The sequence below is a fragment of the Xiphophorus couchianus genome, chromosome 18 (genome assembly GCF_001444195.1).
Source record: "Xiphophorus couchianus chromosome 18, X_couchianus-1.0, whole genome shotgun sequence".
Classification (NCBI taxonomy): domain Eukaryota; kingdom Metazoa; phylum Chordata; class Actinopteri; order Cyprinodontiformes; family Poeciliidae; genus Xiphophorus; species Xiphophorus couchianus.
In genome coordinates this window covers 28,735,156-29,199,572 of record NC_040245.1, presented here as the reverse complement: position 1 = coordinate 29,199,572, position 464,417 = coordinate 28,735,156, and the positions used below count along the sequence as shown (strand labels likewise).

General features: G+C 39.9%; 1 protein-coding gene across 9 annotated transcripts; it reads left to right on the top strand.

The window, feature by feature from the left end:
* Nucleotides 1–49,332: 49,332 nt before the first annotated feature.
* Nucleotides 49,333–438,515, top strand: robo2 (roundabout, axon guidance receptor, homolog 2 (Drosophila)). 9 transcript variants are annotated; one of them, XM_028045562.1, is made up of 31 exons: nucleotides 49,333–50,410; nucleotides 215,094–215,420; nucleotides 340,219–340,376; nucleotides 341,416–341,536; nucleotides 342,031–342,169; nucleotides 353,635–353,771; nucleotides 356,572–356,583; nucleotides 362,687–362,811; nucleotides 365,966–366,137; nucleotides 370,449–370,654; nucleotides 372,291–372,372; nucleotides 373,359–373,524; nucleotides 375,070–375,236; nucleotides 376,245–376,366; nucleotides 378,664–378,895; nucleotides 386,276–386,400; nucleotides 386,495–386,666; nucleotides 388,485–388,673; nucleotides 389,528–389,554; nucleotides 394,397–394,439; nucleotides 402,257–402,384; nucleotides 403,935–404,207; nucleotides 406,006–406,131; nucleotides 416,527–416,686; nucleotides 417,739–418,002; nucleotides 419,714–419,928; nucleotides 428,323–428,505; nucleotides 428,980–429,138; nucleotides 429,942–430,208; nucleotides 433,134–433,316; nucleotides 434,616–438,515. In XM_028045562.1, coding segments are annotated over exons 1-31 (4,806 nt in total). In that variant the 5' UTR covers nucleotides 49,333–50,286; the 3' UTR covers nucleotides 434,618–438,515. The 9 variants fall into 9 exon arrangements, with proteins under 9 accessions (XP_027901363.1, XP_027901364.1, XP_027901367.1 ...); XM_028045565.1 differs by lacking the exon at nucleotides 49,333–50,410 and adding an exon at nucleotides 197,167–197,885; XM_028045563.1 differs by lacking the exon at nucleotides 356,572–356,583.
* The last annotated feature ends 25,902 nt before the right edge of the window (nucleotides 438,516–464,417 follow it).

Genomic DNA, 464,417 nt, shown 5'->3' with positions numbered 1-464,417 from the left:
GATAAAGGCAAAATGAGGAAGGTTTCTGTTAGACAAATTCATTGGATTAAGAGAGCAGCTGTTAAAATGTCCTTACAAAGCAGCAAACAGTTATTTGAAGCTGCAGGAGCCTCTGGAACCTCAAGGTGGAGGATCCTCCAGAGGCTTGTGGAGCATCAACCTACTATTGAGCCACCGCTAACCACTTTCTTTCATGGTTCAAAAAGAAGAGCCGTACCTTCAGTAGCAAAATCATCTTCATGCATGACAATGAATGCTGTAAGGAATACCACTGTGTCACTGGCTGCTATGGGCATAAAAGGGGAGAAACTCATGGTGTGGTCACCATCCTCCTCTGACCTCTGACCTCAACCCTATTGAGAACCTTTGGAGTTTCCTCCAGCAGAAGATCTGAATGCAGTTCATATCAAACCAGCAGCTCTGAGAAGGTTTTCTGACATCCTGCAGAGAAATTCAGCAGAAAGTTTCCACAAACTCACAAGTTCAATGGATCAAGAATTGTGCTGTGATATCAAAGAAGGTCCAATGTTAACATGTAACTCGGTCTGTTAAGATGTTTTTGATTGAAATAACTTTTGATTTTAGTACATGTACCAGCAAAATGAAGATGCGTAGTGCCCATGTTGAAGCATTGAGCGTTTCTTTACACCAGTGTATATATTTAACACTTTCATAGTTTGCCAAGGCTCAATTCTTTTGTTCCAGAGGACAAACTTATGCAGCAAAAACATATTTTGGATTCCTTATTTTACTTTTATTGTTACTGTGTTGTTAAACTCAGTGCTTTGCAAAATGATTCCCCTTTTCTTCTAATACTGTAACAAGCTCTATACCTGATCACATGAGATCAACAGTAGTTAGAGGAACCTTGTACGTCACCTCGAACAAACCACCCCATTTTGAAGCTCGTTGGTGGCAGCTTCATGATGCATACGAGGGAATCCTTAAAGAAAACTTGTTGGAGGCTGGAGTGGATATCCGCCCTCCAGCAGAACGGCGACCCCAAACATGCAGCCAATGGACTGGCCCGGTCATCAAACTCCAGGCCTAATCGCTGATCTGCGGAAAGCTTACAGTTTTTGAGCACTCAAACAGAAAAGTAAAAAATAAATAAATACAACAAGGTCTGATTTTATAAGACTTTCTACACAGAAAATGAATCAGCTGCCTTGTGATTCGGCACACAAGATATGCATCAAAGTGTCAGAATGAGCAGATTTCATTCCTGCATGCTGGTGAGGCAAGGCCACCATGCCCTCTGCTGTCTGCCTCTCTGCTGACTCCCATCCCTCCCTGTGACGGCCGTTATTTATAGCATGGCAGGAGCTGCAACACTAACAAGTGACAAGAGCTAAAATATCCACAACACAGTTTCAGGAGCGGCGAGGGGCAGCAGCAAGGTTAATGCGTGGGGACGGACATTAGTGTTTCCTCGATGAAACACTAATGTGCAAAACCTGCACACACTTAAACAATCAGATTGAAATTCTGTTAACAGTTCTTATATTTACCCAAGAGAAGATATTAAAACAACCAGTATGTAAGAAATGTGACTTCTAACTCTTTGATTTGATCGACAGATTCTTCCACCTTCCCTGGGTCTCGGCTGAATACCTCTCCTCTGTCAGTGTAGGTGGACAGTCACGTCAGCTCTCCACTGTTTCCATTTTCAGATGATGAACTGAACAGTGCGTCAGAAAATGGTCAGATTTGGGGGAGAATGTTTTAAAACTTTAGCCCCGCGTTAACCCGCCCCAGGACTTGGTGTTACTCTTTGGGTTATCGCAGCGATGTTCACGCTACACTGGCTGCCATTTCCACTCACCATAGAAACGCGCAGTATGACGTCACCAAAATACCTTTACTTAATGGAAACGCAGCAATTTTGAAAAAAAACCTCGTTTTTCGACAAAAATGGAAACTTTTTTTTTTTCTTCACGTCACACCAGTTGTGGGATCAACAGCCGGATGTTGTCACTGGCGCAAACCACGAAGAAGAAGACAGGAAATGGTAGGAGGAGGATGTTATTCTCCTGTGATTTTAATTGCACCTCTTATTTAGTGGAAACCCCGCAATTGCGATGTTGTGTTTTTTTCAACATTATTGGAAAAATAGTGTCATCTAGACACCTTCAGTGAGCAGCTGCTCATTTCTCATCCAGCTTGATCAACGATGTTCTTCATTTTTGAATGACAAACATCTGACGGTAAACAATAGACTTAATTTCAGGCTATCAGAGTGGAAGGGGGTTAAGGGAATTTGGGGATTTCCACTTGTACAGAAGAATCTTTTCTACTTGGCATTTAATTCCCTCTTTATGTTGGCTGGTCAAATAAATTCCCATTAAAAGCTGCGGTTTTAAACTAACCCATTAATTGACCAGAACTTGATGCCAGTGAAACGTTTCCACGCAGAGCGCCTGCAGCAGCCATTAGGTCGCCCACGCGCGCAGGGAATGAAGACGTCGAACAAGCCCAGACTTTAGCAGGGACACACACTGTGACGATCATTTAAATATGTCTCACCGAGAGCACTTACTGGATGAATGGAACAACTCTTTACGCTGATTCTGATCCCATTCGATTAAAGAATCCATGCAGAAAATCGTACAGGTGTTGCAATTAGAAGCTATCATCCTCTGCCATCTTGAAATAAATTGATCTACAGTTTAAATTACATATTAGAGTTGCTGCGAGCACAGCGGTGAAAATGGAGGCGCTATTATCCACCAGACGTGGAGGCTGCGTCACGTGTTGGACTGAAGCTTAATTAGGTCAAAAATGCTCATGCAATATTGTTTTTGATCATAAGAGTAATAAATGTGAAGAAAACACAATACAGGGTCTTTTTTTAGAGTATGAACTTCCTATGTTTATTTTATTTGATATTTCTCTGTTTAATTGTATGGCTTTAGAGCTCATAGTCTTATTTTAGCTCTTTTAAGCACAACAAGAATGCAACGTTTGTCATTTTTAAAGGAAAACGTCGCCGCTGAGCAAACTGTCCCTCTTGCTTTCCACTTTACCCGAGTGGTTTGTGGAAAAACCTTTGCAAATGTTCGCGATGTGGAGGAAAAATGAGCTCATCTTACTGCTGCATTCACTCCTAACTGCTGTGGTTTAGAGCGCCGTGAAACTGTCCAAACCGGGAAGATTTGCTGTTTGTTGCTCTTGTGCAGTCGCATCAAACTGCCATGTAATTCTCCATTCAGTTGTTGGTGGGTAAACCTGCCAAGAGACGATCTCTGATCAAACAATCAGTGTGAACGATAAGCGAGTCGTTTCTAATTCTTCGGCTCGTCCCGAGACTCGGTCCAGTAATGAGCCAAAACACGTGGAAGGCGGCCAGCCATCTCACAGATAGATTATTATTATTATTATTATAGATTTTTTAATTTTTTTATTACCAAGAATAAATGGATATTGAATCTGTAAGTAACGACAGGAATAAGTTGAGTGTGGAAAAAGTAGGTTTTGAAAGCCAAGTTGATTCTTTAAGGTTTAATGTTTTACATTTAAACTATATATATATTTTTTTAAAAGCTGGGAGAAGCAGGGTAAGGGCATTGACAGAGACGGGTCAGATTTAGCTTCTCCTGCAGTTTGGTCGTTTGATTTAGATGCAGTGTCTTGCAAAAATGTTTCTTCATATCTTCTGAATTTTGACACATATTTTCTCGTCACAAGCATTTTTATCAAGACCTTAAACCAAAACAAGTCGGCGCATAACTGTCGAGCGGGCGGTACATGATGTATGGTTTTTAAATTGGTTTATAAGGAAACATCTGCGAAGTGTAGCGTGCATTTGTAACACATTTGTAACATTTGTATATAAGCTAAAGGTGAAGCAGAAAATAAGCAATGATTTATCCACAATATGTGACGTTAAAGAAAAACTTGGGTTTTCAAACATTTGATTTGACTAAAACTGACTGAAACCTCTTATGAGGATAAAAATGAAAAATGTTTTTTTTTTTTTTTTTTTTTTGCACTTCATGACCTTGATTGAAAAGCTTGTAGACAAAAACCCGCTTGAAATGGCGTTCCAGTACGAGTGTCTACTACAGGCCAGAAAAACTGATCTATGATCACTTTTTAATTTTTTTAATATTTTTGATATGATAATAAAGAGTGTGCTATTGTTCTAAAAATACATTCATGCTGACTCATAAGAACCTGTCCTACTGTCCTGTTACACTAGATGGCGGTATTGCGTTGTTTGGGATGACTTGTTTACCTTTTTTAATCAAGGTGGATCCGTTTATTTGCCTAATGCAGCTTCTTGAATTTACTTTTAGGATTTATAGAAAATATAATAATAATATAATTTAGCAATTACAATTCTTTATTTTTTGAAAACCACTTTTATTAATATGCTTTTCAAATAAATTTGTTTTGTCAGATTTTAGATAAACATATAAAACACAAGTGCAAGGACAATAGATATTCTTTATGTATTGTCAATAAATCCATTTCTTACTTTTCATTCTGTATGTAATTCTGCATGTGGGTCAAGAGGATAAACTCACTCAATACAGTTTCAGTTGGAGGTGTTGGGCTGCCACACCTGTTGGTAATCAGCTGATTACTTGCTGGAAATCTAAGGAGCTGATAATAACCTATCAGATGTTGCTGTCGCTACCTACAACAACCCATGAAGCAAAGCAGGTCATCACGCTTTTACTTTGAAAACCGACAGGCAAACTGAAGCTGTGTCCAATCTGTTGGTATACGACTAAAAAAACAATGTTGCGCTGAAGTGCAATATTTCTTGCCACTCATCTCAGAAAGTGAAATTGTCATTTCATAGACATAGACAGAGTAAAAATATTTCAAGATTTTTTATTTTTTGCCAATTTTATGATTATGGTTTACTCTGTGTCACATGGTAAACGTCTCGGCAGGAAACAGAAATCACATCAAACTGCTTTGCATACGCTGATAAGTTTTGTACTAACAACACACTAATGTGTATCCTGACTGCGCCGCTGGATAAAAAGCACCCAACTAAACCTCCTGGTATCCATTAATTACTTTTCATTCTGCATCCTGCATGTAATTCTGCATGCGGGTCAAGATGACACCTGGCAACATGGCAGTTCAGGTTGTGCCAAATGTCAAGTGGTATATAACATTCCAGTCTTGTTTCTAGGGGATGTGACTAAGGTATGATTTCAATGTACAAGCACAATGCATGTTTGACTTATTATTATTTTTTACGTGTAAATGATTTTAAAGCAACAATATCCGCAATGTAGCAACAAAACTCTTTTCTCAGAACATTTTGTTATTCTTCGTTTTTCCAGACCAGCACACTTGCACTGTTTTCCTTTTTTAATGAAAGCGGGGAGCACCAAGTCATCTAAGATTCATTAGCCCAAACAAGGCTGATGTAGTCAACTGAAAAAAGCCCACAACACAGCAGGCCGCAGCTCCATTACAGCACAAATGACATCAGAAAACTATCTCATGAAGAAAAAAAAAACATTTAGGGAGTTCATTTAGGACGCCTGGTTGCACTTGCTTTTCCTTTTTTGATAACCTTAATGTCCGCAAACCGAGAGACACGACACTAAAAAGGGGGTTATTGTGACAGAGCCAGTTTGTATTAGAAGACTGTGACTTTTCTGGGTTTGGTTCTCTCTGATTTACCAACGTATAAGGTCATGAAGAAGTATTTCAGACGGCCATAAAATCCAGCGCCCTGTTCGGCGCAGTCTCAGCGGACTACATCCCGGTCACACCCGCTGACTCCTTACACATAGCAAGGCCCATTAAGTCCAGCTACCCGGTTTTATGTTTTCAGCTAGCTGTACTCATTTTATGACAAAAAGTGCTTTGATGGTGTTATGTATTTTAGAGGGAAAAAGGAGGACATGCTTTGTATCTGGGTGCTGTTAGCAAAGAGGGACGAGAGAGATGCAAACGGAAACGAAACAAAGCAAATCTCATCAAATTAGCTCCCAAACTCCACAGGAAAACTCGAGCTGAAAGTGAGAGGGACAAGTAAATACATCTTTGCTTTGAAATCGAATCAACCAGTTTAAAATTGGAGGATCTTCTGTGTGATTAAATCTCGACGGTGTCATTTTTCTTTTAACAAACCTTGTGAAGGGAGATACACGACATCCCTCTTTTGATTCTCGGCCAAAAACAAAGAAAACCGTCACTTATTAGTGAGCTATCAACTTTAATACATTTAAGAAGATTATAAAGGAGATGAGTCTCGTTTATAGGACGCAGCATAAGGTTTCTGTATTTTGTGTTTACATTTCAACAAAGGGAAACGGTTTGGAGATTGATTTTTGGGTTTGGATAAAATGGGACTGGTGCAGATTTGTACCAGTTAAAAGCAAAAGATGTCTTTCACCAATGTTTTCTGTAGCCTGGTTGATTCTTGTACATAAACACAAGGCACAGATAGTGATGTTTTTTGTCCTCTGTGTGTTTGAACGTGTTTGTATTTTGTAAAGACCTCCATTGGAGATCCATACATCATTACCCAAATGTGTCCTTATCATCTGCGTACATTTGTTAGTACAAAAAAATGTTACACCGTTTGATAGTTAGGCCTGTCACATGAACACATTTTGCTCCTGGACAATTAATTGTTCCAGAAGTTATTGTGATAAACAACCATTTTTAAGTAATGTAATGATAATGGCAAAAATAATAATTCAAGAACACATTCTAAAAGATCAGTAAACAAAATTTTAATCAACATTTAACACTGGAACTGGAAGACATTTGAAATATCCAAAATAAATAAACAAACAAAGAAACAACAACAACTAAAATTAACTTTGAAGTCTTTGCAAACAAAATTCTCCTTACAAAAAGTACTAGTTGAGACCAAAGCACCAAACTGAATCCAGTTTTTGGTAGAAAGAGGAAAAAAAGAGATAAACAATAAATCATGCCAATGGAAATTACTGAGTTTGTTTTAATTTCTCATACAATTAATTGATTTATTGATTAATGTGACAAGTCTATTGATAGTATCTTTAATGGATGTGCTTTTCTGTTTAGAAAAGTCATACAACAGTCACTATTTAACTACCGTAGAGAGTATGAGAGTGTCAGACACACTGTCAAGTTTTGTCAATTTTTCTAGCACAAAAAGAACAAATACTAGAAATATGATTGTACTTTTTCACGAGGGAAGTTTATGTTTTTAAACTTAGGTGATCAGGCGCCAATGTTATAATTTGAATCAAGTCCAAAGTACAGTTATTGCCCAGCGAGGCATTTTTTCACTAGTTTCATATTTCATAAGTGGTTTTATAGAGTCAATTTAAACTGCATTCTAGTAAATGCAGTCCCTCATTTTTTTGTTTGACCCATTTCAGGAAGTGAAATATGAGTCACCACTCTCACTCTCTTCTTAAAGCAGCATATCTAGTTATCATACTGTGTAGTAATTTGCAGTATAACTGTTAAAAAACTGCTGTTTGCGTTTCCATCGAGTTTCAAAGATTTTAAACAATGTATTCAACAGTTTCACAGCAACAATGGCATCTCTTTACGGTGATATTATTTCTATACAAGATATGATAGAAATTCTTAGTGCATGCAAGCGCAAATTCACCTTTCTATAAAATACCAACATAGTGGATTGTAAAGCCAAAGTCATAGTTTCCAATAAGAGGTCATTCTCACAGTCAACAAGAAGAAAACAAAAACAAACACCTGCGACCGTGACTTCGCTCTACCTGCCTTCAGGGTGGAAGTGAACTCTACAAAGAGAAGGTCTAGTGCACTTTGTCATCCCATGCAGTGACCCCTGTAATCTCTGCTGTTGTTTACTGGACCTATATTTAATGCTCTAACTCTGGTCATGGAGCTGCAATAGTTCAAGAATGAATTATATCGATTCATTCCAGGGCAAAGACACTGAATAAAAAGATAAATTAAATACCATCTGCTGTCCCCTTTGAGGAATGAACTCCATGCTTTTTAGTTTATTCTTTCCTGATTAAGACAGTCACATCACTGATTCAGCATCAATGAGAAGGCATATATTTAACCATAATATGTCTAATATTGATATTGATATTACCAAGTGCAGCATTTGACTCGGTTGATCAAAACATACTGTTTGAAAATTGGTTGCATTTTCTGGTATTTTGCAAGAGTGACTCAGGTCTGGTTTAGGCTGCTGTTTTATTTGTTGTAAATCAGAGTAAACAAAGACCACATGTGGGGTTCTTCTAGGTCCCATTCTCAATCCACTCTTAGTTTTCTCAAATTTAACACAGAAAAATTGGAACTTACTGTTGTGGTCCCAAACATGCAAAACTTCAGCAGCACTCAACAAAACTCAATGAGGTTAAAAACTACAGAGGATGAAAGAAACCGACGGCCTTCATGGGCTGAGAACTCAATTTGAACTTCCATATTTTTCATCTGATTTGCTTACAACCATCAACCCTGACAAGATCAAATATTTTGTGAAAAAAGCAAAACCCAGAAAGAACAAAGAATATGTACTTTCAGTTGGTTGAATTAAATGCTCTAATGTGTTTAATGATCTCTGTAAAAAGTCAGTAATGTAGCTGCAGCTCATGGACCAACACCAGGAAGATGGATCACATCAGACCAGTCCTCAAACCTACTCTCAGAATCTCACCATCATTCCTCTCCGTTTGCAAAGGGATAGATTTTTAAAAAATGTTGGAAATGGTCTTTATGTCTTTTGGAAAGTAAAACATTTGAGAACTGCTTGTCATTAGGCTTTAATATATACTTTAACAGAGGAAGGTCAAAGTATCCAACTTTTTGTGATATTGTGGGGAGAGGCGTGGCAGTGTGACTCGGCTTCTGCTTTGGTGGCGACTCTTGCGCTGTTCTTCAAAGTGACATCTCTGGGAGGCACCTTTCGCCATATGCATCACAGTCTCATCAAGTGTTGCAGTCTGCTCAGATTAATGGGGCTGAGAGCTGATTATGCAGAGCTGTACATTATGTCTGTCTGCTGCCTGCTGCTCCCTCTGCCTGTCAATGATCCACTCTGCCGTGTTCTCTCCTCCAACAGAGTAAAGACAGGGGCACCACTGCTTTATTCACACTATTTATTTCAGTAGCTGAATAGTTTTCTTTTTTCATTTACCTTTTGCTGAAGCAGAGGTTAAGTCAAGCTTATATGTTATCCTGAGTACTCTGTTCATCTTTAAAGTCGCCTGCATCGCATTTTTAGCCATAGTTACATCATGAACCAGCCTTTAAAATGGGTCACCTTTATCACAACTCTTGAAGTGCCGATTTATAAGTGCCCACAGTCAGCATTATGTACAACCGGCCATTTCTTTGTAATTGTGTGTTTCTCGTACACCCAAAAATCTGACGCATAACCGACGTCTGCAAACAGCAGAGATAAGTTGTAAAAAAACAAACAAAACACTGCGGCAGTTAATGAAGCCACTTCTCTTGGCCCACTAGGGGTTCATTTTTGCTTCAAAGGCCGGTCTGATGGAATAGTGGAAAATACTATTGTTGTGTTTAATTTAGCTAAGCTTAAAGTAGCATCTCAATGCTAACCATGTAGCATCAGCACAAACGGCCTTAACATTAATGTCAGCGTCCACAGGCCACACTTCTAAAGACAATCCATTAATTATCCAGGCTTCCTGAATGGATTGGAAAAATGGATGGATTATGGATATAATATCACTTTGCACCAATTTGATTGTTTAATAACAAATTTTAAAAAATATTTTTGTTGTGTGTCTATTTATTTAATAATTTAGCAGCAAAAGGGGGTTTTGATTTGAGAATGAAGGTTATTTTGTTAATATATCGTTCTGATGGAAATATGATTAATTGCAGACTCTGCAATTAACTCAATTAAAATTTTTAATGGAGTCCCACTACTGCATAAAATAAAACAAACATAATAAAAAACTAAACATTTATGAAATAAAAAAGGAAATATTTTTAATGGCACTGCCTTATTTGTTATATTTTTCTTTGATTTCATGAAACCTTTATCTCAAGAATTTAGTACTTTTTTTTTTTTTTTTGCTCGAGAGCAGCTAATACATTATATCTGTCACCATGGTTATACTCAGCTGATCTTCCTAGCCTAGGAATGACCAAAGAAAGCATCACATGTCTGAACATGACATGTCTGGATGTAAAGAAAAAAAACTCAATCTGGTTAGAAAGTGCTTCAGGAGACTGATGGAGGTGTTTGGAGCAGGACGTGTACAGATAAGCCCCCTGTGAACATCACGGTAAATTTCTGCTACTTCCGTAAGCACAGGCTGCACTTTAACCAAAATATACAGGAATACTTTATTAGTTTGTGCTTTTACATAACGGGGCTGGTGAACAACTGGATACCTGACGGCATACTGCTCTGCTTGTAGTTCAGAGCTGCAACAACTTTAGCTAAAAATAACCTTTAGATATACCAGAATCCTGATTTTTTTCTTTTATTTCATCTCGTCTTTATAGATGCAGCATAGTGGAACTGTTTGATTTTACCATATGGTGTTGACTGTGCAAATGTTTAAATTTCAAATAAAATCTATATTTTCACCAGTGCTCTTGATTTTGTCACATTTCTTGCTCAGTGCTTTCCAATGTACAAGACTCTACTGTACAGTTATCAGTATTAACCAATAAACTGACACCTGCTACTTAGTCTGCCGAGCCTTGGTTGATGTTTGTTGTGTTATTATGGAAGATTAACTCTAGCTAAGTGTAGGTGGATATGTGTACGGTATGTTACCTATGTCAACATATTGGTATGAAAATGAAATATTAAACTGCTGGTACCAAGTACTTAGAGCTAAAACTCTAAATGTGAATTTTGACTATGACAATTATTTCACATCTAAAATATGGACAAAAAAATGCATTTTGTATAGTAACTAGGGATGCACTGATTTGAAAATTTGAGCCGATATTGATATGCGATTTTACATATTTCAGATTATACATACTTCAGTCCCCTTTCGACACCTTGGAAGAAAAAAAAAAGACCATGCTGACTTCACAATTGCTTCTCTGCTTTTGTTAAACTTTTACTGCATCATTATCACTGTCACATGACCAAACAAATAGCACATGACTAACCTCTTCCCTTCCACAAACAAATGGCAACAAGATGGAAGCAAATATCAGTTGATAATATCGGCCCAGTTTAATTTATCGGACCAATATATTAAAACATGATGAGTGCAGACACATTGTGCATCCCTACAAGTAGCTATAACAAACATTGACATATTTAATTGGGATTTTTTTTAATGTTAGGATAATATAAAGAAGGGTATAGTTGCAACAGCAAAAAAAGAGAAACATTTACATATTAGACCCCTTTATACTTTTTTTCTTTTTCACAAAAAGCAGTCTGAAAAGTGTGGTGTGTTTATGTAGTCCACTCCTTTTACTCTTTTTCTTAAAAAAAATCCAGTAGAACCAGTAACTTTCACAAGATGCCTAATAAGCTGCAGGGCTCAGCTGAGAGAATCTGTTGCCAGGGCAACTGTTACTCGTGCACTTCATGTGACTTCTATGGAATTGTTGAAAGGAAGGCAAAGCAAATTTATTTGTAGCGCCATTCATACACAGAGTAATTCACTGTGCTTTACAGAAAGAACAAAGGGGAAAAAATCACCATCTGATGCATAAAAAGAGAAAATTCACATCACATACAAAGCATAACTATAGACATAATCACATCAAAGGAACTTGAAGAGACATAGAAATGTCACAATTTGAGCAAGTAAAAAGCTAAAAGTTGATAGGAATAATAAGATGATCTTTGACCTTTGAGTAAACTGCTGTAAAGCATAAAGAATTTCCCCTCTGAATCTCGCAGCACACAATACAGCTCACACAACAAATATGTAAGAATGATACAAATTTGACCCTCCAGCGAATCACACTGATGCAGATGAACAGTGTTTACATATTTTTAAGATGAGATCTTCCTAAGTAGAAAATGTTCAGTACAATATAATGTTTTCTTTCCTTTTCTTCTCTTAACCAGGTTTTTTTTTTCTTTAATTTTTTTTAACTTTGATTTTTATATTATTGAAGTCGGGCCACAAACATCCAGCAACTTTTTACTCAACAAACTTGGGCAGTTATTAAACTTGGCTAAAGACAGCAGGGATTTTAAAGGAAAGCTCTTGTGTTTGTGGCTGATATTATACCGAAAAACATTTTGTAAATCAACAAAATAGAAAACATTCAAGAGTTCTTGAAACATTCACGGTTATTTTTGGAAATATGTATAAAAAATTCTAAGAAAATTTTTAGCATATTTTATTTGAAAAAAATGTGGCCTGAGTGCTTTCAATTTGGTGATTCTGGTTCATGTTTCAAACAGTTTAGACACTTAGATCAAGACATAACAGACATTTTCCATTCAATCTAACAGAGCTTGAGCTTTCTGAAGAGAAATATTCTCAGTTATTAAATATGCAAAGTTTAAAAAGACCTCCATCGGCATTCTTCATTATGTAAGAATGCCACATGTAGTTTCACTGAGTTACAGGAATTTGTATGACCTCTGTGACATACAAAAGTAATGTCATAGACATTTTTTTTCCCCCAGTAGGGGGAGCCCTGCACACTTGATTTCTGCCCCAGCCCCAGACCAGCATCACTTCATGCATCTTTATCCATGTCTACCCAGATAGCCCTTTTACAGTCTTTGTTTTGCCCTCCACCTTAAAAGGTCACCCTGTGTATTTTCATTGCTTTTGTTTGTGAGTTGTGGTTGTTTGTCAGAACACAAACAACAAGGATTAGTTGCTTCATTCAGGAGTCAGAGAAAACACCATATGTATTTATCTATGTATGTTTTCCGTCTCACACCAGTTGTCAGTAGAATTTCCCCCCTTTGTCTCCCACTTCACCGTGACTCACGTCGTCCTCGTCTCCTGCTTTTCACTCAGTCACGTCCCCCTCCCTCGTGGCTCACTTCCTGCGCCACTCCCGCCTTATCCACCCCGGCTTTGCTCGTGCAGCTTCATCCCCGGGGTGAAGAGCTGAGTCCTATAATTACCCAAGTGTCTGTGAAATGAATCATTGGGTGGCTGATTGAACTGCATGATGGAAAACATTCATTGTGAGCAGTTCAACAGCGTGTTCTTCGCCCTCTGCCGATGACAGGGGTTTTTTGTTTTTTTTTTTCTTGCCGTGCGCGTGCTCCGTGTCACCGCTAGGAGAGACTGGGTGTGGTCTGCAACCTCTGAGCGCGAGCTGCGGCAGACTCCCACAGTGTAGAAATACTTTCTGTTCTCGTGAATAAAAGCCAAATGACATTTAAATTGCTACTTTATAACACTGTGAGATTTTGAATAAAATCTGAATTTTGCTAAGTAGGTGGATGACCCACATAATGAGCTGAATGTGCTTCTTAACGCGGGTTTCACATGAAACTGGGAAGCCTGCTCCAGGTCTTATGGATTTGTTCTGATGCTACGTTATAATACAGAGATGCTGAATGTTCTGAGAACAGCGTGGGGAGAATTTCAGAGTTTTACATTTGCACATTTTTATTGCAGGAAACTGATATGAAGGAGAAAAGTCTACAATATGTAGAATTTTACAGACAGCAAAATTCTTTATTTGGGCTTTATTTAGGAGCATGTGTGGGAAATAAAATGTGTGTGATGTTTTGTTTTCTCTTTGGTGATTTTGTTGGTCTTAATTTTCTGTTTTTATGCAAATGTGTTGTTTCACATTAAAACTCTGATTAGACTCACTGTTTGGCCTTCCCTTCACTTCATGCTGTTCTCTTCTCACTCAGGCGTCTTCTGTGCTCTTTGTGTGATTTGTTGTTAATCAATACGCAGTGATGAAAAGCTTAAGACCAGGAAATAACAGGTATTCACATATTGTGCCACGGAGTCAGAACAAGCTTGTGGTCTTCCAATGTTACTGGCATGACCAGGAAATCTGACTGTTGATGTGAAGGATGTTACATCATAATCTCGTATTTTTTTTTCCTCTGACGGAGGCTAAGGGCTTCTTCACACCTTATAGTCCAGTGAATTTGGTTACAACATTTGTTACATTCTCAGTTGCTACGGTTCGTTTTCTCACTGCACTATGAGACGAACCAAACCCTTTGAAAAACATGTTCCCCTCTTTCGCCTGTGGTGGCGCTACAACAACAACCATTGAAGGCAACGAGGGGAAAACGTCTGAAGAGACACCGAGCAGAATGTCCTTCTTTGCAAAATGTAAACAGAAATGGAGTGGTGTCAGACTGTAGGATTTCTCTTTTGTCTTTGGCAAAAGACCAAGAGTCATTTCTCCCACTAGAGCTAGACTTGCATTTTTGTTTTTGTTGTATTTACCCAGAATGCCCTGCGCTATAGTTCATTTCCTGTTTTTGGAGCGTTCGCCGGTCCACTTGGCATTCACATATGCATTCAAACAGCACCAGAATTCACTTTAACCTAGGTTTTACCAGGCTAGAACAGAATAGAAACAGCTTTTATTGTCCCACAATGTTGAAATTAGCAGTACAAACTATGGAAAATACAAACTGGTCCTTATGAAACAAATTGTGATCACCTTCACTCATCCTTTATACTCTGGGACCTTGATTTAAAAGGAAATGCCTTTGCTTTAATCTGAACAGAGAACTTTGGACTACAGAGTAACAGTCCCATTCTTTCCCCCCTCAGCCCAGGTAAGACATTCTTGTCCCATAAAATGCAGCACTTGCAACTCATGTGCTGGACACATCTATAGGAGTGGTGGTTTTTAAAGTGTAACTAACCTCCCTGTGAAAGCAAAACCCCACCCCTGACAAATTTTGGAAAATTCCACCAACGTAGTTAACGCCAAGAGACAATGAGTTGTCAAAATTTGCTTCAAGCATAAAGAAAGAACTTCAAATAACCTTGACAGTTAATCAGCAAAAGAAAAAACAAGTTGATTTGGAGGTTTACTTACACTTTAAAACATTAACTCCAGCCAAAGTCAATGTGCCTGTCTCTCTTTTTTATGTACCTTTTTCTGCCACACCACTTATGTCCATAAAAATGCTTAGAAACAGCACGATGTAGTGGCTACCATGTTTGCATCCATTCAAATGGTTAGTCAGTTAAAGTTAGAAAAATAATGCCGAGGAGAAACCCATGTTGCTGGTAAACAATTGCCTTATTTCTTCTTTTTCTTAGGTTACAGAGATAAACGCCCTAGCTTGAGTCTAGTTTACACCATTAGCCACTTCGTATTCTGTCAAACTGAAAAGGAGCGGACCTGTGCTTTGTGGTTGTGATGCCTCGTGGGCGGCAAAGCGCACACCTGCGCAATTAGCGATGCGCCATTTCACTGCCAGTGAAACTTTAGCGACGAAACAGAGAACGTGTCCTTCTAGATCAGTGGTTCTTAACCTTTTTTGAGGTACCGAACCCATCAGTTTCATATGCGCATTCACCGAACCCTTCTTAAGTGATAAATAAAATATTTTTTTTTTTTCCCAAATTCAAGATATAGGTATATGTTTTTTTGCTGGTGCACAAAATGAGCCGTGCATGAACGTCACCATTGCTCAAAGAACAAAACCATGAACTCACAGCAAGTTACAGTATTACTTCATTCTGGCCCCCAAAAAATATTTCGGCCCCATAAAAGAATTTCAGCCCCCCAAAATATTTTTTAGTATTCTACTAATTCAAAATAAATTTGGATTTTTTTCACAGAATAAAAAAAAATTTCTTAATTTTTTTAAATTTAATTTGTTTTTTGTCGTTTTGAATCCACAAAATACTTTTTGGGGGCCAGAATAAAGTATTGCACAAATGACATAGGCTATCTGCAAACCAGTGTGACTCCTGCTGTTGTTTTTGGGAGACCAGTTCAGAGAGGCGTGGCTTCACCTTGGCAGGTGCATCTTCAGAGCAAAGTCTGTTCATTTTCTTCTTTTTTTGCTCGACATATTTAATATGGATTAAAATATTAAGAAAGAAACCACGCGACGTACAACTACGACAGCCGCTGATACTGCGCGCACTAAATTCCCCGCAGCGCTGATTGGCCGAGCAATGTAACATGATCCTCTGCAGCCAGTGATGGCCAAGCGGGGCGCGTCATCACGACTTTACACAAGTGTGACTTTACCTCCGCCGAACCCCTGAGACCGACTCACCGAACCCCTGGGGTTTGATCCAACCCAGGTTAAGAACCACTGGTCTAGATGTTTATCTGTTAAATGACAACAAGGCACACAAAGAAAAGTAAGAAAACTCATTTTTCTTTAAACTTGAAGTGGTGATGGATGGGTATTTGTTAACAGCTTCTCCTATTTTGTATTTTTTCTGACTTAATTTTAAAACCCAACGAGACTAAAAGTGCCAAACTTTGAGTCGTCTTTTCTCAGTAACCACCACTACTCAGTGTTGTTAGCTTAAGGTTTGTAGCGCAACAGCTGATTTCTCAATGCACCTCTTACATTTCTTACAAAAGTTGATACTGAATGACTATATAACATTTACAATTTTTTTATTGATTCCTATTTTTTAGGTGAGAGCAACGAAAGAAAAGGGGGAAGGAATGAAAGGTACACAAAGGAAAAACTGTATGGTGATATTAACAAAATTGTTAGAATGTCTAGTTAGTGAAATGTAACTAGTGAATCTATGTGTAAGGAGATAATACACATAGATTCAGGCTTTGCAAATGTTACAAATCCTGATATTAATTAATGGTTTATTTTTTTAATACATTTTTGGTGGAAATTTACTTCTTTTTAAAAAATCTACATTGGCACTGTTGTAGAACACACAGCACAGCAACTACACACAAGATTACCCTGATGCCACCTTCACATTTACCTGCACTTGTTTCAATGGCATTGAAATGTATCCCTCCATGTTTTTAATGCCCTTCCACCACATTTCTCCACATTTTCACATATGCCTGCACTGTTGCATGTTTTTTTAAAAATGTTGCATAAACAATCCAACAGTACGGTTACTTAATTCAATGCTTCTTTCGCCAAATGCTCCATTCAACATTATTCACTTGACTTCACATTATTTTGTTCAGTTTATTTTTATTTGGCCACTTGCGGTGCTCGACTTTGAGCTTCAATACTTGGATTGTTAGTTGAAAAGCCAAAACAAGAGTGATGTCTGAGCAAAAACTAGTCATGACTCAGTAGAATATTAGGAATTCTTTACCCTTCATTACAATACACACAACATAAAAAGTGACGCTTTAAATGCGACCAAGACACACAATTGAAAGAAGACCGCGTGACACCATTAGTTTCTAAAGTTCATGAGAGCACATTTTTTCATATTCTTAATTATTACCAGCGTTCACAGGTGCAAGTTTTGTCTTTGAGATGTTCCTCCTTCAAACAAGGAAATGATATGAACAATAACGGAAAAGACTCCCAACATCAGCCAATAAAACCCACTGAGACACAATAGTGTTCACTTATGCCAAGTGACTTGTTATCAGCAAATGTTTCCTCAATGTGATAATTTGCTCAAACTCTACAGGGGCCGCTCGCACTGCACTTTCCAAGATGAACAGAGCTGATCAGTCTGAAGTTCTACAATGATTTCTCCTGAGAGACGAGTGACATGGCTGTTTACACGATTGACTGCTTACGTTTCTGGGAACCTTGTCACCTTCAGATGTAATAACACCTCCATCTTTCCAGTCGCCCGAGACGCTAGCAAGGTAACGTACAGATGGGAAATCTTTCAAATGACCCTTAAGTTGGCGCCTGATAGTTTCTCTTAATTCCTTTGCTTCAAGTCTGTCTCTACATAATATATAATTCATTTAAACTCTACAACCTCTTTGAAATGGACTGTGGGTAACTTCATAAAAACTGCAATCAAAAAAGTATTATCTTAAAAATTTAACTACATTTGTGGTACGTGTTTTGGGGAAGGCCTGCTATTTCTGCTAGTGCAGATTATTGTCCTCTTTTGAGCCACAAACACAAGTTAAAGTTTACAAAATCAATTATAACTTGAACTTGTAAAGGCTTTTCCTGGTCAAACAGGTCACACTACAAGTGATCTGTTTGTTGACTTGTTGATTACAGTACAAGTCACATTCACCTCTTCGCAACACAAATATTCACACATCCATATGCTCATGCACAGATTATTATTTTGGTGTCGGTGTGTTGCGCAGTGATGTGTCAGTAAGAGAGCAAATACATTTCCTAACTGAAGGACCTTGGACCAGGACTAGATGGACATCCTAACCAGAAAGGGGATCTATGACCCAAACATTTTGTACTTCTGTTTGGGTCTTTACTGCTTCCATTAACATTACATGCACTAAAAAAAAAAAAAGAAAAAAAAAGAAAAATCAACATCCAACTGTTTTTAGGCAAGAACTAAATGTCTTTTAGTATCTGGAAAATGAGCAGCTTGACCAACCTATAAGTCACAATCTGTGTTGCCTAACAACTCAAGCGGAGCTCTGCTCATTATTTGAAGACAATCAGGTTTGATCAGCTGGTTTTATTGCTGCATGCCCTGTACAATGGCTTCTGGAACTGAGAAGTGTTTCGTTGTTCACTGCAATGAAAATGTATCCAATCAAATTCTCCTGGTCATGGGGACTGTAGGAGGGTTAAACATGTTTTAGCAGTTAGTGTTACATAGCAGCAGAACCCTGGCTCATTCTGAAACGAGCTCAAAATAGGCAGAGCTGAGCAGGTAAAATTTAAAAATCTGAAAATAATTTTTAAATAATGTAATGGACATATCTTGGCTTCTTCTAAAGGAAGCATAACAGTTCATCTTTAAGAACTCCTAATTGTGTTTCTCTATTAATGCATGAAAATTCATTCATTGAACTGATTTTCTTAAGACATGGACTGACATTGAAAAACATCAGATTGTTTTTCAATGCATCTATTCTTTGAGTACTTTAAAAAAAGCTGGTGTCAAATATTAGAAATGCCTGCACTGTTTTGATCATGACTACAGTATGTTATCGCTTGATAACAGAAACCAGTTTATTTTTGGTTCTCCTGGTCACAACATCCTTAACTGTATCCATGAAATATTCCTGCCCTGCTTTTCTAAGGTCAGCAGCACAGCAGGTCACACTTTTGTTGTTTCTTCTGTTTTGTCAACATTATCTCCATTTCTGTCACACAATGTGTCTCTGCCCACATTTAAACAAGGCATTTTATATGCATTCACATTTATGAAGATCTATGTATAATTTCTCCTGTAAACCAGGTCACATTAGGATAAAACCTTGGCACTTTTCATGATATAAAGCTAAATAAATATGCTTTTTTTGAGCTTTATGCCATGTCATAATGTTGATTCTTTCATGCTTGTTTGGGAAGTCTTTTAATCTCTCATGGCAACCATTCAGAAAGTAAGAGTGAGCAATTAGCAAAAACTTTGTGGAACTGTGAGTCAGCTGAGCTCATATGAGCTACAACTCAGTCCAACATGAGAAGGATTGTTGTGGTGATGAGCTGAAGGCAGAGTGTCGTAACGAATAGGAGCTTCTTAAAGACAGAGGCCCAATTTTAAGGTGTCGCATAAAAAAATGAAATCTCTGTTCATCTATGTTTGACACATAGAGCAATTTTTATAACTGATGGCAACATAGATTGTGCTATAAAATGGAACTATATCCGTGGAACATGCATAAGACCACCTCTTACAGGAGCCAATCTTTATTTGGGTCTACTTAGACCAACACAGAGCTGTTAACTGATTTGTGAAAAAAACCTTTGCAGCAGTGGCTTAATGAATGTGCCCCAAGATGTCATTTCTCTATTTTTTTCATTGAATATATATTTTTTGTGTTCCGTTTTGCCATCTATCATTGTAGACAGCAACTTGTCCAGTGCGAATCCCCCACCTCTCATGGAGTCCATCCCTGCAGCAACACTGAACCGAATTAAGCTTGTGTATGAAATGGATGAATGTTTTATTTATTTATACAGTGTTTATTTACATTTTTGGATGATTCCAGCTGAAGATATTCGTCCTGTGGAGGAATTCATTTTTTGAGTATGGCATCATGTACTTCAAATATAGAAATCCTTTGACTGAGTGAGATTTTTTTATGCCTATTGCATCAAGAGAAACTTATTTAAAGGCACTTTGAAGATGCAAGTCTGCAATATGACTGTTTACTTGAGTCATATTTGTGCTCTGCAGTTGAGCCAAAACTCAGCACTTCAAGCCTTGGTTTTCTCTCTCAAAGCTCTTTGTGCCCAGTGGTTTGATGCAGACGCTGTGCTCACAGAGACGAAGAGAGATGGAGGGACAAACAGTGTGTGACAACAGCTCTTCTCCCCTACTGGCATTAGACATGGGACTTTATACTGAGGAGAGGATGAGTACTGTTGCAAAGTCAATAGGACAGAGGGGGAAAGAGGCTGCATGGCCATGATTGTTTAATTAGAGTTTACTTCATGTAGTGCCAAATGAAGTGCAAACAAACAGAATAAAACTAAAAAAAAAAAAAAGGATTGACAAAACAGATTTTTCTTGGCTGGGAGTCATTGCCACAGACTGTGATGGGCTCATGAGATTCTGGTAAGTTGCAGATAGTGTTGTCAGTGGAGAGGCTTAGCTTTAGTTCAGAGCCAAGGTTTCCTTTACAAAACAATTAAAATTGGAATACACAGTTTTACTGTTTGTTCATTCTTGCTGTGTGACACTGAACATTTCCACCACTGTGCTTTTCCAAACTTCAGAAATGTGACTCTCAACTGTCACTTTAATAATGCAGAAATTAGGTCACACAAGTCCAGCTTATTTCACCTTGTTCTAATACTGACTTATACACGCCATGATTGGTTAAGTTTTTTTTGACCCACATACAGAAATGTTTAAACACAAAAGCAAAGGTTTATTGCAAATGAGCAATATACAGATTATGCTTCTGTAATCAGACTTTTTTATTTTTTTGAGATCAAGTTTTCGAGTAAGATGAATCTTACAATTGGCTAGAATCTTAGTCTGCTTTACTTTGCAGTTGCTGCTAGGCTGTCTGGATGTGAACTGGGGATCCGGGGTGGACATGGTTGCACGGGTTTGAGAATCCAGTGGTGCAGAGAAAGCTGGTTCTGAGGATGGACAGGGGAATGCAGTCAGTGAGAACCAGAGGAGGCTTGGATGTGGTCATATGTGGAAGGGGTTATTTCAGATTTTTGAGATTAATGTTTCTGAGAGGATGTGAGGTAGTGTAGTCAAATGGTCAAACAGGTGAAAAAACAAACAAACAAAAAAAACAACTCAGCGTCAGTCACCAGGTCCAGGTTCCTCTGGTGAATTTTACTGTGTATTTTAGGCTCTAACATCCATCCAGAGCATCTGAAAGTTTACTGTTCTTACAGTAAAATGGAAACATGCCTGCACTTTATTGGACCATATTATAATAAAACAGGTTAGACCAAACAATACAATTTAAACAAACAGGATTAAGGTTATTAATCTAATTTACAAACACATCTACATAACTAAATGGTCTGCAACGTAACACATTTATTGCAGGGCAACTCAAAAGGTCAAAGAAAAACAGACTATATATATATATATATATATATATATATATATATATATATATATATATATATACTGTATATACATATATATATATATATACTGTATATACATATGCAGTATATACAGTATATATATATACATACACACAAAATATGTGTGTATTTATATACACACATAGAAAACCCTCAGTTTGGTATAACCCAGTGATGACATCATCCCGCTGTTTAAGCAGGAAATGGTGGGGTGGCGCCTCCCACACACCTTCTCAGGCTGTAACGTCATAAAGGTACCTGGAAACAAAACATATTCACCCAATGGTCCAGTTAGTTAATGCTAACAGAAGTGTTGGCTTTAACTAACAGAAAATCCAGTTTACATCTGTCAGAGATGTAAACTGTTTACTGCAACAGTTTACATCTCTGTAAACTGTTGCAATTTACAGAGATGTAAACTGCAACATAATACTACCACAAACAAACCTGGGGTAGTGAGTAAAGCAAAGTTGTAACAGCAGTGTTTAAATTAACGCATTATGACCAACACTGATGCAGACCAGAAGACTTAAAAAAAAACAAAAAACAGAATCATAATATCATAATGGTTTTTGGTGCTGCCCCACCACATGTTAGGGTGGTAAATACAGTAGATTGCTCGTAGGGTTTGGTTTGTTTCAAGCAGTGCAGTGTGAAAGCATACTGTACCAGCTGAAAACGTAATAAATGTTGCAACTTTACAATCAAACCGAGTGTATCGAACTATCGGTTGTGAAAACACCCAGAATCTCCTCAGTGACAGCTGCTCTCTGGTTTCTTTTTTCTCGAGCTGAAACAGGGGCTCCAGAATAGTCTACAAGAAGACTGGGATGAGTCTATTAATCCCAGTCTGGCAAGTTCTAGGCTTATACTACAGCATGTTTTGCTTTTCATTCGCAACAAAAATAAAATGATGAATCTAAAAAGTCAGGAACGGTTTAGTGGCGAAGAAAGCGGTGACTTCATTTCTCACATTGTCTTGCAGTGTACTTTAAGACGACTAAATGGAAAGAGATTCCTAATGGTATTGAAGGATTGACAGCACTTGTCTTTGACATCTGTTTGCTGTTACTCTGGGCAAACCAGTGCATTTATATACAGCCGCTTGCTGACAGCTGTAGTGGCTCACTAGCAGCCTGAGAGAGATTATGACTGTGCAGTTGATATACCTGACTACTGTCACAGCTGCCACCTCCACCCACACGCATCTCAGCACAATTTCATTCAGCCAAGCAGAAGCAGAAGATAAATGATTGGTCTTTCAAAATATTGAAGTCCTTCTGGTATCTTTTACATTCCTGGGCTTTCTCTTTTTTCCATGTACAGAAAAATTATTTCGTTTTTCACCAGACAAGACGTTGAGTGAAAACATGTTAACATCTGCTCTCATTTTAATTACACCTTTTGTTTCTGTTGACTGTTTCATGCAATCTCTCTGTGTACAAGGACCATATATTACATTTTTCATATGGATTCCACTCTGAAACAAACAAAAGATATTGTTTTGTTTTTTTCCCGCCCCCAACGTCTAATACGTTGTTTTTTTGAATATAAGTGCTTATGAGGTCCGATAAAATCTGTGAGGTGTCACACAGAGTGTAATATCTCTGCTGTAGCCATCGCTTGACTAGCCAGACTGAGATTGGGACAGAATGCCTGTAAGGATAAGCTTCACCAGGCAGTTTGAGTGTGACAGCGTGAGAGAATTGGTGCAGATTTATTGAATTTTCAATGGGAAAAGAGAGAAAAAAATGAAACTAATAAACACTATGGGGTATTTTCTTATGAGTCTGTATTTATGACTTTTTGCCTTTTCAATAAGAACAGAGCGCTTTGGGTTTGTATTTTTCTTGAGGCTACGTTGTAATTATGAACCCCCATCGCTTTGCTAAGAAGGGCCTGAGAGAGGGAGTTACGCTGCATCCCAAAATGACTTTGAGAGAGCTTTTATTCTTCTGTCATGCTGACAAAGGTATATTTAGTCCTTCTTTTAATTTTCTTTTCTTCGGCTCTGTGATTTACATATGCTGTGCTTCAAAAGGAACATTTTGAAACTGAACATATGAACTCAAACTACTTTGTAGTTGTAATCATCAAAAGAAAGTGAATTTGGGAGTCATTTGAGCAGAAGGTAAATGTGTCTTGATGGGGGTCATAGTCTATACCAGAATGTTTGTTTTATTTTCTCAGATTTATTTTTTCTTTAAAGGTGCAGTATTATGTAAAATTTACTTTTTGGAGCCTTACATCATGTTGCAATGTTATTTACTCTTCGAAAACATACCTGGCGTGTTGCCTTTATTCTTTCATGCATGATTGAGAAATCCTTAATCTCCATGGCAACCATTTAGCTGTGCAAAACACCTGGGTGGACCCAGCACCGCTTTTGAGGTGCAACTCCTCCTCTAAGTGGAAGTTTCCAAGCCTCCAAGCTTCTGCCTCTCAGAGCATCCCTCCCTGTGACTCATTTTAAGTGCAATTTCTAAGTGAAACGCTGGTAAAATCGATGTGGTGACTTCCTGAAGAGACAGAGACCCAATTTCAAGGTGTTAAAATACAAATTAAAATTTCTTTTAAGTCAGATTTGATATATGTAGCATTTTTACTACACCAGAAGGTAATATAGTTACTTGATGGTGTCATTCCATAGCACAATTTGCCTGGAAAATGCATAGTTATGTTTCTTTAATCATTTGTGTTCCTAGCAGAAAATGCTAAAAACACAGCTAATTTTAAAGCCAGTATGAACAGATTAGAGTCTGTATTAATTGTTACAATTAGCAACCTGCACAATAAAGTGATAAATCAACAGGGAATAACCAAAAATCCAAAAGTTGGTTATCTTATGTGCATCTATCTGTATGTGTCTACTTGGCTGCTACTTGAAATAAAAGATGCCCAAATCTTTGGGCTGGAGTTTAAAATGGATGGATTAATTTTTCTTTCTGCTGCATGTAAAATGCATCTTTCACAAAAGCAATTCACCTCTTTTGGTGAATGTGAGATGTTGAGTGGAGGCTTCACTGAAGACAACAGTTGTATATTGCTTTCACTTTTTATTGTTTATACTTTTATAAAACCAGCAATGTTAAAAACAAAAGTTTCCACCAGAAACATAAATGCTAAGAACAGTTTTTGTTCTTAATGTTATTTCCTTTCATGATGATTCAGATTTCTTGTCCCCTATAATGCCATTTAACCATACTTTCAAGAGAATGGCAGTCACTTTAACACTGTCCCTTTTCATTAAGATGACTATAATAGTTCAAAATATGATGGGAGCAGCCTTTTAAGTGGTTGCAATGGCAATAAATCTCATATAGAAAGCAGAGTCTAAAATAATGATGTTAATCTGATACATTCTGCTCTCTTCTCTTGAGGAAATGATTAAACTTCTGTGATTGATACAAACCTCTTTGTCTGGAGGCTGAAATGAGCAATGGCTCATATTTTTGTTAGCCTGATATGAAGGCATTAATTCTCCCCTGCAAAGCTGACAGAACAAGGCTCCTAGAGGCAAGTTAATACAAAATTATCACATTTTCACATATAATCAATATCGGTCAGTGACAGTGGTCCCCCATTTTTCATCACGCCAGTTGTCTGGAGAGAATGATATGTGGCTCTTTCCTGGTAAAGGACCCTCTCAACGACTTGGAGATGGAAATGGCATTTTTAACAAGCAGCCTGGGAAGCTATTGATTATAGAGCCATTTCCTCAGCTGCAGTTTCCATGCCCTGAAAGCCATTCCTTCCCTACAAGCCTGTTGATTTGCGGCAGAGAAGGCAAGAATATGAAATTTGTGTTTACTTTAACTATTTGACTTTTTTTTTTTATAAAGTTTTGCTTGGCTTTGTGTTTTCTTTGTGACTTTAGATCTTTGTAATTTGCACACTTTTGAAATGTACTAGATCATCTTTATATCAGCTACATGTTTGAAACCTAGCAGTCCACTTTACTTGCATCCACATAAAAATAGATGTATACTCTTTTTTTTATTCTTGTGATACAAGATGGGTATATTTAAAACAACACAATTTTAGATTGTAATGTTCTTGAAATGTTTCGAAATGTCGTCAAAATTTCACATTGCATCAACATAGCTATCATCAATTCACTTTGATAGTTAAACGGGTAAAATAATTTGAGGTTCTACTTAGGTGGCTTCCAAAGACATGATATCAAATGTCCCAATTTAAGCAATTTGGGACATTTGATGTCATGTCTTTGGAAGCTTTGGATTGGTTACTTGATGACATGAAATACACAGTGACAAAAATCTTAATTTTTCAGGTATGTATAAAAATAGACTTAGACTTAGACTGACTTTATTGTCATTTTGCATGCACAGGGTGTATACAGAAATAAACTTATATGTGAGGTAAAATGGGTTCAAATTATGACAATGAACTATGGTTCAAATATAAAGGAAATCTAGTAAGTTTTGTTTCTTTCAAACTAAAGGTAGTTCTTTAGATTATAGGTTTATACACTTCTAAATTGCTCTCTTCAGATCTAAAGGTTTGAAGAGATTTTGTGCAATCTGAAGGTGAGCAGCAATGTTTTGGTCTCTTCAGACGTGTAAGACACATCGTTGTATGCCAGTAGTTAATTGAGGAAAGACTCTTGAACATTGATTGCCAGGTTGCAAGAGGCTTTCATTAGCTTAGTGGTCACTATATGATCCTTTGTAGCCTTGGCCAATAATCTCCATCAGCAATACAGTATATCCACTAGTTTGCCAACTACTAATGGATTCACTTTTGATGTTTGAACACTCATGATATTTTTTTTCTTCATCAAGATCATGTTTTCTCTATATTCTTCAGATGAATAGTTTGTTTGACAATAAATAAATAGGGTGCTCTCACCCTTAACATTCTTTTTTTTTTTTGCCAGTTTGTTGATTCTTGCGTTGTGTGTGAATTGTGAGACAGTTATTTTTTGTTTTTGGGCATGTGCACTGACTGATGGCACCTTTTGAATTTTGTTGTTCTTGTGACAATGACAATAAAGATTTATCTTATCTTATCTTATCTTATCTTATCTTATCTTATCTTATCTTATCTAACTGGAACAGTTTGTTATAATTTTAGCTTAAATTTAGCTGCAGATTCTGTCTATGAACTTAAATCCTTAACTAATATTCAGTTTGTGATTATTTTATATGTGATTATTTTTTTAAATCTAAAACAAGAATTCTAAATATTTGAAGAGTTTTGGGACTGAAAAAGATGCTGCTTCAAGTGTAAGCTTAGAAGGAAGTGGCTTTTCTCATAAATCTGTTAGGGAATTCAGCATTTCTCCCTTTAGTAGCTTTTTTCCAATATGACACCCTTCTCTTATTGCTTCCACGCCATGTATATAATCTTAGTTTGTGATCAGCTTCAGTCTACATCTACAACATAACAGCTGTGATCATCTTTGCAATCTTAGAGGTCATACCACAGTGTGGATGCAAGACTAGAAAGGATAGATGTCCTGAGGCAGTCCAGTGAACAGGATCAGGTGCCAGTCAAGGCTGGCAGCACATCAAATTGAACTCAAAGAAAAAGGTCAGGCGTTGTTTTTCAAACACCAAGTTCCAAATTAGTTTGTTCAACCTAACTTAGCTATCCTAAAATTGAATATGTATTTTATTTAAAGGGGTGGTATTATGTATTTTCCAGAGACTTGGTGACATTTTACAGCACAATCAACTGTTACCTTCAGTTGTTATAAAAATTATATATATATATAAACAAACATGAACATTAAAAAAATCACTTTATTTGATACTTCTTTCTCTCTAAGAAGCTCTTTCTCTTTCAGACATTCTGCCTTCAGTCAGTCATCACAATGCTTGTCACTATGCCATCACCAAACATTGGACAGAGAAATACTTTGTATGATGAGCTGAGCAGACTAGCAGTTCCGCCAGGTGTGCAATATCCCCCTTTAAATACTAATATAAATTTCCGAATCTGTGATAAAGGAAGTAGTGTTGATTAGTAAAATTCAAATGTTAAGACTAGATTTTTGATGTGGTGGCAGCTACGGAAGGTTATTTTTAGGTGAGGCTCTAGGGTTACTATGGACACACCTGGTTATCTGGTCTCACCAGAGATGCTTGAGCTCTATAAATTGACAGATGATAGTTTAGGTATTGTGTATGGACATGTCGGTGTAAAAAGAATCTACTGGCTCAACATGGTGTAAATTAGAAAAGGTGTATTTGTATGTTTTAATTGTGCAGCATTATCTAAGGAAATTGACAGATCTTGATATTAATCTTTCATTATTTTCCTTCAACAGTGGATGTTGACAGAATTTCAAATGTTCTTTCTGAAAAGGATACAAATGGACAACTATGACTGTTATTCTCTTTAGCCACCAGAATTAGGTTTTGTGATGTTTGCCTTTCAAAAAAGAAATTTTGAATTGCTCATTTGAATTATTTGCTGCCTTTGACACCCTACATTCTTGAACTATGTGATGCTGTTTGACTTTAGATTGTGTCTGAATTCATCTTTTTCCCAAACAGGTTTAATATTAGATGTTACCTCTGCACTTATAGCACATACAGTCGATATTTGAGTAGATAAGTAACCAGAGAAAATAGAAAAAGCAATCTTACCTATCAGGTTTCTCAACATTCTTGTATTTGAGATAAGTGTACCTAAATGTCTCATTGCTCATTAATTGCCTAATCATTTCCCTACTGTCTCTTTTTCTTCCCAATCTGTGACTTTCTGACCAAGAGGGCAGAGCTCACAGCTGGCGCCTTAAAACAGCCAATTAATCTTATTTTACAGCATTGTTATGAGCTAGCTTAGCCTTCATTAGCAGCCCAGTTAGCTTTCATAACTTGAGCTTTTACTTTAACAATAATAGTTTTGAGTAATTAGTGCTGTTTATTAGTTCTAGGGAGAAAGAATATTTGCCCTCTTTGTGATGTCTTTTTAATTTTTTAAAAATTTGCCAATTTAAAATTTTTCACATTACAAAAAATAAAGATAAGTAAACACAAGATCCAGTGTTTAAATGAAGGCGTGTATTATGAAAGGGAAAATAAAAATCCAAACCTTCAAAGTGATTGTCCCCAAATTACCTTCATCTTTATTTATCTCTATTGAGTGGAGGATAGAAAAAGTTCTTCTATCCTCCACTCAATGCTTGTATTAATTGAACCTGTTTGAGCTTGCTACCTGTATAAAAGACACCTGGCCACACACTCTATCAGACTCCAACTTTTCTACCTGGGAAAGGCCAAGCACCTGCCTGTGGACACCAGAGACAAAATTGTAGACCTGCACAAGACTTGGATGGACTACAGGACCACAGGCAAACAGTTTGGGGAGAAAACAATTGTAAAACTGGGGGTATAAGGAACATCTCATGTATCAATGATCATGAGAAAGGTAAGGCATACACCCAGAACTATATTAGAGGACTGATCTAAAGAGAGCTGAGACCTCTCAAAGGTCTCAAAGGATCCACCGTCATGGACTAAGCTCCTACAGCGTACAAGACCCCCCTGCTCAACCCAGCACATGGACAGGCCTGTCTCAACTTTGCCAGTAGCCATCTGGATGACCCAGAGAAGCATGGCAGATGGTCATGTGATCAGATGAGACAAAAATATAACTTTTTGGATTAAACTCCACTCTTTGGAAGAATATGAATAATTCCACGAACACCAACCCACCAATGAAGCATTGGAGGTGAAACTTCATACTAAAGAAGTTCTGTTCCACAAAGGAAATAGGACAACTGCACTGTGTCTGTCAGGAGATTTTTTTGACAACCTATCCTCAGTACAGCATTAACAATGGATTGTGCTGAGTCTTTCAGCTTGACAATGACCCAAAACAGCCAGGGCAACTAAAGGGTGACTCCGTAAGAAGCACTTCAAGGTCCTGGAGCAGCCTAGACCGTATCCAAACCTGAACCCAACAAAGTCTTTGAAAGGAGCAGAAACTCTGTGCTGCATTAACGTACAAAGTCACTCTTGACTTTAAACTTCACAAAGTTGTGTGCGGATGCTTAAAAAAAACACACAGTATCAGCCATGTGATTGGTCAAGTTATTTATGTTAACAAGCAATTAAACATGTGAACCTAATAGAGTGACTGAGTGTAATTAGCAGAAGGAAAATGTTTTATACAGCACTCTCCCCATATTGAGATGTCCTTTCAAGATAAAAGACATGACAGGAAATTAATCTGCGCTAATTAACACTCTGTCAAAACAGGCTAAAGATTTTATCCAGGCTTTGGAAATCAGAACGAGATGTTTACATGTACATAAATACTAATATGAAAACTCCTAACCTTGGATGAAAACATCTTAGAAAGGGGTAGAATTTCTTAATATTCTCATTGATTAAACACATGCATGCAGAGTCTATTGTGATGGCTGCTGAATGAAGGATTGTTTGCTACAGAGCATCTCTGTGTGGGTGCCACGCTGTCCTACTGATTTTGATTTAGATCAAGGTACAAAATGGTCCTTGTTATGTAGGTGATTGTGAATAATGCTGCCAGGTATTCTCCCCCTATTTATGCGTTTCTATAAAAGTACATATTAATCCAGTTTCAGGCTTTAGAAGTCACTAATTTGGAATAACATAGTTCAACCAATGCTCTTGTCTAGAAATAGATCCTGCACAGACTCACCTCGCCATGTGAGACGATAATCACCGTGTCCTTGTGTCATCTGTTGTCATTACACGTTGATCATTAAAGCTGCTTAGCATGGGGCCGAGCCACAGCTGTAGACATGTGTCTGTGTGTAGGGATCCTCCAGCCTTTTCTCCTGTTTGACATAAAAGCTCTGTTGGTGCCAGATGAGCTCTCTCAGAAAGCTTGATGTAGGCCGGTCAATCCTCACGGGTTCACCTGTCAACCAGTGTTTCTCGTTGCCTTCTAAAGCAACACTGACACTTCCTCCGTCCCTTTCCTCCACTACTCTGCTGTCAGTTTTTTTTCTGTTCTTCACATCCCTTACTGACTCACTGACTGCTATCACCAGTATGGGGTTAATGATGCGACTTCCCGGCTGGGTCACGTCTTTCCAAGAAACCAGGTTCCTGAACACTACTTATTTGCCTTTTTCTAATGCATACTTCTATAAAAATGCATTTTAAAAATGGCTTTTTACTGTTAGTATTAGCAACTACCACTTGTTTTGAATTTTGCAGCAAACGTTTAATGAAGAGCCTGATTCTTTTTTCAATAGACTGCAAGGATTATTCCATTACCTTGGATTTAGTTTGGTTTTTCTGGACCATTGGAGAATTTTATTGCAGCCAAGTCTTAAATGTTTCTTTTAGACTAACATAATGCCGCCATGATTAATCAGCCTCCTATTTTTCCAGCTTGCTTTGATTAATTGCTACTCTGCAGAGTTTATATGTGACTAAACAACACATGGACATGCCATTTATCAGCAAAATCTAATGTAGGTATGAAAGTTCAAACATAAACAGCATAAGGGTAATTAATGAAGCCACTCCTGTAGAAGAAGCCACTATATATATATATATATATATATATATATATATATAAATTATGTGGCTTTAAAAACGGGGAATTACTTCACAACTTTTTTGGCACTGTTCTGACAAATCCAACTGTGTTGCATTGCGGTGCTCTAAATGCCAGATTGAGGTTTGTGCTGAATGATGGAATTAGTCAGCAAATACTGTACTTGAATTAAAAAAAAACCCACACATAAGCTCTTTAGTTATTTCCAATTATTCTAGACAACTTCATTAATCTTGTTAAGCGGTGCATTATGCATGTTTTTTTAAACTTTCCTTGTGCTGAGGCAAATGGAGTTCATGTCCTTGAACTAAAGCATGTTTTTGTGAAGGTAGGGCATAGTTGTGAATTAGAAGTGAGATGACTGGTCATCAAATAATTCTGGAAGGTTGGAATCTTGACTATTTTTTTTCCCCACAGATTTTCCGTCTCATTATACTGTTATGACATAGGGACAGTTTGAAAAAAATATGTAAAAGGAAAAAAAAACAAACCCCACAACACATTAATTCTTTAAAATATCAAAAATATTTTTCAGGACTCCTTATTTAATTTCTTCAGTTACATTCAAGTCCACATGTCACCCACAGAGTTCTAAACCTGTTTTATCACTCTGTCCTAGGCTCATCTTCGATTTCCTAGTTAAGGCTCAGTGTTAATGTTAATGGATAGCTGCATCAGTTTAGACACTAAAGGTGATTGCAAGTCCAAAGCGGACTTGTCTCGTGTGAAAACCCATCTCCAGATGGACCAATGCAAGATTTAGAGAGGAAGTGCTGTAAATGTGAAGATAGATGTCCACACCCAGCCATTTGGCTTGGAATTGTAGAGAGGTAAGCACTGAGGTCCTGTCCATTTGGAAGACTGACAGCGTGATCATGGCCCTCTTAATCACATCCTGCTGTCTCATTAATCAAAGCAAGCACTATTGTTAAATGTTATGCCCCTGTCCATCAATGCATTAGCACATTTACGTTAATAATTTGGCTAACCTTCAAGAGAAGCTAATTTAATTAAGGGTTTTTAGTTTATCCACTGTTTTTTTTTCTTAATCTATTTGATTTTTCTTTTTTTGCCGCACAAATGGGAGAGTCATTACAAGGGAGGAGATTCCAGAGAATGGGATGTTATAATGCATTTTTCTTATGTGCATCCATTTTAGGATTTTTGACATTTAGAAAATTGGTAATTAATTCCTCCAGATAACTTTGGAGTTTAAGGTAGTAAAATATGTCGCGTTTCACAAAATTGGATTAGTGTAGGGGAAACTAACCAAAGATTTAAAAAAAAAAAATAAAAAAAATATATATAGTTTGTAATTAGCTATACCTCCAAAACATTACTATGATTTGGAGTAAGGTCTGATCAACTTACTGGGTAATTTTTTAAGCATTTAACATTTCTGGTATTTTCTGTGATCTTCATTAAATGTACATATTTATAGCTTTATGTTAAAGGTGTTTTTTGCGAATGAAATCTAGACAGAAGCCAATGCATATTTTCAAAAAGATAGTCGAAAAATTTTACTTTATTTCACTTAAGAAACCATTTTGCTGAAATTTTAATATGACTACTTTCACTTATAAAAACTGAGATGTTTTATTTGTCCATTCCCTGTTAAAAGCATAAGTGGAAATGACCAAAGATTGATTTTACAAATCAATCTACACTAATTACATAGCAGTTTGACAGGAGACTTTGAGTAAATATTGATTGTAACTCTTCACCTGTGCACTTTAGTTGCTGCTACTTTGCTCTCACATACTTTGACATAATGCACTGATATTATACTGCTAGCGAAAGACATACAATGGGTTTCCTTCAGCCAGAGCTGACAGCTTCCTACAGCGAAGCGAGGTGAAGCCGGGGACAAACAAACCTCACAGATTCTGTGGCGTCAATCGACTCCCACCCAGATATGACCAGACATGTTGTTTATCGATTTAGCCTTGGATCATCACAGCAAACCATGCTGATAAACTGTGGTTAGTTTCACATCTGATGTTGTAAATAAAATTGAATCTTTCAGACTTTGTTGTTGCGCAACACCCCCCCCCCCCTCCTTTCTGTCTATACTCTCTCACTCTCGTACTTCCTCTTCTGAGAGGGGAGATGTGCTACCAGCTCTCCTTCTAACGGGTTAATTGAGTTTCCTAAATCTGCTGGGATTTACCCTGTCCAGAACTGAAGTAAACTCTGTTTAAGCTGGTTTCGAGAAACGATTCGCCTGGTTATCTGACGGCCTACATCCAGGTGTCCCACCCTTCTTCCCCCTGTGAATTAGCCAGACTGAGCAGCCTACAGCCAACTAGTTTCACAGAGCACACCTGTTAACGGTCGCTCGTTCTCTATTTTGCAACTTGCATTTGTTATTGAACCAGGTAGGTTTTAGTGACTCGGTCGAGTCCCAAGGATGATGTTTTAAATATGGGCTACCAGCAACCTAAAAACATTTTCCACTTTTTCCTCTCCAGAATCAAACATCACAGCTATTTTACAACCATCAAAGAACTTTAAGGTGACTCATTAACTGAATGTCCACAACATGTTTAGATTTTCTTTATGCTAAATATTTTATTAGTAAGGCATTTTTGCAAGGGTCAGTACAGCTTAATTCAGTAGCAGAAATAATCAAATAAGTAAAATCAATCATCTAGTTTATCTTTCCCTACTGCTGATACTGAGAACTAAAAAAGGGAACCTTTGAGAGAGACGGACGGAGTTTGGTGTTTCGAACCCCAGACCTGGCTTGATGATGAAGAAGGTGTTGCAGCAGGAGGAAGACGCCGATCTCCGCAGGTCTGATGAGCCTCCTCTCCGCATGGATGCTGAGGTCACACAGGACTTGGTGCTGGCAGGAAAAAAGGCACCAGTTCTTCTTCTTTGTCTTTGCCTTTGTCTTTGTCTTCATCTTTGTCTTTGGGGTCTGAACCCAGCCGATGAGAGAAGTGCGATTCGAAGCCACAGGTTGTGGGCCTGACGGGTTGGTCTCCATGTGCAGGACAGTCTTCGTCTCTGTGGCCCCGGCTCTTCTTCAGCTGCAGAGTTCTTTGTCCATCTCTTGGCTCGAAGCTGCCCGGAGGATCCAACAAAAGGTTCCTCTTTTGCACCCACCTTTTATAGGGTTTATCCACCCTTTTGGTGCGTTTTCATTGGTTGTCTGCTTAGACAGATGATCTCATATCCATCACTGTCTTAAGAGACATCATGTCATGATGTCTGTGCCAATGTCTCAGGGTTGCTCAACCTCCTATGTCCCTTGCCTGCACAACCTTTCACCTACTCTCTACCTCCAACATATCAGTGATGTTTAATTGCAGTTACACCTTTTTACACCATTTCAAGTTTAATGTCAAAATCACATTTATATCACATTTATTTTATTTAGCTTCTCTGATTTAGCATTCATTTATAATTTTATAACCATAACTTATATCACATTTATTTTCTTCAGCTTCTCTGATCTATCATTCATTTATGATTTTATAACCATAACTTATTAGTTACTCTTATTATGATCTTAATGTGAGTTATTACAGATGTTTTTCTGAAAAGAAACCAAGAATAATACATGATTCTAATTATTTACTACTAAAGTTACAGTTACTTGTTTTTCTTGTAAGTGTTCCCACAAATATAAGTGTAAATATCATTACAAGTAAACCAATATTAATATAAGTATTTTACTTTGAATCTTATCCAATTACTCAAAATGTTTAGATTTAATTTTTTAAAACTTTCATGCTTTAAAATAGTCTCAGCTATTTTTATAAATCTGCAGGCTGGAAACTTCCTCTTTTTCCAGGAAACCTGCTTTTCCTGTTTAATGACTCTCTCTGACTGACTATGATTTCTTATGATTAGATAGAAAAAAGTAGAATTAAAGCAAAGTTTGCATGAGACAAAAACAACACACACAACCAGATTTATTTTATTGACACTTAAGTCTACTGTTGGGCCTTGATGTCACTTGAGTGATTCATTTTAAAGATAACTTTATTTATTATTACTGTTAAACTAAAATCTCCAGCATGGGGAAGTGGGATGAGCTCGGATTTTCTTGACAACTTTTTTTGTGATATTACAAAGGATCCAATCAGTATGTTTCCTGCAGTCAACAATTTGTCTTGTCACCATGTTTAAAGTAATGTTTATGAAAGTATGCACTGCCTTTTCCCTCATAATCGCTCTGTTTAATGGTTGACTTGCGATTAGCTGCAGTTTGGGCCAAAGGAATTTCAGTTTCCACTGCAGATAGGAGATTGTGTCCAGTGCACTGTGGTGAGCTTTCTTGAGGAACAGTGTTTTTAATTGAAATTAATTTAAATGTGTGCAAAACTTTAATATTCCTCTAATCTAGAAAAAGCACAATTCTGAAATTGCATTATTCCCATTAAATAAGGAACAATTAAAATCATATCAATAAGGTCATGCTGCGCTGTCATCCTCCAACTACTTCCTGTCATCATCATCTTTGCACTGATGGTTTGCATCGGTGGCAACATCTGGTTGTTGATCATGTGACTCATGTTATGCAATGACTGGAGTTATTGTGATACTAGAAAACTCACTTCATCCAAGCGCCAAAACTCTTTATCAAAAAAGTTTTTATTGAAATCAGCTTGCTTCCATTAAGCAAATTTATTTTCAAAATGACAAATTGCACAATGGTCAGTGGAAAGGCAGCTAGTCACAGAAATTTGTTTAGATATATAATTCAAAAAAATAAATAAAAGAACAATGGACCTCCAGCGTGTAGACATTAAGTTGAACTGACTTTCTGCAACCTTCAAGTTGGATGCGTAAATGTTTCCCAAGTGTCACTCTTGTCAGGACAGCCTGAGTGGTGGACGAGACGTGTCATCCCGACAAAATTTAAAATGTGTTTTGAGGTCCTCTGGTTGAGTGGCTGCCATTCTTCCCCATCCATACGCAGATTTATGCCCAACATCTCTCCCAAGAGCAACGAGCCCAGCCGACAGATCCAGTGGTTTATTTGTCTGTATCTCGCTCTCTCTCCCTCTGTAGTGGGAAAGACCCAGGTGGGGTCATTGTGGTGCTGAACCTTGAATTCCCCTCTGAACATCACCATTGGTCAGTAGTCTGACCTTTCTGTCTTGTTGAAGGTGTCAGAATACAAATTAGGAGCCTCCCACTGCCACACAAGAACCAAGCCAAGATCATAAATTTGCTCATCTGCTATAAAACCAAGACTGCATTTTAATTTTTTTAAGTGATTTTATTAGATGCCTGTTATTTCCCCCAAAAGTGCAAGTTTCTTAAAGTTGATGTCTTTCCCCCCCTTTTTTAAGTACAACAATCCCGAAATTAAAATTGTACACACCCCAACCTTAAGTTTTAGATTTTTGTTTATTTATTCAATGGGGAAAAAAAAGTATTCTGTGTGGAAATAACTGTTTTTAGCAAAGTCACTGATAATGGAATTAAAACAAATGTGATTGAACCTCAGCATTAACATAATGGTCCATCCAAACTTCTTCTCTGTGCAATAATAAGAGAACATTCCATTCAAAACATAGAGATGTGTTGTTCTTCCTCAGTCAGAAAATTACTGCAAGAAAATATCTTCTGGTTGCTCATATCTACACGAAGACTAATAATTTAGTGAAATGTACCGGAACTATAAAAACAGCGAGGCTAGGTGAAAATCCAAAACTGTCACCCTGAATAAAAAGGGAAGTATGGCTGCAGCTAACTGTTAGCTGAGTCATCTATTATTGACTCAGATTCTGCTTAACTGGATAAAAGAACTTGGAATATTCTGCAGATGTTTCATTTAAGCACACAAGCTTATGTAATACAACATTTGAAATGCATAAGGAAATGCTAATAAACAAATTACATTTTTTTAGTAAAAGAATCTGTCCAATGTCAACATGTGAAAAGTTCAAATCTTTTTGCCTAACCAATACAGTGGAGGGCTGATTTGTTGACTAGTATTTCTATTAACTAGTCAATCGAAAAACTAATTGAATAGCGAACAGCACTTATTAGATTTTTCTTTATTTTTTATATTTTTTAACTGAATTTGAGCCTGGTGAAACTAAAACTTATGCCATTTGAGGAATTCTGGGTAGAACAAATTTTAAAAGTTTTTTTTTATTATCTTAGTTGAAAAATGTGTTTTGTACAGTTTTGTCTCAAGTACTGCTTTGAGAATGGTGGTGTTCTGGCAAGTTGACTTCTTTTTTAGTCTTTATGGTTTAGTAAATTACTAAATTGACACTTATTTCAATAATCGATTAATCACAATTAATCCGATTACTTGTTTAAGTCCTAAAACAAACAAAAAAGCTCATTGTTCAGCTATGCAGATTAGTCAGTCTGAACTTGTTTCTGTAGTAAAAGGTGATGTTATTTGATCCTTTTACCAGGGGTTGCTACGTGTGCTGTACGTTCTTCCCAGCTGAGTTAATGGGTTAACAATAGGTGCATTCTCTACACACCCCTCTGTATGACACCATTTTGTTGCTGCCAACACAAAGTAATCCTGTTTTTAGATGAGAACAAATGAGTTGGAGGATACAAAAAAAAACATAATTATGGAAACTCATCTTGAAAGCACCCGATTCAGTAAGAATACATTTCTCTCCTGCCGCTTCTAAATAGTCAAAATTTAAAGTGGATAAATGGGGCATCATTTGGCTGATTGCACTCAGTGAACTGATCAAATGGTAGGCCGGGCTGCAAGCGTCAGCGGCTGTGTGAAGGCTCAGCGGGCAGCACCAATAAGGCCTGATGGGGCTCAAGTCTACCTGGAAGTGTCTGGGAGATGATGTGATTGTTGTTGATGATGTGGGGTAATGGATGAGTATAGCTTTCAGTCCACCAGCCGACTCCCCTGGTTGTCTGCCTGTAGTGGAGAGAGATCTCATTTTGTAAACACCTCCAGAAAGTTATTCTAAAAGCACTGGGGCTTTTTCCATTCATCTGACTAAATAACACCCCTCTGAAGGTGTGTTAGCGTGTGTATGTGTGAATGTTTATAATGAGAGCTTCCTTTGCTGATCCCAGACCACCTTTTGGCATTTGTGCCACAGTTATTTTGTGTTTGATAATAAATAACTGCGCCGGAGTTAGTTTATATTCTTAGTGCAAACGAGCTCCTGGACTGCATACAGCTGATGATCGATTGTGGGCTCCCCTGATAGTTTGCAAATATACAGTATTTAAATGAATGAGACTGTGCAACAGCCTGAAGCAAAACTCTAAGGTAATGATTTATGTCTAGTGGCACTTCAGCTTCAATGCAGCCCATTTCTCAGCTTTCTGTAACATTACCTAATGGCGTTTGTTTTTATTAGACGCACCTGTATAGATCAGGTAGCATGAGTAGGACTGTGGTGTGAGCACATACTGTACAATTTAAGGTTCTGGTCAGTTGATGTCGAATGTTCAACGTCAACTAAGTCGAACCATTTTACAACTACCTCAGGAAATATGTAGACAAATTTCTTACATGTGATGCGTGTGATTTAAAATGCCAAATAAAAAATAAAATGGCACAGGGACTGCTTGTACACAATTTAAGCTTTGTATGTATGCATTTGTTGTCGCAATTATTTTGCGTCACTCTGCCTTTAGCTGAAAAGTCTTTTATTTTTATAAACTGTTAAGTTTCAATAAAAATGGCGCCATACTTGCATCTGTCCATTTTATTATGTTACATTTCAAAAACGTCAGTAGTATATGTTTTGTGGCTTGCTTGCTCCTTTCCTCTGCTCTGTCTGCTTTATCATTTGCTGATGAATTGGTAAAACGTCACTCCAGCTGTCTGCATTCCAGCTTCTGCAGCAGCATCGCCGCATCTAGCAGTTTGCAGAATTTCTGTGGTGAACAAATAAATGATTACAAACTAATTCTGCTGCACTGTCAGAAAGCAGAAATGCTGTTCCGACTGCAACGGAGGGCAGAATGGGGATTTAATAAGTGTTCAGAGAGAAACAGAGGCCTGGGGGAGGAGAGATGATTTGGCTTCAGGATGGTTGGAACCTGTGTATTTATGGGAGAATGAGATGAAGAGTGCGTCAAGCTGGTGCTCTGAAGAGCTGGTGACCTTCAGTAGTAAGTGGTGATAAGTGAACATGGTCAGCATGAACAAAAGGACTATTGCTTCTGTTTGCTAAATAAATTCTAAAAGGAAAATCATAAAATTGTTGAAAATAATTGCCTTTACTCTTTTAAAGGGGCAGTATTATATGTTTCCAGACACAAAATACCATTCGGGCCTCTGTCTCTTTAAGAAGCACCAGCTCTTTCTCAAATTCTGCCTTCAGGAAGTCGTCACACCATTGCTCCGCTATTAACCCTTTAAAGTTTTTACCAACGTGGCACTGAGAAGAGGCTCGTATAACAATCTCAAAAGATTCACAGTTCCACCAGGTGTTTGCTAATTGCAGCAGGCTAGTTTGAAGGAATTGAATGGGGGAGTGGCGGGGGAGGGTGCTGCGCCCAAAGGTGGCGCTATGTCCACATAGGCGTTTTGCACAGTTGAATGGTTTCCAGGGGAGATTAAAGATTTCTCAAACGTGTGGAAGAACTAAGGCAACACTCCAGGTCTGTTTTCGATTAGAGAATAACATTATAACATGATGTAAAGTAAAAAAAAAAAAGGATTTTACATAATACTTACCTTTCAAAGAGGTAGCAAACTTATTGAAGATGAAATCAATAACCATTAAAACCTTTTGTGCCTATCTCAAGGACCCTTCCTAATTATTCAAATTAATCTGTCATACAGAGCATCAGAAATGCTTTTCTGCATTGCAGTTTATTGACTGCCTGATCACTCTGGTTTCAAATCCAGCAGCAGCAAGAGATCAATGGTGGTATTCAGCTTGGAGGCCTGCGTGTTGTGATTGCACCTTGGTGGTAGCTCTTTGTCTGCCTCGCTAACAGAGGAAAGAGGCATCAGTGTTTTAACGTTTGATTTATGTTATTGATCCAGGAAGTTTAAATGTGTGAAACAAATACACCGCACTTAAAGTCGTCAGACACAGAGGCACATCTGTGGCCTGCAATCTCTGTCTGTCCACTTACCTACCGTCCACCTCGCCCAAAACTGCCACAGCAAATGAACTGGAACACGACCCCCAACCAGTTCTACAGTTGGACACAAACACTGCTAAGTGTCTGCATGTCTTCCTGCTAAAACCAGGTTCTGTAGGAGACATCTTCCTGCTAAAAGTGAGTTTTGCTTTCCAGTTTTGTCACTTGCATTTCAGTATGAGAAATTTCTGCAAAGTAAATTTAATTAATTGTCCAATATGTCCACATATTTGTAAAGATTTTATGACTCCATACAGTCATCTGAGTTTCCTCAGAAAAATCTTGAGCAATTGGCACATTAAACTGATTCATTGCTTAGTACAGAATTTCTCCTGTTTTTCCATTAAGATGACAATTTCTGCATTGAAACTGGATCTTGAAGTGCTCTGAGATTGACCTATAGACCATTTACTTTGTTGATAACCGTATCAATCATACTTGTTTTTATAAAGAATTTTGTTTCTAACAGTTTCACTAACTCACATTAGCATCAGTCATACCCTGTGAATGGTTAGTGTTGAACACCTTGCATTTAGATCCTGTCCCTCTGTTTTATATTTCAGTCATTTTCTTCCTAATTGTGTTTAGGATTTGTGTTGAATATTTTTCCAGAAATTTCTGCAGAATCCACATTGGGAAAGTATCTTATCCTGCATATTCTTTGGTGTTTTTTAAAAGAATCCAGTAGAAATGCTGGTCTTTGTGTCATTCCCATTTGTTTTATGACCATCTTTGGCCTTCAAGTGTCCACACTCACACTTTACTCTGAAATTGGGTGACTGAGATGTTTAGAACCTGGAAATTTTTTTTCTCTAAAATCCTGCATTTTAATTTCTTGTCTTATATCTTTCTGGGTTTTTTTGTGTGGATGGGTACGTTATTTCTGTGGATGGTGAACGACAGTGCACCTTGTAAAACACACGAAAGCATAGATAAAGTTAGCAGCTCTCTGCCTGTTGACACCTGCTTTCACTCACAAATTACCCCAGAAATAAAGGCAAGCTTATGCAGTAGAGTACTTTAAGAGTTCGAGACTGTTTATTTGTGTCAGGAGAGTATTTCACTGATTTACGGCTATATATAAAGATCTACTGAATAATGGTGAAAAGTCCAATTAAAACAGGTTTAGCCTCTCTGATCTAGCCTCTCTGATTGTTCTTCAGAGACAACAATATGGAAAAAATAAGAAAATTATTAGCAAATAAATAACCTTTAGACCATTTACTTTGTTGATAACCTGCCATGAGGTGATAAAAGTTCAACAAATTTTCATCAAGGGGAGAGTTAGAAGTCCAGGATAGTTAATCTACAGTTTTATAATTGTTATCCTTGTCTTATTGCTTCTCTGTATTATTATTATTATTATTGTTCAGTGTTTATTGTAGCATTTGTGTCCATTACATGGAGTAGAATCCCAAAACTGGTTTGAGTTGTACATTTGGAAGTATTTGGGTTCTTTCTTTGAGAATGGGAGGAATATAAAGTCTTAACACATGGTAGCAGTGTTGTTTTGTCAAAGTGATGGAGATTAGCTGCAGGCTTTACCCAGGCCGCCACCTGAATACTGTATAAGCTCCACGATTTTTTTTTTTTTTTTTAGTGCCAGCTTTCCAGTTTGCAATGCTCTATTAGACAAAATGTCCATCTGCCAATATATTCAAAAATGAATCTGTGCAGGTTATTAACATGCCCTTGGCAAAAAGGGTCTGGTTCTATGGGGGCAAGCATCTCCATAAATCGCAGCAGAGGCAGTTTTATTACAGGTTGTAAATAGAAGCCGCTGCCATATTTTAAGACAGCCATCACTAACTCATTCTGATTCTTATTACTTCTCTGTTCTTTGACTCGTGGGGCCATTCGCAGACACTTTCTGTGCACAAGTTTATGTGGTATAAAGGATTGATTGTAAAGGAATGTATTCTTGGTGTAATTGCGCCTTCAGCTTCCGCCGCACTTTTGACTTCAATCCCAGTTTTTATGTAAATTGCAACAAGCCCAGCCTGTTGCTGAATGGTGACATGTAAAATTCAAATATAGATTTGTGCTGCAGGAATTGATTGAATAGCTGTACTGCACACCATTTTATTATCTGCAGCCTTCACTATATATTTTATTCGATTACAAAACGGTTTGTCAATATGTACTTTGAATGGACCAGAAATGAATGGATTTCCCCCCCCCTTGAATCTGACATGCTTCTAAATTATATAGGGAGTGATGGAACTTTTCATCCATCTATATTCAAAGTTAAAGGGGCAGTATTATGTAAAACCAACTTTTTTGAGCTGTCATGTTTTGATGTTATCCCCTCATCAAAACCATACCTGGAGTGGTGCTTTGATTCTTTCATGCATGTGAGAAATCCTTTGAGAATCCAACCATTCAACTGTTTTATAATGCCTTGTAACATCTAGCGCCACCTTTCAGACTGCGTTGGACCTCTGAAGCCTTCTGGCTTCTGCATTACTGAGCAGCTTTCCTCCACTCAGCTCCTTCAGACTAGCCAGCACCGATTAGCAAACACCTGGTTGAATTGCACACCTGCTGAGGCCATTATAGGAGCTACTTCTCAGTACAATGCTGGTAAAAATGTAGTTAAAGGGTTAATAGCGGAGCCACCATGTTGTGGTGATGACTTCATGAAGGTGGAGTTTCAGAAAGGAGTTTTTAAAAAGACAGAAGCCCAATTTTAAGGCATTAAATCACCAAGTAAAATTTTAAGTCATATTTAAAATATATAGCATTTTTAGAAGTCATAATACTTCCCCTTCAACACAAACTCGATAGTAGTTGGTTTGCCCTTGCATTTATAGCTTACTGTTCAGTCATTGGTTCGGCATGCGCTGCTCATTCATACATTAAAAACATCTTTACTAATCGTTTCCCACAAGTTTCCTCTTTTCCCCCCTGCTCCAGCTTGTTTACTTATTTGAATTGGCTGACAAAGACCATAATCAGCTTATGATCTTAAACATTCGCTTGCCAGGAGCCATACTGCGAGTACTGCTCTATTCATCTGTGATGCTTTTCTGACTATAATCCCTTTGTGAAAAATTAAACCAAAACGGAATGTCTGGAATGAATCTTTTTAGCTCATATTTATATATAGGAGCAGAACTGTTGTCACTTCATGTTTTCATTATATTCATAGGTCTAGTTCTGCCGTCTTTTTAAAATTCAAGAAAAATTACATTATCCAGCATGCAGATGGGTTCTGCGGCTGATTATTTGATTATTGTTCCTTTGAATCTGATGAATTATAATTAGACGGTTGATCATTTCCCAGAGGGTTCACCAAGAGAAATCATTTCACGACTGCACAACAGTCAAACAGAAGAAGAAAAAACAAAACAACTATAATATTCCTCCAAACTGCACCCTTGTTCTGTGGCGGGACACACATGGGCGGAGTGAAAAGGGGATGGATGGTTGGATTAGGAATGCCGGCAGCGAGTAGATTATCCAGTATCTGGGCAGGCAGATGCGCAGAGGAGAAAATGACTACACAAAGAGCCAGATCTCCATCAGGGGATCAATTCATGGTGCTCGGTCTGTCACTTCCTGTGAAAAAGCAAATTTCATGGTCTGTTTTCAAGCGGCTGTCAGTCCCATCAAGAATACGTTTTGCTTTTTTTTTTCTTCCTCCGTCTGCCTCGTTCCCGGCGCCGCTTCCTGTCGAGCAGTCGGGCGGTCTCTGCTCCGACGTGCGCGCTTCGTGTGCCTTCAGATGCTCTGCAGCGAGGTGTGCAATCAAACGTGCGCACACGTAGTCACGCTCCAGACGAGCCGACCACATGCATGCACTAACCTATATTTGCTGAGTATGTTGAATGCTGGTGTGTAAATTTTTTAAGAGGTTTAGGCAGCCAGAGCTGTTGGCTGAGTTTCTCCGCCTGGGGCTTCTTGCCTAGCTCCCACATTTCGCCCAGTGGAGATTCATCCTTATCGCCGTCCTGCACCCCCTCTCTGCTGAAGCTGGGCTCCTGTCCTGCTTGACCACATTTATCCAGGGGGCTCTTGTCTGGGGGTGATAAGCTGACAGACTTACCAGTATGGATGTAGGGGTTCCCCCTCATACTCTCATGTTTCTTAGCTCTGTCATTCTTCACTCCTGCAAACGTAGCAGACATCTTTAGTCCCATCCATCTATTTGTACATTTTTCCTCCCTCTTCCAGCTGTGCTACAGTGTTAAGCTACTGTATGTAACTTTTATTAAAAAAAAATAATGTTTTTTTACATATTTGTTAAAACTATCACCATGTTGTGACACAGATAATCGGTGAAGAGATCAATGTCCTCCACCTCCTCCCTGAGCTACTACTGCTGTCTGAAGAAACGCACCGCTCCCGACCAAAAACAACCAATCAGAGCCAGTGGGAGGGTCTTGGAGCTGTCAGTCATCCTCATGTACTCGTTCATCAATATGCTTATGTCAGAGAAACAACTTACCGTTACAGGAAAACTTTATCCACCGTAATTTATGGTTATGCTAATTAGCTTTATCATTCACAACGGGCTCAGCTAGCTGTGGCATAGCAGAGAGCAAGGGAGAATGAGTGGTGATGCATGGAAGGTGATTGACAGCGCTAAGACCCGCCCACTGCCTCTGATTGGTTTCTAGTTAGCACTGGGAAAAGGGAGAGGAGCTAGATAATTTTTTTTTTCACAGATTATCTGTCTGATACCATGCTATCAGAGTTTCAACAAATTGGTCTTTTTTATATATATATATATACAGTATATATATATATGTATAAATGTTACTGCAGCCTTAAATCAGAAAGTGAAAAGAATAAATAACTTTAGCTTAAGAAGCCCGTTTGGATTTGGGCAAAGACACATTGAAATCACATTCCAGGTGTTCTTTGTCACATTATTCTACATGAGCTAATTTTACACACGAGGCAGGAGAAGCTGTAGTCTGTGCCTTTTGTTTGCTGCCGGTGCTATTTTAGTGTTTCTAGAGTTTCAGAATTTTTTTTTACTTCTAAATTTACCTCTTTTTGAATTATGAGCTGTCAGTTTAGATAATAAAAATTGATCACTATTAGCATTTGGATTATCCTGGAAATAACCTTTCTCTTTAGTAAAGCATTGAGCTCGTGGACTGTTAAAGTTTCTATCACCAATAATTGTAAACAGAAAACAAAAAAAGGTTTGCTCTCTACCTCTGTCTGTCTGTCATTGGGAATGTACGCATCTTGCAGAAAACACAGATCTCTTTCCTCCGATGGAGGAAGTTTAATTATAGCTTCCTGGTGTTGCTGCAGGTTTCCATAAAGCGAAGGCAAGATAGTGTGAAGGAATAAACACTGTGGTTTCAGAATATTAATTTGAATTGTGTATAAAACATTATGAACTTTGTTGTAGGTTGCCACAGAAGCTGTAATTAGGACATTAAAGCCATAGCTTGTGTATAACACAGAACACATTCATTGCTTATGAAAGAAATGATCTGTGAACGTGGGAGGATAAAACACCTTGGAGCGTTAAGAAATCTGAATAAAATCTTGATAAAGATTGTTCTTAGAAAATCCTATATCCCCCAAAACTCACACAAACACACACACACACACACACACGCACCAAGCACATGGTTAGCTGTTGGCAATGACAATGCCAAAGTCTATTTTTTTGTAATATCACATTAGCATTTAAATAATTTTTTTTCTTGTAGTGTTGGTGACACATGCACTTAGTGTGAGAAGACATTTGCTTTTCCTAAAAATCTTAGGTGTTATAATAAAATTTGCAATTTTATTTTTCTGTTCTTACTGAACAAAGACGTACTCATAGTTGGACAGTTATTGTGTAGAGAAACATTGATCAGAAAGTTGTGACAGGTGTTAAATTTCCAAATTTTCTTTAAAATCAATCAGAAGGGAAATGAATATATTTTGAGGACAGCCGTTATAAAGCGAAGGTAAAATTATGATAAGATTTAATTTTTTAAAAATATCTGTATTAGATAGCTCCTTTACCGACTTCAGGCATAAACCTACATTTTTTAGTCCGAACCAACCCACTAGTTTGAGAAGGTGGAAGACCAAACTTATACCTGAACATTGTCATATTGGTGTAGTGGATGTAGAAAGCAGCGTGCCACTATTTATTTTGGATGTGATTGGCAAAAGAGTGTGTAAAGCATTGCTGGTCAGAATAACTTCTTGACATAAATCAAAGTGCTGTAGAAAATAAAATCATTCAAATAATGACTGCATTCTCTGAACTATGTCATATTAGACATGAAGAGGCAGAAAACCAAACATGTTGCAGTGAAGAAGTACATTGGGATTATTTAGAAATTGTTAAATGAGAGGGGGATTTTGTCCATGTTAAAGATATGATCCGTGGACATGTGTTCAGTTTCAGCTTTTCAACAAACTCGTGGAAATTGTTGACTTTGACTTGGAAGTCTCACACCGATATCCGCTCAATCAGGATGGACAGGAATGACTGCAAGACCGGATCGGTATGGAGACACATGCAGAGTAAATCTGTGGTGACAGAGAGGCGTTTGGATTGCATGAAGTGGCAACGCCAAAAAGGTTCACGTTAGGGGTTGAACGACTACATATTTTTTAAGGTCGACTACATCATGATAATAGTCGAGTCGATGTCGACTAGTCGCGGTGACGTCATAGTGACGTAAGCGCAAAAACCCTTCACAACTACTTGGAGGCTTTATTAGCTATTTTCACGGCAGATATTGACACCCCCCCCCTCCCCCCCAGACACACACACACACACACACACACACACACACACACTCTCTCCCCTTCTCCTGCTTTTACTAAGTCTATTATGGAGATTCTTCGTGAGCAGCGGGGAAAAGTTTGTTGCACAAAGTCGGGTCTGACTTTTTTTTTCTAAACACCGGCTGATGCTGATGATCTCTGGATAGTTACTATAGGAGTCAAACTATCACACTGACTACATGGTGCTTTTGGAACATCACAAGCCAAACTTGTTATGAACGGATCCCGTTTGGTTACAGCTGAATTCAACGAAACCACCTGCTTCTCCTCCGCCCGATGCGCGGCAGGAAGCTCTGCTGACTCAGCAGATTGAACGATTTAAGATATTTTCTAGTCAACGTCAACATGATAAAAGTCGAGTCGATGTCGAGTTGACTAGTCGTTGTGACGTCATAGCAACGCAAGACGCAAATTTGTGATTTGCTGCCGCCGGTCTCCTGTCACAGCTGGGCGTTTCATGAATGAAGCTACTGACAACTGACTGGATCGAGCCGGTTGTTCAGGAGCTAGCATTAGCATTAGCGGATGCCTTTTCAAATGACTGTGCATCGCGGTCGTACTTTTGTTGTACTTCAGCACAGCTTTGCAGGTTTTGCATGTTATGGTAGTTAAACCGGAAGAGTCATCTTTAGTGAAATATTTCCACACTGTTGACGAATTTCTACCTGTTTGACAAGATGCGGGCTTGTCCTCGATCTGTTTTGAAGACGCCATTTTGTAGCCAGTGTTCTGTCAGATCAGCTGTCAGAGTGTCATACACTTCTGACAGCTGATCTGATGACACTTCTAAGCACTAAGTGTCATTCTTAGCACGAACTCACGGCTATATATATGTCAGACAAGTATACACTGTCATTACCAACTACAGGCTTTTATTTAATCAGCAGCTGTCATTACCACACATCTTTATTTAATGAGCAACATACCATCATAATGTATTAGTTAGATCGTCGTGACAAAGACACTCGCAAGCCGGCTAAGTGACATCATTAGCGGGAAGGGGGCGAGTTTTAGACGATCGTGTTTTGTAGTGGACTGCAGCTGCAACTCCATCTCCTTTTAAAAACACTGTAAAACCACAAATATGCATCCATCTACATATCATTTAAACTAATGTATTAACTTATTTTTCTTGTGTCTTGTGACGTATACTGTGCTGTCAGATCAGCACAGGCTGTCACCACCGGCAATCACATGACTGCGACTAGTCAACATGAAATGTAAAAACTCACGAGACGTCCTAGACTAGTCGACTAGTCGACTAATTGGTTCAACCCCTAGTTCACGTGCAACGTAATTATATTCATCTTCTTGGTAACTACCAGGACATGCAGACGTAACTGCCCCGTTCAAAAGCCTCAGCAGGTGTTCTATCAGTTTTGAAAGCCGTAGCACTGATAGACGTAGCTATCTAGATGAGTTGCAGTCGGAAAATCAAAATTTCTGTGAGTAAGAAATAAATCATTCTTGTTGTGTAATTGTAAAAAAAAAAAAAAAGTAGAGAGCCAGGAAAAATCAACATAGACTCCCTGGAATGATGCTAACTAGCTTGTAATTGAACACAGTGTTGCTCACCTTTTTCACAGGGACAGGGGTTAAAGGTTATAAGTGGTAGAGCTGCTGCTTACTGACTCATCTGCTGTTAAGTGTGTTAAAAGGTACAGAGACAAGTTAAATATATGAATATGTTGTTAAATTATTTCCTTAATTCATTAAATGCTAGTGAAATGAAGGCAAACAGTACTCAGTAGCTAAGCTAACTATGCTAAATGGTTGATAATCTCACACAGTCTACCCACCTCTGTTGGAGAAAAACTGGGCTATAAATTGACACTCTAGTCTTTTTTCTCTCTCTCATTTTGAAAACCTGACTTTATAATTTTTCTTGGCGGCATAGTAACTGCCACAGTCGTTCTGCTCTTCCAGTTGCTGATGAACACCGTCAAGTGTGCTAAGCTTCATTTACCCTGAACACCCAGTAGGGTGTTCAGGGTAAATATAGCTGTGTGTTTTTTTGGTCTGGGAGTGGGAATATTACATTTTTACTGCTAAAACAATTTTAAAAACACTATGTGATTAATTTTGTAACTGACAGGGGCCCCATTTTGTGTGTCTCTATAAGAAGAAGAAAGAAGCAGCTATTCAGTTTGCTGTTTGAGTTCTCCTTTTTGTCCAAGATCTTTTCTCTTCTGTTCTTGTTGTGATCTTGAGTACAAAACGGTCACATTGCATATTTCCTCATGTCACTTTCCGATGGCGCCACTGTGTTGAAAGGAGGGGAGGCAAGGCAACAAGATATGATGGAAATAGCTTTATTGGTGCTGCAAGTCACCAGTACACCGACACCCATTTCTGACTGCGAAGCACAGCAGCCAGCTTTATCCCTGGGCCACTTCCAGGGTGAGGGGGTGACAAACAACAATAAATAATTTACAAACCCAACACAAATTAATGGTACAAATAAATATTTACATGCATGCAAATTAGAAACAAACTAATCCTAAAGTCAATCAAGAAATTAAATCAAACTTAATATAACTTTCAGAGCATTACCCTTCTTAGTTCACATGGTATGCTCCACCTTTCTAAGAAGACACACCAGAAAGGTAAAACCCAATTAACCCAACACAAACAAACTGAAATAAAGAAATGAAACTAAAAGTACTTGTTCTGTAAATAAATATCAATACTCAATAGGGATGGAGTCCCTGGTCTCCATCACACCTCATAATGAGGATTATCTCCACAAACATCCAGCTTGTTCTTTAGTTTCCAAGTACTCATTGTACTTACTTGCCTGTGTGCTAATCTGTGCTCCGATAGCCACACACACCTATAGAAATCTCTTCCTGGAGTGCAGCATGTGGATTTGCTCCCACATCATGTCTATTCCACATTGTGCAGCCGTAAGCAAAAAAAAAAAAAAACAACCTAAAGCGCAGAGGAATAGTTTCCCAGTAAAATCCAGAGTGAGGAGGGCAGGATGTAATTCAGCTTCAGCAGCATCAGCATCAGTCGTGGTGGCAGCAGTGAGTGTGAGAGAGACGGAGGAAAGGGAGTGTGAGTGTGTGTGAGCGAGCCTGTGTGGGAGCGAGTTCCTATGCATTGTACCGAGCGAAGCGGAGGCTCTGCTGTCGCGCGGCAAGCTGTGTGTTCCCGTCTGATTCCCGCGCGCTCCGGTCAGAAAGGAGCCAGGGTGGAGATGCAGCTTCGCTCAGACCTCCACCTTCACTGAGAGACCCAGCCGGGACATCGCAAGGTGGCAGCATGGTCGGGATGGAAACCCACTGCTGACACCAGTGTGACTGATGATGACAGCCCACGCGTGGACTACCATGCGCCACAGCCGCACTGCTCTGGGAGGAAACATAGCCATGTGAAAGTGACTTGGCTGCCAGCAACTCTTGGACATGTATTCCAGGGCAAAGTCTGGATTTCTTTTTGTGTTCAAACTTGTGCTTTTTCTCTTGGTGCTGTCTGGATGCCCTGAACTGTCCTGCCAAGCGAGGACGAAAGGCAGATGGAATAAGGGGGGTAAGTGATGATGGACAACTCAGATTTTTCTTTTCTTTTAGTTTTTATCAGGTAAATTGATTCTATCTGGAAGCTATTGAAAATATTTCTATGTCTGTGGCCAGTTCTGTTTGGTAACTGCTCCGGCGCTGATCTGCACTCATCAAAGACGGACCTCTGCTTTGAAACACTCAGGTTTATGCAACCAGGAGATGTATCAAAATGTCTGGACTTTTTGCATTCGGAGCTGCGCTTTTATGACTTACTTTGATGGTTGAGTTGTGTTCAAAGTAAGTTTACAGAAAGAAGTGATTAGTGGCCAAATCACTGACAGGTCAACTTTCAGATTAAGTGACTGAATCTGCCAAGTTTTCATCTTGTTTTAGTGCGGCTGCTAAATTCTTTATGCTTCAAGGAATCTGTAGCGATTTGCTGAAACATCTAGTTTCTGCGTGGGAGTCTTTTATTTTTCTAGTAAGATCTCATTTATCTGTTCTCCCTGGACTGCTTGGTCTGCTGAAAATGCCACCAGTGTCTGAGAACTGTGATTTTTTAGATTTTTTAGGGGTGTTTAAAGACTCAAAGGTGTAAATAATTCATCTCAACCCCTCCGTGGGAGCGGTCCTCACGCCTTTCTCGTAGCATTTAATCCCCTTTGTCGGATTAAAAGAACCTCTAATCTTCGTGCTCGCGTTCATCGAGAAGGCTGAGAGATGCTCTCTGCACCCTATTGGCATTGTTAGTCCTCAAGGCTAAGACTCAGTGGGATGTGAGGGTCTTCAAAGAGCCAGTGCCACTATCGTGATCTATTTAATGATTACCTGCCACTTGTGCTTTCATTCTGCCTCACCCTACTTCTGATTTGCATTTCTTCAAATGCAACTCCTACAGGGTTTGTCACAAGCGTGCATCATCTGCACATGAAAGTTTTGATGAGGGTCAGCATTGCATCTTAACCTCAGCTGAAACACCAAAACGAACAAAGAAATCCAGAAGTTTTACTTTGCAAAAATGGTCTGCATTCTTGGTGCAAATTTTGAATTTCTGATTTGATAAGAGCCATTTAAATGCCAATGCTTTTGGCACAAACATGACTTTGCAATCCAAGCCAAGGGTAAAAGCAGATTCATTATAAAATTCTATCAAAAGCTATCAGTGACCTCTAGTGAAACGGAGTGCAGTGACCTTGCTCCAAGTAATTAAGCCATGAGCTCTTTCCGTATTGGACCAAATATTCTGACATGTTCAGAATGATCTTTACTTAGACTTCTGTGACACAAACGGATAATATTTTCTGTATTAACATATGTTTGTAGAATATTTCACTATGGTGTTAGCAAGCGTTTGGTGTCATTTCAGGTTATATAAAATATGTTGTTTAGAATAACATTTCACTTAAAAATGTCTTTAACCAGTGAGGAGCTGACTAGTTAACAACATCCATTTAGTGTCACATTTATTATGATTTTCACAATTTGTAATATGCCACTCCACAGGTGCATTTTAATACTTTTAATTAATCAAATTATCCATTGAGACAAGATTGCACAAGAAATAAGTGCATATCTTTGCCTTTAAATTGTCTGGATGTAGAACTGCTAGATACCTACTACATAAAAATCTGAACTGTACTATATAATAAGAGATTGCCCTGTACAAAAAAAATATTTAATGTCAGAAATGTGGCCAAGCGTTACTGTAATCACCAATTCAAAGTCTTCTAAACATCAAACATTCCCACTGGGGATGTGTAATGTTGAGGAACAAATTTGGATTAGATTCTCCACAAAATCTCAAGCAAACAATCAAACAGCTTTCAGTTGCTTAATGATTTAACCCCAGGGTTGTCCCAAACAGATCCTGATCCAAGTCATTCAAAAATAACCATGAGCTGAAGAGTGTCTATCGCTTAGACAGTGAGTGAAATCAGAGACCTACATGTTCTTGAATACTTTGAAGATTTATAGTGTGATGAATATCCTTAGACACTTTTTCAGCTACTTTTAATAACTGAGCATACAGTACTATGCTGTTAAATTAACTTGATTTAGGAAGCTAGGCAGATTTATCATTTGTTTGCAAATGTATATCTGACTCGAAAAATAAAAACTCTTTATAAGAAGAAAAACGTATTGATAAAATCACGTTAAAACACAATACATTAGGTAGGTTATCATGTTTTCTCACTGTTTTAATATGACTTGATCACATTAGAAAAATGTTACAATAAGGTTTCAGTTAATCATGTGTGGATGAAATGTACCGGAAAAGGTTTTCTTCCTGCTGCTGAAAGGTTTTGCTTCTATTGATTGTCAACTTACTAAAACGTGTTAATTTCTCCGACACCAGACACCTCAAATTCCTGTTTATTCATGTTCACTTTCCAGCAGAGACTGGGAATTCACAAGCAGCCAGATAACACACACAGCAGAGATGGAAGTGAGCCTAGCAGTGGGGGAAGAAATTCAATTGGATGCATTTCGATTGCACCTAACTACAATAAATGGTAATGTGAAGACAGTACCAGGTGGAGAGAAGCCTCGCTGTGTTAACACGAAGCCATGAAGACAAATGATTCGCAGAACGACCCAGAATTCCAGAAGAGAGGACCGCTTTTGTAATGTTCTCAAAAACTGATTTACTAAACAGGGTCCTGCTGAGGCAGTCGGCTAAAGAGTAATTGTAAAAAGAAGGGAGCAACACCCATTACAGATAAAACACTTACACTCCTCTGTCGCCGAACGTTTAGTGAATCGAACTGTTCAGGATGGAAATCGGTATGGTATCAAATTTTTAGACTAGGGGAGAATTAATATCATCGCTTCCCACTCACACGGGATTATTGTGCAGGCTACTACAGCTCAAATTGCTTCCTCTACCACTATGTATGCTTGTACTCCATAAAAGTATAATTACTGGTCAGAGCTGCCCAGAGCATTAAAAACAGAAAACAAGCATCTGAAAATGTCCCTCAACAGCAGCAGCTTCACAGCACTGCACTGAGGTACAGGATCCCTTCAGAGTGAATTTATAAGCATTAATCATTTGTCAGCGTTTTCAAAGTCCAAGCTATCTCTTTTTAAACTTGGCTTGTCATAAATAATTTCATAGAACGTATCCTGCCTCATCAACTTCATCTCCTTTTAAGCTTAACTTCAAATGATGCCGCATTCGCTGTATTATTCAATAGTGAATTATCGTTTTTTCTTTTTACGTGAAGATTTTGTATTATTCTATCATTTTTATCTCATTTATAATATGCAGTTCTTTGCTTGAGTTTATATCTCTAAAGAAAACCAGCAGACTCACAGAGAGGTCCAGGAGTTGGAATGTCTAGAATGAAGACATTCTGACACCAGTGACACTGGTGTAATAACCATCTGGCAGACAGTTCCACTGCTTAGTGTTTGCATGTGAGGTATGGTGCTATAGAACCTGAGCCAGATGGGTCATTACCATCTTTCCATGGGTGAACTGCATATGAGCGAAATGTGAGTATCTGAGAATAAATCTGTTTTTATAACAGTTTACTTTGGGCTACTTTGCTCTTGGTGTGTCGTTTGAGGTGTTCTGATCAAAACAGAGAATGATCTCTTCACTGGAGGAGGTTCAGTGACCAACCAACTGCATAGACTGAAGGAAATGACGTTTTGTATCTTACTATGCTCTTGAAATTAGTGACCACCCTAATTTGCAGCAAATTTGGAATATTCAGTGTGGAGGCTGAACCTGGAGTTGCGCTTTTGAAAGTTTGCAGCGAGCCCAGCAGGCGGTGTGGCGCATCTTGACGCAGTATTCTGCGAAAATGAGTTTGAGTGAGAGGTGGCGCGCAAGATCCACGCTGAGCTACAAAACTTCAGAGATGCAAGCAAAAAAATCTCACTAACTGCTGTTAAACGGAGTCATGCAGTCAGTGTTTTTATTTAACTGATCACTGATGTTATCACAGAGTCTGAGGACTTGAGCCATTTCTAAAACCTATGCTAGCGTTTTCTTGTTCTCCTCGTCATCCTCAGTAACACAAAACATGTCACTGCTTCTTTTAAATAGCATTATAAATATATTTTGCATTTGAACTACAGCCTGAAGAACTAACAACCTCCCACAGCCACATAGCAGGCAGCCTACATCAGCCTGTTTGGAGGTGGTTCACCAAGTGGGAATCCTCTCTACTGGGAGTACAACGTATACTGATCTTTATTTTTATCTTTTTTTCCACAGCATGTTTTATTCATTTGTCTCAGAAGCAAGAAGATCTGATGCATGTAGCAGTTGTGCTTCCGCAAATGTTAATAAATTAGCCTGGTTTGATTGGTGCCACTCAGGTTTCGAGTGTCATTTTGTTGTTTCTTTGGCTTGCATGGTGTTTTTTTTAATGAAGTCACACAGGTTCTTGCATGTCACACATTGTGGGTAAACTAAAGCTACTTCTAACCAGGTTTCGAACGCAGCTTAAAATACTAAAGGTTACAGTGTCATTGGTGGCCGGTCGGCCATCGGTTGGTTTCCCAAACAGCCGGTCTGTTCCAGGCTGAACCAGTCGGTGGTCGGAATGTGTGTTTGTTTGGGTTTTTTAGTTACCGTATAAAGCGCTGCAGCCTGCGCAGTGCAGAGTATGCAGTGAAATGTCAGAGTGGGTCAGCCTGAGAGTTTGCAATGCTACTAAGGAGAGAGATAAGCGTCCCGTCCAAACCTGGAAAACAAAAAACAGCAATTAAGAGGAGCCAACATCCCAAACAGAAAGGAGAAAGAGATGAGTGAGTGATGAGTTAAAAAAACTGAAAAATAAAATAAAGTAAAAATAAAGTTAGTGCAGAAGTGGCTGTATTTCTGGTCAGGGATATGCTGACGGACCGAAAAAAATGTCCACTTTTAATTACTGCAAAAGAAAGCATTTTTCTTTGGCAATAAAAATAGTTATATCTGAATGCAGACTGTATATCTTCTGTATTTTTCATTAAATTATATTTAGTGGCAAAAATTTTTATAGCGAGTAAGTCACTTCCTGTTGGCGCTTTTCTTCATATTTGTGTTCCGACACTCAATTCTTTGTAAAAGTACTAAAAAGTTTACAATTGCTGCTGTTAAGTAGCAGACAGGGGGAGTTTTAAAACAGGGACAGGATAATGCCAGTAGGAGAGAGAAGGAGTGACAGAAAACATGTCAGGATCAGAGTGCAGGACAGGTTGGCATCATGTCTTTCATTAGGGCTAGATTGGCCTCTAGAGATCAGAGGATTGTGGTCCAAGCCTCGACTTTTTGACATCTAAAAGCAGTCTATCAATGATCTATTTCCTTTCAGACATATTCTTTCTCCTGACAGATTGGTAAATGAATTTTATCCAAAGTGAGTCTTCTGCACGCTCATTCACCTGATAGATTTTATTCATGCCCACAAACGAGTACATGGTATAAAATAAGTAAAATCTCCCTATTTGATCACAAATACGAAGACTATCTTGATAAAACTAATTTGCCAAATGTATCACAAAAAATCTGGCAAATTTCAATTTCGCCTAAAGTGTATGTTTGGGAGAAAATTTATAATTTTTTTAATGTTTTCAGGAGTTAAAAAGCCTAGGCTTTGAGTAATTTGCCCTGTTCTTAAGAGCAGGATAAGCTGTAATTTCTTTTTTCTATTTAATATTTAGATAGTAGTTTTAATTGTTACTAAGAAATTCTTTTCTTTTTTTTTTTACCAAGTTCTTTTGTTTTAAAATTATGGGCTGGATTTTAACCCCAGCCAGCCTCAGGTTGTAAGGCTAAATACATAACTGGCTTAATATTACATTAGCATGAAGAATGTAAGTTCATAACGCGCAACGTGCAATATATTTGCCAACAATTATTGCACTCCAAACATAATGCATTATGAATATTGCACACACTGATCCCGGGTTGATGATATATTTGCCATATAGAGTCGAGCCCTAATAAATAAATGGTAACTGTAAACTATGTTTAGGTGTACCATTACGAGGTTATTAGTTGCCCTATTTTATCACCCCTCATAATTTTTTTAGGTGGTTTTGCAGACTTGCTCTAGGATTTCTCAAACATGCATGAAAGAATCGAGGCAACTCTCCAGGTATGTTTTTGATGAGGAAATAACACAACATGACGTAAAGCTCAAAAACGTCGATTTTGCATAATGCCGCTCCTTTAAGTACACAGGTTTCATGCAGTTCCTCCGTTCATTCAGTGATCCTTGCTGGAAGTCAACAACAGCTGTGGGGATAGAAAAACACAAACTGGGGGAAATTTCAGTTGGAGCCAGACAGAACAATTAAACTCGTGTCATTACTTTTGCAATTAATGTGAGTCGACTTGCGTCTTGGGGCAGGAAACACAGTTGGGGCTGTCACAGAGCACGAGGAACATCAGTCACCATTTGTTCCTGTGACACTTTGCGGAAGGCTGCACAGTGGCGCAGTTGGTAGCACTGTTGCCTTGCAGCAAGAAGGTCCTGGGTTCGATTCCCGGCCGGGGTCTTTCTGCATGGAGTTTGCATGTTCTCCCTGTGCATGCGTGGGTTCTCTCCGGGTATTCCGGCTTCCTCCCACAGTCCAAAAACATGACTGTTAGGTTAATTGGTATATCTAAATTCTCCCTAGGTGTGTGTTTGTGTGTGAATGGTTGTTTGTCCTGTATGTCTTTGTGTTGCCCTGCGACAGACTGGCGACCTGTCCAGGGTGTACCCCGCCTCCCGCCTGGAACGTAGCTGGAGATGGGCACCAGCAACCCTCCCGACCCCATTAGGGACAAGGGGTGAACAGAAAATGGATGGATGGATGGATGGATGGACACTTTGCGGAGTTGTTGACATTTAGTGACTCAGTTTGATTTCGCTGTTGAGAACATTGTCTCCAGAACCCCATGTTGTTTAAATGTAGGCCAAGAATTTTTAATTCACTTAATTTTTTATTTTTTTTTTTTACATTTTCTGATCAAAGTGTTTACATGACACAGAGGAAGTACATTTGTAATGACTGAGGTCTCCTTCTCATAATTACTCAGTCAGTACAACAGGGGACAGAAAGGCAGAAACACGCCCATGTTTCCATGTTCCATTAATTAGATCATTAGGCCCTGTGCCACTGCGAGTTGAGAAGAGTAATTTCCTCCGATGTGTTCAACTTATTGGTGTCTAAACTAAATAAATAAATACAGTTAGCACAAGCTGAAATATGTGGGCGAGATTACATACACAGATATTGCAGGACTGAGTCAATGGTAGGTAATTGTTACAATACTTAGAGCGTTTGTTTTCAAATCAGATGACTTGAAATAAAATAAAATAATATTAGATCCTAATTTAGCAAAAAATGATCACTGTTCCAGGACAAACAGTAAAGACACTGATTCACATAGTGATGGCAACTTTGTATAATTTCAAGCTTTTGCTGTAAAATTTTTGTCCACATTTTTAATTGTCATTAATACTAATGACTGACTGCAAATGCACCTTTCACTTTTCAGATTTTTATTTGTAAAGAAATATAAAAACATTTTCATTTTATTAAGCACATTTTGGCATATAATATTAACTACACCAAATTTTCACCAAATTCGTAAAAGCTCAAATGGAATATATTTTTCAAGGCACCTTATGGTTTGTTTTTCTCTGTTCAAAGCAAACATTGGTACGTTGCTGTAACAAACCTCTACTGCAGTGGTCACCAACCTTTTTATCACGGTGAACCGGTCAAGACTTGGCTATTTTACTGCGGGGGGAGAGAGGGTGTGGATTGTCAGATAAGGCTTCTGCATGTTGGTGTGTAAGCTAAAGCCTAGTTCACATGGCACAATTTTAAATTTTTTGCCCTGGTTTCCCTAACTGGGAGCGAAAACGCAACCTGTCCTTGAATGTTGAATGTGACAGGTAGCCAATCAGAAAACACGGTGACATAAGCATGGAGGGGAATCCCAAACAGCTGACATGGCGCAACCGAGAGTCCGGTGGACATCGGAGATATGTGGAAACTATCATGTGCTTAATAAACATGGATGTTTATTCAGTTAAAAATGTTAACTACGAAAAAAATAACTCACCTCCAAATCATAGTGCAGCAAACAGAGCAGTTGCTCCCTCAGTCTTTTATCAAACGCCTTTTTGTTTTACGTCTTTTATCGCTTAAAATGAGCCACAAGCTATCACTACTGTTTGATTATTCTAAATTCATGTATGGTATGTTGGGGGTTTTACTGCATTTTCTTCTGGAATCAGAATGTTCGTGAGTGGAATCGATTCATGTGTGGTGTGTTGCTCCTGCTGGACACATGAACTGATCAAACCTGTTGGACTTTTATCGGCTCTGTGGTCACAGAAGTTTGGAAAATCGGCTGACAATCCTTAACTCATGCCATGTGAACCAGACCTAAAACTCACAAGCTTCACTCCTCTCATCTTGACCACTGCCCTAACGCTGTCTGACTCTGGTCGCTATGGTAACATTTACATATCCCTTCAAAATAAGATACAGATGTGCCACAAAAATGAACATTTTACTTTCTTGAAATTTTAACTCACGATAACGACTAAAGGGAGACCTGAGCTTGTTTCTCTACAATGAGACGGTCCCATCTGGGAGTGATGAGAGACAATGAGACCCGATGTGTTGCTTATGCACAGGGTGCTTGGTCTCTACGTGGCGAAGCAGTTTGAAGCTTCATTGCCTCATAATCGAGTCGCAGAGTGGGCTTGGAATGTCGAATCACCTGCCGGGATAAATCCATTCTCCTGTCTCTTCTCTCTGGGCCTTTTCTCCTTCGTAAATAAACTTTCCAAAGAATCTGATCTGTTTCTGACTCATTTTGCTGCATGTGGGCTCAATGTTGGCGCGCAAAACGTAACCGAGAGCATCCGGTTAAATGATTTTCAAAATAAAAAATCCTCCAGACTCAAATAATACATAAAACTGAAATATTTCATTATTTCTTGTGCGGCCCGGTACCAATTGGTCCACGGACTGGTACCGGTCCGCGGCCCGGCGGTTGGGGACCACTGTTCTACTGTATTAGACACTATAGTCTCCAATGTCTTTTCTGCCTCTGATTTTGTTCTAATTGTATTTTTTAGCTGATCTCATTGCATTAATGCTGTAAGTTTCAAGTCTACACTGCGCAGAGCAAGACCGACTGGTTAGCTATCTGATTATGCCGTGTCTTTTTTCTTTCTACCCATGAGAGAAGGTTATATCTAGACTATCTGTATGTAGCTTTTGACACAATCACACTGATTTTTATTGACATGATCAGTGTTAACCAAGTTTCTTTAAATTGATGTAGTAACAAGTAGTTAAATATGTAAAGTACTTCCTAATTTATTATTATTTTAAAAGAAAAGGAAGTAAAAATCCATGATTAGTCTGGGGAAAGATTAGATATTTGGGGAAATTACACACTACGACAGTGATTAGGTTGTTGTGTTGAGTGCCATTGCTACTTGCTGCACTCTTCTCCCCGAAAACCCCCCATCAAATCAACTCACTTTTCATTCCCATCACAGTTTAATTGCCACATCACCATCACATCAGCTTCTAATGAAGCTGATTTCTAATTGCAGAGGAAATGACACGTTGTAATAACAGTTTTTTTAAATGGGCGATTCCCAAACAGCAAATGTGACAACCTCCGCTTGATGGATAGAGATCTGATTGTTTTATGACTGCAAACTCATTCACTATTTTATTTTTTTGGCCTCAGCTGATGCACAGGACCTGCTGGCTCACATATGAAGATGGTCTGTGTGTAATAATGCATGCATGGCTGCTTGCCTTGTGTGGAGTATCTTTCCTTCTCGCTCGTCTCTTTCATTTGCTCAGACAAGATGGTGGCTGTTGTAAAAGCCGTGATGGCGTTCAAGTTTTTTTTTCTTTTCTATCTGGCAATAATTTAAAGTGAAACATTAGCAAATTAGTCTGTGAGAGATTATCTATGAAACTTCATTTACTCCGATTCACTCGTTTTGCAGAAAGTCGTTATTTCCATGGAAGCCACAGTTTATAACAGACTCACATCAGCTTCTCTGCCCGAAGGAATTTCTGTTGTTGCCAGGAAGATGTTGCTGTCATGGTCAAACACAGGAAGCTTTCACGAAGCGTAGCAGTAGATGAAACTACACCTCGGCGAGCTCTTTCAACTTCTCTGTGACTCTCTACCTCGCTCTAGCTCACTTTCTCTCCATATACCTTCTTACCTCTCTTTGCTCTCTCCAATAAAACTTTAAAAAGATAAGAAGCTTTTTTTCTATTTCAGGGTCACCATTAGCCTGAATAATGCATTTACAAGGGAAGAGTAGTTTGGGTTCTGTGGAGGATAGAAGCACAGCCTTCAATTAAATTATACATCATTATCACAGCTGGCAAGTCTGGTGCGACGGTACCCTCTCCATCCTCCTCTAAATGTTCCATGTTTCTGTCTTGTCCAATATTGTGTGTCAAGCAACAGCCTCTTCCTGTGCCAGCGTGGAGCTGGTGAGGAGATTCCACCGCCTGAGCTGGATCGAGGTGTGCATTAAATATCGGAACATTTCAACCGTGGGACATGTATTAATGAATTGTATTTGAATATTACATTCTCCAGATCTAAAATCAACACAGGACTCTACAGTAACATTCACATTTGAACATGAATGTTACTGTATAAAGTGGATAAGATAAGTGGATCTTTTATTGATCCACTTTTATTGCAATAAGTGGATCTTTTACTGCAGTAACAAAATATTGCGTTGTATTTTTATTTATTTTTTTGACATCATGCAATTTTAAGAATATTTACTAAAGCTGCAGTAGGCAACATTTATAAATAATATAACTGTCAGTATATCATGATAATCATCTTCTCCCTGTGGTCCTACTGCCATCTGCAGAAATAAACCCCTCGATCAGAAACCACCAATCAGAGCGAGGAGGCGTGTTTTAGCGCTGTCGTTCATACTCGTGTGTTCTGCTCACACCACTCCCCTTTCTCTCTTGCACACTAGAACTACTTCCACACGACGGCGGAGCCTGCTGTGAATGCTAAGGCTAGTTAGCTTGGCCACAGCAATATGACTGCAGATAAACAGTTTTCCTGTAAATCTAAGTTGTTTTCTTGTTATTAGCACATTAGCACAAACGAGCAAGATTGACAGTGAAGTCTCGCCTCCTGGCTTTGATTGGTTGATTTTGACTGGGGCCTGTGTATTTCTACATTGTCATCACACTTTAAGCAGATAAATACATGTTTTCTTATCTCCAGTGACAAAAACCACTGACTCTAACACCAATAATCACATCTAAACAGTAAAATTAAATGATTGCACTTAAAATATGAAACTTCCTTCTGGTCCGCATGGCTTTGACTTGCACACCTGCTTTTGTGTTTTCAAATGTTGGGATTTGTGTAGAAGAAATATTCAGTTAACTTGACTACTGCTGTTAACACAAAGGTACCGAAGACATTGTAAGCTCACTTATGTGTTGTTATTTGAAATGTTTAACCTCTAGCATATCTGCACAAATAACTGCTGGCTTTAAAGTATAACAGTATAAAAGATTATTTATAGCATTTTTGTTCAAATTGTTGTACTCAACATAAATACGGACGTTTATTTCAGCAGTTGCACAGCGTTTATAATTACAACAAGGCCTTCTCCTGGCAGAATTTAGAGGCTGCAGGTTCAGCTTCATTTTTCGAGTTTCTCCTACCAGATGCTGCAAGAAGCTTTTGCTTTGTGTGAAGTATGTCAGGGCAGCATTTCTGTAGAGGAACAGCTTTTTACTGTCGGATTAAATTGTCCAACAAAGCTGTCCCCTCTTCCTAAACCAGGATGTGTGTTTAGACGCAGACCCCCTCTGCTGCCTTCACATGTCACAAAAGGTTCAAGTTATCACTTACTACTTATTCTCTTTATACTTAGTTTACCGTATTTTAAATATGGACAGAAATATCAGCTGGTGACAAGAAGCAGAGGATTTTTAACTCGATCGGCTCTTAAGTTCAGCAGAAAATGTTCTTGCTTTTTATCCAATACTTTTTTTTTGTTGCTCTAGTTGCTTTTTTCTTGTTGAAGTTGTTACTGCAGGAGGAAGATGTAAGGTTGGCTATTTTCAACATGCTGAGTTGTGTAAAAATTCAATTTAGGAGACGCTCAGAGATATGAGAATCTATTTAAAAGGAAAGGAAAGAGTATGCAATATCTCAAGACATGTCTGCTGTTCATTCAAGCAGCGAGAAAAAGGGTAAGACTTCCAGCAGAGAGTAGGAAGGCTGACCTTGTTGTGTTAATCATGCTAATTGTTCATGTAAGATGCTGAAGAAAGTTGAAAACGTTAACTATGTAATTCTTTCTTTCTGTTTTAAAATGTTAAAATCCTGCTTTACAGTGCCCAATGTGATGTCATTATGTTTTTCATATAAAATTGGCAAAAAAAAGTCAGTTTAAATGGTATGCAGTCCTACATTGCTGTTTGTGTAGGAGGAGTTGCAGTTATTGAAAATTGTCTGCAAAACTCTGATCAATGCAGTTCTTCAGCACAACAATGTCCCTCCTTTATGCCGTTTAAAACCCTTCTTTGGAGCATTGGGTTTAGAAGTAGCTCATATGATGAGCTCAGCAGACTCTCAGTTCCACCAGGTGTTTGCTAATTGCTGCTGCCGCTAGTCTGGAGGAACTGAGTGGGAAAGGCTCTGTGCTCTGTGAGGCCAGAGCTTGGCTGGTTACTGCAGCTCTGTGGCGGAGCTTTGTGAAAATAGGCAGAGCTCAGTTGGAGCAAGTGTTTAGGCTCCCCTGAATGGTTGCCATAGACGATTCAAGGCTTTCTCAGACATGCGTGAAGCAATCAAAGCAATGCTCCAGGTATGTTTTTGATGAGGAAATAACATTATAACATGATATAAAGCTTAAAAAACAACATTTTACAAAATATCCCCACTTTAAGGAAATTGACTTTAACGTTTTTTTCTAAATTGGCAGATTGATGAGTATTTTTTTCAGTTGGCCTTAAAAATTGTAATTGTGTCGAGAGTAAATGTGAGTTCAGTCCAGTGCTTTGGTTTGTCCACAAATTCCACCAGAGGTCATTCGTAAAGATCATATGTTGTCCTATTATATATCAAACAACTTGAATCTGTTACGGGACTAAACTCTGTGTACACTTTAGATCATTTTAGAAACTGTCATGTGTATAATATTCTTTTCCTAATTATTCCTTTTAATTTTACATTAGGAGTAATTGACATTATGCTTAAACTGATGGGGAATGGAAGTGTGTAGTTACAATAATAATCACCACTGGAAGATTTGTACATGTATATATTCCTACATTAGGATAAAGATTTTATTTATATTGTAAATAGCAGATTGCCATTACAATTACGAGCTTTACTTTAAATCCGGCTGCTTCCGGCTCTTTAAAGTGTTAAAGAAGATGTTAAAATCATAATTGTCAGACTAAATCTGCTATCCTTCTTGAACAAGAGCTCAAAGCTGCAGTTAAGATGGGGCGTTCCCCAGTGTGTTATTACTTGCCCTATATTAGTGCTGCATTATTAACGTTATCCTGGACCCACTAGTTAATTAACCCCAAAGACCTTAATTTACCGTTGAATAATGCATAACAATGGATTAACTTCCTGTTCCTCGTTATTAAGATCGATTGATTAAAATCACAGCTGCCTTATCGGTCAAGTTTGAATATGACAGTATTATCAGTGACTTACCATTATTGAGGTACCCCTCAAAGTGAACTTCAGGTTACAGCGTCCCATTTCCAGTCGTGCTGACAGAGCAGACGCATGAAGTCGTTTTTGAAACTTACCAAAGTCGGTGAGGTGTGTAGTGCACAGTTCCAGACTTGTTCAAATAATTTGATGCTCTGATAAACTTTCTCACGGCAAGTTTTTGTTAAGATATAAATTAGAATGAAAGGATTTTTCCAAATCAGACTAAGCTAAGTGAGAATCATTTAAAACCAATCTACTATAATTCCTGTCCTGGTGTCAAGTGTGATTTATACTGCTGTACAGAAGCAAACTGTAAATACTATCCTCTTTTACTTTGATACCATTAAATACAAAAGTGTCCCCAACTGACTTCAGAGGAGATTGTAGGAGGCAGCAAAAAACTTGTCACAAATGCGTTTTGTGACAAAGTTTTGTGACAAAGGGTGCATTCACACTATTATTGTGTCGTTCACTTTTATTGAACTCCAGTTTATTTGACTAGAAAGTCTGATTCAAAAAACGTTAACACTGGTCCACCTAAAACCTGGGTCTCGGTTCCAATGCACATGTGAACGCCAAGTAGACTGGAGACCGCTCCAAACATGGGAAGTGGACATTTGCACATGGCATTCTGGGTAAATACAACCAAATGCGCGATCTTGTGCTGTCACAAGACAAAAAAAGAAATCCTCCAACTGCTAAAATCTGACTCCACTCCAGTTTTGTTTACATTTTGTGAAGAAGGAAGCTGTGCTCTGTGGGTTTGTGTCGTTTTCTTCAGTGGTTCTCAGTTCAGCGCCACCACAGGCGACGGGGGGAACAGGTTTTCCAACAGCGCAGTGTGGAAGAGAACAACAACAGCTGAAAATTTAACAACTGTTGCAATTAGTCCCCAATTGAATCAGGTATGAAATCACCCTAAGGCAGATTTTGACAAATTCAGCAGATGTGTGAACATTAGAAACATAAAAGACCTGCTTTTTAAATTGCAGACCAAAGTGGTTCTACAAAGTGTATACAAGTGCATCTGATACAAATCCAAGCCACACTTTCCAGATTTCTATTTGACAGGCAGTGCTACTTAAAGGTTGCCATTATACGGCTATGGTCGGTGTGGTATTATCCACATGTGCACTTTTCTGTTGTTGGGTTAGTGTTTGCTGTCCAATTTATCATTTTCCATTTACCAGGCATAAAAAATCTATCTCAATATGTAATGCTTCTGCCTTTCAAATGTAATTCTACAATTATGAAAAAGCAGCCCCTGATGTCTCCCCGCAGATCCTCTGCTGAGGTTTCCGAGCACGATTTCCTGCCGAGACCAAAACAAGTCTAATGCTGACCCAAAGACAACGGGCGTAAGGCGCCGTAACCGGCAGGAAATTGTTTTACCTGTCACTTTCATTTTTGCTTGAGCTGATAATATGTATGAAATAAGAAAAATCTGTCTTTGCGCGAGCTCCAATCTGTGTTTTCATTTGTGTCATAAATGCTCCCGGAGAGGGTCTGCCACCTTTAAGTTTTCGCTGAAATGGGCGGTCATGATGCGGCGGTGGAGAGATGTGAATAAAAGGTCATGTGTGCTTTGAAAGATGAGACGAAGGGTGTGCACACAGAGACTGGATTAAGAGTTTAATGACTGGTAAATTGTGGTGTTACGTCCAAGGTGACCCCTGTGGAGAGGTGATCATGGCCAAAGCTAGATGAAGAGGGGAAGGTAATCCTTTTTTTCCTCATTTTCAGATAGCTGTCACCAGTGCAAGGCTTGGTCATCAAAGCCCAAGGCATGTAATTACACTTTTATTGGCTTTAGAGAGACTGCATCACTCATTTAAAGAATAATCTTACTTAGAGTACCACTGTCAGTATAGGTAGATAACACCTGCATGAGAGCCTCATGTTCTGACTTTCTGCAGTTTAATAGGCTTTGTGCTATTGATTCGATCCATTGTCAATGGTGCGCATGAATGCTGTCAAAAGGTAACTTTTCCTCTCCTCAGTAAGATGTTTTGGGAGCCAGAGAAGCAGTTTCTGTAAAGAGCGTGACAGCAGCAGCAGCATGCAAGTGTCTGGGTCTACTGCCAACCAGCCTTGACACCATTAGCTGTGGTGACACATTAAGGTTCAGTTTGCCTTGTAATTTGTTTTGTCTGTCAATTTGATGGATGTCTTGTTTGCCGGCACTTCCTCACACATTGGAAAATGGTGGCTCGAGGACATTGTTAAACGAACTTCAAAAAGAGAGGCAGGAGGCATTTGTTTTCTTCAAACAGGTTTTTTGTGTTAATGGCCGTGTGTAACATCGTCCTCGCTCCTAACCAAGCCAGACGTTAGATAATTAAAGGTGAAAAGCTCATTTGAGGATGAAGGAAGTGGAGTTTCAGAGGCATGTGTGCTAGAAATGGAGTATATTATTTTCTTCCTTTGACCACTATGATACTAAAATGTAGTCCTGTATTTTGTTGCAGCTTATGTTTGTTAAGTTGTCTTTAATTTGAAAGTAATGCTGCTTTCTTTGTTCACACTATTGACTGAAAATCATGGTAGTAACTATTTCTAGTCACCTTTTTCACATATTTGTCACATTGAAACCTGAACCTCAAGGTATTTTATTTTATTGGTGGGATTCAATTAAAACATTGAATTAATTGCAGGATCTCTAATTAATTAAAACCTATATCAACAAAATGGGCAACATGTTCAATTAAATCTTTTTTTCTACAATAGTGAATAGACATTTTTACCTGATATTTAGGTTTTTCAACAATCAGATTAATGCAAAGTGATTTTATACTCATTCAGCTTTCAAGTTATAAAGGAAGCCCTGATCATTCATGGATCTTCTGTAGAAATACTGACTGTGTACGCTGACATTAGCTTTGGGGATGTCTGTGCTGCTGCTGCTACATGTTTAGCATTGAGATGCTAGTTCAGGCTTAAATAGCTTCACTGATAGGCTAACACCTTTTAGCACAGCTTGAACACAACAATTGTCTTTTTCAGATCATTTTGTTGAAGTAAAGATTAACCCTTTGTGGGTCAAGAGAAGCAGTAGTCATCCATCGCTGTTTGTGGATGTGGCTTGTGTGTTAGATTTATGGACGTAGGAGAAACGTGTGAAAAACAAAGGTTCCCGATGGAACCGTTACATGTAAAAGCTGTACAGATTGCAATTAAAACATGTTAAAATCTATGTCTAAAATCTATGTTGCATCCTAATTTATTCATATGATAGACCAATATAAAGCGGTCATTAATGTAAATTAATGAAGAATTGTAAGGATGCAAATTTGACCGCCAGTGTGGCATACATTTGTATTTAACGCCTTTTTCATCCGATACCCCAAAACAAAAAGTCTCGTGCTTGTAAATTTAAATTTATTATAAAACATTTGAGGATCTAATAGATCCTTACATGTTTGTTTGACAGCATTAGAAAGAAAAACAGCAGAAAGGTCAGATATGAAGTTGTAGAGTCCAAAACAAGTACAGATTATAAAACAATAATCAGTCTATAATATGCTGGTCAAATTTGACTGCGAAATGGATGGCAATTCTGGAAGATAAAAAAAAGAAGTTTGACTCCTCTTAAGACTTCAGATTGTGTTGGATGTTCAGATATCTATCCAGTCTGACTGAGCTTGAGTTATTTTGCAATAAATGGACAAAACTAGCAGGAACGTACTTCAGAAAATGTTGCCACTGTGATTGCAGTCCCCAGGAATGCAGCTGCCATTTTTCAGATTGTTGTAAAGTTACAATCAACTTTCCTTTTCCTTCTACTTCACATCTACTTTGTGTTCATAACCCCCCAAAAATTTTACCTTGAAGTTGTGGCATGAAAATATCTAAAAGTTAAATGGTCTTAATACTTTTTGCAAAGCAGTGTATGTTCAGAAAGGACCTACAACGATGTGACAAAAGACTGGCTGCAGCAGCTTTTGGCCAGCTGACGGGTCGGGGAAGTGGCTGTACAGAACTATTGGATGTTTAAGTGCACCAGCACTCATCCCCAGCTGTAGCATGGCAAAGCCATCAGAGCTTCTACCGGGCCCACTCAGATGTGGAAACATTTCTGTTACACCTCCAGCTCAGCCTAATGAGGCAGCTCGCCATTACCTACAATGTCTGTAATGTCACCACAGAGGCGGTGAATGAACAGAAGTACCATCTGTACTTTATTTGGTGCTCAAGCTTGAGCTTTTCTTAGCACAGTAACAATAGGAGGAAAATCTGTTGCCCCTGGCAAACCTTAGCCCCTACAGGTTAGACTGTACCAATGTCTAAATGTTCAGCTTCCTGGGCGTTTTATTCACACGTTACCTTCTGAATTTTAACATTCTGATATTGTGTCAAGTTTGAGGTTAAAGAAATCCAGTCACAACACTAGATAATTATGAACGAACACGATTTAAGGCCAAGATGTGATACAGATGTGATCTGAAAGAAATTCCACTACATATTTGTAATAATGTCTCATTTTTGTAACTGTACAATTAAAATAAATGCATCTTTTTGAGCTTTTGAATCCAGTTTTTTTTGTAACAACCTTCACTTTGGGTCATTCAATTCAGTTCATTTCTATAGCGCCAATATAGATGACAACAGATCTCATCTCAAAGCATTTTAGAAAAAATCATTTCAAGTCGGTCACACACACGTTCAAACTGACTCTACTTGTCAAACACAGTGTGCTCAATTATTTATTCAAAGCAGCTTTAAAAGTTTCTGTCAAGTCTGAATTTCACTTTGATGACATCTTTGGGATCAATGGCGATGCTCAATACCTTATCACATTGCTTGACTGACGCTCAAACTCCAACTCTACAGACTTAAAGGCAAATGCTTTTTTTAGTAATAGAACCCACCTACAGAGAACTGATACAGAATGGGAAAACATATTTACTAAGTATTAATTTGTCCTTATTTACAATGATTTTTGAGAAATCCCTTCATGGTTCTAAATGGGGCCCACATACAGCTGAACCTAGAATAAAAGGTTCACTGTTGTGAAACTTGAGTTTTCATGGTTTTGCTGCATTTAATCATTAGCCGAATATATAATGTAAACCTGATTAATCACATTTATCTCCTTCAATTGAATTAAATTGATTATGCTTCATGACAGACCAAGTGGATACTTTTCTCAAACCCCCAGATCCTGCAGGACATCACCAAACAGTCTGTGTTTTTGAGTTTCAGTGTTTTACTGGTCTTGCTATAGCTTGATTGCATATTAAACTTTTTTATTGTTATTTTTCCATAGATAGAGGTGCTATCTGTTGTTGTTTCCACAAATCGTCAAATGTCTGTTCTGATTTGATTTGCCACTGCTCCACATCACACATGGAGATGAATTATTTCATCCCATAATTCATCAATTTCACATCTATAAAACTATTTTTCCACCATATACTCAACTCTAGTACATCTATGATGAAGTATTATAGCCATTGTAGATGTGGGGATGGGGAAAGAGTACATTTTCATCAAAAAGTTCTGAAATTTTTAGATTAATTTCAGAAAATTTCAAGTAAAAACCTTGGAAATTTCTGAGTTCCAAAAGTCAAAAATTCTGAAATTTCCAAGTTTTCTCTTTTCAACCTTCCCTTTTTCTATCTACATTGAACCTAATATTGTCTCATATATATTTATTTTTCCAGGCAGTTAAGTATTTTTGATAAATTGTGGGGATAAATATTTAATAAAGTACAAAATTTCCATAAAATTAAATATAACTGAAATTTCCTTCCTGGTGGAAGACTTTATATTATACTCCATTCTTGTTGTTCTGGCTCCCTTTTTATATCCACTGGCTAATAAAATATGATGACATATTTCTCCGTAGAGGTCTCCAGTTAATAGCTGATATTTATTTGAGTCACATAACCTAATTTCCTCACATTACATGGAGTAGATTACAGAAAATGACATTAAATTATTGGTCATCAAGGCAGGTGAAAAACCTCCCAAAGTACCCAAAAAAGACTGGTGCAAAACAATCGAAATACAGAATGGCAAATTTACCTACAATTCTTCCTTGCTGACTGATAAATTTGTACTTTTCTCTTTTTCCAAAAACAGTGCAATGGGCATCGAAGACTCTTATAGGCAGTTCAGCGAGAATGTTCCTCACTGTCAGCTTCTTTGTTAAATTCTTGAGTCTGCAGATAAAGCTTGGACTTGGTTAGGGAGAAAAAATGTAAACTTAATAGTATTGTGCTGAGAAACAAGCAGATGATTGAAAATGGACAATGTTTGGCCTAAAATTAATTAATGAAAAATCTGCTCCAGATGTTAGTAATACTGACAGCAGCATTCAATTTGTCATTGAACTTGCTAGGTTTTTGGAGTTATTAGTTCAGATGAGAATGTTATGCTTTTTAAGAGTATATACAGAAACTGCTGCACAAAAACCAATCAATGAAAACAAAAAATAAATAAATAACAGGCTTGAAAACTGTGACCTCTCCTGGTCAACATTATGATCCATCCAGCTGCAGACATGGGGGCATTGTTTGTTTAGATCCGAGGCTCTATAGTTTGACACTTAAAGGGGCCGTATTATGTAATGAAGCCTAGGCATCAATTCAAACTGGAAGACTCTTGAGCCACACCTGCATCATCCAATCATCGCGTCACGTCCATCCTCTGCCACCCCATTGGCATCGGACAGAGGCCGTGATAGCCAATCACCAATCAAGCTTCCGTTTATAAGGACCTTCATTCATGGCATCCTCCGCTGTCCAGCCAGTCTCAACCCACCTCCGCCCCTTCTCCACCTCCATGCTCCTGGCTCCTTCAGTCTTCCATCTTTTCTCCAACCCGGGCCCCGGGGGAAAACATCTCAAATCGGCATCACAAATGCTCATCCACGCTTATTGCAATTCACAGCACAATGTCTTCTGCTGGGGTCCGAGCACCAAATAACTTTAATTCATTTATCTCAATAAAGCATTTTAATCGCTGTTTTTCTCCATGTGAGTCTCTCCAGGTTGAATTGTTAGTATACTTTCCTCATTTTCTATCTCCACGCCATTGTTTGTCTGTGCTTTATGCTGCGCTTGCCTACCAAGATGGTGGTTCAATCACATCCGGTTCAGACTTGTGGAAACTATGTACATTCAGACATCGCCTCACAGGATTTTATGTCTAACGCCGTAATGAAAAAAACAACAACAAAAAAACAAACGGAATCCGAAATTTGGTGTGGATTTGAGTCTAAATTGGAAGAAATGGGTATTTGTTCCAATGTATTTTTATGTATTTAGAACATCAACCAAGTCATGTAAAATCAAACATACGTTTACAGAATGGAAAGCAAAAGGAAATATTAGTGTGTTTTCATCTCCACTCTTAGTGACAGCAAGCATGTTGACGGCTTCAATAAACTGGCTACAAAGGAATGAGATTATTTGAGATTTTCACCCATTCGGCTCACAGACGTAGTAAATGCAAATGACACAGTGGAACACAGTCAGGTGGCCACCTCGAGTGCATGCTATTATTAGACGGAGGAAGGGAACAGTGTGTGGTGGGAATCGGGGTTCTGTTTTTGATCTGACAGCTCCGGTTGGTTTTGTGTGAGAACAGAGACAACAGAAGTGAGTTTACTCAGCCTGAGGACTTTATTGAAGACATTAACCCCTTCGCGTCGCTGCTGTTCACTTATTTCCTGGAGGTTTTGTTTGTTACAGAACACCTGCAATCTGAGGGAATGTGTGAAGAGCAGAATGAGACAGAAACAATATCAGTCTCAAAACCTTGGATTCTCTGCCATTCCCCCCCAAAAGATTGTAAGCAGCTGAATCTTTTCGCCTCTATAATCCATGGAGCAGGAGGATGAAATCTTATTTAGAGATCAGCACCAGTGCATCACAGCCATGATACTAACAACATGCAACTCGGCAATCTCTTTTTAAGAGCCTTACAGCCTTGAGATGAGTCAGTCAGCAGAAAGACTTCTCGGCTCACTTTCTTTTTTTATTCTCCAATTAGAACCAGAACAGCTGGTGCTGGTTTCCTGCATTGCCGTGTCTTAAAAGTATCAGTAGCTATTAAAAATGTGAAAGTGCGATGTATGTTTTCTTGATTGCTGTAGCCAAAATATGTGAAGTGGAGAGTGTTGGGGGAAATTCAAAGACAAAAGCATGGTGAATAAGCTTCGCTTCTGTTTGTTTCCTTTTTAGTCCTTTTCATTCCAAAGCCAAGCTTGTCTTTAAACGATATGCAAATTTAGAAGAAGAATGACTGTCTGGCTCCCTGCTACCTCTTTAATACTCTGCTGCTGTTTCAGCTCTAAACAGGGCTTTAAAAAAAATGTAACTCTCACATTCATCTGATAATGTTTGTTAACTTCCCAGTCTTTATATTTAACCCATCTGGTCAGAATTAAAGCATTTATGTTTCCCTGCTCTTTCAGTGATGGTCTGAATAGATTTTTATTCACTCACTAAAAGAAAAAAACAAAAACACAAATTGTGGTCCAGTGCTGACATTGCTTTAATTTGAAAGATTTTGTTTCATAATCTGATACAACTGTTTTATCTAAGAGACATTTTGAGCAAAGAAAAGATTTTTACGTGAAGGCTTATGCAGCAATACAGGTGGTAGAATATTAAAAAATGGTATGATTATGCAAAAAAAAAAAAAATGCATTTAAGCAATCTTATAACTGGACATTTATTTAAAAAATGTATTAATGTTCAAAGCCATTTCTCTTTTGGTATATTCATTAGTTACCTACATCATGTGAACAAATTAGGACACTGAATATTCAGGTATTTGAAAAGAAATGTCCTTAAGTGTGGTTAAAGTTATATAATTAATAATATAATTATATATAATTATATATATAATTATATAATTAAAGGAGAACTCCAAACATTAACACTGTTTAACTCAAATCAAAGTAGTATTTGAAGATATAATGTAATATATTGCAGTTATATTCTGTGATTTGGCCACCAAACAAGTAGTTTGAGGTTATATTTTTAACCATGACTCCTCTTAATGATGGTGATTTGACATTAATCCTGCATTCTGTGACATTTATGTTACTAGCTGTATAAGACAACTCAAATATGATTTTAGGTTTCAATAATAGAACAAATACTCGCTGTTTGCATTTCAACTCGTCGTTGTATTTGTGAGTACTTTTTGTTCATTTCATGGTATGAAAGGATCCTGATTATGCAGCTGTGAGTGCAGCAGCAGTAATTATCCAGTTGAAACTGGAAGCTCTTTTCTGCCTGCCAGGGTGGCACCTTTATTAACTTCAGCATCATTTTGTTTAAGGGTTATGAGTTCTTGTCCTCACAAATGTATTGATACCCCTTGATCAGTACCACATTTTGTCACAGTCCAACCTCAGGTTTGGGTGTATGTAGCGTATGTGATGGACCAATATCAGGCAATAACAACTCATTGCATGATTTGAGGACATCGATTTTAAAATTCCTCAAGACAAGCTACCTGCCTTGAAGCTTTTTCTAAAATGTCACTGACATGATAAAACCACTTGCATGATTTAAAAAGACGAACTACTGTGCTTTCATTCTGTGTACACACAAGCTTTTAATAATAAATATTTATCTCAGACTACGATAAATTCCACGGCATTGCGTAATGTGCAGTTTTCATCTGTAGTAACTGGGTCAAACGTGAGCACCATCGTGTGATGTAACGAGGGTAAGTCAAAACGTAAACAACTACGACGGAGAACACAGAAGCAGAGACAGATCAGAGTGATTTCAGTTAAGATTTGAAAGATGTCTGCAGTTTTGGAGGAAGAAGCTAGATGAAGTGAAGAAGACGAGGGAGCTGGTTCTATCCGTCCATTCTACCATTCCATTTTCTTGCACCCTTGTCCCTAGTGGGGTTGTGACGGGTTTTTTTGGGTTTTTTTGGACTGTGGGATGGAACTGGAGTACCCGGAGAGAACCCACCCATACACAAGGTACTCCATGCAGAATCAAATCGAGCCCAGGATTTTCTTGCTGCAAGGCAACCGTGCAGTTTGAGCTGGTTCGAATGAAACTTTATTTCTTTAGCCATATAGTTCAGGAAGGAATGAAGACTCCAATGTTTCTGGGGAAGAAGGGTCTGATGGTGAAGTGTTGGAGCTGGACGTCTGTCACCTCCAAATCAGTGAATGGTAATAAACGATCCATGAATATAATATTTATTCATCTTTAATTTTGATTTAATTAAGATAATCCAGATTTAAGGTAACGCAGAAATGTCCTGCATATGGCATTCAGTAATCATCCTTCCTATTCCTCCTATGTTCAGGTTTTGAGTTTGTTTTTTTTCTAATACTGATAATTATGGTATTTTATATTATAACATCAAGTCGACTTAATACAAAATTTTGCATTTTTATAACTTAACTAAGTTATAGATTTTTTTTTCAATTTGAAAATGTTAATTTTTTGTAATGTCAGTGAGTCTGAACAAAAAACAAAGTTTCATGAACATAATTTTATTCAAGTCAGAAAAATTTCAAAATTGATGGTTTTAACATATATAACCCAGCATTTAGATAGTTGCCTTAACATTAGATTTACATAAGAATGTGGCAATAAAGCAAAACTGAAAATTGACATTCTTGTAGTTTTTCCGCTTAGTGACAAAGGATTGACTCAGAGGAGAGGATGGTTTTCCAAGCCTTGTCACATTCGAATGATGTGCTGCCTTTTCTATCTTACACCCAACATCAAACTCCTGATCCCAATCAGGGCTGCTGCTGCTTCTTCTTCTTCTTTTTTTTATCTCTCTGTGCTCGGAAAGCACTCTACTCTCCAGCGTCACCCCAGCTGCTGCAGCGCTGCTCCTCAGATTAGAGAACTCGCCAGCTCTCGCCTTTATCTACCATTGTTCCCTACCAAAAACAAAATTGGCTCCGGAGGAGAGTGGGAAGGAAAATCGCTAGCCGACGAGACGGCCCGGCTTTATCTTAATCAGCTGCAGATATTAAAAAGTTACACAGAACAGTCTTTTTCCCCTCCTGCTTTTCTCTAAGGCCATTAGGGTTAACTCTGCAAAGGAGTGGGATGTAGCAGAGATTTGTCTCAAAGTGTTCCGACTTGAAAAACAAGACTACAAGGACAATTTTGAATTTAATACAGCTGGTAGAACATGGTGGGATAAGCATGAAAAGAGTCAATATGATGCTTAACAACAGTTGCTGCTACGGTTCTGGTGTCAAGGGCTCCTGGGGGATGCCTACTGCGTTACGAGTTTCGTTTTGTTATTATAACATGTCAATTTCAAAACTTGGAAAGTTATCTTTGCGCTTATTTTCTTTGCAGCTTGTGTGGGTGGACAAGACTTTGTGCTTAGATGTGTCTGCCTTAGCCTGAAAGAAGCACATCACATAACAGACTCAAACTGTGAAGCAGACAGGGCAAACAATGGGTTTCACATGAGACATGTTTGGCAATGAAGAAAACATGTATCTTTCCTGTTTTACATGACATCTAATGCGTTCTTTTGGAATTTGGTGAATCTGAATGCAAACGTTTCCTCTTGCGTTACTAAATGGCTGTGTGTACGCAGGCCATGCACATTTAAACGTTCTGCTGAAGAGATGACAGAAGCTAAATGGGAACAACCTTGACGGTGTGTATCTCACGATGAAGATGAACAAATCCACCCACGAATTGAAAAATCTCAAACGTGCTTCTTGAGGTGACTGTACAGCAAACATCAGTAATTTTGTTTTTAAAGCAAAAAATATCTTTGTATATCTTAAATCTTTTGGGCTGATGCACTTTGGTTTAGTTGAAAAGAAGCTGAATCCTGTCATACAAGGTTCTGGATATTAAACCAGAAATGATCATCAGTTTAAACTGGTTTATGTCCTGGCAACGTCTGAAACGATCAAATTGTTAATTGGTGAATCCAAAAACCTACGTTTTTTTGTTTTTGTTTTTTTAGCTGCAGATGGATCCTTTGCTACAAAAATGAATGTTATTACATTTTAGGCAGTAAAATATGATTTAGAAAAGGAACTGAATGATTTGATTATTAAAATCATTTAATGTATTTCTAAAAATATAAATAAGGCTGAAGTGATTAAATAAAATACATTTGAAAAAGATCTGCAGATGGGGCCTTTGTTAAAATCGGATTAATCATAATCGATTACTAAAATAGTCATTAGGTGTAGCCCTACTCCCGGCACAGACTCAGCCTTTAAGCATCGACCACAAAATGTATAGGTGGAAGTTTGGACCATTCCAGAACCCTGACATATGTTCACTTTATAAAACCAGCTTACATGTGTATTTAGAAGAGGTGTAGTGGTACATGAAGTATTGTCAACAAATAGAACCTTGTTTTATTCCTAAACACATATTTGTCTCTACGTGCACAATGCAATTTTCTGCAGCGCAACTTTAATAAAAATGAAACCAAAACAAACAAACTCCCAACTATTTCTAAGTTCTGAAGTTGGGAAATATTAAGGTTTCTCATTTAGAAAGAAACATGGACCAAACTAAAACTTGCTGTCGCCGTAAGCACTGATCTACCAGGAGTTAAGTAGCTCTTATTTTTGAAAGTGAACCTGAAAAACAACATACCTTTTTTTTATTATACAGTATACAATATCTTGTATAACTGGGTCATGTCTATGCTTCGCCACAGATTCTCTTTTTGTTTTACATCTGGGGTTTCAGTGGGCCATTTAGCCACATATTATGTTTTGATCTCAACCACTCTATTGAAGATATAGTTACATAAATAATATATTATTGATATTTACTCTATTGAAGACCTCCATCTTGAGGTCTTGAGATTTACAGTACAGACCAAAAGTTTGGGCACACCTTTTAATTCAACGAGTTTCCTTTATTTTCATGACTATTGACATTGTAGATTCACACTGAAGGCATCAAAACTATGAATAACACATGTGGAAATATGCACTAAACAAAAAAGTGTAAAACAACTGAAAATAGCCCTTATATTCTAGTTTCTTCAAAGTAGCAACCTTTTGCTGTGATTACTGCTTTGCTCACACTCTGCATTTTATTGATGAGCTTCAAGAGGTCGTCACCTGAAATGGTTTTCACTTCATAGGTCAACCTGCCCTGTCAGGTTAATAAGTGGGATTTCTTGCCTTATAAATAGTCATAAAAATAAAGAAAACCCATTGAATTAGAAAGGTGTGTCCAAACTTTTGGTCTGTACTGTATGTTGAAAGAATATCTTTGTATTTAACTACAAAGTATGCAATATGACACACGCATCTCTACTAACAACCGTTGAAACGGCATCAATGGACAGCATGGAGAAGCATTGTTGTGATGACGTGCTGAAGGGGGGCGTGTCGGAAAAGGTGGAGCTTCTTAAAGAAACAGAGCCCAATTTCAAGGCGTCCCATTGTGACTTGGTTTGAAGACAGAATAGTTTTTTGTTTTTCATGACAACTGAAAGTAACAGTTACTTTATTGCACAATGTGCCTGGAAAAGACACAATGCTGCCTCTTTAATCCTTAAATTTGTACATACAAGTAATATTTCTTTCCTACATTTTGACACAAACATGTTGACATTTGACAAGGAACTGCTTGCATTAATAATCAGCTGCTGTCTTCTCACTCCTTGGACTGAAATAACCACTGTCCCTTTGGCCGATAAATAGAAAAATGGACTTCAGACATGACAGTGAAGGCCAGAGGTCATGAACAGAACCAAATCCCATATCAGACATTTGATGAAAACCATAAGACAGTGACAGATTCTGCTTGACCTTGACCCAGGTTGACATGGCGGCAGCGAACCAGTCAAAAGCCTCGCCTGTGACAGGCTCTCAGCTTCCTCAGAGCGCCCGACCTAACTCCTCTCCTCAGTTCTTCGTCAATAACAAACAGCCTTCGCCGCGTCTCATCGACTCATCCCTCATATCTCTGTTTTCTGCAGCCCTTTCACTTCAAACCTCCCGCTTGGCCTAATTTTCCCAAGAGCTGCATGTATTAATCAACCCTAAGGCCTGATTGACAGGAGTTATCGCCGGTGAATCAGTTCAGCTCTGCCTATCTGGCCCTTCCCGTCAGACTTGGAGACTATCTGAGCTTCCGCTATCTCTTGCGCCTGCAGCCAGTGTCTGCCATGAGGAAGGACTGCTGTCGCGTTTATGGCTCCCCTCTCTTATCTCTTTCATTTTTAAACATCCCACAATCAAAGAGCCCGTAGCAGTTCTTGGCTAATTGCTGGAGGATAATAAATTGTACACCCCTGCTGCCCCCCAACAACACTTCTGCTCTGTTAACCTCCACCGCTTGTACTTAACTCACAGTCATGTCGTTTGTTGCCACCTTTCTAGATCACCTGCTTTTGTGTTTTTGTTGAGCTACCAAAACAAATCAGAGAAATGGAAAAATTTTTACCACTCCTCATTAGACTACGCAGGGCCGCTAGAAATTTGGGGCACTGTGTCAGACTGTGTAGTTCTCATTTGAAGATACTGGTCTCTCTCATTGCCCTAATTTAAAGGATTACCATCTTTTTTTTATTATGAGCCGGTTATGTTAAACCAGATTTACTGTATTTAAACAGATGGCATACGAGGGTGTCAGTTTAGCATGAAAGGATTAGGCTCATTTCACCATTTGGGTCTCTTTTAAAAAGCATCCGAATATTAAAACATGAGCGCATTAGGCAAGAGGCTTTCATGCAGCCTTGCTGAGTGCAAAACTGAGGGGTGGTAATTACTTGGGTTACACCCTTGGTCCTAATAATGTAAGAGTTAATTACTCTTTGAAAAAAAAAAAAAAGAAATGTTGCCTTTGGGCAACTTCTGCTCTTGACTTCAGCGTTTCCTCTAAGCCTATCTAGATTCCAATAGTTTTTATTGGCCTTGCTTTAGTAGTTGTAAGCTTTACTGATATTAAGCAGCATTGGCCCATCGAGGCTTATCTGCGGCAAGATGTTCTCTTTGATTGCTATTTTAAAAGAAGCAATCATCATTTTGATGCAAGTGTGACAGTTTTGGCTATTAACTCGCATTGTAACCCGATACTTCAAACACAAACTGTGAAATGTGCTCGGATAAACCCAAGCATATATTACTCCATCTCCTCGAAGTCTTATTTTAGCAATGTTTGGAGAAAAGCATAAATTGTTAATATATTTTTTTCAGTTCAGTTCAAAAAGTACATTATTGATAAAAAGCCATCACACAAAAATATATTTTTGTCATGGACTGTAGTTGTTGAATTCATTGTGATAAACCTTACTAGTGTCTTTACTGGACTGCAAAGGAAAAAGAAGACAGAAGATCCAAAGTCATCTTTTAAATAAGGGTGTCAACATGTTAACGCATGCAATTAACCTGAAGGTTTTAATGCATTAGTATCACATAATGCAGATTAATCAAAACTGAAAGTCTCTCTCCAGTGGAGGGTTACCTAGTTGACAGTACCTGGGCTCAACAAAGAGGGAGCCAAGAACAACAGCGAAAGCTGAACGTTTTCCACAACAGCAGACGGCAACAAAAGTTGAACATTTTTCAACTTGTGTTGCATCACTAGCCCATGTGTCCAAGTGTGCAACCTTGAAATTTCACATGCGCGAAATTCCGGGTTTGTCCTCATCGGCTGGATAAAGACAAGCAACTGTCGCCTCATAAACTACATAAGAAACAAATGGAGAGGGACATTTCTAAATGAACATTAATAACAAAATGAGTTTCTTTAAGCTTTTCTGAATATTAAAACCTGGAACACTGAGAATCTTCAGACATGTTTGGTTTGAGACAATAAAACATTTTCTCAAAATAATTCTTGGAAACATGAATACAGTGGCGGTTTTTGGTGTGGTCTTTATGGGCAGTTGTCCAGGGTGGCATCAGGAAGGGGAGGGGAGCCCAAGCACAAGGAAATAAAATATATTTTATCTGTCATCCCATGAACCAACTTACTACTACTTGCATGCATGTGTAATGGAGTAAGTTTCCCTTAGTTGCTGTTGAATACAAAGAGACTACAATACCTGCTGCTATAGCTCCATAAAAAACAAACCAAAAAATCTGCTTGTATTTTAATTGGCTGTAGTGTGGCAGAAGGAGGGGCTTACCCAGGGCGCCATTCCTGCAAGAACCACAACTGTGTACGTATTTAAATTTCAAGCTTGCAAAGTTAGGCAGAGTGATTAATTGTGACTAATCACAGTGCCAGAATGTGCCTAATCTGATTACAATTTTTAATCGATTGACAGCCCTACTTTTCATATAGAAGCACTTTTAGCAATTCAGTTCAAAATCAAATTCATTCAGTTCAAAATCAAGTTCAGGAAATCAGGTGGCAGAGTGGAGCGACACAGAATCCCAGCTGCTGGAAGTCCAATGTAAAGTTTCTAAATACTATTAAATTTGAAGTCAGTCCAGAGCGCCACATTCTTTCTTCTCCATTCAGACAAGCCGAAGGCCACGATTAGAGCGCCAGGCTAATTGCCTCCATGCCGCACTGAACCAATGCAATGACTCATGAAAACAAAACCCCGACCAAGTATTATGTGTTCATGCTATTCACTATGTGGACATAATTTTAACTAGGCTGGCATTTTCTGTTAAAGATTCTTTCTTATTGGTGTTGTATCAAACATGTGAAAATTCTATGAAACTGGGTTTGTGTTTTATCAGGTGAAAATCATAATAAAGAAAAATTAATAGCTGTAACTAGAAATATATTACCCAGTGGGGAATAAATATTAGTAGGAGTTTTACTTTTTTAAGTAATTTATTGATATAGGATGATTTCATGAACGTGGCTGGATATTGTTTTGCAGATTCGATCGATTATTTAATCAAATTTCTCTGTTGTCGGCTGGGGACCTTGTCTTGTTCAAATCTTAAGTCACTGGATCAAAAATCAACAATATCTAGATTCATTTGAGTTTGAAACAATGTTTAGAGATCACTAAAAAGAAAACCCTGCCCTAGAGAGTAACTCTGTTAGAAACATTGATTATTTAAATAATTTTACTCTTGAAGTGGAAATTTGCAAAACTGTTAATACTTCATCGTCTCTGCTGCTTGGGCAACAGACTTCAGATCCAAATATTTGGGTTGCTTACCAAATAAGGACTGTTGTATGGATGTGTTTTTTCTGATGCCACTTCACATACACGGATGTCAGTATTCACTGAATGAATCTTTGTTTTTATACTCCTTCTAGCACACTTTGTTGCTAACAAAGCAGGTCTTTAACAAGCTGAAAACTATTTGACCGATATTTAGCTGGCTAGATACACACATACACACACACACAATAATTACTTTAACAAAGAGGGTGAGGCATGCATTAACCCACTGATTATTAAAGCAAACAACAGTAATGGCCATGCATTAAGAGCCTTGTTTATTCAACCCCTGTTTTATTGACTCACCCATGTTGTGACCTCCAGGAACCACATTATGTGCATTTTGATTGCAGCTGTAACCTCCATTTTAATATTGGTAAACATGCGAAGACCATTTTAATATCGAGGCATGTTTTGTTGATTGTATTTTTCTTTTGCGACTGATCATTAATATCTATTTCGATCGTCATCACCTTTTGTCAAAATAATTGGATCTTGCACACATTTGTCACTTACTGAACTAAAGGCTCATGCATGCGCAATATTGCCTTGCAAAAGTATTCATTAAGCTCTTCACATCTTGTAATAACTTTCATTTCGAACCCACTGAAGTTAAAGTGAAATTTTGTGTGGTAGACCAACAAGGTCTGGCACACCAATTTTGCTAATAAATTGTCCACAGAAACTATAAAATTGTCGTTTTGAGAGCATTTTCAAGTATTATGATAATGGTATAATAATTGCACTACAATTCTAATTAAAATTTAGCACTGGAACTGGAAGACATTTTAAAAATCCAATATTTAAAATTTCTTCTAGATCCAATTTTTGTTTAAGCAGAACAGAAACAATAAATAAAACTAGAATATGTCTGAAAAAATTTAAACAGGGCCTGCCAAAGTGTGCCTGTCGGTTGGAACCCAGCGTTCTGATGCTACAAATTAGCATCAATGCTAAAGTAAGCTGCAATGCACTCAATAGCACGTGGAGAGTCACAAGCATGTTGAGTAACATGGACTTATGCAGTATGTTGAAATTAGTGTACAAGTTAAAATGAGCCAAATTGCTAACATTAGCCAAAATGCTGTCCGTAGCATGTGGAGCATTACTCCATTCAGTGTACTAAGCGTGGCTAATAAATAACTAAAATAGCTAAAAGCTTTTTTTTTTTTTTTTAGGAAAAAGGCTAATGCTAATAGGGGGCAGTGAAATGCTAATGCTTGTTCTAAAGTTTGTACTAATGTTTTAATTCACTTGCCTTGCTTTATTTTGAAATTTCCAGTAAGCTTTATTTTAAATGGCTACACTATTCCTATGAGTAACAATGGTTGGGTTAAATCAGTTATAAAATGCCCAAAACATTCTGCCATGTTTGTAGTTCTAACATTCTGCTCAACCTCCTTCTGTAGTAACTCAGAGTTCCACCATTATTGTAGTTCTTAACTGCCAACTCAGCCCTCCTCTCTAGTAACTCAGTGTTATGCCATTTATGTAGTTCTAACCTTCAGCCATCATTGTGAGAGACAGAAAGGTGGAAAAAGAATTCTAACTTTGTGAGACACAGTCAGCTTTTCTGAAAAAAGTAGTCTGAATAACTCCTTCCTGTTCAGGAACCGTGAGACTTATTCGAAAACCGTTTAAAGCGTGCCAGAGGGCTATTTCTCGTCTTTGATAGTAGTAGATTCATATCTGTACCTCACTCACAGTAATAGCAGCGATGAGATAGAGATGGTGTCATCATGACCGACTATCATACCAATAGAGCCATATTTGTGGGTGTGAGGGTGAGTTAAAACTGTTTTGGGGTCAGAAATCCACTCTGTCTGCCTAAGACAGTGCACTAACTTGAGAGAATATTGAGGCTTTTATTTTGAAATTTTCAGTAAGCTTCATTTTAAAGGGCCACAATAATCCCATGTCTAATAGTGTTTGGGTTAAACCAGTCATATAATGACCAAAACAGCAATTACCTGGTGTGAAAAATATGAAGGCTTTTATTATGTAGGGTATGTGATGCTCTCATTTCGACAGTCCATTGTGGTTGTCAGTTAAGGGGTATCAGGATTCGTGAGTCTATATGGTACTTACGTCCTTTGCTCTTCTGCCATCTTGTCTGTATTAAATGTTCCATCAAGGGGCTATTTCTATATTTCTGAATGCCAGCTCAGCCTTCGGTAGTAACTCAGTGTTCCAACATCACTGTAGTTTTTAACCCTCTGAATGCACCATTAAATGAGGTCAGAATGTTCAGTTCCAATGGTATCAATGACATCAGCGGTTATGACGTCACTCTATGATACCACAAAGGAATCTCTCTCTTGAATGTAGCTCACAGACAGAGTTTTCTCAGACCTGTTCCTCAGTTCTATCACGACAGATCACTCTTCAGAGCACGTTCGAAATTAATCGAAACAAGCGGGATATCGATTCCAGATATTACACGCCTTTCAGAGAAGCAAGAATTTACCAGAACATCGACATGAAGCAACAACAGATTGCTTGTGAACATGAAGCTTTTCCAGCTGAGCTTTCATGGGTCGACATTATGGACCTCAACATCCAAGTCGACTACGACGCTGTCATTTCTTTTGAAGAAGACATAGACAGCCCCATTAAACCGGAAGATGAATCAGCAGAGATCCAGGGGGAATCGGGTCCTTCCGGCGACTCCGAGAGTCCAACATCATTGGAAGTCAAGCAGGAAACAACTCCCTCTGCTGGCTTCGAGATTACCCCCTCAGTGGAAGTCGTGGAAGAGACAAGCCAACACGTCATTGATCTGACAAAGCAGGTAGACGATCTTAAAAAAGAATTGCAGAGTAAGATTTTGGATCTCCATGAGGAAAGAGACCGAAGGATTGCGTGTCAGGCTGAAGTCAAATCACAGCAGGAGGAGATTGAGAAACTGCAAAAAATGGTAGTAAAAGAACATCACCTGCGAGTCCAACGTGAACGTGGAAGAAACGTGCCAGAGATGAAAGATGTAGCAAAGGTTTCTTGCTCTTCTAAAGTTACAGCCGACAAGAGCATTCTTCAACAGCTGGAGTATTTCAAGAGGGAGGCTGAAAAATACTCCTCCCGCAACAAAGGTCTGATAGAAGTCATGGTAGAAGAGTACAGAGTGAGGCTTAAATATGAAGAGCAGCTCAAAAGTCACACTGAGCAAGCTTCCAAATTCAAAGCCCAGGAAGAAATGATGAAATCTCTGCAGGGTCAGGTTGCAGACCTGAAGGTGAAGTTGAAACTTGCACTGGAAAATAACCATCTTAGAGTCTCCACCCAACCAGAGGCCCCCCTGCAGACAGAAGGCTCCCTGCAAACAGATGAGTCCAAGCAAAGACAGACCTTCAATCAATCAAGGAGGTCTGAGGAAAGACAGACCTTCAATCAATCAAGGAGGTCTGAGGAAAGACAGACCTTCAATCAACCAGGGAGGTCTGAGGAAAGACAGACCTTCAATCAATCAGGGAGGTCTGAGGAAAGACAGACCTTCAATCAATCAGGGAGGTCTGAGGAAAGACAGACCTTCAATCAATCAGGGAGGTCTGAGGAAAGACAGACCTTCAATCAATCAAGGAGGTCTGAGGAAAGACAGACCTTCAATCAACCAGGGAGGTCTGAGGAAAGACAGACCTTCAATCAATCAGGGAGGTCTGAGGAAAGACAGACCTTCAATCAATCAGGGAGGTCTGAGGAAAGACAGACCTTCAATCAATCGGGGAGGTCTGAGGAAAGACAGACTTTCAATCAACAAGGGGTCTCCATGCATAGCCTGGCTCGGCCTTTGCACCGACCCACTCCCAGGTTGCAACCAGAGGAGTCCAGGCAAAACCAAACCTCCACACAAACATGGAGGTCCGATGAAAGACAGACGTCCATGCGACCAACCTCCACTGGTTGCATGGAGGGCCTTCATGTTGGCATTGGTATGAAGGCCAATCTATGCCCGGCTCGACCTTTACGCCGACCCACACCCAGGTGGTACTAAACTAGGTCACTATCTAAACCCAGGTTTTCCCAAAACTGGGCATTATTCTGAAATTTGAGGCTTTACACAAATTTGGTAAATAAAAACAAACCCAGGCCTCAACGCAAATAAAATTCCTGACTCCAAAATCAATGGAGAAAAAACAAGATCAGTTTCAGAGTTCAAAACAGCATAAGAAATATTATTAAAACTTTCCTATATAAAAGCTGATCAGGTAGAATTTCTCAAAAATTAATTGATTAATTGATCTCTCTAAATTGTCCTAAGGTGTGAATGTGTGTGTGCAAGGATAAGTGTGTTAGATGATGGATGGATGAATATTTGTTAAAAGTGTCTGACAGTAGAATATGAAACAGAGAATCTGTGAAAAGTCCTCTGGCTCTGCTGCTGTCCAGAAACAACCAATCAGAACCAAAAGACAAACTTTTGGTTCTGATTGGTTTTTAATGTGTTGAATGTGTCTCAGCACATTCAACACATTAGACTACTAATGTACTGCAGCTACACAATTGGCAGAAATACAACCTAACATTATACCATCATTGTTTATAATGATTTAGAAAACAAAATGTTGTACAGGTTTGTCAAAACTATTTCAACCCATATTAGAACTTTGCATTAATTTCCCTTCATTTTAGTAGTTGCAATTTTGCCTAACCCACACATTTTCCCTAACCCTATCCAATACTAGTCTATTCCTAACCCTAACCTTAACTAAAACTTAATTAGCATCTTACCTCTAAATGTTACCCCTGACCCAAAACAATGAGTCCATCATATTAGGACTGGACTTTGGTCCTAATATGATGGAACTAATGCAGTGTTTCTCCATTCCGGTCCTCAGGCCCCCTGCTCTGCATGTTTTAGTTGTTCCCCTTCTGCCACACACCTGGATTGAATCAGAGGTTGATTAACAGGCTTCTGCAGTACTTGATGACTGCAGAAGAGATCATGCAATCATTTGGATCAACTGTTCTGAAATAGAGACACATCTAAAACGTGCAGAGCAGGAGGTTTAAAGACTGGAATTGAGAAGCACTGACCTAAAGTGACACTGGACATATAATGGTGCGTTCACACCAAATGTGTTTTGAGCGTCAGGAGAGTCTGGTTTATATTCAAAGTCTATGTGGAGGAGCGTCGAGGGCTATTGCGGCGCTTCCAGCGTCTAGCGCGGCGCGATTTGAACCGTTTGGAGTGTTTGACACATTTAACACATCCAACACTCTACATAGACTTTGAATATAAACCAGACTCACCTGATGCTCAAAACGTGTTTGATGTGAATGCACCATTAGAATGTTCAGTTCTACTGGTAACAATGACATCAGCAGTGATGACATCACTCTTTGATGCATCAAATGAATCTCTCTTGAGTGTAGCACTCAGACTGTTTTTCAGACCTGTTCCTGTTTCAGACTTATAAGTTATAAGTTATGAATCTTCTACAGGAGCATTGTTAAAATGATTTGAAGGCACAGAATCAGCCCAGTACAGATTCACATTCTCAGGTTAGATAGACTCACCTGGTATAAAGTTCATTTTTCGGTACTGGAATTACATTTATTACTTTAATGAAAGCATGTCATGAATATGTGTACATGTGTCCATCTTAAGTCCAGAGCATACTAGTCTTTTGTAGCTTTTGTCTCCACTAGATGATATGCATATAAGATATAACATAAACAGCACTAGTCAGAGATGCAGTGAGTTTATAGCAGTTGTTCGAATTATCTAGTCGTCTGTTGATTTGCAGTAATAATTAATAGCAGATATAGACGACCCCAAAATAAAATTCTGCTTTGTCCCCATGGAGGCTTGGGCCAGCGGCCCTGATGCCAACATCTCCAGAAACCATATTAAAGATTGTGATTGTAGCATTTGTTACACACACCAGGACTGGTGTCAATGTGTAACAGATGTTGATTTTCCTGTAAAAAGTAAAGAACGGGTAGGAATGATGAAACAAATCTGTGCTTCACTAATCCTCCTGGAATCTGTTCTGGTTTAACATTTATTAAACATTTCCAAACAGCACCAGATCTGATCTTTCTTCAAAATAATCATTGTGTCCATGTTATTTTCTTTGTCGTTCTAGACAACACACTCATTCCTGTAATAAACAGTTTTAGAAAACAATGTAAACAACATAATATTACTTTTCAACAACTTTCAGAACCGTTTTCTTTCATAGCTGATAACTGACGGTATGTTAACCAATCTGTACATAAAAACAGAACAGCTCCTGTGTAGTAGGTTTATACCTCAGCTAACTAGAACCGCCATCGCCCTTTTTCTTCCCGGTGCATGTTAGTTCAGTTGCTATGACAACAGTAAATAAAACACAGCAGGACTTTATCCATCTTATTCCTAGCCCCCATGAGGCTTTGCGTGATTTATGGCCGCGACTTCCGCCGTAAACCGGAACCGCCATTTGTTTACATGTTAGCAACTCGCTAAGCGGCGTTTGTCAGAGCTTTTAGGGTATAAAATACTGTATATGGGAACATCAACTATCACAGCTTAAATGCGACAATATTGTTTTACAGCAACCTACAGCTGCTGCAGGAGGGGATGGGGACTTAAAGAAACCCACACTAGCATATTTAGCTACTTCAATGACTGGGCTGCTTCAGATACGGATGCGGGTTTTCTTTCGTTGGTTTTTCATCCACACATTGAAACGAGCACACGTAAAGCATTTTGGGTTCTCTCTTCAAGTTTAGAATTTTTTGTCAAATTCTTTTTGTTTCCTTATCTGTCGGTAGGCGATGACAACTACCGCTTATCACAAAAACTGTGCCGCCACAAATTAAACTCGGTCTGATTATTGGAGTACAGCCACGAACAGCACAATAGTTACCCCAAGCTCCACAAGGGCATCTTATGACACTTTCCTGTGGCAAGTTGCTCTCTATAACAGGTTAATGTGTGATTCTAACTGACACTGTTTTGTGTCAGTTAGACTTTTGTTTTGAGTTGAATTTGGCTCGTTTTTTGTTAATCATGTCGCCACAGTTACTCGAAATGCCAACAAAACTAATAGCTCCCCCCTCACGGGATCGAGCCGCACGTGTTGATATATATTTTGTGAGGGGGCACACGCAGCGGTACGAGCTGCATTAACGGTAGTAGGGAAGCGGCAGATATTTTGAGGTGTAGGACAATAGAGACCTGTCATAGCGATGCATAGGGAGAGCAGTGACTCTCTATGCATCGCTATGACAGGCCCCAATGAATTCTGAAGTCTCTGTAAACAAAACAGTCAGTTTAGACCAACTCACCAAACTGAAAACTTTTGTCATCCAGTTTTTGATAGAGAGAAGATAAATCATGCAAAAGAAAATTGAGCTTGTTTTACTTTATCATATGATTTACTGCGACAAGCCTATAGCCAAGTCGAACTAATACATAACCTTGAATTGAAAGGAAAATTATACATGCTGTTCACCATTTAAAATAAATGGAGACCATGATTTGCATAGGTTTATAAACTTTTGATGCCGTTTTATAACCTTGCGCTCCTCTAAGCACTTCCACAATCTTATCCGTGACCTGTCTGGTGTGCTGCTTCATTTTTATGCTACTTTTTCATCACTTTTACTGTGAAGAAAGAGTCAACAACAAATTTACTGAGGTTAATTTATCCTTAAATGGACTCTAGTTACTAACTAGCTGTGAAGGTAATTGAGTTTATCGTGCTGTATTTACAGTTATACAGTTATACAAGGTCGTTTGAATTTGCCAACAACATCTGCAGACCTACAAACTATTGTCTTCATACTCTGGACCTTTGGCATTGAGTGTAGGCAAATAACAGAACTTCACTGCAACCCTGTACTAGCAGATCCTCTCGGAGTTTATTTTAGTCGAGAGTTTAAAGACAACCATTTTTTCCCAATCAAATAAATTTCATACATTAATGCATTAGGTTAATGAATATGCTGTGCTTACATTTTTAGTTTGTATTTAAGATTTAAGTATTTGTTTTGTTTGTTGTAGAATATATACAATGCAGGGCCTTCTTGAAGATTTTTACATATGATTTAACATTTTTGTTTTACGATCTGTGTAGTAAAACAGATAGTCTATTATCCTTTGCATACTAATATGTTGATTACTGAAATCATACGTAAAAACCTAAAACTGAACATTTTCCTTGCAAGCTATTGCATAAACATCTTTGATTTATTCTTTTACCCACATATTAAAACTGTATTTCTAATTATAGATATCTAACATGTGACAGAACGGGATGTGTTTGTGAGATCCTCAAACTCGGTGTTCTCAAAACCAAAAAAGCTACATTTTTAATCATTACATTGTGCAGATGTGTCTCCTCCCATTACTTCCAAGCCTTCCCCCAAAATGGTAATCAAACAAGGAATACGTCAGAAGGCACAGAAATAAAGGGGCTTAATTATGCATTCTTCATGCATTAATCTTTCATGATTTGGGAATCAACATTCTTAATTATTCAAAACTCCAAAATGTATAAAAAGTCAAATGTGAAAAAGGCAGAATAGATGAATACAGGAAGAAAGCAAAACACAATGTGCTTACACTGGACGGTCTGTGGTAATGTCTCCTTCTACATGTTTGACATGGTCAAAATGTTAAATGTTTAACAAAGAGGGTGAGGCTTGAATTAACCCACTGATGACAAATCAAACATCCAACATTATATTGGCCTAAGTATGTCTTAGTAGATCGTTGACCTGCTACCGGCCCATGATGATGGAAAACCTTTGGCCAAGATTCGATGCCAGGACTTTCTTGTTGCAGAGCAGCAGTGCTAACCACCGCTCCACAGTGCGGTAGAGACCTTGTATAGAGAAGTTGTTTCAAACTTTCATCTTTTAGTTTTTATTGTGTAACCAGGAAGAGTATTATCAGTTTTACAGAATATTTTTCTCGGCCGGTGAAACCAGACCCTTTTTCTACACTATTCACATCGTCTAGAGGTCCTCAGCTGTTGAGAAATGATTGCATCCTGGAGGCGTGGACTGTGTCGGACGTTTTAAACTTTAGCAAGTCACTAACGTTTGCCCCTTTTTCTTGAGTTAATTTTTTTTTTCAGTCTTTCAAAGAAAATCTATTGTAATCACATTTTAAATGGTAGCTAAACATACTAACAAACAATCCCAAATAGTTAGTGTTGTTGCGCAACACCCCCCCCCCCTCCTTTCTGTCTCTACTCTCTCACTCTCGTACTTCCTCTTCTGAGAGGGGAGATGTGCTACCAGCTCTCCGTCTAACGGGTCCGTTGAGTTTCCTAAATCTGCTGGGATTTACCCTGTCCAGAACTGAAGTAAACTCTGTTTAAGCTGGTTTCGAGAAACGATTCGCCTGGTTATCTGACGGCCTACATCCAGGTGTCCCACCCTTCTTCCCCCTGTGAATTAGCCAGACTGAGCAGCCTACAGCCAACTAGTTTCACAGAGCACACCTGTTAACGGTCGCTCGTTCTCTATTTTGCAACTTGCATTTGTTATTGAACCAGGTAGGTTTTAGTGACTCGGTCGAGTCCCAAGGATGATGTTTTAAATATGGGCTACCAGCAACCTAAAAACATTTTCCACTTTTTCCTCTCCAGAATCAAACATCACAGCTATTTTACAACCATCAAAGAACTTTAAGGTGACTCATTAACTGAATGTCCACAACATCTTTTAGATTTTCTTTATGCTAAATATTTTATTAGTAAGGCATTTTTGCAAGGGTCAGTACAGCTTAATTCAGTAGCAGAAATAATCAAATAAGTAAAATCAATCATCTAGTCTATCTTTCCCTACTGCTGATACTGAGAACTAAAAAAGGAACCTTAGAGCGAGACGGACGGAGTTTGGCGCCTCGAACCCCAGACCTGGCACGACGACGAAGAAGGTGTGGCAGCAGGAGGAAGATGTTGATCGGCGAAGGCCAGGATCTCCGCAGGTCTGATGAGCCTCCTCTCCGCATGGATGCTGAGGTCACACAGGACTTGGTGCTGGCAGGAAAAAAGGCACCAGTTCTTCTTCCTTGTCTTTGTCTTCATCTTTGTCTTTGGGGTCAGAACCCAGCCGATGAGAGAAGTGCGATTCGAAGCCACAGATTGTGGGCCAGACGGGTTGGTCCCCATGCGCAGGACAGTCTTCGGCTCTGTGGCCCCGGCTCTTCTTCAGCTGCAGAGTTCTTTGTCCATCTCGATCTTGGCTCGAAGCTGCCCGGAGGATCCAACGAACGGTTCCTCTTTTGCACCCACCTTATATAGGGTTCATCTGTCTGCTTAGACAGATGATCTCATATCCGTCACTGTCTTAAGAGACATCATGTCATGATGTCTGTGCTAATGTCTCAGGGCTGCTCAACCTCCTGTTTCCATATAAGGTGCTGATCATCTCTGCTCTCCTGTTAGTTCCCCTTTTTCCCTTCCTGTCACCTTTCACCTACCATCTACCTCCAACATATCAGTGATGTTTAATTGCAGTTTTACAACCTTTTACACCATTTCAAGTTCAATGTCAAAATCACATTTATATCACATTTATTTTCTTTAGCTTCTCTGATTTAGCATTCATTTATAATTTTATAACCATAACTTATATCACATTTATTTTCTTCAGCTTCTCTGATCTATCATTCATTTATGATTTTATAACCATAACTTATTAGTTACTCTTATTATGATCTTAATGTGAGTTATTACAGATGTTTTTCTGAAAAGAAACCAAGAATAATACATGATTCTAATTATTTACTACTAAAGTTACAGTTACTTGTTTTTCTTGTAGGTGTTCTCACAAATATAAGTGTAAGTATTATTACAAGTAAACCAATATTAATATAAGTATTTTACTTTGAATCTTATCAAATTACTCAAAATGTTTAGATTTAATTTTTTAAAACTTTCATGCTTTAAAATAGTCTCAGCTATTTTTATAAATCTGCAGGCTGGAAACTTCCTCTTTTTCCAGGAAACCTGCTTTTCCTGTTTAATGACTCTCTCTGACTGACTATGATTTCTTATGATTAGATAGAAAAAAGTAGAATTAAAGCAAAGTTTGCATGAGACAAAAACAACACACACAACTAGATTTATTTTATTGACACTTAAGTCTACTGTTGGGCCTTGATATCACTTGAGTGATTCATTTTAAAGATAACTTTATTTATTATTACTGTTAAACTAACTTTATTGACACTTAAGTCTACTGTTGGGCCTTGATGTCACTTGAGTGATTCATTTTAAAGATAATTTTATTTATTATTACTGTTAAACTAACTTTATTGACACTTAAGTCTACTGTTGGGCCTTGATATCACTTGAGTGATTCATTTTAAAGATAACTTTATTTATTATTACTGTTAAACTAACTTTATTGACACTTAAGTCTACTGTTGGGCCTTGATGTCACTTGAGTGATTCATTTTAAAGATAATTTTATTTATTATTACTGTTAAACTAACTTTATTGACACTTAAGTCTACTGTTGGGCCCTGATGTCACTTGAGTGATTCATTTTAAAGATAACTTTATTTATTATTACTGTTAAACTAAAATCTCCAGCATGGGGAAGTGGGATGAGCTCGGATTTTCTTGACATTAGGAATGCTCATTTGATTTTTTTTAACGAGCATTTTGTTCCATTATTAGCAACTCCCGTCTAAAAATGACTCAATTTGCCACAGTATAAAGCCTTTTTGCTCCTGTAAAGATATTAATGTAAAGGTGCTATGTTGTTTGATGAGCCTTTGTAGTCGCACTGAATGTGGGAGGAAAAAAAAAACTGGTGCAGGTCACATATATATACTGTATACTGTATGTATATATAGTATATGTGACCTGCACTAGTGAAATTTTCAGCCTGACAGTGCCTCTGTGGTTGGAGGTCACCCAAGCAAGTCTGCTGGGAGGGCCCAGCATGTTTTCTGGTGGCTGCTGCTTCCGCTCGCGGTCACCAAAACAAAGGCCGAGGCTTGAGCCAGCACTTGGCCTTTCTCGCTCTCTCTTTCCTCCTGTCCCTTGAAGTCACTTGCGAACACATGCACTGCATTGCGTGTGCATACACTCCTGACTGCGCATGGGAAGCAGCCGAGGTTCCAACCACCAGGGTCCTGGCTTGTCATCTGACGAAGTTTAACAATAGCAGAGAGCAGATGCCGAGGTTCCTGGGCCAAACAGATGGATGGTCCAACTTGCTTTGGATAAAGATCACCTCCCTAACCCATAAAGGCATCTTGGGGTTTTGGCTGTCAGGGTGTTATGTTTTTAGATAAATTAGCACAGCGAGGGGTAAAACAATGGGCTTTGGAAAACTACAGGAGCAGCTTGCAGGAAAGCAGGCATAAAAGAGAAACTCACTCATAGGCCAGAGTCATAGCAGGTCTGATCTCCCAGCCAAGCATGGGCAGCCAGAAGGAAGGACTGGCATCTCTGTATGAGCAACTGAAATATTAAAGCACTTATGATCCTTCAAGTTAACCTGATAGGCTGATTTAATAGGACCTCTAGATATAGAAGCCCAGATCTGACTTTCTTTTACTCCTGTGTCTTCTGAAAATGTTGGCTTCTGACTTATTTTATTCTTCATCTGTTCTTCTTTGCCAGACTTAAACTTCTTCTCTAAAGACTGGAGAATAGACTCAGATTAAAGGTCCTGGACATGAATGTCATTAACGGTCTTTATCTCAGGTAATCAGTACTGGAAGAGACATGTAAATAAATGATTAGCAATGCGCTTCATTTATTAACTAAGGACATTAGTGCACTATAGGTTTTTAATGGTGCATATCAGTTTGTTTGTATTAGCTGAAGCTTCCTAATATTATAAACACTAATTAATCTTCAGCTCTTTCTCTGTAACTTCAATACTATATCTCTCCATTAAATGTGTTCCTACAAAGACACTTGCAGGTATTCAAAACAAAACCATATTATATTAATGTATTATTTCAATGTCTCTTACTTATATTGAACGTCATGTACTATATTTAGCCTGGTAAAAGCCGGCCTCTTGCTCTACACTTTGCATCTGGACACTTGGCTATTGAGAAACGGTTGCTTCCTGGAGGCGTGGCCTCTGTTGAAGTTTTAAATGTTATCCAATTTCTAACATTTGTAAGTCACGAAGCTTACCATAAATTGCCTGCACTGTAAATAACCGTCCTCCACTTCGATCCAAATGAGATGGCTCAGATTTTAATGGAGCAGAATAACACAGGAAGGTGCTATTTAAAAAATGGCCAAGGCTTTGAAAAACAGATTTGGTTCATAGTTTGATAATAACCTTCAAAAGACTTTAAAGCAAAATAACAAAAGATAGGCAATAAATTCGATGGCAATTAGCAGTAGATGTTAGCTGTGATTCCGTTACAAATGCCCACAAAATATTGATTTATGGATATTCTACTAATTTTGAAAACACAAGTTCACAATTGCAGTGTTTCCTTTAAGCAAGAAATGTAATTAAAATCACTCATGAAAAAGTCTGTACATAAAATAAGTCATCAAAAAAAGTGGCAGTGACTGACGTAAACGCTTAAGATATATTTATATTTCATCAGAAGAAAGTGCTTGACGCATTGGCACAACAAGCACCCTGCACTTGAGAGCCATTACGTATTCAAATTTTTTGGGGAACCTTTAGTCAGTGATTCTACACATGGTGCTGTGAGACATCTAGCTTGGCTAGGCCAATGCCTGTAAATAAGTGCTTTGCTATTGTATACAAAGTGGTGTGACTCATGTGAGGTGAAAAGTGTTACCATTCCAGTATTGTGAAATACACAAATTTTGACAAGGTTGAAAAACCAACTCAACATGGCGCAAAAACATTTTATTGAAAAATGTGAGTTTTGTTCAAATTTGCAGTGGTTTATTGAGAAAGTTTGTTTGTAGAAAGTTTGTAATTTTAATTTGCACAATTCTATGGTCAAAGGAGACGCAGCTTATGATGGCTCTTCAAAAAGATTTGTTTGAGTCATTCATAAATTTAACAATAAGCCATGTTCATTTACTTGACCCGATTTTCTTTGAAAAGAAATTTCTATTTACTTGATTCATTTTCACGATAATTCATGGTAGTCACATCTCTGGGTTGAATTAAAGGGTGAAAAACTTCAAACTTGACTTTGACTTTAAAAAATGACTAATATCTGAGAAAAAACTTCATATCACAAGATCAATCAAAGACAGCCCTATTAATGCCAATATAGCTACTTTCCTATATTGGCAAGTAGGTGTAACTTGAGGAGGGGGGTGCTGGCTGTCTGACCTCTGGCTTGTTGAGCTACTCTGAGAGCCTTGCAGCCAGAGCGTGTGGGGTAGGTGGCGTAACGGCCCTTAGTAGGGTGGGAGTAGGTGCTTAGCCAGGGTAATTTAAGAGCCGGACATACGGATGGAATTGGGGCTGGAAAAAAAGACTCTGCAGGGCAGCAGCGATTAGACAGAAGGGCTCTCATAAATGCAGCCATGAAATCTGCTACCATGACAGGAGAGGCGGGTGAAGAGGGGGAACCCACTTCATGACAAAGGGCTGACTGTGGAGGTGAAGGACTCCACAATCCAACAGTTCATCTGAAGACAGCTGACTTTGCTACTTGCTAAAAATCAACTAGAACATCAGGTTGACATGCTTAGTGAAAACATCCCCGTGTTAGCAATATAAAATATAGTTGGAGAAAGGAGTACAATAAGGAAAACAGTCATCACCCAAATACAGTAGAGTATTAGCACAGCATCAGGTTCTGTACACACAATATTATGACATTTAAACAGAACAAGTCACCAGTGTAATTAAATATTACAGTAGGAATGTACTATCTCATGTTTTGATTCTGATTTTCGGGGTCACTATTCGATTCAAAATGACTATAATAATTTCTGTTTTAGTATATGGGTGCGCAAAAGATCTCCATAATCTGCTCCAATCTGCTTTTCAAGGCACAATGACAAATGGAAACACTAACGTGTCATTCACATTTTTCAAAATTTTACACATTAATCCTTCCGCAAATGGAATTACTCTCTCCTTGTATCTGCCATTTTGTTTCTATGGAGACAGTCTCCTCTGTCGACAGACGCTTTTAGCAATTTCACAGTTTTTGTAGTTATTTAGTGGTTCTTAAAACTTGTACATAATTCCTCGCCACATTGGATATATTTATAATGTGGATACAAAAACCTGGTAGTAAAAGCGGACTAATGGAAGCAAAATGCCAGCTTTGCTGTCCGAAATGTTTTTGGCATAAAAAAGGCCACAAACTTCTGACCAATCACACAACACACAGAGCTCTGTAAAATGTATGGACATGGCATATGTTGGTGCAGCTGTACTTTGGCCCTGCGTATTTACGGACTTCCTGAAGTTCTTCATCTTCATCTTGCAAAGCTCATGTCAAGCTCAGTCTTTCTAGCCATTTAGTTAAAAGCTAAAATGAGTCCAAATGTCTCCCTTCACTGAAGACAGAGCTGGTTGAATCTCTCTCCATTTCATTTTTGTAGTGTCCTTCTTGTTTTGGAGCTTTCTACACTTGCGTACGTTCCAGTATTGTTTTTGTGACGTCAGAACATCCCACGTAGTTACAAAACGGAAGCTGACAGGCAGCTGATTTCATTTAAATTAAATTAACTTTGGGACATTCTAGATCAATTCTGAATCGTAGTAAATGAGAATTAGGACTTTTTTAATGAAATTGAATACTTTTTTATGTTTGAATAAACTTTCATCAGGCTGCTTGTTGATAAGGCATAGAAACAGAGAATGCTTCCAAATGTAAGGCAGGTGATTGGAAGCCAAGCCGTTACTGACCCATCAACCTCGGCGATGAACACATGAACCTCTCATGCCCCTGTGACTCTTATTCATTTGAAGGTAAAACACAAATGGAAGGCTACAAATAGCACTCGGCACCAGCATGCCGCTCTTCTATGTTTGGACATTAAGTGTAATGAAAGTCACACGTCTCCTGTCTGGACGGGTTGGAAATGATGCAGCTCAAATGAACCTGTCTCGCAGTTAAATGTTTTCACATGTCACACTCCATTATAGAGGTGCTGATGTGAGCTGCTCCAGGTGAGCGGCAGGGGATGAGGCCTGGCAGCGTGGGAGGGGGTTTGTGCCCCCCAGCGTGGAGGGGGTGGAGGGGTTGAGAGGAAATGGGAATGGGGCAAAGCTCATTGGGAACATCAGCCTGCTACTGGGATGGATGACCCATTAGGTATGGAGCTCTGCACGTCTTACACTGAGCAGCATGCTAATGTAGGGAAAACATGGCTGAACTGGGACTGCACTTATGAATGACCATAATAGTAGAAGGCGATGACATTCAGGAAAAATAGAGCCTCGCAAAAATGTTTTAATATAAAAATATTTTGCACATTTTTGTACTTTCATCTGGCTCTACGCTGCTTCTGAGGCTGCCCAAATGTTTAAAAATAAAAACACCCAGCCAGTTTCTTTGGGGGGGAATAACTTAATGTTTGTTGGTTTCCGGAAAATGACCTGTTTCAGAAACCTTTGGAATGTAACGTCACAAATCCGCAGCGCACCACCCGTAACCTAGCAACCCAGCTCCAGCACGTTTGGTCAGATGGTTTTATCGACATATACCCTGTTAGAAAAGACAAGTATATTGTTGTTGACTTACCATCCAGAAACCAGTTGTTGCATTCTTGTTGGTTCTGCTTTTCAAAGGCTGTATAACTCCCCATCAGTTTGTAGCTTTTTCAGAATCAGAAATTCCATGGTCAAGAATGAATATGAATGTTCATATTAATTATCATAAATGATTTTAAATAATTATCTGACCTGAACACAGCATGCTAAAGTTGTAAACATAATTTATCGAAGGCTCTAGGAAGTTTAAGAATTGAGGTCTTCGACTCATTCAATGAATCACAACAATTGTCTTTACAGTACCAACTTTTTAGCAGCACTCCATTATGCTTCTAGGCTGTTCAATCTCTTCCTCCTGCTACGCTGCCCCCTTGTGGCACAGGCGACTTTTTGACAGCTTCCATTTCCTTGTCACATATTTGTTCTTGTTTAGCTAGTGTTCAAATATTTAAGGTGAAAAATGCACACAAAACATTAAGAGCTCAATTTTGGTGAGCTAATGCCTTTACATGGAGTATCTTATACCTTCCATGTCACATTTAGAAACTACTTTATGGCATCAGATTCCAAGAAAATACAGTAAAATATTAGAGTATCAATACTTTTGGAAGGCACTGTCTGCTCGTCGTCACAGGACGCCAGAGTGTGATCTTGATTTTCTGAGAACATCCACATGTCATGTGATGAATTTGAATAATAAATGGAGGAAAAGTCTTAGATCATCCACATTGTGACTATTGAAGCAAGTGAGCCTTGATGGAGATTGAAGGAGACTGAAAACCTTTATCATACTAATGATGGATATTAGCCATACTCTCCTGGCTTCAACGACATTGACAATTTTACACTTGACATTAATTGCCAATCTCGAGCGCTGAAAATCTTTTTTAACCTCAAGAGTGTCGCCGTGTGAGGCTGACTTAAAAGTGGAGGAGGCTGGTAATGAATGTGGACAGGAGTCAGCCAAAACTTTCCTATTTGCAAGGTTGAAATGTCAATACAAACCCTGAGTGATGGCATTTATTAGTACGACACACACAAACACACACCCACGCCCACACACACACACACACACACACACACACATCTCCACTGTGCGTAGAATATGAAGGCAGACAAGACGTTACCAATTAAGTCACATTTAGTTGGTCAAACCACCGTCTAAATGATTACTCAACATCAGATACATGCTGAACTGTTTAAAAACCACAAAGCGAACGAGGGCTTGTTTGCTCTTGAGTGTTCCTTCTTTTCTTTGCCGTAACTAATTAGATGCTTGAGGATACATCTGATTAAACAACATGCCACTGTGACAATTAAATGTCAAGAGCAATTACTGTGAGTGGAGTGACCCATCCTTATACTATATAACTCGTTCTCTTGTATCTCCTCATCGCCCTTCTGGCTCCCCTTGTCATCTTTCGGTTTCCATATTTGCCTTCATAAATGCAGAAGTAACAAAACGATGTCAGATAATGGATCCTAGTAAAGATGTCCACTGTTAGTTTTGCACAAAAATGTTTCGTGGTCCGAAAACGTCTGCCTGAGAATCAAGTCTTTTTGACCTCTTTGACTCATCATGTGAACAAACGTCACATTTGATTTTAATTGCATCTCTTATTTAATTTAAACACCAGAATTGCAAAATTGCTTTTTTGACATTATTGGTATATAGACAGTTTTGCGTACATTTGTAATGGAAACACAGCTAAAAGCAAAAAGTTAACATTAACATTAACTGTAGGTTAGTCTTGTCGCTATTTATTTAAGTTGGCCTAAAAATAGAATTTCAACATTTCAGCATGAAGGCTAAGAACCCTTGGCATAGTTAGAATAATAGTATAGGTTTTTGTGTGCACAGGTGTGGTTTGTTTGAGATCTATTTATATTTCCAAAATAGAAAACTCAGATCTCACTATATGTATACCACCTGCATTAATAGGCTACACCTTGGATAAGTTATTTTGTGTTTTGCTGATGGTCCCATATTCCAAACAGAGGTGTCCCAGTTTTAAACAGACTTCTCAACTTAGGTAAAAACAAAATTCCCTGTGGGCAAAACTCCCACTCTCTCACACCAAAGTGAGCAACTAAACGTGAAGTCCCTCTGCAAGTTGCCTCGAGACTTGGAAGCTTGCTGCAACAACGTTGTGCTGCTCTTGTCTCTCAGCTTCAAGTGATTTATGTGTGTGTTTGTCTGTTGTTTTCTTCTTCAACTTTGTTTTTAGGGCATTTCAGTGCCGTCTCTCCTCGCAGCACAGTTAGCTGCTTTAGCGGCACAAGCACCTGCAAAACACTCTTGAGTTTTCTGCAGGAAAGGATTTAAAAAAATTATTTGATTAAGTGATTCATTTGATCCCATGTTGAATGTTTTTAAGGAAACTGTTCCTGCTGACTCCTGTGGGGTGACCGTTCCTTTCATCCATTCGACAAGTAATCTCTTTGGGCTCCTTTACATCGTCCCCCACGCCACTGCGCCGCTGTGATTTGTCAACCGTTTTGTGTTTTACCTAAAACCCGCGTGGGCCGTGCTGAGTCTTCATCCCCATATCTCTGGGAGAGGGCGTTTTCCCCAAACTAATCCTGATTTACTCCTCCATTGAGCCCGTCTGGATCCCCCCCAGTCTCCCTTTCCTTCACACACTTTTCACACGTTCGTCAGTTTCCACTGGTAAAGATTCTGAATCAGGTGGGAGTGTGTCCAATAGCATTAACCCACAGCGGAGCTCAAGTCATAGATTGGAGCCATGGAGGGACTGTGAGTTGCGCCGGGTGGGAAGCGGGAGGCGGTTGCCTTGGATGGCAACCGTCGGGACCGAGCGGGGCGGAGGAGTAATGCAGCCAACGGGGGTTTGAAATCCTAAAATCTCGAATCTTCTGTTGTTCAGATGGAGCTTTGGGTCTATTAAAGGATTCACATAAGAAGAAAAAAAGGAGAGCATTTGAGACTGCAGTTCTCCTGCTAATTTATCATCCCAGTTCCCTGTGAAACCAGGCACAGATATGGAGGAATAATGTCAATTCTGGTCAAAGTTGCACTAACCTTTCTCAGTTATATGCCTCGTGTATAAACATTTTTACAGTTTTTTTTCCCCTTTTCAACTCTGTATTAGACGGTGATGTGTGGTGAGGTTCATGACTGGTGAGGCAGCAATTCAAAAGCCCCCCCTCCACCCCCCCCGGATCAGGTGTAGAAATCCAAAACCCAATATAGAAACTTATGTTTCTTTTTTTTAAATCTCAATTGATTGAAACTTTTAATTATTTTATTTCTATATGAAATCAACATTTTTCTATATTTTGTTCTCACCTGTTGCCTGATGTGCCTATGGGATTCAACACTGCCCCCTATCGGTGAGATATGGTACTTTCTGCCCGTTTTAATGTATAAACTCAGTGATTTTGACTATAAAACATTTTAAATAACCAATATACAAAAACAAATCTATAGATGAGTCAAGTGGAATATTAATTTTCTCTCATTAGCATTTATTGAGAAAGAGAAACGGAGACAAAATATATATTCAGCAAACAAAATATTGCGATTGATCCAGTGCAGAGGAAATACTCATTAGAAATACTGTCTGAATGCAGTTACATGGGGATCTAACAGACAGGCACCCTACCAAGGTCTCTAAGAGCTCAGTGGAAAGCCCGCTCTGCTGGTAATTTACTGCAGTGCTAAACGATTGCTTGTGACATGAATGGTAATAAAAAGAAAAGTCAAAAATCCTGGAAGACATATAGATTATTATATTTTCTGCGTGATCAGAATTACTTACCTGAGTCATACAAGCATACGTCTTCATACAGAATCAGTATTTACTAATGAGGGTTTATCTTTGGGGTTACTGTCTGTTATGCTGCTCAAGGTCTGATCCAACGGTTATTCTCTTTATTTGGACAGAAGAAACCACTTAAAACTGGTACTGTGCCAGTGGTGGACGGACGAGAAGTTGAAATACCGATACAGAATCAGAAAGCCGTATTCAAAAACTCTGATGTATGAAAAAGACAAATCACCACTGCAGCTAATCATTCCAGCCTAACTTAGAAGGAAATGTTCTGAGAAAAAGGTTTTATTTATTTAGTAGTATGATCTTCAGACATCTGAGAACTCCAGTCTTCCACTGTCCCCAAGTTTTGGATGCATCCCTGATCCAACACAGATTAGATACATGTATTGGAGCAGGGACGTCTCTATAGTGCAGTACAGTCACACTATAAGACTGGAGCAGCAGACCCTGATCTACATATATAAGTGGAAAGGAAAATTAGGAATTGTTCTTAAAACTTTTAGATGTTATAACTACAAATTGTGATAAGACCTTTAATCTTATATTTCAGTCCTCTTTATCATAATGTTATTGCACTACACCAAGTTTGAAGATTGCGTTGCTGCCCCTTCTGTCGTGGAAACAATGTTTCTTGGAAATTAATGTCAGCGCTATTTGCCAAAATGACTGGATCAGTTTGCACAAAGATTGTCTTTAATAACTGGAGCATTGATTAATTCTAGTCTTCATTCCAATATCTTATGATTTTCGATGATGGCATTGGAGAACATGTAATATTTGTTGTGTTTTTCATCATGTGCTGAAATGTGCGACTGAAAACTTTCCTGTCTACTCTTTGGTGCAGTAATTCCAGTCATTTTGGAAGTCTAACGCTCAGCGCGTGTGCTTGGATGAATTTATTGTGACCACAGTTCTGTGAATGTGTTCACCGCAGGCAAACTCAGTACTGGCTATAAAAATCCTGGATGATTTTGCTTTTCAAATTACCTGGAAAGCATATGTCCACATGCTAATTTTTACAACAAAAATTAGCATGTGGAACCCAATTTAGTGGGAGTAGCAGGTCTGTGCAGTGCAATGCATATAACGCACTGCGTTCCCTTGATTCTGTTATCATTAAATTAAGAATAAATCAGGAGCTCTTCCGAGCGTGTTAGAAAACATATTCACTGTTGAGGTTTTTGTTAGCAGGCGTGCTAACTAGAAAGGCTTGTCTAAGGAACATTAGAGGGCTGTGCGTGGGCAAGAATGTTGTTTGAACTCTCATTTGAATATTTACCTGAAGGTGTTGAGTTGAATATGGATGAATAATGAGGTTTCCTTCTGTAAAACAGCATGGAACCAAATCAAATGCCACTCACCGTCTTCTCCCGACAGCTTTAGTTACTCTGGGGATCGCTGCTAAATGTATTTGTCGAATTATATTTTTTCCACACTTTAGTTGTTTTACTTTATTATTAGATCACTTTTTTATTAAAGAAGAACATGGTAAATTGAATGTATTTGAGATCAAATAATTGTCGAATGTGATCATGATCACAGCTTTATACCTTTAGTTTTGGTATCAAAGAGATACATGAGACATCAGTTTAATATTCTCAGTTTTAGCCTTAAAATCCCAGATTATGTCAAATTCATCCATCTTTCTTTTAGCAGTGTCTTAAATTTAAATGTGTTGTACTTATTTTGACAAAAAAAAATTTCTTTTGGGGCAGAATTCTCAAAGTATTGACATTACCTCGCTCTGTGTGGTTTAGTTCTGGATAAGAAATGTTTCGTTAGCTGTGACAAAATTACGTCACAATGATGTCAGGAGGTGTAAAAAAAATGATCACCAAAAGTTAACAACAAAAGATGCCGAATCTAATAAATACAATTTGCCAAAGAGACTTTAAACTCAACAAAAAGTTGAGGATAAGCTGTTACTTTAGGAAAGTGTTATAAACTTGTTATAAACCTTATTTGTGGTGAATTATGTGAATAATAAATATCTAAAATTTCACTTGAAGTCCTGTAGATCAGTGGTTCCCAACCCCCGGGCCACGCGCCGGTACCGGTCCGTGGACCAATTGGTACCGGGCCGCACAAGAAACAATATGTGCACACGAAGGCAATGAAGCCTTCAAACTGCTTCGCCACATAGAGACCAAGCACCCTGTGCGCAGGCAACACTTCGGGTGTCAATGTATCCCACATGGGTCCGTCTCATTGCAGAGAAACAAGCTCAGGGCTCCCATTACTTTGTCGTTATCGTGAGTAAAATAGCCAAGTCTTGACCGGTCCGCGGTGATAAAAAGGTTGGGGACCACTGCTGTAGATAATCATGTTCAGTTTGAAACTAATGGTGGTTTATCAAGTAAACCCATCGCAATAATTAATGGGGTTAAATTAACTGAACTTGATCATTTTCCTTCCGAATCCATTTTAATTATGGTTTCGGTTGTGTGTGGTTTTTATTTCTGTTTTTATACAGTATATTTGCCATATCTTCCAGTTCCAGTATTAACTGTTCTTTACAAAATGTTAGTGTACTGGTCTTTGGCAGGTAGAACTTGCATTGTTATGAAATTATCAATATATCACTTGAATATGGTCTCAAAACAAAAATATTGTTGTTTATCTCAATTATTACTGGGACAACATATCGTCCGGCAAAATAACTTCACAGATTTATTTATCAAGTCAAATTATATATTGTCATTTTCTGAGCTAAGCCACATTGATGGATAAATTAGTGAGTAAAATAATCCCAAGAGGCAGTGTTGGTTTCCTCTCATCGCCAGTCCTGAGGAGGAATTCCTGAACCTGTCTCCTTTACCACCACAGGAATTAGGACAGCTAGCCAGCAGCCAGTTATTTACCCTGCACACAGCTGATTATTATGCAAATTCATTCAATTACAAAAGTGGGGGAAGAGTGGTCTTCTGAAGATGAGGAATTGCAGATAATTAGCACGAAGGCATTTTGTTTGAACTGAGCCACTTCAACTTGGGATGCGCTGCAGAGGTTGGGTGATAAACAAGCAAAGGAACACACAGGGAGGGCGGGGGGGGGGGGGGGGGGACTCCGAACTTTTTCATCCAAACCCACACAGAGATAAGCAGGAGCAACAATCAGCTGTTTTTGTTGCTAAATGCTAATGTCTGCAGAATGAGCCACCTCCGGTCTGCCGTCTCCAGGTTCTGACCGATGAACAGCCTCCGTCTGAACCGCTGCAGCTGCGGCTGCTGCAGCGGTGCTGATCTGACGTGAGCTCGCGCTCTGTCTTTGGGTGTCTGCCTGCTCGTTGTTTGCTATAGGTATCATTGTTTCCATTCCATTTCACAGCAATCGGCCTTGGTGAGGGAAAAGTGCTTTTCTATCCTAGAGCTGCGTCTTTGTCATATCAAGGCCTCCAGCTTGAGCTTCAGAATTTTTATAAGACTAAAAATGTGTGTGTTTGTGTGTGTGTGTGTGTGTGTGTGAACCTTTTAGTGTTTTTTTTTATACTTTATCTGCAGCATGTACCAATGTTATCACAGTTTAACTCCACAGTGCATGGCTCTTTAATGTGTGCATAGAGTGTGAGTGAACGTGTCTATGAGCCCCACAATATGCTGAGGATGCTGATGGATCTATTTTCGGCTAAAGGATTCTCTGTCAAAAGAAATTGCATTAGTGTGACAACAGACATAAAAGGCTGGTTGAAAGCTCTGTCGCTAGAATAAAGAATCTTTTATCTAATCCAGGCCAGCAATTTTTTTATTTTTACAAACTGAATGCAAAGACCTCTGTCATGCTCTGTTATTTTTTCAAAACTGACAAAACAAAATTTTTTGGAGAGCTATTTTAATTCCTTCTTTCCTTTGTTTGTCCTCCTTTTTTCAAGTTCGTACCAACAGGGTGTTTTCACACATGACAGCCTGGTAGACTTGGTTTGATTGGAAACCAAAGTTGCAACATTTGCTCCATTTTCATTTGGTGCGGTTCACTTTCGCACTGCACTGTGTCAAACCAACCAAACCATTTGGAAAACCTGTTCCCCACCTCACCTGAGGTGGCGCTGCACTGAGAACCTGAAGTAGCAGCAGCCTGTGACCCTTTTTAACAACAAATATAACAGAACAAACGCCTTCGAGAAAGTTCCACTTTTGCCCTTTTAGTTTACAAAATATTGTCCCAAAAGTCTTGAGGATGATAAAAATGTTCTTTGATCAATAACTTGGCGTTCTATGTGGTTTTTACCTTGGGACTTTTTCATCTGTGATGTTTTTTTAGTTACTTTCTTGTTGAAACTCTACACTTTCATGAGGAAAGTCCATTTTGCAGTGCTTCTGTGACTTCCAAGATGACTATCTTGGAAGTCACAGTTTATACACAGTTTATACACAGTGTATACTGTTTATACACGAATATCTTATAATATTTTTGCTGCTACTTTTATCTGGCAGCAAACAGATGACTTTTTGTTCTGTTCTTTACCTTCTTTAAAATGTGAATACAATCTGTTATTGAAGATCTACTTTATGTTGTTAGATGGGTCAAACTGTGAAGTTCATGACTGGTGAAGCACCGACTTGTACAAATCCAAAATCTAACAAAGAAGCCTTTATTTAAATTTTGACCTTAGCTAGGTCTTTTATTTATGCTTTAGTTAATTCCATACAACTGAACATTATAAAAGAATTTTAATATTATTATTGCTCTATAATAATTTTTTCGTTTTCAGTCTTTTCAATGCTTAAAGGGGTGCAGTACTGCCCCCTGTCAGTGACCTATGGTACTTTGTGACTCACACTGTACGTTTTCACTGCACGATAATGGCCAATCAGAAAGTCTAAATGTCTCTCATATTTATGAAATATGTTAGACTGGAACGTTGGTTAAATCAGAGGGGAGGCTCAGCTCTGCCTCGTCCTGGACTTCAGCCAGCCTCTGAATTCTACTATTTTGACCATAAAAATGTTGATATTACCAATACAAAAAAATATATATATATATTTGAAAAGTCAAGTGGATAAATTGATTTTTTCTCATCATTGTCGGCCTCTATTTTACTGGTCAGGATTAAACTGCCCCCCTTAACACACGTCACAGGTAAAAGTTTAGTGATTTTGCGATCAGTTCTTCAAGCATTCAGACTTGAGTGTATCTGCCGTAATCTAAGAGCGTTCTCCATTTTTCACATCTGGGAAGGTTTGTTTGGATACCCTTTTTATTATTAAAAAGTGAAATCCTCATTTGAAAGCTGATTGCTTTTTAGTATATACTCAGGTTATTGCTGTGTCACAAAGATTCTTTGATCTGAAACATTCAAGCCTGACAGAAGAGTAAAAACTGAAGGAATCCACTTGGGCAAACACTTTTCTACACCATTGTACTTGTGTGACTCCTCATTTCTGGAGTTGGCTGTAGATGATCCAGTTTAGTTTTAATTGGTTACTGATAACACGGCTAGAATAACGATAATTACACAACTTTTAAGTACATTTAGTTCATTCAGGTAGACTCAAACAGATGCACAGGTCTGCACACAGGGCTGTGGCAAGGTGATCCATCAAGCTGCACAGGCTTCCAAACACACCATCATTCTCTCCATGGCTACCTTTATCAACAGGCTAATTTGTCTTCCTCTGCACCTCAAACAATATGAAATCTCACACATTCCGCTTCACGCCGCTCCCTTTTATCTCCCTGAGCACAACTTAGTGCAGCAATTAGAGCGCTGTGGAGGTTGTAGCTTCCCATTAGCTCTCGCCAGCTTGGGGTAGTCGCCACAATCACATTCTCTAACCTGTACTCTGTTGTGACAGATACTGTCAGCAGACAGGCAACAGCTACCCCAGCCCAGTCCTCCTCCCGTCCATGCTGCTGCTCTGTTGCTACCTTTCATAACACATTCTGCAGGTGCTCTTGTTACATTCTTTCTCGCATTCTACTCTCATCGATCTTCCCGCTCGCAATTCCGGATCATGCAGGCTCTCGGGGTTGATAAAGCAATCAGTGCTACCGTAGCGTTAAGTAGGTAAACATTTCCATTCCCCGCTGCGCTTACTTTGTGCAGTTGCCTACACCTTGTATTGTTTTTTTTAGCTCCATATCTTTCTGTTCACTTCCTTTTTCTTGCTTACTTCCCCCCCCTCCCTTTCTTTCATCGGCTCTCCTCCCCCTCATCCACTCAATCTTTGCATGTGGATTTCAAAACGGGCAGAACCACAGATGAAAAAGTGGAATGGAGTCGACTGAAGAGAGCCAATTTCCTCATCTCTCTGGTGGAGATTAGCAGAGGCTCATTGAAACGTATGCTTTGTGTTAAGGAGTCTGCCAAACGACAGAAAACGGTTGGGGAATTCCTAATTACCTTTTTATTACCCCGTGTGTAAAATGGCTGCCCCCATTATAAAGCTCGAGACAATGTTCATTATTACGTTACCCCAGACGACACTGAGACAGGTGCATCCAACATGAATTACACTTAATGTCTTTGTGAAAATGGCTTTTTTTTTTTTTTCTTGGTCGTGAGTGATTAGTTATCTTGTAAGGTAATTTTGAAAGATTGTAGATGAAATAAATTCCATTTGTTTATTGCTGTAAACACACCACATTTTTTGTCAATTAAGTACATGGAAATGGCCAGCAGCATGCAGGAGCAGACAAGGAAATGACAGTATTCCATTACTTCATGCTAAAAACTTTAACTTTTTTCTGGAATCTGATTTGGTCTTTAGACCATAGAACGGGTGAGACAAAATAACTTGTTGCTGGTAACCACCCATGCCTACTTGAATCTCTGAGTGGAACCAGACATCCTGTTACACTCTGGTTCTGTGGTAAACACAGACCCATTGACCCCCAATAGGGACCGTCCGGTCCGAGTTGTGAGCTTTCAACTCACGTTGCTCTGATTGCTGATTCATAAAGGCTATGGCGTATAATCATTGGTAGATTTAACCCAGGGCCAAACTCTGTTACCAACCAGACACACTCAGTGATTTAAGGATAGTAAAAACAAAGTTTATGCTCTCTATTCTCACCGTGTTGCTGTACACTGTAACCAGCTCAGTGACTATCGATATATTTAGCGACTATCAACATTTTTTCAGAAAGGCAACATGACAAACCTAACAACGTTTTTGTGTGTCATTAGAGACTTTGGCTTTGGTAATGTTGATATTCTTTTTTTTCTACTTCCTGTGTCACACATCATCAAATATGCCAATTACATGACATCATCAAGTGACTTTAAAAACAGCTAAATAGCTAATTTCCACCCTGAGAAGTTGGAAACAGTGTTGCACCCATCACATTCTGTTGATCAGTACATTACTCAGCTTAGCAGGACACTGAATGATGATACACCTCTGTTATGTGCGAACCCACAGACTGAACAACTACAGTTACACCATGAATCACTCATTCCACAATCCCATAGAAGCCCTTACAGTTCATAGTAGTTGCAGGTTTTGATTGCCTCAGGGTTGTTAGACGGATCAATTTCAATCCCCTCATTCTGTGTCAGAACCTCAGTTGACTGAGACTTGATAAACACAATAAGATCACAGAACAGAAAGATGATCTGAAAGAGGTTAAACGGAGTAAATTGATTTGTACTTGATGTCTGGGATTTGAGTCTAACAATTTTTATTTGGTGTAAAAAAAAGTATCTCAGGAAGCCACAAATGGCAGCTCTGACAGTTAAGCTAATATCTGTGAAAGTGTTTTTATGATTTATTAGCCAGTGAGACTGACGGACCTTTCGCTGAAAATCTGTTCATGTTGGCATTAGCTTCACAATAATGACCCATAAATGTCTCTGAGAGTGAGCGCTGTAATAAATGACTTCAGGTCATTTTAGAACAAAGTAAAGACTTTCTTCTGAGAACATATTCTCTCATGTCACAAACACACTTGACACTCCCTAAAATATAAACTTTCTTCTATATTCAGAGATTCAACACTCTTTCATTAACTTACACCTGTTTTTTTAATGTAGCCCATAAATTTACAGTTTAGACTTGACAGCAGGTCCTTGGTTATCTGGAAATATTCCAAGTCCTCCAATTCAGAATAAGGAAAGTCCCAGTATGCAGTTCAATTATTTTGTACTGGAATGTCGCTTTCCATGTTCCCAGTTGGAAATACAATAAGCTGATGTCAGAATTTCGACTGGGAGTCTACGATCTCCTGCCAGGTTCAAGTTGATTTACTAATATGATTGCCACACAAATAAAACACACTGAAAGTTCAGTGCATACTCCATAACAAGCATAGTGTGCTTGTTATGATCTTTGACTGTTTGTCATGATAAAAACAGTAGCACACACAGTGCTTTACCACAGCTAAAAATGTATAGAATACAGAAAAAATCAGTATTATCAACTTATATCACCACTAGTGGTTGGTACGAAAATATTTAGCCAAATCCCAGTGGTTGTACAATACGTCTTAGAACCAGAATATGTGACGTCATTTCCAGAACGAACAATGTACAGTAATATAACTAGAATCATTACAAAAACTAGTTTGTTTGTTTAGAAAAAAAATAATAGCAGTGAGATTTCTTCAGAAATTCAATATTCTACTGCTGTAGTCTTTGGAAAATATAATATGGAACAGCTACAAACCTACCAAGACATAATAAAATGACAGGTCAGGGAAGCAGAGCATTAATCAGAGCCGTATCCATATGTCCATCATAACTCTGAGGAACCGGCAGAGATTCATATCTAAGATGGGATCATTTTTAACACTACTATTAGTCATGCACTAATAGGTAAATGTGGCGTTAATGAAATAGTGGCAAGAAGAAAGATATAATTAAAAGACAGCCATACAGGCTGCGCTCTAACAATGCAGCCGAAGGTCCTGTGGTCAGATGAGACCGAAATAGAACTCACTGGGTTAACATCAGATGTTATCTGTGACAAAAGTTTGACTTTAAACTTCAGCAGGGTGACAAAACAATAACAATAGTTATTGTAATAGACAGTAGGTCAGTATCAATAGAAAGTATGTCTGATAGAATGTTGATAATTTCACTGAACTCTGATCCAGAACCGGCATTCTGGGGGATGTAGGCAGAGGAAAGGTCAGTCCACCCAGATGCATGAAAACGTGCGACTGCACTGGTGGACAACAAACAGGGCTAGGCCCCCATCTAGAGCATCAAACGTGGTAGTATCCACTTGGATTATGGGAAATGAAGGAATTTGTCATAAGAAATGTAGGCGACTGGTAAGTTTCACTATGAAATCTCAACTGTTTGGGGACAATCTTCACATTTCACAGAATACATACAGCACACCTGAGTATGGGGGGAGAAGTTTCATGTTTCGACACTGTACCATGTTATTGCTTAAAAATAAAGTTTGGGGCAGAGTGAAAGGAGAACATGAATACTACAGCTCAAGTGGAAATTGTGGACTGGAGAGGAAAGGTCACATCACCGGTTTGGCAGCGTTTAAGACAAAAACCTAATCAATTATCGATGTCACCTGATATGAAATGCTCATATCCTGACATTTTTTTCAGCCCAACTTCAAACCATACTGAACAAACTATCCCACTGTAAAGCATGGCGGTGTCACCATCATGCTGAAAAAAGGCTGTTCTTTAGTAGGAACAGGGAAGTTGATCTTAAAAGGTTTTACAAAACCAAAAAGAAAAACTGCCAGTGTTATGAAATTGTCAGCATTCCATCATCTGCTTTTGAAGTCCGTGCAAGTATCGGTTCTCCCTCGTCACGTTGCAACACATTGGAATGATGCAATTTTGTCCTGATGTTTGCATTGATGAAGAAGAAACGTACAAACAGTCGACATTTGATCAAATATGTTCACAAACGTGAACAGGCTCCCGTCGACTTCGCCAAGCAGCGGAGATGCCAGCGAGGGCCGGGTTTATAGGTTTTTAAATGATGGGACAGAACAAATGGGTGGTTTGGCCATAGTATTTCTGTCATCTCAACACAACGGAAAAACAACAACACTGCAGGCTCGTGAATAGACTCCGTTATTAACCCCATAAATCACCAAACCGCTGATGGATGCCATATACGGGACGATTCATCAGATTTTCTCCCTATCTTTTTCTCATTTGCAGTCATGCTCACGTGTGTGCATCGGCATACACATACACCAAAACATAAGCATGAAAAATGTGAATAGTTGGAACTCTTCTGCTCTGTAGCATGGCATGCTATACTTCATCAATGTTTTATTTTTTTCCCTTTCCATTATTCTGCTTGAAACAGGATTTCTTTTCTACCAATTTAGTCACATCCTCACTAGTTCTACCTGGTGTTACACAAGGTATTTGCCACTTGGCAACAGAGGGCTACTAGGAGTAAAGATAATCTCTCTGTGAATAATCCTGGTGGTTCTCATGCCTCCTGTTGGTGGGGGGAGTGAAAAACATCGAGGGTTGATGAGATTACAGGTAATGAAGAGGAATGGATCGAGGCAGAGCAGATGAAAGTAGGAGGGAGTTTTAACTCCATGACCAGAAACTTTGTGATAGTGATTTAAGAGGTCAGAGAAGGGAGATAAAGGCTTGTGCATTATTAATGCTGAATGGATCTAAGTGGATGTGACTTGAAGTTTCTGCTGGTTCTTGCTGAAAGCCGAGAATATTTATCAAAGTGTGTTATCACAGCACTGCAAAGTAATACATTTTTTGTCTAGGGCCTGCTTTTACAGTGTAAAATAGCAAAAAAAATGCTGTCTGTTTTTGCTGAGGTTCTCTATTGTCTATGATAAAAGTTGAGATTGAAGCATCCCAATGAATTTTTATTTGTTTTTTTTAATGCATCCAGGAGGAGAGTGGTTTTCATTTCTCGGCAGCGTTGGCTTCAAAAACAGCATTTCCTCTGGTGTTTCTAAAAGCGCAGAACGTTTAAATGCAGGTGAACGAAGTTTGCAAAGCAGACCGGTGAGATGGATAACGGTGTCATTGGAGCGCAGTCGGGTCCATGTGCAGGTAGATTGGTCCAGTGACTGTGTGTGCTTCTTTGTGTACTGTACATATTTGTACACGCGGGTTTGCGTGAGAGATTGTGTGTAAGCTGGAGGTTCGCTGTCGCCCCCAGTGCAGATTGATGGCTTTTAGACAGGTAATTTATGACCTCTCAGTGGCAGGCAGTGAGAAGGGTGATGTGTGACTTTCCCAGCAGATAAACAAGCATTGCTCTGTGGTCCACATCGCCTCACCTCTACATGTTTGTGGAAGAACGGATTTAGCCCCCGATTTTTATTACACATTTTGTCCCATCAAACAGCTCTGAGCTTTTGATCGTCCTTTTTTTATACCCATTTATTGTTCTTCTGAAATAATCTATTTCAATCATGGCTGAGACTTTTAATGGATAATTACAGAAAAATAATTTCTCTTCATGGTGGCGCAGTGGAAACACTAATGCATGCTGTAGTTGGTGGTAATGCATTGAAAGGTTATTTTGTTGACCGCAAAGAAGATACTCAGAAGTGACTACAGTGATCACAATTGTGTGCTAATTGTGTAAAACTTTTTTTTTTTATCTCAAGTTGAAATACAAGTTTCTGCAAGCAAAGACAACACCACTGCTAGCTAACATAGACCTTGTTGGGAACGAGGACAATTTTGATTAACTATAAAGTCTACTTTAAGGGCTTAGGTGGTTTTTAACATGTCCTGTTCATCAGTGTAGCAGAATTGTTGTCCGAGTGCCAAGGTGATTCCCAGCAGCCTTACTCACATGGCTTTCGCTGTGATTCTCCACTTTATATACATGTAAAACTTAATTAGAAATCGCTTTGGGTTTATATCAAATGGAATGGAGACGGAAAAGAAAACAGAGGAAGATTTGTGGGTATGGGTGTAGAGGAGAGAAAGAAGCATAGAGTACACAAGTCAACACCCTAGAAGCTTCTTCTACATGTGCAGAAAGAGAGAAAACACAACAAAACCAAGAAGCCATAGCAAGCTTTTCCTTTCCTGACTGAGTTGGAGGATTTGCGTGAATGTTATGGCAAATAAAGGGGTTCTCTACAGATAAAGGTTACATGAAACTAGCCCCTTTTTAAAGAAACTATTCTCTTGGGTATTAAGCGTGTCGAGTTGGGATAAAAATGTAATGTCAGAAGACTGTTGGCCAGTGATTGGCTAGGGGACGGATTCACTGGTTGCTTTAAGGGGGCGACTCCTTTACAATAACCCAACCAGCCATTTGTAAAAACTCACAACAGCCCCACTGAGCGTATTTGGAAATCTTAAGGACAATGGCAGACCGAGGAGAATGATCAATATAGTTTCTATGTCCTCTATTGTTATTTGTCTCATGTACAGAGGTCGTCGCTCTACTTTTCAGACTTCACTATATAACTAACTAGATCTGATACTCATTTGTAAAGGAAAACTACCCAAACTTTGTAGTCGAACCGAGTTGAGCTCTACTTGACTTCCATGTTGAAAAGGGATGTTGGGTAACAATAAATCTGCTGTCGAGTGTAAACAGGAAAACTTTTCCAAACAGCGTAACCATCCCACAGTAGACCAGACGGCAGGATTCAGGGACGCAGACATTGATAAATTGATTCCTTACATGTCTGGCTATGTCTAATTTCTGATTCACTTGTCAACCAAACTTAATTTGAATTTTAAGACTTTGCATATTATGTCACATATTGGTGTTTGATAAGAATTGTGATTAATCTAGATTGAAAAGAAAGTATTTAATTTGCTTTTTCTATAGGCTATTGGGTCTATAGAAATATTGGGACTATTATGATTTGAATTTTTAACATTGTTTAAAACCAGAAGTTTTTTTTCACAGTTTAAAGGATTCTAGATTTGCTGTTCACCTCTTGCTCAAAATACGCAACACAAAATAAGGTTTACAAAATGTTTGTGAAAATGCGTAGATAGACATTTCATTGCTTCTTTGACATTGTAACACACTTAACACTTAAAAATAGACAGGAAATGGTCCAATCAAATCAACACCTACGCTTTTGAAAACATGGTTATCATTAAAATCTTAACTGCACTTGTGAAAAAAAAAAATCTGTTTCCCCCAAAATATTTCTCTTGTGTTAGTGAACTTAGTATCATGTTATTTATAATCCAGATGCATCACCATCCTGTAGTTTTCTTACAGCTACATTGCTTGCCATTTGTGCTTCACATTATCTAAGGTATTTTAAATCAATAAGCACTTCAATGCCAAATAGTTAACCGCACTTTAACATTTTTATTCCTATAACTCCCTATGAGCGTACACAGTGTCACTTTTTTAATACAGCAAAGACACTCCTAACCTTTTCCTTTTGCTTTACCCCTCCCTTGGTGGGAAGCTTGGAGCTTTGACATGCCAGTCATCATTTACAGTAATATAGTGTAAAATCGATCTCACAGAGAACCCCGCTGGAACAGTAAATTTGGGAGGGGGCTACAGATTAATTTCAAGGTCCTTTTGGCGAAACATATGGTCTATCTGAAACGGGCTGAACACATGAAGGAGTAATATTACATTGTAATTCATCGTGTGGCTGTTGTCTCCACTCCCCTTATGTCTGCGACATACATTTATTGAGGGGACAAGACAGAAATAAACATCAAAAGGTGGCCTGGCTCAATCAATCCCTTTGTTCGTTCAAATAATTCTGCCCTGGAGAAGAGCGCTGAGGCAAACAACGCAAAAGCAGGGAGTCGCCAAGCAGAGAGGCAAGAAAGATTTGTGAGCAGACCCTGACTGATGGATATGGAAGTTATTACGCTACAGGGAATATGTGTCATTTGTTGCCAGGTGCTTGTCTCTTGTTTCTTTTATGGCAGTGACTGCTTCACAGATGCGTGAGCAGACAGCATCCAGAGATTCTCCTTCAATATGTAAAGTGCATACACAAAGAATCACTAGATTTAACCCTAGGTTAAAGAAAAAAAAAAAAGTCAAGCTGCCTTCAGTGCAGAAAGGACACAGCACAGGTACAGGCTAGTTTTGAAGGTGTCCTAGAGGACATTTTATGTACTTGACATGAAAAAAGTCCAAAGCTGCAGTCTATCAGGCCTTAAACAAGTTCTGGAGTTTCACTCTGCTGGGAGACTTGACAAGAATGAGTTTCATTCTCCTAATCTGAATAATATAGATTTACTACCAGCACTTAAAGGGGCAGTATTATGCATTTTCCAGGCACATAGTGCCATTTTATAGCACAATCAAGCAACTGTTACCTTCAGTTCCCATAAAATGCTTTATACATCAAATATGAATTTGCCACAAGAGATTACAGAATTCCTCAAACATGCATGAAAGAATCAAAGCAACACTTTGATATCCATATATAACATTATGTATAAAAAAAGTTGATTTAAAAACATTTTCAGTTTCATTCTGCTCTAGAGTCTTGACAAGCATAGATTTGATTCTTCTAATCTGAATATTATAGATTTACCACAGTCATTTAACACTTAAATAAACATGATCTTTAGTAAATATTTTTACAGACTTGTTAAAAGACTAATGCAGTGTTGAGAACGTAGTAAATGGACTTCATTTATTTACCGTTCAGACCAAAGAGCAGTAATTTTCAGGTTGGTAATCCATATGTATGAAAAGTATCACATAAGCAGTAGCTAGCATTTTTAATGTAGCTAAGAGAGCTACATTAGCATAGTTTGACTTTTTCATATAAATGTAATCCATTTAGTACCAACTTAAGATTTTGGCTGCTGATTATTTGACTTGACAAATGATACCTGACAACTTCATCTGTGCTCCAGCTGAAGACGCACAACGTAGTTCTGTCAGTCTGTTCTTAAGTATTGTGGTTTTCTTGAGGATCCTGATGTTCAACCTGAAAAAAATTAATTTAGGAACCGAATTTAAATGTACAACTAAAGTTGAATGGTAAGAAGTGAGACTGAACGCATGGCAGATTTGAGAAAACATGAAAAAGTTTGACTACGAAACTTTTTCATGTTTCGGGCGCCGTACAGTCCTACCAAGTTCAAACTTTTTTTTTCAAAGCAGCCGTTTCCTAACGGCTGCTCCCCTCGCCGTGCCGAGCCGAGCCAAGCTGAGCCAAGCTGAGCGATTCTGTCCTCCTGTTTTTCATAACACCACTTTCTTCCGGGGCTAAACAATAACAGAAGGGAGGAACTTTAATAAGCCTCCATCTTAGCCCTGTGCAGCTCTGGGGCTTGTGGCAACAGTAACTGTGTATATTTATTATTGATGGCTAGCACCTTGGCCCTGTGTTCGCAGCGAAGGAATGGAACAAGAGAGAAACCAGGTCATCAACTGCACTGTGGAGAAAGAGCCAGAGGCCCCGCTGACTCACCCAACCAGCGTTATTGCATTATTATTGCATTTCTTTCATTACTGCTATCACCTGGCTTTTCAATACCTCTGGCAGGGAGTCACAGTTCCCTTTGTGTTTACCTTATGGCCTAATGGAGAGCCACTCCTCACTACTACGCATACCATTAAATACACAGTAATGGTCACACTCCTTTTCCACCAGCTCCTACCCTACTGCTGCTCTCTCCCCTCTTAAGTTATTTTTCCTCAAATTTGATGATGAGCAGTAACTATTTGACTTGGAAACACACCAATTCTTTGTACTTATGTTGCTTCAAGGCATAATTTGCTGATTAAAAAGGAACGTCATTCTACAAATGTTTCTACTACATGTTGCTCTAGGGTACTACCTCAGCCTGGGGAAAGATTACTCTCCTTTTACTGCCTGTTTCTAAATATTCACTTGTGCCAGGGGGTACAATTTCAAAGGATGGGAGTTTGTTTTTTGCAAAGTTTTATAAAGTCAGTAACATTGTAAACAATTGCAATATTTCATTTTATGTTTCAATGACTCTTTGTGTGCTGTTTTGTGTTTTAGGGATGAGCATAAACCTGAGCTGCCACAGTGTCTCTCTTCATATATTAGAACCAAACATGTACACTCACTTTTAATGACAGTTTTCTTGCCTGTATATTCATGTATATACATGTCAGCATGTCTGTCCTTATGAATATCTCTCATATTCCATTGATTTTCACACCAACATGATTTTCAGATGTTCATTGTATTAAATTTGTCTGGCTGTGCTTATTATGTATCTCTAGACGTCACTAAATTCAGACGGTGATATCGGCAGTTGTAAGAAATTGCGTCAGTCTTCAGCAGAGTTCATGAGAATATAAGTGGCGTGTTGGGCGCTGTTTCATGTCAAGGTGAACTTTTAGTGATCAGGTGACACTGTGCTGCTGCCATGGAAATGAAAAAAAAAAAAAAACCTAGCAGTGACGACCAGTGATGAGCTACAGGAGACGTTGGCCTGATACATGTTGCTGTGTTGGGAAAGAAAAAGATAATCTTGGAATGGATTTTCATTGAATTTAATAAAAAGATTTTATGGCCTTACCAATAAAATCATCTTAAGTGATTAAGATTTATTTTGTTATTTCTTTAATGCTATTTAGGGATGTATCAATATGAAAATTCGGGCTGATATCTATATCCGATATAAATATCGCTGTTACAGACAATAACCAGTAGTTGCTGATGTTGAATATATTATAACTATTTCACTATCCTTTTAACACCTTTAAAACCTAGCACACCAGTGACTTCACCACTGCTTCTCTGATTCAGTTAAAATCCCCACAATCCTTTGCTGCATCACCATCAAGGTGTAACATAACCAAACACCAAATGACAAACTTCCTCCAGTTCCCCTCCAAAAACAAAAAAGATCTAAATTAATATTGGTTGTTAATATCAGCCCAGTCTTATCTATATGTTTAAAAAAATTAGCAATATTGGCTAATAATGATGTTAGTGCCAATATATTGTGCATCCCTAGTGGTATTACATGTTGGTGAAACAGGACGTTTAAAATGAATGGATTATTTCAGTGGTAATATCAGCTGGACTATTGCTGCAACACTTCCAATGATTGAGGTGATTAATTTATTGCTTGCACTTTGACCAAATCATTTACACAAGTGCTGACAGTATTCTACGTCCCGTTTACCTCAGCCATCAGACTGAAGTGCTTTGAATATCCACCATATTGGAAAACATCTCAAGATTCAGTTGATCTCATTTCTGAATGTTTTGCGTCAAGCTACGGGTGGAGAACACTTTGTGGTTGAAACTATTCCCCAGTTGATGCACTATCTTCCTCAGCATGCAATTCCCCTGACAGGGCCTTGAATGCAGCATAGATAATCCTTGGAGGAGAGGGCTAATGCCCCGAGATCACCCCCAGGAAAAGCCTCTCTCCTGCATCCCAAACGCTGATCTCCGTTTTGTCCCTAGCGCCATCCGTAGCAACACAATAATTAATGAGCTCAACCATCCTATCGCAGAGGAAGCCTCCATCCCCAGCCTCAATTGTCCCTAGCATGCGATGATAATTTGACTTACGTGGTGCTAATTTCATATAAGTTAAAAGGCAATTAGGAAAATGTGTCTTTTTGACGGGCGGAGGGATTAAGGCTAAGCTGCCACGCCATGACTCTTTACTGGCTCCAGGCTTATACCGGGTATGCGCTCCGGCGCTCGGCAACATCATTATCGGTCATCACATTAATAACCCCATATTTCACATCTTCATTCGATGTGCTACATTTAATTAAAGTGCGAGGTTGTGTGACAAATTAATGCCTAATTGCAAAGCACCTTTTGAGCAGCCTCTTTGCCCTACACCAGCTGTGGTCGGTTATGAAGTGAGAGAAGTTGCTTCATTTGCGTCCGAACACACTGCTTATGTAGTTAGCTTTACGCCACGTGCAGCATTACAATGTACCTTGTTCTTCTGAACTTGGGTCAAAAGGCAGAAACAAAGGGAAAATATAGTTAGTCATGTTCATAAGCTTGTAACTTGAAATTCATTTTGAAGACTGAATAATTATTTTCAGACACAGTATGTACATAACACAAGAAAATTACAAGGATATTTTGTTGTTTTGCTCGTTTTTTTTTTTTAAATCAACATGGAGATTTGAATCATAATTAAAATGTATAAATTGACGAGAGCCGAAAACCAAAATAAAGAATTTTAAAGGGAAAATAAAACTGAAACAGAAAGCCACAGTAACTAAATGGCTAAACAATAAAACAGTTAATGCAATTTTTAAAAATGTGTTTAAAATGTATTAAAAATCCAGCCGTCAAAAAAGTGGGGTTTTTCAGAAGTGCAATGGCTTCTGAAGAACCAAAGGATTTTATGGTCAAATTCTGAGTTTTTACATCCAACTTTGTTAAAGGGAGGAGAAACCCAGGAAGATTAAATCAAATTGTTCTCCCCTTTATGAACAGCCAACTTTGCCAGTGCCTGAGTGCAACTCCACACTGTCTGCAGGGAAAATACAGCCTCATCTTACAACAATGTCAGTTTTTAGGGCCAGTCATAACTTATTTCAAAACTTTCTGGATTTTAAAATCCACACAAGATCGTAGACTGTCATAAAACTCTCTGCTTAATCTCTATAGAGATAAACTTTTACACTTGCTGTCAGGTCTTTTACAAAACAAACTAGACCAGCAAGGTTGTTGAGACGGTTTTGAAAAATTGAGTTTTCTGTTGAGGGACGTTGAAATCAGGATGGTGGAGTGGCTCTCTGAGCCCAGTTCTGGATAGGATTGATAATCTGTGACAGATGCTGGAAGAACACGCAATCTAGATCAGTTGGAAGGATTTGCAATGGAAAAGTGGGATCACGTGTCTCAAGAGACGTGAGAGAGGTTGTCGTTGGTTGTGAGACAGTAGCTGTGCTTCCGTTGACCTTAATATCACGCAAATTGAAATTACTAAACTTGATGGAAATGAGCCTATTTAGAAAAAACAAGGTTTTTTTTCTAAAGCTTTTGTGCTAGGAGGAAGCGGTTTGTCGGCTGTATCGGAAGTAATATATTTAAATGGAAACAGTTTTTTGTGCATCATAACACCTTAATGTGATAGACAACCAGATGTTACTATCGGCAGAAATGCTGAAGACAACGGAAGGAGGTGGTAGATGGACGATGGCGCGGCATGTTCTTTTAATGACAGCGTGGACAAACTCATTCACATGATGTTAACTGTATTTCTTGTTTAACGGAAACACTGTCATTATAAAATTGTGTTTATTCGACATTGGTGGAATACCAATAAAGTTTTGCAGACATTATGTAATGGAAATCAGCTAGAACAGCCCAATGAATGTCAGGAGGGCTAACAGTTTTGGCATTTTCGTTCTTTTTCCTTCTTACAATTCAGCACACCAATAAAATGTACTGATTGTTTGGGGGTGTTTACCTTTGTTTTCTTGAAAGCAATAAAACTGATGATTCTGACCTTTACAATACATAAAAAACTCTGCCTGTAATGGTACCATTTAAAATGTAAAGAGCTGCGGGCGGGAAAGTTATTATGTAAAATCAACTTTTCTGAGCTTTATATCATACTATAACGTTATTCCCATCAGAAACGTACCTGGAACGTGATTCCTTAATGAATGTTTGAGGGATTTTTGAATCTCGTGTGGCAGCCATCCAGAGCGCTGAACTCATCATAGGAACTACTTCCAAATCCAACGCTGCTAAGAACGCTTGTAAACGACATCATATTGTTGTGATGACGGAATTCACAATGTCAGAAAGAGTAGAGACCTTTTAGAGACAGAGGACCAATTTTAAGGCGTCGAATTACTTTTAAGCTTTGTTTGATATATACAGCAGGTTTATAACAGAAAGTAACAGTTTCTTGTTTGTGCTATGGGCCTGGAAAACACATATTGCTGCCCCTTTAAATAGAGAAGTGAGCCTAAACATCTTCAATTCCAGATTGTACCCCAGTTTAAGCAAGGTAAAAATGCTAATAATCTATACAGGCAATGAGAGCGTGGATAAGATTTATGAATACCCCAGAAAAGTGTTATGATTTACTTGCATTTTTTTTCCACAGAAGGCTGGTAGTTTGGAATTATAGCTAATCTCATATTTACTTCACCTCAGTCTATTTTAGGAAATATTCAAACGTAGAGGGTTCCTCTTCATCAGCATTCCCTGTATAGGTGGAGGTGATTATTGCAAATTTGCGGGGAGGTGGTGTTAACGACTTTACACACACTGTTTGAAAAGCCAATTTTAACTCTGACAATAACCTTGCAGGATATTGAAATATGATGTATGCTCATGGGAGTTCCCCTGGTTCTACGTCTTCCACTTCACCTGATGGTTTGTTTATATCTAGTCTTACGTATGTATGCTCTGCTCTAATGAAGAACTCAAATTCAATTTGTTGAGGAGCCACAGACAAACGAAGGCCCTATTACAAACAGCTCTATTTGATGTCTTACTTTGTAACTAATTAAGACGTTTTATTTGCATTGAACTTGTCTGTGTTTTTTTTATTGCGACAAACCCATTGGTTTCAAGTACAAGCTGTACATCATATGTGCTTCAGTTTATGATCCCTTTGAATGAATTCCTACATCAGGGTCTGAACTGTTGGGTCTGCCGTGTCTCATATTTCTATTTAAATACTTCAGAGATTTTTGTGTGTCCAGTGAAACCAGGGTAATTGTCATCAAGTCTCTTTGTTAGCCTCCATCTGAGCTACGCCCTAAAGAGGGCGTTCCCTGGTGGTGTCACTTCCTTTAACCTTAACTTTGCGTGTGTGCTCTATGTGAGTGCATGCATGTATACATGTGCATGCAAATAGCTAAAAGGAGGAGAACCGGATTATTTATTCTCAACACACACCTTGTGAATCTTTTCTAGACCCTTTACTGGGCTTTGCTTCACAATCTTCTCAAGGTCTACACACAAATTTCAGTTTTTGAAGTACTAAAACAAATCAACAATATGTCAGTAATATTTAATTTTACTGAGATGCACCTAAATGCGAAATGCTAAATTGTGAGAATGTAAAATATGTATTTAATCCACACAGTATTATTATCCGTCTACAATAAGCTGTTGATAGCTGTTGCGCACTAGCAGTACCTTGTCAGTATACTGCTTAAATATTCTACTTTTTGTACAATGAACTACATATAAAAATGTTGAGTTGGACAACATAAAATAATGATTTTTTGGAAACATCCATTTTCTAACCTGTAGTTAACGTCACTGTTGACAACCCATACCAGCTCCCCTTATCCAGCATCTTTTGTGCAACTATAAAAAAAAACAACCTCTCCTGCCTCACACTCACACAAACTTGTACACCATTTCTGGGAACTGGGATTTTAAACTCTGTCCCAGTGCATCCATATTTCAAAGTTATATCTCTGGTGTCACTCTACATCTCGTCTGCGGAAGCAACATGGAAAACCCGGCTCTTGTTTAACTATGTTTACGTTGCTGACCCAGTTACCGGGTTCTCTCTGCGTTGTCGATGGGGTGGGGCAGGAAGTCTCAATCATTTGTTTTAATTTAGTTTTTCATAATGAAAAAAAAAAACACACACACACAGCAAAGGTGTACGTAAACATACTTCCACTTGTATGCAAATCGATCCAAACCCCTCGGCGTCTGCATCCACTTGACCGCTGCACTCGTCCTTCGGCTTCACGTGGGATCCTCATAACAGATGAGTAAATGTGTGCATCGCATTTTGCTTTACAATAGAAATATGCACGGCTCCACAGTTCCTCGAGACGTGATGGAGTGGCTGTTTTGTTCCGATACAAATGAGCTCATGATGGATGGATAATTGAAGATCCGAGCCAGGCACAAAAGGAAAGTTAGATAACCAGGAGAACACAGAAGCATGTTGAATGAGTTTAGTGTTTCATTTAAGATCCAAGCTACTCAATAATGTAGAGGGACCTCTGAATGCTCAGCTGAGTGTTCACAGAGGATGTGGAGCGTGTTGGCGGAGCCGGAGCTGCAGCTTGTTCGCAGCGGTGTTTGTGGTGGGCTCCGAAGCCGCTACGTGAGAAGATGGGTGTGTGTGTTAATGCATGTTGTAATGATGCAAAACACTAATCTTATATCTGTTTGTGTTTATCCTTTCTGGCAGTTTTTGTTGCGCTTCAAGTGTATTTGGAGAGATTAACTTTTAGCTCTCCCAAAACCGCTTCTCAATTAGCATATGAAGTTATTTAAGCGGAAGTGATGGATTTAGGAGCCGTCAGGTTTTAGGCTCTTATTTTCTTGAAGTCTAAGTATGCTTTAATGATATCATCTCTATGTAAAGCAATATGCAGAGATTCTTTTAGAGGTGTTTACTATTCTTCTGCAAGTATGTCATTACTGTAGTCAGAATTACATCACAGATTTAACACTTGCCATTTCTGTAGAAATGTTCATGACATCATGCTACATAAAAGCTTACCAGAAATTGTCTGTATACTGTAGACAACCGTTCCCCACTGAGAAGAGAGAAGTGCAGAGTCGAATGAGGCGACTGCTGATGTTAATTCAGTATTTTTAAGTGTGGCCAACATGGACTGAACAGCTTCATTCACTTCCTCTGCTGCTGATCTTAAAACTACAGGCAGACCACAGTTCTAAAACGGCGCAGACTATGGACATAATTTACAACTTCTTCTTCTGCTCACTGATGGAATCCAAGAGAATGGGAGAAAGCACAGGAAGAGTTGAGAAGTGAGATGAGAATCAAGTGGCCAGGTAGAAAAACACAAGCAGTGAAACTGTTACAAGCTAACATCAGCTTGTGACAACAGCGCCAACCTGCTAGTGTTATTTAGCTAAACTCTCATAGAATATGTTGTCATTAGGCACTGCAAATTCATAAACATTGCTTTACGTACTTACGCTGAATTAGCTTCAGTAGGGGAGGCAAAATTTTCCTTTTTTCCTAATTTGATTTACAGGTGGGTTGTCCATCAAAATGAAGATTATGTTGTTTAAATTTTATTTAAAGCTTTATTCTCAATTCGGATCATGAGACAATGGCGCCTGGAAGGTCCATACATTAGTATTTAATTCATTCTATGTTTTTTATTGATTTATTATGATTATTTATAGACCTAAGTACATTATTAGAATATATGGTTATAAAGGAACATGGTACATATTACAAAGCCAGTTCTACAAATGCTGGGTAGGAGATTTTATCAACATGTTAATCGAATGTCGCCTGGCTTGATGTTGTTAGATTCCCTGAGCAGCTTTTAGTCAAAAGCCTTTGATAAGAAAACAATTACTTACTCTTCTGTTCTGACTCATTGGTGTCAGTATTGTCTAGATATCTAGTTGTGTGTGTGTCTCTTTAAGTTGAGGTGGCATGTTGAGGGGTGTTCACCACCTTTTTTAATGTAGCTGTGGCAGTTTTCTCCTGTGAAGCCTCTCACTGAGTGTTTGGACATGTTGGAGATGGTTGGGCCCACCGAGTAATGAGCCATGCCACCTCTTGTGAATAAGTGCTGCCTATTCTCAGTCTAGACATTCTGCTTCATACAGCCACAGCCCCCCTACACACACGCCTACACGCACACACACATGTAATTGTGCATCTATTTGTTTTTCTTGTAGAGACTTTTATGTTCTTCTGTTCCTAGTAGGTGACTGCTTGTGTGAAGGAACTGTATATTTATAAATAGCTGTGCATTAGCACATGCTTATTAGCATTTATGTTTAAAACAATACAACATAGAACTTGACCTTGGTTTCTCTGGCAATACCTGTGGTAGTCCTTCATAATTTAGCTGTTTGTGACTTCCCATTTGTTGCAAAACCTGTGTTGGTACACTGATGTTTTCACAAACCGCAGCTGATGTCTTCTCAGTCTGTAGAACATATAACACATGAGTCAAGTTCTACAGACTCACATATGCAATGCAGGATAATGACTCCAGCGACATGTGAGACATTTTTCTGGCTCCTGCTGATCTCTCTGGTTATTTTCATGATGTTCTCTGTCTGAAACTAACCTAGATGTTGTAATATCTGTTCACTTTTAGCCTTCTTGGATGCCAAAATGACAAACTGCTGCTCTGATTAGGAGCAGAGGTTGACTTTGGTAAAATGTTTTTCTTAGAGATGCATCAATCCCATATTAATACCTGTATCGGTCTCAATATTGAAAAAAATTCTAGATAGGCTATCAGCAACAATTTGCCTGATCCATAAGGGCAAATATATTAATTCTAGCTCTGTGCTTTGTGCTTTGAGCTACATTATAAATACATATAATTTATTTACAATATGTTATATGTAGAATTTCTAATTACACTTTCTGAATCGTTTGAGAAAAGGTTTATTTCTTACTCAACCTGTTGTTTTTTGTCAGTTTGTTTATTTTTAAATTGGTTGTTATACTCATAATTGCACTGACTGAACAAATTAAAGCTGTGTTGTATGCATTTCCATGTTTGACCAAGCTTGTGAAGGTGTACTGGTGCAGAGTTATCAAATAAATTTGTAATTCAGTACATTCATGTTTGTGTTTTTAAGAAACAAAACGTATCAAGTCAATTGTTTTTCTGTATCAGATCCATATCAGCCGATACTAAACATTAGATATCGGCGGATCGGTGCAGTTCTTCTCATCCTCAGTAATCTACTTCTGTGTTCCTCCTGTGTGAGCAAAGCGGTGACAGAAATGCTGCAGTAATTGTTGTTGGCTTTTTAAGCTGTGTTAAAGTGTGTATGCTATGAGGGAACAGAGCAAGCTGCCAGGCCAGGACATCACCACTGTGAGTCTGCCTGACCTCTCCCTGTGTGGGGTCAGTTATTTTTAGATTAATTACTCTACTATCAACCGCTCTCAGTGGCCTTCCCTAGAGTCATTGATCATGCATCGGGTCGTTCTTGTAAACAGTTTCTTCAGTAAAAGTGTAAGATGATTTACTATAGGGTTGAGCAAAGTATATTTTTGTATAGCAAAAATGCTACAGCATTACTGCCTGCCAAGCTAGGCTTATGATGTCGGACGATTGCTGGATGTACTTCAGGCTATTTAAGGATTTCTATAAGACTGTTTAACAGCACTGGTTTCTATGGAGAGTGAAGAGTGCCTAATTACAATAAATAAATAACATTAATTATTAAAATGTCATTAATTTGTTAAAACTGGAAATAAACACAAATGCATTAACTATAGTATTATATATGCTTCAGTTAAATGTATCACTTTCCTTTTAAAAATTACATCCATTTATTTTAGGATTTAAGAAATGTCATGTTTCTGTGCTGAAGCAAATTTAAACTGTCAACTTTGCACATCAAAATCAGTGGGTGGGGTCAGGGCTGCTTTTATAGAGACCCTGCCGTCTGATTGGCTGCTTCCAACGTCAAGTCAAGTTTGCTATGACACTTAAGTATTAAACCAATCTGTGTACAACACATTACTGTTCACTCAGAGAATACACTCAAGCCACCAGTAGGTGTGCAACCTGTTTTTCCATTTGCAGTGTTCAGCAGATATACTTCAGTAAGTTTACATTCCCGCTCCACATTGCTGAAGCTACTGCAGACCTGTGGGCTCGGCTGTTTGCTGGTCCATCCACCTTATCAGTCTCATCAGGCGTTGTGCTGTTTCACTGGTGTCACAGGTGGAAGAGAGGAAGAGGAGAGAAGCTCCACTTGTTTTCTTTTTTCACTTCATGCATTGCTAGCCACGGCTTTGTTGACCAGCGACTGCTTGTATGTGTACTTTGGCCGTGACATTAGGACTGTGTTGGAACAATGGGCGAATCAGTGGAACAGAACCTGACAAGAGAACATGAAGGTTCCCTCTGGAGGATGTTGGACAGAAAAGTGGGGAGAAAAATGTGTGTGTAGGGAGGAGTCTGCTCATTCTGAGGCATTTCTGTATCCCTCACATGAGTCCTCACTGATAGATACAGACGGACACAGCAGGTTGCTAGGTTGTGCATGTTATTAAACAGAATTCAACACATTTAATTTGTCAGAGTTGCATTCTATATAGATTAATATAAAACACTTTAAAACATAATCACAGAGAGCACCTTGTTTTGTAAGAAAAGTCATTGGTCAGAGTCTTAAAGTTGTTCAAAAATCCCGGAACAGCGGTGTTCAATAGCAACACGTTAGCAACATATAATGATTAGCTGGTATGCTAGGCCTCTTCTTCTCTTTGGAACAATGTTGTGGAGGAGAAGCTGCGTTCTTGTTCGCTGAGCAGTGGTGTAGCCACTGGCCCTGCGTAAAACAACTACTACTGCTTTTTATCATTGACGCTTTTCAGTTGTGCAACATTACAGTTAAATTAAACTACCATGTAGGAGACTGCTGTCTTCTTGGTTTTGACTGTTTTGAATAGCATCACCAATGCTGAACTATTTGGTATTTCACACCAAATAGTCCAGCAGATTGGTACATTTGTGGATTGAGCTTAATTTTCACCATGCAGTTTGTATGATGGCAAACTGGACTTTTTGAATTGCATATTCCTCTTTTCAACTGAGGTGGCGCTGTCAATGCCAAGGATGGTGTCTAGCTTGTTATACCAAGAAAAAGTAACTTTTTCAACTCCTTAAGTGCTAGTTCTTCCACGTATGTCTATGTTGATATTTTTGTAACAAATTATTTTTCACATTTATGTTGCATTTTTTTACTTAGTGGCGGCTTCTGATATGAGCGACATGGGCAACCGCATGGGCGACATCTTGTAGATTCTGCCAACTAAACTAGAGGATCTGAATGTCAATGGTGTCTAATGCAAAAACCCATTCCCCCTCAGAGTCAATAAGAGAGTTTTGTGCAGTCAGTCAACCTCCTTCTCAATGTGCTAATGGTGGAAAAACAACTTACCATTACAGGAAAACCCTTTATTTGCTGTCATTGGTGGCTATGCTAATTAGCCTTAGCATTCGTGGCAGGCTATGTTGTGATGAACCTGCTGTAGCTTAGCCAAGAGCAAGCAGAAAGGAGTGAGCAAATTAGTGATTGACAGCGCTAAGACCCTCCTCCTGGCTCTGATTGGTTGTTTCTGACTGACTGCTGCTTTTCTCTGATTAGTAGTGGGAGAAGGTAGAGGACTGCGTTTTTTTCCCCCCACAAATTATCTGTCATACTGTATATTACACTGTCAAGACATACTGATCATTTTAACAAATATTCGAAACTCATTCGTTAATATAAGTTACATACCGCAGCTTCAACGTCAAATGTGATGACTACTCTCATATACCATTGATGATTACTGTTTAAAAGTTTGCAAACGTGTTCTGCCTACAGAAACACTGTGAACATCAACTGTGTAAATATAATCTGGTTTGCAAATGCACATTTGACACTTGGCTGCAGGAGCCCTCGCATGGCTGGCAGTGTCACTGTGTGAGATGGCTGCTGTTGTGATGGGAAGTTGATTACAGTTCGTCTGACTGCCAGCACCCTCAATCAACATCCACAGCTAAACGGATAAGGAAGAGGGATGTTTATTCTGGCCCGGATTCTGTACGCAGCAGCGAGGGGACGTAAGCCCCGTGCCTTATTTCTAAGCTCAACTTTTTTTTTTCCCCAGATTTCTAACTTTTTGACTCCCTCTTTTTTTATCCACTTCTTCTCTTTCTTCCCCTGTCAGCCGGAGTCCCTCTGTCACAGTCAGAGAGAAATGTTTATGAGCCACGCTCGAAATCATGACCCAAGCCGTCCTGTCCCCTGTCTCTATCACCCGATGTGTTTTTCTCCAATCTCCTGTCTCTGTGCTGGAGTCAAATTGGCCAACCCTTAACATCTCCTGCAGACCCTCCAGACAACCTGCTCCCTCTCTCCCTGGCCCGGCTCAACCCAGTCTGCCAGTCTGCCGCGCTGCTCTGTGCTCTACACGCTCCAGTGCGCTGTCGGCTGGTGACAGGCTATTTGGGATTTACCCACTGCTGCTCTGCTTGTCTCTTCATCTGCAGCCTTTCATGGCAGTAAAATTCAGTCTCTCCACCCCCTTATCCTTCTCCTCCCCTGTCCTCCCCTCAGTTCAACTCATTCCACCATCCTCCTGCTTCTCCACCTCCCCTGCACGCTGCCGTCCTTGCTGCTAATCCCGTCCTCCTAAAGGCTGTAATTGAGCAATACTGCATGTTGGGATTAAGGCTGTTATTGGAGGTATTATCATTACAAGAAAAAAAAATTGGGTCAAATTATGGGTAAGTGGAATCCGCTGCTATGGCAGATGGTTGGTGATTGAGGGGAGCGGACCGGGAGGGGACAGTGGGGAATATTCACAGGGATTGTCGGTAGAGGACCGCCGCCGCTGCCACTGGACCCCGGTTCTGACAAGGGTTGATCTGCGGGTCACAGCTGATATCCAACAAACTGACAGAAAATCCATAAAACCATCTCGCTTAAACAATAAAACATGAGCTTCTACAGGCCAAAATGACACTGGATCACCGAACGATGATGGACATATAGTGCTCTCCATGCAGCGTCCAACATTTGGAATTGCATTTCACGAGAGCTGTGAGGGCCATTTTAGTGATGGATTGTTTTAATAGCAGTCAGTAAGAATCCCTGACATGCCACCTGATCTGATATGGGCTGAGAGAAACTTATGACTTGGCACAAGTTGCTGGCTGATGGATATTTACTGGTTGGTTAGAAGCAAAGGGACTTGGTTATGAAGATTTGCTGAGCAGTTCTTGCTGATTATAATGCATTAGGATTAGCACTAGAATGTCTGGGTTTTCGATTTCTCCCTAGAATGGCTGAACAGGGCCAAAAGGCCCTGAGTCCACCCTGACGACTCTGATGGCTCAAATTAGCATTCTTCTTCAATTGTAAATGTGGCCGTTGACCGTCAGGCCAGAATGTAGGAATGTGAATAGTCCATGTTGGGGGTGGGTATCTATGATACCTGCAGGAGATCAGATCTCCTGTAGGTAATGCTCTTCAGTTTAGTTTTGAAGCATACATGAAGTGTTTTTGGAGAGATGTGACCTTTTGCAGCTGATCCATGATGTTGTGCTGCATTATCCAGGTCATTTTGCCAAATGTACACAGAGTTTGCAAAACATACAATCTGTTTCAAAAAATATGCAAAGGTTTTTCTAAAAGAAATGAGTAATGTTTCTATTTGAAATAAAGCTAAGAGGGTATTAATTGTGTTGATCCACCTCAAAAAAATCATGCAATAAGTGTAAGCAAAAGAAATCTGGGAGACTTTGCACATGCAAATTTGCATGCAGCCTTTTGTGCTGTGGAGGATAAATAGGTGACTGCTTCACCTATTTAGTTCACAAGAACTAATGGCATTTATTTCAGTCATAATCTTGCGGGGGGTGACCAAGGTTCCATCACTATGTGACAGCTGGTCAGCAAACCTGGCAAACATGATTGACATGGCAGCACTGAATGCACATGTGCTTTATCAGGCATGCATTGGGGTGCAGGAGAGACGGGTGGACTTCCTGGTTGAGCTTGCAAAAGAGTTCGGTAACTCTCATGTGAGTGAGAAGTAGGCACACAAGGAGAAACTGCTTCGGCAACAACCTTCCACACCCAGCTCAGGCAAAAGGGCGAAGTGTCAGGTCAACCATCGATGCAGGATGCGTGTCCTGAGGCCGAAACATCATCAGTGACCCCTTACACCCCCACCATGGACTGTTCTCCCTGCTGCCCTCTGGAAAGAGGTTCTGCATCATCCGGTGCAGGCCCACCTGGTTCCGAAACAGCTTTTTCCTACTTGCCATCAGACTGCTGAGCTCTTAACTGGACTGCACTCAAAAACTGGTCTCCACTTTATACCTTGCACATGTACAGAGCTAAATAACTTCTATTTTACTGTCAGTCCTGCACTTTATATTTTATATTTAGATTTATATTCATATTTTATACTGTATTTTATTTTACTCACAACATTGGAACCTCAAACATTATCCTGAGCCGTATGCAACGAAATTTCGTTCTGTATACACCCTGTGCATTGAAAATGACAACAAAGTCAGTCTAAGTCGAAGTCGAAGTCTAAGGAACAATGGTGCAACTGTGAGATGCGTTGAGGCCATTACCAGGGTACTTGGCCTAGGTAATGGCCCTATTTACTGAACAAAAGCACCTGCTAGATAAGATCCTTCAGGCCAGTTGGACTATCTCTAGCCTGAATAGGTATATGTCCAAATGGCCTAACTCCAGCCATTCTAGTGTTAACACATAGACTGATTTGAAATAGAATATGTCTTAACGGTTGGTTTTATGTATTTTATGTCCCAGTTAAGTAACTATGGTAAGTTCAGTTAAGAAAATGTTGTATATATCAAACCCAACTTTAAGAAAATTGACTTGTAATCGCAGCCATATCTGACAGTTTGAAATTGGCCTCCATCTTTAACAACCTCCTTCCATTTCCGACACGCCCCCTTTAGAACATCATCACTGCAGTGGTTCTCCATGATGCCCTTAGCAATTTGTAGTGAGATTTATTTAGATTTTTTTATTTGAATCCCTCAGCTAGAGCTAAAATATCACAAAACATTGTAGGAGATTGAGTCATAGTCAAATAATACCAAGTTTAAGTATTTAGCTTACTATTCTAGAACTAAAACAAACCAAAAGAACATTATGCTTACAAAGGAACAAGGTGCTGCCAGCGTCTTCCTATGGGCTTAGTTTGAACGGACATTTTAGACAAAGTGGATGAAATTATGATCAGTGAGTACAAGCATCCCTCCATATGCAGCGAAGCATAGATTCACCTGAACAATATTCCTATTTTGGAAAGGTAAAGCCAATATTTGTGGAGTGACCTGAAGGGAGCTGCAGACATTGGATAGACTGGAACCTTTGTAGGGTAGAGTCATGAAATAAATGTTAAGTCACACTGGCTGCGTTTCCATTACAAATGTATACAAAACGTTTTTTTTTTTTTACCCCTCCAGGGGGTCTTTTGTGGGCTCTAGTGTCCCTTATATGATAGTAGACTGACAGGAAACGGGGAACGAGAGGAGGGAAGACATGCGGCAAATATCGTCGGGTCCAGGAGTCGAACCCGCGACGGCCGCATCGAGGACTCAAGGCCTCTAAATATGGGTCGCGCTAACCACTACGCCACCACGGCACACCCCGAACATTTTTAAATTTCACATTGCCTTGTTTCCATTAAATTAAGACATGCAATTAAAATCACACATGAATGAGCTTGTTCACGCAATAAGCCGCTAAAAATCATGGCAGCAACGATGCAAACACTTGAGATGTTTATTTTTCAGTCGTGGCGACGGCGCTCATCTATCAGCCATCAGAGGAAACATCAGCGTCTGTTTCAGGCGTTGGAGCAACAAGCCTGTTGTATTTAGAAACGGCTACATATGCAGCGTTTTTGGCAAATTGTAGTCAGTGATTTTACAGTAGAGCTATGTATTCAACACTTTTGAAACACAAAGTCAACGTTTGATGAACTGTGCAATGCTGTGAGACCTCTGCTGGAGCCAGCAGCTCATTGTCCAAAGAGGCCAGTGTCTACAGAAAAGTGCGTTGCTTGCTGTATGCAAACTAGTATGACTTGTGTGATGCTAAAAAAAAGTGTTTCCATTGGCGGTTTTGCAAAATAGACTAATTTCAATACGGTGAGAAATCACCTCATTCTAACGCAAAAACCTGTTAGCAATAAACATGAGTTTTTTTTGTCTTTTTTTTATTGCCATGTTTCCCATAAAACAAATTTTGTGCCTCCAATTTGGCAATTTTATGGTTAATGGAAACGCATCTGTAGTCAAGTTGACATGCTGACAGACACCTGCCAAAGAAAAGTGCTGTAATTAAACCAGAAGCACATATACCCAATCTGATTATGGCACTTTTTTTTTTTAGCAATTTGCCAAAAACATATTTGCTTGATTCCCAAACTTAAAACCCTTTACTTTGACAGAAAACAGGAGCAATGCACTCTTCATAGATCCCTTCATGCACAATTCCTGATGGAAAACCCTTTGATATTTGGAATAGAAAGCAACACATTATGGATGGGAACACACAGAACAACCTAACCATTTTTTGACTTTGATATCCAGCATTATGAAACTGTGTATTTGCATTAAAGTTCATTATTTATTTTTCATCAGTCAAGTTCTCCCATGGCCAGCATGAGGTGGGATGTGCATTTAAACTCTTTAGGATTTAAAAAGTCTTGCAAACTGCTGTGGAATCATCAAGTTTATTTCCCTGTACTTTGTAAGCTGCTTAAGTCCTGTGCCAGCTTAGCATTGCCACATTAACATCACCCAGTGAGACAGCTCTGACAAGCTCCCTTCCTCCACAGTTTGCCTCTCGCTTCCACAGAGCTGAGTGGCACTGAGGAAAAAGAAACGTCTCAAAAAAAAAAAAAATCATCTTATAAACTGACACGCACGACCACACAATTACACACGAGTGCAAGACTCTTGCTTCACAAACTTAAACATATACACATTTACTAACACCTCTAGTTCAGGTTTTTATTTTTCAACCAAACATGTTTTTCTTTTTTTTTTTTTTTTGCTCTACCAGAATGATGATAAAGTATTTATAACTGTGGTGTGTGTGATGATTGACGAAGCTCAGTGTCATTTCAGCAGATCAGCAGCATTTGCCCCGTGCTTGTGTCCCTGGCTGGCTTCCCGCGTTTCGCCGCCTCTTGGTTTCACTGAATAAGTGTAGGAATTATTAAGACTCTGAAATCAGTTTCATTTATTTGCATGCTGGCTATTTTACAACAGATGTCACCACAAAGCAATTTGTAAGACAAACTGATCCAATTTATGTCCAATTACACAGGATCCAATTAGGTTCAAACCAGTCACATAGTAAGATTTAGATCTAAAGTCTGTACAGCACAGTTCAGCAACAAGTGCTCTGCAACAGAAAAACACAACACAGTAACTAAATATAAAACAAATATTACATTTAGTCAAATGCCATCATTATAATTATCTACTAAACATAAACTTAATAACATTGATATTGATCATTTGTTTGGGTTATTAGCCTTGATTTAAAGGAACTCAGTGTTTCAGCTGTTCTGCAGTTTTCTGGAGGTTTGTTCCAGATTTGTGGTGCATAGAAGCTGAATGCTGCTTCTCCATGTTTGGTTCCAGTTGCATAAAGGCAAGTGCAGCTGATCATTCAATGGCAACTGGCGAAAGGAAGAACAGATAAAATATCTTGGTTTAAATGGACATCTGCTGCAGCCGGCTGAGGGTTGAGAAGACAGGAAGGAAATAAACAAATACTGTTCCAGCAATAATACTTTTAAAAATCTTTTTGATTCAATAGAGGCCTCTATTGAATCACCAGACAGCTTCACCCTCTGCATACCCGGTGCTTGCTGTACTTCTACAAAACGCATTGCCTCATAGAAATGCTTTCTATATGACAGAAATACACAAACAGAATAAATAGCATTAATGATTCAATTTATGGTGTTACTAAAGAAAAAGATGCATTGCAACACTGAGCCAGGGGTGCTTTTGATATTGTGCACCATTATTTTCTCACCATTTAAGGTGAGACAAACAAAGAAATTATGTAGGTTGGTTTGCATTATGTAAGGGTGTGAAACTCCTTTTCATTTTGGGCCATATCAAGATCATGATTGTCCTAAAATGTTGTGGCAGAATATATTAATAAAACTACCCATTTGATATTTACACTCAAAAAAAGAAAATGGAGCTCCAACTAGCGATAAACAATAAATCGCATGATAAATTAAAACGATCGACCTCATTTTAATTATTGGCTTTGTCGTTTCTTCCGACCTTTTTCTCTTTCTGTTGATGAATGAAAAACGGCTCAACTCCGGTGCTCTCCACTGACCCTCCCTTCCTCATTTCCTTAGTTTAATGCCCAGCGCGCACTACACGATCTTAGAGCTGTCGTTCGATTGTCGGCCCATTTTCAAAACCTGACAGACCACACATTAGTCGACAGAAATCCTAGGTATAACGGTTCGATCGGGTTCGTTCCTGCCGTGTGGTGTCCAACAATGGGCACAAAATAATGGCTACAAGTTCAGTGAACTAATTTTAAAACCAGGCATTAATCAATGCTTTACTACAATCTACCTGCAATGCATGTAGCTAGTGTCAGTGTAAAGTCCTGACTGAATGAAAATCATTAGAACCTATTTACGTCACGTTAACGAATAACAGCTGAAAAGTTACCGGTTTATCAACTGCGGTAGCAATTTCGCTCCAACTCCTCCTCTTGTCATTTCTATATTCTTTGCATGTTGAATAAACATTAATGTTGTTTCCACATATCATCTCCAATGTCCACTAACTTCCCCTTAGAAAGCACGGAGAGGAATCCACGCTTTCTGATTGGCTACCTGTCACATTCAACAGGCTGCGTTAAAGCGCCCAGTCGGGGAAAATCCCTGATTTGGATCGGAGAGGCAACGACGATCTACCATAACACACCACACACTACAGGATGATCGGGTACAAAATCTCAAGCGACAATCTAAGAACGATCAACATTCTAAGATTGTCATAAGGGGAAAAATAGCAGCAAAAAATCATGTAGTGTGAACTATTGCATCAGGTAGTCGATGTGCCCATCTTCTCTATTTAAATCTAATTATTACTGAAGGTCAACATAATATACAGACTTCATAATCTGCACTCTTTTGATTGAATGCAGTATTTATTTCCACTTTGGCTTTATGTTGTTTAGTTTTTATCAAGTACATTTTTTATTAATAGAGACTGAGAATCAATTTTATTTTTGTTTTTGGCTGTTTTGTTTATTTTGTTTATCAGTTTCAGTGTTTAGTGTTCTTTTGAAAATAAAGTGTATCTAACTTTGGCAGGAAATCGTATGCATTATTACGTCATTTCCATTAAATCAGTGTAAAATGGTCTTCAAACAATATTATCGTTTATCGCAATAATTTTTGAGACAATTAATCGCTCAGCAAAATTTGTTATTGTGACAGGCCTACCTCCAACTTAAAACAACTGAGTTTGTTACCTGTAATCAAATTAAGTCTGTCAGATTAACTTTATTCACATTTGTTTAACATGGCAACCTGATAAACTTAATATATTTATTTAGATACATATTATTTGAGTACTTGTAACAAAGTAAATACATTTTTTCAAGATGGATTGCATGATTTTTTTTCAGTGTGTAGTAAACCTTTGACCTTAAAATTTTGCAAATTGAAATTACAAAAACAAATTAGCTAAATTGAAACACGGCAATTTTGAAAAATATTAATGTTTATAAAAGTTTTTACCCTGGGATGAAATGGTCTTATGGCCTTACTGAAATTAATGTATGTATGAACATTTTTTACGCATCTCGAGTCATGTGATCAACAACCAGATGTTGCTACTGACAACAGGAAGTGGTAGGAGGATCATGTTGCTGCGTGTTTTTTCATGACTTATTGTGTGAACAAGCTTGTTAATGTGTGATTTAAGTTGTATTGCATATTTAATGGAATCACCGCAATTGTAAATTTTTTATATATTTTTTTTACATTAGAGGAATATCAATTTGTAATGGAAACGTTGCTTTTAACGCAATATTTTTATTCCATGTTAATTTCTGTAGATGCTGAGTCTTTGGCTGCTGAACCAGTCAGAAAAAAGCAAATACCGAAGCCATTTAATTGAAAGGCAGAGTTCCAAAAACAAGTCGCTCTTGATGGTTTGACACACAACAGTAAAGTACGGTTTTCATTTGATTTGTTTCTGTGGCTAAGGCTGAAAAAATATGGTTCGTTTCTTTTTCTTTTTTTTTGTGGAAGCTGTAAGAGTCAATTACTGATCATTCAAGCTAAATAAAACCTTATTTCAGTGCACAATTACAGCATATGTCAAATGTGTCAGAGAAAGGAGGCTGTGGTTGAATTGTAAACATTATTGATTGGGCTGCTGTCTGCTTCTGTCAGGTTTAGTTTCCCATGTGCTGAACATCCACATTTTTACCAGCTTTTTAGTTTTAGTTTCGCATGATGACACATTGTGTTTTTTATTTATTTATTTATTTTTTGTTATTTACTATTGTTTATTTATTTCCTGCATCTAAATTTGAGTAATTCCTCACCCGGGATGTGAACACAGCAGTTTAGCGTCTGACAGGTCTGGCGCCTCGTTTCCCCCGTCCTGTCAGCGACTACATTTAACACACATAAGCCTCTTACCTTTTTCACCGAGATGGACTTTTATTGGTCTGTAGAAAAAAACAAAAAAGTAAACATTGTTATTTCTTGAAGGAAGAAATTGTGTTAGCCTGTCAAACTGACTTCTTGAGCCAATGTAAAGCAGTGAATTTGGTGGAAAGCAGAAATGTAATTCTATTCACGATCGTTCTGTATCCTGTCAGTATTGTTGCATTCATATTATATAGCAGGCTGGTTTTCCTCCAGGGTCTCACTCACTTCAAAGCCTTCAGTTTTTATAATAAAGACGTTATAATGGAAACGGGGAAACTCTGCATTTCTATACTTGCTCCTCTAAGTTATTACTGTTGCTCACATTTTAGCATAAAAGCCAAATATTTATTACACAGCATATCTTCACTGAGGGATCGGTGGCAGGCATAGAGGAGTCTGTGTAATTTATAATATAGGATGTAAGATTTATCTGTGTAATGAGAACAGAGCACCCAGTGTATGCGCTGATTGATTAGGCCCTGGCTAAACAAACTCAGCGGATTCACGCTCTCTTAATGCCCCAGATCCCAAGCTGCCGTATTAACCCAGATGCATTACAATAAAATATTCACCTCTCTGGGCTCGTGTATATATCACAAAGTCGTCAGAGGTTACAATAGCGTGGCGCCGATGCGATCGGCGTCGGCCCGCTTTCTCCACTTCTTCGTTTGCCTTCCTCTTTCTGGCAAAGCGGGGCGAGCATGTCAGAGACAGACCACAGGGTGGGGTAGGAGGACACACTTAGCCATATGTCTTTACTCCACCACACTGCAGCTGTGGAGGAAGCTGGGAGCAGAGCCTAATTCATCACACAGTTTGTGTACAAGCTTTGATTTGTTGCATGTTCAGGCTTTCTATGCGTGTGTTTATTATTTTGTGCCATCCAAACAAGACTAATGGCATGTGTTGTTAAAGCACACACACACACACACACACGCACACACACACACACACACACACACACACACACACACACACACACACACACACACACACACACACACACACACACACACACTTATTTGTTCTTGATAGGCCTTGATATGCATTCCTTTTGTTAAGTAGCATATCCCATCATGTGGGTGTTGCGATTTGCTCAGAGGATGCATTGTTGGCGAAATAATAGCTGCAAATGCGTTCGCCTGGCTCCTGAAAGGCAGTTCAATCACACGCCGGTGATGCTCACACCCTTTAATATCCAGCTGAAAATTTTCAGCGTGGCATAAACTTTCATAAAATCGACAGCAGAGACGTATAAAGGCAGCGTTTCTCAGCACAGAGGGCTGAGCGATGCAACGCTCGGACACGTTGGCAGCATTGGAAGCGGGGGGAAGACGAACGGTTTCCCTGATGTACGCCGAGACGTTAATGCAATTTGGAGATGAGTAACAGGGAGAAACATACAGCGTATTATAAACTAATGGCTTTGGTTTTGCCATCCGTCTGACCGCAAATGTGTATGCTAATATAAATAACATTACAAACGGCGCTCGGATAATAACGACAAAAGCAAAAAAACATGAGCACAGACCATGAAATGCAGAAAAACTGGTTAATGTAAAATACTAGTTCAGGCTCAGTTTTAGAGAGAAAGCATAAATGTTTTTCAGGATGTAGATATCATCAACCAAAAATCTTAAAATAAGGTCTGTGCATAAATATATCTTTGAAAATACCCAGTGTTTTACTGAGTCATTTTACAAAACAGGTGAATCTTTGCAACTTCAACTACCATTGAAAAATGTTATTTTAGTCAAATGGAGTCATTGCACAAAGAGTGATGTTTCAGGCATTTATCTCTGTTGATGTTAATCAACAACTATTCTACTGCTTCGCAGGCAATAGACCAGGCATCCTGTGCATGAATTGTTGCATCAATGCAATGTAACATGGATGTGATCACCCTGTGGCTCTGCTGAGGTGATAAGGAAGTCCTTTAGTAGCAACCTTTGGATTGTTTTCATTTTGGGTCTGTTAGAACCAGCTCATTGTCTTCATATGCAGTTCCGCTCGATTCTCATCTGCCTTCAGTGCTCCGTCTGGGATTTCTTCATTTGAGCTCGATTTCTCGGTTCTAATTTCCTCCGGGCCAATCAGCGAACAGAAGGAGAAGTTGTGAACGATGACGTCGATTTTCTGATCAGTTGTAAAATCGTAGTCTGCCTGTAGTTTGGCAGCAGTAGCAGAGGAAGTGAACGAAGCCGTTTAGTCTGTGTTGGCCATGCCTCCAAATATTAACAGCCACCTTTGACTCGGCTCTTCTCTCTTCGCAGTGGAGGATGGTTGTTTGCAGCCCAGGACATTTTCAGTAAGCTTGGTAGCATCAAACTGGCCTGTTACATATATTACAGCAAATGTTAGCGATTGGGTAAAATATCAAGCTTCAGCAGAGACCACGCCTCCAGGAAGCAATCGTGTCTCAATAGTCAAAAGCCCAGATCCTTTGCACGAAGCAAAGCTTCGAACTTTTACCAGGCTGGATCTGATTCCTTTGTTCTTTCTCTTGGCAATACCCCAGGGACACTGTAGAGGGAGCAATAGTTTGCTGACTAACAGCACATAGAAGCACAAAGAAGATGTTGGTATTTTTGTCAGTTTGGGAAGGTGCCAGGTCCTTTTACAAAATGAAATGAGCATCTTCATAAAGCTGGTCAGCATAAAACTTGTATGAAGTTCTTTAAAATTTCCCAGTAGATTACTCCCAAAGTCATCACTGGCTGTGGAAACTTCCCACTGACTCTGAGGCAACTTGGATTTTCTTCTTCTGTGCTTGATTTCTCAATAAAATGAGGAATTTAATTTGTGTCCTTACTATTAATGTATTTGCTGTTAAATATTTTAATGTTAAGTGAAACTATTCCTGAGTGCACTGAATTATGTTTTTACAAAGACTATAAAAATCTAATCTAATGTGCAGACCTTTTTCTACCACATTTTTTTGTTCCACTCAACTTTCTTTTGTTATAATTTAAAATAGTATAGTATAGAACAGAGTGCTGTGTGTGTCAAGATGTCAGTTTCCCCCATAACTGTTTAGTTTGTACTGTAGTCATAACATTTCCATATTAACTTTAAAACTTTAAGTATGTTCTTCTGGAATACTTAAAATAAGATATTGAAATTAATAGAACATTTTATATTTCACTGTGTAAAACTATAATAGATGTGTGTGATACAGCATATCGACCCGATACCAAGTAAATGCTGGGCCAGTATTGTCAATACCAAAATGTACACTTTTTATTTAAGTTTGATATATGATCAAACTTCTGACCTTTGGGTGTGTTTTTACATAGTTTCCCAAGTTTGAAAAAAAAATTCATAGAAAGAAAAACAAACTTTATAGATGTCTACAAAATACTTTAGTGACATGTTAACATGATTTGTGTGCATTTATTTTTCAAATAAAGGACAAATTATCATTTGAGGGCAAATCAAAACAAAATGTTTTGAGTTAAAGTTCAGAAACTACAATAAAAAAACTGAAATAAATTTTCAAGATGAATCTGAAACTAAAGTATTGATCGTATCACGTTGGTATCGATCCGATACTGATATCGACTCAGTGTTATCAATATGGTGCCTCCATCCGCCTATCTCAGTTTTATAGTTAAAAAATAATTATTCCTCGTCATTGTATACATGTATAAAAAAACAATATAGTTATAATAATAATTTTTACTTTCCTGTCAGAAATCTTCCTAGATTCCTCATTGCTGCAGCAGTTCGTAGTTCTTTTTGTTCCTGCTTTTGTTTTTATACTCGATGACTCATTCAAATGCATCTTGTTTAGCTTTGAACTAGAGAAAAAGCTGAACAGCATTAAGTATCCTGAAGGAGTCTCTTTCCCAAACTAATTTTCCCTCCCAGCAGCAGTATTAAATTCCGCAGAACTGCATGTATTTCGGCTTCTCCCTGAGTCAGGATCTCGGCATTCAGCATTATCTGTTGTACTGCAGCAGGCTACCATTTAAAAGGAGTGGTTAAAAAAAATTCCGAGTTGCATATTACAAGGAGGAATGAGCTGTAAGTTTCAGCGCCGCCCCTCCCCCCTCTGCCTGCAGCGGTGAACGTTCCTGAGTGTCTGTGGATTATTATTGTCCCCGTCCTCCCAGGATGGGAGCTGGTGGCGGCAGAGCCTCAGATGTATGGAGACGCTAACAGGATTAACAGCTGCACCTCACCACCAACCCCTACTCCAATCTTCACATGTGCATATTAGTGGTCATTTCTATGGTAATGCGAGATAAAAAAAAAACACATACCAATTGAGATTTTAGCAATAAAAACAATGATTAATTGTGCATTTCTTCACTTTTAGCCGATACCTATCAGATTTACTGCTGGTTGAGTTTTCACTGGTAAACAAATGGTTGTCTAGAGCCCTGATAAACCAGGCCCCGAGGACAGGAACTAAGTGGGGAGCAGTGTCGCTCTCATGTCGGAGAGCTAGGTCTCACTCCATTAAAGCAGCTTTCTATTTATTCATGTCCCAGGTCTTCATTTTTTTTTCCTGTTGCTCTTTGCCTATACATTAATAAGTGTCTATTATTTTGATCGTCTTAATGAGTGTTCACACAATCAGCAGCTATGGAGGCATGTGATGCACCCTGCTGATTGAAGCTGCTATATGCTGATGAGATGTGACACCACAGAGAAAACATGCCAGCAGGTGGCACGGTCCTTGTCATGCAGTTGGAGCCCAAACACCATAAATGGTGCCATGCGAAGGTAGTCAGACCCCTGGAACTGTAAAAACATGAACTCCCTTGTCCCCCTACTCTGATACCTCTAAATAAAATCCACTGCAACACCAAGTGCCTCCAGAAGTCAAATAGATTTCGCCTGTTTGTAGTTGAATCCCAGTTTCATACAGGTCCAGCCGCAGAGTTTGGTTAGAGGGCAGTATTATTTACATTTTCCATCCACAGTTTGGCTTAGTTTAATTTTCTAGCATAATTGTGTAACTATGTTACTTTCAGTTGTCAAGGAATAGCGTATATATCAAACATAACTTAAAAGAAATTTGACTTTGCAATCTTGGTACCTTGAAGTTGGGCCTCTGTCTCTTTAAGAAGCTCCTGCTCTTTCCATCACTCCGCCTTCAGGAAGTCATCACAACAATGCTTCTCCTTATGCCGTTTACAACCGTTTTCAGGAGCGTTGGACTGAGAAGTAGTTCCTATGATGAGCTCAGCAGTACCATCTGCTGTTTACTAATTGCAGCTGCCACTAGTCTGGAGGAACTGAGTGGTGGAGGGAGTGCTCTGTCAGGCAGAAGCTCAGCTTGAGTTGACGTATGTTTTTGATGAGGAAATAACTTTATAATGTCATTTAAAGCTCAAAAAGGTACATTTTAGTTAACATTCCCCTTTAAAGGAGTTTTATGAACAGGAATAAATTTGTGCAGGCGTTTAAAACTGGAAACCTGAGATTTATAACCAGAGGATGCATAGTAACTCTGGAGGAGTTGTAGTGGTCCACAGCTCAGGTGGGAGAATTGGTTGACAGAACACTCATTTTTAAGGAAGAGTAGCAAAAAGAAAGTCATTTTAGCTAAATATAAGGTGATTAAAACCTGTTTGCACCTCTTTGTGAAACACTTCAGCTTTTTAAATGTCCAGATGTAAGTCCAATTCAACACCTGCGGCTAGAGCTGAAAACTGATATCTACAGACACATTTTCATTGTACTTTAGCAATGAAAATGCTAAAGTCTTTTCATTGCATTTCAGGTTATATTTGTAAACGTGTCTGTTTATCTTTGAGCAAATTAGTTATTGTTGTTTTCACACAGTCCTTTTAGCTCCCAGTGATTTCCCTCAGTTATTGTTGCGGGGGCGTGTGTGTGTGTGTGTGTGTCTCAGTCAAACAGCCCTGAGGGTTTAACCAGGTTGGCATTGCTCCACATGGAAGAGACACTGAGTTGGCTGCTGATATGCCTGCTAATAAAGACATCACATCCAACAAGCACGTGCTCACGTCCTTGGCATGACAAATAATGCCATTAACCCTACCACCCAAACCAGCCATTTTGATTGATGTGCAAGCAGATGTGAATGATGCACTCGTGTGTATTTAAATCAGCTCTGTGCTTTGATTGCTGTGACCGTTACAGCTGGTCAGCATTGCAATTAAAACCAGGAATGTTGCATGGGACGCTTATGGGTGTGAAGCTCAAAACGGATCGTTGTATGACTCGGATTCACAGCAGCTTCTCTGGATGTGCATGGGATGCCTTTAATGTATCACCAGGTGGCAGCATTTATGTAGAGAATGAAGGGGAGCGGCTCTGGATCTAAATTCCTGCACCTTTACTCCACAGACCTCTTTTTGTTTCAAAGATGTGGCGTAAGGCTTTGCATATTTCCTATATGAAATGAAGGTAGACATTTCAGAGGATTTGATACCTCAGTCTCTCATAATTATAAAATGGAAGTCGTTCAGTGCAGATAAAATTTTAATGGCTCATTTATAATTTACAACAACAGATGGGCATTCTGGCACATGGGATAGGATGCATGTGAAATGCCATTTTTCAGGGGTGGTTGTGTGCTTTGTATGATTACACGGTGATTGGGTCATTTTATTTTGTTTACCCAAATGATCCCCTGGGAGAGTAAATCTGAGATCTTTCCGATTGTGAATCTTTATGGCTGTTGAAGGTCAGTGCTAACTTTTCAAATAATTCCAATTACACATTAACTCAATTAGTCAAAAAACTAAACGTTAGTCTTCTTGCTTGATAATCACATATAAACTGGCTAGTTATTTTGTAAGGTTTCACATTGTTGTATCTGTTTTAGGATTATCTAATTCTAAGGTGATTCTGAATCCAAGGGCCTTGATGAAACGGTTTCATCAAGGCGAAGGGTTCATAAATCTCAAACATTTTCAGTTCAGTCTTGTTTTGATCCGTCTGTCATACATGAGATGGACGCGACTATTCCAGACATTTTAAAAATGGATAGGCTGCAAAGAAGATGCTAGCTTTAGCAATAGCAACTAATGTTCAGGTATCTATTCCTAGGGTGCTTATGAATCATTTATGTTAGCATTTTTTCTTATTGTAGAAAACTATAAATACTGCCGTATAGACAGTCGAAATGTGGCAGAAGTTTCCTCAATAACTTTGTGTCTGAATGTTGTTAGCTAGCCCAGTGAGAAGTGTTTACTCGCTTACTCCGTTAGCATGACAACTTACCACTAGTTTTTATTAAAAAGAAAATTATTCAGCTCAAATGAGACAAGAAAAAAAAGTCTATTAATCACTCATTAAAACTGAATAAACTAGTATGCAATGTGTACATAGATATTACAGTGAGAGTTGTAATGACACACTTAGCTCACATGACGAGACGATACACTATATTGTGTTAAAACTAGATGAGATTTTGTGACATCAAATTTTGTTTTCACAAGTGGACTACAAGCTGAGTTTTTATGAAATGTTCAAACCAGTTTGCAATAAATCAGAGTTTAAATATTTCATTTATTGTGGTTTTTGTTAAACCTTGAAGCCCATGCCTTCATATACAGGTCTCATAATAATTGGCTTACAGTAAACTTGCAAAGCAACAGGATCTAAATGGGGGTGATAAAGCCCTGTCCTTTTTGTCCCTGGTCCAACGTACCTGAATCAAATGGTCGTTTCCTCCCCAGCATGAAATCACGTTTTACTGCGTCCTGCTAATGACCTAGTTATTTGATTAACGGGTATTAAAGCAGAAACGCATCTAAAAGTTGCAGGAGGCTGCCCCATGAGTGGTCTATGCAGACCCCACACATCCTGGACACAAACTGTTTACACTGTTACCTTTGAGTCGGCACTACAGAGGGCTGTTTGTAAAACTACAGAAACAGTTTCTTCCCCAAGACGTCTATAATGAGCATTTACAGTCGGCTACTCGATTGTGAAATAAAAATGCAAATATTTCCACTATTCTCACCTGTTTATACGTGTTGGGTCTGATTGTGCTGGGTGCTGTGATTGAGTCCAACTCAATTTTTTTTTTATGTTTACACAGCTTGGCCGATAAACCTGATTCTGAATTTGAGAGCTTTAATCTAGACTGTTCTCAAGAAAATTTGAGGATCAATTTGAAGGTGTTTTTACTATTGTCTCAACTTTAACCTCTCATAAAACTGATTGCATATTAACATAATCTTCATCATCCATCTCCATCATCCCCTGGACTGTCCTTCAGTCAGTGAACAGCGTCCGACCCAGAAGCTCTGAAAAGGGCTGAATGATTGTTTTAATAAACCAAATTGTAGCCAGAACAGCCTGAACCCAAATCAGATTGGCGAGATGATGATTTGACTTATGGCGATGTTTGCCAAGCCGTCTTTGTGTATTGTGTTGCTCAAATGTCTGCGTATGGGTTTGCTAGCACGTATACACACCACACAAACACACGCCCACACACCCCCACACACAAGATTTGTTGGGTTGATTGCATTAGGTGCTAAAAGTTGGTCCCTATGGAGGAGCCGCACGCTTGTTGTACCCCAGCTGTAGCTGAGATGTAATATTTCACCAGCAGCACCATTACACTCTTGATGGGCCAAACCCAATCTTCTGCTTCTTTGTGTCTCTCTGGCAGTGTGGAAAACAGAGTGCAACACGGTGAAAGGAAGCACGGTCTTCATTTGAGATGAAACAGGCATGCAAAGGGGAGTGTGAGGCAACATCTGCTCAAGATTTGCTTCTTGCACAGGCATTTTCTTTGGATTTGAGAAGCAAGAAAAGTTAAACGCCAGTTTGAAGAGTTTAAGACTACCGAACCAGAAAGTCTACAAGTTACAACATTTAAGTCCTTTGGTAGATTTAGTTTTAGATTCCAGAGGACGACAGTGTGTTTCATGTCATTTGTCACTGGTAGTTGTTTCTGCTTGGGTGGCAGACGGAGGGCTCATTGCTTTCTGAAAATGGCTCAGCTTCAATGCTCTCAGTATCTCCATCTACACAAACAGCCACCTTGACAAAACAAAAGACCCGCTGTCGGCACGCACGCATCAGCTTTATTCGACCAATTCGGCCTCCATTTTAACTTGTCCCACCAACAGCAGATGGTCCAAGTACAAACACGTTCCTCATTTAGGATTAATTCTACATCTGTTGCGTTTGTTTAGCATATAATGAAAATCCTGTCTGTTTTAAAGGACGCAGCCCTTTAAAACACTCTACGCTTGTGTTATGGAGAAGAAATCGACCTTTTCACTGAATAATCTCTCTCCATTGTGTCTGCTGATTACCCCTATTGTCATCAATTTACAGGCATTTAGGACGGTGGGGTGTTGGACTAACAGTAGCAAGAGGAGAAGCGATTAACATCAGCAACTGCTTACAGAAAGACATTGACCTACATGAAGGAGCTAAGCGAACGGTGGAGAGGGTTTGTCATCTTGAGGCTGCTGAACATATTTACACCACAGAGATTTTATGTGATTGGCCAACACATAGTATTGGGTAATTGTGTGGAGGATTAATCCCTCATGAGAAACATATCTAGAGTTGATTCTTCATGTATGTTTGTGAAAACCTTCAATCTCCTGTGGCAACCATGCATGAACACTTTACTCATACAAAGCTCCACCTATTTCCACAAATCTCCTCCTCAGATCTGCGTTGTCCAGTTGAGCTTCCGCCTCATAGAGTTTTCCTAAATCCCGCCTTCCTCAATCAGCTCCTCCAGACTAGCAGCAGCAGCAGTTATCAACAGCTGGTAGAGCTGAGCTCATCATGAACTACAACCCTACTAACAGCGGTTGCAAATGAGAAGCACTGCTGTAATGATGCAGTAGCTTCTTAAGGAGACAGAGGCCCAATTTCAAGGCATCAGATTGGGAAATCAATTTTCATTTAAGTTATTTTTCATATATACAGCATTTTTATAACGACTGAAGGTGATATAGTTACTTGATGGTGATGTAAAATGGCACTAAGTGTTTGGAAAATACATAACATCCCCTCTTTGAGCCGTGAATTACTCTGAGTTCAGAGCTAGATGAACTGTTTATAACCCAACCCTCCTTTAAACCTCTCCACAGCTCTCACTCTGACCCTGGTGTGTTCTCTGCTTTCATTATGCTATTTGTTCACTGGCAATCCTCACAGGACAGCTGGACTGATACTTATATACACAAAGATTAACTCTTTTTTTTTTTGTTTTAGGTGATTTTTTTTAAGACAATGGGGTGCACTGACTGTTAATTAAACTGAAGTGGATGGAATCCATATGGAAGCCACTCTGTTTAGGTTCATCCTCTACACTTTACAATTATGCACTAATTTATGTTGGTTTATCATAAAAAACGCTGGAGTTTGTGGCAAAAAGTGAAAATGCTCAAGGTGTGTCATTACTTGTAATCATTACTTGCAATGTAGATAGTGCTACATCATGAAAAGTAGACAGTAAGTATCAATATGATTTTGTCTTGTATTGATTTGGATTATGAAACAAACAAAATACAGTTTTAACTGTAGACATTGTAATATAGTTAATGACTCGATTTATGTTATTGAAGGAATAATTTATGATGTCACAAATTAAAATAATTGATTACATTTAGGAAAACTAACTAAGCTGAGCCCGTACCATTCATATTAGAAAATAATTTTTGAAACTCAGTTCATTATGGAGACACAGAAGGAGCAAAGTACGGCGCACATTCTTAAATCAGGGTTTTGTTACATCCCATCCAACGTTGCCATCCAGCACATTAATATGTGCACAGCATTTAGGGAGTTTAATTATATTTGCAAGAGTTACTTTATGTCCAGCTGCAGATTTTCAATTTTTATTTTCGCTCCTCAATCGGTCCCCGTTCACCTAAATGACTCAGGCCATTATACTTTATTGGCTGAGCCACAGACTAAAACACTGATTCATTTGAATGATTTGGGAGTTGAACTACTTTCCCTAATTGCAACTTTGTTGCTATGGTGACGCTTCAGTTTGGCAGTACAGCACAGGCCATTGAAGATAGATTAAGCCACCCATTTGCCACATGTTGGCTGTTTTGGCCATATGCACTCATTTCTGACACCAGATTTATGCTCTCTTATGAGCTGCGCTTGAAATATTTTTTTTTCTATATAGAGGAGCAGCGCCATATCTTATCCCTGACCATCATGTTTACTAACATGTGGTTCATTAACCCCTTGCAAAAGAGTGTCTTCCCCCAAACTCCCAACAAACTAGTGCGGGTCGGCCCCTCAGTCCAGGAGCGCTGCCAACCGGACAGCAGGAGGCTGCATAAGCCAGTGGACTCAAGAAAAAGAGATTGATCACCGCTCTAATACCTTTGGATTCAAATGTGTGAAATGGCTGCCGATGTGATTGGATGTTTTGTATAAACTACAAGCCATATTCTGGAACTGTCCCACTGAGTCATTTAGAGTCCACTTTGGGTCCAAATATGGCAGCTCTGTGTCAAGATCTTGGTTAATCTCCCCAGCTGGGATGCTTTCTAGCCCCGTGTAAAATGTTTTTAGGGCATTTCCGCTTCTCTTGTTTTGTTTGGGGTTTTTTTCTCTTTTTTTTTTCTTCCCCAAAAGCCATTACTCTCAACACCTGTTCAGGTGATTATAATCTGACATTGTGAAATTATTGAGCGTCTTTACTAAAAATGCACAAAAGAATGCCATTTTTGAGTTACCAAGTGTCCAGAAACACCATTTGCTGATGGCTAAGCAGAACCACTAAGAAGCGCACCAGAAAAAAAGCCAAAGCACGTTCGATTTGGTAAACTTATATTTTAATCATACAACTTGGAAATGTTTTTTTTTTTCTTCAAAATGTGATTTACTTAATATCCTCTCAGTTGTGTGTGTTTCTATAGCAGGGTCCAAAGTCAGGCTATTTATGTGATTTTTTTATGTGGTGCTCAGAGGGCCATCCTACTGGAGCAGTGTTGCTGATTTAACGACTGTGTTTTCCATCAAACCCAGGAAGTGATTGAAAACATGGAAATCATATACAGCATCAATATAATATTGTTTTATAGCAGTTATTGTAACTACAAACAACTTGGATATTGTGTAAAATTGAATTTTTTGAGCTATTTATCTTGCTATAATGTTATTCCCTCATCAAAAACATACCTTGAGTGTTGCTTTGATTCTTTCATGCATGTCTGAGGAATCTCAGCCATTCAGAGGCGCCCAAATGCTTGTTCTCACAAAACTCCGCCTATCTCCACAGGGCTCCGCCTCTGAGCTGCAGTCTCCAGCAGAGTTTCTGGCTTACAGAGCACTCCTCTCCCACAACTCCCCCACTCAGCTCCTCCAGACTAGCAGCAGCAGTTGTTAGCAAACACCTGATGCAGCTGCAGGTTAGCTGAACTCAGATTTACTCCTCATGCACAAGCTTTCTGTCTGCCCGGATCAAAACTGCACTCACGAGCCTTTCGTCCCGGCTTACACACTCTCTCAAATTGAGGAGAGTTGTTGCTAAGCAACCGTTTCAGCCAATAAAAGGACCACTCTGCTTTGGGATGCACCCAAAAGAAGGTGGGGCTTGTGTGGCTACAATAGATGGCTGCCTCTCCTCTTCTGCTGCCTGGTGGATGGAGGGAAAACAACTTCAGCTTTCTGCTCCGTGTTACAAATTTCAGGGCATTATGAAATGTTTTTATAAGAATATTCATTTGTCAATTTAATGGTTTTCCAACTTTGCAAAACAGAGAGAAGGATTTGGACGACACATCTCTGTTCAGTCTAGGCTAGGATATGATTTTTGTGTTTATATAATTTAATTATCATGATGTAAAGTGATATGTTCAAAAGTTGTTGTTTTTTCTCTTTGCTACTGCAAAAACGCTTAAGAAATGTTAGAAAAGTGGATTTGAGGAAGTATTAACTTTAGTTAAACCAACAGTTGAATCATCTGGGATTTTTCTCTATTTTTCAGAAATTTTTAAATCTTTTTTTTTTTTTTTAATCTGACTTACTACGGATGTCAACACTGCTGTTCACTCCTCTACAAATTCCCATTATAAGAGTAATTTTACATTAAGCATGTTCCCAGGTTCATCTGTTTCCCCCCATCGCTGTTGCAAGATCAATATCATTCTGTCTTCCAGAGAGCAGACACACATCCATGCAATAAGGCATTAGATTACATGACAAATCTCTAATGGCTCCTAATCATGAAATATTAAAAAAGCCAACGCAATTATTGAGAAATTATGTCATTCTCAATTTTCAGCCCACATGCTAAAATTATATGGAAACGTTTAATTGACGTGATTCACGTCCTGGAGAATGTTTTGATCGTGACATTAGGAATTACGTGAACTTGTGCTTATTATTTGGGAGAAGGCAATAAGAAGAGAAGAGAAGGAGAGCGACCTTTGATGATGATCTTTTTTGTCACCTCTCTTTGCTACCGGCCACGTCTCAAGCGAGGCAAAAGCTAATTTCATTAAGAAATGGGGGGATGGTTTACGCTCGCCTCTCAGTTGTGCTCGAGCTGTATACTTGCTGTCCTCATTTTGCGTTTCAGAAGCCCAAGAGGACATGATTGATGCACGATTCTGCAGCTAAAACATTGTTCCTGGCTAATGAAAATCAAATGGTGCACGGATGATTCAGAGCATAATCACGCGGGGTGTGTACCTCACCGAGTCATCAGTTCTGGACTGGACTGTGGAAGTAGTGAGAATCTGTTTTCTTTAATCCACTTTCTGCCTCTCGCACTTCTATCGCTGTTCCTTCAGCACACGGGTGAGCAGTGCAAGGTAGATTGCGGAGGGAAAGCACTCAGAACGGAGCTTTATCTCTTTTTACCAGCTGCTCTCTGCTCCTATCTATAGAGGGAGCAGGAGAGGAAACTCGGTGCAGTGGTTCTGTTGCCGGACTCCACAATGAAACCAGGGGGGCTTAATGCAAACCAATAATTATGGCTTACCTCTGGCTACAGTCAACATGACCAAACAGGCTGGAGAATATTCTAAAATCACCCTTAACCTTTTCTGAAGCAGTTTTCCATCTCTGTTTTTGTTTGCGACCATTTGACATGTTTCTCACATTTTTCTGACGGCGATTAAACAAAAGTTGTGCTCAATCTGGAGAATCGTTGGAATGACTAAAGGCATCATTTGAGAATGATGGGATTTTTCTTTCGTTCAGATGTGGAGAGTATATGTTACCTGCCTCAGAAGCTGTAAGCCACATAGTGTGAAAGTAAAATCTCCACAAAGGTGTTTGCTGCTATTATTGTTTTGCCTATTTGACACATTACGAGCTATTTTCTAAAATTGATATTGTAATGTTCCATTTTCTATAATTTGTCATTAGATCCAAGAAGAAGACGAAAATCCAGGACTACTGAGGCAAAGGGGGAGCTTCCTTTGTTAGAACTTGTTTTTCTCTAATATTATTATTCTCCTTAATTAACTGAATTAATATTGTCATTATTGATTTTGTTGTAGGTAGTAGTTGCATTTACTTATACTTTTGTGTTTCTGTTGAAAATGTGGTTACATTTATCACTTGTTATAGATCTATCTGACCTTTATGTCCTTCTGGAAAACATTTTTTTAAATTAACTTATAGAAAAAATGATAACAGAGCATTTACTAGTACTGCTAGTAGTAGTTATTAGTCCTTCTAGAATGTTGTGATGGTGATTGTTGTGGTCTAAAATTGTTGATTTTGTGGCAGCTTTTTAAAGTAATTGCAGTCAAAATTGCATTTTTTTAACTTTATTTTTGCCATAACATAACCTTTCCAAAAAAAAAAACACATTTTAACACAGTTTACCGCCAACATTTTCAAGAATCTTCTTGAAACAGGAAGTTCAGTGGGGAGGCCAAGGGGATTGGTCAAAACTCGGCTAAGTGTAGTGATCAGAAAAAAAAAGGAAATACAGAAAACGTTACGGTGATTGGTCAGGTTGGCGGAAAAGTTGCGATGACTGATGAAAATTGCAAGTTCGCACAGCCAGCATATAAAGCACTTAGTTAAAAGATAGGGTGAAATGTTAAAGTTTGAAGGAAATTATCGCTCTATTTGTCTACTATTATAAAAACGATACTAATATTATATTCCCCACTCCTACAGAGAACACATTGGTTTACATTTTGGACGTTCATATATTTTAATCACCCTCTTCTTGCCCAAATTAAACCTTCTTCCCTGGTTACTACTATTATTATTGATGCTAAAATTGTGCATGTGTGTCTGAGAGTGGAAGGGAGCCTTGGCCTCTGCTACCCCCACTCAGCATGCTAATTACAGAAATATTAGTGCCGTTCCTCATGCAGTCAGACACTGGTGATTAAAATCAAAACTGTGTTCAGCAATTTTTTGGTTCTAATCTGTGAAGCTGAGCCTCTGATTTGTAATTAAAGCTGCAGTTTCATTTAGATTAGCGCTTCTGCTGACTGGAACACATACTGTCCCGCTCTCTGATCCAAATCTAGTTTAATGAAAACTTCAACAAAGCCGACTCAAAATCTCACACATATTTCTACATTGGCGTCAGTTATCCAGATTTTCTAATTTTCTGTATTTTACAAATTCTGGTTGTGTACCTGCGAATGTTTGAGATTATTTACTTGACCAGTTGATAAACTGGGATTTTTCATCTTCTTCTACCATTGAAGGTTTAGATGAACGGACTCAGCAGAAATAGGATTGAGTGTTATTAGGGCTTTAGTATCATCGGATTTGCTGCTTACAGTAAATACTGGATTAGTGCAGAGAAACGGCAATAGCTTGCAGAAATCTGTAGCAACGCTCCCAACCACATGCTTGTGGGGCCTCGGCTTGTGTATGTGCGACTTCAGAAAGAGTGTGTGTACATCGGTGTGTGTGTGTGTGTGTCTGGGTGTTTGATGACCTTTTGTTCCTACAGTACCTGTGTGGAGCCACGTTGCTTCCTTCTTCCTGGGTTCGGCAGAGCAGCAGTCACTGATTGGTTGAGACACCAGCTGCTGTCACGTTTCAGGACATCTGTATGCATCTGTCACTGGTGACCAAAACCACATCGCTCAACAAAAAAATAGCACAATGTACAGCAGAGTTATGTTGCTTTTTTTTGTTCAGGATTTAATGATGCATCCAGACTGGATGCAACGTGGGGTTCACGAGAAACAGACCAGTTTAAATTTCAGCGGCATCACAAGAAAAAACTAAAATCTCCTCTTTTTTTTTTTTTGTTTTCTCAGAAAAAATGTTGCACAAATCAAAATAAAAAACATTTTTATTGTAGAAGACTTCAGTGTAGATGCAGGCTGCAAATCTTAAAGCAGAAACATTTATAGCCAGGGATCTTCATGACAGTTTACTCTCCTCTAGGGAAAATTACAATAAACAACAACAGAACACGACTGTGTGAGACAGGCTTGCTTTGGAGAGAAATATCATGTAGTTTTACTACGGCAAAATCTCCTGCCCAGACATCCACAGAAAACTTACAGAAATGCATTCAAAGCGAATTACTTCAAGTTCCATCCAATTTTTTAAACCACGAAGTCACATTTATTATTTGTATTTGGTTTGAGCCACCAACTTTGTACAAATCAATCCATGAATGTTTTCATGGGAGATTTGCAGTTTCCAGTGTGAATAACCTAACTGTAGCGTAACAGAGCAAAGGGCAGGGTGTGAACAGTACATATTGGAGGATGATTGACAGCGCTAAGCCCCTCCTCCTGGCTCTCATTGGTTGTTTCTGGTGGAGCAGTGCATTACTGCATGTCAGTAGGTCCACAGGGAAGAGAGGGTGACTTATTTTTTGCACAGATTACCTGCCTCATGGTACAGTCAGTTTGTGTAAAAAAAATAAAATAAAATAAAAACATTGTTTTTAAAAGTTCACCCTGCAGATTTAAACATAGTGTTCTTTGGTCATTCTAGCTGTTCATCATAACAAAACACAGTTTTTTGTTTCAGCTGATTAACACGCATTCTTTAAAAGCACATTATTGAAGCAAATAGTATGATTGTGAAGATTCTTTATATATATATGTATAAAAAACATATATGTATAAAAACATATATATATATATATATATATATATATATATATATATATATATTAACACCGTTAATTCAGTAAATCAAATAAACCCTGTGTCATTTTCCACCACAAAAGGAGCCAAAACAGAAATCCAGTCTGGACTTTTAATGACTTAATATTGCAGTAGCAGAAAGGATTTGGTGACAATAAGCCGACTTTATTGGCATTTCACGTTTCAAGCTGATGGTAGAGGTTGTTTCGGCAATCCCCCCCCTGAACAAACAGAGTGTAAAGCTGTGTTTAGGTTTACCGCCTTAATGCAGCGTTATTTAGTGACATGGGCCCATGGGGAGCAGGGTTCATCTTCAGGGTGAATATTCATTTGGACCCGACACCTGAGACACACGATCACCTTGCTGAACTCGTTCCTCAGCATGGATATGATGGATGCACAATACATGCTGCTTTATTTCAGATGAATATTTACTGCAATCTAGTTATTTATCTTGGCAATAATTGCATGTTTATATCCGCGGTTTGAATCGTTGTGGTTTATAATTTGGAAATGCGGCAAATGCTGTATAAATTTGACCGGCGCACAGCCGTAAAATATTCAAGTCAACAGTAAAATAAAGAAATAAATAAAATGCCGCAAAATGCGACTGTATGCAACTAAACATTTAGATTTAACGTCGTAATTACCCAGGGTGATAGCATGTCGGGCAGCTCAGAATTGCAGCGACCAGCACCTTTTGAGCTTCGCCAGCCGTCCCATTGTGTGCAATATAATGAAGGCATTGAGTTCTTTATGAAATCCATTTCCCTCTAGATCAATCTGCCCTAATGTCATCTGTCTCATTCACATCCAACTGCCCGGGACTGTATTAATAATTGCATCGGCTGTATTGATTTCTATTGACTGTCAGAGCGGCGTGTCTGAAACACTGTAGTCTTGGAGCTCCTGACCCTAAATCAAGCGACATCCCATTAGAGCGGACAGCGGCTTTTAAACAGATCTTTTTGCGGCTATAAAAATGGAAATGGGGGAACGGTCGCTAACATGAAAGGGGATTGTTTCTTCATTCTTTGCTGATTTATTATATCCTGAATGAGTCAATATGCCCCCAACTGAATTTAACAATGAAGTCTTGTTCTTTTTTGGGGAGGGGATTTATTCTTTCTACTGTACAAACTGGTAATTAATACAAACATGTAACCTCTTCGCGGTTGGAATACAATTCATGCTAATTTGTAGCTGGACTTTGGGTTTCGAGTGTTTGTGTAAAATAGCACTCCTTTATCGGTAGGTTTTAACTGAAAAGGTTCAATCCTGGCACAATTCTATGATTTAATATCAGAGCTTTTTATTAAATACCTCTAGGAACATTTTCAAGAATACTTTTGTGTTCCATTTAAACTATTACTATACTATTTACAATTGACATCCTTTTCATATTCTAATCAGGACATATTTCTTCCAGTTCAACTGCGTGCATTGATGTGGTTTAAAAACTGACGCACACATTTAAAAAAAAATTATTTAAATCACTAATGTTGTATGATTCTTTTAGACAACATTTTTACATACTTTTCTTGTTTGTTTGTAGTTAAAGAAAATAACTTTTTACTCAATTAAAACTCTCCATTTTTTTAGAAGATATTCACAGCCTTTTCGGACATTTGAACAGTCGGCGCTTGTTAACTGTCATACTTCAATCCTCCACTTTAGTACATTAGACGAGTATAGGACTCACAGAATAAACATGAACCAAATCTATATCAAACTAAATCAAACATGACTTCAGAGAAATTTGACTCAGCAGTTTTGACATTGGGCCTCCGTCGCTTTAAGAAGCTCCTGCTCTTTCCGATGCTCCGCCTTCAGGAAGTCATCACAACAATGCTTCTCATTATGCCGTTTCCAGACATTCTTAGGAGCGTTAAACTGAGAAGTAATTCCTCTGATGAGCTGAGCAGACGCTCAGTTCATGAAAGAGTCAAAGCAACACTCCAGGTATGTTTGTGATGAGGGAATAACATAAGCCCAAAATAGTAAATTTTATATAATACCCCCCCTTTTAAAGAGTTACACAAGTACAGCAGGCTGATATTAAGTGGTTAATTAGGTGATTTATCTGCTAGGTATCACCCTGCAGACAGCTGGTTAATAGACCTTGTAGTTTGCCAGTTAATACATTTACTCCTGCAGTTCATCCAGCTGCTCTGCATCTTTTTAAAATGTCTTTTATCTACAGAAACAGAGCAACAACAAACTGTTGCCTGTCTCTACCATGAACCAACTAAACATCTAACTTTGTACACCGGTGTAATTTAATACTGGTAATGGTAAAGGTTTTGTGTAAGTCACATTTAGTGAAACCTCTAACGTTAACTTTCTCATTTCCTTTTTTTGTCTCCTCTTTGCTTCCCAATGACTCCTTCGGGGATTTTTTCCCAACTAGGTATGTTCACAAATGCACTCCATAAATCACGTCCTATTTTGTTGCTTAGCTGAATATTGATACATGTGATAAAGCAGAGGAAGCGTGTCAATTGATCAAATATGGCTGTGGAAAGAGGTCATGACCTGTGGTTTTGAAGGCTGCTCTCTTTATCAGTCTAATGAGTTGCTGCTGACGGGTTTGGAACCAGAGATTACAGGTCTTTCTACCCAAACACTGTAAAAACAACAACAACAAAAAAAACTGATGAAAACTCGGTCTGTGTTGGACACGATTTGGTAAATCAATCTTTTTATCTGAAATTTTTTCTTAAATTTATTTGACCGATTACATCCCTAAATAGGGACTCATTCATTTCTTTGGGTGTGATTCAAATTCCACTTTTGAGAAATGCCTGTTTTTTTCTTTGTTTCCAGAGGGTTGCAACTCAGAAAAGACTAAAATGTTTGCCAGTTTCTTTGGTAGAGCCAGTAGATTTGAATCAATCAGAAAATGAAGAAATTCCAAAATTATCATTTACGCATAAAAGCTAAAAAACTTGATTTTTTTTATTTTTTATTTCTTGTTGGATTATATTTAAGTCATCAGAAAATATGCACAACTCAGCGGTTACATATCATAAATATGTTTTATAGCTAAATCTATCACTACATGTTCTGAAGATATTTTAAACAGATCAAATCTTTTTTAAATGTTGGTAACATCTGGAGGATATTTGAAACTGGAATGTTTTATAGCTCACTCCAGGCCAAAGTGAAGGGAAGTCTGCTGGCGAAATCTGCTGTTAAATTGGCGCTTTGTGATTCAGTACTGTTCTCCCGTGGCTCAGCTCTGTTCTGTAATGAGTTTCTAATGAAATTTGGGTCGGTGGGTTGCAGGGTAATGTGGCTAAGCAATGCGCCGGGGTTTGGTCCACAGTTTATGCTCACTTGCTTGTTGGGCCCTGGGCTCTGATGAAACCCCCACAGGTTTTAATATTGGAGCAGGGGCCGGCGCTGGGGAGTTGGGCTAACGCAGCTTTATTGCCTTCTGATAAAAGAATATTGACAAGGTACAGCCATATTCCACATCTTGGAAGATTTCACAGATGCTGTGATTAATAAATAATGGGACAAATAACCAATATAATGTCTACATAATAATACTCCTGAATTAAAATGATACCCGTTCAGCCCCGACTAATTTCTCTCTCACTTTTGTTTTACTTTCTTGTTTTCACTTCCACAGCTATCACTTCCAGAAAGCCTTCTTAATCTTTTCAATGCTTTTGTGAGGCTTTCTATGTTTCTAGTGTTATTACTGTAATACATAGCAAGACAAATTATTTGCACACATCTTTTATAGGCGGGTAAGTTCTTTACTAGAAAATAAGGAAACAAAAGTAAAGGAAATTCTGTTAACAAGAAATGCATTAAAAATTTAGAATTCAAATTCAAGCACCACATAAAGAGAAAACATGAAATATAAATGAATATTTTTATGTTGACTTAATAGGGTAACAGTTTCTGCACATTGCAAGTTTTGCTAATAACTAAGGAGCATAAAACTGAAATTCTGGCTCTAAACTGTTTTGTTCTGGTGAAGCTGATGGAACAAAGCTTTGAGCTGCAGTTTCAGAGAAATATGAAGCTGCTTGCAACAAGCATACTGTTTATATGGAAAGAGATGTTGTAATATTCCATCATCTGAGCTGAGTGGAGCCATGTAGGAATTGAAAGAAACTGACTTGAGAATAGAGCCTTGAGGAACCTCGCAGGTAATGTTTTTTTTTTTTACAGGTAAACAGTAAAAACTTGATTCTGAACCTTGTTAGCGTCCCTTTGGTTAGATTTGTACCAAACATTGCCCTCAAAATTGACTCGTACTCATCATTGCCATTTTTAGTTTACCATTTATAAAGGCTTCATGTTTTATGCTGATACACATTTCTATGAAGAATTTTGAGTAACGGAGGTAGTTTTATATTGTTTATCTGGAGAATATTTGTGGAATATTTTCCCTCTAAATCTACTTTACCAAAGATGATCCTGCTTTCTTCCTCCTCAATCCATGGAGCCCACAGGGGGGGGCCCATCAGGGAGTCTCTTTTACTGGGCTAAGAAAAGCCAGCTTGGCACAATAGCCTTGCTGCTCATCATCACCATCTGCCATTTACCTGCACAATCCTGCTCTCTGACTGGGCAATTACTCTGTTTGCTTGTACGTTGCAGTGCATGTAGCATACTGATAGTCTTGTCCAAAGCTGACAGCTGCCACTGGTTCTCCAGAAAGGTGGTTCAGAAATGTGCCTCATGTGTACCTTTGTCACTTTTTTAACCCGAAGAAACAGATAAACATGCAGTACACAGATTTGTTTTCTGTCTTCTTCATGTAAAGCCAATGGAAATGCATCTACACTCACGACTGGCTGTTTGTGCAGATGGAGCAATTAGTGTGCTTCCCTACATGCCTGTTTCCCAGCATGAGTGCAGCTGCAAGACGTTCACATCAGGCCTTTTGATAAATACTAGCTTCGCTTTGTGAGGAGGGGAGGACGTGTGAACCGGGATGGGAGTAGAATGTGGTTTGTTAGGTGGAGAAGCAGCTGTTTGAAGGTCTTTTTGCCTGATAATGACGACCCTGGATCCTATTACTCCAGAATCAGGGAGTCAACAGCCATGCCCTGCAATTTAGTAGCAGGTTTCCAGCCCATAATGACAGACCCCCGGTCTCAACCGCACGGGACGGCCACATGATACAGGAAGTCATTCTGGCTCTTGGTCACACTACAATCACTCTGACCTCAGCACCATCACCTGATTGTGAAGGCCAGTCTTACCAGATAATAGGCTTATTTTTCCACATCTAAAGTTTGGAAAGAGCTCAACATGTTTGTAACAATGAGTTTAGTGATGTTTGGCTGAGCTTAGGCAGCTTCCATGTAACATCATGAGAAGCAAAACTCATATTTATTTAAATAAAATACCCAGCCTTAGATTTTTGTATGAGAGCAAAGTAAAAACCAGAGAAATGTGAGTGGGATTGAAAAAAATAAATACACCTAAAAGTTATCTTCCTGCAATTTTAAACGTCCAAAGATAACCAAAATATGATGCTATGAACTTACAGTGGAAATGAAGTGTATAAAAACATGAAATAAGAGCTCTAATAGAGTCGCGGTAAAGATGAACACCATATGTGTGGAGAAGACGTGTTTGAGAAGAGCTGTTCACACCTTCACAGTGACCCCTGTTGCTCTAAGACGTCTTTAATTTGGGCTCAGTGTGCTGAGAGGCAGGGTGTGTGTTGTTGGTTTGATTCTGTTGTTGATGAGAATAACCTTTGACAATGCGTTGAAAATAGTAGACCCTTTGTAATGACAAGGAGAAGGGGTTGCCTGGCCAATTGACCTGTCTGAGTAGCTGAGGATGCAGGAAATATATGTGCTTGGAGATGGAGAGGTTTATTTATTTCTTTTTTTGCATGGCAGTATTTCTGAATCTAAAGCCCTTCTCTGTGGGCGTGCCCAGGTTTGTCTCCATTTGCAGATCCTGTTCAGTTCCTTCCTCTTTTCTTAGCCATCTTAGGGGTGAAATAAGCTGGTTATTGCACAGAAGCGATTTGATTGGCAGCAGACTGCATTTGTTGATTGGCCAGTGGATTTATATCACTGGGTCACTGTTGCTGTATTTTAAGAAGAGCGCGTACAACATCAACTGGACTGGGGACAGCTACAGCTACCAAATATACCCAGAGATTTCTGAAAACACTGACCCTCCACTGGCACAGGTCCAAAGTGACATCACAACTCCTGCCCATATTCACACCCACATAGTGATGAACTCAACCAATGAGATTCACCCAACTTGACTAGAGTCGAACCAGACCTGAAGCAGCTAGAGCGAGACTTGATCATGGAGAAGGAACTTTGTCCAAAGGGCCCGATATAAAATCTTTATACTAATGCTGTGATGAATAGCTAAGTAGTGATTTATGTAGTCATGGTTACCACCACTGATTTGCTACTTGACCAGTTTGGAAACAAACGGGTTGTTGGAAAGATATTGCGGACTAGAAAGTTGTACTGGTTTCTTTGGCAAGAGATGTCTGCTTACCTCCCAACTACTGTTTGACCTCCAGCTTACTGATGTCTATTTTCAATTCATATCAAACGACAATAACATTACTTGTGTCGCAATACTTCTTAAGATCTAGCTGTCATCACTTATAAAAAAAAATATGAATACAAAAGAAACCTGGTTATATAATGTTAAAAATGTTCTACGTTTTTTATTAGAATAGTTAACTTCAGGGAAAAATCAACTGAAAAATGATGTGTTTATTGCAGCGGTGTCCAAACTTTGTTCGTCAGGAGCCGAAACTGGCAGATTTTAACTACTGATGGACCTCAAAATTCACTAAATAAAAATAAAAAAATCCAATAATGAGACTTTTGTGAATTACTTCCAACTGTTCAACAATAATAATAATAAAAATGTTTTGGGTCAGTTTATTTCTATTTTGTTGAATAATTTTTTTAACCATTCTTGACTTGTAGTCAGGGGTCGAACAAATCTTTTGAAAGGCCACACTCTGGACACCCCTGGCTTATTGGCATATAAAGAAAATGATCATAAATTAAATTCAGTGCGTATGTATTGTAAGAAACAGGTGTACAAATTGGCTAAGGAGTTCAGTAACCAACAGACTTTCTAGCTTTTCTTTTGTTGACAACATTTCCTGCTACTTGGCTAGTGTTGCATTCTTAAATAATATTCTTAAAACGTGATCAGACTCAGAGAGGGAATTTTATTTTTTAAGTAACCTTTTTTTTTAAGCACACAAAAAAAGTAACTCACAAAGGACAGTGTGTTTTCCAGAGGACAGCCTTTATTTTCCACCTCAGGGGAGTGCTGATGAAACAATTTGAACAAAGGACAATTGGTCTCCGATGAATTTCAGAACTCATTTACTGTCTGTTGCCAATTTTGACAGATGGGCAAAGCTAATGCTAAGCTCCCCAAAGACTAAACAAATGAAATGCAGTTGGGTCACTGATGAGTCCCTGTGACTAAATTCGCGCTACCTTCTGCATAATTGCCCGAGTTTACCAGTTGCATGTGCGCTCCGGCATGATGTATGCACACCATTCTGGCTATATGCTGCTCCCCTGCAGCTGAGATTAGATTTTCCCTCCTGTCTCCCCCATATTTTTGTTATATATTTAAAAACTCCATCTGGGTGGAGGAAGCTTCCACACTCGGTTGATAATACAGTTTATTAAACTCCACCGTGGTGGGTTTGGTGAAGTGGAGGTCACATAGGAGACTCCAACCTGTGTCATTTATAATTCATTATCGGAATATGCTCTTCTTGGTGGGATTAAAGTTTAATAACTAGCCTGGCTCTGTATATACGTCTTTGTGCAGAGCTTGTGTCTTGCCTTGCGGACGGCCTGGTACTGGGACTACATGTTGGTGCTGAGTTTGGAGGCTTGGAGGGGGATCTGTTGTGGTAGAGGAGTCACAGTAAGCCCGGGTTAAGCCCTGAAAGCCTCCTCCCACCACCCCCACCCCACGCCTCCGTCAGCAGGCTGGTCTCCTGCATGAGGACAGGCCCAGCTGAAATGTGTTTCCCAGAAGATAAGGTCCCGTCCAGAATGAGGGCATGGATGAGATGTGGCCTCTATCAGTTCTGGCTCTTATTGTTTGGGCAAGGGATTATGGTGGGAGAAATGTTACACCTCTGTGACGGAATTTTTCCTTCACAAGGAGCTTTCTGTGAGGTCGGACAGACGGGAGGAAATCATATTTGTTCAGCCGCTGAGGCTGAATTCATCAGAGTAACTGCTCTCACTGATTTCTTTGTAAAACTCTGCCCTGATTGGACCTGTTTAAAGTGTTTGGTAACATTTTATTTGAAGAGGTGAGCATAAGTGTAATGTAACATAACACCTGTCATGAACATGAAGAAGTCCTTATGAATGTTTATGATTGTTGTCATGAAGTGTCATTCAGTAAATAATGACACTTTTAGTGTAAAGTTGCTTTAAATGTATGAAAAGTCCATTAAACTTGGCAACTTTGAACTTGGTAAATAATGACACTTTAATGGAAAGTTGGGTCAAAAAAAAACAACAACTCATTTGTTGAACTTGTCATTGTGTCGTGACTATGCTACCTGGGTTTAGTACACAGATTTTAAACTTAGAAACAGTTCATTTTGACTGAAAATGTAAAACCATACTTTACATTAACTAGCTGCTTTTCTTTTATCTTTCCCAACTAAAACGGCAGCGACTGCTTACCTTCTGTTAGATACACCTATAGTGGACTCTGTCCAGTAACAACAGATGAGGGTAATAGTTAGAATAGCTGCTCCTGTCCATGTGTAAGAGAGCTGAAGGCATAAAGCCAAGCTATGGCCTTGTAATTTTATTTTCCCTCTAGAATGTCTCCTATAAATCTTTGAACATGTGAATGTAATTCTTTCATTTTCCCCCTCGGTGATCCCGCCCTTCCAGGTTTATGAAGCACATTATGCTCTAATTGCTTTGATTTGGATCAGGTCTGTAAAATCAAACCTGCTGTGATGCAATTCAGACCTTCTCTCCACGTCAAACCAGAACCCTTCCCCACCCTGTTCAGCATCGCCGTGAGGTGAGCGATCGGAAAGACCCGATTCGCTGCAATCATTTACAGTGGACAGGTTAGAAAGTCTTTCTTTAAAAAACTCAACTTAACTCTGTTCTGCATTTGTTGTTTTTCCATCCAAACAACATGAATTTAGTGGATGTGTTCTCCGGAGTGTTTGTGTGAGTGTTGTGGTCTTGTGATTTAAGCAACTTGTACTCCTGCTCTCTAGGGGAGTGATCCCTTGACACTGAATAAATTAAGCAATGGAGGATTTTTGTGCTCCACTGGGCGAACGGGCAAGTGGTGCAGAAGTCAGGTAATGCTAGTCTAATGGATTCCAATAACGCCTCGGTTTCAGCTCTGAATTTATGGCTAACAGCTGCAATGCTAGTATATCTTTTGCCACTCGTCTGTTTGATGTTCAGTTTTGTGTCAAGTGTGGAGAACGTAAGAAAGAGAAGATGGTGACGTATAAAGTTGGGCTTCTTACTGTATGTTGTTTATAATATAGAAAAAATACTCAGACAATGGTTTGCATTGTATAACTAATTTAATATAGAACATATTAATTTATTTAAGGAGGCAGTGTCGTGTTTGTTTGAAGCTCCATTTGAACCCATGACCTTCTTAGTTCCCTTTAAAAAAAAGCTTCTTACATCTGTGGACATTCTCTGACTTTGTTGAGAAAATAGCTTTCAGTCTGCTGTCCTTAGTAGAAGCGCTTTCACTGAAGAGTGTTGTTCTCAACTCAATGTGGATTTGTGCTTATGAAAGATTCATTTATGGATTCAACAGAGGTTGAGTTTTTGACCAGATTGTCACCAGCCAGCGATGAAGAAGCTGAAATCAATCAATCAATTAATCAATCAAGTCTATTTGCATTTCAGCAGCAAGGCATTTCACAGTGCTTTACGTCACAAACCCCCCACCACCCAAAAATAAAAAAATCATAAACACACAGTGAACAACTGAAGCATTACATTTTGTCAAGTGGCATCATTACACATCAGGTTGTTGATTAATGTTTAATTTATTATGTTTCAAAATCAACTCTAAACAGGTGAGATTTTAGTCTAGATTTATGGATGCCGCTCATAATCAGATTTCTTGGTGCGTTTCAACAGTTTCTCTTGTTTTCTTACTTTTCTATTGGCTGCGAGACCAAAAACTGAATAAAATCAGTAAAACTATTAGGGTTGAACTGATAAAAAAAAAAATTGGGCCGATAGCAACATCCGATAATAATATTGCTGTTATGGCGGATAACTTATATACCGATGTTGTATATGTTACATATATTTCAGAACCTTTTTAAAACCTTGAAAAAACATTACATCACTCACTTCACCTCTGCTTGTGTTAAACTACCCACAATCCTTTGCTGCATCACTATGAATGTCATGACCAACATTCTCCTCTTCCCCTCCGGACAAACAGCAACAAGATGGACATAAATATCAGTCGTAAATATCAATCCAGTTTACTAATTGGAGTGATGCGGTTACATTAAATGAATAATATAGGCCAGATGTTGATGCCAATATCACATTTTATTTGTATATTAATCCTGTTTTGAATAGTTAATGGATAAGAGCCACTGTATACACCTGGGACAGGTAGTCACTGCAAGTGTTTTAATATTTAATGCTACACTATATTCTATAATAAAAGGTTGTGATGAGTTATTCTAAAAGGTAAACTCATATTTCTTACCTCATGTTTTCCTAAATCGTCACATTTGGCTGTATTTGAAATATAAACTTGTTGCAAACCAGCAGCCCTGGTTGTCAGTCTGCACATATCCACTCACCAAATTTCTAACCAAAATAACACACAAGGAGTAAAGTTCAACACGTTGACAACACAGAACCAGGAAAATACTCAGTGCTGTTTGAATCTAGAGGACACTTTTGATTGCTAAAGCTTAAAATCCACACACTTTCTTGACAACAGCTGTGTGCCTTGTTTCTTTCCTTTAGCGTTGCAGTGTTGCTTCTCAGAGCGGAGGAGAAGCGTGACCTCAGGTTCACGCCACTCAGAGTTCACGGCCCCCATTAGAGGCGATTCACCGGCTTCTTAAAGCAGTGTTTGTGTGGGCTGGAGCTCTCCTCAGAATTACTGTGGCGCACAAGGACAGATGTATTATATACCCCTCTGCAGACGAGGCTTACTTTGCTACTGAATGTATGAATTGATTTATGACTCTTTTAACAGCATTTACAGAAAGAAAATGAGATTGTTTTACCCTGAACAGAATCTTGTGATCAGAAATGACTCGTGCTTTATTTTTTAATGACGGTATAGTTTTACTTTGTAGGTGCGGTTTAAAAAAAATCACAAAAAGGTGAACGACATTTTAAAGTATTCTAAGCACTATGTGGCCTTTACACAACTTTATCTCTGAATGTGTGTGTCATGGACAAAGCAAGCCACTCTGAATTTTCTGTTTATGCTCATAAATATATACATGTATACAAAAGGCTGCGGGGGAATACATTGAAAAGGCTCTACAAAATAACAGTCATTTTAAAACGCATGGACCGGAATCCGTTGGTCACTCGGCGCTGCTGGACGGTGAGGACGTTTTGAAGCGTGTGGTGTCGAGGCACTTCTTTACAATGGTCGTAATTGATAGTGTAGCTATAGAGGCGAATGGGGTGCATGCAGCAACGGATGCTGAAAAGGACTGCGTGAAATAGGGTGCTGAAGTGAACACGTCGGATCTCATCGATCAAACGCGCATACGGCAGAGAAACGCGCTTACAGTAATGTTCATGCAAATTTCAGGATTGATGTATTTGGATGCGAGTGTAGGATTCACTCAAACCCCTACGGCTCAGATGGCGCACGCCACTTTGTGGATTTTCAGTTGCTGCTGTTTCCTGTTTATCTATAATGCCCGTTTACATTATTCCTTCTGGGGAGGCGTGTGGGAAAACTAGGTGTTCTAAGAGTTCAGGTGCTGTCAGTGGTTTGGTTTTTGGACAGTGCAACTTCCTGTTAGGAGATGGGAGAGGTGCACATTGGGATTTAGGAGAATGCTTTTAAAGAGGCACAAAGTGGCCACCATAAAACCCTGTGGAGAAGTTGTGGGCAGATTTCTAAAGGTGTGTGTGAGTGAGGCAGCCTTCAAACCTGAGTGAGTTCCAGCAGTTCTGTCAGGAGAATGGACCAGAACTCCAGCAGACCGAGAGGATTGTGGAAGGAAACCCGAAAGGTTTCACCCAAGTCCCTAGAGTTTAAGAGCAACACAAGAAAATGCTGGTATGTTGTAAATATCTGATTTTAAAGGCAATGATAAATAAATCTCTATTATTGATGTTTTACTATTTATTTTTGATGAATGGATCAAAACTTTTCCAAAACCTTCATTATTTCCGTTGATATATAGAATTTAGTTTCAACAAGAGTTTTTGTTTTTATTTTCTTTTTTAAGTAAAGCGTTGAATCATTTAGTATTTAAATACAAGCTTAAATATTGATTATTTGAGGGAAGTAAACATGTAGCTCTGCTTGTTTTCATTATTTCTCAGCATTTTCTTCAGGTTTTTAACTCAAACAAAAATCAAAACCATTATTTCCCATTATTACTGCAACTTTTGAATGTTACCATTTCGTTGCCTTTATAGTGACGACGATGTGTTGAAGATATTTACCATTACAACCACCTCGCTCGCGTTCCGGCTGTAATAATGTCCACTTCTTTTTTTTTTAGTGCTTGATTATGTCCTGAGGATAGATCAGACAGTGTCCACCTTCCCACTGCAAACTAATCAGCTCCAAAAAAAATTAGTTATTGATCCCGGGCCGGAGCAGGGAGGGAAATTTAGTAGCGGGGTCAACGGCGCCGAGCCGATTGGGATCCAGCTTTTCTAAATCATGAAAAACGAACGCCGAGATTAATACACACGTGGATCCACGGGTCTTCACTCGGCGCCTTGTACGTCCTCATTTCTGTGGCAAAATGAATCAGCTGCTTCTTCAACGTGTCCTTTAATGAGCTTTTTTTTTTTTTTTTTGCTTCGCGAAACGTCACAACAGATACGACTAGATCTGGTTTTATGCTCTCCGGGCCCAACGCGCCTGGCCCTTGAAATACAAAAATTGGAAATGGATTTTTTTTTGTCTGTGTATGGGGTGTGTGTGTGTGTGTGTGTGTGTGCGCGCGTGTGTGTGTGCGTGTGTGTGTGTGTGTGTATACTGTGCATGACATTTAGCTGGGGAAAGTAATATGATGAGACTGGAATTGAAAAGTCCTCTCCAGTAGGAATGCTCACTGTATGATCCCGTTGGGCTTTGTAATAGCTCGCTGTCAGAGCTCAGACATGTATTGAAGTGCTGCCGGGGCTTTGATGGAGTTTTTCCCGTGTTCTACATTATTGATGCGGCATTGTAAATATGTTGTTATATGCAGTTGCACTTCACCAATTTTTAAGCAGTGTTTTATCAATAATCTCTTGCTCGGTCTGGCCGCTGCGTTTGACCACAGCGTGGTCTACAAATGTCTCCCTGTAGCAGTCCCTCTCTCTTCCTATACGGCATTGATCGGATCTTTTTTAGAGATGAATGGATTAATTACAGGCAGTGAGAGGAGACGAAATACGGTTTGGTGTGGGGACGAATGGAATTGAGGGCTGGGATTGAAAAAGCTATTAAGGGAAATTGAGGGCATTAATGACTGTAGCGCTGCCAGGGGGGCCCCAGCGGCTCACTCTTTTCCATGGCACTATGGCTTCGTAATGGCTTTCCCGGCGTCACGTTTCCAGCCGTCGGGTGAACGGTGGCGGAGCGGCTTCCGATCCTGAGAGGACGAGCGACTGTCGGAAACCAGAACCACCCCACGGAACCCCACTTCAGAAAGTGTTAGTCCCCTTTGACGTTTTCGCCACAAACTAAAATTTGGATTTGGTGTAAATTTATGACAAACAAAAATGAACGGTGAAGAGAAATTAAAAGAATGCATGGTTTTAATGAATTGTTTTACAGCCACAATATGACCCAAAAGGTTGTTGTGCATTTTCTTTTTCATATTCAGTCTGGAGTATGTAGCTATTATAAAAAACATACAGCTCTGAAAAAGTTCAGAGACCACTGCAAAATGATCAGTTTCTCTGATTTTAGTTTTTATAGGTTTATGTTTGAGTAAAATGAACATTGTTCTTTTATTCTATGAACTACTGACAACATGTCTCTGAAATTACAAGCAAATATTTAGTATTTATTTGCAAAAAATGAGAAATGGCCAAAATAATGTAAGATGCAGTGCTTTCAGACCTCAAGTAATGCAAAGAAAACAAGTTCATATTCATTTAGAAACAACAATATTAAATTTTGAAATCAGAATACCGAAATCAATATCTGGTGGAATAACCAGGAGGTTTCCAATGAGCTTCAGTGCAGTTCAGTTCATTTTTCCCAGAGCTGTTTATTTTATATATATTTATTCAAATATTTGTTAAACCTATCACTATGTGGTGACTATGAGACAATCTGAAAAAAATCCAGCTCCTCTGCCTTCTCCCAGTGCTAACTAGAAACAACCAATCAGAGCCAGGAGGAGGGTGTTAGCGCTGTCAATCATGCCTGTGTGTAGCTCCATCCTCCCTTGATCTCTGCTCTACTTTGTATTGGTCTGTCACAAAAAAAACCCCCAATAAAATAAATGTGCAAGGTTCTGTATCAGCATGACGCTCCAGCTTTTGTTGCCTTGCCTGACTGTTGAGGCTCATTAGATCTGGACAGTGACGGTCAGGATCGATGTGTTGACAATATTAACTACACCTCTAAAAGAGGGAAGCTTTAAAGGATATAAAAATTTAAATAACGAAGAAGGTTGTTTAGCTTTTGCCTCGCAGCAAAATGCTAAAACAATAGCTCAATTAACTGACACTATTAAGATGAAATGGCTGTCCCCGTGTTTATCACTTTATAAAATATTAAACACAAGAGACACGGTCAAAGTTTTGAAGTGTCTCTGAGCACCCAGATGCATTTGCACAGGTTCATTTAAAGTCTTTGTAAATTAGCCAAACTGGTACAAAATGTGTTTTGGGTAGCAGTTGCAAGTCACTGTGCATTATGGCCTCATTAAAGGTTGCGCGCGGCGGCTCCAGCTCGGTATTGATGTAGCGATCGATAATGATGATAACAATAATTACAGTAATATAGCCTTTGTGCTCCTCTTTGTTCGTCTCTTGTAAATTTGTCACACCCCGTCTGAATGTCTGGGCTGTTTAAATCTAATCTAGCTGAGCACATTACTCCATTCACAGGGCCTGCAGCCAAATGTAGCAACTCATAAAAGCCTAATATTTCAGCCATATTGATTCCTCTGGTAAAATTGGTTTGAGCTATGATTGTGCAGCAGCACTGTACACAGAAATGTTTCGCAGCCCTGAGGGAATGGAGGAAGGGTGACCTTGAATGTTTCCCTCCCCTCTTATTTTCCTATCACTTTTTTTCTCCTTTCTGTTTTCCTCCTATGTGTGAGAGTTTCTGTGATTTTCTTACATGCGCTGTAACCAGAGTGACCCATTGTACAATGCTCGTGTTTTGTCACACCGAAGCGCCGCTGTCTGGCTTGGCCTTCGGAGCTAAAAGGGAAAATATTTTAATCTGTTTCTTTTTAATTGAGGCGCGGACATGAAGGAGCGCATGTTTGACCTCGGGTTCGGATCATTTATGAGATGGTTTCTTTGCCTCTGTTCATCGTTTTAACACTTTCACCACAAGCTCAGGTGGAAACTGTTATGTGATCTCTATAGCAGTGGTCCCCAACCACCGGTACCGGTCCGCGGACCAATTGGTACCGGGCCGCGCAAGAAATAATAAACTACTTCCGGCGACTAAAAAGGTTGGGGACCACTGCTCTATAGGACTCCAGTGCATGCTCTGTAGTTCTCTTGAGCCCCTTCTCCGTTAAGTCTCACTCTAGACGGTTAATGTCTGGGCCGGTTCTGGTCAGTTTAGGTGTGTCTCCATTGCGATGAGTCCCTCACTTTTCGGTGTGAATATGGGCAGGAATGTGGGGGTAAACATGGGAATGTGGATCTGTGGTCGACGCTCCGATGAGGTCATTTGTGTGCATTCATCCTTTGGGGTCTAGTTTCTCCGAAATCTCTCTCTACTTTTGGTCGTTGCATATTTCCAAGCCCAGGTGACGCTCTGTGCGCTCTTCTGCAACTACCAACTTTGCTCCTCCACTGATGTAATTTCACAGCATAATCAACAAATGCAGTCTGCTGCCAGTCAAGTCGCTTCCACGCAAAAGCTAGCTTGGCTCAGCTAGTTCCACCAAGTGAAGTGGTTCCAAAACATGAGGAGGAGCAGCGGTGGATCTGCAAATGGAGATGAATCTGACTGGGATTGACTAGAACCAGCCTGTAGAGAAGGGGCCTAACAACAAACATGGAAAAACATGGCAGTCCTTCCATCTTTTCATTCAAAAAGTGCTGGTTCTGCTGCTATTTGTACTTGCTTGTAAACTGTTATGAGTGGGATGACTGGGAGATGAGACACTGATGCTGTCTAATGCACATAGAAAAGAAAAACTCTTCAAGTTGTTAACCTTCTCTGATTGGATGAGTTAGTGCTAATTTAGCAAAAAAGAGAGAAGTGAAATCATTTAAATAAAACTTGACATGTTTGGAATTGAATTTTAAAATGAACACCTAGTGATGGTTTCATTTTGGACTTTCTCTTGACCACTGCCGGCCAGTCCAGAACATCAGAACAGTTCAGATTCATCCAGTGATCTATTACAGGTCACCAAGCAGTTGGCACTACCAGCTACACTGGTGTCGATGTTGTAATTAGAAGCTGGATGGTTGTTGTTTTGTTGTTGGACACTATTTTCTATGCAGGTTAACCAACAGAGGAACTCTTATGTGCTAAAAGTGTCTCCCATTGTTTCAGTTCAACATGGTTTACAGATCAACATATCCATAAAGAAATCTGGTCCTTTAAAGGTCTTAAAATTCTGTTCAACCTAACACCAGTGATAAAACCTTCCACACTAGACTCTCTAGTGAAACTAAAATCTAGACTCTAGCTTGTAGAGCCTTTAGCTGTAATAAGTTGAAGTAACGACCCAGTCATGACCTCATCCATCTCACTGTTGTGTAGGAATATTGCCTCACTTTTCTTTACAATGTTGCTTCCTTTCACTGACGTTTCCCGGCGTTTATTTTTGCTCAGCCGAGCTCTGTTAAGGTTCAGCTCCTGCATTTCGTTCTGATTGAGGTCTGAACTTGGACTGGGCCACTGTTGCACCTTTAATCTTTCTTGATCTCAGCCATTCTACTGTAAATTTGCTGCTGTGCATGGGATCATTGCACCGTTTCATGAACTGCTTTTGGCCAAGCTTCACTTATCAGACAGATGACCTCACATCACTCTTTTTTTCCCCCTGATTGCACATTCTGACCTTAGTTTGAACCTCCCAGGATGTTTCCTCTTGGGAAAACTTGCAACAGCGTTGTCCACTTGTAAATAATCTCAGTTGCTGTTGATTTGAGGCACCCATTTATTCTTTGCATTACACCTCCTAGAGTTAAAGTATGTTGTAGTATCTGTCTTATTATTTACTTACCATGCATTTACTTACAGAAGTAAATATATGGCACACAAACTTTCAGCATTGTGTTTTCCCCTTTAATAACAGCAGACGGATCATTAGGCCACCATGTCTGGCGGAAAGCTAAGCAGCTGTCTCTATGCTTAAAAACGGCAAAATGGTTTGAGTGTGGACATCTACCCAGGTGTTAGCATTGTGGTGAATTAGCATTAGTTTCTTCTATTTTGAACCAATTGAATGTTGCGCTCATTAAAATTTATTGAACCTGTCACTGTCCTGACAATATGCTCTGAAGCAGTTGATCTGTGGAAAAATGAATCCAGCTCCTCTGCCTTCTTCCAGTTCTCCCAGTGCTATCTAGAAACAACCAATCAGAACCAAGGGGTGGGTCAATCGCCCCTCTGTGTGGCGCTGCTCTTGGCTACCCTGTAGCTAGCATTAATGTTCAAGCTAATTATCATGAGCACTGCTCTTAGCGGACAAACAGATTTCCTGTAACAGGAAATTGTTTCTCCACCATTAGCACATTTAGCAGCGAGTACATGAGGTTTATTAACAGTGCTAAGTCACTCCTCCGGACTCTGATTGGTTATTTTTGGCCTGGATCGCCAAACATAACCAATTGTATGCATGTGTGGAGTAAGTTTTCCTTACTTGCTGTTGATTACTGGGAGACTGTTGCCTGCTTTCTGCTACAAATAATAAAAAAAACAGATCATTTTAATTGGCTTGTCTACGGCACCACTCCTGCAAGAACCATAACTGTGTGAATATTTATATTTCAAGCACACAAAGTTAGGCATAGTGATTAGTCATGATTAATCACAGTGCTAGAGGGTGATTAATGATTAAATTTTTTAATCAATTGACAACACTAACAAAAACACAAATGGTTAAGACCTCAGTCCATGCAGGAAGATGACAGGAAGTCACAGACAACCTGCCAGACACTTCAGCAGTGGGTCTGTGGTGAAACTGTGCAGCTCCTGGGAAAAAAAATAAAAAAGTTCTACCTGACGGAAACAAATTGGCTGGGGGTGTCAGAGCTAACCAGGAGTGTCTATAGACATACCCGGTTTCTAAATGGCTCAATTTAGCTTTTGTGAGAGCCGGGAACCGGAGCAGGTCGCCGCCCCACAACCCGCCGCACTGAAAATCAATAGGTAGTTTCAGAACAAGGAGCCTTATTAAAACTGGCCCCTTCTTTTCTGCGAGGGGTTTGGATGACACTGTTGCACAGAAATCATGGAGCTCAACTGGAGCTCCTCGCCACATTTAAATTGTTGCACTCGTTTTTGACCTGCACATCCTTTCTTGTTTTCTCCCGTATCCGTTTTTTGGTCTCCAACATGGCGAGAGCTTAATAACAATCCACTGGAATCTCATCGTGGGACTATGTGGACACATTTGACTTTATCTGGACTGGCAGTTTGAGAAGCCGATCGATTTCACACGTTCTCATTTAGCACTTATTGAAAACAAATTGACACACTTACAAATAATACTCTACCTCTTTACATCCTGCAAGTCTTGAGTTTCTCCAGATTGGATTTCTTTTGTAACAAGCAGACTTACTCAGGTGATGGCATCATTGAAAATATGTTCATTCTTATTAACCTGAAGCAAAGTGTCATAATGACTAGTAGTTATGACGCAAGATGCTGTACAATTTACTAATGCTAATGCTATCCACAGTCTTAGGCTAATGAGTTCACTTCAAGAACATAAAATCTTCCCATGTATTTTTCATCTAGTTTTTACTGCAAACATCTTAATACACTTTAAATAAGACACAACTAACCTACAAGTAACTTTTCAGCAAGCTATAGGAGCTTCTTTTTAGTCAATAATCCTTTAATATTAATAAAGAGGTATTTGATCCATTGGCAAATTGTTTCACTTTTTCACTTGGCTATAAAAAAAATATCTTGGCTAGTTAACATGGCCACCAACGAAGGCAGATAAACGCTTTTCCTGGAACGACAAGTTGTTCCTCCACCATTGGCACATTTAGCATCGTCTTCACATGATTGATTGACAGCGCTAAGACCGTCTTCCTGACTCTGCTTGGTGGTTTTTGTTCGGGAGCGGTGCATTTCTTGAGACAGCGATAGATTGATCTGATTCATGTTACACTGTCACAACACGGTGACAGTTTTAGCAAACATAGAAAAAACAAGCGTTTGTAAAAGTTACTTACTGCAGCTTTAAATGAACTGTACTGACTTTTTGGCATTCCCTTAATGCATTTTTCGAATCTGTGCTTTCTGTCCCGTTTTCTGACTTGGCAAACACATTCCTTTATGTCAGTGCAAGGCAATTCCTGTATCTGCAAAAGCCAAAGGGGCGATGACCTTGAAATTACCCAAACCGGCTTTTAAAAAGAGAAGCCAATGTTTCTGTTTACAACCGTCTCTTTCTCATCTTTACCTCTGTTTGTCTTGTGCTGGATAAGAATCTGATGCTTTCCCCAGCACAGATGACCCCGTTTGATTTTATGTCTTAGACCTCAATAGCAGACGATAAAGTGTGAAGGCCAGCAGCACAGCACACCAGGGCCAGTGTAGTAAAATCCAAATAATGATGTTTACCCAAGGCCACGTGCCCACACACTCGTTCTGTTTGCTTTCTGAAGGCTTTAAGCTGCTAGCAGAGCAGTCAGGCGGCGTGCTGAACATGGGAGGTACTCCGCCTTAAAGCAGCTTAGTTCCTGCTGGACAGATTGAAGATTTACTTTTGTTTCCAGTCTGAATGCATCACACAGTTTGTGTATGTAAAGGTGCACCGCCATAAATGTTGGCGTGGATTAGTTCACTTAAAAGATTTGGTTCATTTAAAAAGGGGAAGCTTAAACACCATTTTACATTTGCAGTGTTTCCATTAAATAAGACCACTGCCTGTCGTCATCTTCTTCGTGGTTTCCGCCCGTGCAAACATCGAGTTGTTGACCATGTGACTTTGTGATGCAGAAAAAGTGTTCCCATTGCAGTTTTGCAAGAATAAACTAGTTTCGATACAGATTTAAAAAAAAAAAAAAGCCAAAACATTTCATGGAAAAACTAGATTTTTCGAAATTGCAGAATTTCCGTTAAACAAATTCCTTTTCAAAATGTCAAACTGTGTATTTATATGGTCAGTGGAAACACAACTATATGAGACAATCTATGAAGAAAATTGAGCTCATTTGCCCCCCCTGCCCCCCCGCCCCCGTGGTCCTGCTATCAATCCCATTAATTTTGATCGTCTTAGTAGATTTGTCTTACATTTCCAGCTCTGCAGTTTACAGCAGTGTATGAATTAGTGTGGAGAGTCTGTTGCTTCTATGTTCCTGACCTGTAAAAAAGGCATCTGACCAAACACCCCCAAACAAAACAATTGCATTGAATGTAAATTGTCTGTCAGGCAGTTTTTTATTGATGGCAGAACATTATTATGTTTTTAAAAATTTATTTTATTACCAGCTTCATCCTACCCAGTAGGTAAGGAAACGATCAGAGGATAAGAGGATGGTCAATGAGGGGTCATCGACGTACATTATAATCAGTATCCAGGTACAAGGCCTGGACTAATATTTAATCATTCAGCTTCTGTGTTCTCCTTGCCAACAGTCAGCAGGCAGCTCAGAAGTGCTTGGACCGTGGGTCAGCGCTGTGACGGAGGGCAACAGTGGATACACAGAGACGCAGCCAGAAACCAAATGGTGCCGAGTCGAGTTTATGTTGAAACAACAGAGAGTTTTCAGCAGAGTCAGAATCTCCTTTTATTAGTCCAGATGTGACTGCCTTGTAGTTCTGTGGTGTAACCAGATGCCTTCATTTTAACTTAATCTATTATCCTTCTGTTTTCTTGCTCAGACAGCTCAAACATCCTAAAGTGTGTCAGCAATAGACTCGTTTTCCCCGACACAATAAAAGCATTGATTCTCAAATGATCACCAAGACAAAATATTTAGCCTTCATTTTTTCTTCTTTTTTTACGTTGTGAAATGATTTTAAATGAATGGATGGATATTCTATGAGTATTTATGTTCTTCTTGTAAATGTGTGAGTTCTTTCTGGGTACTTTAATCCCCTGCCACCTTCCAAATACACGATGTTTACCAGGTAGGACAAACGGTTCAGTGTTGGTCTGATCTGACCAGAACGCCGTCCTCCATTGTTACTGTGTCCTCTACGTGGCTCCAAAGCAGACTTCTTATGGCTTTGTTGCAACAGTTGTGTTATTCTTGTCTCTACACCATCAAGACCAGACTTCTGCTGTGTAATGGTGCATCCAGCTCTGTTTAGTGTACTTTAATCAAACTCCAGTTAATTTGCCTAGAAAGTCCGGATTGTTTGAATACGCAATGAAACTCTGATGGGGACTGGAAAAGCGAATTCTAGTCAGTCTACAAACCTACGTCTGTTCAGTTGAAGTGAACTCTGACACGTTTTGAATGCATATGTGCAGGGCATTCTGGGTAAATACAACCAAAACAAGCATGTGTCCAACACTAGTGGGAGAAAGTGCCAAAGACAAACCACCAGAATTTGACACCACTCCATTTTGGTTACATTTTGTGAAGAAGGATGTTGTGCTCTTTGTCTTCTTCAGAGGGTTTTGTGTCATTTCCTTCAGTGGTTCTTGGTGCAGCGCCACCACTGGTGAGGGGGTAAACAGGTTTTTCAAAGGGTTTGGTTGGTTTGATACATGCAGTATGAAAGTGAACCACATCAGCTGAAAATGTAAGAGATGTTGTAATTTTGGTTCCCAAAGTCTGGTGGTTCTCTGTCTTCAGGGTGTGCTGTTAGTGTTTTGAGGGTGTCAAAAGTTTTCTAGAGAGCACTCTGCACTACTTTGTGTTGGACTAGAACACAAAATCCTAATAAAAAGCATTTAGTTTTCTGAGATCAACATGGAAACATTGAGCAGGCATTTCTACTTTTGTACAATTCACCTGTGACCTCTCCCTGTCTTTGGGAACTGTTGCCCACATATATTTTTGACTCCCCGCAGCTGCAGGAGACACATGCAGAAAGTCTGGGTCACAGTTTCTCCAACCTTTAATAAAAGTGGACTCGTGCCCCTCACAACCCCCCCTCACCTCCCTACCCCCTCCCCTCCGGAGGGACAGGCCTTCGTGGCCCTGGCCTCCTGTGCTCTGGCCTTGCCACTTCGCACTCTAATTGCTGGCTCATAAGAAAGCACCACGACAACAAATCCAGTTAACGATAGTGGCATATTGATCGTGGGCAGGCAGCGCCCCTGTCCCTAGGTGAGGGAGGAGGGGGTGCTGCGGCTTTTACAACCCAAGGGAAGACCTGCACCCAATAAAGAGTGGCTCCCTGTGACAAAATAAAAACCAAAAGGCGGTCGGAGGGATACAATTACCGGCCGGCCGCTCTGACCCTAACTGTATGTGAACAATAGACTATGGGATTCACGTGTAGCTGATGGGAGTGAGGGAGAGAGTGGGGAAGAAGGGGAGACCCTCATTATAGAGCAGGACTGGGAAACCTGTTCAATTTTCTCCATTAAAGAGAGCTGAAGAAGCACTTTCTCCTCCGTCCCAGCAGAGCTATTAAATACCTATAGTCTGAGCACTGAAGAAGTCCGATCTCACACTGGGCCACAAACACCCACTGGTAGCACAGGGACATTAAGCCAAACAGACCTGAAAGCTATGAATACACAAAAGCCATATAAGAGCCCATAAATCTGTGATGTCATCAATACAAAAATGCTCTCCTGCTACTCAGACTTCTTTATGGTTACATGGCATGTTAGGCATAATTTTCTTTTATTTATGGCGCTTTATTGTGCCGCCGACGTTGTAAACATCCTGTACACATTATGTGCATTGCGCGTACCGAGACGTATTTTAGGGAAACTGGGTCTCGTGTGCCGGATGCCTATTAGAGTAGGAAACAAAGCATATTAGTCAAACTACTTATTTCCATATTAAAACAACAAGCAATGCTGCATTTTCATCTCATTTATTTGCATGGCGGCGCGCAGCAAAAGGTGATAGAATGAGGCCAAACCACTGGGAGCTCTGCAAGATTGTGTTTCTGCTCAACATCCGTCAAAGATGGGGGGTTTTTTCCCCCATTTTTTTTTCCCCCGTACAGATACAATGCACCGCAAATTAACACAATCTGCTAAACATCAAAGTGAAAATTGATCTTCAAAGCTCAGATTTTTTTAGAGCGGTGATAAATGGCTGCTTCCTTTTCTTCTGTTGGGGAATCTGGCTTCCTTTCAACTCGCACTGTATCACAATGTCTCCACCCTCTAGAACAAATCTTTGTTCAGTTCATCAGCACAGCAAACATCCTCTTTTTCATCAGATTGCATTATAAATGATGCTTTAGAATAAAATGCTCTGTTTGATCCTCCATCATATTATTTTTTTATTCTTTTTGGCCTTGCCAAAGTCTGTCCTGTGGGAAAACATCTCTACTTTGTCACTACAAACTTTAATATATTTTAATGGGATTTTATATGATTTTATATATACACAAGACAATATATGGTTTTCAATTTACTTCACAAAAAAAATTGTCTAAGCAAGGCGTACGTTTGCGTAATGTCACCTTTACTCGAAAAACCCGAACATGAAAGAACACACCAAGCACAAAGTTGTAAAAACGATGAAATACTAAAACAATATCCCAAATTTTGAACAACTCAGAGAATTTTTAGACTGTTGGCACAAAAGCTTTGAGTTTTAGGGAGTTTTCACACCTGGTAGTCCACTAAACTCGGTTCAGTTGGGGACCGAAATAGAAGCTTATTACATTTTCAGCTGCTGTTTGTTTTCACACTGCACTGTGTCAAACAAACCAAACCGTTTGAAAAACCTCTTGACCTCCTCACCTGTGGTGGCGCTGCACCAAGAACCATGAAGGAAACGACACAAAATCCCCTGAAGACACTGAGAGCAACTTCCTTTAATCACGAAACACACAAACATGGAGCAGTGTCAGATTTTAGCTGCTGGAGGATTTGTCTTTTGTCTTTGGTAAAAGATCACGAGTCATTTCTCCTGTTAGCGCTTGACTGTTTACTTTGAGATGTTAATAAGATGTTTAGCTCCCAAACGTCTAATTTACATTTTCTTTTAATGAATTTATCTGGAGATGTTTATATTTCAGCTCACAGAAGCTCTTTCAATGCTTTTTTTATTCATTTATTTTTTAAAAACTTTTACTAGATTGTTGATTAATAATTTACTTTTACCTTAGCTTGACAGTGACAGTTTACCTGTAAAACTGCCAAGTGGTTGAAATTTTGGGTGTATCTAACTTTTGCATCTAAGTGAAAGAGTTAGACACACCAGTGCAACCAGTACAAAAGGTTAGTCTAGTGCCCGTCCAACTCAACTGACAAGCTGGACAAAGAGAGCATTAATCAGAGAAGCAGACAAACTCAGGTGAGGAACCTAATGAAAAATTAACTCTGCAAAATAGATTTCATACCAAAAAAGTTGTTGAATGAAAGCGCTTAGATGTCCTGCTTCAAATATTTCCACAAGCCATGTGGAGCTGATAGCAAACATGTGGAGGCAGGCGGTCTGGTCGGCGGCATGTAGACCAAAATGAAACAGTTTGTTCTACAAACAAAACACACAGTGGTCAAAGACTCAAACCTTGAACTCACCATGAAACGTGGTGGTGGTAGCATCATGCTGTGGGGCTTCTGACATAACAATTAATCTGGAAAAATGCTGAAAGAAAACCTATTAGAATCTGCAAGTGGCTTAAACCTGGGACAGCAGCTGTAAACAGTCAATAAGAGGAGTAACGCAATGGCTTAGATGAAAGAATATTCATGTTAGGATAGTCGAAGTACTTAAAAGTAATGTTTGCAGAAGCTTTTCATCCAATCCAACTGATTTTGTGTAAAGATTTGAAATACTGATAGACTTCCCCAAGAGATTTGGAGCTTTGTGTTGGTTATTAAGTAAAATCCAAATAAAAGGCATATAAATTTGGTGTGTGTGACATATTGGAAAAAAAAAAAAACATATGAACAGTTTTGGAAAGCACTGCACTCCATTCATCGTGAAACATGGCTGAGCAACAGAGTTCAGACGCACATCTTTCTTCATCCTTAATGTTCCATTTATTTCAATATGAACTAAAGTGTTTGCACAACTTTAAGCTCTTTTCTATCACTTTGTGTTTGAACCACTGGCTCATATATACAGCTTCATCGTGTGTCAGACAGTCACTCAGCTCCGATTGGTGACATTGAAGCATTTACGGCGGCCGGGGGCGCTTATGTCTGAAAATTTTTCCGCCCCCCAAAAGGGTCACGCATGGGGATGGGGCGCCGTAATGCGCCATTGGGGATCGACGCTGACCTTAGGCTCTAAATCACTTTCCATTTTGGGGGGACAATTAAGTTTGAACCTCTGATGTGTCCAGCCCTCGATTGATTCTCTTGATAGCACTCAGCATCCAAGGGTGGGGCAGTCTGCATGAGCGGATACCCCTTTTAAATCAATGTTGTTTCGCTCCTTTTATTTACCCCGGCAGTCCACAACTATTGATGAGCGACTTAAATTCAAACAATGGTATTACACTTTCGTTTTACGATTATACAGTCGACAGGTTTCAGTGAATTTGTGTTCCAAAAAATGTATATATATATATATATATATATATATATATATATATGGCACAGCCAAGATACTGCGCAGAACCCTCAAGCTCCCAGGCCTCTGGTAGAGGACCCGAGCTCAGAGGATAAGAACCACCCGCGGTGGGTGAGAAGGGAATTTTTTTATATATATATATATGCTCGGATTCAGGAAGAGCAGTGTGGTTTTCGTCCTGGTCGTGGAACACTGGACCAGCTCTACACCCTCGGCAGGGTCCTGGAGGGTGCATGGGAGTTCGCCCAACCAGTCTACATGTGTTTTGTGGACTTGGAGAAGGCGTTCGACCGTGTCCCTCGGGGAGCCCTGTGGGGGGTTCTCCGGGAGTATGGGGTACCGGGCCCTTTGATACGGGCTGTCAGGTCCCTGTATGACCGGTGTCAGAGTCTGGTCCGCATTGCCGGCAGTAAGTCGGGCTCGTTTCCGGTGAGAGTTGGACTCCGCCAGGGCTGCCCTTTGTCACCGATTCTGTTCATCACTTTTATGGACAGAATTTCTAGGCGCAGCCAAGGTGTTGAGGGGATCCGATTTGGTGGCCTTAGGATCTCATCTCTGCTTTTCGCAGACGATGTGGTCCTTTTGGCTTCATCAGATCGTGATCTGCAGCTCTCGCTGGAGCGGTTCGCAGCCGAGTGTGAAGCGGCCGGGATGGGGATCAATGCCTCCAAATCCGAGGCCATGGTCTTGAGCCGGAAAAGGGTAGAGTGCCTTCTCCGGGTCAGGGGGGGTGTCCTGCCCCAAGTGGAGGAGTTTAAGTATCTCGGGATCTTGTTCACGAATGGGGGAAGAAGGGAGCGGGAGATCGACAGGCGGATTGGCGCAGCGTCTGCTGTCAAGCGGGCGCTGTACCGGTCCGTCGTGGTGAAGAGAGAGCTGAGCCAAAAAGCGAAGCTCTCGATTTACCGGTCGATCTACGTTCCCACCCTCATCTATGGTCATGAGCTTTGGGTCATGACCGAAAGAACGAGATCGCGGATACAAGCGGCCGAAATGGGTTTTCTCCGTAGGGTGGCTGGGCTCTCCCTTAGAGATAGGGTGAGAAGCTCAGTCATCCGGGAGGGACTCAGAGTAGAGCCGCTGCTCCCTCACATCGAGAGGAGCCAGTTGAGGTGGCTCGGGCATCTGGTGAGGATGCCTCCTGGACGCCTCCCTGGTGAGGTGTTCCGGGCACGTCCCACCGGGAGGAGGCCCCGGGGAAGACCCAGGACACGCTGGAGAGACTATGTCTCTCGGCTGGCCTGGGAACGCCTCGGGACTCCCCCGGAAGAGCTGGAAGAAGTGGCCGGGGAGAGGGAAGTCTGGGCCTCCCTTCTGAAGCTGCTACCCCCGCGACCCGACCTCGGATAAGCGGAAGAAGATGGATGGATGGATGGATGGATATATATATGCACACAATTTCAACCTAAATCATATGAACGACTTGGCAAGAGCAAAAGATATGATCCTATGACAGCATGTTAGAGGCACTGTAGGTAGAGAAAAAAAGAGGACTACATTTTCAATAAAGTCTCGGAAATTTTGAGATTAGTCTCAGAAACGTTCTAGAAAAAACTTGTAAATTTTCTCAGAAAAAGTCAGTGTTTCTTCAAGAAATTGAAGCTCATAATTTCTGGGTATTTTAACAGAAATGTACTCCTCTTTGTTTTCCATCTAACATGGCCCTGATATGTCGCTTTATGATCATTCCTCATTACACGGTTGGAAGATTTTTACATTTTACCTTCTAAAAAACAGGTTAGACACGTGAAGTTAATAGGCAGGCTTACGATGTTTCATGACATGAACTTTGAGGACATTTTAAGGTGTTCTAATTAGTGGTAGGACTTTTGCAAGATCTGTAATTAGTCACAATAAAACAAAAAGTGCAAAGTGATCTTTCAGACATTCATCTTTCCAGTGTTTCAGGAATTCATAGAATTTCTTTAGAAATGTGAACCGTCAGCAGTAACTCTGACGTTACCGCTGGGGACGTCTGTTCTGCTGCTACATGTTTAGCATTGAGATGCTAACGAGTTCAAGAGTTTTGTTCCAGTGATGACTATTCTAACCATCTGCGCTAAAACATTTTAACTGCTATAAATTCTTGCATGAAACGCAATACAAACATCTATAATAAAAATATACAAGCTGTAAAAAAAGAAAAACGATGCTAAGCAGTTGAATGCTTTTTGTGCAGCTCAGACTTTCCACTTCATTTCTAGAACAATGTAGAAATTTGACAAATCTTAAAAAAAAATGCATGTAATAAAGTATTTGAAATATTTGCTTGTTTAGAATATCAGATTATTTCAACTTTTTTGCAAATAACCTTAAACCTAAAACAAGATCCATCAAAGTTTGACCTGTTGACATACAAACTAACTTATCTGTGAATTGCCTTTGAATTAGCAGCAGTTTTTCAAGGCAATGCTTCTGCTTCATTTGTGCATCCACAGTATACCTTAACTCATCATTACCACCCATTGTCAAATTATGATACTTTTTTTGTAAAGGGAAGGAAATGGAAATATTTAATTTGGCATAAGTGATAAGTGCAGCCACTCTACAGAAAAGGAAGGACAAAAAGGTTTAAGAAAAGTGTGTGCTTTGGAAGAGTGGAACAGGTTGTACCTTTTAAACATACTTTTAACTAAATGTTTTATTTGAGGCAGTTATTTATTGTTTCCTTACAACGCGTTTCTCCTGCATTATACTGTTGAGTGTTAACATTTGCACCCTAAACACACAATGGCGAGAGCTGAAACATTCTCAACACAACACTTTTATTGCGGTTAATAAAACACATATGCAGATGTACACACAAATCCTTGTTAGTTCATGGCGTTCAATGTGTAAATGAAGCGCCACGAAAAACAGGGAGCTGGGAGTGATTTAAGGAGGCTTTGATAAATGGAGCGGCGGCGCATGAGGTAAAACTTTACGTTTCAGTTTTTGCTGATGAATGCAGCCTAAATCTTTTATCAGCCTCATCCTCCATCACAGAGCGCTGAGCTGTTATATGTCTGATAAAGTGAGCACAGAGGAATTCAGCTATCAGGTCTGTGTTGAAATGACTGGTTTGGGTTGTCCTAAAAAAAAAGAAAAAAGAAAAAGAAAAATCCTTCGATTCTTACTTTGTAAAGTGTAAGAAAAGCAAACAAACATCTGTCAAAAACACTGCGCAGTTTGCACAATTCTAAATTGTGCAACTTAAAGTTAATGTGCTAAATTGTCTGTGTAACACTATCCATTGGCTACATGTTCAAACAGAAAAATAAATTGTATGACTTACAGCAATTGGAAAGCCTAGCCATCCTTAAACGCTATTTATTGATCAGATGCCACTGCTACAAAAGGTTTAATTAAACCCCTCGCTCCACGCTCACACCCACCTTTCTTTCTGTGAAACATTCACAATACGTTTCTGTGTCGTAAACGAAAATTTCTCTTGAGTTGGTATTTATTGGAAAATGTCTTTTTTTTTCTAAAGCTGCTGAAATTCAGACCTTGAGAAGCAGTGACACATGCAGATATAACAATTGTACTGACACAAAGTTCAGTTGTCGGTAACATGCATGGTCTTCCTTTACATATTTCATGCACATTTCACAGAAATGACCATTTTTGTTGTGTGCACACCTGCACATATTTAGCTAAACCATTAGTTCATCAAAGGTTCCATATTGCCAGCTGTAATTAAAAGTATTATTTTAGTCTAATCAACTGAAATGGAAAAATAATATAAATGGTGCATTGTGTGTGGGCACATTAGGAGCTACTAAGACTAATATGAGGCCTCTAATAATACCAGCAATACAACAAAGGGATTATAATCCTTTAACAAAACATTCCATTTCCCCTCTTCTTAAAGATGTGTGTTTAGGCTTTATTAACTCTGAATTAAGAAGTTTCTTTTTAAAAACTAAAACCCAGAGTACATCCTGTGTAACAGAGTGCCCGCGCATCCTTAAAAAGGTTTAAATTCATTTATCAATCACACCCATCGTGGCTGTTGGGGCTACTGGTAACCGGGTGCTAATATTCCCTTGCTGAAATACCTTTATGTCCATAATGAAAATGTATTGCCAGTGGGTCGTTTCTGTTGCCAACCGATACAGTGCTTACGTTCAGAAATGTCAGTTTTGATCCCCTGGTCTGACCGATTGTTCCTTTGAGCGGATAAAGAATATAGCATGGCATCGACAAAGATCCACCTATGACGACAAATACAGAACCATACAAGAGTTACTAAATACATAAAAACAGCATGAAGGATTACCAGAGCCAGTACAGGTATCTTATTTATGCAAGACTTGGAAACGGTAAGAGATTTATGAATTGGCGGTAAAAGGGGAATTCCAGAGATGGAGGCCAAAGTGGCTGAAAGGTTTGGACCCTTGACAACCAGGCAGGCGATGGACAGGAGCTGTTGAGCTGAATTAAAAATGAAGACCCAAGAGTTCATGTGGGTGTGTTCTCGTTCAACAGGTTAGAAAGATATTGAGCGTTTGATTAATAGTCTTAGAAGTGAGTAGAATTTTGTACTCCATACTAAATGTATTCATCTGCCAATGAGACTTCTGAAGAACAGGCGTGATATGATTAATAGGGGGGAGTTGTACAGATGATACATGTTGCAGAGTTTTGAACCAACAGCTTATGGATGCTGTTATTTGGGAGAGCAGAGAAAAGGGAAAAGCAGTAGAGCTGTACAGTATATCAAATTGCAATCTTGCAATATCAGCATTTGCGATATTAAAACGGCATATTGCTTGGATGCAATATTTAGTAGGATATTATATTTCATATGTAAGGCCTTTACATTCTAAATATTGGCTATGTATTTAGCCCATTGGATGGACCCTAATGCCTAAGATGGTCTTTAGTAGCACAGAGGCTAAAGCTTATGGCGATGACTGTAGTTAAGGAGTAATGGTAAAGAAAGAAAATTGTTCTGGAAACATGGGTTCAATCCAATCAATGGTAATAACACAAGTTTCTTCAATACTTTCCAAATTTTATATTCTATGGATGATGTGCTGCATTACATTTCAGCAGCCGGCACTCAGAGTGATGAGGGCACGAATCAGAAAATAAGTTTTCCTTGGTAGGATGCATGAGTCAGATCAACTGTTGTGGATATGAAATATACTGAACATATTATTCATGAGGTATATCAGATGTAATAGGTCAAGAGTGTGTTTACAACACAAATAGTGGTTTGTCTTCCAATGAGGGAGCTGTGTGAACAGAGAATGAGAACCAGGCCAAAATGGATCAATATCAGAAGTTGTAACAGACTACCTTCAGTCATTTAGGCTGTTTATGCTGGTTTGTGGTCAAGGATAGAATGGCTACTGTCAACAATACATGTTAGGACAGTATTGCTTTTTTTTATTCAAACACTAAAAGGGTACACTGACCTAAAGAGGCTGTGCGGTTCTGTGTCTGAAAATGTTGTATTCCATTTAAAGAAACACAAAACATCGAAAGCACAAATTAAGCTATTGGTACATTTAACACACATGGCAGCCATTTTGGATTTTGAGGTTGGATTGGTAAGAAACGTTACCTACTCACTTGGAATTTCAACTTCAGGACATTATTCTGGTTTATTTACATAATTTCGATGCTGCAAATTTCAACTACTGACAAACACCAGGATGAACAAAGTCCTTCAAGCCAACGTTCTCACTGTGATTCTTTCTGAAACAACTTTAATTTATCATCATTTCATTTCACCCTATAAAAAACACAATAAATTAAAAAAAGTTATCCCATTGTCTTTATATTGGTACTTCCTGTTGAAAGCCAGGTGTTTCTTGAGGTGGTGATGATTACAAAATGTCTGAGAACCATTTGTATTTAGGGAAATATCCAAAGAACTAAAAAAGTTCAGGATGTTAGACTTGAGGACAGTGCAGATAAGAAACTTGGTCCCTCTTAAGAACCAAGAAACATGGCTGGTTTTTTTTTAAGTTATTTTCAGCGAACAAGTGATGTGCACAGCCTGAATAAATCCATTTATTTTAGTTACTCGTGTGTTTATGAGACCAGCTGTGCCTATTCCAGAATCCCCTGCAGGGTGATGAAAACAAACAAACAACTTCTCATTTTAACAGAGACAGATGTTTGGAAGATCGACTCGGCGGGATTTTCCTCACGGCATCTTATCAGTTTCGTGTTCCGGTCAGCAGTGCAAAGCAAAAGTGATTTCCAATCAGTCGAAACTTTTCAAGCTTTGCTAATGATGCCCGTAGTTTCATGGTTCTGCGGAGGAGGCACAGGGAGAAAGGAGGGCAACGTCCTACCACCAGCAAGCTTGGAGAGATACTTTAAAAAAAAGCTCTTGTTCTTCCATCCTCCCTACCCCCTACTCGTTCTCTCCCTTCCCTTCTAACTTGTCAAGTATTCACCTCTTACTCATTAGCAGCTGTTGCCCATCGCTCAACAGACCAAGCTGTTTACCCCGCGCTGTCACGGCCACGTCCAGCGCCTGGTTATCAGGTCCCGTCCTCGACGGGGACCGACGCTCTTGATGAGTTTCCAAAGACGCAGATTAAAGCTGCTATGCTCAGGAAGGATGGAAGTAGGGCAGCTAATTAGCGGCGCCTCTCAGGCCCGGGCGAGTTGGCTGTTTTTCACCTTGACAGGGAAATTCCACAAATGATGGGAATGTGATTGAGGAGCCGGATCTGGGATTTTTAATGAGAGTGGGAGGAAAAGACGAGTCGACTTAAAGTAGGGAAAGTGGAAGGAGGAGGCGGACGGCCCAGGAAAGGTTACTCTTGAACTCTTGTTCCTGAACATTGAGTGGAGTTCGCAGATTCTGTTTTGACGTGTACACTTCCTGAAAAAAGACTTATCTGGGTTGAAACGCAGGTGTTGTCTCTCAAGGAGAGGATGTAATGCAGGAATTGCATAAATATGTGCAGTAAGCTGGAACTTTAAAGTGAACTAATCTATCCATTAAGCCTTGATGCTTGCGTTGAACTTTTGGCAAGTTGACGTTACCACGTCTAGATGCTTAAACACATTCTGTTGATGAGATGTTATTGGTTGATCTGCTGTTTCTGTAAGAGAGTTGTACCTAATAAAATGGCTGATCGGTGTACTGAGACTTCAAACAGTTATTTACATAAATTTTTGTTTAATAAAATATTGTTTCAAATATTGTTGTTGGAAGCTTGTATCCGGTTAATCATTAGAGTTTTAATTATTAATTTTCTTCTTTTGTCTTGTTGGATTGTTTAATAGACATACTTCAAACGTTACTTTTGGAAGATGTTACCGTCTTTTAGGTTGATACATGTTCAGTTCAAGTTTATTTGCATCGTGCATTTGAGCAACAAGGCAGGTCAAAGTACTGTACACCATCAAAACATGATAAGGTCACCAATTATGAAATAACCAATTAGCTTTACATTTTGTCAAATGACATCAACAAAAACATCAAGCAAATACACATCAAATATAATGATGAATGTTCCAATTACTACTAATTAAAGGCAGCTATAAACCAGAGGGGTTTTAGTCTTGACTTAAAGGAAGTCAGTGTTTCAGCTGTTTCAGTTTTCTGGAAGTTTGTTCCAGATTTGTGGCACATAGAAGCTGAATGCTGCTTCTCCATGTTTGGTTCTCGTTCTGGGGATGCAGAGCAGAACCAGAATACCTGTGAGATCTGAAAGGTCGATATAACAATAGCAGGTCCTTAATGTATGCTTTTAATACAGCACAGAAAAAAACAAAGTGCTATTTTAAAAAAAATTGGTTGCTATTACTATAAAATGTGTCATTTATTTTGCTGAATTAACAAAACTGTGTCAACAGCACCCTTTAGGGGACTTAGAATTCAGACTGTTAGTCAACAAATCTGGCGTAGGTTTGGAGAAAAAAGAAAAAGCTAAGAGATTCATCATCCTTCATCTGATCCATCTGTTGTTTGTCAAAGCCGTCAGAAATGGCCTCAGCAGAACAAGAATTGTCAGGAAGCCATTTTTTGGGAAGCGAAACAAGAAGACAACATTTGGAAATGTCAGATTACACATAAAACCACAATAATTATGTCTTTTGGACCGATAAATACATATTTTATATTTTTACTTCAAATTGTCATCAAAATACTTGAAGGTACTCCACACCAGGGAGTATCTATTATGGTTGAGTGTGATATTTAAACATCGAGTATTTTGAAGAAATACAGTAGATATAAAATATGCACCAGATTTTGATAAACTATGCAACAACATCTGGAAAGTGTCTGGTTGGCAACAAATCCATTTTTAAGCATCCGATGATGTCCCAAACTCAATCACTTTCAATAAATTCAATCAAAGGTGGCAGCCATCTTTGTGAACTTTCTGCTCTTCTTTCCGGTTTCAAAATGAAATGTACAGAACATGAGGGTTGCCTACAGAGACAATATTGTACTTCATTCAGCTCGATTCTCATGTGATAGAAGGCAAAACATGAAGCAACAGGCACACACTTGCTTCAGAAAGCTGCAGTCGCCGCACAGTAAGGTTCAGTTTTGCAACATTTGATAGTGAGCCCCAGGCTCCCCTTCCTGTGCCTTTCCAGTGGATACAGAGTCAGAACAGACGATGCATTACCGACGTGGTTTTATGTCCTGCTGATAGAAGCCTCTCTCCTCGCCCAGCTCAGGTGTCAGATCCTCCGAGCTTTCTCCCCTTTGTCTCGTCTCATCCTGACTCATTTCACTGGGAGTATCACACTGTGTGCAGTTGGACGTGTCCATTCAATGTTACACGGCCATGACTAAATGCAGTTCTGCTGTTTTATGTTAAAATTTTATATTACAATCAAGTAGCTATGTTACCTGTAGTTGTTATGAAAATGCTGTCTATATCAAATTTGACTTGAAACACCTTGAAATTGGGCCTCTGTCTCTTTAAAACCTGCTGCTCTTTCTGACACTCCACCTTCAGGAAGTCATCACAGTATACCTCCTCTATTAACCCTTTAACAACGTTTTTACCAATGTTGAACTAAGTAGCTCCTATAATGAGCTCAGCAGTGTTTGCTAATTGCTGCTGGCTAGTCTGAAGGAGCTGAGTGAGGGAGTGGTAGGGGAGGGGTGCACTGTGTGCCGTAATAATAAAGCGTTTTTCAAACACGCATGAAAGAATCAAGGCAACGTTCCGGCTGTGTTCCGGAATAACATTATAGCATGTTGTGAAACTCAAAAAAGTCAATTTTACATAATACTGTCCCCTTAAAAAAAAAAAAAAAGGGGGGGGGGGGGGGGGTGGCAGAGAGTTACTGTAAAAGTCTTGCTGTTTTTATTGAATCATGAAAAACCCCCTGAAAAGACTCCAGTAAAGCAACAGAACCTTCAGCGAGGGTAAATATGCGCTTGCAGAGGTTTTACCGAGTCTTTCCTCTATTACATTTTATAACCGAATGGGTCTCGTTCACTGCTGAGGCGAGTGCTTTGCGTTGTCGGAGCTATACATCACAGTGAAAGCTTTGTCAGTTTTTTCAGCATAATGTGATGCCGGGTTATGTGTATTAAAGAGCTGAAGGGAAGGGAGGAGAGAGAGAGAAATATCCTATAGAGCTCTGCACTGTTTGTCATGTTGGAATTTATCCGTAAAAGTTGCTAAAGAAGAAAGCAATATTTCAGGGAACGTCAGCGGGCACGCAGTAATGTTTTTAAGAGTTATGAGGGCGCCGTGAGGTGTGCACGCGCGCGCGCTCCTGTTTCTGTCACTGTATTGTTTGGAAATGTGTCATCGCGCGCGCCTGTTATTGCCGAGGCTGGGCGCGGAGCAGAGCACAGCTTAATATCTGTGTTTGACATAGAGGCCCATTAATAAGGGCCTGATCCGGGCCCGGTGACAGGACTGCTGACAGAGGAGGATCATGGGGAAGAATCATGCCCTGCTGAGGGAGCCTGGGCTGCAGGTAGACCCATTCTGCCTTCCCCAGGTGTCATTACTGATGCCGGGGAGGAAGCAGAAGAGGGGAGGGGCGAGACGCTGACATCTACATTAATCACCCCCGCCGCACATCACACACTACCTCCTCCCACCTCCAGCTCCTAATCATCCCCACGCCGGGACCCAAACTCAGGAAAGGGGATATTCAGCCTTGAAAGATATCCAGCTAAGAGCTCCCTAAATACCACTCTGATCTGATCATGAGTGATGTTGGTACCGGAACCTCTGACCCACCACACAATTAAAAACACTTTTCTCCTTCTCCCTCAAGATGCATGCGAGAGAGGCCGTTCTGCTGAGACTACGTGTTTTGGAGCTGCCTGTCTTGTGATTCATAGTTTGCATCTGAAATGCGCCGTGGTTACGTGCAATTAAGATGCTACAAATGCCTCCGCCGCAATGTGTCATGTGCAAAAACCCCCAGAGTGCACTGCTGCCGTTGTACACACTCCTGATTGTCTCAAAGATATCAGGCTCTCCACCCGGGGACGCCTTATTGATCCTCGGCTGGGTTTTTATCTACAGGAGGAGCAACGCTACGGCTAGTGTTCAGAGTCGCTCCATGAAGCTGAGCCAACATGTGTGTGAGTTCCCTGTAACAGAAGAAAACATATTACTTGAGTGAATTCACAGGGCTTTGTAGAATTATTCATATTCCTCGAACTTGTGCACATTTTTATCACAAACTTTGATGTTTTTTTATTGGAATTTCCTAGATTAAGCTAGACATCCATGTGATGCAGATATTTAGAACAAATTTTGTCTCTATCGATGCTATTACATTGGTTGAGAGTAAGCCTGTCATAAGCTAAATTTCTATTGATCATATAATTGCGCAGTTTGATATTTTGAAAATAAATACACCTAATGGAAATATGGCAATATAAATAAAAATCTAGTTTTTCAATATAAAGTTTTGGTGTGTTTTTTTTTTGTTGCAAAACTCCAATGGTAATACTGTTGGCACTTTCGCAAACCAAGAAGAAGAAGATGACAGGAAGTAGTTGCAGGATCATGATGCGCCATGGTTTTTAATGTTTTATTGCTCAAACAAATTTATTCTCTTATTTTAGTTGCATTCTTTATTTAATAGAAACAACACAAGTGCGACATTGTGTTTTTTCTGACATTAACGGAATATAAGCAGAGTTTAGAAACCTGGAATTGACGTATGCTGACATAAGCAAACCAATGAAGCTGGAGTTCAGTTTTTTTTTGATCATGACGCTGTATCTGTCATATCGACATGTTTTACAGATAAAAATGAGCTGTGTTGGGCAACTGCATTCTGCGTCCTTTACTCTGACTTATAGAAATCATTGCAACCAATATTTTGCATAAATATGAATGTTTGTAGTTCACAAAAGAAGTTAATCCGTGTATATTTTAATCTTAGTAATTGTTCTGTGAAGCCCTCGAATGTTTTATTGTAGAACATTAGTGATTAAAAACATCACAAAGACCAAGAAACACAGCAGATGAGTCAAACACAGCAGAAAGTCATGGAGTTAAGTTTAATAGTTGTGGTCAGATCAAACAGCCACTTACATGGCAGAAAACTATCATGCTGTGTTTAATTAGCAAGAACAAAACTAGTGCGAGTTCATGGGGGAAATGGATGGAGTTGTGTATTAGGCAACTGTCATTGAAGTTTGGGGATGTGTGTCAAAAAAATTTAAAAAAAGGTAAGACGGTATCTTTACACTTACAAGGCACCGTGGGTCAGAACGGATGTTGGGACCCCAGAACAATGAGAACACTCGACCCCTGATCCATCAGTGAGCAGATGTTTGGAGATAAACCCGAGACCAAATAATTGAGTAATACTTTTTATTCTGTTAAAAAGACATACTTGGACAAGAATGAGACAGTAATTGTGGCATAATGTAATTAGGAGACAAGAAACGCTCCGTTCTAACAAAAGAAGTAGTTAAAACACTTTCCCCAAATGTGTTTAACCAGTTTGGCCTCAGTGCTTCATCTTCTCCAAACCCACACACTCTCTTTACGTTCCCCTCAGTGACATCACCCTCATTTGTTGTTGAATACTCTGGTTTTCAAAAATGAAACAACAAATCAACACTTAAAACCCTGTGTGGCAGTAATATTATAAAAATACAACCCTAATAAAAGATTTGTGATGTTTTTGCTCCCAGCAGTGGAATGAAGCATAAACTCATATGATGGTGTTCGTGAGTTATCATCTCCGTTGCTTAGCCCCTTCCATCTCATTTTTTATGTAACGTGTCTCGTCCTGAACAAACACAGCCCCCAGTTTAATTAAAATAAATCCACTTTGAGCTGATATTTAGAAACGCGGCGAATATCGCAGCCTCCGCAACAGATAAAGTGATTGAGAGCGGGGAATAAAAGGCTGGGCTTCAGGGAGAATTACACTCTAATTCCTTTCCATCAATGAGGCTTCTATTGTTTATGTTTGAAGGGGGCTTTCCTTCTTTGTAAATGACCTGTCTCCAATTCCCCACTTTTTTTTTCTCCGTTTTATTTGCCTTGAACCTTCAGCAACACTGACACAATAAATTTCTGCTCGGCTCTTTGTTTGCGTTCATGGCCGTGTGCATACGGTAGAATCTGGGACGCCGCGTAGACATTGAGAAGAAACGTTTGCATGCGGCTCGAAAACATATTAAAATATGAAGACAAATCACTGTGTCTGGCCAGCTGACAGCAACAGCTTGCAATGAGAGCCAGCAAGAGTCCTTGCCACAATGCTGCCGCTCCCAGAAAGGGCTTTTTTCAGGGCAAGCGTCGACATGTAGCTCAACAAACAAACAGATGGGAAAAAAAAGCCATGAGCAGTCAAAGCTATTATTAAAGGTGATAGAAGTGTTTCCCTTTGCCAAAGCCATTTTGTCATGGTCTTAGCCTGCGTACTTTGTAATGGGGAGAGCTGGGTTTTCAAAGATATCTTCAGAGGACATACTCTGGACTTTGTTGTGTGGATGTCTTTGATGTAAATCATAAAAGTAGAAATCCAAGTCTTTAGTTCACATTCCTGCAGGTTTTGAGGCTGTTTAGGTATAAAGCAAAGCTTTAGCAAGTCGGTACATAGAAAATATTCTTTGGCTATTATCCATAAAAAAATGAAGGGAAGGAAAATAGGACATTTGGGAAACATTTTGGTCCAAATGATAATTTCTCTTTATAGATTATTAATGTAAATTAGACTTAATTTCCAGGACCAGCTCTGTCTTGAGTCCTCCGATTGAGGACCGGGAAGATGCTCATGTCATCTCCCACAAGATGGTGCTTTTGGCAATTGCCCATGTTGCCCATATTATAAACCACCACTGACCAAAAGAATGGAATTGCGGATACAAGCTGAAATGAATATCTCCCGCAGGATGTCTGGGCTCTCATTAGAGATAGGGTGATAATCTCGGTCAGCCAGGATGGACTCAGAGTAGAGTCACCGTTCCTCCACATTGAGAGGAGTCAGTTGAGGTGGTCCAGACATCTGGTTAGGATGCCCCCTGGATGACTCCCTAGGGAGGTGTTCCAGGCACCTCTTACCGAGATGAGGCCCAGAGGAAGACAGTGGACACTTTGGAAGAACTATGTTTGTCAGCCTGGGAACACCTCGGGTTTCCCCCAGAGGAGCTGGCCCAAGTGGCTGGGGAGAGGGGAGTCTGCGCCTTCCTGCTTAGACTGCTACCCCCTTGGCCCCTCCCCGGAGAAGTGGATGATGATGGATAGAGACTTAATCCATCCACCTGGCAGATTCCAAGTACTTTGTAAAAGGTTTTACTCCCCTAAACTTTGTCGCATTGTTTTTCCAGTTTCAATAACAAACTTTAGTGCATCTGTTAGGGTTTGTATAAGACAGATCGACACAAAGTAGTGCATTCTTCTCTGAAAAATAGCTCAACTTTAGTTAGAATCCATCTTCCCATCAACTTTTCCCGACCTTGTTTGAAAAGCTTCCCCACAGCATATTGCTGCCACCACCAGTGGGTGAACCAGAGACACATCTGCTTGCTGGACACTGACCCTGAAGGACTGGGTCAGTGTCACCTATGGTTTAGCATCACTGTTCTCCTGGAACATTAACCTCCAACAGATTCTCAAATCTTTTGATGCCTTAAAAAGTTTTCTTCTGCCATTGCTGTGTTGAGCTCCTTCCATCTTCCCAATACCTCTGATCAGCTTTTCTGTTCCTTTTGAAGTAAAGCCTCTCCACAGCATGATGTTGGCATCATCATATTTCTCAGCAGGGATGGTCTATTCAAAGTAGGGTTATCAAAATAATCAACCTTTAATAGAAACGAAAAAAGAAAAATATATTCACAGACCTTCGTTGGTGTCAAAATCATTTTTCCCAATTGACACCCTTCTTTCATGAGCTGCTCACCTGTGCAAAAGAGTGAGCTGTGGCTGAAAGTTTTAAATACTGGTAAGGTGGTTGAGTTCATCCAGAAAAAAAAATATATATGACCCTCTTCAGCAAAGAAGGCAAACATAAAGTGTTTGAAGTGTTTGACTTTCCCCATGAGGCAAGCGGACAGCAAATCCCATTAAGCTAGCTGTCCTAATGCTCAGACACTGATGTTTGAGAGCAACTTGTAAAGCTCAGCAAAACTTCTGCATCTACAACAGCAAAATAATAAACCTCCTGGATGATGTAAGCTAACGCTATCTCGACACTGCAAAAGTATAAAATCTTACCAAGTATTTTTGGTCTATTTTCTAGTGCTAATATCTTAGTACACGTGAAATAAGACTTCTAAGTACATTTTCTACTATATAAAAGAGCTTGTTTTAAGTCAGTAAGTCCTTAATATTGAGTGCTTAAGTACTGTACATACTGTAACAACATTTTCCCCATGTTGTCAAATATACTATTATTTATCAAGTAGACTGATTCTCCCACCAGAGCTGTTGATCTGTGCAGCTCCTCCTGAGTTAGGATGCATCTCTGATTTATGCTCTTCTTCAGTAATGCTCTCACCACAATATAAACGTCATTATAAAAAACAAAACACTCTCCTAAAGTCAATTTATACTTTGGCATTTAGACTTTGTTTCTGCTAAATCATTTATAAAACTCTTGAATTCATAAAATAAAACCACGTCTTTCAAATGAAGTTCACCCTGAAGCAGATCCCAAGCTTTGTGTTGGTCTGCTACATAAAATCTCAATTCAACACACTAAAGTTTGTGGTATGTGACAAAATGTAAATAGGCTGGCATGAATACATTTGCAAAACACTCTATATATAACTGATATTCATCAGATCTATTTAGTGCAGCCTTCGTGCATTGCCACATGCCTCTTACATAAATAGCATCGCTGTTTATTTTATCACTGTTGACTGTGCATATGTCGTCTCATTTTATGCCTCTTTGAGGGGCTGCACAGGAAAACACAGCCACTAGGAATTGTTCTAACACAGACCAGTAGGGGGAGCTCACAACTCATAGCTCACACTCCAGTAAAGCCTTGCGAGGGATCGTCGTGTGAAGGGTTGCTGGGCAGTAGTTCACACCACACAACACAACCCCACCCTCCATCTCTAAACATCAACATATTGAGTCCGGATTTTTTTTTTTTTACATTTTTTTTTTTTACATGTTCAGTCTCAATGTTGGAATTCATCCCTGATCAAATGTTGGATTGCAGTGGTTTGAGTTTGTTCTCTGTGTTTAGCTGCATACTATTAAGGAAAGAAAGGGGAGAAAAAAAATGAGACTTTTGAGTTTATTGTTGATATGCAGAGCTGCATCAGCTCTCCTCATCTTGCAGGGGGGCTCGGTCAATCAAGCCATTGATTTCTGACAAAGATCATATTTACAATTCTGCATCAGCATCTGAACACATTAACCCCTCACATGTTAAGCAGCCTCGATTCCTCAATAAATTCAGTTTTGAGTCCATTGATTGAGAATTTAACACATTATCACAGAAGAGATTAGATTTCAATATTCTGAATTATTTTTTCCCCCTCTTGAATTAAGGTACATTTTACCTGTTGACAATAGTGTGAATGTTGAACCTCCAGCACTCTAATGGCATGCTGCTTTCCCCCCTCTCCTCTCAGAGCTTGCTTTAAAAAGGTAAATAATTCCTTATATGAATGACCTACTATAAATGCTTTATATTTATGCAAATATATTTAAAGGTTTGTCCTGCCATTAGCTCCTTGAATGAAAGTCTTTTACTCGTGCCACAGTAGGGAAGTTCCCTGTAAACCGCAGCAAAGTGATTGTCCAGTAGAACCACTGGTAAAAATAGTAATGATAATAGTAATTAATAATAATATTTTGTACTCCACGCTGCACTGCTCTGCCCCCGCCCTCTGGTACCGGTCCATGTTCGCTAGCCGCCCGCTCAGCCTCAGTGTGTTGGGATGTGGGAGACCTTGCGCTCCTAGCGGCCGCGCTGTTCACACCAAAGCGCTCAGAAAGAGCGTGAGAGAGAGAGACGGGGAGAGAGAGGAGGATGTTGAACTGTAGTGTGACTGTACGTTTATTGGGGCTGTATTACCGGCGGCCCACATGGGGCTTTTGAAAGCCGGTTTTCTGAAGAATAAAACAACTTTTTGGGGCGCGCGCGTGAAAGTTGAAGGCGGGTTTCCTGCTTGTCCTCGAGCGCAGACATCCTCGCTGAAGATTTGAAAGGTGCCTGAGACGCCTCTCAAGGAAAGCGTAGATGTGCGCTTAATTTTTGTTTCCATTTCTTCAGTCTGGACTTTAATTCCTGCCCCGAAAGACTCTGAAAAGCTCCGGCTCGTCACACAGCAGAAATTGCGGATGAACTCACCGGGCAAACTGGGATAATATTTCCTCAAAGAGCCGAGAGTTTGGAGGCTGGATGAGCAGCTCCGGGTGAACTACTATTAAATGGATCCTCTGTGTGTTTGGACACTGAAACTGGCTTTTGTCAGTGAGTAGGACAGTGTTGGGAGCTGTCCATCATTCCCAGAGCCGGTGGAGAGGACTTGAGCGCAGTCTTCACCTATTTTTGCCCCCGCAGTGAATTAGAGGATTTGCGCGACCGCTGTGGATGTTTTAATATGCGAGGATGGGTCCGCTAGCGTTCATCCTTGTTAGTGGATTACTGTACTTTCAAGCTGATGGTAAGTTCTTAACGTGTTATGTAAAACTTCATCTACAATAGATCTGGAAATATATTCAGCGCCGAGGTAGGCAACTTACTTAAATAGGCAAATTATTTTTGACCTGCTTGGATTCCATAAGTTGCTAGAAATATTATTATTTGGATGAATAATAACTGAACGTGAATGTTAATATCCTGGCAAGGCAAACCTCGGTGAGTGGTTGTCATAATTTGTTGGGATTAAGCATCTAAATGCGTAAAAGTAACACGACCAGGCAGTTCAGTTCAACAGATTGCCTCTTACTGCAGGAGATGATTGCTGTTCTGTTGCTTGCAGTGATTTTGACCTGCTATTCCAGACATAAATTACCCTCCATGTGATACATTTTGAAGATGAATATGCACCCATAGGTAAAATATAGAAGTAGACATTTTTTTCTTAATTGGCTTCATTCAGTAAAATAATTAATTTTTTATTTTTTTGATGAAATGCAACAAAACTGACAAGTTCTATCATTTAGGTCTATAAACACATCATGTACAACAGTAGGTGCTTTGATTGACTGCTTTGCGTTTGCTGCTATTCAGATAAAGGTTAGGAATATGCTTTGATAGATATATATGGGGATAGTCTTATAATTCTTGTGGAGTTATTATTGCTACATACAGCAAACAACCATTTTGTTTCCTATTTTTTTTTGTTACAATCTTTAGAGGAAAAAAAAACAACAACTCATAATCAAAATGTAAATATTTAAGTCAGATTTCTAATAACATCAGGAAATCATTTTTGGCCACAGTCAGTGGTGCATCCATAAAAATACTTTTTGTTTTGCCCCCAAGACTAGACGAGTTTTAGAGCAGACATGTCTCAGTTTGAATAATTTGCAATGGTCTCATGAGAGTGGCTACATGTCTGATAAACATGTTGAGACCACTATGAAATAGTAAAAGACATGCTTAGAAACCATTTTTGATATCCAAAATTGATATTTAGCAATCATAAGCAAATTTAATCTAATCTTTTTGGGTTGCATATTGATTTTTGTTGCACATCCAGTTTTTAGATGCATTTTTTTGGTCCTTCTGCTGCTGTTACTTAGAACTCCGAGTGTTGAATTACAGCAGAAACTGGCTTGAACCAAAGATAAACGTACACTGCCAAGAGTTATGTTCATATTTTAAAATTGCTTAATAACGATACGAAAAGCAAATGAGCTGCATGCTGATTAATTGCAGTAATTTTAATTCCCTGTTCTGAACAGCCAGACGGTCACCAAATGCAAAGTAAGCATCATTACAATAAGATTTTATGTGGTTTCTTGGGATTCAGTGGCCTATAAAAGAAGTAATTTAATGGGGTGGGGGGGGGCAGAGTTAATGTGGCAACTCACCACAGTCATCAAAGGCAGGCCAGTGCAAATGATGAAAATTGAGATATATATACATATATAGACAAGTTTTATCATAGCATGGTATATTGAGACATATCATAACCCATGTCTTGATTCCAACATGTTGGGTTTGCATTGTTCGTACTGCTTAGCTTAGAGAAAAGGCTTAGAGTAAATGCAAGAGTCTGCAAGTTCCCATTTTGTTCCTTTCTTTCACCTGCCAGCCCCTGCTCTTGTTCTTCACAGCTGCAAGTTTTATCCCTGATCCTTTTTACTTCAGTGTTCATGCCTTCTGCGTTTTCCAGTCTCCATTTCTTCTGTTTTCATTTTGCGTTGCATCTTTTCATCCTTGGCCAAACCCCACTGGTTGCTAGGCAAGGGCTGATGGCATTACATGCTCACCCAAAAGGGAGAAGGGTGCACCATTTCTCCAAAGCAGTGTATCTCCCCAATCATTCGCCTGTTGCCCTCCTTCCTACTCTGCTTTGCTCTCCACCCACATCTAAGTCAAACTCGCCCATCACCCAGCTTTTTAAAAGGTAATCTGATGGTCCTTGGAGAGGGGAGGAGCTTCTTCGAAGAGCCCACTTGGGCATACAAAAAGGGGCTGGAGTTGAATTGACTCGGAGCCAAAGCCCAACAAAGCCAGGCCTACTAAATGGCGTCAGTAGCTGTTTAGTGTTCTGTGATTAATACTCCCTGTGTGGAGAAGAGAAAAGTTGATGGTGAGAGAGACTGAAAGGAGAAAAATAGCATTAGTCTTGAATACTGTAGCTAGGGTGGCTATCTGGTAGAAAGTCATTGCAACTGTAAGCAGCTGCGTGGTTATTCGTGCTGGATTATATCATGCTTTTCAATGTGGACCCCCACTGCTGAGCCTCTGCTATTCATAGATCTCCCACATGCTTGCGTCTGATGTAGGAGGTGGTGACATCACATTCATCTTGGGTGTTGATAGATGGTACAACTTCAATCTGTCATGGAGAGAAGACCACTTGGGGACGGGCACATCGTGAGCGGCACCTGATCTGCAAGCACGGTTCTGGTCTGTCTAATGCTGAGTCAAGAAAAACTCAAACTGGAGTGTGAATAGGAGAAAGGAGAAAGGGAAGGCAGAAGGAGGGAGGATGAGGATAATCAAATCTAAAAATTGAGAGAAGAGTTGTTCAACAGTACAGTATTAGGCTGGGAAATGGCAGCGATGATGCTTTATTGCGATAGGACATGGGAGACTAACAACTCTGTTGATGGTCATGATTAAATGGGAGGCTTAAAGCACTGCTCTATAATGGAAAGTAAACCTAGATTAAAGTAGTCTAGGTGAGTGATGAGGAAGGCTGAGGTCACTGTGTTAGAGCTGCTGTGATGCTTTGCCCCAAATGTGATTGTTCTGCCTGAGCTGGCAGCATTTAAGCAGTGCTATTGTAATTGTGGTTCATTTGTTGGAATGGGACTGCTATAATGACGAACCTTCATCTGAGATCTATGGGACGCTCCTATCTACTGTCTCCCCCTGTCTCATCACTGTCAGCCGAGTCGTTTTCCTCAGCCCCAATACATGCCACCACTGTTTGTTCTCTGATTATCATCAAAAATGAGCTACGAGATTGAGACTCTGTGACAGTGATTATAACAGGAAGGGAGTTGAGGGGAATGAAGGAATAGGGAGAGGTGAGTGCGAATAAGTTCTTGTGTATTCAAATGATCAGTGTTTGACTGGTGACGAGGGCTTGTCAACTCCTAAACAGCAAAGGCAGGCCGCTGTTGGGATCATGTTTCAAACGCTGTCGCTCCATCGCTTTAGGCCACAAACAAAACAACTTTTGAGTTTAGCAGACTTCTGTTTGCTCAGATTTGTCTTCGGAAAGTTCTGGCACTACACAAAGACTTCACCTGGAATTAAAATATTTATTGTCGAAGGGAAGTATGACTCAAAACATGCTAGCTAATGGCTGTCAGTCCTAGATATGAATATGTCTAGGATTCCTAAACAACTCTTAAACAGCAGTCAATACATTTCATACAAAGTCCTATTGGACTATTTCACTTTTTCTGTATAGATTGCTTTTCACAATTCCAGCTCACACACTCCCCAATATTCTTAGTCAAAATGAAGTCTAGGAACATGCTGTTAGCATGAGAGTTTGATACTCTAAGTGGTGTAAGCTCTTAACATGCGATCCAATCACAAAGGCTCTGAGTTTGGCACCTGTTTCTATGTTTTATAATCTTATTTTGTAGCTTAGAGGAAAGGCTTAGAGTAAAAGGAAGCAGATATTTTCATATGCTCTGTGGTGCTCACACTATGCCAATAAAGTCTGTTGCTAGCTTACAACTCTCTGCTACATTAACATTAAACAAACCAGACATTTTTAATAATTTATTTGATAGAGCTGTGGATATTTGATTAAAAAAAGGCTATTGACAAGAAATATATTTTTGTTAACACTGTAATAAACTTGTAACTAGGTAACCATTAGCTGTTAAAGATGCTTACGTTAGCATTCAGAATTTTATTGAGAATATTAAAATATTAATTTTACAATTAGAAACTGGACTGCTTTCAGTCATTTGCCATTAACAATCTAAAATTATTACACTGATCAGATACATTAAGGCATAGTTTAAGATTTCTGAAGCCCTTATTCTGTTTTTTATTAGATAAAAAAAATAAAAATAATAAAATAAACATTGTCAATGCTTTGTTGGATTTTGAGCCAAAAAAAAAGTTGTTTTCCCAGAAATAGTTTTGAAATCTCATTCTCACAAACCCAAAATTGTGCATCGTCTCGTCTCCTGAGATTGGTATATTGTTGCTCCCCTAGACCTCGCAGATCATTCGCTTTATACCTTCACAGCCCTCATACGCATAAGGAAATGTCAGCCACAGACAATGCACTTGGTTGGTTTTTCTGTATGCCAGCAGAATGCATCGAAGGTAATACCGCTAATTTATTGAGCCTCACTCATGCATAGCAGTGACATTTACAGAGCAGAAAGTTACATAATAACTAAATGCATTCGCCTAAAGAAAAGCCAGCGATTACTACTGAACCGAATACTGAAAATTGTGTTTACTGAAAATTGGTAGATGGCATGTTTTCTTGTATGACTTGTACAATCTCCATCTCAAACTTTATTATTATTTTTTTTAGCCATATCTTCTTTATGTGTTCGTATGTTGTCTTTGTGCGAGCGTCTATCAATGAGGGTGGAATTCAAACACTGAGGGATTTGTTGTACACCTGCGCTGGCTGTGTATAACACGAGTGTATGCGAAGGCAGGGGCTGGGGGGAGGAGTAACATGATGAATTGAACGTGCTGACTGTGAACTAAAGGCAGATTGTAAATGCCTTCACCTGCCTCACACACCTGAACTTGAAGAATACACACCTGTGCTTTTCCCCTTTGGGGCCCAGGGGGCATAGATATAATCCCCTTTCTGTTTCGTCAATGTCTTTGTTTCCAAAACAGCTGATTAAGGGCCAGGCCAACAGAAAGTAGTCTTCTAATTACTGTTTTATAATCCCTTATGAGATGATGATAAAAGAAGCTTGTGGGTGCTTCAGTTGTTCAAAGGGACTCTTGGTTGGTTGGATAACTCTGTTATCACGTGGATGTGAAAAGCAATCTTATCTATGCAAACTGAAGAAAAGCAACAACAGGAAGTCAGATAAAAAAAGGGATAATATGTTTGACCTGTCTGTTTTTTTATGTTGCATGCTCTGAAATGTTGTCTTGGGAAGCATCTGTTTACTGTGTGTCCAGTTGCCCTCAGTTTGCTCTGTGTTTGACTACCTCAAAGCTGCCTTTAGATAAGGTGGAAGAGATGTCAAGGTTGAATGACTCACAGAAGTACACGGCAGATAATACATGCTCATGGGTACCAGCCCACACACATGTCCCCATCACTACAGGCAGACATAAAGAGGTTTATTTAGCTGCCCTACTCAAATAAGTGAAAATACTCTACTTGCTTTCCCTCTTTGTCTTTTCTGTCAAAAACATCTGACATTGTTTTTGCGGTCAAGAGTTTTTGTGACAGTTTTACTTGAGCTCCTGTTCTCTCCAGTTTCTTGAATGAGGTGAAGGCCGGCGATAAAAATGCATTAGCTGTCTCTCGGAGCGAGATGTCTGAAGACGGACAGCTGGAGTGCGACAATTGAGAACACATCCATCAGACGCAGCAATGGCCCAGGTGCAGCTGCAAAAAAGCAGCTTGGAGTAGTCTGACCACTGAATAAGTATCTTGTTCTGCCACCTCAAACCCATGTGTAGTGCTTCAGCTTGAGTACTTAAGATAGAGCAGCAACTTTTATCTGTGCTTGCATGTTGTGGTTGGTAGACTGCTTCAGCGATGTTGTTGGTTTTGGTTTACATTACAACAACAATTTTTTATGTTTTTTATTTTATTTTTAATTGAATACTTCTAGGTTTAGAGGTTACCTAGGGATCCAGACTGTCCAACTAAACTGATACACAAGGCATTAAGAACTTTAGAATGTCTTCACACCTGATAGTCTAGTAGACTTGGTTCAAACAGGGACCAACGTTTCAACATTTGCTACATTTTCAAGTGGTACGATTCGCTTTCACACTACACTGTGTCAAACAGACTAAAAAGCCTGTTCACCCTTTCACCTGTAGTGGCACTGCACCAAGAACCAGTGAAGATTGTTGTTTTGATTGTTGATTCTATGTTGCGTTGTGTTTCTGTGTTTGATATAATGTAAAGCACTTTGAAATGCCTTGCTGCTGAAATGTGCTATACAAATAAAATTTGATTGATTGATTGAAGAAGAATCAGATTTTCTAAGCGAACGAACTAGAGTTCGAGTGCTCAAGTGCTAAAGCATCCTGACCCACTTTACCCTTTTATATTCACCATAATTAAAATCACACAAGAGTTTCAGCGCCAAATGATCTTTTATCATGTGGTCCCCAATGTCAATAACATGGACTCTACAAGTAGGGCGATTTTTCTTTTATAATTAATGACTCCCTATGAGAGCGGCACTGCAGTGAAAGTCTGTGTGGAAAGGGACATCAGCCAAGAGTCACAACTCTTGTACCAGCTTTGAAAACAAAGAGCAATCACACCCTTGATGATTTTACTTTCCTGGTTCACTTCCAGGGTGGCGGTGACTTTCTTTCTTTTTCTTTTTTTTCCCTGGAAAGCCGCTTATAAACATTTTTACTTGGCGTCCTGGTAACAGACGCAGTTTTAGGATTATTAAACCAAAGTGGATGTGTATCTGTGAATGCTTCTGAACTCTATATACTGTTTTTGTGCCAGCATGATTTTATGGGCCCACGTAAAGTGAATAAGCCCTTTAAGCACTTACTGCTGTCACCCTTGACCCTGTAGTTTGAAGGAAAGCCACACATAGTGTCCCACAGTATAGAAATTTAATAAATCTCATCTCAACGCCCTGTGGTGCTCCGTTAAAAGAAAAAAAAAACACTGAGGGGTATAAGAGCCATTTGATTACCCCCGCTCCGCTCTGTGAGTCCATCACCTGGATGGATTGTGGTTACAGCTCATATTCCTCACGTTGGTATTGTTTGGCTCGGGGATCGCTGGAGCGACAGGAGGGTGTTGACTGCAGGCACACAGTAATGTGCTCACTGCAGGTCAGCATGCGCACAGCACCTCCAATTATCACCTCTCAACGCAGAGTATCAAGGACACCTGGAGGCTTCCCCTGCCCCCTTCAACTCCAGCAATAACACACTTATTTATTTCTCTTCATTCAATTTGCAGTGGCAGCTCAGCAATGCAGGTAAAGAGATTAAAATGCTTGAGGGGGGAATTGGATGATACCTTACATTTCATTGCGCCTCCCTGGGTTATATGTTGGAACCAGTGTTGTATAAAGTACTGAAATCTCAGAGTCAAGTAAAAGTACAAGTACCTCTCCAAAATATGACTTTGGTAAAAGTCGAAGTCACTGACTGAAATGTTACTTGAGTTAAAGTCTTAAAGTATCTGAAACTTCTTGTACTTAAGTATGGAAATTACTGTAAAAATGGATGTACTCAAGTAATGTAATGAAAAGTACAAGTAAAAAGTAAAACAAAGCAAATGCAGTTTGAATGACATTTTTTATATTTTGGTAAACTTGTCAAATACACTTAAAATAATGTACCCAACCAAGTGCAGGCAAAATTAAACCTGCTAATAGATATACCTGCAGGCATCATTTAGTTAAGAAAATTAGGTGCTTTACCTATAGCACAAGGTTAACTTAACCTGCTTTACAACTGAACCAGCTTCTTAGTATACCCTCCAGGACAGAAAATACAAAGTTTTTGTAAGCCTTAAGTTTTCCCTTCAAGTAAGGTCAGTGCTGAAAATGAGAAAAATAAATAGTACAGAAAATGCGGCCAACATGAAGAAAAAGAGCTGTTACGATTACTCTACTTCACAAATCAGTGAATCAGTCAATGCTACAGTCAGTAGGTGGTGCACACAACTGGTCATTATGCAAAAGAAAAAAAGAATTGGGAGGGAAATGCAGCTTATTGGCATCTGTAAACCTGGTTTTGAACTTGCATGCTTTTCCTATATTCGTTAAATTTAGTCTAAATTGCTATCGCTATGGTTTCTGCCCCCCCTTGAACAGAGGAGTCTAGGTAGCCTGCTACAGTCAACATTAGGCCTAAGCTAGATACACCACGTGTGGAACTGAAACAATGCCAAACAAAGTTCATTTATGGTCAACGTTTCACAATACAGTAGTGCCTAGTGACCAAGCTATAGTTACTGAAACAGGAGGATTATAACCATTTCATAAGAAGTTACCTCGATGTGTTTCTTCAAGTTGGACGGGGAGTTTTTGTAAGATAGAATTTCCATGTGACTGCTACTGATTGCGAGACTTGCTTTGTGTTTAATGGGAGAAGCGAAACAGGTGTATCCTAATTAAAAGTAAAGAAATCAAGAAATGGCAAAAAATGTGGAATGAAGATAAGAAAGGAAGAAGATTATATGAAGTACAAAAGTCAGTTCAAATTCGAAGCATTAATGAAAGAAACAGAAGAGAAGAAATAATATTTAGTAGATTAAGAGTAGGTCATACCTACTTAAATGACATGCTTTATACAATAGGGAGGAAAAATAATGATAAATGTGAGATGTGGAGTGAAAGAAAATGTAGAACACATATTGATGAACTGTAAGTCAAATGAACTCAAAAGAGAAGAATTAAAGAGAATAGTTAGAAATATGGGGCATGAATGGAATCTTAAAGGTATATTAGGAAATGAAGGAAACATAACAGATATTCACAAATTAAGGAAAGCATTGTTTATTTATCTTAAGAATACAAAATTAAAAAATAGAATTTAATAGATATGAAGTAATGCTTCTACACACTCATGTACAGTAGGTGGCGGTATGCACCTTAAAGTTGCTTGTGATCCGCCATAATAGAAAAGAAGAAGAAGAAGGTGTATCCTATTGGTGGTGATGAACAAGCCCAGACAAGCAGGCTACGGACTTTGTTCGGTAGCCTGCTTGCTACTTGCTAATCAGTAGGTGGGGTCAAAACACTTTGTTTCTCTCTCTCGCTTTTTTGTAACGAGTAACTAAACCACACATTGAAAATGTTTCGGAGTAAAAGTACGCAATTAAGTTCGGAAATATAGTGAAGTAAAAGTGAAAGTCATCAAAAATTTTCATACTCCAGGAAAGTATGAAGTACTCCAAAATATACTTAAGTATAGTAGTGAAGTATTTTTACTTCGTTACTATACAACACTGGTTGGAACGTGGCTACACTTGAAAATAATCCAGTTTTTGTTGTTGTTGATGTTTTCGGAGCAGCTTTGTTCACATCACACATGGTCACAAATCTGAAAAGATCACAAAATCTGATGGCTGCTTATCTGGTTTGGCTACACAAATGTTGCTTGATATGCCTTCATATATCATTCATCCAATTTCATGTAAATCTAAGGTGCACAAGAACACATCTTCAAAGAGCAAATATTTACAACTTTCCAATACAAGACCTGTAGTTTAGTGTAGTTACATTACTTTTAAAAGTTAATTACAGAGTCTATTTGGAATTCGTTGCACTTACGTTTAGCTCCTACTGTTGCCAAATTCTGGTACATGTCTTGCACCAGAATTCAAAAGTCAGATTAAATTGCAGATGCCTTGAAACTGAGGGGGGAATTGGATGATATCAACTACGTTTCTGATTTAGTGCCACATAATTGCACAACTGTTGGGCAGGTGAATAGTTTGTCATTGGGTCATTCAGACTGCCATGAAGCAGTTGGATATGGGTCGCATATGGGTAGAAAAAAAAATTGGATTTGGACCACATTTGCCTGCTCTGGGTTCGTAGTCTATATTAGAATTTGTGCGACTTATGTCATACCTCTAAAATGCCATAAATCTGTCTGCAGTCAGCTTACATACAGCATGGTGTTTGGCTGTAATAAGTCACATGTTCTCTCATTCATTTGGCTTTGACACAGAAAAAAAACCTGTTGCATAATTACTAAGGCTTATTTCTCCTAGTTTAGAGAGAACTATTATTGATTTAGCCAGACATGTCTTCAGATATTTTGTAGGTAGGAAAGACATAGGAAGTAAAGATGGCTGTGAAATAAGCATTTTCTTATCTGATTAATGCTCATAAACAACACCTGTGGTTGCCATGGAGATCTGGCTGTTGATTTCTTATGTAAGGACTTGTTTCTCCTCATTTCTTGATCTTTGGGTTTTTGCTTTCCTTAAAGACTCTAGTTCTCCTTGTTAAAATTATTCAGGGACTTCTCACTTTTTCCTGGATACATGAATGTTGTAGTAAAAGTCTCTTCCAAACACGTTTTTCAGTTTTTTAAGAATGGTCTACAAATGTCTTTTTATGTCAAAGCATTCTTTTGAAAATGATTGATCTCCTTTAGAAAACAACAGAAACCCCGACTATAATTTATTCAGGTTTCAATATTTATTCTTTCAATATTTATAGATTTTATGGCTGTAAAATTTCATATCAAGCTTCCAGCCGAAGATAAGACCACGCTGATCAAAAGGATCTGCAGGAAAAAAGAGAGGGGGAGGCATGAAGAAGGTGAAGTGGCGCAGTGAGCTACATGCTCGAGTGGCCCCGGCATCGGAAATCATTTAATCTGTATCAAACAGTTTAGAGTCCCTACCAGCATCCTGACAGGCCAACAGAGCTGTTGCTAATCTCCATACACTAATCAGACCATACAGAGGGGGGAGCAGCACACTTTTCACATTCGCCATGAGTAGATCTAAATTGTTTCCATGTCCTCGCTTTGCATTTCAGCTTCTTGTCAACAATCTCATCTTTTTTTCCCTCCAAGACGTCTGCTGTAAGAGATAGCTTCTCCTGTCCTGCCCATAGCAAGCGGCATCAGGATGAGGACTGACAACAGGAGCAGCCTGTTTAAAAACAACGATGGCGCTTCTACATAGCTTCAAATGGAAGCTATGTAGATTGGGTCCTTTGCAGCAAAATCAGATATTCCATTTCCCACAGTTATCTATTTATGTATCCCATCTGTATGGGGGAAGAGGGGGAGAGAGGGCAAATACACAGATGCAAAGTCAATATGACCCCCAACCTTGTCACTGCCTGAAATACACTCAGCGTGGAATTCTATCTGATATTTGTTGGGAGTCGAGCATGGATGCATTGAGAGGTTGCGGGGAGCTTGTAGAATTACCTCCCGTGTTTGCTTTCAGAGTATAAATCTAAGCGGGAGAAGGGAGGGACACTCTTCATAACACTGAGGTGGAACAGAGCCCATCATGGCAGCTTGAAAGCTAACTAGCTCAAAGAGACCACTTGCTATATTTCAGCAGCAGATGAAATGGAAGACTCTGCTCTGCACCTGTGAACACATTTCATTTGCTTTCCGTGTCGTCACTGTGAGGCTCGCCGGGTCCTGTGGGGCTGGACTGCTCCGGTGACGCCTCCCTGAGATGAGCTGTGTGTCTGTCTGGTGTTGGGGGACAGGGGGTGAGTGGGTCGCACTGGAGCTGCCACTGACAGCCTGGTGTAAGGAAGATGAATCCCGGGCGCAGAGCGTGCCGCTTGGAGGTGTCGCAGCGCTCTGGTGCCGAGGCGCGGACGACCGGTAACATCATTCTTTCACCACCCTCAGTTTCTCCCCACCCCACCCCCGCTGCTCTCTCGCATTTCCTCTCTGATGACATGACGAATATGACTCCATCGCCCGAAAACACTGAGGGCAGGCTGTAATAGGACAGAGAGCAAGTGAAACTGATAGACACCAGGGGGCAAAGGTGGAGTCTCAGCAGTGAGAGGAAACCAAATGGGAAAGTGGTGAACGGAACCAGGAGAAATGTTTAGTTTGAAATAAAGCACGTGGATCTGACACGGAGGCGATGTGTCAAGGAAAGATATGACCCAGAAAGCACGATGCCCGCGATAAGCCACCATGCTGTGGGAATGCTTTTCTTTAGCAAGCACCAGAAAATATTTCAGGATCTTCCCGGATAAAAATTAGGGATGTATAATAAATTGGCGCTAAAATCAGGATCAGATGAAATTAGTCACGTTTTTTTTAACGTATTGGAATCAGTCTGAAAAATAAAAGCATTCCGGTATTAACAACTGATAACTATTTCCATCTTGTTTCTGTTTGTTTCTGGAGGAGAAGGGGAGGAGGTCGGTCATGTGGCAGTGATGGTGATGCAGCAAAGGATTGTGGGGATTTTAACTGCATCAGAAAAGGAGTGGTGAAGTTAAGGGTGTGATTGTTTTTGTTAAGGTATTGAAAAGCTATTGATATATGCAAAAATATGATCAAGTATCTGTTAAGTATATATTTTTGACCATAGCAGCATATTGATGTCAATATCAGCACAATTTTTCATATTGGTGCATCTGTAGTAAATATTGAATTTGAGACAATATTTGAAAAGTGATGTTCTCAGACCCTAACACTCGGGATGTCAGAAATATCCCAGAGTGAGGGCAAAAACAGTTCTAGATGTGCAAATATGGTAGTGACTTATTATTTAAAGATGTACAAATTGTAATCTGAGTTCCAGAGAAGCAATGCACAACACGTTATGTATACGCATCATTTTCTTTCCACTTGACAATTACATGGCACGTTGTGTCGGTCTGTCACGTAAAATGCCATTAAAAAAAAAAACTGAAAAACTCCTCAAAATGCAGAGGAGTTTTGAGGATGTGAATACTTACCGTCCAGTATTCACATCTGGGGGATGTGAATACTTTGGTCAGACAGCTCGGAGGCATCAGGTTTTTGCACTTCCATTCCAAGTTTCCTTCTCGCTGAGCCACGCCGCTACAGCCACTTGTCCCGGTTCTCCAGTTTAGCGTTTGATGTTTTTTACGGCGCCTCCGAGGCCGGAACTTCTCGCCTTGGTCCAAGGTTGCCATTGGTTACCTGCGATCAGCGAATGTCTGCTGGCAGAATAAGTAATATCTCTTCGGGGAGCCCTTCTCTTTATGCTCTGCTTGAGACTGGTGCGGGTATTGATTTGGTTTGTAGGCTAGAATTTCTCCTGGGAGCTAATAAAAATAATTACAAAAAGATCATCAAAGGCCTGACCTTCTGTTGCACACATGAATAAATATGTGGCCAAGATAATAGAAAACACAGCCTAACTCTGTGTGTGGTCAGTGTGACCGGAGGTATAATTGGAGATGTTTTATCTTGGAATTAATGGAGAAATAAAGAGGTGTTTTTTTTCTTTGTAAATCAGAAACTTAAGTGGAGTTTTGATCTACTTTCATGCTACTCTCTCTGAGTCATGAAAAGAATGCAAACATGTTCAACTTGTGCACATTTAATGGAAAGTCGCATCCATTTCAGGGATGTGGACATAAGAAGACGTAAAAATAAATAATTAATAATAGGCTGAACACCCCCCCCCCCCCATCATTTTCTGGTTCACCAACAGCTTACTGATTTCACTCCCTATCTGCATCCTTTGTTTGTTTGTTCTGCGTTTCCTGCTTTCCTCCAGGAGTGGATGACTGCACAGCCGCGGTGAAAAGTAATGTTGGTGTTATTGCAGACGGGGCAGGGGGAAACACAGCCATTTTTGATTGGAGCGTGTGCCCTGAGCCCCAGTGAAGTGCACTTGCCTCAGCTCAGAGAGCACTTGATTTCACAGCACCAATGATCACATTAAAAGGGCAACAGAAAGCCCATTTACTGCAAAGAGAGTGGGGCTGGGGGGGAAAGGGAGCCGGTAGGAAACAGAAAATTTACTTTGACTTTTGCGAGGAGCTAAGATCTGATGTCTGGATGAAGAGAGTTTTGTATCTAGCTCTCCTGGACAGCAAATAGCCTATAGATACAGATTAACATGTTGATGCTGAGATTTTTGCAATGAAACAACTGGTAAGAAAGGAGGGGAAATTTAGGGTGATTGACAGCGCTAAGACACTCCTCCTGGCTCTGATTGGTTGTTTCGAGTTAGCACTGGGAGAAGAGAGAAGAGCTAATTTTTTTTCACAGATTATCTGTCCCCTACCATGCTGTCACAATATAGTGACAGTTTCAACAAATATGTAAAAAGCACTATTTTTATAGCATTAAACCTTTGCATTAATACTCTATGTACATGCGAGTTGACTTCTGATGCCGATTTTGTCCCAGAAAAAGGTTCCTAAAATACAGAGACATAAATCAGATTTTTGTGAAGAAAATTCTTCTCCTCTACAATTGTGCACTGCTTCCCACATTCAGTGCATATTTTCTAGCACAGGGAGGTATTTGACCTTTGCTGTCTCTACACTTGACTGTCCCCACTCAGCAAGGACACTGACCATCCACGTAGGGCCCTCTGTTCACCCAGCTCGGCTTTTCCCTGGCAGTGGAGGGACAATAGTAGAGGCATCTGCTGCGTTGATGTCCACAGGAAAGCCTGGAGCAGATGGAGATTCTAGGTTTACGTGATTAGAAGGCAGTAGATTGGAATACAAATTGGATTTAAAGAAATTAGACTGATATAAATCGAATGTAGTCGCCGTGGTTTGCTCCTGTGCATGCGCATTGGCCTTAGTGGAAAGCCCCTGCGTGGTTTTGTGGATTGCAGCGGGGGGGAAACACATGCTTCAATGAGATAAAAATAAATGTGCATTTGACACTTCATCAAGGGAAAAGGGGGGTGTCCATCACTTTTCTTTATCTCGCTCTCCATTAATCAGCGCCGTGGTCCTAACTGCTGCCTTGTAGGTTGAGTTTCTCATTGCCACAACTCTAACTGACTCTGCACAAAATGTTACTGTTACTAATTTTTGATTGAGTAAATGATTTCTAAAAGCTTACTGTAATTTTTTTGTCTGCTTCACTACCAACAACATCCAGTTTTTCACCTAATGCCAGTAAGATTAGATCATGAGCTGTGGGAACATGCTGTCACCAGCCACTCACACACAAACCCCCGTCTGTAGCCCCATTTGGCAAAAGACACGAGGCCTGATCACTAATCAATGGCGGGGAAATGGAGGGAATTAGCAGAAATTAGGAGGAAGAGAGAACAGTCTACCTCCTGTTCAGGGGTCAATATGCTACTGTCTGATGGCTGATTCCTGTCGAGTGGTGGGCTTCTGGACTTTTGTGCTGAGATGTGTCATTTGAATGCTTTTGTGTTTTGCTCAGGACCTTTGACAGACATTTTGTGCAGATATTTGTGCTCGTAAAATTTTAGTACATGGATTTACAGTTGATTGCCATAGTGTCAAAATGTGTGCAAACATACAGTAGCTGAACAAAGACCCGAACTTCCACAACTGCTTCAATCCTTTGTTGAGTTGAGTTTCGCCCAAGGAGAAAGATTTTTGTGGTACGTTAGGCTTAAGTATAACATACATCGTCCTATTAGCTCACTGCAATAACCCAGGGTAGGTCATAGTCATCAACTCGGCTCAATCAAACATTCAACAACTCGCTTGTTGACAAAAAAGCTCAGCTCTCAACTTGATCCAAGTCCTGATTGGTTAGTGTACAGCTGCCAGCAAAATCATAGTAAGTGATGGGACAATTTTATGTTGTTAAATAGAAAGATCTTTCCGTTAAATGTTGGAAAAGATAGCTTGATTTGCTCTGCTTTGAAGTAGTTCTTCGATTGTTTGGTGCTGGATTAAACTGTTTGATTCTTGCGTGGCCTCCGTGGCCTGTGTGATGTAAAAGTGTGTGGCCCACGGCTCCTTATCTCTGGGGGTAAGACCTGGTCACAGATGCATACAGCGCCCAGACTTGGCGAGCATTATCTTAGCCACCAGACTCCGAGAGCTCAGTCACTGCAACCCTAATGAAAAGGAACGTCCATGGCTTTGAGCCACAGGGGATTAGCATTTGACATCAGTCTGAACTCTAACATCCATTCAAATAAAGAGGAAAAAAAAGAACTTTGACATTCATATTCACATCAGTTTTGTAGGCTTTTCAACTGTAAGAAAAATATTATGTTGTCCACATAGGGGTCTAATTACTTGTAAGATTTCCCATTTTGGTTTGACTAGAGCAGATCTCTTCTGTGAAATACTAAATCTTCCATGCTTCAAGTTGTAGCTACAAACTAGTTTGCATATCCACATGACCAAAAAACCAGAATGCATTTGCTGAAAAATCAGTCCAGGTCTTTTGGTCAAATGTTGATGTTTTATTTGTTTTAAAATAGGGCTGTTGTAAAGAGTTATTTTAGTAATCAAGTAATCCGTTGATTATTGTGACCATTAATAAAGTAATAAAATAAACATTGTCCCGTTATGTAGTTTTACTTAAGCTAGTAAAAGAATTAAAGAAAAAGTGCTGGTTAAACGCATTTATGTTCTGTTTTTAGCAAGAAAACATTTTATAGCCTGAAATGCAATATGATTCATGAAAATTTTGTATAATACAGATATTTCTAGTCTATTTTTTTCCAAATCATCACTCTTCTTAATCAGCAACTACCTTAAATGTAAGCAAAAATGTATTTTGGTGCACATGTATAACATCCCGGATTTGGTGCTAACAATCAGATAAAAATCAACCTTTTGGAAAGGGAACAAAAACATCACCTGTTAGCAGCCACAAGTAAGCATTGTGCATGTAGTAGATGTTTCCAGATAAGGTGTTGCAATATTGAGGATGTGAACTTCCTTTCTACTTCTATTTCTTTTCCATTTAGCTTAAAGTGATTCCACACTTTTGACACTTAATGTCACTGTATTGATGGTCCCTCACCATCTCCCTCCATAGTTGCTAATAGCACTTAGCATTTGCTAACAAGTCATTGATGGATGTGAGAGTGCACAACAAATAATAAGCTGGCCAGAACACAGTGCACTAAATAGCAAAGCATAATTTAACAAAGCCTCGAATCATTTGTTGAATTGTTACAAATCTAATTTAAACAAGTCTGTTTATCTAGAAAACTAACTATGAAGCCTCTAAGCTAACTTTAATTTCATTAGCAGCAAACTGTCCAAGTTTGTGATAGATGTTTTGGAGGATACATGTCGCTTATATTGGCGTTCTTTTGAAATGTGAAACATTTTATCAATCAACTGTGCATATGGACGTAACAATGAATGTGCTTTAAGACTCTTCTTCAGTTCTTGTTTTGTGAGTGCAACTCACTCGTTTAGCAAATAGAAATATCTGTACTAATCTCGAGAGTTAATTATTTTTTTGTTTCCTATGAGAGTTTTATTACTAACAATTTCTTTTCACGTTGTTGACAGTTTATGTTTGAAAATGGATTTAATAAGCCATATGTATTGAATTTTTTTTTAACATAAAAATAGTCTCTTCTGTTATTAATTGCACTGCTCTCTGTCTTTACCTTCAGGATCCCGTCTGCGCCAGGAGGACTCCCCGCCCCGGATTGTGGAGCACCCCTCTGACCTGATCGTATCCAAAGGGGAGCCCGCCACTCTCAACTGTAAAGCGGAGGGTCGGCCCACCCCGACAGTGGAGTGGTACAAAGACGGGGAGCGGGTGGAAACGGACAAAGACGACCCACGTTCACACCGCATGCTGCTTCCGACAGGCTCGCTTTTCTTCCTGCGCATCGTTCATGGACGACGGAGCAAACCCGACGAGGGAGCCTACGTCTGCGTGGCCCGGAACTACCTGGGAGAAGCCGTCAGCCGTAATGCGTCCCTGGAAGTAGCATGTGAGTCGTGACGTTGCCACATCTTTTGTTTTTTAAAATTCTATTTGTGCCGTGTCTTTGGCTGGCCAAAAATAGGTCCAGATCCTGCTACAGTCAAAAAACTTGGATTTCCACTCAGCATTATGAAATTCTATCATTTGTTTGTAAACATCATTTGTATTAGGAAATTGCACTCCACTTACCATTGGGAATAAGAGGAAACAAATCAACATTTAATTTGAGGCGACTGTAATTACATTATTCTTAGAGTTGATTTCATTGTACTCTTTTTGCCAACTCCGTAATGATTTCCTGAGGTCTAAAAGGTTCTTGTTAGCTGGGGTAATGACTTGTGGCGAATGAGTTTTTCAGCCGTGAATCTGATGAATTTGATACATTCTTGGCTCAGAGGGGCTGTTTTGAAGTTGTCCACAGATCTTTGAGTTTGGACATAAAGCTGCTGCCAATCTATGAAAGAGACAAGATGACAGGGCAGACATTGGGTCTCTCACTGGTGATCAGGGCTAGCATGACAGGGATGGCTCCTGATGGACATTTAGCTCAAGCTGTCTGGACTGTGTTGATGACAGGCAGAACCTGAATTGTGACTCAGATTACCTTTGAAGATGAGCCTACACTCAGCCCCTAACAGACTTAGGCCGAGTTTTCAAACAGCAGGTCCCAGAGACCTCAAACAGTACAGGAGGTGGCGTGGGAAGTCTCCATTTGCTTTTGTTGTTTTGACTTGTCATTTAATAATATGGCTTATTATAGCTAACTAGGAAACAGGCAACAGGACAGTCTATATTCAGCTCTTATTGAAGAGATTTAAAAGATGCTTCAGTTTGAACGGTACAAATATTTGACTGGTTTGGAGTAATTCTCTGCTAACATGTTCTGTAGACTCCATGTCTACAACAAGCAAACTCTTTCATATGTGTGTATATATATATATATATATATATATATATATATATATATATATATATATATAATTTTTATTTTTTTTTAAGATTTTTTTTTTTTTTTTTTTGAAGAGAGGAGGGACGAAGTAACCTGCTTTTTGTAGGACCAGGACTTGAACCTGTACATTTCAATTAATGAAATTTTGTAATCATTTAACTGTTTATTAGTATTTTTCACATTTGTTTACATACACAATGTACTGTACATGAACACTTCACATTCAACATGACATAACAAAACTTTTGCTTGGGAGTTATTCCTCTATTTCACCTTTGTTCCATCTAGCTTGTCTTGTTCTTTATTTTTTGTTGCTGCCTTTTGTCTTGAATGTTGTCCACTTTCCTCTTATTACTTCTTTTCTTCCATTTGTGTTTGCTGAAGTCTCAAATGATGTGTCAGTTTTTCCATAATGTATATTTCTTCTATTATTCCGGTCCATTGTTCTTGACATGGGGGTCTGCCTTTCCCCATTTCCTCGTAATAGCTTTCTTGCTAGCTATTAACATTATCTTAATCAGATACCTGTCTTTTACCCTTACTTTGATATTGTTAAGATTGCAAAGATATAGTACCACACTACTCATAGGAATATCATATCCCAGAATCTTCTTTACAGTTTCATGTACATTTGTCCAAAATTGAACAGTTTTAGGACAGTTCCAAAATATGTGAGAGTGATCAGCGTTCATTGATCCACAATTCCTCCAACACCTTCCTTATATCTATTCTTGACTTTAGGCGTGATGAAAAATTGTATCAGATTTTTCCATGTGAACTTCCTTCGTGAATTGGTGGATGTCTGATGTGTTTTCCATATATCTAACCAACCTTCATCTGAAATTGTCATCAGTTTTTGGTATAGAGTATTATTTAGATTATTTTAATTTTTGTTCCACTGAATGCATTTATCACAATTTCAATCACCCCATTCCCTTCCACAGAGGGATCCCACCTGATTTCTGTCTTATTATAGTCTCTCAATTGCAGGTACCTGTAAAATTCATGTTTATCTAACTTATTAATTAAATCCATTTTAATGACTTAAAACCTTTAATTCAATTCATAGCAAATTTTTGTTAACTGTGAAAGTTCAAAATGGAACTTTTGTATTTGCACGTTTCTGATGCGCCAGGAAATCTGATGCACAATCGTCAAACATGTCAAACAATAGCAATGGATGACAAAGCCGCTTCTCTTGGCCCACAGGGGGTTAATTTTTCAATCTGACTGGACGCCGGGAAAGACTATTTTTGTGTGCAAGTTGTTCTAAAAGGAGTTAGCCTTTCACTAAAGCTATTCTAGTCTAAAATAGCATCTCAATGCTTAGCATGTTGCAGCAGAAGAAATCCCAACACTAATGTCAGCATCCATAGTCCACATTTCTAAAAAAAGGGTTTTTTCAAAAAAGTTACATGAATTCTCAGAAGTTCTTGAAACACCTGTAAACTGACTTGCTTTTATAGCACTTTGCACTAATCGTATGGTTTTGTAACCTAAGTAGCAGGTTAAACACTATAAATATCTTTGTTGTTGAGCTCATATGTGTATTCAATAATTTGGCAGCAAAAAGAGTTTTTGAATTGTCATTGGTTTATGTTTGGTTTCCTTAGCAGATTGAGTGTCAGGGACTCTGGACCTATTTATTCTTTAATTCATTAAAAGACTGGTGGTAATTTAGCGCCTCATTGATGTTTTTATTTGTAAAGTTCTGGATGTATCTTGTCAGCCACTTGTGAATTTGTATCCATTTTGAAGTCATTTCATACTTGCTTTTTTTCACCAACAGTTTCCAAGGCTCTTTGCCTAATCTAATGTAAGGAAATGTAGTTATGCTACTTGAATATATTTGAGCTACCAGCAGTTAAATAAATATGTAGAAAGTTGAATGTTTCTGGGTTTGAAATTGAAGGAGTTGAGATAAAAAGTTCACTCCCGGGGTTGAACTGAGGTTCAAAACAACAGATCTGAAGTAATGCAATACTTCTGCTTGGTGTTTTTCTCTAGTCCAGTAGACTATCATCAACTAAATTACATTTGTGGCTAAAAAGATACAAAGAGGAAGCCTGAAGAAACTTTATGATGATTAAGATTGATTGCAGAAAATAGTTTTCCTCTGCATATCTGGAACTTGAGCCAACAACTACATCATTGCAGAGTCAAAATGGTTGCTTTTTCCAATAGTTATTAACTGTGAAAATCTTCATTTAGTCTGAAAGTGCCCCTTGCCTATTAATTACAATCTGACAGAGTAATAAAGTTTTATTAAAGTAGAACAATTTTCATATAAATTATTGGAGTGAGAGCAGATGAAATCCCCAAAAGGCACGTTTCAGAAATTTAAGAAGATGAGATGAGAGAAAGAAAATGGAAATATGAAGGTAGTGTATTCTATCAAGGCATTAATGACTTACTGCAATTTTAATAGCAGATAATTTAAGAGATCTGGAATAAAAAATGTTCTGAAGTTGATTTGTAGGATTGGTACATGGGCCAGACTAGTGTACTGCCAAGGGCAACAACATAGTCGGTTCTCATGAAACACGACTCTGCTGCTGTTTTGGTATTATGCCATATGATTGTTCACACTCTTGAATATCCTGTAGTTTCAGTCTTTGATTTTTCTAATGCCTGTCTCCTCAATGAAGTTCCTGTAGGCTCAGAAGGGAATACTTAGTCATCTCTGTGTCTGATTGACTTATTGGGTGAAAATGAACATTTCTATTTCCTGCCTGGGTATGTGGGCGTAATGAAGCTGAGCAAGCAGCTCCATCCTGGGTTGGTAGTTCTTATGGGCTTTAGTCCAGATCAGTGGTCATACAGGGGTTGAACCAACCATCTCCACCCTGAGCTGGAGACCCATAGGGCTAAAATAAAAAGCTCCTGTCTGCCTTAAGGCTCTCTAATGCTACTTCGACTCTCATTGATGTAGTTGTGTCATGAAAATTATGTCACCTTGTTCATAGGGAAACATTCTCCTCCCTTTCTCATCACAAGGCCTGGTTGAACTATTTTGTACAGAGCTTTGTGCAAAATGTTGTGTGATTGTTCAGAAGGTTGTTGGCATGTTTTATGAAGAAATGGGCTCATATAGCAATGTTGATATGTTACTTCATTTAGTCCACTTCCACCATCTGGTTACTGTTTCTGCAGGCGCCGTGGAATACTTTTAAGAAACATTGTCCAACATGGTGAGACATTATGTACATTTGTATGATTCATTGCTAAATAACTACAAATACTGTCACATGCTTAAGAGATCCTGAATGGAAAGTGCAGCTATGTTGTTCATGGAGGAGGCGGTCTGCAGAGAGATGTGGCACTCTCTCTGTAACCATTTTGTGAAAGCTAAATGGAGGGTGCGTGTATGAAAGATATGTGCGAATATGAACGCCTACAACCAAGCAACAACTTTTCGGCTTAGGATGAAAATGGGAGAGCCTTAAGAGAATATAATTTATGGTGTAGAAGCAGGTTAAGAGAACTGTTACATCCCTCTACACTGGGCTTTTTGGCAGTGATGAGTTTTATTAGGGCTGGACATCCATCTAGCAATCAAGTGAAGGTAGCATCTAAATCTATTTCCATCAGCCAAAGGTTATGCCATATGATTGTTCACACTCTTCAATTGATATGTCCTGCAACCAACTGACCACCTCCTTTCTCTTCTGCTTCCCTCTTGCTTCGATGTATTGAACACACCTTTGCTCCCACTCCATTCTCGAGTGGTTGAACAAGACCCTAGTGAGATAGTTTAATTGCAGCTACTGAAACAGACTTGACTGTCTAAAGACCACTGCGCTGTGACGAAGCTCAAGCTCGGCAGCACTCGCCACTCTAGGTAAGGTGGAGAGAAAGGAAGGAGGGGGGAGAGAACTTGTGCTGCATTATTAATGGTTTTACAATGTCTTTAAAAGACTGAATCCTTCCTCAGGTGTAGATGTTGAACACAGATTGCTTGTGAATTCTGCCTGAACAGGGGTAGAGTCGATGCTGCGTAGTCTCAGTTTCAATGGGTAGAACAAGGAGTTGGTTTTTACCAGACTAAAGCATTCGTTGTACGCTTCAAAAAGCCGGCCCTTATGAAATTGTGGCAGAAAGAAACTTGTTGAATGAAAGCCATGAGATGTTCAATGACTGTTTGTCTCAAGCCATGTAGGGAACTCCATAAATATGTGCAACAACGTACTCCAGTCAAATAAGAGAATAATTATACTTTTTGGCCTTGTTGTCCTTAGTGTTTGGTGGGTAACTATCTGTAGATTACACTGAACACATCATCTCCACAGTTAATGGAGCAAAATTCAGGTTAATCCTCAGCAAAACAATTTCCTAAAGGTTGAAAAAGACATTAGACTGTGGCAGAAGTTCACCAACTAACAAAATGTTCAAAGCTCAGACCGAAATCTTAATGAGAATCTGTGGCAAGACCTAAGTGTAGATGTTTATAGACTTCATGCACCCAGTCCGACTAAACTTGAAGTATTTCACAGGTTTCAGTTTCCAGATGCGAGAGTGGGGTAGAGATGCAACTTCATAGACTTGCAACTGTAATTGTGCTGAACAGTGTCAACATAGATGTTTTTCTAAGGGAGTTTTTCTTCCAATTCACCATTATTTATATTTAATACTTTGAAGTTTGTGAGTATAACATCAAAAAAGGCAGGAACGTTCAATGTATGTTCATACCTTGGCAAGACACTGTAGAGAAGTGATTTCCTTACAGTCATTAACTTCTTTACAAGGACAGAGAATCTCGAAACATATTGCTGGGAGGAAATCTGAATAGCTGCTTTGTAATCTGGTCCTAATCAAGACTGTCCACGGGTCAGCTATGTAGAATGAATATACAATAGTATTGGGTATAAATGAGTATGCCCTCTTTTCTTTCTTCTGACTAAAGTAGGTCAATGAGCAGGTTCATAAATCATTTTGAAGATTCTGTCAGAAACTCTTGCTGCAGCCGTGGCCGTTGAATAATTTGCCAGCACTGCAAATATCTGTGTATATTTAAGTGTGACGAGCCACACCTGGGGCGACAGGATCCCAAGGAAAATGTTAATTTTGGCCCATCTTTTCAGGTGGACGACAGTCGCACATTCCTGGATCTCCAGGAGAAAAAAAAAATCTTGAACTCTTGAGCGACCCAGTACAGTTTTAATTGGATTCAAATGGTATTTAGATCTTCTGACATGCACTGTGTATCCTGCCTGTGCATTGAATGTTTAGAATCATTGGTGGAGTGGGGTATTACAAATGGATGAAGACACATGTAGCTTCATCCCCCTCGCGGCTACGTTCGGTTTCTAACCTTTTAAAAATGCAAATGATACAGAAATAAAACAGATGTCTTGGGTTGGTTCTAAATGCCGCTTGAAATGGGAATGGATGACTTTTAGAAAGGTCCTTTGATATCTTCTAATGTCCCACTTTTGCAATTAAGAGAACCGTTAGGTAGCATTTGGTTCTCATACAACAAGGTAATTAGCGGGAAAATAGAGTTGGGAGAGGTGTGAGTGTTGAGGAGAGGAGGAGGGAGGGTACCAAGCTGTTCCTGTTGTGTCCAGCATGAGGAAAAGCTAATAAAAGGGTAGGCCAAGAGGAGCCGGCCAGGTGGGGAGAGAGGATGAGCCACACTGCAGATCCTTTCACAAGCTCATATGGACTCATTATTCCTGTTCAGGAATGAGACTAGTGCACACAAACAACAGACACGCGAGCGTAGACACCTGCCCTCGCGCTTGTGAAAACCCTGGTGGGCTGAGGTTTAATCAGTGCCGAAGTCCTTGAGAAATAATGAAGGGTAATGAAGGAAGCAGCAACAATGCAACCATTACAACACATTAAGGTTCGCATGCTACAGTCAGGAAACTAAACCAGGGTCTCAAAAATTTATATAGCAGAATGTCTTAGAATGTCAGAAAGTTAGAAAAAAATAAAAGCACGACTTCATCGCTGTATGCTGAGGCTAGCTGTGCTAACATCATGACTTGATGTTTGAGAGCAACTTAAAAAGCCCAACATGGCTAATGTTTTTTTAAGTAATTTTGGTCTAGTTTGTAGTAAAGTATCTTAGTACACTTGAAATCAGACAAAAATAACTTACAAGGAACTTTTCAGTAATGTATATGAGCTTATTTTAAGTAAACAATTCCTTAATATTGATGAAAAAGTACTTGTTCCATTGGTAGATATTTCCACTTATAACAAGACATTTTTCCATGTTATAAGTGAAATATTCTGCCAAAGAAGTGTTTTCATCAACATTAAGACATTGTTGACTTAAAACAAACTCCTGAAAAGTTACTTTTGAGTCAGTTTTGTCTTACTTTAAGTGTACTAAGATATTTGCTCTAGAAACTAGACTGAAAATACTTTGGAAGATTTTGTGTTGCATGGAAAAGAGTATTGATCAAATCCTGGTGGTGACAAAGCTGAAAGAAATTCATGCTAAAGCTAAACTTGTGCATGGAAAAGTTTGAAGTGTTGCCCATTGATCAAACAGATAATAGAACCAAGTAAGGATGTGAAAAATTATCTTGTTTTATGAATTATTAGAGTGAATAATCTCTGATTAAATGTATCAGCTGTGTTTGCAGTAGGTCTTAGCTACTCCCATCAACTGAAATTAGCTCTCATAGTATCCACCTAAATGCACTCAACCAGTAGTATGCAGATGATGTTTTCTTTTTGATCAATTTATAATCCATGTGCTGTGCACTCAAAAAGAACATTGCGCATAGGAAGAGAAGATATTTTGAGGGGGAAAAAAGTCTCTACGGAGGATAAATCATGTGGATACGCTGCGGTCACTACCAGCAGACTGACCTTTTACTGACTCTCACACATGCATGATGTCCTGAGTCTGCATTTTTACTTTTCTTGTCCCAGCTAGGACTTCCCTTGAACTACCTAGGGACATACATTGTCTTTGTTGCAACTGAGGAAACAGTGTGCTCTAGGAAAGGAAATACGGGTCGACTCTGCTGCACTCTGGGGCTGAATGATGACGACAGTAATCGAGCAACGTAGCAAAAGCCAGTGACAAAGATGGAAAGCGCGGCAGGAAGTTTCGGGAAGGTCAAAGAGACGCGGACCACTTAATAAACTCAGGCTTGCCATGATCTTTGGCTTTATTTCTTAGCTCTGTGTTGGTCTGCTTTTGTTCTTTACCGCTCTACTTAGACAATCGTGTCAGTCTTAAGTGCCTAAGCTGCATTTAAACATGCGTGTTGCTCTGTTATGGATGCCACAGCCTGTCAGCAGACGAGTGAGCCATCAAGCTAAGAATGCTGAACCAGCCGCTTCTCACGTCTATTAGCGCCCAGCAAGATGAAGCACCCGTCTCACCGGGTTTTGTTGTGTTTCTTTTATACGGCCTACTCTCTCTCCTTCACATTTTCCCCGCTTCTCTCCTTATAGTGACACTTTTATTGATGGCCTCTCCTCTCTGACAATGCAGGTCTATAGTTTTGTCTCTACAGTCTCCCTCTAGTTTTGCCTCTTCTCGTCTCTCATCCCTCCACATCTCCTCAGCTTTCCTACACAGCTTACGTGTTCGTTAGGCAGTGACGGAGAATAAAAAAAATTCTGTGCTCGTGCGGGGTCTGCAAATTCTGTAAACTTGGCACTGCTGCACATTTTCTACAAAAAAATACATCATCTTTCTCTCGCTGCTGCAGTTAGAGCTGTGTGAATTATTGAAATCTGTTTGCGTGCTTATTATTGATTGGCTTTAAAACGCAGACGGGGAGCGAAGGTTTTGCTTTCATGAGCTGATTGCACTTTGATTTCTGTTTTAATATTGACCTACACATACATTTGAAATGTATTAAAGACTTACAGTTATTCAATAGGCAGATTTTTTTAATGTAGTCATTAAACAGCTTCTAGTGTACATATGCCTGTTAATGTGTTCTTCAACCTCTACAGTGTTTCACTGGATTTTAGCAAATATCTTAAATATGTGTGAAATAATTTTTTATATAGTAAAGCACCAATTATTCTCACTTCTACTAAATATAACATTAGCTATAATAATGTTACTTATGTTAACAATATCAATAATTCTTTCCAATGTCTCTTTAAGATTTAATATTTAAAACACATTTTTCAAGGCATTTTTCCGGATCAACCATCATATGTTTGTATTAAAAGCAGAAACGTTGTCACACTGTCTGCATGAGAGACAAGTTGATGTAAAGAGCATGTGTGTGAACTGTAGTTCCTTACCTCAACCCTTAGATTTACAAAAGATGGCACACATTTCCAAATCTAGAATGAAAGACAAAACATAAGTTTGTCACAATACATTTAGCCTTCCTGTTGTCTGCTCAAATTCTTGCTTTTCTTCAGTCTGAAATAAGCCAAAATTCCCTTAACGTCTTTGGCATCTCCTGTTAAGCAGCTTCATAAATCCCTATGTCTGTTCTCACTGACAATAGAAACATCTAAGTTTGAGCCATCCTCAATCGGTAACATTTTCCACGCCAAGGCCTGCTGTTGTCTGGACAACACAGTACTGTGTTAGGTGCATTCAATACAGGATTTTTGAGGTTCTGGCTGACTAGTTGCCATATAGCCTTTAGTTTCCACAGCAAAGATATTGATTCTTTTGGCCACCAGAAATATTTCTGAAGGTGCGTTACTGTGTTACTCTATGCTTCAAGCAGGCAGGCAGGCAGTGAAAACTTCAGGTCACCCCAACATACTCCAGTACTTTATTTTCTGACTTTAAGTAGCTGGAATTATATGACTTCTATGCAATTCTTCCCAATTCTCATCTTGACGATTTCTAGTCTGCCTTTAGTTTGGCAATGGCAGCGAATTCAGTCCATGTTGGCCCCCCTCCAAATATTAAGCAATTAAAGTCAGAGCAAGAGGAATGCATTAGACATTATATTGCTAGCCAAAATTTTGTGACCCTACTTCCCACTTGGTTGTTTCCACTGCACGTAATTTCCAGTGTACGTCATTGATCTGGCGCAGTACGTACATCACTGCTAAACATTAGCGATTGGGTGAAATCAGACCTGATTAAAAAGTCAACAGAGTCCACACCTCCAGCAAACAATCATTTCTCTTTAGCTGAGTCTCCAGACAAAGTGCAGAACAAGGGGCTAGTTTTTACCAGGCTAACATTCCTCTAACTGTTGACAAGTGGCCAAAGGGACAAGTGGACTGTAATAATGTTGATCAAAATTTGACGCTGAGTTAAATCCCTCTAGATGGCTCTGAGCTGAGGGTGGCTTGCACGGGGTCCAGCAGGAATTGGCTCCTCTGACCCCAGAAGGACCCTTTGCTCTCCTCAGTTCACCCCAAATCTCTGTCACACCATAATTCCTTAACCCAGCGCTCCCACTCCAATGAATGTGTTCCTGTTGTGACTGACCTCCATCACCCAGCCTCCCTCCCTCTCACAGACCCTCTGAGACTGCCAGAGATGGTAATCCATCATACGGAGCCAGGGAGGAGGTGACAGGGCGGAGGGCTGAAGTTCAGCCAGGAGCTGATACGGGTTTGAATCCAACGTCGCTAAAATTGATTCACACTCTGTCTCGGTATCTCTGTGCAGTTGTCCCTCACTCAAAGGTCCATTATTTCTGTGGTTTCTTTCTCACATACTTTCTTAAACACACATTTATCTGTTCACGTATATGCCTTCGCTCTGCACGATAAGGCACACAATGCAACTTGGCATGGGATCGATCTTGGTAAAGGGTCTCAACTTGGCTAGACTTCCGTGATGCCGCCTGTTTATTTTGGGGTGCAACTGTCACACCACACACTTCAGCGGTCTGATGGATTTGTCCCGGTAGAAGCTGCTGCACATAGATAAGTGCTTACGCACATTTACGCAAGTGCACTAACACACTCCAAAAATGCTTGAGCTGAAGTCCTTTTCTGGCTGTTTTTCTAGTTGTGCAAACATTAAGGACAATTCTTCCTCAAAGTGTCTCTCAGGGGAACGTAGAAGATGCTGCATCTCGGCTTCATTAGATTCAGAACTCAACTGCGAGGGTGGAAACAGGAAACCAGTAGTCAGGAATATGAGAGAACACAAGAGACAAACAGAAACCGACCAAAGGAAGCTAGGCGTTCTGTACTTGAAAACTTGTTAGACACTTATAGCACAACCATTTTCAGGTTTGGGTTTTTTAAAATAGCTTTATTTTTGCGTAGTAATTTTGTTTCATATATTTAGTTAGATTTATTGTGCACATGTATGTTTTGCTTGGATTCCATTCACTGTGAGGGACACCCATCATTGCCCAGAGCTCTGAACAGCTGCAGGCAGAGCTGAAACCTAATCATACACTCTCCACTGTCTCCATCTCCTCTTTTTCTCTTCCCCTCTCTCTTCCGATGTGCTTTCTCCTTCTCCTCTTCCATTCCCTCCTTTTCCCATTTCCTTTCCTGCTGTTTGAAAGTGATACTCAAAGTATTTTGGGATCTTTCGAAAGTGAGCAGAGGCGAGATGAAATGAGAGCAGTTTCTGAGACAGCTGTGAATCCGTGCCACTTTACAGCTTGACCTTTCCGTGGCTGCGCCGCTGCATCCAGCGGGAATGAAAGCAGAGGAGGTTGTGGGTGTAGATATGTGTCTAGTTGAGGGTGAGACTATTTGTTTCCCAGCCAATGGCTTCTCAGTTTGGGCTCCTTGTGTCTCCTAAGTGCTGCCTCTGCCTGTTAGACTCCTCTGGGGCTTCCCCTGAGGCATGGCCCTGGTGTTCATTTACTTTTGCAGTTTAGTAAGGTCAACACAAATTCAGATGACTTTCTTTTTAAAGAAATCAAAAATTATTATCATTCCAGCACAGGCAAGATGCAGGATTATATATTATGTCTTGCAAACATATCCTTGAATATTTTCACATTTTGTTGCATGGTTTTATGTTCTTATATACTTAAAATTTGAAAAGGTTTTCCTACATATAGGGTTGCAAAATAAAAACTAGTCACAATATAAGCATTTTATGTTAGTTTGTGATGCCAATAATTGTCGATATTGATAATTATTGATTCGTTTTTTGTTTTAAATATCTGAAATACTACCTAACTGGTTGCATAACATGTCCTGTTTCATTCACATTTTTTACTCCACTTTTGTTTTTATTATTATTATTATTATTATTATTATTATTATTATTATTATTATTATTATTATTATTACTGAGCAGTTATGAGGCACAGTGGCAAAATCTGAAACTGCAAGTTTCTCAACAGGTGGTTGCCAGGTAACCAAAGAGTTACCCACCACCCTTGCTGAGTTGGCCGCGAGAGGTTGAGCAGCTAAATCATCTCCTCTGCCTACATCTCCCAGAATGCTTTACGGATGTGGATCTAAGCTCCAGTACAACAAATTAGAAGTAGAGCTGAGCAGTAAAAAGAGAGCAATATATGCCGAAATATATGTAGAAGGTATTGTAAACCTTCAATACATTGAAGGCCTACAAATTGGTGATGGTATATTTTTCCCACATCACCCAATGATAAAAGTTGCTCAGTGCTGGACCATTCATGAGGCTAGGATGGCGTCATGCAGAGTTATGTTGACGCAGACAGCACAGTAGTAACAGCCATACATGCTAACGACTAATGTTTACTTCAGGTAACATTAGTGACATTAGTTACCTGAAGTAAATGTTAGTTAATCTGTCTATTTTATGTATATAATTTTGAAAGCTGTTGAAATTTGCATACTGATATAAAGATATTGACGCTGATATTTTTTTTATTTATGAACATAGACAATATCTACTTTTATTACAATATCTATCAGCTTGATTTAGCTGACAATATAAATGATTTTTTTGTTTTTTCACCTTTTTACATGTTTTTTCATTACTTATTTAAAAAATATTAAAATGAGTAATACAAAGGAGAGATTTTGAGAATCCATATTTCAATGCCTATTTTCTGACATTATATACGTCAACAAAAGAATATGTCCATTTCCATTCTGTAATGTTTGATGACTTTAGTTTAAAATGTATCTCTTATTTATCCACAACAGTTGTATGATGTTCAGTGACATGTTCAGTTTTTAAAAATAAATCTTTAAACTCAAAAATGATCTTCTAATATCTTCAAATCTCACTTAGTCCTACCAGAGGGTATTAAATATTGACAAAAATATTTGATTCGATATATATCGATATCGACTCATATGACAAATGTTATCGCGATGGAATTTTTTTCCCATATCACACAGCCCTAGTAGAATAGAATAGAATAGAATTCAACGTTATTGTCATTGCACTGTCACAAGTACAAGCAACGAGATGTAGTTTGCATATATCCAGAAGTGCTCTACGAGATATAAATATTTATTTACGGATGTACAAGACTATGTTTATATGGACTATAAGGGGTTATAGCAAGAGATATAGATATTGTGTATATAGTAAACAGCATAACCAGGTGTAGTGAGATGGCATCCCATTCTGAATGAAACTGGGAGCTGTGGTATGTGTTGCCACCTGCCTCTACAGCTGGCAGCATGATTAGCAGCCAGCTACGCTGATTATTAACCAGCTAGCCAGACAGACAGACCGGCACAGTGACAGACACTGCACAGTGCCAGATATGAGCTTTCACATTGGTTGGCAAAGAGGAGACCAGGCCGACTTGCCCAGACCACTTCAGCACTAGCATGGCTAAAGGCCAGCTGAAGAGAACTCAGCCCCCTCCTCCCAGCCACCCGCCTTGCCATTCAAATGCTAAGCAGAATCTTATCTCACTGCCTCTTGCTGCTGCCCCTCATGCTTTACACTGTACAGGGCAAAGCTATTAACCAAAATGCAGGTGGTGCCTGTGTTTATCTCCGTTTCACTGTGAGGGTGTGTTTGGGTCTGGATGGGGTGTATGGAGAATTGAGTGCTTGTCTCTACATTTCTCTTCACTTGCCGCGTTGATTCAGTGGGGATATTATTTCACGACTTTGTTTTTTTTGCTTTTCTCGAGTGAAGTCGTGAGGAATTTATTGTGTAGCTGTTTGTTTTCGATAAATCCTCTTGATACATTAGTCTTACCACCGTAATTCCAAACATAAGAGTACACACCACCCAGCGAGGCAGAAATGAAGGCAGTGAATCATCTTAAGTGCTGATGTAATTGCAGGGATTTGTCTTGGATCCTCCAAGATCTCCTCATTCCACAGGAAATGAAATCCAATGACACTAAGTGATCACCAAAGGGTGTGTGTCTAACTGATGAGTGTGCTCATTTGACTTCACCGATCTTTAAAAGTCATTAATGTTCTCCTGTTTCATGCACGAATTAAGCCCCACCCCACCCCACCACACACACAGACGACAATGCCGCAAAGCATATATATGTTTAGCAAGCATACAGGCTTTGTATCTTGAACACACATATCTGCACCCAAACACTATAGCAGACTCCAATCCCCGTCTCTTTCATCCAACTTGCACAGTCGACTTTTGCCCATATATGGGGAAAAAAATAAACCCCAAGACATTGTCTAGTAATGGAGCCGAAAGAACGGCTTACTTTGTAAATCATGGCCATACTCTGAGTCTGAAACATACATGTTCGCTTTGCTACATCCTCTGTTTGAAGTTCCATATGGTGTCTGTGTGGAACAGCAACTTTGACACCGCAGCTGCTTTTGTTATGCAAAACCATTTCATCCAAAACAATCAGTGTAAAGTACTTCTGCAATTAGTTGGTTATGCTAATGTGTTATTAGTTTAATTGCTTGTTTTGGCAGTCATTCAGACCTCACATTAAAAAGTCTGCTACAATTCAAATTGCATTTGCCTGCATATAAGCTGTTTTTTTTTCCATCCTTGGATAACAAAAATGTCTTTAACAAGAAGGACGTAAATAGTTTTTCCTACGAAAACCAACAGACAGTCATTCTTAAAATTTAGCTCCCCTCTCATTGGAGCAGGGGTGGTTAGGCATTTTGTAGTTCTGGATTGGGAAGGCTGACCTTTGGTCAGTTCTTGCAGTTTATTCATTCTTATAGTGCTCAAATTCTTTTGTTACTGCTATCATCTCAAAAGTAGCTTCAGATACAGTTTGGACATCTCGACTCATTTCTTGAATCTATCTTATTCACAGACTACAGGACACTTACTAATTGGTAGATCAGATTGTCATTTTTACCCTCAACCCTTATTGCATCCCAAGTTTCTTCACTCAAACTGGCCAAACATTTACAGTACAGAAGCAAAACCCCTTGTCAAAAGCCCTTTGATTAGAGAATACTCAGAAAATATGGCATTGATTGGCATTAGATGGTTCGACTTGTTTGACTGGATCTGCTGGGTGGGAAACTCTCCAAAACATATGAAGACATGTCTGTTGTTCATTCATGCAGCAGGAGAGTGAGAGGGAGCAACACATTTTGCAGCCATTATGTTGGCTGAACAAATTAAATCAAAGTGTCTCTGCTTTATCCTTTAGAGCTTTCAACTTCTCGGTTATGGATTTGAGATTATTGGCAACCTTTTGAAAATTTTGGGAGTTCTTGTGAAGGACATGTGGTTTTCTGGCAATACACATATGTACTGCTGTCTTAGTTTTGCAAGTTGCACTAAATGTTAATAGAAGATGCTGAAGACAGTTGAAAATGTCTGTTCTGCCCATATGTACAATGTTGGCAACAACTACCCTTCTACCCTCTCACACCTAACCCAATATAAGTAATATTTTCCTCCAAGCCACTGAAAGAAGGCTTGGGGGGAAATGTTTTTGAATGAAAGTACTGCGGAGCATTTGTAATTAGCTAAAACTGATATTGTGAGGTTGTCCAGAGATTGGAAATCAGCCACACAATTCTAATAATCTTAATTTGAAACACGATTTAAGGACAATTTGGCACTTAAATAAAGGACACAAACATATTTGGAAATGACAAACAAAAAAAGACTTTGGATCTTTACTTTCTCTGTTCACCAACACCACTCTATTCTTTCTCCCTAGCTCTCTGTTTCCTCTCACAGAGCAGAGGTGTGGGGGTGGCCCAATAACGTGGCATCATTAACTTTCTTGAGTGGCAGACGTTGGATGCGCTAAGCGCCGCTATGTCCCACCCCCCTGCTGGGTGTCTCTCAACCCCCATCACTCCTTACTGTCATCCCTCATCTTCCTTTTCCTCCCCAAAAAAAGTCAAGCACAGACTATACATGCAAGCATGCAAGCATGAATAAAAGAATGCCTCCAGGGGGGATGCATATCCAGTTTCATCATTGTGGGGTTTCCCATGGAAACATTTATTTTTGTTTACCTAATTTCAGTTCATTGTGACTGTGGACTTGCCTGTTAAAGGCCTATATTGTAGCTGTGACTGTTCAGGTGTTGTGACTTGCACTCTTTGAATGTCCACCGCCACACTGTGTCAAGAGTTCTAGTTGTTATCGTCACTCTGGCACATGCTGCTGCGCTCCTTCCAGCGCAACGCCCTCTCTCATTAATCAAGATCTTTGCACCGCCTGGAGCCTCGACAACCCACAACCTGGTGGCCCACTACCTCCCCCCCAACTGAACTATGGGAGGGTTTCACCATTATCAGCTCACAGGAAGAAAGCAGTGCAGCAATGACAGCTGCTGTTGGTCATTCCAACCTACCCGCTCTTTCAGTTGAAAGTCCTCACTTCTCATATTCAGGGTTTTGGCTTTTGCTTGTCTCGGGTTCACAGGTTTTAAAGCACCAGGGCAAAGGTCAGAGGGATTTGCCAGGTCGTCGCAGTGACTCCTCAACATCAGCTGTCAAGGGAGTTGGCCAAGCATTGCGGCAGCAGGCAAAGAGCTGTGCTTAGCCAACCACTTCCTTTTGGGAAGCACAGGAAGCAGGGTACTGGAGGGCGAGGGTATATGTGTGTGTGTGGAGGGGTCTTTGTTAAAAATTCTATCTCACCCTTTTGGGTTTGGTCTGTGTCTGGGCTGATGAGGGGGATGTAGTAAGGGGGTGTTTTCATGCGCTTTCATGCGCCAATTGTTAGGAGCTTGTTGGGGTCCAAGTCAGGCTTGTATTGCGGGGTGCAGGGGCACAGAGCAGACCCGTGGTCTAGTTGTGTCACGACTGTGTAGCTCAGCTGTCACTTGTCTCTAATTGGCTTAGCTCAGTCCACGAGTAGCATGAAGCTCAGTGACCCACCCACTCTCCTTCTATTTTCATCTCTCCCTCTACCATCTTCTCTTATATTCCTCCCTTATTTTAAACTAAGACGTTGGTGCCTACACTGTAGATTAATCCACTGGATAGAGTTTTCTTCTTTAACCCACTCATTTTCAAGATTAATCTAGCTTTAATTGTCCATGTATATGTTTCAAGTTGAAGCATGGACCTTGTTAAGAGCAGGCTGTGAGAATGATGAGGAAGGGCACCAAGGGCAGCCTGATCTAAACCTGATCGTAGACCTGATTGATCTCAGCCCTCAGGTCACCGTAGGGTCAATACATGGACTGATAACATGATAATATGGTCCATCTTTGGGGAATAACCCCTTGCAGCACGTTCACATGCCATTACGCTGGACATCAGCTACAACCGCAATTTACATCTGCAATCTAAGCCAAGATGCATACATGTATTTTACTTACCAAAACTGTAATCAGTAAGCCATTCAGAATCCTGTCAAAGTGGGTGTTCTTTTTTTGAACAGAGCAGGATTTACGATGTGTCACTGGGGGTTAAAGGAGTGACCCTTTCGTCTACGTCTCTGATGATGTTCTAATTGGATGGGGTGACCTTTCCTCACTGTAATTTTGAAGCGTCCTGTGTCCTTGGGGGTGGAAACAGATTAAAAAAACCAGCAGGGGTGAGCTGATGGATGTGTGCAGTGGTTAAAGTGTGGCTGTGGATGGACAGCAGTAGGTAGAAGCAGACAGATACATATGACTCCACAGCTGTTAGTGGAGGTTGTACAGATTGATACATGGTAGGTGGCTGCACCCATCCAGCCCAACTGCTGCTTTCTAACCTAGCCATAGCTGCAAATTCAATGGATGTCTTGTCTCTTGCAGAGGAGGACGTATAATTCAAATTTCTTTATTATGCTGAAACGCAGCAAACTGTCAACTGCATTAACTATTTTAGAACCAAAGTGCACACTTTATTGAGTATATCAAAGAAATTGTTTAACAGTCCAACTACTTTCTATATGACCAACCCTGACCGCTGAGCCCTGCTAGTCATAATGTCAAAAATACACTCTTTTTCTGATCAGTAAACACAGCATGCTTTAGCATTGCCAAACCCTGTTGTGGTAGGCAAAGGATTAAAGATAGCTACTTTCACTAACAGTGAGGATTTCGAAAAGGAAGTCTTTGTGACACAAAGATAATGGGATTTTCTATAACTTGTCAAGACATGTTTGCAGTTCATTAAGCCTACGGAAGAGCAAAACTTTTAGCAGATTAGTTAGTTATTTTCAATTAAATTCGGTCCTGTGGAAGAGCAATAAGGGTTAAGTTGATGTATAAGTGGAAACTGTATATTCAGCAAAATTGTGTCCACTCCAACAGAAGTTTACAAATGGATAAGTTCTTATCAGTTCATTCCTTACCACTTTTCTTACTTTTCTGGTTCCTGTTACTGTAGACATTCCTGTGTTTTCTGTTTGTTTCAAGGCTTTTTCTTATTAAGGTGAAGTGACATTACCCTTACATAACGCCTGACCTTGGGAAAAGTTTGTGAACTTGGCAATAGAGCAAATTGGACCTCGGCAGACAATGCAAAGGTTCGGCTTATTAGAGCAAAGTTGTTCTATTTGATCTTTTGAGCTTTTATCTAGAAATACACAATATATCAGCAATCACATCGGCCGATGTTAGCCATTTTTAACACACCGGTCTGATAAGTAAAAATGCGGCAGTAATTATTTCCATCTCATAGTTGTTTGTAGATTTGGGGTGTTTAACTGAAGCAGAGAGAAAATGCTAGTGGTGTGGCTGTTTGTTTTTTTTATAGTGCAATTCTTTCCTAAACATGCTAATTACTAACAGATTATGTTTAAAGACACCTTATAATGTCAACTCCAAATCATTTGTTTGCTTGTTTTTAAAAGAGTTAAATCAATCAATTTTACAGCAACGTCTTTCACACACAGTAATTATTTGGTAAAAAACAGAAATTGGCCACAAATCTCATTGCCGCTCTGCTTAAATATTTGTTAAGCTAATATAAGTTAAGTTGTTTGTGCCACTGTTGGCAGATGTCTGCTTGTTTTCTTCTATACATGTGGGTACGGATGTGTGTTTACGCCTGCATGTATAAGAATGTGTGTTTCTGATTGTGTGACATTTTCTTTCACTCTTTGTGTTACCACAATGAAGTGGAGTGTGGCGAATGGGGCTGTTTTGGTGTACTGACTTGTAGATCATATTCTAACAGCGTATAAAGCTGGAACTAATTCCTGCATATTTATTGGGCTTGCTGTAAGAAAGCACAGCTCTAAACACACTGAAAATTCAATGGGATACGAACAGGGATCGGCCATGTGATGTGAAACAGCTTCATAGAGTTTTGGTAGATTGTAGGAGGTTGAGTTCTGGATCAAAACAATATTTTTTGGGAAATTAATCATTAAAATATTGGTGCTATTTATGGGTCTCACATACAATGCTTTGCAAAAGTAAAGATGTTGCATTATTTGTTCTTTTTTCAAATCTCTTTTTTGTGTCCAAATTGGTTTTTTGGGGCTTTTTTACTATTTTCTCACAAAATGTGATTGTGCCATTAGATAACCAGGAAGGCGGTCCAGATTTATGGGAAGGTATCCTCCTAAAAACCAGTTCCTTAGACTTAGACTTAGACTGACTTTATTGTCATTTTGCATGCACAGGGTGTATACAGAACAAAATTTCTTTGCATACGGCTCAGGGCCAATGGAACAACACTTCTTGTTCTACGCTTTGCTTTTCCAGAGGATTCGGACCCTCAGCTATTTAGAAACCATCACTTCTTAGAGGCATTGCCTCACGACCAAATGTTAGCAATTTCACCCAATTGCTAACATTTGTTCGTTGCATATGATGTGCCAGTTTGATGCTAGCAAGTTTACTAAAGATTGTGTGTTCTGCAGACTCCCAAATTACAGGAAGAGTACAATTCTAAAACAGCACAGAAATTCAATGTCACCGTTCCCACCTTCTTCTTCTGTTCGCTCATTGGTCCTGTTGAAATTCTACCTGAGAGACACACTTCAGTAGTAGAAGGACCAGAAAGACCGGTGTTCACATCAAACGTTTTTGAATGTGACACTGGGCTGCTAAGGTTGAGGGTCAGCGCAACCAGTCACAAGGACGCTCCTGTTCATGTGGCACACGAACAGTGCAGTGGCTACCCAGGTGGAGAAGAAACCCTGCAAGCTCATGAAACTAGTTACTATCCATTTGGATTGTGGGAAAGGAAAGAATTTGTCACAAGAAATGTTTCGCAATTGATACGCTTGACTATGAAATCTTAAACATCCATGCAGGCTGTGTGTGTTGTCCATGCAGTTGACAGAATATGCACAGAACGCCAGCGTATGGAGCAAGCCTTTCATCCGTTTGAGAATTTTTATCATGGCTTGAAAATAAAGGTTCAATTTGTGGTTTTAACATGACAAAGTGTACAGTGTGCACTGTACTGTTTAAGTTGATTGACGATGCTGCTCATTATCAAGGTTGACCGAACATGTAGCTTCAGTTAAACCCTTTATCTCATCTCTCATCCAGCATGGACAGGAAAAGGTTAAAACAATAACGGCCTGAGCAGAAGAAGAAGAGTGAATTCAATCTACCTCCTTTAGTCCCTCTCCTGCATGTGTGAAATCCTTTTGATGTGGTCTGCATTTGAAAAGATCAGCTTGAACAACCTGAGTCAATATCCATCAGAAACCATGTAGCGAAAGGACTCTGAAGAACAGGTGTGTTTTATAGCAGTTTCCCCTCTGGTCCTCAGTGCTCTACAGTACCACATTGTGTGTGTGTGTGTGTGTGTGCTCCACTGTTGCGATGAGCTGGTCTCAGCAGGAAGGCTGCAGTCGTCTCTGTACCGTGCGAGAGCTGCAGGGAGTGGGCTAACGAGGTGTCCAGGCAGCTGACGGCTTTGTCCCGCCGCCCGTGAGCGGCGATGGCACAAATGGGGTCCTACAGAGAGGGTCCTGTCTGTTCTTTGTGTCTGCTCCTTTCCTCTGCCCATGACTCTGGGCCACAAAAGGAAGCGATGTGAAGAAAGCGTCGTGGCATCAGGTGGGTTTAGGCACAGCGTCTGCCTCCACCCCAGCGCTCTCCTCCTCTCAAAAACAGCTAAATGAATTTTGGATGGTTAGGCTGACTGGAATTTAGAGGGTTTTTTGTCAGTTTCAGGAAATACATGTATTTACATTCATAGTTTGGATTTATCGTCTCCCTTTTGCTTTTTTGTTTTTCCTGTCACGCTATTCTATAATCCAGAGGGCAACCAGGTCTCTATCGTCTGTTTGCTGCTTGTATTTGCTCAGCCTCCCATCTTCCTCTCTTTGCTCTTGTCTCTAATTTATGAACTGCACACTTGAGTGGGCCGAGTGCCTATTAAAACCAGCCCACTGTCTGTGTTTGTCCTGGCCTTTCTTGCTCCACAGGAAGCTCATCTAGAGCCTCCAGTACTTAATGCCGCTGCAGGAGACGAGAAGGGGAACATGGACACAGCTTTGGAGCTTCTGCCCACTGAAGAGGCTTGATGCTTCTTTTAAAAAGGCCAAAGCCATTTGTCTTTGTGTTTTTTTTTTCTGTCTCCCAGGGATTGGTTAGAGAGAAGAAGACGGCGAGAAATATAAAGAATAAGGGAGTTTTCCAGGAGCCATGAAACCATGTTGTTACAGGATTGGTTTTGTAGATAATGTAAATGTTGTGTAGGCATATGTTGGCTTATCCTGCTTCTATATTTAACGATCCTTTTCAGGGTTTTCTGCCAGAGAACTGCCTAATCCTCCTAATTTAAAAGATTAGATTTTAGAATCGTATCCAATTGTGCATTTGCTTCTTTTCTTTAACCAGGAATCAGCCATTGAGATAAAATATCTTTTCTCTCAGGAAGTCCTTGTCAAGATAAGTGGAAAACAATGTAGACTTAAATACATGGAGCAAAAAAGGCAAAGCTAAAAGATAAACAGTTATCACTTCGAACAAATAAGGAAGTAAATATGGTTACCATGCGTTTATCTTTAGTCGCATTGATTATTGTAACAGTATCTAAACAAATCAGACAGCTGTGTGAAAACACCCTAAAACACATACATGTGAGCCCACAGGACTCTTCCTCTAACAGGTTCAGCATTTCTGTTTTGTTTTTTAAAATATCTTCTAACATCTCAGTTCTTCTTCTGACTTCATTATAAAACACCTCACTGCTGCTCTATGTCAGTCGAGTCTTCTCTACTCAAAAATAACATTCACAACAGAGATTGTTTTTGTGAGTTTAACCTGGAATCTTGTACGTATGTTTAAGTTTTGAGATTCCTACTAACTAGTGACTGGTCAAACTGAATACTGTCCAGCTCCGGGCAGAAGCTGATTTCTCAGTACTTCTTAGTGTAGTATCACAGAGCAAAGATTCTGACTATGATCCTTTAAGCTGCAGTACATCATTATTTGTGTTTGCTCTTGTGAGGATAACCAACAGCTCGGTAACCCTCTCAGAAGTGAGAGATGCTCCGTATCTGCTGAAACTGTCACTGGTTCTGATGAACAATCCACTCCTTTTTGCATCAGCGAGCAACAGAACGTCGTCTCTCTGATGTTTTATATGTACGAGCCACTTGCTGAGCTCCACTGTTCAACCCAGTGTGTCCACATTGTTGAAGTAATCGGCTTTACAACACAGGAACACAGCGCCAGATAACCAATAGAGGAGGACAAAAATCACAGAAAGGTTAGAGTTGAATCCCGATGGACTACAAATCCCTTCTCTGAAATCTCATTGTTTGGAAACCATGAAACCGGATTCCTGTAACTGGTCTCTGATCAGCGGAGGCCCAGCCCAAAGGACTCAATTAAACCAGGACAGACCCTTCCCAAACCGGGCCTTTATTTTGCCTCCTTACTGCTCACAGCATGCTGCTGCCTTTGCAGAAGGGCTTTCTGATGCCCCAGACTGGAGGCACACACTGAGCAATCACATCACTAAACCTATTCCCCTCTCATTACATCCCAGCATTATAAATCCACACCAGAATGCGTGCATGCAAGTGTGTGTGCACGCCTGTGGCACTCCCTTTAACTTAGTGTTTTAATTGCCAGCACTAGCACAGTAAACATATATTAAAATCCACTGAAAGAAACTAACAGTTACCAAAACGTCCCTGTACTCAGAGGCAGTAATCCAGAGTTTAATTTCAGTCTTTTTGCCCTCCTTCTCTTGTGATTAGAGTGAATTATGATCATTGCTTGATTATAGTTTGGCCCCTGCCTGTTAGGACATCACTTGTTTCAGCTCAGGTGAAGATGGCAATGGGAAGCAAGTCCAACCCACTGGATCTGGAAAGTTAAACTCTTCCCTCAGACAGTCCCTTAATGGATCCTGCCGCTAGCGCCATGTTTGTCTTTCATTTCCCCTGCTGGTACTAAAAGGTAATATCAAAAGTGCATTATGTTGTTTAGTGTTTGCAGAAACTGTTCATGTGAAGACGTTAATAAGTCGCATCTAGTGTCAGAGGGAGATGAAAGCGATAAACAAAAGGCAAGAAGGTAGCTCGGTGTGAATTAATGGGCGTGCAAATTAATGTACGTATGATAATGAATCTGGGCCAAGAGTGACACAAAGAAACATCAACAGTCGGGTCAGTGGTCTCCTTCCCTCAGCTTTCCTGGCCTCCGAACACAATGCTGCATCTCAAATCCAGTCAATCAGTAATTCAGATTATACAAGCCGGATCGGCCGCGTTGCTTTCATCACACGAAAGTCAATTAGAGATTAATTTAAAAAGCAAAATTAGTTGTTATAGATTTAATAAGTGACCCAGGCAGCTTCAGACCGGCCAGAGCCTCGGAGACGGCGGCTGAGGGTCCATAGGGAAATGACGACCACGTCGCCAAAGCCCACTCGTAATGACTTCTGTTGAGTCTTGATAATGTCTGCTAATTAGTTAATCAAAGACAGTGGTCCTCTGCACACCCCTCCCACCTTAGCAGCTTTTGTGCGCTTCAATGAGCAACAACTCGGAGGGCGAGGCCATAAAAGTCCCCATTCACCCCTCCGTAACTGAGGGACACACCTGGTTTGGCTCGGTGTACGCCTCGCAGCAAGATGTACAACACGCTCATTTTCAAAATTAATGCAAATGGATGCACGCACAGAGAGGGAAGCACATTAGTTGATTTAAAAAAAACAAAAACGTGAGGGGATAATGAAATATTACACAAGTAATACACTTCATCCCATGTGTGGTGTCAGTGCTGGTCAGTAGGTCGATGTAAAGACCCTGTGGGCTGGGCAGATGGGGAAAACAGAGCATTGACAAAGTGTCTCGGCACCCTTTGGAGCCGCACTCGCATTGTGAGTAATACTCTGTTTTCACCATAATCAATTAGTAAGCCTTCATTAGCCAGGCCATTCATTATGCTGGTGTGTCACGGGACGGGACACGGTGCAGTGGTCGCCCCCAGGATGGGCGCGTCCGTGGGCGCTGATACATGACAGGGGCTGTTGCAGTTCCTCTTGCATTTTAAAAGGACATGGCTGCAAACCCAAAGAGGCACGGCTATATTGTTCCTACACACAGCCAGCCAAGTTAACATTATTCATTCCAGTTGCAAGGGTAAATAAACATAATTTAGCAATCTTGCACAGCTAAATATTCATTACGCCATATTGTCGAACCATTTGTGCTCATTTATTTTTCAACAAAAGACGCTGCTACTTTCCAGCTAGGCTGTTTATTATGCCTACAGTATATATTTGGGCATTGTTAACACTGCGAGGCGCAAGCTGTTTTTGTGTGGGCTTTAAGCGCGGTAACACACAGCTTCATGTCCGGAACACATCCCCATTACTTTGTTTCTCACAGCTCTTGTGAATATTACAGTAGCTTGTAAGCTCTGCGAGGAATCATTAATAGAGAACAGATGTTAGCTGTGTTCTCTGGTAAAAAGGCCACATTCTGGGTCTCTGTAGTATCAGCTGCTCTTTTATGCAGAATATTTAAAGCATCACAATTTTCTGCTAGTTTGGACTCTTTATGACAATCTGCAAAGTAATTTGTACCAACAATTGATACTACAAAGAGCAGTGTTCAGTCCATCGTCGGAAAACAAAAAGAGCGTGGATCACCTTTGTTAACTAAAATTGACAGACCTTTGTTGAACCTGCAGCTCTAGTTGTTGCAAAAGATAGGGCTGAATACATATGCCACATATCAGATTTTCTGATTTTAAAATACCGCTAAACTGCATGTGCATTTCAAATGAGACAAAATGTGACCAAAGTGAAGGGGTGTGAAGACTTTTAGGAAACACGGTATCAGTGTGAATGATTGTGGGTCATAGATGCTTGTCACACAGTTTGAGTCCGCTCCCCCATGTCTAATGGCCTGTGCTACAGAAATATGATGAGGGGCCAGAGAAAGATTAAAAGAGTAAGATATTGAATAGCAGTATGATGGATGAGAGCTGTTTGGAAATCAATTAAACAATAAGAAATTAATTCTCCCTGTGACATGCTCATTAGAGACCTGGTGGAAGTGAGGCAGGGGGGTAAAGAGATGCATCATCACTTATTTTAATAATCTCCTCTCTGAATTTAATCTGAATTTAAAGCATGCATTATGTTGTGACACTGGGTCAAAAAGTGTCAGGAAAAAACAAAAGACTTTGGAGGACCTGAACCCGCTTGGTTAAGTAGGGAATCTTGTCCCGTTCTTGGTCTCCACAGTGCAGCTGAGTCTTTGTGTTGCCTCCTACACAGAGATTTGGACGAGTAAGAAGGCGGAAAACAGTGTAATTACCCGAGCGGCTCGTATTAAGGAGCATAGATACGAAGGGCCAGCAGATGTGAGTAACAGCTGCCATGCAGAGTGGCAACCTTTTTGATGCTGTCAGTCTCTATTTGCCCCACGCATGGGTAAATAACATGTTGTCTTTATTCATTTGCCTGTGCTTGGAACAGCCAGAGCGTAATGGACTCTAATATTAAACATGATCCCGTTCCAGTGTGCAATTAGTTTGTAGCTTCACCTATTAACACTTACATATTAATAATGTCTCCCGGGATCCACTGATTGGTGGTTTCGAGCCTTGTCGCTGTGAGAGCGGGTGATCGCCAGCAGCTAACCATCCCGGTGGCAGCCAGCGGAGGCATTATGGAACTTCTGCGGTCCGGATGCCGAGCCAACTCCAGCTCCCCCCATCCCTAGTGAAGGCAATCCTGATGTGCTGGCTCAGGGAGCAAACGCACAGACGGTCAGGCCGAGACCGCTGCCAAGCAAGGGCCTAGCCCTGCGCCGTCCATACGGGCTCCGTGTCTGCAAATGTCCACTTGGGGGAGGGGGTGTTTGGATGTGGATGGACTTCTAAGTGGAGTGAAGGTTGTGGCAGAGGGTGCAGGGTGTGGTGGATAAGTGGTTAAAGATGCACATTGTGCAGATGGAGGATGTAAGGTTTTCCTGCTGAACAGATGTTTTAGGGGTGCATGTTTGTCTTGGGGGTGTGACATGGTCAGTGAAGGGCAGTAGAGGTGACCACAGAGAGGAGATTTGTTGTTGCGCCTGCTGTTCATCCAAGAATGTTTAATGGGAGACGGGAGACTTTGTCCCTGGAAATGAGCTCTGCCCTCCATGCGATATCAGGATAACATCAGCAGTTCAGAGTCATTCACAGTTGTTGTTGCCTTGGGATTTTTTACTGCACAGGGGCTTTAAAAATGTAAGGTTTAAAACCCTTGAAATTTTCCGTCATACCATATCTGTGTTTAAAGTTCTTTACTGAGGTGGAAGAGAAAGTACTGAACTGAGGTGATTTTATTGCAGCCCAATTGATAGGCCCACTTCCTGCTCTCTCAAGCAAGCATGCAATTTATAATCTCCAACAGTAATAAGAAAAAGTACATTCAAAATGATAAAGACGAATAAATAAAGTAATTGCTGTATTTTTCAGACTATAAGCTGCTACTTTCCCCCCACGCTTTAAACCATGCTGCTTATAACTCGGTGCAGCTTTCCTGTGGATTTTTCTTCAACCACCAGGGGGCTCTTTAACAGGAAGTGAATCATTGGAAGTCAAAATTGGAAATCAAAGAAGAAAGTACTCATTTTCATTTAGAACAAGCACATGCTAGCAGCAGGCACGAGTGAGAAATGTTTTCAAACTCATACCCCCTCATCATGGAAACAACACAAAGAAGTTCATATGATGCAGCTTTTAAATTGAGGGCTAAAGATCTGATAGTACAGGAGGGAAATGGAACCACTGTACGTAAGCTCAGCGTACAGTGGTACGCTGAGCTTACCACTGTACGTTCCAATGCCGAACCATCTCCAACGGTTCGGCATTGGAGATGGAGGGTTGCATCTTTAATAGTAGATTTATTAAAGACACAGTGCAGGGCTGATGATGAGGAAAACTAAGAGCGGCGGAGATACCAGCGGCTTATAGCCCGGTGCAGCTTGTATATGTACGTTTCCAGTTTTTTTTTTTTTTTTTTTTTACTTTGTGGGTGCGGCTATAGTGTGGTGCACTCTATAATCCAGAAGTTACGGTACCTGGAATATTAGTGAGAGCCCTGTTTGTTCTGAAAGCTTGGTCTTCTTACTGAAGTTTATATACTTTAGTTGACCCTGGCTGCAATGATAATCTACAGTCCCATTGCTTCAAAGTTCTTATCAATAATATTGCCAATAGGTGTTAAAAATCACTATTATATCAGTCTTTACATTGTCAGCACTGGGATCCCAGCATCTAAAACTCTCAAAGCACGTTTTTTTGTTAACTATGTTTTTATTGCACCAAACATTCTGACCAATTCATCTGTGGAAATATTTTATGCTGTGGAAAACAGTGAACAAGCAACACTTTAACAATGTTTTTAAAAGTAAGGTTAAGTAGCTAAACCTTACTTTTAAAAACAGTAAGGTTTTAAAAGTAACCTTTTAAAAGGTTTAGGCCTGTTTAGTCCTAAACAGGACTAAAGCAGCCCTGTTTAGCCTGCTTTAGTCAAACTGTAATTTGTTTGTCTAGAAAGTCCGCTTCATTTAGCAGAGGTGTGAATGTGCTATCGGTGTCTGTGGCAGACCAAAGAAGCAAATTCTGGTCTGCCTACAAACCTAGGTCGTGTCTCGGTTAAGGTGAAAACATGTGTGAGTGCTGAGCAGACTGGAGACAACTCCAAAACCAGGAAGAGAACTACAATGTAGGGCAAATAAACAAAACAAATGCCAATGTCTAGCCTTAGTGTGAGAAATGGCTCTGACTTAGCCTATTGTATTTCCCAAAGACAGAAGAAAAATCTGACAACCTCTTAAAACTGATGGCACTGCATTTCTATTTGTGGCATTACTCTAAAGCAGCTGCAGCTAACCAGACTTATTAGTTAGCAAATGCAAGTTTGCTGTACTCGTTTAGACATGAGCGTATTTTCAGTAAGATGGTATATTGAGGTTATCAAAAGTTTTGAAACTATTAAAAATTTCCAGCATATTATTACTTTCAGCTGGTGCTGGACTTAGCAGAGTTTTTTCTCGCAGAGTCCTTCATTTTGCACCTGTTGCTGCGCACTAACAGTCAACAGGCTGAAAGAAGGCTAGAAGTCACTGAAAAGACTAATTTTCTATTCTCAAATATCACTGTTTTCAAGACAATACCATTTTGAATGTACAGTTGACAAGCCACGATTTGGTTTATAAACTATTTCTTATAAAAGCAAATAGATCATGTCCTAGATTTTTGTATTTTGTTTTAATTTCGATCTTGGCCCTGTGAAGCCAGGGAATATGTTTACCCTGTGGCAATACCATCAGAATCTCATATCAATCCATGGTGTAGTTGTACTGAGATGTTTGTGGTCGATGTAGTGTCATGAATATACTAACAAGGCCACTGACTTAATAAGGCAACTTGTAGTTTTTCTGCGATTTGGCAGAGAGAGGCATCAACCCGGCCTGTCTAGCTGTCTCTTAGGTATACTTTTCTTTGTTGCAAGGCAGCAAAGAACAGATTGGAGTTTTCATTAAGGCAGAAAAACTGTCAAATTCTTGACAGCTTCTGGACATATGCTCTGTTACAGTGAAAGAAAACACCAGCACCAGACTAGAAAATCCCTCTCATCTCCATCAATCTTTCTCCATCATTTCTTTACTTTCTGTCTAGGTTTCTTCAAGAACAGTGCACCAGTTCTTGCTTGAAGCTTATTTTGTTATATTCTGACAGCTTTTTTCTTCTTTTAAATTGTTGATAGAATTGGGTCTTTGACTATGAATCAAGGCTCCGTAATGACCCGTGCTCTCTCTGCACGGGTGTGATTGTTTGGGTCTAGACCAGCGCTGAATGGGAATGAGACGAATCCTGGGCGAAAATGAATTTCTAAAGGCCATGGTGCTTCATCACCGACCTAGCACTGCCTGTCCCACTCCTGCCTGAATAACACCAGAATTATCACTCGGAAGGAGGAGAGTGCGATGAATACCCCTGGCTACTACACCCTGGGGACTCTGACACCTCCACAACACCACCCCACCCATCCCTTTCACTTTCTAGCCTACACACACACCAATCTGATGCACACTCACACAGGTAGTGATAGAAAGGGGGCTGAACATTATGCACTAATGGGGTGGTCCATTAATCATACAATGATGAAGGCCATTTCCTTTATTTAATTGGCTGCCAGTATCTCTGAGTCTTTGTTGCATGTCATTTCAGACTCTCAGTGCCAATATGGTTGTGCGCGCTCCACTCTTGAAGCTAGCAGAGTGCAGTGTCAGGGCATGGCTGAGAGCTCTACAGAGACACAACAAACAAATAGCTTTTGTGTCTGTTCGTCCACTAATGAAACCAATCCTCTTTTTATGCCACACAACATTTCATCAACATGTTTTAGTCCTCGTATTGTGACACTTTGTAAAAAAAAAAGTACAATTAAATAGTTTAAAATACAATATATTTAAAATTTTATATATCAATCCTATATGATCATTAGAAGAGCCTCTGTTCAGTCCAAAGCAAATTCAAAATATGAATCTAGAGTCATGAAGAGCTATTTTAAGAGTCCTGCAATGACTGATTGGTTTGGCACTTGAAGAACAACATCACCTTGTTGGTCTATGGTTACAAAAAGAAGCAGAAGCAAATTAAAGTCTTTATAACAAGACTGCTTTCGAACTGGCTCAGAAAGAATTGATTCATGGCAGGCTCAAAGGCAAAGCAAATGCTGCCTTTACTGTAACGGTTTGGTTTCTTCGAGATCTGCCCTCCAATTTTGATGTTATGTTTATGCTCAGACTATACATCCAGCTGAAAAGATGAGATGGTACACAATGTTATGTACACTAGAATAAGATTAGACTTTGGTAATATTTTGTGATTTTTTTACAGAGAGTAAAGACTTCAGAGATCACAACCTGTGTGTTTAAAGAATGTGTGATCAGTGTAATAGGATTCAGATTTGAATGGATCGTATTTTGTGGATTGTAAGGTCCAAGAAGCTTCCAAAATGCTCTCGCTGTATTTGAGACTTGCTTGATAAAGATTAATCCACAATTTTCCCACTACTTCCTTTGCCATAATCGTGGCTTGATCCGGAGCTGGGTTTGATGTCAGACCCGAGGTAACAGCGAATAAGTTTAAAAAGTCCGAATTTCAATATGGCAATATTGAAATTGCCATAGACATTGTTCGCTGTCCTTCTTACAGAGATCACACGAAGCTAGATTTTTCATAAGCAAGCACCACTTTTTACTTCTTCAATTTAAACCTGGAGGTCCTACATGTAACACTGATTTTAAATTAACTCTTACATGTGTGTCTGGCAAAATAAAAATGTTTGTACATCTTTTTACTGTTGATGCGAGAAGCAGGCCTATTGACATGTAAAGTTGGCCTTACAAGTTGTAACCGGGAGGCTCTAAGTGGGAAGTTTGGAGGGTACTCCAGTTAATGTTTCCGGTTTGGAAGTTGGAATTTCCCATTTCAACTGGAACTCAGCAAAAATCTATGTTGTGGGTGGACATAAAACACACTGAATACACTGAATACACTTTGATGCCATCATTAGAATTGTTGGCAAAGAAAGACTAGCCAGTTGCCACATTGTCAAATGATTTGTGTCTTGTTTGTAACTCTTGAAAATAATGTTTTTCTACCATCTAACTGACAGAAAAACATTTCATAATTACTGAAGGCTTTTTCAATAATTTTGTTGTGTGCTGACAGTCGTCTAAAAGGACAGTCTTTGTAGTATTGACAGAGTTGTCTCAGTTTTCTTTAAACTATTTGAACATAAATTTATTTAGTTTTTTGTTTTTTTGAGTGTTTTTTTTTTTCTAGTTTTGAAAGTGAACGCTTTTCATCGAGATGTTTCACACCATGCATGAATTAATTTGTACCTGCCTTATGGTTCTTCCTTATGATACATCTCATTTTATGTGACCTAGTTATAGTCTGCTACTAGGCAGAGCTACCATCCTGCCATGTTTGGCTGCATCCCTGCTCAAACACACCTGATTCTCTTTTCAGCATGTCACTCAATTCTGCAGAGGCCTGATAGCAAGACGTTTGTTGAACTGAGGTGTGTTGAAAAGTGCTTCTAAACGTTGGTGTGCTGTAAGACAATGTACTGTAGTTTTATGAATCAAATATATTTCATCTTAGCAGGTTGTCACATTGAGTTCTTTTGATTTAGTCAGGGTTCATAGTTTATTATAGCATTTAAGAGTCAGCTGGGTCAAACAGTGATCACAGTCATTGGAATTAGGTTGGTTTACAAACATACTTCAATTACATTAAATTATTTATGCAATTTGAGCATATTCATAATGACTTATCTCCATAATTTATCAGCAATACCGAGATACTGAGATAAACAGATCGGCACTGGTCAAGCACATGGGTATGAACTAGTTGGTAAGTCATGGATGAAATAATAACCGGAAGGTTTCAAATGGGGCATAAATTGGCAATGGTTCCTTTTAAAACATTGAGCTAATAATGTAATGAGTTTATCCTGTAAAAATATGACTGATTATTGATTTGTAAGAAGTTGGGTTGGTCGAAAAGGATCATTTTTGTTGTTGTTTGTGTAAATACCCCTCCGTCCCCCCAAACTACTTCTGCACACAGTCCTTGGTGCTGTAACTAATTAGGCAAGTCAGCTCCCTTCACTGCAAAAAGGGAAACAAAAAAGTCTGCAGTTATGTGTGCTGCTTGCGAAGGTCTTTTTAGATTCACAAAACACAGCAGCTTTTACAGGCTTGTCTATTACCATAACACACTCTGCTAGTTCACAGTGCAGAGAGCAGAGCCAGAGCGGCAGAATGCTGCGGTTGGCTTGTTTTTCTCTTTGAAGGCTGAAGGAGGGCATGGCAATATTTACTGAGAGAGCCTATCCAGCCCCCCCACTTCCCAAACACACACACACACCCATGGTCCCACCCTGCGAGGTTGCCGTTTGAGCTTCACAGCCAGGGGATGTGTTTTGCACCACTATGTGCCTTCTTTTTTCCCTCCCCCACCTCAGCATCCCCCCTTTTTGCGAGCCCTCGATGGACATGGCGCACAGGGACACCCGCTTTCTCATTAAAAAACCAACAGCCATTAATGTTGGATGAGGGCAAGAGGAGCTGGAGGAGGAAGAAAGAGGGAGGTGTTTTCCCCTTGATCGACTCCTAAGGATGCATGATGAATCCTCACAGACACACAGGGCGACATGCTGAGAAAAGAGAGGAGATGAGAGGCTGCAGATATATATATAAAATTTTCCGAAGAAAGAATGACAGAAATAATTGTGACCGTGTAAATCGTCCGCAGCATCTCTAAGACACAGTTTGACATACTAAAAAATGCATCACAGATTCAGAGTAACTGTGAAGCTTAGCTAATGGTCACCTCTCCGTCCTCCATATTTCTCTTATTCATTACCTTCACCCAAGTCCCTAAGAATTACCAGTACGTGTCTGTCCCTAAACCTCAACTACAATCAATTCATACCTTAATTGTAAACCTTACCCAAAAACAACAAAACACCTCTTAATAATTGTTGCTTTAAAAAAATTGCCTTCATCAAGAAGATCTTATTCCAATTTTTACAGTTGATTGCAAAAGTATCCATTTAGATCTAATAACAGCAAGAAGTTTGGTCTGAATGGATGTGATGCTTGGCACCAGAACTAGGACAATCAGAGAAAAACCCACTTCCATTGTCCAGCCAAACAGCAAATCTAAACACCCAGAGCTAGAATAAAATCATTTTGATCATGTTAGAGTGGCCCAGTCAAAGTCCAAACCTAAATCAAACCAAGAATCTGTGGAAAGACTTAAAAATATATTTTCCCAGATGCTGTCCTTCCCATCTGATCTAATTTGTGCAATTCTGCCTTGCTGTGCCAAGCTGGTGGTAACCTTCCCCATACACTTAATGGTTAATGACTACAAATGCTTGTCACACTTTTCAGATTTTTCTCTTTTTATAAAACCAGTTCAAAAACCATCTAACCTCCTCCTTTCATTCATTATTATGTGTTGTAGTTTACTGTGAGAGCGATTTCCATGACTATGATTATCCCCCGTATCACAGTCTGTAAAATATAAAAACAACACAGTCAGGGTACAAAGAGCAAATGCAAATTCACTGGCCAAAAGTTTATGTACATCATGGAGCTGTTTCTTTGCTGCGGTCATGAGGATCACCACTGGATGCCTCATATGTGCCGATGTGCCTGGGAGGAAATTTGGGGTTGTATCGTTATTCTGCTATTTTCAAAAATAATAAAAGAACCTCGAGGAAAATGCAACGATTACGGTCCAAAGCAACGTGGGCGGATCGTAAAAAGGGAACACATCTCGTTCCATTAGCATTTGTGCTGGTGTGTGCTGTTATTTATTTATTTTTACTTCCTCATATTTATTCAGTATTTCTGAGGGAGTTACATGGGCAGTTGCAGGGCTCCTTAAAGAAAGGCCAGCCATGGCTGCAGAGTTGCAGGTCTGTGGGGAGCTTACGCCGCTTGTGTGTCTGCGGGCCCCGTCCATGTGTGTGTAGAGCTACGGGATAGAGGCGAAGAGGGGGTGTACAAACCAGAGTTAGCATGTTGGATAATGAATTTGCTCCTGCGGCACTCTTTAAAGCATAATTACACTCATCAACTCTACGAAGGCCTTTTTTCGCCCACTGAATCTTAGCTAAAACAAAGGCAGAGCAAAAGAAAAACACCACAGCTCAATCCTCCACCTACATTAACACACCACAGTCGGTACAACAAACCACAGTATTAGTTTTATGCCCTCTGCTGTCTTTAGAGCAAAGAGTACAACTTTTCAGTTAAGGAATCGACCGTCGCAGTCAGCCGGAAGGTATGCGTTTTTAAACAAATTTTATACAAGGTCATAAATGTAAGTAGAAATGTATTCTTAGATCAAAGTAAATAAACAGATTCTTAGATCAAAGGTTTCATCTTAACCGTGAATCTGACACACATTTAGTTTTTTTTTTTTCTCCCCGTTTGGCTCATCTCAAATTCAGCCCCACGTTCCTTGTTGCTATCTGCTCCCCATTCCCTCTCTTTGATCTTCCACCGTCACCTGCTATTTCCATGGGAAAAGGTCAAGATTGTGTGTGAGCATTAGGTTTTATGTCCAGGCATACTAGAATGTGTGTGGCTGGAATACAGAGGAGGACTGAAGGTGGAAGCTACATCTTACGTGGTCCAGGTGGCCAAATGAGACGGAGATGAAGAAGCTCAGGCTACGTTCACGCAGCAAGTCTTGATGCTCAATTTCTACGGATCCCCGAAAAGGAAAAAATCTTTACCCTTTTTTTGCCTCAGTTTCCCACTGCACAATTCTGATAGTTTTTTTTAGCTGAAATCCGATGGTTTTTGCGTTGTTGTTCATATTACTAACTATAGGCGTTGGCAACCAATGTACGCCTCGCGTGCAAAAATGAAGAATGTGGACACACACAGCAGTGTTTACGGAAGTCACCATTTATGTATCAATTCCAAGTTTTTCAAACTTCAGATGATGCCACAAAATCATGACTTGAAGGAAGGTAATAAAAAGAAAGCATAACTAATAGCAACAGCCTTTTGTGCCGCATTGACTGTAACTTCTGTAGAGAAGTCTGTTTGGGTGCATAGTCTGAACCAGGAGTGATAGGATTGTAATATGGTGATCCCCACTGGCCCCGACCTCTTTCATAATTTAATATTTTTTTAATTTTTGCCTATGTATGTCCGGATTTGCAGCATCTGACTTCTTTTAGGGCAGAAATCTGACACATGTCTCACGTCAGTGAAATAAAAGTTGGATAAGATGCGACATGACCGTTCAGAATCCAGGAGGTTTCAGTGTTGTTTCCTTCAGCGGTTCTTGGTGTAGCACCACCATAGGAGGAGAGGTCAATAAGGTGCATTTCGCACAGTGCAGTGTGAAAGTGAGCCACAACAGCTGAAAATGTAACAAACGTTGCAACTTTGGTCCCTGTTCGAACCAAATCTTTGTAAGTTAAAGGCGCAACGAATGGTGTCATTGATGATTTTAATAAAGATATTTCTTAACATGGGTTATTTTCACTACTGAATAGAAATGAAGCACTTGTATAAAAGGTAAGAATTTTTTTAATCTAAAAATGTAGATTTTTTTTAACATGCAATTTAAATTTTAAAAATAGAATTACTTGCAGGTTATTTACACATCTTTATCGCCTTTCCTAAGATTTCACTTTGTTTTTATTTTGCGAATTGCAATGTTCTCATTAAACACACAACCACGCTCCTGAATTGTTGGCCTCTATGTGTTTAGCTGTGTTGATTCACACATTAGCCATTTAGCATGATAACAAATAACAGGCCCTGTGCAAATTAGCTCAATTAGTTCAACCTGGACATATGTTGCCAGTGTACAACCACGGCTGCTTGCCAGTGAAGTTCAACGAAAAGATGTTGAGCTGTTGTACAAAATGGAGAAAACAACCATCATTTGTTTTATCATTGTATTGTATCATGTCGTGTGACAGGAGCTGAGTGGGAAATAAATCATCCATCATACTTTAGTGTGTGTTGCCAAATGTGTGTCATGTTGCATAAAACATTTAAATATTTTTTCCTTATCACACTGATAAGAATGAGAGTTAAAATGCTGTTTATTGTATGTGCTTTTGTTTTGTGTGTTTGGACTGTTTTTGTTCAGTTTAATTACTGCCACCATTTTTTTTCCCCCTCAACATTATTTTGTAAATTTGAGATAATTTCCTCCTCCTCTCCTCCTTGTGCCCTCCATCCCAAACAGTCTTTCCCCCAATTCAACATAATAAACAGTGGCAGTGTTTTGTTTTCCTCTGCAAAGCCTTTGTGTCCCCTGAGGATTTATATTCTGCCTACAGTATTTTTAGGGTCTTAATCTCCCTCTGTTTGATTACTACCAGCTAATTAAAGGGAGGCGATGCCAAGCAGGTGACGGAGAGAGATGGAGCTGTGTGGCACCGCTAGAAGTCTGGTCTTCTCTCCTGTCCTTTGTTCAACTTGCATATTATTTTGGAGTTTTGAGATGAAAAGTTTCTTCAGATGAGTTTAATTTGCATCTTGCAACACTTTTAGTAGAGATGAACCAATTATAATTTAGTGTATTATATATGTATATAGGAGCATTTACCTGCCAATAGAGATTTTATGAAATCCTACTTTCTCTTTAAGAGCTATAGATTAAGGTGATATAAGCAAACGTGGGCATTTATCATATTATTTAGCATTTATTGTGAAAAACGTCATAGTTTAATTTTTGTCTCAATAAATTTCAAATAATGTAAAAAATAACTGATAGTATTATCAGAACTTTTATTTTTAACATTTTGACAATATTATCAATTGCAGTTACTGTGTGCAGAGTTCAAGTGTTGTTCTAAAGAATCCTATTTAAAATCTGGATTTTCTTTTTTTTTTTTTTTATTAAGAACAATACTTGTCAGTGGTGCTTTGGATGCTGTGCATTCTGTTACAGCCATAGAGTTAAATAAAAATAGTAGTACTTTCTTTACCATAATTTTTTATTGTTATCAGAATAGTGTCACAAAATATAACAATAAATTCTAAGTCCATATCCCCCACCCCTAGATATGAGAGCGACATTGAACGTATTTTATTTCTGCTCTTTAGGACTGAGTGATCATTATTTATTTGCATTAGGAGTAGAGGTGATGTCACACTGTGTGAGAGAAGTCTCTGTAATTTTCTGTCTTAGAGAATGTACATTCTTATTCTAACTCTGAAAGTTTCTGAAGTCTGTCAACATGACTGACAATGGCCAACCTCAAGTAGATAAAAAATAGCAACTTTGCAACTTTTTTCCAGATTCCTGTTATCATTTTAAAGTATTGCTCTCTCTCGCTCTGTTGCAGCTCTAGTAATCCAGAGACATATCGCAACATGTCTTAGAAAATGTTATTTTAATTTATTTTTTTTTAATATAGTTTCTTACATCTCTGTACGTTCTCTTGAGTTTTCTTGTCAAAGCTTGGACATGGTTCTTTCACCGACCGAAAAATTATTGGCTTTTCGATCATTCAGCTACAAAATAGCCAATCACCATTTAGAGCTGATTATGCTGAAAATCAGTCAATACTGGTGAATAGTATTAAAAATTCTGATATTTCAAAAGTGAAACAGTGGCATGTGTCTCTGAGAAGAGACAATGATAAATGTCACAGATGACAGCCAAGATTTGCCCTTTAACACAGTCCCTTAGCTCTCTTCAAAGGTCTCAATCGCCGGCTATGTGGTTGAACCTGGACATCCATATGCATGTTGCTACATAATTTGTTACTTGTAGCGTGCTGCTACCATGGTACATTGTCAGACAGAAGGCAGAACAGGGACACAGTGGTAGGGTAGACTGGTGAACCGCTGAGGTTTTGGGTCAACCACTGTGTGTACAGCATTGATAAAATAAACTTCCATCAGCAGAATTGCACTGAAAAAGCTCTAGTTTGGCCATTTCCTAATTTAGAATTCATAAATGAGGAAAATAAAAAAAATATTTGAAAAAGGTATGAGTTATAAAGCGCTTTAGTTACTTTTTTTTTGTAGGAATGTTGGGCATTTGTAGCTATGCATAAGTAGCTAACCAATGTATTATTTAATTCCATTCTCTAAACAGAAAAGAAAATTGTAATTTTCAGAATATTTTAGATTTGGAACATTTTTTAGATATTCGTACTGAAAAATATTTAAGTAAACAATTTCCAAGCTTCTTCACCAGGGGTAAAAATGAAGAAGAAGAAGAAGAAGAAGAAGAAAAAAAACATATTGTGCTTGAGGGGTGAAGTCTGTAAAGTTCGTTCAGAGAAACATTTCAAAGAAATCCATTTTCTTTCCCAAAACATTAAGGATGTGTTTATTCTGGTGTTGTGCTTTGCTCTTAGCTTGTAGAAAGCTCCTAAACCTCCTTAATCACAACCAAAATCAACCGTCATACCTTGGATTGGTGTCCATTAATCATTAGGGGAAAAAGGAATATCTCCCTCTAAGCTATTATCTTGAAAAGTTGATTTATTAGGCAATGGTGTAATAGTGTCCTTTTGTCACGCTATTCTCAGCAAATTCCTTTCAAGTGTTATTTTTGTACGGTTCTTTAACACTGTACGTTGGCAATAATGAAAAACCCTGCATTGGAAATATGAAGTGCATCAGCAACACTTAATTAATCTTAATTGCGCTGAAGAAAGAAAAAGAAAAAGAAGAAGCCAGCCGGCATGATCACCTCTTTTTTTTTCTAAACGATTCTTGCCTCAACAATATTGCGTACAGCCCATTTTTCCCCGTCGTCCCTGGCATGATGAAATGCACTTTTCCTCGCTATCTATTCCTTATCCACTCTGTTCCGCCACACACTCTCCTCTACGGTTGAGGAAAAGCTTTCGAAGGCTGCCAGCGCAAACCAGTCATCTGCTGGCAGTCTATTTGCTGTTGTTGGTGGGGGGGATGAGTAATGACGGTACCACTGTCCTTATCACCAGTCCACACACCTGCACTCCTGCCTGCACCACACACTTAATTGCCCCTCACCCTCACGTCACACCCCCACCGCTCCTTCATGACCGGATATCTGCCTACAGTATGTTCCACATTCCTGGATGGAGGCCTTCTGTCCATTATTGAAATGACTTTAAGGGATTTATTGCTGTGGTGAAGCCAAAAAAAGTGAAGACCAACATTTACGTCAGGAATGGGAGGGAGTACTGTCAACTTGATGAGGAAAGCTTTGTGTGTTTGGGGAGAGGAATAGGATCAGGACTAACTGGTTGAATTTAGAGCAGGAAAATCTTGGGAGATTTGCCTGAGGCTTTCTGGGCTTACACATTACCACAGCTCAGGGTGAAAGATGGCATACTGCTGAGGAAGAGAATGCAAAAAACAAAGCTAAACAGATGCATTAATGTTCAGATTGACTGAGACAGACAGTGCCAGACTGAACATCACCATAAAGTGTAATAAAAGTAAAAGAATAAGTCCCTGAAATTGAGGTGCAAACAGTGTTTACGCCTCATTGCAAAGTTCCCAAGACTGAAACTTTTTTCTTTACCCTTATTAGATGTGCTAATCAAATGCGGTTTCTTGTCGGATTTCCAAACTCTGATTCTCTTGTAAACCTCTGAACAGCTCTGCATGAAAAATGCTACTGCTTTGACAAATTTTTTTATTGCGAAATAAAACATTTTTCTCAAGAAGAGTCTTAAGTAAAAAGAGGAAAGAATAATCTGATTTATTTTATTACACTGCTTAGTTTTGTCTTTTTTTGTCACTACACAAAAACATCCTAAACATTCATTATGTTGTAAATGGTAAATTATTATTTATATTAAGAACTGGGAGCATCGTCACACTGTGTGTTTGAAACAGAAGACAGAATGTTGTTTCTTGTTCTAGGCTTTGCTTTGTAGAGAGGGTCTGAACCTTCAGCTATTGAGAAACAACTTCTTTTTGGAGGCATGGGCTTTGTTTTAAAATTTACACAATTGCTAATGTTTAGCCAGTTTGCGCTTGAACAACCATCCTCCACTGTGAAGAGTGACGTGCTGAACCAAACAAGATGGCTATTAAAGTTAATTGGATATTTAGAAGCATGGCCAATGCAGACTCAATTGCTTCGTTCACTTCCTCCGCTGCCTTTGCTAAAACTACAGGCAGACTACAAATCCAAGGTGCAGAAAACAGTCACTCACAACTCCTTCTGTTTTCTGATCAACGCTGTTGAAATTCTCCCAGAGAAATCCAGCTCAAAGGGAGAAATCCCAGACAAAGCACCGAAGAGAGATGAGAATGTAGTGGAAAGGCGTAGGCTGGTAATGATGGCAAGCCTACTCTAACCATAACTTCCACACTCAAAGTGATGTTGTCAGTGCAACTTGATAGGAGTTTGGTACATTCACTGATTGAGAAAAAATAGCATTTTTTTTAGACCTGATTGGCTTATTACAAATCAGTGAATTGCAATGAAAAATCCACCTATCCCGCCCACAAAACCAATTTGTCATTGAATCCCTACATACAAAATGCATTGACAAATTGCATTTGTTTTAATAAGCAAAAATAAGTTGTTTTTTTAGAATACTGATTAAATAGTCATCTAACCCGTAATAATATCAGTATATCCTGCAAGCTTGAATAACTATAAAATGATAGAGTCATCAGCCTGAAAAGGTAAGATCAGCAAGTAGGAAACCCCAGGAGGCTTTTGTTCAGATCTTTCCACAACTAATTTACTTTTGGGTTGTTGAAAGGTAATTTTGGAGCCAATTGAAATCCTGTGGTTGTAGATTCCTCAAGGCCACTCCTCCTCTGACAGAGCTGTAATAGCCTTGTCTCTCAGTCTCTGGAGGACAAGTAAATTGTCTCCTATCCAACCTGAAGGTCTCGCGAAATAACTCTCTGAGAAGATCATGATTGCACCCAAAGAGATTGTCTGCGCATTATCTGTATCTCTAATAAAACGCTGCTATTCCTTTTAGATGAAACTCTTCAATGTATTGACTATCATTTGCCTCATCTAGACAATTTCTCAGGCATAAAGTGCTATTTTGGGAAGAAATGAACATACTTTGAAAACAAACCAATAAAGCTGTTTAATATTTTACATAGTCTACTTTTTGAGAAGTCTTATGTTGGCTAATAAGCTTAAAAGACAATTAAAATGTCTAGTTTAATAGCCTACCAACATAACTGAATTAGTCAAGTTTCTTCATAATCTTTATATGATAAATCATATAGAGATTATGATTTATCTTTCTTGTTAATGTTTTAAAATTTTTTACCATAAGCTAATACTAATGACATTTTTAAGAAGGTAGTATGTGCCATTCATTCACAATGCCAGTATCAGGGACAACATGTTAAGCTTGCTAGCAAGTTTGACTTTAGCATTAGTGCTGTAGTTAACTAGCTAACGCTGCACTCAAAACCTTCTGTTTATACTAACAAGGTGTCATGTAAAACTTTTCCCACAACATCGGAAATGAGAAATTCATTATCAACCTCAAGACTAAAGAGCTCAGTTTGTCACCAAGTTTAGCTCAAGTGTTAGCACCAACTCTAAATCAGTTAAAGCTGCGTGTAGGCGTTAACGTTAGCACCCTGTTGTGAAAGTTCGACACGTTCTTTTGCTGAGACTTTCAGCAAAAGAACGTAAAACTTTTCTCATACCTTTTATGAGAAAAAGGTATGAGAAAATGATATGTTAATGAATAATACAACCTGTTTAAACATATCAGTCTTAAACCTACCTACTGGACGCCACACAAGCTAAAAAACATATATTAGGTAAGATTTGTTACCAAAACAATTACAGTCAGAAATTAACAATGTTTTGCAACAAACTGTTTTATTAATATATTTGAATAATTAAACTAACTAACTAATTTAGGTGGAGCCTGCTGCATAAACCTGTTTATCTGTTAGGTTGATTGCAGACATTTCCTTTTAAACTGAAGCAGTGGCAGCTCTATTATCTATTGAAATCAATTGCCGAGTGTCCACCCCACTCTTTGAGAATCCCCTCGAGAATTCCTCCATAAGGGCTCCAGCTGGACGTGGCGGCCACATTCTTGTCCGCCAACCAGCCCCACAAGGCAGGGTGGTGCCGAGATGTTCCTATTGGCAACTCCCCTTCTTCCCCCCTCCACCTCCCTGGTGATAAATTTCCACCAGCCTACCGGATGACACTAAATTTTTCATCATTAATCTAGGCCATTATGAGGCTGTTTCCCCAGCATTGATCCCCAGACCAGTCCAGCTGACGCAGCCCCTTCAGGTTGAGTGTGGCTAGTGAGGACTGGGGGGTAGAGGGACGGCGGAGTAGGTCACTGGTGGAACCGGGAAACAACCAGACTGCTCAGTCAAGTGCAGAGTTAAGACAACCAATAGGAAGCGTGTGTGTGAGGTGTTGCTTTAGCATGATACGCAGTTTGATGCACCACTTGGGAATATTTTCATATCTGCTCATAAATGTGAGCTTATGTTGAAAAGCAGCTTTGTTGTCAGGGCCTGATCACAGGTTATATAGATGGCATTGCGTTCCGTTATGGTTTTTAGATACACAATTTACATTAATGCACCACTGGACTCCTTGAGGAAAAGCAGACTGCTTTTGTCTTAATTTCATTGCTTCCCTTTCTCAATTTGCTCTCCTGTTATTCTTTCCCCCCGTCTGGCCTAGTTGAGATTGGCCTGCTGTTGCACACTCCCACCATTCCAGAAAATGAGATGAACAGAACACATTATATCCCACTGGGGAGAGATGTAGAGCAGGAAGATTTACCTTCTTCTTCTTCCTTTTTTTCTTTTACAAATGATATCAAATCAGGGACTGAAAAGTCTTTCAGCTGTGAAATTACTCGTCATCCGGGTCCTTCTTGTATCCGCTCACTGAAAGGAAGCTACAGAGACGTTTACGAGGAAGTAATAGTGGGGGAGGTCAGAGGGGAGGTGTGTGGGGGTAAGTGGATGATTTTTGGCTCAGCATGTGTACCCTGTCTCCGTTTTTTTTGCTCGTCATCAGTTGCTGAAGACGTTCTTGTCGTAGCTGATGCTGTGCACAAAGACGGTTACCTTCCGTTTTCTTTTTTGTTGTTTCGAAGATAATTGCTCAGTGAGAGTCATGTTAGCTGTAATGAGTATTGTTGTATCCTGATTAAAAAAAAACACACAGCGAGATGATCTGAAAGTTCAGTCTATTATAAAGCTGTATGGAACAGTAGAGTTCTCCCAGACTGGTTGTTGTTGTGACAGCCAGCCGCCTTGGCCTGAGCGTCGGGGTAGCGACGTCGTGTCTGAGGGGGCTGGAGGTGGGGGTATGGGGGGTCAAATGGACGAGGTAATTACTCGGATCAGTGAGCATGAAGGTGGGGCCGTGGACCACTGTCATCACCAAGCTAACAGCTGGAGGCAAAAGCCCCTTCAACAGCTGGCTGATTTCAAGCATGCTCACGCACAAGCAGATGCGCTCAGTCCTGGAGAATTACCCTCACCTGTGCTGGGAGAAAAAAAAAACTGTGGTCACTGCCACAGCTAGACAGCTATTTTACTTCTTCTGTTTGCCATGATCAGAACGATTGGATTGTTTTCCTAAGCTTGTTTCAGAATGTTGACACCCACCCATCTCCTCACGTCTTCTGGTGTTTTTGAGCTGTTGACATTGCCGTCTCGTTCCTTTACCCTCCTGCATGAAGAAAATGGAGACATTAATGGAGTGCGGAGTCCTACTGTGTGAGTTATTACTCTGCTCTTTCCCTAATGGAGAAAAATTTAATTATCAGCTAATTTGCTGGGTTGTCTCTGGTGACATCAAGTTCCCCATAGTGTCGGCTCCCATTAAATGGTCTGCTTTGACTCCTTTTTGCAGACAGGAGGAAAAAAAAAAACCGAACTGAGGTAGACGCCATGCACTCTTGAGCCCCTTTTGTTTTTCTGACACACGGCAGTACATGGAAGACATACTGGCTGCCTTTAGATCGACCATATAATTGCATAATTTGACATTTTGAACATAAATTTGCTTAATGGAAACACGGCAATTTGAAAAAAATCTTGTTATTCCTTAAAAAGTTTTGGCACGAGAAGTAAGTGGTTTTTTTGGCCGTATGAAAATTAGTTTATTTCACAAGACTGCAATGGAAAAAAATTTTCACATCACACGAGTCACGTGAACAACAACCTGGTGCTAACACTGGCACAAACCACAAAGAAGATGGTGACAGGAAGTACTTAGAGCGTATTTTTTCTTTATGAACAGACTTATTCATGTCTGATTGTTTATTACGTTTCTTGTTTAATGCTAATGGAAACACCACAATTGCAAAATTGTGTTTTTGCGACATTAGCGCAATATTGACATCTTTGCGCACATTTGTAATGGAAATGCAACTTATGCACACATAAGCTGTAATTTATGTTCTGTAGGGAACACATTATCATGCATTAGTCTTAACCTTTACTCAAAGTGTTTATACTTCAGAATTTTGAACCTGATTACTGGTCTTATTTCTTTTGTGGTTTTTTTTATAAACTTCGGCCAGGTAGTACCAATTTTAGCGAAATTTTATTTTATTTTTAATAAGACCTGGAAAATACAAGAAGAGCATTGAAAACGTTTTTTTTCCAAGCTTCATGCTTTGAGCACTTGTTAATTATTTATGCTAGTAGCAGGAGCGACAGTGTGTGAGACAGTTGCCCTAACAACAACAAAATAATTAAAGATGTGACATTTAAAACCACCTTAGCATCCTACTGTAGTGATTAGTGTGGTCAGCACTGCTAGCATTATACAGTGTAGTCTTTGTAGTGGTAGTGGTCGGATAATACAGATCTTTGCGCTTTCATGTCGTGCACTAAATTTGATTCTCTGCTCATCAACATCTTCCAAACTATGGTATGTTTTCAGTTGTAGCACTAATGTACGGTGTACACATTCAGATTGAATTTTTCATTTTACCATTCGATTTTGGAGACCATCTTTAGCCATTCGTCGTACTTGTATTCCAAATCCTGCCCACCTTAGCTTTTTATTGTACTCAAATTGAAAAAGAGATGGAACTGTTTGTCTTTTTTGTGTTTTTGAACTTTCTCATCCTACTGTAAATTGACAAAACCTCATGCTTGTAAGTAGAGCAGTGTCGGATCTGTAAATAAAAAGTGAGTATATATCGTATCCCTCTTCATAATGGACCTGCATTAAACCCTCACAGTGGTACTCTTATTATGATCAGCTAATGTTTCACATTCATCTGGCTGTCTCTACTTGTAACCACCGGCTATAATAATAGTCTGCAGTGGAGCCGTCTCACCTCCACATATTACGTGGATGTCATCCAGTGGGACCATTAAAACAATGTGTTACGATTGGTTGTCTTAAGCAGTGAAAGGGATTGATTTCCATTTATCCCCCATTAAATCCACTGACATCTGGCATGCCTTTGCCAGCATGCTTCCAGATCCCCTTTTCTTTGATTTTTCATTGAAATATCGAGGAGTACATTTTGCTTCTGTACGCCTACTACCACCCTGTCAAAATAAGCTTGACGTGATTTATTTTAGTTCCATGGCATGTGCAGGATCTTTGGACAGCTAAATTGAAATCAGCTGATAATTAGACCCCGTGATTGGTTTTCAGTGTTTCCTTTTTTTTTTTGGAATTCTGAATGCATCTACTTTCTTTGAACAGGTATGTTTATACTGATATAGTGTAGTTATATGTTAGACCTGTATGGCAAGTTTGAGTGAAGACTGAGGAGGCAGATGAAATGCCTGTTGAAAGAGAAAGACTCCACCTGTCTTTGTGCAGGCACTCATCATTGTTAGTTCATCAGGGTGTGAGTTTGCCTTTTACTGTACAACAAAGCTGAGTAAAGAAAGAAAATGTTTTAGCACAAGAATTCTTTAAAATGGGGAATAGATTTGTTTAATAGCATATCTATTTACATATGGTATAAATAGGTGCGAAAAGTATTTGCCCCCATCATGATTTCTTCTTTTGTTTGCATGTTTCTCACAGTTTTGTGTTTCAGAAAATCAAAACAGTTTAAATATTGGCCAAAGACAACACACGTGAATACAAAATGTGTTTTTCAGATCAATGTGCTTTTTATTAAGGGAGAAAAGAAAATCCACATCATTAGCACACATAATGCTGCCACGACCAATAAAAAAAAAACAACACACTAAAACTAAGTGTTTTTAACCTCCTTACAGTGATGTTCGCATTAAAAGGAAGATCATCTTGGCTGCTGCACCTCATGATGCCTTGCTTTGCTAAGTTTTCTTTATCATGGAAACAACTTAGTTTCTTGTAGTTTTGTCCACACGTGATTAGCTGGGGCTACACTGAAATGCTCAGCCAAAGTCAGGTAAATAAATTACCATTAAACTAGCACTGTTACTACTACTACTACTACTACTCAACATACATTGAAAACATAAAGGAATAAAAAAATACAGTGAACCCTCACCTATTCCCACCTTTTCTGTGAAATGTAACTTCAAATATTCATGGAAAACAAGCCTCTTCACTGTTTTTTTTAATATTATTATTTTCCGTAGCACATATCATATCGCATAACGTAGCATATAAAGTATTTGAAAGAAAATGCAGCTTGGAAAGGTGAAAAACCTCGGTGCAATGCTACCGGACACACTATTGGCTGGTGTTTTCAAAGCGGCTAATTCTTGAACTCCATTTATCTTCCTTGCCGCTGATTGGCTGTACCCCCAAGCACGGAAATAAGGAAAATTGTAGACATTAGCTTCTGCTGTAGTGCTAAGTCTGTTTCCAATGTGTATATTAATGCATATCAGGTTTTCCCCCCAGTGTATTATAAGCCTGGTGGGCCACCAGACTTTACTTGCCCCGCCCCCCACCAGGCTAAGCACATTTGTTTATTTTACTTGATTTTGTTTTTTAAACACCAGTAAGAAATAGTATAGAGAGGTTAAACTAGGTTTGTGTATAATAAAACATCAGTAACATTTAGCAGACAAATATCTACTTAAAATGTTTATGGCATTTGATTATAGTATACATACACAACCTACCAAAAGACTAGTTAAAACCTCTGTGTTATTTTTGGTTTTAAATGTTTTATTTCCAAAATTTTCTGTTAACTTTTAATATTTTCTAATATAAAAACACAGCTGATCTACTGGTGGACCCAGCACAACTATCACCTTATACGGATTCCTGGGGGAAACCCTGCATATTAAAGTATATGTTCTAATTTAACTGTTAAAAACTTCAGTTTTGTGCATTTTTAGAAGTGGTCTCAAGCCTTCGCAGATTTTAGCTATATTTATTATAGTTAATTATAATTATAGTAACTGTTATTTTCCAATAACAGTTATGTTATGTCAAAACTGACGATCCACTGCCATCAGCTTCAATTGGAATATTTTAGTGGCTCTTATTGAATTTGGCTTCAGGCTCTATCAAAAGAGGTGTAAATATATGGGTCAAATGTGAAAAGTGTTTGGCCAATCCTGAACCCCCGGTCTCCCCGCCATTACCCCCGCCCTGCACTTGCTCCCTCAACCATTAGAACAAACATCACACAGCTGTTTATCCATGCGTGCCTCGCCTGCACCACAATATCTTATCGGCTGAAATATCCACACTAGCCAAATCAATTAGAGGCCATGAATATCTGTGGATCAGCAGTGTGAAAGTATCAACATCCCCCACCCTGCTCCTCCGGAGAACAGCCAAATTAATAACTCTAAGTGGATAATGCCCTCACTCCTATCGACATCAAAATTGAATTTTTGCAAACAGCTGAAATATAGCGGGGGCCACAATGCACCACCGCTGTCAGCAATGCAGTCGTTTGCTTTGATAGCTGGGTGTCCTAGGGTCCTGCTCTGCACATTACAAATTCAAAATGCTAATTCTCAACAGTGTCTAATTGGCAGGAGGATTGGAGGGGAAGGGGGGTTGTATGAGTTCCTGTTTCATTCGAGACACTTTTTATTTTGGCAGTGATTCTCCAATAAGTGGCTGTGTTGAACCAAAAGACTGTCAGCAGGACAGAAGTACAGACACGTCACACAGACACTGATCAAACAGAAAGTGAGGTCCACTGGCTCACTGTGTAACAGGGGACTGTCAGGGAGTGGACCCAGCAGTGGTTTTGATATGAGTGAATAGGACAGTGTAAGTGCTTTTACATAATACATAGTAACATGAGTCCTGGAGGACTTCCTCCCCCCTTTCACTACGCTCACTATTGAAATCTCACTGTGGACTCTTTGTCCCTCATGTTGTCCACTGTGGGTCATCTTCAGTGCTAACAGAGCCACAGCACTCTGATTCAGTCCTGTGCTGACACCTCCTTACATCACTTACAGCTTTTTCTGAGATTGAAAGCATGTTCAGAAAGGATATATTGAAATCATTATGACAAATTAAATTTAAACAAATGTTAAAGTTTCAAACAGCAATACTTGTCAACTGATTCTTTCCTACAGTTTGCTCTGAGAAGCATTTTTATTAAGATAAAATGTCTTCTATCCAGATTGATTATTACCAAGAGATACTTTAGAAGGTTGACTGTATTGTACTTACCAATAAATTCATGTCACTACTTTCTAGCATTAGAAATGTTTAAACAGTCATGACAACCTGTGTTACAATGTCTTCATTTAGATTTTATTTCTGGTTTCTGCCACTTTGATCTTTCCAAGGTCAGATATTTCTTGATTACTTCTGCTTTTTTTCCCCTTTCGTCCTTTTGTCCCACTGTTCTTATTGTTCTACATGATCCTTTTGTCCTTCTTCGTTCAATTCATCAATTGACTCCTCTCCATCTTGAGTGGATAGTCAGACTGAGTAGTTCTTGTCTTTGTCTCCAGCATGTTGTCTACAATGGCCCTTAAAGCTGCCAAGAAACATGAACAGAGAGGGCATTGCCCTCACGTTCAATGTCAGCACTAAAGGGTTGAGTGAGCGCTGGTAAAGATAGGGTGTGACAGTACACAATATTAGATTCATGAGAGCAAGGTGAGATGAAATTTTAGCCAATTTTTTTGGAGAACAAAAAAATGCCTGTTCCATATTGATGCAAAGATTCTCTAGACTGTGTGGAACTATTCAGTCCAGCTTTGCATAGTCTATGTATATTTTTAGGGTTGTCTCTGGAAATGAGACCTCTTGTGTGTTCACAAATAGAACAAAGGTTTTGTGTACTGCCTAATCCAAGACTATAGATGGCTTACAGTTACATGACCAGGCGAAGTCACATGCTGTTAGCTACTGGATATCTCTTTGAGAAACAGACTTTTCTTTGACGAGAAACATTTTGGCAAGTAAATATAACTGCTAATGACCTGAGGTAATTTGTAGATGTCTATTCAAGATCTCTAGTTTCAAATATGAACTTCCATTTCAAAACATAAACATAAACAAACCAAGTTATACCAATGTTGTATGAATCATGCTGATAAATGATTGTAAAAAATAAATAATAATCAGGTATCATGCGTGTTAACTGCTGATGATTCCACATTCGACCCTTTTCTATTCGGTTTGGTGCTCTTGACTTTTATTAAATACCTCAGGTCATGACCCCTGATGAAACAAATATAGTAAGATAACTTATATTCTTATTTATGCCTATTTTAATTGTTCAAACAACAAATATACCATAATATGCATTAAAAAGCAGAGTGGAAACCATCTTAACATGATGGTTGCGTACTATCTACAGTCGCTTTTGGGCAGATTGGTTGCTGTTGCAAATGCCGGCAAATGTCGAGTAGCATTTTGTCCACATATTTCTACTTCCCAACCTGCATTGTCTTTTGAAAGTTTTAGATATGTTCTCGAGACAAAATCCACAAATAGGTGAATTATGTTCCACAGAAAATCCACGACTAGGTAAATCTACAAATATTGAACCATTAATACGAGGAGGTCTACTGTATTTCATTTTCTACTTTGGTATGGCTGAAATACCAAACCTGGACCAGAGGAACAAAATACACTAACATTTTTAGAAATAGTATTGTATTTAACCTCAAACCAAACTGTTGTGTATTGTTTTAAGCGAGTGAAATAAGCTGATTACCTACTGATTTTCTACCTCGGATACCCTTTATGTTTTAAGTCCGTGTCACTCAGCTGTGGAACATGAGGTTATCGGGGTCTGCCGCGATCTGATACAAGGGGAGATGGGGTCAGGTAATCCACTGGCCTGCTTGCAAACACTCTTTCATGCTAGACTGATTTTCAATAAATAAGAAATGGTGTCTCGCTCTCCAATATAATATTAACTTGATCTCTGCAGAGACAAGCGGTGGCTACCTGCTGGGTCAGTGGCAGCACAGAGGCCTCCGGGTCGTTCTGCTAAAGGGTATACACATACAGAGTGTTTGAGGATTAGATGACAAACACATCTAGAGGGACTATAATTCAGGAAAGCACAAGGGAGGTGCAAAAGCATTTGATTTTTGTTCATTTCAACAATTGTGTATTGTATTAGAACATTTTAAGGCTCACAACGCTAAATTCAGAACAAAGGAAAATACAAAATGGAAAATGTGCCTTCAGAAGTTTTTCTATGAAAAAAAGGGAAGAGCTGGTGAATGACTTTTATATTATAATATATTGACACCAAGATGGAATAAGAAGTGTTTTCCTTTGAGCCCATTTTGTTTTCTTAATTTAGCTTACCCAAAATTCACTTTTCTCTGGGATGATCTATTGGTCACAAGCTGCGTTTCAAATGTGTTCAAGACTTTGTCTGCATTCCACTAATGGTGAAAACCTCCACACAATTTTGCAGTTAAGACAAATGCAATTAAAGTCACACATGAATATGTTTGTTCAACTGATAAGTCATTAAAGATCATGACGTGCCATCGTCCACCAGCTACTTCCTGTTTGTCCCAGTGGTAATCACGTGTGATGCGAAAAACTGTTTAAGATGCAGTTTTGTGAAATAAGCCAGTTTTGATGTGGCCCAAAAAAACCACCTCATCCAAAACATTTTATTAAGAAATATGTTTTTTGTTTTTGTTTTCAACATTGCGGTGTTTTCATTAAGCAAATAAATTTTCAAAATGTCAAATCGTGCAGTTATGTGTCAAATGGACACACAGCCACAGTCTGGATGTAAAGCAGTGCTGTGCAGGCCTTAAAGGCTGAACTCCACTCCAAACAACCAGTACCAGACTCCAGTTTTTATTCTGAGTCAACCTTAAATATTAACACTCAAGCTCAGATGATTCAAATCATACCCAGGATTACGCAAGATAAAAGATTGTGCTGGAGACACAAAGAGTAATTGCTAATGATGGTTTTTAAAATGGCCTCATTCTGGAAATGAGAATGAGGGTGACAGAAAATATTTCAATTCTTTATCTCCAGCTTTCATTAATGCGAGTTTAATGGAAAGGATGCTCTGAGAGGAATGTTAATTATCCTCGTCCATTTTTCACCCCACGGAAAGCTGAGGGGGAGATTTCCGCCAGAACAAAACGGAGTCGAGCTTATTCTTCTCATAACCTGCGCTTTCCGACAGGCGGATTCAATCTGCTTGTTGTATGATAATCCTGCCCCCAATTGAGTCCCAGCTGACCAATTTAGCTCTCTTTCTTTGCATGAATCTTACATATTTGAAGCTTTCTTAGGCCTGTAGTGTGTCAATATGTAGAATGTTGCACTAGTTTGTGAGCAATGAAGCTCCAAAACTGTAACCATGCATCTTTTATTTATGTCTCCACTGGGTTCCGATATGGAAAAAAAAAAATTGTCTGAGAAAGTAGATTTCTGTCTGTAGAGGAATGCAGAGTGGATACACTATTGTTCACAATGTGGAACTTGTTTATAATTTACAGCATCTGCCCTCCATCTCTTTCACTAATGGATGGGGGTGTACTAGGAGACCAGGTAGGGGGTGCAGAGTTATCCTCTATAAGTCCAGCCAACGAAACCCAGTTCAATTTGGTGAGTGGAGTGGAGGGTTGGGGGGGGGGCTTGTCTGGACCAGGCAACCGGTCATTGGTTTTGAGGCGGAACAGATCTCATGGGACTGGATTTGTGGGAGGGGATGGTGGGAGAATCGGGAGAGTAGGGGTGTACATCGCAGAAGCATGCACAGATCATTACCATCCCCTGTAGCTCCGGGGCTTGTCATTCTGAAGGGAGGCAGATTGAAAGGACTAATGGAAGCCGGGGTGATGCTGTGTGGAGTAATTTAGTGCAGGAGGAGGCGTGGTGGTTGACAGAGAGAAACAGGAAAAAGAGACTATAATCCTCGCCATGAAAGAGAGAGAGATATATGCCGTTTCACCTCGGTGTGCAGGAGCACCTTTGATTCATTTAGGAGCGGTGCTCCGCTTAGAGAACGATGGGGGTCAGCGTGGCCCTGAGGCGGCGCTGCAAATGCCTGTCTTTCTCTATGTGGTGCAAGCTCAAAAGAGGACAGCCTTTGTTGTTGGCCCGTTCAGAACCTTGACACCAGATGTGTTTGCGTCGGCCACAGGATGGAGAACAGCTGCTTGCGATGTGGGAATGCTGCGGCCCGGGTAGTAAACTCCACGAAGTCGTGGTTACAGCTTGTAGAGAGGCCAGATTCCTTTAAAATTTGGGCTGAGTTAGGTCTAGCTACAGTATCACTATGACAACTTCAACATTTTAACTAACGGCACCTCCAGTGCTACATCTCATATCTGTTCATCATTTATCCTCCTTTCGAATGAACCGACCTCTCTATAAACGTGTTCACACAGAGGACCAGAGTACATTTTGTCTCTTGTTGGCAGAGGAAGGATCAGGAATCAAGTGTTCCATCCTGATAGCTTTGGGCAGAGCAATGTGATGAGAGCCTGATGAAATCATTGTTTAAAACTGAAGGACAAAGCGAAAGCTGTCAGGAAGAGTTAGATTCAATCTAATTTGAGGTCTTGGATGAAAGCCTGGCCTGTGGACTACTTCGCATTATTAATGCTGCCTTCACTTGAAATAATGAATAACTTCAGCAAACTTTAGACCATTTCGGAGTGTTAATTAGCATTAGTTAATTTAAGGATAAATTAAAGCTGACACATGGACACATATGAATTTGCTTTTAGTTTTTTTTTTTTTTTTGGTTTGCTGTATGAAGTGACATCTAAAAATTGCCTGAGCAGAATTGGTCAGGTCACACCTTCATGGGCCAGTTAGAACCTCAATAATCTGATCTTTTATCCACTAAGTAAATCCATCATATGATGGATTTGGGGGGGGGGAGACTTAAAGCTGGCAATTTTCAGTGTTAGTGAGGTGTTTAAAATTAAGTTACCAAGGAAGCTGAGGAGAGCCAGACTCGGGTGGGTGCTGGTTGTTTTGTTCTTTTGTCATTTCAGTCATTTAAAATGTTGGTGGTTTTATGCTTAAATGTTTGCAGGAATGATGATGAAACCATGTGCCACAGGACATCCATTTAGGACAATTTGTTGAATTGGTGAAGGAAAGAAATCAGCAGGAACTTCAGCAGATAGCAGGAACGCTAAATGTATTGGAGCAAAGTTACTCTGTTCTATCAGTTTGAACTTTTAACCTCTCTGTGTTATGGCTCAATTTGGATTTGGATATGATGACAGCATTTTTTTTTTAAATCTCAGAGTTAAGTTAAGGGTCTCCAATATTATACCGATTTTCAGTCAGCTTTGAAAATTAAGCTATTCATGCCAACAAAAATGACAAAAACTTCTAAATCCATTGTCAGTACCTCTACATAAATTAGCAAAACTGTGTTTCACTTCACCTCTGATCCTATTAAGGATAACTGATGACAATGCATGGCTGGAAGTTTATTAAAGAATGCTTCAATTGTTGTTAATTATAATTCTTAAAGAGGAATTGAAATGCCATGTCACACTTTGACAAATACCAAAGATCCTAAATTAGCATCAAATTTCTGATCTGATAGCTTTGTTGAGTATAAAGTTTTACACATGTAAGATTCTTTCCCATTCCTCCCCATTGCATATAAGAAATTATCACATCCTTCAAACACGTAGTAACAGCTTTGCTCGTTTGTTAATTCTAAGAATGAACCCATGAACTCAAGAATGAATTTCTTCTGGAATAACATTTAATTGTTGGACTTGTGTTTACTTATAAGTGTTGTTACTGGTGTGTAAAATTCTTTTCTACAGCTTCCCAATGTTTAGAAGAAATTGTCATCCCCTTCAAATGCTCAGTAAAAGCTGTTTTACTTTGTATGTAACATTTACGCTTTGAATCCATTGTTTTAGAAGGTCAGACGTGATAGGAGACCCATTAAGAGGTGGCTTGAGGGCCTAATATTCCAGCTTGAGTGCGACTACATGTTTCTGGACAAAGATGATGATATAATCTACGCCTCCTGAGGTGTGATTGAACATGTACCTGAACCCAAAAGAAGCTGAAGTGTATTACTGTTGAGAAGAGAGGGTGAAACACACTTCAGTGCACCCCGATTAGCTTGTGGGGCCTTGTGGGCAACCTGCTGTTTTCTGCATCATTTCCAACCGGGTGTTTTCAGAGGAGATTAGGACAAGGCCAGATTGTTTAGTAATTGGTGGAGAGAGGCCACGGCTCTCCATGATCCCATCACACTCTTCACACCTCACTGGAGTTCCCCTGAGAGCAATGCCATAGAGACAGGGTATGGGACTTATGTATATGTTTCCAAAAACAATTGACATGGGACCAAATAGGACTAGATTTAGCAGAAGGTGATGTAGAGAGAGAGACATACATCAGTATTTTTTTTTTTTTTTTACAAAAAAAAAGATGGAAATAGTATTGCTGATTGCATTTGTGTCAAATATTAATATTGAAAGTCTCTTGACCCATGTGCCTTTCCGAGGAGTCATGCCTGGATATGCAATCATTCCTCAGATCGCCCCTGTCGGCTCTTTTTTTTCCCTCTTTCCTCCTTTTGATCTCAGACGGATAAATTCTGCCTGGCTGCGTTTCCGTCAGAGAAAAACCCAGAGGTGGGTCAGGCAAGGTCGTGTGGCGCAGGGTACATGGTGAGAGTAAGAGAGAAATAGAATGGCGGAGACTGAAATAGACAAAAAAATATTTAGAATTTGAGCGTTTTTTTAATTGACAGAACAGATTCTCTGTCAAGCAGATTACACTGGGATTAGCGAGGATAATGCCAATAACGAGGCAGGTTAATATAAACACTGATACCATCTACTTCAGGTTCCTTATCTGGACTTTTACCTGTTAGCTCTGTTCCCTCCCCTCATGTATATTTGCTCAGTAGTGAAAAGATACTGAGGGTGTTGTCACATTATCAGGTAGGAGGAATTTCCCAGAGGAACATTTCTAAGGGATTAACAAAGTTTTATCGCTCTGTCTGTCTTTACATTTATTTACTCACCTATCCATTCTGGTTGTGCTCATTCCCTGGCACTCTCTTTTGAAGTAAGTCAGTAGAAGGAAGGTCATTCTCATCTCCAGTTCCCTACATCCATCCATTCACCCATCGCAGGACGAAGTGAAGAGCTTTGTTCTAGTTGAGATGGCGAGTTAGCGGCAAGGCTAGTCTACTTTAGATGGCTTGATAGCTCTTTAACTAAATGGCTGCTTGGTGAAATGAAATGACTGATTGGCTCCGTTTTTAGTCAGGCTAGATAACTAACTAGAGCAGCCAGATTGTTAGAGTGCTACCTAGAATTCAGCTATGAAATCTAACCACATTATTGGTGATGTGGTTAGCTGGATAATAGTCTACTGTGGTGTTGAAAAGTGTTTGCCCTCTTCTTTATTTCCAATTTTTGTGCATCTTTGTCACATTTCAGTGTTTCAGAACATCAAACTGAGCTAAATATTAGCCAAAGACAACACAAGTAAACACAAAATGCAGTCTTTAAACCAAAGTATTTTTTAATGAGGGAGAAAAAAAATCCAAACTTACATGACCCTGTAGATCATGGTGTGAAAAAGTGATTTCTCCCTTAAAACCTAACAACTGGTCGAGTCACCCTTCGCAGTAACATTTGCAATGAAGGATTTCTGATCACTTTCTGTGAGTCTTTTTCAGCTGTGAAGGAATTTTGGCCCTCTCATCTTTTCAAAATTGTTGTTTTTCAGCCACTTTGGAGTTTTTTTTTGTGCTTATAAACTGCATTTTTTGTTGCCTTTGACTAATGCTTAAATTGGTTTGCTGTTCTGAAACACTGAAGGGTAACAAATATTCAAAAAGAGAGGAAATAACCTTTTCACACCACTGTAAATGACTAAATTGGATGACTAGTTAGCTAGGTATGTCATTAGCTACATTGCTATAGGGATGGAATTGCTAAATATCAGTTAGCTTGACAGTCTGAATCTAACCTACAGTCATGAAAGGGCAGTAATTCCTAGTTAGCTAAGTGGCAAATCAGCTAATTACCTACGTAGCTTGACAGCTAGTTAGCTAGTTCCCTACCTATCTAAAAATGCCTTTCTTATGACACAGAAGAAGGGGGACTTTGCTGTCATATTCCTGGAGAGTAATGCTTACATGCAAACTGAGCTGTTATCACTATTCAGTAGTCCCAGTAGTGAATGAGTGACTGTCAGGACTCCTCTGCTCTGACAGGCCTGTTGACAGAGTGTCTACACATGTGTGTGTTGTGTGTGTGAAAAAAGGAGGGAGGAAAGGAAGAGGGGGTGCAGCAGGAGCTTAGCTTTGTCAATCTCTCAGCGCCCAGCCTTGTAGGTTTGACACATGGCTGCATGCCTGCAATTTGCACCACATACACACACATGTATTTTCCTCTTTTGCACGTGTGTGCCAAAATGTTTGCTTCCTCACGAGCGATATATATGAACGTACAGAAACATTTCTACAATTTCTCATCAAGAATGCTACCATGAATAAGTCCAGTCGTGTTGCTGTACTCATCTTTTGTTTGCTGTTTACTTTCCCGGGGTTTCAGGAGAGTCAAAGGCGTCCATATAACAGGACATAGTAGGGGGCGGTATAAAGCTTGGACCTACACCACCCCCACCAAGAATTCTTCCAATCTGACTGACAGACCTCTGTGGACCTGTACCCCCAGCAGCAACGGTCAATAAATCCCTACCTGATCCAGGACTTCAAAAAGAGCCAGCCTCAGTTGCTGCTCAGGCTAGGAGCATCATGAATAACAATTAACACCCTCCAAAAACATCAGTAACCTTTAACAACAGCAGTCTGTCAACAGCCTGGGCTGCATTTGCATTAAAGATTTTTTGGAACTCCGTAGTCTTTCTCTCTGATGCCCCTTTAGCTTGTCTGTCTTCATTTTGACTTCTAATCAGTTTATGGCAGTTACTATTGTTGTATTATTAAATGTTTTATTACTGTTCTAGATAAGCATAAGAATGTGTTAAATTACATTACATCTTTTTAGGTTGTTTTTGGTTTTGTGAGGAAATCCTGTGTTGTGTTTTTTTTATCTGCAGTAGTTAAAATTACATAATTTGTCAAAATTGTACATAAATATAAGTCTGAAAACATGATCTAATTCTTCATTTTTCTCTCTCTCTTCTGCTTTTTCCCCATTCTGGCCCAATGACAACATCCTTTCCAAAACTCTCCTCAGGTGAGTAACTGTCTCAGGTTAAAATGTATTTAATTATATATATATATATATATATATATATATATATATATTACTGAAAAGTTTTCAGAGATAATTAGGCTTTGCTATTCCACAAATAGTCTGAAAAGATTTTTGAAAGTTTCCACTGAGAATCATGCACAAAACAACAACAGTTTGCGAGAATTCAGACATGCGCTGCTCAGTCTAACCTAACCTACAGTCATTAAAGCTCTCTGTGTAAGCAGCCAGAATTCTCCCTGGAGATCTGTCTGCAGAAACTGTGATTTTTCCTTGAAGGCACCCTTAGAAAAGAATGCCTTCAGCATGTATTCTGCATTCTGAAACTGTCATAAAGTGAAGTAAACAACATGGGTTTTCGACTTTCTTTTTTTTTTTTTTTTTTTTTTTTTAGGAAACCCTTCTTGCTTCACTTTCTAGTCCCTCCAACTTTCCTCATCTGCTTCTTGTATTATTCTCGCCTCCTTTGTTTCTTCTTTGTCTCTTATCTTGCCCACAGCCTTTCATTTCTCACCCATCTTCTCCATATTCTTTTTACTTACACATCCCCATTGCTCTCCCTTCCTCCGATTCCTCTCCCTCCAAGCCCTGTCCCCATATGCCGTGTCTGAGCTCATTTACATGGCTAGAGGAAAAGGAAAAGAGAGTAGAGGGCTACTCTGAATTATACATGCAGCAACTGTAGAGCACCAATCCAGTTGGGACCCACCAGATGCTTGCCCTCCAGATCCACCACTTTTGTCTTGGTTGCTTCTCTTTGCATGCACTCTGCTTTATCCCCCCCATTTCTGTGTTTATTAATTTTAGCCTTTAAGCGTTAAACACAATATTACAACTTTTCTTCATTTTCAATAAGAGTGGGCAATATGGCTTTATCACAATATTTTGTGGTACTGTTGTGATAACGATAAAAGTGGTGATAAGAACTATTTATCACTCCTTTTTTAGGTAACTGTAAGGTCGTAACTCGCTTCCTTAGGACACCAGTCACATAAAAAGTGTGATTATTAACACTAAACTGCACCCTAGTAACTGCACGTAATCATATTTTCAAATTTATTAATATTTTTCAGTAATCTTATTGAATAAATAGTGGACCAAATAGTAAGAAGACAGTTTTGGGGGGATTTCAAACATCATTAATTGGAATTCATCTTGACAACGATAAATAGAAACTCTTATCATGATAAGACATGTATCACGATAAATAATAAACAATATGGTAAACGCCCAACCCTTAATATTAAATTAACACATCTGCACAGGATGCAGCTCAAATTTGCTCTTACTCCAAATTGCATGTCCTGTAATAAAACAGACCTTCATTCACGTTGATCATATGCAGGAACCCAATCTTTTGAGTCCTAAGGGTTAGCGGCTTGTATTCCTCAGGTGAATGCAACTGGGGGAACCTCCCCACCCTCACAGAGGTGAACGTCTGGAGTGAAGGGGTGTGTGTGTGTGTCTGTAGCTGACGGGGAGATTTACATGCTCTAATGATGAGGGATCAGGGCGAGGACAGGGGCTGTCAGCAACCCTAATGAGACAGGCCCTACCTGTAGCCTAGGGCCGGGGTAAAGAACTGGAGAGGAATATTGATGGGAGGACGTGGGGTGTGGGGATTGCACTATCCAGATACTTGGGGGTCGGGGGAGACTAGGTGACAGAGCTTAGCATCTGTCTTTGGTGACTCTGGCCTCATTGTTAATTCACAGCATCTGTTGTGGATTCCTCTGTATGTGGAGAGAAGAAAGGTGTCTCTGGTCCGGTGAAGGGGGCAAATGATTAGGGTTGGATTTCACCTCCTGGATTGAAGGCTTTTCTTTCACAGCCTAGTGTCTTCCTGTCTGAACTCAGCTTATTGTTTCAGAATCCAACTATGATAGCATCATATTGGATAGCTAGAAAAGAAATCGTACATCTGCAGTGACTGGAAGAGTTGGAAAGGTTAAGCGGGTTCACCATTAACTGTATCAAGGTACGCCAAGGTTTTAAGACGAGATCTGGTTTTAAATCTGCCAAAATGTTTCATCATACTGCTTCTACGACTTCAGGCCAGTTACATGGAGTACTTGAGAAAATCCTGAACTGTCCAGAATATTCGGCAACTTTATGGACCTAAGAGTCATGCACATGGTGCAGCACGCTACAGGCCAGCTGGCTGACAAAAGCCTTTTACTTTGTTCTCTCACTTAAAACGACGACACGTGGTTGTGGGAAAAGTGCACTTCAATCACATTCTGTTATAATTTTGTGTCCATTGCAGGGATATCTTAAAAAGGTGGTGATTTTACACCAGGCTGTCACACAGATTCTCATACTAGCCCATGCCAATGACGGTTGACTGTAAGTGTATCTGGCTCTTGTAGAACCACTGAAAGACAATTCAAGCTCTGACGGACGGATATGTCCATTATCAAAGTGGATGTTTGTGGAGATCATGGTGAGGGTTTGAAGGTGTAGTCATAAGGAGGAAGGTCTCATCTTTACTTTTTGCAGTAGAAGTGGTTCTGTTGAGATCGTCAAGCAAGTCTGAGGCCTTAGTTCTGAAATCGGCTAAAGTCTACTGCATCATTCAAGTTTATAGCAGTGTTTGCCTTCAGAGGAAGGGTTTAAATTTGCTGATGTCTTTTCATTGGTAGGAAGGTGGGATAGAACAGGAAAGAGACAGATTGGGACATGATCTGCTGTGATAAGGGCACTGCTCAAGTCTGCTATAGGGAAGAAAAAGAACAGTTAAAAACCAATGCCCTTAAAAGGTAAATGTCCTGTACTTGTATATCCCTTTATGAAATTCAGAGGACCCCAAAGCACTTCACACTATATGCAGCCATTCACCTAATCACACACAGTATTCACACGCTGATGGTAGCAAGCTACAAAACTCTAACTTTATCAGTTGTAGATTTTCCAGCCATGCTCTTTCATTGAGAGGAGACACCCGGGCAGTCCCAGAACTTGCTATAGGCATTATATATCCTGTCAGGACTGGAAATATCCTGAAATTTAACTGAATAATCTAGAAAGTGTCAATGTTTACAGGAACTTCTGGGATTCCCTTTAGGACTTCTTATCCCTACAATCCAATCCTAAACACCCCAAACAAGGGATGGATGTTGGGATACATTGACTTTAAAAGTTTTAAATGTATTAACACAGTGGAATGTATCCTCTATCTTTGGTGAAGGTATTTTTTTAGATTGGGAAAAGGCATCATGCAAAGGATTAGCTGAGCTTTATCCTAAGCCTCTAAAGATGCCCTGTAGACCTGAGCCGTTTCTCTCCACTTCACTACCACCTGGGGGACTTTATCACATTCTCAGCTTTGCATTAGTGTGAGGGGCTGGTGTAACTTCACACCTATCTCTCTACCTCAGACACTCAAGCCTAATGTGTTCAAACATGAAATGGCAGTTGTGACCTCCTGAGTGGCCCCTGCTCAGGAAAAAGGGGTAAAATAATAAAATAAAAACAGTAATTTCATTTCATCCATGTAATATTCTGTGGTTTCTTGATATTATCTGGGATAATCTCGACTTAGTCATCAAAACTCTTTCTAGTGACAATAATGATGCGGTTGACAATAAATAGTGCATTAATGGAAGCTATTGATGTGACCTCTGACCTGAGAAACATCCTCAGGGCATGACATGGCTTTTTGGAGAACTCCCATTGAAACAACGAGGCTGATCTGTGTCTGTGTGTTTTCTACCGTGGCATGCTAAACCTATTGATAATACAGCTAATGAGGGAGAGTGGTTGAGCAGGATTAACCCTCTTTAGCACCCCACTGTATACCTGTCGGCGCCGCTCTGCATCAGCTGCTGGAAAGAGCAAATCAATAATTCGCAATATGTCTTATACAGATTTTTTCCTACTCTAAAATATACAGAGCCTGGCAACAATATCCATACCCTTTGAACTTTTCATACTACGTCATGTTGCAGATCATGAATGTAATTTTATGTGATGGATCAATTTCAAGTAATGCATGGCTGTGAAGTGGAGGGAAAGTTTACCAAAAAAAATAAATAAATAAATATGTGTTCTGCAGATGTACTACTCAGATTCCCCTACATTAAATCCAACCAATTGCCTTTGAATGTCTTTTAATTTAGTAAATGGATCCAGTCTGTGTAATTTAATTCAACACAGGTGAGTATTTACATGAATACCATCCTCTCTGTGAAATGTTGTGATGGTGACATCATTCTGCGCTTTCTTCCTCAAAGATAGGTAGCAAATAAAAGTTCAATGGACGGAGCTAAATACAGTGGTATTCCATTAGAAAACCTGCCTATTACAGACCATTTTAAAAACTATGTTTTATAGTTGCAACGATTGCCATTTTCTGGCTGATCACCAATCTTTAAAAAGCCAGACCTGCCGATTCCAACTTTCGCTGATACTGATTTTTTTTTTTACCTGACAAGTTGCTAAATTTCAATTCAATTTATTTATATTGCACTGATTCACAACAAATGTCATCTCCAGGCAAGTTACCATTTCAGTTTAATCACACATGCTTTCCAATTGATCCCAATTAAATATTTTAATTAGCTTATAAAATTTCTATCTAGGGAAACTCAAACCTTCAGACTGGGCCTATTGCAATAATCAATTGATCACATGATAAATCAAAACAAGCTTGATCATTTCCATTTACATGACTGTTTTTCTCGCTCGACAATTTTGGTTTACATATACTTCATTTTCCATTTTATGTGGGGTTTTTTTTGTTTTATTTATTTATTTTGGATATTTTAATTAGACATATTTAAAATATCTTCCAGTTCCAGTGTTAAATGAAATTGAAGTTTATTGATATCTGAGAGAATTTACTTGCTTTATTATGCTATTATTGTTATTTTACTTGAAAATAATCTCAAAACAACAATATTCTCATTTATCGCAATAACTTCTTGGACTATTTATTGTCCAAGAAATTCTGTTGTCATGACAGACCTACATGCAGACATTTGCGGCAGTAGATAGGTCTAAGTCTAAGATGGACGAATAGGATTAATTTCTCAAGTATTGTCTGATTGCTGATCTCACAGACTTTATAAATGAATTATTATAAATTAATTTCTGGTCTAATTTCTAAAATCCTCATTAAATACGTTGACATTGGAAGACGGATCATAATGAAATAAGAAAAAGTTCCACTGGTAGTTCAAAAAGCACTTCGACACATACCAAATCCGAAAGCATTGTTAAGCAGAATACTGTATTTTCATCCCATGGTGGTCTTAGTTTGGCTGTACGGGATAGAGAGCATTTTGCAGTAAGGAGCCCAGCATCGCCGTATGCAGCCTGCAAAGTCCTGTTCAGGGATATGTTCTCTACCCGGCTTTACCACATCAGTAGAGGTGGCCTTACCCAGCAGCCCTGCCTCCCAGCTCCTCTCCACCCCCTATAACCCAGAGACCAAACCCAGGCCCGGCCTCCATGGCTCTAATTATAACGGGAGCTCCACAATCTGTAATTTATAAGTCTAAAACACTGTAATTAGCTACAGCTTTTATAGGGAATCATAAATAATGCCAAGCTACTTTTTTTTTCTCACTCCCTTTTTTTTTCTTTTTTTTTATACAGTTGACTTCTTTTGCTTTGCTCTTTCTTGGCCATCTCTGCGTTTCCTTCAGGGTAAAATAGGGAGACCTGGGATAATTATTCAAACCACCCACCTCATGCAGGCTTGTAACATCCCACTCGTGCAGACAACCTCAAAGGCTTTTGTGACTGGTGCAAGGGGAAGGGAGTGGGGGGGGGGATTTTGAAGGGGTTACCCACCAACATTACGTCAAAACATCTTGTCAAGTCGTGCCAGCTTCAGGGTGTTTCGCTCAGGAGTCGGGGAGGAGGGAAGGAAGGAGGTGAAAGGAAGTCTTAATGTGCCCTTGGTGTTCCTGGAAATGTTTCTGTGTGGTGAGGGATACTTCTGACTTATCATGGTATACTTGTCTTTAGAATAGTGATGTAATTAATGACTAACAGCAGGACAGAAAACCACAGAAGGTTGGGAAAATGTTACCATATGGCTGAAGCAAAGGCCAATTTTTATATAAGGCTCTAAGAAAAGTATAGGATGCAGGACTGCGCACGGTTTTCACGTTTACAGTATAAAAGAAGCTGTTTTAGACGAGTTTCTATGTTTACAACACAACAAAGTCCTTTGCATTCCCAGGCACTTTATAGATTTGTTTTTCTTCCCGTTCATATACAGTCGCAGATTTTCCAAGATAGCGGCGCATGGTGAGGAGATTATGGTGCACGTGGTGGACGGTTCTCGCTGTAATCAGCTGTATTGTTTGACAGCTGTTTTCATCGACGCTTGTTTGGGTGGCGGGTGATTTATGTGGTGGGCTTTACATTCAGTTCTCAGTGAGGGAACCACTGCGCAGTCTGAGAGAGCCAGACTGCATTCCCTCCTCTGCCACAACTAGACTTCTGAGCTGGCTTGCAGAAGTTTTCATTCCCATTAACATTTTGCCACATAAAAAAAAACAAATTTTATTTGTTTTATTTGGATAAGGTGTGATGGCTGTGCTTTTTCTGGGAAAGCAAACCACACCAGCTGAAAGTATAAAAAAATGTTTGAATTTTTGTCCCTAATCAGATCAAGTCTACTGGACTATCAGGTATGAGAAAACACCTTTAAAATGTATCTGCATTCTGTTTCAATGCAATTGCAGCTGTAAGTCTTATTGGGTATGTTTCTACCAGCTTTCTGCAAATAGAGACTGGATTTTTTTCTCCAGTCTTGTTTGCAAAGCAGCTTAAGCTGAGTTGACTGAATGAAGAGCATCTGCATGTAGAGGATAAACAATCAACCAATTACTTTATTTAGTGGTTTTTGCACAATGAATGAAATAAAGTAACATTTATTATTAGCAAACTAGAGAAAATTGTCATAAATTGTCATAAAATGTGGAGTGTGAAAACCCTGAAAATAAGGACAACGGAAAATATGCCCAATTCATGCTTTTCAGATATTTTGTAAATAAAATAAAACATAATAAAAAAAAGAAAAAACTTTTTCTTTCCTCTTAACCGTTTTATTTTTTTTCTTGGTCTGTCTTCCAAAATGACTAAAGTTACATTGAATTTTGAGGTCCTAATGTGACAAAACCTAAAATACCTCAAGGCGTTTGCACGTTTTTGCAAAGATTAGTACCCGTCTTCACTACCATTGTCATGGTAGTGATAAAAAAACAAAAAAGAAGACAAGACAACAAAAATCCTCCACATAAGTACGACTCATTGTTTGGCGCAAACAGCCACTAACAAAACACAGGGAAACAAAGCCAGACACTTCGGGGAGGTAGAGAGGTGAAGAGTGGAATAAAAAGCAGGCCACCCTGAGCAACAGCACTCAGCTCCCTCTCCCTCCGATTCCATGGACAATGGTCCATCTGCTGGAGGCGCACAAGCGCTTTTACCCCGCAGGAAAAGCCCCCTCGTTTGGATTCAGCCTCCCAGTACCCTTCGCTCTCCTCCCTCTCGACCACCCAGACGCTGCTGCCGCCCCATCTACCCGCTCCCCGCACATCAGACAAATGCTGGAGATGATTATAGTCCTCCCCGTCTTACGGCCCAGCCTCCAGTTTTTTCAGGATCCGCCGGAGACAGATCCTACTGATAGTTGAAGGCGCACAGAGGCTCTGTTCTGTTGCTGCCTAAACCCTTCTCCTTAGCAGACTACGCTCTGAATCAATTAATCTCAATCCTGACTGGTAAAAAGCCCGAGGATAGATTGTAGTTGAAACCACCTTTTCTTTTTTTTCCCCCCTCCCCATTTCCAAGAAAATCTAGAGGAGAGAACTCAGTTTCAGGTGTAGGTAAACAGAATCTTGTGTCTCAAGAGATGGAAAAAGAAACCTTAAAAGCTGTTGTTTTTTTTATTTTAATTCTGCACACACATGTCTGTCTGCTTGGTCGTCTCAGATTCTGTTTGTTTGTTTTGGGGGCAAGATGCTGTGGCTGGAACTGAGAGCGGTCCTCGGTGGAGCAGTCAGGCCTCTTGAGAGGTGGCTCTGGAGTTTTCGCTCGTCCCTCGCCGTGCCATGGTCTTTAATGACAATATGGTGGCCCAGGCAGTGGCAGCTCCTCTGAGACAGGAGGAGGAGGCAGAGCGCAGCGGGGGCTGATTAGCAGCGGGGGCCAAAGATGTTTACCAGGCTTTACCACTCTGTGTTTTAACCCCTATCTGCCTCTCCTCAGAGAATAACTTTTCATTTTAACTCCGACTGCGTACATGCAGCTGCATGCAGAGCTCATATTTCACATTGTTGTCGTGGCTTATTTCAAATATTTCTTAGGCAGTTAATTTGTGCTATGTTTTTTTCCATTCAATATGAGGAGGCATAAAGATGGGGTTAAAATATTTTTTTTTAGCATACCTGCCATGAGCAGTCATTAATCATTTATACCAGGAGCAGAGGCCCTCCCCAAAGCTCACCGTCGGCAAATCATTAAGAACAGTCTAATTTTATTCATTTAGATTTTTTTTTTTGCCAGTGGAGAAATGATTAATATGCAGGAATTTATCCTGTGATACACAACGAGCAATCAGGCCCTGTCCACACAGAGATTATTTTAGGTTTATAAGCAAAAGATTTCATAAAGACAGTTTTTTTTTTTTTACCTATTTTTATTGATCTTTTATTGAACAGTTACAGTGGAGATGTATCATGTTCACATCTTTATAAAATTGTTCATTTTTAATGTCCACATTGTCCGGTTGTCACCTCACCTTATCTGAAAGTAGATAAGCTTGAGTGTTGTTTCCACTGTGAGAGGTGGCGTTGTCTCTACGACTTGTTGTTACATTTAAGAACTGGAAGAAGAACGTATTTTTAAGCTTCCAACCAGGTGGTCAGTGGTCAGTTCTGATCAACACAAAATCTTCAGTTTTGGCCCAGCCTTTGTAGATTTACAGGTCTTATTTTTAAAAGGATTGGCAAGTAGCCACTGGGTCCAGACTGATTTTTGTCGAGGATGACTGAAGTAATTGCGGGAGCATGTGTGTGTCGGTCTGCTCCCGTGGATGTCACAACCCCAAAGCTCTTGATGTGAAGTAGATTTTAATCCTCCCTCTAACTAAGCTGCAAGCTCTCGGGTATAATTTGAACCCATCCAATCTAAATCTCAGCGTGCCTCTTTGCTAAGTGGTATGTTGTGGGCTGCAGTTCCTGTCTGTGCATGGCAGCGCTTCCCTGTTGACATAATGCGTCGACCCCTCCTACTCGCTTTTCCACGCAACGGGCCGTTGGTGGTGGAATCGCATAATCCGGAAATGAGTAAGTGGCAAGGAGTGAGGAATATTCTCTTTAAAACTAAGCTGTTTGCCCAGCAGTGATGAGAGGGTTTGGCGTGAGGAGGGGCGGAGCTTACTGCATCCCTGTGGTCTCATTCCGGCCACTTTTAAGGGACTGGCAGAATAATTAGAAGCAGGACTCCTTCTGTTCCTGACCTTCTCGCTGCTGCTGTTGTGTTTAGCAGAAAGCACAACAAGTTCTGCGTCACCACATCACATGTTTTATAGTAGAAATGCAATTTAGGGCTGCGGCAAGTAATTGATTAATCGGACTAAACAAAATTGCCACGTTCTGCTGATTTTCTTTTAGCAACCGCTTAAGCCTTTTTATGTAATGTTAGGAATAGATCAAGATGCAAATAAACAATTCAGTTCCTTTATTTTAAAAGTAAAAAAATAAAGAGTTTATTGATTAGAATGGAATGACAGCATTTCTTTAACGAGCGCTCAGTCCTTTGTACCACAGGATGCACCTGTAGCTAAATAAAAACTTCTAACATCAATCCTTTCTGCTCGTCTCAGCATCTGTACTTTGTAGGGTTTCTCTGTTGATTATTTTTCAGAATGATCCATTAATAACTGGATGCGAAAGGTGCTTAATTGGAGGTTTTGTTTTACTACCAATTAAGTTTTATATTTGGCAGATGAATATGCCACTGGGTGGAACAGATTTTTTAATAATCATGATTAATCACAACTATTGATTAATTGTTTCAGTCCTAATGTAAATAAGCTATTTAAACAATCAGATTGATGTACTGTTTTAATAAACACCAACTGCTTGGAATATTCGAACATCCTCCTGGGAAAATTTCTTTTAAACATCAGTCATGTTGCAATGCAACTGTATGTATAAAATTCATAATCAAATAAACTCTAAATTCCCCTGGTAGGATCGTTGATATATAAAAAAAAAGATGGCTACGCTGCAGGAGCATGCTGAAGAGGGAGAGTTGCTGATTTATTTGCAGAGGAAATTGCTGTCACAGCTGCCCTGTTCTCAGCTCTTTTCTGGGTGCCCAATGGGCCAATTAGGCTGGTTTCTAATCTGAAGTACACCACCTTACTACGCCACCAGAGAGTAGGAGCATACGCAACGCGGAGCGGCTGCTGTCACACACGTAGCAGTCACACAAACTCACCTATTTCATCTGTTTAGCGTTCTCATTCGCCTTCCTCTGCCTCCCGATTTCTTTCCTCTGCCGTCTCTCCCCTGTGGAACCTACCGCACCGTGGGCCGCACCGTGGGCCAGTTAAGCAGCATGGTTGCACGGCCACAGCCGTATGGTCGGTGCCATGCTCAGATGATTAGGCCTAATTATGAAGACATTTGTGGCGCACTAATTAATGGGCTTGTTGTGTTCCCTTTCAGCCTCTTCTCTCAGTCGGGCCCTCTTACGGTTCAGACTCGGATGTCTCACCTGCTCTGCCGTCTGCTGTCTGCCCTTGCACTGTAGCAGCAACCAGATTGTGCTCTTTACACCGCGGTCACACCCTTCCAGCCAGGTGTTGACAATTAATTTGACATAACCTTCATCAACGGTGACAGTAAATGAGAGATGTGACACTCTTTCTGAGCCTCGTCAAAGTACGTCAAACAAAGACTCGGGCATGTCAGGACCGACAGGTCAGGACCCTGACTCAAATGACTCTGTTACAAAATATGACTTCAGTCAAATTCCTGATTTTGTTTTGCTTTCTTCAAATATTTGCCTGTTGTTCACCGATACTGTGTTTCATAGGGGACAGTTTTTAAAGTTACACAACACTGGCCTATTTGCACTACATTTGAAAATGATAGCTAAAACCAAACCAATACATGAGTTCTTAAAAGGGCCAGAGTTCACTTTTTTTGGGTCCGCATCATAGTTTGATTATGAATTCACACCTCCCCAAACGAACCGAATCTTCTGGGAAAACTAAACTGAGTGTGATTAAATCGGACTAAACAGGGCTGCTGCGAATACATCTTTATTAAGGAATCATGAGCTGATGGACGTCTGGCAACATTGTTAAACTTTTTCCTGCTTTCATTTGGTTGAGCTTAAAAAGGAAATAATCCTAAAATAACACAATTTTTAGAATATTGAGTAACCTGTGTGATAATTGATTTCAGGAAGTCATACCCCTCCTGCACTAATAGTAGTAAATGGAGATACTATCAAAGTGGTGGATAATTACAGATATTTGAGAATTAGTTTTGATAATGCTTTGAATCCTGTGAACCATGATTTGTTACTAAGACGAAAAGGGTCTAAAAATGGCTGTAATTTTAAATGAAACTGTGAGTTTTTAATGATTCTTTATATATATACAGTACAGACCAAAAGTTTGGACACACTTTCTCACTGAATTCAATGAGAAAGTGTGTCCAACCTTTTGGTCTGTACTGTATCTATCTATCTATCTATCTATCTATCTATCTATCTATCTATCTATCTATCTATCTATCTATCTATATATATATATATATATATATATATTTATATATATATATATATATATATAGATTTATATATATATATATATATATATATATATAGATATATATATATATAGAGAGAGAGAGAGAGAGAGAGATAGATAGATAGATAGATAGATAGATAGATAGATAGATAGATAGATAGATAGATAGATAGATAGATAGATAGATAGATAGATAGATAGATAGATACTTTTGGTCTATATATATCTATATATCTATATATATATATATAAACGCAAACAGATTCAACATATGTATATATTGAATCTGTTTGCTCAATAAAATCAGGCTGGGTAAGCTGGTTAAAGTGGCTGGTTGGATTTCCAGAAGGACTCAGGTCCAGTTTGTGGATTTTTATAACAGGCAGGTGTTGAGAAAGGCAAAATCTGTCATGTTATGTTGAGACTGTTCTCTCTTTGGAAACATTCTGCTGCTTCCTTCAGGTTGTCGGTATAAAGTAGCTGCATTGAAGACCAAGAGTCCTTTACAAATTTAGCTATAAAACCTGTGCTGTTCTGTTGTGTGTAAAATATGTATACTTTGTTTGCTATGTGGACAAATTCATTTTACCAATGGGGCGGATAAAATTACTATTGACCATTGTCCAGCACCTCGTCAGACATCCTGACAGCACATATTCTTAAAACCAAGGTGATTCTTTTTGCATGAAAATAAAATGTCCTAATGTTGGAAATCTTAAACTAGGCTGGTTATTACTGGTACAGCACTTGATTAATTGCATAATTACACAATGAAGTACTTTAATATTAAGGTTAGTACATTACAGACCTGACGGTTCCGATTCTGTTCCCCTGGCAGTTTAACAATGTAAAGGCCTTTTATTGTTGAATTATATTATATTCATCTCGTCATTCAGACATTGATGTCAAAAAGACACACAACATAAGGGTCTCAGCACTTTATTGTTGCCACTGGCCTTTCTTGACAGTTGTGCCATTAGCAACTGGTGTCAAGGCGAGGGCAAATCCGGGCAGGAACAAGATGTCTCCCGGGAGAAGGCAAAGAGCCGAGGTGGCTGAAGCTGAAGGGAGGAGGGGTGGTGTCATATTACAAGTCATCAAACAAAGCAATAAGATTACCGCCATACACTGGTTTTAATATCAGAGTTCTGATATTGCCAGAATCTCTGGTGCAGCAACTTAAAAATGTCACCCTTGATTTAAAAGGTTATTACGCTGCCTGGTGGGGAAGGGGAGTCGTTTTGTACTTTCTCTTCAATATTTTTTGAGTGTCTTTCAATTTTATAACACTTTCTATTTAGTTTCTGACAAGTTTACCTTGCAGCTCGGCGTCTAACAAGAATTATGTCAGGGGGGAAATACCGAAAGGAAATAATGTGAGCCAACAAGTATCACGACCGCAGCAGCCATACATTAAAAGCCATTGATCTCAATGAGGGGTCTTTGTACTCTCATTTTGGTGTTGTCATGATAGCAGCCTATTGTGTTGCCTCTGTGTCTGGGCTGTGATCTAAATTCACGGGGTGCCCCCCAATCCTGTTGTCTCCCCATGTTGTTGCCGAAGGGGGGCCCTGTAGGAACCGTCCTTTTCCAGTGGCAGGCCTTTGATGCTCACAGGAGCCATTAGATGTCTTGTTCAAGCACATTAGTTCCAGTGTGTTCTGGGGCCCGCTCCAGAGAGTACCGGTAAACAACTTGATGCTGGAACCTAAAATGAGAAGGGGGGGGAAAGGGTTTTAAAGCATGAACTGAAGTCAAAAGGCTAAAATCTGTCTGAGCTCCAACCTCTCATATCCACTTCTTACCTGTCCCAACTGGGGAAAATGTTTTTCCTCAAGCCTTTCCTTGCCGTATAAGTGTTATGCATATGCAATGATTCTGCATTCCCATCCACCTGCTCTCCTTTCCCGCTGCTTCCACGTCTCCAAAGCCCTTAGGGGAAGAACAGAACTGATATTCTTGACACCCAACTCCACACTCGCTCTCCCACCCATCACTATCGTCCACCAATCTGTTTCTCCCCCTACTCATTACTCTTCTGGTGAAGAACCATCATGCTTTGCCATATTGATCAAAAATTCAAGAACATAGGAATAAATAAATATTTAGAAATATCATCAGTGGTTGGAATAAGATGTGACTTTTGAGATATGGGAATATTAAAATGACATGTTAGTTCAAGTCAAGGTGAAGTCTGTCTTTCCAAATGCTGCCAGTGGCTCTTAAAGCCGTTGTTAGCCCAGGTAGCACTTTTACCCTGTTTCTGTGCTTGAGACGCATGTTTTAAAATACCGTAACCAAAGAAGTTGTTCTTGATTAGTTGTCCAGTTGTCCAGATGGAGTTGACTGTTGCTACACGTTAGAAAGGTGGACGAAACCTAGTTACAACAGCTTTGACGAAGCCTCCACCACTTTAAATTGTTTGAGTGGTAACATTTTGGGTAGAAGATAAAAATAAAGACAATAACAGGCAATGTCTGAATGATTAAGAAACTGACCGCTAGCTGCTAATGACATTTAATCTAGTATTACTTCATGGATCCATATCTGGTCTAAGAGGCTTTTTCACCGTCTTGAGGAAATCTAAGTTGCACTGCAAATTTTGAGACATTTTCGAGATTCATAGAACCTTTATTTTCAAATTTGTTTTGTCATTAGGACCAACAAATCATCACTGCGTCATGATTTGTTGTTTTATTTCTTTGTTTTGTTCTCCCCGCCCCCTTTGTTTGTGACATCACTGCACCAAGAACTACTGAAGAAAATAACATAAAAACCTCTGAAGGTGTAAGGTCAACTTTCTGTAAACAAAACGGCATCAGACTTTAGTTTAGGGTCTTTCTTCTGTTGTTGGTAAAAGACCACAAGTTATTTCTCCCTGTAGCTCTAGACTTGTGTATTTGCTTTGGTTGAATTTACCCAGAATGCCCTGCATTATAGTCCACTTCTGGTTTTTGGAGCGGTCTTTGATCCGCTTGGGATTCACATATGAATTCAACAAAGTTCACTTCAACCGGCCAAAACCTTGGATTGTAGGCGGACCACAGCTTGCATTTTTGGTCTGCATCAGAGTTTGATTGCCCATTCACTCCTCCCCAAACAAACAGGACAAACAGGGCAGGGGTGAAGGCACCCCAAGTCCTTTTTACCTAATATGCTGTATTCTGTCATGAGCTTGATATATTGCTACAATATGTGCATGAAACACATATGACAGTATTTAAAAGTTTGTACCACTTTATTCGTTCCTCTTGTTCAACCCTGATTCAGCCCGTATAATGCTTCAGCAGCTGTCCCTGGCTGATTTTCATCTAAAATGTAAAAACGTTGTAATGGAGAATGGCTTTATTCATGGCTGCTTCTTTATCCTTAAGGCGCTGAAGTATATGTTGTTTCATGGGAAGCCAGGTGGCTATGGACCGCACGTCCAGCTCTTTTGTTGTCTCTCTCATCAGCAGGTTTGTAGTGTTGCATGTTGAAGTGCTGTATGCTCATTTAGAAATCTGTTTGCTTCATAAATCATTTGCTTTCTTTCTGCGCAGTAGATGTAGAGAAGAAAGTGGCTGGGAGAGAGAGAAAAAAAGTGCTTTTCAAGCACTCCCAGCTGCTCAGCGCCGCCACTTATATGCAATCCTCCTTACATACAAGTGAGAACTGAGGCAGAGCAAATTGAACCAATCCATCAAACATGGTACAATTTGTTTAACCTCCCTCTGTCAGATATTTAATGACTCTGTTATTACACGAAGGGAAAAATGCCTCACACATAGTTGTGACTCCTTAAATAGTTTTAGATACAGGAAAAGGTATGGGGATGCAAGCTGTATGGAGACACTGGGTGAATAATGTGATAGTACCATTACAGGGAATAGAAGAGTACTCCAGAGAACACAATAGCAAAGAGAATGCAGGAGTAAGAGCATGGACTTAGAAAAAAGGAAGAATAATAAAAGTCTCCCTGGCAGGCAGCCAAACAGAGTGTGAGGCCAGGGTTCAGATGAAAAGGAATAGGATACTTGGATGTAAGCCAAGGAAGATTTCACAGTTTTTTTTACTCCTCCTTTCCCCCTCCCCTTCTTTCATTGTCAGTGCCAAGATCTTTTGCCGGAAAGTAATGGAAACTCCCTTGTAGCTGGGGTTTAGGCTTTTGAGAAGAGAAGCAGGTCTTTTCAACTGCCGCTTATCGTTCCTGTCCACGAACAACAATATCCGGTTTTCACAATAGAAACAGAATCTTTTGTTTCTGATATTTGTGACGTATCCAATATCCCATTCAAGAACTTTTTCTCTTTTTTTTTCTCAGCTGTTTATTTAATCCGGCTGTAGACGCAGTCGGTCCCAACAGTCCTCGAACTGACTTCACTTCCAGTAACAGTTGTGATGCTTTTAAGCAGGAATGATCTTCTGACGTTTTCAAACCAAATCCCAGAGGGAGGTCCCCAAGGGGACGCCGGAGTGGAAACAGAACATCCCCAGACTGACTCTGAAATGGTTCTAGAAATCTGGGTGGAGAGCTTCCTGAGAACTGTTCAGCAACCACTAATGCTGTTAACTCCCAGCTGGAGAGTCTATCTGCGACAGACATTACCGCACTGCAAAACCTACAGTATAGATAGACTTTAGTTAGAATTGGCGTGACTTCTGAGGTCAGAGAATTACATTGAATTTTATTGTATTATATTTAAAACCACTTCTTAGGTGGGTCCTGATCCGATATAGATATCATAAATTGATTTGAGATCATCCAAAAAATGAGTATGTGATTATATTGGTCTGCATCTAAATATTTTCTATACACTTTACTTTATTATCATTGCCATAATAAAGGCAGTTTTGGAAAGCAACAACATTTTGAACAAAATTATCACGAAAAATCTGCAATATTAACATAGCTGATAGAAGCAGTCCACGTCAGCATTTCTATCCAGCAGTGCTTGTATCCAACACACAGATTGTTAATAATAATGTTTTCTGTTTGCAAATCACTTGATTAAATCTTTTTTAAACTTCCACACTACAAAATAAGTAATTAAAGCATGTATGATTTGTGCTGGTATCGTATCAGGTGAATATTGCTATCAGTCAATACTTAAAGCTGCAATATCGGTATCATATCGGAACTGAAAAAAATTGTATCTTGATAACCCTCCAGCTAGGTACTACTTTGTATTGATTTATCGCAAAAAATACTGTAGTACTGCACTGAGGTCCTGAAGAACAGCTTCCCTAACAGACCTAATTGAGATTAATTAAGATTGATGGAAAACGCAGAAATTGTGACTTGCTTGTTGCTGTCAGAATATCTGCTAAAATATTACAATTAGCTCACCAGAAGCACTCCCATGATGGCCAGGCTTTGCCCCCACAGCTCCCTCCCATAGCCTGGAGGCTTGTCTGACTGCCGAGAGGAAAATGCTGACATTGTGAGCTGCTGCTTTTCCTCATTATTGTCATCCGCATCTCGGAGCTGTCAGGAGCTACCTGGTGGTGACATGAGGAAATTGGACTGACTGCTTCCAGGAGGCAATTCCCCCCCTCCCTCTGCGCTTCGAGTTGGAAATATTGCCAGCGGACCATCAACGTCTTTAGTGCTTCCAGAAACAATGCTGTTAGCATAGCATGTGGATTTTGGTTTTGTTTGACTAAGACGGCACACTGATTATATTTTTCTTCTCTCTGAATTGGGAGGATTCCTGAATGGGAGGCCCTCTGAGCAGGCCTCACCAGTTGAAAGAACTTATCAGCGATTAGTAGATGATTGGACAAACTAATCCTTTGGAGCTACTTCAGGGATTCCCCCTGTCTCGTTTTTTTATTTTGTGAAGGAACAGAAGTCTGTGTTTATCTGGGATATATTTTAAAAATCCCACATAAACACATCCATTCTGACACTTTAAGTAAATACAGAAACACACTCTCAAAGATGAAAAGGTTCAGTCGTTAAATAATTCGCCGTATTACGTATTCAGATAAACTCGCACACTCATGCAGCACAAACCAAATCCCTTCTCCACCACCTGCTAACACACATCCATAATGTTTTCCTCTCCCCTGCAGCTCATCAGGGATTAGGGAAATTGCCTGGAATGAAAGAAATATGGTCTTTGATGGGCCTTTTTCATGCATATGGTGGCAAAAGACACAGCTGGAACTTTTTCTTTTTCGGCAGCCAAGAAAAGGTTAAGCCGAATGAAACGTTGCCGGATTGGTCTTTTTTGTTTTCTCTTTGAATAAGGATGGATTTGGGAGTTTTTTGTTTGTTTGTTTGAGGGGATTTTCTTTTTGTTGGTTTTAGAATCAAACTGGAAGTCTTATGAATTTTAGGAATCTTTTGATTGTGAAGTTCTCCATTGAAAGTAGGGCTTTATATATATCTTTTGGCAGATGCTAAGTGCATTAGGATATCCCAAAGCTACCTAATTGGCCCTCCAGGCTGGACAGCTGCAGGATCGTTTTGCTGTGGTCTTACATGATGCCACTTTAGCTTTGAAAAGGGGCACATGGCTTCTGCCTCAAATCCGCCGTCCTCCAGCACTTGTGCCCAACTGGATCCCGGCAGCCTGATGGTGAGGCTAAGAGGTAATGACCCCTTTTCTGCGTGTGTGGGTGTGGCTGAGAAGGCAGACGACCGTGGAGTTGTCTGTAATTGTACCCAGTGTGACTACATGTTGAGGTTTGGTCTCTTCTTGATGTGAAAGCTGTACATCCTGTTGGGGGTACTGGAGTCTGGAGAGTTAATTGAATGGTTTTAGAGAGGGCTTCCATTTCACCTCAGAGGTTTGGGTTTATCGCCACAGGAGCACAATAAGTACAATCTTTTTGGTGAATGGCTACGAGGAACATCCTAGCGACCAAAGAGCACAGATATCTTTTTTTTTGTTTTGTCACAACCCAATCATGTTGGATTCATTACTCGGACAGTAAAGAACTAATTTCTTTTTAATTTCTAAGGACTTCCCAAATTTAGTAATTAGCCACATAAAACAGAGGAGACAGCAAACGAAATAAGGGAGTTTTGGTCAGATGAGCTACAAAATTGAGCGCAATGTGTGGTAGCATGATTGAATTGAAATATTTTTTTGCAAAGTGCTTCAAGACAACATTTGTTGTGAATTGGTGCTATATAAATAAACTGAATTTAATATAAGAAAAAATATTATACATCACCATGAACACACCACCCCTATGGTAAAACATGAAGGTGTGGCATCATGGAGCAGGGGAGGCTTTTCATCAGCAGAGCTGAGAGGGACTAGTCTAGTAAAAACCAGCCCGGTGACCTACACTTTGCTTCATCCAGAGGGTCCAGGATGAAGCAGTCGTTCTAAGTAGAGAGAGCACTAAAGGCAAATGAGAATCCATCGGAATTGTGAAGGAAGGCGATGGCCAGGCTGTCGAGGGACTGGACATGGAATTTGTCGGTTCTTAATCATCACAATTACAATCCAACACACCTACATCCAACTACAAATGAAAAGTTTAGCAAACTGTCATTAACAAATACTCTTGATCCAGTCTGACTCGCCACAAGGTACTCTACTTTCTTCCATTTTATATCTATGTGCTACTCTTTTTTTGTAGAGTCACATAATGTAATAATTTGAAATAACATTAACATGACTAAAAGTGTAAAGTTTTTTTCATGAATGTTTTTGAAAGATATTCTGCAGCATATCATTGATATCTACAGTACTTGACATATTATGGAAGAGTTTACTAGCGAGTCATGCCACATCTTGCTTTTTATATTTCTTTACAGCAATCAAGTCATGTTTTCTTTTTTATTTAAGGGAGGGCTTTCATCTGTTTATTTTAGATATGTTTCCTTTAGTATAAAAATGCTCTATACTTCCTTCTGTGATGTTTTTTTTTTCAGTCTCAGTTTATTTTAGGACATGCCTGCAAAGATCATCTTATACATCTGTGGAGAAATCATACAGTGATCTTTTTTTTTCATTCGGTGCTTGGGAGGCTTTTATTGTCAGTGTGGAGTACGGACTTGTTGCACCAGCCTCCATAATCTTGAGTCCTGAAAGGAAATGTCTTTTCAGTCCACAGTAGGGCTTTTTCACTGCCTTTGTGAAATGAAGGGTGGAAGGAAGGAAAAACAAAACAGTATTTTAAATGGACTCCAAGTCTGGGTCCCAGAACTTTGTCCAAGACCCACAAGAAGACCAGAGTTACTCCTTTGTGGTCACCGCAGTCTTGTGGCCTTCTGGTACAGGCCAGTGGCACAAAAATAACAGCAAAGAAAATGGAAGTCATTATAGTGCTACGATATGGTGGTTTCCAAAATAGACCTACTTACCGCAGGTTGTTTGAGGGGAAATAATAATGTGGAAAAATAAATCTGATTATGATTAAATTGAATTTGCAATATTAGAAATCATGCTCAAATTCATGTATGCAATGGCTCCCAAATGAGAACCCCTCCCCTCCGGTCCAATAACACATGGTTCAATTGTACTTAATAGATTTTTCTATAGTCAGCCTAACACACACATGAAGTGTGGAACAAAGAACTCACAACTTCACCTCCTGTTGTGACAGAGGGAGTATTTCTACTTCATCCCTGAGGAAAGTTGTGCTGAATACCTTCCCACTGATTGGTCAATCTCTTAATATAAGACAGAGAATGCTGCTGCTCCTGAAAAACCCCTCCACAAAGCATTCAGGGTCATATCTCATGCAATTAACTGAGTAAAGCCGAACACTTGAGCTGCCTATTCCTTTGGCTCCAGGAGGTAAAAAGAAGACGCCAGTTGCATTGGGGGTCCAGGGTTGGTGACCGCCATGGGGGCTGTTGGAATTGATTGGCTACCCTTACTTAGGAATAACCAAGCTTTACTAAGCGCTTAGCATTTTGACCTAAGAAAGATGAGGTTAGTGTCCTCTTGGCAATTTCCACACAAATCCACTGCGCTTTCCTCCACCACAGCACTTGGCTTCATTCTGTGGGTTTTTTATTCACGACGGGTCTGTGCACTCAGAGAAGGAAGATCCATGAAATGAGATTGTAGGGCTGCCTCCACTTCGGGCCTCCATCAGAGCAACATTTTGTTGTATAGTGATGCCCAAACTGGATCATTTCAGCAGTATTTAATGGTAAGGTAAGTAGAGAGGCATAAAGTAGATGAATAAAAATATCAGTAAATTTGCGATATGTTTTTCAAGCTCTTTAGTCAGGTATTGCCCGTTGTTTGAATTTACAAAGGTTGCTAGGGTCATGAAAATTTCAAAATGCGGTCTTTCTTTTGAAATGGTTTTGGGGAGGGTTAGAGATGCAGAGATTGGAGCTGATTTGGTCAATTTCTGATCTGTGGTTTTTGCAAAGGTTTGATCTGCTGATTCAAATTTTAGCCAATTCTGATTTCCCATGTGACTGACAACACAACAGAACAATTTTATGACTTCACCGGGACTGAAAACAGCACATTTTGGGTCTTCCTCTTGGAGAAGTTACTTCCACGCAGAAGAAAGTTCTTGTTACTGCATGTTGGGTTATTAGCCTTGTCTATGATGGATTCACTGAGTGGAAAAAGATAGGAGTTTTGTTATTTCCTGACCAATATTCAGATGTCAGGCTTGAAATCTCACAAAATCTCTCAAGATCAAACGTGACTTCAGAGTAAGCAAACATGACTGACTAAGAAGAAGCAATGGTGATAGATTTTGGGCTATATTTATCAATCAATCAATCAATCAATCAATCAATCAATCAATCAATCAATCAATCAATCAATCAATCAAACTTTGTTTCTATAGCACTTTTCAGCAGCAAGGCATTTCAAAGTGCTTTACACCATAACACACACAAAAACAAAAAGTCATGCAACATAGAACCAACAATCAAAACAGTACATTAAGTCAAGTGCCAATGTTAAATTTGTAATTGATTACATTTCAAATACAACTCTAAACAGGTAGGTTTTTAGTTGAGATTTAGAGGAAGTCAGTGTTTCAGCTGTTTTACAGTTTTCTGGAAGTTTGTTCCAGATTTGTGGTGCATAGAAGCTGAATGCTGATTCTCCTCGTTTGATTCTGGTTCTGGGGATGCAGAGCAGACCAGAACCAGAAGACCTGAGAGGTCCAGAGGGTTGATACAACAACAGCAGATCTTTAATGTATTGTGGTGCTAAGCCGTTCAGTGATTTATAAACTAACAGTATTTTAAAGTCTATTCTTTGAGCTACAGGGAGCCAGTGTAGAGACTTTAAAACTGGTGTTATGTGCCATACAGCTAAACCAATGAGTCGATTTCTAAAATACCAAAGGCATCCTATTGTATGCAGCAAGCGCATCACCTATAATCCACCCATCCCAGAATAGTAATTCAATGTCTTTAGCCTGCAAGTGGGTGCCGGTTGAGGGAAATTTACATAGTTTTTCTTGTTTGCAGCCAGTTAAAAAAAATAATGGATAATGGTGATCCGCCAAGCATAACGATGGAAAAAAGAAAGAGGATGGTTAAGGTTGACAGAGTAAATTTCCTGGGGTCAGAGGTCTGGGGATTAGCAGATGTTGGAGATGAAAAGCTGGAAGGGTTGGTGATGTAGAGATGAAGAGTGTGTGTAGATATGGGGCAGGCACTGCGATACTGGTCTGTTTTGTTCAGACTTCAATGAAATGTAAGTTTTTCATTTTTTGTACTAAAGGGACAGTATCATGTAAAATTAACTTTTTGAGCTTTCCGTCATGTTATAATGTCATTCCCTCTTCAGAAACATGTTGTTTAGATGCCTTTTTTTAAAAAAAAATCCTTTAATCTCTCATGGCAACCATTCAACTGTGCAAAACCCAGGTGCGTAGACCTAGAGCCACCTTTGAGACCCTAAGTCCACCCAGCATCTCAAACATGCAGTTTTCAAGTTTCTGAGCTTCCGCCTCACAAAGCAGCTCTCGCCCCACTCAGCTCCTTCAGACTAGCCAGCAGCAGTTAGCAAACATCTGGTGGAACTGAGCATCTGCTGAGCTCATTCTGAGCCACTTCTCAGTGCAACACTGGTAAAAGCTTTGATAAAGGGTCAATATGTTGTGATGACTTACTGAAGGTGGAGTTTCAGAAAGAGCAGGAGTTTCTTAAGGAGACAGAGGCCAAATTTCAAGGCATTAAAGTCATATTTCTTTGAAGTCATATTTGTTGTATAGTATTTTTATAACAACTGAAAATAATGTAGTTACTTGATTGTGCTATAAAATGCCACTGCCCCCCTTGAAAAAACATAATTATGCCCCTTTAAATAACACTGTTGTTTCTAATCAGTTCCTTTCCCTTTTTTTGCATGTTCCTTCTGGGCAATTATTTATGTCTTCTGCCATCTTCTCCTCAACTGTGATCACCGCCTGTCTAGGTAAGTGAAAACCAGTTTAAGAGATTGGAATTGAGTTAATAAATGGAGATAAATGAATGTCTTGTTTGCTTGCGACAAGCCAAGCCGAACCTAAACCACTTTTAACACTGACGCAAGAATAAGAGCAATAACTTAAATAAGAGCTAATACTGTTAAAAGGATTTTTAACGTATGTTTTAATTCCCCTAAATTACACATTTAAAGATCACACCCGATCCTCCCAAGCCGAGCAGTTAATATTTGTTCAGAGCACCCGTCTGTGTATGTTTAAGCCCAGCTGGGATCCTGGTGAGTGCCGAGGGAGGGAGTGGCAGAGGGACACTGAAGAGATAGAAAGAGAGAGAGAACGAAAAAAAACAAACTACCAAATCTTCTTAATTGGGTGAAATTAGAACAGCACCGTGGAAGTTGAAGTGTGGATGGAGTGTGAGATAATCTTAGAGTGTTTCTCTAGGACAAATACGTGTGTGAGAGGGTAGCGTGGTGAGCAGTACTGTCTCGGCTCTTTCCAGCGGGTTTCTCGGCACCAGATGGCCTCCCTGAGTGCGCGGCAGCTGAGGAGTTTGGCTAGTCCTCATGAGAACTGGTGCAGGGATGTGAAAGAGGTCTCACCTTCCTTACACACTTCTCTATCAGGGGGCTGGAGATATACAAGCCTTGGGAGGGTTGTTAAACTTTCTCCTGCTCCCCCCCCCCTACTCTACAGCTGGTTCAGCTCGTATTCACAGTCTCAAGGCGGCCAGCCCCGTGAACACAGCTCCTCCGCAGCCGTAATACATTCATCACTTTCACAGAGGAAGTTCCTCTACTCCATTTTCACATGTCCCACTCCTGTTGACACAATTTCGTCTGGAGCAAACTGTTTATCTTTCCTCTTACTGTACTGCCTCGGCTTGATTTCACCTTCCGTTCACTAGCAATAAAGCATACAGAGGTTCTCTTTGTCTTTGCTAATTATCACAGCCATTGTTACATCTTGGATACAAAAAGCAGTCCTCTTCAGTAGGTTTTATCTCCCCAAGGTCACTGCTGGGGAAGAAGGAAGGATGTTGTAGACAGGGTAACTTGTTGGTTTTCTTTCAGATAGGAAGTCAGGTCCTTTGTACTCAAATGTTCAGTCTTAAAGAACAGTTGAGGAGAAATGATACCGTGGAACCCGAGAGGTAATGCCGTGGCCTGTGGCTTCACACAACAGAAACATGAAGCTCATTTCCTCTGCTTGTTGAGGTCTTTATTTGTTACGTTCCTGATTGCTACATATGTCGGATTCTGTGTTTTTGTCATGTCTGTGGTCGAGAACGTTAGGCAAATTGTTGTTCAGACCGCAATGAGACAAAACTGAAGGGAATTTTAGATGTAATCTAATTCACTGTCAATTTCACAAATGTTGCACAGTTACTTTTTGTTTAAAAGCGCTGAAAAACATGGACCAGCAAACAAAAAATATAAAACCACAAAACCAGTTTTGCAATACCGTTCATTTCCATTCGAGCATCATAGAAATGTCTTCTTTAAAAATCTCTCAAAGACGAAGATTGAATGGGAAACAAAACAGCTTTACCTGCTATTTTGGAGTTTAAGTGTAGGACTGCATTATATTAGAAAAATATGTAATTTGTCATGATATTGGTAAATTTTGGGAATGATTTGTGTTTGATAATTCCACATCTTTCTCACTCTTTATTCTCTTTTTTACCAACATGATGATCACATCACTGGGAGACATGTAGCACCTTGGTCAACAATATCTAAATGTGGGTGGGAATCAAGGGTAGTGAAAGTCCATCTGACTGCCCAAATATGTAACCATCGTGCAAGACTTGTAAGCTTTTATCAAGCTGGTGTTACAACCAAACATTAGCGATTGGGCAAAGTCAGGTCCAATTGTTTTAAACTTCTTTGATTGCCTGGAGCCAGGCAATTGTTGCTCAAAGCCGAGGGTCCAGACCAGGGGTGGGCAATCCTGATCCTCGAGGTCTGGAGTTGCCCACCCCTGTTCCAGACCCTCTGGACAAAGCAAAGTGTAAAACAAGGTTTTACCAGGCAAGATTAAATCTGTTGTTGGCAAACTACAACAACAGAAGTAAAACCTCTGGAAATTGAGGGATCATTCTGGAAGTGTGCCCTGCCTCCAGAATGATCCTGGTTCCTGGTTGTCAGCCAAGCTGAGACAACCCCCCCCCCCAAAACAGCAGGATCCCCATCCACATGGGCAAATCAATTACTGGAAGGAAACGTTAAGGTTGGATGTCTTATGAGAAAAGAAAAAAAAAGTTTTTGAACTCGTCAAAGATAGTTTGGAAATTTTAGAACAGAATTGCCTGGTTCTTGTATCATTGACTCTACATCTCTCTTTGAGTCTACGGACGGAGACGAGGTTAGGATTTGGACAGGTTTTATCTCCCGAGTCAAGATGCAGTGAAACTCTGAACTGCCGGGTTGCCAACTCTGTCAGTACCAGACAGAAGTATCTGCTGGAATGAGACCCGAGGATAACTTTTGTGTCACTCTCAGCTGATATCATTTCCCTTCACTACTTTCAAAGCCACTGGCCTTGTGTGTAGAGGCGTGCTGCAATATGCAATCAAAGGAGCAGAATTCCTGGCATTGCTCCCCGAGCCAGTCAAAGAAAGTTAAATATTCTTATCCAAAAAGTTTCTCTGTGACAGTCATTTGGAAAATAAACTACGATGAGGAGGTGTGTGAGAAATTGGGTAACGATTGGACTTGCAGAACCTGGCAGAAAATCTAGCCTTTAGTAATGTACAGAATTTACATTAAAATACCAGAGATACGAACTGGCCGCTGTAAAAGATTATTTTAGTACTGATATATTGTTTATTCTGATTATTAATTCAGTAATAAAAAAAAGAAGTCCCATTCAGTGGTAGCAACTTAAGCTAGTAAATTAAATATATGAAAGAGAAAATACTAGTAAAAGAACAACTCAGTTATTTTTTAATAAGAAAACATATTAATTAGAATTCAATTTAAAAAAATCACGTTGTTACCATTCTTCATCTTTATGTATCTTAAATGTTAGACAAATGTATTTCATTATACACGTAGAACATGCCATGTTCTGTACTAACAATGACAAATAAAAATTAGTCTTATTCAAACAGAACAGATGCGTTACCTGTTAGCACCTATGGACAAACTCGATGCATGTAGTCGATGTTTCCTAGAGTTTAGGTCTAAAGACTGAGATTGACGACAAGCCGTAATTTGGACTGAATGGGATCAGAATTATATGGTTGAGGGCTGGGTCGGTGGCGCATTTTTAATAACTCTGCAATACATATAGCACAGAGAAAAGATATGTTAACCTACTTATTGAAATCTAAGGAGTAATTCTCAAGGAGAGGAAGTTCACCTGATCAAATACAGAAAATAAGGTGCAGATTGGAAACCACCACAAGTTAATCAGACTGTAACAAGTGCAGCACTTTAAACTATGTTTCCTCCTGATGTGTTCCAGGATGTTGCTATTGTGAAACCCCAATTCCATTTTGCAGTACAAACACTGTTGTACACACACTGAGGTGTTGTATCTTTTCTATTTAGGTTAAAGTGAGGCCATACTTTGGCACTTTTTGTCTTTTTCTAGGCGGCGCTTCTTTGTGTCCCTTGTTATCTCCCTCCATAGTTGCTAATAGCACTTAGCAGCTTATTGTCAGAAGTCAGAGCCTAGTGCAACACAAATAAATGCCTGAAACCAGAAGACAGCGCACTAAATAGTAAAATGTAATTTAACAAAGTCTCAAGGTGATAATTTACCTCAAAGAATTTAAAAAATCAATTTCCTTGTATCATTTGAGTTGTTAAGACACAACAAATTACAAAGCAGCTGCCCATAAGACTATGCCTGATTGGTGTTTGCATTCAGAGGTGAACCCGCTGGGAAAGGAGAACACACAAAGTAATTAACAAAGTTTCCAGAAGAAGAAACACTGGAGACACCAAATGGACTTGAACTACATTAAAAGCTAGCTCTTTTTCTTGCCTGGACATTTATATCCACATATAATGTCAGCGTGTGGCAGTGAAGGAATCAAAGACTGTTTACCCATCAAACCAACTATGCAGAGTGGGAGATGTTTATGTGGCCCAGGGCTCCCGTTCTGCTAATAGGCAGGGCTTTGCTGTTGATGAATTGTCAAAAAGAAAGTGCTGCATTCCTCCTCCGATGGCACTTTGAGAGTGTTATTGCTTTTTTATTGCTCTCCCCCTTTAATGAGTGGATGGTTACCCAATTACCAGCAGAGGCCATCAGGTTTCATCTCGGCGACGCGTTCCAACAGGAGTATTATTATTGTTCATTAGGTCGAGGCTGGAATCTGTGTTTCTAATGAGAAAGCTCAGTACCCAAGAACTCTCACGCTCGCGTGTACCAGCAAGATCACCGTTCCATTAATCATGAGATGCTCCTTATTAACGTCGTGAAAGAAGTGCACAATCATCAGTTCCTGTTTTCTTTTCCTATTCTTCTTCTGAGGACACAACATGGCAAGCTGTGATGTGAGAGGGGTTTGTTTAAGCAGGCTCTCTCAGAAGGAGTCAAGTCTGTTAGATGGTTGTTGAAAGAGAGCTTTGTGTGTTTGTTGAAAATGAGAAGAGTTTGGGCCTGGAGGAGGCCTGCCAGCAGTGCTGGTTAAGTACACACAGTATTATGGTGTCCCTCCAGAAGAGGAGGGAGTAGACCCCTCGCAGCTGTATGATGATGTTAGATGTTCTTGAATATGCAGACAATCTGCCAAAGCAGAGAGATTATCTAGACAGAGAGATTCTGTCCATCGGAGTTTTATGATTTTGCAGAGACCAGTTTATAATAGATTTTATATTGTGTAGGGATGAACATGTACCTACTTTTTACATTTCACTACACAACTTGTGGACAGTTTTGTCTGGGGTCCTTAGATCAGTTTTTTTCCTATCCATATGCACAAGAACATACACAGGTAGACACTAAGAGCTAGAGCACCTGATTTCTTTCCTCTGACCAGAAAAAGTACCCTTGTAAGATCTTTTGTAGATGTTGGCTGTGCTGATTTGAAAGGAAACTCCTCTTAAAACTATAATGAATGTTATTGTTTTTCCCCTTAAAGGTAAATGTAAATGGTAACCATTTACTTTATATTTATCCTTCTTTTTAGGTGAAGTGAAGCAGTTTGAGACATTTTATCATTTGTTTTAATGTAGTCAAAGTACTTAAACCTGCAGTATGTAATGTTTGTATTAAAAATGGTTTTTTTTTTCATATTTGTTAAAACATTCACCCTGTTGTCACAGTACAATATGAGATGTAAAAAATCAATGTCCTCCACCTCCTACTATAATAGCAATGCATTAAGAAATGCATTGCTCCCAAACACAAAACAACCAATCAGAGCCAGGGGAGGGTCTCAGCGCTGTCAGTCATCCTCATGTACTCGCTGCTCAAAGTGCTAATGGTGGAGAAACAGCTTATCATTACAGAAAAACCACCATACTGAGGGTGATTGACACTGCTAAGTCCCTCCTCTGGGCTCTGAATTGGTTGTTAGCTGGAGAAGGCGGATGAGGTCTTCTCTCCACCCCTCCACCCCCCACCGGTTATCTGTCTCATACCAAACTGTCACTACACAGTGACAGTTTCAGCAAATATGCAAAAAAATATTGTTATAAAAGTAATACACTGCAGCCTTAACAATATTTTGGAAAAATTGCACAAAATGATAAAAGTCTTTCTCATAGCTTTTCTTTAGGAACTTTGTCACTAAGTAGGAAAATCTTTCTAAAACCACCGTCATGTTTTTCCTTTTTTTTTTGTTCTATTAGCCTCTTCCAGCTTGAATGTACACAGGACAAAAATTGTGTGTATCTAGAGACCTAAGCCTGACCTGTAGCATGAGTTCATATGCCTCTGCTAAGCAACATAAAGAGCTCTACATGGGCAAACAGCCATTTTCACTCCCTCTCCTTTTGGGCTCATTTCTCCTTTACAGTCTTGGTTGTAAACAAGGTAACACATCCCTTGGTGTGGGAGGCCTTCAGGTGAAAAACAGGAGCCATTGGCTCCATCTTCATCCCCAGTGACTCACCTCCTCTTCTAGACAGCGGGTACCCGGGTATTGCCGATGTCTAATTAGCTCACCGGCACAGAGCGCAGTCAGAGTAATTGCAGAAACTTAGCCTGTAGCAGCCTGGCTCGTACACACACAGGGCTCCTGGAATAACGTGATGCTGTGGCAGGCGGCCACCACAATCTTCTCTCCTTTATTTATTCACTTACTCATCCATTGAGTCACTTAGCCTTGCCTGCCATCTTCGCTCCGATGCTTAATCAGATTTACCACGCATTTAGTACCGTTTCAGGCTTTATGTTGTTCTTTGTGATTTGACTGCTTTTTTTATTTGGAGCTGTCAGTCACTCCTGGCTCGCTGTTTTTTTCCTCCCTTTGTTGTAGCCGGGTTTAGTTAAAGGGTTTTTACTTCAGGACTTTCTGACAATATGCTGTAATTTGGGTCATGTATTCTGTTCCTTTTTGATCCGTTATTATGTTGACAGATCATTCTCAGCTAATCTTTTCGCTCAGTTTTGAACAATGAGGTGCTAATTCACTAGAAAGAGAGAGACAGGGGCCTGTCAGCTCTTCCTGTAACACACTATAGCAACAAAAAAATTATCGTATTTATCACAGGTTTGGATATATTTATACTATCACAACTCCTCTCAAAAGCATTCATATTCTGTGAATTTCACATTTTTGTGACATTGCAATCGCTAACGTCAGTTTGTCAAAAAATGCAGCTAAGTAAAAAATCCTATGCGTAACTAAAAACACATAGGATTGCGATGCAGCATCCCCACTGGGAAGCATGTTGGTGATAGCATCATTAGATTGGGAATATGGCTAAATAAGGACCTAATCATGAGAAAATCCTTTATGAATCCTTAAAAAAACATATAGCGTGGGGTAGAGGGTTAGCTACTAGCAAGCTAAAAATATGTAGTCAGAACTCTAAGGTCTAATAGATTGCAGTCTGGGCTTTGACTGGGCCACTCCAAAACATCCACCCTGTTGTCTTCCAACCATTTCTATGTTGCCTTAGCTGGTTGTCTTGCTTGAAAATAAATGTTTTCTGAAGCAGTAGTTCTCTGGCAGATGGTAACAAATCGTCCTGCAGGATATCTGTAGATTTTGCTGTTCTTATTTTACCTTCACAGGCACCATGCATCACAGTGTTGATGCTGGGATGTGGTGATGTGAATTGTCGGTGTCAACCAAAAATAGCGTCTTATTTTATGACCAAAAAGCCCCATGTTGGTCTTATTGAACCAAAGAACTTTCTTCCACTTGACCATAGAGTCGCTCATAAAACGACTGTGGGACAGCCTGATCTAGGCAGATTTACACATGAGCCATATTCCTTTCACTTCTTGATGGTGGATTGAACTGAATATTCAGGGCCTTAGAGATGTTTTACAATAACATTTTCTCTGATTTGCTTTGAGTGGTTTTAGTCTTTATGCTATAATGCCATCAGGAATACTAATGAACCAGTGAATGAACCTTCCAGACACGGCTGTGTTTATACGACAATCACTTGAGACTCTCACTAGACTCAGATTATCTCCATTCCACTCATTGTGGTGCCACTAGTACCATTTATATGGACCTCTGTTGAATTAGATCAGTATAAAGGGGTGAATAATTACGCAACTACTTATTTTTTGTAAAACATTTTTGCCACTAATTTGTTGAAATCCATTTTCACTTTGATATTAAAGAGTTTTCTGTAATATTTCTTTGTCCAAACAGACACAATCTGTTGATCATGATTGATTGTAAAGGTACAACATCCAAGATGGTGAATCATTTTATAGGAACTGTAGATATCACAAGTATTCAAAAACCACATGTCCATTTCTTTCCAGCTCAATAAAACACATTGTTTCTTGTTGCAACGAATCAAAATATGTGAAGGAAATCCAAATTGTATGAACACTACTACAATGCAAAGTGCTCATGTGACTTCAGACAACTTTTAAGGGATTTCAGTGAAAGAAAATACACTGATCTTCAAACAATTTGTGGCTTTGTGGGTATTTTAAAGGCTTTCGGATTCTGATGCGGAACAACACAGCAAAGGAGTTTGAGAAAAACAAAGAAAAAAAAAGAACAGTTTCTTTTGTGTTTTCTGCCAAAAGAGGCAGAAAACACAAAACATGCAGAGTTTTAGTCTAAATCCAAAACAAGCAAGCTGTCTGAAATAAATGAGAAGACTATTTACTCCCTTTGAAGACGGCAGTATTTAGTACCGTCACCAGGGGCAGGGAGGGCATCGGGAGTCAGCGCGGGTCAGAATAGACCCATCTAACCTTCTCCATCGTTCATCTTGATGGCTAGTTTAAGGCAGGCTGGAGAGGGGGAGAAAAGGGGAGTCCAAACTCAAAAAAGAACAATTTACGCACGAGATGCTCAACCCAGCCTCTCTGCAATGATGGATGGAGGATGTTTAAAGAGAATATTCCAGCTGACGGTGGTCTGGCTGTAGAAAAAAAGGTGAATAAAGCAAAGAAAGCTGAATGAAATGATTTATCACCAGGGAAATGATGTTAGTCTGACTAAAGGACCAGTAGAGAGAATCACACAGAGGGAGGGGTGAGCTGCAGAGTGACATAATCTCAGAAGTGTAGAGGGGTGACAATTTGGTAAAAGACCGAATTAACACCGGCTAACAGATGGAGAGTCTTCCAGGGACTGTTAAATAATCATGCTGCGTCGAAGGCGAACTGGGGGAAATTAGGTATTGTTTAGTTTTATCCGTCTCTTTCAAAGTAAAATTTTTTTCCCTGCTGTCTGTCTAGTGACGGGTCGTGGGTGTTACAGGGATTATGAGTTTTGCCAGGCAGACAAGGGTTAAGATGAATGGTTGCCCTTTTGGATCCAAGATGGTCATTATCATTCCCACATGGTGCTGCCAGATAAAGCCCCCAAAGCCTTTTGTATTCAGATGGCTCTGTTGTTCATCTCATTTTTCTTTGTTTTATAAGTAAATGCAGACGTGGTTTGTACCTCCCGAGTGAAATCCAGCCTAGTCTGCTTTTACATAGATTTTACTTCTATATGTATACATAAAATTTAAAAAGTTACCTGGGGAATAGATTATTTTCTTCACTGTTGAGCAATCTCTGTCACATAAAAGCAAAGATATTCCTGTTTATTTCTCAGGATTAAGATGTATTTAGGAGGTGTAAAATGTGATCAAAGTGGAACAAAGGAAATGTTACTAACATTTAAATGTATTACTCACCAAAATATGATCTACTTTCTATAGATTTCATGAAGAAAAATATGACAGAAACAAGTCAACAACCCTAAATCTGCTACAAAATTAGGTTTTGGTATTGGTGAATGGACATGTATTTTCCATGCTAGGAAAATAAAAGTCCATTCATGTATTTTTGACACTTTTATCCTGGCAAAAAGTGTCATTTTGTGGCATGCTCAAATAAATATTCTACCTTCAGTTCTTATTAAAATGCTATATACATCAAGAATGGCTACATCTGACATCTTAGAAATGGGCCTTTGTCTCTTTAAGAAGCCCCTCCTCTTTCTGACACTCTGCCTTAAGAACGTCACAACAATGCTTCTCATTTTGTTGCTTTCAAGTTTAAAATGCTACTTAAATAGATTAAGGTTAAATATTTAACAAGAGTTGGAACAAACCTATTTAATGTCCTAATTTTGATTTTAATGTGTATTTTTTATTTGGGAAGTAGCAGTAAAGAATCCATCACATCACCATTTTAATAAAATATACAATTACACTGACTAAAACAAGTTTGCTTTTCAGTTTTGACACGTCAATCAACATTCAGCCTAAAAACAAATATATTTAAATCTTTCTGCATTTCTAAGTTGGCTAAAGATAATTCATAAAAGTGCACACAAAAAAAACCCCTTTGATTTGTCTTGATCTTTTTCACATATTTTGGCAGCTTTTACATAAACAGAGGATACAGTTGCAACAAGGAAGGCCATTTATTCTTCATATTTTGGATTCCTGGACACAACCTGCAGAAAGGAGACTAGACCTAAAATATGTTTTTACTAGACCTAAAATATTAGTGAGAAAATGTTGAAGTAACTTTGAGGAAAGCAGCTCACTGGGTTAGTAGAGTATAAAGAACACAACGGGAATATATCAGCATCACTTTTTAATACAGAAATTACATTTTTAAAGGATTTCAGATAAAAGAATAAAGCTGGCAGTATATCTTAGTTGTTTTGGTATCTAATTAATTTTGCTCCAACTGTCCTGTTGAATGTATTCATTTACTCTGTCATTTTATTGGTTTGTCAATCTTGTCATGGATTGTTCTTGTTCAATCATCTTTTTCCCCATAGTTAGACCCAACTCTAAATGTGTTTCCATCTGTTCCCTTGGTAGCAAATAACAGGGTTTAAAGCCATTTCTCACATGGATTCTCCTAATAGCTATGTCTTTCTCATTCCTCTCAGTCGCAGGGCGGCGTGATTAGCCATGTCAGTCACTGGTAAAAGCCCCTCATACACAGTGTTGCTGGCGTTTTCCCTCTGAATAGACTAAAGGGTGGATACTCCCCTGTTGCAGTCTGAACTCTGGGGCCATTCACATTCACATCAGCCTTTTGTTGTGTCACTTCAGCATTGTAGCATAGGGAAACTCCTCCATGGGCTGCCACCTTATCGTGGTGGAGGGGTTTGAGTGCCCCAATGATCCTAGGAGCTATGCTGTCTGGGGCTTCATGCCCCTGGTAGGGTCACCCAAGGCAGACAGGTCCTAGGTGAGGGACCAGACAAAGTGCAGCCCGAAGACCCCAATGATGAAGGAAAACCTTGGACTTGGTGTTCCCTCGCCCGGACGCGGGTCACCGGGGCCCCACTCTGGAGCCAGGCCTGGAGGGGGGGCACGATGGCGAGCGTCTGGTGGCCGGGCTTTTACCCATGGAGCCCGGCCGGGCTCAGCCCGAAGAGGAAACATGGGCCCCCCCTCCCATGGGCCCACCACCCGTGGGAGGGGCCAAAGGGGTCGGGTGCACTGTGTGATGGGTGGCGGCCAAGGGAGGGGACCCTGGCGGTCCGATCCTCGGTTGCAGAAACTGGCTCTTGGGACGTGGAATGTCACCTCTCTGGTGGGGAAGGAGCCGGAGCTAGTGCGTGAGGTCGAGAGGTTCCGGCTAGAAATAGTCGGTCTCACCTCGACGCATGGCTCTGGTTCTGGAACCAGTCTCCTTGAGAGGTGCTGGACATACTTCCACTCTGGAGTTGCCCAGGGAGAGAGACGTCGGGCAGGAGTGGGCATACTTGTTGCTCCCCATCTCGGCGCCTGTACGTTGGGGTTTACCCCGGTGAACGAGAGGGTAGGATCCCTCCGCCTACGGGTGGGGGGACGGGTTCTGACTGTCGTTTGTGCTTACGGGCCGAACGACAGTTCAGATTACCCACCCTTTTTGGAGTCCTTAGAGGGGGTACTGGAGAGTGCTCCTCCTGGGGACTCCCTTGTTCTGCTGGGGGACTTCAACGCTCACGTGGGCAACGACAGTGAGACCTGGAGGGGCGTGGTTGGGAGGAACGGCCCACCCGACCTGAACTCGAGCGGTGTTCTGTTGCTGGACTTCTGTGCTCGCCATGGATTGTCCATAACGAACACCATGTTCAAGCATAAGGGTGTCCATATGTGCACTTGGCACCAGGACACCCTAGGCCGCAGTTCGATGATCGACTTTGTCATCGTTTCATCGGATCTGCGGCCGTATGTCTTGGACACTCGGGTGAAGAGAGGTGCGGAGCTGTCCACTGACCACTACCTGGTGGTGAGTTGGCTCCGGTGGCGGGGGCGAAAGCCGGTCAGACCTGGCAGGCCCAAACGTGTTGTGAGGGTCTGCTGGGAACGTCTGGCGGAATCCCCTGTGAGACGGAGCTTTAACTCCCATCTCCGGCAAAACTTCGAACACGTCCCGGGGGAGGTGGGGGACATGGAGTCTGAGTGGACCGTGTTCCGTGCCTCCATTGTCGAGGCGGCCGATCGGAGCTGTGGCCGCAAGGTTGTCGGTGCCTGTCGCGGCGGCAACCCTCGAACCCGTTGGTGGACACCTTCGGTGAGGGATGCCGTCAGGCTGAAGAAGGAGTCCTATCGAGCCTTTTTGGCCTGTGGGACTCCGGAAGCAGCTGATGGGTACCGGCGGGCGAAGCGGCATGCGGCTCGGGCGGTTGCTGAGGCAAAAACTCGGGTGTGGGAGGAGTTTGGAGAGGCCATGGAGAAAGACTTCCGCACGGCTTCGAGGCGATTCTGGTCCACCATCCGGCGTCTCAGGGGGGGGAAGCGGTGCAGCACCAACACTGTTTATAGTGGGGATGGTGTGCTGCTGACCTCTACTCGGGACGTTGTGGGCCGGTGGGCAGAGTACTTCGAAGACCTCCTCAATCCCACCAACATGCCTTCCACTGAGGAAGCGGAGCCTGGGGACTCTGGGTTGGGCTCTCCAATCTCTGGGGGCGAGGTCGCCGAGGTGGTTAAAAAGCTCCTCGGTGGCAAGGCCCCGGGGGTGGATGAGATCCGCCCGGAGTTTCTTAAGGCTCTGGATGTTGTAGGGTTGTGTTGGTTGACGCGACTCTGCAATATCGCATGGACATCGGGGGCAGTTCCCCTGGATTGGCAGACTGGGGTGGTGGTCCCCCTGTTCAAAAAGGGGGACCGGAGGGTGTGCTCCAATTATAGAGGGGTCACACTCTTAAGCCTCCCTGGCAAGGTCTATTCAGGGGTCCTGGAGAGGAGGGTCCGTCGGATAGTCAAACCTCGGATTCAGGAAGAGCAGTGTGGTTTTCGTCCTGGTCGTGGAACACTGGACCAGCTCTACACCCTCAGCAGGGTCCTGGAGGGTGCATGGGAGTTCGCCCAACCAGTCTACATGTGTTTTGTGGACTTGGAGAAGGCGTTCGACCGTGTCCCTCGGGGAGCCCTGTGGGGGGTTCTCCGGGAGTATGGGGTACCGAGCCCTTTGATACGGGCTGTCAGGTCCCTGTATGACCGGTGTCAGAGTCTGGTCCGCATTGCCGGCAGTAAGTCGGGCTCGTTTCCGGTGAGAGTTGGACTCCGCCAGGGCTGCCCTTTGTCACCGATTCTGTTCATCACTTTCATGGACAGAATTTCTAGGCGCAGCCAAGGTGTTGAGGGGATCCGATATGGTGGCCTCAGGATCTCATCTCTGCTTTTCGCAGACGATGTGGTCCTTTTGGCTTCATCAGATCGTGATCTGCAGCTCTCGCTGGATCGGTTCGCAGCCGAGTGTGAAGCGGCCGGGATGGGGATCAGTGCCTCCAAATCCGAGGCCATGGTCTTGAGCCGGAAAAGGGTAGAGTGCCTTCTCCGGGTCAGGGGGGGTGTCCTGCCCCAAGTGGAGGAGTTTAAGTATCTCGGGATCTTGTTCACGAATGGGGGAAGAAGGGAGCGGGAGATCGACAGGCGGATTGGCGCAGCGTCTGCTGTCAAGCGGGCGCTGTACCGGTCCGTCGTGGTGAAGAGAGAGCTGAGCCAAAAAGCGAAGCTCTCGATTTACCGGTCGATCTACGTTCCCACCCTCATCTATGGTCATGAGCTTTGGGTCATGACCGAAAGAACGAGATCGCGGATACAAGCGGCCGAAATGGGTTTTCTCCGTAGGGTGGCTGGGCTCTCCCTTAGAGATAGGGTGAGAAGCTCAGTCATCCGGGAGGGACTCAGAGTAGAGCCGCTGCTCCTTCACATCGAGAGGAGCCAGTTGAGGTGGCTTGGGCATCTGGTCAGGATGCCTCCTGGACGCCTCCCTGGTGAGGTGTTCCGGGCACGTCCCACCGGGAGGAGGCCCCGGGGAAGACCCAGGACACGCTGGAGGGACTATGTCTCTCGGCTGGCCTGGGAACGCCTCGGGATTCCCCCGGAGGAGCTGGAAGAAGTGGCTGGGGAGAGGGAAGTCTGGGCCTCCCTTCTGAAGCTGCTACCCCCGCGACCCGACCTCGGATAAGCGGAAGAAGATGGATGGATGGATGGATGGATGGAAACATGTTGACATTCCTCTCTACAGGATTATTGTCAGTCTGTTTGGGCCTAGTCCATTAAGGCCAAGCTGCACACTATTCTCAGCGAAATAATAACACGTCCGGCCTCGCTTCATGATTCTCTGGGACGGAAATGGGTTTTAACAGAAAAAGGAGATGAAATGTCAGAGTGTCTGTTCGGCTCAGTTGCAAACCCAGCGCGTTTGGCTGGATTCAGTTAAGCCCGTGTTTGATTGTATTGGCGTTTGCATGCGGAGCTGACGGGTAGTGGTGAGGATGTGACGGTGTGATAATGTTCTACATCACAAAGCATAGAGTTTTTTAACACAACTTGTTAATCGAAAGTTGTGGTTATTCTGAAACCGCGTGACCTTAGTGAGAGATGGATGGCTCTCTGTTTGGAAGCCATCATTGGCTTGAGTATTTTCGCTACAGCTGAAGTGCCGTTCTGATCAAACTGTCAGATTGGGTGGTTTTGCCTTAAAATGATTTTGAGCAATGATGTTAAGGAAAACTTTAGTAGATTTGAAACTGTAGCTTTTTAAATGCTACAGTTGGACTGACCAATCCCTATTCTTTTCTGTCATTTATGTCCACTGCAGAAAGTCAAACTTGTAACATTTTCCTTGAACTCATTGGCTAAACCTCTTCCTTTCCCTTTATATAACTCCACATTTGTTCATTTGGACATAAATTTTGTGTAAGAGCTTCGAGGGTGGCCTTTGATTAACTTTTTAGATCTGGCATGTGATCAGTGTACCTCCTGAAGGTAACAGCTTCTGTTCTCCTGGCTGTTATTTCAAGTAAAGTGATATAAAAAGCTAAAACTTTGTAGTAGCTAGAAGAATTGTGGTTTCATAGATTTTTACTATTGTTATCTTCTATGTCAGTTTTAGAGTGCCCCACTTTTCTATCAGACAGTTACTGACCATTCTCTGTATGTCGCACACAGCAACATCATTGGTGGAGCACTGCCTTTTTCCTCACTTTCCTCTGTGAGTAATGACTGGCTGTTGTGAAAAAACAATGATGTCAAAAGCTTTAAAGATTCTTGAAAAAGGTTTTGCATAAACTGCTGTAATGTTTAGGAGATTGGAGTTGTTTTGAGATGATAGAAGTTGGTTCAGTCATTAGCTTATGGATGGATTTATACTAAATGAAAAGACCAATTGAGCTATCTACTGTGGATTACCCTTGAGTATGATATTACCCTCATACTCAATTTATATATAAATCAATAGGATACTATAGGACATTTAAACTGCAAACAGTACCAGTGTTTTTCTATGTAATTGGATGAAATCAGATTTTCACAAATACAATTCAGTCTGACAGATGGCATCAGATTTCAAAGGGTACGCCACTCAACTTGACATATAACAACACTGTATAATTCAGATTGATGGTACCACTGAGTAGAATCAATGCTATTAACAAAGATCTATCAAGGACAATATGGAGAATAACAATCTGTGGACAGATGTTGAAATAATTAGTCTGCAGGGATGTTGGTGGGAGGCCTCTCTGCAGGCAAGACATGTAGGTTCCTGCCTCAGAAAAACACCTCTGCCATCTTGAATCCATATTCATTGACACCTGTCTATGAAAACCTACGAAATCATCAGCTGATGTTTGGAAGCACGTTCGAAAAGAAAAGTCTATACCAAATATGTGATTTGATGAATAAATCGGACTCTTAACGCCATTCAGAGGTACCACTCTCATCTCTCTTCCACCTCCTCCACTGCAGATCACTTGATCTTTGACCCCTGCTCAGGATGGATTGACATTCACGCCACTCAGTTGGTGGAGACCCTATCCCAGTCTATCCCCTACCCTGCTGGTCACCAATTAGGCTATATGTCCCTCATTCAGCAAGCTATACCAAACCCCCCTTTCCCGTAGATGATAGGCTGCCACAGGGAGGCCATATTGCTCCTGTCCATTTATCTTCATCAGCTGCTATTGCGATGGAGGCCTCCTTGGCCCCACAGGGGCCACTATCTCTGTTCGTGTCTCACCCTTTGCCTCTAACTTTCTCTGAAAGGTTCATGTATATTCCCCATCAACCTTTACCTTGAGAGGCTCTTGATGGCTGACAGTATAGAGAGCTATTAAGATGAAGCAGTTTTGTTTACAGCATGACAGTAAGGAATGGGACCGGCGTAAAAGCTAAAGACACTGGACTGGATAACAATGGAGGGGACCATGACGCATTGAAGTGCACAGCAGTTTGCAAGGCAGTAAATTCGACCCGGTCAGTGCGAAACCGAAGACCGAAGTCATTTAATGTTCCATCAAACGATCCCACCTTGGTTTGAAAATACTGCTCTTAGATTGTTTTTCTGCTTGTGTGTTTTTTATTTCTTACCATGTAAGCATTCGCATGTTCACATGTGCACATGGGGGCCTTGCCACATCATCACTCAAGTTAAATGGATGTCAGCCTGCAGTGAAATTAGACTGTCTCTCCTTTGTGCTGGACTGTCACCACAGAAACGGAAGAGGCTAAGTGGTCTGCTCCCAAAGCTCTTTTTTTTCTCGTTTTTTTTGGAGGAGGCCAATTTTGGAACGTTTGCTGTAATGTTTGACACACACTGACAATCTATCAAAAGCACAGTGACCTACAAACAGTTGTACACACTGCTGAAATGGCAATGCAGAGCCGGTGTTTCGGACTAGATACTCAAAGTCACATATCCATTAAATCTGGCAAGCGAAGGCTCACTATTTTATCAAAAGGTTTCCTGTTTGGCAGCAGTATTGAAAGTAACTGATTGAATTCCAGTAAGCCAATCCTTCTGATTGCCTCACATATTCGGGACAACTTGTGCTGAGATTCATTGATATCTGTGATAGGCCTGCAGATATAAAGTATGAGTTCAGGGAGGACAGCACTGTCCCTAAGAACTGAAATTCAAGAGCATCTAGTTTTGGTTTTACATTGGTATTCATTGGAAACTTAAGTTTGTGCACACAATGTATGTTGTTGCATTTTAAAATGATAATCAGATCATATTTTAGATGCAATAAAAATGAGGTTCTAACAGGTAAAAAAACAGGTTTCTGCCTTTACAGCCGCTTTTATTTTTGCCTAACAACCTTATTTATTGAGAAATTGATATGTTATATCTGTTCTGTCCTCCCAGGATGTGAAGCTGACTGCATGTGTCTCTTGCTAGACAGACGGTGAACAGTCCCATTCTATTAAACCACATAAATCTTCTAAAACAAATAAAACAATTTAATGTGTCGCCTCGCAAGCGAGCTCTGTAACTCAACTGTAACTCAATCATCCTGTGCAGAACAGCAGTAAAGTATACAGAAAGACCCCAAAATGTTACTGCACATGTGAACGTTAGCATAATGCAAACCGCTAATGCTAAATAAAATGTAAACTGATGAGAAACTTCTATGCAGTATTCCAGTTACCCCGGAAGTCAGAATTCAGAGCTGGGTTTGTCGTCACACCCAGGGTAACATCTTTCCAGTTAAGAAATTGGGATTTCAACATGGCGGCGCCCATAGTCGTTGTTCATCTACCTCTGATAAACATCATTTTAATCTTTACTTTCCATAAGAAAACACCATTTTTAGTTTGCTTAATTTGACTTGTAAAATAAGCATGTTTCCACCACAGATTATTACTACAGATGTGAAAAGTGGCCATATTGAAACATGAAGCTGGCCTTACGACTCCTAACTGGTGATATTATGTTACGTAATCTGTTATGTGAGACTTTCCCAGTGGGAAAATTGGCTTTGGAGGTTGATTTTTCCAACTGGAAAGTCATAATTTTACAGTTCTGATTACATCTGGAATTTCTATCCAGGTTCACTAACCTGCTATTGCTAATTTCCATAAAAGTCAATGCAAACTATCATGAATAGGTTTGTTTAAATCTTCTATACTTAGCGAGACACTGTTTTCTGACACACACTAAAATCATAGGCTGATGTTTTTGTCATGAAATAAGCCGCATGTGTTCTGTTCATGTTACAGATATCCCAAAAGGTTTCATTTTGCTCTTAACTGATCAGGTTAAATTGTTCCACATTTTCGTTACGTGACAAAATGTGAAAAACATTCTAGATGTTTGAGCCACTGTGCTGTCATTTCTGCAGTACTTTTTTTTCTATAAGTAGATTTAAATCCCAAGAAGATTTTGAGATGCTTCTGATTTATCCCTCAGTTATTTATAAAGTTACCCTGGCCTGTTTGTGTTTTGGCACATTTTGGCACACTGTCACGGTTTAGCTCCAGACCACCCTCTCACTTTTCAGTCTTGTGATTAAAACGTTTGCTATTACTCCTCGTGTTCAACAACTTTTGAATGTTGCCAACATCTGCTATCCATCCTTTTCACTCCCCTTTATTCTTTCAACTCAGTTACTAATTATTTTATTCCTCATAAAAGCATTTTATTTTACAAGCCCAGGCCGCTCACACAAACACACATTGTCGTGCCTTTATGGTGATGTAGCTCATGCACTCCCTAACCATCTCTTGGTCTGATGGCAAACAAGTGGAGTGATGTTACAGTCTTTTATTTTATCAGGCTTTTACCAACCCTCTCCTTCCCCCGCTCTTCCATTACAGGTCATCCTTGTTCTGACTCCCGTTGCTATGCTTTAGTCTTTTAAAAGCCTTTTTCCCTTCAGCTTTACTATTTGTTTACGCGTTTTGTTTTATTTTACCATCCACTTTATAGGTATGTGAGAATAATACTATGTCTCTTATTTTCTCTTTTTCACCTTGTTTGTGTGCTTCTACTAGAATGGAGTGAGAGTCAGCGCTATCAAGCTGTACTTGAATGTTTTTTTTTTTATTATTGGGATTAGCTTGAATAAACCAACACAAAGTAGTGCATATTTCTGAAGTAAAAGGAAAATGATTTATCAAGGAAACCATAAGAAGGACTGTTTAAGAAGGTCATTTAGACAAAGCGAACCTTAGGAAGTGTTCACATCATCATGGCACAAAACCAACACTGTGTACAATATCCTCATGGTGAAGCATGGTGGTAGCAACATAATGTTGAATGGAGCTAAATACAGAACAATCTTTGAAGAAAATTTGTTAGGGGGAAAATCTTGAGGTTCACCTTCCCGTAGGACAACAATCCTAAAAATACCGCAAGAGATACAAAAGAATGATATTCATCAAGCCATATTTATGCATTAGAACAGTCCAGACCTAAATGTACTTGAACAATACTTTCAAAGGGAAATCATATATGTATGCTTTTTTACCCTCTTCATAATTATATGACGATAATAACCCCAATTAAAAGACAATACAGTAGTTTGTGCTTTTAACCCAAAGAAACATGTAAAAACTTCAAGATTTTTGAAAAACATGTATTTGTTTATAATCGTCAATCTTAACGTCACAACAAAAAATTACAAGAAATGTATTTTTCTCCCACATTTCACACTGTAGTTGATTTGTTGTTTTTTTGTTGTTGTTGTTTTTATCTTTGGTCCCTACTTTTAGCATAGCATCTGATCTTCTAGTTTAGATGTAAACGATGTGTTTGTCCTTGCAGATTTAGTCACTTTGGTTTATGGAGGCACATAAAAGCTGTGCTGATTCACAGCTTATAATTTGGCTTTTGACTACAAGGGGAGGGAACAGGCCCTGGTTCCTGGTCATTAATAGCAGAGATCCAGCAAAGAGAGAGAGTGGAAAGTCCTCCAGACTCCATTGATTCACTGTCTCTGTGCTGCATACTAATGCGCCGTGCCCAGCCTAGTTCTGTTGCTCAACAACCTTAGAGAGTACAGGCTGAGTGAGGAAGAGAGGGGAAAAAAAGACTTGCTCTGATAAAGATTACCATCTCTGCTGAGTAGCCTTCCCACTTGCAGCGACACTGCTGCTCTCAAGAGACCTGATTGCGCTATGGAAAATCCATGTCTTGGCCTTTAAAGTTTTCCCCAGCTGTCAATGACTCTGTCATGTCAGAGTTGTGAGCTCAGACAAACGGCATTAGAACAAGGAGTTGTTTACAGCTGCCTTTAGTATGTAGTATTTCTAATCTGCTTGTCCTACATTTTGGTGAGTAAGTCGTGACAAAGTCTAACAGCTCATTAACTTCCACTAAATCACTGCTGATGTTCAATGAAAACAGTCATGACCCCAATAGGCCTCTCAAACATTGGGGGCCTGGTCAGCTCAGCCCAGAAAGGTTAGAGGTTAACTGAAACGGTTAACAGAACAGCGAGTCAGACTCACTCTCACCTCTTTGTGACCTGAGAGTTGAAGATTGGTCACCACTCACTCCTAATCTGTCAGTTCCCACGTGGAACCGGCGTGTTGGTGGTCAAGGACATTTGAGGAAGCAATTGTGACTCAATGCTCTGTGGGTAAGGACAAATAAAGTTCTACAAGTAAAGTACCACTAGAGTATTCATTCCCTCTTTACTTCTTTCAAATTTTATGTTAAAAACATGTTCTAATGATTTGGTTTTAACTTGTCTTTTAAAAACATCTAAGTAAAGTGAGTTTGGGTAATCACTCTTGAGAACCTTCTGCAACTTGATTTACTGTAAGTCCAGCTTTGGTAAATTAAATTAATTGAACCTAATTTGGAATGACAAATTATAAAGGGGCTGTACTTGTATGTTGATTTATCAAGACCGGAGGATCCCAAAGCAGTTCATGCTACATTCAGTCATTCACTCTTTCATGCACACATTCAGGGTGGCAAGCTACTGGCAGGTAACCACAGCTGCCTGAGGACAGTCTGATAGAAATGAGGCTGTCATACACAGGGGTCACCACCAGGCAGGTGAAGTGTCTTGCCCAAGGACATAACTGAGCCTGACAGAGTGGGGGTTCAAACCAGCAACCCACCGGTTAGACGACAAACGTCTACCCCTGTTGACCCATAGTACATAAGGCAGTGGTATCAAGCTGCATTCCTCAAGGGCCGGTGTCCTGTAACTTTTAGATGTTTTTCTGCTTCAGCACACCTGCCTCCAATATTAGCTCATTAGCAGAGCTCTATAGAGCTTGACTGCAGTTTGCAGTTTGAGATCACTGATATAAAGTCTCAAAGCTGGCATCATATATACAAGCTGAATCCAAACAATGGAGTTAAAGGAATTGTCTGTAGTCCTCTGGGAATGTTAAACCACTAATTTAAGGCAAGATACAAAACAATTGAGGATCCCAAAAAGCATTTTGGAATTAAACAAAATGAAAGAAGCCACACAGACCCTCCCTAGATATAGCTTGCTGACTAAACTGGATAAAGGGAAAAGAAGGGTGTTGGTAAGGGAGATGGCCAAGGACAGAACAGTTACAAAGATTGAGCTCCAGTATCCCCTTGTGGTGATAAAACGACCAAGAAAGGTCAACCACTGCTAACACACTTGGACAATCAAACTTTCAGGGTGGAGTGGTCAGACGAAAGCTACTCCTCACATATGGCAATCTGCTCAAATTTGGCCAAAAAGCACCTATCTAATCAGACCAGGAGAAGCCAAAACACGTCATCATCTGGCTAACACCTATCCCCAATGTGAAGCATGGTGGTGTTGGCGTCATGCTAGCTGGATATTTTTCCACAGCAACCAAAACATTGGGAGATGATGTGAGTCGACTGACTACAGAATGCTCTGGACCCCAGACAAGGGTGACAATTTATCTTTCAGCGCGACAATGACCACAGCCAATATAACAAAAGAGTGGCTTCACAAGCAGCCTGTGAATCACCCTGGGTGGCCCAGTCGGAGTCTAGACTTGAGACTCATAGTCCAGCCAAAAATGGGGGGGAAAGAGAAGGGATGCGAACAGTTTCTGGAGAAAACGATAACTTCAAAGGATTAATTAGTGGTGAGAAATGTGCATATGTTTGTTTTAGAGCTTCTTTCTTTCCCAACAAAGACTCTGTCCCTGCCAGCTTTGTTGCACTCTGTGCCGCAGTATGGCGGCCGTGCGTCTGCTCAGCTTACGCGTCGGAGCTGCTGAGCCTCCCGCCTCCTCTCTGGGGAGTCTCCCTCGACTTGTTCACTTCATCCTCCTGCTGTTGCCTCCTTGTGGGACTACGGGGGCGCGCGGAGCCCAGATTGAGCCACTCTTATTTGGCCCCGCTCCATTCCTCCAACAACGCTAATTACATCTCAAATGGTAATAGATGAGGCCTCGTTAGCAGTTCTCACTCCCTTGAAAGATTCACAAACATACATCAGAGGAGCCACTGATCGGCCTGAGCTCCCTCCTTCAAAGGGCCGGACTTCAGAGGGAGCTGGGGGGCCTCGCTCGCTAATTACTCCAGCAGTTCCACGCTGCTGCCCTGTGCCGAGCAGACATCTTCTCGCATTAGCAGCGCTGCTCTCAAACACGTGTGCCCTTAAATCCAGGCCAAGCTACATAGGCGTGGTAAATCTATAATTCAGTGATTGAATTATCTAGTTGTCCATTTTTGGTCTCAAAATGAACCATCTGCGAACACGATGACGATGCAGAAATCACACTCACCAGCAGTTTTAACCTTAACTATAAGGATATCTGGGTTGCAATAAAATATCTTGATATTTAGCTTTTTAAATCATATTTCCAGAAAAACATCAAACTGTTTTCTTGCATTTACCTGCATAAATATTACACTTCTGTAGTTAAATTGAACCCAGTTTCTTTGATTTTACTACAGTAACATACAGGTGCATCTTAAAATATCACAATATTACCAAAAATGTCACTTCACACATACTTTTTAATTTTAAGCTTGTAATTTGTGCTATTTTTCATGGTGCTGGCTTATAGTGAACAAAACCCCAAATCATGCAGTGTTATATGGGACTTTTTAAAATAAAGTGTCACATTCATGCCACAGATGTTCAGAGTCCTGTCTCTAAGCATAATGATGTAAAGTTAGGTGGATGGAAAAAGTGCGTAGTGTCACATTCATGCCACAGATGTTCAGAGTCCTGTCTCTAAGCATAATGATGTAAAGTTAGGTGGATGGAAAAAGTGCGGCAGAAAATTGTAGTAGAGAGGCACACAATCCAATTAGCTTGATGTCCAATTCAAAGTTTCCACAGCCGGTAATGATAGGAATTGTGTGCAACTTTCTACCAGGAAATCCTAGAGAACTTGAAGTTTTTCTAAGAAGACACGTTTTCCTCCCACTCAGTTTTCCATTGATATGCTTGGATAAAGCACTGCTCTACTTTCAGGCTTATCCTACTTGTGAAGCTTGTCAGTGACTATCTGATGAGGCAACTATGAAGGTACCAGAAGGTAGCATGATTGTTGACCATAACTTAGTCATGAATTAACACAACTGTAAGCCATAGTAACCATAATTAACAAAAATTAGTGCTTGAGCATCCTGTGTGTGATGATTATATACAGGTATTTGAATTTTATCAAATCGAATCACTGAATTAAATGGACTTTTGTGATTTACTGTGTTAGCTCTCACCTTCAATCCTTCTCTGTAATGAGAAATAATATGCATTACATGAAAAATTCACTGGAGTCGCATCCAGAATGATGGCATTTGTGTTTGTTCACATTTTTCACTTTTATCTGCCGAAAGCCGCCAGTTTAAATGATGATCACCATGACAAAAAGCCCGTTAAGCCCGGGTGTCTATGAGGTATTGATTGGTATATACCTCAGTGTGCCTGCCTTCTCTTCATTGTTTAAAGTGATTTAATTCCACGGAATTCCATTAGGTTTCATTATCATTTGCGTTCCATTCGCCGGGGTGGTGGTTTGAAAGGAGATGGAGTCAACATGAAGATTAGGCGCTGCTCTAATTGTGGTGTGGTTTACAGTGGGCCTGTTTATCCCGCATCGATCTGCTGTGAGAAATAATAATAAAACGAAAGTAAAGCGTCGCAGGGAAGGAAGAGGCAGTAGAGGCGCGGGGCCTTGTTACTGAAGGAATGACGTATTGATCGTGTCTGACAGGGAGCTGTGGACTGATCAATCCTGATGGGCAAGAGGAGCCTGTTAGGGGATTCTCCTGGGCCGACAGGGTCACTCAGACAACGGGGCAATGGGAGAGAAATTAACTCATCAAGGGAAAGGGGATGGAAAGGAAAGATTGATGCTTGCATGAGTAATCAGGATGCAATGTTGTAGGGGTTTGTAGAAAATAATTTATGGAGGTACAAAAGGTGTGTATTTTTATGTGAAGCTACAGCAACAGAATCTGGTCAACTTATAAACTGATGCATAAATTAAGTTAGAAAAAAGCCAGCATTTAAATCCTGGTTGAGATGGCATCTGGCTCCACTGTCCGACATCTGGTCAACATGCCTCTCTACGTTTCCCTGGAGCATGCTGTACCTTGTTTTGCTGGGGCTAATTGATGGCCTGTGCATTCTGTAAGGCAGACCTGAGTGGCAGCTATTAATGAAGGTGCAATGTGTTGGTTTGACAGTCAAGTAAAAGCTCGCTGGAGAGTGATCTATAGCTTGAGGCGTAGTCTAGAGGCAGTGCAGTGTAGAGTAGATTTTGCATTACAAGAATGCATTAAGAAGTTTTCACACTGCAGTTTCTGCCATGAATTTGGCAATTTGGAATTTAGAACACAATTGAGCTGCAAAGTTTAATACGCAGCTGGTTCAACAAAGGTCAGGCACTGGTATTACCTTCCCAATGACTTCTGGATTGAGAAATTCTGTAAATTTATGTTTGTGTTTAGGTAAGGTAAAGTAATTTTATTTATATTGCACATTTTCAGCAACAGGCAATTCAAAATGCTTTACATGAGTTTGAGGAAATACAAACAAAATGTAAAAAAAAAAGTAAAGCAAAAGAGAAACAAAAAAATTATAAAATTAGATGTTGGTTCTCCATGTTTGGTAAGATTAGTGAGGCGTAAAACTCAGTATTGGTTCTCCATGTTTAATTCTATAAAGAAGATGTTGCTAAAAGTTGTTCTAAGGTAATGAGTAGTTTCTCCTGCTCTGGGTTGAGTGAAGTATATAAACTAAATGTTCCTCTTCTGGGTTGCTAAGCAGAATAAGAATAGGTACACCAGGAGTTCCTCTGGATCTTTTTCTTCTTGATTCCTGTTTAATAGAAGAAACTTTTTAAATCAATTCGGCACAAACGTCAGATATCTACATCGGTATTGGAAGTGAACCGGCACATCCCCGGTTGAAACCTGAAGCAGTTTTGAAAAACGGCTGCCGAATTTTGAAATAGTAGTTTAATATTTTTGTCTTTTGTCAAACACGCTGATGGAGTCTGTGGAGGAGTGCTAAAACCAGGAGGTTTTATCCACACAATGGTGATACACGTTGTCCAATTCAGCATCTTTGCTAGAAGCCTTTTGCAACAGGGTCATGTTGATGTAAAACAGAAGAAACAATTACCTGGTGGGATTTGACTCCTGTGGACAGAGCTAAGTGCTGGGTGTCACTGTGGCATGGTGAGGCCAGGGGTCCCTTTCTTTTACAGCAGAGTGCTCACATATCACCTCCCTGCTATTTAAACTGAGGCACTTTGCCCCATTCCTGCTCCCACCCCCATGTGCCCTCATATTTAATTCAGCAGCAGCCAAAGGAGCAGGAGCATCATGTACGGGTGACTTCTCCAGGGCTCCACTGGAGCAGGAACAAGATCATTTCAGTCCCTCTTAATAGCACCTCCAATCACAATATTTCTCCTATTGACCAAAGCATCATTAACGAAGGACAATCTTCCAGATTTGGGCATTATTATTTACTTTTTTTTTAGGAGGGGCATTCAGGCATGAGTGAGGCTCCCAGCTCTTTATTTTAAGACCACCATTCAGAGGAGGATGAGGGAGGAGGTTTTCTTCCTATGCCCATATTTAGACACGCTCCGTGAAAATAATGCAGCTTCCGCTCCTGCTATCGTGGATTCATTTATTCAGATATTCATGGCTTTAGGCTGAGTAATGAAAGATGGTGGGGGGGAAAAAACCCACTTCACTCTTCTCTCTTCTCTCTCTTCCTGTCTCTTGACTGGATTGCTGCTTAGTTGTTAACTCCTATTGAGCTTCTAAAGGGCTGGAGAAAACAGAGGTGCTGGAGGAAAAGACGCTGAAGTGGCCTTTGATGTTCTATGATATTACAAAAGTTAAAGATTAGCAGGTGCAAAGTAATCTCATTACCAAAACAGTTATTCATTTCAGTCATTCAGTTGAAAAAAGGAAAATGTTATTATATAGAAATAGTTATACATTGTATGTGCTCTTAATTGTGACAATTAAGGCCTATGGGTAGCAAAAATTAAAAATGTAGTTTCTCGTATCATAGTATAACATAAGACCAATGACATTTTCTTTAATGTAGAAATGCCTTTTGAATACCATTTTATGGACTTAAGTGAAGACTGTTGGCAGTTGTACATCCTCTGTTAAAAAGTTGTTCTCGTTGACATAGAAGCTAGCTATTCAGAGTGCTGCACATAAATGTTAATGGAAAGTTGAGCAGAGGGATAACGTGTGGGTGGATAGTGTAGTGAAGAGGCTCACAATCCAAATTGCTTGAAGTTTCCATAGTCATTGATGATGTAGTGAGTTATGCCATCTCTGTTGTTTATTGGGTTATTCCAATTCTGAAGTCAGATAAAGGAAACCTCCAATGTTGCTGTTGTCCTTGGCTAAGACAAAGGGTCAGAATGGGAGCCTCACTTCTGTCAGTCTGCCCCAGAGTAACTGTGGCAACAGTGTAGCTTACAACCATCTGTCTGTTAATGTGTGTGTGAATGGACGGGTGATTGATTGTAGTGTAAAACATCTTGGAATCCTTTGACTTGATAAAATGTCATACAAATGCAGATCATTTAGCATTTTCTACCCTTTTCCTATTGCGTATGCACCTTTTCTTGGGTGCTAAAGGTTTTCCTACCAGTCAACTTTCCAATCATAAGCTAGGATACAGCCCTCCATAAAAAGACAGTTTCTTTATTAATGGCCTTTTATAGGCTCACTGACCTTGTAGAAAACAGCTGTTTCCATTACAAGCTTTGTCAATATTCCACTAATCACATTAAATAAGAGACGCAATTCAAATTGCACATGAAGTTTGCATTAAAAGTATGCTGCACCATCCTTCTCCTGTCTTCTTCTTCTTCGTGGTTTGCATCCGGTTGTTGATCATGTGACTCAGTTGTGAAATAAAACAATTTCTATGCGGCCAAGAAAAAAACACCTACCTCTTCCTACCACCAAAACGTCTTAGTGAAAAGAAGGTTGTTTTTTTTTAAATTGATGTTTATATTGAGCAAATTTATTTTAAGAATGTCAAATTGCGCAGTTATGTGGTCAATTGAGCAGCTAGGGTTGATGACTGTCAACTTAGCAGTTGTGCTCATTATTTTGTAGCTCATATCTGTTACTATAATTTTTTATTATCCATTATTTATCATCTTTAAAATTTATAGAAATAAGTATAACTTTATCTACATTCTATGCGTTTTCAGTAGAGTTAATTCCCAAAGAGACTCCAACTTACCGAGCTGCACCTGCCTCCTAATTGGAATAATCAGGTCAAAAACATTTCTGAATGCAACAAATGTGCACCGCCCTACTCCATATCTGCATCATCATGCATTTAGTGGAATATTTTCCCGGCCTGCAGTGCTTTGTGGTGGCAGTGCTGTGCATTAAGACACTGATCCGTGCCATCAAAGGGCCCAGAGTGATGCGGCACATGAATACAGAAGTAGCTCCATTTGACGGCTGCGGCAGAGCAGAGGCTTGCACACAGCACGCTGGCTGCGATTGCCGCCGCTCTAGTCTGCTCTTTTATGCGGCTGAAAGAGATGGAGGTGTTTGAAGAGAGGGATAAGGCTGGTGCTGTGGCGCTGACAGCCAGCGCCTTCGTTCTTTGACTGCAGTCGAGTGAAGGGAAGAAAATCAGCGCCCAGACATGTTGAGAAGACGGGGGAGAAAGAAAAAAAAATAAACCTAGCTGTAATCTTTAATTACATGTAGCACAGAAGGAGACAATTTGACTTGGATGGCGTAGGACGGCTGTATGCATGCATGTGGTTGTTGTTGTTGTGTAACAGATCTTCTGTGTTTTTATGCGTAGCATCCAGAATTAGTTTCAACTAAAATAAGCACATATTCTTATCTATGTTGATTAACCCTTGTGGGGATAGCACTTTAACGCATTTACAATCACAGAGACATCCTTCTTTCTCCACATGACTTGTCTGCATGACAGTTAGTGTCCAGCAGGAGGCAAATCATTAAAAAGATGCAATCACAGGAAAGCCATTACCTAAATGTGTTGCTGTGAGAGAGAAGACCCAGAAGACACAATGTCTGCTCGGTCTATGTACCTACAGGAAGACTTACAGTTTCTTATAAGTGTGTGTGTGTGTGAGATGGTATTATATAGGATTTGTCTCAAGACAGCAATTGTGATCTGAGAGATGACTCTTACCAAAGGGAGGCCAGAAAAACTTGTTTTCCTTGCTGTGGCCCAACTTCCTGCTTTCCTAAGTTAAACATGACGATTTCAGAATGCCATTTTTATCTCTGTGACCTTTCAAAGACCCAGTATTAATCAAAGCGAAGAAAAAATGTGCACTCTGTCATGAATGGCAGGAACATTCACCTTTTCACCAGCTTTTGGTTGAAAGGTTTTCAGAAAAGAACTGATTTTTAGGATGATTCCTGGGTCTTGTTGCCCCCCCCCCTTTAGGATAGAATGTTATATAATAGTCACAGAGGTTTGGAAAAGTATTCCTGCAGCTTGGACTTCAAAGGCCTAAAAATCAGCCACAGACCCGCCCACCAGGTCACATCTGTTTTGCTACACAGGTATTGTTCAGTAAAGTAAGATTGGAGCATTGAAGGTGTATCGTGACTTTATAACACCTGTCAGTATCAATAAAAAAAAAAAAAGATCAAAGTCGGAATCGGCAGGTCAGGCGTTTTAAGGGTCGGTGATCGGCCAGAAAACAGCAATCGGTGCATTCCTAATACAAAGTGCAACCAAAACATTTGGTGACATCTATACAGAATTGGTTTACTGGATTTTATGTACATGTCACACTAAAAGGGTCTGAATGCAAATTCACATGCCAGAAAAAGTGAAAATTCAGGAGTTTTAATAATTTTGAAACTTTTCCATGTCATGGACCCCAATCAGCAATAGATTTTGGGCAGGGGTCCACTTTACAAACCAACAGAAAATTCTACAAAATATGTAAAGAAGCATCAGTTTTTAGTTAGATATGATAAATTCTACCTCAGACCTTCTGCTAGTTGGCCAGGAGTTGTTAGGGTTTGTGGGTCTGTTTCTTGGCAGAAACTTCTCCATTTTGTGCTAGCTATGCTAACTTGAGAAGAAAATCAGCTTGATAAATCACCCAAATAGAAAGATGGCAAGTAACATTTCAATTATTTATTTTAAATTATATGTTATAGTATTGATTTAAAATCAGAATAGATTTTATATTCTAAATAAAAAAAAAAAACTTTATTAGATTCAGTTTTGTTATTTTTGCTTTATTTTCTCTCTTCTTCCCTCCAACGTTTTCCGAGGTCTCCCTAGCGCCGCCTGGTGGCTCTGGCCTTGAAGAACGCTGGGATGTGATATACTGAAAGATAAACATTGATGATGTGTTTTTAGGTCAGACTCGGACAGACCCAGTAACTCATTGATCCCTAATTGTTGTTTGATCGTCCCATTGATTACATGTTGCCCAGCAGCAACTGGTGAGGTGTGTGTCCGGCTGCAAACCGGATCCTCCTACTGGGTCACATAAAATCCGGGCACTGTGTTGATAAGGGACACTCTATGCTAGCTCATCCACACACCCAGCTTACACACTAACACACAGGCGGCATTTCTTTCCCCCTCTTCTGTCTCGGCTGCAGAATCTTTGCCCTGGAGAGCTGCGAGATCGCCGCGCCGCGCCGCGTGCGCTGCCGCTGAGCCACCGTCTTGTCCTTGCTATGTAGGTCATCGGTGCCCTGCAACGATATCTTATCCCATCTGCAGTGCAGTCGATACTGTTGACCAAACTCCACACTGCCCCCCGGATTAGAAGCTGCTTCGTTAGCCACGTCTCTTCAGCTAAATAATTAACCGCTTGTCTCTGGGCCCTGAAGAGAACGCGTTTGCACCCACGCTGGAGGAAAACAGCAAAAAATAAAAATAAATAAATTTTTAAAAAATCATCCGGCAGAGGAAAATTTCTGAAGCAGAAAGCAGCAGGGGAAGAGGAAATGGAGAGGTTTAGACACAGTGCCCTGCGCTCATCCCGAGCATGGCAGTCACTGGGTGTGTTTCAGATTGTTTTTCCATTTGCATGATAATATGAGCGTGGATCGACTCACAGAGGCACACACAAGCTTTATGACATATAGACTAATGGTTCCAACAAGGCAGATTACCTGAATCGGGATCCTGGATTTTCCTCCATGCCCCCTGAAATGAATTAAATTCCCCTCATTAACATGGAGGTTACATAAGCCTGGTGCACAGGTACATCATCCAGCTGCTGCAAGGCGCTAAGCTGATTACAGATGGAACTAAGACAATTACTCCTCTGAGCAGCAATTACGTTTAATTGGATTGTGGAATAAACAACTGGACTCTGATATGGATACTCCTCTAACGTGGCAGGTGTCATCTCAGGATTTCAGCAAATCTTACTTCACACACATGCACGCCTTGTAATCATTCCTCTGTGTGTACATGGGTGTGTTTTTCTTTTTTTTATGAGCCAACGCGATGGAGTCCGAGTCCAAATCTCTCCTCATTTCAGCGGAGCGCAGTCTGATCAAGTTGTTAGTGCTGTCGGTGAATTGCCCTGCCATGTGCCGGGCAAGTGTTTTCCATACAGACCGACAGACAGACAGACAGACAGCGAAGGCACTTCAAAAAGTAATTTGTGTGTGTATTAGTATGTGGTACTTAGGTGGGCCTAATGTAGCAGTGATTTGCTGAGCAGGCAGCAGCAGTGCAGCAATTTATTCCTTGTATTTAGATGTTATGTGCAGCGTTCAATCACACTTCAGTAGGCACGCGGGCGGAATAAGGCGCATCTTCAAGCTGATGGCTGTGCCGCTTGTATGGGAGGATTTTTCACAACTAAACGCTGAATTGGTTTTTCGCTTCAGTTGTTAACGGCTTACAAATATACTGTATGATACACTGCAAAAATATCTTCTGCCTTGAACGTTAATTTTTTTTGCTTTGCAAGGAGTACAAGATTGTATCTGTTCTAGGTTTTTAGACCTATGCAAAGTAGTATATCTAAATAGAAAAAAATCTGCATCTCACATCACTTATTAGTAGAATTATTTTAGATATGTCTCTATTATATTTGAAATTTTTGCCCATTCTTCTTTGCCAACATGCAAAGACAAGCTCAATCAGGTTGGACAGAGAACATCTGTGAGCATAAATGTTCAATTTGCCACAAATTCTTACGGTGTTTTCACACCTTATAGTCCAGTAGAATTAGTTTAATTGGGGACCAAAGCTGCAACATTTTGTACTAAAGTAGCAGCCCTAGTCATTTTTTGGCAAGTGATTTAGAAGTGTAAGAAACATTGCCATTTATTTCTTTCCAAAAGATGTTTTAGGCAAAAAATGACTTGGGTTATTAAAAACCTTTTCCACTCCTCGCCTATGGTGACGTTGCACCAAGAGCTACTGAAGGAAATGACAGAAAAATCTTTGAAAAAGACGTTGAGCCCAACTTCCTTTTTCATGAAATTTAAACGAAAATGGAGTGGTGGTTGTAGGATTTCTCTTTTGTGTTTGTTAGCCATTTTTGTCCTGCTGGTGATAGACACACGGGTTTGTTTTGGTTATTTTAATGTTATTAGCTTACCGCTTTGCTGACCATCGTTTCCATCGACAGAAGACAGTGACCTCTCAACTATATATATACATATAGAGTACATTCAAAAGTATTATTTTCACAATTAGGCATTACTTTATTTAGGTGTATCACATACAATTTTTCATAAAATGTATAAAATTGAAAGTTTGTGATGCAACAAATGTGAAAAAGCGAGTGCAGCATACATTAAAAGGCTCCTGCTGAAATGAAAACAAGTACAATCCATGAGTGAGGTTCTTGTAAAGACCATTCCTTTATTCAGTTTAATCTTTTTGCTTCTTTTCAACATCTCAGCTGTATGAAATGATCAATAAAATATTTAAACTTCTCTCCGTCTGAGCCGCATTTGATTCGACGCCCACCTCTCTCCGCCTGCTGCTTTATGTTCGCCGCTCTCGGCGGGCCTCAGCCTTTCCGTCGCCAAGAAAGCGGCCCGACTCGCAGCGCTTGATGGATGTCGGGAAAAGTTTAACATCCTCTGCGAGATTCTGATCCAGAACCACTGGGCGGTTCCCCGGCGCGGAAAATGTGTCGCTTGTGATCTGCAGCGTGGAACAAAGTGTCCAAAGGTGTGGGATTCTTCCTTTCAGGCAGTATTGATTGAAGGACAAATGATCTGAAGAGCCCATTAGGAGGATTGGGGGGGGGTGAAGACTGTGAAGATCAGCTCTCTAATCATTATGCCTCATGCAGCGCTGCCTACAGCATCAGCCTCGCATGCAGATTTGAGAGTAAAGCAGAATGTAAAGCAGCAGGGTGTTGGGAGATCCATGTTCTTTTAAATCTTTGCTCAAACCTGCTTTCTGCTGTTTTATCGAGCGCCCACGTTGCATCCGGACCAATATACACACCACACCGCCTCTTTTATTTAAGTATGTATTTATTTATTAATGTTTGTCCGGCGGTGTGACACTCAAAATTGTTTGAATGTTAACAGATTTACTTTCACAAGCAGAGCGTTACGGTTCTGCTTGTGGGCGTTTCCCATGACGCTCCACTTGATATGTACCAAGTAAAACGACACAAACACTTTTATTTTCTCACTGTTTTAAACTAAACCAGACTAATTGTTTCTTGCTTTAGCTCAGGTAGAATTACCGAAATTATTTCTGTTTGCTAAATGCCAGAAAATATTTTGTTTTTAATTTTTTGTTTTTTGTAACTTTCCTCGAATTCAAGAGTTTACATCAGGGATAGCTGTCTTCTACAATCCATGATTTGAGACAAAAGCCTAATTGATTTCCTTCCACAGTTACTCAGTGTCTCTAAATATCTGGCTTCAACTTTATTTTAAAAAAATTGGGGGATTTTTTCAAATGTAGTGGACAGAGAAGGAGAAAAGAGAGGGAGAAATGTGGAGGAAAAAGTTTAAAAGGAAAGGAGATGGAAATAGAGGAGAGAGAGAGAGAAACAAAGACAGAACACAAGTCAACACCCGGGAAGTCTGCGTCTAAACCTGCGGAAAGAGAAAAACAAAACTGAGAAATCACGACAACAAACGTGTATATATAATAATAACAGCTATAACATCAATGGAAAGTACATGGTACATGGCCGAGCTGAGAGAGTATCTAACAAACACCTGAAATTAAACATAAGTGTGCCTCCGCCACAACGAGCACAGGGAGACACCATAAGGCGTGGCACAGAATTTTTACGATGCGTCTCGGTATCGCGTTGGTGCGCGGGTCTCGATTGGCATGCAGGGAGGAGAAACGGGAGTACAGTAAACCGCAGCTGTTAAAAACTCCTCCTCTCCTCCTCCTGCTCGTCCTGCGGCACATTCGCACTCAGGGCTCATCGGGCCGCACCAGATAAAAGCCGCTCGACTCCAGCCGAGAGCTTAATTAAAACAGGGGCCGCCATCGCAGAGTGACACCTTTTACAAGCTCCTAACCGCTCGGTGTTCTCCGTTACTGCCAATCCAATTACAGAGCAAAACAATAAAACAGACACAGAGGAAGCTGCAGCAAGCACAGGGAAGGACAGAGAAGCTATTAGCGATTATATGGAGATTTGCACTGTGGACGACCAAACAGGATGCCATAAGAGGTTTCAGTTCTAAAAATAAAAAAGCGATGTCTGAGTTGGTGAGCTGCAGGGGATAAAAAGTCTCGTGTAAAAGTGTGTGTTTGAGAAGTCAATTAAATGGGTTGAGTTCAGCTGCATCCTGGGAGTGTTTTTTTCCCCTGTCGAAGGACACGACCTCGGTGTCATTAACCTCAGAAGACGCAAAAAGTTTATGCAGACATATGGACAGCATCGCCACCACCACATACAGCTCATAAAGGCACAGGAAGCTGTTTCCCCCCTTTCCTTCAGATCAGGCTATGGAGCTTCACCTTCAGGTTGACAGATTGAGTCACAGCTGGACCTACAACATCTGTTCAGTTTATTGGCCACATGTGAATGCTGCATGGGGTTCAACTTGGTAACTATAGCACAGAGGGCGACAGGGTGTGATGGCAGGATTGTGGACAGTTTTAATACCTGAGGATGTGAAGGTGGGGAAGCTGAGAGTACTCAGGGGCTGGTTGTCAGAATCAAGAGGTGAGAAGTTATCGCTTCAAAACTACCAGAAAATCACCAACGTCATAAAGTTTAGGCCCCTTTTGACATGTTTTCCTACCAGGGACTTGGGACTTAAGCTGGCTGAAAGAAGCTTACTACACTTTTACCTCAGTTATGAGAAAGAAAGATGGAGCAAAAATCACAAAGTCTTTTGTTTTAGTCTGATTCAGATCCTCATCTGCTCTAGTGTTGTGTGGAGTCCCTCAGGGTTCAATACTTGAGTCTTGAGTGTTATGCATTAACCACGCTCATAGCACCTTTTTATAGCACAATCAAGTGCCTGTTACCTTCAGTTCTAAAAATGTCGCTTATATCGAGCATAACTTCGAAAAAATTTGACTTCACAATTTGAGACCTTGAACTTGGTCCTCTGTCTCTTTAAGAAGCTTCTGCTCTGTGACACCGCCTTAAGCACGTCGTCACAATGTTTTTCCTTTTGGCTGTTTACAACTTAATGCTTCCCCTTTAAAGAGAACTGTATTTAGTGGGGGTTTGTGGATTTTCTTAAGGTAAATATTACTGCTAACATTCATTTTGTTAATATTGCAGCAGTAAAAGGAATACATTCAGAAAGTTGCTTTTCTGTAATTTAAAGCAATTAAATCAGGTTATTTTATTTTATATATAAATGCCATAAAACTGAAGGTTTGTGAATCATAAAAATCTCCAGTGACAGTGAATCTCTAGTTGGCGTTGATGGAAACTTTTGTATGTAGCAAATCAACCTGGACATTTTTCCCCAGTGATGCTGTAGAAAAGAAGCTGCTTCCTCCTCTTCCTCTCCGTGTCCTTCCTCTCTGATGCAGAAAGTAGACCCACCTGCTCCATGGCGACGCCCCGGTACCCCTGTCCGTGCTCTCTCTGCGCTCGATTTGGCAGGAAATCAATGCCTCTCTCTCATCTTCAGTCACCTCACCAGCCCCAACCCCACCTCTGCTCCCTTCCATTCGGTTCCCTCCTTTATGTCTTCCTCCCCCTTCCGGCTGCAGAGTGTTCGCTCTGGACCCGGCGCGAGCATGGACACGGCACCGAGCCTTATCGGCGCAGACACAAAGGCCCGCGGGCACATTGTTCATCAGTATCAGCCAGCTCCAGTTTCAGCACACCGTCTGCATCTGCCAAGCCTGTCCCAAGCCCCCCTAAATAAGACGGCGGAAAGAAAACCGGAGCGGCCGGCGAAATCATTCCGGGGCAAAAATACATCTTTAATTGTAGCGGTTGTTAATTACAGAAGCTGGAGAAGGGGGAAAAAAGATACAAAGGAGGATACAGCACGGTGTTATTTAATATGCAAATGTATTCCATTTTAGACACAATTAAGTGATTAGAAAGCTGTCGCTCTGCGCTCTTTCTTCTCATTGTCCTTACTTGTCTTTTTCTTTGCTTTTCACCGTGTTACCGTAATGAAGCCATTACTTCTTCAAGTGAATTTTAATGAGTTTTTAAATAACATTTTAATGAGATATACATTACCATAAAACATGGATTAGGCCAAATTGAATTTAGTCTGCGTGTCCGTACTGTAACTCGCGTGTTGGAGCTGTTAAAGGGCGTAAAGGAAAAGAGGTTCATTAAGAGTTAATTGTATTGTTTCACAGGAGCAACAGTGCACATTTGTCCTGGCCAGCAGAGTGGCCCGCTGTGGTCCTGCTGTCATTACTGTGCTGCTCTGGGGCTTGTTAGGCCAAATTAAGGGTGCCGCTTGATAAATGGGCTTTGAACAACACTGCTCTTTAAATACAGATGTTTATTTAGCCCTGTCTACTCAATCAGAGATGGAAGCATGCTATGATGTATGAGTGTGATGGAATGTGTTCCGTTTGTCTGAGCTCAGCCCCATCACCTCTTTGCTGCTCACCACCTTCATAGTTTGACCTTGATGAGCCAACAAACGGGCTTCTCCTGTTGCGAGTCAAATTGTGCCTTGCAAACGTATTTTTAAAGCTAACATCAACTGTTAAGTCTTTTTAATTACATATCCATCAACTTTGCACATTCAGCTCAGTCAGATGGAAAGCAACTTTGACAAGCGAGTCCCAAGGTTGCCACAGATTCAAAATGTAGGTTTGTACTTTGACTGGGCCCTTCTAAAGCTGCTGTCACACTGTTTCCTGTCTTGCCATAAATGCTGCCAATTTTGAAAAACCCATCTTACTTGACTAAATGTGAGGAAATGAAAGAGATATCTCTGAAACATCATCAGGTTTTTCATCTAAAAAGTAAGTGCCCCTCTCCTTTTGATGGATCACTAAATATTGCATGTGAATTGGATTCAATTTTGTGAAATTATTTATGAAAAAGGATCAGCAAATAATATTAAATCTGTTGGCTTGAGATAAATATTATTATTCACTTTCTATTTCAACCATTCAGCATCCTGAGGTGAGTAAATCTTCTAATATTGTTAGAGAAGTATTAGCTAGTTGCTAATGCACTGTCATTAGCAATAAGGGACTCACACCAGCCGTGTTTACTCCACTTTAATCAAAGTCTAGTCTGTTTGTCTGGAAAGTCCAGTTTGTTTGGGAAGGTGTGAATGCACAATCAAAGTCTAATCCAGACCAAAAAAGTGAACTCTGGTCCGCCTACAAACCTAGGTCTCGGTTCGGTTGAAGTGAACTCTGGCACAATTTAAATACATATATGTACGCCAAGTGGACCCAGTCTTGCATCTTTTCCAGCCTCTAGTAGGTTTTCGTCTCAAGAATGTCACCCCCACCACCAGGATTCACTGCTCAGGGTGTGTTCACAGCAGTGTGCCCCATTAGTTTTGTGCAAAAAAAGGCTAAAATTGGATCTCATCTGAAAAGAACACCATTTTTAAATTTATATGTGGTTCCACATAATTCAGAGACCAACTATAGTTTTTTTTCAGCAAGAAGTTTTTTCTTGCCCCTCTTCCATTGGACCAGTTCTAAAAGCCTCACCTCAAAAAGTTGTTCAATGAACAGACTCTCCCACCTGAAGGGGTATGAATACTTTACAAGACGCAACGTTGTGCCTCTCTTTTTGCCTCACCAAACACAGAAGCTGTGTTTTCGCTCCAAGGTGTTATTAAAGATGCACATTTCATATGGTATCACCACCTGCGTTTTTCCACCCTCCCTCCCTTCTTTCCCCAAGCACCCCCTGCCCCCACTATAAAATCAATGCCAGTCATATGATTTTCTTTACTTTTACTATTTCCCATTTTGCCTCTATCTTATCTGTGAAAGTGACAGTGTTATTTACAATCCCTTAGCGCAGGATTTGCAGATACTGAGAATGGTGCTGGTGATGCTATCGGATCTGCCAATGGTCTCTGGAGAATGACTGCGTGTGCACGTGCATGGCTTCATCTGCAGCCGTTGCAGAAACAGAGAGAGAGAGAGAGAAGCAAGGGGAAGACTAGAAGGAGGCGGGTCGGGGTGTATGGAACGCATGGAAAATGATTAAGAAAAAATGGAGAAAAAGGAAAGTCAGGGAATGACCTCCAATGATTGTGAGAATAAGTCAGACATTGAGAGATGGTTATGAGCCGTGCTAATGATGAGGGGATGGAAGCCTCTCCTCGGCCTTGGGCACTGCCAGACGGACATATTTTTGCAGCTGTTTCCCCACTCTGACCTGCAACCCCCCCATGTGGAGGAATATAAGAGATACGTGTGAAACTGGTGCTCGCCTGCCAGCTGAGGGGGTAATTTCTGCATCTGGATAGAGGGGCAAAGGTCATCTCTGGTCGGTGGGAGGCCAAACGAGCCGGTCGCAGGAAGCAGGAAGGGGTTTGCATCCAGACAAATTAGGCCTATCGGCTATCAGAGCGGTTTATGTGCTGTGGTATTATCCTTCTTCAGCCTTCAGCGTCAAGACTAATACAAACCATCAATGACAGCACACAGAGTAGATGTGGTGCATTTTGTCAACTGACATATATATTGTGTCTCTTCTCTCGGGGCAGAATTGAAAACAGCAGCGTCGTGATAGCACTCTGCCGGATGAAGCGCAAAGAACACTTGAATGAAAAGATATTATAGCTTGGAGCAACTGCTCTGCAGCGCTTTCCTTTTGTGTGTGCATGGTTTATTTTCTAATCAGAGTGTGCAGGGGAGGTGGCGAGTTTGACTGCCGGTGGTTTGGCCTAAGGGCTAGCCTTTGACCTGGGAGGATAGCTGTAAAAGAGCAGGGGGTTATTTCATGTTGTAAATAGCAAACATATAAAAACAAGTCACAGACATTCCTTTCAAAAGTATGCATACCTGCTACTTTTGTGTTTTTTAGAAATATTTATCTTGCGACTATAAGAGTGATGTGAAAGTCAAAAATAGGACTTTTTGAGATTGTGGTGTAAAGAGCAACCTTCTAAAGCCCCACGCTCTCCTGTGGATGTGTTTTTCAGCACTTATCTTTGTATGCAGGCTTGCTGCTTCATTCAAGGTTTCCCACTAATCTTTCCGACAAGCAGTGTCACCCTGCAGAAAGAAATGTCTCGTGTTATAGGAAAGGGCGGCGAATTCTCCCAAATCTTACTCCTCATCCTGTCCTTGCTGGCCACCTCTGTGCAGTGATGCATTTTGTTTGCATTGTAAAATCACAGTGTCCATTTGAATCTTTGTGCGCCAAGTCTGTCTTGGGTAAGATCTCACCTGCACTGCTATGTAAAAGTTTTTGAATTTCACAAGTTTGGTGCTTGTTTCTATTCAACCCGCTTGACTCCAACAAATTGCCTTCAGATGTCGTCTAGGGACACTGTTTCACAGTGGTGTAAAGTAAAGAGGTAGTTGCGCTAACCCTACAGCACTAATCATGAACCTTAGTTCCGCTAACATTAAAGCGCTGTTGCAACATGGTATTTAGCAGAAGCTAATGTTACAATGGTTATTTCAACATATATTGTTTGTCACAGATGAAACATAATTTGCAGGACCGGATCACAGGTGGAAAATGTGATGAGTACCAACTACAAAGATCTAAAACAATTCATATGTATGTATGTGTTTCTTTAGTGCCCCTGCTTGTGTGTTCATGTAAGTGTTTTTGGTATGCTTCATTTGTTGATACTTGCTACTTGCTCAATAAAAATTCTTTAGAAAAAAGAGAGAGGAGAGAAAACGGAACAGTCTTCTTTCACCTCAAAATAAGAGCATTAATATAAACGTATGAGAATTCTTAGCAATGTCAAACCTTATTCAACTGAGTTTACAAAACGGCCACCGAGAAGTATTGCTTTAGAGGAAGCTATTGTGCTAAACGTTTTCAAAGTTAGCCAAACGCTAATGTGCTAAATGAAAAATTAGCTCCACTATTAGTGTGTTAGCAAAGGTCTGCCCACCACTGCTGTTAGGCATCTTTTTTCTTTCACTATTTAAACGCTATTACACCACAATAAGATACATTGAAGTATGTTGCTGGCCTGTGCCGCGTCAATCAGGCACCAGAAGTTTCCCTGTTGGCTTCTGGCAGAAGGCTGCTATGTTAGAGTAATACAATATGATTTGAAAAATAATTGCATGGTTGTCTCTTTTGTGATACAGTTTTGGCATAGAGTCAGAGCCAACTGAAGAGAGTTGAAATTTCACCGCGGTGTTGATGCTCCTCCATTCCTGACTGAACTCCCCTGATACTATGGAAATAAATAAATAACTTCAAGAGTGCATATTAATATTTCTCAAACAGAGGTTCGTTTTTAGCCCACAGCTGGATCGACAGATGGACACCTAACCAACTGGGGCGTTTAAATATATATATTTATTAAAAAAAAGCATAAATATTAATAAGCAAGTAAGCAAGATGGCAGAGTTTGTGGCCTACTGGAGCTCTGCAGGAGGTGGGATGTTTTTAGCTGAAGAAGAGCTGAATGTTTCAGGGGGATAGAAAGTCAATTACTCTACGTCTGTTGGATGATTTGGGTCTAAATGCCTACAGGGCCTTAGTGTTGGGAGCCACAGTTCATCTTCTGACAGCGTATGCACAGACCCACTTAATGATGCAACCATATCTAATGCAGCTCACGTAGAGTAACAAGACAAGAAAATAAATAAATATATAAATGAAATGCCTGTGTTATGGTGGTAATATGAAAACATTTGCTTGCCTTATGATTCCTGACAGTCTCACAGGGAGGCGCCTTCAGGCAGTCATGGTACTGTGGAAATACCTGCTGATTCTGTTATGAAGAACTCCAGATGGGCAGGAGGTTTGAGCGTTTGTTCCTTCTGTAGAATGATGACGACCTTACTGTTTTTAATATTTTTAAAAATTCATTTAAATCAGTTTCACATCAACATCGTGAAGGGTTCATCTGGTTCGTAACACATTTATTTGTAGAAACTGGCCTCCTTGGACAATGTTCTCACACCATCTCAGTTCATAAAAAGTTGTAATTCAAAACTGTTGAATCCATAGCTCTTCTGTAAAATCACTGACTGACTATATTTCATATAAGTATTTACATTCGTTGCCGCCATGATCTTTAATGACTAAGACTTGAACAGACTTATTCTCGTGTGGGTTTTTTTTGCGTTTCTTATTTATTGGAAACACCGCATTTCCAAAATTCCGTTTTTTTGACGCTAGCAGAATATCAACAAAGTGTTGCACACTTTTGTTAGTTAGCTAGTGAACATTTTATGAGATAAATGCTGCTCGTGGTGTACTGGTTCGTTTAACAAAATTGATTGTTGAAAACAGGGATAGTCGAGTGTTGCATCAGGACAGTGATCCCAGTTTGGGCCATACTGAACTTCTTTCGTAATCTTTATGCTTTACCCTGGCACTTATCTCCAACTGATTATGTCCTCAGACCAAAAAAAGACAATGTGATTAGATTTAGGCTGTAAGCAAGTGTTTGCAAATTTTAGACCAGAACAGCATCACTGGAATGACTCCGCCTCTCATTTGACTTGTAAATATACCTGCCAGGTGTTGTCACGGTTACCCATACCCACACTTAGTGCAAACATCATCTCTCGTCAACAGGTGCATGTTTGTACTGTATGTGTCGGATCTTATTTAAGCTTGTACCGTCTCCTCTTTTGTGTTTTGTTTGCGTTTGTTCCCGTCGTCGTGTTTATGTAGATTGCGGGGTAAGAGAGGCATTTACCATGACACAATGTGCCACAACAGATTAGATTAGACAACGAGGCATGGGCGCCGTAATGATGCACCTAACGCATGTTTCTTTTGTCGCCGTTCTGTTTCAAAGGAAATTGATTCCGACAAAAATCCCACGGGTGCTATCAGCGGTGAATGGGAGAGAGCAATTAAAGCCGACGTGATATTGAAAACTCCGGTCCGCACCAGGCTATGATTTTTAAACCGCAGGACGCCTGTTTGTAATGCAAATACAGAGAACTCAGAAACGGTGGCCCGGCTAGAGGGGGTCCGGCGCGCTGGAGTTGGCTAATTACCTTAGCTCTTTAGATTAGAGGGCAGCCCTGCGTAAGAGGAGTGAAAATCTCCATCTCTGCCTCCTCTGTATTCTCTTGCAATTCCCCCTGTGTAAAGGTTTCATTTGAATTCATGTCACACAAAAGTCCTATTCTCTGCGCCCTCTGTGTATCCCTAGAATAATTGGGTTGAAAGCATCCTCCCTTCCTCCAATCCGCCGGCCCTTGGTCTAAATAAATAAATAAGGAGACAATGGCCGCAGCGTTTTCTGCAGAGAGGGTAAGGAGAGCAAATGAAGAGATGAGAGAAGCCGGGAGCGCAGGGACCAGTTATCCCCTCTTATAACCCCGACCGTCCCCGCCGCCGCCTACTGCCCCCGCATGGAATTTGCATAAGGACCTGTGGTGCTGCCCTTAATTTAGCCCTCCTTAAGCACCTTCAAATACCCACCCAACAAGCCTCCATCCTTTTATCCATCAGAGAAATGGTGTGCCCTTCTCCGCTTCAATAATGGAATAAAGACTGACACTGAAATTCCTAAAGAGCTCCGTCAAGGATTAGATTCGTTATAGATTTTAAAAATCAGTTTCAATCCACGTGGCATGTGAGGAGGAGCAGGTTTATATCTTTAAACTACTTTTCATGGAGTGTTTTTTTGTTGTTGTTTTTCATGTTTTCTCATTACCAAGGTTGCCTCCTGTTCTAGGGTTACATCGCTCATTGGTTCTGTGCCTGATTGTCTTTTAGCATTTGCATTTGTTTGCGCATCGATGTGTGTCTGTGTGTCTAGCGCTCCCCGTCTGATAATGAGCTGCTGTTGTGTGTTTCTCTGAACACTCCGCAGGGCGAGAGGTTATCTCTCTAATGAAAGGCCTACCTGGGGGGTGATTAGACACAAGGCCACAGTTGTTCATCCGACCACCCACTGGCTTTTTGTGTGTTAGCGAACGTTTGGATGTGTGTAGGGCTGTACGTGTACATCACTACCAAAGTGAAGCAGCCCTGTTAGCCTTCACAAGTGAATGACACCAGGCTTCAGGGCATTCTGCTTCTGTTTGTTCTGCTGCTTCCACTGGGACCTCCATTAGCTCCAATTAGCTTTCGCTTTGCTTTGCCCAGTCAGATGAAGCTGCATATTCCATTTTAATGGCTCAGATAGACCCTGCAACATTTCAAAGTGCGCAGTGCACACAAAAAAATACATAAGAATGAATTTTGAAAAGACTTTTCCTCTCCTGCTTTGAAATATACACTTTGCTAATGTAAAGCACGAACAAGAGTTCAGTGTATTTGATCAGTGTGGTTTATCAGTATTTTACTGTAGTTCACAATGAAATAAATGACCAAATGCATAATTTTCAACTGTTTTTGACAAAATAAAAAGAAAGTGTACCATGGTGCACTCAGTATACACAGATTCTATTATCCATTCACAATTTTTCCATGGAACATAACTTTAAAGGAATTATGAACAATTTGCCATTTCTGGGGATTTTTTCTAAAATATTTGATAGACAATGCTGAAATGCTTAGACTTATACACAATAGTACTTGGCTGATATTTGCAAAACAGCAGTCCAAGAGTGCCATTCATTTTCCTTGGCACTGATTGGCTGGACACTCAAGAACAGAGATAAGGAAGACTGTCGACATTAGCTTCTGTGGTCTAAAGATGGATTCCAGTGCATAGTAATGTTTATAAATATATATTTAGTGTTTTAAGTAATAAAATTAAGGTTGACCTATTTTGAAAAACCTGGGCCGATTTTGATATCTGATATAAATATCATTGTTTTTCCTCATATCTAATTTTTAGCTATGTTTTATATACTTCACCACCTTTCAAAAAAATGACCACGCCCCTGACTTGACCACTGCTTGTCGTCTTCAATTGAACATCCTACAATCCCACCCTGCATCCCTACCACTGTCACATGACCAAACAAAAACCACACGGCCAACTGGCTCCACTCTCCATCCAGAAACAAACGACATCAAGAAATAAATATCGGCCCAGTATTATCTATCGAACCGATAGCTATATGTTAAAACATGGCTAGTATCATACCAGGGGTCCATGCTATTTTGAAGTTTGTGGTTTTAATGTAATGAAACTTGCAACAGTTAACTTTTCCCTAACCAAGCGGCTCTTTGTTCACACAGTGCTGCGAGATGACTTCAGGCAGAATCCTACTGATGTGGTGGTGGCAGCAGGAGAGCCAGCAATACTTGAATGTGTCCCTCCCAGAGGTCATCCTGAACCCACCATCTACTGGAAGAAAGACAAAGTGCGAATAGATGACAAGGAAGACAGGGTCACTGTGAGTATTGTTGTAGACGATCTGAACAAACAGAAACATCAGTATCAGCTGTTAAACTGTAAAAATTCCAGCTCTAAGACTGTTTTCACAAACCCAAACTTCAGTTTATTTTACTGGGATTTTATGGTCTGACAAAGAGCAATTAAAATGAAATCTAGTTGTTCTGTGAAAGTCTCGGGCTTGTTAGAGAACTGTAGTGACGACATAGTCCTATGAAGACCCCAGCAAAATGCCATACATGTTGGCAATATCGTTATGGAGATGTTCCCACTACAATGTTCAGTCCATCATCTGCAAATGGAACAAATGCAAACTGAAAGATGGATAAACAACCTGGTAACCATTTCTCTTTCCTGCAAGACAATGATACTAGATATATACAGTAGGAGCCACAATGGAAAGGATTAAATCAACACAGTCATGTGTTGGAACGGTCCAGTCAAAGTCCAGATCTAAATTCAATTTAGAGACAGTGGCACAGCTAATAAAATTAGTTGTCCATTTATGTATTCTGTCCAAATGGAATGAATTTTATTTGTTTTTCAAAGAAGAATGATTAAAATAAATTACTCTCTACATGTGAAAAGCTGATCGATGCATTTCTTTAAAGACTTGCAGCTAAGTACAGAGGAAGCCCTGGTATTCACAAGGGTTAGGAACAACAAATAGTTAAAATTTGAGACTCTCTCAAAAAACTCTTATACATGCCTATTTTACACAAATGTAACCCTCCCCTTTTCAGAAACCAGTGGTAAAAAACAAAAATAATCTTCAGTATTGATGGCTGAAAATGTGTTATTTTCCTTCCACTTTACAACATACACTACTTTACGTTGCTCTGTCAGTAAAATCCCAGCAAAATTCTCTGAGGTTTGGATTTGTAACTTGCTGAGCTGTAATGTTAAAGTTATTTTGTTGGTGTGTACTAAACACCTTTTGTCCCAAATGAACTTACAAGGGACGACTTTACTGAATGAAAGAAAAAAGTCAGTGTAAAAAAGTAAACATCTGGAAAATGTTATTTGTTTTTCTCCTTTAGATTCGAGGAGGAAAGCTCATGATCTCAAACACAAGAAAGACAGACGCTGGCATGTACGTGTGTGTGGGCACCAACATGGTTGGAGAACGGGACAGTGAGACGGCACAAGTAACAGTGTTTGGTACGCATTATTTCCTGATTTTCCCTGAAACATCTACTTGTGTAAAGGATTAAATGACACAGTGCTACTGCATACCTTCATGAAAATAATGGCTTTGGCCAGGTACTCTCAGAATTTGATTTTAAAGCTCTGTTGCTTAGACTTTGTTGCCAGATCTGTCCTGCTGGGCTGCATTCAGTTTTATGACTTTTTATTTTCAGAGTTGCTATTATGTTGTCATGACATAAAGCAGAGCTGGAGTGAAATGGACCATAGAAGCTAGATGGTAGTTGTTTAGTTTCAGTGTTGGCTTCAGGGGAATATTCCAAAATTTCTCTCTTGTTTGTTGAAGAACAGAAGTACGAGACTGGCAGGACAATGAAGGATAAAAAAAGTAAAAATAAAGGATTATAAGAGATTATCCTTTGGGAAAGAGAGACCATGATGGATAGTGTGGAGTTCCATACAGCAGCCAAAAAAATAGATACTTATCTGTTTTTCTGCACATCTTGCAGAGCGACCAACCTTCCTTCGGAGGCCAATCAACCAGGTGGTCCTAGAAGAGGAGACGGTTGAGTTTCGGTGCCAGGTACAAGGAGACCCCCAACCAAATGTTCGCTGGAGGAAAGATGACATCGATGTTCCTCGTGGGAGGTACGCTCTTTTAAGGGAATATCCTAAAACAAAATCTGTTTTCTGTACCGACGTGACAGATTACATCTGATTTGGCAGTGACTGTACTGACAGCTGGTACAAGGTAGTATCTTAACACTTCAGGTTTTCCTCCTGATGTAGCTATCAGAGTTCACTTTGTACATCTGTTAGCAGCACTGGTTACAAATCTTGAATGTACCAGAAGTTTGGGTGAAGCATTCCTTCTTTTCAGAAAATGTTCTTTATAAGCATAAAATGATATACAGACTGCAAGACAAAGTCCAAGATAGGTAAGTAGCTAAGAGTTTCATCCACAAGACAGTAAAGGTTAGGAATATGAAGCTAATTCAAGCATAGCCTTTTTTCAGTTTTTTTTTTAAATTTTTTTTTTTTATACTCTTTATTTAACATTTTTCATTATAATGAAACATAAAACACAAACAGAACTTGGGGCACTGATACATATATAAATAAAAAGAAAATAAAAAATAATTACAAGATGTTACATCTAGTTATGCTTCCTTGTTATTGTATAGCAGCCATTTAGACCAGCGTTTGTTGTAAGAGTGTCCTTTTATATGTAAAAGATATGTCAGTTTTTCCATTGAGTGAATCTCTTCCACGACTTCCCGCCAGTGGTCTAGCTGGGGAGGGAGTTTCTTTAGCCAAGAGCGTGTAATAGCTTTTTTGCTTGCAATTGATAGAACTTTAAAAAGATACTCATCTTCTTTTTGAAAAACGTCTCCAGACACCAGCCCCAACAGAAAAATTCTGGGGTCTTTGGGGATGACATACCCCAAAATTATCCCAATAGTCTGACAGATTCCCTCCCAGTAAGGTGCCAACTTTGGGCAGGAGTTTTTTGGTTTTTAAGTAGATTAAAGACAAGATTTCATCAGCTCGAGACTCACACTCAGCTTCAGTTAGTGTAAATTTGAGTACTCAGCTTCCTTGGACCTGAGTTGGCCTGACCTGAGTGAGGAACTCCTTGCAATATAGAGCAAGGTACTGATCAGCCAATCAGAAGAAGGCCTTGGGAAGTGGTACTAGACAGCCAATAAGAAAACAAATGCTTTTATAACCTTCTGAACAAGATACATTCTGTCCTGGTAGATAAGTAGTCTGCTGACAGAATCTGTATTCAGACATGTTGTCATTCTATATTTAATAACTGATAAATTTACTGCAGAATTTAAAAGTGAGTCTCTATGTAAAGTTACTTAATTTAGTTATTTTAAAAGCTTACACAATTTTTAATGAATAAAAAGATTGTCATTCAGATGTCATTCTTTTGAGCACGATACTTTCGGGTCACAAAGTATTGTGACCCCCTTGAAAGTCTAAATTCTCCTTAATTTACACAAATTTAGAGTATCACACACAGGAGACAATATGTTTGTGAGACTCGGTTATTGTGGCTAAATGTTAAGTGGCAGTATTATTTAAAATACATTTTTTGAGCTTTGCGTCATGTTATAATGTCGTTATATCACCACAACATACCTGGAGTGTTGCCTTAGATCTTTTATGCATGTTTGGGGAATCCTTTATTCTCCCGTTGCAATTCAGCTGTGAAAATCACCTCGGCGGACCTAGATCTGCCTTTGAGGACAGAGCTCCTTCTCTTATCTGCTTTTTCCAAACTTTGGAGCTAGCCAGCAGCAATTAGCAAACACCTGGTGGCATTGTGCATCTGTTGAGCTTATTATAGGAGCTAATTCTCGGAGTTTCAGAAAGAGCGTGAGTTTTAAAGAAAGAGATGCCCAATGTCAAGGGGTTAAATTACAAGATAAAATTTCTTTTAAGTCATTTTTGACATATGATATTTTTTAGAACAACTGAAAGTAACATAGTTACTTGATCATGCCTGGAAAATATGTAATATTCACTCGGTATAGTGTACGATGGATATTTTCTTGTTACTCAGAGAAACCTAGTTGTATTCTCTGCAGCCCAACAGACAGAAACAAAGACAGAAAAAAACATGACAAGACCTTCCAGAGGAACACTTGGCACAGGGATGTTAGAAACCTGGAAGATAACCACTACCTTCTCCAAACATTTAACCCCGTGCACTCAGTCGGCGTGTTATCACGGACATGACGCACGCGTTCGGTCCTGACTGCAAGAGCAGAAACAAACGTTAAGAGAGACGCAGCGACAGTGTGTAATTTACAGAGAGACGTCTCCAGCTGCAGCACATCTCTCCGGCCACCGATACTGCTGTTGGCAGGGGTGTGTGTGTGTGAATCAACCTATTCCCTCGCTTGCGAGTCACTCAAGTCACGGTCAGCATCGGTGTCATTGTCAGATGCGGACTTCAAAGAGACCAGCGTTCTGTCTTTAGCCAGCAGGCCGGTCGCTTTCTGCTTGGATCACCTCATAAAGCACATACTCAACGGGCCTGACATCTCCCAAGGCTAGCCGCCGAGCCGAGCGTAGGCGGCTTGTTTGCGTCTGATAAGGATTCGGTTCACTGGGCAGTGGGACACGAGCCCCGTGCCAAGGCAAACACATAAAAGTGTTTCACTCCAGTCTTTGATAGGGAGTTGGCTCTGGAACGGAGTTCACTTTGTACACTAATTAACAGATTTATTATGGAGTTGGATATGTGTCATGCGCCGCCGTCCATCGCTGACTGTAACATCCCTTTGAAGTGCGGCCATACTTTCGGATGATAAACATGGCGAAATACAGAGCAAAAAATTAAAAAGAGATAAATATTCTATTGCCTCTAATTGCAATCTACAAATTATCGTTCTTTTTTTTTTCCTCCCCGAAGCGTATTTGGTGGTGCCAGCGGAGACGAGCATTCAGATGTAGATATTTTAATTCTGACATTTTCTTCCTGTTTTCTTTGCTCCTTATCATCACTCGACGAACATCAAGGACGGATGGATTTTCCCACACAAGAGAAGTTTCCATTTTGATAAGTGACAGGCGCATTTGAAGAAGAAGAACTGGAAACAGAAACGCAGTCCCTTCTGGTATTTTACTTTGTGTGAAAGGGAATAAAAGCCCACAGCAGATCAAGCAGTTGTCTACACAGCGGGGAGTGGTCTCTGTTTGCTTTTTGTTTTTTTCTTTTTTTTTCATCCCGAAAGGTTACACTGTCCTTATTATTATGATAAGCTTTGGAAAGAGGCAAGGACTTAGCAGGACCGCTCCTCTTTACCGTCGAATTGTTTCAACTTGTCTTTGCTGGCCTTTTTACATGCTTCCAGTGTCTCAGTAGGTTTTCTGTAATGTACTGCTTTCATTCTAGGAGGAGGTGGACGGGAGGGGAACCTCAGCTGAGTAAACAGGTTGTTAATATGCTCAGTGGCTCCAGCTGCTTCTCAGGCAAACACATGCACACGCTGGCACTTAGAGCACCGATCTGAAGCGCCAAGATGGCAGTGCCTTCCATCTCTATGGAACGGAGGAGGAGACAGAGATGAAAAACAACCAGAGCACTCCATAAGAGAACAAGACCAGCTATTGCTTATATCTGTGTTCTTTAAAGGTGTTTCTTAAAAAAAGGTATCATCTACTGGATGCCTATCTGCCTTACTGGTCCGAATCATTTTTAAAGCTAACCTGTCTCTAATCTGGTTGGAGTTCCAGCATCATCGTCTGATGGTTGTTATGAAACTAACATGCAAATATTAAACAGGTAAAAGTGAAGCATAAAATGACAATAATCAGGCTCTGTGGCTACACGAGTTTACCTTACTTATTTATCCTTATTTCACCTCGTAAATGGGGGGTAAAAGTTACCACCCAAACTATAAGAGAACCTGCTTGTGTGCTGAAAAACATCTGGCAATTTGGGCTTGAACTTTGAGCACCGCAAGAAAAAAAGAATAGCTTTTATGTGCTTCAGGCAGGTATAAAATCACTGACCAGCACATGAAATATTAAATGTATCGTCCCTTCCACCAGTTTATTTAGTTGGAACTAGGGTTTCTCGTTTTTCTTAAAGGGACAGTATTATGTTAAAACAACTCTTTTGAGCTCACCATCACGTTATAGTGTTATTATAACCTGGAATGTTGCTTTGATTATTTCATGCATGTTTGAGAAATCTTTGAATCTCCCATGGCAACCATTCAGTTGTGCAAAATGCCTGGGTGGAGCTAGCACCACCTGCACTCCCATTTGCTTTTAAGTTATATTTCTTATATGTAGCATTTACATAACAACTGAAAGTAACACTGTTACTTGATTGTGCTATAAAATGACATTATGTGACTGGAAAACATAAAATACTGCTCCATTAATGTTCACTGAATAAGATTTTGATGCTATAAGATTGTGCTTCCCCAAGAAAAATCTTTTATCTTTAACCAAAAAACCTGGTATGTGGCTCAAATTTTCATTGTTCTTATTTGTAATTTTATGCCCAAAATGATGTATTACACATCTTTCCAAATGTGTAATACTGCTAGTATCAGACGGGCAGTGTTGACAGCAGCTGCCAGGAGAGGAAAACTGTATCTTGTTAGGCTAAAGATTCCACCCCTCACCCTGAGAAGCCCCCTGTGAAAAGACCTTAGCAGTGTTCATTGCCAGCTTTATTTGCCTGCAAGGTTTGTGTGCTTCCCATGTCTCTCCCTCCATAGGTCTCCTCATTTGGTTTGGACCCTTGTGCCCTCTTCCTGTGCCTTATCAGAGCCTCTAATGTTTTGCAGTTCATATGCATTCAGACCCTCCCACCCCCTTCGTTCCTGTTGACCTCCACAGCAGAGCCACTGCAACATTCAGCAGAAAAGGCTGTTTCTTTTTTACTCAATTCCTCAGGGGCGTGTGAGTGCATGTGTGTGTTTGCAATTGTGTGTGTCGAGAGAGGGCTGTATGATAGAGGTGTATGGATGGGTCATTCTATTTGAGTAAGCTGTTAAAGCTAAAGTGACAGAAGTGCCCGTGTTATGCTGACCATCCGGTTTCAGTGGGTTTCTTTTTTTTCCCGCTTCTGCAACTTTGCAAAAGGAAAAGATAACAGGATCTGTTTCCTATTTCCATTACTTCCTTCAATACATAAGGTGCTTAGGGTGCAAGCTTGAGCTGAGGTTGATGTAGATGCACAGATCAGAATTTTTATGGCTGATTTCGGATCTTCACATTTCAATATTTCTTTGAGAACTGTTAGAAGATTTAGCTGCTGTAAATGGCTGTTGCTTATATCAGAGATGTTTGAGTCTGTATTTTAAACTAACATTAGCATCTTTGCATTAGCACAGTTCATGCAGTTAGCATGCCTAATAGTCACCTAATAGTCTGGTGGACTCAGTTCGATTGGGGACTAATATTACAACATTTTCACCTGGTGTGGTTCATTTTGCCACTGAACTGTGGCGAATGATCCAAACCTTTTGAACAATCTGTTTACCTTCTTTGCCTGTGGTGGTTCTGGACCAAGATCACTGAAGCTAATGACATAAAAAGCCCTGAAGAAGACACTGAGCTTAACATCCTACTTAATGAAACGTTAACAACAACATTGTCTTTGTGGTTACGGGTAACTGCGATATATTTTTGTCTGATCATATTTACATGAGGGCCTTTACCTCCATGTATTGATTTGATTGTATTTACCCAGAATGTTGCGCTTTTAGACTTGTTTCCTGATTTTGGAGCGGTCTCTGGACCGTTTAAAGAGTTGTAGGGTTTCTCTTTTGTCTTTGTCAACAAGACAAGTCATCTCTCACGCTAACAGTTTGACTCGCATCTTTGTTTTGGTAGTATTTAGCACAATAGTCCACTTCCTGCTTTTGTCCTCTTAGTGTTCACATATCCTTTTGAGCCACATCAGAGTTCACTTCAACCGAACCCAGACTTAGGTTTTCAGGTGGACCAGAGTTCATTTTTTTGATCTGCATTACAGTTCTGTTGCACATTCACACCTCCCCAAACAAACCAGACTTTCTAGACAAATTATATAGAGTCTAGTTAAAGCAGATTAAACAGGACTGGTTTGAATGAACCCTATAGTAACTATCTCCAAGGGTACAGCTTAGACAATGTATGTGGAACCTTTACTCTGAGTTTGTGAAAGGCAAAGCAACATGTTCTATGACAGACCAAGATTGACAGCTGAACAGGATGAAACACGACAACTTTGCTGTACTCTATCAAAAAATCCTCAAAGTCTTGCTCTTTCTCACTCTTTTGCAGCCTTAAAGACCTGCGACATGTCAAAGAACAGAGCTTTTAAAAAGCTTCTTATGTCTCTCTACTTCCTCTGCCATTAAAATAGCTAAATTTAAGTTGTCTTCACTCTGTAGTATCATCCAGCTAGAACTCCATTCGGTGCATTATCTGACTGTAAAAGGTTTCAATTGGCTGAGAACTGGTCAATACCAGTCACCAAACAATTTCTCAGAGAATTTTTAAAAATATCAAGTAATAATTTAGGTAATGCATTTTTAAATACCAGGAATATGCACCTAATCATTTCTTGTAGTGCTTTGAAAACCCTCTCTCTCACACATACACTTTACTAAGAAAGCATCAATTTCTCAGTGTAATATTGATTCCTTTGATGTTTGTGTTCTTTAATTTCTGCTCCACTCAAAGACAAATTCTCCTTAAATAAAAAATAAAAGATCAGTGATCTCTGTTCTGTGGCTCCACATTTTTCATTTTTGCCACGTTTTTTTGTTTTTTTTTCCAGCCGTGCCATAATGTACACCGAAAACCAATTTCAAATCACTTAAAAAAAAAACACTTTAATTTTGTATCGCCTTGGAACAAATAACTAATTTGGAAAGAAAAAAATAGCTCCCACTAAACAGCCAGGCTTCAAGGTGGAAATTTTCACAAACTATTCTGCAACTAATGTCCGACTGCTGATGAATCCCAGTGGGGGGTTTTGGCCGTGAGACGTTGCCAGGGACCAGAGGTGGGGCAGCTCTGGCCAAAGGCTGCATTGAAGCCAGATGAGAACTGATAGCGGATAATTGATTCTCTCTTACAGGCAACAAGTTCTGGACAGGTAGACTTCTGCTCCTTTGATCAGCTTGAGGGAAATCAGTGGTTCGATGGTGTGAAACTGGATCAAGCTGGCAGAATGAATGAAGCAGGAAAGGGTCTTTGGCAGAGCAGCCAGGCTAAGGTTCTTTGCTAGAATTAAACTCCAACTCTATCTCGATTCTGACTCATGCTGAGAGTAGGCACACAGCCTTCTCTCCTCCCCCCTGCTACCGGATCTATCAATCCGAACTTAAAGAGGTACTGCAGATAAGATTCTGCCATAAAATCCCTTTGTAGACACAATTATTCAGCTGTTTGTACAGTGAAAGATGGAAATCTCTTAATGTGGGTGAATTGGCACAAGAGAGAAGGTCGAACAAGGGTGGCTGTGTTCCTGACAGACACTTTAAAGTCAAATCCTTAAAAATGATCTGGAGGATCTTTGAGATGGATTGCTTTTAAAGCATGCCCATTAAATGTTCATCTCAGCACAGCCTTCTCATGCTGAAAACACATCAAGCTGACAAGCAAGGGGGGGGGGGGGGGGGAGCAAAAAACGCTGCTTTGTTTTGGCGTTTGCTTACATTCCCATCACTCCCCATCAGCCCGCAAGAGCGAAAGACTCTGGATTCATAATGTTTGTGTGTGAGTGTGTGTGCGTGAACGACGGTCTTCTTTGCGCCGTGTGTGTACAGTATGTCTTCCCCTGGTTGAAATGCAGGCAGAGTCCAGTGGAACAAACTTGGCACCCCAGCCTTTTCCACAACCCTCATACATGTGCAATTACATTCCTCTTCTAATGGAGAACAGAGCTCTCGCAATAAAGAGCTACTGTTCCCCTCCGCTGTGTGCACTTACTTGTGTGGCCGCAACCGCCTCTTATCCCTGAGAGTATTTCCACTCATCTTGTCATCTAAGCTGATTCCATATGGGAAGTTGATTACAGATTGATTGAGCTTATGTCCCTTTAATAAGTCATAAATCAGCCTGAGGTTGTGTTTTGAGAGGTTGCTTGAGGCAGGACCAACAACAATAAGATTCTTGTCTAATATGTGCATACCTGCCCTCTCCAAAACAGCAAGGGTTCAGTCAGGACTGTGGGAACCTCAATGAACACTTCAACTGCTGTTTGTTTTCTCTTCTTTTTTTTGAGTGACGATGGGTCATGTAACTATAATGAAAGTTACTGTAAAGGTAAAGAGTCTTTTTAACAATATTTTCTTTACTGTACGGTTATCAGGTACAACAGTTTGATTGCCAGTTAACAGAAATGGCAAATTCTCCAGTCACAAGTCAACAACTTAACACAATTTGTATGTTGAAGTTCATCAGAACTGGGAGAAAGGGGGGGCGTTAAGTAAATTAGAAAGGGATCTGTTTAATTTCTTGGTACTCAATGGTCAGAATAGGAGAAAATATGCTTTGGACAAAAGTTCAGTGACTGAAAATATCTGGTTGATGGGAGAAAATAGGCAGAGATGAGAAGGAGGCAAAAGTAGCTCAACCAATTGCTACAACCAAACTAGAAAACACATTAGTAGATGGGTTGGAGCATTGCTGCTAACTTTGCTACACAAACCCATTTCAACAAAAGAGAAATATTTTGTCTGTAACAATCAGGCTTCTGTGAAAACATGGATTACTATAAGACTGTAAGCATACATTTGTCATCCTAAATTGACAAACTCCTCCCACTTCAACACATACTTTCTTTGGTTATAGACTCAAATGCAGTTTTTGTAAACTATTCAGTTTTAACTTACATCAACAGGTAAGAATAGAAACAGAAACACTGTAAACATACTGGAGTCTGTCTGCAATGTGAAATAGTAGAACTATGCACAAAAGGCTATGGCATTAACATCCTATTACATTTAAGGTTATGTTCATACCTTCCCTGTTTAGACCGCTTTAATCAAACTCTAGTTTGATTAGGAAGTGTCAATACGCAATCGAAATCTGATGCGGACCCTAACTCTGGTCCACCTAAAAACCTAGGTCGGTTAGGTTGAAATGAACTCTGGTTCAGTTCAAATGCATATGTGATTACATTTGATACCGCTCCAGAAGCAGGAATCCAGCTGCATAGCAAGGCATTCTGGGTAAACACAACCAAAACAAATCAACATGTCGACGCTAGCGGCAGAAATAGCTTGTGGTCTTTTTGCCAAAGACAAATGAGAGGTAAGGACCAATGACTGATTGGGTTTGCAAATTTGCCCAGGGGCTAGAAAACCTTCGTACAAAACTACGGTTTCCAGTTTTTATCATGTAACATAGTTTACTGTGATGTCCTCGATTAAATAAACTTGAATTGAAATCCTAAACTCACTAAAATCTGATGCCACTCCAATTAATGTTTACATTTCGTGAAAATGGAAGTTGTGCTCACCTCATCTTCAGAGGTTTTTGAGTCGTTTCCTACAGCCGGTGGTAGGAGCTTAGTTGCATTATTCTGACTTACCCATTTCAGCACTTTCTCTGGTATGTCATTAAAAGGCCTTTGAACCACAGGAACAGTGTGACAGGAAATATTTATGACTCTGTAACTCTGCCTTAAAAAATGTTAGTAGCATATTGCTTATTAGCACTTCTAGGGATTCACTGTATTACCCTAACTTGTTCTTGTTACCCTGTTGCCCTTGGTCACCTGCCCCCCCTCCCTGGTAACTCAAGAGTTCATGTTGCTCTCTCCATTGTATCCGGAAGGCAGGATATGAAATGATACTCTGCCTGTTGGGGCTGTTTGTTTTTCCTTTGACAGCAGGCTTGTCTGAAAAGGTGCCATCTCCTTCCTTACCATCCCACTCATCTTTTTTTTTTTTTTTTTGTAATAATAAATCCTTTATCTACACCAACCACCAGTACCTGGAACTGTACATCCCCTCTCTTCCTGCAGAACAAAGCATTCAGTCATGACTCAGTCAAATAATCATTATGGTTCTTTAAGTGCCAGTGTGGAAAGGTGGAACCCAGCAGTCATAGCTGAGGAATGTGCTTCAATAAAACTGCCTTTGAATGCTTTCTCAGGAAATGTCATAACAGTGAGTTAAAAAAAAAAAACAAGACGTGGATAGACGGGGTAAATTAGTTCCTCAGCTGCCAGTGGCAAGCTGCCATCGGTACACCTGATAGTTGGAGCAGAGGGGTCTTTCTCCCTCTGAAGGAAATGGACCGTGGAAAACTGTTCCCCTACAGTCACATCAAGAAGGAGTGCCGGAAACTGTCATCTATTATGTTGTATAAAGTAGAATAAAGCCTTTTTTTTTACTTCACTGTGTCTATAAACAATCAAGTTGTTAAAATAAAATGCCATTTTCAATAAAACATCTGTTTCAAAATGACAAATTTACAAAACCTTAAGTCATACCACTACAGTACTATACCATACTGCTACAACAATACTGTATGTTTATGTTGTAGTTCAGGTACAGCCCTCTGCTCAGGTGTAGTTTGTAAAAAAATATCCATTTCTGGAGATCTTTTTCTGTCTCTGAAGGGTTAACATGAGCAGACCTCAGTGCACTGGGCTCGGGTGTGTTTTTATTGGTCTTTGGACTGCAGATTAAGCGTTTTCTGGCACATAGAAATACTCTGAGTTAAAAGCTGCTGTATAATTTCAGTGCTGCTGTTTTCTTTTTTTTTTTCTTAAAGTCCACATAATGGTCTCTAGGCAGCAGCGAACTATAGTATATTCAACAAAATGAAGATCCTAAGATAGATTGTAATTTCTTCTAAGATTAGTGGGGGGGGGGGGTTCTTTGTAGACCAATTATGTGATGATGTCATTAATACAACCTGCAGTACACCTGCCAGCTTAAAACATCTGCACTGCTTCCAGGGAGCCATCAACCTCTTCAAATGGACCAGTATATTTTTTATTCATAGCAGAAAAACTAAAAACAAAACAAATGTTGTGCAGTTGACATTGATTATTATTATTATTATTATTATTATTATTATTATTATTATTATTATTATTATTATTATTATTATTACGTTGACACATGTGGGTTGGAAAGAAAAACTAAATTACTGCTAAATAAAAAAAAAAACCTCCTCAGTGTTGATGCTTGAAGATTCCCAAAAACTATGATCTTGAACAAAGCTAAAGAGGACTCTCTTCACTCCTTCTGTTTTTTCACCCTTTTTTTTCTCACACAATGAACGTGAAAGTGTTAGAGCGTTCTTTCAGCCAGCTGACCAGCAGTGTACAACAATATGTGGGTAAGACATCTGGTTGTAGAAATTATTTATTTAATAAAAATGATTGTGATGCTCATCCAGTAGACACACACTGCAACAGTTATACACTTAATAACATTATTGGTGAACATATAAAGAGAAACCTCAAGTGAGGACTTTCTTGTGATGAGTGAGTGGTGCTGCTTTAAAAAACCTTTTTTGAAAAAGTAGTTTTCCTTCAATCTTTGTCAGTAAAACTCCACCTCAGCTGAGGGTATATGTATTGGACTCTAACTGAACTTCATGTTTCGGGCGGTTACTTCCAGGTACGACATCCGCTACGACAAGGACGACTATATGCTGAGAGTGAAGAAAGCCTCCATTAGCGACGAGGGCACGTTCACCTGTGTGGCAGAAAACCGTGTGGGCAAGCTGGAGGCTTCGGCCACTCTCACAGTCAGAGGTAAAACACTTCTCCTCTGTCTTCCTGCCGTCAAACCGAGCACACAGCAGCAGCGCATGTAGACGCCACGGAGCGCTGGGGTCCTCGCTCTCACGCCAGCAGGAGGTTTAAATTGGCTGTTTTCTCTGCAGGGATTTCTTTATGCTAATGAAGACGCAGCACACAGACTTTCAGAGCCAACAGAGATGTTTACAGTCTATGAATCTGTTTAATTATTTACATTTCCAAGTGCATCAGCGACACACTTTGTCAGCCTACTTCCTCTTCTTATTCTTGCGGACTGTTGCCCCCCCCTCTATCACCTCCCTACTGCTAACGCCCATGCTGCGACCACCCAGTCAGCAAGGCCATTTCACAGATTACTGGTGCACACCGTCTCTAACCACACCTGGGGTTTGCAAGGGTAATAAAAACGTTCTGAGTATAATTTTTCTTATTTGCACCAGTCTTTTTTTCCATTACCCCCAGTATGTACAGCCTCTGTGGAGCACTTTAGGGTCTCAGAAAGCTGCAGGAGATGACTGAAAACAGGTTGGTGACAGTAGCATAAAGCCACATGTAGACATGTTACAACGTGACGGCGCGGACGAGATCAAACAAAAAGCTGCTCGCTGACAATGACTACAAATTGTTTTAGCTGTCAAGTTGTCAACAAACCAAGTCTCAAATTTACATGTTACAAAAAAGAAAACCAGACGCAGTGCTTTGATTCTTACTGTCAACACTGTCAAAAGTTTCAATTAAAAATAATAGTGAGAGAGTGGGAAATAGGTCAGTTATGCTAGCTTGACTTTGACATCTTTAACATGTAGATGTGCTGTGGAATTTGGTGTTTCAGTTCAGTAAAAAAATGACCCACACACAAGCTCTGACAGATCATCAGTAGAGTGTTGTTCAGACTAATTAATAATTATAAAATAAATATTAAGCATGAAACTATAACAGACTGAATGATCTGATCTTTGTGTGGGAAATGTTTGCATGCTATTTGATGTTGAATCCTGATACACTAGTGGAGCTGTTGTCAGTCAATTGCTATGGCAACAGATCTACCCTAACCCCACAACAGAGAACTTGAAAAAATAACACAAGCGGCTTTGAGTTGTTCTTCTACAATTTTACTGTGTTATTTTACCTTTGTTGTGGCGCCTTGCAATAAATTAATAATACTGACATTTCCGGGTTTCAAAAGTATTCAAACCCTATGTTTGTGCTATTACTACAGACCCAATCTATGAATTAGAATATTACTGAAAATGTTATTATATAGATTAATTACACGCAGATGGATGTTTGAAAACCTTTGTTTCTGTTAAGATGATCATGTTCCACTTACAGGTAATGAAAACAAGACATTTGGGATAATAATATTACATCAGATCATTAAAAATATACAGAAATTTGGGATCAGTGAAAACTACGTTTTATATCTGCTTGAGGGTTATTTTCAAAAAGTGCTTTTTAATCTGAATGCATATTTTAACTTTTTTAATAATATGACTGTACAAACTTCAGTGTTTTTATTAGAATGTTATGTGATAAATCAACACTAAGTACCAAGAAAATGATTAATAGGCGTCAACATTTTTACAAATAAAGAGATTTACATGATCTAGAAACACAACATATTGTCAGCTAAACTTGGACCTGGAATGTGTTTGGACCTGCAACTTTTACAGTCCAAACAACCATTCCTGCCCTCAGCTATGCCAAATAAAACTCTTTTAGAGGCTCAAATGTTATATTACCTTTTGAAAAAAGGTATCTTGTAAATGTCTACCATGGGGGAATATGTTATTTTCAAGAAATTTGATTTCTATTTTTAAGTTTTGAAATAAGGAAAATAAATCATAAAATCTTTTGCCTTTTTCTTTTACGGGATGTTGATATTCCTGAGAAATTGTGTTGAAAAAGCAAATTTTACAACCTAATGACAAGAAAACTAAAGCTAAAGAACATTGCTGTCAATTTTTAGCATCATTTTGATGTGGGAATTGAGCGCAACAAAATTGAGAAACTGGTAACATTTATTGTTATATCTATATTTAAAATCATGTGTTGGTTCCTTATAGTTAGGCTGAGATTACCGTATTTTCTATTCTATGTCACAATTTTTCTTGTAGTTTTTCATAAGCCTGAAAAATTGAAATCCATCATTTTCTTCAACTTTTCATCCACAATTTTGAATGAACTTTTTGTTGGTCTATGACATAAAATTCCTATAAAATGCATTGAAGTGTATGGTTGTAACAGGTAGAAAAGTTCAAAACATAAGAGTACTTTCCTCAAGATTCTCTACCAGGCACCGCTTCATGTGTAGATCGTTTTTTTCTGGGTTTTCTTTCTGCAGTTAGAGATTTGATATGATGCAGTGTAAAGATGCTACCAGCATACTGAGTTCTGGGTGTTTGTTGCATCTGTTTCTGCTTTATTTTCTGCTTTATCCATCAGCAGCTGTGAATCACGTTTGCATTGCTCTGACCGACATCACCTATGGAAAAGTAGATTTTATTTGTGAAGACAGAGAAGGTCCAGTTGCAGATCTGTCCCTGAAGAGCAACAACACCCACATTACAATCTGGTCTGATGTTTTCATCAGTTTTCTATCATGTTTTCACCTGAACACACTGAACAGTGGACAGCCCCCTACTGGATCTTCTCTGTCATGTCTCTGGCTCAACATGCCATTCATTCTGATTTATTTTACTTTATCATGTTTGCTTTGTTCCTTTTCTGTTTGTGCGTCTGTGTCTTACTTTGTTTCTTTTGTGTATCCACTCCACCTTTGTTGTGTCTCCAGCTCGCCCTGTTGGTAAGTACTCATCTTGCATGCTTTTTCACTTAACCATTACAGCCTTTGAATGCTTTAAGATCATTACCATTGGACTGATGTATTTGACTAACACAACCATTTCCTTAAAGTGCCGGCTCCATGTCTTTATAACATGTTATCTGGAGAGAATATGGAATACTTGACTTAATAGAGCTTATCAATATGCATAAAAAATGCCAGTCTTAGTAATTACAGCTAGCTGCTAACTGTTAGCACAACAATTCTTTGGTGTGGATCTTTTTACACAATAAGGAATACTTGATGAGTTGGTTTTTTTAAATAAAACAAATTACTGGTGAACAGAAATTGTTTTAGTCAAATTTACACTCAAGCCAGAAGTTTTGTTTTTTTTTTAATCCCAATTTTGATATTTATTATTATTATTTATTTTGGGAAGTTTAGGTCAGATAAAATCCATATGATTAAAATTTCATTTAAAAAAAAGGATACTAAGTTGATCTGTATTAATTTTTGGTTTCATTGGGAAGTTATTTTCTAAACTGTGTGTTTCACTTCAGTTATTAAACCATTTTATGCCTGTAGCAAAGGGCTGCAAGCAACACATACTTTAGCAATAGATTATTTATTCTGATGATTAATCAATTAATCGGATAACAAAGTTGCAACATTCATCAGATTTTTTGTTTAACCACTTTTTTATACAACATCAGAAATCCATTAAAAGATGCAGCGGAAAAGATCAATCCCTTTCATTTCAAAAAGCAAAATAAATCTATTGCCTAAAATTCAACAACCGCATTTCTTTGGTGAATTATTGATCATTTGTAGCAAAATGTGCAGTTTCAAATAAAATCCTTCCAAAGTCAAAATGCCAAACTCTCAAAATCTCAGCTTCTTTTTCTTGACTTGTGTTTTAGAACATATTTTCTTTATATGTTTGAGTGTGTGTATTCTAGCTAGTGATTAATTGGTTGCCAAATAAATTGACAATAATTTCAATTATCGATTTATCACAATTAATCTGATTAACCTGAATCCGACTGACTGTAAAGAATCGTTTACAGTCAGTCTAAACTTGTACGCAAGATTAGTGTTCATAGTGTAGTTTTTCTAAATGAAGACCCACATTACTAATATCATTTATTTTTATTTACAACGCTCAGCTACTAATAAATGGCTGTGAGTAGTAAAATTTAAACAATAACTTGAAAGAGATTATGCGGGGAGATATTTCTAAGCAGGAATGTTTCATGTAAAACAGCTCAGCTTTGGCAAATGATATCCATATTTCTCCACTCTGGTAGTTCTTCAGATTGTAGACTGTCCTTTGACAACGGCTGAGTGGGCTGGCTGCATCGGCGTCTCAGACATTGTCATCTCATATGTTCCAGTTCGTGTTTCAGTTGCGAGTCCTGACGCCATCTGTGGGTTGCTGGAACGCCGAACTGCGATCCATTTGTGTTGGACGAGACTTTTTTTTTTTCACTGGTGCCCACGTCTCCCAGTTAGGAAGCTTATTTTATTTCCCACAGATAGTGATCAAGAACATACCAAATTTGCAGCACTTGGAGTTTCAGATGGTTAGAGTTGGCACGTTGATGAGATGTGCGCCCTCAGGAGCAGAAACAAAGGATAAAGGGGCATCGGGAGGGAAAGGACGGCAGAGGTGCGTTTCGAACACCAGGCTAAGCTGGTGTAAGAAAAATAAGAACAAAATGCTCCCTCAGTGGCAGGACTCGGGTTGCCAAAACAGCAGTAGCTGCTCGGTGATTGTCAAACTGTCAGCTTCCTTGAAAATGGAGGAAATTACACATTCAACCAGCCTGTGGGAAGAGACAGTAATTGCTGTCAACGTTTGAATGAAATATGACTCAACACGGGATTTTAAAGGAGGAGGAAATGTTTGTGACTGTGAGCAGCAAAAGGATCTCTGTCTCTTTGTCCATTTGTTCTTTTCACCCTGACTGCTGTTGCATGCAGAGCCCTCTCCGAACCAGGCAGGTCATGAATTAAATATGCCCCCCTCCCACCACCATCCCCTCCAATCATGTGTTTCTTTAAGTGAGGGCAGGAAACGGCTTCTCATATGTCATTAAGGGTCTCTGAATCCAAGCATAGAAAGGAGGAGTATAAAACTATCACCCTCTGACCTTCTATTCATCTCAATATGGGATCCAAACATTAAAGTAGTCATAATTACACAAGTTTCGCAGAAGCCATGTAGGAGACATAATAAATGTGTAAGAAGGTGATTTGGACAGTCGAGTCAAAAATGTAACATTTTTGGCTTCCATGCAGAACCAGTCAAACATTGTCACCTCCCAGAAATGTTGCTTAAATCATCTTTTGGCAAGAAATTTTATTGAACTATTACTTTAGTAAGGTGATGATATGGTCATTCTCTGGGAATACTTTACTTCAAAAAAGTTCCTCAGAGTATTGAATCAGTGGGGCTGAATACATATGCCGTCCACAATTTTCAAATATTTTCCCCCTTTTTTATTTTATTTATTTATTTTTTAAGATTTTTTTTCTTTTTTTGGAGTCTAGTGGTTTTTAATAAACAGTTTAAGGACAGAAAACAGGGAGGACAGAGAAGAGGAAGATATGTAGCAAATGGTCCGACACTGGGAATCGAACCCAGGACTTCCTGGAGGAATGTAGCCTCTACACATGGAGCCCACGCTCTGCCAACTCAGCCACTTCCTCTTTATATTTTTAAACTATCATTTTCTATATTTCCATTCAGTTTTCATGGGAATTTTGAGCAAACTTTTGAAATGTCGCAAACAAATACTTTAAGAGAAGAAAATGCTAATTAGGTGTATTTCCATCTGCTGTTTTGGGGGGAATCAACCAGCGTAATTTAGTCCGATTCTGGGATTAACAGGAAGTAGAGGAACTAGCATGGAGCTCACATCTCAGAAAAATGGAGAGTTCTCACCTTCCAGCTGGAGGTATGGATTTGGATTTTTTTTTTTGGCATAGTAGATGGTAAGGTTTGATACGTTGGAACTTTTTTGACAAATGCGTTTCCATCTCTCCATTAGCGCGATAACTCTTGTTTCCGAAGAAGCCAGAAACCACCACAAGTGAGATTATAAGCGCTTTTTGCAAAACTGAGGAAGTTGTTCTGAATTTTCTCGTTTCCATCAATGCTTCAAAACAGTAGATGGAAACTATTTTGAGGGCTCTGACAGACAAAACAAAGCAAAGTTCTGACAAAATATGTAAATGTTCAACAGGGTATTGAAATATCTTTTTTTATTTAGCTCTTTTTGTATTTGGCGCACACTATCGGCCTTGTTTAAAAGCGAAAGGGCAAAGCTAGAAAAAGGAAGGGCAAAGCTTTACAGCACCATATAAAGGAAGGCTGTATAATGTTTGAAACCATATTTTTAGTGAGTACTTAGTAATGCAGGCTATAGGATGGAGCAGAGCAGAGGATGAAGAGGGAGGGAACAATGTCCTTGCCAGAGCATGATTTAGGAGCTGTGTACCAGGCCCGGCATTATGAGAGCCACGAGATATCCAAGCTCCAGAAGGCCAAACGGGAAGGCAGTAAATCTGTTACCATCTGTACTATTCCCAACTGTGTGTATCTTTGACAAATACACACCACCACCCCACACCCTGAAAGGGATTACATGCAGAAAGCAGCCAAATGGGCAGAGACTGGCCCTACAGAAACCAGCTGGCTTATTAGAAGAAAGACTTACATGGAACGCAAAAGAAACAGAGAGGGTGCAAGATGCTGCACTGCAACATTTCAGTTTTTGTGTCATTGAATTCCTAGCTGTCTGTACCAATCATAACCTTTTTAATCTGTTGTCTGCACTTGTGAGGAGTTGGTCTCTGCAGACTTTATTATGTTCCTCCAGTCTCATTTCCCGCAGAGAGAGATGAGTTGTTTATGACGTATCTTATGTCATTCATGTGATTTTCAACATAGGAGTCCGCAGCCCTGATAATATGATAAATGTCTGTTAATTACTTTTTATTTGTGGAGCCAAATCTTCATTCGCAGGATGTGTATTACCATGGAAACAGTTTTTATATCCTCAGTGCAACTATCTCAGTTTGAATCGGTCTGTAAATTACGACGGTGCATTAGGGCGACTGTAGATTAAAAAAACAAACAAAAAAGAAAACTCAGGGAAAAACACGGACATTCATGAGCTTAAAAAGTGGAAAATTAGCTAGAAATTTCTAGAAAAAAAACTAAGAAATCTCTGAGTTTGAAATGCTAGAAAATGATTAGAAAAAACTCAAACTCAGACACAAGATTATTCTCAGGAAATAGCTTGAAAAACATGGACATTTCTGAGTCTGAAAAAGGAGAAATATTGATAGAAAAAAATAGGATATTTTTTAGATTTCCTAAATTTTTGGAACAAACATTTGACAAAAGTTTCAAAAGTCAAACATGCTAGAAATCTCGAACTCACAAATATCCCTCTTTTTTCTAGAAACTTTCAGAGTACTCCTCCCCTCTTTTTCTAACTACAATAGCCCTGATACTTTGTCAGAGTAAATGCTATCAATTACTGTCCTGACAGAAATTTATTTTGGAGTAAATGGATTAAGCACCAACATCGGAACATTATGTGCCTGTAAGAAGATTTGAAAGAAGCAATTTACACTGTAAAGCTTTTGTGCAATTGTTCTCTGAGGTAATAAATCACAGGAGAGCCGGGCTTCTTGTCCTACTGACTTCAATACAAGCAGCTTTGGGGTTTTTTTTGGTTGTTTTTTGCAAACAAAGGAGTTTTTTTTTCTGCCGGCTGTCAAAAAGAAAACAAGTTCACTTTGCAGAATCAAATGCAATAATCCGCTTTATGTACAGTCTATTGTACAGAGAGAAGGTGCAAATACATTAAAAATGGATACGGCTTTTGTCATATGCACAACAGAGTCCATTCAAAATGGAAAGACGTAGTAAGTAAGTCAAATTTATAGTATTTTTTGTAGAAATGATGCAAGTAGAAACGTAAGGGTGGTAAAAACAACACGATTAGCATTTTTTTCTTTAAAAAGTCTAATATTTACAGCAAAAACTGTAAAAAAAGCAAAAAAAAGGAAGATTTAGCAGATTTCATATGGAAGACAATAAGGGCCATCGGAGAAAAAAAATAGAATTCAGACTTTAATCTGTCATGTAAAAAAAACCCAACATTAAAATCTGACATTTTTCCGCGTGACACAACTCATCTTTGTCATTGTGCCCAGAATTCTGAAAAAATAAAGGCAGAAGTCTTAGATTAGAGTCAGATTCCTTGTTTTTTGTTTTGTTTCATGTTTAATCCTCCTCTGTATTCCTGGGAATAACTAAACTAATATTGAGATAAAGCAATGCTTCTGGAATCTTTTCCACATCTGTGTTTCAAATAATTGACCACAACTGATGAAGGTTGAACTACATTCCAACATTCCTTCGCAGTTCTCGACTTTGCCTCAGAAACGACATGTTTGATTTCACTCCTTGTGTTTTCTGTTGTATTGGAGATTGAGCTGACCGCTCCATGGTCCTCACTGAACATCATGACTCATATTCAGTGTTTGGGGGGGTCGTCTGATAAACTGTAAGATCCTCAAAAGAACAATCTGTCTTCTGTTAGTCTATAAAATGTTTTGCCGTTGTTCTCTAGGCCTTAGCTCATGTCCTTTTTCTTTAAGAACAGGGCTTTGAACACACAAACAGTCGTGTTCTTACAGCCGTACAGTTTGATCCAGCTGTACTTCTGAGTCCTTCCTCCATATAAATCTGAAGCGTGTATGTTTTGAAGGCATGGCTGTGCCTTTGTGTTGTCCCAGATTTAAATGCCATTGTGACTGAGGCACCTCGTTTTGTGAATGCCACTGTGACTGTCATTCATTCAGATTCAGCCTTTACCTGAATGAATGGCCAATCTGGTTACCATGGCAGTGTTAGTACCTGGTGTTCTTCTCTGTTCAGAGTAAAAACAAAGTTGAAGTTGCATGGAAGCTCTGGACGGCAGCGTCTTTTTCCTTTCTGCACTGCTGCTCGTTTCTGCTTGAACTTCTCCAGCTCTGATAGCTGTGTAGCTCCCAGTCCACCCAGTCACCTTCTAACACTGTTACTTTGGTGCTTTGACTCCAGCTCCACCCCAGTTTGTCATCCGCCCACGGGATCAGATCGTGTCGCAAGGCCGCACTGCCACCTTCCCGTGTGAAGCCAAAGGAAATCCCCAGCCGGCAGTTTTCTGGCAGAAGGAGGGGAATCAGGTAAGAACACAACACACCTGAACTCACCATGAGAAAAACCGTTTGGTTATTTTATTCCACCCACATTATTAAAGCGCTACTCACTACATACACCAGAGCAGTAACTGACGATTATTTCAGTAATCACTTATTTAATCAATTATTCAGTCAATTATGCAATCCATTATTTGATTGATTATTGTGACAATTAATCCTAAAAAAATGGCCTATTTTGCACATTTGAGCCTATTTTTTCTTACAATATAAGAAATATATTAAAAGATGCAAATAGGCAAATAATTCAATTCATTTTCAAATAAAAAAAAATACATATTTCATTGCCTAAATCGCAATAACAGTATTAGTGAAAGTTGGATTGTTTGTAGCAAAGGAGGCATCTGCAGCTAAAAATGTGGAAGAACTCCACCCTGGACCGAATATCAGTACGACGTAGAGATAAGTTGTTTTGTTTTTTGTTTTTGTTTTTTCAACTAAGCAAATAATAATTGGATAGCAAAAGTGGCTTAGTAGGCAATTATTATTTTTCAATTTTCTTTTTACAAATTTGAACCAGGTGAAATTAAAGCTGTGCCCCTTGAGGAGTTCTGGATAGAACATATTTAATGACATTTATTTTTAAATCTAAATGTAAAATGTATGTTTATTTGTGCAGTTTGGGCTTATTCACTGCTCCAAGTGTGATGTTCTTTCAGCAAATAGTCTTTATTTTTTGAGTCTATATACTCCGGTTAACTATTAATCAGTTATTAAGTAAGTCGACTATTGGTTCAGTAATTGATTCATCATGATTAATCCGATTAATCGTTTCAGCCCAAATATACACAAAGCCTTCCAGAAATATTCATACCCCACTGAATCACATCACACTCAGTGTGACTGGGGTATTGCAGGTATACTGCATTCACTGAGGAGAATTATATACTCCTGCGTTTGTTGGGATTTTAATGTGATAGACCGTCACACCATAAAATGGAAGGAAAAACAATCATAGTTTTATCCATTTTTTGTAAATAAAAATCCCAAAAGGTGCGTTCGACCTCTTTTACTCTGTTGCTCCTAATTTAAAAGCAGGACAGCCAGTTGTCTAAAGTCAGTCAAAAGTGGACTGGGTTAGAATTAGACACCACACTTCTTAGTTTTATTTAGAGAGAAACTTCAAAACCATGCATTCCTCTCCTTGCCCTCCACAATCACGCTCTACCTTTGATTGGTCCATCGAGAAAAATCCCAGTGAAATGCACTGACGTTTGCTGTGGCACTGTGACAAAATGGAGAAAATTTCCAAGCGGTGTCTGTATTCTGTAAAGCGCCGTGTCATTAACACTGATTTGTTTGTATTCCCTCCACTGTTTGTACAAGTTCTCCCTCTGTTCACCACGCCGTGGCACAAAGTGCTCCATCTCTCAACAGCGTCTCCGCTAAAGACACAAAGTCGCACCTTTGTTCCACGGAGCAGCCAAACGACAGCAAACCCGGCGGAGCTCTGATCGCTTTTCCGTGAACCTGAACTGATAAGAGCGATCCGATCCCTCTCTCCAGCAGATAAGCTGATTCAAATACCCGGGTGTCCTCTCTACGGTCAACAATGGCGCCAATTAGGAGCGCGTTGGGACTTGTCGATGAGCCGCAGATACGACTCGGCTCGCGCGATGCAGTCAGTCAACGCCGACAATTACCAAACAGTTATCTTAGAGGCTGAATCAAGTTGCAAGTTCGCACAGAGATCAGGAGTGACGCTCGCGCACCTGCGGGCGACCTAAGGCGCCGTCACACGTCACTGGAACCGGGAACTTAAGATTGCTGATGCGTCACTCTGGAATCAAACCGAATGCACCACATGCAGCCTTCTTAGACACGCAGATGCACGTCTCCCCCCATCTGTTTGTCAACACGTCCGCCACCTCACCGCTGAGATGCAAAGGTATCTGCTCAGAGAGCAAATTAAGGATAATTAAAACGCCGCGTTTTCAACACACTCCAGCATAATGGAGTTCACGAGCGCTTAAGGTGGAGACGGCTAAGTTAAACAAACATCATTTGTTACAATGATGTGATTAGGTATAATTAAATCTAGTTTAAACAGGCACAAATAAAGCCTAATTTTTATTTATCTTCCTGCTTAACATTTGGAGAATGAAATTATAGTCATATTCCAATGCTGCCTGAGCAAAACCATACGGAGAAGCAATAATGATGCTTATTAAAGTGGTGGTGGTGGTGGTGGTGGTGGAGGGAGGGGGGTGGGGTTGTTGCCAAAGAAAAAAGGTGAATATGATTCAACTTCCCAGATTTTTTAAAAACTTTTTTCCCAATGAAGTCAACTTGACTTTACTGAAAAAAAGTCATTGGGACTTTTTTTTTTTTACATTTAAAAAAAACCAAACCTCCATTATGTAAGTCTGATCAATCAGTCTCTCTGTGAGGCTTAGTTCACGTAGTTATACATATAAAAGTGTTTTGGCTTTGCGCTGCACTGCCCCCTATGGGTTTGGCATGTATAAAGCAATGCTCAGGGGTGGATTTGTGTGGGCTTATATGGACTAAAACTTTTCCCAAACAAATGTGCAGCAATATTTTTTAGGCGATACGTTGTAGATATTCATTTGCACAAGGTCTGAGAAAACTACAACCTGATTGGTGAACAATATTGTTTTTCTCAGAGAAGTGCATGCTTCAGCGAATTCAAACTCTTGTAAAACTGAAAGGAGGTGCAGAAACTTGTTTATCTTTTTTTTCTTTTTTTGTGCAACACAGTAATAGCAGCGATTCTTGTTTCCTTTGCCAGGTGTTATAAAATGAATTGATTTTTCCCTTACCTTTGTGGGGGTTGGGGTGGGAACTGTTCTACAATCTAGTTAAAGCAGAGAGAAGAGAAGTCATAAAGCCATCAAGCACAAAAATCTTTTACTAGCATACCTCAGAAAAACACATTGCAAAGTGTCGACATGTTTTGCGGTTTAAGGTTGGTTAGCCAAGTGGGAGATGAAATTGCTCATACCCTAGCTGTAACACTTTAATCTCTTTGTTTGGAAGTGGGCACAGTCTCCTCTGTGTTTGTTCGTGTATCGTGGATGGCTGATTTTTGTAATTTGTCCGAGGCGCACCGTGTTCGTGTTCTCTCTAATTGGCTGTTTGTTTCCCCTCTTTCCTTCAGATTCTGCTGTTCCCCAACCAGCCCCAGCAGCCCAACAGTCACTTTTCCGTGTCGCCCGGCGGAGAGCTCACCATCTCATCTGTGCAGCGAGCAGATGCCGGCTACTACATTTGCCAGGCTCTGACCGTTGCGGGCAGCATCCTCGCTAAGGCTCAACTGGAGGTCACAGATGGTGAGAGGTGGAAGGGGAGGGGAGAGAAACACTGATGGTTGACTTTTTCCCCCCCACTCCAGCACCGACACACACCGTAGAAACGCTGAAAACGCATCGATCAAACCAAATGTTTGCTTGATTCTAAGGAAGGAGGGGAAAAACTCAGCTGCTTTCTTCGGTTTTCTAGAGAATTTGACCTCAAACAACTTTGAAAGTATGCAGCACAAACACAAACAGAGTTATCATTGTCGCTGGCGCAGAAATAAATGAGAAAAACCACAAAATTTAATTAAAATTCTATCTCTTTTTTTTTTTAGAAATAAAGCATTGCCCTTGAGTTCCTTTGAGCTCCTTGTTCAGCATTTGTGCGAGGCAGAAATATGTGTATGTGGGAGTTAGCGAAGGACAGGCAGACAGAGAGATTAAGTGAGTGAATGACAATAGCTTTCCATGGAATGAATCATGTGGGCCTTGCTTAGCGTGGGAGCCTCTAAGCTGCTCAGCTGCTGTGATGGCAAGACAGACGAGTATCCGCTTGCCTGCTGAAGTACCTGCTTGCAGAAAGATTAAATGCAGAGCGACTGCTCCCTTTTAAGCATTTTTTTGGTGTTACAGGTTGTAGGTTTGTCGTTGAAATATTTCTAATTGTAAAATTGTGTATTTAGGATCACTTTTCCAAAAGTATCTAAGATAAAGTTCAGCAAAAAATTGTGGTACCAGTAAAAGTGCTTGTAGGCATCATCCTATTGAAGATTGATATTTTTATTTTGCTTTAAAACTTTGCTTGTTTTTATTAATGGTAGAGAGTGTTATTTTTGGTTTATCATTGCAATAAAAGTTATTTAATTTTATTTTGCTATTGACCATAAATATCTTAGTTGCTTCATGAAATTTTCTATTAAATGTTTTTATAAGTTAAGATTTCCAGCAAGCTTTACTTTTAATTCTAAGGTATTTATAAATTATATTGAGTATAAAGTTTTTAGAAACTACTTATTGATCTACAATAACTATTTGAAGAAATTGAATTAATTTGAGTTACAACATTTAATTTCCTTTTGGGATCAATGAAGTATTTTTAAATTTTAAATCATTTTGCTAAGTAGGACATTTTTTATTATTTAGCTTTTGAAATTAAACACTTGATTTGTTTTGGTTTTGTTCAGAGGGGCGGGGTGTTTGGTTTTTCTGTTGCAAATATTCCTAAAATTATACTACTGGAGGTAAATATTTGTTTATATTTTGCTGTTCTTTTTTTTAAACTTATTTTTTCTTTTCTCTTTTCCCAAAACATGGTGGGGAAATATTTGTTTTCATTTTACTTTTATTCATTGTTTTCTTTCATAAAAAAAAAAAAACTTTTTTTTTTTTTCCCCGACACATATTGAGGAATATGAAATGATGGCGATGCAGGTCTGAGATAAAACGAGAGAAAGGAGGACGGAGTAGAGAAGGGCCAGGCTAAGGTCATGGCCACACCTGCCGCACTCTTTGTGTGATTTACTGCCCTGAGTCCCGCCAGCAGTCTGTGGAGTTCAAGGATATCTGTAATGAGAAATTCCTGATCCAGAGACCCAAGGCCAAGTTGAGCTTTGCCTCCTCCTTTTGTCACCCCTACATGCCATCAACACCGGAGTCTGAGGGATCACATTTCATGACAGAGCTAGGTTGTCTGTTTTCTGAGAGGCTTCTGTTCAAACAATTCAACTCTCTTACCATCTTCGCTCATTTAACTCTCACAACAGTCGTGAAAGCAACATTCTGCTAGAAAGTGTGAAATGTTTAGCAGAGAAAGGGGAAAAAAAGGGTTTAGTTATGCATCTTTCTTTCATTAGGGTACTCCCTTGTCTTTGTAGAAATAATTTAAAATACAAGACAGTCTCTGACTATTATAATGTGCTTACATTTGCACTGCTGCTTCTGATTCATTTAATTAGATTTGCCCTTAAAACAAATATCGGAAATTAATGTGGTGCATTTGGCTCGTGATGGATAACCTATCTAGCTCCTGCACATTTTTCCTCCCTACAATGTCTTGGGTGACCCCAAGCGAAGGGCCCCGACTATAACAGCTCAAAACTGAATTACCTTGAATCACTTCCTTTTGTCAGGTGGAAGTGTGAAAGAGAAAATAGGGTTCGGAAGTGCGGGTGTGATAATGTGTTGAAAGGTTACTGAGGTAGACTTGGTAATTAGCCCCTGCAGGTCTGACATCATTAATCCATACTTTCTAATTAATGTAGGTTCTGTGATGCCACGGGGACTCCACATTATTCAAGTCTAAATTATCAACTGTCTCTGTGCTTTGGTGCAAATTCTGTTGGAGATCGCCACTATTTCATTGAATGGACCCACAGGCTTTTTTTTTCTTTCTAGCTCATCTTAGCAAATTAAGCTGCCAGTGCAAATGGAGTTCAAAGTATTAGCTTTCACCTAAAGTGGAAATGCAACAAATATTTTAAACAAAGGATGCTACTCATTTTATTTGGTACAGATTCATACGACTTGAAAAAATATTTTATTTGAATTTTGTGTACTAGATAGACAAAATAGTTCTTATCTGTGAAGTGAAAGGAAAATCAGTTCTTTATACTTAGACATCTTATAAATGAAAATCTGAATTATACAGTATTTGAATTTAGCCCCCTATACATAGATACTAAATAAAATCCATTGCAACTCACCAACCCATAGTTCAGGTGAGAATCGACAGGATAACCGTTAGTGGTGCACAGTGGTAGACACCACTAACTAAACAGTTGGTTGCGCTACCCAACATCACTAAGCATAAACATTAGTTCAGCTAACGCTAAAGCGCTACAGCAACATAGTGTTTACCAGAAGCTAGCGATAGCATTAGATTCAACCATGTTAATACTCAGCATGTCAAAGACACAACATGTGCTGCAACATAATATATCAGTCTAAACGGCGGCAAATTTGTTTTTCCAACGCTAGTTTGGTTGCACTTCAGAAAGTGAGTCTATGGAACAGGTCTTTTCTTCATGATTTCCATTTTATAGTTGTCGAGTATTGCTAACTCTGTTAGAAAAGCATTAGTATAAACATCTAGCTACCTGAAGGACATAGCTAGGTCAATAACCATAACTTCAACACAGATTTAAAACTTAATTCAACTGAGGGTTTATGGAACGGCCAAGTAAATTAGCTGCTGAACATTTATATGGAGAAAACTATTTAGGGAAGCTAATTGTGCTGTTAGCGCATGAGCAGATTAGAAGGGCAGGATGGAAGCTACTGTTGAACAACTATAGGATATCTGATTTGCAGTTCACGCCAAATGATGTAGGGGACACGACAAATATGTGAAAGACGAACTGAAATGTAGCCTTTTAGATGTAAGCTAAAATGTAACTTTGTAGGCTAAATGTAGCCTTTTAGCCTAGATCTAAAGGGCTATGAATGCACCATTCCCGTGGTGAAACTTATTTATAGTTGCTTGTATCTTGCTATGAGGATATTATTTTTCAGCAGTATCATTGAAACTTTTAAGAGTGTAGGAGGAGCTTGGCTTGCTTGGCTTCCAGTTGGTAGCAGCATTGGCGTAGGAATGGTGCAAAATCCAATCCTAAATCAGATTTGGAATCTGGGACAAGGCTTTATAATTAAAGTTTACATGGATTCTCCAGCCAATCGGACTGTGATTGAGTAATTTTGCAACTAATGGTTAAGAATTTCAGTTGAGGGACATACAATTCAATATTTGCACCTTGAATAGAAAGATACTTCTACAAATTAACCACTGAATTTTTAAATTGCAGACTGTTTAAACCTGTGTATTTTTTTTAATATCACAGTTAAGCGATACTTTGGGCGACTACAAAAATCCTGACAACATACACTAACGTCTACGGAAGAACATTTAGCATTTAAAACTCACCTTTTCTTGTGTCCAACTTTGCACATGCTGAAGTATTTATCTAAGCCATATTGAGTCAACAAGGCGAGGCTAGCCTTGCCACCTAAGTGTACCACAGAGTCTAGGGTAGTGTGTAAAAATAAGACTATCCCAGCAGTAAGTGGAAACGGATGCCATTGTTCTGCCACATCAATGAACTTAGAAAACCTTACTCAGCTTTTCTTTCCACACTTCTTGGAAACACAGCAATACTCATTGTTTTGTGGCACAATTGCTAGGCTTGAAGAAAAACGGTCCGCTTTGTGACAGATAACCCACATGCTTCCCATTGTGTGTCACGCAAAATGCTGTGAATCGGGTCATTTTTATAGTTGACATAAAAACCATTCAACCATTATCAGTAGAGTCATGCCATGTTCTTGTTTTCTTTGTTTTTCTCATTGTCTAAGTTCTCACAGACAGACCCCCGCCTATCATCCGCCAAGGCCCGTCCAACCAGACCCTGGGGATGGACAGTGTTGCGCTGCTGAAGTGTCAGGCATCTGGAGACCCCATCCCCTCCGTCAGCTGGCTGAAGGACGGGGTCAGTCTACTGGGAAAGGACTCCCGCATGTCCCTGCAGGAGCTGGGCAGCCTGCAAATTAAAAACATCAAGGTAACAGATTCAGTCCTCTCTGCTTTTTCTGGAGCATTATGGGTGCATCCACACAAGCCCTGTGTAGTCCGTTTAGCTGAACTCTTGTCCATTTGACTCGCAAGTCCGGTTCATTTGGGGAGGTGCAACTGCGCAGTCGAACTTTAATGCGGACCAAAAGAGTGAAATCTGGTCCGCCTAAAAACCTCAGTCTGGGTTCAATTAAAGGGAACTCTGGTGCTGTTCAGCTGCCCAAAACTGGGGCAAAGCAAACAAAAAGAAAAAGCTCAGGTCTAACGAGACCAACGTTAAATGTTTGTGCCTGCATGCAAAATGTAGGGTGGTAAACCAACACTGGGCATTACCCTGTATACGTAGTAAAACAAAGTGGTGCCAGTGTCATGATGAGGGGATCCAGAAAACACAACTCTATTAGCTTCCTTCCTCTTATTATAATATCGTGACAATAGTGTCGGCTCCAGTTGCTAAATAAACTTTAAAATGTATACACAAACAGCTCCACCCATTACTACGTCCATAAGAAGAATGTTATGTCAACATTCTTCTTCTACTCATGCAGGTTTATTTGGGATAGTAAACCATTCACATATTATTGCAGTCGCAGTTAATTATGAGTATGAACAAGCACACGAAAAAAATCGGATTTCAGCAAAAAATCTAAATTGTGCATCAAGATCTGCTGTGTGAACTAATCCGAAGAGATTTAGATCTTTATCTGTGGTTTTTCTTCCTCTTTGTAAGTATGGCAGCTGGCGTTAGCTTGTCATATAAAATCCCAATAAAAGGTTGTGCTTGTAGCAGAAATACAAGAGGATGTGAATAGTTTAGTGCGTATGTCCTCTGACATTCAAATAATAGTCTCTAGTCTTAAATCTTAAAAGTTGTCATGATATATTGATATGTTGCGTATGTTCGAGCTCGCAAATTAGATCAAAAAGGTCCGACATGATGTCCAGATGAATAGCCCGCATTGATATTGATAGCATCACTTAGAGGTGTGGAGACCTTGGCCGGGCTCAGCTGTGGATGGATGAATGGACTCCAGCTGTTTGAGTGAATATATATTCACTTACTGAAACATACACACACGTGTACACACGAAGCGTATTTCCACTAGATTGAATTTAAGAGGCTCACATCTTCCTTCACCCACTCAGAGGCCTCAGTGGAATAGCCATTACGCTTGACAAAGCTGCAGACCACTGACTTGTTATTTAATAAATGGAGGGAAGGCACGGGGACAAAAAAAACAAAAAAACAACAAAAAACCAACAAACAAGCAAAGTTCCTGAGAGAGATGGAGAGGCATGCCAGCTGTCATCGGTCCAGGGGTTCCAGCAGCCCACCCTAAATTAATTAGCCGAGCTTTGTTGTGGTCAGAGGGGGGAAATGAGTAGGAGGTGGTGGGAAAGTGATGGAAGGGTGGTGAGTGGAAAATGGAATTCATTAGGAAATTAGCGTCAGCACTTTGAAATGACGGTCAGTTTGTCCAGCAGAGGGCTAGCTTGCCTTCTCTGTGGTGTTCCATTGTCTTCAGTGGAAGTGTTACAGCAGGAGACTTTTCACTCTAAGTGTGTGTTCGATCTGTGTGTCAGTGCTGCCAGTGGTGTTGTTCTGAATCCTGCTTTCATACCAGCTCTCAGACTCGGGGATCTACACGTGTGTGGCCACCAGCTCAAGCGGGGAAACATCGTGGAGCGCTTTCCTGGAAGTGAAAGGTAAATCACATCCTCAGTAGTTGTTGTAACTTCTGGTCGGTTCCGGAGTCTTGTAATGTGTAGAATGTCTTAAGATAAAATATTTCACATTTCTGTCATCCTGTAACATAATCTAACAGTGACACATGTTTGGGTGTTCTTTAAAGATGAGATTTCTTCTTTTCTTTTTTTGACACCTTCCCATCGTTCTCAGTGCGTAATGAGAACTTACACTCATTCTGCCATTTTGATCGCAGTTCCTGTTGTTTTTAACTTTTTAACTCTGCCATTTCCTAACTTACAATCCCACCTGCCTTACCTGATCGATTTGCTCTCTCGTCTCTTCATATTCATATTGAATACAGAAGCAGCAGGACATTGATTCTAATTAAAACATTTAAAATTAAAGGTAAAAAAGTCAACTTTGTATTTAAAAAATATGTCCTCATTGATTTGATAGAAATATCGTGGGGTTTCAAACAATCAGAGGTGGGTGATACGGACTTAGAATTTTATCGCAATATTTTATGGTGTTACGGTGAAAACGATAAAAATTATGATTAAACTAAACTAATTATTTAAGAAGTGTGATTTTTATCACTAAACTGCACACAGTAATTGTATTTAATTGTATTTTGGAATTTACTGATATTTATTGATGCTCTCGTGGAACAAACAGCGGAGAAAATAGCAAAACTGTCAGTTTTATTTTTTTACTTACTATGAATAACTGAAATTTATTGTGACAACAATGAATCAAAAGTCTTCGCATGATAAATGATAAACCATACAATGAATGCCCACCTCTACAAGCAGTTATTTAGCAAATTTTCCGCCACTGAAAACATTTAAAGGTTTGATTTTCTTAAGTTTGACAGTGTGAGGTACTGGTACTATAGTATTCTGAATGTGTATTTTAAAGCTTGCAATCCATCTGTATCAGCTTGCCAATAAATCTGGAGTGTGGCAAAGTAGAACTTCTTCTCCATTTTGTCTCCTCTGAACAGAATCATCGGCAGTGATTGTCACAAAGAGCTATGATGAGAACGAGCTTCCAGGTCCTCCGTCTAAGCCCCAGGTCACCGACGTTACCAAGAACAGCGTGTCGTTGTCGTGGCAGCCCGGGATGACCGGAGCCTCTCCTGTCTCTTCCTTTGTCATCGAAGCTTTTAGGTTTGTTTACTGTTTCAGGTTCGTTTACTTCCTGTTTACTGTCCAGTGCTGAGGTTGATTCTGGCTCTTTAATTTTTCCTAAAGTTTTGACCTAATTCTGATTTTAGTCTCTTCTGATTTCTCTTTCATAACAGTAGCATAAAAACAGTTTTCAGTATGTTAAACATTTCTAAATCTTTCCAAAAACATGCCAACACTTCAAAATCCAGCTCAAAAGTATGAAATGGAGTGACTACTTTCTGTTATATGTTCAGCCTTCCTGTTAATCTGTTAAAAGCTCTCTCTCTCTGTGTGTCTTTCTCTTTCTCTGTCTGAATGAACAAGATAGTTACAGGCATGTCTTGATATGAAAACACACTTTCCCTTTAAGTCAAGTCAAGGTTATTTGTATGTCACATTTCATCAACAAGGCAGTTAATGTGCTTTACATCATAAAAATATAATACAGTCATCACTTATGAAACAAGCAACACACATTGCATTTTGTCAAATGTCTTCATCAAATCTTCAATACCAATCAGAAATGTCAATATTACAGTTTTAATGGGTCGAAAGCAACTTTAAACAAGTGAGGTTTTAGCCATGGTGCGAACTGCTTTGTGTTTCAGCTGTTTTGCAGTTTTCTGGAAGTTTGTTAAAGATTTGTGGTGCATAGAAGCTGAATGTTGCTTCTCCATGTTTGGTTCTGGAGATGCAGAGCAGAACCAGAAGACCTGAGAGGTCTGGAAGGACGATACAACAACAGCAGATCTTTAATGTATTGTGGTGCTGAGCTGTTCAGTGATTTATAAACTAACAGAAATAGTTTCAAGTCTTTTCTCTGAGCTACATGGAAGGATTGTGGAAGTGGGTGATGTTCTCTATCTTCCTGGTTTTAGTGAGAGCACCAGCAGCAGCAGTGTTCTGGATCAGCTGCAGCTGGAAGTTTGATTTTTAGTCAGTTTAGATAACTTTACACATCTCTATACTTCTTTTGTCTTTGTATTCAAGCTTATACTGACATTTTCTAGCTTTAAACTCTCACACATACTCTGCCATACTGTGTGTTTTCTGTAACCGACGGGGACTCCAGCCCACTGAAGGTTGAGGCTTCATAGTGGAGCGTACCAATTACCTACATTTCTCATGACACATTCTTTTATTTCCTACTATCTGAATAGATACTAGCAAGTTTAATAAGCTAGCTGGGTGCCTAGCCATATTTCTTCACCACTTTGTGCCACCACACAACTGTTAGTCCTGCACAAAATGACAGTCTGGTTGATTAACATTCTTGTGCCTTGCAACTCTCAACCTCATCAGCTTGGTGTTGCCTACGATGTTAACACTGCTTCCAGTTTACTGTGCAACACTGAGTAAACGTATGTGGTCGTAAAAATGTACTTTTGTCCACCGAACATCTGGTTTGAGCCAACACTGAGTCTGCTTGGAGCATGTGGGGAGTTTCAGTCTTTCTTGGGTTTAGCGTTGCATTTACAGATCTAGAGTATCATAAGGAAACTGGATGGAAAACCATGTGAACTCATCTTTTCTCTTCTCTTACAGTCAGTCTGTGAGCAACAGCTGGCAAACCGTGGCGGACCACGTCAAGACCACCCAGTTCACCGTCAAAGGTCTCCGTCCCAACACCATCTACCTGTTCATGGTCCGAGCCGTCAACGGCCAAGGCTTAAGTGATCCAAGCCCAATGTCTGAACCTGTTAGAACACAAGGTATTCCACATTAGCATAAAATAATCCGTGTTTGTTGATTGAATACTAGTCACTTTTTTATGGATTTTTTTCTCTTATTTTTATGAATATAACGTCTGTTTCATTACACGCTGCGGCTCCTTTCTCTTTCTAAAAAGCGATCCTCGTCATCCTCTCTCAGTGCCATAGCATTGCAGAATGTTCCAGAGGTCAAATTCTTCAGCTGAGCTCAGCTCATTAAAGCTACACTTAAGCAATTATGTAAAATAAGCATGTCTACTTTTGGAAGGCCTAACAGCATTATCTCCTTCCACGCTTTGATAATCTTTATAGCGGTGGAAAATGACCATCTCCAAAGCCAGAGAGGATTTGATTACGTCCTGGGCAGACCGCAGTCTTCGGTGTGTAGAAAAAGTTTCCATTTAGAAGAAAAAAAGAAAAACTGGAAAAGATAATAAAAGCATTCTTTATCCACACTCTAAAATAAAAGCAAAAAAAAAAGCAAATCTGATTTTCAGCAAATCGCCTGATATTTTTGAGGCGGTACATGACGCCTTGTCTTCTCTGAACTCTTTCTGTCCGGGTGCATGGAGGTTCAGGACTGTGTCGCGCTGTGTGAAGCTTTTCTTTTTTTCATTTTAAAATACAATTTTCTCAAGTGGGAGTTTTCCTCTGTGTGTCGGTAAATAACTCAAACCGTGGGTAACTTTTTTTCTTTTTTCTTTTTTTTCTTTTTTTTACCATTCTCATGATCTCATATAATAACGTTTTTATTTCTTTTAACATAAAACACATGTGGGGAAGGAAACGAGCTGGAAAAGTTTGTCATAGTGTCCATTAATCTTCCATCTAATGCGTCCGAGGGTCACAAATTCTGAGTTCATTCGCCGCTCAGTCAGACCAGAGAACGTGCAGAAAAGTCCCAGATAAACATTTCAAACCCGTTTTTTTTTCTCCGTAGTGATAGAAAGATGCTTCATTTTTCTCCCTTTTCTTCTCTCATTTTTTTATTTTAAATTTTTTTTCTAGATATAAGCCCTCCAGCCCAGGGAGTGGACCACAGGCATGTGCAGAAAGAGCTCGGAGAGGTCATAGTTCGCCTGCATAATCCCGTTGTCCTGAGTCCCACCACCATTCAGGTCACATGGACAGTAAGTGACTGATGACTAAGCCTGATTGCTGTTTTGCTTTTCTGACCTGCAGCATGTTTAAATGTTTAAAAATCAGAGATGCCATATGTGAAAAAAAAGAGATTATTGTGAAAGACCTCAAAAAAATCCACCTGTTATTTACGTAGATATTTTCTGACTTTGAACAATTGTAAAACTCAAAATTTTTAAGTATATCTTTTAGTGGAAAAATATGTTTAAAACACTAAAACTAGTTTTTTTGTTTTGTTTTTTTTCTTCCATTAACTCTTGCTGTGTCAGATTTTAAATTGCCAGTGTGTGTTTCCAGCCACCTGTTTTGGGAATAGAATTACTAACTTCTTAATTCAAATAAACATTTTCAGGTTTTATGCTGTTCATACTGTGCGGCACAAATAAAAACACAAACCCAGTGGAGCCTCATCAGGCTTGTAGAATCGGTTGGGACTCCCTCAAGGTTTATTTTTTTAAATATTTAAGACTACAAAGTTCTTCCATCCATTTCACATGTGCTCTTGTCTTCCCTCTTTTGAGAGAAACGGGCCTGTCTGACATTATATTTTTACCTATATCACTTTGAGCAACTCAAAAGTATGAATTTCAGTTTTTCTTTAAAGGGACAACCTTTCTCTTCTGTTTACTTAATGTACTGAGATGAAATGTTGGTTTTCTCATTTTTTTTCTCTCAGATATTGTGGTTCTGGAGTAAAAGTCGGATTTATTCTGAAGCTTTCCTCGCTACTTTAAAATGTGTGCCGACAGCTTCCTTATCTGCCTTTTATTGTTTCTCCATCTTTGGTTCTGCAGATGTCCGTCATAAAGCCGAGATTGTTGACATTAAAGATCCATCTTTGAAGCTTCTCCTGCAGGCGACCGTTTGTTTTATGTCGAGGGGATTTTTATTTTTTTTTGTCAGCCCATTCCCTCCCGAATACAGCTTTTGAAATATTGTAATTGGCGACTTTAAAGTAACCAAACATCAAATGGCTGCAGAAATGGTTTCTTTAACCACAGAGAGCATCAAAGGAAATGTCAGAGACACCTGGATGTTCATCAGTCCTCCAACTTCCCTCCCTAAAACAAAGCCTGCCCTGATAGATTAAAGTATCGCTAATGGTTGCGAAATCTGGTTTTGCTGCAGAGGTAATGCATTTATCTTCCTATATGCAAGGTCTGTCTGTGCTATGTGGATTTAAGGGAACGAAAAAGATAAAAGAAGCATCTCCTTCCTGGATGGGAGCTGTTTTTCTATTTTAATTGCTTGGTAATGAGGACGAAAATGCCGCTCGGATTCTTAGAGGCTGAGGTGTTCATTTGTTTATGTTGAGCACGGCGCCATAAATCACTCAGTTGCAGGTATTTACCTCACATCACTTAGCAGATGGGGTGGCGGTTAGCATTTTTAAACGAACAACATGAGCATTTTTCCCGCTGACATGTTTATTGACCCCTGCAGTAAGTCTCTCTCTCCCCCCCAAGTCCCCTGCTTCCCTCCTCCAGAACTAGCTGCTAATTTAATGCTGAACCCTTTCGCTTTATGATTGTAACGTGAGGCTAACACCAAACCATGGCGGCCTAAATCAATCAGGACTCTTTTTTTTCAGTAAGCAGAGAAAGCCGCTTTTTGTATCTCCAAGTCATCCCATTAACAAGAGTCCAACACCAACAAGGTTGTGGGTGGGGGTGGAGGGGTGGAGATCCATTGTGCTGATTTACTCAGTCTGTGCTGGTGAAAAACAGCTGCTTAATATCCCACTTGAAAGCAGCGCTCACTTCCTCTACTGTTAACAAGCCATTACAGTGAGTTATGCGCTCGCTCCTCCTCTGCATAAATTCAGCTTCTTTTTTTTCTGTTTAACTAAGTGGCCCAACTTTTAAAGCAAATACCTCTTTGTGGGGTTTTTTCATCACAGAGATCTCCTCTTAGTTTGTTTTTTTTTAAAGGGGAAATGTCTGCTGAAGACACCTCTGCTGTGCGTTCCGATGGGAACGTGCATTTGTAGCCACATGGCGTTCTTATAGTTGTGAGATGTGCTTTAAGGTGTCACCGGGTTTTATTTATTGTACGTACGGGAGACACTTTGCGTCCTTTAAGGTGGAGCTGTTAGTGTGAGCTAATGTCAGGGTGGCTTTAATTGAGCAGAGTGTTGCATGGCTGGTGATAAAAGCCCCATTAAATAAGTAACAGCTCCTAAAGTGGCATGCATGCAGCCTTGTAAAGCACGCTGCAGGAAAACACCACTTAGTCGCCTCCACGTGCTTTCTTCCCAACCATAATCTTGGCTTTATTGCTTCCCCAGGTGGACCGCCAGTCCCAGTTCATCCAGGGTTACCGGGTTCTGTACAGGCAGACGTCCGGACTTCCTTCGCCGGGGGCGTGGCAGACCCAGGACGTGAAGGTGCCCTCGGAGCGCAGCGTCGTCCTGTCGTCACTGAAGAAGGGCATCGTTTACGAGATCAAGGTCCGGCCGTACTTCAACGAGTTTCAAGGCATGGACAGCGAATCGAAGACAGCGCGGACCACCGAGGAGGGTGAGACTCAAACAAATTGAGTTTATGGAGATTAACCTCTTGGCTAGTTGTGTGTGTTCTTCTGGGGGGGGGTTTATCATCATTTCAATGTATTTCTTTAAAGGTTTTCATAAAAAAATACAGTACCTAGCAAACCTTTTTTTTCGATTCTGGAAGCATAACTACCAACCTTCAATTTTGGCCTAATAGTCGTTCCTTCCACCTTTACCATGACGTAAACTGCGTAAGAATGGCTTTGTGCAGCTTGTGTTGTCTTGTCGACATTGAACTGTTCATCTTCACCCCGACCACACACTGCCTTTACTTGCTTCATCTTTTTTATATTGTTGACTCACGATTGGCAGTGCTGCTGCCAAACTTCCCGTAATCCATCGCCCAGTATCCACACACCTACACTGTGATTGGAAACTTCACACACCTCCTGCTACAAGGATAAGCTGTCACCCAGAGCTTAATTTATAGAGACTCTGACAAGGCCGTAGCGCAGCGTGGTAAAAATCACTCACGAAGACGCAACGAGGGCCTTTGTTTGGATGAATTTACTATTTTGACCTTTGCAGGGAGGAAAATTGCATTCATCAATACCAGGGCAGCCTTTGGGTTTAATGACTTGAGTTAGCTTGTATGGTGAAGGTTTATATAACACGTCTTCTCAAAACCACAAAAAGAAAAATAGAAGCGCTTCAGTGTGGAGGCGAAGCCTATCTTAACCCAGCATATACAGGCCTGCGTGTGTTGGGAGACAGTTCACATCCTGCTGTGTTGACAGGCTCATTTATTTCCCTTTTCTCAAGGGGGTCGTATCTCCTGTGGCCAGCATGTGTATGCACTGCTCACACTGACTGGCCACAGGAGTGGAACTGCCACCACATCCCAGCTGTCCCCAACACACACCCCCACATGCCAGCACACCTATCTCCCATAGACCTCAGAGGCTACATGTCCCAGCTATTACGTGTGCTGATGGTATCCCCCTCCCCTGTCCTCTCTTCATATTCTGGTCTTCCAGAATTCCAGCCGTTTGCCATTTCTGTCATAATGCTGCTTCTGTTTCTTTTCATAACTAACACACTGTCAGACACTTTGCTCTGGGCTATTCAGGCTGCCTTGGATGACTAATGGGGGCCAGGAAAAAAATGGAGTTCAAGAGGTGATTAAAACTTAGGTTGTCCATTAGTGAACACAATTAGAAAATTCCCTGAGAAGGTTAGGGCAACTGAAACTATTCCCCTTAACCATTGTACCTCATTCTCCATATAAATATTTACACTGTCTTAAAAAATTTGATAGCATTTACAGTTCTTATACATTTGTACCACAGACTTCTGTGTTTTATGCAGATTTTGTGTCAATGGTTTTCTCATTTCAGATAGGTATGTGAAATTGGTTTTCAGTATAAAAACACCTTTTCTTTGAAGGCCTTAATGGTTTGGAGAACATTAGTTAACCAGAACACATCATGGAAGTGTTTAGGTTATAAAATGTCATCCCAACATCTTAACCAGCTCTATGTAAAGGGCCAGGATTATGTATTTTCCAGTCACATTGTATAGCTCAATCAAATTACTATGTTAACTTAAGCACCTTCATGACTTGGAAGAAATTTGACTTTGCATTTTCCATCCATCCATCCATCTTCTTCCGCTTATCCGAGGTCGGGTCGCGGGGGTAGCAGCTTCAGAAGGGAGGCCCAGACTTCCCTCTCCCCAGCCACTTCTTCTAGCTCCTCCGGGGGAATCCCGAGGCGTTCCCAGGCCATCCGAGCGACATAGTCCCTCCAGCGTGTCCTGGGTCTTCCCCGGGGCCTCCTCCCGGTGGGACGTGCCCGGAACACCTCACCAGGGAGGCGTCCAGGAGGCATCCTGACCAGATGCCCAAGCCACCTCAACTGGCTCCTCTCGATGTGAAGGAGCAGCGGCTCTACTCTGAGTCCCTCCCGGATGACTGAGCTTCTCACCCTATCTCTAAGGGAGAGCCCAGCCACCCTACGGAGAAAACCCATTTCGGCCGCTTGTATCCGCGATCTCGTTCTTTCGGTCATGACCCAAAGCTCATGACCATAGATGAGGGTGGGAACGTAGATCGACCGGTAAATCGAGAGCTTCGCTTTTTGGCTCAGCTCTCTCTTCACCACGACGGACCGGTACAGCGCCCGCTTGACAGCAGACGCTGCGCCAATCCACCTGTCGATCTCCCACTCCCTTCTTCCCCCATTTGTGAACAAGATCCCGAGATACTTAAACTCCTCCACTTGGGGCAGGACACCCCCCCTGACCCGGAGAAGGCACTCTACCCTTTTCCGGCTCAAGACCATGGCCTCGGATTTGGAGGCACTGATCCCCATCCCGGCCGCTTCACACTCGGCTGCGAACCGATCCAGCGAGAGCTGCAGATCATGATCTGATGAAGCCAAAAGGACCACATCGTCTCCGAAAAGCAGAGATGAGATCCTAAGGCCACCAAATCGGATCCCCTCAACACCTTGGCTGCGCCTAGAAATTCTGTCCATGAAAGTGATGAACAGAATCGGTGACAAAGGGCAGCCCTGGCGGAGTCCAACTCTCACCGGAAACGAGCCCGACTTACTGCCGGCAATGCGGACCAGACTCTGACACCGGTCATACAGGGACCTGACAGCCCGTATCAAAGGGCCCGGTACCCCATACTCCCGGAGAACCCCCCACAGGGCTCCCCGAGGGACACGGTCGAACGCCTTCTCCAAGTCCACAAAACACATGTAGACTGGTTGGGCGAACTCCCATGCACCCTCCAGGACCCTGCTGAGGGTGTAGAGCTGGTCCAGTGTTCCACGACCAGGACGAAAACCACACTGCTCTTCCTGAATCCGAGGTTCGACTATCCGACGGACCCTCCTCTCCAGGACCCCTGAATAGACCTTGCCAGGGAGGCTTAAGAGTGTGACCCCTCTATAATTGGAGCACACCCTCCGGTCCCCCTTTTTGAACAGGGGGACCACCACCCCAGTCTGCCAATCCAGGGGAACTGCCCCCAATCCAAGGGAGTCTCCTCCTGGGGACTCCCTTGTTCTGCTGGGGGACTTCAACGCTCACGTGGGCAACGACAGTGAGACCTGGAGGGGCGTGGTTGGGAGGAACGGCCCGCCCGACCTGAACTCGAGCGGTGTTCTGTTGCTGGACTTCTGTGCTCGCCATGGATTGTCCATAACGAACACCATGTTCAAGCATAAGGGTGTCCATATGTGCACTTGGCACCAGGACACCCTAGGCCGCAGTTCGATGATCGACTTTGTCATCGTTTCATCGGATCTGCGGCCGTATGTCTTGGACACTCGGGTGAAGAGAGGTGCGGAGCTGTCCACTGACCACTACCTGGTGGTGAGTTGGCTCCGGTGGTGGGGGCGAAAGCCGGTCAGACCTGGCAGGCCCAAAGGTGTTGTGAGGGTCTGCTGGGAACGTCTGGCGGAATCCCCTGTGAGACGGAGCTTTAACTCCCATCTCCGGCAAAGCTTCGAACACGTCCCGGGGGAGGTGGGGGACATGGAGTCTGAGTGGACCGTGTTCCGTGCCTCCATTGTCGAGGCGGCCGATCGGAGCTGTGGCCGCAAGGTTGTCGGTGCCTGTCGCGGCGGCAACCCTCGAACCCGTTGGTGGACACCTTCGGTGAGGGATGCCGTCAGGCTGAAGAAGGAGTCCTATCGGGCCTTTTTGGCCTGTGGGACTCCGGAAGCAGCTGATGGGTACCGGCAGGCGAAGCGGCATGCGGCTCGGGCGGTTGCTGAGGCAAAAACTCGGGCGTGGGAGGAGTTTGGAGAGGCCATGGAGAAAGACTTCCGCACGGCTTCGAGGCGATTCTGGTCCACCATCCGGCGTCTCAGGGGGGGGAAGCGGTGCAGCACCAACACTGTTTATAGTGGGGATGGTGTGCTGCTGACCTCTACTCGGGACGTTGTGGGCCGGTGGGCAGAGTACTTCGAAGACCTCCTCAATCCCACCAACATGCCTTCCACTGAGGAAGCGGAGCCTGGGGACTCTGGGTTGGGCTCTCCAATCTCTGGGGACGAGGTCGCCGAGGTCGTTAAAAAGCTCCTCGGTGGCAAGGCCCCGGGGGTGGATGAGATCCGCCCGGAGTTCCTTAAGGCTCTGGATGTTGTAGGGTTGTGTTGGTTGACGCGACTCTGCAGTATCGCATGGACTTTGCATTTTGATGCCTTAAAATTGGGCCTCTGTTTCTTTAAGCATATCATCACATTTCATGATGCTGTTTATAACCATTCTCAGGCGCATTGGACTGAGAAGTAGTTCGTAAGATGAGCTCAGCAGACTCACAGTTCACCAGGTGTTAAAAGCTGCTGACGCTAGTCTAGAGGGGCTGATGGGAAGAGGCGTTGGGGAGAGGTAGGCTAACGGGAGGAGCTCTGTGGAAATAGGTGGAGCTTTGTGAGAGGAAGTGTTTAGGCCCCCTCTGAATGGTTGATATGGGAGATTCAAGGATTCCTCAAACATGCAAAGAAGAATCAAAGTAACCAGCAATGACAGAACAACATTATGACATGTTATAAAGATCAAAATTTTACTTAGTGAGTTAAAGATGCAATGAAAAAAAGAATTGGCAACAAATTTAGTTGAGACATTGCTTAAAAGACTTAAAGATGTAAAAGCAGTTAAAGTGGAATTCCAAAGAAGTGGACTCTACTTGACCTTTGAAGGCAACTGAATTTATTAAAGATTATTAAGGTAAAAGAAACTAAATAAAAATGCACATCACACTTTTTTCATAAAAAAAGAAGACCTTAGAAGTTGAGGCTACAAAATCCCAGTTAAATCATTTTAGGTTTGTGGTTGTAATGTGAAAAAATGTGAAATGTTCAACAAATGCCTTTGCAATGGTCTGTGTACCTAGGCTGATAAATTGATTCTGGCTCCCCTCTCATTACACCTGAAAGTCTACCTGAGGTGGAGTATACTTTAGGAAACAACAGTGCTTATACAGAAAGAAAGGAAAATCATTTGTCGTCACTTAAATGTTCATTTGTCGGCTAATTTTCCACGTTGCTCTCTAGGGAGATCCCACACTGCCCACGCCTTGTCATTAACCATTGGCTACGTTTTAGTAATGACCGGCTCTGTTTGTCTTCCTCCCATCATTCAGCACAGCATGGTGAGCACATGCGAGACAGGGGGGTCACATTCCTGCCTGCCATACATCAGTCCGCTAATGGCCCTATTAGCACAGCCTCCAAGGCCTCTAATGAAAAATGTGTATTGTTTAGCACAAATATGCATGATAATCAGCTGCTAAATCATTCATAACATTAACTTTGAACGACATTGCCTCTGATGGCTTCCGTGGACAAGCCGGGCACTTCATCACCTGAACGCAACGCAGTGCCGCGCACGGCGCCGGGCGCATTCGCTCGATCAGATGCTCGCTCGGAAGATTGTTTCTAATCTGGCCAAGGTGTTGAGTTCATCATTGGAACCATTCATCTTCCACCGTGCCAGGGCCTCCTGGCTCTCTCGGGGCCCGTGTGGCCAATTGCGCTGAGGGATGAGCACAGATTTACGGGGTGACACGTGCCATTTTGGATAGAGGTGAGGTGAGGGAGAGGCAGCACCAGGAGTAATTGACCTGTCAGTATTCCGCCGTGCCGATCCCTCCTCCCCCCAACCTGCCAGCCACTGCGGAAATGAGAAAACATTATTTTTAAGGCGTTATTTCCAGTTGGGCCAACTGTTATTTATTTTTTTTCCGTCTCATGCCTTGTGGGGTCAGAAGATTGTTGCCATCAGAATAACAATGGAGGTTTATGAAAGCCCGGGCTGCTCTTGTTTCCATCCTCTCCACCTGTCTGCCTGCGGACAGAGCCGATGCATTCCCAGGTACCTCCCTCCGTCCCTACCTACTGGCTTTAGTTTCATCCGCCCGATCGATGAGAGTCTGTCGATGTGTTTACTAAGACATTGTTTCCCACCTATTAAATGACTTTTTTTTTTTGCTTTTTCATATTTCTTTGGATTTTCATCCCAATAAGCCCGTTGACCCTTGTGCCAAACCGGTCAACGACAGAGTCTTAGCTTGACTGAGAAGTCTTGCCTGACTCTGCCAAGCCATCATCGCACGAATCAATACCAGTATCCTCTGTGCAAATCCACTAGAGTGGAGCAGCGGCTGATATATGAAATCACAGTGAAATGTTAAAGACAGCTGATAGCCATGTCAGATCTGACCTGATCTTATCCTTACAGTCAACTGTGTCTTCCCTACAAAATGCTATTCTTTTTCAAAGACATGGACACTGGTGGTGTCATTGTTTTTTTCCCCTTTTCTCTTATGGTTCAATTTCAGGCACTCTTATGGAAGAATAGAATACCTATCAAAAATACTAAAAACACAAAATTTTATATATTTAATGTTTTATCAAATTGGCCCAACTGGCTGGGGCCCAACTGGCTGGGGAGAAGGAAATCTGGGTAGGCTGCTGTGCTGCAAACCGGCTCTAGATGAAACGGGAGATGGATGGATGGCAAATATTTGACTTTGGAAGTCACTTAATTAGAGGATGTTTATATAGATTTGTTAAAGAACATTAGTGAACAAACCAAACAAGAAAACTCGGAAGACCAAAGAACACAGAAGACAGGTCAAGGATGAAGAAGTGTTGGGTTATATTATATCATAAGCGCTAAGGTTGCAATGGGTAACTTTTATATAATATGAGACAGACAGTCTGTGAAACAAAATGAGGTCCTCTGCCTGTGGTCCTACTGCTATCTGCAGAAATTCATTGTTCAGTTAGCAACAACCAATCACAGCTAAGAAGGAGGAGGGGCTTAGCCCTTGCTCTCTGCTACACTGCAGCTCTTTCCTGACGTGAATGCTCAGGATAGTTAGTATGACGGCCAATGAATGGTTTTCCTGTGACGGTAAGTTGTTCGTAAACCATCAGCACATATAGTAGCACGCACACAAGAATGATTTACAGCAGTAAGGCCCTCCTTCTGGCTCTGATTGGTTATTTCTGATCAGAAACTGAGTATTTCTGCAGACTGCTATAGGAGAACAGAGAGAAGGCAGAGGAGCTTGATTTTTTTCAAAGATTGTCTGTCTCATACAGTCAGAACTTAGTGACAGTTGTTAGAAGTATGGAAAAAAACATATTGTTTATAAACGTTACATGCTACAGCTTTAAGCTTCTCGTTGAGTAAAACAGATTGGTGTTAACAGCATTGTGTTAGCTTGTTATGTAAAGTTCCAGTAAGTAGATTAAAGCTTGTGTGTGTGATGTCTGTAAACATTAGCAAGTCTCTGTATATTCCCCATTTCTCATTGCTGACTATTGAGAAACCGTATCAGAGCTGGCCATGCTGCATCTGACCGTCGCTCCTCCCTCTCTTTCAGCTCCCAGTGCCCCCCCTCAGCAGGTAACCGTCCTGACGGTGGGAAACCAGAACAGCACCTCCATCAGCATCTCCTGGGACCCCCCTCCACCCGACCACCAGAACGGCATCATCCAGGAGTACAAGGTCCTTTTCAGGAAGCGACCGTCATCCATTCCCACCGCACCCCTACACGACTAAATTAAAATCAACTTCTTTATTTTTTTTTTTGCCTTCTCAGATCTGGTGTCTGGGGAACGAGACGCGTTTCCACGTGAACAAGACGGTGGACGCAGCCATCCGCTCTGTGGTGGTGGGCGGGCTGCAGGTGGGCCTGGTGTATCACGTGGAGGTCGCCGCCAGCACCAGTGCAGGAGTGGGAGTGAAGAGTGAACCTCAGTCTATAATCATCGGTGAGATAAATTGATAGAAATCCATCGCGGCCTTTCGGCGTCCACTTTTTGAGAGAAAGTGATGCTGGAGGGAGCGGGGGGAAAGCAACCAAACAGATGATATTGTTGAAACGGTGTTATTTGGAAATGTGCTCTGACTGTTTGTGATTTATGTGGAGCTCTGGCAGATTTTCTCTGATTTGACCCATAACTGATGACTTGGCCTGCAGCGTGTTCTTATTTCCCCAGTGTCACTCACATAATCCATCTCTGAGAGCAGAACACTGAGCTTGCACTCATAATATAGTTTTTTTTTTTTTCGTTTCCTTGTCTTCAGAGCGGCCTGCGCTCAGACGGCTTTGACGGAACAATGTGGATCAGCGTCTTTTCGGTGCGTCGCAGCGTTTGTGAATAATCCACGTGTTTGTTACCTTAAGAAGTTAGCGGTGTTACAGTGAGGTACTTTGTGATTCCGGTTGTACCTTGCTCCGAGAAATATTTGTCAAGCCGGCTAGCGGGAGCTGACGTGGGATTGGGGATCAATAGAGACCGTGGCGCTCTGCTCTCATTTCATGCGGTGTGTTGCAGTGGCGGTGGAGTGAATTAGAGGCTGAACAAAGCAAACAGCCTGATCACCTGGGGCTTTGCTGTGAGCTGCTAGACTTTGTCTTTTCCAGTCTGATCATTGTGTTTCACCTCACATCCTTTTTTGCTCTTTATCCAGTTTTGACGGTCAATATCCTCCTCTAAAACTCAACAAAACCTTAGATGAAGCACAGCAACACCAGAATGTCTTGGAAAACGTATGCAATTTTCGATTCAACTCAGACGCCTTTATTTATCGCAGAGGGACAATTTCAGTGGACATGAACAGTACGAATATACTCAAAAAGCCTCTTTAAATGTCTGCCTCTCCAGAAACAAATCTCAAAATATTCTCTTATGTCTGGGTCTGTATCTGGAATAGCAGAAGCATATGTCCATGTCACTGGATTGAAGACTATAATATTATAATGAACTATAATACGGTATGAAACGTGTTGCAAAAGTAGTTTTTGCTTTTGAGCTTGAGTCGTCGATACAGTGAATTTGCTTAGGTTGACAGGAAATGTTGGTTTTCTGCCTGTATTTCTGTAGTTCTGTTTGTTCATATCTGCACATTTAAAGCTTGGGGTATGGACGCTTTCTAAAAGAAAAATGTTTTTCACATATTTGTTCAAACTGTCATCGTATTGTGACAGTATGGTGTGAAACAGATAATCTATTAAAAAAAATCAAGCTCAGTTGCCTTACCATGAATGCTAGGCTAGCTAGCATGGCCACTGATGATGGTGGATAAATGGTTTTCCTGTAATGGTAAGCTGTTTCTCCACCATTAGCACATTGAGCAGCGCATACATGAGTATGCTTAACAGCGAGAAGACCCTCCTCCTGGCTCTGATTGGTTGTTTCTGACTGGGAGCGGTGCATGTCTTCAGACTGCAATAGTAGTTCAGGGAGGAGGAGGTTCATGAGTTGTTCCACAAATAACCTGTCTCATGTTGCACTGTAACAACATTTGGACAGTTTTAACAAATACGTATAAAAAAAAAAACATTTTTACATTTCTCCAGCTCTTCTAAAAATGATCAAGACCTGCTTATTTTTAGCTCTGGTTCCAAACAATCCTTTGTGTATTTCTTACTGTGAACAAACATAATATTTCAAAGTCACGGAGTGCTTCATAGACAACTGACGTTTCCCGCGGGAGATTTAAAGCATACGTAGATTTTTTTTCTTCCCTTCACAGCTTGGCACTGCTGCGTATTAATCTCGTCTGCTTTGCTTGCGTGCCCTTAGGGAAAGAGTTCCGGGACGTGATCATACACGGAAACCGAAACAACAGCATCACAGAGCAGATAACGGATGTGGTGAAGCAGCCGGCCTTCATCGCCGGCATCGGAGGCGCCTGCTGGGTCATCCTCATGGGCTTCAGTATCTGGCTCTACTGGAGGAGAAAGAAGAGAAAGGGTCTAAGCAACTATGCAGGTTAGCAACGGCTGGCTGCTCAGGTGCCTGAGCAAAAATGATGAAAAAAGGTCCTCCACTTCTCTCTCTCTCTCTCTCTGTACTAATTTTTTTATTGTTTTTTTTTCTTCCTCTCCCTTCAAAGCGAGAATGTTTTATCATTAGATCATTATCCATCAATACCATAGCCGCTGCTAGCGATATCATCAAGATGAATGCTCTGTTCCGGCTCCGCGGGGAGACACATGTTAGCTCAGATCGTTTCCGGCAGGCTGCTGGTTTTTTTTTTGTTTTTTGACAATTCCACACACAGACTTATTAGCCCAAGGTGGTGGAGTCGAGGTGCCACAACGGAGCGGTTGGAGCCGCAGCTATAGTCCGGCTCTACGCCCACACACTGACCCTTACATGTTCATGGTCGATATCCCCAAGCCAGTCCGCTTCCTCTGCCAAGTGCAGCGGCTTTCATTACAGAGGTGGAAATGGAAATGCACTCTCTCTGGGGTTTTTTTCCTCTCCTTATTAATAATCAGATATTCAAGAAAAGCACATTTAAGGGAATATATTTGCTCATTTTTCCGGGGAAAAGCGTGAACTGCGGCATTGATGTTTGCTGTTTCATCTTCATGTGCTACATTTTGTGTTTTGTTTTCTGTTTTATTTGTGGGACCTGCTCAGCGGCCCCTGAGCCGGCTGCTTCTCTGGCTGCAGCGGTGCATCTCAGCTCCACTCCCCCCTACACACACACACACACACACACACACACACACACACCCTCATGCCAACACACGCCAACACATCCCCCCCTCTCAAAGCACTGCTTTGCTCTGCAAGCTTTTTTAACACAAAACGTTTTCTGTCTTCTTGTTTTGCAGTTCAGTCCTTCACCTTCACCCCTGCAGGTACTGTTCATTTGTCCCATCACCTCGCCCTCCTCCTCACCCTAATCCCCTCCTGAGCGCAGAGTCATCCTCCTATCCGCTTTTACTTCCCATGCTCGGACTACAACCCTCTTGATCATGGCTAATAAAACCAATTTAAACATCACACGGGTGGAAACATTTTAACCTGCCAAACATTTACAAGTCAGTTTTTGCTATTAGCCATGATTTTTATACCTGCATACTGAAACTGTTTTCCTTGCCAAGCCTAAAGCCGATTTTATTTATTTTTTTATTTCTGTCTGTCTTAGCGATCTGGTTCTGGTTTCCGAGCTCGGTTTCATTTTATCCATCTTCCTCCTCCTGCTGAAATGTTCCTTTTAGTTTTATTTCCAGTGATCAAATCATGCTGTGCTTTACCTGTCCACATTCCTCCAGTTTCATTTAGGCATCTGACTTTTGTTTATTTTTCTTTTTGCCGTAACATCTTTTACACAGAGCTTTGGGCTGGACCTTCTCAGATTCCTTGGCTAAAATCTAATCTTAAAGGAGCAGTGTTGTGTATTTTACAGACACATGGTGCCATTTTATAGCGCAATCAAGTAACTATGTTGAGTTTATTTATTTTTCTATCTCTTTTTTTTTTTTACTTTTCCATAAACAAGTCAGAAATGAAGAAAAACACACAATACTGGGGACGAAACTAATTCAGGAATATATAAACAATATTTATGCACGAGCTTATGATACCTTCACTTTGTTATAGATAAGCATCATCCAAATGTTGAACTGACATCTTGAACAACTTTAATGTTTGAAAAAACACAAAACCCTGGCCAATAGAAGTAATAAAAAATGTTCCTAATACTATTAAAAACTTGTTTTTAAAGTTATGGAAATGGTGTATATATATATATATCACATAATTTTAAATAACTATAACTTTGTAATTTGATGCCCTGCAGACCACCCCTGTCCACCCTGTCAGTTCCTGACAGGGCTTTCCCCACTCAGTTCCTCCAGACTAGTGGCAGCAGTAATTAGCAAACACCCGTTGGAAGTGGAAGTTTGCTGATTTCATTATATGTACTATTTCTCAGTCCGACGCTCCTAAGAAAGGTTAACAGCATAATGAGAAACATTGTTGTGATAATGTGCTGAAAAGGCAAAGTGTCAGAAAGAGCAGGAGCTTCTTAAAGAGACAGAGGCCCAATTTCAAGTTGTCAAATTAAGAAGTCAAATTACATTTAAGTTATTTTTGATATATGCAGCATTTTTATAGTAACTGAAGTTAACAGTTACTATGATTGTACTATAAAATGTCACTATGTGCCTGGAACATACATATTACTGCCCCTTCTAAGTAATTTCTGAACTTTTTAGGGACATCAGATACAAGTGATGAATGCCACACTTTAGATTTCATTTTGTAAAATTGTTTTAGAACCATTAATCCTTTTGCTTCCACTTTGCAAGGGTTAAGGTTACACTATGTTGTGCAGGTCATTACATAAAATCCTATTGACATTTGTGGCTGCAAATGACAAAAATGGGGATTTTTTGGGACGCCTCGCTTTCCCGCCTTAACCTTAAATGGAAACAATTTTGTCAAAGCATGCATGAATATGAATGTGACCTCTACTTAATATAAAGCATTAAATCAGCACATTATGAAAGATAAATAATCTTTGCAAAAACTGTGCGGTTTTCAATCAGTCTTCTTAAACACCAAAGAGGAAGCAGGTTATTTTGAAAAAAAAAAAAAGCTTTTACTGGCAAGCACAATTTTAACGTTCAGTTCAGCAGAGATCAAAAGCTGAGACTGCGGGGTGATATTTGGAGCGTTCATCAGAATGTGATCGAGGGGTTTTATACTGCTGCTTTCTTTCTATTGACAATTAGCTGATGTATCGAGTGTCCTGTCTCAGCGCAGTAAAGCTGTCGGTACACGAGAGGTAAATCACAACACTGGTGTGGCACACAGCCAGCAGGAATTAGATTTGATGGAAATTTTATATGCTGATTACACTTCGTCAGCCCCCTCCCCAGTGCTGATGCTCATTAAAGGGGATTAATCTGAATTCATATTGGAGAAAGTGCTTATCCAGCCCAGCCCGGACAAGCCGTGTCAGTCCGGCTAACATTAAAATGCGCCTCAGCAGCCCAGAAAAGGGCCAGCCTTCAGATGGAGACTTCAGAAGCGTCCTCAGCCAGCTCCTGTCAATCCTCACCCAGACAACGAAGTTTCCTTAAATGCAACTTCTGCCGGTGGAGGAGCAAAGAGCTCAAGGCTTTGGCTCTGGTTGAATCAAGATGTCTGCCTGTCTCAAAAGTGGAATTTCTATCCTCACAGAGCAAAGTATTCACACCATTTGGTCACATCCCAACCACAAGCTTCAGAGCATAAAGCAAAACCTTTTATACCATTAATGTTCAGAGCGCCCAAACCAAAGCTGCAGAATGTAGCTTTTATAAAAAAAAGTTACATATTTGTTAAAACAATCACTATGTTATGACAGAATATGAGACAAGTAGTCTAAAAATATCAAGCTCCTCTGCCGCCACTTTGTGGTCCTACTGCCATCTGCAGAAATACACAGCTCAGTCAGAAACAACCAATCAGAGCGAGGCGGAGGGTCTTATCACTGTCAATCAATCTCATGTATGTGCTGTAGCTGTGCTAATTGAAATGAGAAACAATATACCATTTCACGAAACTGTTTGTCTACCATCATCTGTGACCATGCTAACATAACAATAGAGCTGCTCACACCTTCCAGCCCCAAGGTCTCAACTACGCTACTCTGGCGTGGCTAGCTGAATGCTAAGGCTAGTTAGCATCATGGCAGATAAACAGTTTTTTTGTAACGGTAAGTTGTTTCTCTACCATTTCCACATTTAGTGGATGGTATATGAAGAGGATTCTCAGTGCTAAGAACCTCTTTCTTTCTGGCTCTGATTTGTTGTTTCTGAAGCTTTTGGAAGGAACCCCAAAAGGTTTTTGACCCAAATCATAATTTAAAAGATAATTATTCCTGATACTGACCAGATGGGTATAAACTTTTGAATTCGAAGGAAGTTACAAAAAACGATTTCTAAAATGGACATTAAGCTAATTGAAATAATGTCGGTCATTTTAACTAAGCTAACACAAGAACAGTTTGGTTTGAGTTAACGTCAGACAGAAAAAAAAGTATTTTTCAGTATATGTAAATATCTGGTTTCAACTGTAGGTAATGCATATTTTACCCATTCTTCTTTGCAGAATAGCTTAAACTCAGTCCGATTGGATGAAGAGTTTCTGAACAACAAATTTCAAGTCTTGCTTAAGATTTTCAGTTAGATTCCATCGTAGCATGGTTTTGTATTTTTAGTGTCACTGTCTTGATGGAAGGTGAACCTCTGCCCTCATCTCGATACTTTTGCAGCTCAAAATACCCCACATACTGTACATCACACTTTCAAATTTTAATTTGCAAAACAATTTCGCTCTAATTTATTTCAGTTCACATGAAATCCCCAAAAACCAATTGACTATTTCTGCAAGGTACTGAGAAGGTTAGAGAAGTTCTGATAGGGATTCACTGTTTTAGCGACTCCCGTCTGCAGAGTTCTCATCTGTTTAGGGAGTTCCTCCTGGCTCTCGTCTGTTTCTCAGAAGAAAAACTAAACAAAACATCGCTTGCCTGAGCTTGTTCTGGAATCAACTTGAATGAAACTGGAAAAAACAAAAAAAAGAGGAAGAATGTCGAGTCTTCCTCTCTTTAATCTCCATCTGTGAAGCAAATGAGCCAAATTACTAACAGCTTTCCTTCCCCTCTCTCTCTCTCTTTAGTAAAGCAGTCCTCTGATATCTTTCCTTTTTTCTCATTGGAATGAGGTGAATTCCATAAACCCGACGGTTTTCGCTGCAATCCATTGAAGTTCTTAAAGGCTTAGAACTTTCCCTGCTGCTTTGTCATCCTGAGAATGCCTCAATTTAGGAGTTTTACAAGCCAGAGGGGGAGTTCTTCCTTTTATCTCTGCATTTTGTTCCTGGATCAGACCACATGCATGGCTTCTGGGGATTCCTGCTAGCCGCATGACCGGTGTCTCAGATAAAAAAAAAACTCAAAGTGATTAATGAGCCCTCTGCCTTTTCTAATCATTTTTTTTTTGTTGGAGTTTAATCACAAATCTGATAGTGACTCGACAGCAAAATCAAATAGATGAAATGAGTTTTGCTTCTCATCTGGCACCTTGTCCTTGAAGAGCACATGACATCTTGATTTATGTAAATCGAAGCGATATGCAGGCTGAAAAAAAAAGGCACCAAAGACATCGCCCGCAGAGGGACAACCGAAACCCATGGTGAATGCATTAACAATACAAAACAAAAAGAATGAGCACTTTGCTGCTGAAACACAAGGGCAAACTGGACCAGACTAGTAAGATAGAGCTCACCGTCTTATTAGTAGTAGTGCAAAACTCCTCTGAACTTTTTCATATGTCTTAGTGTTATAAATATAAACTGGAATGTCTTCTTGGGTTCTTTGTGACACAACAAAATGACACATTTCCTTCAATATTTTTGATAGATTATTTGCAATGTTTGGAGTGCGTTTATATTCTACCTGCTTCGCTTCAACATAAAAGAACTGTCTAGTCATCCTAGTGCCAAGCTTTGCAGCGGAAAAAGAGAGTTTTGTCAAAATTGGCATGTGTTCCATGAAGCGAATTTGTTTTGAAATGTCAAATTGCGCAATTCTATGGCTTCCAAAGGGTAAGGACGGCTTTGTGATGTCTTTAAAGCCATGTTTGTATCGCCCATAAATATAATGCTTTTTTTCTTTGTCCTGTTTCTTTCCTTTCTCCTGCCTTTAGTGACGTTCCAAAGAGTCGACGGCGGTCTGATGAGCAATGGAAGGTGAGTGCTGCCACCAAAATAAAAGTGTCTGTTCTCGAATCCTCTGGCTCACGCAGTCTTTCCTCCGGAGTCACGCATGAACTCCTCGGCAACCGCTCCCGATTCTAACGCTGATAAATGACTGATGGCTTCCAAAGATTACCAATACCCGTTCTAATGCCTACCGCACAGGCCTGCCTCTCCCCCCATCCCCCAAATATACATCCCTACCACATCTCCATTTATGCATCAATAGATATACTCATAAATCTCCTCAGCAGAATTAACAGAAACAATTTAAGCAGAGAGAGGCTTTTATTTTGTCATTTATCTTCCGCCTGCTGGCTACGGGTAACCCCAAAGCCCTCTTGAGTGATAAATTTCCCTGTCACCTTGCGTGGGCGGCTGGGATCTGAGCACATGTAATAATGTAAAAATAATTACCCAGGGGAGAGGTGTGCGTGTGGATGTGGGTGTGTGTGGACATCTCCATGCAGCCCTGCTCCGTTTCAGTGCGTGTTAGTGGAACGGGACGAACTGCAGTGAGCAGGGTGAGTCTCGGTGGCACCAGTCGTCCTCTGTGGGGATTCATGGGACTCCCTGGAGGATCCCAGGTTTCTGCTTATCACATCTGGCCCGGGGCAAACCAGCACATCTCCAATGCTCACTGAAAGATCGTGACTAAACGTGACCCTGCTTGTCTTTCTTCTTCTGGGAGGGTGTTCATCCCATAATCTGGCGTTTTTTTTTTTACATCTCCTGCATCAATGCAGTAAAAGGGCGATTTTCACCCAATCGTTCTGCGAGCTGCCAGCAATCCCTTAATGAATTAGCCACACCACTTGCTTGTCATGCCGCTTCTCATCTACTTTCTGCTGTTATGTTTTTCTTTCAATTTTCCACATAAGCGGTTCCAATTCTCACTCCGTGTCTGTAATTTTTTTTGGGGTGGAGAGGATGCTTTAGAAATCTTTTGTCAGCAGCCTCTGAACGCCATAATTTTCTCGAGATGCACCAATCAATCGGCCAGAAATTCTGGGTTGCACAATTTTCCCCTGATTGGCTGTGATCAGTGATCAGCAGGCCAAACGCTGCAAAATCAACTTCTCCCGCTTTTTATTAAATCCTAAAATACCCCGCTATGTTCCGTCTGTAAATGGAAATTTCAGTTATAAGACCTATAATAGTGTTATTTTTTTTTTAAATATGAAAATGATGACTGACGGAAGACGTGTTGTCATGGCTGCTTTTCCCTGAACAGTGGCACTGCTAAGGTTTTAAGGTGGCCCAGGTTGAGTATTGCATCGCAAGCAGTGCCTTACTACTACTGCTTTATTCATAAATCACTTTACAACAACATATGTGACAAAGAGCTGTACAGATAAAATGAAAGAACATTTACAAGTTGGAAAAGACAAAAGGAAAAAAAAGACGATGATGAAAACAAAACACTTATACAAGCAAAAGTCTCAAAGTGTGTTAAAAGCCAAGAGTTTTAAGAAAAGTTTACAATATAGGGGCATTCTAACATGAAACAAAAATAATTATTTGCTATTCCCATCATTTTGGGGCATCAGTCCTAACAGTTCTGTCTCCTCTGATCTTCAGTGGCGATTAAAGCAGGTGTTGGTATTTGTGGCGTTGTGAGCAGGTTCCACCTCCTCCTGGAAAAGTACATCAGCATCTCCATAGCATTCCAAGCAGAGTTAAAAAATACACAGTGCTGTAAAATTTTCTGTTAGACATCTTTGGACTCGATAAGATGCAGAGCACCAGCATCAGCAGGTGACACGGCCCCTCAGATCATCACAGGCTGTGGAAACGCCACACTGAACCTCTAACAGCCTCTCCCACCTTGATTTTCAAGTAAAAGCCAAAATATACTTTTATCTGTAAGGAGGACTTTGGACCTTCTGTCTTGTTGTGGAGTACATTAACACACGTAATGCAGCGGTTGGAGCCCATGGACTGAATACATCTGTGTGTGTTGGCTCTCAAAGCGCCGGCTCCAGCTGCAGTCCACATGTTCTTGACTAAACCCTGCGTCACAATTGTCTCAAGACTACAGTTGCCATAATTTCCAGACTATAACTGCTAATTTTTTCAACACATTTTGAACACTGCGATGTGGGTAATATGAGGATTTTCATCAGCTGGACTGCTGCATGATGAGGAGGACAGACACGCTAAAGAGTGAGAAGAAAGTTTCATTAAAACAACAACAAAGGAGAGACTGAGGAAATGTCTGTGAGGCCAGGGATGATACTGTTGTAGGACACGCACAAAAACCATCACCAGTCCTAAACGAACACAACCACATGCCTAAAAAACATCATTCTCACAACGTCCCCCTTTGTTCTCTGCTTAGCTGCTGCTCCTTCCCCACACCGGAGCCTGCTGTGAATTCTAAGGCTAGTTAGCATGACCATCAATGATGGTGGATAAACAGTTTTCCTGAAACAAGCTAACTTCACTATTAGCACATTGAGCAGTGTGTACACAAGGGTGATTGACAGCACTAAGACCCTCCTCCTGGCTCTGATTGGTTGTTTCTGACCAGGACTGGAATATTTCTGCACATGGCAATAAGAGCACTGGGAGGAGGAAGAAGAGATAGATTCTTTTCACAGATTATCTGTCTCATGTTATACTGTCACAACTTAGTGACAGTTTTAACACATATGCAGAAATCATACTGTTTATTAAAGTTACATACTGCAGCTTTAAGGGACATCTGTGTAATTTATCTTCTTTTTGGCAAATGTTTCAGTGGTTTGAAAGTTTGTTAGCTTGACCACTTAGCCACATTTGGCTTAGGGAAAAAGCACCAGCCAGCAAATAAACAAAAGTAAACTACCCCATTACATTTGATTTATTTATTTTGGATGTACATGCACCCACCCCTAAAAACACACTCATGTACACCCCGGACGTTGTGAAACAAAAGACAATTTTTATTAATGTTTTTTTCCCCACATTTTGTTGATAATATAAGCTAAAAAAAAGGAAAAAAAAGTCAAATGTGATAAAACATTTTTTTAAAAACTCAAGACACACAACATTAACACCTGTGGCATTTTGACAAGTGTGGAATATATATTTATCTTTTTCTCTTCAAAGTTAATGTTGTGCCTTATATTCCGCTGCTCTCAATAGTCTGTAAATTACGGTATCTCTACTGCTGGTGCTCTTTTTTTTTTTCAAAAAATTTATTTTTTTTTTACCCCTCCAGGGGGTCTTTTGTGGGCTCTAGTGTATATGACACTAGGCTGACAGGAAAGGGGGATAGCAGAGGGGGGAAGACATGCAGCAAATGTCACTGGGTCCGGGAATCGAACCTGCGACGGCCGCGTCGAGGACTCAAGGCCTCCAAACGTGGGTCACACTATCCCCCACGCCACCACAGCACGCCCTAGTGCACATTTTTTGACACATTTTAGTGACCTTTTGTGGATTTTCTTGCATTAAATATGTTTTTTTACTGCTATTATGTAACATTATGTAATAGTCCTATTTTTAAGATTTTTTTTTTTTTACTGAGATGCGTCTGTTCTTTATTGCATTAAAGAGGATCATTTTGTAATCTCAAATTTTTGATTTGGTTTCCAAACTACTACTGTAATCCTCTGCACAGAACCTGCTGCCATCTTTCTCTTGTATGCATTATATTTTGCCGAAGAAAAATACTTTGATCAATCTTCATATGAATTGATAGTAACCATCACCAGCCTGCGTGATGCGTCTCGGACCTCGCTGTCGAGCCTTTGGTCTGCCTCTGTTAGCCACTCTGATGCCATCACATCCCAGATGTCAACGCTCCCATCTGTCCTGAAAGTGAATCTGTGAAGCTGATGATATCGGGCAAAAATAATAATAATAATAATAATAATAATAATAATAATTTGTTGCATGTAATATTAATTAGACAACGGCAAATGAAGCCACATCTGTTTCCATTTTCTCACTGGCTCGAGCCAAATTGCCCTGACTGAACAATTATACTTAATCGATCACAAAATAAATGATTCATGGAAGATGAATAGGCTGCAGATTGTAGAGACCTGAACAATTTGGCTTTGGCTGCTCAGTTAAAATTGATAAAAAGCTGATAAGGGTTCTTTACCCCCCTCCTCCTTTGCCAATAGGGAGTTAGTAATTAGGAGCTAGTAATAACTTCCTATCTCCACACTGATCAATGTTTTAGCAGAGCAGATTCACTCCTTTTGGCAGACCAAAGCGTGCTGAGGGAACAGGTTTTAATAAATCCGTTGCCATAGAGATTCCTATCCGTCCCAGGATCCGAAACCTAAATGAGATCATCTTCTCGGAGGGTTAATCCACAAAGTAATCTGTGTCTCCCATTGTGTTTAGATAACATCTGTACTTTAAATTCAAGTTTAATCAACTGGTCTGCCGAACCATAAACAACAGATTTATACAGTCGGTTTGGAATGAATCTGCCTTGCTCGGCGTATTTATCGGGAGCTCGGCGTCGGCCGGGTTTGCCGCTATTTATGGATTCACTCTCGTTCGTCGCAAGTTACTGAAATGTTTGGGAAGGAGGAAGGATTGTTGCTCCTAGTCGAATTTCATCTCCCAAGGTTGCCATCCGTCCACGGGTTGGACGGAGATTAAAAGTTAAACGTCAACATTTCATCAGCCGGATGTCCCCGAAACCTTTCCAATCCCCCCTACACACAAACACACACACATAAACACACACCTTTAACAAATACCCTCGGTAGAGATCAGTCTTATTGTAATTATGCTTTGCCGAAAACCACCGCGTGACAAATGCAAGGACAATACAGCAATTTCCACCTTCTGCTCCTTCCTTTCCAAGTGCTACTTAAAAGAACGAACAATGCCTTTATACTCAGCTATTTTTTCTTCTTCTTTTGCAGGGTGAAAGATTTTAAAATATACAAAAACAGAATGGGGATGTGTAGATGTGTAGTGGAACAATAAAAGGAAAATGGGGTTAGGAAAATATGGTATGGTAAGAAAGAATGATGGCAGCGGTGGAACGTGGCAGCCAGAAACAGAGGTGGAAGTACAGGGAGAGATGTATTACCCTATAAAAGTGCATGTGTCTGATGCACGACCATCAATTTGAATGACTTGTCTCCCCCGAGGGCCTGCTTTGGCATTCAGGAGCCACAGCGAGGGCTCTTAGCCCGTCACCAGGACTGTAGTTCATTTGAACTCCTCCCTTTTGCTGAACAGCTTTTCTCATTAGAACCGGTAGCTGAGACGGAGAGCGACTGCAGCACACCCATTACCTGGCCTTGTCCTCGGGGTTTGACTCTCTCCTAGTGTCTGGGAGCCAACACATCACCCTGCTGGAGCTCAGACAATGAGCCCCGCCGTCAGGCTGCCAGCTCTGACGCTAACTGTGTCGCAAAGCTTCGCTGGTCGCGCATTCCATAATGGGCTTCAAATAAAGCTACAAGTACAGAAGGAAAATGTTTATATTTCAAATATTTTCTGGACTTTTTTTAAAAAAAACTATTTTAGCCCATTAATATGTTTTGATCCAAGACGCTTCATTGTAGCTTTGTCGTGCTGGGAGGTGAACTTCTCTCCAAGTCTCAGATCTCCTGAATCCTCTAAAAGAGGATTTTATTTTAAGAGATGCACGACGTTGAACTCCGTCAACCTTCTCTGACAGATTTCACTGTTCTAACTTATTATTTTAGTAATTAAGTAATCTATTAATTATTCTGACAACTGATCGAGTAATCTAATTAAAAGTTGTCCAGTTCTGTAGCATCTACTTACGCCAGTAAAAATAAAGTACTGTGGCCTACCTGGGAAAGTCATTAACCGCCATCTTCATCGTCCTCCTTACAGTAACACCTCTAAAGTCATCTTCTTCTCCTGTGTCAGAATTGAACAGTGTCAGAATTAGTTCATTGTAGACTTCCTCAGTGCCACCCGTGATCTGTGTGACAAAAGTCACAGCCTATTGTCCAGAAATTAAGGCATTGTTTAGGATTGAAGAAAGTTCAACTTTAGGTTTCCTTTAACCAGAGAACCTTCTTTGATGTTACTGAAATATCTCAAAAAAGAATATTGACTTTCTTTCCACAATGCTTTGTTGTCATTGATCCATAAAGGCCGCATTTGTTTACCTTAACATGAATAGATGTCTAGTCCATAGATTCTACCATCTGAGCTGTGGATCTCTGAACACTGAACTCTTGACTTCTTTTTATTGTTCTCTTTGCCCTTTGTCTTTCTTTCCAAGAAAACGTCCCTAGAAAACCTCTAGGGCCTTCACCAAACAAATGTTTTTATGCTGACATTAATCTACACACAAGTGAGAACCATTTGATAAACAAATGACCTTTGAAGGTAATTATTGGTAAGGGAGTAAAGAGGGCTGCACACAATATGTGTTTTTTCTAAGTGCAAAATGTTGAACTTAGACTTAGACTTAGACTCACTTTATTGTCATTTTGCATGCACAGGGTGTATACAGAACGAAATTTCGTTGCATACGGCTCAGGACAGTGTTTTGAGGTTCCAATGTTGTGAGGTTATTCCAGAATAAAATAAAATACAGTATAAAATATGAATATAAATATGAATATAAAACATAAAGTGCAGGACTGACAGTAAAATGGAGGTTACTTAGCTATGTATATGTGCAAGGTATGAAGTGGAGACCAGTTTTTGAGTGCAGTCCAGTTAAGCCTTGCTTTTTCACTTGACAAGTGTTCACTACTTTAAAATCCTATTAAAACACACTGTAGGTTGGGGTTTCACACATTTTATTAGCATTTCACCGACTAACTCAACGTGTCCAAATGAACATAATCGACAAAGACATTTAGGTGCCTCCTCTCGTACACCTTGACCTGTGTTGCCAACGGTAACAATCCTCAGAAGTTATTGTCCAGAACAGCATCCCTAACGGCCTCCCAGCAGTCACCCGTGACAAAGTAAAGTCTTGATGGACTGTTTTACAGTCCGACACGGCGCCTGTTAAAGGGAAGTGTCTGCTCCTACATTCTGGTTTCCACCACAATGCCGCGATGCCACCAGCCCTTCAGTCCCCTTCAAACTCTGTGGACATCTCCACTCTGGATTAATGAGAAGACACAGCAGGATGGGTTAGGTTTATGGTATACATCACTGCCATTATCTGCTCCTGCACATGTGTGTAAAAGGCAAAAGTGGGCATTAATGTATGTATCCACAGTGTGTTTTTGCATAAATAGCTGAATGAATGTGACAAAGGCACTGCAGGAGAGAAACAAGAAGAAGAGCAAACGGCTCTACTCGCCTGAAGGGATTCCAACTTTCTGAAACCAGAAATGTTTCAGAGTGCTGTTTCCCCTAGAAGGGTTTCCTTTGGCTTATCTCACAGAAACATGTATTATTTGGCTAAAAGTAACAATTAAACTAGTTAAATTTAATCAGACTGTTCACACTCTACTGTTGTGATTAATCACAATTATTCACTATGCTGAACTTTGCAAGCTCAAACGTAAATATGCACATTTTCACCTTCCCCTTTTTTTAAAAATCTACCATGGCCCTGATACGCTGTTATATATTCAGGACGTTTTATTTCAACCAATTTAGAAACATCTTTTATAAACTGCTTTGGTGGCAGGTTAACTCATTGTTGCAAAATACATACTACCTGGTTTTTTTAACAACCAAATTTGCCGCTGAGCACACTAATGTGAAGCTCCTCGCTTTAAACTTTTTAAATTATTGCTAGCTTCAACTTATGTATAACGTCCTATATTTTATTTTTTCCAAATCCAGAAATCTTATGAAAACATATTATGAACATTGTGTTTCAACCTTTTGTTTTCCTCCAGCCGTCCAGGCCTGCTGAACGCCAGTGACCCGGGCTACCCCTGGTTAGCCGACTCCTGGCCGGCGACCAGCCTGCCCGTCAACAGCAGCTCTGGAGGACCAAACGACTTGACGAAGTTTGGTCGAGGAGGTGAGTGTGCTCCAGATACTTCAAAACTAAAACCGCAAGAGAGGAATGTCGGCCTCCCTGCCTTCCTTTGTGTTCAAACGGAGCCCCCGTTGTTTACCATGAACATCTACGCATATGGAATGCACACGTTGGCGCATATTTCATACGTATCCGGACATATTTATATTTCACAGTAGACAGCGGCTCAAGCATTAACAGCAGGGGGACTCCGCTGTCACCAGCCTGAGTGATGGCAGCTAGTCCAGCTTGGTGTCATTGGCCATACTTCAGAGTAGGGGAATGTGAAGGGGAGAGGCAGGCGGGGGGACGGATGTTTGAAAGGATGATCTTGAGCAGCGAGTCGTGAAGGACAGACGCAGCTTGACTGGTGCAGATGTGGACACTTCCGCCGTGGCTTTACATCATCTCCCCTTCACTGGGCATGCAAACCGCGTGGTTTCTGTTTCCCTTGCTCTCTCTTCATCTGGTGCAGCAGGCACACGCATGCTAAACATGGCCGTTACTCCTCATGTGCGGGAACGGAAAAGGGAGGGTTTGGAGATATCCAGAGGATACCAGGGGGCAAAACACAGCTCTTCATCCTAAGAGCGAAGAGGCGGGGGACATTACAACCAGCTTTATTTTATTCATCTGAGTCTTCAAGTGCAGTTCCTCTGTCTGTCTGTAATGTTGGGTGTGTTTTTGTTATTTGGTCTTGAATTTGACTGATTTAGGTGTTTTACACCAGATGTTGAAAAATAATTAAAGAATTTTGAAATAACTTGCAGTTTAGCTAGCTAACTGTTAGCATGTACCTTCCAATTCCACTTGATTCCCATCTCCCTTCAGTGCTCTGTCTGGGATTTCCTTGATTCCTCTGGTAGAATTTCAACCGGGCCAATCAGCAGGCAGAAGAACAAGTTGTGATTGATGACATAAATTTTTTTGCGCTGGTAGTTATGTAGTCTCCCTGTAGTTTTAGCAACAGCAGCGTAGGGAGTGAGCGAAGCTGTTCCGTCTGTGTTGGCCACACCTCTAAATACTGAAACACATCAAGAGCCATCTTGTTCAACTCACCACTTCTGTCTTTGCAGTGGAGGAAGGTTGTTTACAGTGCAGGCAATTTCCAGTACGCTTCATAGTATCAAATTGTGTGTTATATGTCTATTATAGCCAAACATTAGTGATTGGGTAAAATTTTAAACTTTAACAAAGTCCTCTCCAAAATCTAAATATTTCAAAGCAGGTAATGCTTTAGTTTTAACTTTTGTGACTTATTTCTGGCAAGCATTGTTATCAGCCAATGTTTTCCCTCCATAATGTTCTTTAATAAGAAAGTTAGTCATGAAATTTGACACAGTTTCAGCTATAGCTTTTCTTTTGTTAGCTATTGCAAAGAAGCTGTTGAAATAACAGATATTCCACCTGATAAAATGAGAACAAGAGAAAAATCATTTGATTTTTCAAAATATTTTCTGTACTTCATCTTACTTTGAAAAATCTTCAAGGCAGCATCTCTAGTCAGCATACGGGTTAACCCTGAATTAGCTCCCTCTTCTTCTCTTTACCAGATCTCCCCACTGGACAGGGAGATAAAACGGGCACCATGCTGTCCGACGGAGCCATCTACAGCAGCATAGACTTCACCACCAAGGCTAACTACAACAGTCCTGGTCAAACATCCCAAGCCAATCCTTACGCCACCACTCAGATCCTCCACTCCAGCAGCATCCATGAGCTGGCTGTGGACCTGCCCGACGCCCAGTGGAAGGCTTCACTTCAAGCTAAGCAAGAAATGGCAAACCTGGGCTACTCCCTGCCTGACAAGAACTCCTGCAACAACAGTGAGTCAAAGATCCCTCTCACACTTTTAGCATTTCAGATTTTATTTCTTCTAAGACTTTAATATAGACACATTGCAATGTGACATCATGCGCACAAGATCCCACCAACCAGTCCCCTGCTGGAGGGCAAAAAAACTGTTCACTGATGATGACTACCAATAGCTTTAGCTGTCAGGTTGTCAACGTTATGCGCAAAATCTTAAATGTACGCATGATATATGAAAGAAAAAGGGATGCAGTGCTTTGCTACTAATTGACAGCACAATGAAAACTAGATAACAAAAACTTTTTCCCCAAGAAAAAGTTTTTATTAAGATTAAAAAAATAGCAAGGGAGAGGGAAGTTGGCGGAGGGAAGTGGGTCAGTTTTGCTAGCTTGACTTTGACACACTTAACATGTAGATGTGTTGTGGAATTTGGTGTGTTTCGGTTCAGTAAAAAAAAAACACCAACTCTTACAAATCATCAGTAGAGCGGGTGTTTAAATTGGCTAATCAATCACCTCTATGTTCAGATATCACTTATTAATAATTGCAAAATGAACATCAAGCCTGAAAACGTGACACTGTAACGGACTGAATGATTTGTTCTTTGTGTGGGATGTTTTTAGTGTCGAATCCTGACACATTAGTTGAGCTGTGGTCAGTCAGTTGCTACGGTAACAAGTCTGTGTGTGGCAAAGTCAACACAGAGTGAGAAAGGGGTCGAATGCTAGTGGTTTTGAGTTGTTTTTCTGCGTGATTTTTCCCTTTGCTGTGGCGCGCTGCACTAGATTAATGCTATCGACATCTCCAGGTTTCATTTCGTTAACAGAATTTTTCTACTGCAGTAGTGCAGCTATAGATGGCAAGTAAAAGGATTGTCTTTTTGCCCTCCAGCATTGTGCCCATGCGCAAAATTTTCATATGTGGCTTCACAAAACAATAGCATGCAACGTGTCTATATCTGGCCCTCAAAGTTCTCTCTTTTGTGAAGGAAGTTGAACTCAAGTTTGTTCCGTTGTAAAAGCACAACCTATTGGTGCTTAAACTTAAACTCCACCAAAAGGCTGGAAATCCCTTCTAACCTCACTGTGGTGGAAAGTGGATGTCTTTAAAAGTTTATTTGTAGTTATTTTCTAGCAGTCATCATATTGGTTTCTGTGGTTGAGGTTAGATAAACCATGAAAGAGCTACACAGCTGAGCCATCCATTAATTTCCTGCGGAGTTTTCATAGCGAGCCTACTCCTAACTTAGCTTTAGCATAATTGCCAATCTGTTTTATATTTCCTAATATTGAAGAAAATCATCTAAGATCATTACCATGAATTTGAGAAGGTTTTTTTTTTTTAAATTACACTATAAGGGCTCTATCATAATACATATTTATAATCTAATTTTCTAGCACTCTAAAATCAGTTCGTTTTATTTTATTTTTTTTCCTACTTTGTCCCCTCCTTTAATGAATCTTGTGATAAAATGTGATTATATCTTTCTGAACTGGAACAAATATTGAAGCATAATCTCCACTGTTGACTCTCTGATCCCATTCCAAGAATGGAGAATAGTCAGGGGAGAAGATTAGACCCACATTTTTCAAATTATTTATACATATATCAAAGAAGAAAGTCTGACTTTCCCAGTGAATGTGTTGTCTGTTGCTCTTAAGAAACTGAACTGTGAAATCCACATGTTGATGCCGTGTCCTGAATTGATCCTGCTTGCTTTTGTTGCTCTAACTGCATGTTGTTGCATGTGCTTGTGCTAACTGCCAGTCACCTGATGCCACTGTGATTTTTGCCCTCTAACCTCCACTGTAGCCCTCCTTTTTATTCCCGACTACCGATTGGCCGACGGATTGTCTAATAGAATTCCACACAACCAATCACAAGATTTCAGCACCACCAGCTCTCACAACAGCTCAGAGCGAAGCGGCAGTCTCTCAGGTTGGTTTACGCAGCAGAGAGTGAAAGCAGTCTGGGATGTTTTGTTCCCCAGCCCATCTTTATGATTGACCCATGTCTTAATTGCTTTATTGATCTGTTATTTGCATGTGCAGACGGCATTTTCATAAACACATTCCCTCCACCACTCACTGAAGGCGCTTTGCTCAATCAGTTGCTTCCCTTGTTTCCACTTCTTTGTACCTTTTTGGAACAATTCCTATTTTATTTCTAGAGGAAAAAGGCTTTTGTGTGTGTACAAGTGCATTTTAATGAAAAGCTAAGTTATTTCAGTGATTCCATTCAAAAAGTAAAACATAATTTTGAAAATACAAAGCTATTTTGATTAGTAAGACATCCAGTTAATAGAAACTCAGACTCCACCAGTTTGCGTTTTCTAATTTACTGTAAATTGTCTAATTTCTAATTTAATTTTCTAATTTAGGCCAGTTTACTGCCTTATTGGCCAGTAAACTGGCCTAACCTAAACCCCATAGAGGTTTGGCTCTGAGGTGGGGTTTATATTTAGGTCAGGGGTTGGGGCTTGGAGGAAAAATGAGAAACTCCACACCAACTGAAACACATGAGCTGGACGCCAACGTTAAAGCAACCTGGGTGTTTTTACTGGATCTCTGCAGGTTTCACCAACTGAAATTTACGATTCTTTAGGAACTTTTTTAAGACCATCATTACCAAATTTATCCATAAAAGTATTTATATGTGCATGTGTGTGTGTTTGAAATTCACTATACCTCCAACTTCATAGTTTTGTCACACCAAATGCAGCACCGCTGGCTGTTTTCTGGGGAGCTTTAGCTACCCCAAGGGAGCAAAACTGAACATTTCTGAGGTCTTTGTTTGGCTCTTAGTAGCAGCTCTCTGCTATTTACACTGCATATGGCTCTTTACAGTCTTAACCCTCGTAGCACCAAGCTTTATTTCACAGAAAGAACGTAGCACCGTATGAGTTAGCAACAGATGTGAACCAGAGGCGAAGACGTCGTCCAGCCAACTGGCAATAAATTTACACTTAATCAGGATGGACATAAACAAGCTAGCAAAGGTGTGTTAGTAGTTTGTTACTGGTAGCCTCAACCTCAACTGCCTCGAGTCACAAAGCGCAATAAAGACGTCTGTGTGTGACTCAAACTTTCTGACAGGAAAATCCCACTGAGAAACAAAAACTACAAGATTAAATAGTCGCAACAAAAGTCAAGACCTGCAAGGTTTCCCCCAGAAAACTCGCTAAGCCCAGTGGTTGGGTGCTAGGGCAGTCATTCATCCAGCGGCCCGTTGTGTTTTTGAGTTAAATGTTTTTTAAAGTTGACAGAAAATTTGAAAATATTACTTGATAATTATGTGTTATTGAAAGATTGGGAGATTAAGACCTGACCAACAATGAAGCCTTTAAAAAAGCAATAATTTTAAAAAGACTTTAAAAAAATAAGCGATGCTTATCGTGGTGGGAGTAAAGCCTGGTGGTCCGCCAGGCTTAAAATACACTGGGGGAAACCCTGGACCTGGGATTCACGTATTTAAGTCTATCTTACATTTTTAAAAATGATTTTAAGTCATTCTGAGACCTTAATTTTGGTACATGAATTTAGACATTTTAAAGAAAAGCATGTTTTAACACTGGTTGAATCTCTCTATGCCACACCTCATTAATACAAGAATTCATCCAAAAGGAGTCTCAGGCAGACATTAAAATAACTTTTCATAATTCTCATACAACTCAAATTTGATGAGAAACCAATTTTGGGCTTTTCATTAGCTCTTATCCATAAATATAGTTTTAAAATATATCACTCTGTATCGTTTTTTATTTAAAATATTGAAGTAAACAAACTTTTCGATGATTTTCTAATGTACCGAGTTGTACATTAAGCGCAGTGATAAGGGGCGTCTGTTAAGACTATCAGAGCACAAAGAAGTGGAAGCAGAACATGGCTGACAGGAGTCGAGGCAGAGGGAGTTTTCAGACGGAGTGGACTTTATCCACACGTGCACACACAGACACCATTAGAGATGCTTGGCTGGCTAAAGTGGCAAAAATACCTCCCTTTTCCCTCATCCCCTAATGGTGGCCGACTACACTAAAACCCATGTTCAGAGAATTACAATGTCATTTATAGGACACCCAAGCAGCCCTCATGCCTGCCTCCCTTCCTCTCTCCTCTTTTATCTAGTTACAAGCCACTGCCTTAACTGCTCTCTAATTCAATGCTGTGCGCACAGTGAGGCAGAGTGAAGGATCTGAAGTGGCCATGCCTTACAGGCAGATTCTTCCTATAGACATCCAGCTTGTTGGGTGGGGGACTCCAGTCTGGCTCTGCTCTGTATTATAATTGATTCTGAATGAATAACAGTGGCAAAAATATTTTAGATTTAATGACATTTTTGCATACAGGTAAAATGTAAAGTGTCTCTGGAAAAATAGCAAAAAAGTATGAGTTGTATTCATATGAATAGGTTTTTTTTTATTATTAATTAAAAGATAGTTCTGAAGCCCCAGCTACAACATTAGTAATATCTTTTAAAATCTTTTTTCTCCATTTTTGAAATAAACCTGCTCCTACATGAACTGCGCGATACTAAACAAAAAAGCCGTGATACCTATGCCCCTCCTGAAGGTGACAATAATAGTACCATCGACATTCAAACAAAGAGGATGCTGCAGGAGCATGGCAAAACTTACGTTGTTTCTAGTGTTGCTCTGGTAATTTTTAACTTTAGGTTACATTTGAAGTTAGCTTCAAATGTAAGCTAACTTGCTTAGCTTACATTTGAAGCGGTGAGGACAAAATAAACATGAAGAAAATTAAAATGGCTTCAGTATTTTTGTGGTTTTCAGATACTGTTGGCTAATTCCCTTTCCACTATTTGTTTGGAGTTTTTGTTGCTTTGTTTAAGACTTACCCACTGTTTTCAGAGGCAAAATGACCAAAACCACAAAGCCCATGGCGGGTGGGCAAACATATATTTTGAAGTAAGATTGTTGCTATCTTCAAAGACACATTTTAAAATGTAGCAATGTGTTGCTTCAAAATGCTAGGATGAGTTAGCAGAGGGATAAACTGACTTCAGCTGTTTTTTTGTGGTATTGTGATATTGGGCATGCACAATGTGGGTCTCTTTATCATTGTTTCTAATCATTTCTAAATATCTTCTCCACAGATATTAAGTAATTCCAATTTGCGGTTTTAAAAATATTTTCTGTAATATAAACTTCTAGATTAACTGCAAATGCAACATAAAATCCAGATTTTGTAGAATATCTGTTAGTGTGAAAGCAGCCTGGTACAAAGTATAAAAACTAATACAATGAATAACTTATTGATTTTTATTTTATTTACTTGATTTTATTGTTTCCAAACTCCCCAAGTAAAAAAAGGGAATAAAACGTGTTAATCAGTGGGCTGCAGAGGTGCTGGCGCAATTTAATATCCAGAAAGAACATCTTTTATGATGTTTTTACTTTTATTCAATTGAATCCTGAAGGTTGTTATTAACAAAAACAGACTCCTGTATTTTTCTGACAAAAGGCTTCGAAATTCCTTCAGAGATTTGAAAAGATCAGAATACAAACAAAAACTAACAATGTTGCTTAGTGTTACAGTGATTATTTTTCTTGTACATTTCAATGGAAGCTCATAACAATGACTTTATCATCTTCAACATTATGGTGTCCGAGTTATGTCATTGTACTGATATTAAGGGTAGGAAAAACTATTGCATTAAAATTTACACTTATCTTATGCTACCAACTCAAATTATTTAATTCAACCTATACTGCTTAGCAACGTGGAACAATGCTCAGAGTTTTAGCTTTAGATAAATTTACACCAAAGTTAAGAATGAGGAAGGTGTGTGTGTGTGTGTGTGTGTGAGAGTGTGTGTGTGGGGGGGTGTAAGTTATAGTGCTTTGCTCCCCCTCCAAGGAGATGGAAGGAATAATGAATGTCAGGTCTGAAGGAGGGAAGAAGGATGAAAAGGAACAGAAATAGAGCGGCTTTCATGACAGCGTGGATCTCCACTGGGGACAGGAATCTGCTCATTAAAACCTTTCTTAGTGTAGAGGAGAAGAGGTAACCGGTGTTTTCTGGAGCTGTTAGAGACCCTGAAGACTCTCCGCTGACCCAAACACTCACCCAGCCTGCCTCTGAACATTCAGTCCATGCTCACCTGAGGACCACAGTTGTGTTTGAGATGCTGAGTTCAGGCACTTCTTTTATATAAGGCACGTCTCCTCATTAGTTACCATGTATTTTATCAAAGCTAGTACATATATATATATCTGCCATATTCCCGACTCGTACAGAAGTGGAGAAATTTAGCGACACCCTGGTAAATATCAATTCCTTTTGTAATTGAAAATCCAGCCTATACATGGAGATTTGACTGTTACTCTTTGAACAATCGAGTCCAGGGTCCTCACTTCTCTTCATCTCACCTCGACTTTCTATAGGAGTTAGGTCAATAAACTGAGATAACTCTAAGGAAAAAGAAACTGTCCTTTTAATCCTGTCTCTTGAGTTGACCAAAGACTTTGGACTATAAACTTGCTGAAAGACAGAAGATGTATTTTCAGTTTTCTGACACAGTCCACCAGATTTGTTTATAGTTCTTGACAGTAGGGGCCCTAACAAGGTTCCAGGAGTCTTTGGAAGAAAGGTAGATGTTCCACCATACTTAACAGTAGAATTAATCTATCTCCTCATTACTAAACCCACCTTTGTTTGCTGAGAACCTCAGTCCTGGTCTCATCTGAACAAAGAGCACAGTTTCAGCTAATATAAAGTTTACATATTTACATTTGTGACATAACACAAAATGTTTTTACTGTTCTGGCATCACTCCTAGATGAAATGTTAGACTCTAGATCTAATTATAGTAATAAAGATCAGGTGACCCTAATATGAGACCCTAAACATTTGCATAGATTCTGCATCTTATCCAAAGACGACAGGGGGGGGAGGAACGTCCTTCTTCACAAAATGTAAACAAATATGTAGGATTTCTTTTCTGTATTTGGTAAATGTGCCAAACGCTTTTCAACAAATCTCTTAGCATGAGCAGAACATCATGGAGGATGTAGTTTTCACATAGTGACTGAGGCACTGCGGTCCACTTCTTCCAATCCGCTTCGCATTCAAACAGCACCAGAGTTCACTTCAACTGAGCAGAGACGTAGGTTTGTAGGCTGATCGAAGTTCAGTTGCACATTCACACACTTCCCCAAACAAAACGGACTTTCTAGGCAACCATACTAGAGTTTGATTAAATCAAACTAAACCTGGCTGATGTGAACGCTCCCTAAGTTGCAGTCAGAACAATCACAGTAATAGGGCTGTGAAGTCACTGATAGGGCCATCAAGGTTAAATGAGTCACTTGCATGTAGAGCCAGTGACTCCCACTTCTGTAATCATAAGCTCTTTGTCTTTTTTTTCACCTCCCTTACCATCTGGACATGTTGGCAGGATAAACATAGGCTGAGAGAAACGAGGCACTCTGTCATCTCATATTTATGTCAGGAAGTGCGGGTGTGAGGTGGTGAGGCAGAGGCAGCGGACCCAGGTAAGATGAAAATGATGATTTTAATGGTAAATAAGTCCAGCAACAAGTAGCAGGCACAAGGAAACACTGACCACGACTAGACTGAACATTGACAACGACAACTAGACTCGACATTGACGAGGACCCGACGAGGAACAAGGAACACAGGTGGAGTTAAATACACGGGAGGGTAATCACAGAATGAGACACACCTGGGAACAATCAAGGGGAGGACAGGACAACGAAGAGACTCAAGGACACAAAACACTCTAAATGAACACAGAAAACACAGATCCTGACAATTTATACCTTAAGGAGCCTGAAGTCATAGACGACCAAGTACCTAAAAGTGCTGATCAAGTTGAAAAAGTAAATTATAAAGATTGGTTAAAAAAAAAAAGGTTGTGTTTTTTAAAATTGTTTCAGGTTTACATTATGTTGATGCTGCAAAAACCATACATTCATTTCAAAACCTTTTACAAGCCAGATGTACCAATAAGTGTCTGTCCATCTGGGATCTTTCGCGACTGTGAAGTCTTTTGAGAATCTCCGATCTGTGGCTTTTTCTTAAGCACTGAGGCACGCTGTGAAAACAAAGCTCAAGGCTGAGCAGCCCTGCAGTTAAAGCCCGGGAGTGCCCAGACCTTGGGTAAAAATACCCAAAGCTGGGTCTATGTTTAGCATCAGTTCCCTCTTTGAAGAGAAACCCAATTTTATCAGAAGACATGAGTCTGCTGTGTAATTCCTGCACAGCTCCCGGCCGCACTGCGTATATTTCATATTCGGGTGAGCTGTTGCAATCTCAGTGCCAGACCATCTTTCCCTGGAAGAGGCTCATTTACAATATTGATGGCCTATCTTGTGTGGAGGGACTGAGGATGATTGAACAATCACGTCAGCTTACTATTTACTGGTAAAAGTCAAGCATCGCCCAGAGGCGCGATTAGAAAACCCAATTACTTTCAGACTATACTTATGCCGTGTTGCCACCTGCCTTGGGCTTACAGTTGTTTTTCTTCTATTACTTCCTTTCTGTATTAATCTCATTGTGACACAACTTCTGTCTTTCATGCCAGCATTTTCTTTTTTGCACCAAGCTTTTTACTGCCTACATTAACAAGTTTCATTTTGTTGTTGGCTAAGGAAAATAGAACCATTTTTAACGACGCCTCGTGTTCTTTTTGGACTTGACTAGAACTGTACACTGCTTCTTATTTGTTTGCCATCTGGCTTTTATGAAACCAGTTGAGAGATAGCGCCATGTTTCTGTTAGTTTCACAACAGTGCAGTTTTTTTTTTGTTGGCACTGCAAAACACAAAGCAAAGGCTGTGTCATGAAACACCCAACAGATTCCAAACAAGCGGTTTTGTGACTGGCTTCTGTAGGTACATTATGTGTAATTATTAGTGTTTCTTTACACAGTTTATCTTGCCATTTCAGTTTTCCATTTATATTTTACTAATTTCTAAAGACAAGTTAAAAATAAGTTTAAATTGTGTCTTAAAAAAAATGTTTTGTTAACTCTCTTTTCACATAATAATAATAATAATCACAACTACAAACAAACATGCTCTTTGTTACATGTTCTAGACGGTTAATACTCCAGCATGCTGATGAGTAGAGACTGTCCTGAGAGAATCTGTGAAGTTTGGTTCTTGGATAAATCATTTTCCTGTGCTCTAACTTTTAGATTTAAGAATTTTTTGATTCTTCAAATTAGTTTCTACCAACTATTAGCATTTTTTCCTTAATGCTTAAATAATCAATGCAATGCTGAATATATGAAGCAAATAAGTTTTCGACTCACAACAAGAACACAAAAAATAGTTGTGAGACTAGATAAAAATAAATTTATTGGGTGTGTAATTAATTAATCACAGTTAACCACATTTTTATTGAAAAGCAAATATCAACAAAATAAGCAATTGAAAAACTCTTTTTGCTGCCAAATTATTGAATAACTAGACATATGAGCTCAACAGTAAAATATATCTTTTGGTTTCTAATTTGTCATTTAGGTTACTGATATATCAAACTGGTGCAGAGTGCTATTATAGCAATTCAGTTTCCAATGTTTCAGGACTCCTGATCATTTGTGGAACTTCTTTAGAAATGTGGACTGCGGATGCTTACGTTAGCGCTGGGGATGTCTGTCCTGCTGCAACATGTTTAGCATTGAAATAATAGCTTAGACTTGAGTAGCTTCGCTAATAAGCTAACTCCTTTTAGCACAACTTGAACACAGTAGTCATTTCCCAGCATCCCACCAAATCGGTTTTTGAAGTAGAAATGAACCTCCACTTAGCCAAGAGAAGAGGCTTTGTCGTCCATCGCTGTTGTTTGCGGACGTCTCTTGTGTTACACATTTACAGGTGTTCTGTGAACGGGTAAATACAAAGGTTCCAGCTCAAGACTTTTATATGTAAAAAAAAAAAAGTTGCAGTTAATTGCATTGACAATTTTAAACGGGTTAAATTCTATGTAATTTATTATTCTAAATTAAACGTCAAAGTATCAGCCCTATGAATACCCATCAAAAAGTCTGTCCTTTTCCTTCACTCACCTCCATTTTTTATTTTATTTTTTTTTACATTGGATTACATATATTCACTTAAGTGCAAGTAAAAACATGTACTTACAGATAAGTACGGATAAGTACATAGGTCCAAACTATGATTTACTTTTTGAGGGATTCTTTCTTATCACATTTGGCTGCATATCTTTAGCTTCAGATTTTGCACTGTCTGCTCTTTCAGTGAGGTCACATTTAAAATCAGTGGGAATTTAAATTATTTCTACACTTTCTACTTTTTTTATTCCTCACAACACATACTACCCCTCTTGATGTCTCTGTAGATGAACCATCTTATTGGAAAGGTTGCAGCCAGCATGAGCAGCACTTTTTATTCTCTCAGTTTCATCTACTGTAAATGCTTGCATCAAGTAATAAAACTTGGACACCAATTTTTCTTTTTACGTTATAAAATCTCAAATTATTCCAGTCAGCAGGCTGGAGCAGTGCTGCTGCTGGCGGACCTCCTAACTTTGGGCCTGGCAGCCTCACTGTTCGTCTTTACAGACTTTCTTCCCCCCTCTTGCACTGAGCCGATCACTTAACATGTCCTCAGCTGAAACGACTGAACCAAACAATTCAGGTTCTTTTTTTTTCATATCATCCCTCGCAATCTTTCCCTAGAATTTCCCCAGCATTAAAGAAATAAAATGTACAATTTTCTATCAATTTGACTTGGAGAACCAAGCTACAGAAGTTGAATGTTGTGTTCAACTTGAGATAAGCCTAAATGATATTGCGACTGAAAATCCAGTACATACAATAAAAGTATTTTACATTTACAGATTTTTTTATTTTATTTCTTGCATCTAATTTTTAGTATCATTTTAACTGATTACAATAGCAGACCAGAGGCTCAGGGGGGATTAATCCTCTTTGTTAAATCATGAGCAAAAAGGTGAGTTCAAGTTCACTGGCCACAGCCGGTCCTGATTACAGCTTGACCTATAGAGTCAAAACAGAAACTTAAGAACGGACCACAATGTCAGGGTCAATGTCATTTCCAAGGCTTTAAGGTTCCAGTCAACCACAGTGAGAGAAATTACCAAAAAAAAAATGTTTTTTCACTCTGAAAAATGTGATAGATGTCAATATTTTCACATTTTGAATATTTGAATATTGCAATTTGTCACATAAAAATGAAGGACCTCAAGATTGTTAAGAGATTCTATTTATTAAAGCAGAGAGGGGGATAAATAGACAGAATCAATAGTAACAAATTCTTCAACAGGGCTTCAAGTTAAAAACAAAATTACCATAACAGGAAACAAAGACACAATAAGTAGTAATACAACTTACAGTCATAGAAAATATCCAAGGTAAAACTGTTTCAAAAAGAAGTAATGTAACTACGATTGAATCTGTTAGATGAGATATAGAAAATCCCAGCACATAAAAATGTTCAAAAACCGTAACATGCTGTAATGGTAGCAAGAAATAAACAACCCCTGGTATAGTTTAGCCTTTTGGAATCTTTTTATGCTGTGCATATATGAACCTAAAACTAGATTCAAGATTAAAGTCAAATATCTTCCAAAGAAAATAAAAGCGTTGCTTGCGATGTGACCAAATCGTATAAAACTTGGTATTGACCTGGCTGGCAGATTTATAAAGATGGATGTGACAGTGGAGAATTTGGTGTTGGAGGGTTATGAGTGGAAATAGATGGGGTTAGCAGCTCTCCGGTGTAATAAAAGAAATGAAAGTAGTAATAGACTCTCAGTGAATTCCATTAGGGACACACTGACACTACACAAGCCATTCATTATAATGATGCTGTGAAGTGAGATATTTCATTGTGGGGACCCAAAGCCTGGTGTTAAAGGGGACACTGAGGGATGGGTGGAGCACAAAGGTCTGCCTCTGCCGCATTAACTGCTGTTCTCTTCTGTTTCTATGGAGATTTGAGGCTTTTCAGCCAATCAATCAATAGGAGCATGCTTTTCATCCTTCATCAGGCGGCCTTGAGCTTTTCTGTGTAAGCGGAGACGGGTGGAGAGCCCATTGAAATCTTGTGTTTGAAATTGTGTACGACTTTCCAGCGGTACGCTGAAAGTGAGTGCAAATGGATTTGTAATCTAAGCAGCATGTTTGCACCAAATTGAGTTGTTTTTTTGTTGTTTTTTTTAGAATACATGTCACACAGCAAAAGCATCTACTGTTATTTACACTGCCTCCCCCACCTATTTGTCACGTTTCAATAGATTTTCTAATAAAATGTAATTTTCAGTGACTATGTCGGTTAAATGAATGGTCTCCTTCATGCAGGTGGAAAAGGAGGAAAGAAGAAGAAAACCAAGGCTGGATCTAAACCTCCTAAAGCTAATGGCTCCAACTGGGCCAATGTTCCGCTGCCCCCTCCCCCGATTCACCCTCTACCCGGCACAGAGATGGACTTGTATCCCATCGAGCACCATGACGGCGGAGGGTAAGCGTGTGAACAGCGCCGGTAGATACAGAAAATATGTTTTCAGTTGACCAAAAAAAACCAACATGTTTTTTAGGGCAAGTTTCACATCAAAACCAAGTGTTCAAGTATTTGCGTCATGAATAATGACCAATTATTGCCGTTTATTTTAATGTATCCTAATTAGCGACCATTTTAATTTCATTGCAATTGTGTCTTAAGCTGCAGTTGCACTGTTTCTTATCTTCCCATCAGTGTTGGAGAATTGAAAACAGCGAAACCCAGGACTAAACATAACATGAAGGGTATTTTGTTAAACAGACCTACTACCACGAGGAGGTTCTGTGCCTCTGTTGACGTGCTTGCGTTCTGAATAGCACGTTTATTGGGATCAAGGGTGTAGAATTTACAGCAACTGTTAGCATAATGTCTCCTGACAATACCTTGCTGAAATTGAAACAGATCTCTGTAACATGCCTGCATGATGACAGTACTGCACTGTACATATTTAGAGTATAAAACAGACAGCTGAAGGAAGCTGTTGCTTTTAGACGTTTAAATTAGTTCCAAGTGTATCCAGGCACCTCAAACAGATTTCACTTTAAACTAACAGAAGCTAATTTAACTGGTTCAAAGTGTCCCTCTTTTTTGGTGCATGAGGTGCTGCGTCCTCTAACCTCCATTTCCAATCTGGGAGTCATCTGATTTAATAGGCTATCTGGCAAATGAAGAGTCTCCTCCACTGTAAATCTGAGGCTGCTTTTAATGGCAGCAGATTAAACCTGTTATGTCCTATGGCGTGTGCGCCGACAAATTTCTTTAATGAACATTTTTCTTTATGGCTTGTATTATTACATCACGTATAAGCACAGCTATGAGGAAATGAAGCCTGACAAGCACTATAATTTTACTCAAGCCAGTCGTATAACAAACCCCTTCTTAACTTGGACAAGGTCACAGAGGTTCATGTTTGTGCAGAGATTGTTCTCTTGTAATCAGAAAATGCTTTCCGTGGATTAATTTAAAAAAAAAATACAAATCTCTTAGCTGGGTGATTTCCGGTCTTACCACAGGTATGAGAATGACACCTGGGGCCCACCCATGCCTGTGCAGACGTACCTTCATCAAGGCATGGAAGATGAGCTGGAAGAAGAGGAGGAAAGGGTTCCCACACCACCCATCCGAGGAGTGGCCTCCTCACCGGCTGCCGTCTCTTTTGGACAGCAGTCCACAGCCACCCTCACCCCGTCTCCCCGGGATGAGATGCAGCCCATGCTCCAGGCCCACCTGGATGAACTGACCAGAGCATACCAACTGGACATGGCTAAACAGACATGGTACATTTGAATCCACTGGCCTACGGTACTGTGCTGAATTGATGTCATCAAATGTTTTCTAGACCTCCTAAACGTATTCCAGATTCGCTCTTTGGACCTACTGGGGTTTTTTTTTAAGTAATTTTCAGTACCATTCATATACCTGACCTTGACAGATATTCTGCAGCTTTTTTTTAAATTGGGTAAAAAAAAAAATTCTCTTAAGGAATAAGAAAAAAATCCAAGAAAACAGGCTACAGGACGTATCATCTATTTTATATTTGGAATGTTGTTTCACAGATTTACCAAAAAATGTTGCAAGAAATTGCATTTAGTTTCTAGTGGTTAGCAACAAAATGTTACAAGATCCTACATTCATCTCATTGCAAAGCTTTTATATTAATGTGTGAATATAACACTTGATCTTTTTTATTTATTTTGCATTCTAAACTTTATGTTTTAACAACAAAGATCCAAGATCACCTAAAAAGATTATATGAGGGTCTTAGTCATTTGAAGTAAAAAATATAAGAAATATTGCAAAGTACTTTTTATATTAGCCTGCAAATCACTTTGTCTAGCTAGCTAGTTGGCTAGCTGGCCAAGTTATTATGATATAACCTACTGTAGATAATTTATTTATAAATTGAGGATACTTTATCTAAAAACAAAATTTTTAAATGTTAGTTAGATTTTGTTTTAGGAAGGAAAAAGTCCTTGATGCAACTACCTAACATTATAGCCACTTTGCTAGCTTTCTAGATAACTCATTCAGATGTAACTTATCTGAAAATAAGTTTGACTATTATGATTTAGCTCTATTTTGGGGAAAATAAAGTATTTCACTTCATTTTCAGCTAGCTATCTAGCTACACAGGATCACAGTTAGTTAGTTAACTGGCTATTGAATATATTTAGGTAACCTCGTGATATTTTTTGGCAGCTGTAACAGGGAATTTACTCTCAAAATGGTGTCGTGCAGATTCTGATTGCTTGTTGTTGCAAGTTTTATTTTTGTTCTGCTGTTTTTCCACACGTGAACTCTGTGTGCCATGGATACAAACCCATTAATCATTCAACTTTAATAGGCCCATGCTACCACTCTAAGCAACAACTACATTTTGCTTACTCCAACAGACACAATTTCATGCCCATGGTAGTTTACTTCCCCTACACACATACATTCTGCATTCCATTGTTGTTGTGCTCATGCAAGTCAGATGAAGGCCATGCTTCATTCTGTCATCGACGCCGAGAGAACCAGAGCCTGGCATTCATTCATAATCGTGAAGCGGGCTGTGATGTGGGGGGTGGGGGAATCAGGGATGCCTTGTCAGGAAGAAGATGTCATGTTACCCAGTAATGACTATGTTGGTTAGAGAGCATCTCTGACAACACCAGAGGGCCAGTAATTACAACCAATTCCCACTGCAAACCGCGTCAAACACTTTGTACTCCCTTTAACAAATGCGGCTGTCAGCCACTAAGGTGACAGCCATGTGTCGACAGGCCCCTGAGAAAGATGCCTTGGTATCATCCACGCATGCAACCACCAGGTCATTGTGTTAGCATGCAAGCTGACCTTTGGAATTAGTGGATTTGTCTAAAGTCGTTCAACCATTGATATGAGGCAAGCCTCGAACAAAAACTTTACGTCTCGCTTTTTGCACCAGAATCGCAGAATTTTTGTACTCCGCTGTATTCACCTAATCTATGAAGTTTCCCTTCTCAGGCACATGCAGGGAGGCTCTCTTCCTCCCCTGGCACCAGCTCCGCCAGTGGGCTATGTGTCGAGCACAATGGTTTCCGACCTGGAGACTGACCTGCAAGACGAGGAGGAGGAAGAGGAAGACGAGGACGAGGATGAGGGCTACGGAGCCAGGCATCCCCGTGGTATCGAGCACACACCAGGGTCTAGCATGGACAACCTGGACAGCTCTTTAACAGGTAGGTTGGTTACCATCACAAAATATTATTAGTTAGGAAGAATATTTTTGCTTTTTAATGTCATTACAACTTGTTCTAGAGTCCTGCTGTTGGTCTTTTTTGGGTCTTTTTTTTACATGAATTTGCTTACTGGTGTAGCCGTGTCCAATTTTTAAGCACTTCTGGAGGACTGTGGGGAATTACAATTATTATTTCTAAAATAGAGATAAGAAAGTCCATGAATTTTAAAGAGGATAGTGAGAGGGGATGTGACAGGAAAGAGGAAAACAGGAGAGGGTGGGGGGAATGGACGTGATTTAACTGGCACCCAAGTCCAGAGCCAGCGCCACCCGTATCTCCCCAATGAGATTTCAAATAAATTTCATGTGCAGCATATTTGATTCCAGACCAGTGGCAACATTACCATTTTTTACAATTCAGTGAAAACTTTTACAGCCCTCTGCCGGGGATGGATTGAAGGGGAGAGGTGGATGAAGGGGACATCACTGCAGAGCCGGGTTCTGGTCTGCTGGCTGGGTTCAGACAGAAGGTCACTATCCTCCACTGATGGAAAGCACTGTTCCACTATAAGGGGGCGCTAAAGAGCTCAATGGAGCCAATAAACAAACTGGAAGGAAACAAAATGAAATGATCAGTTTAGATGCATCTTTCTGTGCTGCTTTTACACATATGGTGCAACTTTCATTGTAATGGAACTAGAATGATGAGAAACAAAGAGCACCATTTCAGTTACATTTATTATTTAAAGGGGCAATTCTTCTGGATTCAAATTATGTTTTTACACTGAGACCAACTTATACAGCATCTGCTGCCAAACTTCATATATGGATCAGGGTAAAATGATTGAAAACATCATATGGTTGACAGCAGGGTGGATTATGAAGCAGGGCGTGTGGGAAGGCCTCTCATTGGTTTGTTGCATCTCACTATCAAGGCCAAATGAGTTAGAAGCAGAAAATATTGTTGAAATGTTTACAGTCAGAATTGTCTCATTATTTGATAAATGTATTATATATATATATATATATATACAGTATATAAATAACTTCCTGGATTGTTGAGTTGTTTCTCCAAATTTAGCAAATTAAAGAGCATCTACACAAACATGATTGACAACACTAAGACCTGGCTCTGATTGGTTGCTTCTGACCAGGAGGGGTGCAGTTCTGCAGATAGCAGTAGGACCACAAGAAGGAGGCTACATTTTTTCACACATTATCTGCCTCATGGTTTCCTATCTCAACACCGTAACAGATTTAACAAATATGTAAAAAATAAACATGTTGTTTATAAAAGTCACATACTGCAGCTTTAAAGCTTATTGTCGCGTATGTCCCTCTCACATAAATAAACTCAAACTTAATTCCACACTGATCAAATCAAATTTGTTAAAATGGGCATAGCAGAAATAGCAGGCCTGAATGCTAAAACGTGACTTTCCAAGGGATGATGGAACAGCACGTTTGTTTTGACATATGCTGCTGCAGTGACCGTGCTCAAATGTACAGCATTTCTTCTCCCCTGTATTGCTATGAAGACAGCGATATTTCTCCTTATCTCCCCACTCGTGCGCTTCTGAGCCCATCGGTCCCGGCTCCAGGGTGAGCAGAAAGGAGAGAGGACAGATAGGAGAACACCGCCGAGATTTATCGCGGCCGCCGTTTTGATGCTCGGCGAGCGAGGGAGGACAGGAGCGAGGCTCCTGTCAGGTGTTGCTTGATAGATTTGACATTGTTTCAGTAATATGGAAATAATTCTGTTTTCATAATGTTACACCAAAGGCTAGTAAATCAAGTGTCCTCACTGAAGCTTTGGAAAATATCCTCCATCTCCTCAGGGGGGTTTTTTTTCTTTCTTTTTTTTTCTTTTCCTCAAGCAGTGCTTCTGCTCAGGCGATGTGTTTTTACCGTGCTCTGAGCTCATAGAGCCTATCTTTAGCTGATCAATGTAAGTCCTCAAGTTGTTTTGGGTATTGGAGAAGCATTTCTTTCTTAAGCCAGTGAGATAAAAGGTATTACTTGGTTTTTGTACAGGTCGTGTAATGCAAGAGTTGTAAAACTGGAGAGACTGTTGTGGGCGATTACTGTTCCATAAAGCCCCGCGAGGAGCAGCGTCCTTTCACCGGACCGCAGGTAGAGGCAGCTGCTCGTCAGAGGGAATCATTTTCCCTCTTAACGACATGCAGATTACGGTTTCCGTCGTCATAAATCAGTTTTAGAGGCATGAGGGACATGGCCGGAGTTTTACTGCCCCCAAACCATGCAGTGTTTACTGGCCTTTCTCTGTCGGTGCATGGAGCGCATAAGGAGTTGGCTGACTTATTTTTTAAGAGAGAGAGAGGATATTTCGGCCCATTGCTCTCATTTGAGATATGATAAAATGACAGATAGTAAAAGCTGTGGTTTGAAACATTAACGGCGACATTAAATGCAAGAATGCAGTCTTTCCTGCATTTCTTTCCTAAATGCAGGAAGAAAAAAATTATACACGTCCGTTACAATTCTTGTGACCTTTTCCATTTAATGTGATATGTGTATTTAAAACTGTAACAGCCTGGTAGTTTAGGCACCCTCGAATGGTTGCCATGGGAGATTCAAGGAAATATGTATAGACATCCTCAAACGTGCATAAAAAGAGTCAAACCAACACTGTAGGAGCAGTATGTGTTTGAAGGACACAAGAGGGAATAGCATTATGTTATAAAACATGATATAAACTCCAAACAGTCAAAGATTTTCTGTCAATTTTCGTTATGAATGGAGCAGATCCAAAATCTCACTTTTCTTCAGGTGAAGCCAGTATTATATTGACTTTAATGTATGCATGAATGAGATGCAGAGAAATGTTATCCTTCGGCTTTTTTAGGTACCCTTCTCTTGACTGATACCTTTGGCAAAGGAGATTTTGATACTTTAAATTGCCTCTCTGCAAATGACTCTATTTGTCTCCTTTAGATAAAGAATGCAAAGTCAGGAAAACCCTACTAGCACAGCTGAGCTAAATATATATATATATTTTCTATCACAAGGTATAACCCTCTAAAATCACTTACCTTGGTCTCAAACCTTTCCGTTGCGACACAGTGGCAATTTGACAGAGCCGTGCAGATTTCCTACATCAAAGAGTAAAGAGTAAGCGTAATGGAACTCCAATCTAATTAAACTGGAATGATCACAGTTTGATGGGCCTGATGTTTCAGAGATTAGAAGAGGTTTTCTTCTGTAGAGAGTGGATGTAAGTGTGGCTGAAAAGTTGCTCTGTGAGGTGATTTGCTGAGGCAGTGCTCCCTTAGCTGAGCTGGAGGACTTGGAAGCCTCAGTGCTTTGGCTGGCACTGCCAATACTTCATTATCCTCTCTATTCTTTGTGGGAGGATTGGGCCCAGTGGAATTTCTGTCTTTCTTTCTTAGAGAAAAAAAACTCTTAAGAAAGAAATTCAAAGAAAATAGAGAGAGGGTAGACAGAGTGCTCGAAGCGGTTACTCCCTCTGATTTCAGTCGCGGCTGCACAAAAAAAGAGAAATGGGTCATGTCAGTAGATGCACAACCTTTTGCGAGCCTGTGCAGAAGGCTCCCAATAATTCTGAGTGAATTTTCCTGCAATCAAAGTGGAAAGCTGTTGCAACTTTTGCTGCCGAAAGTGCAATTCCCCGAAGTCACATCCAGCGAAGTAGCAGCCGTCTCTTTTTAAATGAAGGAGGCCTGCAGACGGTGGGGGAAGTTGGAAAACTTTGAGGGGGGATTTCCCCAGCGTGTCTGGATACATAAACCACAGTCATAATTTTCTGCCCAATTTCAGAAGTGTTACATGTTATTTCAAAGGCTAGTACAATCCAGTGGAGCAAGAGGCATTGGATTGTTGTGCGAGTTGTGTTCGCTTCAGCGATCGTCTGCTGCCACTCTTGTGAGTTTTTTTTTTGTCATACTGACCTTTTAATTGGTCCAACAATCGTCCCAGTTGCCGCCTTGGCCACCTTTACCCTGGAACCATCCCAGTTCTCTGTTAAAGCAGCCTGTTCCGTGGCGTTGCGGTGTGTGAGGAAAGAGATGGGAGTGTGTGAGTGAGCTCTTTGGGACCGTGCCACTCAGGCAAAGTCTGCCAAACCATTTCCACTGAAAGCTGTCACATTAGCCGACTGTTCTCCGTGTCTCTGCCCGCCAAAGTGCCATATTTTTATTGGCAGACAGATACTTTTATATTTAAAGTTGCTGGCCCAGCTTTTTATGTGTATGGGGGGGAAAAAAATCAAGGCACAAAGAAATGCAGTAGGATGCATATAATCCAGCGGTCATGAGTAGGTCAGTGTATATACATCTTCCCTGTGTGCCTTTTTGACCCCGTTTGACTAGATGTAAAACTTTTTGCCAACTACTGATTAAATCCATGTTTGTTTAGTTTTTGTGGGGTTAATTATGATGGCTGAACACGCAGGGGGATTCTTTGGACAGAGCGGCTATTGTTGTCATGGGATCTGCTTTAAACCATCAAAAGTTTTGTACTGGATTAATGCTAATCAGGTTGTGTTGCCCACAGCCTCCATAGACGCATTAATGGTCTGGCTGCGGACTCCCTGCTCCAGCTGTTGACTGTAGCTGTGGTGTGAACTGAGTTGTGTCTTCATCCCTTAGCTTTGGGTTGGTTTTGTTTCATTTTATTTAACCTTCAGTTTGCCAGGATGAAAGCCAGTTGAAATTAAAAACCTCTTTAAGGGAGTCCTGGCCAAGAAGCAACTAACACAACACAAAAAGTTTCACAGTTAAAATAATTCAAAAAAATGTAGATATCACATCACTTCTCTTCAATTGTAGATTTCAACTGTTTCATAATCTTTATGAGAAAAATGTTGCAAATATATACATATATTTTGCAGATTAGACATTCGTCGTTTACTTACAAAAGTCTTTCTCCATTATTTTCTCATACTCCTCTAAGGGATCATGCATTTTTCACTTCTCCCCGAATTAAAATACTATTTAAAACTTCATCATATTTAATCATTTATCTATACCAACCATTGGCTCTATCATTTAATCAGTCTATCAACAGATTTTTTTTAAATATCAGCTACAACTTCAATTTTAAGTGGCTAGGACCAGACTAAGAGGTTTTTGTTGTTGTTTTTAATATGAGAATGAAGTTGTAAGAATACAAGAACCAAGTTGTGTTAAAATGAGGAATATTGAGCATCTTCTGAGGTTATAGTTATCAGTTTTACAAATAAGGAAATACTTCTAACACATTAGCATCAAATTATTATCAGCCGCAGGACTTTGAAACGATTGTTTAAGCTGCTGAATCCTTTTCAACAAAAGAACCACAGACTGTCTAAGCTGGTCATGTCAAAGCTTTTTTTTTCTTATTAATATTACTACTTCTGTCAATAGTATAGCTTTTTTCATATTATAACGTTATTTTTGTATATGTAAAAAACTACTTCTCTTGGTCTGGCTCTAATACTCCATCATACTTGCGTTACTAACCAATGCTTCCATTTTGTTTCCTGCTCTTGTATCCTCCTCCATCAGCTCTGTACCAGTGTGCCTGTACAGGCTACTTCTTCTAGTGGTTTGAACAGGCAGCCGGTTGATTCATTTGAACACTGCTGCCACCTAGTGACCGGAGACTTGTTTATAAAGATAAAGACAATGAAGACAATAATAAAGTCTTCCTGCATCTCGCACCCCACTAGAGCTCAAAAATATTTTCTGTCAAGGCAGTCTTTGTAGTAAAAATACTCTGTTTATCCATTTGACATATTCCCTTTACAAAAGGTCTTTTTGTCAGCAAAAGAAAAGCCAGTCAGTATCCATATATGGAAATGCTTCCTGTTTTAAGGTAGCTAACTCCAAATATTCATTTGTTTGTTTGTTTTTTTTTTTAAAGTACCTTTTAAAATTTATTGTCTTATCTGAAAACTAAATTGATGCAAAACAAAATGTAATATATTTAGTTTTTGTAGCTGCAAAATATATTTACCCTTTAAAGTACATTCAAGAATTTAAAAAATGAATTTTTATATGCTGATTCTTAAAATATTCCCGCTGCTTAACCACGGGTGGCTCTGCATTTTTAACCAGCAGGATGAAACTCTCCTCTTACCACCAGGTGTTTCTTTCTATCCAGCGTTCAGTGAGACGTCACCTGAGGCGCTTGTGAAGCTCCGCACAGGTGCTCGCATTGTTCTTTATCAAAAGAAGTTCACAAACAGTTGATGACAGTCCTGCTGCTTCACTGTGTGCATTCCTTTGTGCGCGTGTGTCTGTGTGTGTTTTGTAGGTTTGTGTCTGTAATAGCTGAGAGAGGGCAGGCCAGAACAAAATGACTTCACAACATTTTTTCTCTTACAAGAACAGAAACGGCCTGCGGCAGAAACAAAGTGATTAAATGTAGTGATTGAAATATTATTTTTCTAAGATCACTCAGTAGCATTATGCGTCTGTATGTACGTAGATTTACGTACAGGTGTTCAGCCTGTCAGATGTTATATCTGTGAAAGTTATAGCAGCTGAGCACACAGCAGGCAAGGACCGGGATACGAATGTGACGGAATGGGAACCTACAGTAAAAAATAAAGGTTCCACAGTTTTCACAGAAACATTTGAAAATACATTATAAAATGATGACAGGTGCCAAATTGCATTCATTTGGGAAAAAGTTTGCAAAGCTGACTCCACAACCTATTGAGAATAACATTCATATTCATCATTGCCCTTTAATATTTTGATTTTTATAAATACACATATGCAACAAAACAGAAAAAGACCCACTAAATTTTAGTTTACTTTGCTTGTTGTGTTGAATAAATCCTTTTTTGTCATTTTGCTCTTCAGATCTAGTAACCTGCTGTCTGTAGTGTTACCTTAATAAGCATATAACACCAATTTGGGGGGGTTTTTCAGACAAGAAAAATATTGCCTTTCTGAAATTATATATGTACAGTATATGCTGTATATAGGCACAGAATCAGTCCACATTCTCAAGGGACTGAGAATTTATACTCACCTGGTATAAATTAAATTTTTAGTTATTGGAGTAACGCCTGGTGTGAGTGTGTGTGTGCATGGTTGTTTGTCCTGTCTGTGTCTGTGTTGCCCTGCGACAGACTGGCGACCTGTCAGGGTGACCCCGCCTCTCGCCCGGAACACTAGCTGGAGATAGACACCAGCACCCCACCCACTAGGGTGTTAGAAAATGGATGGATGGATATATACATTGATATTTATTTAATTAGCAAATAAATGAAACACAAGAACGAAAGAGCATGCGCATTGCTCTTTGATTGTCTTCATTCAAAGTGGCACCTGTAATGTCTGCCATGATGGGAGACATTACAGCTTTGTGCTGCCTGATTTCATGCAGTGGGAGAGAGAGTGAGAACAGTCATGGTGAGCGCCTTGTGCTTGGTTACTTCTTGCTTGTTGCTCTTTGGTCAGCGTTCATAGTTGAGCGTTGTTTACCGTCAGGGCATTGCCTCAATTGCTATGTTTAATGGTGCAGACAGTGGTGATTTCTGACATGAATGATATGGGCAAATGCCCAGGGCGTTATCTTTTTAGATAAACAGAACAAAGAGTTTGTAGAGGTACTTTTTATTTAAGATTGATGTATCATCAAACTTCTTATTGTTTATGCGTTTCTGTGTTTTCCTTCTTTTCAATATGTTGTTCCAACAGAGGAACAGAATTTGGACAAAGTTTATAGATATTTACAAAATACTTTTATGGCATACTGACATTATTTGTGTTCAGTTTTCTGAAGTAAACAAATCATAAATAATGTTAATTTGAGAGCAAACTGAAATAAAACTTTTTTTTAAGTTGAGACACTAAAACACAAAAATAAGCTAAAATTTCAAGAGGGAATCTGAAACTAAAGAATAGATCTTACAATGCTAGCTAGCATTGCTCTGATACTGATACCGACATGATATTGATATTATGAATGTTTTGAATCAATCTTCTCACTTTTACCTGCCAGCATCTGGAACAGTGAACCAGATGAAGAAGAGCAGAAGGCAGACTTTATGTACAATCAAAGGCTTAAATGAGGAAAACTGAAATTTACTCAACAATGGAACTGAATTGAAAGGAACTGACAACGAATGGATGAAGCTGCTCAATATAAATATTGGGCAGGGGTGCTTAATGGAACAATCGGGTTGATTGATTTAGATGGAGAGGGAATAAAAAAGTCACAATTACTAAATGGAACATAATTTATTGATGACTCAAGAAGACAGAAAATCTCAAGATAAAAAGAGAGACAGGAACCAGAATACCAAAACTATGATCCATAAGAACCAAGAACTCAAACAGTCTTAAGATCCAGGACAAGACTGCCTTATGGTATGATGAACTCCCAAAACAGTCTTACTGAAAGCTGTGGTGTTCCACAGGGTCCATGGTGAATGGGTGGGGCTCGGCCTCGGAGGATGAGCGTAATTTTTCCAGCCATAGATCCAGTCTGGGCAGTTCTTCCGATGGCTCCATCTTTACCCACTGCAGCTTTGCCCAGGCCCTTGTGGCTGCTGCAGACAAGGCAGGCTACCGCCTTGAGGGAACCAGCCTCAGCAAGAGAGGTTGGTTTGTGGAAACTGGATACCCACTGCTGCAGTGGAGCCGCTCTCCTCTAATAATTCCCTCTGTCATCAGCTGGCTGATGGTTTCTGCCTTCATGTTTTCTTGGCCTTTCTGCTTTTTTTGGAATCTGCACAAAGACTGTGCATGGCCCTCCTCTTGATTCTCCTTTTTTCTTCCATGGGTTGTATAAGTAAAACATGGGAGACCAGTTAAATATGCAAGCTTTTACTCTTTTTGTTCTCTCTCTCTCTCAATCCTCCACTTGTGAATGAATGAAAACCGTTTTCTTCAAACAGTTTTGCCAAACTTGAGTTGATGTCATGTGTCTTTAATGGTATCACTTCCATCTCTGCTCTCTGGGTGGCGGCTCCTCAGGGCTTTATTAACCGGGCGGCTTTTTGGCTAATGGAGTCTGTTTTTTTATTAATGCACTATGAGCATAAATTTGGATTGACTGATTTGTTGGTTTGCAGGTAAAGGCTTGTCCCACAGGCCCCGTCCCAGCAGTCCATTTTCAACAGATGGCAGCACAGTCGGCACACACAGCTTGGGCCACCAGAGGGCCACCAGGCCCACCCGCAAACCACGAAGTCAAGGCACAACACCTCACCGGAGAGACGCTGGTGCAGACGGTGAGGCCAACGCGGCAGAAACATAATCCAGTTGGTTCAGTAAATTTAAAAAAAAAAACAAACATCTGTAACATTTTAAAACATTTAAGATCCAACTCATCATATCAATTAGTGTTCAGCTCTTGCATTGTTTCCAATATTCCATTCAAAGATATACATATCCCTTGAATAACATCAATATTTTACATTCAGTTGCAGGCACTGCTGGCTAAAAATTTAGCTTCACTATCCCCTGCACAGCTAATAATAAACATTAGTTTAGCTAATGCTAAAGCGCTATGCTAACATGTTACTTTTTATTTTTTTACTTTAAATTTTTATATTTTCTAGAAATAAATCTGAAAAGTATGGCATCCAGTCAGCTGCCTGGATTAACAATTTTTAAAACCATTTTTCACTTGCCACCATTACAGTCCCAATTGTTTTGGCGCATGTCTACACCAGCTTTGCTCATCTAAATGCTGATGTATTTGCTCATCTTTCTGAGTGAAGTTATTCATTATTCAGTTACAGTTATTTTGGACAGAGAGCATCAATGCCAGGCTTTTAGTCTTTTCACAAATTCCCATCTAGATCTGTACTTTCATGATTTTACTTAAGTGTTTAGCTCCATACATCTTTCCATCACCTCTGAAAATATTCTATTATAGGGGTGTGTATTTGTAAATCCTTCTTTCAATAAAAAATTATGAACTGCCTGTCTTGGTTTATCTCATAAAATCCCAATTTGAGACACGTGCTAAAAAGGCAAAAGGTTTGCATGTCAGTTAATCTGATTCACCATGTGGTTTTTCTTTACAAAGACCTACCTCCCCCCCCTGAGCCTCCTCCCTGTCAGGGCCAGGGCCGCATCCAGGGGACCCGCAGCGTAAACAGCATGGCACCACCCACGGACAGGAAGGCTGCGTCTCTGGAGCGCACGCCCATGTCAGGACCGCTCTGTGGGCCAGACGACATGAAGAGCTCTATTGACAGACAGATGCGAACCTCTCTGGAACATCACCGCCAGGCCCAGGACCGGCTGGGCTCCATGGACCGGACGGACGATGCCCGCAGGTGCCACAAATCAGGTACAGAGGAAACCAAGACCGTCTCCAAACTCAACTCCTGAAGTTATGATATGATAACTTCACATCATAACTTGTGAAGTTATGATGTTTAAAGCTGCAGCGCTTCAGTGTCAAACAGACGTCATAAACATGTCAGCAAGTTCAGGTATTTTCCTGTTAGATAAGATAAAGGCTGGCCTATAAATTGATTTTATGAATCAAATTTTTGGTTTTGAAGATTTCCTGTTGGGACGCCCACGCCCAAGGCCACCATCTTGTTTTACAGCTTTTTTTTTAACTGGACATTGAATTTGGGTAAACTATTTGATGGAATACTAGGGCCAGCATAGGATATGTTTTTTTTTTCAATTATGAAAATAAAGTCATATTATTACAAGAATACACATATATGACTGCTAATGTACTTACAGTGGAACATTTTTTTAAAATAATACAAATGACATTGGCAGAATAAAGTTGGAATCTATTAAAAAAACTAATAACAGAAAATGATAAATGTTGAGGGTCTTGTGAAGTTATACTTTGGTGTGTTTTACAGATGATTAAGACTAAAAGAAATACTTACCTTTTAACACGTCAGCGTCAACTTGATATCAATAGCAGAGCTTTGAATCGAACTGAGTTAGTTATGTCAAATCTTTTTTCTCATTAAAACACTTCTGCTAACATTGTGTCTTTATTTACTAATATTATGACCAGGTTTTCGTAATTAGACAAACATTCTCTTTGCCTCGCCCTTATTCGCCTGCTTACAGCCCAGGAAAGGGATGATTGAAATAAAAACTGCCTTTTGAAATTGTTTTCTGTCATTTCCTTTTTCAAAAAAGAAAGAGAGCAAAAAAAAATAGGGAAATCGGATCTGGTGGGAAAAAGTATGAGATTTTTATTTTTAAGCCATATCAGGCAGCAATATTTTTAGCTAAAGATAAAATTGACAATTTGAGTTTTAATAGTTGAAGTAGTGCCCTATCGTGGACTGAAATTTTAACAATTGGATATCCACATCTTAGGAAAAATAAAAAATACATCTTCTATTTACCTCATAATTCTGGAATTTAGAAAGAGTGCCCAGGATATGTTCCAGTGAAATCAAGAAAAGAACAAAGACAGTGAGTTGTGGGCGCAGCTGTGCGTCGATTGCGCGGTGTTTGTTCTCGTAGTTCTCGTGTTAAATCGAGCTTCCACGCCGCTTCGAGACTGAGCGAGCAGATTGCGCCGTCTGCCACTTTATCTGCTTTCCAGGATTTCCCCCCGTCTCTCCTCCCTCCGCCCCCCCTGTTGCCCCTGAAAGTGTTGCCAGTGACGGCCCGCTCCGCTCCAAGTGACGAAGCAGGGAGTAGCAGCCGATAGACGGACCGTAATGGCTGCCGCTCTGCGCCCCATCTGCGCATTTGTGTGTGTGTGTGATCGTTGGCGCTGTCCGTGCTGCGCTGCCCGGTCCTGCTGGTGCCAGGGATTTTTTTTTTTTAAAACTGATAGGTGTAAGACAACAAACGGGGGCCACAGTCAGCGAGGGTCCTGACTGATGTTCAGGAGAATCATCGGAGGTCAGGGTGGGCTCCATTACAGTCATTAGCAGAACAGTGGGAAGCAGTTTGATGAGATTTCACGTGATGGTAGAGACTGCTGAGGGTTAATGTTGAGCTGCCCTGCGGTGGGGGTACAGGGGGGCGGTTCCAACCAGTGGACCCTCTATTGTTGTTCCCCATGATAGATCTGGTGACTGGAAGGAGAGGTCGAGGGTCATCCCTGCAGCACGCCCTGGCATCGCTTGCTGGCACTGCCACTCTACAGATGTCACGTTCCGATGGGGGGCTTTTCTTTATCTTTCGCCCTGCGTCATCTAGCTGTGAAACATTTCCAGTATCGACCACATCAGTGTTTTCCTGCGTCAATATTTTGCTAATTCATTTGTCCACACATACAAAAATGTTACATTTGTCTATTAATTAATTCAGTTCAGTTTTTTTTTTTAAAAAAACTTCATTTATCCTAAATTAAATTGAATTAAATGTCTTAACTTACATCATCCAAATATCTTCAGATGGTTGTTGTGGATGGTGATGCTCTGGGCAGGAAGATACCTACTGTAGCAGTCAGTTTTGCAACGACTCTAAAAAGGCCTCTGACTGAAGGCTGTTGACAGTCATGACAGACCAACATCTGAATTGCTGGACAGAGATGATATTTGACTGTAGTATAACCAGGATGACACCAGGCTCTGCTAATCTACATCATTTGCTCCACTTTAAATGTAAACCTAAGATCAAGACGGATGGAAGATGGTTTGAACTTCCTCCTTCTCCCACAAATCTCCTCTGGGATTTAGAGTCACAGTTCAGGTTTTATTTGAACTTTCAACATGCAAATCATCTGCTCCCATTTGTAAAAGTCATAATGTGTTGCCATGGTTACACATGACAACTGTTAAAAAAAAGAAGTCAGACCAGCATCCACAGCCAGAGGGACGCCTGGACTAAAAAACAAAGAACTAAAGTGTAAAATAAGAACAAGTCAGAACTGAGCAACTTCACCATGAGCAGCACAATTCAGTTCAATTCTAGATACATTCTACTCTAATGTATCTATGATAAAGTAAAATCATACAAGGAATTAATTACTGACAAGTTTAATGCGAAGTGAAAAAGCATAAGAGAACTTCAAAAGGTCTCCTGTAGGAACCGTCAGCCAGCTGGATCCTGACTTCATGTTTTCACTCCCCTTAATTACATGTAAAACAAACTGTGGACACGTTTCTTTTCATTGTAATTAAATTTGTGGATTGCTGGGGTTTGTCACTGACATCCTTTCTGTCATTACTTTTATTAGAAATATATTTATCGAGAACAAAAAACTGAGACAGTCAATACTTTTTTGTCTGTGTTTTTTTCTGCCCACCTGAAATGTCAGCATTTTGTTTTTCAGAGGATGGGTGTGTCCCGTACAGCAAGCCGTCCTTCCCCTCCCCCGGGGGCCACAGTTCCTCTGGGACGGCCTCCTCCAAGGGGTCAACGGGGCCACGCAAGACCGACGGGCCGCGGCAACCACAACAGTGGACCGCTACAGAGCATGCTGAATTTCTGGGGGCCAACGGACATGGAGAGTTATGTAAGGACTTGTTTCCATGTTAGCTGCATTCTTTTATGACTTTACACAAAAATGAAAAAAAAAAATGTTTTTTTATGACGATAAAGTCAGTGTTTATTGCCATGCATTTCCTTTTTACTGGCTTGGATACTACGTGTTAAACGTATATGGCAGTAGTTCTAAAACTCCTGTACAGCCATTCATTTTTGGAATATAATAATAATAATATCTTTTATTGTCCCACAAAGGGGAAATTTCTGTGGCAACAGTCAATCAATACAAGACTCACAAAAACAGCACAAAAAAAATAAAATTCTGTACAGTAAGGACATTTCAACATAAATACCATGTAGTTATACGTATATGTGAAATGTATTTAAATTTAAAAATGTACAAAATGTTAATATTACAGTGGAACAAAAGTGTTTGGCCTGCATAGTTTCATAAAACTTCACATTGATCCACTTGCTTCTGTTTTTGCTGCTGAACAAAGTGATCCCCACAGCATGCTGATGCCACTACCAGATGTGTTCTCTGTTCTTTAAGACACCGTTTGTTTAAAAACGTTATTTGACTTTCGCTGAACTGCTGTTTTCATAGATTAAGGCCTCGTCAACACATAGTCGTGTGTCTGGGAAGGCAGATCCATTTTTATTTGTTTTAACCTTTCATCCACGTGAAAACTGAGTTTAATGTAACTACAAACAGTTATTTACGTCAAAAATAACAGTTATTTGAGAAAACTCTGTATTTATGTTTATATGCATGTGAACATGGGAAAACTGAGACTTAGAGTCCCGCGCAATGCAGACAAATAAAGCGCAAATTTTTTCACATACTTGCTTTGACACAAATCAACCTCCGACCGCCATGTTTAATTCCTAACAGGAAGTTGTGGTTGTTTTGAAGCAATCTGATTGGCTGACATAGGTTTTAGCTTTGTGCTACACTGCCCCCTGTGGGTGTGCCATGTTTAAAGCAACGCTCAGCGGCGGATTTGTGTTGCTTCATGTGGATGAAAACTTTTCTGAAAATGATCCTGAGGGTAGGATGTATATTTTTTTAGTAGATATGGCGGAGGGATTAATTTTTGTAAAGTCCTGGTGACGTGTGTACGATGTCTTTATAACACACAAGTGAAGTATATTAAACTTTGTAGCAATAAATCATATTATAACTTGCCAAAATGTGGAAACCTTCAACAAATATGAATACCTTTGCTCTGCAAATATGTGTAACAAGGATTTTGAGGCATTTGTTTCCACTTTTTCTTGGATGTTTTTCTGAACCGTCTTCATGTTTTCCTCATCTCCTCCACAGAGTGACCCTCCTGGGCTCCCGTCCGGGCCAATAAACTTTCTCCTCTTACCTGTGCGTTCTCAGAGGGGGAGGCGCGCGGCGGCGGAGGGCGCCACAGCGACGAAGCAGTTTCACAGAAATGTACATGTGATGTAAAGTCACAAACATACTGTACATCTCACAATGGTTTTGTCCTCAAGAAAAATATTTTCCACCACCTACCTTACTGTAATTTTCTTTTTGTTAGAAAAAGGCAAGTTTAAAAAAAGGAAAAAAAAAAAAAAAAAGGAAACATCTATGTGGGGGAAAAAAAACCTTTGTTGTTTCTACCCTTCGGGAAAAGGGAATTTTGTTTCCTGTAAATATTTTCTTTGCCATGTTGTTGCATTGCTATGCAAACCCAATAGAGTTTAATTTTTTTTATTTCCATATACAATAACAGTTGGGTTTTACCTGGTTATTTGTACTATATGTGAATTAAGTGGCTTTTGTGCCATAAAATAATTGTTGTTTTTTTTATCCATTGTTCGTTAATAGCTGCCATTAATTATTATTAATATTATCATTATTATTAGTATTATTAATTATTGTTTTTTTGCACTGCAATTTTTGGTGATAAGCACAAAAACATAGCTCCTGCTGACATGAAGAACCGGAAGAATATGTGAAGAGGAGTTTCTGTACTGTAAAGTAAAGAGAAGATTATATTCTAGTGTACAGAGAGATATTAAAGAGTCGTGCTTTTCTCACAGACAGCATCCATTTCTACAGTAGAGACGAACCGAGTGGCAGACGCTAGTCCTGAAGGCGCGAGGCAGAGCTACAAGGCCTGGGAACGGATCCGAAACGTTGGCAACTCATGGATTCGGTTAGCTATTAATTTATTGTTCTCCTTTTTTTAATTTATGGTTTAGTGCCTAAATCACTTTACAAAGCGGATCTCATGCTCTTGCACAGTACAGCCTCAAACTTAAAAAAAAAAACAAGCGGTGAACTTTGTCTGGATGCTGACATCACGTCATAGCACAAATGAGGTTTTATTTTTATCATATTAAGTTACAAACGCATCTAAACCTCCTTCAATAACAATTAAATTATGTCCTTTACACTTATTTTACTCGCTTAATCTGTTATCACCAATCGCATCAATGAAGAAAACATTTAGTTTCCTGGGAACGGCCGAGTTATTAACGTGGCTTATGTGGGAAACTTGGTGACTCAGATGTGAAACAAATGGTCAGTTTGCCTCTTTGTCGATTTCTACAGTTTGACCCTAATTACCTGTAACGTGTCAATTCATTCTCCTGTTAATTAACAATTTTGAGAAATTAGGAACGAAAAAATAAATCTCAATTTCCATGATTGATTTGTTTGAGAATGAAAATTGCCAACAGCTTAGTTCTTAATTCCAGGTTCAAACCAGTTCATTTTAGCCATGGGCCCGAATCATTTTACAATAACCTGACAGTGTTATGCTATTTACATAAAGATAAAATCTCTATAACATCATGTAGAGCTACATCATGTGCTAAAAGCAACAAGTCTTCCTACTGCTGCTAAAATAGTACATTCTGCTGATTATTACAGCTTAATGTTATCTTTAGCTTTTTATCATTTAGCATTTTGTTAAAAAGGTTGAGGGTTTAAAGGTGAACATTATTATAGTACCGAATTCATCACATTTTTGCTCTAAAATCAACAAGTTATCAGTTTGGCTAGCTAGCCCGCATTCACCCGCTTAAATCCTACTCCTAGCTTACCAACAGTTGTTTTACAACAGTGTTGCCTTATTAAGGTAAGAGGCACTCATTTAGGATGGTTGCCAATGGGGGAAAAAAACACTGGAAAATGTTGCAGGTCTGTTTAAGCCAGCTTACAGGCAGTGTGTAGGGAAAAAATAGAGAAAACTCAGGTCACTCTGGAAACTCTTCAAACCTACTTTAAACCACAGAAACTTCATTTTTTGAAGCTATTTTTTTTTTAGACCTTGGTTTACCTTGATACATATCATTGGCCCACGCCTAGCAACATTTATTAAAACTGAGATCAATGCACCAACGGAAGTGCGGGGACGCACCCAGTTCAGTGTGTCAACTATAAACCTAGATTAAACTGTCTTCACTGTTACAGGTGTTTAAAAACCATATTTAAAATAAATGACGCTTAACCTGGTGGGGAGGCAAGTAAAGCCTGGTGGCCCGCCAGGCTCATAATAACAGGGAGAAAGTCAGTGAACTGTAAATGGATTAGATAAAATTGATTTGTCTTTAAAGTCCCCTATTAAAGTCAGAAATGACAAAAGGGCAAAGTGGCCAGCATCCACAGCAAGTATGAACAGCATAGTCTTGTGGGAAACTTTTATTTATTTATGTTTTAATGGTGATTACTGCACATCTTTAGGTTAGAGAGCTGACGAAGCAAAGGCCTTGTATGTTAGTCAGTGGCTCCAATGCCTTCATGTCTACAGCCACAGTGGGAAGCAAAAAACCCTTTCTTATCCACCTGACTGCCACAAAAACACGCTTGTATCATTTACCGCTTTCGACTTCATAACATCAGATTTTTTTTAGATATGAATCTTTTCCAACAAATATCCTTTTTGGAAGCTAAAGCTTGTTTCTTTGTATGCCTTTTATGGACTCCCAAAACGCTGCTTACAACAATGTTTTTCAATTGTAATGTTCAGGATTTTTGTGGTTCAATGACTGTTTGTTTTGTCTTTTTTTTGTACTGCTAATGTTGATTAAAAAAAAAAAAAACGGGGATGGGGGAGTAGGGGAAACTAAAGGCCATCAAAATGCTGTTGTACTGTTGTCGTAACACCATTGTCGTATTTTATTTTATTTTTTTAAGGATACACCCAGTGGCCAGTGTTCTGGGAATGAGGTGCAGAGAGTATCTCAGGTTATTTTGCATTCTGGTGGTGTTTATGTATGTGTATATATGTGTATATATCCATACACATCTCCACTTGATTATCCATTCCTTTTTCATTAATAAACACTTTCCATCCCATGTTGGAATCCGTTATACCCCCCTTTTTTCATTATTTTCATTACTTTTTAATTTTCTGCTGTGGACTTTGATCCCGATGTTCTGGTTCATCCAACTTAAAGACAAGATGTCAGTAAAAGAACATACCAAATTTGAAATTGATATTTCTAACGTCTAAATGCGTCTTCGTGTCTTTTAATACTCAATTTTCTTTTAAATCACAGTGTCGTTTTGTATTTATTAAAATGCTAATAAAGGTATATTGTGAAATATGCATAAAATTTGTAAGATATAAAATGTGTTTTCTTTTTTCTTTTTAACTGTTACCTTTGTTCCTTGCGAACGTTGGTGTCGGAGCTGAGCAGCGAGGCCGTTAGGAGGTGATGTGGAGACTGTGCTCTCAGCATGGTGATTCGCCGGTCAGTCGTCATCCAAGTCGCTCTTCGTCTTGCATGTTCACTGCACTGCTCTTCTCGAGTCGTAACGTTTCGACACGGGGAGTAAAAACACAATTTGCTCGTCAAGGCAAAAGAGAAAATGTCCTTTTCAAAGTGCTTTACCTCTTTTCGTTCATTTTCTCAATATTGTTGGTTCTTTGTAGCCTATCTGTGTCTTTCCTTTTTGCTATAAAAGCGGATTAAAAATGACAAAAAGTGAAAGTTGTTGGGTGAAGTCTTTCCTGTACAGCATGGGGTGAGGTAACGCTCCAAATCCAATGCCATTTCTACGGTACGGTTCTCCTTCTTTCTTTTTCCCACCTCTCTGTACACCTCCTCCTGTATTCACTTGCATGTTCTTCTCCAAAAAAGAGAGTGAATCAAGAAAATAAACTCCTACAGTTTAGTTCTGATGACCTGTAAAATAAGTCCATCTTTTATTTCCTTGTACCTGGATCAATATCAAATAAAAATATTTTTGAAAAACGAATTTAAATGACTTAAATCCTTTGTCCTTGAAGGAGAGAGATTTGATATATCCACTAATTAGTTGGCACGATACCATTAGCATGCTAACTACCTAATGCTAACTCATGCTAATGGTTTACATTAGCATAGTAAACTGCATTTACTATGCTAATGCTGCCTTCCAGTTGTAGTTGAAACTTTGCGTTTCAATATGGCCGCTCATCACAGCATTAGTAGACAACTGTGGGGAAAACATTAATTTTTAAAAGACACAAGAACACACAGTGTACCTAAAATCAATGTTACATGTAACGCTTGCAACTATAAACTGAACAAATTAAAAGTTGTGTTGACTTATGTAAAGCTTAAAATGATAGTTGTAATATGTTCTGCAAACAGAGTGTATGGGCGATCTCTTAACTAGAACTCGAGTCTGACATCAAACTTATGTAACTGGAACTCAGCATACTAACATTAGCATTAGCATGCTAACATTTACTGTGTGTATGATGCTTTTTTAAAAATCCAAATAACAAACTAAAAGACAAAATTGTAAGTGAACTCAAAGCCAATTGGAAAGTTTGCTTTTTAGCAGATATTTGACAGAAACTTGCAGACCTACTTCTTAAGCTAACCTGAGTTAAAGTATCTACTAGTCTTGCAGTATAACTAATGCAAGACTAGTTATAACGCATATATAATATTAATTAGTTACCTTTAATTAATATATATGCTCATCATAGTGAGCAAATCACTATGTTCAGAGGGGGAAAGCATATTTTTAATGTATATTTCTTATTTTTGATGACTTTGCGTTGTTACAGCAGCAGGAATGTCAAACAGGATTTTTTAGCACTAGTCCAACACGCCTGAATCCAATAGCTAAATTAGCTTCTCTGGATGTAGACAAGTTCTCCAGAGTCCTGCTAATGACCTAATTATTTGATTTGAGTGTGCTGAAGCAGAGACAGATCTGAAAGTTGCAGGACGCCGGCCCTCCAGGGCTGGAGTTTGACACCTGTGAACTCCAGGAACTGGTGATATTTTTATGTTTTTGTCGTGTAAATTGTTCCAGTGCTCAGTCTCATCACATAAAGAAATGAGTGATAAGAAATGATCATATTTAATATTAACACAGCCTGCTATAGTTTTCGGTTTGTAAACATCACGGTAAAAGTTTTAGACAGCGCCGACAGCTACCGACTTCCACCGACTCAGCTATTTATCTGAGCTACAGTAGGAAACGAGGAGGCAGCAGGCGGTCAGAACAACGACTCATGTTAGATCCTTTCACCTGCATACGGTTTGATCCATGATCAATTCTCGTTGAACTTCTGTCTTTTTTTCTGTTTTTTTCCCTCTCAAAATAGTCGAGGATGGGGCGTGCCATGGTGGCGTAGTGGTTAGTGCGACCCGTATTTGGAGGCCTTCAGTCCTGGACGCGGCCGTCGCTGGTTCGACTCCCGGACCCGACGACATTTGCCGCATGTCTTCCCCCCTCTCCTTCCCTGTTTCCTGTCAGCCTACTTTCACATAAGGGACACTAGAGCCCACAAAAAGACCCCCTGGAGGGGTAAAAAAAAATAGTGGAGGATTCTTCTGCAAAGCTGCTGGACGACATGTTTGGCATCAATAAAGAGACTCCCTGCATTTACTGGCTGCCCTCACAGAGCAGCAGAGACACGCACCACAGTTTTTACACTGATTTTAAACGTTTTTCTTTTTGTTTGAATTTTAATGACCATAACTGTAAAGTTTAAGCAGAAAGATTTTTTTTAAAACAATTTTTCATTATAAATATTTGAAACGTGTGGCATTCTGATATAAAATAAAACTCAGCCAATTGCTTTTTTTTTCTTGATCTGTTAACACATAAAAAGTATTAGTTCCACTGACAAATTATTCTTTTTTTTTACCCCTCCAGGGGGTCTTTTTGTGGGCTCTAGTGTCGAGGACTCAAGGCCTCCAAATATGGGTCGCGCTAACCACTACGCCACCGTGGCACGCCCCACAAATTATTCTTTTAACAGGATATTTTTCCCATAAGTGAAATAATCTGCCAGTCGAACTAATACTTTTTTAAAATCAATGCTAAGGAATTATTAACTTAAAACAATCTCCTCTGTTGTGTGTAAAAGTTACTTGTAACAGACAAAATACAGATAAAAGGTAAAAACAAAGTGCAGTACTAACTGGTGCATCGAACCAGAAGTCAAGGACATTAAACTTACGGGCAAAATAAAACGCGTTCAGATTTGCTATACAAAAAAAAAGATATTCAGAACTTGATTTAAATAACTGTAAATGAGTAAATCAAAAAGCTAATTCATTTCAATAATACTAAAAGTTGGCCCCCATATGGATTCCTTGCACACGATGTTCTACATTTACAACGTTTATTTCTATGATTTTTGATTATGTGAAATGTTTCTTTGTTCCATGCCACTAAGTTAAGTAAAATAGCTCTAGAAATGTTTCTAAACTGTCCCGTTTCCTTAAAGCTAACAGCAGCTAAGCTAGATGCAGATATAGCTGCATACAGCTTCCCTGCTAATGCTACTCCTTTTTTCTTTTTTTTCTTTTTTTTTAAAAAGGTTATTGATTTCTGTTTCATTTGTCTTTTGAATTGTGAAACAGTGTTTGAAAGTTAGCAAGGCAAAGGCTTGAGAAAATACTGCTCTACTTGAGCCAATAGTAGGGCTGCAGCTAACGATTATTTTAGTTATCGATTAATAAAACGATAAAAATTAATAAAACACTGGTTCTTTTTTCTCATTTTTCGTTTAACCACTTCAGGTTTTTTTTATACAATATTAAAAATGCACATAATGAGGCAAATAAATTCCTTTTGTAGATAAACCATTTTTGCTTGAGTTCAATAAAATGTATATTTCTTGTATAGTTTTGCTTTTGTTATTCCTTTGACTGTTCTGTCAGGAGAATTGTCGTCTTTTGAGTGACGATTCATCTATTACTAAATTAGTTGCCGATGATTTTTTAAATTAATTGATTTATCACAATTCATCCAATTAGCTTTTTCAGCCCTATTCTGCAGGTCTGGGTTGCCTTATATAAATCCATAGCATACAGACAAGAAACCATTGATGCCTGATCCCACATTCACATCACTAAACACAACTAAATATGTGCTTTTCTGCAGCGACAGATGTTGACCTACATTTTATTCACTCAGCGCTTGCTTTGGTTTAAAGGTTTTTTTTCCTGAATTTTCTTTTTTTGATTATGTACACCTCTGAGTTTTTAGTTTTTTGTTTTTGTTTTCACTTAAAAATATTCCAGTGTTAAAATAAAAACAAGCCCTCACACAATGAGAAGAAGCTGCATGTGAAGATCTTATTCTCCTATTTCTGTTGCGCCGTATTTTTTGCATTTGTGTGCATAAAACAGGTTCCCTGATCCATCCGACCCGTTTAAACAAACCCATCAGACAGACAGGGAGAGAGAGAGAACTGCATCTGCTTCACAGCTCTTCCTCTGTTTGTGCCTGGCAAGCACGTACAAGTAATGACTGCTCCACTTCTTGCCAACGAAGCAACTTTCCTCCTCATGTTTTATTTCCAACTGTTTACCGGTGTGTGAGTGTCTAAGCGCGCAGGCGTGTGTTTGTGTGTGTGTCTGTGTGTGTGTATACTCCACCTGTTCCCCATTTTTTCTTCTTCATCTGAATGAGCCACAAACAAAAGATTTTAGTAGTCATCACACATGTCAAACAGTTAGAGCAGCTGTGTGGGACACAGTGAAAATTAGCATTTCATCCTTCTCTCCCTCCCTCTTGTCTGTCTCCAGCCCACATCTCTCTCTATTTTTCCATCATAGCTCTACATGTGATAAATGAGTCCTGAAGACGTGTAATTTTCCCAGCTGTTTGGATGAAAACATGCCGTTATTGACCAGCACTTTCCCTGGACTGCAGTTTGTGTGGCTGATTAAATGCAGCTGTTCCACTTCCCCCCCTCACCTCCTCACCCAATCATCATTCCCTTTGGACGTAACGTGAGGATTGGTGGTCCGCGGTGACGCTGTGAGGTAATGGGACCGAGAACCACAGGTTTGTCATGGCAACATGGATGATCTCCGTCTTTATTAGCGATGCACTGGACTGATAGTTGTTCCGAGGTTATCGATGCGATTCTCTGAGAAGTCTTTAATCATATAAACCTGGATAATAGAGGAAGTTATGAGACTTTCCTTTTGTCACTGTAAAAGTGCGATACCAAAAGCTACCTGGCTGTTTTGGTTATTGCTAATATAGCAGCAAGGTTAGAACAGACTGAAAAGAGGATGCATCTATTTAATGTACCGTTTTAGTAAGGAGATTACATAATATTCATTTGTGTTCAAAGCTTCACATTGGTTTCCAAATCAATTGTCAGGTCCAACATACTGATAGTTCCAACACAGTACGTCTAAAAATATTTAAAAATTGTGCAAAAGTGAAATATTCATTGCCTTTTGAGTCAATAATGAATTAATATTGATGAAAAAGTACTGTGTCGTTCCACTGGGAGAATATTTCACTTATACAAGACATTTATCCCATGTGTTAAGTGGAATAATCTTGCAGTGGAACAAGTATTTATTTAATCAATATTAAATATTTATTGACTTAAAACAAGCTCCTGTGTATTTCTGGAAAGTTAGTTGTAAGTTAGTTTAGTCTTATTTTAAGTGTAATAAGATATTTGTACTTGAAACTAAACAAAAATATGTGGTGAGACTTTGTGTTTTTGTAGTGTAGCAACTTCTTGGTCATTGACGCCTGAGGATGTAGAGAGAAAATGAACAGACTGACATATTTAACTTACAGGAAAAATTCTGATTTTTTTTTTTTTTTTTTGTAACTACAGATATTCTGATATTCTACAAATTTCTTAATCCATCTGAGTAACTTCTGGGACTTCAATGGTTCCCAGCAAGAGGGCCAGGACAACTGTGGGAACATTCAGTCTGAGAACCTTCTGCAAAAACACTGAATATATTTAAAACCTGAAAATCCCAGTTGTGTCTTTACTTTCAAAACTAAATCAAACCAACCATTTAATAAATATAAGAACAGAAAGATTCTCAGCTTTCTTCAGTAACTGAAGTTCTTGTTCTTCAGAGTCACAGAATAGGGAAACATGAACCACGTTTCTTATGATACAGAAGTCATTGCTGCTCAAAATCTGCAAACTTCCTTAAAGTAGGAAATTAGAACATTTGTCCATATGCACCAATCCATGAACTGTAAAAGAAGCTGCTCTCCTTCACCTGTGTTTAGCTAATATTCAGCCCCGTTGCCAGTTGATTAGGGAAAAAGTCGCCTGTTCAGTTAAAACCAACATCAGTCTCTGTGGTGGTTTTTGTTTGCTTTTCATACGTTCTTTGTATTAATATTTCTCTTCTGGTTCTGTGTTTTATGTTCTATATACATGTATTATTGTTTTTCCCACCTCTACTCTGTTATGTTTTCTCTGTAGAAATCCTGCTTAGTTTCACTCATTTTACTTTTATTCGGTCTTGTTATTGTTTATGTCTGTTTCATTCAGGTCAGGACTTTCTATATTGGGTCTTTATATCCAAATACCCCAAAACGTCTCAGGAGAACCCTCAGTTTAAATTCAATAGATTTTAAAAGTGTATATATATATATATATATATATATATATATATATATATATATATATATATATATATATATATATATATATATATATATATACTGTATATAATAGTTATTTTTGCCTAATTGACTTTTAGCTGTTCATATTTTGAAGCTTCTACAAGGACCATGTTAACCAGTCACAGTCTGATATTTCAACTCTATTGCATTTGAATAAATTATTTATTTTTTACACACAAAAAAAGAGGAACTCAAATTCCATTTTAATACAGCTGCTTAAGCAGCACTCTAGATTTAAAAGGTTTTCCCTTGTGGGCTCTTAAATTTATTAAGCAAATGTTCTACTTTTATTCTCATCACATTGGTCATTTGCTGCATCAATCATTAATGAGCTCATTTAAGAAAAAAGAGAGGTGGGCACTTTCACATATTTTTCATAGGCTTCTCCAAAAAAAGTTCCTATTGGTTCAAACAACATGGTGATCAGTTCTAATAAGATTGCTGTCTTGAATTTTAAAATATTCACATATTAATATTTGCTGAGAGACACAAAGTTTGTAGTTTATATTTAAATAAAGTAACATAAATTTGTGGCTCAAAAAGAGATTTTATGAACTAACTGCATGGATCTTTCAGCATATTTTTTTCTAGTTTCAATAACTATTTATTTATTTTCAAACTTTATGGCACCAATTTAGCTCCATACTGCTGCTTTAGTTAATTGGTGCAGCTCTCACTTTCAGACTAATCAGTGGATTCCTAGATGGAAGACTTCACTTGTGACTAACATTTACTTGATTTTACTATTCTGGTTGTTAATCGAACTGTTTGCATGCTGAGAATTGTGTTGCTGTTTTAGTGCCTTTGACTCGGGACAAATGCGTTTGTTTAAAAAAAAAAAGCGAAGTGAACGAAGCGTTGGCCACTCTTCTAAATATTAAGCTAAAATTAACAGGCATCTTATTCTGCTCGGCATTTATCTCTTCGAAGTGGAGCATGGTGATTTAAAGTGCAGGCAGTTTTCAGTTAACTGGTGGTTAAATGTTAGCGACTGGGTACAATTTAAAACTTCAACAGACAACAGACTCCAGCAAGCCATCATTTCTCAGTGGCCGAGGTTCCAGGCCCTCTGTATTGAAACAAAGCATAAAGACAGCAGCTGGTTTTATCGGGCTGCTACAAAATGGGAGTTGTGACCCAGTGACCATCTCTGCCAAGAATAAAGTCTCTGAGTCCTGAAGGAACGTACCGTTTTTATAACAAGTTTACTCTCTTCCTTTTAGTATATATTTTGAAACAACAAAAAAACAACTACATTACACATACATTCCTGTATGACGTGTACCTTCATAGTTCCCATATGACGTAACACTTCTGGAAACTAACTGACAGCCATTTTGATAGGCAGTTTCTATGGATTTGCTATGGAAACAAACAAGCTACAAGCTTAGAACTAGCTCCCCTCGTTCATAAATTATAAACAATATTTTACAATTATTTTTTGATAATTTTTCAGTACTCTACTCGCCTCTGTGTAATTCTAAGATAAATATCAGTGATGCTTACTGTAGGGTTAGAATAGGTGCTGAATTAGCAAAATTAGACTCGCCTTAGAATTTATTGCTTGTCACTATAGACATGTACAATGAGATTAAAGTCAGCTCCACAGTGCAAACTATGTAGGGAATATATACAGTGCAAACATCAATGTGGTGTATTTACATTATTTACAATATCAAATATTAGCTTAGTTAATGTAGCTTTTATCAGCAAGCTAAGGTGGACATATAGCCTATATGTATGTTACTACATGTACTTACTCTGTTAGTCACCAGAACATTATTAACAGGAAGCGTTGATACGTCCTTTACAAGTCTGTTGAAACACTGATTGCATGCGGCCATGGCTTTCAGGCTGCGGAGCTCCTCCATGATGTAGGCACTCCTTGTGTTCACTAACTGGTGAACTTTGCCATAGTATGAGATCAGAGACAGCTTGTCCACATGGCCTGACAGCCATTGTCTGTCTCATATGGGTCAATCCTGACAGCAGCCATTTTGTTGACATATTTCTCTTGCACATTGGTCAAGAGTATCAATATACTTTCTTTTTGTTGGTCTCAAACATGGTTGGTCTATGTTTGGCACTGGGCATGTCTACTAAGATGTGTAATCACTTCCGTTTCTGATTCCTGGGAACTATATTGTGCAAATAGCCGTGGTGGGACGCCATGGTCGTTCTTTGGTTCCAGCCCCACCAGTAGTAACACGTGCCACATATGATTCTTCCACTCTGGGAGCCTGGTGCTTCTTTTAAGCTGCATCTACTTCCCTGTTAGCCTGTTGATGATGAGACATCCAAGTGCTTTTAATTAGTAATCAAATTAAGTTTCTTGATGTTATTTGCAATCATAGGGTTTCTTTTCTACCAGGTGATTGGATGGACCATGTGGTTTCTCCAGGACCATGTGTGGCTCAGGACAGGTCAATGCACAGACAGCGTTTGTTCCTGTTTTAACTCTACTTTATTCTTTATTCTGCTAATTTTTTCCTGCATTCGCCATCATCCTCGCCTGCCCACACACTTAATTTTTTCCATTCACTTCTCTGCTCTCCTTGAGATTTGTGGTTCAGTTAAGCATGGAGTGGAGAGAGTGGCTGTGTGTATGTGTGTGTGTGTGTGTGTGTGTGTGTGTGCGTGTGTGTGTATGTGTGTCTGTGTGTGGGTGGGGGGTGCATTTCACCTTGCCGTCTTTTCAAAAAAGGGTCCTATTCATTCAGCACAAGCACAAGGATGTTCATGAAAGCTGAGTGATGATTTTATTCAAAAGAAGAGAAAAGAGAGAGAAAACTCTGTTGGCAGATGTGCTCAGAAATCAGCCGTCATTATTGTAATGGCATCCAGGGGAAGGTAAAAGCTGTTGAAAAGAAATATGTGTTATTTTACTTTGCTAACTTGAATAGTTTGTGTGTGTTGTGCAGGTTTGACTCTAAGCACACTGGGCGTTTACAACCAGTGTGCTTTGAGTGCCATAATTCAGGTCTTTGTAGGTGCAGGGCATTGTGCTCCTGTGGGCTTTAAACATGCCACTGGCTGCAAGTGGCGGCAGTTTGATGAACAATCTCTTAATCAGAGCCTAATTGTTTAGCATGATCCTGAGTGACCTGCTTAATGGAAACCCCTTTTGATTAATGGTGTATGTTAACAAACACAGTGGGGACACCCCAAAACCTCGTCTGACTCCGGTTAATTAAAGACTTGCTCCTACGGTATCCAGGCCAGGATTAGTCGCCATCATTTTACAGAAATTAGGACAGCTGTGTTAAAGTCGATACAGCTGTCTTTATAAAGTAGAAAGAAATGTTTCTCTTTTTGTATAATGGGTGACATATCTGTGTCTAAGGCCTCTCAAAAGTGTAGAGTAACATGAAAATAGCAGGAGTTGGAAATGTGGGGAAAAAAGCTGATATTTTTCTGGCATTATGGACAGAAAGACTGACGGATTTATCCAGATAAACTGTGTAGATTTAAAGTAATCATTTATTTATGTTTTGGTCATTGAAGGCCTTGAACAAATGTAGCCTGGTCTTTAGAACAACAAATATCTCTATTACATCGTTTTAAAAACGAATATTGTACACGTGGGATTGGCTTCAGAAAAGCTTTCATCCACATAAACCAGAACAAATAGTTTATGTGGACATTTTGAAGAAAAGTCCAGTTTTTCCAATGCGATTATTATCCTACATTTTGCTGTTGTAATGTATTCTAGAAAGTTGTTTTCATAAACTTCTCCGGACTCGTATGTTTCTGTGGTGAGATCATTTTGATTCTCTGTAACTGATTTACAAGCTTTGTCTCAAAGACACAACTTTGGAAAATCCTATGTTAGGTTCTTGCACACCTTGAATTTTTTTAGTGTTTCCCTTGACATACGTACCATCAGTCGAGCTGTGCAAAATAAATATTTACTACGTGCTAAAAGTTTTGTAACATTTTATCAATCTATTCTGCCATTCAATTCTCTCTCTCTTTCTCTTTTTTTTACATAATAAAAACCTTGCTTTACATCTTAATTTTAACTATATGCATTCAGAGCCAATTTCTGAGGATTTCAAAGAACTGTGCCCTTTTATACTTCCACCAGAACAAAGCCTTTCTAAACTCCCATTCTGCATTTAATATTAAAATGTTAGAAAAACAGAAGCAGTTCTGCCAAGGACAGGTTTTGTGTCTAGTTGTAGGAAGCTGAACAGAAATGAAAAAATATCTTCTACAGCCCACACATGGAGAGAAAAATGTGTGTATTTTTTCCTTTCACCGTGTCTTGTGCAGGCTTTTTATTTTGTATTTTTTTACACCATCACAATTGACTGAGAGACTGGAGGGACTCTGCAGATAGAGGAGTTTGTACTGGAGGATAACAAACCTGGATATGATAAACCTTAGACTGACTGTATGTAGCAGAATGGTTGTTATTGATATGTCAAGGTTTACAAGTCACATAAATTAACTAAATCTTTTAATCACCTTTTGGGAAAAAAAATTAAAATGTTAAAAGTTTAGATGAGGTCATGACTTTGTAACCTTTGCTGGTTTCATTCATAAAAACTTGTCTGTCAGAGAGAGACTCTCTCCCTACCGTTTGCTCTGAAACGTCATGACTCAGTTCTGACAGCACAAAAGCTTATTTGTCCCCCAAAACCTGGTAAAACGGCGAACAATTCAACATCATGCTGCTAGCATGTACCAACAACTCGTAGGTGGAAGTGACAGCACTGCCCACCACAAATAATGACCCGGGCAGAACACGATGCGCTAAATAATTAAACGTACAACGAAGCTTTGAGGCAGGTAAATTTTCCTCGAGGAATTTTAATAATCGAGGTACTCCAATCGTTACAGCCCTAATTTCCACAAAGCTCCTCCAGACTAGCGGCAGCAGCAATCTAACAACTGGTGGAACCGTGTCTGCATCCTTAAAAAGTCTTAAATCCATTTAAAAAACATACATTGACCTTCAATACATCTACTATAAAGTTGTTTCTTAGCACTTTGAATGTTGCTGGAGTCTTAAGATCCAGACCTTGGGAGTCGGTAAAGTTGTGCCAGAAAGTTTCTCTTCTGGATCTAAAGGCAGATTTCAGCCTAATCTAAAGCCTTGATGAAAGATTTTTCCAAAACTTTAAGAGTAACTTAAAGTATAATAAAAGTTGAGCTCTTAGATGTTTGTATGCACTTCAGATTGTTACAGTAGATGCATTTACCATGAGCTGAGGTCGCTCTCTTTATGCTCTAAGTGTTTTTTGCACTGTCGTTTTAAAATAGGCTATATTGAGATCTTTTTAATAATGTATAATCCATAATCCATTGAGAGGGTGGCCTCTGAGCATGAATGTCACCATTCTCTTAGGCATAATAAGTTAATAACCCCCAGATGGGCAAGGTCACACTCACTGCCCCTCCACTTATCTGGTGCAGGCCAGGCCACCCAGAGGGCAGCAAGTGTAGAAAAAGGAGCTGAGAGGATTTGAAATGAGGAAATTGGATGATAACCTGCATCGATGATATGTTATGAACTAGTTTGATCTAAAGCTAAATACTTTTTGTTTTATTACCCATGCATATTTGTTCTGCTTGCTTTAATAAATCTTGTTCTTAATTCTTTCTTCATGTTTAGGAATGTTTGCATATGCAGCAGTTGGCAGGCAGATGGATTTATAGATCTTTTAAGTTTTTGATATTTTGTCACAATAAGCAATAATTTTCATTTTTTATGCTTTAGTTTGATTAATCTTTAAAGTGATACTGCCTTTTGATATTATTGAAAAGCCGCCATTAAAAAAAATGCAAAGAAAGAAGTTAGTGTGCACTTCTTTTATTCAAATCTTAATATTAAATTCAACATATTTTATGTAACACACCAACATAACGTGTTGCCTAATAGGATGGAAGGATAAATGCTGTTTACAGAAGTTCTTATCTACATAAATCTGAAATGTTCCAAGTGTTTGTATTCAGCCTCACTGCTTTGTAGAAACATTTTTCTCAACAGAAATGAACATCCTGCCAATTCTTCTCAGAGCATAGCTTAGGTTCTTTCAGATTGTAGAGAATTTCTCTAAACAGCAGTTTTAACGTCTTAGTTGGGTGCAAGTCTGGTGCTTTGACTGGACCGTTTTTAACATGAATATATGTTGAGCTAAATTCCTCTACCCATCTTTTCATAACCTCTGAGAAATTTCAGTGTCTGCTGAAGACAAGCAGCTGCATATCATGACACTTGTCACAAAGACGTACCCATCTCTGCATGGTAGCTCAGGGTGACATACTGATGGTTTTCTGTTAAAAGTAGCATTCTTGGGGGTTACTGTGGTGGCGTAGCGGTTAGCGCGACCCACGTTTGGAGGCCTTGAGTTCTCAATCTGGCCGTCCGGTTCGATTCCCGGACCCGGCAACATTTACCGCATGTCTTCCCCCCTCTCCTTCCCCCTTTCCTGTCAGCCTACTTTCACATAAGGGACACTAGAGCCCACAAAAAGACCCCTGGAGGGGTAAAAAAAAAAAAAAAGTAGTATTCTCAATATAGTTGAAAAAGTTCTGCCACTTGTATGTTTGGCCCTCTTCATAGATTGTAGCTGTAAACGGTGACAGTGTGGAAAAAAAAGAATACAGCAGATAACTCAGCTGACTTGCTTTTGTTTTTTTTACTCTGACCCAGAATGCCTTGCTCTATGGTCCACCTTCTGCTTTGGAACAGTCTCCAGTCTGCTTGCATCCACATATGCATTTGAACAGCACCAGAGTCCACTTCAACTGACACCAAGGATCAGATCAGAGTTCACTTTATGGTCAAAATCAGAGTTTGATTGCACATTCACACGTCCTTAAACCAACAACACTTTCTTCATTATTGGATTCAAGTGGACTGACCAGGGCTGGTGTGGATGCCCCCCTAAAGACAGTTGGCTGCAGGAGGTTCTAACTAGAAGTTTTGGCAGGAACAAAAACATGTGCACGACCCTCTTCCCAGATTTGACCTCCACTGCACATTTATGGACTATGTTTAGTGTAATACATAAAATCAGAATAACCAAACAGGACAAAATTCAAAAAAGTTCAAGTGGCATGAAAACTTGTACAAGGCAGCGCTTAGCTTCTCAGTATTCCTTTTAGTCTCTGTTTGGCGCTCATTACCTCGGTCACGGACAGCGGCAGATGGTGCAGCTGCCGCTTTAATTGTCTTTATTACCGAGGCATATGCTTTTTTAGCTTTCTTAAATCCAAAACACGTGGCATCGCCCAGCCGGTCAGGACCGTGCGATTGTGAAATTACCAAACAAAAAAAAAAAAAATCTACAGAAGAGCAACATCTCTGTCTGTCCTGTAAAGCTACGATTCCGTCTCAGACTGCAGCATCATCAAGAGCGGCAAAGGTTTAGACTAAAATCATATTAAAGAATACGATGTTCTGTCTGCCATCTGCCTTATGGATGTCGCTCATACCTGGAAGTTTGCAAATGAGAGCGGGATCAGGAATCCCCGTGGCTCTGGCGGCACGACGCTGAGGAGAACCGGCAGATGTTAAGCTCTGACAAATTCTACACCTCAGATCAACCTGGGGAACAAAGCAGGCGAGGAAAAAACCTGATCCTCCAACCGTCCTGGACTCGTTTCTCCTCTTCTAGCCAAAACCTCTAACACACGGTTACAATCGTTTTTCATTATAGTTTACTTTTATCTTATTGACTTTTGTATAAATCAGTGAGTTTTTAGAATGGGTTTGCTGGTTTTTATTAGTAATTAATTCAATTTAGTTCAGTATTTTATTAGTTATAGTAATAGTTTTTTAGTTTTATTTATACTTTGGTTAATTTGTTGGTGCAGAAAACCAAAAGGTCAAAGTATTGTGATTATGTTGATGTAAATCAGGTAATGAATACTAAACAGGAAATGTAATAAAAAAATGTATTCAGTTATTATTGAACAACCAATTGATTGGTGTTTTTGGAAAAAAGATAATTTCACATTAGTTTAGACGTCAATAAATAGATCATAAACTAAAACAAATGATATTATCTCTAATTTCAGTTTGTTTTAGTGTAATAAACACATTCCATAGTTCCAGTTAGTTACAGATTCCCCCATTAATTCAGTGAACATAAATGTTCTCTCCATACAGGCTTTTGTTTAGCAGTGATTCTTGAGATTCGGGACAAAACAGGTCATATGGATAAAGCACAAAATCTGAATAAAATATACACAAAAAATAATATTTTCAAATATCTGACTAAACTAACCTGGACCATGTGAGCACAACAACGTGTGTTTACCTGATGTTTGCTGAATATTTTTTATTTTAAACATTGTAGTAGGTGGATGGTGTCTTTAAAATCCTTTGTCTCACTTAAATGTGCAGTTAATTAATTTTATTGTATTTTACATAAATGGCATTACTTCACATGTATCAAGTTTTTCTTTTTACTCACTAGTTTGTCACAATCTTCAGTTCTGTGACATTTGCTGCATGTCTTCCCCCCTCTCCTTCCCCGTTTCCTGTCAGCCTACTGTCATATAAGGGCACTAGAGCCCACAAAAGACCCCCTGGAGGGGTAAAAAAAAAAAACCCCAAAAAAACTATAATAACCTTGAACCTCTTCTAGATGCGAAGCATCACAAGACGTGATGAGACTCAGGAGGTTTACATGCAGAGATCCCTCTGAAATAAAGATTTCTCCTTTTTTTTTTTCCTTTCTCGTGGAAAAACGTTGGGTGGAAATGAAAGGATTCACCTGAGCAGCTTGGTGCGTTCTCTACCCCAAGAAGTGGGATGGTGAGGAGGGGGGAGTTGTTGAAGATTGGCTGGCTGTGTTGAGCTTTCCACAGTCGTGTCGGGGAACGGAAGCGGGGCTTTAGAAATGCATCACTGTCACCATTATGCTTAATAATTTGAATGACATGTCAGCGCGTGACTCAAAGGCACTTGTACGGGGGCTGGCAGGGTTATTAGAAATGACTCCCCCCAATGATGCGTGTCACTGAAGCAGCAAATTAACACGAGGAGATGGAGGCATGTTAAAAGCTGCAGCCGAGGAAGGGGATGAGGAGGGGGGGATAGATCCAGAGGAAGATGTTGCTGTTTTTTTTCTCTCTCTTTGTTAGAGGAGATGCTCCGGTTGTTGGGGTTCCAGCTCCTGCTCTGTGTGAGCATTTCCTGAGCACCAGGTGCTCCTATTGTGATAAATGCTTCTCAGCTGGGCCCCACAATGGCAGAAGCAGCCAGACATGTCCTTCATCAACTAAACTCCACAGCAGCTCCTCTTCCAGCAAGGACACAATGAGAGCAGTGGATTGTGCTGGAGGTTGTGGGTCTCGGCGCCGCAGACAGAAGAGCAGACGCCATGTTGGCTTCGCTGCCCTGAGGAAACACAACGTTGGCATGTCTGCTGTATTGAGTGGCAAGTTCACTTTTTGAAGTCAAAGCTAAAAACCCACCTGCTTTTGACTAATACCTGAAAGATTGATTATATTTGACAAAATGTCATATTTATTACTTGTTTCATAATATCAATAGTATCGTTTGTCTCATAAAACATTTTAAACTGCCTTGTTGCTGAAATGTGCTATAACAATAAACTTAAATTGTAACAATACTTTAGATGATCTGGTTAAGTAATGTTACTGAAATGGATTTCATAGTTATTGTTGTTGATTTATTTTATATACATTTATATTAGAGGGACAGTATTGTGTATTTTCCAGTCACATAAATCCATTTTATAGCACTAATACTGTCATATTACCCTCACTGGTTATAAAATGCTTCCTTAAAACGCAGCTTATATAGTCACTCCAAATATATTTCTAATGAATTGTCCTGTAAATTAGTTTGTTTACGTGTTATTTTAAATTATATTTCCTATTTACTGGAAACGCAGTAATTGTGAAATGTAGGTTTTCCGACATTAGCAGAATATAGACGAAGATTTGCACACATGCAATGGAAATGCAGCCAATGAATGCTTTCCTTTCATATTTTCTCCAAAAGAAAAAGCCACCCACAATACGGCGGCATTATTGCACAATCTGAACGTCTTCTCTTCTGTAAATCTCCAGCACCGTGGGCTGTTTTTGCCTCCTGTTTACCTGCTGCTCTCAGTCCCCTGAAAGACATCGCTGGAGGAGGTTTCTCCTCGTCGTTCGGACCATTTCTCAACCCCACTTTTTTCTCTCCATCGCATTTGTTGCTCCTCTCAGTCTCTCATGCATCCTTCAGCTTCTCCAGGCTCCTTTGTTTCCTCGTCTCCTGTCTCTGACAGCAGACGAGGCTTGATACATGTACACCACCTTCACCTTTTTCCACCCAGTAATTTATGCTGTCAGGGGTTTCGCATTGTTTGGACGCTCAGGCTTTCAGGTGTGTGCAGGGGGCCGTGTCTCGAGGTGTTGACACGTTCCCTTGTTTGTGTTCTGTGTGAGATTGCAGCGGGTAATTGATGGGGGGAGAACCCACCGATTAGATGAGTTTAAAAAAAAAGAAGCATTTTCAAGATGCAACTTTTCAGACAAGAGTACGGTTAAAAAGACTGGCTTGTTGGGAATCGCTGAGCTACAACTAATTGTGATGATCAGACGCAATACAGCAATAATTCTCCTTTTCTCCAAAGAGCCGGTTTTCAAATCCTGATTTGTTAGGAAGTTGGGAAAATTGCAGAAGGCTGGTGTGGGAGTTGAGATTCAGCCAAAAAGAGTCTAAATTCATTACATTAATTACTATGGCTTTGAATTTTCAACAAGTTTTGAGAGGAGAAAAAGCAAAGTCGAAATTTGACATAACCACACAAAATGTCATTAAATTCTTGGAAAAACAAATACATGTTTACGTCTCAGTTCAATATTTGTTTCCACAGATATTGAGAATGCTACTTCACTTCTATGCAGAATCTGCTGAGATTTTCACCACTAGACTTGTGAAGATTTTGGAATATGTGTCGATCCATGGAGACTACAAACCATCTAAAGTTTGGCTGTAGAGTCAATCAACACATCTTAATGATCTGAAGAAGAAAATACAGAAGTCAGAGCACTTATTGAAAATGTGCTGACTAAATGGTCTCTAATGGAAATTATTTGCAAAAATGTTTATACCGATTTAAAGAGTTTTTCATGCCACAACCACAACATTTTATGCATTTTAGGCACTTTGATGTGATCGTTCTAAATTGTGACATAGATGAAAAAATGATCCAAAGTTTTCATAACTTTTTTACAAATGAAAGTCTGGTATGTATGCTATGAATTTGGGTTCAGCCTCCCTCAGCAAAAGTGATGATGAGGACTTTGTGTGCACCGTCTGCGGACGATTGAGATATCTTAGTCAAGCATTCGGATTGGCTACATTTCTGGTGATAAACTCCTTCATTTCCCACAATCCAAATGGATGCAGGCAAGTTTGATGAGCCAGTTGGGAGCTTATCCTGATTTCTGTTCCACTAGGGGATCCACTGCACTACTGCTAGTGTGGCACAGTGAGTCATGCTACATGTCCATTTGACTGGTTGCAAAACTTACCAGCTCGATGTGAATGCTTTCTGTCATTTTAGGGAAGATTTTAAAAGATACAACTTGATCATAAGCTATGCAATCTGCAACAAAAAAATATATATTTTACTTAAAAAGATACCAGGGATTTTATGAATATGAATGCTGTATTATTTTTCTTGCTTGTTGTCTGGAGTGTAAATTTTGAAAGATATTGGTTCCTGCTGAGCTTGTCGTCCTCAGAGGAAACGCTCTTCCCCTCCACTCCCAGTCTCCATACACAATAGACCTGTTCAGGATCCAGCCAGGCATATTGATAAAACTCCATTTATCAGCAGGAAGCCCTCGCAGCCTGCAGATATATCCAATCTCTGCTTTTGGGTCATTCATGTATGAATCTGAATGGCTTCCTGAACTCCCAGTGGGTCGCTGCTCAAGCTGAAGATCTCATTAGTTTTCCTTCTTCTCCAAATGAATCGCTTTCTAGAGTTTATCTTGTGTGAATGTAGATAACTGGAAATCAAACATCTCTGGATTTATTTATAGATTGTGCAGAAAGGACTGCATTTTCATCCCTTTGCAACACTTAAATGTTTGAGATCATCAAACAACGTGTTTATGGAGTCATTCTGGATGACTAGCAATTTCTATCCGATACTTTAACACGTGTAGATTTTAATTCTTTTTTTTTTGACGGAGGCCTGATGTGGTCGTTTAATTGTTCTTTTAACCTACTTCCTGTTATCATAATGCTTCTGTTCAGGATATTGTGATCCTACTGATCTGTCAGTAATTGGACGTTGGTGTGGCTCAGGAAATTGAATTGAGCTTCCAGAAAATTAGGTTAGTTTTTCATTTATATAGGACTATGTTGGTTTGGGTAAGCTTTCTCACTTAAATGAAATCATCATCATCAAACTGCATTTTTGTTTTTACTAAGACGATCTTTGTTTTGTATATTAAAATTAGTTTGATCTGAAATATTAAAGCTGGACAAAAAAATACCTGATTTTATTCTGAAAGCATCAAATAGGAATCCTAATTAAAATTTTTGAAACTGCTGATGAATATTTCATGTTTAAAAGTGACTCTTTCCACCTTTTTGGTTGATTAGAGGACCTCGTTAACTCTTGGTCCCACATGTGTGCATGTATGTAATGACGCTTTTCGAAAATGCCAACAGTGGCATTGTTCTAATCGCCTTGCAAATATTGCCTCAAAGGAAATGGGGGGGGGGGGGGGGGGGGGAAGAAAATAATCACACTTGGATCCAATTTGTGCTACACTCACCAATTACTTTCATGGTCCACTTCCCATCTAATACACAAAGGCCAGATTATCCGCTGGATGTCTGGGTGCTGCACACCCTAATTACAAGCACAAATTGGAAAAACGCAACTTATAACAAAAATCTGCGAAGCGTCTTAGCCTCTTTACAAGAAAAATGTTTGACTTAATCTGCTTCTACTCTGTGTCCTCCAGGAGACATGTTTAAGGACACGTGTTAAATGTGAGTTTTTTGATCTTCATTGGTTTGATAATCAGATAAAGCTGCTGCTGGGATGTACTGTGTCTAATTGGGTTGATATAATATTAATCCTTAACAGTAATACCAGTGTAGCTAATTATGTTAATAGGTAAAAGAATCTTTAGACAGAACCTGAGGTTCTAAGGTATAAATGCAGTGGCGTAAAAACTACACGTATCTAAAATGGTTTTAGAATGATCAATTCTTGCATTATTTATGACGGCCATATTACTGAGTTTACTGACTAGTCAACGTCACACGGAGGTTGTTTTTCTCTTTGCTTCATAAGTTCACTGCTATTTCAGCTGGCTGCACATATCATGCATGGAGTCACAGAAGAGACGAGGAGAACGAAGTCTGAGCCAAAGAGTGAACCATCAACCGCAACGTTATGGTGTTGCAACTTAGTGACATCTCCACTGGGTGCTTGGAGCTCAACACTGAGGAAGACAGGCTCAACCTAAAGAAGCTCAAATACTTGTGGATGATAAACTGTCAAGTTAAGTATGATGAACAACAAATCAACAAGCTTTTTTAAAAAGTTGGAAATGATTTCCAGAGGCAAGCTTCTATTAGAACAAGGACAAATTAATGTTCTGTCAACATTGTAAGTACAGGTTCACACCAGCTCTGCTTCGTCCGCTTTGATTGAACTCCAGTTTGTTTGTCTCGAATGTCGAGGCCGTTTTGAGGAGTGAACTCTGGTTCACCTGCAAGCAGGTCTTGGTAGAGTTGAAATGAACTCTGGTTGGATTCGAATACATATGTGAATGCCAAGTGGACCAGAGACCGCACCTAAAACAGAAAGTGGTCAGCAGCACAGGGCATTCTGGGTAAATACAACCTAATCAAACGCGTTAGCAGGAGAAATGACTCGTAGTCTTTTGCCAAATCCTACAACCGGTAAAATTTGACAGCCCTCAGTTTTTGTTGTGCTCAGTGTCTTCAGAAGTTTTAGGCGAGGAGGTAAACAGGTTTTTCAGTTTTTAATTCATTTGACGCAGTGGAATGGGTTCTCTGGAGAATCTTAACTCTTGAGAAAAAAATATAGCAAATGTTGGTATCCAATCAGACAGAGGTAAAGGAAAGTGATAAATAAAAATCTAACTTTTGGATGTAATCAAAAAGATACAAATTTCAAGGGTTCACATTTTCCAGAACCCAAATCAGTTTGACTGCACCACATTTAAAAAGATGATTCTAAAATGAATCCTAGTGTTAAATCAAATTTCTATCCATTCGCAACTAAGGAGTAAAATGATAGTTTGGCTTGATCAAGGATGTTAATTCTGTCAGATTTTACACACCTGATTTTTCATCTGCCAAACTCAAAGCAAACCATAGTTGGATGAAGCGAAGACCTGGAGGTCTGACCGCAAGTGAAATCAGGGACGGGAAATAGAGAGAGCAGCACTTCTCAGCCTTCAGGGAGATAGATGCGTTCTGCCAGTGTATAAATTGGCTGTCGGAAACATTTTACAAGGAAAAACGACAATTGCTGGGAAGTAAGAAGTGCAGTGACAATGATGGAGAGACAGAAAGGTGAGGTGGGTCAGGAGGAAAAAGGTAGCAAGGGGAAAATTGGGCTAGGGCTAAGGTTATTGTTAAATGTTTCAAATTGTTGGAGAATCGAAGGCGGATGCTTCAGAAAGACGCGAGACATACAATGTGTGTTTAAAAAAATGTCTTGTTTTTTTGTCATTCTTAAATGTTTCAGTTCTTAAAATTTTAATAACCAAAGCGACCAGGTAAATACAAACTAAAGTTTAAAATTTAAAATGTACCTGAAGAAGAGACGCTTTATTCTTCATAAAGGCCCATATTCTGTATTTTTATGGTTTTCTCCACAAATTGTTCTGATTTCTTTTCATCTTTTTAGACTTTGACAGTTTTTCAACTATGACCTGCAGCACCACATTCCCCAGAGGATGTTGATGGAGTGGAGCTGCGTTTCCATTGACCATATGGAAACTTATTGTAATTCCAATAAGTTTGCTTATTGGAATTACAAGAATATGTTTAATAGAAACACACCAGTTTCAAAAAGGCTCACATTTTCTGATCATTTTTGCGCTAGCATGAGGTTTTTCGGCTGAATCAAATTTATTGTATTTTGCAAAACTGCGATGGGAACTTAATAATCATGAGTCATGTGATCAACAACTGGATGTCACTACTGGCAAAAACTACAAAGATGGTGACAGGACGTGGCAGGACGGTGATTGTCTTTTTAATGACGTATTGCGTTGACAAATATGTGTGATTCACGTGATTTTTTGAATTGCGTTTCATATTTAATGGAAACACAGCAATTGCGAAATTGTGCTTTTCGACATCAGCAGAATATCAAGAAAGTTTTGATCACATATGACCAGCAGCTAGTATTGGGAACAAGGTGCTGATAGTATCCATAGTGACTGAGACACTGAAAGAGTTAGGAAGCATCGCAGTAACGACCTTTTATTGGGATGTTTCCTGCCTTTCAGTGTCTGAACAACTTTTACTTTGTTTGCGTCGTGTTTGTCACATTGTTGCTATGTATAGTTCTCACTTGAACCTGATAAACTGCCCAAACAGGTGATTCAGATGGAGCATCTTTTATTACAACTTCCTGAGATGAAACTGTACTGATAGCAATGACCTCAAAAATAAATATTGTCTAGTTTTTTTGTTTTTCTTTTTTCTATATCGTATGACGAGATCTTGCTACACCCCTAATTAAATGGTACCAATAGCAACCTAGCTCCAATTGAACAAGTAATTAGCCACTGTAACACGATTTTCCCTCTGAAACTCCGTCTTTAAGAGTTGGTGATAACTGGTAGTGAATTTTTTCCATCACTCTGGAGGAATTTCAGCCCAATCTTTTTTGCTGGACTGTTTTAACATGACCAGTTATTGAGCATCACCTGCCTGTTTATTGATGAGCTGTGCCATTTCAGATGAATTTAAAGTTGGACTTCCTGGTCTGCTGCAGAACAGCTTCAGGCTGTTACACTTTCACCACCATGTATGATCATCTTTTTTCTGGGATGCTTCTTTGGTTATTGAACGTTTTTGGGAGGTTCTGGCCTTGGATCTCTCACCATTTTTGTTCACACTCTTGGACAAAAATGGCTACGATATACAGATGTATATTGTAGTATACATCGGTACGTGAATAGCCACAATGCCCAGCAATTCTTATTTAATTTTTTAGATAACTAGGCAGATTAAGATGTTTACAACATGTTGTTCTGCTTGACGCTGATAAAATTGAACATGGCTTTCTACCAAAACATGGTTAATCACAGGTAAAATTTCCTTTACTTTTTCACACAAAACAAGATTGGTTGCGCTAGCTTCTTACACAATAAATTCAATAATTTAACAATTTTAGAACCCAGGCTCTGGCTCACTAGTATTAACATTTGCTCCAAAAAGAATAAGCAGATTTTGTTTGCTTCATTTTCACAAAGAGTCGGGCAAATAAGGTTTCCTGAGCCTGCAACGAAAGGAAAAAAGACTGATTTAATTATGGACAAAGAGCATCAGGTTTGTTTTATGGTAGAAATTTCCTGCACAGGCAACGCAGATCTGTTACTCAAGCAGAAACTATCATCATTATCACCTTCATAATGGTGGTGTTATTGTTCTCAATGCCTACAGCATATCACCTGTGCATTAACCATGAACACTGATGCAACCTCAGAGCCGAACCACTGCTGGATTGAGTTTAGAGTAATAAAGAAGAGAGGCACGGTGCAGAATAGCAATTACTCAAGCAATCTGGCAGCTCTGATAAAACGAATGAAACCTTATGACTTGGCAAACCAGCTTCATGGTTAATGCAGGACTTCCTGGATGGCGCTGGAAGTTATTGGACGATTGTTTCCCCCGCGGGATAGTAAAGTGATTTGGTCATACTCTCCAGATGTCTGCCACATACAGGTAGGGGAAGAGATAGTGGCTGTCGGCTGCAAGATGGATGAGATGAGGAAATTAGAGGGAACGAGACAACGAGTCGGCCTATAACCAGGAAGCCAGTGACAGCATCACAGCAGCGCGCCAGGAATGTAAAGAGAAGAGATGGAGAGATATCATTTCTGTGCTTGGTATTGGAAGGCCAAGATCTTGTTGACGTATTGAATTGCTTCATTTTTTTTAGCCAGGAGATGAAGAACAACCTGAACCATGGACAGGAAGTAAGGATGACCCTAGGAGGTCTGATGTTTGAACGGCGTCAGATATTGACATGCCGCAGTAATGACCTACCTTAGGGATTCCTGCTTCACACAGAGTAATGATGACCCATGTTTGCCTGCAAGCAGCTGCTTTTCGTCTCATTGATGTAATTACCACATAGTGACACGACTGACCAAAAAAAAAAACCACTCAGTTCTTCAGTCCAAAAGCCAGAGGTACTGGTTGGATCGGAGCGCTGTAAGAACACCAGATAACTCGCCAATCTGTGAAAATAAACCAAAGGTAGTGTGTTAACTCCACTAAAGTCGTTGGCGGCATTAATTATTGTCGGGGCTCATGTGCATGTTTAACCCCCACCAGTGAAAAATGAGATGACAAAGGAGGTAATTTCTCCTTTTTCTCAAGATGGTGTGTAATTGTGTGAGCTACAGCGCTCTGGTAGAGAGGGGGGAGGACTGGTAGCGATGGCTCTGTGTGAGTCTTCTTCCTTCCCACTCCTTTTGACAAAGGCTTTAATTCACTGTAATTATACAGATGGATTGAAATATACAGCAAGACAGGGAATCACTCCAATTATGCAGAGTTGATTAAAACTTAGACCCCTTGCCAGGGTGCTGTTGGAGCAAGGGAGGAGTCAAGATGCGCGGCAAAGAAACACCAAGCAGTAAAGATAGGGAACGTGTCTGCGATGCCAACCGAAAGACAAAAACCAGGCAGACAGCAGTTAGCTGGCTGAAAATAAGAGTTTTTCAAATGTATATTATTTTTCAGAGCAATAAGTCTCAACAAGCGTGGCACGTCTACCAACTGAAAGAAAAGGAGCTGTGAACAGCAATTTTCACATCTTGCTACAGATTATAGAAGTTGAATTTCCGTCTAGACTTTGACTGGGTCATTCTAGCACAAGAATATGCTTAAATCTAAACTACAGATCTGAGATTAAGATGTGAGTGTTTTAGTGGAAATGTACCTTTTAATTTTTTTTTCTATCTACAAAGAGCCTGATGCTTCGTTGTACCTAGACGTGGTTTCTTGGTATTCGCCTTTTAATAAATTTGCCAAGCGCTAAATATTTCGTTCCTACATTTTCTTAAAGGGATACTTGAGGAAAGAGAGTAAAAACATGGAAAAGTGAATACTTTCTTGACACAGAATAATTCAGACAGGGCAATGACAACCATCATGTTTCCTAACTGTGGAGGGCAACAGTTCTACTAATTGCACCATTTTCTCAATCACAATCATTTCATGGTGGCTCTGTTTGCATGTGCTTGAGTTTTTCCCTGAAGACATCCCCAGATGTCTTGACTGTACATCTAGCATCATTGTATAACTCTTCCTGTCTTTTCTTCTGCATTTTTCTGCCGCTCTGTACCGCCATGCTGAAAGTTTGATGGTCTGGTGCATAAGCACAAGTGTCTCCACTCTTGATGGAAAGGAAACTCGTGGTGTTGAAGTCTTGTTTGCCTCCTAATGAAGACGGATCAATGCTATTCATTTACTGACAGGCGCGCGCAGCCAGTCACCTACATTGTGCAGCAGCATTTATGAAGAGTCTGGGAGACAAATCCTCGGTATCTGGAGACGATGGTCTGTGAGGAAGAACAAGGAGAAGACAAAGGAATGGAGGAAAAATCAGGGATGGAAAGAAACGTAGTGAAAGAGAATGAGAAGCGGATCACAAATGGGAGGGAAAGGAGTGAAAAGGGCAAGACATTTGTCACCCGCTTCTACAGGACCATAGGAAAAAAAGAACAATATCATTAATCTCCTGACATTTCAATATTGTATTAACCTTTCTAGTGGAATTCTGTGGGCTCATTAGTCTTTTTGAAGTGGAAAGAAAAATAATAATCGATGGAACAAGCTCCGGACACTGTCTAGAAACACATTGCTGTCAAATAACATACGGCGTGGAGCCACTCACACAATGTCGTCTGCCTCTCGCCATCATCAACATTATCTACTTTGAAATTATTTGGTTAAAATGCAGATCCGTCACATAAGAAAATTAATGGAGGTAAGAAAAGGGGTAAGCTGTGGAATAGGTCACAGTCATCAGAGAAAAATGACCAGGCTGTAAAACAACTTAAGCTTAAGATGGCAACAGGAGCACATCAGCTATCTCATGTGGAGAGGAGGAGGGGGAAAAAAAAAACCTCCCAAGGCCACACAAAGCGTGATGAACCGATGTCTCAGCCTGTCAGCAGCAGAGAGGATGGAGTAGAAAGGAGTAAAAATGAAGGCTGAACCCAGAGGTGCCCCAACTCAAACGACGTTTTCCTCCCCTACCTGTTCCGCCCACGCCGCTCGCTCACCCGTGTCCTCACCTTCCATCTATCAATGCCTGAAGAACAGCAGTCATTCAAATCAGCAACATGCCCTCAGGTCATCTGACTGAAAAAACATCCCAATTTATTCCTATTATGCTTTCTCGCCAAAAATCAAGCACCGCCACACCTTTTCTGTCATTTACATCGAAGTGCCACAGTGGGTCATGTCAGTGGGTATTTTTTTGTTCAATGTAAAGATGACGATGTTGCTTTGGATTGCTTTGGTTGCCTGAGTTTTGGCGGCTAGCTAGCTAAGTTTAAGCTAGCACCCTTGAGTGAGTCTCTTCAGAAATGGACACATTATTTTTTTTTATTTTTTACAATAGTGATAACTTGTGACAGAATCCTAGAAGTCTCCTAAAAGGAAATAAGCAAAACAAAAAAACCTTGAAAGAAAAACATTCTTTGCACAAAACGTTGAGGATTTATCTGGTGTCCCGGGGAGACATGGCGGAACATTTTCTTTTGCATTGTCTTGCAAAAGTGTTGCATTCCCTTATGTTACTTTTGCACTCCCTCCCATCAACATATTCACTCATGGGTTCATGCAGCATTAATATTGAAAATGTCTGACATTGGGAAAAACGAATACATTTTTATAAGTTTTTGGCCTTTCACCCACACAAAAAACACCATTTAATATTCCTAAAAGGATTACTTATTAAAAACTCAGACCATAGTGGAGATTTGACAACAGTCTAATTGTGCTTGTTG

Coding starts and splice junctions, on each gene's coding strand:
- robo2 (XM_028045562.1), top strand. CDS start 50,287: ATGTATTCCAGGGCAAAGTCTGGATTTCTTTTTGTGTTCAAACTTGTG. Junction 342,170..353,634: donor ATCGATGTTCCTCGTGGGAG/GTACGCTCTTTT, acceptor GGTTACTTCCAG/GTACGACATCCGCTACGACA. Junction 429,139..429,941: donor GAGAGACGCTGGTGCAGACG/GTGAGGCCAACG, acceptor TTCTTTACAAAG/ACCTACCTCCCCCCCCTGAG.